This window comes from Pygocentrus nattereri, chromosome 28, assembly GCF_015220715.1.
Source record: "Pygocentrus nattereri isolate fPygNat1 chromosome 28, fPygNat1.pri, whole genome shotgun sequence".
NCBI classification, from domain to species: Eukaryota; Metazoa; Chordata; class Actinopteri; order Characiformes; family Serrasalmidae; genus Pygocentrus; species Pygocentrus nattereri.
The window spans coordinates 6,944,122-7,466,621 of NC_051238.1; the positions used below are offsets into that span (position 1 = coordinate 6,944,122).

Genomic DNA, 522,500 nt, shown 5'->3' on the forward strand with positions numbered 1-522,500 from the left:
ACACATGCAGCTGTCATGTTTTGGAAGTACTGATGATATCCATAATATACTCTGAAAATGATGTCTTGTCATATTGTAACATAATTTATCACAATAACAATAAATATTGTCATATTGCCCACACCTACGTCAAATACCATCTCATAGAAGTCAACTGGTATTTATTTTCTTATTTCTTATTATTAAATGTGCTCTCATCACAACCAACTGCTTGATATGAAGGGTTCTCAGATACTGACATCGGAACTAACAGTTGCATTACGTCTGATAGCTTTTGTTTTCTGTAGCTCAAATGTGACGGTACAGCCAATCAGGCTCTGTGGTCAGAACTAACTATTGTAAAGGGTCCTGAGTGTGGTGGCTGTTACATACTATAACAAATGGTGGCCGCAGTGCCCTTCTGCAAAGCTCCTCATCTGTGATTTGTTTTTTTATTTCACTGAAGCAAACAACTCTTTCATGTTGTTATTTTATTCAGTGAAGGACACTGTCTGTCTCAGTCTCACCGCGTTATAGTGACCACGCAGTCTTTTCTCTCTAAGCTGCCAAGATGCTATTTTGCGTTTGCCCTTTTCTATGGCTGGACTGTGGTCACTGAGACTGGCCTTGGTCAGTATGTTTCTCTACACTAGAAGAAAGAGCTGCCTTGAATTCACTTCTACGTGATCATTTCTACATGAGTGCAATATATTAGACCAGCACAACTGCTGTCTTTCATTCTACTGATCTTTGGCAATAACTGTGTTGATGGAATATATTATGTATACAATACTGCGCAGAACTCAGACACACCCCCCTCCACCCGCCCCATATATAACATCATTTTTACCATTCAGTGTTTAGTGTGTCCATTCTTTACCTCTATTACAGCTTCCATTCTTTTTGGGAGACTCACTTTCAGTTCTTCAGAGAATCTGCAGACACACCTCCAAAGTTCAGTCTTAGAAGTTGGTTGATTATTTCCTGAAGTAATTGAGCGCTGTTGAGGTCTGAGGCCGTATTACGGAAACTAAGTCTGAAATCTTATTTATTTAGTGACCATGACTACTTCAGTTAGGACAGAGGTTATTACAGAACAACCGTTCTTAAGTTCATAGTCTTATCCATTAATTCCAGATAGTGGGGGGTGCTGGAACACCCCAACAGTCATCAGATGGAAGGCGGGATACACCCTGGACAGGTCACCAGTCCATTGCAGACAGACAGACAGACACATTCACTCACACCTAGAGGTAATTTAGCATGTCCAGTTGTCCTGACTGCATGTCTTTGGACTGTGGGAGGAAACCGGAGAACCCGGAGGAAACCCGTGCAGACACGGGGAGAACATGCAATCTCCACACAGAGAGGACCCCGGTCTCCCGGCCGGGGAATCAAACCCAGGCGCTACTTGCTGTGAGACGACAGCGCCACCCGCCACGCCACTGTGCCAAGATAAGAAAACAGTATTACAGAAACATCCTAGCTGCACTAAATTTCCTTATCTTTAAGATAAACCTCAGAGCGTCTTGACTTCTGTTTCTGTTGTTTTGAGCAGTATCAAGCCGAATAGCTCAGCAGAACTGGTGTAATGACGTTGCATTTATCTTTACTGAAAACTCTGCTTTGACTTATGAGGTTTTCCTAACAGCGTTTAAAAAGCCCAGACGCTGCAGACACCACTCCTTTTTATTAGCGCCGAGTGTTAATGATTGATAAAACTCGTCAGATAACGTATTACAGGGATGGTGGTGCATAATGAGGAGACAGAGCTGAACGTGCGTCTGTTTATTAGGAGGGATCACGTTAGCGTGCTCAGCGTTTTGGAAATGAAACTGAAACTGAGGAGCTACGATGCTCTGATTAACAGCACAAAGCGCTGACACAACATTATTAACTTTCTGTTTATCGTGTTTTAGTTTTTGTACCTCAGTAACGGGAGCTAACATTAGCTGTCTGGCTAAATAGCTTGATTACGCGTTTATGTTTCAGCTGTTGCTAGGTAACTGGCAGGGCAGTTGATTGTCGACTTCGACCGAGTGGGTTAAGATTTGTTAATTTGAGATAAGAAAAGATGCTGTAAGGTAAGATTAAAATTCTAAATTAAGATAAGATTTTCTTCTGTAACACGAATTTGTGAAAAATCGAATCCTTACCTACCATGGAAGTTTCTATAATACAGCCTCTGGACGCTGTGGTGGTCAGTCCATTGTTCTGAGAACCCCAGCAGCTTTCTTGTGTGATTGACATGTTTTTCTTGACACGTCATTTCAGACCCGTAACGTTGAAGCTGTCAGAGATAAAAGCTTTAAGTGCTGTTAATCTGGAGGGGTCGGGTTTGTTGGTCTACCAGCTCTTGTAAGAGGTTGTTAGTGTTTTGAACTCTAGTTCTGGAAACTCCTGCTTTTTAACTTGTTTTCGTTTGACTTTCTCCTTCGTCTCCTTCATATCTGCTATCTAATCTCCTGACTTTTGTGCAGTGCTGTGTCTAATGTGCATTTGACCCCAGTGCACTTTATCAGTGAGCGTTGAGTCTCTGGCAGTGAACAGAGTCTGTCTCTTTATATTCTCTGTTTAGGGCCTCTATCTCTGGGCTCGGTTCAGATGTGAGTCTGTACTGTAAGTCAGCGGAGCAGGACGTTCCAGCACTCACTCACTCACAGTAAACACAGCGAGGCTGGAATGTGCTCCAGTGCTCCGGCAGCGGAAATTTGGGAGGGGTGGGAGGGACGAGGGTCAGCTCAGGTCAAGTTCAGCGGCTCAGCCGACCTCCAGCAGGGGGAGGTGTTCAGCCCGCTTTTCTCTTAAAGGCACAGCGGCCTTTTTTGGCTTCACCCAAAAAATGCAAATAAGTACATTTGCTTTTGTGTCCCGCTACTTTTAGCAGAGTTTCTCGATATGAACAAATACATTTGAGCAAGTAACGACTTTGATACCTTGAAATTGTAATTATTAGTGAAAACTATGTCAAGCCATTTTAACTATTAATCCTTTTTTTCTTCAAATCAGGAATTCAATTTACACACTAGTACAAGTTTTATTTTTACTAGTGGTAATTCATGATATTCCCCATTCATGTTATTGGGGGAGACATTTTTTATAAGAATTACATTTCCACTACTAAAAATGCAAACCACAAATTGTTACTTGTGAAAATGAGATTTTTACTAGTAATAACTTAAATTTTACATGTAAAATTGTATTTTTACTTGTAGAAAGTACAATTTTACTAGTCCTAATTGAATTATTACATGTAAAAATTTAATTTGATATCAAAAATTTAAATTTTACTAATGAAAAAATAAAACGTTGATATCAAGAATTTAATTCCTACTAATCAAAATTCAATTTTTGATAAGTGACAACTTAGATTTTATTTGCTGGGACATTTCTTACTGTCCCCTTAACTTACTTATAGGAAAATATGTTGGGTTAATTCCTACTATTTGATTTCACAACCTTTTCATATTTTTTTTTTCATTTCAATTTAGACATTAAGAGTGTTCATTATAAATGACAACTGGACTAGTGTTACTTCTGCAACCAAAAACATTTTATAGAAAAATATTAGTTAATAGTTCAATTCAAATTAAAATTGAATTCCAACTTTTATAAATTTCTAAATATGTAAATAGTAAAGGTGTAAACAAAGTCATTCAGAGTGGTTTAGTGTGAAATGCTCTGTTCTACAGAAACTTACTGAGCCAGTATTGGTCACAGTGGTGATGATAGGAACCAGATAACGACCTTCCTCGCAGAAACTTATTACATGAAACCATTATGAATACGCTGCATGAGGCCTGCAACATCGCTTTATGTCAGTTTTGATAAGGTTTTGATGACCCCTGGTTCCACCACTATAAAGAAATCTGAAGCTCTACAATGAACTATCTTCCTTTCAGTAATGCAGAAATGATGAAAAATTAGTGGAATTTCCCCTGAACATGCTCGTGGCTGTCACATGAAATAATGAGAACAGAGGTGGATTCGTGATCTCTGTGCTTCACATTGTGTGAGATGTATATAACCATGCAGTTGAGTTGCCTGTGTAAAGGCCAGCAAATGGTGAATTTTGACATTTGATTTTTTTTTAGTTTTTTCAGAAATTTCAGGGTTGTATTGTATTTATGTAACATATTTGGCAAGTTACACGCTCAGAACAGGGTTTGGATTAACTTTGTTTCAAGCACTTAAACCAGGGGTGTCAAACTCAACCAGCAAAGGTCCATATTAAAAAAACTCATTAAATCTGCGGGCCAGATCATTTTTTTTCCCCCATTTTTAATTAATGTTGTGCTGTGACCCAAACCGACCACTGTCAATTCAAAATATGCAAAAATACAGTAAAATACAGACACTTGTAGTAGACCTGGAAATATTACATTGGCACAAATATTGAAACTTTAACTGTTCCCAGGAGCTCAGTCTTTAAAACCTACCTATCTGCTTGAACTACACACCTGACATCTTTTCTCTAATGCATGTTCATTTAGACGTGGGCTCAGTTTCTGAGCTACTGAGCTGACGTTGAGTGTTTATACTGGCTGAACTGCAGCTGAAATGCAGCTGGTGTGTTTGTTGATATGACTGGTGTGGTATTGTGTAGAATTGAGGTGTAACCGCTGCCCCGTAGATTGTTGTTGGGGTAGCAGAGCTGGAGGCGTCGTTGTAGTGCATGCTGGGGACTGTAGTGCAGCACACCGTGAAACGGGCTAATATGAATTAAAAAAATTCAAATCCTTTTGCAGGCCGGATAGGATTGTGTGGTGGACCTGATCTGCCCTCAGGCCTTGCGTTTGACACATGGGGCTTAAACTGAGAACTCAGACTAACTGAGAAACTTCTGTGTGAAATCACCAGATTTGTCGAAACACATTCTGAAAGCAGGTCCTGGTGTTCAAAAGCCAAAAGAAGGTCGGCACACTTTTTAGCAAGCATGTAGAAGTTGACCATGATGGGCAATAAAGCAAATGATGAAAGAGATATCTGGAGTTTCCCTTTAAGCCCAGCCTTACGCAGTGATCTGGACGTGTGCAATCCCTTACTGCCATTCATTTAGAGTTACAACACCACCTCAGTTACGTTTCCTTTTTATAGTGTCAATTAACTGTAATGCTGCAGCAGCTATTACTGCCTTTTAGTCTACTTTCTCCTGTATCCCCTCTGTGGTGTTGGGGTCAGTGGGACCCATTTTTAGTGTTTACCAAAAGAAAAAACTACATGATTTATTCTTATTTCAGCCTCAGATTCCTTGGCCTTGGCTCATTTTCTGGGAAGAACATATAAAATAACACACAGGAGCTTCTTTTACACAGTGATAGGAAACAGTAGCTCACAGAATCTCCACTTCCACAGGCTGGCCCACTTTACTGAGTTCTGGGTGCCACTGGTGTAGAGATGTATTCACTCGTTCAGGGAGCAAAGAGAGCGAGATTCGGAGCGAGAGATCAAAGAGTTCTCCACTCTTTCACTTCACGGCGTGCATCACTGCGCTGCAGTCTGAGGCTTTAGACTCTCTTCCAGAGAAAGACTTTTTTTTCTCTCTCTCTCTCTCTCTCTCTCTCTCTCACTCACTCACTCACACACACACACACACACACAAACTCGCTCTTTCTCCTCCTCTCTCTCACACTCCCCCCCTCTTTGTCTCTCTCTCTCCCCTCTCTGTCTCTCTCTCTCCCCTCTCTATCCACGTCTCTCTCTCTCTCTCTCTCTCTCTCTCTCTCTCTCTCTCACACACTCTCTCCCCCTCTCTCTCTCTCACCCACCTCTCTTTGTCTCTCTCTCTCTCTCTCTCTCTCTCTCCCCCTCTCTCTCTCTCACCCACCTCTCTTTGTCTCTCTCTCTCTCTCTCTCTCTCTCTCTCTCTCTCTCTCACACTCTCTCTTCCCCTCTCTCTCACTCTCTCACACTCTCTCTCCCCCCCTCTCTCTCACCCCCCTCTTTGTCTCTCTCTCTCTCCCCTCTCGATCCACGTCTATCTCTCTCTCTTTCTGTCTCTCTCTCTCACACTCTCTCCCCCTCTCTCTCTCTCACCCACCTCTCTTTGTCTCTCTCTCTCTCTCTCTTACTCTCTCTCCCCCTCTCTCTCACTCTCTCTCTTGCTCTCTTTCTCTCAGCTTTTCTCTGCTTCTCTTTCTTTTTGTCTCTTTCAATTTCTCTCCTTTACTCTCTCTCTCTCTTCTTTTTTCATTCTCCTCTCTCTCTCATTTTCTCTCTCTTTTTTGTCTTTCTCTTCTCTCTCTCTTTCTATCTCTCTGTCCTTCCCTTTCTCTTTCCCTTCTTTTTGTCTTTATCCTCAATCTCTGACTCTCTCGCTCTCTTTCTCGGTTTTTGTCCGTCTCTCTTGTTCCTTCTACCTTTCTTCTTTTCCCTTCGTCATTTTATCACTCTCTGTCTCTTCTCTCTACATTTTATTTTTCTCTTTTCCCTCTATTTTTCCTGTCTTTTTTCTTTCTTTTCTCTCTCTCTCTCTCGCTCTATTTTCTCTTTTCCTCTTCCTATCTTTTTCGTGCTTTCTCTACCTCATTTTCTTCTGTTTTCTGTTTCTCTCTTGCTCTTCTTTTTTGCTTCATCTGTCATTCTCTCACAGTCACATTCTCTCTCTCTCTCTTTTACTCACTCTGTCCTCTATTCCTACCAATTGTGTCTCATTAGAGCAGTGCTGATACAGAGAGAGAGAGAGACAGTCTTGTAGTCTCTCTGTCTGAGGAAAAATCTATGAAGCTACCGTGTTCTCTCGGCCCTCACCGTGTCCGTCAATGTCCAATAAGTTAATGGGGCTTTGATTCCTGCGCCGGCTCCAGGATCTCCACAGACTCTCTCCTGTGGGCCGCTGCTGCACCGTCTGAACCATAAAAGAAAAAAGAAAACCAGGTCTACGAGAGCGATACAGAGAGTTTTATGCGTTTAACCCTTAGAAGTCTTGAGGTTTTACTTTCATTGTGCTGCTCGTTCTGTACTGACATCATGCACAGTGATGTCTTGAGTTACGCCTTAAATTACGTTTACGTTTGACTTTCATTCTGGTCAAACTGCAAATGTTTATTTCAGTGTCAAGAAATGACCAAGACATGCTAACAGTGTGAGGGATGGCTGCTCTTTCTCCAAAACAAGACTGCACACAGAAGAGTAACTTTCCACCATTTTTAAACCAGGCGTGATGCGGCCTGAATGTTCGGAATCTGCATTTCCACATAATTTCTCTGCTTGTTTTAAAGAATCGCGTTTACACGATTTTCCACTTACCTCAGATGTAGTCGATCAGCCAAGGCATGTTTGATGTGTAAATTGTGCTTCTTCAGTTTCACGCTGGAGCTAAGAAGCTCAAGTCAAGCTGAAGTCAGCTTCTCGCTCGCCTGTTCGAATTGTCCCGTCCCACCTTAAGTGCTGCTGCAGTTACATTCTAGCTGCATTCCAAAGCCTAGGCTGCAGTGAGGTAGGAGTAGCAGGCCGTTCCAAAGTGAAGGACCCTTTGTATACAGCCTAGAAATTAAGCCTACGTTCAGAGTGATTTCAAGGATGCATCAGATGTATCCCTCAGGCCTTCTGTTACCCACAGTTCTCTGCACATGAGCGTCGCTAAGGAAAAAATTGCGGTAAAATGCGATTCCAGCAGTCCTCCCGAGAACCTGCGCTACCTCGGCTGCAGCCTAGGCTTTGGAACACAGCTTCTGATTTGTCAGGTGCCATTTAAGGTGGAACGGGAAAATTCGAACAGGAAGCTGGCGAGTGAAAAGAGACTTCAGCCGCGTAAAAAGTCAAACACACATAGACATTTTACAAGAAATTATTCCACTTTTATGGAAAAGTTTCCTGACAGAGATGTGAGAAAAGCAGCTCTAGGTAAGCTAAAGCTTAAAGCAGAGCAAAGTAGGTCTTAGTTTTCATTGATATTATATTGTTTAGCCTGCATTTTTAGACATATTTACAGCCAAGATGGGAAAATGGACATAAAATATTGTGGCTCTCAAGGTGGTTTGATTTTTGTTGAAAGGCCAAAATGGCTCTTCCCAACATTTGGGCTGACGACTCGTGATTGAGGTGGTGCAGGCTTGACGGTGTGGTTTAGGAGACAGCACGGTTTACTGTAAGTTATAAAAATGAACAAAACTTAACTATGAAACTAAACGTAACTCTTCAGCTCCAAAATTCAACACTAACGGTGTAAACAAGAGAAATCTCGATTGTACTTACTGTTTAGGGTCTGTATGCCTGCATGGTGTCGTGCATGTGAAGGGGAGTTGGATTTCAGAACAAACACCTGTTAAACACCTTTTGGGGATCATGTTTATGGAAAAGGTTTGGGTGACTTTGACTTTTCATGTTTGCTAGCAGCGGCAGCCTCCAGGCTTCTGAACAAAATTTGGTCACCAAACATGCCTTGACTGATCGACTGCTTCTGGGATAGGTGGTGCTTTTTTCTGAACTGTTCCTGTAATGAGCTACGGGTGAGAAACTGTTGATATAGAATAACATCGTGACTTGTTATCGCTGAAGATATCTGTGACGTCTGTGCTATTGGCTGCTTACGTCTCAGATCTGAGAGATGAAGTGATTTTTTTTTTTCCAACTTCGTTTAAAGATTACTCCTCTGCGTTTTGGACAGATAGATCGATGCAGGAGTCAGAGTCAGATCCATACGTGTGTGTGGAGAAGATGTGTTTGAACAGAAGTGTTATCATGAAGGAGGTCACAGGTGAAAGTCAACAGCACTGCAGCTCAGTGCTAATCAATCGCTCTGTTCAGTGGTATGTGTGAGCAGGCAGGCAGGCAGAAAGCAGACTGAAGGTGATCATGTGTTAAATCAGAGTCAGCCTACAAGTCACTACTGCACTATTATGACTGTGTGGAGTTCACAGGAGTTCATCTTAGTATAGTGACTGAAATAGTGAATACAAACTATTGAGTATAGTGAGCATAAACAATTGAGTATAGTGACTGAAAATAGTGAGTACAAACTAGTTACTATAGTGGCTGCAAGTAGTGAGTACAGACTGTTTAGTAGAGTGACTGAAAATAGTGAGTACAAATGATTTAGTGTAGTGAACACAGATAGTGATTATAAACTAATATTGTATATTTAAAACCAAACATTTTAATATAAAAGTAACCAAAAATGTAAAATTACCAACAGCAGCTCTGTACAACATGAAAATGTTTTGTGTCACTTGAGTTAGTGATTCATTATGAACATGAAGATATTATAATGTGGGTTTGTATCTCTCGTTGTTGTACTGCACATTAAATTCTTTGAATCAAGGCAGTTTGTAGTGGCATCACTCAGAGTAGTCGTTGCTCATATGTCCTGAAAGCAGTGCTGCGTTGGTGTAGACTAACGTCATGCCGCAGTCTGGAGCTGATAAGAAAGCCTAAACTTCACTGATTACACTGTGGGCCAGGGTGATAAACAGTGCAGCGTTACTGTACATTACAGCCCTGACAGCAGACGCTGTGATATTAAACTATCAGTGTGACAGGAATTAAAACAAACTCAGTGTCTTTCTCTGATTCTAAACATCCCTGACTGAACTCAGATTCCAGGGTTTGGATTTTTCTGCTTGGCTGCAGTTTAGTAGCTTTGTTTCTACAGTAGAGAGAGAGATGGAAAGAATGAGAGGAAGACAGAGGAAGAAAGAAGAAGGGGGTTAGGAGAAAGTCAGATAGAGGAGGAGAGAGAGAGTGATGGAGAGAGCGAAAGAGGAACGAGGCGACAAAAGAAAGCGAGATGGGGAAAAAAGGAGAAAGAGAAGGGGAAAGGAGAGAGAGGCAGTAAAGGCCTCATGTTGGTAGTTGTGTTCTCTCTTTTCTCTGTTCTCGCTGTGCTCTCTCTGTATTCTCTGTGTTCCCTCTGTTCTCTGTATTTTATCTCCGTCCTTTCTGTGCTCTCTCTCTGTTTTCTCTGCTCTCACTGTGTTCTCTTTCTATTCTGTCTCTGTTCTCTCTGCGCTGTCTGTTCTGTCTTGGTTCCCTCTGTGCTGTCTGTTCTGTCTCGGTTCCCTCTGCGCTCTCTCTGCTCTGTGTATTTTCACTCTGTTCTCTCTGTGTTCTCTGTGCTCTGTGTTCTCTGTGTTCTCGGTGCTCTGTCTCTGTTCTCTCTGTGTTCTCTGTTCTCTGTGTTCTCGGTGCTCTGTCTCTGTTCTCTCTGTGTTCTCCCTCTGTTCTCTCTCTGTTCTCTGTTTTCTCTTTTCTCTCTGTGTTCTTTGTGCTCTCTCTTTTCTCTCTGTGTTCTTTCTGTGCTCTCTCCCTCTGTACTCTCTGTGCCCTCTGTTCTGTCTCTGTATTCTCTGTGTTATCTGTGTTCTCTCTGCTTCATCTCTGTTTTTCAGTTATGTCTGTTCTCTCTGCATGTTTTCTGTCTGTTCTCTCTGTGTTCTCTCTGCTCCCTGTGTTGTCTCTCTGTTCTCTCTGTGTTCTGTCTGTTCTCTCTCTCTGTTTTCTCTCTATTCTCTCTGTACGCTCTCTGCTCTATCTGTGTTGTGTTTGTTCTCTCCATTCTCTCTGAATTCTCACTGTAAATATAATGTAAAACACAGATTATCGTTCTGTTAATGTCCTATCAGTCAGTATAGTATGTTTAATTAACTCAAGGCATTGCGGGCAAGTCACTAACTTTTTTAAGTGAAAACATCAGGTTTGATTCCAGATTCCTGACATGGATTTGTAGCATCTGATGTAATTTAATGAAGCGCTGATTGGATAAATAAAGGCTTTAATACTGAGACATCTTGAGGAGAGCTGGTTAAACGCATAAAATTATTATAAAAAACGCATAAAACCATAACATTATTACGTATTGTTATAATATTATTCGACATTATTGTAATGTTTATTATATGTACTGTAATGTAATACATATGGGACATACGTTAACTGAAGTGATGAAAGTGGCTGAGTGCTGCAGGACTCGGTGGTGGGCGTCTCTGGGCTGAATAAAAGTATTTCTAGTGAAACGCTCCAACAGCTGTTGCGGCGCAGAAAGACATCTCCATCGACCCTGTCAGTCCCGTCTTCACTCGGCCACTGTGTCACTGCCTCCCCGCATTACTGCAACAGCTGCCCGCTCACTGTTACCACTGTGTCAGAGCAGAGCCTGTGAACAAGACCCTGCACAACAGGCTGATGTGGAGAGCTGCTCTCATACACAACTCCACACTGTCTGCGCTGACACTGCCTGAGTGTTTTGGCCTGCTGGGCTGGAGAGTAAAGCAGGTGTTGTGTTACACGACATGTACCCCCCATCACGGGCATCTGATTTAGGGCAGAAGTGGAGGAGCAGACTTTCATAGTGGTGGATATTATTCAGCAGTGAACCGTGACTGTTAGAGCCAGGCCTTCAGTTCAGGCCATGAATGTCAAAACTTAGAAAAGAAAGTAAAAAGAAAAGGAAAAAAAGGAAAAGTCACTTCCACGACATTGCTAATTCCTGCTAGCACCCCTATGGGATTCTAGTAGTATGTTAGCGCTAAGCTAATGACTAGTTCTCTCTGTGCTCTCTGTGCTCCTTGTTCTCTCTGTGTTCTCTGTTTGTTTTCTTTGTGTTCTCTCTGTGTTCTCTGTGTTCTCTCTCTGTTCTCTGTTCATTCTCTGCATTCTCTGTGTTCTCTCTCTGCTCTCTGTTCGTTTTCTCTGTGTTCTCTGTGTTCTCTCTCTGTTCTCTGTTCATTCTCTGCATTCTCTGTGTTCTCTCTCTGCTCTCTATTCGTTTTCTCTGTGTTCTCTTTGTGTTCTCTCTCTGTTCTCTGTTCATTCTCTGCGTTCTCTGTGTTCTCTCTCTGCTCTCTGTTCGTTTTCTCTGTTCTCTGTGTTCTCTCTCTGTTCTCTGTTCATTCTCTGCATTCTCTGTGTTCTCTCTCTGCTCTCTGTTCGTTTTCTCTGTGTTCTCTGTGTTCTCTCTCTGCTCTCTATTCATTCTCTGCATTCTCTGTGTTCTCTCTCTGCTCTCTATTCGTTTTCTCTGTGTTCTCTGTGTTCTCTCTCTGTTCTCTGTTCATTCTCTGCATTCTCTGTGTTCTCTCTCTGCTCTCTATTCGTTTTCTCTGTGTTCTCTTTGTGTTCTCTCTCTGTTCTCTGTTCATTCTCTGCGTTCTCTGTGTTCTCTCTCTGCTCTCTGTTCGTTTTCTCTGTTCTCTGTGTTCTCTCTCTGTTCTCTGTTCATTCTCTGCATTCTCTGTGTTCTCTCTCTGCTCTCTGTTCGTTTTCTCTGTGTTCTCTGTGTTCTCTCTCTGCTCTCTATTCGTTTTCTCTGTGTTCTCTTTGTGTTCTCTCTCTGCTCTCTATTCGTTTTTCTCTGTGTTCTCTTTGTGTTCTCTCTCTGCTCTCTGTTCATTCTCTGCATTCTCTGTGTTCTCTCTCTGCTCTCTATTCGTTTTCTCTGTGTTCTCTGTGTTCTCTCTCTGTTCTCTGTTCATTCTCTGCATTCTTTGTGTTCTCTCTCTGCTCTCTATTCGTTTTCTCTGTGTTCTCTTTGTGTTCTCTCTCTGTTCTCTGTTCATTCTCTGCATTCTCTGTGTTCTCTCTCTGCTCTCTATTCGTTTTCTCTGTGTTCTCTTTGTGTTCTCTGTTCATTCTCTGCGTTCTCTGTGTTCTCTCTCTGCTCTCTGTTCGTTTTCTCTGTGTTCTCTTAGTGTTCTCTCTTTGTTGTCTGTTCGTTCTCTCTGTGCTCTCTCTGTGTTCTCTTTGTTTTCTGTCTGTGCTCTCTCTCTTGTCTTAAGTATTTAAATAATAATTAGCTCCTCAGAAAAAATGAATGTCAGCAAGCTTTTTCATTACCTTGTTAAGGTTTTATTCTCTGGCAAGCGTATTACTTTTTTTTCTGATGTGAGACATCGGATTACAGAGGGAATTCCTTTAACTGGGAGTAACTGTGGGTACCGTGATGAAGCTTAAGCTTCTTTTCTCCAGCTACTTATTCAGGTGTTCAGCTTCACCTTAAAATGCCACAGCATACCCTTGTGTGGTCTTGATGTTTTTGTTACTCGGTGGTCTAGTGGACCCACCACATTATTGTTTTTTAAATCAATACAGCCGTAACAATTTATGTAAAAATACCAGATGTTTAAAATATCACAAGTGTCCAGCGTAGGTTTCTTCTTCAGCAGCTGTAGCCAGTCAGCAGCCTGTCCATGTTGTATATATATATATATATATATATATATATATATATATATATATATACAAACACATACACACATAGACACAGACACACTAACAGCAGGCCATGTAGGAGGAGAACAGAGTGAAGGACACAACACCTCCACACTTTTACTCCCCACAGGTTCACCCCAACAGCACATGTGTAATATAAATGTGTGGGCAGTGAACAGTGACGCTGAAGTGAAGACACTGAAATTTGGTTATTTTATATGTTCTTCACAGAAAATGAGCAAAGACCAAGGAACCTGAGGGTAAAATAATAACAAATCACATAATTTTTTCTTTTACTAAACATTGAAAATGGGCCCCACAGACCCCAACACTCACATAAGGGTTAAATTCTACCCTCTGTACAGGTGCACAAATGTAACTGCTGCACCATTTAATATGGAAATGGACATTTAAATAAGCTGGTGAGTCGCAAGCCAACTTCAGTGTGGCATACCTGCACTGCTTGTCAGTTTTGGGTAAAACTAGCCTCTGAAAGTGCATCGTCTTGATATTAGTGTCATACTACTTGCTTTCTCTAATATGGATGTTTGGTTATTAGTGCCACACTTCAATAAGAATGAAGCGCCTCACAACTTGTGTGGTGTGAAATTTAAGCTGACTTAACTGCGTGTTTCAAAGCTGTATGACGTAAACTGAAACAACAAAGTGGTTTAAATTTTTGTAAATGAGAACGAGAGTAAGAAGGGCCCATATCATGAAAACACTTTGATGTAGAATAAACAGTTTGACGTTGTTCACTCAGGCCCACATACGGACACCCAGCTGCAAAAACAGTCCGATCTAAATTCATTCATACTCAATCACACTGAAGTTATAAGGAGTGCTTCAGCCTGGACTAACATCAGCCAATCAGAACAGAGCTCATTTGCATATATATCAGTTATAGGCACTGCACCAAAAGTACCCTGTTTACTTCTAAGGGATAAAGAGTTTGGAAAGTGGCCATGTAAACATAATTTATGTCCGTTTTAGGTTCATTAAATTACACAAATGTTACGTATTTCAGTGAGAAAAATAAAATTCATGTAAAAAAAAAGAACTACATAGTGTAATGGATCTATCCTGGGTTTCCATCATGTGATTTTTCTGTTGTGGCTGCCATATTTGGGACCGAATTTCTGGCTTTGCTGCTCCGCACTAACATACCTAAAGGGTGAAAGACAGCTAAACTTACTCTCTTTACTCTGGAAGAGAAAAAAACGTGACAGAGTCGATAAAATAGGTTCTGATTCTTATACAGTTTCCCTTGAACTCCTGGTCCCACTTTAACTAGCACAAGGTTACCAGATCTGCGTTTTCCTGACATATTTATCTCATACACTGCCCGTCTCCCTAATCTGGAGAAGCATTTAACAGCACAGAAGCCCACCGGCTCTTTACGTCAGGGTGGGTAAAGGATCCTGTGTTGCATAAAGAGGAGAAAAAGCTCCCATCATAGGAGGAAAACGACATCAGCTAATTAACACAGGAGTGGACAATGCTAGTATTTAGATAACTTCAGCTAATGTCATCAGCCGAGAGGTGAACAGTCGTCCCCCTAACGGAGCTGCAGACAGCCGGTATAACTTTACTGTCTGTTTCTGGAGATGTCAGTGACGTTTGAATGGAGAAACATTAACGTTGAATGTCAGACGGAATGGCGTGGGTCGGAAAACTACGCCGTAGACGTGATTCTGTAAGTTTAGTGCAGTTAGTTCAGAGTTCAGCTCCAGTCCTGAAACCCCTGCACTGCATACCTGTGGCCTCCCTGTTTAAAGTACCTGATATTATCAGCTGAATAATCCCTTCTTGAGCTGAATGAGGTGTGAACAGCAGAGAAGCACTAAACTATGCAGTGCAGTGGCTCCAAACCTGGAGTGAAAGCACTGAATTAAAGGTCTGTGTGTCTCTCGTCTCTCGGCTTCTGTCGTGCAGGTGAATCACTCACAAAGCACAGCAAATCGAGGCCATCGTGGTACCGAAGTCACTCCCTGATTCAGTCCTCAAAATGTTGACCAGCACACAGTGTGATGTCATGTTAACGCAAGACTGCATGATGTTTCCCAGAATGTGGGAGATTCCAGACCAGATGAATACATCAAACACCTGTTTTTTCTGAACGTAAGCTATTGGTATGTGCTGGTCAGCATCTCACTTTTTAGCTGATGAAAATTGGGCAGGCGAAAAGAGCTGCTACATGTTGGTGCTGCAGGAGCTTGGTGTGTGTGTGTGCTCAAGTTTGCTGTGTTCACTTCGGTTCAGGAGCGAGGTTCAGGTCCTGCATGATCTGTAGTGCTTCAGTATGCGTTTAACCATTTTTCCATAAAGATCTTGCAAAACACATCTTTCGGAAAATGTGAGATGTCCAGGCTTTTTGTAGTCTGTTAGGATTTGAAGTTGTTTGCTGTTTCCAAGACAAACTAAAGGCCACAAAACAGCAGGGAAGTCCAGGTGTAATTTATTTATACAACTCCCATTTGTATAAAAAGCCTCTCACTGTCAAAGCAAATGTTATCTGGCGGTCCTTTCTTGCTGTGTTTATAAGGCAGATGTTGCCCACCACAAGCAGTGATGTGTTCCAGCCCTGCTCCATCCGACCCTCCTGCAGTAACGGCGCGCTGCACCCTGTCCAGAAATCACACTGGAAATCACACTGAGGAAAGTCGGGGAAACCATTTTCACATCTGACGTTAAATTGAATCATATTTGGCTGCGATCATGTTGAGCTGACAGTTATGCTAATTGTCCAAAATTTTGTAGACACCTTTCTTCTGAAGTGAAGGGTATTAATAGTGAGTTTCTGCCTCTTTGCTGCAGTAACAGCCTCTACTCTTCTGGGAAGGCTTTACACTAGATGTCAGAACATCGCTGTGAGGATTTGATTGCATTAGGTGAGGTCAGCTGCTTGTGTTGGATTAGTTCTGGATCACAGAGTTACTGTGTTACCAGAGTTACAGAGTTACCAAAGGTACTGGATGGAGGTCGATTGCTCTAGAGAACGCAGTTCCACTGCTCCACAGCCCAGTGCACAGATGGATAAAAGCTATATTATTTGTCCAAAAGTTTGTAGACACCTATTCATTCATTTCTTCTGAAATGAAGGGTGTTAATAGAGTTTGTTTTTCCTTTGCTGTAGTAACAGCCTCTACTTTACACTAGATGTTGGAACATCGCTGTGAGGATTTGATAGCATTCAACTACATGTTATGTCCCCAAAGGAAAGTTTTGTCAATCTTTGTTTAATCTGAACAGTTTTCAGTTTTTCTTTTCACTTTAGTCAGTTATGTTGCAGCAGAAAGGGATTGTCTGGAGCAGCCTGACGAAAACTGTCGGAAAAAATTAAGTTTAAATTTATGTAATAAAATGTCGATACTTGCCGTTTGTGTATATCACAATACTATATCAATGTCCCCACCTATACTAGGCCTTAAGAAGAATATTCAGTTTTAAATTTAAAATTACAGCTTTAAATTTGTCCTTTAAGCATTTAACTTGGTTTTTCGGTCATGAAGTCCAGCATGTCCACTTTTTGTGGCTTGAACGCTGAACATAGAGCCAGTTAATTGTGGCTTCTGATTTGTCTCACTCATCTACAGGCAGTTCAGTGTTATTAACTTAAATTCCCTCACTTAAAACCTAAGACGTGTTGTTGACAATGTAGGCTGTAATGAAAAATTGCAGCTTTTGCAGTTAGCAAATTAAAATTCGTCTTTCAAATTGTGATTTTGATGTAGTAATCTAGCCAATGCTTTGCTTTAGGGCAGAGCAATATGACAATGTTTATCATTATCGTGATAAATTCATCGATATTGTATTTTTGTCGTATCGCCCACCAAGACATTTACCATTTATTAATATACCGGGGAAAAAACAGCTCATAAAAGATGCTGTAGCTTTTGCACGTGGCTGTATATTGCGTTCATGTGGAAAATGATGTGCACGTTTGAGTCAAATAAGTTCAGGGCAGGAGGAAGAAAAGCTGAGTAGCAGCTCAGGCCTGATCTTGCTGACCTTTACCACAGTTTTTTTTATGAAGTGGACTGAAATCCCCTGTACGTCTTTGTTTACTCCTAGGCTGTGTCAAGTCATGGTTCATTCACCACAAATGGGAAATTAAATTGGTATCAGTTTCCCTCTTGACTAAGCTTGCCTCATAACGGTGCCCGAAATGACGACAACGGAAGGCTCTTCCCCAAACAGGAAGTGCCCCTTTTTCGCTTTCCTTTAAGCTTTGACCTTACAGTATGATTAAACCCGTACATGTGCGACAACCGAAACTCTTCCACACTGCACGAAACTTCACAAAGACGCTCCTTTTCGACGCTGTCTTGACGCAAACACCTGCAGCTGTGAAGGGGGGGGGGTTTCTGTCTGACTTGGCCAGCCTTTAATGTGGCACGCTGTGACAAAAAAACGACATTGTCTTGAAATTTCCCACTTCGACCCCTGTGTTGGTAATCAATCAGTGAGTCAGATGTTTTTCTTTTTTTTTTTTAACGTTGGATGCCTGACCTACATCTCTGATCTAAAAAAAAAAGCCTCCATATATCCACTTCTCTCTGAGAGGCTGGGTGGAAAACGCGCGACTCAGCGAATTGTATATGTTTTGCTTTAGTAAGCTGATTTGGCCGAGCTGCACTTCTTTATATGGAGAGAAAAATCTCCACTCCTCACTTTGATCACCTTTTTCTTCTCTCTGTCACCGTTCTGTTTGTAATGTACCTCTACCTGCGTGGAAGCGTTGGTAAATAACATTTATGCTATATATATATGTATACATATGCATTAAGTATACGGTATGGTACAGAAGATTAAAGAAGACAACAATTTAATATTATTTCTTCAGTATTTAGCGTGTCCTTTCCTTACCTCTATTACAGCTTTTATGCTTATCAGGAGGTTCACTGTCAGTTCCTCAAAGAATCTGCGAACACACCTCAGTCCAGTCTTATAAAATATATGCAAAGGTATTTTTTCTGGGCAGTAAGCATTTATTTGTATAACTAACATTAAAATAAGCACAAATAAGTAATGCGTTGTGACTGTGTGTTAGTTGAACTATTGGCAAAGCTCGTCTTGGGGAAGTTAGGATTTACAGTTACTATCTATTACCTAGTGTACTAACACCACATTTTTTACTGTCCACTACATTTATATTCATTTATATTTATTCTAATTTATGTAGTGTTTTTATTCACCAACGTCCCAAGACTGATATCTGCATGAGTCGACCTACAAACTACAGTCTACACGTTTTTCCTTCTCCTATGAGGTTTTATATATATAATTATATTATATATTATATATATATAATGTCGGAATTAAACCTCATATCTCCAAAATGGTAACTTTACAGGAGAAGGAAAAAACATACATTACTTTCAATGTAAGCCAATGAAAATCAACAAAAATGGAGATATGAGGTTTTGTTCCGACAAGTGATTTTTATATATATATATATATATATATATATATATATATATATATATATATATATATATATATATATATATGTGTGTGTGTGTGTGTGTGTGTGTGTTATATATATATATATATAAACAAAACCTTTTATCATTCACTTTTCAAGTTTTTACATAATGCCTGTTGGCCTTCACATTGAAATTTCGTGATGAATGGATCAAAAGAAACAGTCCAAAAAAAATTCTGGTTCCACTTACATTTTAAACAAAACAGGTTTTTTCCTTCTCCTGTAAAGTTACCATTTTGGAGATACGAGGTTTTATTCCAAGCATTTTAGCATATTACACCATTTTTATACACTTTGTAAAATGTGACGCTCAGTAAAACTGAACTAATGAAATAATGACGCTGTGTATTGTAAAACTGTCTTTGACATTATGAGGTTGTATTTTTGCCGGATCTCCTGCTCTTGTAGAGTTGAACCACATGCTCACTGAGAGGTGTGTCGGGGTAGTTTGTGGTTTCTCGTGGCATTTCGCGCTGAAGCGTTCGGTGACCTTCATGTACTGATCTTTCATTCTCATCCCTTGAAATGCGAAAAAAGCCACACTGAGAGAAGAAAGTGTGAGTTAAGAGCAGCACTAATAGTGATCTGATTTGGTGTGGTCGGTTTTAACGTAGGTTCGGTGGGGTTTCGCTCTCTGATCTCTGTGATCTGAGGCTCTGACTGTCACTTAGACTGCGTAAACAACTCGACCTTTCACCTCCTGCCCACACACATGCGGTCATCTTCACTCTACTTTCACATGTCACCGTCTTCATCGTCATAATCATCATCACTATCACCATCATCATCTCTTGTGGACACATTCGTACCGTTACTGAAATCTCGGGACTTTTTTTGTGGAATCTGTGGAATTTTTGCACAGATTTCTTAGTAATTTGTTTGTTTCTGCTTCCACAAACTGGCTAGTTCTCCCTCCATCAAACTCACTGTAGTAGTGTCAAAAAAGTGCAGATTTAACTGCAATTATTTAACGTCTGGTTTTAATGCACAGTTACAACCTATTTGGTGGAATTCAGTTGAATCTCGACGGCTTTAGACTGAAAGTAAGGATCATGATTCATATCATATTCGTGTCGGGTCGTTAAACACAAGTAAAATATATTACATGAGCACAATTACTTTCTTTAATTTACTTTCTTTGGAATAATTGTGTTAACACAGCTTACACTGTGTCAAAATTTCATGGCGACTAAAATGTCTTAAAATAAAATGTTACATTAAATTACATTAAAAGTAAAAAAACAACTTTTTGATGAAACAAGGTTGTATATAGGCATATGCAAAAGTTTGCACACCCCAGTTTATTAAACACTTCACTTGTATAGTTCAAACTGTGTGACAGTAATGCACACTTACTGTTTATTGGCTGTATTTAACAAAAGATGTAGGTTGTGCAAAAGTTACGGCATATTTAATATTTTCAGTTTTTTTTTATTTGTAGTACTATTTTGGCTATTTTGGCTGCCCAAGTGACATGCTGTGTTGATTGTACGTTAACTCTACAGGCACATTTTAATGCACTGTTGCTGTTTACATGCTGAATACAGAGAATTTAAAAAACATAAAATGAATGTGTTAAACTCAGCAAGTGAATGGAAATTGTGCAGTTAAATAGTTTTTAGTGTGTTCTCTGTAGATGATGTGCTCATGTGTCTTCATGTCTTTTCTCTTAGAAAATCAACAAAACACAATGTGCATGTTCAAACTTTTGCCTATGCCTGAATATGATCATAGCACCAAACCAGCCAACTTTGAATGTAATTCAATGTACCAAGGTCTTATTTTAAGTCAAGTTAGACCTTTTCTGTTGCTCCATTCAATTTTAACACGGTGTATAAAGGCTGCTCTAAAAAGTCCCTTCAATCAGTATTCAGTGTATTTTTACACATAATTCTGAATCATAGCAAGGTAATCAAGTCACATCCTGTGTTCACGTTTTACTCAGCAATGTTTTGAATGAACTGCAGCTCTACAATGACTCCAAAAGGTTGGAGATGATGCTCACTTGGCAGTGGCAGAACTTTGTGCCTAGCCGTCGTTTGTGGGCCGAGGCTGTCTGTGTTTGGGTGAGGGATTCCTGGGATAGCCGTGGGTGTTGGCCTACTTCTGGAGCCTTCTTCATCCTCATCGTCCTCCTGATCTAATCCCTTCTACCCTCAGAGGAAGCAATTAAGATGGCTCCTTTAAAGGCTGCAGTTAGAGAGAGATCTCCTGCTGATGTGACGGATAAATGAAGCATAAGTGCTTGTTGTGCAGTGGGAGCTCTGTTTAAAGGAGCACTTCAAACGCTCAGGCCAGTTGTGTGCTAGTGTGTATTTTAGACCCTGAAACCTCAGAGTTCAACTACAGAACCTTGTATCTCTGAAATGGTAACTTTGCAGGAGAAAAACTCTAATGTAGAAATATGTAATAGCTAGTAATTTTGGATCATTTTTTTCCACACCGCTCATCATGAAATGTTCTCACAATATAAAGGGCAACTGTAGTTTAAAAATGTTTAAATGTAATATGATTTTGATACAAGAGCAACAGTATTATATTACTATGGATTTATGTAGAATGTACGCAATACTTCATAGTAAATACTAAAAACTCAGAGCAGATACTTAATAATTTATATTAAATATTGAATTGTTTTTAGTAGATACTGAATCATTTTTAGTACATGCTGAATAAGTTATAAGGCTACTATGTACTTTATAGTAGATACTGAAAAATTGATATTAGACACTGAATAATTTATAGTACAAACTGAATCATTTATATTAGACATTAAATAAGTTATAATAGACACTGAATAATTTTATTAGACACTGAATAATGTATAGTAGATTCTGAGTAATATATAGTAGATGCTGAATAATTTATATTCAACACTGAATAATTTCTAGTAGATACTGAATAGTTTATATTAGAGACAAAATAATTTATAGTAGGTATGGTATAATTTGTATTGGACACTGAATACGTTTATTAGACATTGAATTATTTCTAGTAGATCCTGAGTAATTTCTAGTAGATCCTGAGTAATTTCTGGTAGATCCTGAGTAATTTATAGTAGATCCTGAGTAATTTATAGTAGATCCTGAGTAATTTGTATTGGACACTGAATAAGTTTATTAGACATTGAATTATTTCTAGTAGATCCTGAGTAATTTCTAGTAGATCCTGAGTAATTTATAGTAGATTCTGAGTAATTTCTAGTAGATCCTGAGTAATTTATAGTAGATCCTGAGTAATTTGCATTGGACACTGAATAGTTTGTATTAGACGCTGAATTATTTATTTTAAATACTGAATAATACTCCTGACTGTTTTCTGTGATAAATGCACGCCCAGATCGTTGTTCTGATCGTTAACAGTCGTTTCCAAAAAACGACAATAAGCTTTCACAGAAACTGTACAGCTGCTAACCATCATGCTAACCTCCTCCGCCAATCTGCCCTGCATTTCCATCCACCTTTTTATCTCCTCTCTTCCTTTCTTACTCATCAGCCTCTGCATTTTCCTAAACATTTTTACTCTTAGAAAAATAGTTGTTATAGCCATATTACTGTTTTGCCATATTGTTCAGATATAAGTATATAAATAAACCATTTATTACATAATGTGTTATGCAGTAAATTGCATTTACATTTGATTTATATTCTATATTTATATGTTCGAGTCTGCACATCTGACATTTTTGGTTTATTTTGACTTAAAAACGGTTAAAACCAGAACAAAATTGTAAAGGATGTTTTTTTCTCGGTGCAAAAGAAGCACAGAACAATAACTTTTCCTCACATTCAAATTATAATAAAAGGCCACTTCTTCTAATCAGAGACACAGGTGTGGTATAGATTGACCGTTTAGAATATGACCTTTCCACACAATGTCTACACAATGTTTTAATGATCAATGAGTCAAAAACAATTCATATAAAATTGCGTCATGTTTTCCTGAACACTGGCGATAACAGTGACTTCTAAGGAGTTGTGATTGTGTGTTCTGTAACACTATCTGTGTCTGTGATACGGGGTTATCAGCATTAATTCAGTTCAGGTCACCCTGTTGCGAAGGAACATCACACACACTGGAAATAGATATCTAGAACAGTCTTGCCCCCCCAGGTCGGTGTGTTTGTAGTTGCTGATTATAATCACATATTTAGCTTTGGTAAGCTTTACAAAGCCGAGCGTAGCCCGAAGAGTAATGAGATTAACTATATTTTAATGACTGTATGGGTCAAATTAGTGTTTTAACACACCTGGATACACACTTGTGCATACAGAATTGATAATCTCACTCCAGTCACCTCCAAAAGCTGGCAACACTGTTTACCCTTTACATTATGTGAAGGTTCCTTAACTTCATACTCACATGTCATTTCCCAGAATGGTTCTCTAGGGCACTAAAAGTGGTTCTTCAATGGCATCATTCAATTTTTTTTGTGTGTAACATTGAAAACAGGTTACCTTTTTTATTGTTTCTGGTTTTATTATTTCTGGGCAGTAATAGGCTGGAGGTTAGGGAACCGGCCCTGTAACCGGCAGGTCGCCGGTTTGATCCCCAGAGCCTACAGCACGTGACTGAGGTGTCCTTGAGCAAGACACCTAACCCCCAACTGCTCCTCGGGCACTGCAGATAGGGCTGCCCACCGCTCCGGGCAAGTGTGCTCACTAGCATGTATGTGGTGCTTCTTTTCACGGATGGCTTAAATGCGGAGGTGAAATTTCCCCATTGTGGGACTAATAAGGGTCAATTAATATTAATTAATAATAGTTAGCCCAGCTCTTATGCATCCTTGGCAACTTGGTCATGTTAAAGCACTTGTGTTTTGTAATAGGTAAAAATAAGTAGAATTTAAAATACATTTTGAGCCAACTGTAGAGACATTATGCTGGTTTGCTATAACAAATACCCAAATAGTGATTTAATTACCCAAATACTTACACTTTGAAGGGTTAATGAAGTCCTCGTGTAACCTATTAGGGTCACTACTTCTGACATCAAACATTTCGTGACTAAGCGACTAAATTTGGGGTAAAGTGGGGATTTTTTCTATTTTTGTTTTACCATTTTACTAACCCATCAGACTTGGATATATTTAACCATAGGTACACTATTTAATCTTTCTGGGCCAGTCCAAACCAAGATCATTTTTTTTTATTGTGCAAATAGAGACAAACCGTGTGTGAAAAAAGGGTTAATAGGTGTAATTATTGCTTGAAACCAGTCAGCAATTCATTCAGTTTTTGTCTGAAATTGATTTTTTTTATTTTTTGGACTGTTGTAACTGCTATCAGAGCTTAATGAGCATCTACGAATTATGTCGCAAGTGGTAATCATTGGGGTCCAAGCACTGTGTGCCTTATATAGCCAGTAGAAAACAAATGATGGGCAAAGTAGCCTCTATTTATAAAAGATGTGAGGCCTTAAAAGAAAATGTCTGCCAAATTTTGTACACATTCACCTTTTAACCTGCAACAGATTCCGAACTGAAGTCAATATACCAAGAAAACAGTTAGCTTTTGGACGTTATTTGTGGTTGCATAGCTGTTGCACTCAATGAACTAAATAATTCTACAGCAGTTACCCCTGTATGTTAGTCTAACAAGCAGACTTTCATTTAATACCTACAGTTTTTTCCCAGGAACATCACCGCCGGGCCTTTCCACAGGGGATTGGTTTCTGAACCGGTCACTTTTTTCACTGCTTATGAGTTTTCATGTCTGCATATAAGGAGAGAACAGCATGGCTAATACTTTAACTAAAGCACTATACCTCTCTGGACCTCCTGCCTGTCGTCTTGGTTTATTGTCAGAAAGTGTGTAGTAACATTGCGTGGCTGGACTCTTCCTGGCCGCAGGCGTGATAAGGCCAAGTTTGGCTAAACTCCGTCTGACAGACTGCTTTTAGCAACCGGCATTATGGAGCACGTCCACAGATAAGGGAATATATATTTCTTTTAATGAAAACTCAAGAAAATCTCGCTGTCGCTTTTAATTTAGTAAAAGTGACGTGTTTAGAGTAAGTAATGAGTTTAGTGTTTCAGTTTCATGACAAGCCAGGTATATAAAGCTTGGGATGGGACTTACTTAGGGTTTTTTTCTGGAAAGCCCTAAAGGCAAAGTCAGGAATCAGCCACATTTGCACTGTTGACCCTTTTTGTCATTTCTCATAGCTGATCAGATAAATAGGTAGCGAAAGCCTTTTGACTCGTTCATTCTGAACATTTCTCATTGCTTGTTGTTCATGTGCAGGCAGTTTCAGTCTACAAAGTCATCAATAAGTAGGCTTAAGTTTCCACTCCTTGCAGCTATAAGTCATTGCATTTGCACTTTGCTCATTGATTGAACTCGTTTCTGCAGTATTTCGGGAAGTATGCAATATTTAACATGTCTGAGGTCGCTGGTGGGGACTGAAGTGCGCTTCAGACTAGGTTTTTTTAGGAGTTCAGTATTCTGAATTGAATTTATAGAGCTCTAATTATATACAGCCACGTGCAAAGGTTTTAGCACCCCATTCACATTTCATGTCTTGTTGATTCAGGAAATAAGTGAACACATCCTCTAAAGAGAACACTCTACTGCACAGCTTAACACACAATTACTGTTTATTTTCTGAGTTATTTAGAGAAAAATAAAAAAAGATGGCATGTGCAAAAGTTGTGGCACATCGTTCCTGTATGTTTATCACAGCAGATCAAAAAAAGTTGTATTTTAATTTTGTCCCCTGTAGAGGATTTGTTTACTTATTTTTACTTAGAGAATCACCAGAAGTAAAACCTTTGCAAATGACTGTATTACACAGATTGGCCTGATTGATCTGACACTAATTCTAAAATAGAACTTTTTCATTGCCTGTCAAACTAAATAAATCCCAAAAATCACAACTTCAGAAGGAAAAAGACCATTTTTTTAACTTGAGCTTGGTCTTAAATTTGGTACAATAAAAGTTTGTTTATTTATTTATTTAAACTCAACTGGAGGAGTTCTGATCCTAAAAGGTCTCCAGTTTTTGGTCTGTTGATTGTTGCTAAATGCATTTAAGCCTAAAAACATCCTGGAGGCTGAGTACTGAATACTGCAGTGTGTAGATATTCTGCATGCTTTACCTAGTGGTTGACCGAAAGGCCTTTCAAGGCCTGATACTAATGCTGATACCAATACTAATATTTAGAGTATTGCTCCAAGTATTGCTGTAATGCAGATATTGGACTAAGAAATTCAGAGCAGTGATAAAGTAGCTGAGATGTATTACTCATGTGTTGCTATGAATTGTGCCAACGTGCTGCGAGCTGGAACATTTCTGTAGTTACCTTTTTTATTTTTTAACCAAGTATTGACAAAGCGAAAACCACAAAATGACAGAAGTGTTAGGTGTGAGCTTGATATGAGTGGACGGTGACTCCTGAACTTTAACGACCACAGAACGAGAGCCTTCTTTCTGCTCTGCTTTTCAGTTTCCGAGCACCATTAGCATGCTAGAGGATCTCAATTGCATCGTTTTGATACCCAGACCCCCCTTAAACTGTGGAACTCTCTGTACCCGTTTATCATGATTGCTGGCAATTTCTAACAATATTAACTTCTGTAATTACATTAAGAATTAACCAAAAATATTTCTCCACTCAAGTCAATAGTCACCCAAATCTTTTGTGTGAGTACATCCCCAACACATCTCGTAGCCCACTCAAACCACATCCAGGTCTTCAATAAAGTCACTCAGAATTGCTGATCAAGGTCAAGAGGCTTTTATTGTCATTCCATCTATGTACAAGTACACAGTGGAGTGAAATTACGTTCCTCCAGGAACATCACGGTGCAACAAGGAATAAAAGTACAAAGTGCGAACGTCCAGACATCAGACAGAAAAAATTAAGCTAGAAACAATAAGTACGATCAATTAAACAGACATTAGACACAGTAAACAGACAGGACAGTGCAGCACCGACACAGCACTCATATGATATGGTTTTTACTATGTATTATTCATTAATTACTATAAATGCAAATGATTTAATTCTTAGTATCTACTAAGAATTATTTTGTTTTGACTGTAAATTATTCCGAATCTATATTATTCAGAAACTGAGTCATTCTACAGAAACAGCCACCTTTTTATCTGTCCATAGGAGTCACTGGTGTTACTGATCATTTCTGTAGAATGACTCAGTTTCTGAATAAAATGGATTCAGAATAATTTATAGTCGAAACAAAATAATTCTTACACATAAGAAAGGTAACACCAGTGACATTTTTAATGAAAAATGCATTTCACAAAGTGGCTGCTGCAGAGCATCAAGCCACATGTGGTCAGTCATGGAATATCCACTAAAATATGTCATTTAATCTATTTGTATTCTGATGTTTCACATTTACCTCAGAATAAAGTTGGTCAGACCAGTGACTTCAACTAAAAGCTTCATATGAAATCATGAGCTAAATGAAAAAAATTCTAATAACTGAAAAGACAGAGTGGACTCACCGTGAGCTTTTCTTCGGAGATCTTCAGAAAATAGTTAAAAAGAAGTCAAGTGGTGTCATCAGTGTGACTTTTATTTCACAATAATTTTTGTATAATATTTTTGTTTTGCAGTAACACCAGTGACACGACCCCTGGGCACCACACCTTTCGTTATATATTTTATAATATTTGTTTGGCATTTGTTTTCTTTGTCATTTAATTCATATATTCCATAGTCGTGTATAGATTATTGCTGTAAAAGAGTAGAAAAACAACTTTTTACCTCAAAATATGGCCTCAACCTTTACACATGACTGTGGGGACAAGCTCTTCTGTGGTGCTTGGAATTCTGTATAACTGATTTAAAACTCCCATGGCTAAATTGAGGCTCAAGAAGGTGTGATTGTTAAAATAACCTAGCGTTTTATTTTAAAATATAAATAAATTGTAACCTTAACATGTTTAAGTGTAATATATCTGTAAACACTAGCGACACAAAAATGGACTTTTCTATAGAATGACTCAACTATTATGCATTATTATTCAGAAACTGCTATGAATTATTCATTAATTACAACTTATTCAGTAGCTACAATGAATAATTTAATATCCACTCTGATTTTCTCGGAATGTACTATGAAACGTACGCACACGTTCTGTAGTTATGAATGAGCACCCACATTCAGCCCCTTGGAGTTCATCAAAAGATTTGCATTAATTCTTATTTTGTTAATAATTAAGAGTCAAAATTTAACATTACTTGGAAAACTTTGAAAAGGCGAAGTGTCCCTGAATGTTTGATGGACAGTGTTTATCGGGCTGGAGGTTCAGTGGAGCTGCCTCAGACGTTCCTGATGAGTTTTTAATAGGAGATGATGCCGGGCTCCATTTGATTGACTGCTCTTCCCCTTAGTGACCCCGCGAGAGTGTTCTGCGTGCCGATTGGCCCGTGGGGTGGCCGTAACCTCTCACTGGTGAGCAGCTGCCACTCTGGGTTCAGGCTGCGGCCAGCACGCCTCACCAGAGGGGGAAAAAAAAGGAAAAGAAGAAGAAGAAGGGATGGTTGCTTGGAAGACTTTGATCATATTTTCTCTGCCCTCTTCTCTGTTTGTGATTCTTTCCCCTGTAAGCTTCCATTCTGGTGTGTTCTTTTCATCTGTGCCAAGCCACCCTTCTCTCGCATCCTGTCTTCTCCGCTCTCACTTTCTTTCTTTCGTTCTTTTTTCCACAGGTCCGTCTTCACTTCCCTTTCTTCTCTGCTGCTCCTCTTTTTCTTCTTCTCCGAGTCTTTGCGGGAGAGAGCTCGGTCTAACTGATGTCTCAGCCGTGTGTTGTTTTATTCTTCCTTTTTTTTCAGGGCTTATTTTTCATTGCTACCAGGCGATATATTGTCAATATTGATTTTAAAAGAGGCAGTAAAAACAGGGTGCCCTAGTCAAGCATAACAATGCCGGTAAAACGAAGCAAAATATTGTTGCACCGTCACCAAGGCCGCACCAAGGCCGCACCGAGGCCGCGCTGAGACCCGTTAAATCACACTGTTGCGTCGTATTTGCATTGAAAAGCCCCATTAACATCACATTCTCCGTTAAATCGCGGACCCTGCGTTGTGTGTGGCTACCAAAACACGCGCTACGCCATGGTATATCGTTTGGATGTGCTTTAAAAGAATGACATTCGCTGGAAAGCTTTTCCGCTGGCCTCAGCATTCAAGTTAAGCGCGATTCCAGAATGGGACGGCCACTAATAGTGCCTGCGGTTTCTTGAGGGTTCTAATAAGGGGAGCGGAATGGGGTGGCTGGCGCAAGACCAGTGGCCGTGAATTTATAAAAGCACGGGGGCTTTTATTTTAAGGGTCCGCCCCCTACCTGCTCGAGAGGGTGAAGGCCTGTTGTTAATTTCAGTACACTTAAAAAGTTAAACTTGGGTTAATAAACTGTGTTACATCAACATAATTGCTGTCACAGTTGGCACAGGCTATTTTTGGCTAGAACATGTTTTATTCATGTGCAACCATTTGACACATTTCAGTCACATAAAGTGAACTGTACTGAGCTGTTCCTTCTGCATTATCCCTAATCTGGAGAGACTCTCAAAGCATTTAACAGCACAGAAGCCCACCGGCTCTTCACGTCAGGGTGGGTAAAGGATCCTGTGTTGCATAAAGAGGAGAAAAAGCTCCCATCATAGGAGGAAAACGACATCAGCTAATTAACACAGGAGTGGACAATGCAAGTATTTAGATAACTTCAGCTAATGTCATCAGCCGAGAGGTGAACAGTCGTCCCCCTAACGGAGCTGCAGACAGCCGGTATAACTTTACTGTCTGTTTCTGGAGATGTCAGTGATGTTTGAATGGAGAAACATTAACGTTGAATGTCAGACGGAATGGCGTGGGTCGGAAAACTACGCCGTAGACGTGATTCTGTAAGTTTAGTGCAGTTAGTTCAGAGTTCAGCTCCAGTCCTGAAACCCCTGCACTGCATACCTGTGGCCTCCCTGGTTAAAGTACCTGATATTATTAGCTGATTAATCCCTTCTTGAGCTGAATGAGGTGTGAACAGCCGAGAAGCACTAAACTATGCAGTGCAGCGGCTCCAAACCTGGAGTGAAAGCACTGAATTAAAGGTCTGTGTGTCTCTCGTCTCTCGGCTTCTGTCGTGCAGGTGAATCACTCACAAAGCACAGCAAATCGAGGCCATCATGGTACCGAAGTCACTCCCTGATTCAGTCCTCAAAATCGTGGCTGTTGTGTAGTGTGACGTCACATAAAACGCGAATAAAAAGTTCCCTTTTGATTTTAAGTTGACTTTAAATCATAAAGATTACAACAACAGTTGCTAACAGTGCTTGAACAGTAGATCCAGCTAGCAGTATAACAGCCCCACCCACCACAGGATGCTCAGTTCTGGCTAAATGATGCTCCACTGACTCAAGTCTAACACGCAGAGACGTGTTAGGGGAATAAAGTCAAGCGACTGGTGCTGAAGATAGCCAGAGCTGTACCTGTCCTGTGGTGTGTAGAGCTGTTATCCTGCTAGCTAAGTTCTCACCACAACCAGTTCCACTCTGCTGCTAGCTCCACTCTTAGCTAGTAGGTTAACAGCGTCACAGTAGGTTAACAGTTCTGGATGAAAAGGGCTGCACTGACACGAAGACTCAAATCTGAGGGAGAAAAGTCCAGGGACTGCTGTTGAAGTTAGCTAGAACTCACAATCGGAACGTGGAGCTGTTAGTCTGCTGGCTAAGCTAGTGCAATCACCATTACCAGCTCCAGTCTACCATCCCAGTTAGCGCTCTGTGCTAGAACCAGCTTACTCTGTTCCTGGCTAACTGATGCTCCTGAAGAAGTTGAGAAAATAAAGCCTGGGATCTGAGGGGTGAAGCAGAGTGACAGTTAGCTTTAGCCAGAAGCCCAATGAATAATAAGCCTGCAAGTTGAGCTGTTCAGTAACTTGCCGTCTGCTGTTGATATGCTAAGTTTGTTAACTCTGTATAGCGTGTCAGATTAGCACACCCACTTTGCGCCTTTGTGTATCAGCCGCTGGCCTCGCTTCCCCCCTCTATCCTCCACTCCCACCACTTTTTCCACCCCACTCCCTTCTGCTCTCTTCCCTGCCCCATGCCAGCTGCTCATTGGTCACATGGATCCATGCCAGCACTGGCAGCTGGCACCACTAGTGGCATTGAGACAATGACGCTGCTGCTGCCTCTGATGGCATGCTTGGCGCTCCGCCAGCCTCCTCTACAGCTGGGGGAGGGTAAAACAAGGGAGATAAAGACAGAGAGAGAGAGAGAGAGAGAGAGAGAGAGAGAGAGAGAGAGAGAGCAAGAAAAGGAAAAAAGTGTGAGAGGGGAAGAGAGAAGAGGGAGTGACCAATAGAAAGAAAGAAAAACAGGAGAAAGAAATAGAGAGGGAGGAAGAAAAGAGGGGAGAAAGAGATAGAAAGAGAGAGAGAGAGAGAGAGATACATAGCAAGTGAAAGGGGGAGCGAGGTGGAGAGAGGGGGGGGAAAGTGATGAGAGAGAAAAACAGATAAAGGAGAGAGAGGAGAGACGGAGAGAGGGAGATGGGATAAAGAGAGAGACAGTAGAAGAGAGAGAGAGAGAGTAGAATAGAGAGAGAGAGAGAGAGAGAGAGACAGTAGGAGAGAGAGAGAGACAGTAGAATAGAGAGAGAGAGAGAGACAGTAGAAGAGGGAGAGAGAGAGAGAGAGTAGAATAGAGAGAGAGAGAGAGAGAGACAGTAGAAGAGAGAGAGAGAGACAGTAGAATAGAGAGAGAGAGGGAGAGAGAGAGAGAGAGAGAGAGAGAGACAGTAGAATAGAGAGAGAGAGAGAGACAGTAGAAGAGAGAGAGAGAGAGAGAGTAGAAGAGAGAGAGAGACAGTAGAATAGAGAGAGAGAGAGAGAGAGAGACAGTAGAAGAGAGAGAGAGAGACAGTAGAATAGAGAGAGAGAGAGACAGTAGAAGAGAGAGAGAGAGAGTAGAATAGAGAGAGAGAGAGACAGTAGAAGAGAGAGAGAGACAGTAGAATAGAGAGAGAGAGAGAGAGAGACAGTAGAAGAGAGAGAGAGAGAGACAGTAGAATAGAGAGAGAGAGAGAGAGACAGTAGAATAGAGAGAGAGAGACAGTAGAATAGAGAGAGAGAGAGAGAGACAGTAGAATAGAGAGAGAGAGACAGTAGAATAAAGAGAGAGAGAGAGAGACAGTAGAATAGAGAGACAGTAGAAGAGAGAGAGAGAGAGAGAGAGAGAGAGAGTAGAATAGAGAGAGAGAGAGAGACAGTAGAAGAGAGAGAGAGAGACAGTAGAATAGAGAGAGAGAGAGAGAGAGAGAGAGAGAGAGAGAGAGAGAGAGAGACAGTAGAATAGAGAGGGGGCGGAGTCCCAGCGGGAGCTGCTCTTTCCTTTCATTCCATTCAAAAGTGGGAGAAAAGAGGGAAAGAATGGGCAATTATATGGCTGTTTAGGTTTACTCATCTCTCTCTCTCTCTTTCCCTCTCTCTCTTGTCCTCTTGCTCTCTCGGCCCCTGCTCGTCACCCCGACCCTCAGCTAATTCATTAAGCCTTAGATCGAGTCTACAGCTGGCCGAGGCGTCCGCCTGATGTCAAAGAATAATTACAACTGTGCAGTCTGGTCCGTTTTCGCTCCGTATGCCCGGCCTTTCGGCCGCCTGTAGGAGCGGAGCGGTTCGCTCTGTGCCTTTGTCATCTTTAATCACGTCTATATTTACGGCCTGAGGGAGAGGCTCCGCGCGGAGGCCGTGAATAGAGCCTTTGTTTTTCACATGGATAATGTGGGTCCGTACAACTGCAAATTACACGAGCGAAGCTGAGACACATTGTGCTGAATGTTTGTGAACAGACCGCAGGTGTCCCATCTGAAATCTGCTGGCATGTGAGCTGCAGTAAAACGTAATACCCCCACCATAAATCGAAGACAGAGGTTGAACTCGAGACGCTGTGGCGGAAAAGCTTGCGTTTAGGAGGCGGTTTGATGACTGAGTGTTGAAACGAGGTATTTGGGCAAATCAGTCCATTTCAGTTGAATTAATGTCGCCTCAGTGAGATATTAGTCGCAGGAGCACTGCTAGAGAGCGGTAAAAGGTTCCCTACATAGGGATACTTCATAACACATGCATAAGCATTGAGTAGCATATTTATAACATATAATAACATATTTAATATATTTTCTTCATGTTTTATAAAGTGAATGACATTGTATTGACATAAAGGGCCTTAAACTAAAGTGACAGGCATTTATGAGTCATTTATAAGACTGTTATAAGGGATCATTCCCACAGTGCTTTTAAGGTTCAGTTACTTGGGAATTCTTGGGAATTATCTCTTATAACAGTCTTATAAATGGTAATTCCCAAGGCTTCTGCGCTTGAGGCTTAGTTGCATGGGAATTCTTTGGAATGATCTCATATAACAGTCTTATAAATGGTAATTCCCAAGGCTTCCGCTTTTGAGGCTTAGTTGCATGGGAATTCTTTTGGCATGATCTCTTATAACAGTTTTATAAATGGTAATTCCCAAGGATTCTGCTTTTGAGGCTTAGTTGCATGGGAATTCTTTGCAATGATCTCATATAACAGTCTTATAAATGATCGTTCCCAAGGCTTCTGCTTTTAAGATTCAGTTACCTTGGCATTCTTGAGAATGATACCTTATAACAGTCTTACAAATGATCAGTCCCAAGGCTTCTGTCTTTAAGGCTCAGAATTCTTGGGAATGATCTCTTATGAAAGTCTTATAAATGATCATTCCCGAGGCTTCTGCTTTTAAGGCTCAGTTACTTGGGTATTCTTGGGAATTATGCTTCATAACAGTGTCCATCTCTTTAGTTTTTGGCGCCTCAATGCAACACTGGAATATTTATAAACCGTCTTTTTTGGTAATGTTTTATGAACTGAATGGCATTAGATTGCTATAAGGGGTCCTAAACCAAAGTAAAGTTGTTATAACACTGTTATGAAGGTTTATGTCAATGAATGCTGTATACATCTTACAACATCTTTTAGCTTGTTGTCATTACCATTATAAGCTGGTTGGATGTATTTGCTATATAATGTAATAATTGCTTTATAAATATGTTATTCAATGCTTATGCTTGTGTTATAAAGATTTTATGTAAGTAGCTTTCAAATAAAGCATTATCAAGTTGTGTATGTGTATGGACAAGGTGAGACTGCACCAAAGAAAAGGAATTTGCCTGTTTCAAGTGTGTACATAATTTAAATGTGAATAAAATATGTGTATATGTCAAATGACATGGTTTGTTGATTGTAAGTTAACACAGGCACATTTTACTGCACAATTACTGTTTATTTACTGAATACAGAGAATTAAAAAAAGTTATGAGACACCTCCAAAGATCAGTCTTAGAAGTTGGTTCATCATCCGCTGTAGTAATTAAACCCATTCAGTGGTGTTGAGGACTCTGTCTGGACTCTGGGGTGGTCAGTCCATCGTTCAGCTTCTTTGATGTGTCCGTCTCCTTTTCTCAGTGAGGTTCTTCTTGATCAGCTACACATCCTTTCAGACCCACAGTGCTGAGTGGTCTTCTCACAGTGGAAGGATGGACAGAAACACCTGTGGATGTTTTCAGATCTGAAGCAGCTTGATTTTCTCCTCTCTCTCAGAGATGAAAGCTTTAAGCACTGTTTGTCCGATGGGGGGCAGTTTTAGTGTTCACCACATCTTCCAGGTGGTTGTTAGGAATCCCTTTTTGTAGCTCTGTAGCTTTTAATTATTATTTGAGTTCCAGTTTTGGAAACTCCTGTTTTCATCGCTTGTTTTCTTCTGAGCTCCTCCTTCCTTACACAAGTGGATTATCTTACATTTAATCATCTCAGAAACATCTGAAAAATGAAGAACCTGTGCTTAATGGCTGTTTTGTAGTTGAGTAAATGAAGGTTTCCTCACATGGCACGTATGGAGGAGAGGAGAGTGTGAGAGGGAGATGAATTAAAGTGGTGATGTGCTGCTCGACAGGCTGCGTTTTAGTGAAGTGAAAACAGATCAAAGTGCGCTTCACGTTGTGTGTTAAACAGCTTCTGGGTGGGATAGAAAAAACCTGCTCATGTGTGTTGATGTTGGAGAGCGCTGTGATATTTAAGAAGTCAGGAAATTTCAAAACATAAAATACAGTTTTTTTTTCCTGAGATTTTATGCAGGACTCGAAACTTTATTCCCTTAATTGCTGCGAGGCTCACATTAGCGCTGGAACAGTCTGTGCAGGCAGTAATTAGAGGGGAGGGCCTTCTCTTCCCATTTCTCTGGAGGTTCTATTGTATTGTCCAGATCCTGCTGTACAGACCAGTAGGAGAAACATACTGACCCTGAACTGACCACAGTTCACTCACATGCAAGGCCAACAGCTCTCTCACTCGCTCACCTCTCTCTTTTTCTGTCTCTCTCTCTCTCTCTTTGACTCCCACTCTCTCTCTCTCTCTCTCTCTCTCTCTCTCTGTCTCTTTCTTCGACTTCCCCCTCACTGTCTCTTTCTCTCCTCTCGCTCTCTCTTTCTCCGACTCCCCCCTCACTGTCTCTTTCTCTTTTTCTCCTCTCCCTCTCTCTTTCCCTGACTACCCCCTCACTTTGTCCCCCTCTCTTTCTTTGGCACCCCCCCGTCTCTATCTCACACACACATTCCCTCTCTCTCTGTCTCTTTCTCTCTTTCTTCTCTCTCTCTCTCTCTCTCTCTCTCTCTCTCTCTCTCTCTCTCTCTCTCTCTCTCTCTCTCTCTCTCTCTGTCTCTCTCTCTCTCTCTCTCTCTTTCTTTGACTCCCCATCCCTCTCTGTCTCTTTCTCTCTATCTCTCTCTCTCTGTTTCTCTGGCTCCTCCCTTATTCTCTCTCATTTCTGTTTCTCCTCTCTCTTTTTCTTTTATTCCTCTATTTCTTTCTGCTCTCTCTCTCTTTCTATGGTTTTCCTTAATTTCCTCTTAATTCTCTCAATATTTTCTTTCTATCTCTCTTGTTATCTCTCATTTCTCTTTCTTTTCTGTTTCTTTTTAATTTTTTCTTTCTTCTTTCTTTCCTATTTCTGTTTCCCCTTTCTCTCTCTCTCTGTGTCTTCTGTTTCTTTGTTTTCTGTCTTTCTTTATTCTTTCTCGCTCGCTCTTCTCTCTCCCCACTCATACATTATTAAAGTAATTGAGAACAGGAGAACGTAGACCCCTCAGTTTGAGACCACCCTCCCAAAAATACAGAATATTTTATAAGTGAGTTTATTTGGAATCAAAGGCATGTGGAGTTGGGGGGGGTTCGGGGGGGGCGGGGGGTCATGGGGGGTGAGTGAAAGTGCTGGCACCAGCTGTTTGACGAGTTTGAGTTACACAGCTGCGCTCACCCATGACCCCCCCCCCCCCCCCCCCCCCCCCCCCCCCCCTCGCACCTTCTCGGTACTTCTGCCCCATAAATTACCCCCAAACTGCAGAAAGCAGCGGCGGGAGATTTGGATGCGGCTTAATTTTTGGATTGCGTGTTCAGCTACGTTCACACAGCAGGCAAAAGCGGCCCAAATCTGATTTTCTCTCCAAATCTGATTTGTTTTGTTTGGCTGTTTACATTATCTTTTAAAAGTGACCTATAGTGACATCAGCTCCTAAACTGACCCGCATAGGCAAAAGAACAAAGCGTCATGTTGCTCCACGCAGCTCATCCAGAGGTAAACAATCATGACTGCCAGGAACGCCAGTCGCTGCCAGTGGGTTCAGTTTCCCTTTCGCCAGCATCGCAGGGAGCCATCATGAAGCTTCACTGACTGACAGCTGTGCTCATCACCCAGAATGTGTTCCAGCTCACCATAAAAAGGACACGGTCACTTCTTTGGTTCATGTCCTTGGATTCTTTAACCTTTGCTTTCAGCCTTTTAACTGTTGACGCTGCAGCCTCGTTCTCCTCCGGCCGCGGGTTTTGTACGAGTCTCTTAAATTTTTTTGTTCTGGAACATCAACCCAAATGTTTATGAGTCTCAGCAGCGCAAAATTATGGCAAATGTCGAGTTGGACTGACGTAAAAGTCGCATGAATTCCGATCTGGCTGTTCAGACTGAGTTGCATTGCCGCAGATCGGATACGTACCGGATCTCCTGTACCACATATGAAAGCGTCTCAAATCGGAATTGAAAATATCGGATTCAATGTGTTTTCTGCTGTTCACACTGACACACAGACGCACATCTGTGTCACATTTCAGCTGCCATCAACGGCCTTGAATGTTTTTGAGACTACCGAAATTTGGAATGTCCTGATTTGATATGTGAGTTTCTAAGCTGATCAAAGAGAAATTCCGTCTGTTTTTAAGATGTGATTCAGACTCTCGTTCATTGTGGTTTGGTGTGAAAAGCTGTTTTCTAGAGAAACTTACAAAGTCAGATTCTTCACGGTGATGGCGATAGGAACCAGACGTCCACCTCTGAAAGCTCCCTCACGGAAAGTTACTACATGAAATCATTATGAATTCACTGCCTGATGTCTGAGACATTACGTGCATTTACATAGACTTAATAATCTGATAACTGCAGAAAATCAGATTTTGTCAGTAATCCCATCAACGCATTTACATCCACTTGAGTAAACAGATAATGGGGAAACTCCAGGTCTGCATGAGTCAGGCAGTTATCAGATTTCTGCTTTGCAGCCAGCCAATAAACTCCCAGAAGAAGACATGATGTAAACATAACATATAACTCTAATTTCATGCTGCAGCTTTTTTTAAACATCAGCTCACTTTACCTGAAAATATGAACAAACGTCATCTAGAAGAACACTTCTTCAACCATGTAGTCGGTTTCAGCATTGCTCCAAAAGTGTTCTGCTGCATCTCTTGGCAACGCTGCTCACTTATATCCGGTGCTGCTGTCTGTTTTCACCCATACACAGATCGAGAAATCTGAAAGAAATCAGAGTAAGAGTTCACATGCACTGAGAAATCTGATTACTGAGCTAAAATGCACCCTCTTTATCTGATTTCTTAATCAGATTTCTAGACCTTACAGCACGGAGTGTGCTGTTTATATGAACATTTGACTAATCAGATAACTTCAGAAATCCGATTGTGATCAGATTATTGAGTGCACACTCACTGCTTTAAACACACTCACTGCTGTAAACACACTCACTGCTGTAAACACACTCACTGCTTTAAACACACTCACTGCTTTAAACACACTCACTGCTGTAAACACACTCACTGCTGTAAACACACTCACTGCTGTAAACACACTCACTGCTGTAAACACACTCACTGCTTTAAACACACTCACTGCTGTAAACACACTCACTGCTGTAAACACACTCACTGCTGTAAACACACTCACTGCTGTAAACACACTCACTGCTTTAAACACACTCACTGCTTTAAACACACTCACTGCTGTAAACACACTCACTGCTGTAAACACACTCACTGCTTTAAACACACTCACTGCTGTAAACACACTCACTGCTGTAAACACACTCACTGCTTTAAACACACTCACTGCTTTAAACACACTCACTGCTGTAAACACACTCACTGCTGTAAACACACTCACTGCTTTAAACACACTCACTGCTTTAAACACACTCACTGCTTTAAACACACTCACTGCTGTAAACACACTCACTGCTTTAAACACACTCATTGCTTTAAACACACTCACTGTTTTAAACACACTCACTGCTTTAAACACACTCACTGCTTTAAACACACTCACTGCTGTAAACACACTCACTGCTTTAAACACACTCTCTGCTGTAAACACACTCACTGCTGTAAACACACTCACTGCTGTAAACACACTCACTGCTTTAAACACACTCACTGCTGTAAACACACTCACTGCTGTAAACACACTCACTGCTTTACCGTAGTTTGGAAATGAAGTTTTGGCCTAAACATATTTTTTAAACCAGTTCATATCGGAGACTTACACGGAGAGTGTTGTGAGACAAATTAGTCTCCAAGAAAACGTTTTTCAGACTTTTCATTGATATTTCATATAAAAACTCATGTAGGTTCAATGGTGGTTTGGGATAGTAAATAAAATGGCTATATTTGTGTTGGAGACAGTGAGCAAGTTTCTCCATAATTTCTCATTAAACCACATTTTGTTTATATCTCCAGAAGATGGTGGAGTTCCCCTTTCAAGGTATGTTTTAAAAGATCATGGTCAGCTACTGTAAGCCAGATAAAATTAAGATCCTTTTTAAAAGCTGCTTTAAGCCCAGTACTCTGTATTTACATCACCACCCTTAGCTGTAAATGAATGTTATCCACAAGCTGCAACAGTGAGGCACATTTTCCAACGTTAACAGAGAGTTAAAATAGCTGCAGCTGTTTTAAAGTGAATGGCATGAAAAACAGTATATTTACATATATACACCTTTTCAGCCTGCAGCAGTTTAGCCCCGCCCACCCCACTCTGACTGCTTTTTAAATTGGGCACAATACAGGGTAGCCAATCAGTACTGAGTTCATCTACATGTCCAATCAAATATGCTCAATGTAGAAGTCAAGCTGAATAGGAAGTAATAATGCGTCTTCCTTCCATGGTGCGACATGTTTGTGAATGAAACACGGTAGCAGGGAGGGTCTCTGATCTAGCTCTCCAGTGATAGGTGGGGGGCTGTGGTTATTGGTTGACCTCGTAAATGACTTGTGGGCCCAAATATTTATTACACATTTCTATAGCCAGTTTGAACGGTGAGGTCATCAAAGAAATCAGAAAATGTTTTGAGGCGGCACAAAGTTGAGTACATTGCCATTTAAATGTTGTATTTACGTGGTAATAAATGATTAAGTGTGTGGAATATAACCATAGACGTTAACCAACAAGGCCTCAGACTGGGATCAGGGGCAATAAGCCTGTACTCGGACATCCCTAATAAAATCCCTTTTGAAAGGCGTGATTGTTTTTGACAGTGAGCGTTGAGATATCTGGAGGAAATCGTAGCGTGAGTGGACGGCAGGCCATAATGAGGGGGCTTGAGGGGCTGGTTGTGAGGGATTGGTGGTGCGTTCACTGACAGTATGCGCTCCACACTGATTAAAAGCAGCACCCATATGTGTAGCTCATTATCGTCCCACTGTTAAACTGTTGGCAAAACCATCAGCATTGTGTTTGCGTGAAAGAGGGAAGCATCTGATCTGTATCTGTCCGTAATGACCTGCAGGCCAAATATGAATCCTATCGTATGATTTTTTCCTAAACGTTTCAGCATGTCCCATAAAAGGCCTTCCTGTTTTGAATGTAGTGAAAATGTAACAGGAATAGCGTCAGATTCTGCCAGGTTGTGCTTTCTTTCTCTGCCTCTCACCTCTTCTACACGCACCAGGCTTTTGAAATAGCTGTGTTTAACCATGGCAGACAGTTTGCTTTTTTAGGTTTGCACTGAAGCGAGTAGCAAACGAGCAATGGAAGCCAATCAGCATGGTGCTAACTGCCTAAATGCCTAAATCAGCACACTTCCCTCCAACTGTATGGAGCTGTTAAGTAATCTTAGACTCGCCTATGTGGATTGTGGCACTATATAACACACTTATGTATAAACATGGGTAAACATATGTGGGAAGCTGAAAGCAGTGCTCACAGCCACCTTACAGCCTCAGATTTGTCCATTATTTTGGCACTTTAGCTGTTATTTTGTCTCCACTGATTTAATACATTTAGCGAAAGGGTAAACTTACAAGGGTTACAGAATATGTACGCAACGCTGGGACTCTAAAATATCTGCATTTTATCAATTTAACTGCATTTAAACCCTCCAGAAATAAATCAGATATTTTCCTGTAATGCTGATCCAGATATATTTAGTCCCAGTTTGTCTCAGTTAAGTGTTTATGTATGGGCACAGCATCAGCAGTGATCAAATGCATGGAAAACATCAGATATCTGCCCAGAGCACAGATATCATATATCCAATATCCCTGTAGGATTTTTTCCTAAAGAGCTAGCTCCTGTCGAGATGTTTTTCAGTTTTTGACATAATTTGTATTTAAATTTAATTTAAATTTACACCATGGAAGACTCTGACTTTTGAACTTTATGCTGGTAACAATATGGATGACCCTTTTCTTCTTTGAGCACGTCCTTTGTTTCCATAAACGATTTGACTGGTTGACTAATCAGACCACAGTACAAGTTTCCATTGTGTATCAGTCCATTTCAAATTAGCTTGAGCCCAGAGATGGCTGTTGTGTTTTTGGATGTTGTTGATATGGGACTTCTGCCGTGCAAAGGACAGTCTTAACATGCATTTGTGTATGCAGCAACAAAGCGTTCATGGACACCAGTTTGTCAAAGTGTTCCTGAGCCCATGCAGTGATATCCATCACAGGAGTATGCCGGTTTTTAATGCAGTGCTGTATGAGGGCTCAAAGGTTGTTGAGGATGTAATACATAAAATCCTTGCAATCCCTGGCTGAGCAATGTTGTTTTTAACCTGTCGGAGTATCAATTAATTTATTTCTTTAGTTTTTGCTGATGCATTTTTCAGCAAAGTGGCGAACTTTGAGCGTTGTTGCTCAAGGTACTACACCTTGATGCTCTAAGCAACTGCATCACCTGTTTAAAATGCTTTTTTAACATTTTACAATGTTCCTAGTCTTAAATTGCCCTGTCCCAGCTTTTGTGTCGCAGGCATCAATTTTAGATTGAGCACATATTTACAAAAAGTCATGAAGTTAATAAGATAAAACATTAAATATGTCTTTGTACTGTTCTCGTATAGTTACACATAAAAATCAAAGTAGATTTACACATCACTGCTTTCCGTTTTTGCCTTTAACCTACCATTCAAATGTTTTTGGAGTTTATTTCTTTATTTTTATTCTTAATTCTTTATTAATTTTTTAAAATAACCCCCCAAACCCTTTTAAACGTGTATGTGTGGTGCAGGTGAAGTGGTCCAGACGCTGCTGTGGAGGGATTTGGTTTCTTGGCTCTGTCTGTCTGTCTGCCTCTTTTATATTGATCAGGGTTTTCCAGACTATTAATAGCGCGCTGCCTGCTGCGCTGGCTCCCTGAAGCGGCCTGCAGGACCGCAAGCCATCCAGCTCCAACAGCACTCTGAGCTGCAGGAGACACGGAAAAAACAACCCAGATCTTCCGTAGAGCTGCTTTACTAAGTCAGTGCGACGCAGCGCCGTGATGCTTTACTTGTTTTGTAAAAAAAAGACATTTATAAAGTTTGCCTGTGTGGTTTATGACACTTTATGACACACTGTTATATATAATCATAGAAAAAAGTACAGACAGAGCAAAATGCAGGCTTCAGTGTGGATCCTGTGTATGATGAGCGTTAGCATAAGCTAAAAACTGTAGAATCTTGAAACTTGAAATTTAGTTTATACACTCAATCATATCTGTAGATAACGGTGTGTGATATAGTGTTACAAACCACATTAGCAAGTCTATTAGAGATACTGAACAACTCCACACAGTTTGAAGCAAAGATATGATGGTTTAGGATGCAGTTAGCACCATGCTAATTGGTCAGCTGTTAGCCTCATAGCTCCAGCGTAAAACTAAAGAATAAAACTTCAAACACCAAACATGCTTTTGCTTATTAACTACATTTAGGCTAAAAAGGACAGCTGTAAATTGAATTTATCACATTTTTAAAAAATATTTCTTGCACATTAATGCTAAAAACACAAAGCAGTAAGAAGCTAATACAACACAGTGTATGTTGGGAGCTGTGTCAGGTTTTTGATACTAATATTTGAGTTTTATACTGAAAAAAGTAACAAAGTGGAAATATATATTTGATTTGAATGTGAACATGAATAATATACAGTGCTGTGCAAAAGTCTTAAGCCCCTGAGAAAAACCCCTCATTTTAAAGGACTGAATCTGTGCCCTTCTAACCATTTTTAAAAACCAAGTCTTCTTAAGTTTTTCTGAGTGGGTCATTCTCCATTTGGAGGAAAAACCATGTTACAAAGGTTGCAGAGCTTCAAAAGATGCTTAAAATATTAGGCACAGTTCCAAAAGTCAGTATGTACATTTACACAGTTGATCTTAGATTAAATTTCTCTGATTTCTCTTTCATAGTCGCTCTGCATCTGTAAAACAGCTGGTCACCAAGCCAATTTTCAACATTTGAGAAGGAATTTTTAATATAAAGCAATATTTTTAAGAGGTTTAACTTATGAATTTGTATAAAACAGATGAATGTTTACTTATATCATTAACATATATTAATATATAGATGTCGTAATCATTTTTTTAATTCACTCAGAGATTTTGGTCACCGCTGTTATCAGGACTATTATTTTGCCTTTTAACCCAGCACCTTTAACTATTAAACTGCTTCTTTGGGTCGAGGCTCATCAGACAGGAAGCATCTCGAGGCATGAGAAGGCGAGTCACCCTCGCTCATTAATTTATTAATAATTTTGTTTATCAGGCAGCTCATAACTTCTATGTGCCATTGGTCTTATGTGCCTGTAACATATGTTTGGAATTCTTTTAGCATATATGATAATACTGTTACTGGACAGACTTCCCACTCCAAATGGAGAATGACGGATGTTTGTCTGTGTTTATTCTTTTTTTTACTGGCAGAAACACCCAAATGATTGATTAAAATCATTTTAAACATATGTAAGACTTCTGAAGAGCACTGTATATTATTACATCTACAGTATTATTGAGGAAAAGTCTGGAAAATCAGGATATGTTGTGCGTAGCTTATGCTAAAAAAGAATAGAAAAAAAGAACAGCAGTGGAATCCCAGCTCGGCTCACGCTTAATGTTGAATTTGTTTTCATCAGTTGTGGTGTTCCCTTGGAACAAAGTCAGGAACCTGCCATAGAAGGTTAATGTGACTGTGAGGAATAAAAAAAATAGACGACTGCGAGGGAAAGAGGGAGTGAGTGAAGGAGGGAGGGAGGGAGGCAGATATTGCTCTTTTATAATGAGCAGTCCAGATGGCTTGAGGTTAATGTTAATGTTTGCCACATTGCTGCATTGTAGCACAGAGTATATCATAAAAAGAGAGAGAGGGATTGAAGTGGAATCAATAAGAACGAGAGTGATTGAGAGAAAGAAAGGAGAGAGGAGAGGAGAGGAGAGAGAGAGGGAGAGAGAGAGAGAGAGAGAGAGAGAGAGAGAGAGTATCTGGGAAAGTGAGAGCAGATTTGGCAGTGGAGCATGGCTGAGGGGAGGGGTGGAGTGTTATTGGAGAAAGGGCGCTTAAGGACATGAGTGAACGTCACACTTTCCTCTCTCTATCCCTCTATCCTTTAACCCTGACTGCAGGAGTCATATTCACACTGCATTCTTCTCCTCACCTCCTCTCGCTCTCTTCTATCTCTCTTTAATGCTCTCGCTCCTTATTTTCTATTTCTTATTATCCTTTTCTCCTCTTCTGTCTCTCTCGCTTTCTCGCTTTCTATCACTCTTCTTGTTCACTCTTTCTCTTTTCCCTCTCTCTTGTACTCTTATTCGTATTCATTCCACTCTTCGTCCACGTTTTATGGTATACTGAGAATTGGAGTCATGTTATTTATATATATATATATATGTGTGTGTGTGTGTGTGTGTGTGTTAACATTTAACCATATATAATTTTGTAGACTTTTGTAGAGTCCTGTATACTATTACATCTACACTACTATTATATATGTGTATGTATGTAAACAAGATGCAGGAGATATAAAAAAGCATATATATACACACACACACACACACACTCACATTAACATTTAATAGAAGTTAATAGAACATGTGTGTATTTTTTCATTCTGTTGGGCCATTTTTATATATTTTAAGCGGCATAAATAATAATAAAAAAAAAATGGAGATTACAAAAGGATTTGTGTTACATTGTCACTGTCCAATGGAACACAAATTAATTTTTACTTTTATTGATTTATTTTTTATTGATTTTTATTTTTCTTTGTCATTTAAATGCAGCAGTTCTCATTTACATTGTATAACATTTCTTGATGATTGGACCAATAAAAATGCACCAAAATAAATTAGAATAAAATCTCTCTACATGAACTTACATTAAAAGTTAAGGGCGTTTTTGCCTTGTCCTGTAAAGTTAGCATTTTGGAGATATTTTTTTTTGGACAGCGACAAGATATTAAGTATGTTCTATGTAGTTCAATGTAATTTAAATGATATATACTACAACATAGTGTAATTACACATTATATATATTATTATATAATTCTACAACAGATAAACATCGTATAGAATTGTTATTGCTTTCTTTCTAGGACAAGCAGGTAAGCTGTTATCAGACTGGACGCTCTAAAAAGGTGGTGAAGATGGAGCAGTGCTGTTTATGTAGCCATATCTGCAGCTCTGTGTTTGCGCAGTGTTATTTTTGCGTTGGGTGCAGTTTTAGGATCCAGATGTGTCATTCCAGAATGTAGAACTGAGCTCTAGAATGCAGCACGGCCATTCTAGAGCGCAGGACTCGTAGAACGCAGAGTCGTGGAGCCGAGGAAAACGCTGCCACGTCGCGGCCTGTGCCGTCAGCGCCGACCGCAAGCGCTGGATTTCATAAAGGGCCTCACGACACTTTGCAAATGTAGAACAGACTTTTTTTTCCCTCATCGAGGCCGAGTTTTGATTCCTGTTACTGTTCTCAACGGCCCGGCAGCACTTTACTGCAGCCCGACTGGCACTGAGCGGCAGCAGGACTGTAGATGGCAGATAAGAAGCTGCCTAATTCTGCTAAATCAGATGAATTCCACTAAATCAGATAGGATGTGGGGCAGAAACACTGCTCCGGTGTAATCAGAGAGAGAGCAGAGTCCTGGAGCGCTCCTCTGTCTGGCCCGATAACCGCCCCGCCCTGCATCCTGCACAAACGTGAGGCACATGCAACGCGCAGCAGAGCGAGAGAGGGAAAGAGAGAGAGGAAGAGAGAGAGAGAGATAACTGTCATGTTTCGGCTACGTGACCCTCCCACCCCGTAGACAGATTCATCAAAAGTCTGTGGTTTTTTGGAGAAACCACTAAACAGCCTTGCAGTTGCGGTTGTGCTGTAGGCCTGAAGCTACATGTTGCACAAACTCCAAAACTACAGTTACCATTCTCTCCGTCATACGAGCCGATAAACACTCCAATGGAGACGTTTTTGGGCTTTTTTAAGCTTTAAAGTGAATAAACAGCCAAAGAGGCTCTTCTCTCCTGCTGCCTGGCCTCTTTCTGTTCACTGTAAATCCGAAAAAGCCTCAGTCTGAAAGTAACTGGACAGTATTTTGTGTTTTGGCTCTGAATATTAGCTCGATTTCAGTGCTTCTCACTTCCAGAGTCGTGCAACCAGTTTTGTCACCACTGGTTAAATTACATTTTTTATTGATTTTCCAAATAAAAGTCATCACGTCATCTACAGGCAGCATATTTCTACACATTTGAATGTACAGTTACTGTTTATTTGCTGAATTTGCTGAATGTGGCGAGTGCAAAAGTTATGGCACTCTTTATATTTAGTGTTTTCATTCTTTCCAATATGCTCATATTTAAGTTTGCTCCCTGTAAAGAGCAATAAAACATGTGTACTTGGTGAACCCTCTGGAGTAGTCTTTCCATTGTGGGGAACCATAAGTAATTGAACGAACGTCATTGTCATCTTAAGCACATCTGGAACCAACTCTAGATCTTTTGTTAGCACTCGTGCACAGAAACGAATGATGCAATCTTACAGCTGGCGAGTGTGTGTGTGTGTGTGTGTGGGGGGGGGGGGGGGGGGGGTGATGCAACTGTAAAAATAAAAAACAATTGGTTCCATTCTTCAAATAATAAGTCAGTGATGTAAAACATTATTGTTCTGTTAAAGGGGAACTCCACCGACTTTTCAGAATTTCCACACTGAGATATGAACAGTTACTGAGATGGAAGTGGTGTGGTTTGGTGTGAAATGGTTCATTGCAGAGACTCATTATGTTTACAGTGGTGAAGGTAACTAGTGGTTGCCATGACTACAACACAAATATAGCACAAAAATTTACCACTGAATTACCATCCAAAACCACCACTGAACCTACACATCTTCTGACTTTTTATGTGGAGAGTTGATGATGGTAAAATAGTGGAAAATCTGAAAAAGAAGGGCTATTTTGGCTTAGAATTGTCAGAAGAAAACCTCGTATCTCCGTTTTTGTCGTTTTTCTGTCTTTGACGTAGTTTGAAAATGCCAGCTGCTCTTTACATTGTGTGCAAATTTCATGAAGAATGGACCAAAAGAAAATGGCTCAAAATGGCTTGGAAAAATGTCTGATTCCATTGACTTATATTAAAAGTAAAGTGGGTTTTTTCCTTCGTTTTAGATAAGTTTTCTTCCAACAACAGCGACATTCCTAACCATTTCATGCAACAAAACATTTTGTGAGGGAGTTTTTAGAGGTGGACGCCTGGTTCCTGTCACCACCACTGTGGCGCTATGAATGACTTTGTTGTATTAACCATTTATTTATGCTGAAATTTCCATTTCGGAGGCAGCTGAATTACTTGAGCTACAATGTGGTAATAAATGTTTTATAAGCGCCGTGGCTGGTCGTGGTATCTCAGTTTAAAAGAGTTGCTCAGTTCAGCGGAGAAGCACTGTAGAGCCCTTCTGATGGCCTCTCCGTGCGTGTGGAGGCCAGTTTGCCTCGTTTGTATATTGAGTCAGCTTCAGTGTTTGTGCGATTAGTGCAGCGCTACTCCATATGTGTGGCACGTTGTTCTGCGTCAGTGGCTGCGGTCTTCCCTCGGCCATCCTGTTGATTAGTGTTCTGGCGGAGAGAGAGAGAGCGCCCGGGTGCAGGCGGTTAGCGGCCAGGACGTCCCAGCAGTGTATTTTACTGCTCTGCTCCTCCTCCTCGTCTTCACACATGTGTCTCCACACTGCATCAACACCACATGCTGGCGGGGCAGCCCGAGCTGACAGCACTGCGCTGTGTGTTTGTTTGTTGTGTGTACTCTGCCTGTCAAAAGCTGGGACACCTTTTCAAAATATTTAGGCACCATTTCTATGTTGGTTTGTGGTAAATTAACATGTTAAACATGAAGCTGGTCGGATTTTGAAATTTGCTATGCAAAAATCTGACTGATCTGAAGTTGGACATTGGGAATAAAGCCAAAGGCCGCTCATCTTATCTTCTTGTTGTGATGTCAGAACCCTTTCAGGTGTTTGATCCACCAAAAGAGTTTCAGTATGAGCTTCTAAGAACAGTTTGGACAATAAAACTGTCGAATCGATATTTAAAACCTGCTCTTTATAGCAAAAAAGATACGATTAACCTGGAGCTGAGAATTCAAGGTAAATGTTTGCAGTGCATTAGCACAGAGCTGCTGTATGATCACTGCAATGCATGTATTATTTGGAAATAATGCTAGAAGGCAAGGTGTCCCCAAACATTTGGTCTTTCTAAATGTACACTAGACACTTAAAAATAGTGGTTCTTCAAGGGTTTACATAAAAAAAATGATTCTATATGTAACCATGAATACTATATATTAATATATTATATTATATATTAATATTTAGTACATTAATATAATATATTAATTAGTATTATAATACTATATATTTAAGGGTTTTTTGCATTGTGAAAAAGCTTGATGGTCCTATATAGAATCTTTTTGAAAAGGGTTCTAGATAGCACCAAAAAGGGTTCTTCTGTTGTTACTATTGTTGTTCTATTGTTGATATCAAGCTTGTGACAATAGAAGATCTCTTTGTGATGCTATATAGAAGTCTTTATAAAAAGGGTTCTATATAGAACCATATACAGCATGTTTGCCACCCATCTGAAGAAACATTTCATGATGGTGAGGTGTCCCCAAACATTTGATCTTTCTAAATTATGTACACATAAAAGAACTCTTTTTGGTTCTGTCTAAAAAAGGTTTTATATAGAACCGCATGCAGCACATTTGCCATGCATCTGAAGAACCATTTCATTGATAGAAAGGACACTTTAATGCAAAGGGTTCTTTGAGTGTTCACAGTTTGATACAGAGCTGTCTTCTTTACTGAAGAACCCTTAAAGAACCATCATTTTTAAGTGTGTTCAGTTCAAAAGTGTGTGATCTTTTTTATATTAATAACCATATTAGTACATTTTTATTAGACAAGTCGTGGACACGGCGACCTCTGGTTCCAATCACCACCACTGTGATGAATGTGAGTCTCTACACTCGGAATGGCTGTGTTTATGACTGAATTATGCCGAAATGTTTTCCGAAAATTGCTGAAATTCCACTTTCAGAAGTCGTTGTGCTTTGCTGTGTGAATCCAAAATATTGAATCGCTTCATTTGAATCATTTGCTGCAGTTTGAACTGAAGGCCTCCAGCTCTGCATGAAGCTCCGGTGATATCAGTTGGGGCTTGTATCAGTCGTCTCCTGAGGCTTTGCTGATCATTCTGTCATCGTGATAAGTGCCACTGCAGCTGGAAATTTCCACATTGCTGAACTTTGTCTGGCAGAAGTGCATCACACCTCCAACAGCGCCCCCTAATGGCCTCAGAGTATCTCTCTGCACTACATGAACTCTGCCTCTACATCAGGGGTGTTCAACCAAAACCTGGGAAGGTCCAGTTACATCAGCTATCTTGTTTGCAGAGGTCCAGACAAACAAACTAGCATAAAGGGATGACGACAGTTGAGTAGCCCAGGCAACTAATAACATAATGCACATGAAAAATATGTTGATAAACTGCTTTATTTTGAATGGTCATAGGCCATTAATTAATTAATTAATTAATTAATTAATTAATAAGTGAAAAAAATGGACAAAAAAGTTTTAAAAATTTTAAATATCTTTAGAAATTTGTGTACAAAACAAAAAGTCTGTTTATTTCACAGACATTTTCTAATTATTGGAATAAAAGAAAAATGTTAAAATGTTAAATTTTAAAATGTTATTGTCACATCACATTTACACGGGTGTCAAGGTGAGTGAAAAGCCTTGTTGTACTTAAAAACCAAAATACAAAAAAAGTAAATGTATATATACACTTTAGATGAAATATACGCATTAATATACACCAGTATTGCACCATTTCCAATGTACAGCTTTTGTAACAGTAATAATATAGTACTAATATAGTAGTAATAAATTCCAGCAGTACTGCTGTGTCTGATCCACTCAGACCAGCACAACATACACTAACACACTACCACCACATCAGTGTTACTGCAGTGTAGCGAATGATCCACCATCCAAATTGTACCTGCTCTGTGAGATGGACAGATGGACAACAGTCTGTAGCTGTAGAACTACATAGTAAGTGGAGCTGATAAAATTGAGCGTAGAAACAAGGAGGTGGGCATAATTTTATGCGTATATATATATATATATATATATATATATATATATATATATATATACATTCTAGTTTATAGAAGATGTGGATAGAATATGTATAAGATGTCAGTCAGTATGTGCAGGTATAGATTTGCTAGATTGAAGTTACAGGTGTTTGTGTATTGGCATCTGCAGGTATGTACAAAAAATTAAATAAATGTGTATGTGATATAAATATAAAAGATCAAGACGTCAGTACTGGCCTGTAACTCCCAGATCAGTGCATGTCTAGTTGTATATGACAGCACTGGTGTACCGTGCAGTTGCTTTGCTGAAAATGCAGTAGAAGCTGTTTGGGAGTTCCTCAGAGCTCCAGCGCTGGGCCTTTATGTTTTGTTTATATCAGAGGGGAGTCTGTTTGTTATCCACAATTACAGCTGCGGTTTCAAAACCAGAGCCGCTGGCGGTGAAGAGCCTTTGAGTGGAGTCACACTGAATGAGGTCTTGGATGGAATGGAGGGGGTGGGGGTCAGATCTGAGGGGGACAATGCCTCTCGGACAGCAGAGCGACGAGACAGAGAGAGAGAGAGGGTTGGTGTTTGTTATGGATAAGTGGCAGTGTTTGGCAGAATATATGTGCAGTAGAGGCTGAGCTGAGGGAGGGAGGCGGTCCCGCAGGCTCCAGCTCAGACCCAGGAGTTCCACTCTCGGCCTTGGAGCCCCCTCCAAAGCAAACAGCCTCTGAGCGCCCACCCAGCTCGCCCTGCTCTCCTCCACACTGACACACACACGCTGCAGGCCTGACCCGCTCTCCCCACCCAACGCCAGAGTCTCTGCCCTGTGCACGATTGAAGACATTAGGGAATATTTCTGATGGTCATCCAAAAACTTTCTCAGTAACCTTGGCAACAGGCTGCAGAGACATGAAGCATCAGCACCACTCATTGACTTGGTGATAGATGGACAGATGGAGTGCTCTGAAAAAGTTGGAGGCCACTCTTTACTTCATTTCCAGTCAAAACAACCATTAAGTGCAAGATTTTAATTTTTCAGTGTCAAAAAAAAAGCAGAAATATTTCGTCAAGAGCAAAGTATAATTTTTTTTTATATATTTAGTGTGTCCTTTCTTGACCTCTATTCCAGCTTCCATTCTTTTCAGGAGATTAACTTTCAGTTTCTCTGCAGACACGCCTCCAAAATTCAGTCTTAGAAGCTGGTTAATAATTTTCTGAAGTAATTAAACCCATTCAGTGGTGTTAAGGTCTGGACTCTGGGGCTGTCAGTCCATCGTCCAGCTTCTTTGTTTGATGTGTCCATCTCCTTTTCTCAGTGAGGTTCTTCTTGATCAGCTACACATCCTTTCAGACCCACAGCGCTGCGTGGTCTTCTCACAGTGGAAGGATGGACAGAAACACCTGTGGATGTTTTCAGATCTGAAGCAGCTTGATTTTCTCCTCTCTTTCAGAGATCAAAGCTTTCAGTGCTGTTTATCTGATGGGGGCAGTTTTGGTGTCTACCAGGTCTTCCAGGTGGTTGTTAGTGGGCCCATTTTCTCTGTAGCTTTTAATACGTTTTTCAATTCCAGTTTCAGAAACTCGCTCATTTTCCTTTGACTGTGTCCTTCCTTATACGCGTGATTTAACTTATATCTACCCCCCTCAGAAACATCTGAAACATGAATAAGTTCCATTTATTGGCCACTTGACTGGAAATTAAATAAAAGGAGGGTCTCTAGATGCATGTATGCATGCGCATTTGTGCCTGTTCGTGCATGTGTGTTTATACTTTTTGCGTGTGTGTGTGTGTAGGTGTATGTGTGTGTGTGTGTGTGTGTGTGTGTGTGTGTGTGTGTGTAGGTGTATGTGTGTGTGTGTGTGTGTGTGTGTGTAGGTGTGTGTGTGTGTGTGTGTGTGTGTGTAGGTGTATGTATGTATAATCATTTAACATTATTATTCCTCATGCCAGCAGTGCTGCACTCTCCCCTGCATGGGTCCTTGCAAATGACATGTTGAGCTCAAATTGCAGGGGAGAGCTTCATAGCCCGTCCAAAGGCTATGGTGGGTGGCTCAACCCCTTTTTTATATATATAAATATATATTTTAATATGTCTATGAAATGCGGCCAAAAATAACTTGAAACGAACACGGCATTCGCATCTGGTTTTTATATTGCGGCTTGCGGAGAGGCAAGAAAAATAGAAGTTTTATAATTCTATGCACATAGTGCGAGCGAGGAATAAAGCTGGAGCCTGGGGCCCCTCTGTTGTGGTAAAAGCTGGAACCGGGGCCCCTCTGATGTTAATGATGAAAGCTGGGGCCCTTCTGTTGTTATAGCTGGAGCCAAGGGCCCCTGTGTAGTTACAGCTTGTTTCTGGGGCCCCTCTGCTGTCATAGCTGGTTTCTAGGGCCCTCCGGCAGTTAAAGATGGAGGTTGAGGCCCCGTGAGCTGTTAAAGATGGAACCTGGGACCCCTATCCTAATAAACTGGCACTCGGGAACCTTTCTATTAAAATTGGAGCTTGGGACACCTCTGCAGTTAAAACTGGTGCCCAGGGCCCCTCTGTACTTAAAGGTGGAAGCTGAGGCCCCTGATCTGTTAAAGATGGAGCCTGGGGCCCCATCCTAATAAACTGGCACTCGGGACCCCTCTGATGTTATAACTGGAGCCTGAGGCCCCTTTGCAGGTAAAACTGGATCCTAAAGCCCCTTTGCAGGTAAAGCTGGGGCCTGACGCCCCTCTACAGTTAAAGATGGTGTTGAGGCCCCCTGAACTGTTAAAAATGGAGCTCGGGAGCCTGAGGTCCCTCTGCAGTTAAAACTGGTGCCCTGGGCCCCTCTGTACTTAAAGGTGGAGGCTGAGGCCCCTGATCTGTTAAAGATGGAGCCTGGGGCCCCATGCCTATATAAACTGGCACTCGGGGCCCCTCTGATGTTATAACTGGAGCCTGAGGCCCCTCTACAGTTAAAGATGGGCCCTAGGGCCTCTCTACTGTTAAAAATCAAAAAGGGGGATTTCAGGGATTTCTTTAGATCATCTAAATCAACTAATATTCTCTTCTAGCAGACAATCTGCTGATTTTATTTCTATTTGAGCCAGGCTGTGTTAAAGCTAGTCTCATTTCTCTGTTTCAAAGTTTCTTTTGATCAATTTCTGAGCTTTTTTTTCTTGAAAACTATTGTTTCTTTACTTTTGTCCCTTCGGCTTTCTCTTTCCTTATACAAGTGGGTTTTATATCTAATCTCCTAAGAAATGAGTTATCTGTACTCTGTGTGTGTGTGTGTCTGTGTGTGTGTGTGTGTTTGTGTGTGTGTGTGTGTGTGTGTGTGTGTGTGTTTGTGTGTGTGTGTGTGTCTGCACCTGCAGTATGTCTCTGTGTTTCTCTCCCAGCTGGTAGTGATTAGCTCCGCCCCTCTGATTGAGTAAATGACTCTTCTGTGTTATTACTGTCAGACCAGCCGGCCCACAGTGCCCCTCTACCACAGGAAGCCGCAATCCAGCAGTAAAGGTCAGCTGGCCCACATCCCCGGTCCTGCCAGCCCTGCTATTTTCCCTCCAGAGGCCCCTCGCCCCCGCACAGGCAGCTCAGCTCAAACCAAACCCCATCACAGGGTTTTATTCCAAATCAAACTGGCCTTGAGTTTCATTCTAAACCAAAGCTCGGGCAGCACCGTCCCAAATCTAACCCCATCAGGTTTTGTCCCAATTCAAATCCCATCATCCAGTTTGTCCCAAAGTAACAGTTTCTCAAATCAAAGTCCATCACTGGGTTTAGTCCCAAATAAAAGCGCATCATCAAATGTCATCCCAATCAGCACCCTTTTATCAAGTGTCCTCTTAGGTCAAATCCCGTCATTGGGTCTATCCCAAATCAAAGCCCTTCATTGGGTTTGGTCACAAATCAAAGCTCCTTGTTAGTTTTGTGCGAAATCACAGCCCAACATTTTTGTCCCAAATCAAACCTCATTATTGGGTGTGTCCCAAGGAAACTTCATCATCTGGTTTTGTCCCAAACCAAACTTCAATCTCAACAGATTCCAAATCAGCACCCATTATTAACTGTCATCTCATTTTAAATCCCATCATTGGGTTTTGTCCCAAATCAAAACCCCGTATTAGATTGTTGCACTTGTTTGTTCATAATAATCTACATTTTTGGGAAACTGTAAAATGGGACAAAATAGACTTGTGTGGCTGTCGGTATAGCTGTCCAAGTATAAGCTATGGTGGAAAACACTGCATCATCCCAGTGTCATCCAAGTTCAGATCCCATCATCGGGTTTGTCCCAATTCAACATCTACCATTGGGTTTTGTTCCAAGCGAAACCTTAAAACTGAGTTTCTCCATCAACAGACCTCGTTCTAAATTAAATTCTCTCTGGTTTTGTCATCAGTTAAACTGCTTCATCAAGTTTTTTTGGGTTTTGTCCCAAATCAAACCTCATCCAAAGCCCAGTGTTGAGGTTTGATTTGTGACGGTGCTGATCCTGAGCCTGAAGTGTTTAAGCCTTCCTCGTTCTCCCAAGCACTATGTCTCTCTCTCATAAAATCATCATCATCGCCATCATCATCATCTGTCTCTCTTCCGCGCTGCTCCTTCCTTCTTAGGAGTGTTTATGCGCTTTTCTCTGCTCTCTTTTCTGGAGCACGGCGCTGCTTTTCTTCTCTCCACAGCAGGGCTCCTGCAGTGTGTCACAGCCAGCGCTCTGCTGAGTCTGACGTCTGTCAGACTGGACTTCACCTCTCTCTCTTTCTCTTTCACTTCCTCTCTTTCTCTGTATCTCTCCTTCTTTCTCACTGTCTCTCTGTCCATCTCTCCCTGCTTCTCCACACACTTTTGGAGTGTGCTTAGCCAATTTAATTCTTTTTGTCTTCCTGTCTTTCTTAATTTTTTTTCTTCGTCTTTTTCTTTTTTTATCTGTTTCTTTTACTCCTTCTCTCTATCTCTATATGACTCTGTCTCTAACCTTATTTTTTTCTCTGTTTCTTTTTTCTATTTTGCTCAGTTTCTCTCTCTTTCACTTCCTCTCACTCTCCTTCTATCTTTCTCTCCTCTCTCTCTCACTCTACCTCTTTCTCACCCCCACATCTTCTTCTTTGTCTGACTCAAAAAGCATTCTCCCCATCTCTCACTCATCCCACCTCTTTCCTTCTCTCTCTTTTATTCCTGGTTTTTCAACTTTCTTGTTTTCTTTATTGCATTATGTCTGAAACTGTTGCCTGGTTTCTCTCTTTCCATAGCCTTTTCTCTCTCTCTCTCTCTCTCTCTCTCTCTCTCTCTCTCTCTCTCTCTCTCTCTCTCTCTCTCTCTCTCACTCACTCACTCACTCACTCACTCACTCACTCACTCTCTCTCTCTGTCTCTCTCTCTCTCTCTCTCTCTCTCTCTCTCTCTCTCACTCACTCACTCACTCACTCACTGACTCACTCTCTCTCTCTCTCTCTCTCTCTCTCTCTCACTCACTCACTCACTCACTCACTCACTCTCTCTCTCTGTCTCACTCTCTCTCTCTCTCTCTCTCTCTCACTCACTCACTCACTCACTCACTGACTCACTCTCTCTCTCTCTCTGTCTCACTCTCTCTCTCTCTCTCACTCACTCACTCACTCTCTCTCTCTCTCTCTCTCACTCACTCACTCACTCACTCTCTCTCTGTCCCACTCTCTCTCTCTCTCACTCACTCACTCTCTCTCTCCCTCTCACTCACTCTCTCTCTCTCTCTCTCTCTCACTCACTCACTCACTCACTCACTCTCTCTCTCTCTCTGTCTCACTCTCTCTCTCTCTCTCTCTCTCTCTCTCTCACTCACTCACTCACTCTCTCTCTCTCTCTCTCTCTCACTCACTCACTCACTCACTCACTCTCTCTCTGTCCCACTCTCTCTCTCTCTCACTCACTCACTCTCTCTCTCCCTCTCACTCACTCTCTCTCTCTCTCTCACTCACTCACTCACTCACTCACTCACTCTCTCTCTCTCTCCCTCTCACTCACTCACTCACTCACTCTCTCCCTCTCACTCACTCTCTCTCTCTCTCTCACTCACTCACTCACTCACTCACTCTCTCTCTCTCTCTCTCACTCACTCACTCACTCACTCACTCTCTCTCTCCCTCTCACTCACTCACTCTCTCTCTCACTCACTCACTCACTCTCTCTCTCTCTCTCTCACTCACTCACTCACTCACTCTCTCTCTCCCTCTCACTCACTCTCTCCCTCACTCACTCACTCACTCACTCTCTCTCTGTCTCACTCTCTCTCTCACTCACTCCCTCTCTCCCTCTCACTCTCTCTCTCTCACTCACTCACTCTCTCTCTCTCACTCACTCACTCTCTCTCTCACTCTCTCTCTCACTCACTCACTCTCTCACTCACTCACTCTCTCTCTCTCTGTTGTTGTCATATTGGACTCTATCTTACTGATGTATAAAGTGATGGCTATATTCATTCAGCGTGGCTCTGCGGCATCTTCCTCATTTCTGCTGAGCTCAGCAATTTAGGTGAATGAATTAAGAGTAGGAGAGTAGGATGTTCTCTCTCTCTCTCTCTCTCTCTCTCTCTCTCTCTCTTTTTGCAAGCGCAGTGCTTCTTCAGGCCGTAGTGCTTCATTCCTTTGCCTTGGTTTGTGACCCCTTCATTCGTGCTTTAAGCCCCCGTTCACATCTGGTCATTTCTGCATCTGAAGTATCAGAATCTGGATAGAGATTATCCACAAATGCAGGTGTAAACACACTTAGATTTAATCTGATCACTCCACCCACCTCAGGAGGCATTCTAAGACACATTTATCCAGATATATTAGTGGAGCTGCATGCGGCTCTTTCACTGCCCTGTTGTGGCGCCACAGCAGAATTAGATCAGTAGGTAATAATAAAATAATCCTCCACTGCAGTAAAATAAAGCTCTGCTGATCCTTCAACACAGTTTAACAGTAAATGGTCTTAAACGCTGCAGTTAATAGAGAACTGCTGATTAACCCTTTAAGCCTGAAGATTGGAGCGCAGACTGCTGGTCACCATAGCAATGACAACAATCAGGCCTAGCTAGTAGCCGACGAAAAAAAGGCAAAGAGAAATATTTATGATGAACGTTGGTCATTTGGACTCATTAATATTTATAATCACTCCAGCTGGTTTCCTGATACGTTTAATCTGCAACGAGAAACTGTCAAACACTAAAAAGTCGAGAAACTGAAGTCAGTTTCTCACTCGCCAGCTTCTCGTTGGAATTCTATCGTTCCATCTTAAATGACACATCAGTTACATTCTAGCACCTCTTATTCCAGTTAAGGTGGAACGGGGAACTTCAAACAAAAAGCAGAGAATGACTTTTGTTGAATGGCTCTTCTTAACATTTGGGCTGCCGACCCCTGTATTAGTGTAACTGCATCCATCCCTCCAAGCTACAGTCGACAATGCAACCCCTCCCAATACTGAATATGGGGAAGACTCCACCCCCTGGACTCCCACCACTAAACAGTTCAGCCCCTGAAATGAATAGCCCCACGCAACACTGATTTTGGAGGTGACAACCATCTTTTTGACAGAACAGGAAACACAGAAGCATCACAGGTGATGGTTGTTGTATATTAGCTGATTTTGCATATCATGTGCCATACAGCGATCTGATGAACCAGAGACCAAGTGGGCTTAAATCTGATCAGGTTCCTGTCATGTGGAAGAACCAGGTGTAAGGAGGCTCTAAAACACCCAGAAGGCCTCCAGCCTGGAATCCAGCATGTTTCCATGTTAAACACGCTTTATAGGAAAAACGTGTGGTTGGTGGTCATGAGTGGGTGGGTCGCTGAGTTTAACAGCGCTGATGTTCATTAGACGTTACAATTGGTCATTAAAGGTTTCTCTGAGTGAAGACCTGCAGCTGAAGAACACTGATCCAGGCTAATGCACTAACACACTTCCTCTCTCTTTCTCTCTCTCTACTTTTCCTCTTATCCTCTCTCTTTACGTTTCCTTTTCTTCTCTGTTTAATTTTCTTTTTCTCCTCTCTTTCACTCTCTGCTTTTCCTTTTCTTCTCCTGGTCTCTTATTCTTCTCCTGTTCTTTGCTCTCTTTTCTTACTTTTCTTTTTCTCCTCCCCCTCTCTCTTGCTGTATTTATGTCTCTACTTTTCATTTTCTCCACTCACTTTCTCTCTCTTTTTTACTTTTTCTCGCTATACCTTTTCTTTCTTCTTGCTTGTATCTATCTATCTATCTATCTATCTATCTATCTATCTATCTATCTATCTATCTATCTATCTATCTATCTATCTATCTACCTATCTATCTATCTGTTTCTGTCTTACTGTTTTAGCCTCAGAGTGCTGCTGTATCTCTCATCTTTCTTTCTCTCACTCTGATCGATAACTCCAGCTCAGACTGCTCTCTCTCTCTCTCTCTCTCTCTCTCTCTCTCTCTCCAGGAGACAGACAGAAATTCAGAAGCAGCACAGAAGAGAGAGGGAGACAGAAAGAAAGAGAGAGAGAGAGCAAGAGAAAGAGAGTGAGAGAGAGAGATATAGAGAGAGGAAGAGAAAAATACAGAGAAAGACAGAGAGAGAGAGAGAGAGAGAGGGACAGAAAGAGACAGAGAGAGAGATAGAGAAAGTGAGAGAGCGAGAGAGAGCGAGAGAGAGAGCGAGAGAAAGAGATAGACTGTTTGTCTCTGAGTTCGCTTAGTTGGAGTTCCAGATAGAAAAATTGAATTGGAGATGTAAAATTCATTAGGGAGCTCTGAGAGTCCAGTGAAAGAGAGAGAGAGAGAGAGAGAGAAGAGAAGGAGATGAAGAGAGAGAAAGACAGTGAAGTAGAGTCTGATTGTGCTGAACCTACATACTGAATACATTCCATGACTGTCAGTCAGCAGAAATATAGATGTATATGAACTAACTGAAAAAGAGTGGATATAGCGTCCGACTCAGGCCTGCTTCTCTAAACACATTTCATACATCAGCTTGTAGAGCAGCAGATATTTGAATCTACCTGAAGTGAAGTAAGAGATTTGACCGCCTTATTGTCGTCCTGTAGGAGAAACAGCGGTTCAGGTGTGTTAAAGGAAAGATCTCATTTATACAAGTACTGCAGATTTTTTACAGGCTTGATTCTGTTTTCCCTCCGATAGTCAGTCCAGCTTTTTCTGCTGATATCAGCCCAGTAGCGATAGCTGGCATCCCATCGGTGACGCCTCTAATCAGAGGTCACTTTAAGATGATGTTTAAAGACCTGTGGTCACATCTTAAGTGAATTTCAGCCTTACGTCTTCCCTTTTACCGTAACTGAGCTGCATGAAACCTCTTCAGGGAACAGTTTAGGGTCTGAAGTGAGTTTTAAACAGTAAGTTTACATTTCAGCACTGAAATTGTAGAAATTGTAGTTTCCAAAAATCCAATGGGGCTTGGGCAGAGCTAAACTGCTGTAGGCCAAATGAGTGGATATGTATATGTGATGATTTGTGTGATGTCACAAAAAAGTCCATTCAAAACAGGCTGTTTTTGCAGCTCATATTCCAGTAAAACTAATTTTCCTGTGAAATGCTACCTTTAATATGAGGTGAAGTGAATAATAACTAAAAGCCTTACAGTCTTAACTCCACCCAGTTTAGGCCTGCAGTTTGCTCAGTGCTAATTGGTGTGTATAAACTTCTATTACTTGTTAGCTACATTAGCTTCACAGCTCCAGAGCTTAAACAAAGAAACAAACTTCAGACACCAAACATGTACAGAAGTCCAGAGAGGCCATAAGGTAGTTATAATTTTCTGGATTGTTATCTTGAGATAGCAAGTTAATTATCTTATTTCAAGATAACTAAAGTTCTTATTCTCAGATAAATGTCTTGTGATCTTGAGATAGCAAAGTTGTAGTCTTGAGATAACAAGTTAATGATCTTGTTATCTCAAAACATGAAAGTTTTTATTTTGAAATAGTAAGTTATCTTGTTAGCTTGAAATAACGAAAGTTGTTATTGTGAGGTAACACGTTAGTTATCTTCTTATCCTGAGACAACAAAGTTGTTATCTTGAAACAATGAATAAGATATCTTGTTATCTTGAGATAACAAAAGTTGTTCTCTTGAGGAAACAAGTTAATTATCTTGTGATCTCACAGTAACAAAATTGTTATCTTGAGATAACAAAGTAATTAACTTGTTGCTATCGTGAAGCAATAAGTTATCTTGTTATCTCAAGAAAACAAAAGTTGTTATCTTGAGAAAACAAAGGTGTTTCCTTGAAATACCAAGTTAGTTATTTTGTTGTCTTGAAATATCAAAATTGTTATCTTGAAATAACATGCAAGTTGTCTTGTTATCTTGAGATGACAAAGTTTTTATCTTGCGATCACAAGATAACTAAATCATTATCTCAAGATAACACTGGAGAAAATGATAGCAACAGCTCGTGGCCTCTCCAGACTTCTGTAAACATGTCCTGTTTAATCGGCTCCATTTGGGATAAGGAGGTAAAATTGAACATCTGATCTTTAGTTCAACTGTTCGTTTGAGCAGGCTGAGCACTAAGGCGCTGGAGTGGGTTCCCCGAGCTCTGCTGTAGAGCCAATCGGAGAACATACACACACTCCAACCCTCCACAGTCCACAGCACTCACAAGCCCATCGCTCAGAGTGCCTCTTACCACTGATACCATCTGAGCTAAATTACATTTGGATCGAACGCTCAGTTTCCAGTTTGGTTCTGGATTTGAGGAGACGGAGCGCTGATTGATTCTGCCAAGGCTGCAGAGAAACAGATCGAGCCCTGTACTAGCTTTACTGAGGAGCTTGAGGTTGTCAGGTATGCGTGTGCTCAAAATATCAATCCAGAATTGTGGTGCATTCCCACCTGCAGATAGCCACGTCTGTAGACACCTGCTTACCCGGCGGTTTTATTAATAGGGGATTTGTTCATCCTTCACTCCATTAACAGCTTCTACTCTTCTGTGAAGGCTTTACACTAGATTTTGGAACATTGCTGTGAGGATTTCATTGCGCATCAGTGAGGTCAGGTACTGATGCTGGATGATCAGTTCTGGATCACAAACTCATCCTAAAGTTTGGACGGAGCTCCATCACTCCAGAGAACACAGTCCCACTGCTCGACAGCCCAAAGCTGGGGGGGCTTTATACCCTCTAGGCCACACTATATTGAGTTCCACACAGTATAGCCACCTATCTCGACACCACTACACCTCCGTTTTGTATCTGCACCGTGTGCCGACAACAGATTTTCTGTAATGTATTCTCTTTTTAAGAAGATGCCAGTTAGGCTCGATTTACTTTGGCTGATATGATCCTGCTAATGACTTTTAGCTTCACGGTGTGCAACAAAATGCTCATGTTAATATCTGATTTCTATTTGCTGAACATTCATTTTCTCACTCATGCCCCATTGTGCTGTATCATATTGCGATTTCTGTACAGTGATGAGTATTATGTTATGAAGTGCCTGTCTATATCCAGCTCCAGTGGGGGATGCTATGCCATTTGATAGATGTGACAATAGCATTGAGTGCAAAAACTATTTATAGAATTGTTAGTAATTCAAAATTTTTAAAATCTATTTGTTAGTAATTCTAAAGAAGCTGATGTGGTGTTTTATGGTTTATGGGAATAAAAAACACCTTTTCTCTTTGTTTCCATAACTAAAATCTGTAGTAGCAACTACGGTTGAGTATTTTGTTCATAATTTTGTCTGGTTTTGTCTGTTGCTTCTAGGTAACAAACATATTTCTGCAAAGTCTCGTAAGAAAAAACAAATGATGCCGAATGTTTTAAAAGAGGTTTTAAAGTCTTCACTAAGAGATAGTTTGACCAGAGTAAGGAAAATGTTTGTTGCCCTGAGGCAACATCGTGCAATAGAGGGTTAATAATACTGTTTGGGGCACATTAGCCTGGTGAGCATACCTGTCAGTTGCATCAGCCTTGTCGCCGCAGCACACAGCATGTACGTTCATTTATTTTTTTTCGACAAACTGTTTCTTTAAAAATGGCCCATGATCTATATGGCATTCCACTTCTGTAGCATTAACCCCTGGTGTGAGTCTTTGGGGTAGGATTAGCTCATCAAACCGGAGCCCAGGCACGGGCCTGAAATTCTTACAGTACTGAAAACTCTAATATCCTGAAAATGAATTCTGGAATTCCCCAAAAATAGAATGGATTTCGAATTTTCATCATTGCACCCCTTATATGTTAGTTATTTAATCTTAGAAATATGAACAATATTGAGTTCAAATAATAGAGCAAGATATATACTTTATGAAAATGTTGTACAGCAAGAGTTTTTAGAAATGTGTATATTCTTATTAACACAAGTGGTGTATCAGGCCGCCATATATAGTTATATAACCAGGACTTTTTTTATCTTCAGGACGTTCTTTATCTTATTTTTGTCATATAATCGTTAACATGCACAAGCGACTCATTTCGCTGCAGTGTTTTATGAAGCAGTGTCGCTTTATTGGGATGTTTTTTTCACGGTTTTGGCCCTAGTCATGCCACTGATGTAAATTGTGCAACTGTTATTGATTAAAGTATTGCATTTCCGAGTACCCCCTAGTGGCTAGATCTGGAATTGGTCAGTTAGGTTGCTATGTCCTCTGTAAATACACCCTAATTTTCTACTCAGCCACTGCAGCGAATGGAGAATTTCAACCTGCTCCTGAAGTGGAGTTGGCGGGAAGCACAGTCGCATACACTAGGCTCGTCTCCATCTCCGTAAAGCGAAATCGTAGCGTTCACTCACCGCACGCAGTGGTGAATGTTTCATGTCATGGGACCGACTTAGATAAACAAATGATGTCTTGCAGCCTTTCCAGCTGTGTTCATGTTTCTTATTACTGTGTTTGTCAGGCGAGTTGTGCTGCTCTGTAGGAACCTCTGAGAGACACTGTGATGATTTGCTGCTTTATTTGTTCTGCAGGACAGCTTAGTTTTCCCTTAGGTGTGGGAGAAAGAGAAAGTTCATTCACTCTCTCGGTTTCCTTGCATCGCCTCCACGCAGTCACAATCACATGAAAGCCTCTCCATTTTTTTTTCTTTTTTTGGATCATTATATTTTAAAATCTTTAAAGTCTTTTATATTGTGTGAATGTATGATGATGAGTGGAGCGATGGAAGAGCAGTAAAACCATATTTATCTAGTAAATTACATTGTTTGTTAAGTAATGACATTGTATTGGGCTTTAAACCGAAGTCATAGACATTTACTCCAGTAATAATACTGTTATGAATGATTCCCAAGTTATTACTGTTAGTATGTTGTGATTTTGGTGAACAATTTCTGTTCGTTGAAATTGCATTTTTGTGCTCAAGCCCAAGTAGGAAGATGTATTTTTAATTAGTCCTCTGCCTTGAAAGGAGTGATGCTCTATGAATGTTTTAAGTGGTACAAACTTACATCACTTTAGTTTCACTTTTGTCCATATAACGTCTTGGCATAAGCTGCTCATGAATACTGATATATTGCCATATAAATACATTATGAACAACATATAAGATGCAGCTTAGCATAATTACAGATTCACCCGCCACAGCACAGGTTCATTCAGGCTCACTAAAGCTTCACTGCGGCAAGTTTAGAAGATCAAGACTCGAACGTGAGCTGGTAAACTTGTGGTTTAGTGTGTGGAGCTATTAGCTACTCACTGGACTCGAATAATGAGCTGGGTTGTTAACTTTAGCTTCTTTTTCTTCAATATCCTCTTTAGCACTACAGCCAACGTTTGGCGAGAGGCTAAATCACCAGCAATTCCAGCTCACTCCTGCTGCACTGAGGCAAGTTTAAAGAATAAACACTCAAATCTGAGCCAGAACTGAATGACTGATAGTGAAAGGGAGTCTTTGACTCCAGTCCGTTTGGGAGTCGAGGTTGAGTCTTGGCCAGTGGCTCTGAGATGTCTGAGAAGTCGACTCTTCTGACTGGCCCGAAGGACATTTTTATAGAGGCGTGTGTATTACAGGAAAGAGTTTGAGTAGCATGAGTGTGTTTAATTGCCAGGCTTGATGATGTTCCACTCCTACTCATCAGCCTCTGTAAGCACAAACTCTGCTGGTAGATGAACGTTTGTGATACGCCTGCCTCTACACCACACCACGCTGCACCCTAACACTGCTACAGAAAGCAGACTCATCATTTTCTTCATGATTAGGGTTGCAATAATTGATTCAAATCAAATTTAAAACTACAAGGATTGTCCTAGTTTCTTATTCAGATTTGATGTTCTACCTTACATGGTGCTGCAGTTGCAGTTGCACCCATACACGATTTAAAGCCAGTTTCACACCAGATGCGGTAACTGCGTCACATGATGCACTGCGCAGTGCTGTGCGCAATACACTCCTATGTTAATCAGTGTAGCCTTTCACACCGGCAATGCACTTCATGTGGCACCACAGCAGTAACGCACCCTTGAACTGCAAAAATATGCTCATGCAGCAGTTTTTACGCCGAAACCGTAAAGAAATGCAATATCTGTGCTATGGTATATGGTCTAGGCCAATAAACAAAGCAACAAATCTAGAACTCTTTTAACAGGTTGATTGAAATCGCTTAAGTAGGTTAATGTTGTGAACACACAGGCTCCTCCTCCTCCTCCTCCTCATCCTCCTCTTCATATATAGCTACATCATCTGCTGAGAAAGCCAGCAACAGTCACAGCAGCTAGGCAAGATTTTATCGTTGATCTCTTTGTCATCTACATGAAGTTTACATGAGTAATAAAGGGACAACACAGATGTTTATATTATGCATTGTGGAGTGGTTCTGGATTAACACGCGTGCCGCGTCGCACCTGGTGTGTAATGGCCGGGAGGTAATTGCTGTATCATTTACGGTGGAACAGAAAATTCGGATAAGAAAGAGGTGTATAAGTCAACTTTGGCCTCGTGAAAAGAGGAACAAAAAACATTCAGCTGGAATAAAACTTTAAACCTGGTTAATTTTTAAGTCAACTCCATCGATTCCAGTGGCAGGACTCGAGAGTCAGAGTCGTGATTGGTGCTGCAGCGACATGAAGGCAGTCTTTCTGAGTATTAAAGTTAGCGTGCAAGCTTATTTTTATTTCTGCTCTTCCTTGTCCCATAAAACATAGACAGCACGTGGGGTAGTGGGGAAGGGGCAGAGTTTAGACCACAGGTGGCAAGACGGTGTTTACATAATTTGCATAATTATGTTTATTCACAGATTTTTCAGCTTATTCACAGAACAGTCCCATTCTCAGCGAGTGTTTAGCTTTCCGGGCGCTCACTTGCCATTTTTAGTAGTTTTTTGGGTAAAACAATCTTAAATATAAAGATAAAACCTATATTAGATTGTTTTGTTCAACATAGATCCTTTTTTTGTGTGTGTGTGTGTGTTTTAAATTAAGACTTTATGAGCACTTCATCGTGAAACTCATCATTCATCATGAGCACAATATGGTGAAACCCTGGCAGTAGTTAACCGTGTGTGCATCGCTTCCTTAGGTTGTTGTTTAGCTGTTACTCATTTCTGAAGCTGACTTAAGCTGAAGGAATGTCTGTCTCATTAGGTCATTTCCACTGTGCAAAACTTTCTCTCTCTCTCTCTCTCTCTCTCTCTCTCTCTCTCTCTCTCTCTCTCTCTCTCCCTCTCTCTCTCTCTCTCCCTCTCTCTCTCTCTCCCTCTCTCTCTCTCTCCCTCTCTCCCCCTTTTCACACTCGCTCTCTGTTTATTGCCCCTCCGCACTCTTTCTGAATCCACATAGCCGTTGCCAGTTTTCTCTCTGTCTCTCTTTTACTCTCTCTCAGTCTTGGCAAAGGGGCATGTTGGCACTCCACAGCAGGGTTAGTTGTACTTTGTGTGTTCTTGCTTAGATGATGAGAGAGAGAGCGAGAGAGAGAGAGAGAGAGAGAGAGAGAGAGAGAGAAGGATGCCAGAAAGGGCGATCTAAAATGGCTGCCAACAGCAAACTCCTCTGCGCATGAAATGTCTGCCAAAAAAGAGCCCATGAACGATTTCTCACCAGAAGAAGAACTTGAAAAAGTAACAACATGAACGTTAACCTCATGGGACCTCCCTGTAGACACGCAGGACGTGCTTCAGAGCTTCAGTGTGGAAAGCCAGCACATTTTTGGATCGTTGGAAGTCGAGGGCGAAGAATTTTAATTGAGGGAAAACGGAAGGAGAGTGACGGGATGAGGGACGACCTGTGGATCTGTGGATCTCTAGATCTGTGGATCTGTGGGTCTGTAGATCAGTAGATCAGTAGATCTGTAGATCTGTAGATCTGTGGATCTGTAGATCTGTGGATCTGTGGATTTGTGGGTCTGTGGATCTATGGATCTGTAGATCTGTGGATCTGTAGATCTGTGGATTTGTGGATCTGTAGATCTGTGGGTCTGTGGATCTGTTGATCTGTGGATCTGTAGATCTGTGGATTTGTGGATCTGTAGATCTGTGGGTCTGTGGATCTGTTGATCTGTGGATCTGTAGATCTGTGGATTTGTGGATCTGTAGATCTGTGGATCTGTAGCTCTGTGGGTCTGTGGATCTGTTGATCTGTAGATCTGTTGATCTGTAGATCTGTGGATCTGTAGATCTGTGGATTTGTGGATCTGTGGATCTGTAGATCTGTGGATTTGTGGATCTGTAGATCTGTGGATCTGTAGCTCTGTGGGTCTGTGGATCTGTTGATCTGTAGATATGTGGATCTGTGGATCTGTTGATCTGTAGATCTGTTGATCTGTAGATCTGTTGATCTGTAGATCTGTAGATCTGTGGATCTGTGGGAGTGTTTGTGCACTCATTCATCACTCTGCCGCCGCATTTCTCAAGTTTGGTTATTTTTTCTCTTCTTGTTTTCTCTTTTCTTGAAAGATTGTTGCTGAGCGGTGAAGAAGCAGCAAGAACTGTTTTCTCTCTTTACACGAAACGGCAGTGATGTGGGAGCATTTTACAAAATGGCGGCCGCTTCGGTCTGCTCCGCTCCGCTCGCCGAGAGAAAATGGACGCCGCCGTGTTGCTCTAGCGTGTTTCATTACATCATACTTTCCTCTTCTGCGTCCTCTGTTTTTCTTTTCATGTGTCACGGCCTGAAAACTGAATATGAAGGAAAAAGGCTTTCTGATTTTCTGTTGGGTTCACAGGCGGCTCTTAGCGCATTTTATGTATCCTTTTTATTTTTTGGGTTTTATTTCCTTTTTTCTTTCTTTTTCAGCATCATTGGCCTTATTGAGTGTGAGCGGTTCGACTGTATGTGAGCCAGATCCCCAAATCTGCCTCCCGCCTCCCTCAACAAACTCCCTCATTTTATTATTTCTCCTTTTCAGTCAGCCGTGCCAGGGATTTAGTCTGAGGGCTGCTTGCCTAGAAACTGCTGCAACTCTTGGCAGAAGTGTTTCTAGATATTGAAGATAGCTGACAGAGAGAAACCGAGAGAGAGAGAGAGAGAGAGAGAGAGAGAGAGAGAGAGAGAGAGAGTTTGGAGTGTGTGCCTCTGTGTTTCTGGCAGAGCTGCTCTTTTTGGCCCATGGCGATGATGGACGTGTCTGTGGCGTGTGTACATTTTGTTGGTCAGAATAAGCAACAGAGTCCAGTGTCCAGTGACTACTACAGCTAGGCCGTCAATTTGGACTATAAATGTCAAAATTTGGTCAAAACGTCAGGAATTAACCCACCTCTACAATAATACTAAGAACTTTTTGCCATCTATGATAAATTTTGGACATACTGCAACAAAATATTTTACGTCGTAGTCGTTTCTCAGTGACTCCTTCACTAAAGAGGCCTTTTAGAGCAACTGCTGCTGTTTAGAATTTTTAACAGCCCATCATTTAGGCTGCTTGTATTCACAATCAGTGACGTATCCAGGGCTTCCAGATGGCTTTTTTCCTCACAAAATTGGTCCCACCCATTGAAAATCACGATGTAATTGATTGGTTCTTCTGTTAGTATGCTGATAGTAAATCTTACGCATTAGGCCTTTAGCTCCTGAAGTCCTAACCAATGGCATATCCCTATGTAGCTATATCTGCCTAAAGAAATACACATAGAAAAACAACTCCTGAATATTTTATTAATTCAAGGTTTTGTTTCCATCCAGAACATAACAATGAAACAAGCACAGCAATGTTTGCAGAGCTTAAATACATGCATGATTTTGTTTAATAAGAATAGTCATGAAATCTTTTGATTTTGTTGATAGAAAAGTGTATTTTCTTCATTACCTTGTCATTTTTGTGTTTACTACATCTATTCAAGTACATAAATATCACTATTTTAATAGTTTGAAAGCTATAATATAAAATTATTTTATGACAAATTAATCGTATTGCATAATTAAATGCACTGAATATTTAAAAACTGCTAGAAATGGGTTGAATAATCATAAAATTCAGTAATCTTGTAATGAGAAATAGATTTGTCGGCTACGTTTAAGATGCTTTTGCTTGCCAAGATACCAGTTTTCTGCAGGGTGGAGATTTGCAGTCAATGACTTCTCGAAGTGTGTAACCCGCAGACATCACCAGACGTGAGCTGTCTTCCCCGCTGACGCTCTGCCGAGCCTGTAGCGCAGAGATTTTCACTTCCTGCTTGTTTGAGGGGCTTTTTGAGACTTCAGTCTCATCTTCAGTAAGCCACTTGCAGGTTCAGTGTGGCCCAGGCTGGGTGATTGATTTGGGTAGTCAAGAACATTGCTGTTACCTTGTGACCCTGAAAAGCTTCTATATGGTGCCAGAAGCTGGAGCAGAAACACGCCTAATGTGGAAACTCAAAACTAAAAGCATTATGCTTTTAAAAAGTTCTTCAGTCGCACAAATCTCTCTTTCAAACATTGTTCTTTGGCATCACTCAAAGAGCCTTTTGTGGCAACTTTAAAAGCGTATAGAATCCTGTCTTCTGCTTTAACAGGATGTTTCGGGCAATGTTTCTTGCCCTCCACTGAGGTTTGAGGTGTTGGGGGGGGGGTTGGGCTTCTGTTCATTTCAGAACTCATCCTTCTGCAAACATCTGCCATTAAATCATCCATAAAAACATGTGCTCCAGTTCCTCTGCCTGTTGTACATGCCTCCATGTTTTTGCAAATGAGATGCATTAGATCATGAGCTGTTTCTATATGTCTCCTCTCTTTTGTACAGGTTCATCTTCATCTTTGTCCCAGGACTATAAAGGCTTTTTATACGTACTTTGGGTACGCTATAACCTTTCTGTTCTTGAGGCTTACCACTGGCTTGTATCTTGTGGTGAACCCTCTGAGGTCATGCTGGCAAAGTCAGCTCTTTATGCTAGTCTTTGCCAAAGTGTGCTTTTGATCTCCTCAAAGGTTGAAGGCAATCTTTAGTCATTCACTGCTGTGATCGTCCGTGGTCTTCCTGGTTGTTTGCTGTTGATAAGTTCACCAGTGCTGGACCAGCAGTTGGCAACCCAAATGTTAAGAGCCATTTTGTCCTTTCAACACAAATCAAAACACCTTGAGAGCCACAACATTTTATGCTCCTTTTTGCCATCTTGGCTGTGAATGTGTCTCAGTATGTGTTCATGTACTAGTATAGGCGAAAAAAACACAGACATGCTTTGCTCTGCTTTAAGCTTTAGCCCAGCTGTAGCTGCTTTTCTCGCATCTCCGGCAGGAAACGTCTCTTCAAATGTAGAGCAGTTTGTCTTCCAACATTCTACTTTTCATGAGGCTAAAGTCAGCTTCTCATTCTTGACTTCTCAGTTTTCCTCTTCCACCTTAAATGGTGCCTGAGGCGCCAGAATGTAACACCATTTAAGGTGGAATGGAAAAAGTCGAACAAACTGACTTCGGCATCGTGACATTTTAGTATTGAAGTTTCTTGTTGCAGATTAAACGTATCAGGAAACCAACTGAAGTGCTTCTAAATGCCAAAAATATGTTTGTCAATGTTCGTCTTAAATCATTCTCTGTGATTTTTTTGTTAGCTAATAGTTAGGCCAGATTTTAAGCACAATTCATCATAGTTTTTACAAAGCAAAATCCCTGCATAATTCAATCGTTGAGGTGTAAATAGACAATTCGAAATTATTTTGTTTACATGTTAACCATTTCGTTTTTGGGGAAGTTTTGGTGGAATTCTCCTTTTTAACCTCATATTTCTGCAATACAGGCTCAAAACCAGTTACTTATGGCCCTGTAGGGGGCCTGACAGCCAACATTTGGCTGAACTACGTTCTCAGCAGCAGCAAATTGACCTTACTGGACAAAACAAGCATTTCTGTGGGCTGCGATTTCATGTATACGTGTATTTAGAAACGAAACGTGCTTATTATATGAATAGCAGGCAACAATGGAAACCCAGGGACAATTAAAGCCATTATCCAGTCCAATACAATTAGGTGAGTAATTCTCTTTCCCACTATTACCAGTGAAGTCACAGATCGTATCTGTGGAGGTAGTGCACTGCTGAGGTCGCGGTCAGCCTCAAACCTTCAGGCCAGGGACAGCGTGTGAGTGGTAATGGTGCGTTGCGTTCTTTGGGCGCTAAACTCAAACATGTGCAGCAGGCCAGGCTCCCCTTGACTTTGATCTGGACGTGGAGTCCGGCCTATCAGATACACAGCCCTCCTATTTATTTATCTGACTTTGGCTTTTTTTCTTTTTTTCTTTTTTTTTAACTGCCTTCTCTCTGAACCTCTGCCAGAGTCCTCATGGTAAACCTTCCATCACATGATTCTGCATTGAGAAAAATCCCTGTGCCCCCTCCAACTCTTTAGCCATTCGGCTTGTTTATCTACAGAGTTTTATCTCCCTGTGCCACAAAAAAACGAGTTCATGCAAATAAAAAAGGTTTTATGGTTGGATTAGGCTGCTTTGTCCTTATCGCGCCGCTCCGATGTGTAGACACGCTGGCAGCGCAGTCCAATCGCTTTGCCAATAAAGAGATTTGAATTGGATTATGGTCAGGGCTTGCCAAACAAGTTGAAAAAGCAAGGTTTGAATGGGTTTGGTCTGCACTTTGATACCGCATGTTTCTCATTTCTGTGGTTTATGAAGCATTTGACTGAGCTGTGCTTTGCAGCTTCATCTCTGAATCTCACATTGATTTATAGAAAACATTCTGCATTCTCACCCATGACCGTCCTGGGCTGTTTTCAGAGGTCAGATTAGAAAGGCTATCTCTATATGTATCAACCACATCTATAAAGCATGTGATGTTTACTGGTATGTGAGGCCGATCAGAACATCCTGTTCTTCTTGTTTTCTAACCGTTTTGTGTTATTGTGATCATACAGCAGTCAGGATGAGACAGAGGATTCGATCTTTTTTTTATAATCATGCTATTCAAATGCAGCTGATCAGTCAAGTTTGATGTGTGAAGTCTTTAATTTTGCACTGCAGCTACAAGGCTAATGTAGCTAGAATTTCCTGTATGTCAGCATATGTTCCACATGTATTATAGATGTATAGAAGTCTGTATGTGTAGTAATGATAATGTGTACTAAGTATCAAGTATCATAATGTGTAATAATATATCAAAATGTAATATGTATAACATACAATGCAAATATATATATATACAGGAATATATATATATATATATACAGGAAGCTATGAAAACTAATATACCCCATATGTATTATATATCATCGCTGCTGTCGGAACAAAACCTCCATTTTTGTTTTTCAGTTTCTGACATAAATTGCAAATGCATGTCACCCTTTACATCATGTGTAAATTTCATGAAGAATGGACCAAAAGAAATGGGCCAAAATTACTTGGAAAGACGTCTGGTTCCATTGACTTACATTAAAAGTAAAGTAGCTTTTTTCCTTCTCCTCTAAAGTTATCATTTTGGAGAGGTTTTCTTCCAAAAACAGTGTTTATATATAAATATTATATATATTATATAATATATATAATATAATATATATATATATATATATATATATATATATATATATATATATATATATTACCTTGGTGCCTAGGCCTAAATCATTGTACTTGCCTCAAAGTCAAACCATGTACAGTTGATCAGTATCTCTAATAAGCTTAGATTATGTGGTTTCTGACACTGTATGATGCCGTCTATGAACATAGTCTTAAATACGTTACATAGCTACATACAGCAGTAGTCTTCAGGCTTGAATTTTGTCTGCACTTTTGTCCATTTTGTCTGTTTTCTTGGCTGATTTTTGTGGTAAGGCGAACATCTGTGTAAATTGGAGTTTTTTTGCCAGACTACTCCTTTAAGCTATGCATTTTTTTAACTGTCACAGTGCGCGGCCCTGCGTGCTTCTTGCAAAGTCCTTTTGTGCAGTGAATGCTGAATAGCTTTGTGGGTTTGACCTTTACCTGTCACCACCCCCCTCTATGTTTCAATTAAGAAAATCTGCTGAGTCGGAACTTATCCCCCTCTCTCTCTCTCTCTCTCTCTCTCTCTCAGAGGCAGCGGAGCAAAGCAGTAGTCCTCGTACAGGTATTGGTTCAGACCAGGAGGACAGTCGAGCTGCAACAATGGGTAAGACTCCATACGCATACACACAGGTCTGTTTTTATACATATGAGCCCCTTGTACAGTATCTGTGGAAAAGTATCCAGCCGGCCCTTCTAATGAGTGAATTCAGCTACTTTAAGGTCATCCAGTGCTGACACAGGCATTCAGCTGCACAGCTTGTAAAATCTCCATAGAAAAAGGTTTGACCAATAGAATTAGACGTTCTGGAGCAGCTGCTCATGATCCTACAGTCATAGCCAGTGCCAAGGTTGGGCTACATGGGTATAAACCCCCATGCAATGGGCTGTGGAGCAGTGGAGCAGTGGAACTGTGTTCTCTGGAGTGATGGAGCTCCTTCCAGTACGCTTGGGATGAGTTTGTGATCCGGAACTGATCATCTAACATCAGTACCTGACATCAATAATGCTCAATCAAATCCTCACAGCAATGTTCTGACATCTAATGTAAAGCCTTTCCAGAAAAGCAGAGGCTGTTAGTGCAGCAAAGAGGGACAAACTCCCTATTAATACCCTTCATTTCAGAGGAAATGCTAGATGAGCAGGCGTCTACAATCTTTTGGACATATAGTGTATGTTATACATATGTAAATACAATCGAAGCACATTGATGTCAGAATCATATTGTTATGGACAGATGATTGCTTGGAAACATTTATGTAATGGAATATATGTAAAGTAATATGTACATGAATAATAATATAACATAGTAATGTCATATAATGTCATACTGGTTAAGTATTTCTATGTAATAATTATATTATAATGTCTATATGGAACATTAATGTTTTGACCAAATGTGGAGCATTTAGTTGTTGCTGTTTCCATTTAGTGTTTACTTTGATGGCTGGTGTCCAGCTGAGTGTCTATTTGATTTTAAGCTAAAGGTCAAGTTCCAGGTTACTTTGGGCCTGTGTTATCATATAATGATAAGCCCAGACGTGAATTAACACTGCACATGTCGAAGGCTTTGCACACTGTCCAAGGGAAGGAGCTGCTGATCACGATTCTGCAGACTGTCTGAACATGTGTGTGGGTGTGCGTGTGTGTGGGTGTGCGTGTGTGTGTGTGAGCGTGCTGCAAATTCTGTGAAGTTTGCTGCATTTCATGCTTGTTCATGCCTGTCTTCTTGCATGTGTGTGTGATGCAACAGTAAGCGCTTTTCTGCACTGTACAAACATCCTGTTTACCCAGCACAACCTACACAGAGCTCAGCACAGCCACGCAAACCCTCACAAACTCTCACAGACCCACACCCTGATACACCTCACACACCTCACTGCTCATATGCACACTCCACTACCCACATCTACACACACCTCACTGCTTACACACACACTCCCCCACCCATATATATATATATGTGTGTGTGTGAGTGTGTGTGTGTGTGTGTGTGTGTGTGTGTATATGTATATATATATATATACACACACACACATATATATATATATATATCTTGTGCTTTGTGCCATATATATTATATGCATATGTCATTAAATATATGTAATATATATAATACTTTTATGTAGTACGCATCTTCATGCAGTAATAATCTCCCATTTACTTTATAAGTTTAAGTATCTCTTTGCAAATATATGTCCTGTATGTATTTTGCGTATATAATATCTATTTTAAAGTATATTATCATTGTTAATAACACTTCTAGTTTGCTATGAATCTTTCACTGAATGGTTCTTTAAAGAACCATTTTTCCTGAATGAGATAAACCTTATGTAAGGGTGGTTCTAAGAAGAACCCTTAAACTGGTATACAACCTTTACATCCTGTGAATGTTCTTTAATCTTTAAAGATCCTTTACACTCACAAATGTCTTTTTCAAACATGATTCCAGAAGTGGTTCTTTTTGTGGCATTACTCAAAGAACCCTTTGTGGTATGTTTCTTTTTGCGAGTGAACGTGACCTGCCAGTTACAGTGGTCGTGTTTATTCTATATTTTAGCCATGAGCAGTTCTGTGGCACTGAGATTTACGCCATGTGATTACTAGTGTGAGAAACAGTGCAGTTTCTAACAGACACTAGTGGTGATACAGTGAATGGACGTCCGTACACCTGACACTGCGCCCTCTGGGGGTCAGTACCCTGGCTTCAAACCCAACAAAGAACCCACTCAGAAATTTGTTTGTGTTACAATTTTGCTGTATGACTAGGGCTTGGGCAGGACTGATCAAAATCAAATTTAATATCACAATATCCAAATATATCACACTATCAGATGCTGGTTAAGTTTACATTAATAAAGTTGGTGAACCAGTGCTTTTAGGGCTGCTGCTCTGAGCTACAAGAATGTCTTTTTTAAACTTGTTTTGATTGGACTGGTTTATTGTTTTCTTCTCTCAGCCCCTTCGTGCTTAACCCCTTAATATCCAGGCCTATTACACACTTAGGCTTATTATTAAGTAACTACAGGGCCTTCGGTGCAAACTGGCTGAGCTATTCTTAGGTTATAGAAGAGTGTAATAAAACTTTGGGTCTGTCGGTGGGCCATTTTGAGGGATAAAATTATTTGTTTCAATTGCTTAGACAATAAGAAGTTCAACAGATATTTTTTCATGTCTTTATCAATTGCATAGTCAGAGTTAGTGATTTTTGTCCCAGGTTGTTTTGATTGGACTGTTTTGTTCTTTGTTTTTCTGTGTTTTCAGTCTGTTCTGCTTCTGTTAAAATCACACTAACAGACATTTTAAACAGAATCCTAAACATTAACCAGAAAGGAAAGGAAGGAAACTTACTGTTCATTCACTTTCTATGTATTTTGAAGTGTTATTTCTAAATGATCTGAAGCATCCAGTAAATGAAACTACAGTTTTGACTTCGATCAGTTCTATTAAATCTAAAAATGACTGTGTGAGTATGTGAAAGTTCTACAGTGCTAATATCCATGCGCTCCTTTTTTCTTTTTTTTTTTAAAGCTTGGCTTTTTTTAATATTCTAGAGCCAAGGTTCCCAACCACTACTTTACCACCAGTGTAGCAGTGAACGGGGGGATTAGTAGCCTCCTGAACTCCACTACTTTAATAACGACATTGTTATCATTGAGACTGTATTTTTAATTAAGACCCGATTAAAAATATGTAGTGCAAGTTGCTTTAAAGCTACAGGGAACCGAAATCAGTGTTGTCTTTCTAAGTAGGTTAAACCTGCTGTTGTGGACATTGAATATGGATGTACAAACTATGTCCAATGGCCAGTAGGTGGCAGAGTGTATCAGACTTCTCTACTTTCGGTGTAAACTGCGCGATGCTAATCTTGGACAGTATTTAAGCAATGTCCTCAACAATCACAAGGCTGATGTGTATCCTATTCACACAGCTTTAACAAGCCTGTTCCCCACTGGTCTCTGTGCTTCAGTCAAAAAAATGCCACCAAGCAAAGGCTAACCTAGCAAGCATAACTAAGCTAGCAAGCTGGCTCATCTGTTTGCATGATAAAAATTTGTTTGTTCACCCAACCAGCTACGCCTGCAGGAAAGCGACTAAAAACCTTATACTCTTTAGGACGTCACCCTTTAAAGCTGGATACTGTTTTTAGTGTGTGGACTTCAGAGAATATACATGTATTTGTAGCAGCAAGTACCAAAATTCTCCACTTTCAATGTAAACTGGGCGATGCTAATCTTGGCTAGAGCATATGTAAGCAATATCCCAACAATCACAAGGCTGATGTGGCTTCTCCCATTCACACAGCTTTAACAAACCACGAGTCTCAGTGCTTCAATCAAAAAAATGCACTGATAAAAGGCTAACCACCAAGTAAAGGCTAACCTAGCTATGCCAGCGGTAAAGTGACTAAGAACCCTACATTCTTTAGGATGTCACCTTGTAAAGCTGGACAGTGTTTTAGTGCATGGACTTCAGATGTTGTGTGAATAAATTTCCATTGACCAATAAGGTGGCCAAGTGTTCCAAAATTCTCTACCTTTGATATAAGCTGGGCGCTGCTAATCTGGAGTAGCATTATCCTCAACAGTCACATGGCTGATGTGGCTTTCTTCTATTGACACAGCTTTAATAAACCACTAGTCGCTGTGCGCCAGTCAGAAAATATTCAGAGAGAAATCTAAGCACCAAGTAAAGGCTTAGCAAGCATAACTAAGCTAGCAAGCTGGCTCATCTGTTTGCTTGACATCTGTTTGTTCATCCAACCAGCCATGCCTGCAGTAAAGTGACTAAGAACCTTACATTCTTGTGGACACCACTTTTTTTCAAGCTGGATATTGTTTTTAGTGTGTGGACGTTTTAGTGTGTGGACAGGGGATGCAGGCTGGGAGTGCCCTTACTGAGGGGTGTCATCGAAGTATTAGGCCTTGCACTTGTGGCTCCATGAGTTGCCAGCAGGCTAAATTGACTCCATAAGTTAATATCGTCCTGTTCAGCTAAATATAACATGTTTGGCTGCAACGCAAAAAATAGTCAAATGTATAACGCGTACATATGTGACTGAAATGTGCTTCTGTCCCGGATCATATACGATTAGAGGTTAGGGAACCAGCCTTGTGACCGGAATGTCACTGGTTCGATCCCCTGAGCCGACAGTACGTGACTGAGGTGTCCTTGAGCAAGACACCTAACCCCCAACTGCTCCCCAGGCACTGCGGATAGGGCTGCCCACCGCTCCGGGCAAGTGAGCTCACTGCCCCCTAGTGTTTATGTTCACTAGTGTGTATGTGGTGTTTCACTGCACAGATAGTTTTGATTGCAGAGGTGAAATTTCCCCATTATGGGACTAATAGGGGTCTCTTAAGAATAATAATACAGAGTCCAATGGGATCATGTAATTATAATCATGTAATGATACAGCTACCACATTGTTCTGATTCCCTTTTCCTCTTTCGCAGATGGGCCTGAGTTTCAGGAGAGCTTTGTCACATCGGGAGTGTTCAACGTGACAGAACTGGTGCAAGTGTCCAGAAGTAAGAGGCTCATGTTTTCTCCTCCAAAGCTCAGAGCAAATTGGCTCAGCAATCTCCAACATTCATCAGTAAACCTGAACGCTGGACTGATGTGCTCAACTGCTGGGAAGTGTTTAGAGCTCTCTTCCCTTCACACTTTGGCTTGTCTCTTCTTTTCTCTGGACATTGCAAAAAGCCAACACTGCCAGCGTTAGTAAGCTAGTGTTTGTTGGACAATGTTGGGTCCGTGTGCTCTGAACTTAACCTTTTAACATTCTATTCAAAGACGGTTTCTGCCTTTTAATCTTCTGTCCTCCTGTTAACCTTCTTAACTGGGGTCTGAGGTTGTTTTTTGCATGTTTTGTTAAATTTACCTTTAAAGGCACTTAAACATGAAACCCATATGGTTCATATCATAATGCTCTGTAATCTTTCCAACATCACTGCAGCAACTTCAGGGGCTGTAAACTTTACACGCCATTTCACTTGTGCACATGTTTGAACTGTATTTCTGCAGTGCAGTTATCACAAATGTAGAGAAACACCTTGATCAGAATAGACGAGTCCGATTAAGGCCATTTGGAATACAATTCCTAACCTATTTAACGAGGTGGGTAATCCTGTAAATTATCTGGTAAATAAAAGAATAATAACCTTGTAAACACATCTAACATTCAACAATCCGTTAATAATTAGACTAATAGCTCAATCGGAATAGAACATGTCCATTTATACAGCTCAGTCAGAATAGACTAGTCTGATTGAAGCCATTCAGAATGCAATTTCTATGTCTTTGAACGAGGTGGTAATCCTGTAAATAATCCATTAAATGGAAGAATAATAACAGCTGTAACCACCAACTGTATATATGTATATATATGCCTGTATCCAATTACATTCCCTATCGGAAAGTTTAAGGACATTCTACGCATCTTCATTCGTGTCATAATGGACGTTTATAACGTTCAACATGGCGGGAGCAGAAACTGGTCTGCAAAGGAGACGAAGTTTATGCTTTGAACTTTAAAAGACGGTGGTGGGACGGAGCGTCCAGCTTATGTGTCTCAGAACATGACGTGTTTATGTGGAGTGTAGGAATGGAGATGATTGTTGTGCAATTCATTAATATCTATAACTGGATTTAATTTATGGAACCTTTGCTTAATATACTGTCTAAATGCATTTGTCCATTCATTTATTAAACATAGCTTTGTTTATGATTAGAACTACATGCTTTTGCAGTCAGAAGTCAATATTTTTGCAAATTTGAAGTGGATATTCGCCCTGGAAGTATTCAGTGTCTGTCTCCTCACTGTATTTCTTGATTTTAGTTCATTTATTTAATGTTGAGTCACTGTCACTAAAGCTTTGTGGAACAAATGTGTTGTTTTTACTCAGAAAATTCATGTTCAGAATTCAAAATTTTACTCCCAACATTTCATGGACAGAGATGTTGCGGTATTCCCAATATCATCGAAATGCTCCATGGCTGATAGCATGTTCGGATTGGAGTGGACGTGTCTCCCAGCTGGGACGGCCGTGTTTATCCAGACAGCCTGAGCACAGCTGGGGCCTGCGTGCCCTGCCAGTGGACAGCCGTAACTCACATGATTACAGCTGACTCTGACGCAGCTCACATTACTGCAGCACTGTAAAGCTGGAACGACCTCAATCGCTTCAATATGAACCATCTCAGCCTCATTCCACAGAGAATGAAGCGGGCATCTGTATTCCCCATCCTCATCACTCCCCGCGGCCACACGCGCTCACACGTGTGCCTTCAGATTGGACTTAATTGTATGTATTTCCCAGCAGATTGTAATCAGATGTGACACTTCTTCTCCAGAAGAGACAGAACCCTGCCAGTCTGTCAAACGTAATTGATCATATTTAGGTGCAATTATGCTCGATCCCACCGGGCTCTCCACCATCTGACTGTCAGCTGAGATGGGAGCTGAATGAGGGAGTGAATGAGAGGGCAGTGGTCTGAGTCTGTCAGGGAGTGAGTGATGAGATTCGCTGCAAAAATGATGATCTTGGCAAGTCAAGCATCTTAAATTCGTGCAGTATATCTACTGTTTCTCATTAGAAGATTGTTGTAAGAATATTATAGGATTATTCAAACTGTTTCTGGACATTTTTACTGATATAAAGTGATCTTATCCAGTGAACTTGGTGCACTGACTATTGATTTTCCCTGTTTAAGAAATAATGACTGAAGGAAATTAGATTGCCAGTGCAGTGAGATCACCTCACTCGATAAGATCACTTTCTTAGTCTGAGTGAATGAGTGAGTGAATGAGTGAGAGGCAAGGTGAGAGAGAGTGAGTGAATGTGAGTCTGCATGTGAGTGAATGAGTGTGAGGCAAAGTGAGTGAGTGATCGAGTGCATGAGAGTGAGTATGTGACTGATTGTGTAGGTCAGTGAGTAAGTATGGGAGTGAGATGGTGAGTGTGGGAGCGAGTGAGTGTGCACGTGTTTGTGTAAGCGAGTGAGTGTGTGTTTGTTTAAGTAAGTGACTGAGTGAGCAAGTTTGTGAGTGAGTGAGTGAACTGATGAGTGAGCGTTGTTGTAAGTACATGAGTGACCTAGTGACTTAGTGATTTATTCGAGGATGGAAGGCTTCTTTGCTCACAGCACCTGGCGTGTAGTCTGATTGTTTTGCCTGTCAGATGCAGAGTGACGGATGGGGAGTGAAATTAGATAGTAAAGGCATTCATTAAGCAGCTGTCAGCTGGCTAAATAATGCAGCCTGTTCGGATAAAGTCACGCTATATCCTTCTTACCACAAGCACTGCTGCCGCACAGCCCGTCAGCTGATGCTATTGCCAGCCCACAAGTCCATTTCTGTTTTCACTTTTACCCCACCCCACCAGCCCTTCACGGGAACAACAGCACAATAGGGATAGTTTTTGCCTCCTGCCAACTTTCAAAGTTAGCTACAGGATGGCAGGAATGGTGGAAGACATTCCTCTGGAATTCTGGGAATGCCTTTCTTTTTGTTTTCTGGAATCAGAATACAGGACATGTCATTTCCTGGCAGTAGAGTCAGCCAGTCACTCTGGTTTAGCGAATTAGCATGGGCATCAATTAAAGTGGGTATGCCAGGCATTTTGAAATGCCTCATACTCTGTACATTTACATACACTTAGTAATCTGATAACTACAGAAAATCAGATTTTGTAATCTGATCAATGCGTTTACATGCACTTGAGTAATCAGATAATGTGAAACTCTGGGTCTACACAGTCAGACAGTAATCAGATTTCTGCTTTGCAACCAGCCTATCAACTCACAGAAGAAGACGTGGCTTAAATGTAATGTAAAACTCAAACTTCACGCCGTGGCTTTTTAAAAAGGACATCGCGCCACTTTACCTGAAAATATGAACATACATGATCTAGAAGATGAAGATTACGTAAATCTCTCATTTCGTCGAGAATGTATTTGGTTTCCTCATCGCTTTAGAAGTGCTTTGTCTCCCGGCAACACTGCTTATTCATTTCCAGTCTGTTTTTGCACGTGCACAGACTGAGAATTCCGAAAGAAATCAGAGTAAGAGTTTAGATGCGCTGAGAAATCCGATTATTGAGCTAAAATCCAGCTCTTTCTGTCAGATTTCTTAATCAGATTTCTGGATCGGAGTATGCAGTTTACATGACCATTTGAATAATCAGATAAATCCGTAATGATCAGATTACTGTAGTGATTGTAGTGGTTGTGGCTGTAATGTGGTTGGATAGTGTAGTGGGTAACACCTCTGCCTTCTACACTGTAGACTTGGGTTCAATCCCCACCTGGGCAAACACCCTACACTATACCAATAAGAGTCCTTGGGCAAGACTCCTAACACCACCTTGGCCTACCTGTGTAAAATGATCAAATTGTAAGTCACTCTGGATAAGAGCGTCAGCCAAATGCCAGAAATGTAAATGTAAATTACTGAGTGCATGTATATGCACTCAATGTATCTGTTTTGGAATCATTTAGGAACCAATTTAAGCACTCATCAAAATCAGTATCAGAATCAGAAAACTTCAATCCAAGTTTGGGACACAATCCAATTTTTTTGCGAGAGAATCACTTTAGGCTGTCACCCAACATAAAACCAGTGAAACTGTAACATCAAACTGAAGTGAATGGAAGCATTAATGGAGTTTATCACCTGCTGCTCATCTTCTCAAAATGTGTTTAGATTACATACTGAAAGTTGCATTTCATTTCAGTGTAAACATTCATCACTTCATCCATATCTAACAAGCCTCATCAGAAATGAAATAGGGGCTCAGCGTCTTCTTTAATCATAGAGCTGAAAGAGGAATATCATTTGTCAAAACGAAGTGGCGCCTATAGGAACCGTCAAATGAAACACCCCCTGAGTCAGGATTTAGTGCTGTGTGTCAATACCTCACAGTGGACGTAACAAATCAGATTCTGCAATTAAATTAGGCCGCATTTAGGAGTCCCTGCAGACCTCAAAATGACTGGAATGGACTCCGCAGTCTACCAAGATCTGCTAAACCAGCATATACTTTTTCTTTAGTACTTCATTGTTGTAGGAGTCAATGCAGTCTGAGAATTGTGTCGGCTCTCAGAACTGCCTGTAATTATATAGAGATTCTCATTATGTTAACCCAGAGGGATGGAATCTGCATAGAGTTTGTTTTTGCAATATGTGACTGTTAAAGCATCTCGCTGTGTTGATTTAGTCTCCAAATAAAATTTGCGTCCTGAGAGATGGCCGGGCGTGTTTTCACTAAATGCTCAAATCTTCTTTTGGCCTGCCTTTCCCAGATTAATTTAGTTGAGCCAGGGAAAAAACTGCATATTTACCTACTGCACATACACCAGAAGATATGCAGCATCACATTTAAGTGTATTTCTCTGCTTTAACCATAGTTGCATGAACCCTCTTTTCATATCCTAACAGTGGTTATTGACATTCATGGATGTAACTCTCATTTTCACTGTGATACGCTCCTATCAGCAGTCACTGGTTTTCATTAGTAACAGTGGCTGATTTTCATAGATCTGTGTCTCATTGTTACTCTGATAGGCCTCTAACACTGGTTATTATTGGTTAATCCAGGGATCGGCAACACGCAATCTGCATGTGGCTCTTTTACTGCTGCTTCACAGCTGAATTAGATTTGTAGGTAAAAATAAAATAATCCTCCTTTACAGTAAAATAAAGCTCTGCTGATCCTTCAACACCATAAATGGTAAACAATAAATGGTCTTAGACACTGGTGTTAGTGTAGAACTGATAATTCACCCTTTAACCCTGAAGATTGGCACACAGACTGTTGGTCACCATAGCAACTCAGACAACAGTCTCGCCTAACTAGTAGCTAACGGTAACATAAGACAAACATTGATCATTTTGAGACGAATGGACTTATTTGTGTTTATAATCACTCCAGCTGGTTTCCTGATATGTTTAATCTGCAAGGATAAATTGTCAAACACTAAAAAGTTGCAAGGCTGAAGTCAGATTCTTGTTGGCCAGCTTCTTGTTCAAAATTTCCCCTTCTACCTTAAATGGCGCATCAATTACATTCAGACACGTCAGGTCCCATTTAAGTTGGAACGGGAAAATTCGAACAAGAAGCTGGCAAGTGACAAGCTGACATCAGCCTCGTAAACAATCTAACATTAAGAGACATTTTTCAAAAAACTGTTGTACTTTTGTGGAAAAGTTTCCTGCTGGAGATGTGAGAAAAGTGGCTGTGACTGAACTAAAGCGTAAAGCCTAAGTCTGTGGTTTTGTTTATACTATATTTTTAGCCTATACTAGGACATCAGCACTTACTGAGACATATTTACAGCCAAGATGGTAAGATGGACATAAAATGTTGTGGCTCTCAAGGTGGTTTCATTTTTGTTGAAAGAACAAAATGGCTTTTCTCAACATTTGGGTTGCTGACCTCTGGGTTAATTTAAATACTTCTTTCCAAGAACAGGCTGGTTCTCTATATTTAATATTTTATATTAATATATTGCTCTTGTTGAGTTATTGTTTTGCTGTCCGGTGTTGACCTTTTGAGTCTTGGTTTCCCTCAAGGTTTCTTCATCTTGCAATTGAGGCCGTTTTTCTTTGCCATTGTCACCTTTTGCTTGTTCACTGGAGCTCGGACACAGATTTACTGTAAAGCTGCTTTGTAACAACACGTATTGTAAAAAGCGCTATATAAATAAACTTTGACTTGACCTAACTTGATTTAACTGCCTGCGTGTGTGAGCGTGTGGTAGAGCGAGACTCTGCGGTTAGATGGAGCTGGAGTGATTGGCTGCCTGGGGAACAGCTCTGGCAAAAGTGCTCTGTTAATAAGCATTACCTGCTGGAACAAACCGGCCATTGTTTTCATTGTCTATATGAGTTGAGCATAGAGCCCAGTCTTGTTCTATATGCCTCATACTACAAGACTGTCCTTTAGGGCTGTAACTCCTGACACAGCTTCATATAACAGCCAAGGGTTTTAGCATATATCCAGCGCTTCTTCATACTAACGTCCCTACCGTCTTTATTTTGTAGGACAGTCCTTCACTCTCCTCTTTAACCACGCACTTGGCCTTTAGGGCTGTTGGCTGTAATGTACTATAATGCTGTCCTTTAGGGCTGTAACCTGTAACACTGCCTCATGCTAAAATGCTGTCCTTTATGGCTGTAACCTGCCTAAAATGACCTCCTACTGCAATGCTATCCTGTGGGGCTGTAACTTGTCACACTGCCTCATGCTGCAATATTGTTCTTTGTAGCTCCAATCTATAGCACTGCCTAGTACTATAATGCTGTCCTTTAGGGCTGTAACCTGTAAAACTTGCCTCCATCTACAATGCTGTGCTTTATAGCTATAACATGTAAAACTGCCTCAATCTACACTACTGTCCTTTAGGGCTGTAATATGTAACTTTGCCTCATACCAAGATGCTCTCCTTTAGGGCTGTAACCAGTAAAACAGCCTCATACTGCATTGCTTTTCTGTAAATCTTTAATCTGTAACACAACCTCATACAGTTATTGGCCATCATTGTTGACTGTAACTCCACATCATATTGCAACATTTTCTTGATGTCTGTTACCTGTAGCAATACTTCATACTACAGTGCTGTCCTTTAGGGCTATAACATGTAACACTTTCTCTTACTACAATGCTGTCCTTAAAGGATATAACCTGCCTTATTTTACAGTGCACTTCTATAGAGCTTCAACCTATAACACTGATTCATATTACAGTGGAGTCCTTTATGTATGCAACTTTTAAACTGTCTTATACTACAGTGCTACCCTTTAGGGCTTAGACCTATAGCATTAGACTCCCACCCCTTTCTCTGGCCTCCTGAAGATGGTAAATGACAGATGCTCAGATTAGAGCAACCAACAAACCAATCACACAGCTTTATGATTCATTCTTGTGTTTTTCAATCATTTTGACACTTTCTTCATTTTTGGATTTTATAGACTTTATAATTTAGCTAAAAATATGTATTTTTGGTATAATACAGCTATTACACTGTTTAGACAATATCTTGCCCATCTCTAATCTCAGCTTCTGTGTTTTTATGTATAGCACCTGTGGTGACGGGAACAGGGCCAAACTTCTCTCTTGGGGAACTACAGGGGCACCTGGCCTACGATCTCAACCCCACAGGCGTGGCCATGAGGAGAACCCTACCCAGCACATCCTCCAGCGGGTCAGCACACACACACACACACACACACACACACACACACACACACACACACACACACACACACACACACACACACACAAACCTGCCTCAGTCACGCACAGCCTGCGTGAATGCTGAAGTGTGCATGTACAGCAGTATTCAGGCGTTTGGAATCACTTGCCGTATTGTGGACGTTCTACATATCTTAACTTAATTCTGGATAATACGTTTATTAAAAGTTAAATCTCCACGTTGTACAGTTTTCTTGGTCATCCATCCATCTATCCGTCCATCCATCCATCCATCCATCAATCCATCCATCCATCCATCCATCCATCCATCCATCCATCCATCTTATCATACTAATTGTTTTTATGTTATTGGAAACATCCATCTATCTATCTATCTATCCATCTATCTATCTATCTATCTATCTATCTATCTATCTATCTATCTATCTATCTATCTATCTATCTATCCATCCATCCATCCATCCATCCATCCATCCATCCATCCATCCATCCACCCATCCATCCATCCATCCATCCAGATTAACTTAACACTGCTGCATGAGTGTGTATGTAATGTGTGTGTATGTGTGTTGTTAAGGTGGCTGCAGGCTGTGTGATTTATCTGCTCTCTCTCTGTTCCAGACTTTCCAGCTCTGATTAATGCTCTTATTTTCCATTAAACGCACTGCAAAGCTAAAACAAAGTGAGCCTGTTGGCAGCCTGCTCCATCTGAGTGGCTGGGGAGCACAGAGCGGGAGATCCAGTAGCCAATATCCAGACAGAGTGTGTCTGTCTCATAGCATTTTTCCAAAGGACGGCACGTCTATAGTTACAACCTCTGATCACACATTTTGTCTGGGGAGGCACGCTGATATCAGCTTGTATAGAAAACTGCAGATAACTTTTAAATAAATATTATCAGTATCAGACAGATGTTGATGAAAGTTACATCATGTTATGCTAAGCTGATACAGTCATATCCAAAAGTTTGAACATCCCCAGGCCAAATTACATATTTGGTGACTTGTTGAAGTGAAAATGTTAACACCTCCTCTACAGAGATCAGAAAAGAAACAGTAAATGGAATTCGACTAGGGATGCCCAAACTTTTGCATTTGACTGTATTTGATTATGTATTATACCAAAGAAGAGCAGCATGCTTAGGAGACGAAACATCTGCATTGTATTCGTTGTACTGCATTTGGAAACCTCTACGAGTGAATGTTACATTCTTAATACTAATGTAGGTATATTGGTAGGTAGTCTCACAACACTGATTTCTAATAGTAAATGAATGCTAAGCTAACACTGGTGAATATGAGTTTATTTCTAGATTAAATATGATCATTCAAAGCTTGTAACCAACATCATAAAATTTTACCTTTGATGTTGCAGTTTTAGAATAAAAAACCATGACACAGATCTGCCGCCAGCTGAATGAAACCTGCTTAGACTCCGGCTCAAGTTCACAGTCATATCCGGAAGTCGGTTAATCTGACGTGAGGCCTTCAGTTCAGCTCCTGAAGTCATAACCAATGGGAGAGCTCGCATAGCTGTCTCTGTCTAGGTATCAGAGAGAAGACGATCCTGATTGGATAGTTTTCCTTTGAGCATTCCAAGAATTTGACCCTTTTGTTTTGAACAAAAAATGTATGAAATAAGAGTATTACTGCAATAATTTTATTGTTTATATACATTTTATATACAGCATTCTTGATGATTATTAAATGGAAATAAACAAAAAATTACAGATATACAGATGTAAGTCTTTTTTTTCCAAAATGTAACAATGAAAAAAACAGTATTAGATGGATAGTTAAACAGACGGACAGACAGATACGTAATAATTCACAAATAAAAGCACTAATGTCATTTTTTCATTTTTAAAAATGAAAGGAAAATAATATATACTGGCCAGATAAATAGCTCTTAAACTTTTGCACTGTACTGTATCAGAGCGCTAAATAGTGAAACAGAGTTATTAAATAACTTTGACTTTCCAGTTTAAAGTGCTGTGCTGCAGAGCTGTATTTATAAACAAGTTCAGTTTCATGGTAAGTTGTTTTTCTGTAAAATCTGGGAACAGTTGCTATGAAAGAGTGCATTTGCCTTGCTCCTTCTCTATTAATCTCTCTCTCTCTCTCTCTCTCTCTCTCTCTCTCGCAGAAGTAAGAGGCAAAAGTCCAGCTCTGTTGAGGGTGATATAGACACCAGCCCCGGAGGCGAGTACTACGCCTCTCCAAACTCTCCAGCTAGCAGCTCCCGAAACTGGCAGGATGAGATGGAAGGAGGTTAGCTGACTGCACTAATACTAATGAGGAACAGTGCAATGCCAAGAGTTGTACTGTGAAAAACACACATCTATATCATTACAACACTATCAGCCCCAGGACAGCTTTTTACAGCTTACTGTCAGTGTTTATACCAATTACCTTTTTAAATACCGTTATCTAAACAGAAACAGTCAAAAAGCTTGTCACTGCTGTCAGAACAAAACCTCTTATCTCCAAAATTGTAACTTTACAGGAAAAGGAAAAAATATACTTTATTTTTAATGTAAGTAAATGGAGCCAGACTTGTTAGCATGTCATCTTGGGCCGTTTTTTTTGGTCCATTCAGCATGAAATTTATACACAATGGAAAGAGCAACAGGCATCTTCAAATGATGTCAACAACTGAAAAATGGAGAATTTTTTGTTCCGACAGCGGCGATATATTTCCTCTTTTCCTTTTTTTGTTATAAGTCACTTCTGCGCTCTCATTGACACACTGAAAAAACACAAACACAAACCAAAGGTTTATTTTCTGTAATTCCATTTCATTTTAGTTAGTTTTGCAGTGGACATAATAGTTTTCATTTAGTTTTCTTTTTTTTATTACAGTTAACAGATTCTTTCACATTGTTTTGCTTTATTAATAGTCTGAGTCCTTGATTGGCTAGATCAGATGTCCTAGTGTTGGTAGATCGAAAATAATCTCTGCAGTAAAGTATCTCTCCAGGAGGAGGGTTAAAACCACTGCTGCTCACTGTATTACAGTTTGACGTGGTATGTAAAATTTTGTTTTGATCAAGTTTCACAATTTACATCCCAGTCCATGCAGTGCAACTATGGAGACTAAGCTGTTAACACAGCCCGTTTTGTATTCACAGTTTTTGTGACGTCACAAAAACCAACTTATTTACATATATTTGTAAAACCTTTGTAAAACCTATCTAGCCTCTAGTTTAGCCCCGCCCATTCAAAATAAAGGTAGCAGAGGTGTTTCAGCCAAGACTGCTTGTTTGAATGAGCCACAATACAGCACATTTGCATATATGGATCATTCTACCAAACTGATAAAATTAATAAATGATTGAACATTTAATTTTGCCAGTCAATATTGAAGTAGTGACTGTATTGGCGGTGTGAATTTGAGCTTATTTTAAGGTTAACTCAGCGCTTGACCAGCACACACAGCTTTGAACAGCTGTACACACATAAAATCATCATATTGTTCATTAAAACACAAAATAGTTTGCTTAATTTGTCTTTCAGTAGTGACATTTCTTAATGTTCCACACTGATTTCCAGCTTCTGGGATAGTTTGCCTTAAGTCTTAGTTTACACTAAGTATTTCAGCTTAACTTAAAATCAGAACGATCTTAAAAACATGGAAACAAAAAGCAAAAAACGTATGTGTCATTTTCACAAGTGTAAATTAAAGGGTTAGGGTTTGGGTCAGACACCTCTCAGTAGAAAGTACCATATAAATTGTGATTTTGTTTGTATATATATATCTTATTACTATCTCAATTAAATAGACCATAACAATATAAACAAATATTATAATCCTTGTAAATATTTAAGGTCTGAATACTATAGTTATAATAGTTGTAAGTAATAAAAACTGGTTGTTTAATAGGGAGAGGTTGGAAAACGGTCACGCTGACTCCGGTGGGTGTAGGAGGTAATATGCAGTGACCTAAATTGTCTCACGGCTAAATTTATTGAGCCTTAATCAACACTTTTGAAGTACTTTGGAAAGAGTGAATGACAAACATATCGTCTTTTTGGGGTCGGGGTGCAGAAAGCCTTTGCTCACAGGCTGCTGCTCGTACTTGGCTTTGAATTTCCTAAACAGAGCCGCAGGTCTTCATTAATTCATGAACTCCCGTTTTTGTGGGAGTCTGCAGAAAGCACAGCAGCCCGGCGCTCCTCTTTCATCGTCCCGCAGGCTGTCATCCCGCGCCGGAGCGCTCTGTGCTTTCAGCATCTACATGTACCAGCACAGACTGCCCATCAAAAGTTTGGGGACACCTTGACTTCTTTTCTGTTTTACTTACTCTAATTAGATAAGGGCATTCATAAAGGGAAAAAAACAATAACTGCAAAGCTTTTAGCATAAAAGAACAAACGTCGGGCATCCCTGCTCAAATTAAACTGCTCAGGTTTTACTGATTTTCTAAGTGCAAATGAGTTAACACACTTTTTAATAATAATTTTTAACCATTTAAATTGTTTGTTCTCTGTTGTATGACACTGTTACGTGCCCCTGTGATAGTATCTAGGGGTAACAGGGAAGCCACATGGAGTATGTGATGAGGGGTGGAAGGGAGGGACACAGATGACGGGAGTATCACGTTTACACAACGCTTTACTTTTCAAAAGTATGCTGGGAGTCTATGTATGTGAAGAATATTGTATACAAAGCCAGCATTAATGGTGGACTATGGACACTGCCAAAGCAATGAAACCTCAAACCTGCCTGACTGGACCTAACTTGCCCATAAATACAGCAGGTGGCATTCACCCTTTACCTAGTGTGTCTATACAAAGTGATACTACCTTGTTAGATGTAAAGGCATCCAAACTGCCTGTCCACTTATCGCACTAGAAGGAGAGAGAGAGACAGAGAGAGAGAGAGAGAGACAAACAGACAGACAGACAAAGTGAGGCCAAGGCAGAACTAAAACTAACGTGGCTGCAATTTTAACAACAGCAGAGTCACCAAGTCACCAAACTACCAGAAACCTAAAGGACTCACTGACACACACAAGGCTCTCCTCTCTTTACATGTTCCCAGGTCAGTCTAGTTTATCTTCAAACACCCACCCCTACTCATTCACCTGCAGTTCTGATTGGAGGATGAGGGTTTAAGGGTACAACAGTTGAATTCCCACTAACACAGCCATTGGTTGGGTTACACTTGTTATGAAATAAGGTACAAAGGCGCATAGAAAAAGAAAAAACCTGGCACCAACCTGTGTTAAATTCAGCAAAGAAGTAGATATTACACACTAAAATTTGTCATATTTTACTTTGTTCCAAAACTTTTTACTTATACAAGCAGCAAAAAATATCATGTGATTGGGGGAGTCCTAACTAGCAGGTGGAATTGGAGACGACTAAACTGGGAAAAACTGGGGAAAAATTAAAAATAAATAAATAAATAAGATAAGATAAGAGATAAGATAAGATGCGTTTATTGTCATTGCACAATGTACAACGAAATTGAGCAGCAATCCAACGGCACTTCCTATATACAAAACAATTTAAACGTAAGGCTAAAATATCTAAACATAAGGCTAAATAAAAAAAAAAACTATCAAAAATCTTACATATAAAGCAAAAAGGGTTACAAAACTATATATTCTAAAACAGTCAATAGACAGTAGACAGGTGAGGTAGCAGTTGTAGTTGCACATTCCTTGGACAGCTTATAGCGTTATACATAATATTGCACATCTAAGAATTATTGCACAGAAAGAATACAGATTATAGATCACACACTTTCGAGAACAAATCAATAATAAATAGAACAGAGGTGGAGTGGAACAGTGGAACAGTGTAAAGTGTCCTATGAATCACTGCCAGTAAAGAGCAGTAGTGGAGCACTGGAACAGTGTAAAGTGTCCTATGAATCAGTGCCAGTAAAGAGCAGTAGTGGAGCACTGGAACAGTGTAAAGTGTCCTATGAATCAGTGCCAGTAAAGAGCAGTAGTGGAGCACTGGAACAGTGTAAAGTGTCCTGTGAATCAGTGCCAGTAAAGAGCTGTAGTGGAGCACTGGAACAGTGTAAAGTGTCCTATGAATCAGGGCCAGTAAAGAACAGTAGTGGAGCGCTGGAACAGTGTAAAGTGTCCTATGAATCAGGGCCAGTAAAGAACAGTAGTGGAGCACTGGAACAGTGTAAAGTGTCCTGTGAATCAGGGCCAGTAAAGAGCAGTAGTGGAGCGCTGGAACAGTGTAAAGTGTCCTATGAATCAGGGCCAGTAAAGAGCAGTAGTGGAGCGCTGGAACAGTGTAAAGTGTCCTATGAATCAGTGCCAGTAAAGAGCAGTAGTGGAGCACTGGAACAGTGTAAAGTGTCCTGTGAATCAGTGCCAGTAAAGAGCAGTAGTGGAGCACTGGAACAGTGTAAAGTGTCCTATGAATCAGGGCCAGTAAAGAGCAGTAGTGGAGCACTGGAACAGTGTAAAGTGTCCTATGAAATCAGTGCCAGTAAAGAGCAGTAGTGGAGCACTGGAACAGTGTAAAGTGTCCTATGAAATCAGTGCCAGTAAAGAGCAGTAGTGGAGCACTGGAACAGTGTAAAGTGTCCTATGAATCAATGCCAGTAAAGAGCAGTAGTGGAGCACTGGAACAGTGTAAAGTGTCCTGTGAATCAGTGCCAGTAAAGAGCAGTAGTGGAGCGCTGGAACAGTGTAAAGTGTCCTGTGAATCAGTGCCAGTAAAGAGCAGTAGTGGAGCGCTGGAACAGTGTAAAGTGTCCTATGAAATCAGTGCCAGTAAAGAGCAGTAGTGGAGCGCTGGAACAGTGTAAAGTGTCCTATGAATCAGGGCCAGTAAAGAGCAGTAGTGGAGCACTGGAACAGTGTAAAGTGTCCTGTGAATCAGTGCCAGTAAAGAGCAGTAGTGGAGCACTGGAACAGTGTAAAGTGTCCTATGAATCAGTGCCAGTAAAGAGCAGTAGTGGAGCACTGGAACAGTGTAAAGTGTCCTATGAATCAGTGCCAATAAAGAGCAGTAGTGGAGCGCTGGAACAGTGTAAAGTGTCCTATGAATCAGTGCCAGTAAAGAGCAGTAGTGGAGCACTGGAACAGTGTAAAGTGTCCTATGAATCAGTGCCAGTAAAGAGCAGTAGTGGAGCACTGGAACAGTGTAAAGTGTCCTATGAATCAGTGCCAGTAAAGAGCAGTAGTGGAGCACTGGAACAGTGTAAAGTGTCCTATGAAATCAGTGCCAGTAAAGAGCAGTAGTGGAGCGCTGGAACAGTGTAAAGTGTCCTATGAAATCAGTGCCAGTAAAGAGCAGTAGTGGAGCACTGGAACAGTTGGTGTAGCTGGTATATTTGGATGCATCACAGCTTCATGCTGGACATCCACATCACCACTTCAGTGCTTTTCATGTGGCTGTTTAAGCTTAAAGAGCAAAAATAATAAAAGACAGTGAGAGCACTTGAAATTATTGGATGATAAAGCTCAGTGCAGAATAGAGTATTCCTTCGTATAAAGAGCAAGATTTAAATAATGATTTGACAGTTTTCTTGTCCAAACTTTTGTTTAAAGCACATATTGAAACTCTCTTGACCCAAAAATGATTTTACTTTTTAACCGACCTGGAGATTCCAAAGTGTCCAGGCTTTCGTCTTTTACTCCTGTAACTTAAAGGTGCCGTAGAATGGAAAACTGTATTTACACTGGCGTAGCTAATAAGGAGAATTTATTACGTGGAACTTCCAAAATCAGAAACTGTTACATGACATAGTTTTTATATTTACACCTCCAAAATGTACATACACCAGCCCACATCCCACAGAGAAACAATGACAACAGAGCAACAGGAATGGAAACGGCAGACTATTTGCAGAAATTGTATCGTTCCAAGCTGTAAATGGATGTTGGCATTTTTCATGCCCTTCCCAAGGACCTTACCTGACAGGCATTAATGATGTTCATCTTTAAACGAGGCTGAAGTTGGCTTCCTGTTCGCCAGCTTTTTAATTGAATGTTCAGTTCCACCTTAAATACTACAGCTTGTACAGTCTTCAGAATACACAGTGCCAGAATGTAACTGCGACACCTTTTAAGGTGGAAAGGAAAATATCCAAAAACTGGACAGGGTTGCGCCAAGTTTGTGTGAGTTTATAGTTAAGCTTGTGCGTAAAGTCTTTACTGAGTCCTTAGTTACACTAGTTAGTTTCAAACTATCCTTTAACTGAATTTGGCTGCACCACAAGTCCGTAAGTCGTGTCATAACTAGTAACAACGAACTAACGCATATGTCGCTTTAACATGACGATCAGTTTAGCTGTTTGGGCTGCTGAGTATCACAGAACTGAACCTGTGGGTGTTTAGCTTCAGTTTAAACCAGGGTGCGTATTAGAGCTCTAAGTAAAATTCCAGCATATAGTGTTTAGAATTTTTTGTTTAGTTGAGCAAAAAGTCATGTTTTTGGTCTTTTTTGTGTTTTCTACCTGGTTTCTGGTGGTTCCCCTAAAGCCTAAACCTGCTGAGGGGGGTGTAAATATTTAGTGAATGCTAAGCTCAACTTTAAACAACTCGTTCCAATTTAGTAATGCATAAACCTGAACTTACTAAACACTTAGGTTACAACTAGCCTACATTTGAATTTACGCGCAGCTGGTGCAACTGGACACTGACATATAGGAAACTTCTTCTCCCACATGTATAAAAAGATTCTGGATGACTTTAATTCAAAGTTGTTGGTTCGTTCTGCACATTTCACTCTGGATAGTTTCTTGAACCCTGGACAAAACTAAGTAGTTTTGCACAGCGATTGACACTGTGACATCTGAGAACTATTCATTCTATGGCACCTTTTGGAACTCTGTATGGTACAAAACAGGGTTACTAAGTCATACCAATGGTAGAACCCTTGAGGGTGCTAGATAGAATTTTTTTAACTGTACACAAGAGGTTCATCACACAGAGTAAGAGTTTTACCAGACATGGTTCTACATATATCTGTTGCTTTTATTAAAAAGTCCCTAAGAACCCCTTTTTAAGGTTGCAGTTTACATCTTTCTCCATGTAGCTATTGAAAGATAAGGATGAAATAAAACTGGGATATAAGCCGTTAAATAACTGAAGGGTTTGTTCGCTGATGAGTGCTGACATCACAGCAAGAGGATACAGTGGGTGACCAATGCTTTCGTTCTCTGAGTAGGACCGTTGCAAACACAGGCATGTGATCTTGTTTCCTCTAAATAAACCTGCACAGTCTCCCTTTCACCACACGTGAAATACAAGCTGTGGCTATGGGCCTAGACAGAAAATGTTGCATGTAGCATCTCAAGATAGAAACCACTAGCCTGCAGACTCCTGATGTAAAAATGCACTTTGTGTGCACCTTGTCCGCTTCTCTGTGCACAGCTGGTATAAAAGCTTCAGCTGATCAGCAGAAGAGCATAAACAGTGCAGCAGCAGCTTGGTTACCGCTTCAAGAGTAAAATACTCTTTAAATGAGTTTCAGGTTCATTCTGGCAGACAGTCATTGTCATGAATGCTGGTGTATGCATGCAGCATGAGCACAATGTTGTTCTTATGTTGTTCTTACAGTATATCTTACTGTTTGCTGGGGAAAAGGAATAACACTTAGAAGGGGGTAATCCAGCTTACTGACCCCACCCTTTTATTTCTATGGTAAGGGGAACACTGCAGTTGTGAGAATTTTCCTGTCACAATGTTAAAATATGTACCAGCAGCAGGAGCATACAGCATGCAGCAGGAATATATCTGATAGCCATAATGAGTCCATTAAATCAAAACCTTTGACATGGTGTGGTAATGGATCTGGTTCGCTATCTAAATCTCTTAAGTGTTCGTGTACAAGTATCTATCTGCAAAGTGCAGTGAAGTGCAGTATAAGCAGCTTCAGTTCTCTCCAGTAGAACTCAAACACCTGGTCAAACCTGGCTGGAGTCAAAGTAGGCCATGCAGTCGTTATATAAACCACGCTGTGATCTACTTATGATTTCGTGTGAGGGGGTTTGTGTAGGATAGGACACTCATTCACTCACCGCTGTGTAGGGGGAAGTTCACTTCAGGAGGAGTGTGGGAGAGGATTCTGTGGGTTTTTGTGCATGTGGTTGGAATGGAGTTGTGGTGGTTGTGGGCTGCAGAGTTGTTTGCGTTGCAATTACAATCACAAATAGGTTTGTGATTTTTTTTTTAGGGACAGCTAATTTACAAACATCGTTTTATTAAGGGTGAAAACAGTATTGACAAACAAGAAACTGACACAGTTTTAACTTTTGGGAAATATATATATTTTTTTATTATTATTTCTCCCCAATTTAGTCAAACTCAATTCCACCTAGTAGTTAGGACTCCCCCAGTCACTCACTACCACCAGCGCTAGGAGGGCGAAGGCTGGTGCAAGCTTCCTCCGAAACCTGTGAAGCGCTGCTGCATCTTTTGAAACTGCCACTCACGCAACATCATTGGAGAGCCAAAAGCGTTCAGCTACATCAACTAACAAAAGGGCGATGGGAGAGAGGCGGGGGTCATTCAACCCACCTAGAGAGTGAGGCCGATTGCGCTGTCTTGGACTCACTATCTCCTGATGACAGGGCCAACGCTTAGATGGTTCCGCCACCCAGGACGTCAGGCTCTGAACCCAAAAAAAGGGAAGGAACCTGCTCTTTTAAATCTGCTGTCATTATGTTACATCACGTTCATATCACTGTTGACAACAGCAAAATCATTTAATCAACACCAGCATGTACAACAGAACTTTCTCTGAGCTACCTCGTTTCCTATCACTGTGTAAAAGATGCAAGAGGTTTCCTTTATTGTTGGCTGCACCATTTGTTTCCAGAGCTCTTTAAAAGCACTTATCGATTAATCAAAGTAGCAGAAGTATACTATATGGTGAGGTAATGCATACATGGAAGGCTGAGACTTAACTGTAGATGTTAAATTAGATGAGAAAACCCCACAAGTTTGGGTAAAGAGGAAAAAAAATTCCTGCATGTTTAACTCTGGATCACAGGCCCATAGAACTAAACCGTGAGCCCCGCTTAGTACCGGAACCACGAGCGCCGTCATGCCAACTCATTTTCGCTATTTAGGATTTACGCAACCCAAAATCAATAGGACTTATGCAACCTACTTCTCTGCCTGTGACCCGTGTGACTATTGTCAAGGTCCAAGACACAAAACACAAGACAAAACACAAACGGTACGTCTTCTGTTTGGCAGTCGAGTTTTTTCTTAAAAGGTCTTACTCACAATTTTACTGCAGTCAATATAGAAAATGGACCTGATTCCATCCTCATGGCCATTGAAGTAAATATTTGATCTTTGACAGCCAGAGATTCTGGAGAACCAGAGTTTGCAGATATAAAAGTGGTTTATTTGAAGAAAGAGCGCTCAGTACACCTGCTTCCAGCCTCGTCTCACCACAGTCCAAAGACCATTTTTTGGACCAGAAGCTTTATACTGTAAATCTCCCCACCCCCAGGACCCTTGGTATTGTCAAAGACCCAAGTCAGTGTTCTCATACATTTGGATTCTGTCATAAAAAGTACAGAGTTGATGTCGTAACCCCAGTGTTGTGTTCCTGTCCTTTTGCTATAACTGTTCAAACCACGAGAACAGAACATAAGTGGCCTTCTCAAAATAACTTTTCAACAGGAACATGCTTACCAACGAATGACAACTACAACAAAGGATAAAGAGCAGAAAACTAGAAAATAAAACATTTCCCAAAAACAACGAATGAACAGTTGCTTCTCGTAGATGTGTTGGATGTGGAAGAAATGAGTAAGCATGAAGAATTTGACAAGAGCCAGATCTTTAAATGACTGACCAGACAGCTGGGTCGGAGCATAGCCGAACTGGGAAGGCTTGTGTGGTACTCCTGGGCAGCAATGGTGAGAACCTTCTGACAGTGCTCAAAGGAGGTACAAGCCAAATCCAAGGCTCCTTGAAGCTTGTGGCAGTGAATGTTATCCCCTCTGGTCCGAAGCGACAGGAGGACCACTGTGGCACAAATTACAGAAACATTTAGTGATGGTAATGAGAGGAATGTGTCTTGCCACAGTGCATCGCACCCTGCTGCACATGTGGTCGCATAGCCACTGACCAGTCAGAGTGCCCATGCCAATCCCTGTCCACTGTTACATACAAACTCACCTACAAAGGGCACACAAGTGTCATAACTGGCACTTGGTGTGATGGAAGAAGGTCGCTTGATTGTTTTCTTTTACATCATGTGGTACATGTGCAGTGTTTACCTGGGAAATGTCCTGCTGGGAAGATTCTGAGCATTCATGTGGACGTTAGTTTGACCCATGCCACCAACCTGAACATCATTGTGGACCAGGTGGAGAGTTAAATTTCCTGAAGGTAATAGCCACTTTCAGCAGGATAATGTTCCCTGCCACACTGCACAGATTGTTCAGGAACGTTTTTAAAGATATTTGTCTGAATGTTAGTTAAAGATAGACTGAGCATCTACAGTGGACCATCCAAAACAAGTGATACTGTAAATAAAGTGTTAATGTCTTGGTGCTAGATACCACAGAGCACTTTCAGAGGTCTTGTAGAGTCCAGGCCTCGGAGGCTTGTCTGGATGCATGTGGAGGAACAAACAGCGTATTAAGCAGGTGGTTTGCACTTTCTTGTGGTAGTTTGTGACAAACCAAATAAAAACCTCAGAATTATTAGTTCTTTCCTAAAAGATCACGTTCTGTATGTATATTAAATGCAACGACAGCATTGTGAAATTGAATTATAAACAGAAAACAGTAGTCAGAATTTGCCACATTTTTGATGCTCCTTGACATCGATACATAAAGCTATATAGTCTAAACAGCTGTTGTCTCATAAACATCGCTTGCAGTTGGAGAATGTCAACAAAACCATGTAAAATTCAGAGATAACATAAAAAAACAAGCAACAGCAGAAGCTGTTAGCAGTCACGTCATGAGCTGGCCTGCAAGTTGTGCACCATATTAGCAATCAGATTTCAAACGGATTAATCAGAGACATGTTTGGAGAGAATCTTATCAGGTTCCAATCCATAGTATTCATTTATGTTGGGTTTTTTTCCCCAGTATTCATTATTAACTCACATTAGAAGTTAAGACTGTTTTTCTTTCCTCTGTAAAGTAATCATTTTGGAGATACAAGGTCTAAATGGGGTCAGTAAGGGGTCTACTATGTGCCTCGGTGTCCATGTTTCTCATGTTCACTGCTGTTACCTCCTGCTGTGGTTCTGCCCCACAGGCTCCTCAGCATGGGCCAGGTGTGCCCTCCTGAGCTGCTGAATTCAGGTGGTGTCCAGCAGAGTTCTGTAAAGCTTAATTTGGGTGGGATTTTACATCAGGTGGTGCAGTAATGTGTAATTATTACCACATCTTTAAAATAACTGATAATATCAGCTGACATAATTAAATGTGGTCAAAAATGAGACAGATTCTAACGGTTATAGATAAACAAGGCTTTACTCCCATATGGAAAAATATATATAGACAAGTCCTTTTGTATATTTGAAATACATGGATAACACATTGCAGTCCGTGCCAAAGTAAATTCCAAACACTAAAATATATTTTGGAATATTGCCTTATTAACCAAATATATGTTTAAAATACATTTGCTTTAAAATATATGGGGAAATATCACACATACAAATTTACTAAACAAAAATAAATGTATGTAAATGTATTTATCAAATACATTCAAAAGTGTATGGAAACTACAGTACTGTCTAATGCACTTGTGTTATCAAATCGCTGTTGTCGGAGCAAAACCTCTCCAAATCTCCAAAATGCTAACTTCACAAGAGAAGGAAACACATCCTTTACTTTTTAATGCAAGTCAATGAAACCAGCATTTTTCCGAGTAATTTTGGGCCATTTCTTTTGGTCACAGTGTTAAACAGTGTTAAAGGGCTACAGGTACTTTCCAATTGTGTCAGAAACTGAGTAACAACAAAAAATGCAGGTACAGTATGAGGTTTTGTTTCGACAGCGGCAAAATGAACCTTTAATATGGCAAAAGTAAGCATTGTTAGGTATTGATCCTATGCAGTGATATCCTGTTTATTTGAAATACGCTTGGTGTGAGTGTCTTACTGCTACATACATTATTAATGCAAAGCACAATGTAAAACACAGTAATCAGTGTCATTTAGTTCCGTCTCTAACCTTATTGAAACTACTGACAACTGAAAAAAAAAAAGTATTTTACAAAAAATAAAATAACATACATTTTCAGCCGTTTTCATACATTGCACAGAAATATATTTGATAAATACATTTGGAGTATAGTTTTTGTCCATATGGGCTCACTGATGATTATTATATCTCACCTGTCATGTTTCTTAAGCTCAAAGAAGCAGCATCAGCAGAACTCATAAAAGAGAGGCAGGGCTTATTTTTATAATTTAGCAAATATTATTTTGCATTGTTTTCATCAGGCATGTTGTTCTGTTTATTTATGTTTGGTGCACACATAATTATATTTTATTTGTGAATAAGTTATTTGAATCAGGTAAATCCCATGCCTTATTTTTTCAGTTCCTAGAGCAGGGTAGTGCAGTTCTGGCCCTGGACGGCTGCAGTCTATCCAGTTTTGTTGATTTCTCTGCACTAACAAACCTCCTGAATCTGGTTATTAACTGCTGTGTTGGGTCAGGTGGGTTTTAGGAGGAAAATGGGCTGGAGTAAAACCTGTGAGCTTGTTGAATCAGGTGTGTTTTGAAGTTGTGGAAAACAAAACATTAAACGTTAGGCACAGTGTGGTCAATGTTGAGCAGTGTGACACTGGGGGTTTTCCAGACTGCTTTGAGATCCGTCTGCGAGGACCCCCCCCCAAACCTTTAGCCATGTAAAGCTGGAAATAAAGCTGGTCTGGGATCAGTTCTCAGCAGGACTCCCTGCAGGAGAGCAGCCCCGCCCACCTCACTTCCTGTCTAGACAGCTCTAATGAGGTCCTCTTTAACGAGCCTGTCTGACTGATTATTGCTAGGGGGGGGGGGGGGGTTGCTCACAGGTACTCACAGCCTGAGCAGCAGCTGCAGACTCCAGGTGGAATCTGTAAACCTGGACGTAAATAGGTAGAGTTCAGTAATTGTACTTTATTACTGTACTTAAGTAGTATTTTAGAAGATTTTTGTGATGCTTTTTCTCAATTACAGCACTGTGCGAAAGTTTTAGGCTTCTAAGCAAATTTTTAAACAATTTCCCTCAGCAGTGAGTTTATCACAATAAATATTAGAATAAAGTCATAGTCATAATTCAAATAAACATAAAAACAATAAAAGGTAACAAGAATTTCTTGGGTCCATATTTTTCCTTGACACCTTCACAGCCGCCACAGAGACTCGTTAATATCATCAATTACATCATGAGCTCAATTTACTGAGCACTGATTGGTCAAACCAGGAGCTGCTTTTATAACTACATATAATACTGTAATACTGGGCTTCCTCGAGGGTCATTAATTAATGTTCTATTATTTTATTCAAATATTAACACTTTTCTCAGCAAGTAAACACAGTCTACAAAAATAAATAGATTTTGAAAATGTGTCGGGTGCCTAAGACTTTTACACAGTACTGTACATTTCAGACAGAAAAATACTTTATTTTTATTCTTAACTTTTTTTCATTTGCACCATCAAAATACTCATTACAAAGTGAAATTCCAGCACATTTTCATTTAAACTAATCGAACCATTCAACCATTTTGACATTTTGGCTGACAGATGGAATCGCAAATCAAATTAGAATTTTCCACTTGTTTGTTTGTCAAATATTGGAATATATTCTAATTTTACGAAGAAGATACGTAATTATATGAAATATTAAAAAAGTAAACCTATCACCTTGTTCAGAGTCACTGAGCTACTAAAAACCTTTCAGATGTCTGCAAATATTCCGATAGTATGTAAAACCCATACAATTCTAATTAGTTAACAGGCAAAAGTCTGAGACAACATTTAAGTTTCAGTCAAAACAGCCAGTTATTGATTTTTAAAGAAATATTTATATGAAGATTAGATGCACGATAATCCACTTACATAAGGAAGGAGAAAGGCAAAGGAAATAAAGTGAAAAAACAGTGTTTTTCCAAAACTGGAGTTCAAAAAATTACTAAAGAGAAAATGAGCCTCCTAACAACCACCTGGAAGACCGGACACCAAAACTGCCCCCATCAGATAAACAGCACTTAAAGCTTTTGTCTCTGAGAGAGAGGAGAAGATCAAGCTGCTTCAGATCTGAAAACATCCACAGGTGTTTCTGTCCATCCTTCCACTGTGAGAAGACCACTCAGCGCTGTGGGTCTGAAAGGACGTGTAGCTGTTCAAGAAGAACCTCACTGAGAAAAGGAGACGGACACATCAAACAAAGAAGCTGAACGGTGGACTGACCACCCCCGAGTCCAGACCTCAACACCACTGAATGGGTTTGATTACTTCAGAAAATGATCAACCAGCTTCTAAGACTGAACTTTGGAGGTGTTTGTAGATTCTGTGAGGAACTGAAAGTGAGTCTCCTGAAAAGAATGGATGTTGTAATAGAGGTAAAGAGTGACACACTTAAGTACTGAAAAACTAATATTCAGTTGTTGCGTCATTTTCAGCTTTTTTCTTGTCCGTTTTGACTGGGACTTAAATAGACAAAGGTCTCTGGCTTTTGCACAGTACTGTTGCCTACAAGGTACATAAGATCAGCATATTTGGGATGATGTTCAAATATGGAAGCATCTTAAGTAGGTTACTGTACAGTGAAACTCTGTTTTCATATTTCATATCAGCTGCGTCCTATAAAAAAGTCTTAGGAAATAAATGTGTCTGCTGCTGGTGGATCATTGACACTGCTGCTGTAGCTCCACAGGGACATGAGAGTGGCCCATAAACACTGCAGTTCACTGCAGCACTGGAGGGTGGTGTGCTCTGAACACACCACGCCACTGTGTGGTCAGAAATGGCAGCTGCAGTCCGGCTTCACAGGGTATAAACTGAGGAGCTGGTCAGTTAGCTGAGAAAGCATTTTGTTTTGGCTTTACTGAAGTCTGTCCTTGTTTGGAATAGCAAGGCTGACCTCCTTCTCTCTCTCTCTCTCTGTCTCTCTCTCTCTGTCTCTCTCTCTGTCTCTCTCTCTCTCTCTCTCTCTCTCTCTCTCAGGGATCTCCCCAACAGTGAAGAAGACTGAGATGGATAGTCCGTCTCCTCAGGAGAGTTCTCCACGCCTCAGCAGCTTCACACAGCACCACAGACCCGTCATCGCAGTGCACAGCGGTGAGGAAACTCTCCTAAGATGCAAAAAACAAAAATTCATAATTCAGTAATTGAGATGTAAACAAACTCAGAGTGGTTTGATGTAGTATCATTTGTTGTAGAGAAACTTCTCGTCTCTGATTTCATTTGTAGTAGATAATTGACTCACATCCTCAGAAGACACGTTTTTCACCAGGTTTTGACAGAGTTCTCTTTTAATTCTCTTTCAAGGCATTCACAATCAGATTCATCCGCTCGGGGAAGGGGTCCGAAGCACAACCCACAGCTATGCCATTACACATTTCCACCAGAGAGGTCTCCAAATCCCCAAATTTTAAATAGTGTAGCTTTAAACTTGTGCTCTATCCCTCTGAGGTGTCGGACTCAAGTCCTGCAGGGCTCCAGCCCTGCACAGTTTACTGTAATTCAGTGGGTAATCTCATTACTAGGGGGTGTAAACCTCTGACTGCTCAAAGATTTGAATAAGGTTCTTTATTCAGCCCATCATAATCTTAAATGTCTCAGTTTTTTTGTTTTGCTATTGTTTGGGGGTTTTTTTGGAGTTGGAGTAGAGAAAACACTCCCATGTAGATTTTTATATATGTCCAATCCATCATCTGCCTTCATATTCTTTATGGTCAAATTCCACTGATTTTTCAAAATGTCTGCATAATTCAGGGCTTGGCTTGTAAACAGAGTAATTCAGAGTGGTTTGGTGTGGAATGATTGATTGCAGAGCCTCAGATTACAGTGGTGTTGAAAGGAACCAGAAGTCACGATGTCTACAACACAGATATAGCCATTTATTAACTATCTAAGAAAAAAAGTGTTTTCTTTGAGGTCTGTTTTGACCCACGACACCTCGCATGTTCCAATGTGCTGTAAATGGATTTTTGGCCAAAACCTTCTGAAAACTATTGTAAAACAATGTCTTTATAACCTTTTCTGTAGTTTTCTGTGAGTAAGCTTGTAGAGGCTTTTCAGGTATCTGGTCCTGATCCCCAACACTGTGAACAGTTCTGACTCAAGAACTGCACTTTTCACTTAAAACCACTTTGAATGACTTGCTTTACATCTTGATGATTTAATCTCAGTTCAGTCAGTTGAATTACCATTTAATATTTACATGTTAACATATTTACACTGTATGGCCAAAAGTGTGTGGACAATTCTCTTTTTTATTGAATTCAGATGTTTCAGCCACAACCATTGCAAACAAGTGTATAAAAACAGATTTATAGAAAAATGTGTATAAAAGCACATAGCCATGCAGTCTCCACTGACAAACACTGGCAGTAGAATGGGTCACTTTGAAGCGCTCCATGACTGTAAACGTGGCACCGTCATAGCACTTTTGTCAAAAGAAAACTTTGCATCTCTTAAATGACAACTATATGGATTAAGGGAAAAATCTGCTTTACTTTTAATGTAAGTCAAAGGAACCAAACCTTTTAAGTCATTTTTGGGCCATTTCCTTTGGTCGATTCATCATGAAATTTACAGACAATATAAAGGGTTAGGACAAAAATGAAGATACAAGTTTTTTTTTTTTCCAACAACAGTAATAGGATGCCACCTTTGCCACAAATAAGTTTGTGAAATTTCTAGCCTGCTAGATCTGCCCTGGTCAGCTGTAAGTGATATTATTGTGAAATGGAAACATCTAGGAACAACAACAGCTAAGCAACGAAGCAGTAAGTCATGCAAACTGACAGAGTAGGGCTCTTTTGACAAAGTGGGTACCACTTCTCACAGACACACTCCAAAATATTGTGCAAAGCTTCCCAGAAGAGTGACGGTTGCTATAACTACAAAAGAGGGCCAACTCTATATTAATGGCTATGTTTTTGTAATGCCCAAACCAGGTTTGACAGTTGGGTGTCCACATACTTTTGGCCATGCAGTGCATGAATTTATGCATGTGTGTGTGTGTGTGTGTGTGTGTGTGTGTGTGTGTGTGTGTGTGTGTGTGTGTGTGTGTGTGTGTGATCAGGCAGGCATAACATTATAACCTTGTTTCTACGCTCATTGTCCATTTTATCAGCTCCACTTACTGTATAGCTGCACTTTGTAGTTCTATAGTTACAGACTGTAGTCCATCTGTTTCTCTGATACTTTGTTAGCCCCCCTTTTATCCTGTTCTTCAGTGGTCAGGACCCCCATGGACCCTCACAGAGCAGGTACTATTTGGGTGGTGGATCATTCTCAGCACTGCAGTATCACTGATGTGGTGGTGGTGTGTTAGTGTGTTGACCTGGTGTGAGTAGATCAGCAGTGCTGTGTTGAGCTCCTATGGTGTTAGCAGCAGTTTGAAAAGATGTGGTGGAGCTTCATATGTTTCCAAGGAAGTACGTTCTAGGCTTCTCCCTCCCAGCTTGGTACCATAGCGTGTTAGAGGCAGGCCTGAGTGGAATTGACCAAATTACAAAGGAAAAATGGAGCAAAATTGGTCAGCACCAAAAAAGGAATTGCAAATATGTAAATAAATAATCAAATGAAGTAAAACCTCTTTTTCGTAGTTTTTTGGGTTATTTATTTAATTACATTTTAATATCAAAAAGTCATTTTGAGTGGGTCAGTGCTGAAAGTGGGTAGGTCTAGCCCTGCTGGACCCATTTATACCACTGCCACTGGCCACACGGCATAAAAACTGTGCGTACTGCAAATTGAAATGACTGATATTGTCATTAATCACTTTAATTGCAGTGCCATCGCAGGTAAAACGAATCCAGCTCCAATACGGCTATAATGTGGGAATTGACAACAGTTAATGGTGGTCTAATTGTAGTTCAGGTCTGTAGCCAGGCTCCATACCTCCATACTTGGAGTGCACTTGGTCTTTGTCAGTAGCATTAAAGTGAGAGTGCCTGCTCGGGGTGAGTATTGGACCTGACAGGCTGTCTTGGACGGGAAGAGCAGTTAGTACATGTGCGTGATGAGCTGCTTTATTGCAGGGCGTACAACACTCTGCAGACAGCAGTGCTCTCTATGACAGGTAATTGTCTCCGGGACAATGAGGAGTAATCTGTTGTCTGGCAACGCTCCACTGTCTGCACAACGATGCTACAACAATTAGCACCACCGTTCAAATGAACCGGTGGAGCATTGCCACCATATGTCACCAGGAGAGGAGCGTTAGCGCTGATATTACAGCTGTCGCAATGAATTATGGAAATCAGTGTCACTGAAAATTGCTAATTTCCAGCAGGATTAGGAGAATAGAGATCTAAGACACTTGACAGCCCAGCAAAAGACATTCATTATTATGTTGTACCTTAGGACTACAGAGAAAAGTTCAACTAACTCTTTAAACTTCACTCATAACTTCTTCCTAATAGTTACAGAATAATTCAAAGTAGTTTCTGAACAATTTAAAGTAGATACTGAATCATTCATAATGAGTCACTTGTTCAATAAGTTGTTATTCGTGCTGTTTTATGCTATTTTACACAGTGTAGATTTTGATCTCATTGCCTGATCACCAAAGGCATTTTAAATTGAATGTGGTCGATATATCATAGATTTTGGGTTATGTACTATAAATAGTGTACTGTAATTATCTTTTTTTTGCAGCTGTGTATTAATTAGTGGAAAACTATGACACTGACATCCTCAGAGCTAGTATATTCAATTAATTTAAGCATTTATCTAGAACAACAGTGGTTTTATATTATTGAAAACATTGTTTTGATCACTAATATACAAAATTCTTAACAAGTAAACTGAAAGCCAGCAGTTGATGTAGAACATTTTATTCATGTGTAGCTGGTTGACGCATTGAAAACATGACAATTTAGAGCACTAATATTTACAGTGTATCATAAAACATCATACTTAATAGTACATGGAGTACATAGACAAGCATATCATTGTTGTCAGAATAAAACCTTGTATCTCCATTTTCCTCCTGATTTCAATTTTTCATTTTTGGCCATTATTTAAAATCTGCCCTTTTTAATGTGTTAAAACGTCATGATGAGTGAACTTAATAGAAATGATATTTTTACATTAACTTACATCAAAAGTTCTGAATATTTTTACTTTTTGTTGTAAAGTTACCATTTTAAAGATGCAAGTTTTTGGTCCACCAGTGGTGACTGATGGAACAAAGAGGTTAGATAAAGCAGCTATACAGCTGTTACAGTCAAGATTAGAAGATAGATAGGTAGATACACTATATTTCCAAAAGTATTCACTCGCCCATCCAAATCATTGAATTCAGGTGTTCCAATCACTTCCATGGCCACAGGTGTATAAAGCCAAGCCCCTAGGCCTGCAGACTGCTTCTACAGACATTAGTGAAAGAATGGGTCGCTCTCAGGAGCTCAGTGAATTCCAGCGTGGTACCGTGATCGGACGCCACCTGTGGAACAAGGCCAGTCATGAAATTTCCTCACTACTAAATATTCCACAGTCAACTGTCAGTGGGATTATAACAAAGTGGAAGTGGTCGGCCATGTAAAATGACAGAGCGGGGTCAGCGGATGCTGAGGCGCATAGTGCGCAGAGGTCGCCAACTTTCTGCAGAGTCAATCACTACAGACCTCCAAACGAGTCTGGGTTTGGTGGTTGCCAGGAGAACAGTACTTGTCTGACTGCATTGTGCCAAGTGTAAAGTTTGGTGGAGGGGGGATCATGGTGTGGGGTTGTTTTTCAGGAGTTGGGCTCGGCCCCTTAGTTCCAGCGAAAGGAACTGTTAAAAACTCTTAAAGCTTCAGCACCAAGAGATTTTGGACAATTTCATGCTCCCAACTTTGTGGGAACAGTTTGGGGACGGCCCCTTCCTGTTCCAACATGACTGCGCACCAGTGCACAAAGCAGGTCCATAAAGACACGGATGAGCGAGTTTGGTGTGGAAGAACTTGACCGGCCTGCACGGAGTCCTGACCTCAACCCAACAGAACACCTTTGGGATGAATTAGAGCGGAGACTGTGAGCCAGGCCTTCTCGTCCAACATCAGTGTCTGACCTCACAAGTGCCCTTCTCGAAGAACGGTCAGAAATTCCCATAAACACACTCCTAACCCTTGTGGAAAGCCTTCCCAGAAGAGCTGAAGCTGTTTTAGCTGCAGAGGGTGGGCCAACATCATATTAAACCCTATGGATTAAGAATGGGATGTCACTCAAGTTCATATGTGTGTGAAGGCAGACGAGCAAATACTGTTGGAAATATAGTGTACATAGATAGATAGAGAGATAGATGGAGAGATAGATAACTTTATTCATCCCATACAGGAATGCCTCTGTTGCTGCAGTACAAAGTACAATAAACAGTACAACAGCAAAATACACAGGAGCAAAGCATTGCCTTACACTATTTACAGATACATGAATAGAAAGTAAAGCTAAATAATAAAATATACATATATATATACATATATATATATATATAAAATAACAGTACAAAAATAAGAAGGAAGTCATGTCCCCTCCAGTGAATGAACCGTTCCTCTGTTCACAGCTGATAACTGATAAGCCCAACTGATAACCTCTGTTCACAGTTGTGCAATATGACCTTTATGGATGCATGTATGTAGTTGGGTACACAAGTATAGCATTCAGTTCAAAATGTCAGTGTCCATTTAATAAAAGCTGAAATCTCGCTCTTTGGTTTTGACTCTCTTGCAGGTATCTCTCGGAGTCCGCACCCCTCGTCGTCGCTGCATTTTTCGACTACCCCCATCCTGCCCCAGTCCACCTCCACCTACTTCCCGCACACGGCCATCCGCTATCCCCCACACCTCAGCACGCAAGACCCGCTCAAGGACCTGGTCTCTCTGGCCTGTGACCCGTCAGATCCACAGGCCAGCCCGGTAAGCCTGCTCGTCCAATCAGGAGCGAACTCAAGTAAACATGCATCAGTGCTTTCTAAACCTGGTCCTGGTCTTGAGTTTTTCCTGCACTGACACACCTGATCCAGCTAATCAGCTAATAAAGTCTTTAATGCAGAGGCAGCATTAAATCTGCTCTTCTTCAATATTTATGTTGATATGTAAAGAACACAAACTAATAAAATCAAAAATTCATCAATTTTATACTGTCACAAACTACCACTTTGAACGCACAGTCTTATGCAAAAGTTTGTGCACCTCTGGTCAAATTGTATATTTTTATTCATTTCATAAGTGTAAATAAGTTCTACACACATCCACTACAGAGAACATACTTTTGCACAATTTGCACAAACAAAAACTATTTATTTGATGAATTTCACAAAAAAAGTGTGCAAAAGTCATGGCATATTTTTAATGTATGTTTTATTCTTTTATTCTGTGCATTAAAACGTGCAGAGGTGTGTTCTCTGTAGAGGACGTGTTCACTTGTTTTTACTTGTAAAATCAACAAAGCCTTAAAATTGACTGGGGTTACTGAGTCCGATAATAGTTAACAGGCCCTTTCTGAGTTGTAGGTGTGTTAGAGCAGGAAAAATGCTCAATTGTGCAGGGCAGGGGCTTCACATCATCATGCATGCTCACTTACAAATTTATGGTTAACCTCAAATTACTCCAGTCATCAGTCCTGTTTGGTAAGACGGGCTGTGTGATTAAACTGATTAGCAGGCCGCCTGTCGTGCACAGATCACAATTCTGAGCCAGTCATATTTACTCATGTTCATGCTGAAATGTTTCTGTGGTTCAATAGTAATAATAATAATAATAATAATAATAAAAACATCTTCATTTTAGAGCACTTTCCATACTAGTGGCAGCTCAAATTGTTTGATACACAGGAGATAAAGCTTGACAGTAGTAGAAGATATTCTGAGTATTAAATTAAAATTAAAAAGATAAATACTATAAGTAATAAATACTAAGATAAAAGGTGGAATTTAGTTCCACAGTTCAGAAGCAGAATAACAAACCTAGAATATCATCTCGATAAGAAAACTTCATACATCGTATCTCTGAAATCAAACGTTCTGAGCCTTAAAGTCAGTTTATTCAGTGAGATTTTATTTTACGTCATTTTTGACCATTCCTGTTCATAAGTTAGTCATGGAAGGTTCACAGGATGTAAAGAACAGCTGGTGTTTTCCAATGATGTAAAGCAAAGAATGACATTGCGTGCGGGGGGGAGGACGGGGGTCACACAGATTTGTGTTTCTGATGTAATGTTTTGTCTTGAAGTGATTTGATGGCTCCATAGCCACATTTTCTGGCACACCTTCCAGTAAACCCAGTAAATATGTGGCTGTATAATATTTCTGATTGAATTATATATTTTCTCTTCTGGTCTCCAATGAGATGTTTTGGATTTTCAGCCCCAGTAAAGAATTGGTCAGTTTTTACTTACTTAAAAATTAATTTGTTAAAAAAAAACATACTAGCCATCAGCTGAAAGCTGCCAGAAGCAACCTGCACACATGCAAATCCAAAATGGCAAGATTTAGGCCTTAAATAATTCCATTAATAATAATAATTTTAATAAAGTCACGGAGTTCAGCATGGAGTTACTCCCCAATGCTCACTGCCATGTTCTTTTGGCCCAGCACCAAACCACCCTCAGCACGGCCCCTCAGAACCCCTCAGACTCTGTACCAGATGCTCCGCCCACACATAGACAGAGAGTCTTTTGCATGTTAAGCTGCCCACAGCTATAAGGATTTTGGCATTTGCTTTCTGAGTGGTGTGGGGGGTTGTGTCTGTCTGAAGGGAAACAAGTCATTGCCCGCTCTGTGTAGCGTGACAGAGCCTTTTGGAGTGAGATAGTCGATGCGTTGGAAAAGAACGTCACAGCCTTAGATCTCTAACCGTTATTCAAGTTATTTCGTGGAAGCATTTAATAGCTTTTAAACAAGATGTCAAGCTTGTCTATGGCACTGATAGACACTCATTTTCTGCAGATGTTAAAATGAAGGTTCTGTGCAGGGACATTTTTTTGTTGATCAAGGTACAAACAATGTAAATGTTTCCTCAAAGGTACAGCAGTGGTTTTAAGGTCCAGTTTTTCCAGGTTTCCAAAATTTTTCCATTCCAACCACAATTGGCCTCGCTCTCTCTGGGTGGGTAGGGTGGCCCCTCCTTCTCCCCCACCACTCAACGCAATACTAGTCAGCGCAGGCGTCTGTTAGCTGACGTAACAGATCTGGCGGTTGGCACTTTCCTCCGAGCGCGATCGGCTGTCCAGGGATGTTGCGTGAGCGGCAGTTTGAAAAGAAGCGGTGACTGGTTTCACAGGTCTCGGAGGAAGCCTGTGCTAGCCTTCACCCTTCTAGCATTGGTAGTATCATGTGATTGAGTCCTAAGTAGCAGGTGGAATTGGTAACGACAAAATTGGAGAGAAAATTGGTTAAAAAAATTTTTTGGTTTTACTAGGAGGAGTTTTGGCTGTACTGGGAGGAGTTTTGGTGGCCGAATGTGCTGAAGTGATGGATTTGTTTACACATCTGGCTCAAATGCATCTCAGACCAACTCCTGAGACTATTTACACCTGCATTTTTATGTGTCTTGGCCTTATCCAGATATAATCCTGATACTCAAGATGCATGAAGTGACCAGGTGTAAACGGGGTCTTACTTATTTGCAAGTGCAGGCAAAGCTTTCACATTTTACAGTTCTGTTAAAACTTAATTAGTGATTCAGTGAAGCGTTGATCTGTATGGTGGGGAACAGGGAGATTAGAGGGGCGTTTGGCATTTGCTTTCTGAGTGGTGTAGGGGGTTGTGAGGGGCAACATTAGGAGGCTACAGCTAAAATACAGCAATTCAGACATAAAAATAGGTGCAGGAAATATTCAGACAATTGCACTTATTATATTGACATCTCATGCTTAATATGTCTGTAGTAAACTACAAAAACAAATAGTAGGACTATGGTACACATTCAGTACAGAGATTAATGTTTTTGTATCAGTCAGTGACAAAACTACAGTAGAGAAGTAAATGCTTCCAGGACTGTAACTAAATAAAACACCAGTCAAGTTTTGCTTTAATTAGAGTTAAAACTGTAATTGAAAGTTATAATAATCGATATCTGACAGCTCTTTTGCAACAACTTTTTTCGACAACCATCCAAAAACCTCCAAAACTGCCCCCTTGAATTTGCATTGATGGTTTTCAGTATTCAAATTCTGACACAATAACCTTCTGTGGTCCACAAACTGGCCCATGCATCAAATTCCATGTTTCTGTATCTGTTTCTATCTTTGTAATAATCCAGCTTAGAAATACGGTTCAAACAATTCCTGAATCTGTAGAGTCACACTTTCTTTTGCATCTTATCATGAGATAATACATTACCTACATATGAAATTATAAGCTTGTGAAGAGGGGCAGAGATACACATCATCTGCCTCTCACCATGTGAAACTGGTGGATTCATGTGTTTGTCTACATTTAGTGTGAAACTATCCGATGGACACTCAGGAAATCACTAAGGAATGATCATCACGCTGGAAACCCTTCATTCTTCATTCAGTCCACATCGGAGACACATGTGAAATGACGCAGAGAGCTGCTGAAGTTGCTGCAGTGGTTTTGGAAAGTAGTGATGAAGATATTGGAGCATTTTCATGTGAATCATATGAGTATTATGTTATATGAAGAAGCTTTAAAGGAAAATTAAGAAGATATGCACAAATAGAGAAAACACCCTCAGACCCCAGAAGGTTGACTGAGTCCCCCTAGAACACCAACTTTAAACTTTCTGATGACTTTATTGTGACTAAAAATGATGTGTTTGTATTGTGAAATAATAGAGAGCTGAGGACTGTAACTCATGCTTGTGTGTGCGTGAGATAAACACTGACGTGTCTTGTGCTGAGTATAGCTGCCGTAACCTGAGCATGAGCAGCTCAACCACAGACATGTAGGAGCATAAAGACCTGCCAGCTCTGATTTCCCTCCATCTTCACCTCTGCATAACCACACACACATACAGCTCCTGCTCTGAGACTCAAGCATTTAAATATCTGTTAGTCTCTAAATCAGTGTGGACCCACATACTGTGCTGTCCAAAGGTCCACCCTTTATTTATTGGTTAAAAAAGGCCTTTACGTTCAAGTTACTTGTTCCAAGAGAGATTACTGAGTGGAGTAAAGGTGTAGAACTACAGCTGATCACAAACTATAGAAATTGTAATGTCTTCATCAGATAAACATCATTTGAAGCTTTCATCTTTGAGAGAGAGGAAAAAATCAAGCTGCTTCAGATCTGAAAACATCCACATGTGTTTCTGTCCATCCTTCCACTGTGAGAAGACGACTCAGCGCTATGGGTCTGAAAGGATGTGTAGCTGATCAAGAAGAACCTCACTGAGAAAAGGAGATGAACACATCAAACAAAGGAGCTGGACAATAGACTGACCACCCCAGAGTCCAGACCTCAACACCACTGAATGGGTTTAATTACTTCTGAAAATGATCAACCAGCTTGAACTGAAAGACTGAACTTTGGAGGTGTGTCTGCAGATTCTTTCAGGAACAGAAAGTGAATCTCCTGAAAAGAACAGAAGCTGCAATAAAGGCAAAGAGTGGAAACACTAAACACTGAAAAAATAATATATTCACTTGTTGAGGATTTAGTGAAAAATACTTCTTTGCTGACTGAAAAATTAATAACTTGCACTTAATGGTCGTTTTGGCTGGAAAGTAAATAAATGAAGAGTGATCTCCGACTTACACACAACACTGTATGTCTTGGCTGATCATCTACGTTTCAAGTAAATGATAACTGACATCCACTATGGACTATTAAAAATAGAGATGGCACCAATCAGATGTGTTTTGGGCCGATATCAGTATAAAATATTTCCAGCGCTAGGTTAAGCACATGTATCCAATCAAAGATTAAATTTACATGATTCAAATGTATCATGTCAATAAAATGTGATATATCAACGTCATTTTTGCCAAAGTAAGTGAACTGAAAGTCTGTGGTTGTGTTGATATAACACATTTTATTCATGTGCATCTGATGTTTGAATCATGTAAATTCAAAGCACCATATTTTCTCATCTAGAAGCTTTTGTTTATGATTGCATGTATTTGAGGAGATGGTTGTAGCTCTGAGCCTGGGTTTATTTCTTTGTTTTCCAAGTCTCTTGTTCATCCAGACTTGCACTGCTGCTGAGTCTGGAATAACAAGGTGCGACCTGACAGCGAGAGACAGAGAGAGAGACAGACAGACAGAGAGAGAGAGAGAGAGAGATGTCACTGCATAGAGAGGGGAGAAACCCTGAATCAGAAAAAGGCCAATTCACTATCCACGGATGAAAGAGCGAGCGAGAGAGATTAGACAGAAAGGGAGGGTAAAAGAGAAATTTGAATTTGATGTAGGAAGTGCAACCAACTTCTAAGACTGAACTTGTCTGTGGAACTTGTCTTGAGGTGTGTCTGCAGATTTCTTTGAGAAACTGAAAATGAGAAAAATGTGTTATCAGGTTTAGTTCTACCCCTGTCTGGACCAAGCGGTTAACGACGATGATGATGATGTTTAGTTATTGAGGCTTTCCTGTAAAATTACCATTTCATGATTAAAAAATGAGTAACTTGTGTATAAAGGCCATTATGATTGGAAATTAAATAAAGATCTCTGACTTTGCTGATTGTCTACATTTGGAGTGGCCTCTAGTTCCTCCAGCCTCACGCCTACTTCTGTTGCTGAGTTTACAGTAGTTATGTGCAGGCTGAGAAAGAGAGGGAGAGAGAGATGTCACTGCAAAGAGAGGGGAGAAAACCCCCTGAGTCAGAAGAAAGCTCCTTTCAATAACCGTGAGGGAGAGAGAGCGAGAGATCAGACAGAAAACGAGAGAGATCAGAAAGAGAGAGAGCAGGAAATTTGAATTTGAAAAAGGAAGGAGATTCCCATGTGCCTGGCAGCGCTGCTGACACTGGCACAGAGAGAGAGAATGAAATAGAGAGAGAGAGAGAGAGAGAGAGAGATTTGTCAGGCTTGCCCCGTGGCAGGCAGGCTTGGCTCGTTGTGCAGACTCATTGAAATTCCCCCTACTGCAGTGCGACTGCAGCCAGCCAGTCACAAAGGACAGACGCAGCGACCCACAATGCCGCTGACTCACTCAGCAAGTATTGTTGTGCAGGACAGTGAGCGTGCAGTCCTGGGGATGGATGGATAAGCTTTGAGAGAGAGAGAGAGAGAGAGAGAGGGAGGATGGATGATGGCTATCTGCCAGAAAAGTGCCCAGAACATTACTCAGTCTGTCTCACATAACTGCTGACGAAGAGAGAAAGAGAGACCGAGGGAGAGAGGCTTGGCAACACTTAAGTTTCACCCAGACCTTTTGGACCGAATCTTCAATTACGAAACACACAGTAAAGCCATAATACCCTCCAGCCTCTCTCTGATTTAGCCGCACCGGCTAATCGGGGTGGACGATATGTAGTAATATCACTAATTATTATTATTTTCAGGTGTGATATTTCAATAACAGTAGTATAATTCAATAATTATTTCATCGTATTTGAATAAGTGACCTATTCAAGTATCCATGAGAGTTAATACACAGATCTGTGGTTAAACGTGGGGAGGAAGAAGAAAAGGCTTTGCTTGATATTAACGTTGTATAACTGTATGTAGTGATATAGTACACAAACAGAGCAACAAGCAAAATGTTTCAGATCATTCAAAATAAAAATAGCTAAGGGAAATCTTTTGCTAGCTGCGCTTGAGTAGCAGAGGCTGCTCCTTCGGATGAGCTAAGGCACTAGCACTAACTGGTGCAGTGGTAGATGCCAATAACACATCATTTTCTACTTTAAATATTCTCTCCTAATGATGTGGTAATGTGTTAGTTTGTCAAGATAACACTGACAAAAGAGAAATATCTTTTTATTGTTTTTAAATTGTTTTTTATAGTTCTAGCTAAACTAGCTGGAGTAGTTAGCCTAGCGCAGGGGTTGGCGACATGCGGCTCTGTTACTGTCCTGTTGCTGCTCCACAGCAGAATTAAATGTTTAGGTAAAACTGAAATAATCTTTCTTTTGCAGTGAAATAAAGCTTGGCTGATCATTCTAACACAGTCTTAACAAAAAATGGACTTAAACTATTTGGGTTGCTGACCCCCAGCCTAGAGTTGCGATGCTGCGTCATGGTCTAAGTTGGGCCGCAACAGAAAAAACAGGACTTCCATGCCCTCACGTTTACCTGTTCCCAAGCAGGATAAAGGGGGGATAAATGAAATAGCAGTGGAGGAAAGGAGAACATAACTGAAGTTAGATTTAGGGGAAGCCAACAAATTAAATGAAAGCAGATTTATTTACTAACCTAACTTCCTAGCTAAACCGAACCAGGAGTAAGCTAAGGCTAACAGAAATAGCCCTTTCTCCCTGATAGAGAGATTATGTATGAGTTACATCTCTGATCAGCCCATTAGCTCAGTGTTTACAGCGTACTTCAATGAAAATGCTTTATCAGCATCATAATCGACACACTGCAAAGCAACAGTAAGCCGTACACTCACATGAAACTCTTACACAGACATAGATCTCTAACCTAAGTTCTTTCCACAACTGGTCAGGAAACCTGGAACCACGTCAGAAGTAAGGCGCCACTGCCTCCTCTTGGTGGTGACCCAGTGCAGCTCACCTCACGGTTCTGCAAATCAATACGGAAGACAGACACTACACAGAATCCTTAGCAGTGCCCATTTGGCAGTGCACTCATGAATGCATTTGCATTTTGTTGTGACAAAGTATGATATACTTACTTAATCTTAATTAATCTTACTTACTTACTCACAGACATGCTGACACAGGACTTCCCTGTATCGTTAGCCTTGATGATTATATGTGCTTATGATGCCAACATGTGTGTAATGGGGGCTGCTTCAGATGAGCTAATGAGTTAATGCTAATGCTACTGGCGCAGATGGTGATGCCATCTACATGAGATTTTTCCCTCTCAGCAGATGATGTGCGAACATGGTAGTTTGACACCTAATACTGAGAGCAGAAAAATATATTTTCATTGTTTCTGGTTCTAACTAGCATTGTCTAGTTAGCACAGTTACAGCCGCACTGCCTCTGCCACCACATCCTTAACACGTCTTTGCCATACACTCATGTCAAGGCACTCATGCTTTGTAGGCAAGTATTGTATAATATGCTTTATTAATCACAGATTCAAGCAGGACTGTCACACTGTAACACCCTGTTAAACTGTAATGCCATTTCACTGAATTGTTGGCCTGTATTTTTTTCCCTGACTTTCTATGATGCAGAATAATAAACACCCAAATGGTGATTTCGGTATTCCAATACAGGCACGGATTAAGTTTAACTGAGTATCTGTGCACTTGCCTGTTTGACACCCCATTTTAGCCCTGTCCTAATGCTGAAGTGTGAAAATGTCAACAGAAGTTAGTTGATAGCAGAATTACCTTGATAGCAAGTGGATAGTGGACCACTGTTGGCCCGCTAATGGCAAAGCTGGCGGTCCACTGGCATTTTGCTCATTGTTTTCCAGGCAGCCCACGAGTGCTTAAGCAGAGTATTAGACAAAATTTCACTTATCATTGCTCATTTTCCACTCACAGCCTAATTTACTTCTTTCTCCTTCCTTCCTTTCTTTAGTTATTCTTTGTAAATTATTTCAGTAAATAATTTTAGCACAGTGTCAGTAACAGCATTTTCTATATAAATAATTTTATATTAGGCCTAGTCAATATTTTTGCTCTGAGTTGTAATATTGATTTATTATTTATTATTTTGTTTTTCAAAATAAAAGTGTGCATTTTAAATCTGTTTGCGGAGATTTAAAACTAGGCGGAGCTTGTATGCAGGACAATGATCTGAGTGGTCCGAGGGTGGACCAGCAGTGGCAAACAGTCAGTGGGGCGCCAGCCTTATCAAGCCAGTGGACCAATATATGCTCACTATCTGGGTACATTTTGGAAATAATGTTTAGAGGAGGTATAGCAATGAATGCGAAGACATTTAACCCCATTAATCTGGTTTTGGTCTTCGAAGAAAAGAGGCACACAGGGTTGCACAGTTTATTAGTTTTAAGTGCTGTTGTATTTTGGGTCCTTATTAATACTTTATTAGTCCACAATAGAAATTGGTTCTTTTGCTGTCTAACTATGCCCGGTCTGGGCGGAGCACCTGGGTCAGTTGGGGGGTTAAGTGCCTTGCCCAAGGGCACGACCAGAGGTACACAGCCATTCCTGGGATTTGAAGCCCTGACCTTCGTGTACCTTTCTTACCCCTAGGTCCTGACCATTCTCAGACCTGCTTGTGTGTGGATGAATCAGAACATCCAAAAATGTACCTAATATCAGTCAATATAATGCAGAATCTTTAGCCATGTTAGATGTGTTTGTAAAGTGTCAGCGTATATATCCTAGTCCTGTTGTGCAGCCCTAGTGGTCAGTGACAAATAAAGATAACAAAGAGAAGCAGGGCAAGAGAGAGCAGGATAGAGAGAGCAGGAGAGTGAGAGAGAGCAGTTGATTGTGTTTGTACATGCCGTAGAGCTCCTGGCTGACTGTTGCTCTCTCTTTCTCCTGCAGCTGAATGGCAGTGGTCAGGTGAAGGTCCCCCCTCACTACATCTCCTCTCAGATGCTGGCCCCTCCGCCTCCCCCGGCCCTGCCCCGCCTGACGTTGCCCCCTGACTCCAAATCCAGCACCACCTCTGCAGATGCAGCCTCCAGCTCGCCCACCTCCCCCAGTAAGTGGGTCCCTATGATGCCCGTTCATCCAGCCGTCTGTCAGCATGTCCATCTCCCTGCCCTGGCCAGCCTCATAGGGCTTTGGCTCAGAGATGTTTGTCAGGCTTTCCCCCTTTGGCAGTCAGTCTTGGACTGTTCTTTAGACTTACTGTAGTGCTTAACATGCTGGAATTCTCAAAATATTCTTGTACAACGAATGAAATTCCTTTCAATTCCATCCCAATTTTTGACCCCTTCAGCCACAATCATGAGCAGAGATTCCAGAGAACCTTAACAGAGTTACAGGAACAGGCCTAGCTAAGCAGCTAGCAAACTCTGACACAGTTGACATTCGGCTTTATAATGTTTTGAAAAAAAGCTGATAAACCAAATGAACCTGTGTGCGTTGGTGGAGAACATTCTAGAACAGTGCGAAGAACACCCAAGAACAGTGTGAATGAGGTGAGAAACGTCTAGAACAGTATGAGTGGGAGAGAACATTCTAGAAGAGTGTGAATAATGGGAGAACGTTCTAGAGCACTATGAATGAAGGAAGGCATTCTAGAGCAGTGAAGAATGAGAGAACATTCTAGAGGACTGTGAATGGGAAGAACAATCTAGAACTAAGTGTATGACGTGGGAACATTCTAGAGCAGTGCTGATGATTAGAGAACATTCTAGATCAGTGTGAATGATGGAATAATGTTGTAGATTAGTGTGAATGAGGGGAACATTCTAGAACAGCCTGAATGGTGTGAAGGTTCTAAACGAGCGTGAACAGATGGGAGCATTCTAGTGAAGAGAATGAAGAGAGCAAGCTTAAGCTGTGTTCCACAAAGCCTGTGTAAACACTGCTTATAGAAATATAGAACCATATTAATCAAATCAAATCAAATCAGATTTATTTGTAGCACTTTTTACAACTGATGTTGTCACAAAGCAGCTTCACAGAATTCCAGTAAAGACAAAGTTTTAACAAGAATATAAAAACCCCAGGTGATCAAGCCAGGGATGACGGTGGCAAGGAGAACCTCCCTCAGAGCTGAGAAGGAAACCTTGGGAGGATCCAAGGCTCACCAGGGGTGGCCCAACCTCCTCTGGTCAAGCTACCTACAAGTGATTATACTACTAATATTAATAGCAGTAGTGTTAGTAGTAGTAATAGCTAGGAGTCCATGAAAACATCAGTGTAGTTTTCCGGGCAGCTAGTCCAAGGTAGGTGGCAGTAGTTGGGGCGTGGGCAGCTGGTCTGAAGTGGGTAGCAGGAGAGCTCGACAGTCAGTCGTCCATCAGTGTCCGACCGGACATGTGGGGGGTCGTATACTCTGAAAAAAAGTAGGGAGAGGGAATTAGTTTTATTCTGTTTGTTTGTACGTAAAATAGGGAATGTGAACATTTCCAGAGTGTGGCTAACGACTGTGGCAGATCTGACTATGACAGCTTAACTAAAAGGAGAGAACCAGAAAGAAACACAGGCACGAGAGCACTCTGAAACAGTTTGGCATCCCTCCGCACCACCGTCCACAAACCTGAGTGACCGCGTGCGAGCAGCGGGACGACAGCACCAGCGTCTCAGTGTACTATAATTCCCTGTGTCCATGGACCCCTGGATCTGCTGCCTTTGTCTATGGGGGAACATTACCTACCAAAAGCTAAACTGAACAAGTGAGTTTTCATCCTAGATTTAAAGATTGAGACTGTGTCTGAGTCCCGAACATCTTCTGGAAGATCATTCCAGAGTTTGGGGGCTTTATAAGAAAAGGCTCTTCCCCCAGCTGCAGCCTTAGGAATTCTAGGAATTATTAAGAAGCCAGCACTCTGGGATCTGAGTAGTCGTGATGGCTCGTAATAGGAAATTAAACCATATTAATGTGTTTAGAACGTTGTAAATGTGTTCAGCAATTTGATCTAATCTGATTTATCACTGCTTATGGCTGGCTCAGAATTGGTGGTTTTCTTTGGTTATAATCCCTCAAGCCATTGGTACAATGTACAGTGGTACCAAAAGTTTTTGGACACCTTAATCTTTGGTAAACATTAATGAAGTTCTTTATATTACTTTATCAAAACATTATTAAAATGATGTTTTGTTTCATGGAGAAACAATTTTAGCACAACATCAAACTGATGTTGAACTACAAATGTGGATTATAGAGAAGAATTCCAGCTGGACTACACTAAGGATACTGTAAAGCAAAGGGGTGGAAACGTCAAAGTCTGGGCTTTTTTCTTACAGTGGTGTCGGTGAGCTTGTGTTCAGTGATGGGATCATGAACTCAGAAGTGTGAAAAAGACATTAAACCTGCAGAAATCTGCAAAGAAACTGCTCAAACAGTAATAATCTGAAATGTTTACATGCAAAGATTTTCACCAATCCAAATAAATTTCTCTCTAGATTAAGACTGAGGTGTTTGTATGCGCACTCTTCCATTTGAGCTGTTAGTCCGATTATTAACGGATTATCAGGTTGCATGTAAACATGGATAATGAATGAATATTTTGCTGAAAATAAAATGAGTCTTGAAATGGTCGGTTTGAAATAAATGGTTTGGCATTTTGTTTCCGAACTCAGTTAACTTCATACATTTTTAACCATGGCGCAAATGTCTAAATACTTTCTGGTGCCCCTGTACATCACTGTAAACAGAGACTCCACACTTTTGAATGTAGCTCACGTGGAACGGTTAACCGATCACTCAAGTACCTAAGCATGTGGAGAACAGTGAGGCGTTTCTACCATTACACAGATGCGCTGTTATCATTGCATCTCAGAGCAAGATCCACCATGAATTTCTGCCTTTCGTATTGGGTAGCAATGCATGGACAGTGTGTTCATACTTTGAGAAACTTGAGAAATTATGCTGCATTGTCTTTGGCTTCTGAGGCCCATAAACAGCCGTGCTCTTTAGATGACAAGGCAGTGGGGCATAGAGGCCCTTGTCCATTAATCATGCTAATTTCATTAAGAAATACTGAGGGGAGCTCGTCCCGTGCCGGGCCCAATGCTGCCGCTGCAGCAACCATGATCAGTCCTCTGGCGTGTGGTCTCCTCCTCTCACCCAAACACGATTAGACTATCTGCCTGCTCCTTCAGCTGAGACACTACTTAATAGTTGTTGATTCCCAGTCAGCGTAGTTTGATGTGAATGAATGGGAAGATTTTATCCTCTGGGAAAGTGAAGCTTTTTTGCAGGCCTAAAGAAGTGAATGAAACTGCTGCCTTGAATTTCAGATTTAATGATCAGTTGAACAGTGTCTACACAAAAAGCTTTATTTTTCAGTGTGGGATTCCCTGCGAGAGGCACGGATAAACACAGCTGCCTTTTTAATTACTCCGCTCAGTCAACTGACTCGGATTAGAAGACATTAAAGCATGTTTTCATTAACGAGGCGCTGGATTTGTATAACGAGATATTATTACATGTGGAAAAGCGTTCAGATTCCCTGCGCTAACTCTGTTTACTGTCAGAGGAGTCTCGCAAGCTGTCGTCAGGGCGTCTGGTGGGTTTCATCAGAGCCAGAGTTTAAGAAGAGCATCCAATTGTACCAAAAACACGACTGCAAAGTGTTAAGAGGGCATATGCAAGTATCACTGAGTCCTCAGCGAACAGGGTTTTTAAATGGCAGAATATGCTAATTAAGTATTTTTTTAGTCTTTTACACAGTCATTTCTTTAATTTTGGAAAACAGATGAATGTGTTACAATAAATAACATTTAATGGTGTTCAGCGCCACCTGGTGCTTTTCAGTCAGTCAGTGACTCAGTAAGAGACCTTGACTCTCAAAAGCTGGTCCTGTTTTAGCAAAAATATGAGACGATTTTTTGGCAAAATGCCTTGGTAGGAAAATGAGAAAACGATATGAAGTTCCTGTAACAGAATACACTTTGTGGACATAGAAAGCAGATGTACTTGACTGCAACTTCAGATGTTATTGCGTGTTGTTTACATTAACCCATACTGAAGAGCTAATAAATAAAATGTCAGTTTAATTATTTTTGATGTGTTGATCTAACATTTTATTCATGTCCGACTGACTCATACGGAGCACCATTTAGTTCAGTGTTTACAGTGTTTATACAGAGTAGGAGTGCTGGACACAGTGTACTTATTTCTGTACATTTAAAGGCTTGGTATGTCTTCAGAAGCTCAGTCAGCTGTGCATGTCAACTTAGATTAAGAAGATCCCATGCAGTGTTTACAATTTTCCACAGCTTACACAGTGTTGACCACTGTCCTGATAAACATTCTCTCTCTCTCTCTCTCTCTCTCTCTCTCTCTCTCTCTCTCTCTCTCTCTCTCTCTCTCTCGCTCCCGCTCTCTCTCTTTCGCTCTCGCTATCTCTCTCTCATTCTCTTGCTCTCACTCTCTCTCTCTCTCTCTCTCGCTCTCTCACTCTCTCTCTCTCTCTCTCTCAGCATACTCTGCTCCCGGGACACCACCTGCCAACCGCTCCTTCGTAGGAATTGGCTCTCGAGACCCTGCTAGTCTGTATCAGGCTCAGGTACTGAAACATCACACCTGCACCTGTCAGATACAACCACTGCTGCTTATCCAAACTCTTTCATTATACGGAATCATCCAGAGCATATATGCACTTTAAATGTACACACAATGCCTTTTGTCTTTATAAATATGAACCATCTTTATGTATTTATAAAAATAAGCAAAGCATTTCTAAGTAAAACATTAAGGTACTAGATTATAATATTCATTTATGTCAAGGTCAAAAATTCTAAGGTTCAAAGGTTCTACATATTAATCCTGCTAAAATAAAAGTGTTCTCGTGTAAAATGTACTTGGTGTCATTATAAAAGACCTTGCTGTTGCTTGGGGAAATTTTATGTAACAAGAAGAAATGATGTTGAAGGTGAAGGAGTTTCCTGGAAAGTCCACAGAACCACAGCTAATTGTCTCTGGACAGGTACAACATGAAAGATTTCCCAGCACACTTTCAGACTAATGATAAAGAGATGACTTAAAAGCGGTGGAGAACAATAAGCAGTCAACTGCAAGAAGCACAGAGATGCACAGCTGAAACTCATGCACAAACATTTAGAGAAATGAAAACTGTTTTAGAACAAAGTGTTGTGGTCAGACGAAACTAAAATAGAGCACCTTGGCAATAATTCAGGTCATCATGATTGGAGAAAGAAAGGCTTTACCCCAAGAACACCACACCCTCAGCGAAGCATGACGGTGGGAGCATCATGATGTGGGGCTGCTTCTCTGCAAACAGTACTGAGTCAATGCACATCCTCAAAAAATCTGAGTGGAGCAATATACTGGTAGATATTAGGGGAGAAGATAAATCTCATTTCAGCTAGATGGCAACTAAAAACATACAGCCAGAATAACTCAAGAGTGCGCTTCCATGGCCTGGTCAATCTCTCTTTCCTAAAGGAAATATTGTTCAGATATGTGCTTGGACATCATATGGACCAAATAAAGAATATTAATGTAAAAAATATAATTCTGTGTATTAAGACATACAGTGGTTCGTGAGTCAATCAGGTGCACATGAATTAAATATGTAACATAAGTACAATTAGTGTGTTATTCATGTGGAAATGATGCATTTGAATTGTGTAAAATCCTTTTCCTGCACAAAACCCAGGCAGTCAACAAAGGGTTTGAATAACCTGTATCATCCTTCCCTTAATGTCCCTGAACTAACTGGAAAATTTCATATATTATACATTAAAAGACACCAGAAATGTAAGACATTTTTCAGAATGTTAAATTTTAATCAAGTTTTTTTGAAGTTCGCAAAAATATGGCCAGTATTAAGCAATATTTGTGGAAGTTCACTCCCTCGCATTGAGTTCTCGAGCAGTCTGGCCTTGTGTTGGAGATAGTGAAGCTACACCTCTGTGTTCAATTATGGATCAGAGGAGTGGAGTCGCACTCTGCTGCGCACACCCTCCACCCTCGCATATCAAACAGCGCCGGAGTGGAGAGGAAGCCACACATAGTTTTCACCTCTCACATAAGACACATTCATAAAACTTTGCCTGGGGCAGTGGATGCAGTATAATTCAAGATCTATTCATTCTCTCCCATCTTTCTTTTTGCTTTAGCTGTAAGCATTGACTTGTTGAAGTTTCCATCTGCTTAGTCAGGTTCTGTATAATCTCAGAGCGTAAATCCCTACCAGGCTAGCCAGACAGTTAGCACACCTGCAACGGCACTTTCAAACAACACCTGCCCAAATATGCTCAGCATTTGCATTTACGGTTCTCTATGTTAGTGAAAAAGTAAGAGACTCTTTGTTTATTTAATTTCCTGTCAAAATAGCCATTAAGTACAAGTAGTACCCAAATAGCCATTAAGTACAAGTAGTACCCAAATGGCCATTAAGTACATTTTTGATGAGATGATTTTGAGGAGTTTAGATAAAAGATTGCATAAAGAAGGAGAAAAGGCAAGGAAAATAGGTAACAAACATCCATCCATCCATCCATTTTCTAAGCCACTTCTCCCTCAGGGTCGCGGGGGGGTGCTGGAGCCTATCCCAGCGGTCTGGTAACAAACAGGGGTTGCCAAAACAGGAGTTCAAAAAAATTCAAGTTACAGAGAAAATGGGGCTCCTAACAACCACCTGGAAGACCTGGTAGACACCAAAACTGCCCCCATCAGATAAACAGCACTGAAAGCTTTGATCTCTGAGAGAGGAGAAGATCAAGCTGCTTCAGATCTGAAAACATCCACAGGTGTTTCTGTCCATCCTTCCACTGTGAGAAGACCACCAGCACTGTGGGTCTGAAAGGACGTGTAGCTGTTCAAGAAGAACCTCACTGAGAAAAGGAACTAGATAAAAAAGGAAGTACATTTGCAGTACAACAATGAAACCGGGCATCTGATATGTGGGGTGAGGTTTTATGAGTTTGCAATTGGGATTATTTGGATTGTAAATGTCAGAAAATGCTCAACCAACTTCTAAGACTGAACTTCAGGATTGTGAAAAAATATCCTTGCAGATTTCTTTGGAAAACTGAAAGTGAATCTCGTGAAAAGGGTGGAAATGTTGTTAAGGTAGAGTGGACACATTGAAGAAAATTGTGTAGTTGAGGCTTCTTTTCCTGGTGCTGAATGGTAAAAATAAATAATGGATATCTTAATAATAGTACTTGTTGGCTGTTTTGACTAGGGATGAGTATTTCAATCAAATCTGATGTTTTCGAATATTTAAGGCGTTGCTTGAATACCCCCACAAACCCCACTGACGCAACTCCAGCTCAGTACCACTCAGTACCTCTCTGTACTAAATTAAACCCAGAACACAAATACATAGTAGAAGAAACATGGCTTGAAATTTATCCTGAGAATTGTAGAACTGTGTCAATCTTAAAATAGACAAATACAGATTTTTTTATTTTTTTATTTATTTTACCCCTCAGCTTACGTTACTGGCACAGTCACACTGTATTTCAGTTCATACCTTTTAGCTGGAAAACAGTGTGTTATTGAAGACTTAGTTAACTGATACTAAGCAATAAATCCACATAATAATGCTAAAAGTTTTATTCCATTAAAGCCATATGAAGAGGGTTTATCAGTGCTTTTCTGCAGTGCTTCCTATGTGCTATAACTGTGCTTTGTATCTGCTACCCAGTGCCAGAAAGGAACCCTTTGATCCTCTTACACTGCTTTTCATCCAGTGTACAGTAGCCTTCAGCCAACTGCTGTAGATTTTTTTTATGTTTGTTCTTTCTGTGCTTTGTTTTTCTGTGCTAACTTCTAAGGATTAAACCGTTATAAACCTCTGACCAGAAGATGCTGTATCTGCACTGCCCTCTGGTGGAGAATAGAGTTCAGACATCTCATAGTTCTAAGCTGAGAAGGTTTAACGTTTGATAAGCTATTTTGCATATAAAAAAATCCTGATTTACTATTTGGATTTTTGAACATTCTGACCTTGTGCGCTGTAAGATAAAACCTGGAAAAAACAGATCAGGTGATGCAGCAGGGGTGATGGACAAAACCCGTTAATTAACAGTAAAACTACGTTTTCTTAATAATGGTAAAATTACAGTCATTACATTTCTTGGAAACACAGACTTTTATCATAATTTAGCAAATGCACTAGTTCAGCTGTGAAATAAAAGTGATAATTTGTTTCAATCATTTGTTACATTCTATTTCTGTAAATTAACAATAGCAGTGGTAAAATACTTCTACTTATTTAACCTTTAAAAAACGGGCATTGACCGTTAAATTTAACAGCACCTGGACAGTTAAAATCCCTTTTGTCATTTTGACTACAAATTAAATAACTTCTGCACACATTTTTACATGCACTTTTTTCAGTGTAGCAGCAGTGCAGTGTATGGCTGGGCAGTAAATGTAGATCCTCAGCTTGTTCCAGGTGCAGGATCGGGGGTTTCTAGCCACAAGCTGCTGCTGCATTGCAGTGCTCCCTGCTGTATAAAAAGTGTGCCTCAGCGAGGCGTGGGATAGAGGCGAGTGGGTGGGTGTGTGCGCAGAGTACTTTACTACTTTACTCATATATTTCAGGTGGACATTGTCAAAGAGCTTTTCTGTCCAGGCATTTGTCCTGCTACACTGTAAAGCAGGTTTAGGCGCTCTGGCCAGCTGTAGTGGTCAGAAGAATGAGGGATGAGAAAAAGAGGGTAGAAAAAGAGAGGAGGAAAGGGGCGACCATGTGCCCCATCCGGGATGGTCACGTCCAGAGCAGTCTGGTTGTTAGGGGAAACCAGACATGACGTAATGAGAAGATGAACTTGAGAACAGGGAAGGGAAAGTCCACAGGAGGCAGAGCTAATTCATGTTACTCGTACCTGCCTGGTGGAGGCGCTGGGAGTGAGTGCAGAGTGCTGCTTGCATTGATTATTCAGGCCTGAGTCGGAAATAGGCGCCTATGTGGACAGCCCTCTTTCTTTCTGTACTCCTCAGTCACTCGCTGGCCTCTTACTTTCACTCGGCAAGTGCGTTTACATGCGCAGTAATACTACACTCACTGTCTGCCTTTAGATCATTCAAGTTGTGTAAACAGCACTCACGCTAGGATATCATGTATCACATTAAAACCATCAGAACGAAAGAAATCCTGGATTTCAGTGCAAGTTAACTGTTAATCTGTCCTTTGTTTTTCTGAAGTGTGAATTCAACACCTGCACCAACATAGCAAATACACTTTTAAAAATATTTAAAAATGATATGATTTCATTTAGAATTAGGTGTGAGACTTTATACCAACAGAGCAGGTTGACTAAATGACTGTATAGGTGCAGATGTCATATATTTCAAAATATGTCAAAAAAGTATTTCAAAGTATTTAAAAAATTATCAACTGACAGGTGTCAGCTTTTTCCATGTGAATTATATATATATATATATATATATATATATATATATATATATATATTGCCGCTGTTGGGGCAAAACCTCATATCTCCTCATATCTTACAGGAGAAGGAAAAAGCATACATTACTTTTAATGTAAGTCAGTTGAACCAAACTTCTGTCAAGAGTTTATTATCTACAAAGGACCAAAAATGAAGGTTTACCAAAACAAGGAATTGAAAAGAGTCAATATAAATATGTGATAGTAAAAGTATAGCAAAGAAAGCAGAATAAGACCACAAGTTATTATTAAAACAGTGCATAAAGACAAATAAGACAACAAATATAATAATAATGATCAAAGCATAAATAACAAAAAAACAAAAGATCGCATGGAACAGTTAAGCAGATTTGTAATGAAAGTAAAGAAATAAAACATCTGCATAGGGGAAATAAAAAAAAGAGAAAACGATGCTAAAGCAGTAATAATAATGATCACATTTAAAACTATACAAAATATATCAAATAAATGCCAACAATAAAAAGTAATCCATCAACCTGAAAAACAATTCAAATTAACTCAGAACACCTGAAACTAGATCAGATAAACCAGCTGCAGGCTGAGTGGAGTTGCTTAGCGATTATATAGTAGAAATGGTTGAGAGACACCAGTGAGTGGAGTTTCAGAGTTTCCTGTAATAAAGCCCAGTCAGCTGGTGCGCAGCAGCTAACAGCAGTTTCCCCAGTTCAGTGAAAGCTTTCAGCACCTGAAGGAGGATCCAGTCACTGAAACGAGTCTGATCGTTTCCTTTATTTACAGAGAGCGCTGATGTGATGTAAGGTGGCATGTGGCCGGTGAGCGCTCTGTAAACAGAGGCCAGTGTGTTTCCCGCCACACTGCCAGGAAAGATCTTGTTAATTTGAGTCCTGTTAACAACGTATAGCCTGTGAATAAGTTTTAAACGTGTGACATGAATGGAACTAACGTTTTCCCAGTCCAGCAGCTTTAGCCTTCTCTGGAAGGCTAACTGTTATGAAGGAAAGGCGACGGTGTGATGAACAGACAGATCAAGCCTGGTGTTTGGTGGAGCGAACAGCCAGTCAGAAATGCAGTCGTCAGAATCCCGATAGTTATCTCCATCAAGTATGATGGATATCAGACCATACATGTGCATGCAGGCGGACAGCCTGAGGCAGAGACTAAGGTGAATTGAATTTGCAGTGAATCTTCAAAGCATCTACAACGGACCACTGAAATACAGTGTTAGCAGTTCATGTAGTTCCTCCAGAATTTCTTTTATTTATCCTTCTCTCTTTTGAGGAGACTCATGTTTCAGCCTTCCCTGAAGCGTTCAATTAAAGGGAAAGATTGCAGTTTGTTATGCCCTCGTGGCCTAATAGCCTGCCCTCCCCTTCCTGGACGGTGAACACCCTCATGTCAGCTTGGTGTTTTCCTAACTTTAACCACCTGTCACCAAGACAAAGCCCTCAGCTTTTATAGCAAACTAAATATTTCGGTTGGAGTCTTGGCTTGACCACTGTTAATCTCTACTGGCCGCTGCCGCTCGCCTTTCCTGCTGGACAAAGAGCAGAGGCTGTTTTGGGGGGGAACAGTGCCTTTGATGCTAAATATTTTTAACAGCTGGCATGCGCTGAAGAGTTCCAGAATAAACGGTGGGCATGAGGCCATAAATAGAGATAGAGGGGGAGTCATTGGACTCCAGATTTTATCCATAGCACATCATTTTGCTTTAATGCATGGCAGTAAATTCACTTCCCGCTGTTTTCCAGAGAGCTTTGCAAAATAATGGAATGGGCAGTAAAAACAGCAGTTTGCAAGAGTAGAGAGTACATGAGAATGTTTTAATAGGACTTAAAATATGCAAAAGTATGCTCAATATTAAGGCTTCAGCAAGACTGCTACTACTGTTTTAGCTATGCCATGTACTTCAGTCCATGTCTGTGGGCAACAGTGTGTCATACAGTGTCAGAAACCACATAAGCAAGTCTATTAGATGTTACTGAACAACTCTACACGGTTTGAGGCGAGTGTATGATAGTTTACGCAGCAGTTAGCGCAGTGCAGATTGGTGGGGTTTAAGCTTCCACTGCTTGGTTGGAACATTTGCCTGGTACTTTGGCTCCATTGCTGAGTTAAAGAAGCACAGTTCAGACATCAAGTGTGTCTTGACTGAACGACTACATGCTCCTTTGTAGATAAACTCACCCAGTCAGAATTCTTCACAGTGGTGATGATAGGAACCAGACGTCTTAAGAGTTAGCCTTTTAAAGCTCCCTCCACTGCAAAAAAATAGTATCTTGTTAAGTGAAATGATCTTATTTCTAGTTATCTGTGCAATATTTCTTATTTTGAGATTATTGTGCACTTATTATAAGATTCTAGCTTATCTAGCTTATTTCTGTGTTCCACAGCATTATTTATATATAAAACTCAGAAGACTCGTGTAGGTTCACTGGTGGTTTTGGATGGTAAATAAATGGCTATATTTGTGTTGTAGTCATGGTTCCTATCACCACCACTGTAAAGAGATCAGAGTCGGTTAGTTTCTCTACAATGAACCGTTTCAGTCCAAACCACTCTGAATGAGTTTGTTTACATCTCAACCACTGAATTATGAAGACATTTTGAAAAATTGATAGAATTCTCCTTTAAGCTTCAGAGATTCAGAACTGCGATAGCTGGGGTCAAACTGCTTCCCTTGTGGTAGAGGGATGGGAAATCCTTGTGCTGATGATTTGGAAACATTCTACGATATCAAATTCAGTCAACTGAATGGAAATGGAAAATTGAATAGAATAGTATGAAAAAACAATTTAATTGGACTGTTTTTTTAACTTAGTCTTCATATATTATCAATAGTACTTTCTGAAAGTTTTAATATTGTTGCATATTATATCAAACTCAGTTATGTGATACAAGACATTACTGAAAAAAAAGAAAAACAGTGAAATAACTTTTCTGTGATACGCACCCTTTAATGCTAAAACATTTGTCTGTAGTTGAAGGTGCAACAAAATAAATAAAAAGATCTCATGCATGAAATTTGTACGTAAGACCCACCGGAAAAAAGGCCCAACAGAAGGCACCACTGTACATGGGCATAGCATCAAATTTAGGTCCCTGGGCACAGTAGTGTATTTATTGTGCTATATTCTTTTTAAGGTTGGTTGGTATGTGTGGCTTGCACCATCCCATAGGCCCAATGACGACCGCCAGAGCTGGCGGGAAGGCAGGGCCTGAACCCTGGTGGGACCAGAGGCGGTGCCCAGGAGGCAGGGCTCGGACATTGCACGTTGTCCCCAACTCCCTAGCAGATTCCATTGTCTCCCCACTGTCATTGCAGGGTTTCACTGGGGGCTTGGAGTTTGGCCCCACCTTGCTGCTGGCTCTTACGGCCGCCATCTGGCCTAAGGGGACGGGTGCATGCCACAATATGTATTTAAGGGTAAAAAAGTAAAAGTAAACAGTAAAAAAAATCAAAAAGGTAATTGTGCTTTGAATAATCAATCTTTGCTGTAGTTCAGTAAGAATTAGACTTAAATTTAGTCTCTGTTCAAAACAATTGCAGTAATTAAATGGAAATGTTAGATACCTGCTTTGAAGAGCTCACCTTGCTTCATGTCTTCAGCTGCATCAGAGCCCCCTCAGTGACTGTGGCTGCTTCTGGAACCAACAATGTGTGTTTTCCATGTTAGCTGCAGGGCTGAGGCTGAACTTCACAGGGTGGTGATTGCAGAAACTATTTTTAAAAAATGCTTGCTTGCTGCATTCAATCAAATCCTGTGTCAAGTCTCTCTTCACTCCTTTGTGAAATACTGCTTTTGGTGTCATTTTAACCAGTTCAGAACAGGTGAACAGCCACTAACTGCCGTCTATAGGCAACAAGGTAGAAGTAATGTGATGGATGTGCTTTTATTTTTGAGACGCAGTGATGACAGAAACACCAGGTAGATAAGCCCGAACTTGAAAGATGATCATGGAAAATGCAGTCTCGTATTATTTATTTTTATAAAAACATAGATCAGATGTGTCAGGCTCCAGTCCTCGCGGACCAAAACACTGCAGATTTCAGCACACTGAGTCATTAAACACACTTGATTCAGCTCATCAGCGAATTAGCAAGGCCTTCATGAACTGAATTCAGAGCGTCACGTGAGGGTGAATGATCTCGACAGCACTTTGGCCTGGAAGGTCCCCAGTTTGACATGCCTGACACAGACCATCAAAACTAGAAACCAAAATCAGTTGATTTTAAGGCTTTCAGAGGGCTCCCATTCCGGGACGGCCCTGGTTTGTCAGGTCCATCATTACTCACTGTCTAACGCCCCTGCTGCTGTTTATTCAGCAGCACCAAATACCCCTGTCTTGATTACAGCAAGGCCTTTATAGAAGGCTAGAGGCTAATTGGTGCAGATGCACCCTCTGCTGGACGCAGACGAAATCAGCAACCTCTAAAACTTTACAGTGGAGCTGTTTCACTCACAAAAATGACAATAATAGATTTATAGAGATTTCAGTTTCCAACAGGGGTGGAAAATGCTTAAGTGATTGTTCTTTGTCTTACTTAGCCTAAGTATTACTTTGGAATAGTTGTACTCTCTGTTTCTCTCTCGCCCAGCCCCCCCCCCATCTCTCACTCTCTCTCTCTCTCTCTCTCTCTCTCTCTCTCTCTGGAGTGATCAGCCAGATGCTTATATCCTCCGAGGCACCCCAGTGACTGCTTTTTTAGTTTTATTAAATCAGCGCAATTGGGTGTAGTTAAACGTCTGTTGAAGTGCTGTTAAGTTACTTAGTCCTCAGTGGAAAATGTTGAACTGGTTGGTTTAGGCTATGAACTGCTGCTGCTCTGCTGTTTTTTAAAGCTTGTCAAATTTAAAAAGTCTTCAGTGGTGTGCGAGCTAATGCCAAAATCCTATTATGCTTTTTTAAAAGCTCTGGTTTAGTGCCTGCTGGGCTCGCTCGTGCTGGCGCTCTCCACTCTTTAGCCCATATTATTTTTAATAGCCGTGTTCCTCTCCAAGGCCTGACTGGTATCTACAGAGCCCGGAGTCCACTGGGGCAGAAGACACTGATTGCTGCGTGTTTGGAAAGCGTTAGTCATTACGTTCAGTTCAGGCTGCAGGATCACTGCGGTTCTGCATTATTTAGAGCTATTACACCCATCATAGAGTGCGCGCCTTCCATCCTGCTCCTCCACACGTACTCTCCATCCTCCCTCTCCCCCCACATTACTCCATCCTCGTTCTCCTCCACATGCACCCTCCACATTCTTCATCCTCTTCCTCCACACATACACTTCATCCTCCTCCTCCACACAAAACCTCCATCCTCTTCCTCTTTACATACCCCCTATTCTACTGTTCCACATGTACCCTCCTTCCTCCTCCTCCACACATACCCTCTATTTTCCTCCTCCACATGTTCCCTCCTTTCTCCTCCTCCACACATACCCTTCACCTTCCTTCTCCACACATACCCTCCATCCTCCTCTTCCATACCTACCCTGCATCCTCCTCGTCCACATGTGCCCTCCATGCTCCTCCACACACACCCTTCATCTTCTTCCTCCACACACAACCTCCATCCTCTTCCTCCTCCACACATACCCTCCATCCTCTTCCTCCACACATAAATTTCCAACCTCTTCCTCCACACATACCCTCCACAATCTTCCTCCATATACACCCTCCTTCTCCCTCCTCCACACATTACTTCCATCCTTATCGTCCACACATACCCTTCATCTTCTTCCACTCCAAATAACCTCCATCCTCCTCTTCTACATGTGCCGATCATCTTCCTCTTCGTCTTCATGTCCATGTGTCCGAATTGAAAAATGATAATGTGTGATGTGATGACGTGGTACATTGGATGTTGCATGAAACAGCTGAGATGACTGCAACAGTTGTGTGAAAGTTTTAAAGCATAAAGTAGGTTAATCTATCCTGACTGTTAGAACAGTGTCATAACGTTTGTTAAGTAAAAATTAACTTGGTCTGTCTCTCTCTCTCTCTCTCTCTCTCTCTCTCTCTCTCTCTCTCTCTCTCTCTTTCTCTCTTTCTCTCTCCCTCTCTCTCTCTCTCTCTCTCTCTTCTCTCTCTCTCTTTCTCTCTCTCTCTCTCTCTCTCTCTCTCTCTCTCTCTCTCTCTCTCTCTCTCTCTCTCTCTCTCTCTCTCTCTCTCTCTCTCTCTCTCTCTCTCTCTCTTTCTCTCTTTCTCTCTCCCTCTCTCTCTCTCTCTCTCTCTCTTCTCTCTCTCTCTTTCTCTCTCTCTCTCTCTCTCTCTCTCTCTTCTCTCTCTCTCTCTCTCTCTCTCTCTATCTCTCTCTCTCTCTCTCTCTCTCTCTTTCTCTCTTCTCTTCTCTCTCTCTTCTCTCTCTCTCTTCTCTCTCTCTCTTCTCTCTCTCTCTCCCTGTCTCTCTCTCTCTCTCTCTCTCTCTCTCCCTGCAGTCCTGGTATCTGGGGAACTGATCTAGACGCAGCAGATTCACCCAAGGGGGCGCGGACACGGATCTGAGATTTTTCTTTTTTTTTTTTCCTTTTTTTTTTTGGTGGAATTACGAAAAACAACAAAAGATTGTGAACAAGATGCAAGAGGGAAAACAGATATATATGCAGTATTTGTATATATACATATACAGTATATGTGTGTACGTATGGACATATGTGCACACATATATTTCTATATGCATAAAGATATATAAAAACGCTTCAGTACACTTTTTGGAGAGAGACATCGGAGAAGGAATGTCCGGAGAGATTGAGAGCACGAGAGAGAGAGAGAAGGAGAAAGACTACAGATGCATAAGAAGAGGAGAGAGAAGAGGATTTTGTTTTGGGGGCAGCCACAACTGAACTACAGGGCAGAGAATGGAAAAACAAAAAACCTGCAGAAAAATTTTAAAAAGCCCGCCTTTGCTTTCCTCCTGGAACGGCCCTCCTCCCCCCGCCCTCCCACCAACCCCTCCCCTGCTACAGGTGCTGCTTCCTCATATATGCAAAATAAGTATCCTTTATTTTCTTGAGCAAACGGGACGAGAAATGCGCGAACTTTCCCGCCACGGTGATGATGTCCCTGTTTTCTTGTATTTCTTTTGGTTGTTTTGAATGTGGGCAGAGGTTTCGGGGCAATATGAAGGGTCAGTGACTTCCCTCAAGTTCCCTTCACCTACCGTTTCGACAAAAGTAGGTTCGATTTTATTGACAATCATATTTTATTTTTAAAATCACATCTGCCATTCTAATTCAGAGTCCACGTTTTGGTGGAAACCATCGTTTTTTTCCTTATTTTTTCTACCTTTAATTAAAATGCGTGGTACGTCTGTGGCATTATGGGTCGCAGTCAGCGTGCGTATGCACACCTTCACGCACACTCATTCACATTCATGTACAAGCCCACCCGAACAGGCTTCTTCAGCATTGGCATGTACTGTTAATGGATAAATGGATACACTAAGTGTTGGTCAGATGATTGAGAGCCTGTAGGAGCAGCAGGGGTCTTATAGCACCTTCTCCGTGACACTGAAAAGCCCCTTGGCTCCTGTAGTCTACTGTATGTGCGTGAGTGTGCATGTCACATGCATTTAAAGGTCTCTTATCCATCCCAGTGAACATACTTACACACAAGTATGTGTTGTTGTTTTTTTTTCTTTTTGATTCATGTAGATAAGAGTATCCTACATAGTGACAAAGGGAGTAGGACTGTAGTTCTGTCACTACTAAGACAGTATTGGGTGTAGAGAATAGACTCTTTTCTCCTTTTTTAGTGTCATTTGTTTAAACTGCATTGGAAATTACAGGCATTGCACTACTTAAAATTTTTTTATTTTTCCTCTTTTGCTTTTTTTTGGCCTAATCATGAATGAAATGCTGCAAGCCAGAGTTTATTTTAGGACTTTTCTTTCTCTCGTGTTCTGGTAGTAGGGTACATGAGTGTTGGCTTCGGAGAAGTTCACGACTGCTCGTGCTTGAGTTGTGTATCCCGTCATACAGAATGCTTCCGTTTTTGAAGGGGAACTCCACTGATTTTTAGATTTTTCCTTGAGATGGAAACAAAGTAATTCAGGTGGACTGATGTGAATGTCACTGTAGAGAAATGTACGCTACAATTTCTTTACAGTGGTGGTGATAAAAACCAGGGGTCACAATGTCTACAACACAAATATGGGCAAATTATTTGCTATACAAAATGACCATTGAACCTACATTGTGTCTTGTGAGTTTTTATATGCAACGTTGATGACAGTGTAATAGTGATAAACCTGAAACAAATATATTACACTACTTTGATTTTTTGCTTTTTTTTTCCTCTTTTTATTTTTTTGGCCTAATCATATGAAATGCTGCGAGCCAGAGTTTTTTGTGACTTTAATTTTGTAGCCTGTACCCCTCTGCCATGAATGGATAATAAAAAAGTAGATTTTAGACCCAAACTTCTCGAAACTATCAGGCAGCATAATCATTTAGTGTAATAACCTTTTGTGAGGGAGCTTTTAAGGTTGGACGTCTGGTTCCTATCACCACCACTGTGAACAGTTCTGACTCGGTAAGTTTCTCTAGAACAGAGCGTCTCACACCAAACCACCCTGAATGACTCTGTTTACATCAAAACTATTTACTTATGCAGAGATTTTGAAAAATCACTGACTTCCCCTTTATGGAATTTCTGGATTCCCACTTTGAGCGCGCTCTCTACAGACTGCATTACTTCAAAAGTAAACCAACAGTCTCTTAAGGAGAGGTTAAAGATCTCTGGGTGGAAGATCTGATTGTTTTTTTTTTTAAGCCGAATCATCGACTGAGGAGAATGTGAACGGTTTGAGTACCTTTCGAAAGTTCCCAGCTGTCTGTTTCACAGAATTCTTTGCTTGTGGGACGCCCATGACCAGCGACGTGTGTGTGTGTGGCTCCAGGTCCCTCTTTGCTGGTTAGTGTTTTTATTTTTGTGAAGAAATGGGCTCGTTCGCTGCACTCTGAGATGTGTTGACTGAAATTGTGTTAATAGAAACATCAGGGCTTAAGACTCTGCTACCAAACCCAAAATAATCACAAAAGCCATGAAAAGTGCCTAAGACATTGCAAGAGGTTCATTTGATTTTTTGGGTTGGGTTTTTTAAGCCTTTTTATTATTATTATTATTATTTGATCCTGTTTTGAACTGGACCCACTGTCACCCTCATCATAGCGGGTTATCGTGGAGTCGGACAAGTAGCACTGGTGTGAACAGAGTGGTATAGCAAAGCCCAAAGCAGCTACAGTACTGTGCAAAAGTCAAAAATCCCCCTTCATTCTAGTCAAACAGTCATTAAATACAAGCTGCTAATTTTTTCTGAAATATTTCTGAGGAGATTAAATTGAAGATAATCTGCTTGCAGGGAAGGAGAAAAACCAAGAGTTTCTAAAACTGGAGTTCAGAAATTTCTTAGAGTCAGAGAAAATGGGCCCCCTAACAACCACCTGGAAGGCTTGGTAGCCCATCAAATCTGCCCCATCAGATAAACAGCACTTAAAGCTTTCCTCTTCGTCATTTCCTGACACTGAAAATGAATAACTTGTATTTAAATGGCTTTTTGACTGGAAATGAAACAAATGACAGTCTTGATTCTGTACATAAACACCTAAGAGGGCACATGGAACACATTTGCCCCCCTCTGGCATCAGCTGCGAATAACTAAGCCAACACATATCAAAGCTGGATAAGGTCTACAGCAACAGGCCTACGACAGAAGGAAGGCTACGACAGTCCACCGTTTCCTCTTTTCTCCGCTAACCTTTAAAAGAGCTTTGCATACCAGTTCTGTTCAGTCTGTGACCCGGAATGCAGACATAACATGACTTGTGTTCAAGGTGCTGACATGAAAAACTATATTGAGATCTATATATACTGATTATATATATTACTGCATGGTGCTTTCTAAAGAAAAAAAAAGAAAACAAGAATTAAGCTCAAATGACCACCGTTTTGCTGACATGGGCGCATGGCAGATACTCTTAGTACAAGCTCTGAAGCTAAACTCTTCTCACCAAACTACTTCTCCCTTAAGAACGATCCTTACCAACCCCCTCCCCCACCCCCCAAAGCAGAACAGAGAGCGTAGGACACGGATGGGTTTTTACCTTTACCTTTGTACGACATAGGTTTTGAATTTGACTCCCTCCGACCGGCCCCCCCACCTCCCCCCTTTGACTTTGCACGATGTTTTATATAACACATTATGTGCCTTGCCTTTAGTTAAGAACAATAATACATGAAAAATTGTAAATTAATTTCTTTTTTATGTAACCAAGTGTCGCTGAAAACGAAACAAAAAGGTGTAAAAAATGAAAAAAAATGCTGCATGTTTGATTGCTTGTCATTATCCGATTAGGACTAATAGATAACAGTAGACTGAGACGGGTGAGACTGGCTTTTTTTCCCCCTTTGATAAGTATGATAGTCCTCTTTCCATTGCATGAAATCTTTCTTCTTCTTCTTCTTGTTTTTTTTTCTCATTTCACTCTTTTAAGTTGTTTCTCAGTGTCGGCCCTTTCGCTCCTGTAGATCAGCGCTACAGGTACCCGCTCTCTCTTTTCCCTTTAGACCTTCAGATATTCGCCCAAGTTGTTAATCTTTTTTTTTTTTTAATGATTTAGACGGAATGTAGCTTAGAGCAAAACGTTTCAAGGACTCATGACAGACGTGAGAAAGAATAGGCAGAAAAAAAGAAAGCGAAAATGTGAATGAATAGCACCCTTTCATAGTCGTGATGTTCAGCCTCGCCCTGGTGGTGGAGATCAAGGCTCGTAAGCAGGAGGAATTGGGAAGATTACTGTTGACGGTGTCAGGACCTGCTCTCGGAGCAGAAGGAAGTGCGTCTCGGGCCAGATGGAGAGGCTGAAATGGAAGAATGTGCTGGGTTTTAACTTCAGGACGTCCTGACCTTTCCACATGTACACCCCACACTGAAGAGAAAGTGCTTTGACTATGCATGATTCTAGTGTGTCAGACAGTTGAACATGAATAAAATGGAATACAATCCCTGTTTGGGGAATTCTTAGGTTAAAGTCAAGCTACATTTAACAAAACAGACCCTTTTTTTACCTTGTTAGTTCGTCTTACTGATCATACTAAGCATAATTCATCAAATATCCATTTTAAAGTTCTTATTTTTCATCAAAATATAATGACTTTAGCCACACCTCAGTAATGCCATGTTTAACCGCCCCCTCCCAACACACGGCTGGTCTTCCAGGGTCACATGTGATCTTAACGCAAGAATACGCATCTAAAGACAGCTTCAAAGTTCTGGTGCTGGATTGCAGTGAAATCTGCCGCTAACAAGTGTTCACCCCCTCCAAAACGGCCAGATTCCTCTAGTCAGTGCTCCTTTAACTCACAGAGTACAATCAATAACAAGGAGAAGAAGCTAGCTAGTGAAACGCTACTTAGCTAATAAAACTTTTCTCTTTGTTAGTTTTTACCACGTGTAATTTGTTCTCCATGCACACAGAACACACCTACAAGCTTAATTGGAGCCTTTGAGGAACTTCTCATTCATGCTAACTTTTATCATATCCACGGGCTAACGACAGGCTTGATGTATTCCTGACAGTGCTGACGAGCTCACCAGCGCCCTCTACTTTCAGAAATCTCACACTCAGTTTGTTCCCACCCAAAGTTTCTGATGGCTGTCTCTAGACACGTTTGTTACGAGATCACGTCAGACCCCACAAGGCTAACTCTCGGTTAGCTCACACTCGGCTAGCCCCCCTCCCCCGATACAGTTCAGAAGTACATCACTGTATGGAAGAAAAGACACTGATTCTGATTCGTGCTGACTTGAACATGCAGGTCTTTCTAAGACGTAATCATTGATATAAGCAACTTAGCCAGAGAGCATTTTCCCGTAGTATAATGTTAGATTTCAGTTTCAACGCCATTCTTACCAAAAGAAGAATCATGTGGACACAATCATGTAAATTTAAAGCACCGTTGTTTCAGTGTACATTTCAGTTCTGACCTTCCCAGCAAAAAGAATAAGAAAAAAGTAAGACAGCCTTTTGGGCAGTTGTCCCAATTAGTGCTCCATTGAAGTAGATCGGTATGATGCTTTGGGGACACAGCACTGTGAATCTGAAAATAAAGAGGATTTAGGAATAAAGGCCAGGTTTTTCATTCTCAGATTAAAGAGAAAATTAGCAAAAATGCTAACATAGGCCTCAGGAAATGAAAGTTAGCAGTGACAGAGTAGTTAGCATGTCCCGTTAGCATATCTGCCAGTGTTCCAAACATTTGGGCGGTTCGGTTTAACTCATGAGTAATTGTGCTTATGCAAGTGCTCCACCATCCACGCTCCTTTCAACATTACAGGCCCATTTTTCTTTCTTTGACTGTTGCGATGTCAGCGTTTGTGAGTGAACTGTTCCTGTAGGCATGGTACGTTTTGAAGGCTTGGGTTCTGGAGGAGTTGTGTGATTGAGCCCCAGTTATGAAAGAAGATAGAGAAGATGGTCAGTAATCACTTATGATTTTCATTTTAATCGTCTCGATACTGGATCTAGTTGTTAGGTGCTAGAAATTGGAGCCATGATGGCTACAATGGAATGTTTAGTGATGATTTAGGTCGTACATTTGATTAGTAATGGATAGTTTGGGCTTATAGTCTTCATTGACCCCTCAAACAGTCAGCTTTTCTGAGGGCTGTTCCCCAGAAACTGATCTGGGAGAAAAAATGTTCTGGAGCTGTCAAAACCAGCATATACACAAAACTCAGCCCCAAACCCCACCACCAGTTATCGCCCACTTGAGATTTTTAGAATATGTTTCATTTAGATACTTTGGTAGACTTCCCTTCTTTCTTTTCTCCTTTCTTTCTTTTCTTATTTTTTAAATTAGAGCGTAGGGTAGGTAATTTATCATTTCTTACTGCATAGTGTAAGATGAGTGTGTTGAAAAAAAGAAGAGATTGTAGTTTTGGTTTTTTTTCAGCAGGGTCATTAAAGGCCATGTTAGTTTGTGATGCAGTGTGTTGTACTGTTTCTGCAATGCATATTGCAACGCTGGTAGCTATTAAGATTTGCTGGTAGCTAGTTAAAAAAACAAATAAGTGGAATCGGCAGAACAAGAGGTTTTGTTTACATGATGCCGTGGTTAAGATCCTGGCGCTTGATGGTTTCTGAGCCCCTGGCAGGAGAGGAGTGCTGTAACTAAAGGCATTCCATCAAACCCATACGACTCACACCTCTAACAAAAGTGCTGTCATTCAGCAAGCAATTTTCTTTTTATTTAACAGAACAGGTGATGGGACAGGGGTCTGGTCATGAGGCAAGAGGGAGCGTTGTCCAGTGTGGTACAGTAAGTTATCCTTTAAACAGTGTTCTGAAACAGCTAAGGTTGTAGGATTGTTTAAACCCCTTAAATCTCCAGGCTTATCAAATTCTGTGGCTTATTGCTGAGTAACTACATAAAATCAATGCCAGCTGCTTCTGGCCATTTTAGGGGTTTATTCACTGTGATAAAGGACTGAATGGTAGTGTTGTTCAATGCTTTGATATTCTAACACAGACATTTATGCAGGTAATTCTCACTTTCGTGCAAAAAATTCTTTTTTTTTTTAAATTTAATTTCCTAAAACCTCAAACTTCAATCAGTCTTTGCAGCACTTAAAAAGACATCGAGAAATGTCCAAAATTATCTGGAAAAAGTAGTTTTTACATTTACTTTAATTACAAGTAATTGATATTTTTCCTTCTCCTGTGAGGTTACCACTTTAGATATAAAAGGTTTTGTTCGGACAGGAACTATATATATATTTTTGGAATTTTACCCAATTTTCTTCTAAATTTTTTTCATGGCTTGCTAGATCTCCCTCTACCACACAATGCTACCAAGCTGAAAGAGTAAAGGCTAACATATCCTTCCTTTAAGACATGTGAATCACAGCTGGTCCAGATATTAACGGCCTGCTGCTGAAGCCACACTTAGCCACACGATTGCTGAAACCACACAGTCCCTGAAAGTTGTCCCAGGCAGATGTCCATCCCACCACCTGTCCTGTGAAGATTTGCACTGCTCCACACTCACCTATCTGAAGCTGTCAGCCCTCCTGCCAGGGCGAGGCCAGCCATTGGTTGGGTTAGTAGCCCCGACGCCAGCAGAGAGATCCTGTAGAAAGGTCTGCAAGCACGCCGTCTGCTTCTTTTTCTTCTTCTTCTTTATCATTTGCTTTTCATGCCAGACAGGAACGCTTCGTAAGACCAGATTTGTCGTCACCCCAGTATGTCGTTTTTAAAGTGGCCACAGGTGATGGTTGAACTTACTATAACATTTTTGAAAATTTTGATTATGCATTTGAGCTGGTGCATGTTTAAAAAGAAAAATAAAAAAACAAAAAAAAAAACAAAAAAGAAAAAAAAAATTTATTTCCAAACCCTTGACTAATATTTTTATAGAACAGTAATTATGATTGTTATGCATATTGTTGAAATGTTACATTTTGAACACATTATCTTGTGTATAAATGCTTACCGTATATCTAGTAGAATGAGGAGAAAAAAAGGCAAAATGTACATAAAAATGTCTTTTTGTATAAGAAAATATGTTTATGTTTGTGTGTTTGGGTTTAGTTGTCATAAGCTTGTGGCAAAGCCACAAAAAATACTTGTGTTCCTTCTAAAGGATCTGCTGTTGTTGGTGCACGCTCAGCACCGCAAACATTAGCCTTTCCTGAGAGGGTACCTGGCTTCAGGTTCTTGGCCTGGAAATGTGGACTTCTGTAATTTCAGCCTCACTTGTTGTCATTTTAAAGCAAGCCTCAGTTAGCTTCGAGGGGGAAATGCAGATTCCATCGCCTTTTTCTTTGTACCTCCCCCATAGTTTTTTTTCTCTCCAAGATTCATTTAAAAATTTCTGCACTTCTTTTACGATTCACTATTGTCACACAAGCTTGGAGATCTTAAAACACTTTTTTCTGTTTTATTTCCTTCTGTTTCAAAAGATTGCACTAGATAACCTGGTATTGGTATTTTTTTTTGTCTAAGAATTCTTCTTCTTCTTTTTAAAAATGTATTTCTCTAGAAATATTTCTGTTGGTCAACCTTAATGATGTGTCGTGATAGAAAGTGTCTCAAAAGGCAGAGAAAGAGAGATTAAATAGCTGCTTTTTTATGCTGTCCATCAACAGTCAATTAATCGTAGCTTCCCTCCACCCCCCTCCAGAGGTCGTCCGTATTGGCTTGCAGAGTTTGGGACTCAATAAGTGATAAGGCAGACAATGTGAAGCCTCATTTTAGTCATGGAATGTTTTGCAGTTGGTGCGAGAGGACTAGATCCCGACCGATATATCAGTTGGCCGATATTTACAATGAGTGGGTTTATCAATATCTGTGAAAATACACCATTAATCATTGATTTGTTTGGGTGGGATCTCCGAACAAAGTTCGTCGCACTTGACACTCCAACATGGCTATATAACTGGATCTGAACTGTTATAGCGGAGTGAGCAATATGGCAAAAATGCAACATACAGTGCTTGAAGATATTTTCACGATATGCATCACAATATTTGTTTTTCTGTTGGAAGACAGAAAAGGCCCCAATGAAAAAGTGCCACATTACTGTTAATAGCTTCATTAATGTGAAGTAGTGCTCTTATGAGACTTTGAAAGCTAATTGCTAATTGGCACCCCCTTGTGGAGATGATTCAGTCTGCTAAATGTGAGTGAGTTGCATGCAAGTTCTATGAGGTGCTTCACATTGAAAAATTATGAATACAGTGATTTTTATTAAATGTTTCACATCCTGCACCAAATTTAATGAAACAGGATTAATGTTGCAATTAAATTTGCAGTTGTTTAGTGTGCTTTAGGTTTTTCAGAGGAACATGCTATGACCAGTGTTGGGGGAGTTACTCAGAAGAAGTAAACCGTTAAAAGTTACTAATTCGTTCTCTCTAAATTTAGTGGAATTTCACTATTCATTACTTCTGCATTACTCTGGAAAACAAGAGTACACAAGAAAACTTAGTAATCGTTTTTGTAGTTTATTCAAAAAGAAATAGCTGATCACAGTGAATTTCAAAGGAATGAGTATCCCCACCTTTTAAAAATGAAGAAATTTTATATTTTTCATCTACATCTGGATGATGTTAAAACAAGCCAGGGCTTGAATGTTGAGTTGTACTTTATGTTTATGTTGTGTCTTATTCTGTGAGTTTATTGGCAAGCTGAAAACCATACATCAGATTGTTGCCCAGCTCATGTAGACCAAGAGTTTTCCATTATCTGATTATTCAAGTGTATGTAAACGCAATGAAACAATTACCAACGAAATCAAATTTTCTTATCTTATCTTATTTTTCCATGCACTTAATAAAAAAGTGTATTAAGTGCATGGAAAAATGTCCAGAAACAATTTAAATGATCTAATCATTTTCCTTACAACAATCTCAGAAAGAGAAATATTGGCTACATTGACTAGCCATTATTTGTCATAGGAAATCAAAATACCATTTTTGTACAGATTGTTGACAGAGTTTATGGCACTGTCTGCGCTCATGTGGCACATCTCACAATCACAATACACACATTCTCTTTAATGTGGAAGTAACACAAGTTACCTTTGTGATGTAAATTTTAATGATAAATTATTGTCATATTTCCCACCTCAGCTGGCTAATATTATCAGCTATCAGAATTTTCAGCCCCTTAAAGTAGGTATTGGTATCGGTCACTCAACGATCCTATCGGTCAGGCCCTAATACGCACAGAAAACATTGTGATCAGCAGGAATTCAAGCCCCACTCTGGTCAGAGTGCCTTTTCCAGTCTCAGCCCAGTATTGAATGTCAGAGTTCAGCTCTAGGATGCACTGCTCTGGTAGTCTGGATGTGCAATGGCAGATCGTTTGACCCTGTGTGTGATTCGATATGCTGTGTTCCCTGATGGTTAACGTCTCAGTGTTTGAAGAAGAATATGGTTAGTACTGTATTATATTAATATAGTATGCATAATTATGCACTATAGCATCGCAGCGAGTAGGGGAAGAGGCATATGGCGAATATTGGCACTTTTAAAGTTAGTCGTGTGTAGCTAAATTGAGGGTAATAGGCATGAAATGTCGCTTGTATTCCACATTTTGTTTTACCCGTTACAGAAAAGTGTTTCCAGATTAGTTCTTGGCCTGCAGTTCAGCCACTGGTTGAAGATGAGTGTTGTAGTGAGGATATAAGACTCGAGTTAGCGAGTCTAGTTAGGCTTTAGTCTCGTATTTTATTCTTTTTTTATTCTACCCTTCCATGGTCTGGATATTAAACGTGATGGTACTATGATCTAAGTGAAACAGCAAACCTCTGCAAGTTCTTTGTACTATGTTTCCTTTCCTTGTATGTAAGGGCTGGACAATTTATTCAGGGCAGAGTCTCTGGAATTTGGTCTCTACTTTTTACCTTTTTACATTCTTTTATTCTTTTTTTTTATTAATACTTGTCCACGGTTCAAACAGCTCATATAAGACAGCACAGCTAATACTGGAATTATCCATTGGAAGCCTGGGACTCGGTGCATGGAAAAGTCAACGTGCATTGGCAAAACACCTGGGATAATCTCTGCTCAAGAAGACCTTTTAGAGGAAATCAGCTCAATCCTCGCTCGCTGAGATTAAAGTAAGGCAGCTTTGCTCTTTTTTTAACATTCAATTTGGATTTGACCACCAGCCTCCTGAGCGCACTTAACGGACCTAGAGACAAAGTGAAACTGTCTGCAGCTACAACAGTGAGCGTCATCTGCACTCAGACAGCTCAGAAAGCCCAAAGGGCTGATAGTATAGGCCTTAGAGTGTTTTGTCATTCCTTTAATCTAAATAAAATGAGAAGAACACAGGCTGCTTATAAAAAGGATTTATAGTCTCTTACTTTTATCAAGGTTTTCAATTTAACCCTCTATTGCACGATGTTGCCTCAAGGCAGCGAACTCGTTTTCCTCACTTTACTAATGTTATACATATTTAAAGATAACGATAGGGTTAGCAGTAAAGGGAGAAGCATGGACTTGATCATGGATTCATGGATAGATCGTGCATTTAGACCTCTTTTTAACATTCAGTATCAATTTTTTTGTTAGTAGAATTTGCAGGAATATGTTTGTTGCCTATGGATTTGGAATGGATTTAGCCAGTCACACGGCAGGTCTCCTGCGTACATTTTTTTATGTTTGTGAATTTTATAATCAGGTCCGAAAAAATAAATCAAGGACAGTTTTATGCAAGAAAAGTTGATTTGATAGATTTTTTTTAATTGCTCCCGTAGTGTGTGCAGTAGAGGGTTAAAACTGAGCTAGCATGTTCTTACAAATTGGTTTCTGGAGAAAAAGACAACTAGCATACGTCAGCAACCATGAACAGCACGACAAGAGAACATTTTTCCTTAGTAAAATTTTGTGCTAACTGTTGTAGCATTTATTTCTTAGCTAGTTAGCGAGCTGCATTAGCAGTGGTTCAGCTTGTGGATCATCTTTAGTGCATCCCACTAGACTTTTTTGGGGGCTTTAAGCTTAAGTTTTGACATTGTCTATCACTTCTTGCTAGGACCAGTCCTCTGTGAATTTTATATTTTAAACAGGCTATGTTGCTAGCCCCTTAGCTAGTCAATGCTGCTTTGCTAAGCGCATGTCTTTTAGAGCACCGATTGACGTTTTTCACAAAAAAATTACGCTATTGAATCCAATTTCTTACTGAGTTCGAAAAACTTGATAAAATGATGTGATGTCCTGCTAGCCGGGTCTGTAAACCAAACAGGATTTATCCCAGCTGTGTTTGAGCCAAAGCTGTGTTTGAGCTAAAGCTGTGTTTGAGCTAAAGCTGTGTTTGAGCTAAAGCTGTGTTTGAGCTAAAGCTGTGTTTGGTGTTAAAGGAGAGCAACAACTGAGTCTCACATGCTTTATTGCGTTTCGGTGAGGTCCTTTTGGCTTTACCTGCCTTCAGCTGTGGCTCCTTCTTTCAACCCGTTCATATTTCCATGCACCCGAGTCAGTGTTTTCTTATGCAGATCCTGGACCGATGATGGTAAAAGCTGGCTGCATGAAAGTGGTTCCATTGGTGATCATTTTTCATGACCAATCTGAGATTGTTTTCATTCTTCTATTCATTTTGCTCGCTTTTCTCAAGAAACCAGCAGGTGAAAGCAGAAGTATTTACTCGTGAACAGTAGTAGATACCAAAACAAAACTGAAAAAAAAAACAAACAAAAAAAACAGAAACATCGTCAACGAGCAGTGCCTGAACATTTTACCGCTTCGGTTTACTCTCTCCTTTTTCTCCTAGGTTCTCACCATGAGGTTCTTCTGTATCTGAATGCTTCTGTTCCACATGCTTTGGTTCATTACTCACCATTCAGAGAGCCAGATTTACTCAAGCCTCTAAATACCACAGCACGACTGGTGCAATACATTCACCTCGACCAGTCTTTAGGAATGTTTCTACTCTTCTTTTTGGGTTGTTTTTGCCTGAAGGGCTGGGGCTTTCGTAAGTCTGGCCTCAGGCGTGATAGCGAGGTTCCTCAGAGGGGATCTTGGGTGCCTGCTAGTCATGGTTTCTGTTGAAAGGGGTGAAAAGCCATGTAAATGCTTTGCAGTTATGCAATCTTTTTTGATAATACTATCAACTATGAAATGCCAAAACACTCTGAAGCACTGTCTGTTTTGCTGAATGGGGTGTATTCAGAGATAAAAACGCGCTCCAAACACATTAATGGGTGACATCTAAACTGGTTTATCGTGCCCGCTCCTGTTCAGAATAACTCATTTTGGTTCTTGGTCTTTTATTTGTAATTGTATTTCATTTCTCTGTGTAATTTTCTTGGGTTTTTTTTTTCAAAGCATGCTGTTTCCTCTCTGTTAGGAGGTTGACGCGATGGCGAAAGTAAGATGGTTGAAATGTTTCTCAGAGAACATTCTAATGCAGTGTTAAATTTCAAGGGTTTTTTTTGTTTTTGTTTTTTTTCTGTTTGTTTTTGTTGTTTTTTTTCCTCTCATTATTCTTTGCAATTATTACCATAGTAGTTACGCATTAACCGCTTGCTTGCTGCACAGACACAAACTTCACACCAGGGAAGAGCATGTGGATATTTAGTTCACATCATACAATAAACATAAAACCGGCACGTTGTCATAGTAACACACCCACATTTTTCTTTCTGACAGCTCAGAATTTCTTTTGTTCTTGTTTGTCCACCTTTCATTTTGAAACTTTACGGGGAAATTCTATCAGCAAAAGTCGGTAATCATGTTTCCAGCAAATTGTTTCCAAAACGGAAGTTTTTTTTAAGAAAATGCACAAAACCAAACTAAATTTGCCATATGTTTTTGAACTGGTGTGAGGAGAAAATTTACAGCTTTGACAATATTTCATTATAACATTGTATTCCGCCATCGCTGTTCGCAAAAATCGCTCATGAATACAGTACTGGAAGTGAGTATGTTTCTCTATGCAAAAAAAAGTATAAAAATTAATAAACAAAGCTATGCTACAACTCAGAACAACAGAGTCTTTATGCTTTCCTTCAGAATCTTACTAATGTTGTGTTTGTATGTTTGTTTGTGTATGGCTTTTAGAGCTTTGGGGTGACTGGACTTTCTACAGCAATAGCTAAAGCAAAAAAATTTAAATAAATATATATAAAATATAAAATAAATAAATAAAAACCGATCTGAACAAAAAAAATATTCACAGACTACAAACTAAAATTGAGTCTCCTACATACAAACGAATGGAAAGAAATTCTGATCTAAAAATTCTTAAAAATCTCAAAAATTAAATGTTTTTTATTGTCAGTCACACTTTTCACTTTATGTAATTAATTTAAAAACACAGATAAGGATAGTAATTGTGGCGTATGCATAAATTTGAATGCCCTTCCAAATGCAAACTCTCAGAACCCTTTTAACTTATTATGCCTTATTTGATGAGCTCCTCTTTGCTAACTGATGCCTACAAAGCAGGAGAAGGCTTGAAAAAGATATTAAAGCACAGCTGGAATTTCCACTGTCTGGAATGCCATTATGAAGTGGCAGTTAAGGGGAACTGTGGCAAGAAGACCAAGAAAACTCTCAGATTCCCCCGTGTGCTGGCCTGAAATGCAAAGCAAAACCTTGATCTGCAAGAAAGAGTCATCACAAGGAAACCTTCCCTGTGACCTCATCACAACAGTCAGCATCTGAAGTATGCAAAACAATCTCTAGATAAGCCAGATGCATTTTGGAAACGTGTGTTGTGGACTGATGAAGTAAAAATGGTTGTCTTTGGCCACAATCACTAACAGTATGAGAAAAAGGAGCAGCATTTGATGAGAGGAACACCTTGCCATCTACGTATCTCGCATGGGAGTGGATCTGTTATGCTTTAGAGATGTTTAGCAGGAAGAGGCAGAGAAGCCATTGCATTGAGTAGATGTAAGAATGGATTCCACAACATATCAGCAAACTCTGGAAGCAAATATGACACAATCAGTCAAGAAACCGAAGCTGAAAAGAGGCTGGCTACAACAACAGGACACTGATCCAAAACAGACCTCAAAATTAGCTACAAAGAAAACGCCGCACAGTAACCTGACGAACATCACTGAAAATCTGTGAGTAGATCTTAAACACACTGTGCATGCAAGGCAGCCCAGGAATATTTCAGAGCTAGGAGCACTCTGTAAAGAAGAGTGGGTGAAAATTCCCAATACAAGAACAGAAAGACTCTTGGCTGCCAGCAAAAAGCTTTTGCCAAAAGCTTTGGCTGATATCTGCCAAAGGGGATGTGACTAAGTACTGACTTTGCAGGCTGTCCAAACCTTTGCACATACTACATTTACCATTTTCTTTCTGTTTTTAAGTTAACTAGATATAAAGCAACTGTGCACTAACATTTGCAGAATTTGTTTACTTCTTTTCACTTCAAAAATCAACAACATATGTAATATATTGTGTATTATGTAACTCGTCCATGCATCTATATATTAGTATAGCTGTTGGACACCTAAAGTTTAATTTACTAATTTCACTGAGTGAATTTCAAATTTAATGCTATTAATTTATAGCTTAAAAATACAAATGGCATCAATAAACTGACAGCAGAGTAGCACCCCTAGTGGTCTGGTACCCCCAGGTAATTCCCCATTCGGCTTTTGAATATGTTTTTGAACATTGAATATGTTTTAACATGTTACATTTATGTATACAACGTAGTGAACAGGTCGATAAATACCAATTTGACCTGATTTGGTGGGTGCTGTGGGGGTCTGTGCATATTCCAGGGGTATAGTGCCCCCTTGATGTCGCCGGTGATGTCTGTGTGTGTGTGTGTGCACATTCATTGCAGTGGTGCATCCCTTATGGCAGTGAGAGCTGCATGTCTGTGTCCGTGCTAATTTTAGTCTCTCTGGAGCTCTCCTGACCTCTGGTTACCCGACACAGGTCCTGTGGGGCCGAAGCCATGTGGTTTCCTGGACGCTGTATGATGCCTTATTTACAGAGGTAATGGTGCATATAATGGCCAGTGCTTAAACGCACATAGGGCAGCAGCTTGATACATATGGAGCTGTTAGAGCAGCATTTCTGAAGCAGTTAGCACCATTGCTTAAAAGCACTATTCAGTAATTCTTAGCTGTCAAGCGAATAGCTTTAATCAGCTTTACACCACATTACCAGGTTGAAGTGGCACAAATCCACGTTTTTGCCCTAACGTGACTCAGATCTGATGTTTTTGGGGCTGTGTGGACACAAATCTTTTTTAATCCGATCTGCCACTTTCGTATGTGGTCCTAGATCGGATACGTATCCAATTTGTGGCCATGTGACCTTAATGTGACGTTCAGATCGGAATTCATGCACTTGCTTCACCCTGCGTGCGCCATCATTCAGCGTTACCATGGCAGCAGTGCCGAACGGAAGTTGCAGTCTGTAAACGGTGGAAAATCAGCTCATCTCACCTTTTTCTCCTTCATCTGGCTCTAATAATGAAGCTGAGAGCTGATCTTCTCAGCGAAGCTCGTTCTGCTCGTTAGTTTGTGCTGATGATGCAGTGATTCAGTCAGACGTTACTGAGTAGGACGTGCACATGAGGGTCATTTCAGGACGCTGGTTTGTTCACATTAATGACAGATTTGAGTCACTTACCTAAACACGGGTGAACCATCGTGTCAGAGAGATCAGATTTGAGGAAAAAAATTGGATTTAAGCAATGAGGCTTGTAATGTGAACGTAGCCTAAGATAACCATGCCCAAATGTAAACTAGAGGGCTAGAGGGGTGGAAGGTCCCCCAACATTGGGCTGTGGAGCAGTGGAAATGCGTTCCTTGGACTGATGGAGCTCCATCCAGTACCAGTTTGTGATCCAGAGCCGATCAGGCAACATCAGTACCTGACGTCACTAATGCTCTTATGTCTGAATGCAATCAAATCCTCACAGCAATGTTCCAACATGGAATATCTCCACCCTCTTTTTGCACAATCCTTGGCACCTCTCTAAAATGCAAACATGCAAGAGAGCCACATTTTGTGCTTTATCATGCACATGGTCCATAAACTGGTGCAAAGATCAGCCCGTCAGGTCCGTAGTGGTCGTTTTTCTCCCTGCATGCGACAGCCGAGAGTAGAAGTGCAGCATGTTTTTCATTCAGAATCGAACTCTGGATCATCAGACCTTTTAAATGACAGTTCTAATTCTGCAAGAATGAGCTGGATGGAGCGAGCAAAAAGAAAACTAGAGTGAAGCAGCAAACGAGGTGTATGTTTTCACTTAAACTTGGCTGCAGAATTGAGAGCACCTGACTCCAATCATTCCGCGATCCATTACCCCAGATAGCAGGCCGCTGGAGCCAGGTTTGGAAAAAATACAGCTTCAAACTTTGGAAAGGAAGTCGAGTTTTATTTCATTTTAATGGCTCAAAATAGCTTGGGCCAGCAGGACTTTTTTACATGTGAGGGTGAGTGGGTGCATTAGTACTTGTTGAAAGGGTCAACAAGAGACGCAGTGAGCTCACCCCTAAATGCATATGTGGACCCCATGGTTGAACATGAACCACACAGACCTGCTGAGCTGTTACTCCATCAAACGCTCTCAAGTTCCCTGATGTTTTCTTTATTTTTTACATCCAAACAAATGTAGGAAATTGTGCCTTTAGCTGTCAACTGTGGAGGTGTGTGCAATACACTGTTTCTTACCCAGGGGTAGTGAAAAACCCTCAGGGCCTTCTAGACCTTCAGAAAATGTGTCTTTAATTTTTTCAATGTGCTTGTTCCATTTAGACTCTGCAGGTATCTAGGCAGATATAGCCAAGCGAGCTCTCCCATTGGTTAAGACTTCAGGAGCTGGACTGATTAGAAACTGACAGTGGAATCAAAATATCTACAAAAAGTTTCTCATTTTGGACATACAAGGTTTTCTTCTGAGAACAGCGATATATATATATATATATACACTGATCAGGCATAACTTTATGACTGCCCACTGTCCACTCTATTAGACACTCCTACCTTGTCAGTCCACATTGCAGATGTAAAATCATATGTGTGCATATATAAAAACACAACAGTGCTATAATCAACAAAACATACAATTACTGTGTTGGTAATTTTGAAAACAAATGTATATACACACATACACACATATTTATATATTTATACAAACACACACTCATATTTATATATTTATACACACACTCATATTTATACATTTATACACACACAGACATATATACACACACTCATATATATTTACACACACACACCCACACTCATATTTATGTATTTATATACACACACACACTTATATTTATATATACACACACACACACTCATATTTATATATTTATATACACACACACACTTATATTTATATATACACACACACACACTCATATTTATATATATATACACACACGCTCATATTTATATATTGATACACACACATATATACACACACTCATATTTATATATTTATACACACACTCATATTTATATATACACACACACACTCATATTTATATATATACACACACGCTCATATTTATATATTGATACACACACACATATATACACACACTCATATTTATATATTTATATACACACACACATATACACACACTCATATTTATATATTTATATACACACACATATATATATACACACACTCATATTTATACATTTATACACACTCATATTTATATATTTATATACACACATATATATACACACAATCATTTTTATACATTTATACACACATAGACATATATACACACATATTTATATATATTTACACACACACACCCACACTCATATTTATGTATTTATATACACATACACTCATATTTATATATTTATACACACACACATATATACACACACTCATATTTATATATTTATACACACCCACACAGACACACATTCTTATTTATATATTTAGACACACAAATACACACATATTTATATATTTAGACACACACACACACTCATATTTATACACAAATACACACACTTATATTTATATATTTTACATACACACACACATACACACACTCATATTTATATATTTATACACACACACACACTCATATTTATATATTAATACACACACATATACACACAGTTATATGTATATATTTGTACACACACATACACACTCATATTTATATATTTATACACACACACACACACACTCATATTTATATATTTATACACACACACTCATATTTATATATTTGTACACACACATATACACACAGTTATATGTATATATTTATACATATACACACACACTCATATTTATATATTTGTACACACACATATACACACAGTTATATGTATATATTTATACACACACATACACACTCATATTTATATATTTATACACACACACATATACACACACACTCATATTTATACACACACACACACTCATATTTATACACACACATATACACACACATTCATATTTATATATTTATACAAACACACACACATATATACACACAGTCATATTTATATATTTATACACACACATACACACACACACTCAGTTATATATTTATACACACACACACACATTCATATTTATATATTTATACACACACATATGTACACAAACACTCATATTTATATATTTATACACACACACACTTATATTTATACACACACATATACACACTCATATTTATATATTTATACAGTAGACCTGCATATATACACACACACTCATATTTATATATTTATACACACACTCATATTTATATATTTATACACACACTCATATTTATATATTTATACAGTAGGCCTGCATATACACACACACACTCATATTTATATATTTATACACACACTCATATTTATATATTTATACAGTAGACCTGCATATACACACACACATATTTATATATTTATACACACACACACACACACACACTCATATCTATATGTTTATACACACACACACATATACACACACTCATATTTATATATTTATACACACACACACACACTTATATTTATATATTTATACACACACACACTCATATTTATATATTTATACATACACACACACACACACTCATATTTATATATTTATACACACACATACACACACTTATATTTATATATTTATACACACACACACACTTATATTTATATATTTATACACACACATACACACACTTATATTTATATATTTATACACACACACATATACACACACTCATATTTATATATTTATACACGCACACATATACACACACTTTTATTTATATATTTATACATACACACACACACACACACACTCATATTTATATATTTATACAGTAGACCTGCATATACACACACACACATATTTATATATTCATACACACACACATATACACACATATTTATATATTTATACACACATACATATATATATATATATATGTGTGTGTGTGTGTGTGTGTTGATGTGATATTATGTTGAGCTGTGGGGTTAATTCTGTGGATTACTGTGTCTACCATAAAGTGAAACCACATGGCTAGACGTGACCTCCCCGCTATCCCGGGCTCTTTTCCATGTGCCTTTTCTGCTGGTGTAAATAAAAGAGCACTTTTCAAGGCAGAAATAATGGCCTCTCCTGTGTCTCCTTCTGTGTCGACACCACTATATATACACATTTTGTGTCTGCTGGTGAGTTACAGGTGCATTGTGATATATGTTAGAGAGCGAAAGCTTCCACGTTGGGCAAGCCCAGTTAGTCTACTACTCCAGGAAAAGGGGGTCAATCTGAGACACTGCCAGAGTATTAACAAAATGGAGTGCTGAGGGAGCAGCTAATGGACGCAACACTCTTCACTCAGGCTAAAATTACTGCAGAGCGGCTCCAAAGAAAACAGCCGTTCCTGCGTGTGCTTGTTATTTGCAACAGGGACTGAAGCTCACAGACAAGGGCTTGAGGAGGGGGGTCTGGCGTGTCATATGTGAATTTCTCTGTAGGAACGTTTTAATTACAGCCGGAGCTGTGGAGGACGTTCTCACTTTCATGTGCCCCAGTTAGAGCCTCAGTAGACCTGCAGTGCAGTACCAGCTGGGTTTAGTCAACTTAGTGTTAAAATAAAAATCAGGAGATTTTGATGGATGATGTTCCTGAAATAGTTCCTTGAAACTTTTGCTAATCAGAGTAGGATAATTATCTGCTTAGTATTCATATTTCTTACAAACAACCTATAGATGACTTAATGGCAATATTTACTATAATCTATAGTGGAGAGAGATTTCTTTCCTTTTAAAAATCCATCAAGGCAGAGTTAGTTATGATAAGTATCCACTATGAAGAATATGAAGTGTCAGTGCGGCTGCAACTAAACCCAGTCTTGTGGTCTCATGGGGCCCCTGTCTGCAAGAATGAACAATGTTGATTTAACTTAATTCAGTTTGAACTGAAAAAAACAGGTAAAGACAATAAAATGAATATCTAAACAGGCATATGTGTGTGTGGTTGGATGTGTTAACTTTTCCATCAGTCATTTGCCCGAGGACACCCAAACTTTTGCATATGACGTTAACTAAATGGTGTTTTATGCAAACGATGTGCTACGAGAAACGGTGTGTTACTGTGATTCACGGGTAAGTGCGGTTCTTAGGCACACTACAAAACTACACCACTAACATCTATGCAGTTTCCTGTGTTGTGTTAGCATCTTATGGTGCTATACATTAGTTTTCCCGCACTGTATTTATTGCTACTTAAACCAGGTCTAACCAAAAAACAGACCATGAGTAAAACATTTTAGAAATGTGTTCTTTACTTTTTATTGTGCAGTTTTACAGTGAATAATTGAGTAAATACTTCAGTTACATTTATCAAGGTTTAGCATGTCAACTATGCTCTAGACTGTTAAGCCTGCAATTTTCTAGCCTATTTGTTAAGAAAATAAGTCATCTGCTCCTTTAAATGGACATTTCTAGCGTTCTTAGATTATCCCTGTTGTTAAGCTGAGGTCTGACACTGTCTTAGCAGCAAGTGAGCATTCAAATGCATTGGCAGGGCCTTCCGAATGCCTACACTACGCGGTGTTTCGTGTTTACTGGAGAGGTCGTAGAGAGCTCTCTTTTCTCCCATTCATGGAAGAGTTCCTCCTGATGCATTTGGCGAAGCAGTGTGTGGAAAACAAAAAGGAACATCTATGATAAACATTGTGTCTTCATTGTGTTTTGTTGTTGCTGCTTGCTCATACCATTTTGTTTGTAGGGTAAGGTGTGGATCCTCCTGAGGCCCCTGGCACTCAGAGGCCCCTGGGCACTGGCCTTTTGACCTGTTCAGTAATCCATCACTGGTCTTGCCTCAATTTCCTAAATCACAGCCTTACAGACTCCCTGTGTAACTCATGAATGGAGGAAGGTTTGTTGGATTTGACCACCTTGTGAAACTTTATCTCTCTCACAGCATTGCGTCTGATGGTGTCCTAATATTTAATCATAGAGCACAAACAAGGGCCTTTCTGCACATTACAGGCAGAATCATATGAACTGGAAGGGAGGAGTGAAAACAAGTGAAAACGACATCAACTCTAATGTAAAGGCATTTAGAGTCATTTATTTGCTAATGGCTTTGCTCAGTGGGAATAGTCCACGGTTGAATTGTGGCTGTTTTGATTACCTCTGTTTAGACTTTCAGACATTAGAAGTTTTAAAGCATTCTCTCTCTCTCTCTCTCTCTCTCTCTCTCTATCTATCTCTCTATCTCTCTCTCATGTGCTTGCTTGCTGCGTTTATGAATTTAATATCTCAATTTACAGAATGTGATGGGAAAGCCTCATAAAAACACACTGCAGTAATGAGCTCCAGATGTCTTTACACAGGACTGCAACTCCCCGAGGACTCTCTTCTCTCTCAGATACAGCCCTGATGAGGCCAGACAGCTACGCTGAGAACAACACAACACCGTGTGCATCACAGAGCTTGTTACCATCCCCCTGATCTGTTAAGTAGCTTTGGGACCTGTTCGATTATGGACAACAGCAAGGTCATTTCTGAACATGTAGCAGCCCAAAGCAAAAAGATAAATTAGATCAATTAGACAGATAGATCAGATACATAGATTAGATAGATTAGACAGATCAGATACATAGATTAGATAGATTAGACAGATAGATCAGATACATAGATTAGACAGATAGATCAGATACATAGATTAGATAGATTAGACAGATAGATCAGATACATAGATTAGATAGATTAGACAGATAGATCAGATACATAGATTAGACAGATAGATCAGATACATAGATTAGATAGATTAGACAGATAGATCAGATACATAGATTAGACAGATAGATCAGATACATAGATTAGATAGATTAAACAGATAGATCAAATACATAGATTAGATAGATTAGACAGATAGATCAGATACATAGATTAGACAGATAGATAGATAGATAGATAGATAGATAGATAGATAGATAGATAGATAGATAGATAGATAGATAGATAGATAGATAGATAGATAGATAGATAGATAGAACACTATCTAGGCCCAGGGAACGGCATATAATGACAATACTGAATAAACCAACACCCGCTTTGGGGGACCCCTCCACCTCGGGGGACCAATCCACCTCAGTCTTCGTATGTTGAGTTAAAAAAAAAGAATGCTTACTTCGTTTATTCAGATGAGGAAAACAAATAGGTAAAGGGCAAAGATTATAAAATAGTGAATATCTGTACACAGAAGAAATACGTGTAAATGTGCAATGTAACGCCGGAGAGCGAGGAGGCAGACACATACGCTGAGATAAGCGATTTTTATTATGGGCCAGGGTCGTGGTCGAGCCACTCCAGGTTCCAATAATCAAAACCGAGCTTAGGGTGGACAGACATAACTAAGAACACCAATATCCAAAATTGAACAGAACAAGCCAAGCAAACATAAACAACGAACACCAGCCAAACATCTAATGACAAAGACCTGCAAACACACAGGCCAAAACACAGGGCTGAAATACATGAGGGCTAACTAGGGACCACAAGACACAGGTGGAAACACAGGTGGGAACAATCAGGGGCGGAGTAACCAAACAAGGGGCTGGACTGGGATCAAAACAAAAAGCACATGGACTAGACCAAAACAAATGCACATGGAAGATCAAAAGGTAAACAAAAAGCACATGGACCAGACAGGAGGGGCTAATGGTCACATGCAAAAGCCAGAGACCACACTTTGTTTATTTTGTTTCGAGTCATAACAGTCATTATGTACAAATTACTCAATTTTCTGCATCGGTAAATAAAAGCAGAAAGCATTTACTTAACAATTACACCAAAGCTTTAACAACTTAATATAATATCACTGTTTTCAGTGTTCAGCAGAGGTGGGAACAAGTAACTATGGTGCAAGTAACAAGTAAGTCTCAAGTCTTCACACGCAAGTCCCGAGCCATGGCCCAAGCCAGAAATGGACCAGCCCCTCCCTACTTGATGGCAATGGTCCAAACTCGAACTGTACCTCGAGCCTTTCGAGCTTCGAGGACAGCTTGGCTTGACCCACCATCCTTCAAGACCCACAGAAGACAAGCATCAAGACTTTTCTCTGTACTGGCACCCAGGTGGTGGAACGAACTCCCACTGGCTGTCCATACAGCAGAGTCTCTCACTGTCTTCAAACGCAGACTGAAGACTGTCCCTTTATACAGCACTTAAATGAGCACTGAGTTAGGTATTCACTGTAATATTGTATTGTATTGTATTGCACTGCACTGCTCTGTGTTCAACTCTGTTCCTTTTTCTCTGGGTATCAACAGGGACCTTTTGTTTCTAGCAGTATCTGAGCTCAGGACTAGCTTTCTCTCTAACCTATTGGTAACTAACAAAGAAACTTTCTTTAGATAGACACAGCACTTCTTGCAAGTCACTTTTTGTGAAAACTCCAGACACTGTGGATCAGACACTAACACACTACCACCATGGCAGTGTTACTGCAGTGCTGAGAATGATCCTCCACCTAAATAGTACCTGCTCTGTGAGGGTCCATGGGGGTCCTGACCACTGAAGAACAGGGTAAAAGGGGTTAACAGAGTATCAGAGAAACAGATGGACTACAGTCTGTAACTGTAGAACTACAAAGTGCAGCTATACAGTAAGTGGAGCTGATAAAGTGGACAGTGTGTGTAGAAACAAGGAGGTGGTCAGAATGTTACGCCTGATCAGTGTGAAAAAAAAGATCAATCGATCAATCAGTGTTTTTCTGTTGCTCTTGTAGTTGTGAGTGAATGTCTGTGTCCCGCAGGCCTGCGTTACTCTCAGCCTCCACAGAGCAGCGCAGGCGGACTGAGCGATGAGTCTCAACAGAAGAGATGGAAAGAGTTCAAAAGCAGACGGGGGTGAGCGGGATACTGCAGAGGAAACTGAATCTTTCATCCCCTGACCTCACTCTTTCTCTCCGCTCCCTCTCTCTTTCTCTCTTTCTTTCTAATCTCTCTCAGGCTCTTTTCTTACTCCTTCTCGTCTGGTTTGCTGTCTTTCTTTCACCATCTCTCTCTCTTTCTCTAACACTTTCCCTTTCCCTTGTCTTTCTCACTTTTTCCTTTTATTTTCTCTTTTTTTCTCCCATCTCACTTTTTCCTTTCTTTCATTTCATCTCTCTTTTCTCTCACTCTCTCACTCTTTTCTCTCTCTATATCTCTTCTGCTCCTCTCTCTCTCTTTCCTTCTTCCATCTCACTCTTTCACTTCTCCCCCCCCCTCCTCTCTCTCTCTCTCGCTCTGGTTTTATGCTTCACCTACTGCTGCTAACATTGTGAAGCTCTTGTTATTGTCACTCAGTGAGCTCTTTCGAGTTGGCCTGCTCGTCTGCTGTGTGCTGATTTACTGTAAGCTGTGGTTAGACTAACGTTTGAAAGAATGTCTTAGACAATACTTTCAGATCTCTGCCATAAATTAAAGCTTGTTAAAGAGGCTGCCATTGCGAAAGAGCAGTGGGTCTAAATATTTTTCCTTTTCCCACTCTTTGTGTAGGAGTCTTTCTAAAGTTGATTTAAGGATAGACCGACAAAACAGGCCAACTATCCCTCACTCCGTTACCCCGTGACCCTCTCACCCTATACTTCTCAAGTTTCAGTCACCAGTGCAGTGAATTCATTGTCTTTACATACTTTATATTAGCTTTATATACACCGTCTGTCCAAAAGTATCCAGATGCCTCTTCTAATGAATGAATTCAGCTAAAGGCCCCTCATTGCTCTACAGCTTTGTTTTCATGCCTCTTCCTCCTTCATCCCGCCTGAGGAAAACATCGCATCTTGTAAACACTCATTGGCCACTTTATTAGAAACGCCTATTTTGTACGTCCACTCACTGGCCACTTCATTAGAAACACCTACTTTGTAGGTCCAATAACTGACCACTTTATTAAAAACAACCACTTTGTATGTCCATTCACTGGCCACTTTATTGGCAACACCTACTTTATATAACCAGTCACTGGCCACTTTATTAGAAACACCTGCTTTGTATGTCCGCTTACTGGCCACTTTATTAGAAACACCTACTTTGTACATCCACACACTGGCCACTTTATTAGAAACACCTACTTTGTATGTCCACTCACTGGTCACTTTATTAGAAACACCTACTTTGTATGTCCACTCACTGGCCACTTTATTAGAAACACCTACTTTGTATGTCCACTATTTGGCCACTTTATTAGAAACACCTACTATGCACTTGTTTATTCATACCAGTCTTCCCAGAAAAGTAGAGCCTCTTACTGCAGCAAAGGGGCTACAAACTTCCCACTGATAACCTTGACTTCGGATGAGCAGGTGGACATATGGTGTATTTGGATCAACACTGAGTCAGAAACGAATACTGGGAATGAAAGCTTTTATGCCCATATATATCTCACATTGTGCTGCTTTAGTGGAAGCAGTTAAGCCATTTAAACTGCCACTCAGCATGAGTAATGAGCCATACAGGCCGTGTCTGCTCCGCATGTGTCCGCAACGAATTCACATTCACATTCATATTACTGAGCAGAAGCCTCAGTAATGAGAGCATTATGGAAATGAGAGCAGATCAGTGGCTCACAGAGGCAGTTGCATACTTATGCTGGCTGTAAGCTTACAAGTGTATATTTTGATACGCTTAATTGTGTTGTTCACTGAAACGTGGCTTAGTGCAGAATGGGTTAGCTGGCGGTAGCACGACACACTTCTTCTAAAAACTCTGATCATAGAAAACCTGTTATAACAGTTCAGCCAGTACAGCTTCATTAGAAGTTCATTTCGCCGAGTAAAATAAGTCAATATATCTATTATTTCTTATTTTGAGATTGCTGTAAGTTATTCAAGTACACTATATTTCCAAAAGTATTCAGTAGAGTGACATCCAATTCTTAATCCATAGGGTTTAATCAGCTATAAAAGATCTTGGGTTGAGATCTGGACTCTGTACAGCCTAGTCAAGGTCTTCCACACCAAACTCACTCATCCATGTCTTTGTGGACCTGCTTTGTGCACTGGTGTACAATTATGTTGGAACAGGAAGGGGCCGTCCACAAACTGTTCCCACAAAGTTGGGAGCATGAAATTGTCCAAAATCTCTTGGTGCTGAAGCTTTAAGAGTTCCTTTCACTAGAACTAAGGGGTCGAGCCCAACTCCTGAAGAACACCATAATCCCCCCTCCACCAAACTTTACACTTGTCTCCTGACAACCGCCAAACCCAGACTCGTCGATCGGATTGGCAGACGGAGAAGCGTGATTGGTCACTCCAGAGAACATGTCTCCGCTGCTCTGAAGTCCAGTGGTGGCGCTTTACACCACTGCATTCCACGCTTTACATCGTGCTTGGTGATGTAAGGCTTGGATGCAGCTGCTCGGCCATGGAAACCCATTCCATGAAGCTCTCTACGCTGTTCTTGAGCCAATCTAAAGACCACATGAAGTTTGGAGGTCTGTAGCAATTTACTTTGCAGAAAGTTGGCAACCTCGGCACACTTTTACTCAAGTTTTACTACCTCAGTAACTGCTGTGTTTATGTATGTCATATGACTGCGTGAATTGTAGATCACAGCATGTTAAATATCTCTGCACCTTATTCCACTACCTCATGTCCAGAAAAGTGTGTTGCGTCGGTGCTGCACTGTCCTGTCTGTTTACTGTGTCTAATGTCTGTTTAATTTATCTTATTTATATATAATTATTTATTATTTTTTCATTGGCACACCATGTCTGCACATTCACACTTTGTACTTTGTGTTCCTTGTTGCACCGTGATGTTCCTGGAGGAACTTAATTTCTCTCCACTGTGTACTTGTACATAGATGGAATGACAATAAAAGCCTCCTGACTTGACTTGACTTGACTTGACTATGCACCTCAGCATCCGCTGACCGCTCTGTCATTTTACGTGGCCGACCACTTCGTGGCTGAGTTGCTGTCGTTCCCAATCACTTCCACTTTGTTATAATCCCACTGACAGTTGACTGTGGAATATTTAGTAGTGAGGAAATTTCACGACTGGACTTGTTGCACAGGTGGCGTCCGATCACGGTACCACGCTGGAATTCACTGAGCTCCTGAGAGCGACCCATTCTTTCACTAATGTCTGTAGAAGCAGTCTGCAGGCCTAGGGGCTCGGCTTTATATACCTGTGGCCATGGAAGTGACTGGAACACCTGAATTCAATTATTTGGATGGGTGAATGAACACTTTTGGCAAAACAGTGTATATGTATATCTACTTATATACATTCTTAATAACTTTAAGTCATTTGTGGTAGTAAAGTTCTAGCAAAAGTAGAAGATCTAGCAAAAGTCATATTTCAGTGCTTTGCTTGTTTCAAGAAAGAATGAGGTAAAGTGTTTAACTGTCAAGAAACATTGATTATTTTATAGACTTTAAAAATATGTCTTGGGCCAAGATGTTACATCACAACTCTTGCAGATCAATGTCACATGTATCATGCAGTGTATTCATAATCATCTCATGTGATAACATTTTATGAGGGAGCTTTTAGAGGCATTAAACTCATCAGATGCCTTATTCTTATGAAAACCACTGTCAACAATAGTGGCTCAGTAAGTTTCTCTAGAACAGAGCATTTCACTCCAAACCACTCTGAATGACTTTGTTTACATCTTAAGCAGTTACCTATGCAGAAATGTTAATAAATCAGTGGAATTCCTCTTAAATTAGTAAATATGCTGAGAAGAAAGGTAATCTTGTATAACATCTGTGTCCAAAGAAGACTGGTTTTTGTAGATTTTTTGTTTTCTGTTTCACTTTCAATTTTATTCCAGGATGAATGGATCAATAGAAATGCTCTAAAATTACTTGGAATAAAATATCTTCACATTGATTTACATTCAAACTAAAGAATGTTTTTGCCCTCTCCTGTTAGTTACAATGATCTCATAATGAGAAATATTAGGCATATTGACCACATTTAACATGATTTAACTTGCCAAGATATGATTGTTCACAGTGTTTGTGCCCCTGAAATACACAAAAAGCTTTTACATGCATTCTAATGATAGAATGAATTCAACTTGGTTTAGTGTTTAAATATTTTTGAATGTTTGGACTTGGTCTAACTTCAGTTATAATATTAAACAAAATGTATATATTCTATAACTTTTGAATGTGCATTTTACCACAGCAGCCAGGGGGATGATGTCTCTAACATTATCCCACACTGTTAGAAATGAAGGTGCTGTGCAGGAACATTTCTCATTCATCAAGGTACAAACAATGTATACGTTCCCTTAAAGGCACAAGAGTGGGTTTAAGGTCCAGTTGTGCACCTTAAATAAGTTTTTCCCAGTAAAAAGTACATCTATGTACCTAACCTAATGTTTAAAAACAGAACAGTAAAATAAGAAGCCTGGAGATGAGACTGGGTGTGTGGAGTCAGTATTATAACTTATAACATCATTTCAGAGGATTATGGTTCAGTTATGATCCCTGACTAAAGGTACTGAGATGAACCCTTGAGGGAACCACCCTAGTGACAAGAGGAGGACTGCCCCAGTGACAGTTTGGTACTTTTTTTCTGATAATATAAATCACAGAAAGTAAACCTGTCCTTATGAGATCGACTCAGATTCACAGTACCATGCAGACCTGATTTTTTCCAAAACCTTCACAAAGTGAGTTTGGTCCCACCTAGTGACTGAAACACCTAATGACAGAAGTTGTTGGATGTCAGATTTGTGACATATTTACTCCAAGTTTACTGGGAAACAGTGCAGCCTCACATTCAAATTAGACATTCAGATAAACTTACAATTTTTACAATATTTGGAAATTATTTTGTACGAAGTCCATACATCATTTGCCAATTTGTCACCAGCCAGATGGTGCAGAGCAGCAGGGTTGCAGTTTGAGGCCAGCCCATATCCATCTTCTTTCTTCATTAGAATTGGCTCGTTTTGGTCTCCTCAGCTATCTCCAGGTCTAGAGCCTTGTTTTCATACCCCTCAAAGTCTGTCTCCCTTTCATCCCTGCTGAGAAAAAAACATCACATCTTATATGCACTCCCTGGCCACTTTATTAGAAACACCTACCTTGTGTTTCCCTTCATTGGCCACTTTATTAGAAATACCTGCCTTGTGCTTCCACTCACTGGCCACTTTATTAGAAACACATATCTTGTACTTCCACACTTTCGCCAATTGATTAGAATTGCCTACCTTGTGCTTCCACTCACTGGCCATTTTATTAGAAATGCCTACCTGGTGTTTCCACTCACTGGCCATTTTATTAGAAACGCCTACCTTGTGCTTCCAATCACTGGCCATTTTATTAGAAACACCAACCTCATAGATCTACTATGTAGATTTACAATGACAGACTATAGTCTTTGTAGTGAGATGTTGGGCTGAGAGTGGTCCACCACCCAAAAATATCCAGCCAAGAGCGGCTTGATGAAAGGCTAGAGGATGGCTAACACAAACTGCGTCAACATAAAACAGGATCGGTAACTGTTTAAAGCAACACGTCTGGTTAGTTTCCGCCTCATATGTAAACTGTAACTTTCAGGGAGAAAGCTATTACACTTGACCTCTTGACCTCTTTGGAATGGTTAATCTTTGTGCTGGACGCAGTGCTTTGGCCAGAGGTGAAAGGAAAGTGACAGACACATGCATTATGGCTGTGATTTCTGTAATGATTTAATAACTGCTGCGTGACTGAGACCTTGAACTGTATCTGAACATGTGCAAAGATAAAACTATTCATCATAAAAGTCCATACAAGCCTTATAATATCATGGCCATTAGAGATTCAGCCAAAGTAGCTCATAAAAAGCAAAAAAAAATAAAAAATATTAGCATATCAAAATTAAAAAAAAAACACACGTGTGCCAAATGTGTAACGTCACAGTCTCACCAAGATCCAGATGACTTTTTTGTGATTGTTGCGGCTAAAATGTTGAATTTTGTAGCAGCTTTTGTCAATATGTATTATAGTATTTGCACTGTGTTGTTTGTTTGTTTGTTTGTTTGTTTTTGATTTTGAGGAGGGGTACAATCATTAGAAACTGGAAATTAAGTGTACCTCTGAGGAATGACAGCTTATTCCCACATAACAGACAGTTTTGGGCCAATTCTGGCTTTAGTATGTGAGCTCTGCTTGACTACCTGGTAGATGTTATGCATGAGGTCCACAACAGGGCCATATCCTGGACAGCTTTATTCTGAGACAATTCTGCCATGAATCTGGTGGACCAACAATGTAGTTGGGCCACATTGGGACCAGATTTGGGCCATATCCCTTATCCTTTCTACTCACTTTACAGTGCGTGGGCCAGATCTGGGCCAGGGACCCAGCCGTATACCGGGCCAGAAAAACAAAGGACATGGCCCACAAGTGAGCTAGGCAAATTTTGCTAACTGGGTTGCACCAAAAATGGTTCTGCAATTACTACGATGTCAAGCTTGTGTAACAACAGCAGAATCTTTTTGGATTGCTATATAGAACCATTTTCAAATCGGTTCTGTATAGAACCATACACAACACATTCTCCACCAATATGAAGAACCATTACACCATGAAAAGAACGATTTAAGCATGAAAATGGTTCTACCTAAACATCATGCTTTCCTAAAGAGCCACTGGGCCCAATCCCATCTAACCCCTCGCCCTGCCGCTTAGGTTTTATGTTATGAGGGAAAAAGACAAAACTGGCAAGCTGGCGGTGCAAGCGGCCACAGAATCCCACAAATGTACGTATTTTTTCCGTTACAGTAACCATTGTATTATCTTTATTTATTATGGTCCTTTTCTTCATAACAAGCGAAAAAAATCGCTAGTAGTATGCTAATGTATCAGTAGCTGGCTAGCTAAACTCCCCGTTCCACCTTAAATGGTGCAGCAGTTACATTCTGCCGCTTCAGGTATCAGAACTGCTGCACCATTTAAGGTGGAACGGGAAAATTCGAATGAGAAGCTGCTAAATCGCTGGTCTTAGCTCCATATCACTGAAGAATTAGGGGTGGACGAGAATAAATTGTCCCTATTTGAAAGCAGATGAGGCCCTAAATGCAACTAAAGCCCAGCAGTGAGGAGCTGAACTTTACCTTTATATATTCTTTTTTTTTCATATTTCTCTTCAATCAATGTCTTAACGTCTTAACATTAGTATGATAATATCAGTGAAAGGGGCATAGTGCTCGCCACTTCCTAAAGCAGTTAATGGACACAAGACATTTCTTAAAAAGAGGCGAGTCTGTATATTCCAATAACATGTTTAGACCCTGCAGCATATCTCACACAGAAAAGAGAGAAGTGCTTGGCTTCTGTACCTTTGCTTGATCTGGGTCTGTTGTAAGAGGATGGACAGCATTTAAGTAATTAGTACTGTGCCTAATACTAACTATGAACCAGGGATGTCAAACTCAGCCAGTAAAAAGTCCATATTACAAAAATCTCATCAAATCTGTGGGTCAGGGGAAAATAAATGTATTTTTTTAATGACTGTTGTGCTGTAATCTGAACTGGCCATTGTTTATTCAAAATATGCAAAAACCCCAGCAGTAAAATACAGGCACTTGTGGTAGACCTTAAAATATTACATAAATACTTGAAATACAAAAAAAGAAGAGAGCTAAAAGAGCTGACGTTAAGTGTTTATGTTGGTTGAACTGCAACTGAAATGCATTTTGGTGATATGACTGGTGTGGAATTGCACAGAATAGTGCAGAATTGAATTGAAACCACTGTCCCATTGGCTGTTGTCAGGGTAGGAGTGTCGGAACATATTATGTTGCAGTGCATGCTGGGGACTGTAGTACAGCGCATTGTGAAATGGGGTAATATTAATAAAAAATGAAAATAGGTTGCAGGCCAGATAGGATTGTGTGGTGGCGCTTATCTGAGCCAACTTCACCAAGTATCATATTTTTAAAATCAACTTTACTCCTCTTGCTTCTCTAAAAAAATAATTCCTTTGGGGGGCATGAAAATTCTCCCCCCCCCGGTAGAGGCTTAGCCTCCTCCTTCTTAAATCTAGCCGTGTTTTGGACATTGGAATAATGTGTTGTAACTTCATGTACATAAACTAAGCACTAGTAAAGTCTTCAGTAAAGACTGGGGCCCTCAAACTGTCGAACATTCAGTAGCATTCTCTGACTCTGCACTAGTGTAAAGTATTTTCTCATTATTAAAAGATCAGGATTATCAATTAGCTATTTCATCACACACAAGCCCAAATATGTATGCTCAGAGCATCTGTAAAAGCTTGTACAATTTACACTTTTGATGTAGAACTATTGTGGTGATGGGACGGTCGCAAGCTCTTTCAAACATTTTCAGAATGGTTGAATTTGGGTGAGCTTCTCCTTTTCCAGTTGTAATGCCATACTGGCCCTTTTACATTAACCTTTCATGCAAGTCACTCATACTCACTTGTCTTTCTTGAAAAAGATCCGTTTCAGAATGAGGATGAAGAAGACGATGAAGAGGAAGCCCACCACAGCGGACAGTCCCACCAGCCACGGCTGCAGGGTCACTTTCTCCTGAGTTGCAGTGCGCAGGCCGCCTGTGTGGTCAACATAAAGCCAGGTACTTTATCTAAATAACACTGTGGCTAGAAGGGATGTGACAACACAACATACCTTATTGTAGCATGTTGAGTTATATTCTATCAGTACCTTCAGCCAGGGAACGTACTTGTACCATAATCCATTAAAATGATAGTTTCTAAGCTGTACCAACTCCACACACCCCGTCTCGTCTCCAGGCTTTTATTTTATAGTTCTGTTTTAAAACCTTCGGTTATGAAAAGGTACAAATACATAGTTTTCACTGGGTAAAAAACTTATTTAGGAGACATAATCGGACCTTAAAACCACTGCTGTACCTTTGAGGGAACAATTACATTGTTTGTACCTTGATGAACAAAAAAATGTACCTGCACAGAACCTTCATTTCTGTTACAGGAAAAGTCATCAGGGGCTGAATATTAGTGAGTAATACATTCTCCACAGGAAAAAATCTAAATTTACTACCTGTTTGCCGGAATGATATATTGCTCTACTAATATATTATCTCAATTTTATCTTTTCTGGACATTTGCTGTGTTCTCATCAGCCATCAGCGTTTAGGGTAACGTAGTACACAGTTATAAAGCCTCTAATACAGTGCTTTTCTAATGCTGAATGCTCTAATAAACTGAAATGGAAATGAAAGCATTAACATAAGGCACATTTTCAGGCACTCTTGTATTTTCTGTATTGTAAAATGTATTCAGTTGAGACAGCAACAAAATCAAACCAAAACATTATGACATGTTTAAATGAATAAATCTAAAAGGAGGAGTAAGATTTAAAAGAAAAGGCCACCTATTTTACAAACTTTCTGCATGACACAGTGTTTGAGATGTAAACTGAGTCATTCAGAGTGGTTTGGTTTGAAATGGATGATTGTAGAGACTCAGATTTCTTTATAGTGGTGATGATGGGAACCAGGGGTTCCCAATATAGCCATTTTATTTACTATCCAAACCACCAGTTTTAGGCCAAAACCTTCTCAAAACTACTGTAAAATAATGAGTCAGACATCAGGCAGTGGTGTCTGACTCATAGCCATTTCATGTAGTAACTTTCTGTGAGGGAGCTTTTAGAGGTGGACACCTGGTTCCTATCACCACCACTGTGAACAGTTTTGACTCAGTAAGTTTTTCTAGAACGGAGAATTTCACACCAAACCACTCTGAATGACTCTGTTTACATCTTAACCATTAAATAATACAGATATTTTGACTTCCCCTTTTATGCCTTAAACTGCAGGCTTATTATTCAGTTGTTAATTACATTTTCTCTTTATGTGGTTCTGAGCAGAGGTCCATTACTCAAACACATGTAATGAAGTATATAGTCTGATGGATTTGTACTGTATAATGATAATACTTTTGATTATACTCCAGTATATCAATGAGCAAACTAAATGTATATTTTCTTTAGTTCTATTTTAGTCATTAATGTTTTGTTTGTGGATCTTTTTTTTAGGATTATTGCTTTCTGTTGTGTTGGTTCAGCTCCCTGCACTGCTTCACTGTCGCTCAGATCGCTCACTCTGGAGCTTTAGCATTTCAATTTAGACCAAAAGAATTCAAAAAGAGAAGAATGGAGCCAAACATACTCGTTCACAGTTCCTCTGGCTGTACTAAGAAGTTCCACTGCAGTTCTGCAGCTCAGTAAGAGTTGGTGAATAGGAATGGTGAATCACTCAGAACAGTTTTTGTGCAGCTGCTTTAACTTTTACCGGAGTCATTATATCATTACAGTAACAACACTTTTACTTGAGGCTGGGTTTAGGCTCATCTTCACACCCGTTGTTCTGAGAGTGAAGAACTGAAGTAAGGTTCCACATACAGGCCTTTGCTGTTCAGAGAAACAGCACAGTGATTTTTCAAATTGTCTGCAAATTTAATGGTTAAAATGTAAACAAAGCTATTCAGAGTGGTTTGGTGTGAAAAGCTCTGTTCTATAGAAACTTGCAGATTCTTTTTTCACAGTGGTGGTGATAGGAACCAGACGTCTGAAGAGATTAATGCCTCAAAGTCACTCAGAGAGTAAAATATATATATATATATCCACCACTGTTTCACCTCAACATTCCACATAAAAACGGCCACTTTTAAATAAAAAAGACTATATTTACATTAAGGAAATCTGGAGCCCCGGTTCCTATCAAGTCCAATTAAGTCGGTAAGTTTCTGTATGAACCATTTCATGTCAAACTACTCTGCAAAATGTTACATCTTAACCATTAAATTATGCGGAAGTTTTGAAAAATCATTGCAGTTCCCTTTGAAGGGGTTCAAATCTGATAAAAGAGATGATTTTACTCACCTGTTCTTGCCTGGCAAATGGAGACAGACAGCAGTAAGCAAGCAAGGAGGTTCCTGAGATGAAACATTTTGCAGATTTGTGCTCTTTAGTGTCTGCCTGTCTTCAGTAAACACTTTCAGAACATGTGAATCTGTTCGTACGAAGAGCAAAGTGCAGGTGGAATAAGAGAGGGAGCAGCTTAAGGCACGTCACCAGCACAGCCCTCAGATCACTGACTGCGCACGTGTGCTGTAAAGATAAACATTACTGCTTTTAAGTGTCATAGATCAGAGTTAAACATAAATACAGCCTCCCCCCTGCATGTTCAGTTTAGGTTTAGAACTGAGGTTAAGGATCGCGTTTTAATGAGTGTTAACTTTAGGTTTCAAGGTCAGGTTTAGGTTTAGTTTGTTGTTAGTGTTAGAGTAAGCATTGGGTGTAAGATTAGGTTTTAGACTGAGATTAAGATTAGGGTTTGAGTGTCAGGTTAGCTCTTCCTCCAGTCTGGTACAATCCATCCATCCATCCATCCATCCATTTTCTAAGCTGCTTCTCCCTCAGGGTCGCGGGGGGTGCTGGATCCTATCCCAGCGGTCATCAGGCGGAAGGCAGGATACATCCTGGACAGGTCGCCAGGCCATCGCAGGGCAGACAGACAGACACAGACAGTCACTCACACCCAGGGGCAATGTAGCATGTCCAATTGGCCTGACCGCATGTCTTTGGACTGCAGGAGGAAACCGGAGAACCCGGAGGAAACCCACACAGACACGGGGAGAACATGCAAACTCCACACAGAGAGGACCCCAGTCGCCCGGCCGGGGAATCGAACCCAGGCCCTCCTCGCTGTGAGGCGACACTGGTACAATCCAAATTATGTTATTATATTATTAAGTGTTTTAATAATCATTCAGTATCCTTATTGATAACATATCTGTTCCTGGTATGGATGTGAGGAAAATTGGATAACAGTCAAAATGTAAATTGGATAATGGTCAAAACAGTTTTACTGTTTTTATGGGGACGCTGTGTGTGTATTTGCATTGTTTTTGGGGGCATAAACTGCTGCCCAAATCATAGATTAGATATGTCTTGTGGGCTCCTGAACCACTCAAAAATCATGGATTAGAACATAAGTGGCGAATCCCAGTCCTGGAAGGCTGGAGTCCAGCACAGGTTGGTGATTTTCCTAATCCAACAGACCTGATTTAACTTGGCAGTTAGTCGCCAGATTTATTTGATGTATCAAATTGAAACTGTGCTGGACACCATCCCTAGGACACCACCCCTGGTTTACACGTTTCTTGTGGGCTCCTGAACTGCCCAAATCATAGTTTAGATTATATGCACGCTTTTAAGTGTTGACTAACACTTCATTATCATTAGTATATCTGCTCTTTTGACTTCTTTTGCCTTCTCTGTGTTTTTCTCTATTTATACAACGCTCCATCTCTTGTCTGTTGAACTATAATCTGCCTTTTAGTAATGAAGTGCTAAGATTTGCATTACTTACTGAAGCAAACAGTGCATTATTTTGAATGGTCTGAATCTGAAATTTGCTCAGCTTTTAATTCTGCTTTAAAGTTAATGACAGCAGTGAGTAATGCTCCAGCATAATCCTCTCTCTCCCAGCACAAACTCCACTCTGAGCCTGATTGTTTATCAGCTGTTCTCTATCACTCATTTGTGGCTTTACAGGCTCACAATAAAAGCAACTATTTAGCCCGAGAGTGTGTGTGTGTGTGTGTGCATGTGTGTGCGTGTGTGTGTGTGTGTGTGTGTGTGTGTGTGTGTGTGTGTGTATGTGTGTGTGTGTGTGTGTGTGTGTGTGTGTTTGTAAACCCCATCTGTTACATAATCTAATTAGGAAAGTATTTCATTTCCAGTCATAAACAGTATAACTTTTGTTTCAGTGTTTGAAAAGTTTTAACAGAAAAGCCTGAACAAATAAATATGATCTAAATTTTGCAAATGTTCTTTTTTAACCCATTTTTCTCCTAAGAAATACCTCCTGAAAAATAATTATAATTTGCACTTAATCTGTGTTTTGACTGCACTGTAAAATTAGCTCAAAGTTTAACCTTAAAAAACCACTTCAACTAAATGAACAAGTTTTATTCAACCTAAATAAATACTTTAATGAATGATTCTTTCCGTCAGTGTAGTTTTTTGAGTTTAATAAAACGGGTTCGATTGCTTGTTAATACATGAATTCATTTTTTTAGGTTGGTCTGATGAGCCATTTTTTTTACAGTGTGGACATCTGTGGAAATAACAACAAAAAAAGCATAGTTTCTGACTTTTGCACTGTACTGTACAAAATGAATATTGCATGTAAATTGTCTGCAATAGCTTAAAGAATCATGCATAAACAGTACGAGCCCTTTAGAAAAATAAAAACAACAGCTGTTTGCATGTTTCTATTAGTGGTCAGTCACTATAGTATCTGCTGTTATCCCCATGAATTACATGGGAACATGACTGTGTTCTCTGCAGTGATGGAGCTTCATCAAGTGCTCCGGAACTGATCATCCAACATCAGTACCTGACATCACTGATGCTCAAGCAAATCCTCACAGCAATGTTTCAACATTTAAAGCCTTCTCTGAAGAGCAGAGGCTATTATTGAAGCAAAAGGGGGACAAACTCCCTGTTAATGCCTTTCATTTCAGACGAAACGCTGTAGCAGCTGTCAATAGCAGGAGCGATTAATCAGACCACAGGATAAAGATAAGAAAACACAGAGCATCACATGCATGCTTTCCCCATTTATTACAGAGGGAATCACTTTAACACATGCAATACAATGAAAAGGACTAACACTTGTGCTGGAATCACATTTATACTGACCAACACAATAATATTTGTATATGATTTCACAAAGTACATTATTTCACTGCATACTAAGTTAGAAGGAAGTAAGATTAAGTCATAGGAAAACAAGAAAGTACAAAAATAATTCTGGGTAGACAATCTGACAGTAATCTAGGCTTCGTGCTGGTACTACTCAGAATACATGAGCTGGTGGGTTTAATTTGAAGGCTGACTAGTTTAAGTGTTCACAGTGAGGGGAATTAGAGCAGAGAGACTGAGAAACAAGGATCTGATCTGTAAACAGCTGATGGGTATTTGTGTTGTGCTCTAAGTGGAGTTTCTCTAGTGTACTGGAGAGAGAACCATTAGGGGTGCCATTAGGTCGTTAAAGAGAGTGGGAATCCAGGTAATATTGTTCTTTTCTCCTCTGCCATCTCTGTGCTCCTCCTTCCCCATCTGACTCTTCTCTCTCCCTGTCTGTCCTGCACTCCAGTTGACTCCTGCAGCTCCTCCTCCACAGCCTCCTCCTCTGGGTTGGCTCCAAGAAGCCAGTCTGTCAGGAAATAATGGAAATGTTCATTGTTAACCTTTTGCAAGGACGACACATGGATCTACACTGCAAAATGTAGCTTGGCATGAGACATTATATAATATGAACACACACACATTATCTAAGCTGCATATCCTATCCCAGCGATCATTAGTGGCGCAGATCATCATGGGCTGGAGGTTAGGGAACCAGCCCTGTGACCGGAAGGTCGCCAGTTTGATCCCTAGAGCCAACAGTACATGACTGAGGTGTCCTTGAGCAAGGCACTTAATCCCCAACTGCTCCCTGGACGCTGCGGATTGGGCTGCCCACCTCTCTGGGCAAGTGTGCTCGCTGCCCCCTAGTGTGTGTCAGCTCACTAGTGTGTATGTGGTGTTTCACTTCATGGATGGGTTAAATGCGGAGGTGAAATTTCCCCGTTGTGGGACTAATAAGGGTCTCTTAATCTTAATTGGGCAGAAGGAAGGAAACACCTTGGACAGGCAGCCAGTCCATCATAGAGCATGACACATTCAGATGGTGGGATTTTAGCATCTTCAGTTCGCTTGACTGCATGTCTTTGGACTGTGGGAGGAAACCCACGCAGACACAGGGAAAACATGCAAACTCAGAAAGGATCCTGGTTGCCCAGCCAGGGAAATCAAACCCAGGCCCTTCTTGCTGTGTGGCGACAGCACTACCTACTGCACACATACAATGTTACATTGATGGGCAAATGTGGCATTAAATCCTCTGCAAAAATGTACATAAATGTTTGTGGTTTAGCATAGGGACACATGGTACTGGTGTGCCTGTCCAGGCAGGAAATCAAACCCTAGACAACTGCCACATAGATACATAGATATTATAAGATTCAAGATTTCTAGTCATGTTATTTATGAATATAACCTATAAAGTGATTTTATTTAGTGAAATGATGTGACTGCACTGGCAGAGAATTCATCTGAAAGCACAGTAAGATAATTTTGCTTAACATAAGCTACAACATATTAGAAACAGGTAGAAAATAATCTGATAATAACCATTCATCATCTCAGAATGAGAAATATTAAATATATTATCTATCATTAGAAACATGATCCGATTTCATGACTGATTTCAAATTTAAGTTTGATAATAAGCATGTCCGAATGCTTATAATTATGACTCCAGTCAGTACAAGGAACTAAAGAAATCATTATGAAGTTTTTATTTTCGATTAACAGTTCAGTTCAGCCCCGCGACCCTGAGGGAGAAGCAGCTTAGAAAATGTGTGTGTGTGTGTGTGTGTGTGTGTGTGTGAGTTCAGTTCAGATAGAGAGAGATGTGTAAATGAGATGTGTGGGTGTAAGAAAACTTTTAAAGGATTAAAGGCCCTCCACATAGTGTAAAAGTTCTAGGAAGAACCCTAAAAATGGTACAGAGCCTTTACATTATATGAACCTTTAACATTCTCTTCGCACACACACATCTGTTTCTCGGTTTCAGACATGGTTTTTCAGGCAACTGAAACGGGGACTACTCAGACACCCCTCTGTGGTACCTTTTTAAAGAGAATACACTACTCAGATTTCCCAGAGTCATTGTACAAAATCAGAACCAACCCTCTGACTGAGTGCTGAGTTTGTCTCCTCTGCTGAGCAGATCAGAAGCAGTTTATAAGGCTGAGACTCAGCTCAGACTGATATGAGCATGCAGCGGGTTGGTATTTAGCCCCGGAGCACCCTGCAGTGACCCAGCTAATCCTAAATCCTTCAGACGCTGGACAAGTCGCTGACGCTGATGTTCCATGGTTACTTATTGCTGCGGCTGCCTTTCATGAAGGTGAAAGCTGTGTGTCAATGGTCAGCTGTCCAGTAATCCTACAGGAGTCATCACTGTGTGCTGTGTAATGAGACACTGACAGTGGGTTGAATTATTCTAATTATAACGGCCCTAATACACTTCAGACAGAAATAGAATCTCCCTACAGACAGTAAAAATGAACATGTTTTGCAATAACAACACTTATTAAAGCCTACTCAGGTCTATTTAGAGGAAAACAACACCATAAGAAATATGAGTTACTGTTGGGAAATAAAGCTCAGTCATTTTATCGCTTTGTTGTGATGTCAGAAACCTCTCCAACTTTTTACACACGCTTTCAATAATATTTTGGAAAAGAAAACTGCTTTTTACACCAAGGAAGAAACTCAGTCAAACCAATGGATTTTCACAGAGCTGCGTTGTGCTGGCTAAACTTTTGCAGATACTTGCAGCAAGAAAACAGACCTTCATCTTGCTGGAAAATTGCTAAGTAGCCAAATTTTTTGCAAAATGTTGCCAGTCATTCACAAACAAGCCATCTTTTTCAGTGGTGTCACAGCTCGTTACTCATTTAAGCAGGCACATGTACAGATAGACCCCAGAAGGTGTTTGAGCTTCCACCCTTTTACCCTCAGACAGCATAATTGCTGTCTTGATTAATATGTATATAATAGTCCAAAAGTCAGAAACCACCCTTCATGTATTTAATTTCCAGTCAAAATACCCACTACGTACAAGATATTCATTTTTAAGAGATATTTCTGAGACGATTAGACGTAAGATAATGTATTTGCACAAGGAATAAGAAAGTCAAAGGAAAACCGGTTTCCAAACACGAAGTTCAAAAAATGATTAAAGGCTACAGAGAAAATGAGGCACCTAACAACCACCTGGAAGACCTGGTAGACAACAAAACTGCCCCCATCAGATAAACAGTACTTAAAGCTTTCATCTCTGAGAGAGAGGAGAAGATCAAGCTGCTTCAGATCTGAAAACATCCACAGGTGTTTCTGTCCATCCTTCCACTGTGAGAAGACCACTCAGCGCTGTGGGTCTGAAAGGAGGTGTAGCTGATCAAGAAGAACCTCGCTGAGAAAAGGAGACGGACACATCAAACAAAGAAGCTGCTGGTGATCTCTGGCTGACCACCGCAGAGTCCAGACCTCAACATCTGTGTGTATCTGGATCACGAGAAGCAGAAAATGCAACCAACTTCTATGACTGAACTTGGAGGTGTGGAAAAATATCCCTGCAGATTTCTTAGTAAAACTGAAAGTGAGTCTCCTGAAAAGAATAGAAAGCTGTTATTCTTTTCATGACATAAAACTTGAACTTAATGTCTGTTTTGACTGGACATCAAAACGATAAATCAAGGGTGATTTCCGACTGTACTGTATATTTTTATAGTGTAATCAGAATCAGAATCCTTTATTCATCCCAGAGGGATATTTGCAGTTGTTACAGTTCCATTTCATAGAGGCTCAGCTCAGTTGCCCCAGAAATAAAGCTTGTGGATTAGCTTGGGCTCTACTTTATTGCTCTTGTGTGCCCCTCTGGTGTAGGATTGACTGCTTATGTCTATATCTGGGTCAACTCTCATCGGTCATGCACCATTAATTACCAATGAAGCACTTATAATGCCTCCTTAAGCAAATCATGTTCAGGAATGTGGTGCTGCCTTGAAAAATAGCCAATGTCAGTACTAAGGGGTGTGAAAAACATTCATTTTTTTTTGATACTGTAAACGGTAAAACAGTTTTACTTCATTTACTGAAAGTTGGATAGCCTAGTGGATAACTCTATTGCCCATCACACTGGAGAGTGACACTGGCTATTAGGCTGTTGCCAGATGAGCAGATTTACCTGCCAGATCATGGAACAGATCTTTAATGAGGTGGCCGGTGATGCCGTACATGCCCACAACCACCACCACCACCCCGAGGATGATGTAGATGATGTATTTGGGGACGGCTATGGCATCTCTGGCAGGTGGAACGTAGTCAGTAAAATAGAGCTCATCTCGCTCTGTGGCTTCCTGAAGCAGCCGCCTCGCTGCGGAGGCTGTCCGGGAGCCGTTCCACAACTCTTGCCACAGGACAGCATGTTGTGAGCTTGTGCTTGGAGCTTTCATCTCGTGCAAACATGGATCCTGAACTTCCCTGTATGCTCTCCTGAGGAGCATTTGGTCACAGTTTTAGCAGAAATATCAGGGAAAGTGTATTTGTTAAAAAAATGAAAGGGGCATATGTTAATCAAGACTTTTTTGATTACAATAATTAGGCTTAATTATCAAAATTAAAGCTATATTAATATCAATATAAATCAAAGATTTATTTTTAAAAGCTTGTTTTATTTATAGGACTGCTGGAACATCATTGACAAACATTTCTAATCACATGAATAGTTTTTCTTATTTTCATACTATGATAAATGGTATGAATAAACGCATTTATGTTCTAATATTTCAACAAAAAAATAGCATAAATAATCAAAAGTTATGATTATATAGTGTATTTATGTTCATTTTTGTTGTTATTTTGAGATTTGATCACTACTTTTGATATGCAAGGCATCCAGGTATTAATTCTATTAGAACTTCATTTTGGATGTTAATTTTTATAATACATTAATTCTGGATTTGAATTTATTAGATCTTCATTCTAGATATAAATTTCATTAGAACTCCATTCTGGATATTCATTTTATTAAAACCTTTCATTCTGAATAATTTTATTATACATCAACTAGAACTTTAATTCTAGATATTAATTTATTAACCAGTTTATTTGCTTCATTCTGGATATTAATTCTATTAGAAGTCCGTTACATTCATTATATTAGAATCTTCAATATCTTTTTATCATTCCTGACGTCTAATATTACTTCCTACTAAAGTGTTTGAAGCCTGTGAAGATATAATCATACTAATATCATTTATTTTACATCATTAACTACTGATTCCAAACAGAACGAGAGTATGTGCTGGTATGGGATGTAAAGGCATGCATGGTGAATGAAATGATGGTGCAAGTTGTTTAGGGGTCTTCATATGGGATGGTGCATCTGAATGAGTAGCTTAGTGAATCAGTGGAGGTTCATTCATCTGGACAGAGCACAGAGAGCTGAAGATATGCTGAAGATGATGAGCCTCACGTGAGAGCGCTCACTGATCCGACTCACTAAGAGGATCAGCTTTCCCTGACGCACTACCAGGCCTGCCAGGACAGGCCTTTCTCGTTCCCATGTGGCCGCGTTTGGAAACTGCATATTCTTCTTATTCAATCAAACAGAAGCCTTTCTCGGTGGTAGTCAAAGGCATAGAATACTGCCAGCACAGCCTTTTATACAAAAGCAAAAACATCTGCAGAAGTGGCCCCATTTGACCATTAACTACAACCTAATTACTGGCAGTAACTCCAGCACAGTTTTAAAGACATTGATTAAAACCTTCTTTGCTTTTCAATGGAAAATCCCCAGTGAAAATGCAGAGCAGTCGTGAAGACATCCCTTAATACTACAGCAGTCCCAAACCAATAGATATGGGGGTTATTTTACAAAAAAATTCTGAATTAGGCATATAACTTAAGCACCAATCAAGCTTGTCCAATCAAAAAAGAGCTAAGTAGCTGTCACTAAGTTGCCCTGGTAAGCTGAGGGATCCTGCTCTTGTATTTCATAGTAATTGCTCTTCTGTGGTCATATAGTCATATGGATAAAAAAATGTTGTAGATCTGCTCTCTTTCTCTGACATGCTTCATTCAATGTGCCTTTAAAGGGTATTTTGTGACTCATTAAAAAAATGTTGAACCTATATTACAGTGTATTGCCACTGTATCGTCAAACTTGTACCCCCATTATTCATTCATTTATTTATTTATTTACACTTTTTGCATTTGAAAACTCCAGTCATCGGTTGCATTGTGTTCAAAAGAAATGGTCTAAAATTGCCTGGTAAAAAATGTGGTTCCATTAACTTCCATTGTAAGTTATGAAAGATTTTTGCTTCTCCTGTAAAGTTGCCATTTTGGAGATACAAAGATTTGTTTCAACAGCAACAATATGGTATTTACATTTTGGAATATACTGGCAACAGACTGCAGTGTGTTCCAGTTTTCACCATAATAAAAAACTTGTGATGAAAACACCACAGCATTCACTATAATTTAATTCATTGCAATATGTTGTCTTTATATTATATATATATAATTTTTCAAAATGTAAATAGAAAATACAGAAATCTATTTTAAATGTCTGTTGCCATATGCCAAATGAAATATACTTCAATATGTTGTAAATATATTCCAAAAACATAAACAGAATATATTGGAATATTTAAAAAAAAATATATCCATATGGCTAAATTGAATATGTTGCAATATATTATCAATACACTCCAAAGTGTAAATGGAATATATTTTCAAAATGTATACCCACAGGAAAATATTATTACAGGAATGTTCAATATATCTGCCCATAGGAAAATGGGACATATTCCAAAATTAAACAGTATGTATTCTAATATATTTTAAACATATATTCCCACAGAAAAATGAAATATATTCCAAAAATGTAAACGGAATGTATTGCAATATATTTTCAACATATATATTCTCATCGGAAAATGTTGCAAAATGTCAGTATATTCCAAAATGTTAATAGACTATAATGTTATATATGCTATAAGGAGGTAAATGAAGTTGCTCACTCAGACTGGCACGTCCTGCTCAGATTCTGGTGGTTCCTTTATCTTCTTGCAGAATACCTGGGACAGGAGGAAGTTCCACAGGACGATCGTTAAGGACGTGTTGGCTGAAATGATGCTGACCATGAGAGGATGCATCTCTGAGTGTCCGCTGTGAGTGGATCTCTGCTCAGACAGAAGCTGATGTTACCTCTCAGTGTGCTACTGACCGACTGACCGGCTCGCTGGGTAGGGAGGTCTATTTATGAATGTGTGAAGCAGACAGGCGTTTCTTATCCTGACTCAGGTGACCTCAATCACTTCATCTCACTGACTCGTCCGTCCTTTCTGACCTTGCTCTGCCTGCATAGTTGTCTAGGCTAATCCGCTTGATCAGCGTCTCAGCCCTACCTGAGACCACGGCACAGTACAACACATTCTACACCTGCGGCCCACTGCAGATTAAATACATGACCTAAATAAACACCATACAGTTAAGCTCCATCGATCCAGCTAATCTAATTTACCTCAACCCATTATGCCAAAGTACCCATTAGCTCTGTGCTACAGCGATAGTTCGGCCAAAAAATCACATCACAATTTCCCCCTTTACCCCAAATGTCCATCAGTCAATTCATGTTTGGTGTCCGAAGGTTGTTTCTCATTTTGCACTGGAGCTACAAGACTAATATATATATATATATATATATATATATATACCAATTAGCATAGCGTAAACTACAGGCCTAATTTGCTCAACAAGTCAACAGATGTTGCTATTGTCTCTGGACATGGAATGTCATAATTCTGGCTAGTGCATGGATTATTACTTCAACATGATACAAATATTTTAAAGTGTGGTATTTGGTAAGTTGTTTCCATATGCCAGCAATGCACAATCATACCATAGCACCAAAAACTCTCAAAAAAAAAAAAAGCACCATCAAATCTCATTTTTCTCGAAAACATCCTTTTATTGAAAACAAGACTAAATAAATCCAAGTTAGGAAAACGTACAACCCAATATTTACAAATATTGGAATGTATGGTATCGCGACCCTGAGGGAGAAGCGGCTTAGAAAATGAGTGTGTGTGTGTGTGTGTGTGTGTGTGTGTGTGCGTGTGTGTGTGTGTGTGGAATGTATGGTAATAACAGCATCATCATAAAAATTCCTGGTCGTGTGATGTCATAAAGTATTTGTCCTTTCAAAGTAAAAGACCCTTTTTCCACAACTAGGAAAACAGATTTTATAATACGGCTTATTAGTAAAACTGAGAAAGTGATTGTTGCCATATGGCAACACCGTGTAATAGAGGATTAATGACTTCTCAAAATACTCACTTTGCATGCCAAAATAGTGACTTCCCATATGGACAAAATATATTCTAAATATGTTTATCAAATATATTTTCTGCAATGTATGAAAATGAAAAAGAAATGTTTTTAAATGCATTTATTTGTATTTGTTATATCTTTTCAATTGTGTGTAGTTTTCAGTCTAACACACTTTCAGTCAGTAAAGTGCACTAGACAGTTTTTGGCTGTTTTCTTACATTTTCACATGTATTTAATAAATACATTTACACATATTTATTTTTGTATTGTGCATTATGTGTAATATTTCCTTATACATAAAAAATGTATTTTAAAATATATTTGTGTAATATGGCAATATATTCTGAAATACCTTTTAGAGTTTGGAATGTATTTTGGATTGAATTGCAATGTATTTGACACGTATTTAAAATATACAAAAATATATTGGCATGGGTAAGGGACATTTTTTGTACACTGCAAAAAATGGTATCTTGTCAAGTAAAATGATCTACAATTTAAAATTATTTAAAATTTGTTCTTATTTCTATACATTTTTTTTACTTGTTTAAAGCAGTTTTATCAAGTAAAATTATCTTACTTTATAATTATCTCACTAATTGTGCTTCTTTTTTAAGAAATATGACTGAAACCAGTAAAATTATCTGTCAGTGTAGTGAGATAGTTTTACCAAATTAAACAAGTAAACATGTTCTGGAAATAATCCAGATAGTCTTACTTATTATAAGACTGGATTATTTGCAGAACATTTTTACTTGTTTAATTTAGTAAAACTATCTCACTACACTGACAGATAATTTTGTACTTTTGTAAATTATTTCCAGAAATGTTTTGTTTGATATATCGACTAGATTTAAGATTGTTTCACTCAACAAGATACCGTTTTTTTTGCAGTGTACAGAATTCCTTTAAGGTTGAGACATAACACAGCATATCTTCACAAGCGTAAGAGAAGAAACTGACTTTATTTATTAGCTTAGTTCACATAGAAAGGCAGGGCAGTGGGCCTCCAGGACCAGGACTGGAAACTAAGCCTTAATAGCACGATATTTTCTAGTGTTCTACTTAAAGGCCTGAGGAAAAGCTTTTTTGAGGACCTTCCGTTCTTTCATTCCACCCCCTGCTAGAAAAAGCAGCATAGACCTGCATGCGTTGTGTTTTGTATGCTGTTCAGCAGCAAAGGCAGCTGATAAGCTGATCACCACCAAAACCAGCATATGTTGTGTTTTGATGCTGGTCAACCAGCATAACCAAGCTGGGGTGACTAGCTAAACCAGCACCAGACCAGCATAATCCAGCATAAATGAAATGCATGCTGGTCTGTGCTGGTTTTCTCAGTAGGGAGTGAAACTAAATTCTCTACTCAGGTTGCTCTGTCCAGGTATTACACTGAGATAGTGTGGAGAACACTTCTCTGATCTTGTGTGGAAGAAGCTATGAGCTTGCTTTGGACCAGTTTATGTCACTTTTGGATTATGATGGCAAACATGGAAATATACAATGACAGATGATTTTAAATGAGTTAAAAATGAGAGTGATTACATGGTTAAGGTGTAAACAAAGTCATCCAGGACGGTTTGGTGTGAAACGCTCCGTTCTGGAGAGACTTACTGAGTCATGAGTGTTCACAGTGATGGTGATAGGATTTTTTTTTCACAAATCTTTTTGTGGTAAAGATGTCCATGCAGGATGTTGTGAGGCAAAATAGTTTACAAAGAAATTTTTTTTTCAGATTTATCACTATTTTACTGTCAACAATATATAACATACTTTACATATAAAACTCAGAAGAGTCATGTAGTTTTGGATAATAAATAAAATGGCTATATTTGTGTTGTAGTCATGGCGACCCCTGGTTCCCATCACTACCACTGTAAAGACATCTGAACCCACTCGGAATGATTCTGTTTACATTTCAACATCAGAATTATGCATAAATTTTGAAAATTTGGTGGAATCCTCCTTTCAATAGGCATCTAAACTCAGCATGATATGGTATCATCCCCCAGAACTTGCTCTGATTGGTGCAAAGGGTTAGGGTTAGGGTTAGGGTTATGACATTTTGTGTGGTTTTACCTTAAATGAACACCTAACAGTAAACTGTTTTTATATTTGATGTCATTTTTATACTTTTATTCACAATCAAATTTGGGTTTTGTTTGGCTAAAAATCAAAAATCAGCAGCCCCATATGAACAACACCATGATAAATGAAGTGACTCTAAAAATCTTCAAATCTAAAAATCTGCTCAGGCAAGCTAAAGCACACTACTGATATTACCAGGTTAATGAAACATTAACTGGAAACATAGTTCAACACTCACTATATACAGTCATATACAAACGTTTGTGCACCCTGGTCAAATTCCATGCCCTGTTGGTTTACTAAGTGATAATAAATTAACACGCCCTCTACGAACAAACCTCTTCTGCATATTTTAATGCACAATTACCATTTATTTGCTGAATTTGACATACTGGGAATGGAATAAAACAGAAAATGTGGCCCCTGCAAACATTATGGCACGTTTTATATTTTATTTCTTTCCAATATGTTAAACTCAGTAGATCAATAGAAACTGCGCATTAACATTTGCCGCAAAATTCATAGTTAAGCTTGTTCCCTGTAGATGAGGTGTTAACTTATTTTCACTTCTTATCAACAAAGATGTTTCAGAGGGGTGCTCAAACGTTTGCATATGACTTTACATCTATACAAAACAATTCATTTATTGAATAATTAAGAAAAATAATGGACATTACCTCTTGCGAAGTTGCTTTGGAGCGACTTCAGGGTTATTTTCAGTGATCTCCTCCACAGAATAAAGCCCTGATTGAATTTTCAGCTTGAAGCAGTCCTGCTGGCGTCTGATGGACAAAACTGAGAGGGTGGAGGGAATTTTCCACAATCTGGCAACACGTGCAATCTGAGAGAAACAGAGAGATCAGAACACCATCTGTAAGAGAAACTCACTCAATCTGTGCACGCTTTAATCTTTTCCTCTGCCAAAATAAGCTGTAATACCCTTGGAAAAGACTCCCTAAGCATTTTGTTGCAGATGTTTTCCTGGTATTCGACCGATGCTTGTCAGCTGAGCTGCTGACGGAGATGAAAGACGTACTTGTGGCACTCAAACTAAGATGAATACTCCATTAGAATAAACCCTACATACAAACACAAAAAACTAAGCTACTCTAAACTGTCAGTCACTACAGGTCAGAAGGTCATGGTTATGATGGGCTCTCCTTTGATTTGGACTCATCCTCAGTCCCCTTGTAAAAGGCTTGGGTCAGGATGTAGATCCAGTATATAATAGAAATACAGGTGTTGATGGTCAAGATAGCGATCATAAAGGGGTGCAGCATGATTAATTCGGTTTGAGTTCTGTCTATGGCTTTGGTTTCTGTGGTCCAGTATCTCTGGAGCTCCTTATACTAATTTGCTGACCCTCCCTCTGCAGTTCTAGCGCTTATGATTCTCCAAGCTTCAGCCCAGAACACGCTGAGCACAGAGTAAAGACCTTCAGCCAATCCTGACAGAGAAAACACAAGCAGCACCACGCAGTGCTTTAGCTATTAAACCTGGTAAAACTTTGTGTAGGCGTCTTAGATGTTGAAGGGGAACTCCACCAGATTTTCGAAATTTCAGCATAACCGAGCTGCTGAAATGTGTCAGAGTGGATTGATGTGAAATGCTCTATTCTAGAGACACTTACTAACTGATTTCTTTATAGTGGGGGTGATCAGAACATCAGTCTGCTCAGACGTCCATTTAATTTAGTATCAAAACCATCCGTTAACCTACATTTGAGTTGTGATGTTGATGATGGTAAAATAGTAGTAAAGTAGTTTACTTGCATTTTCAAATGTACAAATACATTTTCTTTGGGAATTATTGCCACCATTCTGCCTGATTTATGGTAAGCTTGGTAAAAGCTCACATTACACCTAAACTGTTGATATTGTACTGTGTGTTTTTTTGATGTATGAAAATGGCTAAAAAAATCTTAGTATATTTATTATGTATTTGGAATTTTTTAATGCATTTATTTGTATTTGTTGTTATATTTTTCAAAATGTATGCAGTTTTCATAATGGTAACTTTACAGGAGGAGGTAAAAACCTACTTTACTTTTAATGCAAGTCAATGGAACCAGACGTTTTAGAAGTAATTTTGGGCTGTTTCTTCTGGTCCATTCATCGTGAAACTGACACACAATGTAAAGGGAAACATGCGTTTTAAAATTATGTCCAAAACTGAAAAACAACAAAATTGGAGATACGAGGTTTTCGTCCCACAGCAGCGATTTGAATGAATGGTACTGAATTCTGTGTTTTGCTCTGTGCTTTGCATTAATCGTGTATGTACACAGTATAATGCAAATCATGAGCCAAACCATAACTGCATTTTCACAGAGTATCAATACCTACAACAGTTGCTTTCGCCACACTGAAGGATCATTTGCTAATATTTCAAATGAAGATACAGGAAGACATTCATTTCAGAATGTATCCAAACATTAAAGAGCATTAGACAGTATTTTGGCTTTTTTCAGTCAGAATTTGATAAATATATTTACAAACATTTCGTTTTCTATGTGAAATGTTTCCCCAAAACATTTGAGAATGAACATATTTTGAAATGTACTGGGTCAACATGGCAATATATTCTGAAATACAGTTTAGTGTTCAGACTGTATTGCAGCCAGGACTGCAATGTATTTGAAGGGGGGTAGACACCCAGGTTTAAAACTTTGTTTTCCATTAGACGTTCCTGCTTTCTTCTGATAAACAGGTGTGCTTTGAGGTGGGAAAGAAAGAGAACGCCTGGTCTAAATATTCATAACCATTTTATGAGGTAGATTTTGAGATGTCTGGTTCCTATCACCACCACTGTGAACGCTGGCTTGCGATGCAAAGATATATCAGCTTATTAACAAATGACTGTTCACACAAGTGTGTTGGTATAGGTGTCTTAGTTAGTCTTAGACTGAGTTTGGGTTCAGTCTTTGAAATTCTCAGGCTTATTAGATCCTATGGTTTACTATCCAGTAACTACATGAAAAACACTGCAAACTGACTGTCAGTCTATTATGTTATGGGACTTTTCTGTTGGCAGCTCCTGAGTTGTTAAAGGCTTTGCCAGTTACTCAGTGCTGAGGGGAGGCAATACTATTGTTCGGCCTATTTCTTTCTGTGCCAACAGACTAAGGGTTAAATTCAGAGTGGATTGCTTGGGTGTGGCACCATACTGTGGTTGAGGTAGGGGACACTCTTAATAGATGAGGCAGACTGCTGGGCAGGATTAGCTAGCGATATTATGAAGCATTATCCTCCAGCTCATGAAAAACCCTGATCGAGACCTTAAGCACCTTTGGGTCATGTGAGGCTAAGACTCCATCCCGTTTTAAATTTCAAAGAAGACAAAACGCCCACCTGCTTCAGTGAGTCAGCACAATATACAACACATAAAACCTTTACCACCCAGCAGCCAGCTCAATTTGGGGGGCTTAAAGAAAGAGCTGGGCACAGCAGAAATCTGTTTTCAGTTTATTGCGATTAGTGGTAATCACTGGGTTACGATAAAGATTAAAAAGATCCTCATGCCTCATAAATAAATAAATATCTCTGCAAGATTAAGGAAAATTACTGGAGACATTCAAGGGCCCATATCCCACGTTTTTCTTCCATTTTATTTTTTTCTCCACTTGTGCAGGTTTGTATACAGAAACAGTCCATTTGCATTTGCACATGACAATTTTCCAACCTCTCATTATTCCTTAAACAGGCTGTTTTCATATGGAAATTAAGCTTTCTTCTGATTGGCCGGTATTGTGCCTCATTTAAAAAGCAGCCCAAGCTAATCTGCTGTAGGCTGAATAGGAAGGTATGTACAAGTGATTTGGTTTTGGTGACATCATGAAAACATTGGGCCTCATTCACCAACGGCTCTTAAGATGAAATTTCTTCTTAAAACCCATTTATTGGTGAATTCTGACACCAATGTTTTATTTCGGATGTGTTCTTGGGTAAGAACAGAATCTACACACACTCAAGAGCATTAAGGTGCAAACAATGCTGCAGTTTAAGACCACGTCATGAACCTGACGTAGACTTTCTCGGGACCTTTCTCAAGAACAAATTTAAGAAAACACATATGATGATATTGGTGAATTAGGCCTAACGAGTTCAACCCCCCCATGATATGAGTCTTTTAAAGCCAGGTGTAAAACAGTAAATTCACCTGAAATAAGACAGGCTTAGGAGATGGATATAGGTTTAAAACATTTATTTAACGTGTATTTCATCTGAAGAAGCTGACTGATAGTGAGCAACAGTTTATACCAAACCATGTGTTGAGCCTAAGGCCAGAATGGTCCATGCTGGACCACTGAAAATCAACACTATGTTAATGTGCTGAAGTTTCCTGAGAAAGCAGAACCCGCTGTCACTGAGCAGCAGTGTGCACTCGGAGCAGTCCATCTGCGTACTGAAACTGCAAGCTGTTCTCGTACTCCAGCATATCCAGAGCCACTTCACAGCTTTCCTTCACCACCCTTTCTCTGTCCTGCCGGTACTGCTGCAGTATGGGCACACACGCATCTCTGCCAATGGAGCCCAGCGCCTCCGCGCACTCATGCCGCACCATAGCGCTCTCATCCTCCTTCTCTAGAGCGGCCCGCAGGTGAGGGATGCTGGCCTCGTGTTGCATCTGGCCCAGCACGTAGCCGATCTCATGCCGGAACAAGGCACTGCTGCACTGGAGGCCTGAGGAAGATGACAGGGTAAATATTGTCTGTTATACCACAAGTAGTTCCCACCTTGCAACGTGATTGGCTGAGAGGCATTCACTCCATCTTATTTGCCTGTAACTTAGCAAAAACAACCAGCCCTTAAAACAATTACAGCTACAACTTTATTACAAGTAACAAGTTTACCATAAAACAACAGCTTGTGACCAAGTGAGCAACACCACAACTCAAAAGCTCCTATTATATGAACAAAGCTGCTCACACCAGGCACAAGAGGCAGATTTTACAGATGCCCTGTTTCTACTTTTGTCACATCGTGATGCCCTGATGTCCCGCCTTAAATACTGCAGTCAAGCCCAAAAAACATTAAGTGTCCACAATGAAGAACTGTAGCCAAGTCTAAAATAACTGAGAAAGTTGTAGAACATTGACGAAGTTGAAAAGTAATCAAATCCTGAGGCAGATAACTTGATAAAACATTATGAAGAGAATAAAATGTTTACAGTAATCATTTTTAACTTCTTGCTGTCCTCAAAATATTTGAACTAATGAAAAATAAAATGATTGAATGATAAAATCATTTTAAGGCTCCAGACCAACACCGTAAGAAATAGCGAATTGTAGCTAAATAATCATATTAATATATAATAATTAATATTTTTTATTTATATAGCACTTTTCATGTCGGTGGCAGCTCAAAGAGCATTACAGACTGGTGATAAAGCAGTTATACAAGAAATCATTAGTGTTTATTTAGAATCAGACAAAAATGATAAATGAAAAGATAAACACCTCGAGATGTAGAGTTTTAATTAAATGCTAAATGCTTAGAAGCAGAATAACTGAAAGAGGCCTCTCCATGTTTTCTGTATTTTACAGAGGGTTTCTGTAGAAGGCCACTATCTGCAGATCTTAGATTACATGCTGGAACATAAACAGACAGACACTCTGTGGTGTAAGCAGGTGCTTTAAGGTCATTTTGAACTTTAAAAACTAGCAGCAGAACCTTAAAATCAGTCCTGAAAGACACAGGCAGCCAGTGAAGTTCTGATGTGATCTCTCCGTGTTGTTTTTGTTAGGATCTGTGCTGCTGCGTTTTTGTACCAGTTGTAAGGGATGTATTGTTTTCTCTGGAGGTCCAGTAAGAAGATCATTACAGTGATCAATTCTGCTTGCTACAAATTCATGAAACAAGCTTCTCTGCGTCACTCTGAGGTAGAAATGGCCAAACTTTAGCTATTTAACTATTTCTCAGATGATAAAAAGCTACTTTAGTGACTGTTTACATGCAGGATACAACAGAGCTCAGAGTCTAAGATCACACCCTAGTTTCATCCTTCAGACATGAAGCTAAAGAAGCAAGTTTTTCATAAATCATATTTCTCTGAGTTTCTGTACCAACGATCATTATTTCATTTCATGATTTAATTGAACAAAATTTTGTGACATCCACTGAGAAACATATCATGGAAGTTTACATCCAACCAATTAGCGTTTTGTAAAATGCATGCCTAAATCATCACAAATGTGCTTCAAAAACGTTCTCTCTGTAATCTCAGACAGACTTGCTTCTGAGATTCTTCAATATACTGGTCTAAAAATGGTAGCGCTAAAAACAGAAGCAGCAGTCTGATTTTTGTCTGTACTTTTGTCCATTTCAGTAGATTATCTGCTATCAGATTGTGTACATGTAATTTTTCAGCAAAAGGGGAATTCCACAGATTTTCTTGTATTTTATATTCAGCATAATTCAAGCTCTGAGATGTAAACGAAGTCATTCTGAGTTGTTTGATGTGAAATGTTTCACTGTAGAGAAACTTCAATTCAGATTTCTTTACAGGGGTGGTGACAGGAACCGGGGTCACAATGTCTACAAAACAAGCGTTTTATTTACAATCCAAAACCACCAGTGAACCTCCAAGCATTTCATGTCAAACCACACTGAATGACTCTGACTATACCTTAACAATTAGGTAGAAATTTAGAAAAACATACAGAATCCCCCTTAAAAACACGATTTTCAAACACAAAACCCTCTCACCATCTCCTAGAGCCAGCACAGCCTCCTCTGTGCCGAGGTTTCTAAGGGCAAACATGGCTCGGTAGCGTTCAAACAGTGGCAGCAGTTCATCCAGCAGCTCTTTCCTCAGCTCGGAAACACTCTTCCTCTGGGCTGGGGGTGCAGGGTCCACGGAGCTGTAGGGGTTACTGTCCAAGCCCTCCGCTGAGCTTTCATCTCCACCCTTCATCAACCACTCCAACCTCCTCACAGCCAGCTGACACGTCTCTGCCACCTGCGCATAAACACATACAGATATAAACATAAACATTTCTTTAACACAAAGAAAGTGTGGCTGACAGTGTTTTCCCCTCCACAGCTCTATTATGGGGCCAGACGTGATCTACCACAGCAGTTCTCCAGGAGTGGCCATCACCCGTGGGGGCCACAAAGACTAAAAAAAGCTTGAGAACTGCTGTCATAACACGAATACACGTCTGGAAAAACTGTGGGGAAAGTCAGCCTAAACATGGGTGGGAGTGGAGTATACAACTTGAGTAACTGTGACATGGAAAGAAATGGCTGCTGTGTTCACAGACACTTCGCCAGCCACTAGGATGTTAGAATTGCATGGACTGTTGGAATTTGGCTGCAGGTTTTAGAGGGAAAGTGGCAGCTCTCTCCACCTTCCACTATCAATTTTCAACCAGACTCTGCACCAAGGCTCTGTATGGCTACGTTCACATTACCAGGTTGAAGTGGCATAAACCTGATTTTTTGCCCTAATGTGACTCAGATCTGATGTTTTCGAGGCGGTGATGTTTTCAAATCCGACCTAAGCCACTTTCATATGTGGTCCTAGATTGGATACGTGTCCAATTTGTCCAGAATTCATGTGCTTTTTTTCCACTGCATGTGCACCATCATTAATCGTTACCATGGCAGCAGCGCCAAACAGACATTAAAGCCTGTTACCGGTGGAAACGCAACACCTCACCTTTTTCTCCTTCGTCTCACTCTAATAATGAATCGGAGAGCTGATTGGAGTTAATTATCTTCTCGCTCGTTAGTTTGTGCTGATGATGCTCGTGATTCATTCACGTTACATTACTGGGTAGGACGTGCACACGTGGGTCATTTCAAGTCGCCGGTTCGTTCACATTAATGATAGATTTGAGTCATTTACCTAAATGAGAGTGAACTGCCCTGTCAGATCGGTTTTGAGCAAAAAATTGGATTTGAGCAATGAGGCTTGTAATGTGAACGTAGCCCATGTTAAAACAGAGCCAGTGATTGAGTAAGAGTCTTATTATACCACGGTTGTCTCTCAACATGATTTCTTTAGTGAAGAAGCGGAACAACATCATACCTCAATGACTGGATCCTCTGAATACTGCTTCAGCAAATCTAAGACTTTCGGATTTCCGATGGCTCCCAAAGCTTCACCTATATGCATGGATAAAATCATTAATATTACACATAATCCCATTTTATATTATTATGCATTTTATATACTATAGTTATCCTTGACTGTGGTGAGGTTACAGTGTATGTTTTGCGACATACTTAGACCACAATGTCAGGTTTCAGACATCAGACAAACAGATGTGGAAAAACAACAAGTAGTCTCAATAAACAGCCACAGATAAAACAGCTTTGGACAGCAAAGTGATGACAGAATTGCAGGAAATCTGAAAAACTTTGTTTTCTTGGGATACTTTTATTTTGCTTGTCTGGACTGCATGTAAATCACTGAGATAAATGACTTCAAAAATGACATTTTAAGACAAACACTTCTCAAAACCATCATAAAACAAGGTCTTAGACATCAGGCAGCATATTCATAACCATTTTGTGTAATAACTTTCTGTGAGGGAGCTTTTAGAGGAGGACGTCTGGTTCCTTTCACCATCAGTGTCACCAATTCAGACTTGGTAAGTTTCTCTAGAAGAGAGTATTTCACCACTCTAGATGACTTTGTTGACTTAACTATTTAATTATGCAGAGATTTTGAAAAATCAATGACATTCTCTTTTAATTGGAACTAAGCGCTTCTTACATTGTTATTATTTGTATTTAAGAGTGGAATGACTACAGAATAATTTTAGATTTTTCCTGCAACCCAATTGGTTTTATATTGCTTAAAAAATAAAGAAACAAACTGATTTCAAAGCTTGGAATGACTGATAGTTGGAATGACAGTGAACGTCTCGGCTAGCATATGAGTAGTTCAGTAATTCACATTCACTAATTACAAAAATTCAGTGATAGCAATGCAAAAATGTCTGCACATAATATCTTTAATGGTCATAAACCAACATTATGTTTAAGATGGTGTCAAATCTGGCCAATATCTAATCCATTAAATCAAGTCAGAATTGCTGCCAATACTGATCGAAAATATCGGATTGGTTCATCAAGGCCAGTGAACTGGTGTAGACTTTTCAAAGTATAACAAAAAGAAGTGAGCATGCTGCATTTCACCTGCTTCATGCCTGACCATTGGCTCTTGCCTGGTATCTTTCAGCACCATCTCCAGAATGGGAATTGCTCGCTCGTCCTGCATCTGGCCAAGGCAGTAGGCCAGCTCATGCTTCAGAAGTGCAGAATCATCCACAAAGGCCTCGCTGATCCATTTAATAGCCTCTGGTCCTCCAAGATTACGTAACGTAAAAAGTGCTCTAAATCGCGTCGTCAAGTCCTGTTTGGGGTTAACAAGTATGGTCCCCACTGCCGCCACGTCCTGCTCACTCGCCATGAGTATCGTAAGACTAATGTAGGCTGATGAATATGCAGATGATCCGTTACAATAGAGGAACCAGTGCTGCAGATGATCTAAAAGGCATTACAAGTACAAAAGTAAGAATCAGATGAACAAAAAAGTGCTTAATGAAATAATATATGAGAAACAAACATGATTACATCAATGTGAGCCAGTTTACAAAGACTACACCTTATTTGACAATGTAAGCAGTCTATTAGTTGAATTAAGTGCATTAAAATGGCTTGTAGTACTAACACAATAATGTTAATACTGCCGATAATTTCAAATTTCCCCCTTTAACATGGTTGTTGTGTACATACAGCAACATTGAAAAACTTTATTTCATTGAATAGGCTTAATTAAACTATTATTTATTAGTTATTGCTATAAACCTCCCAGAAACCATGTTGGTTTAAGTATAAATATAATAAGGAATAAGGCAGAAATGTTGTTGCATTATTCAGGTTTGCTTACAGGCAAGATTTTACTTTTTTATTTTTGAAAATCAGATAAAAGCTGACACAACCCCTTTTTACACACTGAGGGGATCTTCAATTTAACTTGTGACATCCTGTATGTTATCATGCATGTAAACACAATCATTCACACCATTCCACACAATATCTACTATTGTGGCTTCACAGCGTGTCTGGGTTCTACTTAGTTCAAAAAGACAGTAGGTAGTGTGGTCAGGAAATGCTTTTAACATATTAGTTTTAGGTTGTGCTCCTCTGGATTTATTCACTTAGTCTATTCTACTGTGGACTTTTATTCTGAAGGGCGGGTTTAGAAACTGCAAGCGTTGTGTGTTGTTGTAGCAGAGCTAGGGAGAGAGAGGGAACCAACTAACGGTAGAGACCTGAGCTAGCCTGAGAACTGAACTGAGTTTTCCTCTTTCTTTACCCAGGTGGTCTCCAACCCTGATACTGGAGGTCTACCTTCCTGCAGTGTCCAGTTTCAACCACAATCTGCCACACCTGCTCCAGCTAACAAACAGGACCAGGGTTAGAAACCACTGCCGTACATCGTTTTCTTAGTCAAGCTGAGCAAATCCGGGTTACAGAGCAGAACTTTAAGTTGCCCAAGTTTCTTCTGGAAACCCCCCACGTTACAGTGGTGTCAGAAGTGGGATAACGCAGTTCTGAGGCCAGCTCACAGCCTCTCCTTTTAGCTGGCTCATTCTCTCTCTCTTTCTGTAGCTCTTCTACAACACAAAGCCCTCGCAGGTCCTAGACCCATCCTTCAGAATAAGAGCCTACAGCAGAATAAACCCAGTGAATAAAAGCAAAAGATCACATAACTTAAAATGAACATGTTGAACTAAACACACCCCAGCCACGCTTTGACTGCCGTGCCTTTCTGGAAATCTTGTTAGTGTCATGTTAACATTTAAAAAGAACTATAGTAACACTACAGGAGTTTCTACAGGCGGATCTTATAGTAAAGGTGTACACTTAGAAAAGTTTAATACAGCTACACAATACAACGCTACACCACTGTTACAGACTTCTACAGTACAGTACTACAGGACTATTACACAGAGTTGAAAGCATTACAGGTTATTATATACGTGTTTTAAACACTGCAGGAATGGTACAGTTTCTTACAGTATTACTACAGATGGCCTTGCAATCATCATCACTTAGTGGGCTGAGGAGCTGCCTCTACTCTAGTCCTGCCTTTAAAATCACCTTAAATGTTATTGTTTTAAAACTATGTGACACACGTAATGCTCCCCTTTTCACTAGATCTCCTAAAAACATCTACAGAGGGTTAATAAAACACTTACTGGCAGCTCCCGGGCGCTCACGGCTCAGCTCTCCATGCTGCCACTGCAGGAAGGAGTTTGAGTTCTCGAAGGTTTTTCGACGATGCGCCGAGGTTTAGCGCCTCTACAGGACTGGGGGAGTCAGAATCACTTCACCTCGCCGTGTCTTGGTGAGTCCCACTAACCAGACCAGACGAGCACAGGCGGTTCAGACGGATTTAAATAAGGCACAAATACAATAAAAGTACTGTAAATAGGATGAAGTGCAAAGAATAAAGAATAAAACAGAGCCAGTGTGGAAAAACTTCAGAGATGTGTGAACATCTGAACATCTGAACATCTGCAGGTATGAATCTCTGCTACATAGGAAGGTCTAAAAAGACTTTTACTACCAAGCAAGCAATTCAAGCTGGTCTACGCCGGTCTATGCTGGTTTATGCTGGTCTAGTGCTGGTCTGACTCAACCCATCATGGTCCTTCTAGCTGACCAGAACCCAAAACACAACACGTGCTGCTGTGCTGGCTTTGCTGGTGACCAGCCAAGCTGGTCTCTGCTGGCCTTTCTATCAATGAATGAATGAATGAATGAATAGAATACAGATTATACACAGTGTTTAACAAATTTAGTCTGTACAATTGTGCAATAAGCATTATGTTACATAGGTGCTATCATGTAATACAATAAGAGAGGTTTGTAAGGTTTAGATTAAGATGAAGTGACCCTTATTAGTCCCACAACGGGGAAATTCCACCTCCGCATTTAACCCATCCGTGAAGTGAAACACCACATACACACTAGTGAGGACACACACTAGGGGGCATTGAGCACACTTGCCCAGAACGGTGGGCAGCCCTATCTACAGTGCCCGGGGAGCAGTTGGGGGTCAGTCATGTGCTGTCAGCTCTGGGGATCAAACCAGCGACCTTCCAGTCACAGGGCCAGTTTCCTAACCTCCAGCCCACCGCTGCCAAATTTAAATGTAAATTGTAAATATATACAGCACCAAACAAATTAACAGTATGCTATTTTTATACTGTGCTTACACTGAAAATAGAGCCCTTTCAGTTTAAATGTGGGGGAAAAAGTTCTTAGCATGCCTGGATGTGTTGGTTTTGGTGGTCCTGAATCTTCAGTCGTGCAGTCGGGCAGTCGTGGGCTGGAGGTTAGGGAACCAGTTCGATCCCCTCGGCTGACAGCACATGACTGAGGTGTCCTTGAGCAAGACACCTAACCCCCAGTTGCTCCCCGGGCGCTGTGGATAGGGCTGCCCACCGCTCCAGGCAAGTGTGCTCACTGCCCCCTAGTGTGTGTGTTCACTACTGTGCATGTATGTGGTTGTTTCACTGCACGGATGGGTAAAATGCAGAGGTCCAGTTCCACAGTGACAAATGGTTCTGAACTCTACCGGACGAGCTGATGTCCATTCCGCTTGCCATATGAGATTTTTTTTCTGCCAGACCATGATCAAAGTTATTACAGTCTTCACAAGTCCTTATAAGACCTTTATAGCGACTGTGAATTTAGGCAGCAGTGAATCTTAATATAAGGCATGTTTGAATGTCACTCATCCACCAGGGGGCGCCAAAACGCCAAAAGATTTTCTTTTTTTTTTTCCCCTGATCAAAATTAATCAGTTAAATCTTTTTTCTGTTCTTGCACACAGACGAATGTGATCAGGGTGGTGGCTTCTTTTCCACGTACATACTAACAACGAGCTCTAGGTCCTTATTTTCAGTCTAAGCGCAGCGCAAAAATAGCATATTGCTAATTTGGTTGCGTGTGAGGCACAAACTGTGAGCTTTTAATAAAAAAACAGAACTTTTCGTGTAAAAACTGAACGGAAAACTGAAGCGTTACTAGCAGTTATTATGTACGATTACATATAGCACTGCTCTAATATATGGTGGTGTATGTAATATTACTATTCTGATTTCCCTGTGTATTTAATGGCACTTTGTCAGTGTTAAATGTGGCAAATTCAATTCGGAGAAGTTAAACTTCATTAGTACATGTTCGAATAGATTTCTGAGGTTTTATATGACAAGGCGTTTTAAGCTTTTATTCCTATTTGTCATGATATTAGGAATTATACTTAAAATTGTGCATTTTTCACTTATTTCCCCCAATTTCTTCTGGTAAAATTTTAATTATAACAATATTAAGACTATTTTTGTGTAAGAACCGTAGACGTGTGCTGTGCTAAGGTGGGTGGAGTGGCGGGAAAGCGGCGTTTTTAACGTCATTTCTGTTTATAATGGAGGTCCTACAGGCCCCGTGGAGAAGAGTGAGGCAGGGGAAGCTGACCGGTCTGTCGGAGCATCAGGCGGAGTTTGGCTGCAGTTCCACGGACGTACAGCAGGTGGCGGTAAAGCTCCTCGCTGCACTTAGCTGGAAGAGGCGCTCGAATGTGAGAGCAAAGCCGCTCGGGTTTCAGCTGAAAGGGGAAGCTGCAGGTTGAGAGTCAGTCGGTTATTTGTGCTCAGCGCTGGGCGATATACCGTCTGTATCAGCGCACCGTGATATCGAGTTTGCTTTTTCTTACTACATTTGGCGGTTTTATTTATTTATTTATTCGTTCATTCATTAATTCATTTATTTATTTATTTATTGTACTTATAACTGGTGCACTTCATGTATGATATCCTACGGACGTCCAGAGAGGCCATGAGATAGTTCTTACTTTCTGGACTGTTATCTTGAGCTCACAAGATAATTAAATCATGACATCAAGATAACGACAGTTGTTTTCTCATAAACCGCAATTTGTCCTGTGATTTCAAAATAAGATTAAGTTGTGATCCCGAGATAACTATAACCCGAGATATTTATAACTGCTAATGGCCTCTCTGGTCTTCTGCAAAATCCAGAACCCAACAGTTCGCTACAATGTGACAGAACAATTCAAAATTCAAAAGACACTTCATTATAACACCATTATTATTATTATTATTATTATTACTATTATTATTCGATACTTTAACACAGTGATATATTTGAAAAATATTTTGCTCAGTATAAGCCAGAACTACATTTATCTCTTAAAGGAGTAGTTCAGCAAAAAATCGAATTTACACTTACGCTGTTTTTTCACTTAAGCCAGACGTGTTCGACCAGCCGACACCTGTTCAGACCTGAAGTAGGAAGGCCAACGATGCTAACATACATTACAACTCAATTTTCAGCAAAAAGCCCAAATGTTTTTTTGTAATACATCACACTGTGTGGTTTAGGACACAGTATGACCTACAGTGAACTGTTAAGATAAATAAAACACTTAAGACACTTTAGACAACATGGTCTAAATTCACAAACCACCTCAGGACCAGGAATGCTGACCTCGAATCTGTGTTTCTGACAACAACCATCATATCATAAATACTCGGGAATCTCATCTGTCCCGCTTTGTGAATACCAGCACTGGCGTCGTCTGAAATAACAATGAAGTTTTGTTCATTCTTATAGTTCAACAGTACGCAGAACTTCCTGAGAGAAGTTTTGAGGGTGTATTACTACTAAACTGAGTTGGGCTATTTGGGTGACTATGTGAGTTCTAGTGTTTGTTAGCAATGTTAGCCTGTCTCCTCCAGTTCTCTTTGGTCTCCAGACATGTCTTGGGTGATTAACTACATCTGGGCAACTGGGTAAATTATTTTTTTTACCAACCTATTCTTTTACATAGATGTGAAATCTGTAAGATAATAGATTTTTTCCACCCCCTGCAGGAGCAATGGAATACATGTATTTCTTACAAAGGCGGCAATACAAGGAGCGGGCATATCGCAGCTGGAGCTCCTTCCTGGGCCTCACAGAGAAAGACTGGTATGCCGGCTAGTCGCAAGCGTCGAGGCCGATCCTAGAGGCCCCTGTGCTCTATTTGTAGACATGAAAGTCACAGTGGCCCTCGTCTTCTTTGCAGCAGGCACCTTCCAGAACATTTTAGGCCTGGTGACTGGTTTAAACCAATCAGCAGTCAGTTCTGCTATACATGTAATTGCTTCCAGTCTTGTCTGGCAAGCCAGTAGCTATATAGCCTTTCTTAGTTCACATGAGCGCCAGCTCAGAACTAAGAACAACTTCAGCAGAGAGCAACTTGTCTAAATATGCACTGCCTGGGATTTTGGGGGCAATAGACACATATGCACTTGCCTTCTCCCTTAACTGAACTGCTTATTTATGTGAACAGAAAGGGAGTCCACTCCATTAAAATCCAGCTGATATGTGATGCTTAGTGACACATATTTATGCTAATTATCCAGGGTCTTCACAGGATGCCTTTGTCCTGGACTATTCTGCCATTCCCGTAGTCTTCCAAAAGGATGACCTGGAGGGGAGGCTGATAGGTGACAATGGTTATCCACTAAAGCTATGGCTACTTACATTGTACGGCAGGCCAGTGTTCTTTGTGTAGAAATTGTAAATTGTGTTGCTGCAATATATATAAATTGTGTTTTATTAGCCTTTTTTATATGTACATACAAACATACATACATACATACATACATACATACATGTACATACACACACATATAATTCTGGAGTTGACTGTATTTATCTCACTCTCTTGTATGTGAACTGTGTGCTTTTTGATACAGCAAAGAAAAAGCAGCATATGTATTCTCCGGACCTCCATGCTGCTGTGCACTAAAATGAGTAGAAATTTGTATTTGACAAACGGTGGTCAGTGCATAGTAAGAAGCTGATCGTGTGCAGCACTATTGATCTGCATAGGCACAGCGGGCCAGGCTTGCACTGGCTTTGTAGGTGCTGTGATCCTTTGCTGCAGGTGGAATCACACAATGAAGAGCATACAGCCTCTGCCTTCGGGTCGTCCATGTACACATGCTGCAGGTCTAAAGGCATTTGTCCCGCCTCAGCACCTGCAGGGAATGGAGCAGCATTTGAGCAGCCAGTTTTGTTCCGTGTCACCCAACAGGAGGATTCCCAGCGGCTGGCCTTATTGTAGCTTTGGTGTTTGAGGGCGCAAGCCACCCTGCCGTGCCAATGTCCCAGAAGGTGCCTTGGGCATTCACCATGGCTTGCAGGACCACTGAATGCCAGCTCTGTTCCTGCAGTCCTGTGGTGCCTACACAGGGACATGGAGAAAGTCAATGATGGGGATGCAGTGAGGAAAACCCAACTGAGAATGAAATCTTTCCTCCAGCTAGCAAGGCTTGAGGAGTCTTAGTAGCTTTGCACAACTCCTGACCACAATCATCCCCATTACCATCATAGATCAGAATGTTGAGCTCTTGCACACCTACAAATACCTGGGTTTCTTGCTTGACAACAAACTGGACTGGAGGGCCAACACAGAGGCTGTTTACAGGACGGGGATGAACGGACTTTACTTTCTCAGAAGGCTCAGGTATTTTAATGTGTGAAGCAAGATGTTGGTGATCTTCTACCAGTCTGTTGTTGAGGGTGCTGTCTTCCTCGCAGCAGTCTGTTCTGGACAGTACATCACACTTCCTCCGTGATCTACCGGTCAGACAGTGGAGCACCTTCAGCAAAAGCGATTGCACTGTACACCTCGTCACTGTGCTGGGACATTATTGTATACTGAGTCCCTGACAGGACAGGCTCACTGAGCACCAGCTGGCCATTATAGCTCTACTCATATTGCTATGCACTGCCACTTTGTTTACACATCTATATATGCTTGTGTCTTCTAACTGAGATTTGTCTTTCTGCTGGTAAAGCTAGAGACTTTCTTCAGCTTAATAGCAATTACTAGTTTCAGGTGTGGTTTCAGGTTAATCAAAGGTGTGAAATGTAGGGGCCGGGCTAAGGCTGATAAATTGAGGAGGTATTCCCTTGAAGAGTCACTGTCCTTATGTCTTCTAACTGATTTTTATTTCTTTAAAAATCTACTCATCTGATTTTTATTTGTTTTAGTTCACATATTTCATCCTATCTTTTTTTAAAACCACTGTTCTGAGTTGAAATAAAGGTTGATTGATTGATTGAAGGAGGCCAGATAGTAACCCGTACTACTCAGAAGCATCCGTAATTATTAGCCTCTACATTACTGCATTGCTTTATCTCTGTATGTTTGACACATTGCGAGTACATGCCTGGTAGTGAAATGAGAGAATATGGAAGGAACGAAACACAAAAAGGATGCAAACTTGTGAAGTCCATCAAACTGATAAGACATAGAGATGCAATGCTGCACTTCAGAACAGTGCATAACTCAACAGATAGTCTTAATGCTAGTCTTAGGCTGGAAGGCTCCTATAACTGAGAGGCTCTGGACACTATAAGTGTAAAAGTGAAAGATGACAAATGTCATTCAAAGTTGTTTGGTGTGAAATGCTCTGTTCTAGAAAAACTTGCAGAGTCTGAGTTGTTCACAGTGGTGGTGAACAATTCAGGAACCATATATATATATTGCTGTTGTCAGAACAAAACCTTGTATCTCCAAAATGGTAACTTTTCAGGAGAAGGGAAAAACCTACTTTACTTTTGATATAAGTCAATAGAACCAAACATCTTTCCAAATCATTTTAGGTCATTTCTTTTAGTCCATTCATCATGAAATTTGCATGCAATATAAGGGCCAACAGACATTTTCAAAATATGTAAAAAACTGAAAAACAACAAAAATGGAGATTTTGTTCTGAAAGCAGCAATATACACACACACACACACACACACACACACACACACATATATATATATATATATATATATGTGTGTGTGTGTGTGTGTGTGTGTGTGTTTGTGTATGCAATGAATTATACTAAGAAATAATAATTGTTGTGATTTAAGCTCATGTCTAATTGTCCGTGTGCTGTCACCCCCACTCTCCCTCTCCCCCTCCCGACTTTTAAAGTTTTGTCTGTTGATTTTCTTTAAGCTTTTGTCTTAGTTAAGCCTTTATAAATAATAACAGCGAATTTAATTCCAAATCCACAGCATCATAACTCAAACTGAAATGTATTTATAGTCTCTATCTATCTATCTATCTATCTATCTATCTATCTATCTATCTATCTATCTATCTATCTATCTATCTATCTATCTATCTATCTATCTGTCTGTCTATCTATCTGTCTGTCTATCTGTCTGTCTATCTGTCTGTCTGTCTGTCTGTCTATATAGTTCACGGTTCGTTTTACCAGCAGCAGAAGGTGCGCCGCTTTAACGGTCGTGCCTCCGTTGCTATGCCAACGCGACTTCTTTTGTTTGGATTCAAATGTCGTGACGTCGGCACGTTCGAGTTCTCACCCACAGTCCTTTGCGACAATTGAAAACACAGCTATCTTCGGCGAAGCTAGGTTAACAGCTACAGAAACAGCGGCCGCGCACAAGAGTACAGGAGTTTAAAGTGACCCGACGCCGTCGAGCGGCTCTTCTCTCTAGATTTAAGTTCATTATCAGCGAACTCAGCGGAGTGTGGTGAGCGGTGAGGTAAGTCCGGCGAGCTGAATGAAACAAGCAGCTAACGTTAGTCAGCCGGAGCGTTAGCTACAGCAGGCTAACTAGCCGATGATAAATAAGAGTCTGAGGACAGTGTTTTCGGTCTTTACAGCGCGTTAATAGCCGGTGATAAATAAGAGTCTGAGGACAGTGTTTTCGGTCTTTACAGCGCGTTAATAGCCGGTGATAAATAAGAGTCTGAGGACAGTGTTTTCGGTCTTTACAGCGCGTTAATAGCCGGTGATAAATAAGAGTCTGAGGACAGTGTTTTCGGTCTTTACAGCGCGTTAATAGCCGGTGATAAATAAGAGTCTGAGGACAGTGTTTTCGGTCTTTACAGCGCGTTAATAGCCGGTGATAAATAAGAGTCTGAGGACAGTGTTTTCGGTCTTTACAGCGCGTTAATAGCCGATGATAAATAAGAGTCTGAGGACAGTGTTTTCGGTCTTTACAGCGCGTTAATAGCCGGTGATAAATAAGAGTCTGAGGACAGTGTTTTCGGTCTTTACAGCGCGTTAATAGCCGGTGATAAATAAGAGTCTGAGGACAGTGTTTTCGGTCTTTACAGCGCGTTAATAGCCGGTGATAAATAAGAGTCTGAGGACAGTGTTTTCGGTCTTTACAGCGCGTTAATAGCCGGTGATAAATAAGAGTCTGAGGACAGTGTTTTCGGTCTTTACCGCGCGTTAATAGCCGGTGATAAATAAGAGTCTGAGGACAGTGTTTTCGGTCTTTACAGCGCGTTAATAGCCGGTGATAAATAAGAGTCTGAGGACAGTGTTTTCGGTCTTTACGGCGCGTTAATAGCCGGTGATAAATAAGAGTCTGAGGACAGTGTTTTCGGTCTTTACGGCGCGTTAATAGCCGGTGAAAAATAAGAGTCTGAGGACGGTGTTTTCGGTCTTTACGGCGCGTTAATAGCCGGTTATAAATAAGAGTCCGAGGATGGTGTTCGGTCTTTACGGCGCGTTAATAGCCAATGATTAATAAGAGTCCGAGGACGGTGTTCGGTCTTTTCGGCGCGTTAATAGCCAATGATTAATAAGAGTCCGAGGATGGTGTTCTGTCTTTTCGGCATATTAATAGCTGATGATAAATAAGAGTCTGAGGAGAGCGTTCAGTCTTTTCAGCTCGTTATTCTGAGGTGCTGAATCACTATCATTAATATTTAGTGTTATCAATACTGTTTAGCACTAGAAGTGCACCTGTTCAGTCACACACAATTGCTGTCAGCTGGACATGTCCTCAGCAGCTCATGTAAAAGCCTGTCAAATTCACACTTTTGTTAACTAATTACGCTGGAAGACTTTCAACGTAGTGACAGACATTCTGCATCTTAGTCGGTCATTTTAAACAGGCTGTTTGAGCGTTTGCTCAACCACCTGTCCTTGGGGTGTTTGGACAGGTGGTATATGTGAATAGCTCTTTGTCCAGGAGGTTATGGCCTTTTGCTTGGGTTTTCCTTTAACTGCAGCACATAAACGTGGAGTAATCTAGTAGAAACCACTTAAGCTAGTTCTGTTAAATGCATTTGGTCTGAGAGATACTATTCCTCCTGTGAAGTTAGGCTGCGTTCACAAACCAGGAAAAAATGGCCCAAATCTAATTTATTCTTTTTGCTTTTTATATGACGGTGCGAACCAATGAGCCAATATGTGGCAGTGCAACCTAGAAATAAACAGTCCAATTGAAATTCCTGTGACTTTTACATCAGTCCAGCATATCATTCTGCACATGGTGACTCACATCACTAGTTTGGTGTAGAGTTTGTTTCTCTTCGGTAGCATTGTCATTTATGTCAGGTAAACAAAAGAACCCGAGTTTCCTTTCTTAATTCAGTCAGCTTCTATGTTTACGAACATAGAAATGCACCTTATTTGGCTCTTGTTTGTAAACTTTGTTCAACGCAGTAGTTTTAGTGTTTTACTATTTGTCTTCCAAATTATTCTAGCGGTTCATTTAGCTAATTTTGAAGCCACATCAGCAGGTTCTGTTAAGGACATATGGACATATGAAGGCCAGTTGAGAGGTTGGAAAATTGGTGGAAAAAATGAATTCTGACTGTTTTGGTTCATAAACTCACAGAAATGTTAAAGGTGGGGGAAAATAGTCTCTTTAATGGCCTTTTTCTGTTATTCTACATCTAAACTGTAACTCATTCCAGCCATTTATAAGGGAGTCATGCCTGGTACGCATCTGTTTTAATAAGCCTTTAACTAGAATTTTACCTCTTTTTGCATTTATCTTTTTATAATGTGATCTGTCAATGGGTCATATGATTTCAATCAAAATAAGATAAAAGAGTAATCACTGAATTGTTTTTTCTTATATTGCTGTTATTGAACAGTAACTACAGCAAATAATAGTGAGTCAATTTTAATTTCTTCTGTTACTGTTAAACTTTATCAGCTATGTCTAAAGCACATTTAGCTGACACTGGTAGGAAAAGTGCTCTATAAAATAAGCAAGCAAGCAAAGTTTATTTATACAGCGCTTTTTACAACAGGTGTTGTCACAAAGCAGCTTTACAGAACAGTCAGCATTACAGAAAGAAAATCTGGGTCCAAGCCCCCATGAGCAAGCTAGTGGTGACAGTGGCAAGGGAAAACTCCCTACAGTGAAGAGGAAGAAACCTTGAGAGGAACCAAGACTCAGAAGGGGAACCCATCCTCCTCTGGTCCACACTGGATAGCAAACATTGCTAGCATAAGTATTGTAGTACAAAGTGGGAAAAACAGGTTGGGCAGTGATTAATTTGATTAGTTTATTAGTTTAGGAGGCAACAGCATCAGGCGCACAGGATGGGCAGCTGTTCAGCTCTGCAAAGAGAGGAAAAAACACACAGAGTCAGTTCTGTCAAGAGTGACTGATCACAGATTACAGTATAACAGAGCAGCAGAGACTCCGGCAGGTCTAGATCTGACAGGGAAAACTAATTAGGCTTGACTTAAAAACTGAGGCTGTGTCTGATTCCCGAACATTAACAGGAAGATTATTCCAGAGCTGGGGGGCTTTGTATGAGAAAGCCCTCTCCCCTGATGTAGCTTTATTAATTCTAGGCACTAGTAGTAAGCCAGCACCTTGTGACCTAAAAAGGCATGATGGTTCATAGTGGGAGAGAAGTTCACTCAGGTACTGATGGGCGAGCCCGTTTAGATCTTTAGAAGTCAATAGTAGAATTTTATAATCAATGCGAAATTTAACTGGTAACCAGTGCAGGGATGATAAAACTGGGCTAATATGGTTAAACATTCTGGTTCTTGTGAGAACTCTGGCTACAGTGTTCTGGACTAACTGAAGCTTGTTGACGCTTTTGCTTTAACATCCAGACAGCAGGGCATTACAGGAGTCCAGAGGTAATAAATGCATGAACTAGCTTTTCTGCGTCCTGTAGAGATAATGCATTTCTTAATTTAGAAATATTGCGGAGATGCAGGAAGGCTGTTCTAGTAATAATAGCTATATGTACGTCGAAGGACAGATCAGGCTCTGTCACAACACCAAGATTTTTTACAGATGAGCTTGATTCAGCTTTTTAAGTGTCAGGTTAGTTTGTTTCTGCCTGTTTTTGGACCAAGAAGCAGAACCACTGTTTTATCCGAGTTAAGAAGAAGAGCTTTACTCGACATCCAGTCTTTTATGTCTTTTATACAGTCCTCAGTCTTGATAAGTTTAATTTTATCATCCGGTTCACTTAATATATATAACAGTGTCATTGGTTAGCAGTGGAAATTTATGCTGTGTTTACTGATAATGGTGCCCAATGGTAGCCTATATATTGTGAATAATATAGGCCCTGAAACAAAAAAAAAGTTATCATTATTACCAGTCCAGGCTTTTGGAAATTGGATTTGTTGTTTTATTCATTACTTTAGTGTACCCTCCACTGATTTGATGTTTTGTGTGACTGCAGCCATATCCTTGCAGACATCCTCTTCTCTGACCAAACACATCCATGGATCAGGACTATGAGCGCCGACTACTGCGGCAAATCAACGTCCAGAATGACAATGCCAGCCCTGTCGTGAGTGCCTCCACACCCTCAAATATATTTCGGCATAGAAGTCATGAGTATCACTTTTCTAAAAGTATATCCTGTTAGAAAGGATATTTAAACGATAGCTCTGTTACCATTAAGGTGGACTTTTCTTTTGGAAACATGCACATCAGTAGCTTTTGTGTAATGGCTGTTTCTTTCTTTATGTTTCAAAACATCTCATTTACAGAAAGTCACAGATGTGATACGTCATCTGACTCCCACCAAATCCCCAATGTCTTCACCCAGCAAGCATGGGGACCGCTTCATACCATCACGTGCAGGAGCCAACTGGAGTATTAACTTCCACAGAATTAATGTGAGTGTTCATTAAGTCATACTGACTGAGTGGAATTGCTATTCGTCTTTTTCATGGGACCAGACAGTCAAGGACTTTAATCTCTCCCTGGAGCATGTGATTAAATCTGTGGCCTGGACGCTTTGTGTATAACCCTAATCTTCAAGATTTTTTTCTGTGCTTTGCTCAGGAAAACGAGAAGTCACCCAGCCAGAATAAGAAAACCAAGGATGCAACATCAGACACTGGCAAAGGTGAGTTTAAGAGCTTGCCTCTTGATGATATTTGCTGAAGTCTGCTAGAGTTTCTTACTTAAGGCATTACTTAAATTGGAATCAGTGAGTCTGGTCTTTTCTTTCTAGTGGATGGTTTGGCATACTCTGCACTGTTGAAGAATGAGCTACTCGGAGCTGGCATTGAGAAAGTTCAGGACCCTCAGACAGAAGACCGGAGGCTCCAGCCCTCAACGCCAGAGAAGAGAAGTCTCTTTAGTGTAAGCCTCATTAAGGCTCTAGTGCAGTTATTCTGAAACTTTTAGAGCAGAGCTTGAACAGTTATGTAGAAAATAAATTGGGAGTTTTTGCTTCATAAACTCACAAAAAATGCTAAGTTGATGATGGTGGATGAGGGCAAAGACAATTATGAAAAAATCTAAACTGTTTTGAATGTCTCCTGTTTTATTATGATGTTACTAATTGTGTAATAACTGGAAAAACCACACAACGTGCTAATTTAAAACTCCTGTCTCTTTTGTAGTATTCTCTCAGTACCAAAAGATCCATGCCTGATGATGGCAACAATGTTTCTCCCTACTCATTATCCCCTGTAAGCAGCAAAAGGTAAACAGCAAACGTATTTCCTTATAATAGCTCTGGTAAAAACACAGAAAGGCGTAAATGAGTAAAAGTCCTTTTTGTTCAAATGTCTTTGCCTTTTATTTGACCTTCTAGTCAGAAGTTGCTCCGCTCACCAAGGAAACCCACTCGCAAAATCTCCAAGATACCTTTTAAGGTACTTGACGCACCTGAACTACAAGATGATTTCTACCTCAACCTGGTGGACTGGTCGTCTTTAAACGTGCTCAGTGTTGGACTTGGCACCTGTGTCTACCTGTGGAGCGCCTGCACGAGCCAAGTACGTATTGCTTGCATATCATGTGTGCCACGTTAGAGGGGAGTTCTATCCAAAACCAAAAAAAACGGAAGTCTTTTTGAATTGTTGCATGCGTTTTATTGTAGAAGGCTTGTTTTTTGGTGTTGCCTTAAATGTAGTATAGGTATAAAAAAACATAGTTTAAAACTAGAATTAAAGTCCTTTTAATTCGTTTTCTCACTGTACCATTGACAGACAACCAAAAGAAAAAACTAGCATACATGTGTTGGTTCTAGCAACCATGTGTTTTGCTCTGTGTGCAGGTAACGCGTCTCTGTGACCTGTCGGTAGAGGGAGACTCTGTGACGTCAGTTGGCTGGTCAGAAAGGGTAAGCGATGACATCATAGTACAAAATGCAACTGTTTCGATTTTTTTAATTTTATTTATTAAAACTTCACTATGACCGAGGATGTCTAACAGCGAATATGACTTGAATTTGTTTATCTGCTCTAGGGGAATCTCGTGGCAGTGGGCACACACAAAGGATTTGTACAGATTTGGGATGCAGCAGCTGGCAAGAAGCTCTTTGCATTAGAAGGACATACAGCCAGAGTTGGTAAGATAGTTTGGAAGTAGCAAAGCTCCGCTGAGTCTAACATACTCATTTGGTTGCTGAAGAAGGACGGATCCTGAATGCTTATCCTTTACCACTTGGTTTTTTCTCCCACCCCCAGGTGCGTTAGCATGGAATGCAGACCAGTTGTCCTCAGGAAGCCGGGATCGTATGATCCTGCAGAGGGACATTCGGACGCCACCGCTGCAGTCAGAGCGCAGACTGCAGGGCCACAGGCAGGAGGTATGTGGCCTCAAATGGAGCACAGACCATCAGCTGCTCGCTTCCGGAGGAAACGACAACAAGGTAACAAATCAAACGGGCTAGAGTTTTGGTTGGGTTGGTCATTTCATTCTTATCAACAGCACCTGTACTGCTTTGTGACTGGACGCACTTCTGAATTTTATTTTGGACTAATATAAACTTCAGTTGCTGTGTTAATGGATGGATGTAGTAAGAGGTTAGACTGAAGCTCTATAAGATACTTCATACTGAAGTAGTTTTTTGAGCTACCATTTTTGTACTTCTCAAGTACTCGTCATTTCACAGACGTACCAAAACTTTTTCTCAAGAATGGGTTCGGGCTACTCCACCCACCTTTGGTCGTGTCATAAATAATGATCTGTGAGATACCTATGTTTTTAAAGTAGATGAAGTTGCTAAACAGATTATGTAATACAGTGGTTATTATTGAGCACCGTGAAAAAGCCGTCTCTGAATGTCTTCTCTTTATGTTCCATGTCAGCTGTTGGTGTGGAATCACTCCAGTGTCCAGCCTGTTCAGCAGTACACGGAGCACCTGGCTGCAGTGAAGGCCATCGCTTGGTCCCCCCACCAGCATGGCCTGCTGGCATCCGGAGGAGGTACAGCTGACCGCTGTATACGCTTCTGGAACACGCTCACAGCCCAGCCTCTGCAGTGTATTGACACCGGCTCACAGGTGTGCAACCTGGCCTGGTCTAAACACACGAACGAGCTGGTAAGTGTGCATGAATACACAAGCATCCTCCAACCAAATGAACTTATTCATTTTCTTTAGAGGTGTGTATCAATATGATTTTTGATTCTGAGGTAAAAATGAATGAATTTCCAATATTTAAAAACTCTATTCTACAGCCCTCTAAATACATACCACGTAAATTGTTCTGGCTCAGATTGGGCTGACTGTGCCAGGCCTCTAGATTAGAGAATTCAGAATAAGCCCAGATATTACCATATCAGCGGTAGTTTTCAAGTTCAGTAGACTATTTGAAGTGCTCAATTGTATTAATGCTCTCTATGTGGGAGACTGGGATTAGATTCGCTATCCAGGCAGCTGAGCACACCAATCTGTAAATACCCTTGGGCAAAACACCTAATGCTACATTTGCCTCTGTAATAGCATTAAATCATTACTTGCTCTGCCAAATGCCATAGAATGTGAATGTAAACGTGTGTGAGAGGGTAACCTTTCTTGACCAAGTCAAATCTGTGTTTCATCTCCAGGTTAGCACACATGGTTACTCTCAGAACCAGATCCTAGTGTGGAAGTACCCATCCCTGACTCAGATAGCCAAACTGACTGGCCACTCATACAGAGTGTTGTATCTGGTGAGTATCACTTAATTTTTCCACTTCAGCCAGTCTCAATTTTCACTTTATTTTTGAAATGTTTATTGGTTGATCAAAGCCTGGTTCTATATCTAATCTGCAGATTAAGTTCCTGAAGAGGAGGATGACTTTTTTCACATGTTCTTTTATACAGAAATGTAATGGTAATTTAACCGGAAGGGAATAAGCACCGATTTTAGTTGGGGTTTTTTTTTTTGGCGAGTGAAAATGTCAGGGGAGTGTATGTGAAAAAGTTATACTTTTATAATACTGTTAAAGGGTTGGGAACTGGGGCATTAGTGCACAAAGCTGAGCTTGACACCCTGCAGTCAAGTGATTATGCAAATTGCATTGACATTAAATGGGAGCTTTTATCTGTAGTGAGAGTTGAGCCACCCTATTAGAATTTGCTGCAAATGTACATTTCCTGCCATTTCAGGCGATGTCGCCAGACGGCGAGGCCATTGTGACGGGAGCGGGTGATGAAACGCTGCGTTTCTGGAATGTATTTAGTAAAACACGATCCACAAAGGTAAGACCCTCATGATTCACATAGAAATGAAGTCAGCAGGTGTTTAAAGAGTTTGATAATTAACCTTCTCCCTGTTTTTCTGTTTCAGGAATCTGTGTCTGTTTTAAATCTGTTCACTAGAATACGGTAGAAGGTGCTGCTGCTCAAAAGTTCATTATTACATCCTCGTGTCTGCTTCTTACGGACTGTTCATGGACAAAGCTTTGTTTTGTTTTTTCCTATGGTGGACAATGCAATCTGAGAAGACACCTTAAACTTTTCTTTGTAAAACTTGGACTGCTGCGCTGCCATTGCCAACTGCATTTGTGTTGTCATCACTGTGTTTAGTTTTATTTTTATGTACAGTTTAGTTCTTTTTTTTGTTACCACAAAGTGTCTCTAATGATCCAAGTAATTATAATGTAAGCCTTAAGTCAGAAGATACTGTAACCATGTGATCTAAGCAGGATGTAAAGAAATTATTCTGAACATTACTCAAAGCATCTTCAGAGTTTGCTAATTTGTTAGTACAAAAACAGGACCATTTATTGGGATTGAGTGAGACCATCTTTAAAAAAAGTGTATATATATATATAAAAAAAATCATGTCTGGCAGAAAATGTCAGTGAAAGGATGCCATTTTTACAGAGTTACTGAAAACTGTTGTATCAAGAAATACAAACCGCCCTGAAGAACAAACACGGGTTGTTAATTTTGTTGGCTGAGTGCTCAGTTACTGCTAATCATGTTTTACAGACTGTTATATAACATACTTGATGTAATATAAAAGCAAATGTTTCCTAATCAGCGAGACAGCATAATTACATATGAGGAAATGAATAACTCTAGTAGTGTACATTCTGAAAAGCATGTTTAAAGTCTTTTTGTAGCCAGTTTCCATCTCTGCAGCCACTGTTGGAAGGTCAGTCCTTCCCACTTCTTCTCCGGCAGAGCAAACTGGCCAGGCTGCTCCCACCTGTACAGAAGCATGTAAATATATTAAAGTGATAAAACAGACAGAAATGCAGCTTATAATGGATGTAAGCTGGCAGTCCTGTCTTGACAGCACCACTCCACCTTCACTGCAAGTGACAGGTTCAATTTCACCGCTGAGAACCTCTTCCGAGAAAGCTTATCGCGCTGCCCATCTGTCCGTCATTACAGATACTTTGCAGTACGCCTTCCAACCTCCCAAGGAACTGAGATAAAACTAGTAGTTGAGTTTGATGAGCCATCTGAAGCACTCCTTTAAGGGCCTGGAGCACTGAAAAGCAATTTCTCCCTTTTTCAAAACATGTTTTATGTAGTATAAAAGCACAAAGTTACAATAGCTCTTATTCACTCCCCTATGAGTCTGGCTATGCATGATGAAGGTAGGAGGAGTGGTCCCACACAGGCTTCTTTCTAAAAGAGGCACAATACAGGCCAGCCCACTAGGAGAGGTCATTTATATACTTATCAATCTTAAAGGCATACTAACAAATCTAAATGATAGGATTCAACAAATTATTCTGATCAATTGTACTGTTGAGCACAGTAGAGTACTGTCAAAACTGATTAGGTGTGGCTGATATGTTGAAAATATCCTAATACTTTAAGACATTTTTCATAGTGTATAATATTTAGTACAATATTTAATTCTGAGTATTAACAAGTTGGAACAGACAAAACAGAACCTGTAGTGCCACATAAAAAAAAAACCCACTATAATAATAAATCTGCAGCTGCAATGATTTTTCTTCAATATTTTACAAACTGCACTAAATCTGTATTAACAGACTCAGTACAGTAACAGTAGATTAATTAGGCTCACTTTGTAATGAGACGTGGTTCATTTCTATACATAACACTGTACATATTACTACAAACGTAAGTGAATCACAGGAAAAATAAAATGCAAGAAAAATGTAGCCTAGTAGCCTTTAGCTACTAGAAAGACTATTTCGCATGGTGAAAGTTTGCAAGAACAAAATGTGTAGAGAAAACTTAGTATCTACACTTCTAAAAATAGAACTTCAGTCAGTCAATTTAATCAGTTAATCAATGGGCCAATGTCCTGCAACATGTATTGAAACTACAACTCCATTCCAAACATTCAATGAAAGGAATTGTTTAATTTGTTTCTTAAGTAAGGCAAATCGGCAAGCCTCTTCTAATCATAGTTATCACTTTAACCATGTCTCTAGCACCAGTAAAAATATTTATAAAGATGAAGAAGAAAAACCTTCTCACCAGTGTGCAATGGCAGTACTGACTTGGTTCCCGTAGGTGAGACCTTTAGAGCACCGCTGCGTGAGCTCCTGCACACGAGGCAGTAGAGCCTGCAGCACCTCCGCATCCTCTGCTTTCACACGCTGCAGTAGGGCTGTCACATGTAGAAACACACAGACGAGATGGAGGGGAAAAGCATGCTGATGTTAGACTTGCCTGCACAGGAGGAGGCTTTTGGCTTTGATTCAGCGTGATTTAAAGACTGAGAATTTAGATACGCAGCAGAGGCTTCTGGCTGCCAGTCAGAATGTGTTCAAACAGGTGCAATCAATTCATAACAACTCAAAACCATACAGTCTCTTAAAAGGAATACACCAGGCTTTTTCCACTGTAAAATGGTTAAAACTTCCACAAAGTCACTGTGCAAAGACAAACATGCATCTCCATTTTTGCCCATTTTTATTTTTCTACATCATTTCAACATACCAGTTTTTTGATAAATGGACCAACAGAAATGCTCTAAAATAGCTTGGATTAAAATCTAAGTATCTACTTGAGATACTTGTTTTTCTTTGGACAGTGACAAATTTTATATATATATATAAATTTATATATAATATATTATACACACACACACACACACACACACACACACACACACACACACACACACACACACATCATTGAATTCAGGTGTTCCAATCACTTCCATGGCCACAGGTGTATAAAACCAAGCCCCTAGGCCTGCAGACTGCTTCTACAGACATTAGTGAAAGAAGAGGCTTCATTCTGGGACGACGGCCACGCAGACCGAGTTGATGTATTGTGCAGCGTATGGTCTGAGCTCTGACAGGCTGACCTCCCACTTCTTCAACCTCTGCAGCAATTCTGGCAGCACTATTTTTTGACGCCAACCTCTGCATATGATGCTGAACACGTGGACTTGACTTCTTTGGTCGACTCTGGTGAGGCCCATTCCAAATGGAACCTATCCTGGAAAACCTGTCCTGCATGACCTTGTTCACCGTGCTGTAGCTCAGTGTCAGGGTGTTAGCAATCTTCTCATAGCCTAGGCCGTCTTTGTGGAGAGCAGCAATTCTATTTCTCACATCCTCAGAGAGTTCTTTGCCATGAGGTGCAATGTTGAATATCCAGTGGCCAGTATGAGTGAATTGTACCAAAACATCAAATTTAACAGCCCTGTTCCCCATTCACACCTGGAGCCTTGTAACTCTAATGAGTCACATGACACCAGGAAGGGACAACACCACAACTAGGCCCAATTTGGACATGTTCACTGTGAGGTGGACAGCTATTTAGACATTAATGGCTGCATGTTGAGTTATTTTCTATACAAGCTGCACACGGACTACTTTAAGTTATACCCGTTTCATTTCTATAGTGTTTTCCCATGAAAAGATATAATAAAATGTTTGCAGAAATGTGAAGGGTGTACTCACTTTGGTGAGATACTGTATGTTATTCGTCAGTCAGCAAATAAATATAACTTGTGCACTAAAATATGCAGAAAAACATCTACAAATGTGTTCTCTGTAGAGGATGTGTTCATTTTCACTTCGAAAATCATCCAAATGTAATTTGACTAGGGGTGCTCAAAATTTTGCACATAGCTGTATTTGAGTGGAAGGAATTGAAAGTATTGAAAGTATTTTTTAAATGTTTTTTCTAATTTCCCTTGACGTTGTCTCATGAAAGTGCATCCAGCAATCATGTAGTCTAAATTCAAAGCGTGTACATTACCCTGCTGGCTGGGGGCGGGAAGCTGCGCTGTCTGTCTCTGCATGTCTGCTAGAGAGTCTGAGTGCAGCTGCAGAAGTCGACGAAGGAATCGCAGCTCCAGCCTCTGAGACACTGTCCGAGAACACAGCTCCTCAGCAGCCTAGAGCACAGAGAAAGGGAAGTCATTTCAGTTTACATGTAGAGTTACCTTTACTGTTGCCTCCAGGTGGTTTGATCAACGCTTTAATTTGAACTGACCCACCGAGGAGTCCAGACTTCCACTCTTTACTCCTAGAATGTGGAAATAACTTTTCATTTTGCACTGTCGTTGAAAAGCATCACATACCTTCAATTTTCATTTTTTCATCATGCAACACAGCTCGTAAGACAACACTTGAGCCTTGTGCTGTGAGGAAAGTGGTGAATGCACATGTACGACTGTGATTGCTGTATTTGCACAGGATTCATTTCTCCCAGTACATGTGACAATACCGTAACATTGTACAGCCCTGGCACTGTAATGATGGGTTAAAGACAATTACAGTTATACAGTTTCAATTGGATATTTAGCTTCCTAGTAATAACACTAGCGATCTGATTTCCTTCTGCATTTATCAGACAATGTTCACTACAGATGCAGCAGTAGTTTTCATTCTATGTCCCTTTAATGTGCATGAATTAAAGGAGATAACATGGGTAGGACTGAAAAATCATTCAAGATTGTGAAGGATCTTCTATGAGCAAATTATCACAACTTCACAGTTTCAATGCTGAAATACAGACGACGTGTGAATGTGAGGCTCACCATGCACATCGGTGTGGAAAGGCTGCAACGGATTGTATGGAGGGCTGGTGAGTTCACACGATACAGAGAGAGATGGTCCACTGGTATTCTCTCACTACAACATACATAAGAATGTAAATCTGTAACAAAGTTTGTATTTTGATGCAGACACAATGCCCCAGTAGTACCACATTTAAAAACTGCCAACAAAAAAATACAATTTCCAAATGCACTAAATCTTACTAAATAAGATAAGCTGAGAAAAGGATACTGTTTGTCACGATAACAAAGAGCATCACAGTAATGATGAAATACATTCATATTGCCCACCTCTAATTCCAATAGTTCATTGAGTTGTCAGGATTTTATATATAAATCATTGCATTTACAAAAGCAGACTTCAAGAAATGTTTTGCTTTTAAGGGAAAAGTGTAGGCGGACAATATAATTACTACGATGCATCAGTACTGGCTGTCTGGTATTCACCCATCTACAACTCTGCGATCCAGAGCAGCGAGGGACACCAAATTGAACTGCTTGGCCTCCTGGGAAACGGAATTACGAAGTCCAACAGCAGCGCGAACCACATCCCCAAACTGTGGGCTGAGCTTCTCCTGCACAAACTGCCTTAACTGGACAAACAAAAAAAGGGGACAACATAGCAGGTATTAAACTAAAGTGCATCTCATAAACACTGAAAAATCCACATTATACTGATGAAGATATGATGACAACAGTACATTATTTAACTACACATTTAAACCAGAGAGAGCTCCAAACCACAAATACTTACATTATAGTAAAAAAAAAAATCCCCCATAGGGATTTTGGATAATCTCTATTGTTCCATTTTATTTCAAATGTAAAGAGCAGCTAGTGTTTTTAAATGGTGTAGAGAACAACTAGAGTAACAAAATTTTGATGTGACTGCGAGAATAAGCTAATCCTAGTACAACAGTACAATATTTCTTCATCATCATTAATCCATTTCATCACCAATCTTTTACTCAGGAGAAGCTGAATTTAACAACAAAACAGATGTAATTAAAACTTCCTCTAAGAGTTCATATGAAAAGGAAGCACTGCTGTCAACTTGGCGCAAATTAAGTCTTAGAACAGTGAATACAGCCTATTATACTGCAAATACAGACAGAAAACGAAAAAGGCCTTTCATACCTCAGAATGGACATGGGTGAGTTCAGTCTTTATAGTGGAGTTCCCTTTGATCAGACTCCTTATCTGCTCTTGTCTAATATCCTGCACAGCACAACAGAAGAAACAGACCCTTTTTAGACAGACTTGCACAGTAACACAGTAACACTTGCTATGCGGACACAGAGGGGATTTCAGCGTGAGGACACTGTCATTGTTATAAACTACACCACAGTACGCTTGAGTGTATCATGGATATTGTCTATGCTTAAAAAACATTGACCAACTGCATATTTCATTATATATACACATATATCAGGAAACTAAATTTGCAGAATGCTAAAATAATTTTTAAAAATTATATATTTATACAAACTATTAAATATAAGTTACATGTACATGCACACACCCCATATACACACAGACACACACACTCATTTATATATATAATTACTAATTCTAAATAAAGGAAAATAAAACAAACTATAAATAGAAAATTGCATTATTTATACATTTATACACCCCTTTATGATCAATGCTCCAAAAAAGCACAGACATGCAACATCACATCAAATCACCAACACAGTTAACTGCTGTAGTCATTTTATTTCAAATCATTGTTTCAATTCGTATTTTTAAATCACATTCTGTGGTCAACGGCATTATTTTGGTCTAATAATTAGAATTTAAAGTCAGAACTTTCAAATACTGAACAAATCATCAAAGTTTGGAAAAACAAGTTTTCGCATAAGCAAATTTTCGATACACAAATGAGCCAGTCTCTAACATTATACATTCTCATAAAAACCATGTCTGAACTCTATACTCCACTAGAAAGCAGTAAAGAACCTACTCTCACCTCGTTCTACAATGTGTGCTACGGCACATCTGATAGCATTTATCTGTTAACTGACAGGTTTAGTGGGCATGTTAAGCAAATTGTGCTGGACACTGGCCCTCCAGAACTGGAATTGTGCACCCCTGATGCAGACTGTCACTGCAACATACCACAAGCTGTCTGAAGTCCATGATGCTTTGCCACTGTGCTTGAAGGCTCCGCAGGGCCTCATGTCTCTCTTGGTTTTGCAGCTGCAGTTGAGCACACTGCTCCCTCACACTGTCTCTCACTGCAGCCTGCCTCACCGTCTGCACCTCCAGCTCAAACGCGTTCCTGAGACAGACAGCAGAACAAAGCAAGGACAACTGTCACAAATAGAAATCCATGTTTCTACAGATGAGCCAGAAGCCATGAATTATTGTAGTGTATTCAATTGAATATAGTTTGAAAAGGATTAGCAAATCATCGTATTCTGTTTTTATTTATATGATCTACACAACGTCCCAACTTCATTGGAATTGGGGTTGTATTTGGCTTTGCTCTTGATAAGGGTATATATACACACACAAAATTATACACACATATATTAAGTATAAGTGACCCTTATTAGTCAAACAGTGGGGAAATTTCACCTCGCATTTGACCCATCCATGCAGTGAAACACAACATACATGCTAGTGAACACACACAGTAGGGGGCAGTGACTGCCTGGAGTGGCAGGCAGCCCTATCTGCTAGGTATGTGTGGTACAATGTTCATCAAATCACATACAAATTCATTTGGCTGAGCATTTTTTCTAAGTGTCCTCATGCAAAACAGTAATTATATAAAACAGTCCAACTACACTATAAACAAAACAAAAACGTACAGGAGGCAGCCTGCTGCCTAGTTTTGATAGTTGACAGTGGTTTTCCCAAAAGATTATAAATGAGAGATGCTCAGAAAAGAGTGCAGGAAGCATACTGCATGCCCTTTTTTGGCACTTTCTATACTGTTTTGAAATGGATACACTTCCATGTCTTGGGTGGGGAGAGTGAACTGACCTAGCAATGGGTTCAGCGTCATCGTCCTGTCCAAGAATTCTTAGCTTTGCCTGCTTCGTGAGATCACCGAGTTCAACATGCAGCTGCCGAGCTCTGCTCCGTACCTCTGCCAGCTGCATATAACACTGCTCCACGTCCTCCCACGCAGACTACACACACACACACACACACACACACACACAGAAAAAAAAAAAAAAAAAAACTACATGAGTCAGTGCTAATAACACCCCCTTGGCAAATCTTAGACCCGCTAAATCTGAGAGAACTAGTGACTTGAACTACAAGACAGATTCATGTGGTATTTTGTATGGGGTCACTGCAATGATCCATGGGCCTCTTTCCACAATATCCTCTTAAGTGTTTTCTTAAATGTGATCTTGAGAAAGGTGCTAAGAAAAACCTTATGTCAGATTCATGACGTGCTCTTGAACCACAGAACTGTTCGCACCTTTGTGCTCGAGTGTGTGTAGATTCTGTTCTTACCTAAGAACAAACCCAAAATAAGAAAACATTGTGAACAGATTTTGTTTTATAATGTTAATGTTTTATAAAAGATAATGTTTTATACCACATATCTTCTCTGCTATTATTTAATATTTTTGTTTGTTTGTTTTATTTTTATGACTGTGGTTCTGTTTTATGTTAATTTTATTTACCTAATCTACATGTAAAGCATCTTGAAATTTTGGACTCAAAGTGAAAGGTGCCAATGAAAAAAAAGAACTTACTATTATGCTTACCATTTCTATTATTTCTATATAGTTATACTTTTATAATAACTGTTTGTATTTGATATCTAAATTGTTAGTATGCACCTGTAAGAGACAGCTGACCGGTGGCAAATCTTCCTCCTCTTCCATCGTAACATCAAGCAGGTGATTACTCTCATATCGAAACCTAGAGGAGGTGGACATTTCGGAAGATTTCATGGAAGACAGTGATTCTCAGGGTGTTAAACATTAAGTTAAACGTAATGAATTTTAGGATGTCTTTGATGACACTTCTAAGACTACATTTGCAGTGATGACAAATTAACAAAGTATTAAAAAATAATAAATTTTTTTATCCTTAAATCTAAGACCACATACATTTCAGACAATTTAACAATTGTCTGAATCCAATCCAATCCAATCTGTACGATTTTCAACAAGCCGAGACTGAAGATCCTACAAACTTGTTTACCCAAGAGCTGACACATCACGTTCCACATCCAAAGTAGCAGTCTTCTCCTCCAGGGCCGTCTGCTGTTTGGAGGCCAGAGTCTGCAGGGCTAACAGCACTTGATTTGGAGGGTGAAAACGCAGCAAACCCTGAAGGGGGAAAAAAAAAACAAAAAAAAAAAACCACAAGTAGAGCTGAGTATTGTTACAGTTGTGTCCAAAATTTGTAAGTAAACATATTTTAAAATGCTGAATTAAAAGAATTTAACTTAATTGTGGCCTGTGCAAAACACATGGTACATTTTATATTTAATCTTTCCACATAAATAGAAATGTTGCATTAAAATTTGCAGAAAAAACATTAAGTGTGTTCTCTGTAGAGAATGTTAACCTATTTACACTTAACCTGGGGTGTTCAAACTTTCGCATATGTCTGTATACATTTTTTGATATGAATGCTAACAAATATCTAGACCGTGATTTTTTTCCTAAGCTTTATTTCACATTGTAAACTAAAAAGGGGGCATGGCTTAAAGCAGAAATGAGTGTGACTTGCTGACAGTAATGTGCAAACAGACAGTAATTCAGCAAGTCAATCAGCAGCCTAGATTTTGGACCAAGCACTCTTATTGGCTCATAAATGCTGATAAGAAAATTTGGTTCTAAACGAAATTGAATGTTTTTGGATTTAGTAGTGGTGTGGTACTTCAATGTAGTGAGTATTTATTTATTAAGGTCAACCGTTTCAAACTCTAATCACCTGGGGACCACTGGTCAGCCAGTATTTTCCAAGGGTTCAGACGATATGCAGTCCCACAACATATACACTCATTTAAACACATTTTAATCTATGTTTATTAGCAGTTCTTCTGTCACCACAACACACAATTACTACTACTGTTACCATCATTAGTAGCAGTACAGGAAAGTATAAGTAGTGCATTCCTGCTTAACGTGAGTGAAGTTAACATGAGTGAAATGTTGGCAAAGCTGTTTATTCTGCCTTATCTACTGCTGTGTCATGAATGAATCCAGAAATGCAGATTTAACCATCAGTCCACATTAGATTAATAGTTCATTAAATTTAAATATTAACAATTAAAAGTTATTGTTAGATGGGTCAGCCTCACTTAGTGCGCAGCGTTAGAGGAAGCGTTCGTGCTGTATCAGTTTTCTGTTTGAATGCTTCCTTGGTTTGCAGTGCTCTATTTTTGGTTTTAACATTGTAAGCAGTAATCAGTCTAATCTGATTTTATAGACGCAATTTTTTTTTATATAACCCTACATTTTGTACAGTGTCCTTGAGTGTCGAGAAAGGCGCTTTTAAATTAGATTTATTATTATTATTATTGTAATAAAGCACATCTACCTGCCACACGTAAATATTTAGCCACATACAAAAAATTTTTTACAGCTGGATTCAATGATAAAATGTAAATGTGAAATATAAAATTACCACGTGAAGCTGTGCAGTACTTTGAGATCTAATTTAGCTCCATGACTAATAAAAATTGTCAAATGCATTGGTCATCCAGTCATGCACCTGGACAGGCAACAGGCTGAAGTTTTAACATTGTCCAGCAATAAACACCCCATCATATCTCACCTCAACTGCACTGAGCCAGTGCTGATATGCTGCATTCCTCTGATCAGGAGTAAATCTGCATAGAATAAAATTGTAGGATAAACAAATATATAGGTACTGAATAAGAGAGAGAAGAAAAAAATTGCCTGTCTGAACCGAGCTCTTCTTACTCTGAAGAGGCAGCCTTCAGCGCACTCTCCTGCAGAGTCTGGAAGAAGAGCACTCTCTCGCTGCACAGCTCGCGAACATCCCGCTGAAGGATGAAAGTCAAAGGAGCTCATTTCAGGACCTCATTTCAAAGCGTAGCTTATAGTCTTAAAACATTTACAGTTTTACCAGATAATGTTTGAATTGAAATGCTTTTGTGATGAAAATGATGGATTATACAAATGAAAAAACTAGTTGGTATCTGGTGGCTTCCATTCACAGTCACATGCTTCTTTAAGAAACAGCAGAAATAAAAGTAACAGTTCAGATGTCATAGCGGTCATGAAAGAGCAGAGCAGCGCTTACTAAAACCAGGGGCTCTGCAGCTGCGCCAGTGTTTCCGCTGTCAGACGATCCAAACACCAGCTTCACCTCCGCTTTCCTGCATAGATGAAAATTTCGCTCTGGTCTAGATCTTTTAAATTTACATTTATTTCATTTTAACAGAACAAGCAGATTCCTCCTCAGAGCTTTGGAGAAAATGTGAACATTTTATACAAAGGAACTAAAAAGTTATTTTAAAGCTGATTTGGCACTCTTGATACTCTTGATCAAAGTGAAGACAAATTTAGAAAACATTTCCTTCCAAATTTTGTACAAATACTATTTATTTGCAATATTTAATATATACAATACACAATGGGGCAAAAAAAACCTTTAAAGTAGGCCATATCTTTTGCAAATCAGCAGAAGTAAATTAGTAAATGATCGGTTTTTATTTCATTCCTGATGCTTTTCAACTTTTTTTTAATGCATGGAAGACCAAACAGGACTGTACAGCGCTCAAATTAGTTATTGAAACACTATATGTAAAGATAAATGTTGCTGCACTCTTACATGACATTCTTCATACCGTTTCTTTAAAGTTTACTGAAAGACTTCATGTATGAGGCAACAAGTCATCCTCAGCATCTAACATTCCTCTTACTAGCTACACTGTTAGCTTAAGCATTAGCCTTAGCTCATCTGAAGGGGCAGCTTCAGTCTCTTAAACCTCTTTATTGTACAGGGATATTGCTTTACATGCATTCGATTACACATACGTAAGGGTATTCATTTTTATTTTTTGGTTCAGATTGCTTCATCATATACTCCTTGCTGACGTGTGACACAATGGTCCATCTTGCTGGAAGTCACCTTCTGTTAACTCACCATCATCCAGCAGATTCACAAACTGTTAAGAAACAGCCAGGTACACGTTGGTGTTCACAGTGGCGTCAAAGAAAATGGGGCTTAAGATGCGCAACCAAGACACTGCAGACCACACACCGACTTTTTGAGCATGGAGCATTTTTGCTCCATACACTGACGAGCACATTGCATGTTGCTTGGTTCAGATTGCTCGTCCTGGAGAGTTATCACAGGATATTCGGGGCCTCTTTCTTTTTATGAAAATCTGCTACTTTAATGACGAATGGCTAAATGATTTCTATAACTAATCGCTACATGGTCATGTCTTTTAGGAGGTTTTTCACAGACTCAAAATGCTGATATAAAAAAGAGTACTTTGAGAGATGCTCCAAAGCCTGTCGTTGGCTGCTGATCTTGTGTGTCTCCTCTGTGAGAGAGTTTCGCTCGTCTGCACAACGCTGCCTGAAGGAGTCCAGCATCAGCTCCCTCAGCCTGTTCTCCTCATACATCTCCCAGTGCCTGCCCACGTTCTGCTCTACTCAGACACAGACACACAGAGAGAGAGAGAGACAGAGACAGAGAGAGACACAGACACACAGAGAGAGAGACAGAGAGAGACAGAGAGAGAGACAGAGAGAGAGACAGAGAGAGAGAGACAGAGACAGAGACAGAGAGAGAGACAGAGACAGAGACAGAGAGACAGAGAGAGAGACAGAGACAGAGAGACAGAGACAGAGACAGAGACAGAGACAGAGAGAGAGACAGAGAGAGAGAGAGAGAGAGAGAGAGAGAGAGAGAGAGAGAGAGAGAGAGAGAGAGAGAGAGAGAGAGATACATTTTAATCAATGGTTGATAAATATTATTGGAAACTAGCAATGCATACCAACCAACATTTATTTCATCTCAGAGAACATTGAGGGTGACCCTCATTTACAATGCTGCTGATTTACACATCAGAAAGTATCTATTGACTCATTTTTTCCTGCAAAACAAAACTTTGTTTATCTCTCTTTAACCTTTTTACTGAAGCATAACAAAACTGTTCTGGAAGGAAGCCAATCTACATAAAAAAATGTTTTGGTCTTATATTTACAGGTTTAACTGATGCTTATGAGTGCATTCCAGCGTTCCAAGCAACATTCAAATAAAGACTTCATTCTTACATATGCAAAAATTTGAAAACCCCTTGTCTAATGACATACTGTGTTGATTTTCTAAGTGAAAGTCAATTAACACCTCTTCTACAGAGAACATGCTTAAATGTGGCATTTTTATGCAATTTTCAGTGCACAATTTGTATTTATTTGCTGATTTAAAACACTAACTGTCCATTAAAGTGTGCTCTCTGGTGAGAATGTCAACTTATTTTTACTTAGAAAAATCAAACATAATTGACCAGGGTTACCTAAACCATTGCATATGACTATACATACTAAACATGCTTTTAACCCAGAGAGATTTACAATGATATGTTAATCTAATGCACTATCCAACCATTCCTAAGAATGAAACCACTGACAAAATCATTAAATAAATAAAGACACTTCTCTTGTGGAATGAGAAATCAATGCCTTTTGGTATCTTATCAGTCTAAAGTGGGTTTAACACATTAAAGAACACCAATACTGATATAAAACATATCAATACTTAGTCCTCAATACTATATCAATACTTAGGCCTGTGTATCAACATTTTTAAACTCCCAACACTGTGACACTATGTTATATCGATTTTTGTTCCCCATCCCTACTATTTTTAAACCTGAAATAACGTGACGGCTCCAGCGAGAGAGGAGAAGTGAGACAGAGAGCAATTAAAATCAATTCCTCACCTTCATTAGCAAGCTGCTCCTCTGCCGTGCTAATCTTCTGGTCTAACTGAGTGAGCTCAGCCTGCAGTTCCTCTATCTCCCTCTGCAAGTCCACACGCTGAGCATCTTTATTCTGGCCCTCCACCTGCTTCAGCTGCACAAACACAACACTTTAATCCTTTAAAGCAACCAAAGAACTGATCTAAGATTCATGTAGCAGCAGACAGGCATTGTGGCCGTGTGAGAATCTGTGACAAAGAGGCCAGGGCCCACACTCATACTTTTCAGAGTAAGAGCGCTCACCTAGAATGTATGCAAGAGGTGGAGCAATGCATACGTTTTGAGGGTTAATAGGGTAGGACTGCTCGATTTGTGCATAGCTAGGCACATTTATGTAAAGAAACACCCCCAAATCTATGGATGCTTTCAAGTCTAGATTAAAAACCTGTTTTTATCCATTAAATTTTGGTCTTGCAAACTGATTGTTGCTGTATCTTTGTTTTGTTATACATCAGATGTTGTCCTATACTGTCCTTTTAAACGTGTTCTCCTTGTACAGCTTTATAAATAAATACTTACTTACAAAGGGCTATATATGGTAAACAGCATCTCTTTAGAAGGGCCCAGCATCCTCCAGTTATTACTTGAATTGAATTGAGAACCATTTGTCTCTGTGTTTGCACATTGTGAAGTTAGACCTCTGCATTTAACCCATCCATGCAGTGAAACATCCACACACATGCACACTAGTGAACACACACACTAGGGGGCAGCGAGCACACTTGCCCAGAGCAGTGGGAAGCCCTATCCACGGCACCCACAGAGCAATTGGGGGTTAGGTGCCTTGCTCAAGGGCACTTCAGTCATGGACTGTCAGCCAAGGGGATCGAAACGGCAACCTTCCGGTCACAGGGCTGGTTCACTAACCTCCAGCCCACGACTGCCCTGTCAGGGTCGGCGTTACCGCTACTGACCCCTGATGGGTCGGCGTTACCGCTACTGACCCCTGATGGGTCGGCGTTACCGCTACTGACCCCTGATGGGTCGGCGTTACCGCTACAGAGCACTGATGGGTCGGCGTTACCGCTACAGAGCACTGATGGGTCGGCGTTACCGCTACAGAGCACTGATGGGTCGGCGTTACCGCTACAGAGCACTGATGGGTCGGCGTTACCGCTACAGAGCACTGATGGGTCGGCGTTACCGCTACAGAGCACTGATGGGTCGGCGTTACCGCTACAGAGCACTGATGGGTCGGCGTTACCGCTACAGGGCACTGATGGGTCGGCGTTACCGCTACAGAGCACTGATGGGTCGGCGTTACCGCTACAGAGCACTGATGGGTCGGCGTTACCGCTACAGAGCACTGATGGGTCGGCGTTACTGCTATTGAGCGCTGACTGCTTGTCATTACTACTCCTGATTGTTGAATGGTCAGTAAGCGGATAAGCTCAGTGGCTCAGTGAAGCGGTTCACACCAACTGATGTCATGAACATGAACAGATTTAACTAAGCCTGTAGAAACAGATTAGCAATAGAGAAGGTGCTTCACACACACTTTGAATACACCTCAGACATCTTATTTTACATATTTAAATGTGATCTATGACTATAATAGTGTGTAACTATTTCAAATTTCAGTCACACACACTTTCTAAGCCGCTTCTCCCTCAGGGTCGCGGGGGGTGCTGGAACCTATCCCAGCGGTCATTGGGTGGAAGGCAGGATACAACCTGGACAGGTCGCCAATCCATCACAGGGCAGACAGACAATCACTCACACACTCACACCTAGGGGCATTGCAGCACATCCAATTGGCCTCACTGCATGTCTTCGGACAGCGGGAGGAAACCCGAGAACCCGGAGGAACCCCACGCAGACACAGGGAGAACATGCAAACTCCACACAGAAAGGACCGTGGTCGCCCGGCCAGGGAATCAAACCCAGGTCCTCCTTACTGTTAGGCGATAGCGCTACCCACTGCGCCAATGTGCCGCCCCAAATAGTTATAGTTACACATAATTAATAAAAATGAGACTCAAAATCTTGGATCCTTTTTCTACTCTTTCTCTGAGACACAGTAAATACAGGGCCAGATATTTCCATTCAAAATGAGCAAAGCTTCCCCCACTTACCTCTTTGTCCTGCAAAATTTTGTACCTTTGAAATGAAAACATTAAGGGAAAAAACACTGTGATTGGGTGCCATTATAATAAACATCTCAGTACCAAAGAGAAAAATCAGAATATTTCCAGTTCCATGTAACTGTGCACAACACAAACAGATGTTCGCCAGTGAGGATAACAAAGACCATCACTGTCATCAATATATACTTGTTACACAGCATGACGCTGAGAAAAAGGATACCATTGGAGATTTCCTCGCATAACTCTCACATTCCTGCAGGAAAAATAAAGACAAGACTGAAACTGATAAGGCCTTTGTGAGTTTGAGGGACCACGTGCTTTATTTTTCTAGTGATATATTTGGTTTTCTACTTTATTCACAATGCAATCAGGGCTGACAGTTCAAATCATAAAGCATCTGCAATCAATTAAAGGTTTTGACTACTTAACTCACCTCTCATGGTAAACATGCTGTATGACATACTTCCAAATTGAAGCTCCGGAACCAACACACAGCCTAATAAACAATCAAAGGAATGAAAATATTCATGGAAATGCCTCATGAGGTTTTACAGCACAACAGCAACCTAATGTCGTGAGCAACGATGATTGATCTTCTCCAGAAAATCATCTACACACTTAAAAAGATGTCAAGGGTGCTTTGTAAATGGAAGGGCTCTATTTAGAGTCATGAGTTCTTTAGAGAACGATCTGCATGCTTAACTTGTTCTTTGTGTGATGAAATGGTTCTTAGTTTGATAGAGAACGTGTTGTGTATGGTTCTATACAAAAACCTTTTGAAAATGGTTCTAGATACCACCAAAAAGGTTTTGTCTATTGTTACTAGCATGACAATAGATACTAAATAACAGATTTACATTTTCGGCACGTGGCAGACGCTCTTATCCAGAGCAACTTACAATTTGAGTACTTTTATACAGGTAGGTGAAGGTGGTGTTAGGAGTCTTGCCCAGGGACTCTTATTGGTATAGTGTAGGGTGCTTACCCAGGCAGGGGATTGAACCCCAGTCTACAGTGTAGAAGGCAAAGGTGTTAACCACTACACTAACCAACAGAGATCAGCAGAACCCTTTTTGGTGCTGCACAGAACCGTTTTCGAAATGGTTCTACACGGAACCATACACACACAAAACAATAGCTCTCCAAAGGTTGGTTAGTAAAGTCCAGCTCTATCATACAGCACCAAAAATGGTTCTTTTATTGTTAAAAGCCTGACATCATACAAAGCCATTTCCAAAAAAGTTGAGACGTTGTGAAAAACTTTAATAAAAACAAAATGCAGTGACGCGCAAATCGTTTAAACCCTGTACTATTGTCAGCGAAATATAAAGACAAGAAACCAAATGTCGAAGCGGTGAAATACAGGGGTTAAGTGATTTGCCCATCATTGGACTTTGTTTATATTTACATTTTGCACAGCAACTCAACTTTTATGGAAATGGGGTTGTAAAATCAGCAGAAATCTTTCTGTTTTCACACACAACTTTCTGCATCAATCTGAAAAACCACATCACCTCGAAAAGAACCATTTAATCACGAGACGGTTCTTTCCAGAACTCTATAGAGAACCACCACCTTTATTAAAGAACACTGAAGAACCATCTATTTTAAGAGCAGAGAACTCAGAAAAGCGAAGATCAGTGTTCCTTCAGCCGAGGTACTCACGTTTTGATGTAGCTGTCGTGCGGGAGTTTGTGAAGGGGGAAGTCCAGCTCCTCGGTCGCCCAGCGCTTCACCTCCTGAAGCAGACTCGCCATTTCACCCCCAGCTGGAGTCAGGAGGGCAGGTTACCGATAACAAAGCCGAGTCTCTGCCCTCAGAAACACCACCGGGGTCAGACTTCAGTCGCTGTCTGCCCGACTCTCACGAGGCTGAAGCGGGTTTCTTAGTGGAATTGTCCGTTACACCTTAAATGGTGCGGCAGCTGCAGTATTTAAGGCGGAACGGACAATTCTAGCGAATGTTATTAGCAATCTGGCTAACGGAGCTAAATGCCTGTTACTTGTTGATTCCAACGCACCAAAATACGCTAATGAACCGTGTGCGGCCTGCCGTGTGAAACAGTGTCACAGTTATATCGAGTCAGCTGTATGAAGTTTTTAAAAGAGCTGAATGTTTTTCTTCAGCGAAGTTTAAAGATTTTCCTACTTCATCCGCTTCAAATCTCACCCACTTCCCGCCGCAGCCGCACTTCCGCTGACGTAGAAACGTTTGAGTTCTGCGTGATGACGTACACAAACAATTATTAAAATACACACAATAGATTATTTTTACAATATGATATATATATATCATATTGTAAAAATAATCTATTGTGTGTATTTTAACCACCTCCTTGTTAGTGTTAGAGTGTGTTGCGCTGGTCTGAGTGGATCAGACGCAGCAGTGCTGCTGGAGTTTTTACACCTCAGTGTCGCTGCTGGACTGAGAATCGTCCACCAACCCAGAACATCCAGCCAGCAGCGTCCTGTGACCGCTGATGAAGGACTAGAGGATGACCAGGCTGTGCAGCAGCCGGTGAGCCGTCGACAGTTCATGCAGGAGGTCACAGAAGAACCCAGATGAAAATATGAAGACCTGCAGGCCTCGCTTGCCTCAGTTGAGGTCACTGTACTCGATTCCACGATAAGAAATACACTGGGCAGAAATGGCGCTCAGAGGAGAGCTGCAAGGCGCAAACCACTGCTGAGCAAACAGAACGAGAAGGATCGTCTTGCATTTGCCAAAAACAAAAAAACATCTGGATGACCCTCCACACTTTTGGGACAATATTCTGTGGACTAATTCTTCATACATCACAATATGCAAAAGTTTGAATACCCCTGAACAATTTCGCGCTTTCTTGATTAAATATGCTGTTGTATCCTAGGTGATGCTAGACTATTGCAGTGGTATCCCAGGGAGTGGTTAATGTGTTGCTAGGATGTTGCAACGTTATCCCAGGCCGGTACTAAGGTGTTGCTTGGCCATTGCTATGGTACCCCATGTAGTTGCTACGGTGTTGCTAAGCAGTTTCTATTACATCTAAAGAGGTTGCTAAGATGTTGCAATGCTTGTCCTGTGGTTGCTTCGGTGTTGCTGTGGTATCCCAGCTGTAAGGGGTTGCTAAGCATTGCAGTCTCCCCCGTAGTTGCTATGGTATTGTTATGCAGTTTCAATGATGTCCAAAGTGGTTGCTATGGGCTGTTAGGCTGTTGCAAAGGTTTTCTTGTGGTTACTAAGGTGTTGCTGTGGTATTCCAGATAGTTGCTAAGGTGTTGCTTGGCCATAGCTATGGTATCCAACATGTTTGCTGCAGTGCACTTTCTATGATATCCAAATTGGTTACTAAGGTGTTGCTATGGTTTTTCTATTATGGCTAAGGTGTCGCTAGGCTGTTCCAGTAGTATCCCAGGCGGTTGCTATTGTGTAGCAATGATATCCCAGGGGGTTGCTAAGGTGCTGCTAGGCTGTTCCTGTTTTCCTTTGGAATGTAAGTATATATAATACCCCCCCCATCCCACCCTTACCCACACTCGTAGATATAATAGAGAACAAACTCAGTGAATGTGATGTAATTTATTACTTTTTAACAAGGCATAAATACAGTAGTGTTGTCATGTAAGCCAGTTGACCTCATCCATATTAAAACATTCAATGACACTAACTCACTCCAGCAATGACTTCCTAGCAAATACATACACACACATACACATCACATTATCCATAGCATACCATTATTAAATAACCCTCTCCTTTGTTAGGCCATTAACTTAATGTATACATTTTGACTGTAAAGCACTGATGTATTTTCTCACATAGTCTCAAGCAAGCGCAACACTCTAACTAACAACGTCGCACAAGGGTGACAGGATATGTGAAACTTTCTGGCATCAGACAAACAAATAGCTCCACCTCATTTTGAACAGCGTCACAAGACCAGACACAGTGAATCTGCCTGGACCCTCTGTCAGCGTTCTTTACAGCAGGGTTATAAATTGTCAATTGCACACGACTGGAAGTGACAAGCACTGAAGCTGCTGTTGCTGGGGCCGTGGAAGTGTGGTGTCGCTGTGGTTACTTCTGCTCACGTCTCCAGATGATGACCATGCCCGTTGCATCAGATGAGGCCAGCAGGCTCTCGTCACAGTTGAAGCTGACATCCAGCACAGGGCCGCTGTGACCCTGCAGCTTGTTTACGATGGCCTTAGTGTTGCGCTCCACGTCGAAGAAATAGACACAAGCATCTTCACTGCCGGTCACTGAAACAGGGCAGAGTATTAAACACATTAACTGACCGAGCACAGGTGACGCAAACACATGGTATAGATCATGAAACAAGCTTAATTAACCAGAAGACATTTGTCAAAAGTCAAAATACGAGATGATTTCAGTCTTACTTTTTTTATTTGGAGTAGCCAGGTAAGTTACTCAAACCTCATGGATGCTCAGTAGATTTTAATTTTGTGCAGTTTATATTGAATTTAAACTGCATATCTCACTTTTCCCCCCCAAACAGAAAAGATTGATGTAATATCCAAACACTGTAAAAGGGCACATGCCCTACATTTATCTTGCATTTTGTGTGCATTGATGTGTGCATGGTTTTATACACTAAATTAATTTTCAATCTTTATATCCCTTAGAATCAAACAGGTTGTTTAATTATAATTATTTTGGGCTAAAATGCAGAATATGTACATATATGTAAACGTTTCTTTATGACATCTCAAAAACAAATTCAATATATGGAAAGTAAGCTGCAAAAATAAAAATAAAAATTCTCCAAATATGGATTTTTGAAACTTCAGCAATTTTTTATAATAAAACACTACATCAAAGCTTTTCTGTGCCCTTTAAATTTTCAAAATGTAACATTTACTCCCCACTTCACAGTCCACTGTTTTAAAGTCATTGCTGCTGTGATATCACAAAAAACAAATGCGTTTACACACAGTATATCTGCGTATTTAACATACAACAGTCTGGATTCATCAATCCATGCTGAAGTTATAAGGACTGCTACTTGAACGAGGCACAACAAAGGGCAGCCTATCAGCGCTGAGCTCATTTACATCAGTCTTAAAAGATATAATAACAAGCAAGTGATACAGTTGAAAGAGCTTTCCTGGTTCATATGCAACTTCAGGTCTTAGCAGCAGCGAGATCAAATGTGTGATAGCACCAAGAGACAAGATATGGAAGAGCAAGACTGTAGAGCAAAAATCACCATCACCTTTTGTATTAAAAGAAAAAGCTGACTTTAACACAATAATGAAACAAAGCTCTTGATGAAATTAGTATTTTCATGCAAAGCTTTGATCAGCTGGTCTTACCAACACAGGCTCCCTGCCTGAAGGACATGAGTGGACAGAAGATGCTATGGAGAGGCTGGGAGCTATGCTGGATGGGGAAGCTCCTCTTCAGCTGCAGGGTGCCTTCATTATCCACAACCCTGCAGAGGTGCAACAACATTCATCAACAATTGCCACACCACAATTTCTCATTTTGCTTTAAAAGACACTAAAACTTTGGCATCATGTAGACTAAGATGGCCACGCTCATTTAACCACTGAATAGATGCAGATTTATATGCATTTTCATACATTTAAACATATTTACAGCAGTGGGTCTCAAACCAGTCCTGAGAAACTCCAGCCGGTCCACATTTTTGCTCCAATCTAATTCCAAAACAGAGGGATAAAAGAAAAATGTGGACCGTCTGGGGGATCCTGAGGACCGGCCTGTGAACCACTGATTTAAAGTGCTCATATCCTACATTTTTCTTGAATTTGATTTTTTTTCCCCTTGAAGTCCACTTTTGCATGGGTTTATTTTGCTAACCTCTTATTTATCCCTTAGAATTAAACACAGTGTTTTTGTTACTGTGTCTTTTAGACTAATATATGTAAATAAGTTACGTTCTGATTTGCAGCTTTGTTTCCATTCATGGCTTGCATGGACAGGAGAGTGAACGGTACATATTAAACCATAACAATATTTACACTGCATCTAACTCTTATTAACTAACTTTTATTCCAAAAAAATATGTTTTTTTCATGATATGGGCCCTTTAAAACCTATTTTAGTGTGTACTGGCAACAGTATCATTTCTGTTTCAAGTTTCAAAATCTAAAGAGCTTTAAAACAATAATATACGTAAAACACCAGAAACAAGGTGCTCCAAGTTCTCCCAGCCTTCTGTGGTTTTATCGGTGTATGACAAGCAAGCTGTCTCTATCCATAATGCAAGAGAACACTCTGATATTTGTAAGGTTAAATTGTTTTGTGCAATACCTTTGATAAAACTGCACTTTTGTGTAGTTCAGCTCTATTAATGGAGAATTGTCAGTCTACATCCACTCTTAAAATAAACGAAGCACTAACGAACTCCTCAATTCTAGCGTAAAAGCTTTTTAAGGGCCTTTTATATGCCTACAGCAGCCAAACACGTGCTAGCTAATTATAGGCATTTATTTTTTGCCTCAAGCAGTTGCATGAACACTTCAAAGTAGGAAGTAGGATGTTTTGGGTTGTCATGAACGCAGTAAATGTATGCGAGTTCACACCTGTAGAGCAGCAGTTTGTTGATGCAGGCATTGATAAGCAAAGAAGGGTCCCGAGCCTCTCGGCTGATCCAGGAACGGGCAGAGATGCTGGAGATGGAGCTTCCCTCACTCACCACCAGCCTCTTGGCTTTGGTCAGCTTCCCTGAGCAATGAACTCAATCTCAGGACAGGCACAACTCTTTCCTTCATACTGCTGAAGTACTGGACAGTACGAATACAATCCAATACCACATGCTGTCGTATGCAAACGTTTAGACATCAAGCGAAAAGAAGAAGACACAACCACTGCAGCCACCTATTTATAACAATGAAATACCTGCAAAGGTAAATCCATAGTTTTTTCTATTTGCTTAACTTAAAAAAAAGGATTTGCGGCATGTATAGAAGTTTGGACGTTGTACAATGCCTATACTTGGTATATCTCAGCTTGCAGCTTTTTGTAGCCAGCTAGGAGTCTTTCTGTTCTTGTTTTTTCTTTGCAGAACACTCTGAGCTCTGCAGTATTCTTGGAGTGTCTTGCAGGCACAGCATGTTTGAGATTTATCTACAGATTCTCAATGTTCAACGTTCAAATCAGTGGATTTTGAGGGACGTTCAAAAAGTTTCAGCTTACATTTGCCGGAGGAGTTCATGGTGGATTTTAAGGTTTGTTTTAGTTCACTGCCGTTTTGTACACACCAGCATCTTTTCAGCTTCAGTTTATTTATGTACTGTGTCACATTTGCTTCCAGAATCGTTGATGTTTTTGTGGAATCCTTACTTCCAACTACCCATGCAGTTTTTTTTGTGATATTGGCTTCCATGCAACCGCAAAGCATAACAGATTCACTCCTATGGTTTTATCAAATGCTGCTACTTGCTGCTTCTACTTCATCCATCCACCACACTTGTATCCAAAATGCCCATCTAGAAGCCGTTTTGCATTCTTTTGTGATGAGGTCACAGGTAAGGCTTCCTTCTGGTGCCTCTTCCTTCCAGTCAATGTTTGTGCAAGCAAAGTGGCACAGTAGAATGGAGCACCACCACTTCTGCATCAGCTAAATGCACTACTCCTTTGCTGTCATGAGGGGGTTTTGCTTTGCTATTCTGGCCAACAGACGAGCAGTTCTATCTAAGAGTTTTCTTGGTCTTCCAATATCTTGCCGTGACTTCTTCAAGTCCTCTTAACCACTGAAACGGAAACCACTGTCTGAAGTGTCTTTTTATAGCCTCTAACATTGTCAATTCTTGACCTGCCTAACCAGTTCTAATGAATTAATTAAGGCCTAATATGTTGTTAATGTTCTGAAACTTTATAACAGGAAGGGTGCCCAAACTTTTGCATGTACTATTTTTTTTCGTATTTTTAAGGAAATCAAATATAAAGTAACTGTACCAACATTTGCAGAAAAAAGATTGCTGCAGAGATTATTTTTAACTCTTTTCAATTAAAAAAATGTAAAAATATAGATAATTTGGCTAGGTGTGCCCAAACTTTTGCATACAACTTCACATACAGCACTACTGTACATGCTATTTGAGAACTACTCAGTCTTTCCAGCACTAATTCTTTTTCTAGAAGATCTGCATCTCACTACCTGTAGCCATGTCAAAGAGGAAGGAGAAGATGCTCCCTCTATCATCCCCTGCCCACAGGATTCTTCCTGGAGCATCAAACGAGAGAGACAGCACCCGACCAGTCAGTTTACTGGAGCCTCCCTTTACTTTCTTCCCTGTAGAGATGTTCACCACCTGCAGCAGGTGTTTACTGTTGCCAACCTTTAAATAAGAAGGAAGAGATGTATATATTCTGCAGCAAAACCTTATTCAACTTAAACCAAATACCACAGGTTCGATGTTTTGAACTGCAGTGTGAAACGGCTGCTTAACAAACAGAAAACAGTAACTCGTACAAAGCCTTTGGCGGCATGACTTGGATTTCTCTATGGGAATAATCAATCCGCTTAGACCCTTGGCTCCAAAAATGGGCACGATGAATTCACAACCTTTTGTTTTGGTTACGATTCTTTAGCAAAGAAAGGCACCGTGTACCATAAACCCTTAAAACAAATTGTGGAGGACCATAGACAATAAAAACACTACACCATGCATCTTTCATCTTTGTATTGCAAAGTAATCCTACACATTTTTTAGTCTGGCCATAATATTAGCACATATTTGAATGAATAATATTATAACTACCCCTATTCACTAGCAGCACTCACCACAGTGAGGTTGTTGTTCATGGGCTGGAATGTGCAGCAGAGCAGCTCGCTGGCCTCTGGATCGACCACTTCACGGATGCAGCGTCCATCCTCTGTGTTCCAGATGCGTAATGTGCCGTCCTGTGATGTGGACACAATGATGTCGTTGCTAAGCGACCAGGCGAAGTCAGTCACAGGCCCTGCATGTCCTTTCAGCGTCACCTTTACAGTCGGCGGGGATGGGGACAGAGTCATGATTGATAAGGTGCCGTCCAACGAGCAGCAAGCAAGGAGATGCTTGTCGTCATTGGCAAACTGTAGCCGAGGAACTGAGGACACAAAACAGTCACAGAGGATAAGAGTGAGTGGACAAAAATATCGACCTTTGATGTAAAGCTTAGCACACATAACTTAAAAGAGTCTGGAAACACCAACCAAAGGAAGGGGATTCCTTCTTTTCTATTTTCCATAGAGTAGCAGTGAATCTATTACAATTGTGGAATACTGCACATGAGTTTATCTTTCTTTTCTTTTCTTCAGGTATCCCCCTGTTGGCTTGACGCAGCTTTGCACACTCCTGCCATCCTTTCAAGCAGCTTTATGAAGAGGCACCTGGGATGCTGTTCCAGGAGGCTTGAAGAAGCTCCACATATAATGGAGACTTTGTTGGTCCCAGAAAACTACTTCTTGAAGCGCATTTAAAAAATAAGTTTTACATTTGAAATGTTTGTTTTGGAAATAAATTTATACACAGATACCAACGTTATGTTTTAATTTGTCTTTAAAAAAATATTGCATGTAAAGTTTTGGGGATGTATTTCCAGTAAAGATTTGTGAAAACTGACTTCTAGTCTTTGTTAACAATTTTAGCCTCATAAATGCAGCACTAAACTATAGAATCAAATTCATATTCTGAAGAATTGATTGTGGGGGGGATGAATTTACACAATTTTCAACACATTTCCACGTGTAGTCAATCGGCCTGTACCTGTCTGGTGCCTGAACTTTGGTTCTTTAACTTAGCACAGGATAAGGCTATAAAGCCACACACTTAAACAAGACAGTTCTTCAAGAGTTCTTTAGTAAAGAAAATGATTCTATATAGAACCATTAACAATCAATAAACCCTTTACATGATTAAGGGGTCCTTTGCAAAACGGTTCTTTAGACTAATGGATAAGCCTTCTGTATAGTTCTACATAATACTTTATGAAAAAGGGTTCTATATAGCACCATTTTCAAAAAGATTCTATACAAAACCATCTATTGCACATTTTCCATTGATCTGAAGAACCATTTCACTGTGTAAAGAACCTGTCAATCATGCAAAGGGCTTTTTGATTCTTCATGGTTCTATATAGAGCCGTTTTCTTTACTAAAAAGATCTTCAGGGGTTCTTAAGTGTGTAGCACTGCTTACTAACAATAGCCATCCAAATCTTTTCTGTTAACGCATGCCCAAAACGTCTCTCAACTCATCCAAACCGCATCTAGCTCTTCATTAAAGTTTAGGACACAGTATGACTTACTATAAACTAAAAAATGAACAAAACTTCACCATGTAGCTGATTGTTGAACTATTTTAGATGACAGATGCTGAATTCTGACTCATCTTCGCAAGCATGCATGCCACACAGTCATACAGTTACAGACAGCACAGATTACAGAACTTCTGTGGTTTCTATTTAAAAACAACTTAATCTTTAACTTTCTTTAGATATATGAATATACAAAGAAATAAAAACAGAACTCATAAATGTAACCTAGCATCTGTATGATGCGCATGAATGTAAAAGGGAGTCTAATTCTCCCAATCAAATTTGACACAAAATACCTGTTGTCTAAAGCAACTGCCTGCTGCATTTAGCTATGCTGTAATGTTTTGTTCATTTTTATAGCTCACAGTAAGTCATGCAGTGTCCTAATCCTGACAAATCTGTGCAACATTAATAAAGACTTGGATACAGTGGAGCGAGCCGAGAGGTTTCTGGAGATGTACTTACAGCAGATTTGGGTGACTATTGATTTCTAGTGTTTCTTAACAATATCAACCTTGTAGCTCTAGTGCTAAACTAAAGAGGCAAGAGTTGGACACCAACCATGTTTTGGCCGATCGAATGCATCTCAGGTAAGAGGAAAATTGTGTACATTTGATTTTCTGTCAAACTCTTCCTTTGAACATTAGGCTTTAGATCAAAGTGTCTATAAGATCATGAAACACGCATTCAATCAATTGGGTTCAACGTACTTATTACAAACTAATGGAGCTGAAAAAAAAAAAATAAAAGCATGCAGCACTTCGCAGAAAAGGCCCTGAGAAAGATTTACACCTCTGATTTAGTGCTCTCACCAGCTGAGTCGACATGTTGGTCGAAGATGTGGTGCATGCCAGCGAAGGCATAATTCTCACTGAGAGTGGTGTCACCTGCCATAGCACGACTCGCCTCTGCCACAGAAGTGGGCACCAGGCTGCCCGGAGGCCTGAAAAATAAAAAATAAAAAAATCACAGTAGCAGCTGCACAGAGAGTTAAAGAAGGTTTGTATAAGGCATTTCTTTAATGAAACCGGCCCCTTAGACAACCACTGGTATGTCCCAGGAGCAAGCAAACACAGTAAGGTCTGCAGGTTTTAAAGACACTGAAACAGAGGGCAATAGTAGATAATTACAGCATATTTAATATCACTTAATAACTTCTTCTTGTTCTAAATATACTACCATTTAGTGTCTATTGATGCTTCAATTCACAAGTACTTCTTAGTATTACTACAACCCCATTTCCAAAAAAGTTGGGATGGGGGCAAACAAGTTTCTCCAAAATGGTACGTTTTCTCAACTTTCAATGTAAGTTAACATAAAGAGGTTCTATTTCAAGTGATTGTGGAGCATTTCTATTGGTCCAGTCATCATTAAACCTTCACACAATGCCAAGGAGAACCACTGTTTTTAAATTATTTTCAAGATTAAAAATTCAAGAGTTTTACTGTCATATGCACAGCAAAACAGGCAGTTACACTGTACAATGAAATATTCTTACTTTGCTGTTCCTCCATTCACCAAATATAATCTTAATATAATATTAGAAAAAAAAAAAAATATATATATATATATAAGAACACTAAAAACAATAGTAAAATAATTTATTTTGTTATTAATTATTTTAAATGACTTATTTTGAAAAATAAAATGGAACAACAAAAGTGGAAATACATTTTTTTTTAAAAACTGTGGTGATACGAAACGTGTATATGTCTCATTCAGAAGCTGGTGATCAGCTATGTACCTCTCCTCGTACACCGCTCTGTTCATTTGGGCCTGCAGCTGGTAAGAACCACGACTCACTGACCGCCGATGACCTCGAGCACCCTGAGCACGGGGGTCCTCCTCAAAGTCCTGGTACAGAGAGAGAGGGGAAGGAAGGAGTGGAAGATGGAAGGAAAAGAAAGAAGATAAAAGGAGATGGGGGGGGGGTGAGAAAGGAAACAAGGGAAGAAAAGTATTGGGACAGAAAAAGAGACAGAAAAAAGGTGGGAGAAAATAAAAATAAAGAGAAAAAGAGAGGTGATGGAAGAGGTGGAAGGAGAGAAGAAAGATGGAGAGAGGAACTCGGAGAGTTGATCTGGTGGGCAAGTCTACGTTAACAAGTACAAGCCATGCACACTGATCACACCAGTTTCAGAGACCACCAAACTGCGAAACACACACAACACAGTTCACATGCAATTCATCAAAGCGCAGAATAATAACTGCACAATCACAGATGAGATAAGCACAGTCTTTAGTGCAGAACAAAAGCCTCCATATCAAATCAGTGCGCATGCACAGGGGGTTTGTGAGGGGGCTGACCAAACATCTAAGCTTCAAATTCACTGCCTCAACACCAAGCTCCTGATTCGCTGGCAGTTCTCCTGGATAGAGTGCAAGTTAATTGGAAGCAATGATGTTAATACAGTATCAAAAAAATTAATAATAAAATACTGTTTGAAATATAACTTCCCTACCGAGGAACTTTCATCTGGCATTTTTATGATATGTTTAGTGTCAGTAGATTTAGCATATTTTAATTGTGCCTTTGTGAGATTTCAATCTCATCAATTCTGTGATATTTCAGTTCGAAAGTGATGATATAAACTAATGTTAACAAGTCTAAAATCATAATTCAAATATCTGAGATCACTGATTTTTAATAAAAATGTTTAAAATGATAACAATTATACTATCAGGATGCTGTTACTGCTATTCTATTACTAAAAAACAGAAACGTTTAATGGGTCAAGACTGACGAACAGAGCTGTGAGGGCCACCAAACTGTCTGAGAGCCCTGCAGAACATTGAGAATGAAACTAAATAAATAAAAAATTAAATAAATTTAGATAAATCCAGAATACCTTATATCAAGAAGTAATTGAAATAAATATTTACAAAATATTATTTCTCATAACTCTATGGTGTCCCCAAAATGTCAAAATATGAAATAAAAAAACATCTTAAAATACATTCTGGTGTCTAGATTGTAGTATTTTAATCTACATTGTAGTTAAATTTGAATAAAATAACAATTATTAATTTGTCAAGTGATGCAAAATGTTTGAACAGTAGTGTTTACCAACATTCATTACTATTAATGTTGAATGTCAGGCTCAAAAGTAGATTTTGAGCATTTGTACTTGCTGAATGTAAACGTTGATGTTTACAATATTCCTATATCAGGTGGTTATTATTATTATAAGAGGCGGTTTAAGTTTTTGTATTTTGTGTGAGGTTTTATACGAGGCGAATCATGCTACAATGTGTTGTAAGACTTTATATGAGATGGTTCTGTTTTTCTATTGTTTACAGCTTTCATCTTTTAACGTAAACATTTCATATTCCATATCAAAAACCGAATCTAATCTTGAGCTCATAATCAAGGCTGTATTAATCTTCAACATTTGTATCATCACACCCCTAGTCAATTGTATTTCTTCTGATAAGCGCAATATCAATGCTCTCATAAGGGAATGCTTTCTGTTTTCCATCTGTCTATTCCTCCATCTGTCTCTCTGCAGCCTGGCGCTAACCTCCATGCGGTCCAGTGTGGTGCGGGAGCTGCGCACACTGCTGGCTCTGAAGCTGCTCTGCTCTGACAGCGGCCCGTATCGCAGGGCGAGCAGCTGGCTGCGCAGACGCAGGTACTGCCTGCGCAGCCCCGGCTCAAAGCCACACTTGGCGTTCTCGCGGAGCAGCTGGCTGCGCCGGCGGATGTACTGCGTGCGGAACTGGGGGAACGTAGGCGTGCGGTAAGCATTGTACCTGAGGCGAGGGAGCACGAGACAGAGACAAAGAACACACGGAGACAGAGAACACACAGAGAGAAAGAGAGAGAGAATGGAGAGATGAAAACTAACAACTTAAACAGAACTCAAATTTAACCAGCGCACAATAGGGCTGTCACTACAGACTATATGAGTACTCTGTCGGTTCTTTTGATAGTTATCGGAAAAGATAACAGTGTGAAAAGGGCCAAACGATAAAGAAATCAATAACAAAATTAATTTAAGTATTAATATATATGCATAGTCTTTCAAATATTCAAAACTTTCAGGACTTTAAAGCACCCATATCCTACACTGATTTCTACGTGACCGTTCTCCAGGCTCTCTTCATCCCTTAGAATTAAACAGGCTTTTTTTGTTACTGTGCCTTTAAGACTGAACTCTGTTCATTGGCTGCCTTGTTTTGTGCCTCATGCATTCTAAAACAGCAGTCTAATACATTCGTTATGGCTACGTTCACATTAGCATGTTGAAATGGCATAAATCTGATTTTTGCCCTAACATGACTCAGATCTGATGTTTTCAGGGCTGTGTGGACACAAATCTGATCTTTTCAAATCTGATCTGAGCCACTTTCATGTGTGGTCCTATATCAGATACATATCCGATTTGTGGCTCTGTGACCTAAACGTGACGCTCAGATCGGAATTCATGTGCTTTTTTTACTGCACGTGCGGCAGTTTAGAATTACCAGGGAGCAGCACCGAACAGAAGTTAAAGCCTGTAAACGGTGGAAAAGCAGCTCATCTCACCTTTTTCTCCTTCGTCTCACTCTAATAATGAAGCTGAGAGCTGATCAGAGTTAATGATCTTCTCAATGAAGCTTGTTCTGCTCATCAGTTTGTGCTGATGATGCATGGGATTCATTCACGTGACTTTACTGACTAGGACGTGCACATGAGGGTCATTTCAGGACACCAGTTCACTCACATCAATGAATATTTGAATCATTTACCTAAACAAGTGTGAACCATCCTGCCAGAGAGATCGAATTTGAGCAAAAAATCATATTTACGCAATGAGGCTTGTAATGTGAATGTTGCCTATAACTTCAGGATGGATAGGTGGGCCTAAACTGCCCAACAACAGGCATCTGACAAGAGCACTAGCTGGTTTTTGTGACATCACAAAAACAATTAATTCAAAACTTTTTTTTTGCAGCTTACTTTCTATATATGGACTGTATGAGCATCTCATTTTAAAAGAAATGTTTCATGATACAGGCCATTTAAATAGGCTTCGTTAATTGTATATAAATATTTATCAGGCTCGGCTTCTGTAGGAGAATTTAAAATATGTATTACAGTCATATCCGTCAAAACACCACTGCAGATTTATCGAGAAGGTAGCTTTTATTCAACGATCAATCTTAATTTGATATAATTTCATGAGTAATTGTGACAGCCCTATTATGCACACCAGTTTGCAAAGGAATCAAACATAACATAAACTAGGGATATAAAACATAACATAAGGTAATTATGTTACTCATAAACTGCAATTGGAATATGTAGTAATAACATTGCAAAACTGTCCATACTGGGCAGCCGTACTGATTACTGGACTGCAGCCTTCTTAAGGCAATAGGTGATTTCATTAAATAGTGCCCTGTTGCACTGCATCCCTCGTCACATCAATCTCAAAGCTTGTAACATTGCCTATCAATGAGCAAGTCCTGACATTCAGTAATGAATGATAAAGTAATTACACTAAACATAACAAATTAGACACACTTTAACACTATATGTCCAAAAGTTTGTAGACATCTGCTCTCTTCTTCAGAAATGAAGGGGATTAATAATTAGTTTGTCCTTCTTTCCTGTAAGGATATAGTACAGAAATTTGCAGCCTCTACTCTTCAGTGAAGGCTTTATTCTAGATATTGGAACACTGCTGTAAGGATGTGATTGCATTCAGCCACAAGAGCATCAGTGAGGTCAGGTACTGATGTTAGATGATCAGTTCTGGATCACAAACTCATGTCAAAGTTACTGGATGGAACTCCATCACTCCAGAGAATGCAGTTCCACTGCTCCACAGCCCAATGCTGGGGGGCTTTATAACCCTCTAGCTAGGGTTGGGCTTTTGTGATATAACATTTATAAGAAAGGTTCGATAAATTTTCAATGTAATACACCATTTTCACTCTTCCACGTTCTAGCGACAGCCCTGGTGGTGTTTTCTACCGCAAGGAAAGCGGCACTTCTCTGCTGTCGCCAGGAGAGGGGGGGGGGGGTAACTGAGTCTTCAGTTACATCTCAAACGTGGAGTTGCCTGTTTGAGTGGAGCAACGGGCAATCAGTTCTCTTGTGATCAAGTGTGAGTGACAATTTAAGTGGCGTGGCTGAGCTGACCTACATTGAACTCACCTCTTTGTGTACATCCTAACCAGCTTTCATCTGGAGCTGGTGTTTGAATACTGTGATATGCTCTCACATGGATGTGGTTGGAGTGATAGTAGTAAGGCAGCGTGATCCATCACTTGAGTTGACATTGTTGAGAAATTAAACAGTTTAGCTCTGTTATTGGCCACTTGTTTAGCCTTTGTAGCCAAGCTCTCGTCACCTGACAGCTAAAAATGATATTTTCTTTCTTAAATTATGACTATTACATAAACTGCGGCTGTGTTTTTCCCCATCTGGTAAAAACGATTAATCAGAAACTTTCTCCCACTCTCCCATGACAGATCTGTGAAATGTTCCACTGTTTGACGAGTGCTTGTCATGCTCTGACCATAAAGGGTAGTTTAAAACCACAAGTAACCACCCAAGAGCAAACATCAGCCTTCAAACCTGAAAGAAATAATGATTTGAAATTTATCGCGATGTGTATCGGTATCGAACAATATGAATTTGGTTTATCGTGATCGCCATATCGCCCAGCTCTTCCCCTAGCCCACGCTTGGCACTGGGCATGGTGACCTTAGGTTTAAGTGTGGCTTCTCCAGAGCATCCCATTCTACTCTACTGGTAAATGCTTTTCTACTGAGATTATGCAATACGTTATTCTGAAACTAACAGCCTGTCCACCTTATACTAACTGAAGTGACGAATTAAAACAGGTGTCTAAATACTTCTGGACATGTAGTGTGTCTGTCAATCGCATCAGTCATTCTGATAAGCACTCATCAGCTCTCACCTTGCGTCCACTGCCAGCACTTGTTGCCAAACTGCAGCCATTCCACACAAGCTGAGGGCAGCAGGGTTCACGCCAGGTCCCTTCAGAAAAGAGAAAAACAGAACCATATCACACTCACATAAACGAGAATATCTAGAATATTTACACACAAAGATGCTTCTTCAAGCGTTCCTTAGTAAATGGTTCTGTTTAGAAGGGTTCCTTAGTAAATGGTTCTGCTCAGAACCATGTCATGCTTCAATTGCTCTTTGCATGGTGAAATGGATGAAGAAGGTATGTGGTTCTACATAGAAAAGGTTTTACGCAGCACCAACACTGTTCTTCTATTGTTACAAGCTTGATATGATAACAATGACAGAACACATTCTGGCGCTATGTAGAACTACTTCTATGTAGAACCATGTACGATTTCACCATGCAAAGAGCAATTTAAGCGTGAAATGGTTCTACATACACCGATGGTTCTTCAAGGATTCTCTAGTAAAGTAGTATAGTGCCACAAACTCAAGGAACCCTATGCAGGTAAAACAGTTCTTCAGACTGATGGAGAATGTGCTGTCAATGGTTCTGTATTTAACCTTTCTGAAAAGGGTTTTTCAGTTGTTCCAAGCTTGCCATCATAACAATCGCAGAACCCCTTTTGGTGCTAAATCGAACCGTTTATACACAGAACCATATACTGCACACTCTCAATCAATCTGAAGAACCACATCACCGTGCAAATAACCTTTTAATCATGCAAAGGGTTCTTTGAGTGTTACGGTTCTACTTGCAGCATTTGCTTTACTCAAGAACCCATAAAAACATCTTTTTAAGCAGTTCAGAACAGTGGCCCACCGCCCTGCACATGTCAGTGCTTTTTCCTGCCACTTCAACTCAGTAACAGGCTGGTAATGAGCGGGTTAGTTCTGAAAGCACTGATGGGTGCAGGGCAGTGGTTCTCCAGGACCGGAGCCGAGGAACACCGCTCTAGAACATCTATCTAGTGCAGCTCTTGCTAATGTTATGGCTCCAAAGCTGGATATTCCCTACACTCGACAAGACCGGAGAGAGACTCATGTCAACGCAGCGCTGTCTGCACAAAGTAAGGCAAAAATGTGTTCATCTAATCGCCGAAACCCAAACCGCCCGGTCAAAAACACAAGCCGTCCTGCGAGGCGGCAGTTAGCTGCTCGGCTACGGAAACCACCCAGCTAGCAGTTAGCGCAGGAGCTAATGGGCAACACCCAGCGTGACGGAGCGGAGCGCCGGCCAAACAAACCGTGTCAGCTACTTCAACTGACGCCATTAGGCGATGCCGAGCCCGTGTCTCCTGCTGAACCGCGTGGCTTCTACTGTAATGTGTATTTTGTTGTACAGCGCTCCTACCTCCAAATCCTCACCGGCTCATTTTGCCTGGACGGACGGATACAGTCACGTGACCGCCGTTTTCCCGTCGCCTGGAATCGCGCTGATCCCTATACCATCCGCACAGATCCGGTCAAGCGTCATTGTTCTCGGATCAGCAGTTCTGACCAGTCGTGCGTTATTATTAACCTCTTAATTATCCTTACACAAACAGCGGATTTCAGCTTCTGCAGGAATATGTGAAGTGTAATATCTTCTAATAACTACTTACTATTTTCCCTTCATTAAGAGAAAGTAAGGCACACTTATTTGATACTAAGTCATAATTACTAGACAGTGAGCTCATACAGTAAGTATGAACTGCTAAGTCACAATTAAGTCAAAGGCATTATTATGAGATGCTAATAAATATTTATTCATTTTATATTAAATTCTATTAATATTCTATTAATAGTCTGTGAGCTTGTCTCGTCTGTTTAGTCTGTTACATGCCATACATGTGTGACTCACCAAGACAGATTATATGTGTAATATTCTAGGCAAAATAAAGCGAGTCATAAATATGACACAGTAAGTCATTATTGTGAGATTATTATGAGATAATCTGAATCTCATTATAATAAGATGCTAAGTCATAATTATGAGAAAGTAAGTGAGAAAGTGACATAATTGTGATATAGGATGACTTACTTAATGGCTACATATTTTCCCAGTGGTAGAAATGGCCTTCCCTATGTAACGGAGTCAGTTCTCTGATGAAGATTACAGCTATTACAAAGAAACCTCAAGAAACTCACAAGGTAGAACTAGGTAGAACTTACATGATTTCCTAATATGATATGTTATAATGTTAATATTTGTTCTATATGTTAAAATATTGCACAGTGTGTGTGTATATATATATATATATATATATATATATATATACACACACACACACACACACACACACACACACAAACTGTAGGAATGTGCAATATCTTATAATAATTACTTACTATTTTCTCATCATTAAGAGAAAGTAGGGTATAATCATTTATTATGACATGCTAATTAATATTTATTCATTTTATATTAAATGATGTTAGTATTCTATTAATAGTCTGTGTGCTTGTCTTGTCTGTTTAGTCTGTTACATGCCATATATATATATATATATATATATATATATATATATATATATATATACACACACACACATACACACACTTTGGCCTTTTCTGGTCAAATTAAACACATTTCTGCACAATTTAATACATAGTTACTGTTCATTTGCCAAATTTAACATGTTAGAAAAAATATAGCATAAAATGTGGCCTGTTTTTTTATTTTCTGCACACGATGTCTGCACGTTCACACTTTGTACTTTTGTTCCTTGTTCCACCGTGATGTTCCTGGAGGAATGTAATTTCACTCCACTGTGTACTTGTACATAGATGGAATGACAATAAAAGCCTCTTGACTTGACTTTAATATGCCACAATTTTACGTTTTATTTTTTATCCAATATGGTACACATAGCAAATAAACAGAGATTGGACTCTATCTAACCTAATTTAAGTGTGTTGTTAATTTATTTTTGCTATTTTTTTGTTTTTATCAAAATGTATGTATGCAATTCGATAAATGTAGTTTGATTGGGGTGATCAAACTTTCAGACTGTCACTACTTATAGCTATGTATGGTTTAATCTACAGACTCCAAAAAGATGGTTCTTCAAGGGATCTTTAGTAAAGAAACCGGTTCTATATACACCCATGAACACTCAAAGAACGCTTTGCATGATTGAAGAGTTCTTTAAATCATGAAAGAGTTCTTCACGTAGATGAAGAATGTGCTGTAGATGGTTCTATATAGAAGCTTTTTGAAAAGGGTTCTATATGGTACCAAAAGGGTTCTTCCACAAGCTTGACATCGTAACAATAGAAGAAGTCTTTTTGGTGCTATATAGAGCCCTTTTGAAAAATGTTCTATTTATAACCATTTTCTTTACTTAAGAACCCTTGAAGAACCAGCATCAGTCTTAAAGACTGAGTACATAGATATGGTATATAATTAACAAGTGCATATAATTTTTTTATACTTATGTATAAAAAAGAAAAAAGCATTTTAAAGGTTTTCATATATTTACAAGACGCCCTGTGATGGACTGGCGACCTGTCCAGGGTGTTTCCTGCCTTCCGCCTAATGACAGCTGGGATAGGCTCCAGGACCCCCCCCGTGACCCTGAGGGAGAAGCAGCTTAGGAAATGTGTGTGTGTGTGTCTGTGTGTGTGTGTGTGTCTGTGTGTGTGTGTGTATTTCCAAGACAAATCAATGGCTGAATCTATTCATATTGCATGTTTAAAAATCATATGGTACACATAAGCACATGAATAGCTTATTTAATAGTATGAACTGAAATGAAAGACAAAAAGATTCCAAGTGACAAAATGTGGTCACAGCCTCTCATTGTATGACATGCCTACTACACTGGAGATTTGAAATGGTTTTGAGGACCTTCACTTTATCACCATAATTGAACATTTATAACGAGTAAAATGCACCATATTACTTTAGCTTTATTCGTGATATAATGTTACCAAACAGACACCCTTGATTCTTAAGTGAAGCCTCAACATTTTGAAACTTTTCAAAAGTTTTAGGGTGAATTTAGGCCATTGTTTTTAGTTGTTTACTTTAATTTGAATCTGAAGGACATGACACGCTACTCCCTCTGTTTTATTCTACTGTATTCTATTCTGCTCTGCATTCATTCTGAAAAATTGGTAAACCTTCTATATTATAAGCCAGTCAGGTTTATTTTGTAAAAGTGGATACTGTCTCTCTCTCTCTCTCTCTCTCTCTCTCTCTCTCTCTCCCTCCCTCTCCTCTAGATATCAGCCCATGCTTTGTTTCAGCAAATTTAGCAGATAAAAAAAAAAAAGCTGCTCACTCGTTCTATGGCTTTGCTGTGCTTCCTCCAGCTAGTACACAATGCATTTTCTCCTCTACATAGTGGATAATGAATGTTGTTCTAATGGAATCTTGAAGAAATCATGATGTTTCCCTGAGAATGTAGCTATAGTCTGAACAGTATAGACGACCGAAGGCCTCCGGCCAAGCCGACCTGGTGGTGTGATATGACATTCATATTAAAATGTAATTTATTTTTTCAGAAAATTGATCCTTTGTTCAGTGTTATACGGTTCTGGACAATGTAAGCAATAAGAGCGAAACGTCCATCATTTTCATAACAATAAAAGGATTAACTGTACAAAAGGAACTCGGGCGCCTGCAGTTTCGCCTGACCTCAGCAGAGACGCGCTCGAGGGCCGCGGAGCGCCACAGCTGACGGGGCTCTTTGCTTTTTCCCAGCGCTCTTTCCCGAAGGGGCCCTGGTGACGGAGCCATTCACCGTCCACAGCAATAAATGAGCGAAGCAGCTTGGGCCGGGCACCTCATTTTCAAAAAGCAAGCAAGGACTTTGGAGCACAGCCAACATGCCTGGAACAAAAGGTACACTTGGAGAGTCGGGGGGGAGTCAAACTTTAGAATATGAGAAAAGTAACTGTACATTTTTTGCATTTTGAATCAAGGACTGTTGGTGTCTACTGAATACAAGCATTATGAAACCCTGCTGGGTTTGAGATTATTCTAATGTTTTCCTTTCTTTGCAGGTAACAAGTCGGACAAGAAATCCGCCACCAAGGTAAATATAGGCCCCTGTGAAGCTTCCCTCCCAGCCCACGCACTATATTCGCAGTAAAATTGTATGAGATGAGCTTCAACAGTGTTAAATTTACACCACGGCACTCAGGAACCCGCTGTTATCTAAAGTACATTTCTGTAGGTGGTCATTCAACGCTCTTTGATTTACTACAAGGTCAACAGGACAGCCAATGTAATACACACATCCCCTACGCAGAGCAATATATAGCGAGGGAAACCTCAGTGTGCTTTCTCATCAACATGATTTCACGGCTCTGAGAAAGATGACACTTGAATATGTTGAAGCTTTTATTATTTGAGTACTTTGAGCCCTCTGGTCCTGCTGAATACCCACTTGTTTCCTTTCCCTCACACAGCAACCTCAGAGTCCTAAGGAGCAGCCGAAGAAAGGTGATCAGAAAGGAGATGACAATAAGAAGCAAGGAGGTAAGCATTGACAGCACTGCAGTACACCTGCTGAGGAGGGTCTTAAGTAGGCCTCACTTTTTAATTAGTAGCGTTCTGTTGGTCTTACATACACAGGGTTGGGCAAAAAAAGTAGTGATTGTATTTGAAAGATGTCTTGGTAAAGTGCAGGGGAAAATATTTTTTTACTTAATTCACTTAGTTCCTCACTGCTACTGGAAGTTTTCTTCCTGTACTTATTCTGGTTTCATTACACGTATTATCATTTAATTGAAGTATCAAAAATTCAGTTTCAAAAATTCTAACTTTTTTTTTCCACCACCAGCTTCAGTCCATTACTGCTCCCACAATCCCTCAAGCAGTACAGTACAACACCAATGCTAAATTGATCAATTACACACATGTCCACTACTAAGGAGGTTATTAGTTTATTATCCCACAAATGAGATAATAACTGGCTCATCACATTGATTTATCAGTCTACTCAGGCTTTAGCAGAGCTCAGTAAAACTGAGATTAATAACTGATCATCACATTGATTCATCAGTCTACTCAGGCTTTAGCAGAGCTCAGTAACGCTGAGATTAATAACTGATCACATTGATTTATCAGTCTACTCAGGCTTTAGCAGAGCTCAGTAAAACTGAGATTAATAACTGATCATCACACTGATTTATCAGTCTACTCAAGCTTAAGCAGAGCTCAGTAAAACTGAGATTAATAACTGATCATCACATTGATTTATCAGTCTACTCAGACTTTAGCAGAGCTCAGTAACACTGAGATTAATAACTGATCACATTGATTTATCAGTCTACTCAGGCTTTAGCAGAGCTCAGTAACACTGAGATTAATAACTGATCACATTGATTTATCAGTCTACTCAGGCTTTAGCAGAGCTCAGTAACACTGAGATTAATAACTGATCACATTGATTTATCAGTCTACTCAGGCTTTAGCAGAGCTCAGTAACACTGAGATTAATAACTGATCACATTGATTTATCAGTCTACTCAGGCTTTAGCAGAGCTCAGTAACACTGAGATTAATAACTGATCACATTGATTCATCAGTCTACTCAGGCTTTAGCAGAGCTCAGTAACACTGAGATTAATAACTGATCACATTGATTTATCAGTCTACTCAGGCTTTAGCAGAGCTCAGTAACACTGAGATTAATAACTGATCACATTGATTTATCAGTCTACTCAGGCTTTAGCAGAGCTCAGTAACACTGAGATTAATAACTGATCATCACACTGATTTATCAGTCTACTCAGGCTTTAGCAGAGCTCAGTAACACTGAGATTAATAACTGATCACATTGATTTATCAGTCTACTCAGGCTTTAGCAGAGCTCAGTAACACTGAGATTAATAACTGATCACATTGATTCATCAGTCTACTCAGGCTTTAGCAGAGCTCAGTAACACTGAGATTAATAACTGATCACATTGATTTATCAGTCTACTCAGGCTTTAGCAGAGCTCAGTAACACTGAGATTAATAACTGATCACATTGATTTATCAGTCTACTCAGGCTTTAGCAGAACTCAGTAACACTGAGAATAATAACTGATCATCACATTGATTTATCAGTCTACTCAGGCTTTAGCAGAGCTCAGTAACACTGAGATTAATAACTGATCACATTGATTTATCAGTCTACTCAGGCTTTAGCAGAGCTCAGTAACACTGAGATTAATAACTGATCACATTGATTTATCAGTCTACTCAGGCTTTAGCAGAGCTCAGTAACACTGAGATTAATAACTGATCACATTGATTTATCAGTCTACTCAGGCTTTAGCAGAGCTCAGTAACTCTGAGATTAATAACCGATCACATTGATTTATCAGTCTACTCAGGCTTTAGCAGAGCTCAGTAACACTGAGATTAATAACTGATCACATTGATTTATCAGTCTACTCAGGCTTTAGCAGAGCTCAGTAACACTGAGATTAATAACTGATCACATTGATTTATCAGTCTACTCAGGCTTTAGCAGAGCTCAGTAACACTGAGATTAATAACTGATCACATTGATTTATCAGTCTACTCAGGCTTTAGCAGAGCTCAGTAACACTGAGATTAATAACTGATCACATTGATTTATCAGTCTACTCAGGCTTTAGCAGAGCTCAGTAACACTGAGATTAATAACTGATCACATTGATTTATCAGTCTACTCAGGCTTTAGTAGGAACTAAAATACATGCAGTTTAAATATGTTTTGAATAGCTTACTAAATAATATAGTATACATTATTTTAGTTTTAAAAATCCAGTACATGCAGGTAATTCTATAATTTATAATCTAAGGCTAACCTAACCTATAGAATTGTTAGTTCACAGAAATGTCAGTAAAATGTGTAGTATTGTTTAAATAAGGAAGTTTTAGTTAAAAAACAGATATGTGTAAAGTAACCTCTACATACTCAAACAAAAGTATTGTTACTTAAGTAAAATAATGACTGCAGTAAAAGTAAAAGTCCTGATTAACTCAAAGAACTGCAGTGGTACATCCAACATCTGTCAGCACAGGAAGTGAAATTTGCCAGACTCTATTTTTCTCTTTTTGATGAAATCTTGGTTTGAAATTAAATAAAATCCTCCAGAGTCAATGGTGTGATCACAAAGCAGTGTGGATGCTGACAGCAACACTTTTGTTTTCTTTTGACAGTGTTAATTCTACAATTTATAAAATGTAATATTTAAATTATTTACTTGTAATACAATTCCACCAAGCGAATTTTTAAGTGAAGCCTCACCAGTTGTTCAAAATGTTAAGACAAAAGATAAAAGAAAGTGAGCTTAGGCAGTGGTTTAAATCTGTAGGTGTTTTCTTTAACATTCAGGTCAGGGTACACCACTCCCTGTATTTTAGTGTTATGAAATGAAAATGCTCTGAAAAGTACTAAACCCTTCAAAATTGCTATGGGATGGGTAGGCCCATTTGTCATGCTGTGGAAGATTAGCGGAAGTTGAAAATGTCTTGGATGCATAAATGAGAGTTAGAATGACTAAGGAAGTGCTGTGCTGGGGGTGTGTGTTATGCGGGGGTGTAGAAATATGGCTGCACACGCCGTGTGTTTCCAATGAAGGTATCTGTCTGTGTGTCTTCCCCTCGCAGGACAGCCGAAGGGAGAGAAGCAGTAACTTCCAGGCCTTCGTGAAGATGGCTCTGGAGACACTCCTGGGCTCATGCAGACGCAAATATGGAGGTCCTCGGGGTAGGCAGGGCTGAGGAACACCCACTCCCCCCCCCAATTGCAAACCCTCCAGATTGCCTTAACAGAGGCAGATCTGCCCGGGCCTCCAATCGTCAGAGACCACAAACCCAATCATAAACCCTCTGTCCCACAATACCTGATCTCTTGGTTCACCATGCTGATGGGAGAATGAACTAATGACCTGAGATTCCATACACTCACCAACCCCCACCCCTCATCCCTTCTTTTTCAACTCCGCCCACGTGATGTTACCTCACTGTGTTGTATATAAACAAACTTATGATCTAATAAACATTATTTCATACAGTTATCACACAACACGTATCCCCTTAATCGATATTCTGTAATCACTTACTCTTGATTTCTGCTCAGTCCAGCATTAGACATTATACTAAATGTCAGTTAAAGGAGAATTCCAACAATTTTTTCAATATTTCTGCACAATTTACTGGTTGAGATGTAAACAAAGTAATTCAGAGTGGTTTGGTAAAAATGGTCCATTCAAGAGAAACAGAATTGTTCAGTGTTGGTGATAGGAACCGGACATCAGAGAAGTTTAATGTCTCTAAAAGCCACATCACTGAAAGTTATTATATGAAATGTTATGGATATGTTGCCTGATCTCTGAGACATTGTTTTACAATAGTACAGGATAAGTACATGCAGGGGGTTGTGAGGTAAAATAGTTGCCAAAAAACATGTTTTATGCGGATTTACCACTATTTTACCATCATAAATATTCCATACAAAACTCAGAAAACACGTGTAGGTTCACTGGTGGTTTTGGACAGTAAATAAAGTGGCTATATTTGTGTTAAAGACTTACTGACCTCTGGTTCTTCTCACCACCACTGTAAAGAAAACTTAGTCAGTAAGTTTCTTTACAATGAATAATTTCACATCAAAGACCTAAAAATAACTAAGTACATGTCAGTAACTGAATTATGCTGAATTTGTGAAAAAATCAGTGGTGGTTCCCTTTAACCCCAAATCCCAGAATTATTACATACTAGAGCTTATTATTCAGCAACTACAGAGACTTCATTGTAAACTAGCTGAGCTATTCTGAGATTATAGAAGTGTACAATAAAACTTTGGGTGCATTGGTGGGCTCTGGTCATTTCAAAGGGTTAAAACAAGAATCGAGAATGACGCTATGAAATACACTGTTGGGTAATTTACCCACTCATCTAAAAAGAATTAAAATGGATGGAAAGGAGAACAAAAGGAGAAGATCACAAATTTAAAATCTGACAGAAATAAATGCTTTCCAGGTTAAAGAAACACATAAAGGAAACATATTAATGAGAAAGCATCAGAATTGAGAGAAAACACCTCAACAGGTCAATGTGTTGGCATAAACACACACACAAAGACTCAAAAGCAGACAGAGAGGCGAGATGAGCGAGGTGATGGGGTAGAGTGCGCCGTTAGGTATAACCTCCCTCTAACACAGACACATGGGTTATCTGTTTATGCAAATGTAATTTAAATTAAATTAGACAAACTATGCATAAAATTGCTCATTCATCATTGTAACGCAGGCTTGGATTAGTTCAGACACGTAACTGAACACATCATTGGTTAAGCTTAGTCGTCCTAATGATGGCTAGAACAGGGTACAGACCGTGTCTGGTAGGATAGTTCGGAAATGGCCATAAACAATTTCTTATCTCATACAACTTTCTCAAGGAACAAACACTCTCCTAGCACAATGATGCCCATGAAGTGAATAAACACGTACCAGACATCAAAAAGACTCAAAAAGCCAAACAAATATATTCCTAGCTGTATTATTAAGAAATTAAGATAAATACTCAATAATAAACACTCACACTCTGCTGTGTTAGGTCTGCCTTGTACCTACACTCACTGTCCATTTTATCAGCTCCACCTCCTGAACAATTGTTCAGTTACAGATAATCCATCTTTTTTTCTGCATTATTTGATTGGTCAGGACCCCCACAGGACCACCACTGTGGAGGTACTGCCTGGATGGCGGGCCATTCTCAGCTGTGCAGTGACACAGTAGTGTGAGTAAAATACAGAGGTGCTGCTGGACTGAGAATAGTCCACCAACCAAAAATATCCAGCCAACAGCGTCCTGTGACCACTGATGAAGGACTAGAGGATGACCAACACAAACTGTGCAGCAGCAGATGAGCTGTCGTCTCTGACTTTACATCTACAAGGTGGACTGACAGGGTAGGAGTGTCTAGTAGAGTGGACAGTGAGTGGACAAAGTGATAAAAAACTCCAGAACTTTTGTGTCTGATCCACTTGTACTAGCACAACACACACTAACACAACACCATGTCATTGTCACTATAATGCAGAGAATGATCCACCACCCAAATAATAACTGCTCTGTGGTGGTCCTTTCTGCGCACGTGTGTGTGTGTATTTGTATATTTGCAGTGGGCAATTTGTGTGACTCAATGCAGCCTAATATTATTTTCAAAACTACAAATTTTTAGTCAGCATAATCTCTCATTCATTTTTTCAACCACTATAATCATCTACAGATGTGTGAAGAAAGCAGTATCAGCAATCTGACTGGGCAATGCTCAGGGCATTTGCATAAATTGCAGTAAGAGAGAGCAGAGAAAACAGGATGTGCATGAGCGGTTGCTGTGTCAGCCACATGCATACCTGTATTATACTCTCTCACCACAATGTACCATGTTATGATGCGCTCTGTTTAATGTAATTTGTCCAAACCATTCAAAAACACATACATTATGACATCACAGTGTACATCAGTGGTCACCAACCCTGCTCCTGGGGATCTACCTTCTTGCAGCCTTCAGCTCCAACCCTAACAGACCCCACCTGATCAATCTAATTACTGCCTTCAGATGCTTCCTCGGTCAATTAAAAGAGGAGTGTTAGATGTGGGTTGGAGGTGAAACCTCCCGAAAGGTAGATCTCCAGGACAAGGGTGGGCGATCACTGACCTCACAGGACCTTCAGTATAAAATGCCTTACCACATCCCTTGTGAGAAAACAACTCAGCGCTATGGGTCTGAAAGGACGTGTAGCTGCCATGAAGCCCTCCTTGAGAAAAGGAGACGGACACATCAAACAGAGAAGCAATGGACTGACTACCCCAGAGACCAGACCTCAACATCACTCCATGTGGTTGATTACTTCAGAAAATGATCGACCAACTTCTAAGACTGAACATTGGAGGTGGGTCTGCGAGAAGCTGAAAGCGAGTCTCCTGAAAGCGATGAAAGCTGTAATAAAGGTGAAGAGTGACACACTGAACACTGAAAATGATATTCTATTTAGTTGTTAAGGCTTCTGAGTTATTTTCTGTTAAATATATTGTCTGTTTTTTTCCTGAGGCTGAAAAATGAATAATGTTTGCACAGTATTGTATTGCCTGCTGTTCTTTTTTATGACAGTCAAGATTACGTGAAGGCAGTCATTTTCCACGATCTATTGAAGAACATGGTGAGGTTGAAGCTAATGTTTCCACGAAGGATGGTGTTGAGACAGTCTCTGATCTCTTTGTGCTGTACATATTTCTATTACTGGCTCTTACAGTTTCAAGGTGCATAAATCATTTAGATAAACACAACATCAGGGCAATGGCGTTTCCAGTGTTGTCATGTGCTAAGATTCCTGAAAAGAAGCAGGCCATCCCCGCTGAGACCTACATACGTGCACACAACACACACACATACATGCACATATTCCCTCTGCTGCTTTTCTTTCAGTGCTGCACTCTCATGTCAGATGACCTCTGTGTTTGTGTGTGTGTTTGTGTAGGCGTGTGTCTGTCTGCATATGTCAAATGGCACCATTTTGTCCTGCTACAGTGATGTAGGTACTGTTCACCTCCTGTTGCCGTTAATATTTAACAAGGCATTATAAATATTTCCTTACATTAGTAAAAGCTGAACTGGTTTATCCTGCTTATAAGCCTGGCCATGTATGCCACAGTGTTATATGAGGTTGATGAGGTTTTTTTTTAATGATTTATATGGGTTGAGGGCTGTACGCTGAGGTTTTGAATCGTTCCCCTTGGCCTTGCGTGCAAGCAGTGTACAAATTAGTCACACTGGTCACTTAGACAGATAGACACTTTAGTGATCCCGAAGGAAATTGGCTGCTAAAAAAGCGTGTGGTGACATCATTTATCATGATAACGATACAATTTCGTCATATCGCCCAACCTACTTGCATGGATATTTAAAGGGAAGAAAGACTAACTCTGAGAAGACCATGGTTAGTGAAATCTCTCTATATATTTTTGAACAACATAACTGTCCACCCATCCATCCATTTTCTAAGCCGCTTCTCCGTTAGGATGGCGGGGGGGGGGGGGGGGGTTGGTGCTGGAGCCTATCCCAGCGGTCATCGGACGGAAGGCAGGATACACCCTGGACAGGCCACCAGTCCATACACCCACATAACTAAAATAGCTAAAATATTGACTTCACATGCTGCAGAAAGGTTGTGTCACCGGTGTTGCTCATAAAACGATTTTCTTTTTAAAACTGAAATGAAATAGCATGAATGCAATATTTTGAATGCAATGCAAATGAATGCAAAATCATTTTTTACATGCAATAACTTTGAACCTAAAGCGTCAGTGGACTATTTTAGAAAAGCTCAGCTTTCAGTAATGTCAGCGGTGTTACCATCAGTAGTGTCACAGCTTTACTCACGTTGTTCCATATAACTAGACCAAAATTGCACATTTGATTTACATTTCAACATTAATCCCCCCTTTGCCTCCAGAGTAGAATGACCCACATGATAAAAACGTACATATTTAAAGGTGCCTAAATATTGATTATGCCTGGTAACCCGAAGGTTGCAGGTGCAGAAAAAGCTTCAAGGTACGGCAATAATTAAAAGTCAGCTAAAAGAGGAAAGGCGAGCATAAATTTTGCACGATGGTTCTTTTTTTATATCCTCTTATTGTAGAGGCTCAGAAAGAGACCCGTTTGGGCTCGCTGCTTTGATCTTCACCGCTTCAGTATGCGTGGTAATAATGTATTCCAATTTTAGCTCACATTATTTTGGTTTGTAGACACCCACTCATCCAAAATCAGGGGTAGAAGTAGTGAGTTTCCTCCTTAGCTGCAGTGACAGCTTCTATTCTTCTGGGAAGGCTTATACTAGATGTTGGAACATTGCTGTGAGGATCTGATTGTCGCCACAAGAGCATTAGTGAGGTCAGCTACTGATGTTGGATGATCCAACTCATCGCAGGTATTGGATGGAGCTCCATCACTCCAGAGATCACACGTCCACTGCTCCACAGCGCAGTGCTGTGGGGGCTTTAAACCCACTCTTAACATCGGGCATGGTGGCTTTAGCATCCCATTTTCTTGGTCGGTGCTTTTCTGAGGGGATTATACTATTTGTGTGCACAAGTGAACGCCTGTGTCAGCAATGTGTGCACCTGAACCTGAAAATAGCTCAGATAGCTCAAAATTGAGTTCATTCAAAGAAGCAAGGCATGAATACTTTTGGACAGATATTTTTGGTGCGCTGTACAAGGAATAACAAGCCTAAAGCGAAGGAGAAAATGAAAAGGGTGCGATTCAAGGTCCCTTGGTGTGTCCGCCTGAATGATGCCTGGGAACGGTGCCTGTGGAAGAGCTACAGCTGATGCACCTGCGCCTGCCATATGCCCTTCTCTCCTTCAGCAGTGCAATCCTGGGCTGTGTGTGTGTGTGTGTGTGTGTGCATGTATTTAACTCTTTGTGACTTTTGGAACATCTCCAGTATGATGAAAAACACGAAAGTATTGGCATTATGGGGACATTAATCTGCTCTGCATAAGAAAATGCCTTTTCCCCTGCGGCATTTATTAGAAAAAGCTAAGTAGGCCAAAACTGATCTTTGGGTTGCTGAGGTTAAGACTGAGCAATATGATGGAAAACTTTCTCACACTTTTTGACAGGAAAAGAGTTTAATATAATATCTAAACTGTTAAAGTTCCGAAACATTCCGTATATGGAACTTTTGCTGCAAAACCAGCCCATTTTGAATTCAGTGTTTTTGTGATTTCATGAAAATCAACTCATTTACATGTACTCACATATTCAGCCTATCGCAGTTTAAATATAAACTGTAGCTATGAGCAGTGTTTTAGACCCCAGGCTGCTTTTCGAATGAGGCCCAATGCAGGAAAGCCATTCAGAACGAAGCTCATTTACATACATAAGTCGCAGTAAGGCACAGTAACAAAACCCATTTAATTCTAAGGGATAAATAGAGGTTGGAAAATGGTCAAGTTAAAATGAATTATGACTGTTTTTGGTACATAAACACACAAATGTCAAAGAAAGGTAGGCTGTGGGACCGTTAATGATAAATGTTCCTAAATGGTTCCTTGACACCTTTGACTCATATAGAACCTTTACCTAATGTGGAGGTTCTTCAAACTTTTAACAGGTTTGATACACTTACATACATAAATGACCAATTTTTCACTGTTAGGTTGGGTTAGGTGTACCTGATGGTTCTTCGAGGGTTCTAAATTAAAACTAGAGGTTGTAAGGAGAACAGTGACGACTCAAAGAACCATTTGAATTAATGGTATTACTGGTTCATTTTATGCTTAAATGGTTCTTTCTCGTTATATAAATGCTTCTTCGTTAGAAGTTAGAAGTCATAGAACCTTTTTGGTATAGAACCCTTTTTGCTAAGAGTTTGGAGTCACACAGCCTCTTTATACTCATAGAGTAGTACAGGGTAACACCCCACAATGACACCAAAACACGTTTAAGGGTTCTATAGCCATATAGAACGATTTTTAAAGGCTCTTTAAAGTAATACACAAAAAGAATGGTATGCTAAAAATAGTTTTACACTTACCTCACATGTAGTTGATCATCCAAGACGTGTTTAGTGTCCAAATGTTGCTTCTTTGATTTGGGGGACTGTTTACGTGTTTGTTAGCAATGTCAGCCTCATAGCTCCAGAGCTAAACTTGGACACCGAACATGTCTTGGCTGACTGACTTCAACTGATGTGAGTGGAAAATTATAGTGCTGCAGACTCCAGGTTTTCTTTTAAACCATCATAAACATACACTATATAGACCAGGGGTGTCCAAAGCCCGGTCCCAGGGCCATTTCTGGACCACAGGCAAATTTTACCCAATTTTGACCAAAAGACTGTGATTATTTTCATATCTGTAGACGTGAAACAAAGCATGGACATTACAAGAAATATTGGGGAGAGAGGAGAACTACAGCTACGGCTCACAGCACCAGCTTCTTATCAGAGCAGAGTCTGTTGTTAGGCGAATATTAACCCTTTAATGCTGAACAATAACGTAATAATACTGTTTAATCTGCTTTATCTTAAGTGATTTCTGAATGCTGTCGTTACATTTATGATATGTAAAGAAAGCGAGCTCACAAAACTGAAAAGGTATAGATTTCAACTTAGTTTGTCTCACAAACGAGATTTCTGGACAAGTCAACTTTAGTACATTAGTCATGTTTCGTTGTTACTGTAAGTAAACAGAATTTGTTATAAGTGCTTACCGAGTGGCTGTTACAGTGTCAGGCTTGTGTACAACAGCAGAACCCCTTTGGTGCTATACAGAACCTTTTTCAAAAATACATATATAACACATTCTCCATCAGTCTGAAGAACAATTTCACCTTGCAAAGAACCATTTAAGCATGCAAGTGGTTCTCAGAGCGTTCATGGGTTCATATATAGCGTTCATGTATAGATAGAACCGCTGTCTTAGCTCTATCCACAGCGCCCAGGGAGCAGTTGGGGGTTAGGTGTCTTGCTCGAAGCACTTCAGTCACGTACTGTTGGCTCAGGGGATCAAACTAAAGGTTCCCTAACCTCCAGCCCATGACCCCCCCCCAAATTGCTTGCTCACCCAAACAGGGAAAAGGTTCTGCTGTTGTTACAATGTCAAGCTTGTATACAAGAACCCTTTCTGGTGCTATACATCCATCCATCCGTCCATTTTCTAAGCCGCTTCTCCGTCAGGGTCGCGGTGGTGCTATACAGAAGAACCATTTTCAAAAATATAGAACCAGACAGAACATGTTCCTCATCAGTCTGAAGAACCACTTCGCCATGCAAAGAACCACTTAGGCATGCAAATGGTTCTCAGAGTATTCATGGGTCTATATAGAACCACTGTCTTTGCTGAAGAACCTTTGGTTAAGGGTGTACAAAGAACCAATTCACATTCCAAAGCGAGACCATCAGGTTTCAGTCCTATCGGTTCTAGTGATCAGCAGGGAATACACACTTGTGTGGGGGGGTGGGAGGGGGGTGTAGGAGGTGGGAGGGGAGGGGAGGGGATAGGGTAGCTCCATCCTCCCAGAGCCTCGGACTCCATCAAAGCTCAGAGGAGAACATCAGGGATGGACAGAGAAGAAGAGGGCGCCTCGCCCCTCACGCACTCCTCCTTTTCACCATCTTACCGTGAATGGACGAGCCGGGCCAGCTGGATCAGACCATCAGTCCTGAGGGAGACGTGACTGGACGGCTGGTGTGGGTTCTGTCATCGCCTGGGAGAAGCCCCTTTGTCCCCGTGAAGTGAAATCTGAAGTAGACAGTCGTGCTGGGGGGGCTAGCAGGCTTGTGGAAAACAGCGTGCTCGGTTCTCGGCTGCCTTTAGTCGGCCATGTGAATCGGCGCGTGAGTAGCAGATGTAAAAATAACGGACTGGTTTTCCAGCTCGAGCTCCTGTCACGCCTGTGAGGAGGACGGTGAAGAACCTGCTCTCCCGGTCTTCCTCTGACACACTAACAAGTGTCGACGAGCTCCGGCTTTTCGCTTTTGAGGGGAAAACAGACCAGAACACGCGGCTTCCGCGCTGCTCGGCGGACCCGAAGCCGCAGTGACCGTTTAACGGTCGCTCCTTCCACGGCGCGTGAGCTGGAACTCTGCGAGTCTAAAATCGCCCGGGAGGCTCCGGAGGCGCGCGCGGGCAGGGGGCTGGCGCCGCGGTGCGGACTCGAGCGTCGTGAACCGAGCGGGTTTCTCTGAATCTGCGCGGAGTTTACACACTCATGACCGCACGCGCGCCTGCACACCTGAGCGAGGGACGAACAGCCGTCTCCACTCGCCAGCTCGCACAACCCCGCGCGGAACCACGTCACACCGAACGTAAGAATAATGTTAGAACGCTTTTCAAACTGATAAATGACGTCATGGGTTACTTTTAATTCACTCATATTCACTGAATAACAACTCGACTTGAGGACTTTCCTTATAGTGCGAGTTCTGCTCTGCTCTGCTCTGTTCTGTTCTGTTCTGTTCGGTTCTCTTCTGTTCTATTCTGTTCTATTCTATTCTGTTCTCTTCTGTTCTGTTCTATTCTGTTCTGTTCTGTTCTCTTCTGTTCTATTCTGTTTTATTCTATTCTGTTCTCTTCTGTTCTGTTCTATTCTGTTCTATTCTGTTCTGTTCCATTCTATTCTGCTCTGTTCTATTATGTTCTGTTCTATTCTGTTCTATTATGTTCTATTCTGTTCTATTCTATTCTGTTCTGTTCTATTCTGTTCTGTTCTATTCTGGTCTGTTCCATTCTATTCTGCTCTGTTCTATTATGTTCTGTTCTATTCTGTTCTATTATGTTCTATTCTGTTCTATTCTATTCTGTTCTGTTCTATTGTGTTCTGTTCTATTCTGGTCTGTTCTATTGTGTTCTGTTCTATTCTGTTCTATTCCATTCTATTCTGCTCTGTTCTATTATGTTCTGTTCTATTCTGTTCTATTATGTTCTATTCTGTTCTATTCTGTTCTGTTCTATTCTGTTCTGTTCCATTCTATTCTGCTCTGTTCTATTATGTTCTGTTCTATTCTGTTCTATTATGTTCTATTCTGTTCTATTCTATTCTGTTCTATTCTGTTCTGTTCTGTTCTATTCTATTCTGGTCTGTTCTATTCTGTTCTGTTCTATTCTGTTCTATTCTGTTCTGTTCTATTCTGTTCTATTCTCTTCTGTTCTATTCTGTTCTATTCTGTTCTGTTCTATTCTGTTCTGTTCTATTATGTTCTATTCTGTTCTGTTCTATTCTGTTCTATTCTATTCTGTTCTGTTCTATTCTGTTCTGTTCTATTCTGTTCTATTCTGGTCTGTTCTATTCTGTTCTGTTCTATTCTGTTCTATTCTGTTCTGTTCTATTCTGTTCTATTCTCTTCTGTTCTATTATGTTCTATTCTGTTCTGTTCTATTCTGTTCTATTCTATTCTGTTCTGTTCTATTCTGTTCTATTCTATTCTATTCTGTTCTGTTCTGTTCTATTCTGTTATATTCTATTCTAATCTGTTATGTTCTGTTCTATTATATTCTGTTCTGTTCTATTCTATTCTATTCCATTATATTCTATTCTATTTTGTTCTATTGTATTTTGTTCTGTTCTGTTTTATTCTATTCTGTTCTATTCTGGTCTGTTCTATTCTATTCTGTTCTGTTCTCATCTGTTCTGTTCTGTTCTGTTCTCTTCTGTTCTCTTCTGTTCTATTCTATTCTGGTCTGTTCTATTCTGTTCTGTTCTATTCTGTTCTATTCTCTTCTGTTCTGTTCTGTTCTATTCTGGTCTGTTCTATTCTGTTCTGTTCTATTCTGTTCTATTCTGTTATATTCTATTCTAATCTGTTATGTTCTGTTCTATTATATTCTGTTCTGTTCTGTTCTATTCTATTCCATTATATTCTATTCTAATCTGTTCTATTCTATTATGTTATATTCTGTTCTGTTCTATTCTATTTTGTTCTGTTCTGTTTTATTCTGTTCTGTTCTATTCTATTCTCCTCTGCTCTATTATGTTCTATTATGTTCTATTCTATTCTGTTCTGTTCTTTTCTGTTCTATTCTATTCTATTCTGTTCTGTTCTATTCTATTCTATTCCATTATGTTCTATTCTAATATGTTCTATTCTATTATGTTATATTCGGTTCTATTCTATTTTGTTCTGTTCTGTTTTATTCTATTCTGTTCTATTCTGTTCTGTTCTATTCTATTCTGTTCTTTTCTGTTCTATTCTGTTCTGTTCTATTGTGTTCTGTTCTGTTCTATTCTGTTCTACTTAATTTTTTTTCTCTTTGGTTCTGTTGCTCTGTTGTATTGCACGCCAATCAGTTTTTTCTATTCTATTCTCTGTTATGTTCCATTGCATTCAGTTTCTTTTATTCTATAGAATTGTTTTGTTATATTCAATCTCATTCAGTATTATTGTATTTTATTCTATTAATGTCTTCTGTTATGCTCCATCTCATTCAGTTTTTCTATTCCATTCTATTCTGTTTTAGTCTATACTATTTACCTACTTTATTTATCTATGTTTCCTTTTATTCGGGTTTTCTATTCTATTCTGTTCTGTTCATCTGTAAACTTTTGAAAAATTGGTTAACTTTTCCTTTACAAGCCACACGTTGATGATAAGTTTCATCTAAGCTTGTCTCTAAAAATTAGCTAATGCTTTCTTTTTTTTTCCAAAGGTATCTGAACCAAACTTGGAGGATTAAAGGGAGAGGTTGATCATTGGTCGTCTGCCATTGCTGTGAGGGAGGGGCAGTTCTCGAATGAAGCCCGCTACTGTGATGGATCTCAAGGTGGAACCGGTGCCTGTGGACGAACCCCCTCCGCTCCAGGTGTTCGCACACATGTCAACGCTGCACGGCATCGCACACATCTTCTCCTACGACAGGATCACAGCGAGGTGCTGCCTGTGGCTGCTCTTCTTCCTCAGCTCCGTGGCGTTCCTGCTGTGTGTGTGTGTTGACCGTGTGCTCTTCTACCTGGAGTATCCACACGTGACCAAACTGGATGAGGTCGTTGCGCCTGCCATGGTCTTTCCCGCCGTGACAATCTGCAACCTGAATGCCTTCCGCTTTGGCAGGGTCACTCGCAATGACCTGTACCACGCCGGGGAGCTGCTGGCACTGCTCAACTCAAGGTGTGTGTGTGTGTGTGTGGAGTTGAGTGTTGTGGTGAGCAGCAGTAGGTGTGTGACTCACTGCAAAGAAGGTGTGATTCACCGGCTGCATGCAGTCATATTCAAAATTGACTGCGTGAAATCAGGCACGCGGCTCTTATCCGCACATTAATTAGAGCCCTGTGGTGGTCATTTGTTCCAACCAATACACAACAACATCCCCTGTGCAACCACATCCCCACCCTACTGTGTAGAATTAACTGTCAAAATGTAGAATGAACTGTGTTAAGTATTGAATCAGCTCTCACAGTGTTGCATAGTCCCCATGTTAACTCTTACAGTGTTGAATTAATGCTTAGGCCCTGTTCACACGTGGTATTAACATCCATCTCGAGTGATCTGACCGTAAGTGGACAGAGACGTGTAGTCGTTTACACCATTTCCATGAGTCTCAAATGTGCCTCTGGTGACTGAATGTCATGACCACCCACATTTACTGTTCCACATTTACATCTCTTGCTGCCTTACATTGTTGACAGACAATAACGTAGCATGAGTCCATGTTCATGTCAATGAAAGAGCTGGTACAAATATTGAGACTACATGAAACACTAACACAGCTCACTAACTATCTCTATTGTAATGAAGCAACTGATTAAGGTGGTCCTTTCTGCACTGTCGAGGACACATCAAGGAGCTTTAGCGTTCGCACTACGACTTTTATGTAATCAAAAGTGTGCCTGACTGCTTCCGAAGATGGTGTCCAAGGCATGTTGTACCCCATTCACACCTGAACTTAGTGCTGTCCACTCATCATCTGATCACCCAGGATGCATGTTAATGTGAATGGGTGTGAGTGTTGAATTACATTGCAGTGCTGAGTTACTGTGTAGAAATACTTTAAAGTGTTGAATGAGTTCTCACAATGCATTCATATATTAACTGTCATTGTGTTAACTCTTAAGGGTAGAATTAACTCTTGCAGTGTTGAATTTGCAATTTGCTCTTACACTGTAGAATTATTTACACAGTGTTGAATTTCTCTTACAGTGTTGGATTAACTCTTGCAGTGTTAGATTACATTGACTGTGTTGAATTAACTCTTACAGTGTTGGATGACTTATTATTAATCTTCCATTTTTAGATTGCTCTTACAACAATGAAAGGCTCTCACAGTGTTGGATTATGTTTACATTGTTGGATTACTCTTACAGTGTTGAATTACTCTAATAGTGCTGGATTAACTCATTCAGTATTGAAGGACTGTTACAGTGTTAGATTAACTCTTACAGAGTTGAATTACAGTTTTAAAATCACTCTCGCAGTGTTAAATCAACCCTCACAATGAGGAATTAACTCTTAAAGTGTTGAAGTAACTCTCACACTGTTTCGTTGTGTCTATCTAGACTTATATAAAAACTGGGGATTCTGTGGACTGAGTAAACAGCTGGGAGGCGGTAGCTGTAAGAGCTTTAGTGAGGTCAGGTACTGATGTTGGATGATTAGTTCTGGATCACAAAACTGTGCAGTGTTGTATAGGCCTCCAGACTGTTGTTACCCCAACACAGCCGGGTGCATGTTTACATGCTCGGCTGCAGCAGAGAGAAAGATTCATTTCCATTCTAGTCTACAGCATTCTAGTCGTTCTTTCTCCATCTTTTTTTCTGGATAGGATTGAAACCTAATAGAGTTCAGTGTTCTTTTTAATCAGGGAGAGAATGGTCATCAGAAATAGAGTTTACTGGCAACAGGTAATTAATCTCCCACAGGCATCAGAGTGGGTGTTGAAGGTCTGCGGACTGCTGAGGTGCAACACTCACAGAACCTCGAAATTAAATGCTATTTTTGGCTCTGCTATCGATGGCAGCTGCCATTTGGCAGTAAAATATAGTGCAAAATCTTGTTGCTGCAGTGTTGCAGTGGCACATGGCAGCATAGTGACCAGTGTGACGGCGTGAATTTGACTTCAGTCATGCCTGTCGCTCCATTCTTGTACTCAGTCACACATACACCGACACATACACTCACTCTTATATTCTCTTTCTTCTGTCTAATGCTGGGCTCTCCAGGGCCTGACTAGGGAACTGAACGTGACAGCCAAACGTTTTGAAAAAGCTTTCTGTGGTCATTTATGAAATTAATGAACTGAATCCCATTTGCTGTTTCACAGTTTTCGTATCAGCTCATCTTTGATCTTTTGCATGACTGCTCTCGCTAGCATTCAGACAAATAGAGTGTAACTTAGTCATAATTTAGTGAAAATCTGCTTAAAAAACTTTTTATCTAACTCATGGAACAATTGCATTAAGTTTTTGCTCATTTGAAGTAAGTATATTATACTTTTCTACTATGCAATACAAATGCATTAAGAGGAATTCCACTATTTTTTGCATAATTAAATGGTTAAGATGTAAACAAAGTCATTTGCAATGTTTTGGTGTGAAATGCTACATCTCAATAGCTAAATTGTGCAGAATGTTTTTGAAAAATGGTTGGAATTTCTTTTTTTTAACGTTAGTTGTTAAGGGATTGATGTTGAAGGCCAGGGTAGTGTGTACTGTAGCTGGGGTTTGCTGACCCCATTTCTCTGTTCTCAGTGTTACCTCAACACACTAGCTTGGGCCCTTGATCCACTGAGGAGAAAAAAACTTTGGGTGGAAGACAAAAGTCGCCATCTACCTCTGCACCAGTTAAATCTAGTGTTAGTGTTAGCTCATTGGCTCATTTGTCAGATAGTAATTCAAATGCAGTGGCCAAAAGATTTGCTACAAATTATTTACCCTGCAAGAACTAGTTTACTAGTTTAGTTTGTTTGTATTTTATGATGTGTTAATATGAGGTCCCCATTTTTTTATCCATTTGTGAAGTCTTACAGATATTCAGATATCCAAATGATACAAATAGTTAGAATGTTCATTGCTAATGGATGTGTTTTTCACTACATTGTGAAAAATGAAAGTCTTAAATGTTTATCAACCTACTGCATAGCTTTTATTAAATTTTCTCAACTTAATTTAGCCATAAATCAAGTCTGTATCTTTAGAGTAGGTGAACACATTTTTAAATTGAACTTACTCAAAAAAAAAAACAAACCAAATGTGAACTTGTTGCCTCCTTATATGCTAAAATTGTTTTTCCTCCCCCAAATTAGTCGTTACCTGTTCCCCCTATGACAACAAGGGGGTGAGGCCTTCCTCCTCTCAGACTTTTACATTGAAGGCTGAGGCGTCGCCAGGCTTCACACTTATGATCTCTTGTTAATTAGACAGACAGTCATGCTACTCAGGAGCCACACAGCTTAGTGTGATTTGCGCTTAATTAGTTCCTCATGCTCATCCAGAGAGCTCTGTCTAAATCGAGGACAGTCACCTGTGGCACAGCCGTCGGACTGCGTGATCACCAGGAGATGGGCAGGGTTGCTGTAAATGTAAGCTAGAACCTCTGACTGAACTAAAAAAAAAAAAGTTATGCAACAATTGACCTGAGTTGACCTGACTTCATTTTTTACAATGAAGATTATAACAAACATTCAGGTTTCTTATATCATTTCTGCAGCCTTAGTTTAATTTTTTTATCTAAGGTACCACAGTGGAAATACAGTCATATGCAAGTTTGGGTACCTCTGGTCAAATGACATTTTATTTTCTGAGTAAACAAATAAACCTCTACAGAGAAAACAGCTCTGCACTCTATAATGCACAATAACGGTTTATCAGCACAATTTAACAGATTGGGAAAAATAATATACAGTATAGAATGAGGCCCTTGCTAAAGTAATTGCACCTTTTATATTTTATGTTTTATTTTGATCTATTACCTGCAAACAAAAAGAACTTGAGCATGTGTACATTGCAGGAAGGCCATATTTGTGCATGCTCTCTGTAGAGAATGCTTTAACTTATAATGACTTGGAAAATCAACAAAACCTTTTTATTTGAGTAAAAGTAGAAGGTCCCTGTCTGTAGTTCCAACTGAGCACAGAATGATTTGCTTTTAAATGTTATTAAATGTACTGTGTTTTAAAAATATGAAATGGCGTAATAAAATCAATCGGTCATTCAATAAATCAATCACCCTTTTCATAACATCCTCTTTTCTCTCCCTCCCTATCTTTAGGTATGAGATTCGCGATGTTCACCTGATCGAGGAGAGTGTTCTGGAGGCTCTGAAGACCAAAGCTGACTTCCAGAACTTCAAGCCCCGGCCCTTTAACATGCTCGAGTTCTATAACCGAACGGGTCATGACATCAAAGACATGCTCCTCGCCTGTCAGTTCAGGGGGTCACCGTGCCAGCCCGAAGACTTCAAAGTGGTGAGTCTATCTCGTTCCATTGTGGCCCTGAGGAGCCGTTTTCAATTACAGCTCAGGATCTGTTCACCACAGATGATTAAATTCCACCAAGGTTTTCAGCCTTGAGCTGTTTAATGGGTTTGTCACCGTCCGCAGCGCTGGAGCGGCCCTGAACAGGTGCTGAATAACAGCATAACTGGATGTGACAGCGCATCATTTAAACGATGCCACGCAGCGAGGCTGGAGCGCGGATTCCCTTCAGCAGTCTCCAGGCTTATCGACTGACTGCTTGATTGAGGTTTATGAGAACATACAAATAGTTTACACTAGAACAGCTGTTGACTGGGACAGAAGCTGTGGACCGAAGAACTGTAGCACGGTGGAGTCTGATGTTCAGCATTCAGTGCTGTTTACTGCTCAGTTGGAGGTGACAGCATACCCATACACCTCTTTGACGTTGCTATGGTGATGCGTTATTCCTTTGGGCTACAAGGGAACGAGTGAACACAGACATTTACAGGGACAGTCACTCAGAGCAGTCTCGAGGGGAGACGGTCTCAAACAGCCCCTCCCCCAGCCGAGTACATGTGCCCTACTTATCTAAGATTTACACCAATATGCTAGTATTATTAGCATGTTCAAAATACAACCACAAACCATCTCATATGTGGAGCAAAATGCCTTTTCTCCTTCAGAAAAAGCTTAGTACGAGGTTGGAAGCGCTGAGAGAATGACACTGGCTCAACGTCCACTTTGCCTGCTTTAAGCACACTGAGCAGGTCCAAAATACCGTACCCCGCAGCCTTTAAAATAGGTCAGCGTTAAATATTAGATTTGGTGTGAGGTATGGTGGGGGTGCTGGCAGATTCCAAGCTTTCTCGCTGTCTTACTCTTTTCCCTGTTCTGACTCATCGCAGTGGAAGAAAAATAGCACTGAAAAACATACTGGACCCCATATCGCTTTTAGAAGAATTCACACAGTGCTCGATTTCCCCTCCTCTCCCTCTTCCTCAAGCCCCTTAAATGAAAGGCCAAGCTTTCATTCCTCACTTAAATATAGCTCAGCTTATTTGCATTGCTTTCCACGTCGTGGCCTAAAAAGTAACAAACCTGGGTACTTCAGGGGTGCAAACCATAGCTGACACTTGATTCAAAGGCTGACCAGATGGGGACATGCATAAGTATTGAAGAGCTTGTTTATAAAGGCAATAGAAAGCAATTCTTGAATAATATTGAACAGCATATATCAGTAATTTCCACACGATCCAAGATGAATTATGAACTAAATGACATTGTACAGACATAAGGGGCCATAACCTAATGTGATGGACGTTTGTTCCATGTAAAAACTGTTATGAAGCAGCTGAATGTCCAAGCCAAAGGCCTTGTTAACCCCTTAAAATCATAGGCTAATTACACACCAAGGATTATTATTCAGTAACTACAGGCACTTAAATGCAAACTGGTTGAGCTATTCTTAGATAAAACAGGGGTCGCAGCCCAAATGTTAAGAAGAGCCATTTTGTCCTTTCAAAAAAAATCGAATCAACTTGGGAGCCACAACATTTTAGTAATTTTTTCCCTCTTAGCTGTAAACATGTCTCAATTTGTGGTAATGTACTAGTAGAGGCTAAGAATATAATGAAAACACAGACTTACTTGGCTGTGCTTTAAGCTTTAGCTCAGCTGTAGTTGCTTTTCTCACATCTCTGGCAGGAAACATTTCTACAAAAGTAGAGCAGTTTCTTGTAAAATGTCTCTTAATGTTAACTTTTTACAAAAGTCAGCTTCTCATTTGCTTCTTGTTCAAATTTTCCCATTCCACCTTAAACGCTGCATTAGGTGCCAGAATGTAACCCCTGCACCATTTAAGGTGGAGCGGGACAATTTGAACAAGAAGCTGACTTCAGCTTTGTGACTTTTTAGTGTTTGATAGTTTCTCATTGTGGATTAAATATATCACAAAACCAGCTGGAGTGATTATAATAAGTCTGTGCCAATCTTCAGAGTTAAAGTTAAAGTTAAAACTGAATTAGCAGTTGTAGGCTACATTAACTGCAGTGTTTAAGACCATGTATTATTAAACTGTGTTGAAGGATCAGCAGAACTTTATTTTACTGCAAAGGAGGATTATTTAATTTTTTTCTACAAATCTAATTCTGCTGTGGAGTCGCAACAGGGCAATAAAAGAGCCACGTGTTGCTGACCCCTGTTACAGAAGTGTGTAATAAAGCTTTGGGCCTGCCAATGGGGCCTGACTGTTTAAGGGGTTAACAGCCCCATATATCAGCTCTGGTAATACAATTTTTATACATTTTCACATATGTGTAAATGTACATATACTGTATATTACATAATGTATGGGCACCCTTGGACAAATAAAAAACAGTATTTTTCTGCAAAAGGTAATGCACAGTTGTTTTCAAAGTTCACAGTGGACTTTGGACATCCTCAAAGTTGTAAAGTCTCAGGACTTAATTAATTCATTAGGCCTTAATTAACTCATTAGGACTGGTAAGGCAGATCCAAATTTGTCATTATGGATTGTCAGCTGATTGCAATTCCAGAATGTAATAAATTCCTTCAATTTTGCTAACACTTAACAACCATGTGCACCTTAAGGGAAGGCTATTAAAAGATTTCCTCTGTCCAAGATGTCATTAAGAAAGGGTAGCTAAGGGAAATTGTGGAAATCACAACAAAATGCAGAAGAATAAGAAAACTCTCACATAGAACTTTTCGTATGTTGGTCAGACCTGCAGGAGTGTTTACCTGCCACAGGTGTGGTGGTGGTGGTGCACTGTATACACTGTTGCTTGCACAAATATGATCTGCATGGACAGAAGGACCTGCAATGTCATCACAAAGGTCAACATCTGAAGTGTGCAGAACAACATCTAAATTAGCCAGAGACATTTTAGAAGCAAGTGTTATGGGCTGATAAAGTAAAAAAAACTCTTTGGCTACAATCACAAAAAGTACCTTTGGAAAAAAAGATCAGCATTTGATGAAAGGAACACCTTGCCCCAATTTTAGTCGCTTCCAATTCCACCCACTACTTCGGACTCCCCCAATCACACGATGTCACCAATGCTAGGAGGGTGGGACTAGCACAGGCTTCCTCGGAGTCCTGTGAAACCAGCCACCGCTTTTTTTGAACTGCCACTCACGCAACGTCACGGGACAGCCGAACGCGCTCAGAGGAAAGTGCCAACCACCAGATCTGTTACGTCAGCGCTGACTAGTATCACGCTGAGTGATGGGAGGAGAAGGGCGGCCATCCTACCCACCCAGAGAGAGCGAGGCCAATTGTGCTCTCTTGGACTCCCAGCTACGGACGGCTGTAGCATCACCCAGGATCAAACTCGTGATCTCCTGATGACACGGCCAACGCTTAGACCGTTGTGCCACCTTGCCAACCGTTAAGCACGGGAGTGGATCTATTATGTTTTGGGGTTGTGGGGTAGCCTGTGACACAGGAAACACTTCACGGGCAGATGGAAGAATGGACTTCACACAAAATGTCAGCAAATTCTGGAAGCAAATGTGACACAGTCCATCAAGAATCTGAAGGTGCAAAGAGGCTGGTTTCTACAACAGAAACATTCCCGAAACAAAAGTCCACCATTAACTACTTTAAAGGAAGCAAGCTGAAGTTTTTAGTATGACCATCACAGTCCTCTGATTTGAACATCATTAAAAGTCTGTGCTGTGCATGCAAGACATCCTAAGAATACCACAGAATCTGAAGTGAGCAGCGATTTGCAGAAAATGTTACTTTTCAAAATAGATTCTTTTTCACTTCAGAAATCACAAAAGAATAGCGGCTTTGCAAAAGCAGCAAATGGGGATCCTAAAGATAAACAAATAAACATATTTGGCCATGGGTGCCCAAACGTCCTCATTCCTCACATACATACAAAAATCCTGTGCTTGTGTAAATGCATGTAAATACATTTATTTGTGTAAAAATATATTCATATACAATGAGATCAGTAACCTTTTATTGTGTAATGGGTGCTAAAGGGCCATTTTTTAAAGCTAAAACAGAAATTACAGTGGTGAAAACAACTAAATCTCCCCAATAGCGTAAATTTCTGGTGCAAGGTAATAACAGATTTGAGATTCTCTTCAATGCCGTTATATTCTCATTGCACCTTTGAATTAATTGATTCAGTTATATCAGAGTTATACCTGACACATATTTCTAATGAGGCTGAAGTTCTGATGTTCGGTGTGACTGCAAGTCTTTATGGCAGAAAGCTTTTTCCATTACTAGGTTTTCCTGGTGAGTGTTTTGAGTTAGGTGCTCTGTCTTTAATGTCTGCCAACCCACAATCTGTCGCCAGATCCGCAGCCCAGCATTGCGAGAGATGCCATTTGACTCACGATGCTTTTCACACTCAAGCATCCAGGACAAAAATTCTCTGACATGTCAGAAAATAATCTGAATCTCTCGATGCGTGGCAGGAGGCCAGAAATGGCGTAACTAGAGCTGTCATTATATCACCCACACAGTCTGTGCTGGCACTTCAGACGTGACAAAGATCACAACATTTCAGCACGGTTGTGCAATGTGCCTGCCATTAGTTACTGTGGAGGGGGTAATTTGATGTAAGATGTTGGATCTTACATCAAATTATAATTTGACTCTGGGTTTAGAGAGAGTCATTTACTGCTGTTCCTTCATGGTTCCTTACATAAGTCAGATAAAAATCTGCCTTCAGAATTGATGGTGAGCTGCATATACACAGTGATCAGTACACTGGATCAACATGTGAAATTGGGGCTTTTTGCAAGCTACTGTTTACTATGACTGTATAATAGAAGCTCCACGCTGCCTTTATTGTTGGCTGCACTGCAATAGCTATCAGAATGCAATTCATGTCACTATACAAATATCTATTATTGATTTGTTTAGAATCTGATTAACAGTAAAAGTCAATTGAAGTGTGAAACATAATCTTCTTCATGCATGTTCCCTCAAAATAGTAGCTTCTGAAACAAAATAAAATCTCTTTTTTATTCTTTGTTAAGTCACTTTTCTTTCTCTATCAGAATGAATGCAGACACAGCACTGAGAAGTCACGTTACTAAAGGAATAGTTCAGTGCGAAGTCAAATGTACACAACGTTCTGTGTAGACCAGACATAGTAGATCATGACATGTTGGGGTTTCTTTCTTTATTTACTTTAACAAAACGTTATGACCACTTACAAATGTAGCAAGTCATTTTCTCATAATAATGGTGAATATCAAAGTCTGGGACATGTTAGATATTAGGCAAATAGTTCTCATAGTTGATATGTTGGTCGAGAAATAGGCAGGTGTGAAGACCTGATAAGAGGCAAATCGATATGGCCTCTTCGAAAGCAGCAAGGTCACGACACTGTGCATTGCATCTTGTTGTGTATGGTTCTGCATAGCCACAGACTGGTGCCCATGCTAACAAAAGTCCACTGCCAAAAGCACCTACAAGGAGCACATACGTGCCGTAACTGGACCTTAGAGTGAAGGAAGAAGGCGTGGTCCAATGAGTCCCATTTTCTCTTTTGTCAGATGGACGGTCGGGTACGTGTTCAGCATTTATTTAGGGAAGTGATGGTACCAGGATTCACTGGGGTAAGAAGACAAGCTGGTGCAGGGTGTGTGATGCTCTGTGTAATGTCCTGCTGGGTCTCTCTGGGTCCAGGTGTTCATGTGGAAGTCAATGTGACACATGCCACGTACCTAAAATTATTGTGGAGCAGGTGCACACCTTAATGGCCGTGGCCACTTTCAGCAGGATAATCTGCCCTGCCACACTGCACACACATGGAATCAGACATTTTTCCAAGTCATTTTTGGTCCTTTCTTTTAGTCCATTCATCATGAAATTTGCATACAAAAACTGTCAAAAACTGAAAAATGTCAAAAATGGAGATTTCTGACAACAGCGATGTATTGGTCTTGAATGCACAGGAAACTCCAAGTCCAAGGAGAGATTTTGAATGATGATCGTGTAAAAACATAAATCTCCCAGCAGTGGAGCAGTGGAACTGCGTTCTCTGGACTGATGGAGCTCCATCCAATACCCTTGGGATGAGTTTGTGATCCAGAACTGATCATCCATCATCAGTACCCAACCACACTAATGCTTTCATGACTGCAATCAAATCCTCTCAGCTATGTTCCAACATCTAGAGTAAAGCCTTCCCAGAAGAGCAGAGCTGTTACAGCAGCAAAGGTGGACAAAATCCCTTTTAATACCCCTTTAAATTGCTGGTGTCTGTTCTAGCCTCAACACAACCAAAAGTACATGCTTGAATGTGTCTGCTGTTTACAGGCTATGCGTTTGGTACTGCTGAGCTAAATGTATTCTCTCTGCATGAGCCACAGATAATATTTTAGATGTGATCTTGATTACTGTGCTTTGTAATGAACTGCGTATAATAATGAGGCAGTAATGAAAGCCAAGGCAGCCGGTGGCCCTGCCCTGCTAAACCCAGTTTACAGCTAATTATTTCAGCTTACACAGCGCCGGAGGGTAAAAACAAACCCCACTCCCAGTGCAACAGCTGGGTTTTAAAGTAGGATATGTCCAAATATCAATTTCATTCATTTTTTTAAAAAAGAAGAATATCTTTTCATGTTTTACCGGCTCTCCTATAGAGCAGATGTGATGTTTCTGGGCAGCTTTAGTGGTTTAGCTGTTGATTGTTGTGGCATTGCAGGCAACCCCATATTTATCACACTGTTCAACCAGCCTTTTGTTCTCTCCCCTGCTGGAGTGCGCTCTCTCCCTCTGTCTCTGTTTCTGTATTTCTGTCTGAATGCAAGTCAGGGTCGACATGTGCATGGGTGCTTCAGTACTTGGTTAGCCATTCAACGTGCCAGTGTTTGAATACTGAAATCATAGTCATGCTGTTTGTTACACTTCATCATAGGAAGACAGACTAATGGTTCAGTGAAACAGCAAACATCATAGCACTGTGGCGGTTCTGCTCATATTTGTGAGTAAATAAATATATTTTATTACACTTTGCTACTCCAAAACACAAATGAGCATGGACTGAGAAGGCAGAGAGTTTGTAGCCAGTACAACAAAGGTATAAGAACGATGGTTGACGCTGCTTCTAAGTGGCGCAGCTCTCTAAGGGTTGGCCTTGTCATCAGAAGACCACAAATTCAATCCCACTGGTGATGCTACCATGGCCAAAGTTCAAGAGATCACAACTGGCCTTGCTCACCCCTCACTCAGCGCAGTGCCAGCTACGCAGACGTCTGTTAGCTGATGTAAGAGAACTGACAGTTAGTGAGTCCTCCAGGCGTGTTCAGCTGTCCAGTGACGTTGCGGTGGCACTTCACATGACTCGAAGGAAGCCTGAGCTGGTCTACGTCCTCCTGGTGCTGGTGGTATCGTGTGATCGGTAGAGTCCAGACTGGAATTGGAAAGGTTGACATGTTTATTCCACTGTACTGTAGTTATGTCTCTGCGTTTGGCAAACAGTCTATGTTTACCTAATAAACTGGCAGCTCAGTACCTTTCTTCTGTATGTCTTTTACTTTACTAACGTTAATACAAAACGCCTTAACGTTCGACAGACGTGACTGAGAAATCTGGATGACTCACTGCAGCTAGGCTAACCGTGATAGCTGAAGTTTTTCTCAATGTTACCTCGACGAACAAATTTCCACATAATCCACTGAGCAGAAAATAACTGGCTGTGTGGAGAAGATGGAGAAGTAAATCTGTTAGGCCAAGCATTAGCTCATGTACCCATTGTGGCTAAAACTACACTATTGAATGACTGAGACAGTTTGCTTATTAAAACCAATCATGCTTCCTTTGTGCTATTTAGTTTATTGTATAGCCCTGTTGGGTGGATGACTTGCAAAGTAATGTTATAGACGATTCTTGATGGTCACCATTCAGAATGTAAACAGTACCCAAAGAAGTTAATTTTTGGTTCCATGTCAGCTAGTTAGATTATTTCCGCATTTCCTCTTCCATCTAAACGGAGCCTAAAGTCAACCTTTTATGCAAGTTTAGTCATATATACACTGCACATGCCAGTTTAAGCTTAATGCGTCAACTTGTGACAGTGTCAAATATTTTGCTGTGCTGGTTTGGGCTTGGCTTTTTCTTTTCTATCTAGGCTAAATACTCTAGCTGATGTTAACTAGGTGCAGAAATGGTAAAAATGTCTTTCTTTGTCTAACTTGCCATATTGTCCAAATATGAAAGAAGACGATGAGCGTCCAGCAGGATCTGCAGTTAGAATCTATTAGAATCTGCAAATACGCCTCCAAAGTTCAGTCTTAGAAGCTGGTTGATGATTTTCTGCAGTAATCAAACCCATTCAGTGGTGCTGAGGTCTGGATTCTGGGGTGGTCAGTCCATCGTCCCGCTTCTTTGTTTGATGTGTCCGTCTCCTTTTCTCAGTGAGGTTCTTCTTGATCAGCTACACCTCCTTTCAGACCCACAGCGCTGAGTGGTCTTCTCACAGTGGAAGGATGGACAGAAACACCTGTGGATGTTTTCAGATCTGAAGCAGCTTGATTTTCTCCTCTCTCTCAGAGATGAAAGCTTTAAGTGCTGTTTATCTGATGGGGGCAGCTTTGGTGTCTACCAGGTCTTCCAGGTGGTTGTTAGGAGCCACATTTTCTCTGTAGCTTTTTATCGGTCTTTGAACCCCAGTTTTGGAAAAACTTTTATTTTATTCAATTTTATTTTTCACAATTTTTTTCCTGTGCACTTCTGTTCAAAGGTTTATTTTGTGTTGTTTTCAGTTTAAGATTTGCTGCTCCTTTACAAATTTGCATGTTTCAAATCATTTGCGTGAAGCTATAAAAAAATGAAGAAATGTTAGATGTGTCCAGAATGAAGAGTAGATGATTCTAAATGGCTGAGAAAGCTGTAAAACATTGAGAATTAAGTTGTAATAAAATATGCTGATGCTCAGATCTCACTCACATAACTGATCAAGAGGTCTCTATAAATGAATAATCACAATATATCCTTTAGCATTTAATAACTTCTTGATGTTCCCGGCCAAAAATGCTTGAATTAGTAAATAACAATAATACTATAGGATTTCAACCTACATCAAATAATTTATTGAATAAAATAACAGCAATTATTAGCATGACAAGTGATTCCAGACTTTTGAGCTGTAGTGTAGAATGAGGAGTTAAGGGCTCACTCTTTCATTCCTGTGTAATGTGGTCACTCGCTGTCATTTACATTTCATTTACACAGAGACTTTTAACATGTACTCAAATCTGACGCTCTGTGTTTGAAGCTGAGAGGGTCTTTAGAATAGACTAAATTCTACATAACAAGCCCCCTCCGAGACAAAACTCTGTCTGAAACATGATTTGATGTCGGTTATTATTCATGCACATCTGACTGATGCCTTTAAGTCATCAACCATGTTTTAATTCAGTGTGTTTGTTGTATTTGTCGTTTGTAAATAATTCAGAGAGCTCCGTCTGGAAGAGCGGCTCTGTTTCTGCTATATTTTGTCTGCACTGCTGGCACTTCTGTTGGCATTATTTCTGCTGATTTATTTCTCTCTCTCTCTCTCTCTCACTCCCTCACTCCTTCTCTCTCTCCCCCCTCTTTCTCTCTGTCTATTGCTCACTCTCTCTCTCAAGCTTTCTTTCTTTCATTCTCTTTCACTTTCTTACTCTCTCTCTCTCTCACTCTCTCTCCTCTTTACCCCTCTCTCTTTATTTTTCATCTTTCATTCTGTCCCTCATTCATTCATTCCTTTCTCTTTCTCTCTCTCCTTCTTCTTTTCTGTCTCTCATCCTTTCTTTCATTCAATGTCTTTTCTCTCACTCTCCCATACTTTCTTCACTCTCTTTCTGCCACTCTTTCTCCCATCCCCCTCTCTTATTCTCTTTGTCTTCATTTCTATCTCATTCTGTCCCTTGTTTATTCGTTCCCTTTCTCTTTCTGTCCCTTGTTCATTCTATCCCCTCTCTCTCTCACTAACTCTGGTTCTCCCACTTTCTTTCTTCTTTTCCCCTCTTTTGTTCTCTGGCTTTATTTGTATCTCTGTTTCTTTCCTTCCCTCTTTCTTTCCCTTTCTCTCTCTCTCTTATTCTCTCTCACTGTGTCTTTGAGTACCTCTTTTTGTCTGTCCATCTCTGTCTTTTCCTCTCTCTTTTGATTTGATCCTTCTCTTTTACTCTTTCTGTCTTTCACTGCCTCTCTCTTTCTCTTTGTGTTGTTTTCTTTCTCTCCTTTCTCTCTGTACATATATGTCTCTCTCCTACTCTCTCATTCTCTTTTTCTCTCTGTCTTTTTCATTCCTTCTTTATTTCTCTCTCTCACACTGTGCTGCCTCTGCCTCAACCCTTACTGAAATCCTTGTCAGTCATTTACAGCATTTGGCTGACGCTCTTGGCCAGAGCGACTTACAATTTGATAATTTTACATAGTTAGGCGGGAGGCCAAGGCGGTGTTAGGAGTCTTGCCCAAGGACTCTTATTGGTATAGTGTAGGGTGTTTGCCCAGGTGGGGATTGAACACCAGTCTACAGTGTAGAAGGCAGAGGTGTTAACCACTACACTATACCAACCCTCTCTCTCCAACTCTCTCTTTCTCTTCTCTCTGTCTTTCTCTCTTGCTCTCTCATTCTCTTTTTCTCTGTCTCTCTCATTCTTTCTCTATTTTTCTCTCTCACTCTCTTTGTCTTAATCTCTTTTTCTCTTCTCTGTCTCTCTGTCTCTCTCTCTCCTACTTTTTCATTCTCTTTTTCTCTGTCTCTCATTCTTGCTCTATTTCTCTCTCTCACTCTCTGTCTAATATTCTCTCTCACACACTCTCTCTGTCTAATACTCTCTCTCTCCTACTCTCTCAATCCTTTTTTCTGTCTCTCATTCTCTCTCTCTCTCTCTCTCTCTCTCTCTCTCTCTCTCTTTGTCTCCTACTCTCTCATTGTCTTTTTCTCTGTCTCTCTGTCTCTCTCTCTATCTCTCTCTCTCTCGCTCTCTCTCTCTCTCTCTCTCTCTCTCTCTCTCTCTCTCATCCACTCAGAATTTTCAGTGAGGAGGTCCAGTCAGGATGAGGACCCTACTTTCTGGGTGGGAGTGACTCAGGCAGGCTGATCAGATGCTCTGATGTTTTGTTTTGTCAGTATTTTGGTGCAGAATAATTTGTTGAGCCTGTTTGTTCCTCCAGAGGAACACTGGGCCATATGGCATTAGTCAGAACAGATTGCTAAAGACCACTGGGCCAACAAAACGGCCTTATTGTTGATTTATCACCACTAGACCTGGATTAGTATTCCCTGTGGAGGCTGTGTAATGTAATTTGTTGGGATTTGATTGGGTGATTTGTCTGGAGTAAACTATCCATATACTTTCCCTGAATTTCCACAAACAGCCCCTGAATTTCCACAAACACAACCATATCCAGGGTGTTCAGGTCAGTGTTATGCCATAATGTACTCAATAACAATAACAACACAGCACATGAAGATTTATGTATACAAATTTACATTATCAATTATCAATATCAATTAATTTTTTTCATCAAGGTACAAACACTCTTAACGTCCAACTGGGTACCTTAAATAAGTTCATATTGTACCTTTCCATTACCTAATGCTTTAAAACAGGAAACCCAAAATTAAGGATGGGTCACAATATTTGAATAAAAAACAAAAAGTCAGTATTTTATTGCCGTTTTCTTTGCCATCCAAGCATGACTTAAGTGGCCGCTTCAGGCTGCATCTCAGCTGTGATGTAGCAACACCCCAAAAACCAGCCTAAGAGGCCTCTGAGCCACAGTTGGAAAATCACTCTCAGTTGCTTGTCACGATTGGCCCCTCCAAGTCCTGTCCATGTGTTTGTGTTGTGTTTTGGTCTAGTCCACGTGCTTTTTGTTTTTCCGTCTAGTCCGACTCCTTGTTTCGTGACTCTGGTCTGATTATTTCCACCTGTCCCTCATTATCCCTGTTGTATATAAGCCCTGTGTTTGCCCTTGTCTTTGCTGGTCTTTGTTGTTTGTTGTTTGGGATGTTGTTTATTGTTTGATGTTTGAGGTTTGATGTATGTTGTTTTTCTTCCAGCCCTGTTGTTTGTGTACCTGTTTATTTTTGTCATGTCTGTCCCTGCTGCTTTGCGTATTTCCATTTGAACCTGGACTGTATCGACCACGACCCTGAATTTGCCCTTAATAAAAGTCGCTTATCTCCGCATATACGTCCGCCTCCTTGCTCCCTGTTACACTGCTATCTCAGTGGATATGATGGCAAGCTCCTTAGCCAGCAGGGAAACATCAAAACATACACACAAAAAATACAAAAGAAAAAGAAAAAAAAAATGCAAAGTGGCAGCCGTATTGCACCAGTGTCCTTACAGCAGAGCACACAATGCCCACTATTTACTGTAATTGTTATGGTTTGTATTATTATACTGGCCAGATTTAAAATATTGTAAAAAAATATTGTAAAAATTGTAAAAAAAAGAAAAAAAAAAACACATTCGTGACTGCTGTGTTTTTGATAAGGGCAAAAAAGTAGCAAAAAATAAATAAAAACAGTGAATAATAATTCTTTTCAGTATTCCTCTAATATTATTTGAGTACTGCAGCGAAAAAAAACAAATATCAAATTTGACTGAAATGCCCATTTCTAGCCAAAATCAAAAATGTTCTGTGGTGTTTGGGTCTGTAGTGTTTTGGCTAAGCTTATAAGAGCTTAGTTATAGCTGGCCTGCTGCTAGCTAGTGCTTAAATGACACCTGTTTGAGAGTGGAATGGAGTGACTGGTGTTAGACAGAAAAGCTGAAACTGAGCATGTTCTGTGATCAGTGGAGCTCTTAGCCACCACAGGTTTTTGCTGGATCTGATTTTCCCCCTCTTTTCGTCAGTGTCACCTATCAGGGAGCTCCCACACCACCAATCAGTGACCCCTCTAAAATACAAATGAGTGGAATGTGTTTATTTAGTTGTCATAAGTTGTGAGCTGGAGGTTAGGGAACCGACCCTGTGACCAAAAGGTCGCCAGTTTGATCCCCAGAGCTTACAGCACATGACTGAGGTATCCTTGAGCAAGACACCTAACCCCCAACTGCTCCCCGGGTGCTGTGGATAGGGCTGCCCACCGCTCTGGGCAAATGTGCTCCCTGCCTCCTAGTGTGTGTGGGCTCACTAGTGTGTATGTGGTGTTTCACTTCACGGTTGGGTTAAATGCGGAGGTGAAATTTCCCCGTTGTGGGACCAATAAGGGTCACTTAATCTTTTAATCCTGCAGTATACCTTATTACCATTAATGCCATTATACCACCCAACCGTTAATGTATAAAAATACAATTGCCATTCAATGTTTGAGGAACATCTTCTTGTATCTACATATATTGTCCATTTTATCAGCTCCACTTACTCTATAGCTGCACTTTCTAGTTCTACAGTTACAGACTGTGGTCCATCTGTTTCTCTGATATTTTGTTAGCCCCCTTTTACCTTGTTCTTCAGTGGTCAGGACCCCATGGACCCTCACAGAGCAGCAATTATTTGGGTGGGGGATCATTCTCGGCACTGCAGTAACACTGATGTGGTGGTGGTGTTTTAGTGTGTGTTGTGCTGGTGCAAGTGGATCAGACACAGCAATCCTGCTAAACTGAGAACAGTCCAGGCAACAGCATCTTGTGGCCACTGATGAAGGCCTAGAGGATGGCCGACATAAACTGTGCAGCAACAGATGTCATCTCTGACTTTACATCTACAAGGTGGACTGACAGGGTAGGAGTGTCTAATAGAGTGGACAGTGAGTGGATACAGTGTTTCGAAACTCCAGCAGCACTGCTGTGCCTGATCCACTCAGACCAGCACAACACACACTAACACACTACGACCACATGAGTGTTACTGCAGTGCTGAGAATGATCCACCACCCAAATAGTACCTGCTCTGTGGTGGTCCTGTGGAGGTCCTGACCATTAACGAACACACACACACACACACACACACACACACACACACACACACACACACACACACACACACACACACACACACATATATATATATACAAACAAAACCTCATATATCCATTTTTGTCTTTGCTCAGTTTTTGACATAATTGGATAATGTCTGTGGTTCTTCACATTGTGTGTCAATTTCATGAATAACAGACCAATAGAAATGTCCCAAAGTGACTTGGTAAAATTCTGGTTCCATTGACTTACATTAAAAGTACCGTGGGTTTTTTCCTTCTACTGTAAAGTTACCGTTTTGGAGATACAAGATTTTGTTCAGACAGCAGCGATATATACATATAGGGAGAAAGAGGGAGAGAGAGAATAAAGAAAGGAATGAAGAGCTTCAATTAGGACCTGCTGAGGGTTATTAGATAGCTTTGGTTGCCGTGGAAACAGAGCATCCACTAAAAGAAACAAAGAAAAGTGTGCACACCTACACACACACACACACACACACACACACACACACACACACACACACACACACACACACACACACACACACGCACATCCTTTTATCCTTCTGATGTGCTGATAAAATATTAAAATTCTTCTAAGAGAGACCTGTGAGCACCGCTTCTTGTTTGCAGTGTGCTTGTGTTTCTCACCAACACAATCTATTATCATCTCTCACCACCGGTATGTGACATGCGGCTCATCACTCACAACAATGTACTCACACACCGATACCAAGTCTGTCTAACCTAACTACTCAACCGGTGTCGATAAATCTTGATATTTATAGAATTAAACAGTCCACCTTATTATTCATGTGAGCGCTGTGTTTAGAGATTATGGTTGTGGTTAGGATTCTGCTGTTTGATGTCCTGCTGCTCTCAATGGAACCAGACTTTTTTTGGAGTAATTTTGGGCCGTTTCTTTTGGTCCAACTCTCATGGTTTTGGTGGGAGACTCACAATTTTGTGTCCTGTCCTAAGTTCTGACGTGCAAAGAAGTCTCACACCCACCAACATGTTCAGAAAAAACGTGCATCCCAATTATTTTATGTTCTTTCTTCATGATGACATTGGCTGCATCTCCTATAACTCCACCTTTTCATGCAGCTGGTGCAGCCAGAGAGAACGCAGTGCAGTAAAGCAGCTATTAATTGTTTTCAAGTTTAACTCCGTTTTGAATGAATTTCATATACTCAATGCTGTCAGGGTAGTTAATCAATTACACATTATTAATTACTTCCCCTCAAACTGTACTTAATCCATCCTGGAGAAAGTAATCTCACTACTCATTACATTACTTTTAAATAATGTTACTTTAAAACCCACATAAATCTGTACCTACAGTGCGAGGAGAAATTCAGTGTAACAGTGGATACATGCTTACGCTCACTACAGCCACCTTACTAGGGCTGGCAACTGTGCACAAGCAATGTTCTGTGACTCAAAATAAATGCATACTGAGTCAGTCAGTCAAATTTATTTGTAGCGCTTTTTACAACTGATGTTGTCACAAAGCAGCTTCACAGAATTCCAGTAAAGACAGAGTTTTAACATGAACGTAAAAAAACCCAGGAGAACAAGCCAGGAGCAACAGTGGCAAGGAGAACCTCCCTCAGAGCTGAGCTGGAAACCTTGGGAGGATCCAAGGCTCACAAGGGGGGACCCATCCTCCTCTGGTCAAGCTACCTACAAAGTGATTATACTACTAATATTAATAGCAGTAGTGTTAGTAGTAGTAATAGCTAGGAGTCCATGAAAACATCAATGTAGTTTTCCGGGCAGCTAATCTAAGGTAGGTGGCGGTAGTTGGGGCGTGGGCAGCTGGTCTGAAGTGAGTAGCAGGAGGGCTCGACAGTCAGTCGTCCATCAGTGTCCGACCGGACATGTGGGCAGTCGTTTACTTGGAAAAAGGCAGGGAGATGGAATTACTTTTATTCTGTTTGTTTGTACGTAAGACAGGGAATGTGAACATTTCCAGAGTGTGGCTAACGACTCTGGCAGATCTAACTATGACAGCTTAACTAAAAGGAGAGAACCAGAAAGAAACACAGGCACGAGAGCACTCTGAAACAGTTTGGCATCCCTCCGCACCACCATCCACAAACCTGAGTGACCGCGTGTGAGCAGCGGGACGACAGCACCAGCATCTCAGTTTACTATAATTCTCTGGGTCCATGGACCCCTGGATCTGCTGCCTTTGTCTATGGGGGAACATTACCTACCAAAAGCTAAACTGAACAAGTGAGTTTTCATCCTAGATTTAAAGATTGAGACTGAGTCTGAGTCCCGAACATCTTCTGGAAGATCATTCCAGAGTTTGGGGGCTTTATAAGAAAAAGCTCTTCCCCCAGCTGCAGCCTTAGGAATTTTAGGAACTATTAATAAGCCAGCACTCTGGGATCTGAGTAGTTGTGATGGCTCATAATAGGAAATAAGGTCTTGCAGGTACTCAGGAGCGAGCCCATGTAGGGCTTTATACGTCAGTAAAAGAATTTTATAATCAATTTTATTATTTAACACTCAGCCAGTGAAGTGATGATAGCACTGGACTGATATGATCAGATTTTCTAGTTTTAGTGAGGACCCTGGTTGCAGCGTTTTGGACTACTTGAAGTTTACTTAGATTCCTGCTCGTACATCCTGACAGTAGTGCATTACAATAGTCTAGCCTAGAAGTAATAAAGGCATGTACTAGTGTTTCTGCATCACGCAGAGACAGGGCATTTCTTATCTTGGCAATGTTGTGAAGATGTACAAAAGCTGTCCTAGTGATGCTGCCTATGTGTTGATCGAATGATAAATCTGAATCAATTATGACGCCAAGAGTTTTTGCTGCTGAGCCAGGTGTAACTGGAAAGTCAGCGAGATTTTTTTAAAATCTGATGATTTATTTCTTGCCAATTTTGGACCCAGAAGGAGAACCTCTGTTTTGTTACTGAGATGAACTGAGTGGCATTTACTGGTTGGATAACTATGAAAAGTTGCTGAGGTCTTTGGTTTATTATAACATGCATAATTAAGTTTGATTAATGGTATTACTTTAGATGTACTGCACTCTCTAGAAATACTGACATTATTGATTTCACAATGAGTGATTGTACTACTACTTGTCCCAAGTGTGGGGAAATTTATATATATATATATATATATATATATATATATATATATATATATATATATATAGAGAGAGAGAGAGAGAGAGAGAGAGAGAGAGAGAGAGTATCTCACAAAAGTGAGTACACTCCTCACATTTCTGCTAATATTTTATAACTTTTCATGGGACAACACTATAGAAATAAAACTTGGCTATAACTTAAAGTAGTCAGTGACATCGCGGAGCTCGTGGATGTTAGACACCTTGTGCTCCTCCTCCTTCCGCTTGAAGATGCCCCACAGGTGCTCAATTGGGTTTAGGTCTGGAGACCTACTTGGCCAGTCCATCATCTTTACCTTCAGCAAGGCAGTGGTCATCTTGGAGGTGGGTTTGGGGTCGTTATCAAGTTGGAAAACTGCCGTGCGGCTCAGTTTCCGAAGGGAGGGGATCATGCTCTGCTTCAGAACATCACAGTACAAGGTGGAATTCACGTTTCCCTCAATGTACTGCAGCTCCCCAGTGCCGGCAGCTCTCATGCAGCTCCAGACCATGATGTTACCACCACCATGCTTGACTGTAGGCAGGAGACAGTTGGTACTCCTCCCCAGTGCGCCACCACACATGCTGGACACCATCTGAGCCAAACACGTTTATCTTGGTCTCGTCAGACCACAGAACATGGTTCCAGTAATCCATGTTCTTGGACTGCTTGTCTGCAGCAAACTATGTTTGCATATGGTCTGAGCACTGACAGGCTGACCTCCCACTTCTTCAACCTCTGCAGCAATGCTGGCAGCACTCATACGTCTATTTTTTGAAGCCAACCTCTGGATATGATGCTGAACATGTGGACTTGACTTCTTTGGTCGACCCTGGTGAGGCCTATTCCAAGTGGAACCTGTCCTGGAAAACCACTGTATGACCTTGTTCACCGTGCTGTAGCTCAGTTTCAGGGTGTTAGCAAGCCATCTTTGTGGAGAGCAACAATTCTATTTCTCACATTTACATTTACATTCACAGCATTTAGCAGACGCTCTTATCCAGAGCGACTTACAAGAAGTGCTTTGTCACATCCTCAGAGAGTTCTTTGCCATGAGATGCCATGTTGAATATCCAGTGGCCAGTATGAGTGAATTGTACCAAAACACCAAATTTAACAGCCCTGCTCCCCATTCACACCTGGAGCCTTGTACCTCTAACGAGGCACATGACACCAGGGAGGGACAACAACACAATTGGGCAAAATTTGGACATGTTCACTGTGAGGTGGACTCACTTGTGTTGCCAGCTATTTAGGCATTAATGGCTGTGTTGAGTTTTGTCAGAGGACAGTAAATCTGCACTGCTATACAAGCTGAACACTGACTACTTTAAGTTATACCCGTTTCATTTCTATAGTGTCGTCCCATGAACAGAGGGGTGTACTCACTTTTTTGAGATACTGTATATAGTTACCTCTCTTTCTCCTTGTCTCTGTCTCTCTCTTCTTCTTCCTTTCTCTTTCTCACTTTATTATTCTGCTGTTCTCTGTCCTTCTCATTTTCCTTTACTCTACACTCTCTCACATGTCTGCCTTTCTCTCTCTATCTCTCTATCCATCTTTCTCCTTCCTTCCTCTTTCTCTTTCCTTTTCTCCTGTTTTTCTCTCTTTGCCTGTCTTTCTCTCTCTTTCTCTCTCTCTCTCTCTCTCTCTCTCTCTTTGTATCTCTCTCTGTTTCTCTCTCCATCTTTGTCTTCCCTTCCTCTTTCTCCTTTCCTCTCTTCCCCGTCTCTCTCTCTCTCTTTGCCTCTTCCCTCATCTTTCCTCCCATTTTTCTCTTTTTTACTTTTATTCCCCTCTCCTTCTCTTTCTCCCTCTTGTATCCCTTCGTCTCTCTTTCTCTCATTTCTTTCCTTTACCCTCCCCTTCTATCTCTCTCCCTCTCTCTCTCTCTCTCTCTCTCTCTCTCTCCCCTTTCATCTTTCTGCAATATCAATTTTCACATATTCTGTAATTATGTTTTACTGGCAGTGATTTATAAGTGTGAGAGCTGAATTACTGAGCTTGCAAATCTTCTGTCTGATATTTCTGCTGTGCTACACTATAAAATAATCCCTCACCATCTGCGCACACGTCCAGAGTGTATTGTGTTTTTGGACATAAATTGAAGCCGAAGAAGCTGACGATAAATAAAAACAGTCAACATAAAATGAACGTATTAGGATTATTACAGTGTTTAGCTTGCAGTGTGTATCAAGAAGTCCAGCGTCCTCAGCAGCACCGACTGATCATCCAAAGCAATGAGTATTATTTTAGTTATATATGATATGAAGCCTTTATTGTCACATAGTCACCAGAGTGACCATTATAATTTGCTGTTTGTTGTTTGGATGTACAGATGTTGTCGGTGTGTTCGCAGGCACTTCGCCTTCTGCTTCCATTCTTCTGCTGCATATCGAGTCAGGTTTTCAGGTGGAATCAAACCTGTAGTGGAGAAGTTCCTGTTCTTGTATGTGTCGATACTAAAACAGCACAAACAGCCTGATATTTTCACTGTTTATCTGCTTCCGCTCAAACTGTTTAAACACGTCTGCACTAAGCAATAACAACCTCTCTTTTTCCAAAAATCGAAAGTCTTAGATTCTGACCCTTCACTGTGGACCTATTAAATGTAGTTTTTTTTGTTTTGATTACATTTTTTTTTGCTCAGCTATCACTTTTGACAGATAATCCATAATGAAGACACATCGTCAAGGAGGAGAATGGCCACTGGTTGGGAAAATGAATGGGAAAGCCTGAAATGCTCATCATGGCGTCTGTTCATGGAGAAAGTCCCACCCTTCAATGAAGAGAGCCAATCGGATTACTTGTAAAGCCGTGAGCGGGAAAAGCCCCCCTCAGCTATAGTGATCAGCACAAGCACAGTAGCCAGAACCGCCACTGTTCACCTGCTGCCCTTACTGTGTATTTAGCCCTCCTGATGACGGGATGACATTTATGATGACATTTGTCTGGTTCTCACAAGAACAAAGCTCTTTTAATCAGAAGCGCGGCTGTTTTCTGGAGAAACAGAGAGATTGCTCCATTATATCTGTGTGTGTTCTCAGGTGTTCACGCGCTACGGGAAGTGCTACACGTTTAACTCTGGTGAGACTGGACCGCTGCTGGTCAGCATGAAGGGAGGGATGGGGAGCGGACTGGAGATCATGCTGGATATCCAGCAGGACGAGTACTTACCTGTGTGGGGAGAGACAGGTGAGAGAAAACACCTGGACACATCTGTCATACAAATAACACTGCAGCCCTGAACATGGAGTGCATTAGTCAACAGAGGAATGAAAAATAAAATATCTAACAAGGAAGGAAGGAATGAATGAATGAATGAATGAATGAATGAATGAATGAATGAACGAATGAACGAATGAATGAATGAATGAATGAATGAATGAATGAATGAATGAACGAGACCATTTTATTGTTATTGTTTGACTATGGAGCATAATTAAATAAAAGGTTAATACTCTCTCTCTTTCTCTTTCTCTCTGTCACGTGCTTTCTCTCTCACTTTTACTCTCTCTCTCCCTCTCTGTCTCTTGCACACCCTCTCTCTGTCTCCCTCCCTCACCCTCTCTCTCTCTCTCTCTCTCTCTCTGTCAGATGAGACATCTTTTGAAGCGGGGATTAAAGTTCAGGTACACACTCAGGACGAGCCGCCGTTCATCGATCAGTTGGGTTTCGGAGTTGCTCCAGGGTTCCAGACCTTCGTGTCCTGCCAAGAGCAGCGGGTACACTGTGTGTGTGTGTGTGTGTGTGTGTCCACATGAATTTATGAATTTTCATTCTTTATGTGCAAAGAAACGGTACTGAGCAAAATTCAGAGAAGTTCATTTTGTAAACAGCCAAGTACAATTATTCAATTTTCAGTGTCAGGAAAAGAGCAGACTTTCTTTCCAGGAGACTAGCTTTCACTTTTTCTAAGAAATCTGCTGTCTGCTGGGATATTTTTCCACATTTCCAAAATTCAGATTTATACTCCTGGGCAAAAAAATGGCCAAACACAAAATTGCAAAATATGAAGCTTTTATTTTTATCAACGGCAAATAAATGTTAATTAGTTAATTAGTTAGGTCAGTTAATTAACAAAAATGAAACAATAAACAATTAAGCAATAGCATACTATGTTAAAGTAACATATAGGCTTTCCTTTCCTTAAGATTCCCTTAAATGTTGTAGTCTTGAGCATAAAATTTCAGGCAGCTTTTTTACAGAAACAAGTCTGTTCCACTCAGTCTTAATGGATTTGAGCAGCTGATGAGTTCAAAAATGTTTCCTTGTTAGTGGCTATGCACAGTTCTTGCAAATCATAGCGTTTGTCTATTTCACTTGTCCCTTCAATGAAAGGTGAAGTGGCTCAGACCTTCAACTTGAAAGAGGACAGTGCCAGTCTGGTTTGTTTCTAACCCCGTTGTCCACCGTTTCCACCTGTGAGTTTCTTTTTCTTCACCGCAGGTTTACCCTTTTCATCTGATTGGCACCCTAGTGCTGCCATGTGGAGTCAGGAAATGCTTCATGCTTCAATAAATGAATCGATGTTTTGTGTGTATCAATAACACATCGCAAAAGAAATACAATGTATTGCTGTATCAATACTTTATCCCACCCTTACTGCCCACACAATGATACCTCCATCTCCATGCTTAAAGGTAGGACAGATACATTCAGAGTTGCATTTCCTACCCGATCTTTGAAGACACCTCTCTGGACCCTCACCATGCAGCTCAAATCATGATTCATCAGTCCACACGACTCTGCTGAACCACTCTGAATCAAACTTTCCATTTCCTGCCAACAATTTCATTCTGTCCCTGATGTGTTTCTTAGATAACAAGGGCTTTTTTAAAACACCATCTAGACACAAAACCTGCCTTAGACAACCTTCTGGTTGTTGTTCTTCTCGAGAGAGTCTCCTTCTCTGAGGTCTTGAATTCTGCTGACGGTGTCATCTCTGTTTGAAGAGGCTTTGGGCCTTCCAAATCCTTTCTTTCTGGCAACATCACCAGTTGTTTCAAAGCGCTGTCCTGTTCTCTTAACAGCTGGTAGTGAAATAAGGATTTGCTGTGCCTTTAGGGCCTGGTAAATGTCAGAGTAGCTGCAACTGACCTGATGAAGACCAGCTATGATATTTTGCATGACATTTAGCTTTTTGTGGAGGAGATTTTCTCACTCGTTTACCTCGGGACTCACAGGACTGCATATTGTAGATTTTGTGATGGGCTGCATCAGGTGTGGCCGATCACCATAAAAAAATAATCATTTCATTGTTAAAAGAAGCCAAAAGATGTTTTGGAACATTTTGAGCACCCACAAGTGTCAGTTTGAGTTTTGTATAAAACATTTGAATCTTTCCATGATTTTGTCTTTGTGTACAAGAAGCCTGTATAAGTGAATTTCTACCAGCAGTTCACTGCAGCAACAAGCAAGTAGTGGCGCAGACCTCAGCAGTACATTCTTAGTTCTTGCCAATTTCCTGACCAATGATTTGTTGTTAGGACCATTAAGAGCTTAATATTTAGCAATTTTGGTTTTGGCCCATTTTTTGCCCAGTAGTGTAGAAGGTTAGTTGATTTTTTTCTGAAGTGATCCCAAACACATTCAGTGATGTTGAGGTCTGGTCTCTGGAGTTTTTCGCTTAAATTCCTCTTTTTTGTACTTGTGGATTATCTCATGTGTAATCTCCTTAGGAATGCTCACACACACACACACACACACACACACACACACATATATTCTAAGCCGCTTATCCTCCTGGTTTGTGATGGCAGGGCGTGGCTGGAGCCCATCCCAGCAGTGGGTGGAAGGAATATCTCCTGAAAATGAATAACTTTGTTATAAATACGTTTGAACTGGAAACTGTGGTCTCTGTCTTTTGCACATAGATTTGTTTGTTTGTGTATAGGAATTAGGACCCAAGCAACATGAACATTTAGTGATCAACACTAAGGAGCAAAAAAAAATTCTAGAATATTGGCTGGTGTGATTCCATATGGCCAAAAACGAACCAGCTTCAGCTCTTTGTCAAATTTATTTACCTCAAATAAACAACAGATACAAATATTCATTTAAAAAAGTTTCTGTTAATTAATTACATTTTTCACTTCACTGAAAGTTTTTTGTGTTATAATGTTATTCTTAACAGTTAGGTTTGGATACATTTTACATGTTTTTGTTTGTGTTTACATGTTTTTGTGTAAATTTTCTATGTTTATGTGTCGTTGGTGTTGTATGTTAAATAGTATCCGTCTGTATTTCTGTAATAGAAGTGAGCAGGTGGTGACTGTGAGTTTAGTAGTGTTTACAAAGACTATTATATAGATCTGAAACAACTGAATCCTTAGAAGTGAGCGGCTTTCCTCTCTATTGCAGTAGAAAACAAGCCACTCTTTGCTTTATGGCCAGGATTTTCATGGATAAATTTTATATGGATAAATCCGCAGGACATCGATATCTGACGTGGCTTGTTGTGCTGTAATAAGAGTCTGTTCAGTCTGTGAGTTTGATTCATGTCTGTTTTCCAGCTGATGTATCTGCCCCCTCCGTGGGGGAACTGCAAGGCGAGCCCGCTGGACTCTGACTTCTTCACCTCCTACAGCATCAGCGCCTGCCGCATCGACTGCGAGACTCGATACCTCGTGGAGAACTGCAATTGCCGCATGGTGCACATGCCCGGTACGACGGCCATGCAACACTGAAATGAATCACACGCAGCATTCCTCATCCAGTTTGGAATCAGTGTTTTCATATTGTAAAATTAATTACTGCTGCAAATGCATGTTTAAAATCATCCCAATATGGTGCTGATCCTAAGCAGCTTCTCAGGTTACAAATAATTCGCAGAGACCTGTAAAATAACAGTAAGGCATGTTAAATGTGTCCAGAATGATAGACGGAGATGGGGATTATTATTAACTGAAAAAAATTGAGCATTGAAAAATAATAAAATTATACTAAAATATTGTGTAGTAAAATCATAATAGCATTAATACCAAAATTAAGTGATAATAAAGTAAATAATCTTATTTAATATCTTATATTAGAATTTACATATTATGTTTGAGATTATTGATCTTATTTGTACTATTATTTTTAGATTAATTATCTAATATCCTAAACTGAATAGTAATAAAACTAATATCCAGAATGAAGTTGCAATGAAATTCTTGAACAGAATGAAGTTTAATAAAAATAAATACCCAAATTTCATACCTAATATCAGATATTGCATATTAGGTATTAGATATTCAATATCTCATGTCTAATGTCCAGAATTAAGTAGTAGCAGAAAAAAGTAATATTCAGAATTATGTCATAATTACATTCTTATCCAGAATGAAGATATAATAAAACTAATATCTAAAATTCAGTAAAAATAAAACTGATATCTCTCATATTAAATATTAAATATAAACTGAAGTATTTAACGTCATATCAAGAATTAAATACTAATAATACTAATATCCAGACTAAAGTTTTAATAAAACTCAGATTCACAATGAATTTATACTACAATTCATTTCCAGAATTCAGTTGTAATAAAGTCATTAGCATCCAGAATTGTGCCGCAGATATCTTCAAAAATAGATTATTACAGTATATTACTTGTTATATAAGGCCTTTTCGTTGTTCTTAAAATCATTTGAAATATTAAATAAAGCATCTAAAAGCACCTTGTAGTGTCTAGCTTTATTAAATTGTTTAAGTTGTATAAGGTAAATGTATTAAAGAAGTTTATTAAAGTATTAATAAGTTAAGTGATACTTTTTTGATCCCACAAATGGGGAAATTCCACCTCCGCATTTAACCCATCCGTGAAGTGAAACACCACATACACACTAGTGAACACACACTAGGGGGCAGTGAGTACACTTGCCCGGAGCGGTGGGCAGCCCTATACACGGCGCCCGGGGAGCAGTTGGGGGTTAGGTGTCTTGCTCAAGGACACCTCAGTCGTGGACTGTCATTCTTGGGGATCGAACCGGCAACCTTCCGGTCACAGGGCCAGATCCCAAACTTCTGCTTTGTTCTGCTTCTGCAACACAGAAATCACAGACATTTCTTTTGGTAAGTTTTTTCCTTCATGTGATCCATAAAAAAACACCCTGTACAGTGTGATGAAATGACTGGCATCTCTTTACTGCCCCTTCAGGTGATGCGCCGTACTGCACCCCTGAGCTGTATAAGGAATGTGCAGATCCGGCTCTCGGTAAGCAGCAGTAGTGCATCAGGCCTCTACATGGCTCTGTAGCCACTAAGAAGACTGACACGAATGCTTCAGTGAGGTTTAAGTGGTTATGTGTTTGCCTGGGTGAGTGGGTGAGCGCAAACTGGTATTGAATTCTGTTAATGTCGTTTTAGTTGCATAGAGCTTTTTAGAACTGGCACTGTCACAAAGCAGCTTTACAGAGATCCGAGAACAGACCCCTAGTGTGCAAGCCAAACATGACAAGTGGCAAGGAAAAACACTTTAAGCTGTGAGAGGAACCACGACACAAAATGGAGGAAACCAGACCTCTTCTAGGCGAACCGGACAGCAAAAACAATAACACGGCATTGCAGTTTACAGTAGCCATGAAATACAGTCTCCAGATATCAATGGAACATATGTAAATGATCTTGTGTGTGATTTAGAAAACAAACTGGGTTTTTGTCTTTGGCAATGAGCCACCAAGACAACATTTATAACATTTATGAAAGTGTTTATTTTGTGTTCAAGCTCTACTTTTTATTGCAGTAGTTGTAGATCATACTTTTATTTTAAGAAAAGTGCAGTTTTCCATTTTACTTCAGCATGCTTGTCTTTGTGGAGAGATGGTTTTTACAGCAGGGGGTTCTTACCCTTCGCTTTCACTCCTCGTTGCTTGCTAGCAGCTCAACACAGAGTCACAACAATTCACACAGAGAGACAACAGTGTCATAGTTCGTCTGATAACAGGGAAGAACATGCCTGTCGCCATGGAAATGCTAGTCCATCATTTCTCATTTTATATGGACTGCTTCCGCTCCACCGGCAGAAGGGAAACTGAATTTAGATTTTTAGTTAATGGACGAGGTGAGAGTGTCTAATAGGGTGGACACAGTGTTTCAAAACTCCAGCAGCACTGCTGTGTCTGATCTACTCGTACCAGCACAACACACACTAACTGCAGTGCTGAGAATGATCCACCACCCAAATAATACCTGTGAGGGTCCAGGGGGGTCCTGACCACTAAAGAACGAGGTAAAAGGGGTAACAAAGTATCAGAGAAACAGATGGACTACAGTCTGTAACTGTAGAACTACAAAAAGCACCTATAGAGTAAGAGGAGCTGATAAAATGGACAATGAGCGTAGAAACGAGGAGGTGGTCATAATGTTGTGCCTGATCAGTGTATATGCCCGATACCTAGGACTCAGTAAGGTCAGTAAGGTACTGCAGGGCTAACCCATTCAGAGCTTGATATTTCAAGAGAAGTATTTTATAATCAGAGGAAAATTTATCTAGCGTCCGTTGCAGGGATCAAAGAGCCAGAGTTACATGGCCGAATGTTCTTGTTCTAATAAGCACTCTAGCTGCAGCACGTTGGAGCTTGTTTAGAGTTTTAGAAGAGCTTTCAGCTGTAAGGGTCTTACAATATATTAAATATATGGACTACAGTACAGCCTCAAAGTTATAAAACATGGATGAGGTTATAATGTCTTTTAAGAACTATTTCATAGCTTGGCAATATTATGTAAATAGAAGAAAGTGATTCACACATCATTTATGCATGCTTCAAATAAGAGGTCTGAGTCAAAGATTATACCTATGTAGATTTATCACTATTCTGCCAGGCACAACTGAGAAACCATCTAGATTCAGAGCAAATTTAGAAAGTTCATTTCTCACTGCCTGAAGTCTAAATAGGAGCTTAGTTTTGTTTGAGTTAAGCTAAAGAAAGTTTTTCATAATCCAGATTAATTCCCTGTTCTTTTTCATTTAGTCTGCATGGGCAACTTTTGGTTTAACTGGTTTATACAGCTGAGTATCATCCGCATAGAAGGGGAAGCTAATATTATACTTGTGAAGAAAAGAATTGTGGTACATAGAGAGGAAATAATAATGGGCCTATCACTTACCCTTGAGGGACCCCATATTTGACTGTAGTAATATTAGAAAATGAATTATTTGCATTAATAGGGCTTTATAAATAGAGCTGATTGGTGTTGATAAAGTTCAACATAACATTATATATCAAAGATATCAGATGATATTTAAAGCTAAAAAGACTAGAGCGCTAGAGTTACAGAGTGCTCCTTCACCAAAAATGGTGCCTTGAATTTACAGTAATCAGATCGGCTGTAGATGAATAAAATGTGCTTCATTAACATAGTTACTGTCTTTTACTGCATTTGACAAGAATTGTGTTAACACACTTTATTTGTGTTTAACTGACTGACACATTTCAACTGTGTTAATTCAAAAATGAAAAAAAAAACCCACAAAGTTTTTCCGTGTATACTAAAAGAACTTGTGAAATTGACTTGTGAAGTCATTGTAGAGGTTACTAAGAATAAACAAGACAGAGTCATGCAACTGTAAATGTTAACATGTGATGGTCTGGCGACCGGTCCAGGGTGTATCCTGCCTTCTGCCCGATGATGACTGGGATATGCTGCAGTACCCTTCATGACCCAGAAGGAAAAGCGGCTTAGAAGATGTTTGTGTGTGTATGTAAATGTTAAACAGAAAGCCAACTATAAGGGAAATGAAGAGGTAGGATGCCCATGATTTTAACATAACAAGGAAAAAAACAAGGAAAGAACGCTAAAAATCAACACACTTAAACTGAAAGAAAACAAAAGATTAAAGGATCATGAAGAACACTAATATACAGCAGTGACAAAACACAAAACAGGGCCTGTGAAACACAAATGGCAAGTACAATTCAAAAGCACCTAAAACTAATGAGAGGGCGGAGCTACAGACAAGAGACAGGTGAGGCAGGTAACCAGGAGGCAGGACAGGGGAGGAGACAGGAACAAAAACAACAAAAGCACATGTCTAGCTCCACAAGAGAAGGTAAACAAAGGCAGACACAGACAGAAACAGAGCAAGGACGTTACAGCAACTTACTATATCGATTTTAATGTCTGTCATTTTTATCTATGCAAATTAACTGCAGTTAACTATCTGTAGTTAAGTATCTGTTATGTGTTAATACCAGTGGTGGATAGTAATGAACTAAATGTAATTGATTACTGTAAGTACTTTTTTCATGTATCTGTAGTTTACTGAAGTTTTTCCATTTTGGGCGACTTTTTACTTTCACTCCATTACAGTTCAGAGTCTATTATCTGACTTTTTCCTCCACTACATTCTGAGAAATCTGTCGTTCCTTTTGGTTTCTGTGTGCATAAAAACGTAACACGTCAAAACGAAAGAAGTGTCAAGGAAACACATCAATCAGGGCCCAGCGGTCACTTTTTGAGCTACTTAAACTTGGAACTAAGTTGTAAATAAATCTGAAACTGAAACTTTGCTTGTGTGTAAAAAGTGATTTCAGAGCCACTCGGTTCTCCCTGATGGAAACTGTTTACCTTCAGTGTTTTGTGCTTCTGATCATTTTAATAGACGTCAGCGTCACTAATTAATGACGTTCTATTAAAAGACTGGTTTACCAAGAGAGACGCTGGAGGATTTTCACCTGAAGTGAGTTCATGAAGCCAGTCTGGTTATAAAAATGATAACAGGACCAGATCAGAGCCAGAATTACTCTTTTAGTACTTTTGCTTTTGATGCTTAAGTACATTTGAAGGCAAATATTTTTGTGCTTTTGGAGGTCTAAAGGGAGGAACGTAATGTTTTACTTTGGTTATCTCTACTTTAACTCAAATACATGATTTGTGTGCTTCGTCCACCACTGATCAATACTGCTAAAACTAAAAACCAATGTTGTCTTGTGACACTAATTTTAGGAAACCACTATAGACAATACAGTCATCTGCAAAGTTCGAACAAAATTGTATGTCAAATTGCATGCATTTGTTTCTTTTCCAAGTGAAAGTTAACCCATCCTCCACAGATGTTTCTGCACATTTTAATGTGCACTTTCTATTTCTTTGCTAATTTCAACATATTGTAAAAGCAGAATATAAAATATAAAACATTTGCAGAGTAATTGTGCATTAAAATGTGTAGAAGTGTGTTCTCTTAAGAGGATGTGTTCACTTATTTTCACTTGGAAAATCAATAAAACATGGCATCTGAGCAGGACACCCAAACCTTTGGATACAGTTGATTGCATTTGTAAATAAATCAATTATGTCTCCAGAGCAGCTGGAAGACTGATTGAGCGCATCACCTTACTGTTCCCTAGTCAGTTCCAATGTTCGAATGAGAGAACCTCCTCTTTCTGCTGTGTTTCTCAGATTTCCTGGTGGAGAGGGATAACGACTACTGCATGTGTGAAACTCCATGTAACACCACTCGCTACAGCAAAGAGCTCTCCTTCGTCAAGATCCCCAGCAAAGCCTCCGCCAAATACCTCGCCAAGAAATTCAGCAAATCCGAGAAGTACATCGCGTGAGTGACTTTGGCTGCTTTAGTTGCTAAGCTGATTCTTGCTGTGGAGTCAACAGTACAGTTTAACACTGAATGTGTTTAATGGGTGTTACACTGTGGGGGGTTACGCTGTGTGCTCTGCAGTGTGAAGAAACAAACGGACACACTGTAAACATTGCCAGATTGAAACATGTCCTCAGTCTATCCCGTCTAAAATCCTTTTGATGAGCAAGTGTATGTTTAAGAGCTTAGAGTAGCAGCAACATTATCTTCACTGCAGTGAAGTTTTCGTCACATATTACTACTGCCGAACCTAAAAATCAGTACTGTTGTGCCACACAAAAACCTTTATACTACTATAGGCAATACAGCAGTACGCAAAGGTTTAAACACCCCGTAATGGAAGCATGTTTTGCTGATCTTTAAGTTAAAATAAGTTAACACATCCTCTAAATGAAACTGAGTTGAAGTTTTTATTTTTTAAAGTGACACCTATTAGTCCCACAATGGGGAAATTTCAGCTCCGCAGTCTAACCCATCTGTGCAGTGAAACACCACATACGCACTAGTGAAGACACTAGAGGGCAGTGAGCACAGTTGCCTGGAGCGCTTGGCAGCACTATCCACAGTGCCCGGGGAGCAGTTGGGGGTTAGGTGCCTTACTCAAGGGCACCTCAATCACATACTGTTGTCACAGGGGGTTGAACCGGCAACCTTCCACTGGCAAGGCTGGTACATACCATTAGGTGCACAGGCCATTGTATGTTATTTTTTTTACAATTTGTTAAATTCAGCAAACTTGCTACTGCATTAGGGTTAAAGGGCCCATATCACAGAAATTTTCCTCACTTTCTTTTAAATAAGTGTTTGATGTGGTATGTAAACAAGTTTCAAAACATACCATTCACTACCCAGTCTATACATTCCATAAATGGATTCTAAGCTCCAAAAAAGTCCATTGATCTTGTGATGTCGCAAAAACCAAAACATTTACATATATCCACCTATTCAGCCTGGAGCAGATTGGCCCTGCCTACTCACACTGAAGTTATAAGGAGTGTTTCAGATTGTACTGCTTATTGAATTATGCACAATACAGGGCAGCCAATCAGAACAGAGCTCATTTACATATATCAGTCTTAAAAGCACGGTCATAGAAGCAGCCTATTCAGTATTAAAGGAAAGTAGAGAGTTGGAAAATGAATTATGACTATTCTGGTACATAAAACCACATAAACATCATAAGTAGAAAATGAAATGCAAGGAAAATGTAGGATATGGGCCTTTTCAGATCAGATTTAGGCAGTGCTGAACCCTCAGGACCCTCTAGTACCTTAAGAGAAAGCCTAATGATTTCTGTAAACTAAAAAATACATCTGTACTTCTTAGTTCATTATAATATATTATATATAATCAGACATTACTGTAAACAGTAATTGTGCATTAAAATGTGCAGACGTCTGTTCTCTGTAGAGGATGTGTTCATTTATTTACACTTACATGTAATTGGACCAGAGGTGTTCAAACTTCACTACTGGCCAGCGTTCATAAGGCAACAAGACACCGATGAGAACTAATTGACATTTATAAAGGCATATTTCAGCAAGTGTCAGCTGGCTTATTTATGTATGTAGGTGTCATGTAGTCTTATGAATGCTGCCCTTCATAAACATGTTACTGCCAGTTTAGTGGTATTTATTTTGTGCATGCTGCATACATATACTAATAACAACATACATACAGCATTCAGAGTGCTGTGCCTTTTACAGAGACAACATCCTGGTGCTGGACGTCTTCTTCGAAGCTCTGAACTACGAGACCATTGAGCAGAGGAAAGCTTATGAAGTGGCAGGTCTGCTGGGTAAGTCCTCCAGTCACTGGCCTGGTAAAGGTTATACTTGCATCTTATTTATGATATGGATATGTATAGTTTGAAATTAATAACAGTCTAGTGAAACTCGTGATTTGCTACAACACTAGGGTTAAAGGACTGAGTGAGTTTGACATGGTATGTCAGCATTGTTAAGGTCTCAAAACCTACCGTTCATTCTCCAGTCCATTCAGTCTGCGCATAGAAACAGCCTGTTAGAGTCATTGCTTGAAAGTGATGTCATGAAAAGTCTATTGCATTTATCCAACCAATGAGCCTGCAGCAGTTTAGCTTCGCCCATTAGTGCTGAAGATACAAGGAGTGTTTTAATGTGAACTGCTTTTGAACGAGACACAATCCAGAGCAGCCAATCAGAACTGAGGTAATTGACATATATATCAGTCTTAAAGAAACAGCTACAAAAGTACGCCCACATCATATGTCATTCAGTTTTAATGTCACACATACAGGCTCAAAAAGATGGTCTGGTTCAATGTTTAGGTCTCAAATGCAAAAATCAACATATACTAATGAGGATATGATGACAGTAGTAGATCATTCGCTCACGTTCTTGGAAGACCTGACCTTCACCAGGTTTTGACTGAGTTCTCTGAATTCTCTTTGAACGCACTCACAATCATCAGATTCACCTGCTCGAGGAGGGCTCTAAAGAACAACCTGTGTTAAAAAATATTCTTCTGCACATTGCGTACAATTACAAACCTCCAGCAGAGAGGTCTCCAAATCTCCAAAACTTACATAGTGCAGCTCTAGAGACAAGCCTGTTGGTTCGTTTGCTTAAATGCAATTTATTTTATGAGTCAGGCATCAAGCACTTCTTTAGGCCCTTTATTTGAAGTGGAAAGACATGACTCTACATCAGTACTTACCCTTTATGCATCACTCAAGCGTTGTCTTAACACTGTGATCTCTTGGTGTCTGTGTTTAGGTGACATCGGAGGACAGATGGGACTTTTCATTGGAGCGAGCATCCTCACCATTCTGGAGCTTTTTGACTATCTGTATGAGGTACATTAATAAGACCTGAAAGCACCTGTTTTTCTGCAGTCTGCCTTGTAATTGAAGTCTATTTAGACTACTTTTACAGGCTCTCTCGTTTTAAACCTCTCAGGGACAGCCGTATTGCCAGAGATGGGGCAGGACATAACAAAAATAGAGCATGTTTTTTGCTTATTGCATGAATTTGAACACAGCTCTCCAAACCGAGCTGTAACATTAATTTGTATATGGACTCTTTATACCAGCAGTTAGTTTGTGGGTTGCAGTGGTAGGAGATTTGCTGGTAAAATGCCTTCAAAACAGACTAGAGCTATTTAATAAGTACTCAAGGGAAAAACCTGCAATTACTGCTATAGAAGTATTGCAGCCAATCTGACTCATTAGCAAAAATTTCCCCTTAGACATCCAGTTAAAATGTCAAACTCATTTCATACCAAAAAAAAACTGTTTAGGTAGCAAAGTAAGCACTAATGATACAGTTTGTCACCCCAGGGTTTTATCCAGAGACCATTTCCTTTAAACTGGCCAGACTGCACATGTTTTATATTTTGTCTTCGTGATAATGAGACTGACATAAAGGCCGAGAACAGCAAAGAGCACTGGCAGATTCCACTGGCTCTTAGTTGTAAGTTAAAATGTTTAGGGAAAAGGATGAGCCAGAAGTACTGGTAACACCGTATGAGGCTCGCAAAACGTGGTGCTGCCCATTCTTAGGTCCCGAGGTGCTTCATAGCACAACTGACAGACCACATTGGAAGGATGTGGTTGGAATTTTGAATGCTGAAAAAGGGCCGTCCCATAGAAACTCCAGATTAGTTGTTCTTAACTGGCCTATCCATGTTGAGGAATTTTAGCATAAAAAAACTTTTAAGGTGGGAACAAAGCGAGTGGGAATTTTTTTCATTAATCCAATACATCGGGAAGACAAAGCTCAAAGTAGGGGCAGAGGATTCCTCTGCTAAAAAAAACAGCATAGACCAGCACAGCTGGTCACCAGCAAGACCAGTCCAGCATATCATTGGAAGAAAACCTTGTGTCTCTATTTTTGTATGTTGTGTTTTGGATGCTGAGGAGCATAAACCTGCTATGGATTGCCAGCATGCAGCGATGGACAACAAACCTGCTATTAACACTCTGATGTAATGCAGGTGTGCAAAATTCTGGTCCTGGACGACCAGTGACCAGCACAGTTTGGAAATCTCACTACTCAAAAGCACCAACCAAACCTTGCAAATACCAAGTAAGCATAAGCAGATGTGTTTGAGTAGGTAAATCGCCAGATTGTGTTGCACAGCAGCCATCCAGACCGGAGTTGTGCACCCCTGATTTAATGTAAGTTAGCATCCCCAGTAACTTTCAATAGAGCATGTAGATGTGTCGCGTGTGCGGAGAACACTTTAGATGTGGTGGAAATGAAGAGAAAACAGTTCTGCTTATCCTGCTGTTAGCCAGCTTGTTTGGCTTATATTACTGTTGGTACTCAGGATGTGAAAAGAGCACAGACTAGAGGAATTTGGGGGCAAGTAACTTTGATCCCATTTACACCTGGTAAATTCATGTGACTAGTATCTGGATTGTATCCTGATAAGATTTTAGCCACGTGCATTTACACTTGGTAGTCAAATGCGTCTCTGGTTAGTCAAACTGAAATCGCGTTGCTGGGTGGGAGGGAATATGCAAATCCACTCATTATGCAGTTTGTTTGGTTGATTATATTAAGAAGTATTTCAGTTGTACTGGGAGGGATTTTGGTTGTACTGATAGGGATTTTGGTTGTACTGATAGGGATTTTGGTTGTACTGGGAGGGGTTTTGGTTGCATTGGGAGGGGTTTTGGTTGTACTGGGAGGGGTTTTGGTTGTACTGGGAGGGGTATCAGCTGTGCAAGGGAGGGGTTTCAATTTTTTTTTGGAGGGACTTTAGTTGCTCTGGGAGGAGTTTCGGTTGTACTCATAATGGTTTTAGTTGTACTGAGAGGGGTTTAAGTTGTACTGGGAAGGATTTTAGTGGTATTGGGAGGGGTTTCAGTTTTACTGGGATGGGTTTGGTTGTACTGGGAAGGTTTTTAGTTGTACTGAAAGGAGTTTCTTTTGTACTGTGAGGGGTTTGGGTTGTACTAGGAGGAGTTTTGGTTGTACTGGGAGGAGGTTTTGTTATACTGGAAGGGGTTTTGGTTGCCTAATGTGTCTTGAGGAGATGCATGTGTTTATGGTGCTATAACAGCATAGTCAGTTTGGATCTGTTTTAAATCGTCTTGAATGCATTTACACTTGCATTTTTACGTGTTTTGGCCTATGTGTTTTGGTTATATCCAGATATAATTCAAGACACATGAAGTGATCAGATGCAAACTCAATAGGTGTTTTTAAATCTAGATTAAAACATGTTTGTGTAGACTAGCATAAGTCTAGATTAATGTGTCTTATTTTTGTAATTGGGCTGTTAATTCAGTCAGACTTACCTACTTTTCAATTATCTTTCCAATGTTTTACTTTCATTCATGTGTAGAGCACTTTGAGATGTTGTTTTTATGTTGTTTTATGATTTATTATTATCATTATTATACTCTTATTCTTCTATTCTCTCTCTCTCTCTCTCTCTCTCTCTCCTTCTGCTTTAAGGTGGCAAAATACAAGCTCTGTCGCTGTTCAGACAAGAAGAATCAGAGCAGCAGCGCTGATCACAGCACCGTACTGGGGCTCGATGATGTCAAATGTCACGTCAGCAACTTTCACTAAAGACATCAAGCCTGCATCCTGGAAGGTTCACTGAGTTGCTGTTGTCAATAGACTGAGCTGTCCGTTTACATTGTCACCGTGGCTACGCATTGTAGAGTTCTATAGATTGTCCTAGAATCCTTTCAACCCTCTTTTCTATACACAAAGATGTGAACATGTTCATTTTTACACGTGCTAAAAACTTTGACATGCAGCTTTCCAGTAAGCGTTTTAGATTTCACTTTGAAAAAGTTTTAGTGGGCATCCGAGAAACAGACACACAGTGAAATGACAGTGAATTGGCTATGCAATGGAAAAGCAAGAGGACAGCTTGAGAGGTGTGTTTGTTTTTTTGTGTTTTCTGGTGGTGTCTTGTCTTGAGATGGATGTGCAGTGGATGAGAATTGCAAAAACGTGCACGTAACATGGCCAAGCCAGCGTAAGATCTGCAGTCAGTTGGGTCTGAGGAGGCTCTCTCAACAAACCTCTAGAGCTCAGCAGTGAAGTGTTTATGTGATTTATTGTGCCAAAACTAGCCACACAAAGAACAACTCAGCATTTATAATGCGTCCAATCTGGACTATGTTTCAGTTTTAAGCACATGTTGTGGTTCATTAAAGGAATCCGCCAGCTTTGTTCATCCTAAATCAGCTTAACTGCTGAACTCTGCTATCCCATTAATGATATTGTTATCATTTATACTACATTTTATATAAGACTTGATTCACATTGATTCATGCCATTAAAAGTGAAATGTTTATGTTATTATAAATGTATTGTGAGTTAATAGATAACTAGTCGAAAGTGACGCTGTTGTTGCCTTTTCCATTCACAAGGTTTCAGCTTTGATGGTCACCAAGAAGGCTTTGTAACAGACTGGACAGCAATAGCATACTTGGCACTAACAGACAAAACATCGCTCTAGAACCAATTTGTGTCTGGAAAACAGACTGAGGACCAGCAGTAATTGTGTATTAACATTTCGAATTTCCATACATTTTTGTTTTACATGGTCAGGTTGAAATTTAAACATACAGATTCAGTCTGCTTTGCTAAGTGATTGGAAACCCCTGGCCTAACTGCATTTTTTACACTGTAAATTTGCATGACTGGTTCTTTCAGAGATGGGACTAGTTTTTGTTGATTTACCAACAAAGTCATGTGATAGGTGATTTCGCAGGCTCAACCTACTTGCCTTTTGTAGCAGCTTTGGGGCTCCAGAACTATCACAGATTTAGCATTTAGTTCAGCCATACAAACTCTGATAATGCTCATTTCTGCTAGCACCACTATGGGAGTCTAGTAGTATGTTACACTAAGATGACATTTTCTGGCTTTTCTAGATTAAACACAGATATTTGAACCTTGAAGCAGAAGACATTCCATGTTTTATTTGAAGCTTTAATATATATTTGAACTCATATGTAGCCTTTTTACAGTGACTCTTTTGGTGAAGAGCCCTGCTGCCGACGCTGTTTTCCATTTCTATACAGCTGATAGAAACACATCAGTCAGGCTACTTCTTTAAGAAGATCTTCCAGAAGGTCTAGAGTAACATATCTTTTAGAAAATTGGCTCCAGCGATCAGATTTGATGATCAAAATGTGATTGGTTACCTTTCCTGTTAATTCATAAATATGTTGGTGGTTAATAATCTAATATAAAACACCTTCAGTTCAGCGCCTGAAGTCCTAGCCAGTGGGAGAGATTGGTTAGGACCTCAGATACCAGAGAAAAAAGGGTTCATGGAATTCAGTAACTGCCCATATTATAAATTCATTTTGAGTCACGATGTTTTCAGGGCAATGTGTAAAAATTACTGTCTATGATGATAATCTACATAATGTAGATGCAGCAAAAAGAGATGAGGTTGAAAAAACGCTGGTGTGTTCCTTCAATGAACGCTGAAATAAATCTGGCTTTATAAAGTTCCGACCTGACTGCACAGGTGGGACTGTGAGGCTGCTTGCCTAGTCGAGCTGCCTGCAGAAGTGTTGTGAGAAGAACTACAGCTCACACATACACACTGAATGCTCTGCCGTGGGCTGCTGTATGATGCCATTGGTCCACACCTGCTCCAAGAGTGAGAGTGAACTGGACATTTGCCCAGTAGCTTTGCATGAGAGCGCTCGCCTTATGTATGTAACAATGTATTTGTCTGTTGGCATGTTTGTTGTAAGAACGGTAATGTGTATATCTGTGTGCGTGCATGAGTGTGTGTGTGTGTATGTGTGTATGCATGGCTGTATGCGTCTCAGTGTGTGTGTGCACTGTAAAAAATGAAAGTTGGCTTTCCTTTGAGTCTACTTGACACTGACGTTCACCCAATTCAACCAACTTAGGTAAAGTACTGTATATATATATATATATATATATATATATATAATTGTTGTTGTTGGAATGATATGTAAATAAATATGTATGTTTGCAGGAGAAAAAGTTCTTAACTTTCAATTTATGTTAATGTATCAAGATTTTATTCAAAGTCATTTGGACCATTTCTAATACTCAGTTAGTAGATTTAACACAAATTTAATGACGAATGGTTTTGTTCCAGCAGCAACAGTACACATATAAAGCTTTTACTCAGCTTCCTCACTAACCATGACTCGTTATTGCGCAATCAGCCATTTCCTCTTCTTGGGTCTCCCACTTATGGATGGCTGTGGCATCGCTGGGGCTCAAAAACATTTTTCTTGTGACTTTTCTATGGAGTACCAAACCAGTCATAATTCATGTTTCCTGAGCATTTTCAGACCTCTTTTTAGCTCTAATAATTCAACAGACTGCTTCTAGAACTGTCCCTTTAAGGCAGATACATTTAAATGCCTTTCCTGTATTTCAGAACGTGAAAAAAGTTAAATGGGCCCTTTAACTAAGCAAAGAATTTGGAAATGTTCATTTTAGTTGGTTCAACACAATCTACTGGTGCTACAAACTCAAAAAACATAAATATCCAATTTTTGTAATTCAGTTTTAAATCATTTTCACTTGCCTAAAACTTTGAGTTAACCAAACATCAAATAGTAGATTAACAAAACAACTGTGTCTTAGTCAGCTACTCAGTCAGTTAACTTGTTGAAGTAAGTTACCTATCGAAACACCTCTAGTGGTGCACCTCTAGTGGTGGCCTCAATCATCCATAACTGGTAGCCCAAGAAAGGATAATGTCTAGTGACCTTATTTAATAGACAAGTGTCTGGATGTAGGCGACATCAATGTTAAGCCACTCTTGCATCAAAGAATTATATAGTGTGGCCAGATTTCGTGGATGCCTTCCCTGGAGTCTTGCTTGCTTTTCCAGGTAGTTCGGGCCAGTCCAGATGTGTGAAGCTCATCAGTCACATTTGCAGCCCTGGGATTGTAAGAATCATTAAATAAAGGGATAGGAATGTTATGTTTCTCAGTAAATTGATGAGCAAAAAGCAAAACCTGGTTGTCCAGCAGCTCAATGTAGGCACTGTAGTTCAAATCTGTGACCTCAACCAAACCATGAACAGTCCAGTGTTTCTGTCTCTTCGTCCACTGTAACCAGGCAACTTTGAGAGCAGAAGTGAGCGAAGGCATTGCATGCAGCTTTGCTCCATTGAGTTTCAGAAATTGGTTGTGAAAGACCTGCGTTGACTTCTGGAAGCAATTCTTGCCTGGAAGCAAAGCGAATGAAACATGCCAGCGGTCCCTGTCCGTTAGTTTTGTCTTTTGTCTTTTGGATTTTTGAAACTGCAGGTTGACCCATATGGCCGTACGCTTCGATACACCTCCAATTACAGCTACTTCCTTCACACTGTGGCCTTTGGCACGCCCAAATACAATCACACCTTTTTGCCAATCATTGTCATCTGCTTTGCCACCCATTTTCCACACATCATGCAAGACATTCACTGCACTTTACCACTCGTCTCAATCTGTGAATCCTGCCATATGCAGGAGCCTAAAGTTACTATCCCCTTAAGCACGCAAGGTGACACATTTTTTGTCTGGGGAGCTTATTTTGCATCGTTTTGGGCAAACTGGAAACTCAAGTTGAGTTATTTAAAGAAAAGCTGTACAACAATCGGACCTTCCATTTTTTGCAGTGTGCAGGGGTGCCAGCATTTGTGTGCGTTTCTGTGCATGGCTGTATGCGTGCAAGTACGTCCATGCATGTGTGTATATCCGTGGTTTGTGTGTCATGTCCTGCAGGGCAGATGAGTATTTTTAAATGACAAAGAGAGATTAGATTATTTTCATAGTTTAACGCCGAGCCACACCAAGAGAAAGATTTACAGAATGTGTCAAATGCCTGCATATAGGCCGATCTCCATGTTCAGTCGTATTAATAGTTCGGTATGATTTATGGTGTATTTGCATTCTTCTACCTCCTAGTTGTTTGTGATGATGAATTTAGGTGCAGTGTTTGCGGACTCTTCTTTCTCAGCCGGACAGTGGAGTGTTGATATGCTCGTGTTATATTTGTTTTAAAATCTGAATGGTCAAATCACAAGAGATCTAGTAAAATGTACAGCGGCTTCAGTAACCAGGATTTCCTGTTAATATTATTATTATTATTATTATTATTATTATTATTATTACTACTACTATTATTACTACTATTATTATTATTATTATTATTATTATTATCAGTATCTGTATTGATTTGATGCTTATCATGTGGCTGTATTGTGTGATTTTTTAATGAATAAATGTATTGAGTTATGCAATTTTGCACATTTTATTATGTGAAAAAAGAAAAGTGAAGTGATTTTAATCCAGTGTGAATCTGCAGCGTGTGTAGTTTTACAGTCTGACAGTAATAACTGTGGAGTGATTTTAATCCAGTATGAATCTGCAGTGTGTGTAGTTTTTACAGTCTGACTGTAATAATTGTGGAGTGATTTTAATCCAGTATGAATCTGCAGCGTGTGTAGTTTTACAGTCTGACGGTAATAATTGTGGAGTGATTTTAATCCAGTATGAATCTGCAGTGTGTGTAGTTTTACAGTCTGACTGTAATAATTGTGGAGTGATTTTAATCCAGTATGAATCTGCAGCGTGTGTAGTTTTACAGTCTGACGGTAATAATTGTGGAGTGATTTTAATCCAGTATGAATCTGCAGCGTGTGTAGTTTTACAGTCTGACGGTAATAATTGTGGAGTGATTTTAATCCAGTATGAATCTGCAGTGTGTGTAGTTTTACAGTCTGACAGTAATAACTGTGGAGTGATTTTAATCTAGTATGAATCTGCAGTGTGTGTAGTTTTACAGTCTGACAGTAATAATTGTGGAGTGATTTTAATCCAGTATGAATCTGCAGTGTGTGTAGTTTTACAGTCTGATAGTAATAATTGTGGAGTGATTTTAATCCAGTATGAATCTGCAGCGTGTGTAGTTTTACAGTCTGACAGTAATAATTGTGGAGTGATTTTAATCCAGTATGAATCTGCAGTGTGTGTAGTTTTACAGTCTGACTGTAATAATTGTGGAGTGATTTTAATCCAGTATGAATCTGCAGCGTGTGTAGTTTTACAGTCTGACGGTAATAATTGTGGAGTGATTTTAATCCAGTATGAATCTGCAGTGTGTGTAGTTTTACAGTCTGACTGTAATAATTGTGGAGTGATTTTAATCCAGTATGAATCTGTAGCGTGTGTAGTTTTACAGTCTGACGGTAATAATTGTGGAGTGATTTTAATCCAGTATGAATCTGCAGCGTGTGTAGTTTTACAGTCTGACGGTAATAATTGTGGAGTGATGTTAATCTAGTATGAATCTGTAGTGTGTGTAGTTTTACAGTCTGACAGTAATAATTGTGGAGTGATTTTAATCCAGTATGAATCTGTAGTGTGTGTAGTTTTACAGTCTGACAGTAATAATTGTGGAGTGATTTTAATCCAGTATGAATCTGCAGCGTGTGTAGTTTTACAGTCTGACGGTAATAATTGTGGAGTGATGTTAATCTAGTATGAATCTGCAGTGTGTAGTTTTTACAGTCTGACAGTAATAATTGTGGAGTGATTTTAATCCAGTATGAATCTGCAGTGTGTGTAGTTTTACAGTCTGACAGTAATAATTGTGGAGTGATTTTAATCCAGTATGAATCTGCAGCGTGTGTAGTTTTACAGTCTGACGGTAATAATTGTGGAGTGATTTTAATCCAGTATGAATCTGCAGCGTGTGTAGTTTTACAGTCTGACAGTAATAATTGTGGAGTGATTTTAATCCAGTATGAATCTGCAGCGTGTGTAGTTTTACAGTCTGACAGTAATCATTGTGGAGTGATTTTAATCCAGTATGAATCTGCAGTGTGTGTAGTTTTACAGTCCGACGGTAATAATTGTGGAGTGATTTTAATCCAGTATGAATCTGCAGCGTGTAGTTTTACAGTCTGACGGTAATAATTGTGGAGTGATTTTAATCCAGTATGAATCTGCAGCGTGTAGTTTTACAGTCTGACGGTAATAATTGTGGAGTGATTTTAATCCAGTATGAATCTGCAGCGTGTGTAGTTTTACAGTCTGACTGTAATAATTGTGGAGTGATTTTAATCCAGTATGAATCTGCAGTGTGTGTAGTTTTACAGTCTGACAGTAATAATTGTGGAGTGATTTTAATCCAGTATGAATCTGCAGCGTGTGTAGTTTTACAGTCTGACGGTAATAATTGTGGAGTGATTTTAATCCAGTATGAATCTGCAGCGTGTGTAGTTTTACAGTCTGACAGTAATAATTGTGAAGTGATTTTAATCCAGTATGAATCTGCAGCGTGTGTAGTTTTACAGTCTGACAGTAATCATTGTGGAGTGATTTTAATCCAGTATGAATCTGCAGTGTGTGTAGTTTTACAGTCTGACGGTAATAATTGTGAAGTAATTTTAATCCAGTATGAATCTGCACTGTGTAGTTTTACAGTCTTACAGTAATAATTGTGGAGTGATTTTGGTCCAGTGTGAATCTGCAGTGTGTAGTTTTACAGTCTGACTGTAATAATTGTGGAGGGATTTTAATCCAGTATGAATCTGCAGTGTGTGTAGTTTTTACAGTCTGACAGTAATAATTGTGGAGTGATTTTAATCCAGTATGAATCTGCAGTGTGTGTAGTTTTACAGTCTGACAGTAATAATTGTCGAGTGATTTTAATCCAGTATGAATCTGCAGTGTGTGTAGTTTTACAGTCTGACAGTAATAATTGTGGAGTGATTTTAATCCAGTATGAATCTGCAGTGTGTGTAGTTTTACAGTCTGACAGTAATAATTGTGGAGTGATTTTAATCCAGTATGAATCTGCAGTGTGTGTAGTTTTACAGTCTGACAGTAATAGTTAGGGAGTAATTTTAAGGCATTATGCATCTGAAATGAACATAACCTATGTGAACGAGTTCAGTATAAGTTTAAGGCTTTGAGTTTTTGTAGGTTTCAGTCATGAAGCCCATTAGTAATCGTGACAGATGTTGGAGAGGGACACGATGGTTGACTATTCATTAAAATCTCTGCAGTGTCCAGCTGAGGCTTTGCATCAAAGTTGAGTAGCGCATGCAAATGCAACACAGGTGGCCAAGCTTGTCCAGACAGCAGGAGAGACTTCTGTGGGGGGAGGTATAGTTTCTAATGAGGGAGACATGCCTCGAACCCCCACCCACTTTCAGTGGTTCAGTTTACTCAAACTTTTAGAGGTAAGTAGTTGTTTTAAGTTCAATTTAGTGTTGAAAGTGAGATTTTCAAGTTGTTTCATATTATACATGGAGTTGAAAACACTCAAACATTTAAGACTATGTGATAAAGTCTCAAAACATGGAAATTTCACCTCTCTATTTAACCCATCCATGCAATGAAACACTGCATACAGACTAGTGAAGACACACACTAGGGGGCAGTGAGCACACTTGCCCAGAGTGGTGGGCAGCCTTATCCGCAGCGCCCAGGGAGCAGTTGGGAGTTAGAGGCCTTGCTCAGGGGTACCTCACTCATGTACTGTCAGCTCAGGGGATCAAACCGGCCACAAGACTGCCCCCGTGTACTGTCCCACTTCTGACACCAGCATTGGCAATAGCATATAATAAGACATGGGAAATATATTATGCTTCAAAGTTGAATGTTCTTTTATTGAGCAGGCAACGAAGGAGTCTAACAAATAATATATATGTCTACATGACAACAAACTATATTGTTACAGAAACTTGAGCTTTAAATTTTTTAATTTACTGATCTTCACATTATTGTTATATAGTATGATCACAAGCTGATATGTACAAAAAACTTTCAAAAAGGGTTTTTAAAGCTACAGTTTTTAAAGCTACACCAACTTTGGTGGCACACTCACGGTTAGGACATTACAACATGAAAAGTGCATCCAAACCTGTATATAATGTGAATGTGTTGTTTGTTTGAAAACAACAATTGAAGGAAAAATAAAAAGCTAATACACGGAAACTAACTCGCTTGGAATTCTGGGTGGCTCCACCTTCGTGCTGTTTCATCGGTTGTCGTTTTGAGTTTGTTCTTCTCATCTGAGTTTTCAATCAGACTACATCAATCAACTCACCTGAATTGAGTGAGAACAACTAAGTGCAAGTGATTATAATGTGATTATTTGAGTACAAATAACATGAGGGCTTTCATTGTACAAAGTCACTGTCATAATAACAAGAAAGTGTTTGTAATAGTGATTTAATGTCTCATAATTAGGACTTTATATCTCATCAGTTTTGCACTTTAACTTGATGACTGTTCAGTCTCTGGGTGTATCAAACCAAAAGAAAGTAGCAGCAGAGAGACAGACTGTCAGAACCCCCCACATTAACCCACCCCATTCACATATCTCTGTTTCTCTGACGAGCCTTGCCTCTGAGTTTATCTAGTCTAGCCATTTGTTTGTGGTTAAAACAAAGAAGATTCCACAGGAGATCCTCCCCACCCAGCTTACACCCCCTTCCATATGTTTTCAGAGCTGAAGCTACTGAATAATATACTGAATGTACTGGATAATATACCAAATATAGTGAATGTACTGAGTAATATACTGAATGTACAGAAAATATGTAATGAATTACTGAATATACTAAGTAATATAGTGATTATATAGTCAAATTCAAAGGTTTTGGCAGAAGTTTGACTGCGCTGCTGCACATTTTAATCCATAATTACTGTTTATTTGCTGAATTTGACAAAATATGTTTGCTTTTTTCTTTCCTTCTTTTTAGCATCCTTCTCTTGTCTTTTCTTTTCTTCTCTTCTCTCATTTGCTCCTTTCTTTTCATTTGTCTTTGTTTCTTCTCCCATTCTCTTCTTGTCTCTTCTCTTATTTCTTATTTTTTCTTCTCTACTCTTGTCATTTGTTCTCTCCTTTTCCTTCTGTTTTATTCTCTTGTAGTTTTGCTCATTTTCTCTTTATCTCAGTTTTCTCCTTTTTTCTCTCCTGTTCTCTTCTTTTCTCTTCTCTCATGTGTTCTTTTCTTCAGGGCTCCTCTTCTCTTCTGGTGTTTTCTTCTCTTCTGGTCTTTTCTTCTCTTCTGGTCTTCTCTTCTCTAAACTTCACTTCTCTTCTGGTCTTCTATTCTGGTCTTCACTTCACTTCTCTTCTGGACTTCACTTCTCTTTTGGTCTTCTCTTCTCTTCTGGTCTTCTATTCTGGTCTTCACTTCACTTCTCTTCTGGTCTTCTCTTCTCTTCTCTTTTGGCTTTCTCTGCTCTTCTCTTCTGGTCTTCTCTTCTGGTCTTCACTTGACTTCACTTCTCTTCTGGTCTTCTCTTCTCTTTTGGTCTTCTCTTTACTTTTCTTCTGGTCTTCACTTCTCTCCTCTTCTCTTCTCTTCTGGTCTGCTCTTCTCTTCACTTTTCTTCTGGTCTCTCTCCTCTTCTCTTCTCTTCACTTCTATTCTGGTCCTCTCTTCTCTTCTAGTCTGCTCTTCTCTTCTAGTCTGCTCTTCTCTTCTCTTCTAGTCTGCTCTTCTCTTCTCTTCTGGTCTGCTCTTCTCTTGACTTCTCTTCTGAACTTCTCTTCTTGTCTTCTCTTCTCTTCTGGTCTCTGGTCTGCTCTTCTCTTCACTTTTCTTCTGGTCTTCTCTTCTCTTCTCTTCTCTTCTCTTCTCTTCTCTTCTCTTCTCTTCTCTTCTCAGTCTGTCAGCTGAGAAGTGATTAATAGACCAATGCTGCTGTGATCTGAGTTATAAGGTTCTCTTTGTGCTGGTGTTATTATTTGTCCTCTCAGCACAGCTGAATATAACTGACCGCCTTTGAATGGGACGCATTCCGCGCTTCAGCCAAGTGAGTGTAGAGTTCACAGCGCTTTATTATATTTTACATCGTATCATCAGAAAACAGAACCTTTAAACTGAGCTTCATGACCAAAGACGCTTATTTATGCCTTTCACCTTAAACATGCGTTCATTTAAAAAATGGGCGGGGTTGCTCGCTCCCCCTGATTGGCCAGTGTACGCGGGGGCGTGGCCTCAAGCCCAAAGTGGCAAAAGTTTGCCAACAGCTGAGCAGCTGCACGCGCTTCGTCATGACAACGCCGAAGAAAGTCTGCATCGTCGGCTCCGGAAACTGGTAAAAAACTCCGAAACGCTCTTCTGAAGTAGTTCAGCGTGTATGTCCTTCTTCTCCAGCCCCCCGCTTCTCTCTCTTTCCTGTCCTTGTTTTGGAAGCGACTTGCTGGATTCCACAGGTTGCTGTAAGGTCGACAGTGGTCAGAATCGCCTTGGCTGAACCCCAGGCGCGCGGACTTAAAGCAAACTATTTATATGTTGACGCTCAGGTTCAAAGCCAAGTGGCGTTTCATTGGACCTTTTGTGAGCTTATAGGGTTTAAGAGAACAGAAGGAACCACAAATAGGTCCTTAGTGGACATGTAGTGCATTATCTGGGTGTGTAAGTGGCTATTTAATGGACATATAATGCAGGTCTTGGGTGTGGAAGCCTAAACTGAACCTAAAAATGGCTCTTGACTTCACATATAGTGAATTATATTGGGTGTTTGGGTGTATGGCTCTTTTTGGGACTATAGTAAACGATTTGGGGGTAAAGGCTCAGGCTGAACACCAAGGAAGTCCTTATTGTACATATACTGCACTATTTAGATGCTGAAGTCCACACTGTGTCCCAAATGGCTATTTACTACACATATATTGTCCTATTTGAGTGTAGAATCCTGAACTGAACCCCAAAATGCCTCTTTACTTGCCCTATATTGCACTATTTGTTGCAGAATCCCAGGTTCAATCTGGACATATGGTGCACTTTAGGTGTAGAAGCCTAGACTGAACCCTAAATGGCTGTTAATTAGAAATATAGTGGCTTATTATGGGTGTAAAAGCTCAGGCTGAACACAGTGCATTATTAAGGTCTAAAAGCTCAGGCTCAATCCTAACTGGCTGTTTCCTTGGGAATATATTGCTCTATTTGTGTGTAGAAGCCCAGGCTGAACCTCAAATATGTCTTTATTGGACATATTGTAGACAAATTGGGTATATATATGCCTATACTGAACCCCAAATTGCTCTTTATTTTACATATTGTGTACTATTTGTGTGTAGAAGCCAACACTGAATCATAAAAAAGCCCTTTATTGGACATATGGTGGGCCATTTGAGTAGAGAAGCTATAATTTCATGACATACTGTATGTAGTACACTATTTGGATTTAGAAAACCCCAAATGTCTGGTTACTGGGCATATATTGTACTATTTGTGTGTAGAAGTCTAAACGAAACCCCAAATGGCTCTTTACCAGACATGTAGTAGCTTATAATGAGTGTAAAGCTCATGCTGAACCCCAAATGGATAGTTACTGGAGATATAGTGCATTATTTGGGTGTAAAAGCTCAGGCTCAGTGCTAACTGGCTATTTCTTTGGGAATATATTGTATTATTTTGTGTAGAATACCAGGCGGAACCCCATTTCTCTCTTTATTGGACATACTGTGAATTGTTTGGGTGTAGAAGCCCATGCTGTCTCCTAAATGCCTTCTTACTGCACATATGACGGATTGTTTGAGTGGCCTATTCTCTTGTTTGCTGAACACCAAGCAAAGCTTCATGGCAGGCTACGATGCAGAAACAGGTCAGTGTGTCTAGCCTGGCTTACGAAAAACAGAGGCTCTGCTGGTTCAGTGCTCGGACATTATGTAATTGCGTGTCCCAGTGTGCCCAGTGTGCCCAGCAGGTGAGTTTGTGTACCGTTTGCTCTAACTGCATCCCAGCAATGTGCACAGATGTGCAAAACAGGTGAAGCGTATGGCCAAGTCGGTCAACATGGAACATGGGCAGCCAACCCAGTTTCTACAGTGCACTCCCACAGTTAGGGTTCAGGAATGTGTGCCAAAGTCTTATGTCATATGATACAGACTACATAGCACACATGACTGTGTTGCTGGTTATAGTGTTGCATGTTACTGCACTGAAAAAATGATTCATGACTCAAATGTGTCGGTCGTCCAGGAATAACATGACATATTCTCAACACACTCGCTGTGTCCTAGGTTAGTTACTTTTGGAAGGAATTGTGTGGAGGTTGCACATTTTCTGCATGTGCAACTGTTTGGCAACTTTGTGAACTTCTTAGAAAGTCAGTCAGATAAATAAAGACCCAAACCCAAACAATCAGCTGTTTGTTAATGAATAGTGTAAGAACTGGTTCTTCCACATCCAGCTGTGAAGGACATGTTTTAATCACTAACAGGGGAACTACAGTAGAATATAATCAGTGTCAGAAATAGCCAGGGGCAAAAATGCATATACATTTATGCAATTGTGGGAGAAAATTTTTTAACATTCATTCTTCTTATGTTATGATATTATTGTGTGTATTTTGCAATGTGCCTCCATTTCTATACACTCTCAGAAATTAAGAAATGTTAGTCATTGTGGCAGTGCCCCTCTTGTTGCCAGGGTGGTACCGTCAAGGGTGCATCTCAGTAACTTTAGTCAGGGAACATAACTGAACCATAATCCACTGAAATTATATTTTCTAAGCTGTATTGACTCAGCACACCTCGTCTCGTCTCCAGGCTTTTTATTTCAGTGATCTGTTTTAAAACATTCAGTTAGGAAAAGGTACAAATATGAACTTTTCGTCTGGAAAAACTTACTTACGGTTCACAGTTGGATTATATCCACTGTTGTACCTTTGAGGAAACATTTACATTGTTTGTACCATGATGAATGAAAAATGTACCTGCACAGAACCTTCATTTCTAATAGTGTATAAAATGCTCCGCATGTCAGTCCTAAAAATATCATTGCCTGCCTTGAAATATAATGTCCTCTCCTCTGTCTCGCTCTCTCTATCAGGGGATCTGCCATTGCTAAGATAGTCGGGCTGAATGCGGGACGAAACCCAAAGTTTGACTCCACAGTGAACATGTGGGTCTTTGAGGAGGTGGTTAACGGACGTAAACTCACCGAAATCATTAACACGGAGCATGAAAACGTCAAATACCTGCCTGGACACAAACTACCCGAGAATGTGGTGAGAGACTGATCCCAATAACACAACATCTGCTGCTGTGTTGTTTCATCTCTTTTGTTTAATTGACTCTTGCGGTGTCGACCTGACTCGAGCTGTTGAATTGGCTCTTATAGTGCTAATTTAAGTCTTACTCTGTTAAACTCCTTAAAACCCCAGGCTTATTACATACTAAGGCTTAGGATTCAGTAACTGCAGGGACTTCAGTGCAAACAAGCTTATAGTTATACGTAGAATCATATAATAATACTTTGGGCCCACTTGCAGGCCCTGGCTATTTGAGGGATTAACTGACCTTCCTGTTATGTTGCATGTCGGTTTGACTCATTTCAAAGTTTAAAAATACAGGAATGCAGTTTTTAGAGCATGAAACCTTTTCTGCTGAATTGGTTTTGCCTGGCTGGCCCACATAGTGTGATTTGATTTGAATGGGTCAATTAGACCTGGAACAGGAGAGATGTTGTTATGGATCAATATGCCCTCACGTTAATATGTCAAAAATGTTGAAAAAGTCTAAGAACAAATAAAACAAATGCGCTGAATGTCTGGTTTTTGGCCATGTGCAGAAAAACAAAACAGTTTGAAAACAATTAATAATAAAAAACAACAGAATTATTGTAAGTTAACCATGTTCTGTAAATGGTGAAAAACCTGATTAGACTAAATATTGATTAAATTGCTATTTGTTGAGCTGAAGATCATGTTTATGCAGAAAAGTCGATTTTTAAACCACTATCAGAGGGTTTAACACGCCAGTTTGACCTGGGAACATTATTGATGCTCTCTACAGTTGAACATAACAGGAGGGTTAACTCCTAGTGCTGCATTAACTCCTTCATTGTTGCATCAACTCTTACAGTCTTGGATTCACTCTTAGACTCTGACTCATGTCTGTCTAGCTGGACTCATGTAGGTGTTAATGAATCCATTGCTGGGTTTGGCTGTGATCTGATCACACTGATTACATCCAGCGTAGAATTGTAGGGAGTATCTGTAAAGCTCCAAGTATGTCTTTCTATTTCATCTCTCTGTCTCTTTTACTGCCCAAGCAATTGCCTTTTTCAGAGGTCTACAATCCAGTTATAGAGACAATAAAAATGATATTACGCATTTAAGATGATTATAGCTGGGTGTCGATTACTGAGGGGGGTGGAGGACTTTAACACTCACACAGCTCACATAATGAAAGTACAGACAAATGGTTGGAGAGGGAGTCTTAAAAATGACACATGCACATAGTAGCTAAGAGAAATAGTGATCACTAAATTCTCTCTCTCTCTCTCTCTCTCTCTCTCTCTCTCTCTCTCTCTCTCTCTCTCTCTCTCTCTCTCTCTCTCTCTCTCTCTCTCTCTCTCAGGTAGCGGTGGCGGACCTTGTTGAGGCTGTAGGCGGTGCTGATGTTCTGCTCTTTGTGATCCCCCATCAATTTATCAGCAGAGTGTGTGGCACCATGCAGGGAAAGATCAAAGGAAATGCTCTGGGAATGTCACTAATCAAGGTCATGCAATGCACAGACACACACACTCACACACATATGCAGTTCTTTATAATACATTATTACAAACACACTCTAAAAGAAGATGGTTCTTCAAGGGTTCTTTACTAAGGAAAATGTTGCTTTGTAGAACCATGAACACTGAGTGAATTAAAGGGTTTTAAATTTTTTGAAAACAGTTCTTCTGTTGTTACAATGTCAAGCTTAAAATAATAGAAGAACCCTTTTGGGTGCTATATAGAACCATTTTCAAAAAGGTTCTATAAAGAGCTATCTATAGCACATTCTCTGTCAATCTCTAGAACCCTTTCCTGATGCACAGAACCCTTTAATCATGCAAACCCTTTTATCAGGTTCTTTAGTAAAAGGGATGCTTTAGTGGAATTTCATGCAGTAGTGGTTCATTAGGTGGTGAAATGGTTGTGCATATTGAAGTAGAACGTGTTGTTGGGGCCTGTGTAGCACCAACATGTGTTCTGCTATTATTGCAAGCTTGGCATTGTAACAATTATATATATATATATATAATATTATAATGTTTGTTGTTGAAAATGTTCATACAGTTACATTGAATGAAATGATGCATAGCGACTGATTTACATTGTTTGATTTGTAAGCCCTCAAACAAAAATACAGCATTTAAGTGCCTATAGAGGGCATCCTTATGATCTTTGTGGGTAAATTTATGGTACAAAAACTGATTTGGAAAAGTTATAAGACTTCAGGAAATCCAGGAAAGGACTTTTTACTGTCAAACAGTAACTTTAACACCCACACAGTTACACTAGTGACAGTGTTACACTGCTGACAATGTGAGACACAGTAATGTTTGGGAAAAAAAAGCAATTATCATAATCAAAATATTATTAAATAATTTAATACCCATCAGAGACATGTCCACTGAACTGTACATGAACTGTCAGCCTTTAATGAGCATGCTTGTTAATGAAGTTAACCCAGTACGAACGTCGGTCCCTGTTTAACACCATCTCAGTAGTGAATGTGACACCACTGACCTTTTAATCAAAACGGAGGATTATCCTAAAGTGACCTTTATTTTTATGTTGAATTAATGTCACATGGTGGGGTTTTAGAAAGTGTAACACCAAAGACAGGCAGAGGGTATTGCAGTCTGAATGGCAAAATAACAGATAGGTTTGTGAAAAATGGAGTGAATGTGTAAACTTCCTGTTCAAAGCTTTGACATGGCACTTCCTGAACTATAAATTGGTTACACTGAAAATGAGAAAATGCATCAAAGCATATTAAAGTGTTCTGATAACGCTGGTGACAAAGTGCTTTAATGCAAATGTAATTTTGTACAGTTATGAAAGTCGGCTTATTTATTGTGAAGGAAAGTTACTATTCCTTAGAATTATTGAGGTTTTGGCCCTAAAAACACAAAAAGCACTGGGCCTCATTCACCAACATCTTTGTACGTTTATTCTTAAACCATTCTTGAGAAAGTTCCTAGGAAAAAGTCTGTCAGTTTAAGAAATTTCTTCTTAAGAGCGGTTGGTGAATGAGGCCCAGTGTTTTATACATGGATTACTAAAAGCTCAAGTTTGTTTTTTTGCATGCTGATACTAGATATAAAGTGGTAGCTATTTGAAGTGGTCCTTGAAGTGGTCCTACTTCCATTACACAAAACCTAACCCTCAACCTGGGCCTAATCCTAACCTTAACCTCAACCTAAAACCTAATCCTAATCCTCACCCTGGCCTTAATCCTAACCTTAATCTCAATCCAAAACCTAATCCTAACCCTCACCCTGGCCCTAATCCTAACCTTAACCTCAACCCAAAGCCTAATCCTAACCCTCAATTCAAATCCTAACCCTCACCCTGGCCCTAATCCTAATCCTCACCCTGGCCCTAAACCTAACCCTAACCTTAACTTCAACCCAAAACCTAATCCCAGCCCTCACTCTGGCCCTAATCCTAACCCTAACCTTAACCTCAACCCAAAACCTAATCCCAGCCCTCACCCTGGCCCTAATCCTAACCTTAACTTCAACCCAAAACCTAATCCTAATCCTCACCCTGGCCCTAATCCTAACCTTAACTTCAACCCAAAACCTAATCCTAATCCTCACCCTGGCCCTAATCCTAACCTTAACTTCAACCCAAAACCTAATCCCAGCCCTCACTCTGGCCCTAATCCTAACCCTAACCTTAACTTCAACCCAAAACCTAACCCTTACCCTCAGTATGTGTTTGACATGGTACTGAGACTCTCTTGTGTGTTTGTTTCATCTAAAAAGGCCACTCAAAGTAAAGTGTCACCCATAAAACGACAAATATTTTTAAATTCGTTCATATGAGTAATGCGTTCATGCACTACTAAACATAATAAAAATGAAAGGCTGTTTGTGTTAAAAGACGAAAGACTCAGCAAAATCTGAGACCCCCTACGCCCCTACCCAGAGAATGACCGCGTTTCTGAAGCCTGTGCTTTGGTCACTGACTCTTCATGTCTGAGGACTGTTGTCACGTGTGTGTGTGTGTGTGTGTGTGTGTGTGTGTGTGTGTGTGTGTGGACGTGTTTGATTGTGATTGTTTCAGCAGGTTTACTTTCACACTCTCAGCAGTCTGAGTGTAGAAAAGAGAAATAAGATCACACGACCGAGGATTCTGTGCTTCCACTCATGACCTGCAGCGCTGCAGAAAGATGACTTTGCTTTCTCTCTGCCTGTGTGTGTGTAGGGGGTGGACGAGGGTCCTGATGGTCTGAAGCTGATATCAGAGGTGATTCGGGAGAAATTGGGCATTAGCATGAGTGTGCTAATGGGCGCTAACATTGCAAATGAGGTGGCAGCTGAAAAATTCTGCGAGACCACCATCGGTAAGATCAATAGCAGCATTCATTAGGGCACTGCGCAAAGGTCAGAGACCACCCAACATTTATTTAGTTTCCAGCCATTAGTACAAGTTATTGATTTCACTCCAGCAGGTATTTCTCAGCAGATTAGATAGAAGATAATCCACTTGTGTGAGGAAGGAGTTCAAAAACTCCTGGAGTTCAAAAACTGATTAAATGCTACAGAGAAAAGAAGACCTGGTAGACACCAAAAATGACCCCATCAGATAAACAGCACTTAAAGCTTTCATCTCTGAGAGAGAGGAGAAGATCAAGCTGCTTCAGATCTGAAAACATCCACATTCTGTCCATCCTTCCACTGTGAGAAGACCACTCAGCGCTGTGGGTCTGAAAGGATGTGTAGCTGATCAAGAAGAACCTCACTGAGAAAAGGAGACGGACACATCAAACAAAGAAGCTGGACGATGGACTGACCACCCCAGAGTCCAGACCTCAACACCACTGAATGGGTTTGATTACTGCAGAAAATCATCAACCAGCTTCCAAGACTGAACTTTGGAGGCATGTCTGCAGATTCTTTGAGGAACTGAAAGTGAGTCTCCTGAAAAGAGTGGAGGCTGTAAAATTGGATAAATTATTTAGAGCAATTTTCAGTCTCACTTTATTTGGATAGGCCACTGTAGTCCCCTATAGATCATCTTCAGATGTTCAAATCGTTAACAAACTATCTGTTGAAACACAGTTGATTCTAAACTGTGGTGGGGTTTAGGGTTGGGATTTGGACCAGGGTGAGGGTTGAGTCTAGGTTTTGGGTTGAGGTGAAGGTTAGGTTTGGGTTTAAAGCACGTTTAGAGTAAAAGAAAATTATGGTCAGTTTGGTAGATATTTAGTTGAATGTAACTTCAAATAAATCAAGTATCTACAAAGCATCTAAAGCGGCCTATCCAAATAAAGTGTTACCCGATTTTCGGTTGAACATGTTTTCTGTCTTTTTTCTGGTGCTGAAAGATGAACAGTGGCTGTTTTGGCTGGGAATGAACAAATGAAGGGTGGTCTCTGACTTTTGCACTGTGCTATAAGGCTGTTACAGTTGACTGAATTTCACATTCTTGATTTGGTAATGATTAGTTGGTGTAAAGCATGTTTTACTTTGTTACAGTTAGCAACGGAGCTTAAGGGATCCACCCATTTATATATATTTTTGCTGTATAATATTTACACTCACCGGCCACTTTATTAGATACACTGTTCAGTTGCTTGTTAACACAAATAGCTCATCAGCCAATCACACAGCCAATCATCAGCTCACTGCATTCAGGCGTGTAGAGGTGGTCAAGACACCTTGCTGAAGTGCAGACCGAGCATCAGAACGGGGAAGAAAGGGGATTTAAGGGACTTTGAACGTGGCGTGGTTGTTGGTGCCAGACGGGCTGGTCTGAGTATTTCAGAAACTGCTGATCTACTGAGATTTTCACACACAACCATCTCTAGGGTTCACAGAGAACGGTCCGAAAAAGAGGAAATATCCAGTGAGCGGTCAGTTGTGTGGACGAAAATGTCTTGTTGATGTGAGAGGTCAGAGGAGAACGGGCAGACTGGTTCCAGATGATAGAAGCAACAGGAACTCAAATCACCAACCAAAATCTATGAGGAACGTTTCCAAGACCTGCCATGAGAATTAAGGCAGTTCTGAAGGCAAAAGAGGGTCCAACCTTTTACTAGCAAGGTGTACCTAATAAAGTGGTGTGTGTGTATATATAAGTCTATTCTAGCTTTCTTGTTTATCTTTTTCAGATCTGGTTTTTCAGAATCTTTGAAAGCCTCTGCGTGGTTTGTTTTTGTTCAGTTAAGTTTGTTTTATAGTTTGCCATTATCTTTTTAAATGCTCTGGTTACTCAGCTAATTGTCCAGATAATCAGTGGATTAATCAGTCACCAATATAATCAATGGCTGCCCTTATTATCATCTCTTTTCTAAGGTCTGCAAAAGTCATACTTTCTGTGCTGTGTATTATTGTCAGGCTGTAAAGAAAAGGCCCACGGAGCGCTGCTTAAAGAGCTCATGCAGACGGATCACTTTCGGGTCACTGTGGTTGAGGAAGCAGATGTGGTGGAGATTTGTGGGGCCCTGAAGGTTAGTTGACCTTTCACCTTATTTGTGTCTCTTTCTGTCCTTTTGGCTTTGCTTTCTCTGTACAGTTACAGCAGTAGTCAAAAATATCTAGACAGCTTGCATAATCTCTATAGAAAAGCACTGACCAGTGAGTCTGGAGGTAGAGGATTATATATACCTGTGGCTGTGGAGCAGTGGAACTGTTTTTTCTGGAGTGATGGAGCTCCATTCAGTACCTTTTGAGATGAGTTGGTGATCCAGAACCGATCATCCAACAGCAGTGCCTGACCTCACAAATGTTCAATCAAATCCGCACAGCAATGTTCCAATATCTAGTGTGAAGTCTTCCCAGAAGGGTAGAGGTTGTTACTGCATCAAAATAAGACAAACTCACTATTAATACCCTTAATTTCAGAAAGAAAGGAGTGTGTCTACAAACTTTGACACGTAGGGAACCTGAATTGGAATATGAAGTGCTGTTGCTGTTGCACAGTGATATCTGCACTGTTGCAAGCTGTCCAGTAGAGGGCACTGAATCTCTGTGTCAAGCCTCCTGCTGTTTTTGCAATGTTAATAAATTATGATAGGATGGAAATAAAGTTTAATAAAGTATGCAGTATTTTTCTGGCCAAAATAAAATTCTTGGTCTTTTCCAACCATAAAGAATCATAAAATAAACAAAATAATAATTATTATTATTAGAAAAAAATAGATATCCTGATGCATTGAATCATTTACTGGTTATTACTGATCTGTCTCCATACTCAGGGATTAAGGTTGGGCCAATAGACAATACCATCCACTGATGACAGACAGTGTGGTAAATAAACATTATAATAATAATAAAACAGTTATAATGTTTTTTGGTGTCTGTCTTCGTAAATAACCAGCATAAAAAGTGACTCAAAAATGATTAATAATTGTGAAAGGCTACTGATATTGGCACTGCACCCTGAAAGTCATGTAGGGCCTTTCTTTAAGGTACAATACTATGCCCACTCTTTCTTAAATGCATGTCAGAATAAGTCCTTTGTCATTAGTTGTGCCGCATGACATTTGAATGCCCAATTTTGCCATGTTGTCATTGTAAAAGTTTCAAACATAAAATCATGTCCAACCATTTTAAAATTTTAAATTTTATATTACTGAATTACCATTTTTAATAGGTAATCTGCATATATGATTGCACAGTCGTACCACTTGACATTTTAGACGGCATAAATGGCATAAATTCATTTTCTTTTGATGCACATGAAGGCGATATTGTAGAGTATGTGGTGTGTCTTGTTTTTTTGCTTTTTTATATGAAATAATGTACAATGCCTGTCATTTTAATTTAACCTTAGACAGGTGCATCATTATTAAAAGAGCTTGTATCTCATTTGAATATTTTGTTCTAGCGGAGTCTGAACACTGCAGGGTATAAAAGTCCAGGCTTTCACAGTGTGAGAGGTGAGCTATATTAATCTATATTATGTCTGTATGTGTCCCTGTAGAACATCGTGGCGGTGGGCGCAGGGTTCTGTGATGGCCTGGGTTTTGGTGACAACACAAAAGCGGCAGTGATCAGACTGGGCCTGATGGAGATGATCGCCTTCGCGCGCTTATTCTGTTCTGCTGGCCCCGTCTCCGCGGCAACCTTCCTGGAGAGCTGCGGCGTTGCAGACCTCATCACCACCTGCTATGGAGGACGCAACCGCCGCGTAGCCGAGGCATTTGCCAAAACGGGAAGGGTGAGCAAAAGCAGTTTGAGGGCATTCACAAACAACTGACCCAGCCAAGCTCCGCCCACACATGCATGCTTTTTCTTAGTTACTGTTGCTAGGTTGGACAAACTTTACAGAAAATCCCATTCAACCTAATGAAACACCGTAGCACACAATTCACCTCAAATAGGGTTATGTTATTAGAGAGCATTATTAATTTCAAATGATGTGTGTTTGCGGCAGGTCGTTATGTTATGGTGGAATCAGGAGTGGATGCTGATTTGAAGGATTTTAGAAGTTTTAATTGATATAAATTATTTTTATGATGTAAACTAAAGTGTTGCTTTGCATTGTTTCATTCAAACTATTAATGTTAGTATATTAAAACCATTTAAACCTTCCTTGTTACCTCAGGAAATAAATGTTTTAGGTTAAACTGAAAAAACTTTTTTTTTTTTTTTTACTGAGTATTATGACCACATATTTGTTGTTTTGGTAACACTTTACTGTAGGGTGCTGTTCATTAGGCTACATGACGCTTGCATAAGGCTGTCATGACAACTGACATATCCCTACATAACTGTTCGTAAATGCTTATTACAACAGGCATCATCTGTCATAAAGGTTCCTTTAGCTGACTTTGATCAAAATTGGCCAATTTAACCTTAAGAGCAAATGGTGCATTTTGGAATACACGTTTATGAAAACATATGTAGGGCTATAGTGATATATAAGTGATCATGACAAGCTTATGTAGGTGTCATGTAGCCTTATGAACAGCACCCTACAGTAAAGTCTTCCAGTTGTTTGTAACTTGTCTAGTTTTGATTAGCTATGCCAATGGATTAGTGCAGTAGTGTTGCCTTTTGTGTACTGACACTCAACAAACACTGTTGTGGCCCAATTAGATTTTTTTACGTGTTTTTGAACTAAGTTCAAAGGGATTTTTTACCAGTGGTATCAAAAATTTGTCCAAACTAGCAATGTTTGCTACAAAAGAACTAATGTGTGCATGGATAGGCCCAACTGGCTTTAAAAAGAATTCATCAGGTCAACACACTGGTCACTTACGGCATCACCTCCCTTGCCAGAGTTATAGGGCAGTATGGCTCATGTCATTGGAAAGAATCTGCAAGGAAAGCATCCAAATGAAATCACTGCATTTGGATGCAGTGATTTCAGTCAAAGAGGTCATCACGAAGTACTGACTGAAAGGGTCCGGTCTTTATGTTCCCGAACTCAATTTTGTTTTATTTTTTCCAGTATGTTTAGTTCAGCAACTCCGTAATAACTGTGCATGAAATTTTGCATAATTGTCACATTTTGTCATAGTTCGTTCCATGCAGAAGCAGTTCCATGCAGAAGCAGTTCCATGCAGAAGTAGTTCCATGCAGAAGTAGTTCCATGCAGAAGCAGTTCCATGCATTAATCTCATTCATTTTGAAAAGCCACGAAATGTGTAACCAAACTTTTGCACACAACTGTATTTCTCAGTGTGTGGAGAGTTTTTCTCTGTTGCACAGAGCTCATGGAAACGTGTTCACATCATTTCCCTCACTGAGAGTCTCTATGTTTGTGTGTTAGTCATTGGAGGAGCTGGAGACAGAGATGCTGTGCGGTCAGAAGCTGCAGGGTCCAGCCACGGCCGCCGAGGTCCATGTTATCCTCAAAAACAAAAACCTGCAGGACAAGTAAGACCTCGCCACACGCTCAGTTTTACGCCATTTGGCAGACACTCTTTTTCAGAGCGACTTACAATTGGATCATTTTACACAGGAAGGCGAAGGCGGCGTTAGGAGTCTTGCCCAAGGTCTCTTATTGGTATAGTGTAGGGTGCTTGCCCAGGTGAGGGATTGAACCCCAGTGTATGGCGTAGAAGGCAGAGGTGTTACCAACTACACTATACCAACCACTATACCAGCTCACGTGTCATTTTTCATCACTGACATATCAAAACATACTTTTTTCAGTTTCTGTATTTATTTTCTTACACCATTTAAAGACACCAACTGCTATTGGCATTGAGTGATCATTTCACCCTCTCCATGGATCACCACCTTATCGTGGTGGAGGGGTTTGCGTGCTTGAATGATCCTAGGAGCTATATTGTCTGGAGCAAAAGCTCCTGGTAGGGTCTCCCATGGCAAACTGGTCCTAGGTGACATGTCAGACAAAGTGTGATCCATAATAACCCCTATGAGAAGACAAGAACAGGATTTGTGTACCCTGCCCGGATCAGGGTTACCGGGGCCCCACCCTGGAGCCAGGCCTGGGGGAGGGGCTCGCCAGCGAGCGTCTGGTGGCCGGGCATTTATTCATGGTGCCCGGCCGGGCCCAGCCCGAAGGAGTTACATGAGTCCCCCCTCCCATCGACCCACCACCAATGGGAGGGGCAGTAGTAGGGGTTCGGTGCTTTGTGGATCGGGCAGTGTCCGAAGGCGTGGGCCTTGGCGTTCTGATCCTCGGTTGCTGAAACTGGCTTTTGGAACTTGGAACGTTACCTCACTGGCGGGGAAGGAGCCTGAGTTGGTGCGTGAGGTTGAGAGATACCGGCTAGATATAGTCGGGCTCACCTCAACACACAGCTTGGGCTCTGGGTCCAATCTCCTTGAGAGGGGCTGGACTTTATTCTTTTCTGGAGTTGCCCATGGTGAGAGGCGACGGGCAGGTGTGGGCTTTCTAATAGCCCCTCGACTCGGTGCCTGTATGTTGGGGTTTTCTCCGGTGGACGAGAGGGTAGCTTCCCTACGCCTTCGGGTTGGGGAACGGGTCCTGACTGCTGTCTGTGCTTATGCACCGAACAGCAGTTCAGAGTACCCAGCCTTCTTAGAGTCCTTGGAAAGGGTGCTTGAAAGTGCTCCTCCTGGAGACTCTATTGTCCTACTGGGGGACTTTAACGCTCACGTGGGCAATGACAGTGAGACCTGGAGGGGTGTGATTGGGAGGAATGGCCTCTCTGATCTGAACCCGAGTGGTGTTCAGTTTTTGGACTTCTGTGCAAACCACAGTTTGTCCATCACGAACACCATGTTTGAACACAAGGATGTCCATAAGTGCACATGGCACCAGGACACCCTAGGCCGCAGTTCATTGATTGACTTTGTAGTCGTGTCATCGGACTTGCGGTCATGTGTTTTGGACACTCGGGTAAAGAGAGGAGCTGAGCTGTCAACTGATCACCACCTGGTGGTGAGTTGGTTCAGGTGGTGGGGGAAGATGCCGGTCAGACCAGGCAAGCCCAAACGTATAGTGAGGGTTTGCTGGGAACGTCTGGCAGAAGAACCTGTCAGATTGATCTTCAACTCACACCTCCGTCAGAACTTTGACCAGATATCGGGGGAGGTGGGGGACATAGACTCAGAATGGGCCATGTTCCGTTCCTCCATTGTTGAAGCGGCTGACTGTAGCTGTGGCCGTAAGGTAGTTGGTGCCTGTCGGGGCGGTAATCCTCGAACCCGGTGGTGGACACCCCAGGTGAGAGATGCCGTCAAGCTGAAGAAGGAGTCCTACCGGGTATGGTTGGCCTGTGGGACACCAGAGGCAGCTGGCAGGTATCGACAGGCAAAGCGATCTGCGGCTTCAGTCGTCGCCAAGGCAAAAACCCGTGTATGGGAGGAGTTTGGTGAGGCCTTGGAAAGTGACTTTAAGTCGGCTCCGAAAAGATTCTGGCAAACCGTCAGGCGACTCAGAAGGGGAAAGCAGTGTGCCACTAGCACCGTATATAGTGGAGATGGTGTGCTGCTGACTTCGACTGAAGACGTCATTGGGCGGTGGAAGGAATACTTTGAGGACCTTCTCAATCCCACCGACACGTTCTCCAGTGAGGAGGCAGAGTCTGGGGACATGGGAATAGGCTTGTCCATTACTGAGGCCGAAGTCGCTAAGGTGGTTAAGAAGCTCCTTTGTGGCAAGGCTCCAGGGGTGGATGAGATCCGCCCTGAGTTCCTCAAGGCTCTGGATGTTGTGGGGCTGTCTTGGCTGACATGCCTTTTCAACATTGCGTGGACATCGGGGGCGGTGCCACTGGATTGGCAGACTGGGGTGGTGGTGCCTCTTTTTAAAAAAGGGGACCGGAGGGTGTGTTCCAACTACAGGGGAATCACACTCCTCAGCCTCCCTGGCAAGGTCTATGCAGGGGTACTGGAGAAGAGAGTCCGGCTTATAGTTGAACTTCGGATCCAGGAGGAGCAGTGCGGGTTCCGTCCTGGTCGTGGAACACTGGACCAACTTTTCACCCTCTCCAGGATTCTGGAGGGTTCATGGGAGTTTGCCCAACCAGTCCACATGTGCTTTGTGGATCTGGAGAAGGCATTCGACTGTGTTCCCCGGAGTATTCTGTGGGAGGTGCTTCGGGAGTACGGGGTACATGGCTCTTTGCTACGAGCCATTCAGGCCCTGTACAAACAGAGCAGGAGTTTGGTTCGCATGGCCGGCAGTAAGTCAGACTTGTTCCCAGTGAGAGTTGGACTCCGTCAGGGCTGCCCTTTGTCACCGATTCTATTCATAATTTTTATGGATAGAATTTCTAGGCGCAGTCAGGGGATGGAGGGTGTCCGGTTTGGTGACCTCAGGGTCACATCGCTGCTGTTTGCAGATGATGTGGTCCTATTGGGGACATCAGGCCGCGAACTTCAGCTTTCGCTGGATCGGTTTGCAGCCGAGTGTGAAGCGGCTGGGATGAGAATCAGTACCTCCAAATCCGAGACCATGGTTCTCAGGCGGAAAAGGGTGGAGAGCCCTCTCTGGGTCGGGGATAGGCTCTTGCCTCAAGTGGAGGAGTTCAAGTATCTCGGGGTCTTGTTCACGAGTGATGGTACAAGGGAGCGGGAGATTGACAGGCGGATTGGTGCTGGGTCAGCAGTGATGCGGGCTCTTTACCGGTCTGTTGTGGTAAAGAAAGAGCTGAGCCATAAGGCAAGGCTCTCGATTTACCGGTCAATCTACGTTCCCACCCTCACCTATGGTCATGAGCTTTGGGTAATGACCGAAAGAATAAGATCGCGAATACAAGCGGCCGAAATGAGTTTCCTCCGCAGGGTGTCTGGGCTCTCCCTTAGAGATAGGGTGAGAAGTTCGGTCATCCGGGAGGGACTCGGAGTAGAGCCGCTGCTTCTTCACATCGAGAGGAGTCAGCTGAGGTGGTTCGGGCATCTGATTAGGATGCCTCCTGGACGCCTCCCTCGGGAGGTGTCACAGGCAAGTCCACCTGGGAGGAGACCCCGGGGAAGACCCAGGACACGCTGGCGTGACTATATCGCCCAGCTGGCCTGGGAGCGCCTCGGAATCCCCCTTGGAGAGCTAGTGGAAGTGGCTGGGGAAAGGGAGGTCTGGGCCTCACTGCTTAGGATGCTGCCCCCGCGACCCGAACCCCGGAGAAGCGGAAGCTAATGGATGGATGGATGGATGGATGATGATTTCACGATGAACGGATCAACAGAAATGGTTGAAAATGACTTGAAACAAAAACCTTGTTACGTTAATTTACATTAAAAGTTGCGAACGTTTCTTTTGTGACCATTTCAAGGATTCAAGGTTTTCTCTCTGCAGCGAGATGTTATGTTCCACAGTGGTGCAAAACACTTCAGTAAGTAAGTAATCCTTAAGTAAAGTAACACTTTACTTAAGGATTACTGAAAATTATCATGCTTTAATGTACTTTACACTGGGTTACTAATCCCAAATGCCAGGAGACTTTCTTTCCTTTTTCCTCCTGCCAGTCAATTCCCGTATTTCTGAACTTATTGTTTTTATTAAAACATCCAACTAAATTTATGTTGGTGTAAAACTGTAGTGTAAAACTGCTCACAGCTGAGATAATTTGTCTTTATTTTAGGACTCTTCACACCACCAGAGAAACTTTACTCTTATATTCTTGAACATTTTTAAATGTAGAGTACTGTGCAGAAGTTTTAGGCACCTGGAAAAAATATTTGTCTGGGAAGAACAACAATCTTATAATAAATACATATAATATAAATACAGTAAGTAGTGATTTTAGGTATGTCGATGTTCGTGTCTCCATTGCAGCCCAGTATTAATTGTGGTTATTTTCCAACACTTGATTTGGCCAACCAGTATTTCATTGTTATATCAGGTGTGCTGAAGGTATGTGAAGGCTTTGGGCCCCATTCACCAACTTTTCTTAAGAAAATATTTTTCCTTAAAGCCCACGTATGCAGTTTTATGAAGATTCTGATGTTAACCAGTGTTTTCTTATTTGGGGTTTGTTCTTAGGTAAGAACAGAATCTAAACACACTCAAGAGCACAGAGGCGTAAACAGTTCTGTGGTTTATGAAAACGTCAGGAATCTGATTGTAGGCTTTTGCTTAAAACCTTTCTCAAGGACAAATTTAAGAAAAAACCTAGGAAGATATTAGTGAATGAGGCCCTTTGTTCTTTAAACTAGCTCATATGATATCAGCTATTTTATTGTATTAGTTTATTTACATCCTTTTTAATGGTATGTATTGTTTTTACATATCCAAATTTCAATTGAGTTTGAGATAAATGGTTTTAAACAATGTGCTACATCATGAAATTATATTTTTATCTCCACTTTTAATTAAGATTTTGACAAAGTACATCCACCTCTGATTTTCCATATGACGTGGACGCCACACTGAGCTGCAACAAGTTGTGCAAGTCTTGTTTTGTGACTCTCTCTGTCCAGATTTCCTCTGTTTACCGCCGTGTATGAGATCTGCTTCGAGGGTCGCCCTGTCACAGACTTCATCAGCTTCTTACAGAATCATCCAGCACATCTGTGAGAGTGAAGAAGTGTGTATGTCTAGCTGCCGTGCTGTGCCTTCTGCAGTGGGAGTATCTCTATTTCATGAGTGTATATCATGAGGGTGTGTATCAGATGCCCTGCGTCTGCTGTAGCAGGAATCAGTCTTCTTTACAACTTACTGCAAGTGTGTGTGTGTCTTAAAACCGAGCCTTAAAATAACATGTCAGTGGCCTTGTTCATACAGATGTTGATTGTGTAGTATCATATATGGACATTCTATTAGTTAAAACTGCGGTCCCACAGTACAAAAGAAGTCAAAGTTTATTTATATAGCACTCTTTACATTACCCCCTGATCAGGCTAATGGCAAAAGAGCAAGAGGAAGAAACCTTTAGACTCAAAAGGGAACCCACCCCAAACCCAACAGGGAAACTGAGAGAATTAGATTTATCATGAGTTACATTTTTAAATAAAAAAACTTTATTGAAGATGTTGTCCTGTTTTCATGTCACTACTGAAACGCATCAGTGAGGCCGTATCCCTGTCTAGAAAGCCAATTAAGAAATCTGATAAAGCGGCTGGATTTTATCTCGGTAATCAGATTTCTCAGTGCATGTGAACTCTTACTCTGATGTCTTTCAGATTTCTCGGTCTGCACATGTGTAAAAACAGACAGCGGTACCGGAAATAAGTGAGACGTGTTGTCGCGTGACACAGCAAAACACTTTTGTGGCAGCGCCGAAACCAAACGCATGCGTGACAAAATGAAGGATTTAAATCTTCTTCATCTTCTAGAAGATGTATGTTCATATTTTCAGGTAATATTGCACAATGCTTTTTAAAAAAAGTCTGCGGCATGAAGTTTGAGTTTTACATTCCGTTTACGTTGCATCTTCTTCTGTGAGTTTATTGGCTGGTTGCAAAGCAGAAATCTGACTACTGCCTGACTCATGTGGACCCAGAGTTTCCCCATTATCTCAGCATTTTTAGAATTACTGACAAAATCGGATTAAGTGCGTGTAAACTCGCTCACAGGAAAAAAAATAAAGTAGATGAAAAATGTAGGATATGGGCCCTTTAAACCTTCTACTGGAGTAAGTCTGTAATTGTCTTACATACCTTTAATAATATATACCTTTATATTTCTAACAGTTCTCATTGGAATCCAAATAAATGCTTTTGACTAAGCCAAGAACATTCACTTTCTTTTTGAAGCCACTCCACAGCAGCCTGTGCTTTCTGTCCTGCTGAAAATTCATTTTCCCCTCTTTTATAGTTTGGCAATATTCAGATCAGCTCAAGAACAGCGTAGTGAGCTTCATGGAATGGGTTTCCATGGCCGAACAGCTGCATCCAAGCCTTACATCACCAAGCACAATGCAAAGCGCCGTCACTGGACTCTAGAGCAGTGGAGACGTGTTCTCTGGAGAGGCGAATCACGCTTCTCCGTCTGACAATCCGATGGACGAGTCTGGGTTTGGCGGTTGCCAGGAGAACGGTACTTGTCTGACTGCATTGTGCCACATGTAAAGTTCGGTGAAGGGGGGATTATGGTGTGGGGTTGTTTTTCAGGAGTTGGGCTCGGCCCCTTAGTTCCAGTGAAAGGAACTCTTAATGCTTCAGAAGACCAAGAGAATTTGGACAATTTCATGCTCCCAACGTTGTGGGAACAGTTTGGGGACGGCCCCTTCCTGTTCCAACATGACTGCGCACCAGTGCACAGAGCAGGTCCATAAAGACACGGATGAGCGAGTTTGGTGTGGAAGAACTTGACTGGCCTGCACAGAGTCCTGACCTCAAGAACACATTTGGGATGAATCAGCCAGGCTGCAAGACTGCAAGCCAGGCCTTCTCATCCATCATCAGTGTCTGACCTCACAAATGCGCTTCTGCAAGAATGGTCAAAAATTCCCATAAACACACTCCTAACCCATGTGGAAAGCCTTCCCAGAAGACTTGAAGCTGTTATAGCTGCAAAGGGTGGACCGACATCATATTAAACTCTGGCATCCCATTCTTAATCTATAATCAAGTGGCAAGTGACCTGTAGACCATGATCAGAGTGTGGTTGCTGGTGTTAAAACTCCTCAGCTTCCTGAGAAGAGACCTCTGCCTCACCTTTTCGCAGAAACAGTCAACTTTTGTTGACATCCTCCACAGAGAACAAACTTCTGCACATTTTAATGCACAATTACTGTGAATTTGTCGAATTTAACATACTGGGGAAAAACAATCTTAAAATGTGGCCTGTGTAAAAGTTACAGCACATTGTTTAATTTTTCTATTTTTGCAATATGTTAAACTCAAATTTTGCATTAAAATTTGCAGAAACATGGCACATTTAATTTTATTCCCTGCAGAGGACGTGCACTCATTTTCAGTTAGACGTGTTTGAGCAGGGGATGTTAAAACTTCTGCATACGGCTGTTTTTATTATTTGAATCATTTCACGTCTATTTCCAGTGTTTAAGAATAAAGGTTGCCGTCACTCTAAATTCCTGTGCTGTAGCACTAAACCAAGCCTGTAAGTGTGACTGTGTTCAGCCCAGGGATGCAGCCACTGGTAGGCCAGTCAAATGGGGGGAATGTTTATGATGAAGAATTTTTCAAGATAATGAAATTTGACTTGTTTTCTGCGAATTCTGTCACTGTATTACAGTCAATCAAATTATTATGCACTCCACCTTCCAATCACTGCACAGCAACCCTCACTATCCACCTAATGTTCAAAGCTGTCCACTTGAGGCACCAGTGTCTGAATTTGCAGCTCCAGCTGCAGTAAAAAGATGAAACTAGGGTTGTTTAAAAGTGAGATTCCGTTCTGTAGAGTAGCTCATTTTCTATCCATAAAAAGCAAAAACATTTTTTTTTTTCAATTTTACTACAAAGTCTGAAATCGAGCATTAAAATGACTCAAAGGTACGACACGCATGGGTCATAAATATGTTGCATGACCACCGTGGCAATGCTTTTGGCTTTGTAGGTTTAAGCTTTAAGTCTGCTGTTTTCTCCTTTGCAGGTGTCAGCTTTCTGATTTTCTCTCATTTTTTTTTTCAGTCTGCCCGCTGTGGCAGTTCAGTCTAGGTTTTTAGAGTTTGCAGTGTTGTTTATCCCCACCTTTGTGCACCTCAGCTGTCTGATTTTAATGCAATGTGTTAGTTACCTTGAGTTCACTGGGCAAACGTGTCTGTGATGAGCGCATGCATGCCTTATCGTCTTGTGAATCCAGTTGACTGCCAGAACGTGGTGATATCACCACAGGGAGTGGAAGTGTTGGAATTGGTAGGGTGTTGACTGTGGGGCTCTCAGAACAGGCTACAGCCTGATATCATGACGCAGCTTTAGGAAGTTGTATCTATCAAACTGCCTTATTTATTTACAGACCTACCCAATAATGTATTCTGAGTACAGCACTAGTTCAGCCTGAGAATGAGCCACTCCAGCCTCTGTTTTTCATCACCTCATTTATTGCAGGAATACAAGATCATTGTGAGGGAGCACGCCTGACCTCTGAAGCACTGCACCTCTATGTCAAAGCAAGACAGGCATTTAAATGAATTGTATAAGCAGATATAAGTACATAAGAACAATGTGTCGCAAGTACAAAACTGCAATTTATTGAAATTAAGATTACAGCTGTGAAATTGACAAACCATGTTATTTTCCTTGTATCTTATTTTAATGTGTGTGAAGTTTTATGTACCTTTTTTTTAACCATTTCCCAACCTCTGATTATAGCACCCACACTTGTAAATAATACTAAAAAAGTAATAGATAGTGTGAAAGCTGAATTTTCTGTAAGAATGAACATACTGTACTGTTCAAAAGTTTGGTATCATTTAACATATTCCTAATTAGTGACACTAGAAGCTATCATGTTATTCTTTATATCAAATATTAATATTAAATAGTGAATTGTAATTATCTCTTTATAGTAATTTCTTCATACACTACAACCGAGTGCTGAGGCGCATAGTGCATAAAAATCACCAAAGCTCTGCTGACTTAATTACTGCAGAGTTCCACCTCCTCTGGCATCAACATCAGCACAAAACTGTGCGCTGGGAACTTCATGGCATGAGTTTCCATGGCCGAGAAGCTGCATGCAAGCCTTACATCACCAATGCTCACAATTAGCAATGCTAAGCGTCAGATGGAGTGGTGTAAAGCACCGCCACTGGACTCCGGAGCAGTAGAAATGCTTTCTGTGGAACGATGCATCACACTTCACTACCCGTCTGATGGACAAGTCTGGGTTTGGCGAATGCCAGGAGAACATTACCTGCCTGACTGCAGTGTGGCAGCTGCCAACTTTTGGTGTGGAAGCAGTTGACTGGCTCTCACAGAGTCCTGACCTCAACCCCATCGAACACCCTTGGGATGAACCAGAACGGAGATTGTGAGCCAGGCCCTCTCGTCCAGCATCAGTGTCTGACCTCACAAATGCTCTTCTGGATGAATGGGCAAAAATTCCCAGACACTCTCCAAAAGCTTCCCAGAAGAGTGGAAGCTGTTAGAGCTGCAGAAGGGGACCAACTCCATATTAATGCATGTGGATTTAGAGTGGGATGTTATAAAAGCTCCTGTAGGTGTAATATGTAGGTGTCCCAATACTTTTGTCCATACAGTGCAAGTTATCGGCTTCGGATTTCATCACCATTTTTCAGTTTCAAGGCATCTAGATGGTAATTTGAGATGAGATGGTTTTATCGGATGTTAATTCTGATGTTTTACGGCTCTTTATAGCTCACCAATCTGGACGCATTTCATTTTTTTTACGCTTCTTACTACAGAATCCTATTAGAATCATATTCTATTAATCTTCAGCAGAAAATAATTTTATACTATTGTAAACAGTAATTCCAAACTTGTGAACAGTGAAGTACGTGGAGCATACAGTCAGTATAAAAAGGCTTTAAAATTTAAGCAATGTTGTAGTAGATATTAAAATGCACACGCTGCATTATTCATAAACGCCTCACAGCTAATAAGGCAGTAATAACAGATCCTCTGCAGTGAGTGAGCCCTTTGCACAGTCTTCGATTGACTCAATTACAGGGACTCATCGTGTGGACCTGGCAGGCCTGGTGTGTCCACTCACAATGAGCTGTGCTAGTATTGTATATTCGGGCAGGTGTCCATCAGCTCGAACACGTCCTCGCTGAAGTCATTATACTGCAGACTGGAAAAAAGAAAGTCACAGAGAAATGAACTGCAACTTCGAATATTCAGACATGACTGCAGGGTGTTCTGTAGTGCAGGAGTGCATCTGAACTTGGCGATTCAACTGCATGGAATCTGCAATTCTACAATCGACTGTCATCAGTTTTTATAATTTACTCAAACATGCACTCATTTTTTGGTCAAAATAAAACATTAGGGCTACTTTCAAATGTAAAATCCCCCCAGAAAAGCTAGTTGATGGATTTTTGATCTACTGTGTAAACAGTTCCTCCAATCACATTTGTGTTTTCACTGTATTGTTAAAAGTAATTCTGAATGTCATGATTTCATGAGTTCATGACTCATTGTGATGTCAGTAGGGGTGTCAGGATATGTGTGTTAATATGAATTTTTCTTCCATTGTCAGACATGCAGTGAATCAAATTCAGTTCGATTTTATGATATAAAATGTGAGGTACCAGAATAGCTTCTAACGTTATATTCAAATCAACCCATGATATTTCTAAAAGTGATTATCATGAATGTAAAAAAGCTCCGCTGAGCATCTTTTAGAACGGGAAAAAACTGGTTTGGTTAGCCTACCTTGGATGAAGCTCAAGTTAGCTTCTTATTTGCCAGCTTCTATATACATCCTGTATATTTTCCATTCCACCTCTGATGGCGCAGCAGTTACACACTGGCCTCTGACAAAAATTCAACTAAGAAGCCGGCGAATAAAAAGCTAACTTCAGCTTCATCTATATTGGATGGTTGATTACTCAAGCTGTTTGAAAGGGTGGAACAAGCCAAGTAAACTCGCATTTATCAAGAAAACCTCTGCTAGTTATCCATTCAACAAGCATTGTTGTCTCTTTGGGGGGAAAAAATACCAGTAAATATGTGAAAGTTACATTAGCATTTCTAATTCTGTCCAGCCAATCAGAATGGAGCCCACAAAATGCTGATAGTTGTGGCTAACATGGTGGTATACCTAGGTGTTATCCCAAGAAACAGACAAAAATTAACCAATCAAAATTGTTTATTCATCATCGAACTGACCAATCACATAGTGCTCTGCTTTGTGACGCTTCTTGAAATAAATCATTTAAGTGGGGATATCCAGAAAAACATCTTTAGATGTCATTATATGGAAAAGAAAGCCCAGTAAAAAGTCAGAATATAGTGCAAACGTGTAAATGCTCGACTGCACCACTGAAGCTAACACTCCTGCACACTGATAAGACATCACAAGGCAGGCAACCCCACCAAAATAGCCCACACAAACCAGAAAGTGGGAGTTAAGCTGCTTTGACTACAGTAGCCAACAGTTTGAGTTGCTGGTGATTTTATATAATAGAGCTAAAGTAGCCTTACTTTCATGCAACATCAATAGGATGTCACTTCAACGTGAGCTTCCTTGCAGCATGTATGCACATTATATGTATTTCAGGATCCATCACATGAGGAAAAACGTACTCAAGACAAGATGTTTACCATAAGCCGTAGGGAAAATTGCTATGATGCAGAGTTCATTATATGAGCGTAATGCCAAGTACATACTTACTTGAGCCCTTTTATGATTGGATGGTCTTGAACAAGTTTGACCAGCCGGGGCACAGAAATGTCGGTCAGCCTGTTGTTCTTCAGAATAAGGGTTGTTAAGGAGTTGCTGGCGGCGACTGCTTCACACAGCTCGTCCACACAGGCGTCGGTCAGTGAAATCATTTCAAGACTGCAAAAATGTGACAGAATCAAAACAACAACACAAAGTTTTTTCTTGTGTAAGGATGTGGCTTCTGTACGAGTCTAGATCAGGGGTATTTAATTAAAAATTTCCTCAAGCAAAGGTCCAGAACACCATAACGTCTAACTTGCATCATGACTCAGTGCCATATACTGTTTACTGAAGTAGCCCAGTAGTTATATCAACATCTTATACAGTCAACAACAATGTCAAATCAAATAAAGTCCAGTTCAGTCATATTTCAATAACATTTATTGTCAGTTTTCTCTTTTTAGAGCACGTCATGTGAAATAACCTCCTCCTGAATCACTTTCTTCCCTGACTGCTGTTTCTCGCCTCGTCCCTCCCCTGTGTGCGCGCATCACTCACTCAAGTCTCGGTGCTCACCATAATGCACAGATCTGACTGGCTGAGTAGTGTCATGTGTGATATGTACAATGCATGCGATTGGTCTGTGAGTCTCCTGGGCCATAAAGTCTAGAAAAGTTATGCCGATTAAAATAATACCACCCTGTCGAAATTAAATAATTCTCCATAGTTTATCGTTTATAGGTTTAGGACCGCATAGGACAGCGTCTGGGTCTGGACTCGGACTGCGGTCTGCCTAGTAGTGACCTCTGCTCTAGGCGCTGCAGCTCATAGGAAAGAAAAGTAAAAAAATCTATTTGACCTCTTAAACTGCTTGAGACCACCAGTGGTTCCAAAACATGTTCTTCATAACTTTCATTTTTTCATCATAAGCTCCATTCAGAAGCTGGGCGTTGTATGAGGCTGTAGCTCTTCTCTTCAGTCTAATAAACGGTGATGTCATTTTAAACCCTTATAATAAAAGAAGCTGAACTTCTGTGTTTTTCTACTGAAAGTCGATCCACTTTTCAAATGACTTTTTACAGAGCATCTATGATTTTTCGCCTTCTGAAGTAAAATGTAAACATATAGTAATATGTGTGATCATAAAACAAATGTTCTGTTAATTTGAGAGGAAGTTTTACAAAAAATTTAAATAAAACTTTACATTTATTTCATGCAGTTACTGAATAATTTGCCTCACGATTTGCTCATGTACATTCAGATGGATGAACCAAAATATACCAACAAGCATTAATACCTCTGTAGTTTCCGCTAGACAACAGTGAGGTCAGATGAAAAGGAGACATTAGCTTCTCAGATATTTCTCCTGAAAAAAGACCCGGTAATCTCACACTTGTCTCCTCTTGAGTTTCAGCAGTGATCTCACACACTGGGCTCAAATTTGTTTAACTGCAACTGAACTCTCATCTCTTCTTTATCTCTCCTATATCTCAAGTCTCCTTTCTGTCGAACACTATTTCTCCTAAGGAATTTTAAGGGAATCACCATTAAATCTCCCGAGCCATCAGAGAGCAACATTTTTCCTGATGGGGCTGCGTGCGTCTGTGCAGATTCACTGCTGAGAGTATGCATGTGTATTTAGGACTTACTCCAGGTGCTGGAGCCTGCAATGAGTGTGTTTCAGGGCCTTCCAGATGTGTTTGGCTCCAGCATCTCTTACTGGGTGTATTCCAATGGCCAGCTCCTTCAGCCTAGACGTCCCAGACTCTAATACGCTGCCCAGTGCACTGAAAACCTGCTCCGTCAGCCCACAACTGTTCATACTGATACAAAAACAACAGCACTGACACAAAGAGTTAGTACAGGGAAGGAAAGTTTAAAGTCTAAACATTTTGAACCACCATAAATATGTAGGTAAACGCACCACCAACGTTTTATTTTAAATAACCACATTATAGAATGGGGCGCTTTTGGCTCTTGAGAGGACCCCCAGCTGTAGAACCAAATCCTACCCACTACCTATTTCCAGGGCGAAGCTGAGCTGGGCCAGAGACATTATAAAGAAGGGGACGGTTCACCGGTTGAATGAATAAGAAAACACAACGCTCAACATGATGTTTTTACAGAGAAAAGTCCTGCCATTTAGTGAAAAGAGACAATTGCAAACAGCTGCATGCAAGAAAAGCCCTCTTGTGTTGCGGAGTTATGGATAGTAGCCAGGATGAACTTTATAAAATTAAAAAAAAAAAAAAGTACTGTGTGCATTCTTTGAGCCACATTGAGACCGAGAATGTATGCAGTGTTTATCAGATTTCACCAGTATTTACCAAATGTTTTTGAAAACATTATCATGTTTCTAAACATTAATGTAGCTTGTAGTTTCAGGCTTATAGGTCTCTCCCTATTCAAATAGATAGGTGTCTGATCTTCTTTGAGTGGAAATAACTGCCGACGGGGTTGCAATGAGGCAGGTTTTCTCTAATAATGGTGAAGGGCATATAAAACATAATTATTCTGCACACCAACCAAGAGAACACCTGTAAAGTCAGAGGCTGCAGTCTATCTGTGCATATGCTTGTTGCTTTGACTGGACTGTTTGGTGCAGTTTTCTCCTAAAATCATGCCAAAGGGAACCTTCCAGAGTTCTCATGTACATAATGCTAATTACTTATCAATATCACTGAAACTGAAAATCTATATTGCCATGTTGCACCAATGCTATAACATTAGAGTGTATATGTTACCCAGCCTGTATATGTTACTGAGCCTGGCAATGTAATAAACAACAAATACAAAGTAGAGCACAATGACACTCCAGAAGCACCAAAAACATATTTTAGGATTTTAAGGATTTTCATTCACCACAGAGGGTCCTCTAGAGTCAAAATTTTTGTACCATCTATGTGACAACTTTAATACACACCACAGCTTCTCTAGTGGACATCTGGGTGATTTGAGGGCATCGCAGATGAGGAGAGCTCCTGCTTGGTCAAGTTCATTGACAGACAGATCCAGCTCGGTCAGACAGCAGTTATGTGATTGGAGGATTGCGGCTATGGAAGGGCAGCATGAATCAGTCAGCTCACAGTCAAATAACCTGCAGAAGAAGATAAACACACACACACACCTCCTGCTTGATCATTTCCACAGTCAGAAAGATGTGTTAGTCAGTGTTAAGCAGGTCTGTATAAAGTTACTGTGAGAATAAAGCTGCTGTGATGCTGTACTGTGTATATATATATATATATATTCATGTGTTTGTATGCCTTTTCATTGTAAATGCTCATGTGTATAGATAGTACTGTGCAAAATTCCAGAGACCACCCATCATCTTCTTAACCCTCAGTGAAAACAACCATTTGTGTTATTCATTTTCAGCTTCAGCCCTAAATATAATATCAGATTTTAAGCGTATCCGCCCAGCTTCATACTTCTGCTGTAAAAGGTAGGAATCTGTTTAACTGACCTTCATTAACTGAATAGGAGGATATATTTAAATGCATTGGTTTTGTGACATCGCTTAGTTTCAATATATGGACTGTATGGACTGTCAAGTAAAGGGTAAGTTTTGAAACTTTAACAGTGTTTACATTCTACATTTTAAATAAGCCAAGAAAATGTTGTCTTGCCATAGTATGGATCCTGTAATATTCCAAAGTTTTCCCTCTGATTATGGTAATGGGTGGGTAATTTTCTAGTAATTTAGCTGTAATGAAGCTACACTCTTAAAAATGACATTTTAAAGGGTTCTTTAGTAAAGAAAATGGTTCTATATAAAATCATGAACACTTCATTATGCATCATTAGGGGTTTTTCAGATGGATGGAGGATGCTCTGTAGATGGTTCTATATACAACCTTTTGGAAAAAGGTTCTATACAGCACTAAAAAGCCTCCCTCTATTTTTATGATGTCAAGACTGTGACAATAGAAGAACCCTTTTTGGTGCTATATATAACCTTTTTCAAAAAGGAACCATATAAACCACACTTGTTATCAACCTGAAGAACCTTTTAATGATGCAAAGAACCCTGTAATTATCCAAAGTGTTCAAAGTGTTTGAATGTGTACCATCTACAAGGTTCTATATAAAAGGTTCTACATAAAACCATTTTCTTTACCTAAAAAACATTGAACAACCATTTTTTTTAAATGTGTACTTGGTGGTCATCGTCCTCATTATAGTGATGTCTCTGGGACATAATGTTTAACATCTGGCCTCGCTGACCGGTAACCAGGCCCCCCTCTAAAATGAAATTCTGGTTACATCACAGGTATATTCCACAGTATATGAACGTGTATATGTTATGTGTGCATTACTGCAGTACGCTGAGGCTGCAGCGTCCGGTCTGCAAGGCCTGTGAGAGAAGCTCCAGAGTGTCTTCAGCCAGCTGGTTCCAGTTCAGGTTCAGCTTCTTCAGTTCAGAGAGAGAAGAGCTTAGAGCCGACGACAACAAAGCAATACATTCCCCGCTCAGAGAACAATGATCTAGACTGTGGAGGATAAACACACACAATGTGCACATTAGAGCCGTTTAACTCCATGATGTTTGTAGTTGACTCTGATTTCCCACCATCTCTTAGTCCAATAGTGTTACGACTAATTTACTGCCACTGACGTTCTCACTGCAGGTTTGCTATGAGGAGCTTTTCCTTCGGTTGACGGAGGAAGGAGCATTAAGGAACTATTGTAATTGGCTCAAAGGTGTGTCAGTCATAATTTTATAAACAGTCATTTAGAGCCAGTTCAAAGGGAAACAGTCATAGCTGGCTATTTTTAATGCTTTAATTTTGTAATGTTGTCAAGTGAGCACTCTCTATATTGGCTAAGTATAGTAGTGTTAACTCTGTTACACACAGCCTAGCGTTTTCGGTTTAGTCTGAATTTAATGCTGTTTTGTTTAGCTTATTTACAGCACCACTGACTTTTTAACTGTTCCCTCTTTCACAGTCTTTCAGTGCTGTTTGATAAACACTGACTTTTCTCATACACACCATTCAACAGCAAGTCTGTATATGGATTGACTCAGAATTATAAATTAAATAATAAAATTATTTTGATAATTTGAATGACCTGCAGTACATGAGGGGACTATAGCGATTCCCCCTCCAGCTGTGAAATCTGGGAGACGTAGGAATCAGGCTTTATAAGTTTTAAAATAATAATCTCAATATCTTTAGAAATGAAAAGAAAATCACAATTTGTGCTCTGAATGCAATTTTCAAGGGCTGGAAAATTGATCAAGCCTATTTGACAGTGTGGCTGCTTCCCTTTAAGTGTATTTGTCCTAATGAGAAACCAGAAACTTCCCAATCATAAATGTAAGTGCGCGTGTGAGAAAGAGAGTAAACCTGAGGTCCTGCAGTCTGCAGCTGGACATCCCCAGAGCGCCGATAAGCTGAGCAAGACCCTGGCTTTGTAGGTCATTTCCTCCCAGGTCCAAAGCACATAGCTTAGAATCAGACAGCATCTTACCGAGCACCTCACCGCATGCAGGGGTCAGACTACACGTCCTCAAACTACATACACAAACATAATGGGAATCAGACCAGCTGTGCAAAGTTTCCTGTTTCGTTGTGTTTTTTTTGGATAACAGAACAAGAAATATGCACTACTGTGCATAAGTCAGATATAATTCCAGTTAAAAACCATTATGAAGAAGCTATTAATTTCTCAGGAGATTTTTCTGAGGAGATAAAAGATAATGAAGAGGAAAGTCAGCAGAAAAAAAATAAGCTCCCAAAACTGGAAGAAAAAAAATCTTAAAAGGTACAGAGAGCATTATCCTAACAACCACCTGGAACACCTGATAGACACCAAAACTGCCCCCATCAGATAAACAGCAATTAAAGCGTTCATTTGTGAGAGAGAGGAGAAGATCAAGCTGCTTCAGATCTGAAAACATCCACAGGTGTTTCTGTCCATCCTTCCACTGTGAGAAGACCACTCAGCGCTGTGGGTCTGAAAGGACGCGTAGCTGATCAAGAAGAACCTCACTGAGAAAAGGAGACGGACACATCAAACAAAGAAGCTGAACAATGGACTCACAATGGACAATGGCCTTGTCCTCTGGTGCTAAGGTTCCTGATATGACTGATTTTGCTACATGGGTGTGATGTTTTATTTACTTAAGACTTGACCTCCTTTAGTGATTCCTTAAGCAGAAGTTGGAAAAAGTCTGGTTTTGTTAGGAGAGCCATCAGTGGTACTTAAGCCTTTTAAAAGCTGGGTGGCAAACAAACATACTGGTGACCAAATCAAGCCTCGCTGAAAGATTTGTGGAAAATACCTAACTGCCATTTTTCTTAATAATAAATAAATTAATTAATTAAATAAATAAATTAATTAATTAAAATATAATTATTATAATAATTTATTATATAATAAGTTCCAGGTCTTTTTTCAGGCTTGAGCTAAATGTGAATTCAGTTTGCCAGACTGTTCACAAGCTCTGTGTTATTAGGTTATATTTCCCCACTTAAAACTTGTTAACGATGTCGAATAATGTATAAAATATAATTCTAATAATTGCAACACTTGCAATTTGAAAACTGCCCTCTTTTAAACAGTGATTTTAATATTAAAAACAATTCATTGTTCCACACTGCTTACAACAGTTGAAGGTGAAAGAGGAACAGCACAGCCAGCGATGAGATGGATGGAGACTATTAGAGGAAAAAATGAAACAGCCATTCAGAGGCCTGAAGACCCAAATAGAAGACAGGATATTCTGGAAAGGTTCTTTAGTAAAAAAAAAAAAAAAAGGTTCTGTAAAGAACCATTAACACTCAAAGAGCCCTTTGCATGATTAAGGGGTTCTTTGCATAATGAAAAGGCTCTTCAGACCGATGGAGAAAGCGCTGTAAATGTTTCTATACAAAGCCTTTTTGGTTCTATATAGCACCCAAAATGGTTCTTCTCTTGTTACAAGCTTGACGTCACAAAAAATAGAACCCTTTTGAGTGCTATTTAGAACCCTTATCAAAAAGGTTTTATACAGAACCGTCTACAGCACATTCTGAAGAACCCCTTAATCATGCAAAGGGTTATTGAGTGTCCATGGTTCTTTATACAACAATTTTCTTTACTAAAGAACCCTTAAAGAACCATCTTTTCTAAGAAACGACTTCACAGCACTTAATAACAAAGTGCAGCTTGTGTTTTTAAATGGTGTATAAATACATAAATAAATAACATGAGTTCTTGTGACAGTGATGGGTTGTTTTCTGCTTGTGTCTTTGTGATGAACATACCAGAGCGTGTGCAGGTTGGAGTGGGTGAGGGATAGACACAGGATCTTCAGTGCTTCAACACTCAGTACAGACCTGGACAGGTCCAGCCAGGTGGTTCGCCCATCCATCATCGCCCGGGCGAGGTGCGTGATCACCCCGGGGCTGAGATGACTCTGACACAAACTGAGAGGCCAAGGTTCTCACATGAGTAATGAAACAATATGGGTGAGGCACGAGTGCTGTAGAATTATTTTCTTCATTGAATTCTATGCAAATTCAAGTCATATCCAAGAATTGTACTGTTTTCTATTGTATTCTTATTTATTTGTTAAAAATCGGTAGCATACCATGCCAAAGTCAAAATATAAATGTGTACAAAATGTGTCAGACATATGTTTTTTTAAGACCCCAAATCTATTAGAAATTGAGGCCATTCTAAAAGCTTTACCAATTGTGGTTGTGTCCTTTTGCAAAGTGCTTGGACCCCGATGATCACCATATGTGATTTCATTTGTAGACAGTCGCTTAGCTCTCAGTCCTAAACTCAAAAGAAGCTGCTAACAACAATTACGTGTTCATTTTTTTTTCCGCCCAACGTTCAAAAGCTACTAATGAAAGAAATCCACCTCTGCCGTAAGAAATCACTGCTGCCGTCTGGTGGAAGATACCAGAGCATCCGTGCCATCACAGCCAGTCTCTGCAACAGCTTTGTTCCTCAAGGAATCGGGTTTTTAACCCCCCCCCTTCACACACATACTTACACACCTCTTTTGATGCTCTACTTGCACTATCTGGAACATTGCTGCTACACTGTGTTCACTCAAGAACTGTGTATATCCTACCTCAGTAACTGCTGTGCTCACCTATGTTATCTGACTGCGTAAACTCACAGATCACAGCATGTTAAATAATCTTTGCACCTTATTCTCACTACCTCATCCTCAGAAATGAGGGCTGTGTCAGCACTGCACTGTCCTGTCTGTTTACTGTATCTAAGGTCTGTTTTAATTATCATATTTATTGTATTGTTCCTAGTTTCATTTTCTTGCTCACTTGCGTCTGCATGTTCGCACTTTATACTGTCTATTTTTTTCCATGTTGTAATTTCGCTCCACTATGTAATTGTACATAGACGGAATGACAATAAAAGTCTCTCGACTTGACTTGAAAAATGACACCAACTTCAACGCTAATGAAGTCCTAAAATTAAAAACTGATTCATGCCTGGACTGAGTCAAATCTCCCTCATGTTTAGCACAATGGCATTATCCACTACACTATCCAACCCCTCCTGCAAAGGCCAGCACCGACAGAAGGAAAAAAGTCTATATTGCATCAACCAATTTTTTCTCTCACCCTAATAAAATGCTGTCTCATATTCACCCCCTTCTCCCATCTCCTGTACCACACCTTTACCCAAAATCCCCCCAACTGTGACTTACTTGATGGATTTGGCCAGGTGGAGGGCAGGTATGAGCTTCTGTGCCTGCGTGTCCATCAGCTCACTCCTGTACAAGTTCAGGTGCTCCATCTCTCCCAGACAGCGCGCTACAAATACCAGGCCTGCGCAGTCTGACACCTGCAGGCCAGCGTAGCTGACCGCCCTCCACTTGCACGCCCCTACAGTCTCTCTGACCAGCGTGGGGCTGCGTGCGTGATGAAGGAGACGGAAAACACAACAGTGCTTTTCTTTCTCCAAGCCTGGCAGCACCTCCACAACTAAGCTCATCAGCCACTGGTGGAACTCTGAGAGACGGCCGCTGCTGAGCTGCCCGATGGAGGCCTCCAGAAGCTTCCGCTGCGCTGGGTCTGAAAGCCCAGCCAGAAACATCTGATACATGTCTGGTCCTCCTTCCAGAATTCTGGCTTCATTCTGTCCAGACTGTAGAGCTGGGGGACAAAATTCAAGATCATGATTTCTAAATATATTTTACATGTCAATATTTATATTCACATGAATATAATGAGATGACTGGACTGGAGTGTTTTTTTTGTTTTAAAATGATACCAGATTTTACCCAAAGTCTGTACAATAAAAACATAAATAATAAAATGTTTTATTATTGCTCTGTGACGGACAGGTGACCTGTCCAGAGCGTTTCCTGCCTTTCGCCCACTGATCGCTGGTATTGGCTCCAACACCCCATGCAACCCAGAACTTTTATGCAACACTTTTGTATCTCCATTTTTTTCTTTTTTGCATAGTTTGAAAACTCCAGTTATTTCATAAAATAAAAGTGATGATAAGCTATTAATAAGTTCATGTGGACCATTCATATTGGTCTGTTCATTATGAAATTGTGACAGTGTAAACAGCAGTCTGGATTTTCAAATGATGTAAAAAATTACCGTAGGCCGGGTCGTAACAAAATTTAAGGGTTAGTCCTTTCCTTCTTTTCTGTTTGCCTGCCGTTTTATAATATTTATTTGTTTACTGGGTGCGGTGGGGACATTGTGTGTTTCGTGTTGTAGATACAACCAAATCTGACTTTCCTAATTCTCACATTTCTATTCTATACATTCATGGAAAAGTTAACATCTTAAATGTGAGCAAGCATATTATAATGTTAACTGTCAAATGTCTCACAGAAATAAAAACAAAGAAACAAAAAAAAAATCACTTCACTTTCTTCTTTTGATGAGTGACTGGTGGACAGTGCTGTCCCTCATTTGGCAGCTAAGACAACTATTAAGTCTGTGCTCTACAGCCCCCTCACTGACACCCTAGGCCAGGTCAATATATAGCCATCAGACTAATCAAGTATCCTATACAAAAATCATTAGTTGAGCCCTAACCTGGTTGGCTTGTATGACTGTATGCAATACATTATCACCCCATCGATGCCCTTAGACATCACCATTTGACGATAACGTTGTGTGGGGAGGTGTGGGAGTGGCCCTGCTTTTTGCTTTTAATGGCTTTGATGTAGCTGCACTGTCAAAATGATTTAAGCCCTCGTTCATGTTTCACGAGAAGTATTGCACATGAGAAGCTGCAGAACAGGTTTATCTTTCTAATAATCACAGCTGCGGTTGATAAGATAAAAGTTCTGCCTTGCATGGCTGCAGAACGTTCTGAAGCTGGACAACATGTTCAGAGTAATATGAACGCTACTCATGAAAGGGCTCATATCATAGAAAATCAAACTTGACATAGTACATGAACACTGCTACACTTTCTAGTTCTACAGTTACAGACTGCAGTCCATCTGTTTCTCTGATACTTTGCTAGCCCCCTTTTACCCTGTTCTTCAGTGGTCAGGACCTGCTCCCTGTTCTTGAGTGGTGGATCATTCTCAGCACTGCAGTAACACTGGTGGTGGTTGTGTTAGTGTGTGTCGCAAAAATAAAAATGAAATACAGGAAAAAGAAGAATATGGGCTCTTTACATGTAAACAAAGTCCATGAGAAAAACATGATCACTTTTGTTCATTTCAAGCCTACTAACCAGTACACCAGCATACCTGACTGGTCAATGTAGAAGAAGACTGCCAATACAAATTCTTGGAAGACTGGCGATAAGAAGGAGAATATGGCATTAGGAGAAGAGACGTCATCTCTGCTGATACGCAGGAAAGCTGAAAGGACTGAAGAGCCCAGAAAGGGCTGCAGGCCGCAGGTGATGACCTCAGTGGTAGAGCAGTGTGCGTGCGCCTGGGAGTAGCAGTGGTCTGCGAGTTTGCCCAGACCACAGAGAAGCTGCTTGCTTGTCTCCACATTCACCCCATTCTCCTGCAGCAGTGTGTGTGTGACCGCGCAGCACAGCTCAGTCAGCGTCTCTGGCACATGCTCCTTACACACGCAGCACAGCGTCCAGCAGAAGGCAGGACACCTGAACAACTCGGCCACGCCCACCACTTGTTCGCAGTGACGGAGAACCTGCTCTGCTTCAGCCTCATTGTTGAAAAACTGCTGGAAGTAGCTTCTCCTCTGAGCCTTGGAGAAGCCTAGCAGGTAAACACACTGCAAAGACTCCAGAAGGACAGCTTCTTTACAGGTGAGGAGGACTGAGGCTCCAGGCAGCAGAGAACCCTCCAGCAGACTGTGCAGCAGCACAGCGCCCCCTGCTGGTTGCTGCGGGTCACTCACAAGTGTGTCAGATGGTGGAGATTCAGAGAGAAGGTCCTGAAAGTGGTCCAGCCCGTCGACCACCAGGAGCAGCGACTGAGGCCTCTGCAGGGCAGACGCGAGAGCCTCGGCCGAGAGGTGTGCATGTGTGCTCAGCAGCAAACTCTCCAGACTCTGTTCACTTGTACAGAGTGTTCTCTCGCACACCGGCAGCAGAAGTGTGTAATGCTGCAGAAGGGAGCCCGTGGCCCACTCCCAAATGAGCTGCTGGACCGCTGTGGTCTTCCCCGCCCCAACACCTCCACATAGCTGGACCTTACAACCCTCACAGCCTGCCGCAAACTCTCGGGAGATCACGGCCTCCAACGTCTCCCACGCTTCATTCTCCTCCAGGCCGGCCTCCTCGCTCACCCTGGCGGACAGAGGGGTGTAGCACTTGTTCACAATGACCTCTTTGACAGACTGACCACCTAAAAGTGAGCTGGCCTGAGTCGAGTTTAGCACACCGTTTCTCAAGGCCTCCTTATGCAACTTCTGCACATCTGCCAAAAAAGAAAGAAGAAAAACAAGAGAGAACCCGTCTTGAGAAACTATTTTCAACAGGCAGTTGGTTTGACAGGGATTTTAACGCACATGGTGTAACTACAATCTTGTGAGACCAGTGCACTAATAATATTCTACAAACAGTAAAAAAATATTTGGGATTAGTTTCCCAATCAGGGATTAAACCTAGTCCTGGACTACATTTTCCTTTTTCAGTGCTGTGTAGTCCAGGTCTAGACTGACCCTGTTCAGGAGACCAACCCTATATGTCAAAACGTTTGCAGATTCCTGTATCTTATGAAATCAAAGGTATTTGGGGGGAAAGATTTTTCAAAAAACTGCATATTTCAGTGGTTAAGATGTAAACAAAATGAATAGAAAAGGGTCATTTGTTTTGGTAGAATGTGACAGAATAAGCTATTTTGCACACACTCACACACAGAAAAGGAATCAGAGACAGAGAGAGAGAGAGAGAGAGAGAGAGAGAGAGAGAGAGAGAGAGAAAGAGAAAGAGAAAGAGAGAGAGAGAGAGAGAGAGAGAGAGAGAGAGAAAGAGAGAAAGGGGGGGGGTCAGAGAGGGGGGGGTGATGGTCCTACCATAGGGAATGTCAGGAATGTCTGTGGTGCTGTCCATATCGGTCTGCGTGGTCAGATCTCTCTCTCTCTGTGTAAAATGAGCAGATCAGACTCCTCCAGCGGTCTGTGAGGAGCAGGAAGCTCCGCTTCCTAATATAGTTCTCTACCTGGCCACAGTCCAAATCCCTCCTAACGTCGGAGAACCTGCTCGGTTCTAGACCAGAACACACGCCCTTCATTACATTTACACTCTGATACTGAGTTTATGAGTTTACGAGCCTCCGCAGCTTCATAACTGCTGCAAGAGCTCGAACTACCTCCTACACTTCCAGCTGTTACTCTTCACTCGTGTCGCGTTTCAGTAAGGAGCCGTTTGCTGCCCTCTGCTGGTGGTTTGGTTCCATTAAAGGCCCCATAACCTACAGTTTTTTTGCATGCTATTTTTTCTTCTCCTGAGGTCAACGTGTGTGTGTGTGTGTGTGTGTTTTTGGTCTTAATTCATTTTTACATGAGTGGGCGGGGCTAAACTACTGTTGGCTAAATAGGCTGGTGGATGTGAATTATTTGTCTTTTTCATAGCCTCAATTCATAATGAGCTGTGTTTGCAGCCCAGTTTCCACACATAGTCTGTACGGGGTAAATACTATGATTTACCTGTTGAGCAGTAATTCCTCAAATGTAATGACTCTAGATGTCCGTTAGGGGGAGGCAGAAACCCGCACACGTGGTGAGCATTTTTTTTTCTTTTTTTTTTTTTACGCTGTAAAAATGATTAATACTTAATATAACCTTCAATTATGGCTCATTTGAATGCCCTGTGACTTTGATACCCTATTGGTGGAGCGCTTATTAATTCTCTAATATTGAGAAAATTACAACAGGCACATATTAATTTACCCACATTCATTACTTTTCCAGGCCAATAATCACTTTTGTAAAATAAATCCTGGAATCAGACTTACAGTCCCCTAAATTTAGATGTGTTTCTGCCATGTAGAGTTTTTTTTTTTTGTTTTTTTAAACATTAAAGTGTTGAGTGTCTGAATGTAGCACAATACAAACAAGTGCATACCTTCCTGATATGTTGGCTGGTCTTGAAGGTAGACAGTAGTATCTTACTACACTGACTCATATTGGCTGTGTTTCCCTCAAGGGTTATTTTTGAAGGAAGCAAAATGACCTTCTACTGCGATCAGATCATTGCACCTGATATTATAAGTTAGTGCCCTGTGATGGACTGGCGGCCTGTCCAGGGTGTATCCTGCCTTCCGCCCGATGACCGCTGGGATAGGCTCCAGCACCCCCTGCGACCCTGAGGGAGAAGCGGCTTAGAAAATGGATGGATTATAAGTTAGTATGAGTAGAAATAGGTTGAATAATCTTATGAAACAATCTCATAATGACAAATGTTGCATATTTTGTCTACATTCAAGACGGTTTCACTTCATTTGTGCAGTGTAATCGGCAGCGCTGCTTCTTGCTCGAAGCAGTAAGGTGTGGCTCTAATATTGTTTGGTGAAAATGTGCAGTGAGTCAGAGTTCAGGCCTTAGTTGGTTATTAAATTGAGAACCATTTGTCTCTGTGTTTGCACACTGTGGAATTAGACCTCCGCTTTTAACCCATCCGTGCAGTGAAACACCCACATGCACACTAGTGAACACACACACTAGGGGGCAGTGAGCACACTTGCCCGGAGCGGTGGGCAGCCCTATCCACGGCGCCCGGAGAGCAGATGGGGGTTAGGTGCCTTGCTCAAGGGCGCTTCAGTCATGGACTGTCAGCCGAGGGGATCGGACCGGCGGCCTTCCGGGCACAGGGCTGGCTCCCTGACCTCCAGCCCACGACTGGTTATAGTTCAAATGTAAATGTCAGTGACTAACTAGCCAGGGAGTGGCAAGAAGTGTTAGGCTAACTCACTAAGTAGCTACAGATGAGCTGATTGGTTTTGGCCGTCTCACCGTATTGCTCTGATTGGTTAATCTGACAGTCAATCAGGAAACTGGCCAATGACAGCTGAGCGCGCCTTTCCCGCTCAAATTTGAAAATACGTCCGTTAGAATGGAGGCTGCTGCTAAATCGGTCCACTAGCAATGGCTGTTACCTGGATTATCTCACATCTGCCTGTCAGACTCTTACACTGAGCGACTTTGAGTTGTGGGATGTCAACAGAGAACACATGGACATGTGAAGGAAGGGTCAGACGGGATCGGTTTGGCCATATCAGGTAAGAAACATTTTGCCCTGTGAATTTCTCTAGTTAGCTAACAGGCTAATGTAACGTTAGCTATGGTTTGTGTTTATTTCCCACTTTAAAAGTGGTCGCTTTCACAGCAAGGGCTCAATAATTAGCCTAACACTCAAGCAGACACCATGTTTCACATGTGTGGCACGAGCAATACAGCTGCTGGCCTCTATCAAATTAAACATTAAAATTAGCCTAATTTCGACACCAACGGTTGACGCTCACAACAGCTCATCTCTCCGCCGGACTGCTACATGAAGCACGAACGAATATGGTTTTCGTTGCCCTCAGTAAGCTTAACTGTGGTCTGTCCGCCTTTTCTGCAGTAATCAAGGTTTTATTTATGGTGTCTGTTTAATGTTAGTTCTCCTCTGTTCGGTCTATTGATGAGCGCAGTGTGAGGTGTTCCAGCTCAGGTTAAACCTTTACCATAAAACTGCACTGAAGCTTCGCTCACATCTCAAGCCTCATCGCTCAGATCCGATCTGACAGGGCGGTTCACACTCGTTTAGTTAACCTAAGTGACTCAACCGGCGTCCTGGAATGAGCCGCATGAACACATCCTACTCAGTAACGGCGCGTGCACCATCAGCAAACAGACTTACTGTCCTAACGAGCTTCGCCGAGAACACCATTAACTCTGATCAGCTCTCAGCTTCATTATTAGATTGATTTTCCACCGTTTACAGGCTTTAGCTTCCGTTCGGCGCTGCTGCCATGGTAACGCTGAATGATGGCGCACGCGCAGTGGGGGGAAAAAGCGCATGAATTCCGATCTGAGCGTCACATTAAGGTCACAGGGCCACGTGACACGTCTCCGATCTAGGACCACATGCGAAAGTGGCTTGGATCAGATTTGAAAAGATCATATTTGTGTGTCCTCATTGCGCTGACGTGGCTCATCAGATCTGAGTCGCATTAGCGCAAAGAATCGGATTTGTACGGAGCCCCGCTGGTGACATCCTGTATAAATAAACATATCGCGTGGCCACGCCTTATTAACGCGTGGGAAGGACACCCTAATGCGTGGCCATGACTTAGTAAGGTGTGGGAACGAGATCACGGCTTACTTAGTCGTGGCCACGCATTAGGATCTCATTCCCACGCCTTGCTAAGTCGTGGCCACGCATTATTTTTATTTATTCAGGGTGTCACCAGCGGGGCTCCGTAGTATTTGCGCCACTTCAACCTGGTAATATGAATGTAGCAATATTCTGTGTTTACACAGCAGGTAAAACTGAGGCAAAAAACTAAGGCATGCCTTACTAAGTCAAGGCCACTCATTAGGATCTCGTTCCCACATGTTAATAATGTGTGGGCGCACATTATTTTTATTTATACAGGATGTCACCAGCGGGGCGGCGTTCCGACTCTGGTTTCCTCACCAAATCCGGTTTCTGTGTTTGGCTGTTCTCGTTATCTTTTTAATGTGACCTGCATGCGACATCAGTCTGAACAGATCAGCTCCCAAACCGACCCGCACGCGCAAAAGAACAGAGCTTCACGTGTCGTGCTCATCCAGAGGTAAACAATCATGACAGCCAGAGAACGCCTGTCGCTTTGCCAGCATCACAGGAGCGATTATGAAGATCCAGTGGTTGACAGCTGGGCTCATCACCCAGAATGTGTTCGCCGTAAAAGGACACGTTATTCAGCCAAGGCCACTTCTTTGGTTCGTGTCCTCGGACTCTTTAAACGCTGCAGCCTCGGTCTCCTCCATTTGTTTGAGTGGATAAACTAGATGGGAAACTCTTTCTCTGCTTGAATGTTATTGTTGATGTCTTTAAATGTTCCTGAAGCAGATTTTCTCACTTGCGTCTTTAAATAAGTAGAAAAAAAAGGAATTTGATGGAGGTGATATATTCTGCCCCAAACACAGCCGAAAAGCTGCAAAACAACAGGAGGACCTTTTAGTGCTGTTATGTATTGAAGGTACTTGTAATAATTCATGAAAAATCTGTAAAATTATGTTTCTCTGTAGACCTTTTAGTGCCATTATTCTACTGAAGGTGTTTGATGGCAAAAATGTATTAAAGATATGTAAAATAAGTTTTCATCAGTACAGGCTGTTAGAGTAACTGATGCTCTCTTTTTTTAGAGGATAAAGAGTCTGAGAGCATGGCGAGAGACTGCTGTTGGAGTGACACATGGAAAACAGGTGTCCATATGTGTGGGTGATGCGTTAGTAGCTATTAGCCTTTTAGCAGTCAGCCACTCATTTATATAGTTCAGTATTTCCTGGCTCTGATTTAGCGGCTCAGCAGATACAGAAAAAAAACATGACTGGCCTCACGAGTCCAGCCCAGTATGGCTCTGAGAACCATTTGACTTGACAGTGGAAAAGAGGCCAAAGAAAAAATAAGAAATGGTACAACAACAAGTTTTGCAAAACAAACTATGTGGTAAATAGAACTACATATGTATATATGTCTTATATAACTATAAGAACTACAATTTCAGAACTTACATAGCTCAATATTTAGGGAGTACAGAGATTTGAGATTCAGCCTGGGTTTGATGCTACTTCTGACTGAAACACAGACATTTGAAGCGTGTAAGACATTTAAGTGGCATCATTTAGACTTCTGTATTGCTGTTTACAGTGAATCATATGTATTTTAATTCAACCATTTAAATTCCTTCAGACCACCGGTGGTTCCAAAACGCACTTCATCGTGTTCTTCATAACTTTCATGTTTCATAAGCTCCATTCAGAAGCTGGGCGTCGTGTGAGGCTGTAGCTCTTCTCCAGTCTCATAGATGGTGATGTCATTTTAAACCCTTATAATAAAAGAAGCTGAACTTTGTTTTTCTACTGAAATTCCACCCATTTTTTCCGCAAATCTGGGCTATAAACTATAAACAGACGGCGCCTCTTCAGTGATCTGCTCTGGAAACATTACTTTTATAAAATAACACAAAGAGCGTCAGAGATTTTTGGCTTTCAGCAGTAAATTGTAAGCATATAGTAATCGATGTGATCATAAAACACAAGTTCTGTTCATTTGAGGGGAGATTTTACAAAAAATATTAATAAAATAAAAATGTACATTTATTTCATGCATTTACTGAATAATGTGCCTTCCGATTTGGTCACGTAAACTCAGATGGGAAAACTAAAATATACCCTGGAGGATAAGAGGACAGCATTTGCCTTTGGGAAAGCTTGGACAAGCTGCTGAAGCTTTTTATGGCTCGATTTTCTTTTAAGTAAACTCCCTGTCTAAAATGTTTGAATAGGGAGGCTCATCACCAGCCACACGTTACAAGTAACTCAGTAAAGCTTAATGTGTGACATGTGTACAGTAAAATAGCCAGGGCTGATTGAGAGAGCCCCACGACCCAGAAGGAGAAGCAGCTTAGATGATACCATGGTGGAATTCCTGAGAGCGACCCATTCTTTCACTAATGTCTGTAGAAGCAGTCTGCAGGCCTAGGGGCTCGGCTTTATACACCTGTGGCCATGGAAGTGATTGGAACACCTGAATTCAATGATTTGGATGCGTGAGTGAACACTTTTGGGAATATACACACACACACACACACACACACACACATTTATTTATATATATATATATATATATATATATATATATATATATATATATATATATATATATATATATATGAATTTATAAGCAGTAATTGTACATTAAATCGTGCAAACATGTCCTCTGTTTTCACTTACAAAAAATCTGCTTAACATTTCATGTGACCCGGATGTCTAAACATTTGCCTGTGTATCTCTGTGATGTGCAGTGTGAACAGCCTCTCCCAGCATTAAAGTTTCTATAATGTGAAAAAAAAAAGCCACGGCTCAATTTTGTTAAACATTTCACTTTTGACCTTTATATTCCTGAGTATGTTTATTATTTACTTGTACTTTTACATTTCTGTCTCTATAGTTCCGCTGTCAGTTAAGATTCGGACGCAGAACAGAGCCCCAGTGTTCACTTAACTACAGCTCTGCTGAACTTTCTCCATCTCTGCTGATGAATTTAGAGATTCCGAATTAACCAGTTATGTTTTACTTCCATCCACCACAAGAGGGCAGTGTTTAACAAGCTCACTCAACCAGCCCTGGCTGATTCACTGGGCACACATTAAGCTTTACTTACTTTATTTTTAATGTGCGGCTGGTGATCAGCCTCCCTGTTCAGACATTTCAGATACAGAGTTTGCTTTAAAGTAAATCCACCCATAAAAAAGATTCAGTAGCTTGTAAAAGCTTTCCCAAAGAGAACCCACTGTCCCTGTTTAAACCTGAAATATAGAAAAGGTGTGTGGTTATCACTTTCCACCTGTGTTATATATCATATATATGTTATATATAAGTGCTGAACTGCAAGACTACTAATGAAATTCGTAAAGCAATACTTCACCCAGAAACACTTTCATGACAACTGAATGACAACTAGTGGAAATCATTGGCACTGCATGATTTAATATGGGACACAGAAACACAAATCAGCATCACACATGAATGCACACTTGTCAGACTACATACGCAGTTAGGTGGTTGAGAGAGAAAACAGGCAAATTAACCAGCCCAAAACAAGAAAATTCTTCAAATTACTGTTTTATCTCTGCAGCAAATGGATGCATTTGTCCACTGAAAGTGACTGAATCTTTCTAAATCTTCATTATGGTCCATGATTCATCAGTACTGATGTAAAGATAAAGATATTAAAGATTCTCAGAAAACAGACAGCTTTAAGAATTTATGAGCCAGAAGAAAAATGACAGAAATGAAATGCTGCACTGAAGAAGCAGAAAAGGCCTAACATTACGAAGTTACCAAGCCAATGTTCTCCTATAGAAAACTTTACATTTAAATCTCACTGCTCTGGATACCACATGGAAATCAAACTCAAGAAACAGCTGCAAGTGTAGCCCTGTTTTGGGTCAGACAGATCCTCCAATAATGCTTTTCTTCAGCTGCAAGTGCAAGAAAGTAGGTGTTTAAAGGCCACAGGTAGCCAGTCAGAAACGGCAAAGCCTGCTTCACATGCTTTTAAACTCCCTTTCAGAGACTTCAAAATGCTGCCAAACAAACATGTACCACTCTTTTATAATAACCACTGAACATGCTGTCTTTGATATCAACAACAGATAACATTGCATCTTGTTTCCTCCAAACACACTTAACATCATAAGCCAAAAGGCACATCTCCTTTAACAGCTGCTGCTCTTAAACATATCTTCAGAAACGGAGAAAAATAGAACAGATTTCAGAGGCATGTGGTTAAGAAAGCTCCTGAGTAAAGAGCCTCAGTTTGTGCTCCACCAAACATCTAACAGTTAAGGATGCTCGGGTTTGCGTGTGCAATGAAATCCCACCCTGTTTGTTTTGATACAGATGAAGCAGACTACTAAATACACATACTATACACATAAACATGCACACAGACAAATATAAGACTTAGAGCGACAAAAGAGAGCAAATATTAGTATCTTCAGCTAATTTTGGAGCTCCTACACTAAGATGACTAACAGATTTGGGAGCTAAGATGCCGTCGGACTCAGGATTCCAAGTGAAATAGTGAAATAATATCATCTGTTTAGCTTGAATGCAGATATGTTCTTCTGACTTCAAATTCCACAGACTGGGAAAAAATCTGGCGTGATATTTAGTTGTGCTATTACTTTCTGCTGAGGGGAAAAAAAGTACACGCTTATCATTTTTATTTTATACCATATCAAGTCTGTCTGTTTGTCTATAAAAGTATTGCAGTAATATTTTTCCTTTTTTTTCTTAAGTGTTGGTTGGAGACAAAAGGGTTAAAATCAACAAGCAGAAATGAACCACTCCATATTTTTATTCTATGGTATCCAGGTAGGTACAGCCAAACTGGGATTCAAGCTCACAATCTCCCAACATCGGGATAAATGATTAGATATTTACATTTCATGAGATGATACCACTTCTCAATGCTAAAACAACTTTTTTTTTTTTTACAGTGAATTAAACATTTTGGACATAAAATCTTAGTTGTGTTATGTGTTACTGAGTGGTGCAACAAACTAAGCCATCAGTTCAACAGGAGGCTGAGAGTTTGAACCCCAGCAATGCCATAGCCACCCATAAGTGTACCCAAGAAGAAAAGCTGTTTAGTAGGATTGTGTGATAGAAAGAGTCCTGGCTAGTCGGGAAACTGAGTATAGGAAACAAACTTACTTTATTTACCTAGTGATCCTAAGTTTGTTTGTTGGTTCTGAGACGCAAACCTAAAAATTAAGAGAACTTTTGACTCAACTAAAAAGTTAATAATCCTAAATCATTAAGATGTAAAAAGTCAGTGGTTTGGAGTGAAACACTGTTCTACAGAAACTTACTGAGTCAGAATTGTTCACAGTGGTGGTGATAGGAACCAGACATCTAAAGCGTTCAGTGCCTCTAAAAACAACTTTATAGAAAGTTTCTCATCTATATGGTAATGAATACAGTGCTTGATGTCTGAGACATTGTATCATTATATTTTTTAATTAAGATTTTGGATTTTTTTTAACCATAATTTTTAAAATGCACAATTCACAGTGGCAGAGAGGTACATGCAGAGCTTTGTAAGGCAAAATGGTTTTTTTCCAGATTTTCCCCATATCAAGATAATTCCGAAGACATGTGTAGGTTCCCTGAGCCATCTGTCAATAAAATGCGTGTATCTGTGACCCCACGATGACCAGCATCGTGATCGTGAAAGTCGAGTGTAAATCGAAAAAAAAAAGTTTTGCTACAGTGGCCACGACTTAGTAAGGTGTAGGAACAAGATAATTAAGTCATGGCCACAACTTAATGAGGCATCTCATTCCTACACCTTACTTAGTCACGGTGACAACTTAATTATTTCATTCCCACGCCTTTCCAAGTCATGGCCATGCATTAGGATCTCATTCCCACGCGTTATAAGATATGGCCACACATAAATTATTTTTATTTATATGGGATGTCACCAGCACGGCTCCATAAATTTCACATCAAACCACTCTTAACTTTTACATCTCAATGACTTACTTATGCAGAAATTTAGAAAAATCTGTGAACTTTTTTGTAGTAGCAGCAGAGTTTGAATAGAAAGTTTTTCAGTGTAAACAGGGTTTTTTTTTTTCCAGGGCTGCTGGCTGTAAACCACATTCATATTTATGCAGGTCAGTGCCAAACAGCCCCTATTCTCTCGCATTCATTATTAACAGCATTAGCATTTTGGGGTGAAATATCCCTTTAAGCAGTAGGCTGTTGAAATGAGGGATGGAAATGGTCTACCTCTTTCAGCTTTCTCTCATTATTTGCTGCTGCAGTCATCCATCTGATAGCAAACTTCTCTTCACCTAGAGCTCTGTGTCTATCATCTATGTTTAATGGGCTGTGTATGCGGAGCTGCTTTGATTTGGGCACAGTCCGAGGATGAGGCGTGTTGACAGCAGGCCGCTCTTTCTCTGTAGTGTCAACAAAGAGAAAGAGAGAGAGAACATAGAGTCTTTTTGACGGCTCCACCATGCATTTCTGTCCACAAACAGTGCAGTGGGATACAGTGAGTTATGTAAAACATACAGAATAATTCCCTTTAATTTCCATTAATATTTACGCTCAAGCAATAAGAGCGATACACCTTATGCTTTTCATGCAACAATGCCATATAGTGCAGCATCCAAAATTCATGAGAGAAATGACGAGTTTCCAGCCCTTCTGTGCTGGCCTGAGTCAGCCGTGATATGTGAGTGGTTTTCAGGTCCATCAGTAGTCAGGCTGACTGTGTAGAGGTCAGAATGAAGGCTTTGTGTAGCACTAAATTGACTATTAGTTTGTATTGCATTGAGATGAGAAAAGCCAAGTGTTTACATTATTAAAACACTTCATTTTGTTCAGTTGTCGTCTGGCAGCACTGGCAATACACAGGCCATTCTATTCCACCCATCAACATCTGCTACTTCGCTTTCGGGGACTTAAACTTTTGATTAAAATATGAGGCAAATTCAAACCTCTCATTCTTGATACCACAATATCGTCCCAGAAACAAAATTGCAGCAGAAGTCCTCATAGCAAAACCTCCATTGAATTAAGATCTTAAAAGGACATTCTGGTCAAAGTGAAAAATGTAGGAATTGCTACATCTATTGTGACCAAGCTTAGTCACATCTTACAGCGCTGCTATAGTAGTCTCCAGAGTAAGATATTCAGCTTGAAAGTATGTGTAAATTCAGAGAATTGTTTCTAAACACGTTATACATGTTAGAACTGGTTGAAAACATGTAAAGAAAGATTGTGAACTGTGTAGTACTGAATTGTTTGAATCATTTGTGTGTTTAGGAATTTTTAGGTGGGCCTAAATAATGTCTGTATAATGTACTGGAGCCATACTTGGCATGACTCCTCCCTCAACACCATAATGATATTAAAACTCAAACTGTACTTGGACCCCTCCCCCGACACTATAACGCTATAAAAACTCAAGCCACGCTTAGACCCCTCCCCCGACACTATAACGCTATAAAAACTCAAGCCACGCTTAGACCCCTCCCCCGACACTATAACGCTATAAAAACTCAAGCCACGCTTAGACCCCTCCCCCGACACTATAATGCTTTAAAAACTCAAGCCACGCTTAGACCCCTCCCCCGACACTATAACGCTATAAAAACTCATGCCACGCTTAGACCCCTCCCCCGACACTATAACTATAAAAACTCAAGCCACGCTTAGACCCCTCCCCCGACACTATAACGCTATAAAAACTCAAGCCACGCTTAGACCCCTCCCCCGACACTATAACGCTATAAAAACTCAAGCCACGCTTAGACCCCTCCCCCGACACTATAACGCTATAAAAACTCAAGCCACGCTTAGACCCCTCCCCCGACACTATAACGCTATAAAAACTCAAGCCACGCTTAGACCCCTCCCCCGACACTATAACGCTATAAAAACTCAAGCCACGCTTAGACCCCTCCCCCGACACTATAACGCTATAAAAACTCAAGCCACGCTTAGACCCCTCCCCCGACACTATAACGCTATAAAAACTCAAGCCACGCTTAGACCCCTCCCCCGACACTATAACGCTATAAAAACTCAAGCCGCGCTTAGACCCCTCCCCCGACACTATAACGCTATAAAAACTCAAGCTGCGCTTAGACCCCTCCCCCGACACTATAACGCTATTAAAACTCAAGCTGCGCTTAGACCCCTCCCCCGACACTATAACGCTATAAAAACTCAAGCCGCGCTTAGACCCCTCCCCCGACACTATAACGCTATAAAAACTCAAGCCGCGCTTAGACCCCTCCCCCGACACTATAACGCTATAAAAACTCAAGCCGCGCTTAGACCCCTCCCCCGACACTATAACGCTATAAAAACTCAAGCCGCGCTTAGACCCCTCCCCCGACACTATAACGCTATAAAAACTCAAGCCGCGCTTAGACCCCTCCCCCGACACTATAACTATAAAAACTCAAGCCACGCTTAGACCCCTCCCCCGACACTATAGCGCTATTAAAAACTCAAGCCACGCTTAGACCCCTCCCCCGACACTATAAAAACTCAAGCCTTAGCATAACCCCTTCCCTGACATTAACACGCTGCAAAAACTAGAGCTCTGTTTAGGATGATCCCTCTTCTAACACCATAAACTGAAAACTAGAGGCATGCTTAGCATGACTTCTTCCCTAACACTGCAGCTGTATAAAAACTAGAGCCACATAAAACCTTTTTTATTCCAACTTAAACAGTGCAGTTACGTTCTGATGAATATGAAGATGAAGTCAGCTTCCTATGCGAATATTTCCGTTCTACCTTAAATGTTGCTGCAGCTATGTTTTGACAAGTGTGAGGTAGAAATCTTGAGAGAGGCTGAACTTTCCCAGTATTGGACAAGGTTTCAGTGCATTCAGCGGACACACCCCAGCGTTTCAGAGCAGTAAATTCTGCTTATTTATTCCCAATTTTACAACTTAAAAATTTGGTGATTTTTTTTTTTTTTTTTTTTTTTTTTTTTTTGTTAATTAAAATTTGGCTGCGTGGTTAAAGACACATTTTTCTGTGGTGTGACAAACTCAGATCACATATTTATTGCTGCTCTACAGGATTTTAATGATCATTTAAACCCCTTGCTAATGACACATCTTAAAGTTGGAACTTTTGAGAAACTTCGTGCTGTCGGACTTAAATAAGTTAAACCAACATTGTAGGTCTGTTAAAGAAGTGTAATTTAAAAATGACAGAATGAATGAGTTCCAAGTTGAATTGTGTTGTATGGCATTTATTTCATGATTCTTCAGTATTCATCTAACAAAGTACAAATGTATTCCATGATTATTCAGTACTCAGCTAACAAAATACAAATGTTTTCATCGTAGGTTGGATTAAAACCACCAACTTGAATGTTTGTTTCTTTTAGAACAAAGTACCCCAGTGAAGACCAGAACAAGAGGTTGCGACTCTGTGATTTCAGTTGTGATGGACTGCGGCTGTGATATCACTGCTGCTTTGCACGCTGACAAGCAGAACTGTCAGATTATTTGAGAAATACTCGAAGTGGCAAAGTTTGCAGTGCTGTAATTATTATTTTTTAGATTCATAGATGTTTCCTGGAGCTTTCACTGTATACAAAGGCGGCCTAGAAAATGATTTTTTTTTACCTTGTATCAGAACATGGAAAACATAAATGCCAGAATTAAGACCCCATGCAAGCACTTTTCTGTAACATACACAAATGAAAGACTCGTTTCATAACACAGAATAAGTACATAGTACCATAATGACCCAGTTCATTAGCTCCACTTGTCCTGTATTTACAGAGAATAACTATTGAACAGTAGTCTTTTACTTTACATACCAGCTTTTAGACCAGTTTGATAAAACTGCACTATAAATAGTACATTCATATACCTAAAAAAGACATTAATAATAATAATAATGCATTTTGTGTACAGTGTTGTGCAAAAGACCACCCTTCATTTATTTAGCTCAAAGCAGCCATTATGTATGTATGTGTAAGCTATTTATCACTGAGAAAAGGGAATAAAAAAAATAACATGCAAATCAAAGAAAGATGATGCTGATGTTCTCAGAACAATGGACTGACCAGCTCAGCTGTCAGCATCACTGAATGCGTTTAGGATTATTGGGTCATGAGAAGCGGAAAATGCAACCAACTTCTAAGACTGAACTTCATGAATATGCAAAAATATTTTTGGAGATTTCTTTGAAAAACTGAAAGCGTGTGTCTATGATAAGGATGGAAGATGTAATAAAGGCAAAGAATGAACACAGAAAATATTGATATTATATTTAGCTGCTGAGGCTTCTGTGTGATTTTCTGATTTGTTTTCTGCTTTTTCAAATGACGATAAATTAATTTCTAAGACATAATGGCTGTTTTGACTGGACAAATAAATCAAGGGCTGCTCTTTGACTTTTGGACAGTGCTGTGCATCTTTAGTGCCTAAAGATCTTAAAAATAACTATAAATTAGAATGTGATGGGTGGAGTGAATCTGAATGTGCTGCAGTGGCTCTCGTTTAATACCACAAGTGTTCTTCAAAGAGCACCAACACTTATCTTTGGCCAAAAAGGTCTAAGAATAAATAGGTAGGTACATACAAATTATTATTAAGCAAGGATGAAAAAATAGAGGACTGAACTTAAAATGAATTTGATACGTATACATACTCAATTTAAACAAATAGGTCTACTTTATAAATATTATGTTTATATATAGATATGCCCTAAATGAAGATAGTAAAGAACTTACAATGCACTGGCTGGTGTTAAGAACCAGTCAGTATAAATGTAGCAGAGGTCTTCTCTGAAATAAACATACAGACTGAAATAATGCCTACATTCTGAGACGGAATCTTGGAAAAGCTAACACGGTGTTAGATTTGTATCCGTATATAAGCGATGATTTTACTTCACTGCTGGTTGACACCTGTAATCTGTAGATCGGGAGAGTTTACACATTGTGGTATGGATTCTAGAGGAGTCCTGTCGGCCACGGCCGCATGAAAACACCAACGCACAAACACGCCAATGAACATCCCATGCTGCACTGCTAGATCAGGCGTACTACTGACTTACAAACGTTTTCCTCATTCCTTTTTTGGCAGTAACAAAAGTAAGCAAGAAGCGTCTAAAATGTGATCCAAGCGCTCCTCCACTACCAAAAACAGTTCATCCAGACAAAAAATGTCTCATCAAGACTTTTCAAGTTTAAATAAAGCGGCTCAGAAACGGCTTTTTTCAGAAAGGTTCATATTTCTTCTGTGCTTTGATGCCTCTGCAGCGTGTGCCACATCCTTAAAGTCAGCCTCATATGAAAGTCAAGTTTCTGCAGTTCTGCTGAAGTTTCCCTTTAATGCAGTCTTTCAGGCCACCGTAGCCGAGGGTGTCACTCCGGGCCACCTGTCGTCATACACAAAAACAACAACAAATAATGCAAAGTTAAAGTCAACCTGAACTCGAAACTGACCTTTATAACCTAGTTAGTTCACGTTTCTGGGCATGTTAACCCCTTAAATGGCCAGGACCCAAATATTTATTACACACTTCTATAACCTAAGAATAGCTCATCTAGTTTGCATTGAAGTCCTTGTAGCTACTGAATAACAAGTCCTAGTATGTAATAAGACAGATTTTAAGATGTTAAGCATGAATCATGATACTAACCCTTTTAAGTCAAAATTCTTGTTTGACTTTTTCAAACCTCTAAAATGTCTTCTGAGATTTGATAACGTCACAATGAACATATCACTGCAAAACCTCGTATCTCAAACGATAACTTTGAAGGAAAAAGCCTACTTTACTTTTAATGTAAGTCAGTGGAACCAGACGTTTCATTTCATTTCAAGTCGTTTTGTGCCGTTTCGTATTTTTTCCAATGATCACAAAATGTACCCACAGTGTAAAGAGCAAAGGGCGTTTTTACCAAAACTGTCAAAAACTGAAAAACAACAAAAATAGAGATACAAGATTTAGCTTCAAGAGCAGCAACATACTGTGTATTTATAAAGAAATCATTCTTGGTGCTTTGCTTATGCCCCGTTATTACTCGTCTTATGATGACAGATTACTCATGGCACGCTTGCTTCTTTTCAATATCCTGTTTGAAAATGAAAACGATAACATCCATGATATCAAACTAACGTGGTTAATATGATATAATAAAAAGAACAGAAGAAATTCACCTATTCAGTGACAGAAGTTTATTAATCTCTCTCAATAAGGCTGTTTTGGGCAGGAAGATGAACTATGAGATATTTATCTGTTGCCTTATGCAATGACATTTGCAAAGAGTAAGCAGTTCAGAGCCCTTTCCTCATTCAGACTAATCTGATCCTGCATTGTAGGCCCAAATCAGGAAAACAGTTCTCAGTTTCTTGAAATAAAAGAGCTTATGATGTAGTAACATTGCGGACATTTCGAAACGTTCCCTCAAAACAATTACCTTTGTGGTTCATACAGTCTGTATATGGAACCAAAGCTGCAAAATCAGCCTGTTGTGAATTCACTGTTTCTGTGAAGTCATAAAAACCAACACATTTACATACATCCACCAGTTTTAACCTGCAGCAGTTTAGCCCTGCCCACCCATATTGAATTTCTAAGGGGAGTTTTGTTTGGACAGCGTTTTGAATGAAGCACAACACAAGGCAGTGTAACAAACAGTTGAATTCTGCACTATTGAAAAAGATGATTCTTCAAGATTTCTTTAGTGAAGACGTCTGTTCTGTATAAAACCATGAACACTCACAGAACCGTTTGCATGGTGACTTGGTTCTTTAGACTGATGGAAAATGAAAAGGGTTCTATATCAGCACCATTGTTGACATCTTGACGTTGTTATAATAGAAGAACCCTTTTTGGTGCTAAATATAACCATATACAACACATTGTCCATCAGTCTGAAGAATCATTTCAATATGCAACAGCTCTTTAGGCAGGCACACAGTTCTTTGAGTGTTCATGGTTAAATTTAGAACCACTGTCTTTCCTAAAGAAACACGCTTTTTAAAGAGTGTAAAGGATAAAGAGAGGATGAAAAATGGTCATATAAAAATTAATTGGCCGTTTTAACCCACACAAATGTTATAAGTGGAGGTCAGGGGAAAAAGTAAATATAAAACAAATGTGGGATACAGATTCTTTAAAGGTACACTCTGGTTAAAATGACCAACTTATGCATTAATGTTTATGTTGTAACCATGTCCACTGGCCTCTTATAGCAGCAGCTTCTAAACCCAGATTTTCTGAAGAACAGGAAAATTCCCTTCAGATGATGTATCCCAAATGTAGAAGTAAATTTTGAAAGCCTACAAGTGCTTCAGGGTGAATACTTTGGGGTGGGCTGTTTGATGGCCAGTTGAGGTTAATGCTTAATAATAATACATTCATATCAACTTATATAGTGATCTAAAGTAACCCAAGGGCACTTACAATTGTAATAAAATGGACAGCTATTAGTAATGATCACTGGCACCACAGATGTACAATACTGTGGAAAGGTCATAGGCATGTTAACGTAATGAAATATTGATTAGCTACACAAGGTACGGGATAGGTACAATTAATCCTGGGATGCCATGAGGAGAGGTTTATTAATGGTTAAATAAAACCTTTGACTAGTTCAGCAGGGTTTTCCAATGGTTGTGCAATTCATGCTGGGTAGTATTGTGAACACTGATGGACAAAAGCATAACAACAATACATTAATGTATTCTGTCAAACTGATGAGGTTGCGGGATGCCATACCGTGCTATGGAATACTATGTAACGCAACAATTAACATATTAATGTAACGGTGGGGAGCGAGGACTTTCAATGAGGGCAAATTCAGGGTCGTGGACATGACAGTCCAGGTTCATATAACCAACACGGAGAGATGGCGGGACAGACATGACAAAATAAACACAGACTGGAGTACAAGACAGAGGCCGGAATAACAAAACATCCAACAAACATACATCAAACAAAGACCAGCGAAAACAAAGGGCAAACACAGGGCTTAAATACGACAGACGAGGGACAGATGAAAACAATCAGGGGTGGTAGACAAAAAGCACATGGGCGAGTGGGAGGAGCCAAGCGTGACAATTAAATGCTAGTTTTCGGGCTGAATGCCCCTTTTAATGTGAGATAATTCAGAAACACAGCTGCAGTTTTCCTGTTGTTCTCCGGGTGTTAAAATTCACTCTACAGAAAATAGTTGAGTTGTTTATTTTATATTTCCTAAACTCTCCCTCCAGCTTTATTTCTTTGTCTTTTATTATTCAAGTTTTAATTAAGTTACTTACACGCCCTAATGTCTTCATGCAGTGTGGGAATATCCATATCAACTATCACTATTTCTGGGAATTTTTATGCAAGCTTAGTGGTATTTTTTTTCAAAGGCTCAAGTAATAGTGAAGTAATGAGATGTGCTGCAGCTGGAAGAGAGAGCAAGTGTGTTCTGCAGAGATAGAGGGCAAGTGGAAAATCAACGTAAAAGAGCTTAGCAGAGATTTAGAAGGACAGGAGAGAGAGAAAGCGAGGGAGAGAGAGAGAGAGAGAGAGAGAGCATGAGAGAGAGTGATATGCAAGTCTTGCATATATTGACCAGGGTTCACTTGCCTAAAGATTCACAACACCTTAAATACGGGATTAACAGCATTACATTTTCTAGCAATCCCATTTCAGTCCTAAGAGTAAAACTCCAAGAGCAGTGAACTTTCGTTGTGTGCCCTCTCAAATGATTCAAGTGCAAATCAATGTACAGTACAGTGCAATGGTCATTTATTTCATTTCCAATCAAAACAGCAGGAAGAAAGCAGAAAAAAATCTATGTTTAACAGAAAATTACAACAGCTTAATGTAATATCACATTTTTCTGTATGTAGTGTGATCACCCATTACCTTTACGGCCTCCATTCTTTTCAGAAGACTTCCAAAGTTCAGTTGTAGAAGTTGGTTGGCAATGAAAGTAATCCTTAGTACAAGTTTAGACTCATTAGACCAGGGGCTGGCAACACGCAGCTCTTTTACTGTCCTGTTGTGTTTCCACAGCAGAATCAGATTTGTAGGTAAAAATAAAATAATCCTCCTTTACAGTAAAATAAAGCTCTGCTGATCCTTCAACACAGTTTAATAGTAAATAGTCTTACGCTGCAGTTAATGTAGAACAGCTGATTCACACTTTAACCCTGACGATTGGTGCAAAGACTGCTGGTCACACAGCAACGCACAACAGGCTTGCCTAGCTAGCAGCTAACAAAATGGCAAAGAGAAGGATTTAAGAAGAACATCGATAATTTGGAGACGAATGGTCTTGTGTTTATAATCACACCAGCCGGTTTCCTGATATGTTTAATCTGCAATGAGAAAGTGTTGAACACTAAAAAGTTGCAAAGCTGAAGTCAGTTTCTCATTTACCTGCTTCTTGTTCAAATTTTCCCGTTCCACCTTAAATGGCGTAGCAGTTACATTCTGGCGCCTCAGGCACCATTGAAGGTGGAATGGGAAAATTCAAACAAAAAACTGGCGAGTGAGAAGTGACTTCAGCCTTGTAAAAATCAAACATTAAGAGATGTTTTACAAGAAATTTCTACTTTTGGGGAAACGTTTCCTGCTGGAGATGCGAGAAAAGTGGCTATAGCTGAGCTAAAGCTTAAAGCAGAGCAAAGTGAGTCTGTGTTTTCGTTTACGTTTTTTTTAGCCTATACTGGTACATTAACACATACTGAGACATATTTACAGCCAAGATGGTGAACCTTTACTTAATAAAACGGGCCTGAAATGTGACTCCCAAAGTCAGATTTTTGTTGAAACTTGACAAAATAGCTCCTTTTATATGGGTTGCTGACCTCTGCATTAGACCAGAAAACCTGCACATCTCAGATGTCCGGTTTCAGTGTTCTAGTGCAAATGTTCTTTCTTTTCTCTGCCTTTTCCTCAGTAACAGTTTCTTGAAACCTGAACATACTTTTAAACCCATAGTGTTGTAGCATTCTCACAGTGGGAGGATGGACAGAAACAGTTAAAGTGGCAGGATTATGCACAAAAGTAAAAAATCCAAGTAAATTACTGGTAGATTTGATTTTATAGTTAGTGTTTTTGGAGGTTTTGTGTCATTTCTGTTAAATGTTATGTTTTTTTTTTAAATAACTTGATGGCCATTTTAGCATGAACTTGATTAACTTTTACACAGTAATATAATTACTTTGTAACCTGCATCAATTGATTTTCTGAAGTTTAATGACTAAGATCTGCATACTTTCATTTCAAACATCACTTCAGTGTATTTTTATGTGCAAACAGTGAATGTAGATCAGAATACAAAGTGAACAGTTTGAATATGAGTACAGTAATGTCCGGCTACTATAATAACTGAACCTCTGTTTGACATCGTCTTCAGAGAGGTGCCACAGCGCCTCAACCTTTAATTGCCACTAATTAGCCCTAAAGATAGATCTAAACTAAATCTGCATAGAATCCACAGAGCCTAGCCCTCTGCAGTGCCTCAGGAGACCAGCACTCTCCATTTTAAGAAACCCCAAGCTGGGGCTGGTGTTGCGGTTACCTGCTACTGCATCCGGTCCGGCTCCAGCTTGGTCTCGCCGTTTTGCTTGTCACTGTTGGACTTCTGCGAGAGGCGTGTGGACATGGTAGCGGCCTGCACCACGGCCTTGAAGCTGCGCTTCCGCTTCTGCACGTTCTGCTCAGGGTGGAAGATGATGACGTACACTTTGGGCATGTAGAGCATGCCCAGAGACACAGAGGCGCTCAGGCTCATCGATACGGTCAGCGTGGTCGTTTGGATGAACATCTGAAAGCCACACACACAATACAAGCTTCACGAAATGCTTATGAAGTTGTCTGCTCAGGTTTAGGCTTAAAGGCTTAAACTTCAGGGTTTACCATTTGGTTATTAATCTTATAGCTTGTTATTGAAAGCTAATATGTAGGTTATGTAGTTATGAGTGTGGACCTGTTCCAGAGTTTAAAAGACTGTTTCAGAAAAAGTCAAATTTGCATGGATTTCTGTTTAGCCCAGAAGTAGCTAATCAGCCAAGATGTTTAGTGTCCAAATTTAGCTTCTTTTGGTTTGGCACTTGAGCTACAAGGCTAATGTAGATGAACACAAGAAGTCAATAGTCACCCAATTACATTGGTCATACTATGGTCATACATAGGTCATGCTGTGTCCTAGACCACGTTGACAAGTCTGTGCAACTTAAAAGGGACCATATTGTGGAAACCCAAACCAGCAATTTTTAATAAGAGTTTAATATAGTATGTAAACATTGTTAAAACTTTAAAGTCTGTCATTCACTCCCAAGTCTGTATATGGAAAATAACGTGCAGTAACAGTCTGTTTGGAATTCCACCACCAGCCTGTGAGAGTCTAGCTTCACTCATGCTGAATGTATAAGGAGTGTTTCAGCCAAAACTGCTTTTTTTAGATTAAGTGACGCTTTTTAATCCCACAAACGGGGAAATTTCATCTCCGCATTTAACCCATCCATGACGTGAAACACCACATACACACACCAGTGAGCACACAAACTAGGGGGCAGTGAGCACGCTTGCCCAGAGCAGCCCTATCCACGGTGCCCGGGGAGCAGTTGGGGGTTAGGTGTCTTGCTCAAGGACACCTCAGTCATGGACCGTTGGCGCTGGGGATTGAACCGGCAACCTTCCAGTCACAGGGCCAGTTCACTAACCCCCAACCCACGACCGTGAATGAGGCACATCACAAGACAGCCAATCAGAACAGAACATCATTTGCATATACCAGTCTTAAAGGCACAGTAACAAAAACAGCCTGTGTAATTCTAAAGAATTATTTTTGGTACATATTGGGGATGTATTCTCAGAAAAGATTTGGGTTGTTAGCAACATTTCGGTCTAAGCTCCAGTGCTAAAGAAAATAATCAAAATTTGGACACCAGATATGTCTTGGCTGATTAACCACATGTGGAGTAAGTGGAAAATTGTGTAAATTGGATCTTCTATTTTCATCAGCTCATCAGATTTTTATCAGGGCCTTCATGACTTGATTATATGGAGCAATGCATGTGATTATGACTTAGAGATATTTACTGAGATCCTGGATCAGTTTTGTGCTTACTTTCCAGCCCTTAATCCTTGTGTGGTCTGATTCAGAGCCAGTGCTACCATACTGAACATGAGTCCTAGAAACTGACCTATTTTAAAACAGTGTTCAATTATTTAAATCTACTGTTAAAACCCTGCTATTACATGAAAGACCAGAATTGACATTGAAATAGCATGTGTATATACAGACGCCAGGGTGGCTAATGAATAAATAAAACCCCAAAGACAATTCCCAGCCGGGAATATTGTGCACAGTGTCACTGCAAAAGCGAAAAAAATACTGCAGGCCTTGGTGGGGGTCCACCTGGCGGAGGGTGCACACAGCCGACTAACGCTGCCGTTCTTAATTCCTGCTGCGGCTCCTCTTAGCTTTATTAAGACGGGTAAAGACATTGTTTCTCCTGCTCCCCCACGCTCCTCTTTATCAGCCTCCCACCACAATTAAACCCTCGCTGCTATGAAGCAGGGCCTTTGTCTCCGTGTCATGGTGTGTCTTCAGGAGATAAAGAGGGGGGGAGGAAACATTTTTCTTTTCTGCACGTCTCATCCCTTCCTGTGTTTGCTCATTGCCATATGAAAGGTCTCTTCAAAAGAGAAATTGCGTGAGACACAACTTTGGCTTGTTATCATGGGTCTGGCAGGTTGCTCCTCACTTTGGCGCATTCATATTGAAATTACTTAGTTTTGCATAATTTCTCTACTTAGGGGCTTAAGTAGTCGCTAAACTGTCGGCCCTTTGTTGACGAGTTTGAGCTGAGCTGGTGAAAGATACTAGGAGGGGGTAAATGAAAACTGCAGTGATTTTCCTCTGTGCAGGTACATCCTCTGCATGGTTCCTTGCATTTTGAAGGTACTGAGGGTGACATAAAAAATGAATGATGAAACAGAAGGTTTTATACTGAGCATTGAAAGTTAACCCCTTAAATGTTTAGAGTTTTTTTTAATTACACACTTCTATGACCTAAAATTAGTTTTTAAATGCTTCTTAAAAGGGAGCACTGAGCTTGACTGTCTAATAAAAGGTTGGATTTAGTTCCACAGTTCAGAAGGATAACAATGGGACGAGGCCTCTCCATGTTTTCTGTGTTTTAAAGAAAGTGTTTGCAGAAAGTCAGCATCTGCAGATCTAAGATCTCGCTGGAACATAAACAGACAGACACTCTGTGATGTAAGTGGTGCTTTTAGGTCATTTAGAGCCTTAAAAACTAGTAGCAGAAAATCTGTCCTGAACGATACAGACAGTCAGGGCAGTTCTTTTAAAACAGGAATGATGTGATCTCCCCGTGTTGTTTTTGTTAGGATCTGTGCTGATGCACTTTGTACAAGTTGTAAGGGATGTATTGTTTTCTTAGGAAGTCCAGTAAGAAGATCATTAGAGTGATCAGCTCTGCTTTTTACAATGCATGAACAAGTTTCTCTGAGTCACTCTGAGATAGAAAAGGCACAGCTTTAGTGATGTTTTTCAGATGATAGAAAGCTACTTTAGCGACTGAGTTTACATGCAGGAAAAAACAGAGCTCAGAGTCTAAGATCACACCCAGGTTTCGTACTTCAGGTTTCATATATGAAGCTAAAGAACCAAGTTTTTCATGAAGCAGCTTTCTCTGAGTTTCTGTACCAACAATTAGTATTTCCGTTTTTGTGATTTAATTGTAGAAACTTTTGCGACATCCACTCAGAAATATCACAAACAGCTGGATAGTCTGTCTACACAGACCTGATCATTAGAAGGAATGGAAATGTGTAACTGGCTGTCATCATCACCTAGAGGTAGCATGTACAAAGAGAAAAGCAAAGGCCCTAAAGCAATTTCTCATGGAAACCATGAACTGCCTATTACTTAAAGATGATTTAAACCATTTTAAATATGTGCCTGAGAGGCCAACCCAGCATTCAGGATGCTGGATTAAATCTTGGATAAAAATTAAGTGCAGTAGTTCTGATCTTAGTCTGCAGGAATGAATCTTGCACACAAGCTTTGGCAATTTATCAAAATGTCTGCGAGATTAAATGAAACTTAGTCAGAATTGTTAGAATTGTTCACTGTGGTGGTGAGAGAAATCAGAAGCTGAAAAGTTTAATGCCTTTGAAAGCTCCCTCACAGAAAGTTATTACATTAAATGGTTATGAATATGCCCCCTGATGTCAGAGACATTGTTTTATGACCACGCTGAAATAAGGTTTTGCTGTGAAACATATTTTAAAAAATTGAGGGGTACTTGCATGTCATTGTAAGATGAACTATACCCAAAGAAAATACTTTTTTGACATTCACAACTATGTCACCATTATTAACATTGCACATAACAGACATGTGCAGGTTCACTAGTTGTTTTGGATAGTAAATAAAATGGCTATATTTGTCTCGTAGATGTCATGACCCCTGGTTTCTATCACCACCACTGTAAAGAAAGAGTCAGCAAGTTTGTCTACAGCTGACTATTTCACATCAGACCACTCTGAATGACCTCACCAATCAAATTAAGGAGAAGTGTTTTTTGTCTTTAAAGTTTCAGTAGGCAAAATTGCAGGTGTAGCAGTTACAAGTTGAAGTACAATTTAGCTTTCTAGCAGTGATGTTAACTGTCTGTCAATCACTTGCACTTTTCCAAAAGATCCTTCCACTTTTAAGATGCATTATCTGAAGCATATTCTGAAGCAATGTTATTTTAAGCAGCACATAACAGTAGCCAAGTTCTACACCATTATAGACCCTACAAGGGGGCCCTCTCACCTTCTCTGTGGACTGTGCCGTGCCAAAAAAGATGGGCACGAAGGCCAGCCAGATGATGCAGGTAGTGTACATGGTGAAGCCGATGGGCTTGGCCTCATTAAAGGTCTCGGGAACACCTCTGCTCTTGACAGCATAGACGGTGCAGGTGACCATCAGGACAATGCTGTAGCTGAGGCAGCAGATAAGTGACAGGTCAGACATGTCGCACTTCAGGACGCCTCGGGCCAGCTCTGGATTTGGCGGCCGCTGCTCCTCGTAGTCCACAATGGTGTGGGGCGGCACCACGCCGAACCAGATGAACACTCCTAGCACCTGTGGGAGGAAGAGGATGGAAAACTGGAGTGAGTCTTCCCAGCAGTGCACTGGAAGATGTTAGAGTGAGTATAACTTTGAACACTCTCTCTAATAGAGAGGTCATTAAATAGAATTGATCTGGGGAACAAATACTCCTAGAGCAAATGCACTTTTGGCCAGACTCCTGGATATATTACCAAACTGTCCACTCAACTGTCTGCTCTTGATAAAGTAGCTATGGAGGATGGCTCATGTAACACACCCTGCATCACCGTGTCCTGAAAAAATGGTCTTTTTCTATTAAACTATATTAATACTAGAATATTTGCATTATACAGTGTGTGTACACATTGATGTTGGGGTGTGCAGGTTTTTTTTTTGTTTGTTTGTTTGTTTGTTTGTTTTTTGCACCATCATCCGGAACGCTTTATTTTTCTGACTACAATATTTCAGGATTGGGCCGAAAGTGTTCTTCACTGCTGCTTTTACCGAAGTAAATGTGTTTTACTATTCATAGACGTTAAGTGTCTCTAAATTTCAAATGGTTTCCTCCTTCTTATGTAGTATACACAAACTCTAAAATTCGTTCTGGCTTCTACATCCATTCTGTTATGTACTGTTTGGGTGCAGGATCTAGTATTTCAGTTCTTAATTATTTATGTTGATTAATATTTATTAATAACACTTGAATTCATAAAGTATTTATTGAACACTTGTGAATTATATCATATTTTATCATAGCAATATGTATTGTAGTTTACTGTGTTGTATCTGGGTATCTACAGTGAATTTTGTTTCTGGCAGTACCTGAGCTCAGGACTGTCTTTCTCTCTAACCTATTGGAAACTAGAAAAGATACTTTCTCTAGAAAGACACAGCACTTCTTGTAAGTCGCTCTGGATAACAGCGTCTGCTAAATGCTGTAAATGTATGGCTTTATTGATGATAATTAGGCTAACTATAAGTCCAGAAACAGTGAAAATATATTTCTGGGACAAACTAAAATGTTACAACATTGTCTACAGACGAAAAATGACCTTGGGTAGAAGATAAAAAGTTATCATCATCCTGGTATTGCCTGCAGTGTTAGCTCATTAGCTCATCTGAAGATGCAGCCTCTGGTACTCATCTAACACCAGTGTTATCATCTAAAAAAATAATTCATTAGCTCTTATGGATCCTTGAATATTATAATGAGTGAAAATGCACTTCCCCAGTTGATGCTAGAACAGTGTTCGATGCTTTGCCCTATCTCGTAAGTGAGAAAAAACTTGCTTGGCTCAAGTGATGCTAAGATACAATCAGCCATACATTATCACACAAAGTTTGCAGTCTGGTTAAACTGCATTAAATGTACACACCAGGGCCATCAGTGCTAAAATAGTCTAAAAGAGTCTACGACCGAACTGACTGAATCATTGCTTACAGTCTCATTCAGTCAAATACAGCAATATTCAGCTTTATTTGAGTGGGTTGGTGTTTGTTCAGTGGAACAGAAACAACCATCTTCAAATTATGAAAAATTATTTTAATAATGTGAACATGCTCTTATTATAATGAGGGAATTCAAGCTGCCACTAATATATGTTATTTGTGCTGTGGGAAAGATTTGTGCAGTTCTTTGCTTGCAGTGGAAAACTTGGTGGAAAGAATCTTGTTTTAGACCTGCACAAGATAATTGTTTTAATTGGCCTTACTAAACTTCAACTTAATGAGGTTTAATTTAGGGGTTTTGGCCCTCCTGACACCACAGGGAAAGAAAGAGACAGAGTAAACTGCAGCATTCATTGCTCTCCCGCAGTCATTCCACAGCATTAGTCTTTCCTTCGCCTGTACAGGCAGCAGGCCGCCTCAGACTGCAGCAGCTGGATGTCGGAAGCGCATGAATACAACACCGCCTGCTCCAAGCAGGAAATCGCCCACCCTAGCATCTCTCCACCTGTTTGCAGGGGCACGTCATTTAACTCCAGAAACGTCCGGAAGAGAAAGTTCCAGGGCCAGGAGGGGAAGCAGAACAGCCGCATGTTGCCGTGGAGACAGATGTTGCTGTCAGGAGAAACCGTTGGGGCTCGCTGATACCTCAGCCGTCATGCTCGGGAGGGCGGGGCAGGAACGCATCCTGCTGTCAATCAATCCACCGCCTGTGGGCCGCTAATCTCCTCTCCCCCGCGCCCCACTTCCACTGACTCATGCACATCACGCTCACGCTAAGCTGCAACCACAATGCCTTTAATAATATTTCCCCTGCAAAAGTGTACATCAGCAATAACAAGGAGCTACTTAGCACCTGGAACTTTTCAGGATGGTGGAAAGGAGCGGGGGGCTTTTTTCTCCCCTCCCTGTCTACAGCACATTAGTCATACATCTGTGAATGACACTGACACAGAATTTGCTGCTGCTGCATATCAGTGAGCTCGCCCCGTTCTCTGTACAAGCCGAGTGAGGCTGAGCACTCAAGTTGATGAGATGTGCAGGCAGCTTAGCAGCATCAACAGTGTGCTGAACCCCACTGAGTCAAGCAGTGTGCCTTTCTATTAGACTTTGTATTCGGAAATAATTCGGAACACTTCCCTAGGGATAGAAAAAGATAAGGCTGGCGAGACCTTTGTCAATGTTTTTTTTAATCTACAGAACCACAACTCAGTATTTTGCACTTGTTTAAACCTTGAAACATCGCTGAGAGCAGTTACTTCTGGAACACTTCAGAAGCAGAACGGGTTGACAGCTGTTCTGGTGTCAAACCAGGCAATGTATCAGAACCAGGAGCATGCAGAGGGCAGGTGCTTAAATGAAAAATAGAGTACGCACAGTGTCGAAAGCCTGCGGAGTAATGTCTGTGTCTTGGTAGGCCAACAATATGGTGTTGATTTCAGTCGAGTCTAGTGAGTTCTTTTTCTGTGCGGGACTATGTCTTCATTTAGACCACTTGTCCACATTTTTACGTTTTCTCTGCTTTCAACATCCCTTATCCAAATAATTAGCTCATTAGCAAGTATGTTAGAGCTGGGAAACACAAAGATATGCAGGACAGGGGGTACTTCTTTCTTATTGTTGAAAAAGTAATAAACATTAGCCAATAAACAGCTCAATGGCTCAACTAAACATGGATTAAATACAGCAAGAGATCCTCAAAATGCTGTTTCCAACCAGCTGTCATTAAACTAGAGAAATATTAGCTCTGATGTTAAAATCCAATTAGCGTTTATTTACTTGTGGGCAGGTTAGGAAATGGCCATGTTTTACTGGGAAAATTCATGGTTGCTAGTTGGATTTCCAGCGCAAGACAGGCTTGTTAATGAGGTTAATAGTTGGGAGTAGAATAAATAGTAAAATGTGCAGGACAAATTGTTTACCTTTCACTGTATGCACCCTTCCACCATGCTTTGATTTAAAAAAATGTTGTAGTCCAAAACCTATCCCAAAATTAACATAAACAATTTCTGGATATCTGAGCTTTTAGAAGCATTTTCTTGGTCAGATGTTTGGTCATGTCACCACCACTGTGAGCAATACTGACTTTGTAACTTTTCACATCAAACCACTCTGACTGACTTCGCTTACATTTCAACCATTTAATTATACTGAAATAAAAACATTTTAAAAATCAGAGAGGTTCACATTGAAGTAGGATTGAATTTTTGGGTTCCTAGCAAAATACTCTTCATTTCTGGTTCCTCAAACTTCTTTGGAGCTCTGGTATTAACACACTTGTCCTCTACTAAGCATTCTGTGACCATGAGAGAGATGAGCAGGATGAAACAGACTACATAGCTGAAGACAGAAAAAATGGGGAGTGTGCAGACACACCCCACTAGTGTTTTGCAGTTTTCATTTGCTCATTGTTTCAATTTATAACTGCCTAAAATAAAAGAATTGATGTATAGTGAAGGGGCACTTTTGCCTACCTAGGGGAAAAGGGCTGGTGTTTAAGCAAACAGAGCCTGCTACATTCTGGGATTTGCTATGCTTGGTAGTACCACCAAAACACATCCTTTGCAGACATACTGACCATAACATTTCAATTCTAACACATCTCGCTTTAATATTCAGATTTTCCTGAAGGCTGACTGGACCAGAAGCTGGCTTTCCAGTCAGAGATCAAATGAAATTCTCACCTGAAAAGAGATGAGGATGAAGGTGATGGCGAGCTGAGATGTGGGGCTGATGAACTTGGGTGGTGTCACCGACTTCTTGCCCTGCTCGAAGATACGGTAGATGCGGTTGGTCTTGGTGAGCATGGCTGAATAGGTGATACACATTCCCAGCCCCAGCAGCAGCCTGCGGAAAGCGCACACCACAGGACCTGGCTCAGCGATCATCAGGAAGGTGATGAGGTAAATGAGGAAGATGCCAGTCAGCAGCACGTAGCTGAGCTCTCGGCCGGCCGCCCTCACAATTGGTGTGTCGTTGAAGCGGATGAAAGTGATGACCACAGAGAGAGTTGCCACGATGCCCAGGATGGCCAGGAAGACAGGAATGATGGCCCAGGGCGAGTGCCATTCCAGTTTGATGATGGGTGTGGGCCTGCAGGCCGTGCGGTTAGGTGTGGGCCTCATGTCAAAGGGGCACATCTCACAGGCGAACTCGTCTGCTTGGTACTGATAGCCATCGCACAGCTCGCAGTGCCAGCAGCATGGGACACCCTTCACCATCTTCTTCCTCTCGCCCGGCCGGCATGGGAAACTGCACACGGAGTCAGGGATCTGGCGGTCACCTCCAGACCACTGCATCTCCTCTACCTGACACATACAGAGCAAGGTGGGTTCAAATTGTGCATGGTACAATACTGCAGCCATTCTTGAATCCAGTCCTCGGGATCTGCTGTGCTGTATAGATTCGAGTATTCCCAGCCCCAGCCTCAACAGGGAGTCCAGAGTCTCCTGAAGACTTGCTGGCTTATCTGATGAGCTGAATAAGGTGTAAAATACTCGAAACTGTGCAGAGCAGAAGATCCCCAGGACTAAAAGACCATCACTGATGCTGTTGTCAGAAAACATACACTGACAAGATATTTGCATTTACAAGCATTCCCTGTGAGGAGGGGAATGAGCTGACCAAGTTTGCACATCTAGAGCATTGCCTATTGATAGAGTTGCATAAGAAAGAGATCTTGTAACCTGCTGCACTGCAGCGCAAAGCTCATTTTTCTGGGTGCCTATTTGAGACTGAACCTACAGCCCTTCAGCTGAGGGTAAACACTGTCCAAGGGTGATAAGAAATAAAACTTGACTACCAATTTACTTTTGATAAACTAACACCATGTCCTACCAGCAAGAGATGTGAGCGAGCACAATGAACGATGATGCTGCCATAATAATTAATGAGGCTGTCTACATCACATGCAAATGGCAAAGCACAGTGTAGTGCAATGCAGTGTGCTGTTTTTGATGGAGGCCCACTTTCTATCCCTGTTTCTAACACCTCAAAATGGAAGAGGAGAAACTCATCTACTAAGCGCACAAAAATAAAAGATCTCTACAACCCTTCCAGTAAATATAAGGATTTTGTCAGAAAGGGAACTATTTAGAGGAAAAGAGTGCTGGAAGAATGGTGAAAGTTGGAGGTGAACAGATACCGTTTTTTTTTGTCATTGAGTTTTCTCTATTTAAAAATAAAACTCTCCAAACCGACAGTGTTTTCAAAAATCTCTGCATCAACAAGAATACAAAACAAATTGAAAATACTCGCATGTCAGCACAGCAGGGACAGTAATAGAAGAACATAACAAGCATGTTGCCAGAATGTTGTAAACATGGTATATTTCAATGTTTTGCACAGAAATGAGATCATTAGTTCTGAATTGCCCTTCCAAACTTAGTTTGAGTCATAAAATAGGAGTAAACCCACATTGAGTCTGAGGTTATTGGTCCACTGGCCGATGACTTTGTATCCGGGGTTACTTGTGTTGGTCATTTGATACTGAAAAATGTCGTAGCGGCCTGGAGCATCTCCATTCTCATTGAAAAGAACGCCAGTGCCAGCGCTGCCTGCAATGAGCACAAAGAAAACACAGGATTCAGATTTAATAAACATTGTCCAGAAAAAGACAAACCCCAATACCAGAGGCAAAAGCTATTTGCAGGCCCTACGATCAAGGCCCACCATTTGCACAGTCTTCAGCCTCACCTTATCCGAGGGGCTGCTTGAGTAAACGATAGTAGATATTAGCAGCTTCAGACATATTACTGACATAATTAGTACAGCAAGCATTTTTTTACCAAAGCATGAATGTATGTCAGATTTATTCAGTCGACTTGATCAAAGGGCTTCAAGGTTTCTGACTTTCAAATGAGGCCTATCTGCGGGTTTATGAACGGGTTATGGTAAAACGATTATGGGAATAATGATGCATCAGGCGCTGCTCACGTTGTGGTTGTGATGAATTGTTTGTGCACTACATAAAGGTTTAGGGGCATTTAAAAAATAACTATATGAACACAAGACGTGCCACATGGTTAAGAAGAAGCAGAGACTGCAAGTTCAATCCCTGCAATGACAATACAAGTGGCCCCTCTGTCTCTCTCTCTATGAGTGGGAAACTCGGTCCTCCTTCTCCCTTGCCACTCAGTAGAAGGCTAGCCAAGGCTGGTATCTGTTAGCCGATGTAACAGAATTGACAGTTAGTGTGTTGCACTGTAGATTGGCAAGCAGGTAAACATGAAACAGTGCTCTGAGAGAACATGAAAAATGATACAAACATTTTAAAACTGACATAAAAATAAGCAGAAAATAAGTAATGGTAATCTTTGTGTTGTGTTGCACAGCTTGAAAATGGCCAAAACTAGCTTTTCGTCCGTGTCAGATGAGTGAGTACTTTTAACTGGGAGTGTAGTACCAAAAGGCAAACCAAGGTATTGCTGTAAACTCAAATCCCCCCTTCCACCACCACACGCCCTCCGAGTGCAGCAGTATTAAGAGGCAGTATGCGTGAGGAAAGTCCCTAGTCCCCTCTGTTTCCTGCCTCTCCAATCCCGCTGAGCTTTCCACGTTCTCTTACTTCTAACCCGCCACCAGCTGCTGCGTATGGATGATCCATTCATGCATGCTTTGACCTGATGAATATTACATATAGAGAGCTCTATTTTTGGCCCTGATCAGATTTTCAAAGCAAACAGAGAATAAACAAGAGCGGAAGACAGCTGTAATGGCATGGGCCGCCCTGAGAGGGGCAGCATGCCTGCGAGAGCTGCTTTTCCATTTCCCATCTGTCAATCCCAAGCGGCTGATCTACTGCATTACATCAATTACTCTGCATAATTCGACAAGACTCGCTGTTCCTAATCGTTTTGATAAGCAGCTTGAGTCATTGCGGATGCACCAAAGGAATCGAGGCCTTCCTCTTGTCTTTTTGTAGAGCTTCATTTGAAACGCAGGGAAGAATGTTTCTTGTTTAGATGCTTTTCTCCAGGCATTTCTTGCGCAACAGAGTGTCCTTTTTGTGATGGCAGTCTGGCAGAACTACAGTAAAAAAGTAAAAAATGTAATGGACACCTCTAGAAGCTTCTTACGTGGGACAAGTGGGGCTACAGAAATTTTTGGAAAGCCTGGACGGGGCGAGGGGTTGCTTGGCCTGTGAGTAGGAGCAGAGTAAGAGAGACAGAAAGAGAGATATGCTTTGGTTGGTGGAGTGTATGCTTGCCCTCTATTTGCCAGAGTTATGCACACAAATGAAGTGTCCCCGTGGGGCATGAGAGCAGAATTGATACACAGTACACTTCACAAACTAGCTAACCTACAGCTGCCCCTGTGCAACTGAAAGCAAATGCTTCAATGCCACAAAACTGCATAGTGTCTGGAAGCTCACACGGTAATGAATCACCATCTGTAAGTCCTCTCATCTCAGGAAAACTGTGCTACACCAAGACATTTAGGATAGAAAAACACCTGCTACACGGTGATAACAGCAGAGCTTACAGGAATAGTCCAGGGAGAATCTTATTTACACATTTTCCCCCTCACCCCAAATGTTCTTGTTCAGCCAACACATGTTTGTTGTCCAGACTTTGCTTCTTTAGTTCTGCACTGGAGCTACATGGCTACTGTAGCTACCAAGTAATGTAAATACCACACCAGTTAGCATCGTGCAAAATGTTTCAGTGCATTTTTCCCTCAAACTGTAGACTTGCTTATGTGCTTTCTGACAGTGTATGAAGCTGTTGTCTATAAATAGTAAAAGTACCAAAGAGACAGGCTGTTTTGGCAGTCAATGCACGCACAAAGTGGTTATTGAGCGTCAAATGTATGACATCAAAAAAGACATTCAGCAGCCACACTCAAAACTTTGAGTCTGTTTTTGCTGCTTGCCATAGCTACATGCACCACGCTTGCCTAAGAAAAAGGAAACTCAAATGAAAAACTGTCCCAATCCCCATACATGTCACTACCTGGTTATAATGTCAACGTGGACTCACCGTTGAAGTTGACAGAGCGGATGTAGCTGAGCACTAAGCGTCCCTCCACAGGGTCCATTTTGTCGCAGACACCGATGGCCCCCGGACACAGGTCCTGGTGCATATTGTGTAAGGCGTGAGCCATGGCATACACAGCGTCGATTACGAACTGCACCTTCCCTTCCTGCTCATATGGAGAATCTCTACCAATCCGCTCATTTCCTGAGATAAAGAGAAAGAAAAAGAGAAGGGTGGAGTGAGAGGTAGGGAAAAAGATGTAAATTCAGAGAAACAGCAGAAAAGGTACGACACGAAGGAAAGAGAAGGTGAAGCGGGATCAGAAAAGCAAGACAAAGAGAGAATTAAAGGCCTTTGAAGTCCCCTGTCCCTGTCACAAACATCAAATGGTGCTCTTTAAGAGACTACTCTCAATAATCTCTCTCTCTCCCTCTCTTCTTCTCTCTCTGACTTATCAGGTAACCTCACCTGTGCATTTCTTCTTCTCAGGGTCGAGCTTGATGCCCGGACGTGTCAATTTGCACCTGAAGTCGTCTTCCCAGAACTCAGCAAACCAGATATTTCTGCGGTTGTTCTCGAGAGAGCGGGACGTGAAGTACTGATCAAAACCTGGACGAGCAAAAAGGATTCTGGGTTAGAAGCTGAGAGTCTATGAAGTCTCTTTTAAGGCTTGAACAGAGCCTTTTCAGTGCTAAAATATTAGCATGCTGAGTTAGACTAAATATCAATAGAAAAATCCAAAAAGCAAAAATAGGTCAAAAACTAAATACATAATGGATGAATAATAAAGTCTGGCCTAAAACAATATTTGAATATGAATTCAAAAGAATTATATCCCTCAGCCTCATTGGTTTGCCAGAATTTACAATTTTTTGTAAAGAGTGTCTAAGATTTTTGCCTTTCAGCAGTAAATTGTAAGCATATTGCAATATGTGTATGATCATAAAACACAAGTTCTGTTCATTTTAGGGGAGCTTATAAATAAATAAATAAACCAAAAATGTACATTTATTTTATGCTGAATAATTTGCCGTATGTTTTTGTCATGTAAATTCGGATGGAAAAACCAAAACATACCCTGGAGATTTTCACCTTTTTTAGTAAAACCAACAGTGAATAGAAAACACACTCTACAGAACAAAATCTCACTTTTCACAACCCCAGTACCTCAGTCGCTCTTTTACCCACAGCTGATGCTACAAATTCAACTCTGGCACGCTGACAACGGCCCGAAGGCTTGAGACAATGGCAGAAAGCAACAGTTGCTTGGCATTGATTGGAGATTTGAGAAAAGAAGGCACTGCTTGGCAGAGAGCACAATAATTTGATTCACTGTAATACAGTGACAGCACTCATAGCAAACAAATCAAAGTACATTGTTTTAAAACTCAGCTTGATAAATGTTCTTTCCTCAAACAATGTCTTAGACCGGTGATCAATCTAGGTAGGCCCAAGCCCACCCAGGCCTACCCGCAGCTACGCCCCCCGGACACGAGAAAGTGTATTAGATTGTGGTGCTGAGGTGTTTGCAGCGTGCACATCATGCTGAAAACAATACAAATACTGTTGGGTTTTTTTGGTCTATTTGAATTGTTTATATAACATGAAACAGAATGAATCACAAGACAGATGTGCACAGCTGACCTACACAGCATCCCCTGATACACATCCTGCTATGTCTCTTCTCTCTTGCTGGACGAATTTTATGCAAATGATCTGAGCTGAGTAAATGTGCTGGCTATTCAAGCAGCCATTACCTTCAATAGATGCTCTTTTAGGCAGAATAGTCACCGCTCCCTCTGCCACATCTTCATGGTCCAGGATTGGAGAGCTCTTGGCTCCCCAGCTGTCTGACCCAACAAACTTGAAGTGGCCTGTTAGATTAGCTCTTCTAGCCGCCTCCAGCACCTGCCTGCACCAAGCACACAGAGCAATAAAGCTGAGCTCCAAGAATAGTGGAGTAACATGAGGTTAAAATAACAATCCAAAAAGCATGTAAAATTCATATACACAGTAAATTCTTATATATCTTTCATAAGGACAGAAAAACAAATTTCAGAACATCTTTGAAAAGAGTCATGTTTTTTGTCCACTTTTCTAATGTGGTCAGTCTTGTAAGATTAATGAGTTACAGTACAGTGTAAAAGTCAGAGACCACCTGTCTCTTATTTAACTTACAGTCTAAGTGGCCATTAAGTTATTAATTTATTCACATATTTCAGTCTCACATTATTTGGATAGTCCACTATAGTCCCCTATAGATTAGCTACAGATGTAGAAATGGTTAACAAACTGTCTGTTGAAACTCAGTTGATTCTAAACAGTGGTGGGGTTTAGGGTTAGGATTTGGACCAAGGTTAAGGCCAGGACCAGGGTGACAGTTGGGTTTAGGTTTTGGGTTGAGGTTAAGATTAGGATTCGAGCCAGATTTAAAGAAAATTTTGGTCAATTTAGTAGATATTTAGTTGAATGTAACTTGAGCATATAAAGTGTTATTGGATATAAAATGATCTACTTGCATAAGGAGGGGAAGAGTCAAATAAAAAAAGTGAAGAAACAAGAGTTTCCAAAGCTGGAGTTGAAAAACTGATTAAAACCTACAGAGAAAAATGCAGCTCCTAACAACCACCTGGAAGACACCAAAACTGTCCCATCAGATGAACAGCACTTAAAGCTTTCATCTCTGACAGACAGGATAAAATCAAGCTGCTTCAGATCTAAAAACATCCACAGGTGTTTCTGTCCATCCTTCCGCTGTGAGAAGACCACTCAGCGCTGTGGGTCTGAAAAGAAGAACCTCAATGAGAAAAGGAGACCGACACGTCAAACAAAGACGCTGAGTCCAGACATCAACATCACTGAATTGACTTCAGAAAATGATCAACCAACTTCTAAGACTATAAGTGGGAAAATATTCCAGATATTGATTTGAAAAGAATCTGAGAGTGAGTCTTCTGAAAGGAATGGAAGCTGTAATGTAATGTGATGCAATTTTCAAAAACTCGTACTTAATAGCCATTTTGACTGGAAATGAAATCAATACAAGGGTGGTCTCTGAATTTTGCACAGTACTGTATGCCACTGGCTCAGGAGAACTTCTAATGAAGAAAACACAGCAGTGTCCAGGACATGTACTTCAGAGAGAACTGAGCAAAACCCACTGAAATACAAACACACACACATCTTCTAAGCCGCTTCTCCCTCAGGGTTGCGGGGGGGGTGCTGAAGCCTATCACAGCTGTCATTGGGCGGAAGGCAGGATACACCCTGGACAGGAAATAAATAAGAGCTAATCCTAATGATTCTCTCCTGGTCTTAAACTACTTCTGTGGTTGGAACGCTGTGTAATGGACCATTGGAATCACACACATCAACAAGGATGGTCACTTTATAAAATCCTCAGAAGGCCACCATGTCCTGTCTCACAAATAAGTGTCATATTGACTCGACTGAACCACCAGAGATAATCCAACCGAACAGGCACAAGAGCTGACTAAAGCGGACAAATCTGAGGACAGTCCGTTCTGATTTGACTTCTTAAAACTCACTCGAGCGAGTGAGTTACTTACAGTGGTACATCATTACATTGTATCGAATTCCCATATCAGCGTAAGGTGTGCCTGTTCACACCGTGTCAGTATGCAGTGTCTGTTCACAGTCCTACAAGCTTTAATAAGAGTGAAACTGCAGAGCCCACACTTTGTCCATGGCAGCCTGGTGGACAACCTGTCAGCAACATGCCACGCAGATTAAAGACTCAATCATGAATCCCTGCAAGGTGCAGGTGAGCTTTTGATGCTGCAAAACCAGGGGCTTTCCAACAATAGCAACATATCACCTCTGAAAACCTTGTCCTTTTTTATTTATTTATTTGTTTATACCGTTTGGAAAGCTGCCCATTGTGTGAATATTTCATGATGAATGGACCAACAGAAATGGTTTAGAATAAGTTGGAACCAAATCTTCCACTGAATTCCACAGATTTTTCAAAATTACTGTATAATTCAATAATGAAAATGTAAGTCATGTAAATCAGAGTGGTTTGGGGTGAAATGCTCTGTTTTAGAGAAACTTACAGAATTGTTTACAGTGGTGATGACAGAAACCTACAGAGCCCTGCTGGTGACATCCCATGTAAATAAAAATAGTGCATGGCCACATAATGTGTGATCTGGTTCCCATGCCTTACTAAGCCGTGGCCACGACTTAATTATCTTATTCTAATGGCTTGCTAAGTTGTAGCCATACATTATACGGGATGGTACCATCAGGGCTTTGTGGGAACCAGAGTTTAACACTTTTCAAGCTCCCTCATCAGTGCAGGTTCTTCCTATGGGGGCCCCCCACCTGCCGAGGAGGCCCCCATGGCAAGAATGTTGCAATATATTTTAATGTTATGTATTAAATAAGCCTTTATACATTTCTAAAGAGGCACTGAAGTTATTACACAAAATAACTATAAATACACTGCCTGATGTCTGAGATATTGTTTTACTACAGTTTTTGTGAAGCTTTTGGCCTAAGATCATTTTTTAAACCCACTCTTGTTGGAGATACGGTACATACAGAGTGTTGTGAGGCAACACTCACATACTACGATGTGCTCGACAAGAGGTGCACCTCTCCCTGCACAACAAAATAGTTCCCAAAAGAAAACCATTGCACTATTTTCAACATTACATATAAAAAAACATATACATATCAAATCTCAGAAGAATGTGTAGGTTCACTGGTCATTTTGGATAGTAAATAAAATGGCTATATTTGTGTTGTAGATATTGCGACCCCTGGTTCCGATCACCACCTCTGTAAGGTAAATCGAATCAATATCTTCTCTACAGTAAAGCATTACACATCAAACCACTCTGAATGACTTCGTTTACATCTCAGTCGTTAAATTATGTGGAACCTCTCATAAAAAATACTTGAAATTCCATGTTAAGAATATTTTTTCTTTACCTACAATGTTACCATTTCAGAGATGAGAGGTTTTGTCAGGACAGCATTGATACGAAGCAAATAAACTGTCTCTATATGGGGACTTAAGTGGACGTTTAATGGAGTTCTCAATTTTACATTTGATTCATTGAACTTAATGTCAGGGTTTTTGGGGCGATGTCCTGTTTCAGCAGTTCCTGATTGAGGCTTTGAAGTCTTTGACCCTGAACCTCAGACTGACAGTCTGTCACTCCAGAGCGCCCGCCGCTGAAGGCAAATGTTTTACATCTCTCCATCTCCACTTGGGGCTTTTCTTCCTTCCTTCAGCCATTGAGGCTGTCAAGTCTACGAACAAGGTGCTGTCAAGATGAGAGAGCCACAGTACCTGTCTTAAATATCAGAGCTGAACAGCGGAATAGCAAAAGGTCAGCGAAAGCCAGAGATAAAATCAGGAAGGCCGAACACGCAGACAGCCTTCACACCTCTGCCCTTCCCGGCTGACATTTTACAGGCAGATACAACACGCACAGCGGGTCGGGTCAAAGCCCTCTGCAAACACGTTGCGCAAATCATGTTCGGTTCACATTCAAGAAATGTCAGAATTTTAGGTGGACTGTTTTCTGGAGGTTTAACTAGAGTAACTGGAATCAAAGATCAGACAAATAATCAAGTCATAAGTCAGCTGGAAGCAAAACAGGCCAATATTTACACAGTGTGATACATATTGAATCTTATCTTGAACTAACATATTGTCACTCAAGATTCTTTACTAAAATTTTAAAGTGATCAAGTTTATGTGCATACACTAGATTTCCAAAAGCATTTGCTCATCTACCTTCACACATATATGAAGTTGAGTGACATCCCATTCTTAGTCCATAGGGTTTAATATGATGTCAGCCCACCCTTTGCAGCTATAACAGTTTCAGCTCTTCTGGGAAGGCTTTCCACAAGGTTTAGGAGTGTGTTTATGGGAATTTTTGACCGTTCTTCCAGAAGTGCATTTGTGAGGTCAGACACTGATGGTGGACGAGAAGGTCTGGCTCACAGTCTCCACTCTAATTCATCACAAAGGTGTTCTGTTGGGTTGAGGTCAGGACTCTATGCAGGCCAGTCAAGTTCTTCCACACCAAACTGGCTCATCCATGTCTTTATGGACCTGCTTTGTGTACTGGTGCGCAGTCATGTTGGAACAGGAAATTTTGACCCACTTTCTCATTCAATGGTTTTTCTTCATTTTTATTATTTTCCAAATTCTATATTAATACTGAAGACATCAAATATGGAATTCTGCATTAAGAAAAAAATGTTAAACAAACCAGAACATATTTTATGATTCAGATTCTTCAAAGTAGACACCTTTTGTTTGAGAATTTTTGCACACTCTTGGCATTCTCTCAATCAGCTTCATGGGGAAATCACCTGGAATGATTTTTGACAGGTGTGCCTTGTCATCAGTTAATTGTGTGGAATTGCTTGCCTTCTTAATGTGTTGTGCAGAGGTAGGGGTGGTATACAATTCTATACCACAAATAGCCCTGTTCGACTACCTTTCTAATCCATATTGTCGCAAGAATCGCTCAACTAAGTAAAGAGAACTGACCGTCCATCCTTTGAGACATGAAGGTCAGTCAATCTGGAAAATTGCAAGAACTTTGAATGTAACCTCAAGTGCAGTCAAGAAAACCATCAAACGCTATGATGAAACTGGCTTTCATGAGGACCGCCCCAGGAAAGGAAGACCAAGAGTTATCTCTGCTGCAGAGGATTACTGACTTACCAGCCTCAGAAACCACAAATTAACAACACCTCAGATTAGAGCGCACAAAAATGCTTCACAGAGTTCAAGTAGCAGACACATCTCAGCATCAACTGTTCAGAGGACCCTGCATGAATCAGGCCTTCATGGCCAAATTGCTGCAAACCACTACTGAGGAAGGACAACAACAACAAGAGACTTGCTTGGGCCAAGAAACACAAGGAATGGACATTAGATCAGTGGAAATCTGTATTTTGGTCTGATGAGTCAAAATTTAAGATTTTTGGTTCTACCCGCCATGTCTTTGTGAGACACAGGGAAGATGAGTGGATGGTTTCTACATATGTGGTTCCCACTGTAAATTAGAGGAGGAAGTATGATGGTGTGGGTTGCTTTTTTTTTTTTTTTCTTCAAAGTGTTTTTATTGAACATCTTAAGCATTAATACACTATATAATACACGTTTTATTTTTTGTCATTATTTCAACCCCCCCCACCCAAAACAACCCCCAACTGTTGCACAAATGCAAATATAGATTTGAAAAGCTTCATAAAGTATTAGTATTTAAAAAGGAGAGAAGAAAAAAAAATGATAAATTACAAAATATGTACATTACTCCTGTGAGAATGAGATTAGCGAGGGATCCATCTCCCTAATTTGATCCAAAACCGGTTGCCAGATATAAAAAAATTTGTAGGCACAACCTCTTATAGAATACTTGGTGTGGGTTGCTTTGATGGTCACACTGTTGGTGATTTATTCAAAACTAAAGGCACACTAAACCAACATGGCTACCAAAGTGTTCTGCAGGGACATGCCATCCCATCTGATTTCAGCTTATTGGGAGCATCATTTAGTTTTCTACAGGACAATAACCCCAAACACACCTCCAGACTATGTAAAGCCTTTTTGACTAAGAAGAAGAGTGATGAAGTGCTGTGTCAGGTGACCTGGACTCAACTGAGATGGTTTAGGATGCATTGGACTGCAGAGTGAAGGACAAGCAGCCAAGTCCAAGCCAAGACAGCACTGCTATGTCTGATCCACTTGTACCAGTGCAACACACACAAACACAGCACCACCACATCAGTGTTACTGCAGTGCTGAGAATGATCCACCACCCAAACAGCACCTGCTCTGTGAGGTTCCATGGAATAACAGGGTAAAAGGGGGCTAACAAAGTATCAGAGAAACAGATGGACTACAGTCTGTAACTGTAGAACTACAAAGTGCTCCTATAGAGTAAGTGGAGCTGATCAAATGGACAATGAGTGTAGAAACAAGGAGGTGGTCATGATGTTACGCCTGATCAGTGTATAACCTTTTGTTTGTTTCACTGATTGTGACGTCTCTGTGTTTCCGACCTGAGTACACCAATGTGTTGGTTCTAATAAAGCTACTTTGCATTTGCAACCTGCCTCTGCCTGTAAATTACATGTGTTAACTTTTAATCAACATGTAATTTGACGAGGTGTTCAAACTTTTGCATAGGACAGTATATGGGAGGCGTTTCTACTAAAATGGCAAACTATTTCATGTGGTGTTTACACTATTTTGTACACCATGTATATCACATAGCTAAAAACTGTAGTAACATCTCAAAGATGTTCCATTTCATTGTCCGCTGCCTTCCGTCAAACTGTCGCTTTAAAGCAGGGTCATGTTCATTTAATCTGAGGACACACATCAAGCTCTTACTTGTCACGCTCTTCTCTCTGCTTCACTACTTAATGCCTAATTGAATTTTCATGCAGACATGACTGCGTGCTTGTCAAAGATGACATGCCCCATATTAGCTTATCAAAACATCAAAGGGACTCCTTCTTAATTATGTTTCTTATGATATGAAACCAAATATGCAGGGTCTTGTTTTCCGCCCCATACGTTTGCTTTGCATACTTTTTTTCTCCTGATGCCCAGCTCTCACAGATCAGAATACAGGTCACCCAGGACAAATAATAATCCACTTGTGTCCTTGTTACCACAGCAACATCATCACATTTATGACAATATTAGTGCATTTACAGCATCACTGCAACACGACCTGTTCCAGACAATAGGGTTATCTAGAACGAAAGAGACTGAATTTGCAGAGCATTACAGACAGCATGTGGCTGACTACAATAGAACACAGCAGACAGCTTTAAAGTACCCCCAGGGTCATATTTTTAACTATTATTTAAAAGAAATGTTGACTGAGTTGTTAAGCATGTTCATATATTATTGTTTTGCCCAGAACACTATTTAAATGGCACAGGATCATCCCTAAATCTTAACCCTTACCAAGAACGCAAAGATTTATGAATATGCATAACTATGCAAATTGTAAACACCCCTTGTCTCCCTGCCCATTCCATTCATCAACAGGGATGCTGTGCCTTTTACTTTGGTAAGGGGACTACTGCGCTCCATTTAACTCCCTCTGTAACTTTGTTAATCAGAAAATAAACTGTTTAAACTATTACTAAATGTTGACGAGTGCTGAGGAAGGCAAAGTAGAGTTGGTTATGTTAACAAGTCAAACCACCTTGGGAGCAACATTTTATTTTCACTTTATTGAAGTAACGTTTCACCATCTTGGCTGCAAATATGTCTCAGTATGTGCTAATGTACTAGTATAAGCTAAAAAATATAAAGGAAAATGTAGACTAGACAGCTGTAGCCACTTTTCTTGGTGTGTAATGCACTGGAACGTAACTGCTGCACCATTTAAGGTGGAATGGGAACATCTGAACGAAAAGCTGACTTCAGCTTTGTGACTTTTTGCTGCAAAGGAGGATTATTTTATTTTACCTACAGATCTAATTCTGCTGTGGACCCACAACAGGACAGTAAAAGAGCCGCATGCAGCTCTGAAGCCATGTGTTGCTGACCCCTGTGTTAGCGCTAACTTCGCAGGCTGCAAACTTGGCCCAACTCCCCACAGAACAGGTTACATTCCGTCTTTTTCTCACTCCAGCAGTAGTCACTCGACTGCACTCACTCAGATTTGAGTCTTTATCTTCTAAACTTGTGGATATCCAACCTGTGTTGTGGTACATGAACACACAGCTAAGCTAACCCTCACGCTACCAAGGACAGTATAATGGAACAAGATTAGCGTAGCTAATGGTCCAACACATAACAGATTCACTGCTTAGTGTATCAGACACAGATGTGTTGCTGGAGTTTTTACACACATCAGTGCCACTGCTAGTTTGAGAGCGGACTACCACCCAAAAATATCCAGACAAAAGCTACTGGACTACTGATGAAGGACTGGAGGATGACTGACACCAAATGTACATAAACAGTTGAGCTACAGTTACATGTTGTACAGGTGATTCAAAAAGATTCATCCGATTTCACCATAAAACCTTGAGGTGCCTAGGAACCAATCACATACCAATTGTAAGAAGGGGTCATAGAGTTTCTGACTGTTTCTGACTGGCACCATATAGTGTATGGTTCCCTTCAGTCTGTGAGGAGATGAGACCCCTGAGCAGAAAGCGTTCTGCGTTCTCCACTTCAATAAGAGGGAATCCTTCATAACTGTGCAACGTGATTTTCGTCCGCAGTGAACCTCCAACAGCTCAGAGCGTTCGTCGTTTGTTCCACAATACTGGATGATCTCCGAAATCGCACTGAAAGAGTCGTGACTGCAGCGACACCCGACATGCTCAATCGAGTATGGGATGAAATTGACGATGGTCATTGATGTTGTCTGTACAGCTGGAGGAGGTTCATATTGAGCACTTGTATAATTACATAATAAACTTTATGCTCATTTAAACCATTTTCAATTTAGTGCATTGTTCTGTAATGATTTTCGTCGAGCGTAATAAATCATGTTGAAATCGGATGAATCTTTTTCAATCCCCCTGTACATCAGTTGTAAATCAGTTTAGTAAATACGTTTTATCTAGCACAATGTCAGCAAAAACATTTTCTCTAAAATCAATTTATATTAGGCCTAATCATTGTTTTTTTTGTCTCTCAGTTGCTTTTAATATTTGTCTAAGTTTATTTTCTAGAATAAAAATTTGTGTGCATTTAAAATCTGGGGAGATTAAAAAGAAGGTGGAGCTTGCAGGCAGAACAATAATCTGGGTCCAAGGGTAGACCAGAAGTGGCAAACAGTCAGTGGGGCGCTGACATTATTAAGCCAGTGGGCCAATATGCTGGCTGGCTGCGTAACAAGGACAGCTGTATAAAGCAGTAGCATGCTGCTACTAGGATAGTTATACTCCATGTTTGAAAGTTTACTACATAGGTGTAAAATACAAATTTGACATATTCATCTCAAACACTCAGTTAGCTGCGTTAGTGCTGGCACTCTGTAACTAAATTTCTGGTCGCCACGTTGTTATCAGTCCATGGGGTATATTTTAGTATACTGGACAGTGATAGATTCAAGCTCATTAGTGACATACAAAACTTAGCTATGTAGCTCCCTCTAATCTTTTTTTTTATCTACTGAGAAAGTATTTCAATGGAAAAATGTGAACTCTGTGCTACAGTAACACATTTGACTCAAAAATCAATCTATTAAATCATAATAATTAATATAGCATAATAATGTAATAAAGAGGGGTTGACTATTATCAAAAAATCTCAGTGGGGGGGGGGGGGGGGGGTCTTTAAATATTGTGGCTACGGTGGCTATGTGTACCCCTATTACTGCTTTTATTGGTTTTAAAAAATGAGCAGACTAAAATGCTATCTTTGAATTTTTGCTTTGTTTTTGCTCTCCATAAATGCAGCGGCCTGTCAGTGTACGAAGCAGACACTCAAATATTTCACAGATCATTATGTAGGAAGGCAATTCCGTTCGCTGACATTGAACACGTATCAGTTCACTTACTGTCACTTTCAACCCCCATTTTCCGTATGAGGAGCAATCAAACCCCAGGTGTGAGCCATTTTTGCATCTGCATCATTTCAGTAATGAGTCAATCTCATAAAACTAATTGCTCAAATTTTTACAGCTTCGGTGCCACCACTATCCAGATTTACAGCGCTACTGAATTGTTGACTATAAAATCCTTCAGTATTCACAGAGCCTCACTTACTTGATGTCGTCCTCGTTGGCGAAGATGATGACCCCTCGAGCGTTTGGAGTTTCCATTAATCTCTTAATGATCTTGTCAAACTCTCCAGGTTTGGGGTCTCGGGGGATCTTCATGGACTGGGCGATGCACAGGCCTCCTGTGACAGGAGGAGATGGACACTGATGCTGAAATTTGTCTTCCTGAAGGTGACCCACTCCAATCTATATTAATGACCCCTGAGAACTTAGAGACAGTAGATGGGTATAAATGCATACAGCTGTCCTGGACATGCTCTTCTTGACAACCTTTTAGGGCACTTTGGGACGTACGGTGCTGTGCGGGATATTAATAGGACAACTAATTTGGTTCAGTTGAGATACAAAAAGCCTCGGTCTCAGGAGGGTCAAGGCTTGATCCAAGGCTGGACAACCATATCACTGCAAAATTACACCTCATTCAGTTCACTTCAAGGCCTTGTAATTAGCATATGAGTCATATCTAAAGTGTCAAAGGTAAAGTTAAGGTAAAACCGTTACAGGAAACACACAAAACTGTAATACAGAGGCTCAGCAGGCCTACAGTGAGTTTGACGATCTTGCTCTGTATCAGATGCGTAAATGTTTTAGAATATACATTATATGGACAAAAGTATTGTGACACCTTGTAATCATTCGATTCCAGTCTTTCATTCAGTCTCATTGCCACAGGTGTATAAAATCAAGTCCCTAGCCATGCAGTCTGCCTTTACAAACGTCTGTAAATGGATCGTTCTAAACAGCTCACTGAATTTGAGCGTGGTACAAAGGCAACTCAGCCATGTTGTGACAGGCCATGTAAACTTACAGAGCAGGTCGCTGAGTTCCAAGGAGCATAGTGCATAAAAGTTGCTCTGCTGACTCAATTACTACAGTTCCAAACCTCCTCTGGCATAACCATCAGCACAAAAACTGTGCGTCAGGAGCTTCATGGCATGTGTTTTCATGGCTGAGCAGCTGCATGGAAGCTTTAGATCACCAAGCACAATGCCAAGCATCAGATGGAATGGTCTAGCCACCACTGGACTGTGGAGCAGTGGAAACGTATTCTGTAGAGTGACGAATCACACTTCTCCATTTGGCAGCCTGATGGATGAGTCTGGGTTTGGTGAATGCCAGGAGAACATCACCTGCCTGACTGCACTGTGCCAAGAGTAAAGTTTGGTGGAGGAGGGATAATGCTATGGGGTTGTTTTTCAGGGATTTGGCCTAGAACCCTTAGTTCGAGTGAAGGGAAATATTAATGCCTGTCATAAAAAAAAGCTCCTGTAGGTGTAATGTGAAGTTGTCCCAATACTTTTGTCCATATAGTGTATGACATCTAACTTTAAATTTGAAATAATTATTTAGTTACAACCCCAATTCCAATGAAGTTGGGACATTGACGTTCACTCCCCAGTTCATATATGGAAACTAAGCTGCAACGACAGCCTGTTTTTCATTCATTGTGTATGTGATGTCACAAAACCCCACATATTTACATATAATCCACCTATTCATCCTATAGCAGTTTAGCTCTGTCCATTTATATTAAAGGTGGAATGTTTCAGCTCAGACTGCTTTATGAATGAGACATATTAAAGGGCAGCCAATTGAAGAGGAGTTAATTTACATATATTAGTCTTAATGCCACAGTAAAAAAATAGGTGATTAATGTTTCATTCCAAGGGATAAAAATGGTCATGGAAAAATGATGACACTTTTTGGTACATAAATCCATACAGATGTCATAAGTGAGCATCTGTATGGATGCATAAGGAAGGAAGGATATGGGCCTTTTAAAACTCACTGCTTCATAAATCCTGACTGAGGCTTTGGTTGACAGTCTGTTAAACACACCAGCTATATGACCTTTGCCATACATTCTAATCATTTATTCGTATCTAGTCGTTTAATTGTACATATCACACAGTGACATCAGTCCAGACATCTGTTCGATTCTGAGCCGTGTTTGTTCACAAACACAGTAATGTGATGCCATCGATCTTTCAGAAGCTGTTGTGTGGCTATGGGCTACATGCTGTCTCTGGGCCAGAGGGTTCTTGTGTCCTCAGGACTTCAGGGACCAGTTAAAGACGCACTGCTCTAGGCCATGCTACCAGCCATGTGACTAGTGAGCCAGCAATATGTATGAAAGGCCTTAATATCACTTACTGTAGCATTATGGCATTGTACAGTGTATAGTACAGTCTCTTGTATGGACTGGAATGGACTCAACACTGTAACACTGAACAATCAACAGGATTTTAAATGTTTTTTGGACAGATCCAACCCTACCCCACCTTTAACTATTTAATTTAGCTCCCATGCTAATCTAGCACACCATTAGTGACTTCACATCAGACTGAGAATAAGATAATGTTAGAACAGTGGATTTCGTAGTTATTCTGAGGCCATGCAGTACGTTCTACCGAATCAGTTTAAACGGCAGTCTTATAGTAAAAAACTCTTTAAAAAAGTTAAGTATTCAGACCTCAGATATTCATAAGGATTATATTATGATATATTTAAAACCAAGGCATGAATAGAGATAGTAATAAGTTAAATGTATGCAAAATCATTATTTATAGGGTACTTTCTATTGGGAGATGGCTGTCCCAAACCCTAACCTCTAAATTTCAATTTGTTAAAATAATAATTACATTTAACTTTTTTTTGTCTTTATCTTGTTGATTCCCTTTTAAGTTCAAAGATTTAGTTTGTTTAGTTTAAAATTTGTAAGTAACAATGTTTTATTCAAGAAATGCTGTCCCTTGTTTTCACGTCACTACTGAAACAGAGTTCTAGTCCGTAGGTGGAGTGTATATTAGCCATGCCCCTGCATTTTAGAGCAGGAAGTGAGACTGCACCCTTGTCCCTCATGGCCTCATGGAGAGCCATTAGATCCCATTGTTTTGAAATAAATGTGTCTCAGAGTCTGAAAATCAATGTGGGACATTAGGAATTGTCACTAGCAAAACATATTTCTTCTGCAATAAAGTACATTTTTTTGTGTTTTAATAAAAAAAAAATTATGATGTTGGTACAACTGTTTAAAGCTGTGTTGGCTAGTCATGTAATGGCTAGTGTTTTTAAGTTCTACTCAAAATGAGCTAAAATGGTAATTACCGAAACAGCCACTACCAAAACCTTACCAAACGTTATGACTGTTTTAGTAGTTTTAATAGGCAAAATGGAATGTTCAATAAAAGTTAAAGGGTCATTCAAAACAAATGAAGTTTAGTCTAAAATCCAAGTCAGTTAAAAGTCTGAAAATGTGCTTTGAACTCTGAACCAATTTGGTAGAATCACACATGTATTTGTTTGTTCTTGCCTCAACATCTGAATGACCTCATGAAAAGAGGAGAAAGTGCAGCAAATCTGCAGGCTTTAGATTAAGAAACATGGTATATGTTCACTGAAATGACAGGTTTGGCGTTAAACCTTAGGGTATTTTTATAGGAGCATAGTTAGTCATCTATGAATTGATCAGTCATAGATGACTGGAACATTCTCATTGATGCAGTCCCCATGCTGCTGCTGACAGTACTGTACCTGCCTCTCGGGAGATCTGAACAAAGGCATCCACTCCGCTCTCTCCATAGTTGCCCTCTGAGGCCAGCGTAGAGACGTAGTTCCAGCCCAGCGCCTTTACAATGTCCACCATGGCCTGCGCCTGGTATGAGTCTGGTGGAACCACCCGTGAGAAGAAGTCATAGCGGTTGTTGTCGCTGAGCTCCGGGGCTGTCGATGCATAGCTGATCTGAGGAATCTAGCACAGGAGATGTTGATGGGTTTAACACTTTGCACGAGATTTGTTTTTCTTGACAACAGACTTTTTTAACTCAAACTCAAACTAAACACATTTACATCAAGCTAGTTTAACTCTAAGCAATCATGTTGTGAACCCTGTTCTCTTGGTGAACATCTTCAAATATATTACAATCGTCAAATTTTGATTTAGATTTTTTTTACAGTTGTGGTCAACCTTAGACTCACCTGTCCACACCTTGTTTGGTCTTACATGACTATAATTAGCCTACAAATGGTGGCTTAAAAGGGCCAGCTGTGTTCCCTGCTCCTTGTTCACAATGGCAAAGAGAGGAGAGCTTTCTCCACCAAACACAAGTAGTCTAATGGGGTACAAGACTATCTCCAAAGACCTTGGCATCCCAACTTCAACGGATCAAAATGTTACCAAGAATTTTGGAACAGTCAAGAACCCTCCCGAACGTGGTGGAAAGAGGAAAATTGATGAGATAACCCTTCGAAAGTTGGTTCCAAATGTGACAAAGATACTACATACAACATCCAAAGAACTTCGGGCTCAGCTGGAGCAATTTGGATTAAAGGCCAAGGAGGACCCCATTGCTCAAAGAAAGACATAAAAAAGACTGAACTTTGCCAAAGGTTACAAACCACAGTCCTGAGAAAATGTTTTATGGCCAGATGCAACCAAACTAGAGCATCTATGGCAATGCATACCAGCGTTGTGTTTATAGATGATGAAATGAAGCCTATAAAGAAAAGTGGAACCTACCTACAGTGAAACATTGTGTACGATCCATAATGGGTCTGGTTTGCTGCCTTTGGGACTGGAGGCTTTGAATGTGTTACAGGAACAACAAAAATCAGAGGATTATCAGAGCATTTTAGAGCAAAATGTGCTCCCAAGTGTAAAAAAACTAGGTATGAGTGGAACAAAATGGGTCCTACTGCAGGACAATGACCCAAAACACGCATCCAAAGTACACAAGAAAAGTTCAGAAGGAAGAGATGGGCTGTTTTAAACTGCCCTAGTCCTAATCTCAATCCAACTGAAAATCTTTGGGAAGTACTGAAATCTGGCATTGAGAAAAGGAACCATGCAAACATTCAAGAGCTTGAGAGAAGTGCAGTGGAAGAGTGGAAGAAACAGCCAGCAGACAGGTGCAAGAAGCTCACACATGGCTACAAAAACCATTTGGAGCTCGTCATTGTTGTCAATGGTTGTGCAGCCAAGCATTAGTGAAGGGTGCCTTTATTCCCATCCGGGTCATATATTATGTTTATTCTTTATTTCTATTTAGAAATGACTGCATGTGTTTTGAGAGGACAGGCTAAAGTTTTTGTTGAATGTATTCGGACGTGCTATATTTCTGACGATATTGGCTTTTTTGTACTCAACAATCGATGGTGCTAATAATGTTGACCACAACACTATGTCGATGTATTAGCAGTTCTCCCTTTGGGCTTGATCTTCAGCAATGGTGCAAACAGGGGGTATTAAAAATGAAATATAGGGGGACTTCAAAGCAACAGCTTCAAAGAAAAACTAAAATTAATGAACTGAAAATAAAGCCCACAAATAACCCTAATCACAGTTTCAAACATCGCTAAAAGAAGTGAAAGGATTAAGAAAACAAACAGTACACCATTGTTTTTATTGTAGTTTTTACTTCTGTAATCAGTTGCCTGGCAACATCTTCAAATTACCCATAGAATTTTGTCTGTGTGAGTGAAAGTGAGGCGCAAGAACAGATATAAAGGAAATTCTGCTGAGAACAGAACAAGGGAAAGGCAGCCGGAGACGGAACAAATCAAACTGGCGAAAATGTTTCTACTTATCACACACAAAAACTCTGATTCTGAAAATAGGCAAGGCTACCTGCAACAAGGATACCCTGGAGGACAGGGAGTGGATTTTACATAAGGATTTGTTGAGGTACTAGCTAACTAGCTAGCTAGAGTGGTTGTTCAGCTAGCTACTTGGCCATGTGTCTAGCTGGCTAGCTATTTGGACTCGTTCTAAAGCTAATCCTAGCGAGCTTTGACCATTTCTGTATAGAAGCAGTAATGACATGGATATCATTGTGGAACCAAATAACAAACAGAAACAAACTGTGCAACTAAAGCTAATTACTGTTTTAAAGCTAACTACTGTTGACTATTTTCATCATGTTGTAGCTGGCTAATGTGGCTAATAAGTGATTTCCACTCACCACCAGGGCTAGCGGTCCCTCTTAAAAGGCTTAAATATTAATTATGCTTTCCTGATTTAATTTACCTCCTGAAAAAAATACAAAAACAAAACAAAACGGCCCAGACCAGCAAGCATTTCATGGTTTTAGTTTAGCTGGTTACCCCAGCATGGTCATACTGGTTGACCAGCATACCAGTATCAAAACACAACATATGCTGATTTCTCTTGGGCTCAGCATATCAACTTTCATTGCTGCTGACCAGCACACCAGCATCCAAAATACCACATGACTTGTGGTAACCTCATATCTCCAAAATGGTAACTTTACAGGAGAAGGAACAAACTACTCTACTTTTAATGTAAGTCAATGGAACCAGAAGTCATTTTGGGCCTTTTATTTTGTTTTATTCTTCATGAAATTTACGTACAATGTAAAGAGAAACAGGAATTTTCAAACTGTGTCAAAAACTGAAAAACAACAAAAATGGATATATGAGGTTCTCTATCGACAGCAGCGCTTGCTGGCCTAGTTGTCACCAATACAGAGATCATGCAATACAAATTGTAAATCCTGAATACAACCGTGTGGGCCAAGCCTACTGCATAAACTGACAAAAGCGGAAATATCATAAGCAGTGATGTCAGATCTAATTTCACTGAATCGCTGTGAAATTGAAAAGACAGTGGGCGAATTTGAGTCTTGCATAACGTTACACCTAAAGAAAGTTGTGTGCAGGTTCAGCCTGGTCATGGACTTAATTATACGCAGAAAAAAATGATTTGTGATTCAAATGTGTCAAATGGTTTCACATGAATAAAATATGTTACATAAGCAAAATTGCTGTCTTCTTTATCAACAAGTGTGTGGATGTAACATATTTTATTCATGTGCAACAATTTTCCACATTTGAATCGTGTAAATACAAAGCACCATTTTTTTTCCCAGTTTACTGCTGAGTGGTTGTCCACATTTTCCTTCAAATAAATTACACTACACAATAACTGGTACAAACATCATAATTGATTTAACCCCTTACTTACTGGTAGCCTGCAGTTTTCTTTCCCAGGCTAGATGTAATCTGTCCAGGAGCCCTGACCTATTATTACCTTCACAGTGCATTTGGACGGACAGATTTGTGTTAATCACATTGACCACAACCTATTTACTATGTTAATTGTTCTTTGACGTACCTTAATCCAACCCTGTTAGGCTCCAGTGTACTAATGTGTCTGGTTGCAGGGCATGCACTTCATGAATGAGTCGGATAAGCACACCAGCACAGATAAGACTCCACAATGAGGTTTCAGACACAGCTGTTTCTTAGGAAGAGAAGAATGGAGTTGCTTTAGGTTCTGCTGACGTGTCAGCAAACGTACATAATTCTCAGGTAAGATTCCAAGAAGCATATTTACCACAGTTCTTAATGTAACCGCACTGATGTAGGATCAGGGAGTTGCAGACTATGTAACATGACAGTGATTCCCTTTTTTGGATTATGTGTGTAAACGGCCCCTAATCCGTATCTGACCAGTATGATTCTAAATTTGTTCATTTCATTGATATTAACCACTTAAGCAGCTGGGTCAGTCAGAGTGAAGGCAAGGAAACAGACTTGGCTTTTCGATTCCGTTTACTGTGACTGGCTGTTTCTAAATAAGATACTGAATAGACTATCGGGTTCTCCTATGTACTTTCCAGTTGGGTTGCAAAGAGCAGTAGAAATAATGACTACTGACAGTCATTTTCCAGAAGGTAATAAGAAAAGTAATCCTACTGCAGCTCGAGATAAATAATTAATCATTTTTAAAGGACTACTTTTTGAGTAACTATCTTGATAATGTATATAGATAATGTATATTGTATATGCATTGAAAAGCAGGCTGACCAATCTCAGCTCCGGTTGTCATGGTTGCAGTCCAAACAAATGTGCAAGGTGGTGGCAAAATGGCTTATACTAGAAGGAACACATAAAAATTGACTATAAAAATGCAGAAATTAAAGAAAATGTATGCTGGACCATAGGTGACAGCCTGGGCAATGACAGTTAGTGCAAAAAGTATGTTTATAGTGTTTTTTAGTTTTTAGGTTTACAAGACAGTAGTGCCTCCTGCTATGATGTTTGGTTTGGAGACTGTGGCTCAGTCTAAAAGACAGGAGGCTGAGCTGGAAGTGGCAGAGATGAAGATGCTGAGATTTTCGTTGGGAGTGACAAGGATGTACAAGATTAGAAATGAGCAGATCAGAGGGACAGTTGGAGATAGGAGGGAAGGTGGAGCAGTTTGGAGATAAAGCCAGAGAGGCCAGGTTGAGATGGTTTGGACATGTGTTGAGGAGGAATAGTGGATATATTGGGCAAAGAATGTTGGAGATGGAGCTGCCGGGTAGAAGGAGAAGAGGTAGACCTCAGAGAAGGTTTATGGATGTAGTGAAGGTGGACATGGAGATGGTTGGTGTGAAAGTAGAGGAGGCAGTGGATAGGGCAAGATGGAGGCACATGATCCACTGTGGTGACCCCTAAAGGGAGCAGGCGAAAGAAGAAGAAGAAGAAGATAGTGTTTTTTAGTTTTTCTAGGTATAACCTAGTATGTTCACGCTTGGGGAGAACCACAAGCTATTAGTGTCCTTACTTAATAAAACAGTTCCTTTATGTTGTTCAAAGACAAGATAAAAGCCTATATTAACAAAAAAACCACATCAGACTTGATACTTGGTATTCGTACTTGTTGTGAATAGGCCTTTATACAGTATGTCAGGGAATTCAATGAGAAATTATAAAACATTTAATAATACTTTGAACTGCAAAACATCTGTAAATTAGATCCAGCTTTTTTGGCTAGCTAGTTTTCACACCTGTCTCGATCACAAGATGTTACGACTGACACTGGCTGGTGGAAAGCTAGTTGGGGTTCCTGTGCTGCGATGACCCATCATTACTGTGTTGTGCTACACTTTTTAAAGAAGGATTCTACATAGAATTGGTGTAAAGAAATAAATGGTTGGGCTCACTTATGAATAAGTGAGTAAGCCAACTTAGCAGATTCCCAAATGTGCTCTGTCCTGGAATGTCATAACAGGCTATAGCCTATAGCTGACAACAGTACAGTTGTCACCTTACCTACTTCAGTGCTTCTGCCCTATGGTGATACAAAACAATAAGAAGACCGTATACACATAACCCAGAAGGCCGGGGTGGGGGTTCACAAAGCAGGATCTCTCACATATAGCTTAAGCCCAAAAAGGGGCATTGTCCAATAGGAATGTTTCTCAGCTGTTTTCTTTTTGGAGCACCTTGACTTTGGGTCAGGTTATCTGGCTAAACTGAGAAATCCTGGTTAGTGAAATACCCCCCTGGTTTCAAATAACTGCAACCAGTACTGCAACACCACTCATTATGAAGCTTGCGAACGCTCGACTGCACAACTTCTGCTCGATGAAGACAGCATTGCCAAGTTAAAGTCAGAAAGTAAAGATGTTAAAGAAAAACAACACAAGATTCAAAAACCTAAACCTACTCATCGTAGGCTAAAGCACACATATTTATGGACCATTTATGTCTTACCTTTGATAGCATTTGATCAACATACTGTATCTACTCCAAATCCAAACACTTGCATGCTCATAAAGAACTTAAGGCTTGAGGGTCTGGTGAATAGCAATGGGAATAGCAAACAGCCAGGAGAGTAAGGCAGATCTTGGAATTGGTTGACAGGACTGGGCTTATTTGTAACAATTTTGATTGACCATAATACAGTACCAGACAACATAACCAAAGTCACAGAACTCATAGAAAATGAATCAAATTTTATATCTTCAAAATACAGCTTATTAAATTGTTCTTTTCCCATTGGATTGGGTAGACTTGAACAGTCTGGCCTACTCAGGTCTACTCATGACCACACTCCTGCTATGTAGTACTAACAAAGGGTTCTATGACTCTTGAAGAACCACTTTTAAAGGGTGTAGAAATTTATATCATACATCCACATAACATTTTTTTGTTGTTATTTTGTTCCTAAGCAGAATTAAGCTCTTGAGCTTTTTTTTTTTTTATAAATACCACACAATAATTTACTTTATTCCAATATTTTTTCTCATACATCCAGTAAATAGTCATGTAGCACCTGGGCTATGAGTACCTTTAGCTAGATATTACTGCATGAGGATGTGAAGGCCTAAACTGATCCTGCATCACTACCGTGAAAGGTTTCACAAATGTGGGTCAGTGAGAGGGGGATACAGGTGAATGTGTGGAGACGAGAGGAAGCCATTTGACAGATTATTTATCGGGGATTAGAGGGGTTTTAGTCAATTGAAGTGGAGGAGAGTGGGGGAATCCGCCATGCAAACCCCCAAAACACCACAACCCCCCAAAATATGTGACCAACAGTATTTGCACATGTGTCTACCCACTATGCTGCCCCCCATGACCCATCCACCCCAGGTAGGTCTTTTAAAACTAACAGGATGCATCCCTGAAGCATCAAAAGATATTAGCAGAGATTAGATCAGTCAGAACAGTCAGATTCCCATTACAAACTCAGTGTTCCAAAGCAGCTGAGCAAAACCGTGGGTGGCTTTACGGAGCATCGATTAAAATTTGCACAATGTATCTAGGCTGTGTTTTGGGATCAGACAGTGGAATTGCTCTAAATACAAGCGCACACAGTTCTAAATGAGATTCCGTGTCAGAGGAAATCGCTCTCTCTCTTTCAGCTGAGAAATCCAATCTTTTAATCACAGTAATGGCTTCTGTTTGCTCTAACTCCACAGCTTTGTTTGCTTAGTTTGCTTCAGTTTATTTGACAATTAAAGCAAAAGTCGCTGATTTGTTTCCACTTTTTCTTGATATATAACAGCAAAGATGGTCTATTTTATATTTAACCCTTTTTCACAATAACCATAAAATGCAATGTGGAGGTTCCTCGGTTGATCTATGCACATCATTTTTCTTCTTCAGTAACTGTTTGATGGAAATTTACTTGATTTACAAAAGAAGCAAGCCAGATTTTACACAATTTTTGGATGTCAAAAAAACTTTCTGAACCCCCCTCCATTCACCCCTCATTGCTCGACATTTCACACAGAGAGAGACAAAAGCATCCCAGGTAATGTGATAAAGTTACATGGAAAAATATTTTTTGATTATAATACTTATACATTCCAATATTCACTACACTGTTCGAACAGCCACTTGGGGGCCTGAGTAAAGAGAATATGCTAGGCATCATCTAAGATACCATTACACAACATGCAAGCATTAATTCAGTGATGTAACCAAAGTAGGGGAGCATGGAGCATACCCAAATTTGGGGTAAAATGTTTTAAATAATTAAACAGGTTAAAGTCGAATGTGGTTTTAGTCATCTTCCCATATTCCCACAGCAACATCTGGGAATTTTCGTAGTAATTGCAGATGTTTGTTGAGATTTATCCAAAAATTTGTTTTTGTGCTATGAAAGTGGCTGTTTTTTAGACATTAGACATAAATACATACATCTTCTAACCCGCTTATCCTTCTGGTTTGCAGGGGGAGCTGGAGCCTATCCCAGCATTCATGGGGCAGAAGGCAGGATACACCCTGGACAGGTCACCAGTCCATTACAAGGCTTAAAATATGAGTACTGCAGTCTAAAATGTTTTTGGTGATGGGCTAATTAGAAGCAGAATGAAAAAGAAATATCTGAAGGTAGGTAAGAGCAGTGGCAGAACCTAATACATTTTGGTTTTTCATTGAATAACTGAAAATGTTTAAGCTGGAATCATTTTAATACAAGTAACATATAAATCTCTGCTATAGGTGAACAGTTGAACTGTTTCTAGCTCCTACAGTTTACGTACAATTCCACCCGAAATGACAGGAAGCGCAGTGTTACAGTTTACCTCATGGGTGGGTTCACTTCAATGGACAGTTTAACACTTGCTAGAAAAGTCTGATGAATTAGCGCAAAAAACTTAATTCAATATTAGTTTACAACCCCAATTCCAATGAAGTTGGCACATTGTGTAAAACATAAATAAAAACAGAATACGATGATTTGCAAATCCTTTTCAACCTGTATTCAGTTGAATACACTACAAAGACAAGATATTTAATGTTCAAATGGATAAACTTTGTTTTTTGCAAATATTCACTCATTTTGAATTTGATGCCTGCAACACGTTCCAAACAAGCTGGGCCAGGGGCAACAAAAGACTGGGAAAGTTGAGGAATGCTCAAAAAACACCTGTTTGGAACATTCCACAGGTGAAAAGGTTAATTGGAAACAGGTGAGTGTCATGATTGGGTATAAGGGGAGCATCCCTGAAAGGCTCAGTCATTCACAAGCAAGGACGGGGCGAGGTTCACCCCTTTGTGAACAACTGCGTGAGCAAATAGTCCAACAGTTTAAGAACAACGTTTCTCAACGTGCAACTGCAAGGAATTTAGGGATTTCATCATCTACAGTCCAAAATATCATCAAAAGATTCAGAGAATCTGGAGAAATCTCTGCAAGTAAGCGGCAAGGCAGAAAACCAACATTGAATGCCCGTGACCTTCAATCCCTCAGGTGGCACTGCATTAAAAACCGACATCATTCTGTAACGGATATTCCCACATGGGCTCAGGACACTTCAGAAAACCACTGTCAGTGAACACAGTTTGTCGCTCCATCTACAAGTGCAAGTTAAAACTCTGCCATGCAAAGCGAAAGCCAGAAATCAACAACACCCAGAAACGCCGCCGGCTTCTCTGGGCCCGAGCTCATCTGAGATGGACTGACGCAAAGTGGAAAAGTGTCCTGTGGTCTGACGAGTCCACATTTCAAATTGTTTTTGGAAATCATGGATGTCGTGTCCTCTGGGCCAAAGAGGAAAAGGACTGTCCGGACTGTTATCAGCGCAAAGTTCAAAAGCCAGTATCTCTGATGGTGTGGGGGGGTGTTAGTGCCCATGGCATGGGTAACTTGCACATCTGTGAAGGCACCATTAATGCTGAAAGGTACATACAGGTTTTGGAGCAACATCTGCTGCCATCCAAGCAACGACTTTTTCAGGGACGTCCTGCTTATTTCACCAAGACAATGCCAAGCCACATTCTGCACGTGTTACAACAGTGTGGCTTCATAGTAAAAGAGTGAGGGTACTAGACTGGCCTGCCTGCAGTCCAGACCTGTCTCCCATTGAAAATGTGTGGCGCATTATGAAGCTCAAAATACGACAGCGGAGACCCCGGACTGTTGAACAACTGAAGTTGTACCTCAAGCAAGAATGGGAAAGAATTCCACCTACAAAGCTTCAACAATTAGTGTCCTCAGTTCCCAAACGCTTATTGAGTGTTGTTAAAAGGAAAGGTGATGTAACACAGTGGTAAACACACCCCTGTCCCAACTTCTTTGGAATGTGTTGCAGGCATCAAATTCAAAATGAGTGAATATTTGCAAAAAAACAATAAAGCTTATCCATTTGAACATTAAATATCTTGTCTTTGTAGTGTATTCAATTGAATATAGGTTGAAAAGGATCTGCAAATCATCGTATTCTGTTTTTATTTATGTTTTACACAACATCCCAACTTCATAGGAATTGGGGTTGTATGTTAAGGAACACATATATTTTCCAACCATACTGCACGATATCTGTCAATAGGACAGACAGGCAGCTTAATCATCATAAAGTTCAGCCTGCACATGATGGGATTATAACTAAGCCTTCCAAAGTAAACAATAACAGAACTTAATATCAGCCCCACCTACTTATCCATATAAATCTATGGAACAGTTGATATCTCTTTTAATGCTAGTATTTTAGAAAACCTCAGATCTCCATTTTTGAAGTTTTTCAGTTTTGAACATAATTTGAAAGTACCTGTAACACTTTACGTTGTATGTAAATTTCATGAAGAATGGACCAAAAGAAAAGGCCCAAAATTACTCTGAAAAAAAGTCTAGTTCCATTGACTAACATTAAAAGTAAAGTATTTTCCTTCTTCTGTAAAATTATTATTTTGGAGATATAAGGTTTTCTTCCGACAACAGAGATTTGTTGTTCCACTTTGTGGTCAAATCAATTTTCCTAATCACATTTGTTGTGATATGTTGTTGTTGCTGCATTGAATTCATTGTGCTTGCTTGAGTTTATCAAGCCTACAGTTGTCACGTTTGCACTTATATCACTTTTTAAATTATCCACAAACTCAAGGTGCTGGAAATAAAGTTTACACTTTCATTTGTACTAGAGATGTGTTGGTTTTTTGTATAAAAATATTGTTAAACTTGCTCAAATATTTTTAAAATGATTTATCACAAAGATAATTGTGTTGTGCTCCACTTTACCCAACAAACAAACAGTCTGGTCTTTATTTTCTTACTAAAGCTCAGGGGCTTATTAGGGTGTGCTCTGCTAACAAATAGCCTCACTTTCTTATGCAGAGTATGCAGTATTAACATGCAGATATTCATGCATTCAGCTGCTCCAGCGTATGCACTGCATTTGCTGCACGTGCTTGTTTGTGTGCACATGCATGTATGCATGAGGCGCTTGCTCTTTCTTTTATAGCAGTTTATATAATCCTATGCATACAGAACATATTTGTCAGCTAAAGTAATCTTGCTGGAGTGCATGACCGCATATCCGTCCGTCCATCGGTTCACCTCCATCTAACTAACCCTTCCTCTGTCTAACCGATCCATCTGCCCAAAGCTCTCTTGAGTATTCATCAACAGACTGCGGCAGACTGAAGTTCAAATGAAGTTCCAACATGCTCAAACTTCGTTTGGGCGTATTGGCTCTCACCCCAGATTCAAAGCAGACTCCCAAACTACTAGTTGCACCCTGGAGCAGTAGTTATAATAATTAATTAGACTGATCTGCTAATTAGAGGCTTTAAACGCAGCTACAAATACCCAGAAGATGAAAACTGGATCGAGAAAATTCCTCGACAGACTCATCAAAGCAGACAAAACAGGCTTTGAATATTCTGCTTGTACTTGATGTTACTCAAAGTGGTGACACGCAGCACTGCACGTTTAAGGCCTCTGATGGTGTCCACAGTGAAAAGTTCTGTGGGGACTCAGGTTTGAGTCTCAGTTGAGCCATGTGCAGCCTGTGGCTGAAGCACATTCTCAGTGGGTAGGAAGCAAGGTGGAGTGTCGAAGTTGCTCTCTCTCTCTCTCTCATAGATATGATATCACTCTTTTATATCACTCATTCTCTCTGTGTGTCTCTATCTTTCTATATCACTCTATATGTATATATATATATATATATATATATAAGAGGGATATAGATATACATACACTGCTCAAAAAAATAAAAAAAGGGAAGAATCAAATAACACATCCTAGATCTGAATGAATGAAATATTCTCATTGAATACTTTGTACAAAGTTGAATGTGCTGACAACAAAATCTCACAAAAATCATCAATGGAAATCAAATTTATTAACCAATGGAGGCCTGGATTTGGAGTCACACACAAAATTAAAGTGGAAAAACACACGACAGGCTGATCCAACTTTGATGTAATGTCCTTAAAACAAGTCAAAATGAGGCTCAGTAGTGTGTGTGGCCTCCACGTGCCTGTATGACCTCCCTACAACACCTGGGCATGCTCCTGATGAGGTGGCAGATGGTCTCCTGAGGGATCTCCTCCCAGACCTGGACTAAAGCATCCGCCAACTCCTGGACAGTCTGTGGTGCAATGTGGCATTGGTGGATGGAGTGAGACATGATGTCCCAGATGTGCTCAATCGGATTCAGGTCTGGAGAACGGGCGGGCCGGTCCATAGCTTCAATGCCTTCATCTCGCAGGAACTGCTGACACACTCCAGCCACATGAGGTCTAGCATTAGGAGTTCTGCATTAGGAGGAACCCAGGGCCAACCGCACCAGCATATGGTCTCACAAGGGGTCTGAGGATCTCATCTCGGTACCTAATGGCAGTCAGGCTACCTCTGGCGAGCACATGGAGGGCTGTGTGGCCCTCCAAAGAAATGCCACCTCACACCATTACTGACCCACTGCCAAACCGGTCATGCTGAAGGATGTTGCAGGCAGCAGATCGCTCTCCATGGCATCTCCAGACTCTGTCACGTCTGTCACATGTGCTCAGTGTGAACCTGCTTTCATCTGTGAAGATCACAGGGCGCCAGTGGCGAATTTTGCTGGGTTGTTGCCCTCCTACGGCCTCCTCCACGTCTCCTGGTGTACTGGCCTGTCTCCTGGTAGCGCCTCCAGCCTCTGGACGCTACGCTGACAGACACAGCAAACCTTCTTGCCACAGCTCGCATTGATGTGCCATCCTGGATGAGCTGCACTACCTGAGCCACTTGTGTGGGTTGTAGAGTCCGTCTCATGCTACCACGAGTGTGAAAGCACCACCAACATTCAAAAGTGACCAAAACATCAGCCAGAAAGCAGAAAGGTACTGAGAAGTGGTCTGTGGTCCCCACCTGCAGAACCACTCCTTTATTGAGTGTGTCTTGCTAATTGCCAATAATTTCCACCTGTTGTCTGTTCCATTTGCACAACAGCTGTGAAATTGATTGTTAGTGTTGTTTCCTAAGTGGACAGTTTGATTTCACAGAAGTTTGATTTACTTGGAGTTATACTGTGTTGTTTAAGTGTTCCCTTTATTTTTTTGAGCAGTGTATTTGTCTATTTCTCTCCGCCTCTCTCCGTCTGTATCTCTCTCTTCCTGTCTCACCCTCTTTCCCTCATCATGCAGTACTGGGTGGTTTGGAAAAATGCCAAGTCTAAAGTCCTAAGTCCATATTATTATTATTATTATTATTATTATTATTATTATTATACATCTTTCCATTTTGCATATTTCATTGATTTAAAAATGCAGCTCAGTCTCCTTTACATAATTATTTGCAACTAAAAATGGACAAGTCCACAGCAAAAGACAATATTTTTAAAAGAAATGTTAATATTAATGGGGCAGATATTTCATTATTCATTATATTCATATTATCAACAGTAATAGATATTTCTGCATGCAGCCCTTGTCCTTCGAGCTGGAGTTTGTATTCCAGATCAGAGAGAGAGAGAGAGAGAGAGACCTACTTAACAGGCAACTGTCCCCCACTTAATTGGAAGAAAACAGAAATGAATTAAAAACCGCATTAAAAATGTTGCATAAACGGTGTGGCCCAGTAAACTGCTTGCAGTAAATGAGGTCTAGAAGATTACACAGATAGGGAGGGAGCTGATGGTAGGTTTTATAATGGGCCTACTCTTTGGGCCTTGGGTATGAGGCTGCGGCTGCTGTCTCCTGGACAGAGCGTGTTTTGACAGTCAGCAGCCACGGATGAAGAGTAGAGTTTCTCTCTGGGGGAAAGTGTCCCTGTGTGGGGATGACTAACTCTGCTGAAAATAAGAAAGAAGAGAGGAGGAGAGCAAGAGAAATAGTGAGGGGAGCCAGGGTGAAGGACAAATCAGCCCTGTTGGCCATGGCTCATATTTACAAAAAAACTTTGTCCTAAAATATTTCAGGACCAGCTGCCTGTGACTGTCCATCACCTTATCTGTGGTCATCAGTGTAAAGTCTATACACTTTACATGCAGATACACTGTATATTTCTCAAAGTATGATTTTTAATGATTGGATTCAGCTACTGTGTTATGTTATGCTGACACAGGTGTTCTCACCGAAAAGCACTGACCAATAGATTGGGATGCCAAAGTGTCAGCGAGAGGGGTGTAAAGCCCCCCCAGCACTGGGCTGTGGAATCTTTGGTAAATCTGTGTTTTAGTGGGTGGAGCTGTTTACTTAAGCTATTTTAGTTCATATCTTTATTACTAAACCACCAGCAGTTCACTGGCACTACACTGAGGCATGTTTAGAAGATAAAGATTCAAATCTGAGTGAGTGAGACTGAGTGACTGATGCCAGAGTGACAGAAAGAGACACTTTCTGATTAATAAAGTAACAGTGGGAGGACAGTGTGCAGCATGGTGGGGCTGAGGTGTGGCGTTAGAAAGAGGGCGGCAAAGGGGCACTTACAGGTAGCGTAGAAGTGCACACTCAGATCTCCACATTCTTAATGAGTGTTGAGGTTTGTTCCTATGCCATTTTTCGTATTTTATTATATTTATGAATGTTATTCCCCATAGATTTTTAGTTCTTATTTATAACTTTACGGCTACTTTTAAAACGTGGGACTTGAGCCAGTACATTCACTCAGCTTCCAAGAGCTTCGTTGTCCCTGTTAAAAGGGTGAATCTGCAGTTATAAAAATCTAATTCTGCTGTGAAGCCACATGTTGCTGACCCCTGGTATAATGCAACACAGCAAACGCTAAAAAAATAAACAAACATTTACTAACTCACCGAATGACTTAGCTGATGCTGTTTGGCAGCTACCAAGGTTTGGAAGACATGCTGAAGAAATGAAAGTTATGAGAGGAGTTCAAGTGTAGATGCATATTTGTTTTGCCTCCAGGTGACATCATAGGCATGACGTTCTCAGGCGTGTTTTCACTGCTGTGCTTTTCTTTGTTTCGATTTATTCTTGGTTGGGGAGACTGGGGTTCAAACCCTTGCTTTGGCAGTTGGGTGTTATTTTATGCTGCCTTGTGAAGAACTCTTAACACTAGCTTTGGTGTCCTTCTATGGTTGACTGTGTTTGCTGCAAATTAAATTAAATCATTTTTACATTCATGCTGCCTTTTTTGCCTTGAGCCCCTGCCCCCCAAAACATCTGTGCATGGGCCTGGTCCTCAGTGAAATACAGCAAGTATACAGCAGGTATTATTATACTGCAGGTGATTTTACAGTGCACAGTCATACTTGGCTAAATTATAAATCCATCACGCTTGTAGGGCTGTTAAAATTGCCTCTGGGTCACGGAGGTCTTGGTTTTCCCAGGTGTTGGAGCATAAAGATAGAAAGAGAGCTGAGTCAGCATAATACATTATCATCACATCGCTCTCCAACTTCTGTCATGGCTTGTAATGAGCTTCATGACTGCAACCCCTGCATGAGCTCTGAACCTGTCTCTGTCTCCTGTCTCTTACTCATCCACGCCTTACTCATCGTCTTCTCTTATCTAGCATAGTGTATATGTCATACCCAATTAGACACCCAGAAGATCCTTCTTCCAAAAGACGTTGTGATTACTGAGCAATATGCCTTAAGACGGATAATGACCCTGAAGGCCAAGAAGGTGAAATTGTGTTAACTGGATTGTTAACTTATACTTGTGTCCTAACTTCACACTTAAATGCAGCCCTGAGTAAGAGGAGAGGGAGTCTTGGTTCCCTCTGTGTCTCTTCTTAATGCACATACATATGTACAAGGAAGTTTTTCCTTTTGAGTCTCGGTTCCTCTCGGTTGTTTTTCCTCATGAGTTTTGGTGGGTCTTGATGTTTCTTCCTCCTGCTCTCAAGGAGTTTTTCATTTTGAGTCTTAGTTCCTCTGAGTGTTCCTCCTGCTTTTATGGAGTTGTTATTTTGAATCTTGGTTCTTCAAAGTGTTCCTCGTGCTTTTAAAGAGTTATTCCTTTAGAGTCTTTGTTCCTCTGAGTGGTTCTTCCTCATGTTCTTAAGGGGTTTTTCCATTTGAATCTTGGTTCCTCCCTGTGATCTTTCTCATACTCTTATGGAGTTTTTCCTTTTGAGTCTTGGTTCCTTTCAGTGTTCTTCATGCTCTTAAGGAGTCTTAGCTTTTCAGTCTTGGTTTCTCTCTGGGAGCTTCCTCATGTTCTTAGAAAGTGTTACTTTTTGAGTTTTAGTTTCCATCCTCATGCTTTTAGGGAGTTTGTCCTTTTGAGTCTTGGTTTCTTTCAGTGATTATCCTCATGATCTTAGGATGATACTGCATTTGAGTCTAAGCTCCTCCCAGTGTTCCTCCTGCTTGTAGTATGTTATTCTATGTTATAGTATATTATTAGTATGTTTGAGTCTCTCAGCATTTCTTTCTCATGCTTTTAAGGAGTTTTTTATTTTCAGTCTTGGGTCCTCTTGGTGTTCCTCATGTTCTCAGGAAGTGTTTTCTTTTGAGTCTTAGATCCTCTCAGTGATTATTCCTCATGCTTTTGAGAAACGTTGCATTTTTAGTCTTCGTTACTCATAGTGTCCCTCATGCTCTTAGGAAGTTTTTCCTGTTGAGTCTTTATCTCAATCGGTGGTTCTTCCTTATGTTCTTAGGGAGTTTTTCCATCAACTATCAAACAGAATTTTTCCAGTCTCCCTCAAGAACACTCAATAAGGGTCTGGGCCTGCACTTCTGGAAAACTGCTTTAGCACAGTGTCTATTGTAAAAAGAGCTACACAAATAAAACTGAACTCAATTGCATTAAACTTTGTTTCTAACAGTGAAAGTAAACTAAACGCTGCTGGGCTTTTATAAAACTGAGCTCAGAAGGTTAAAAGGTATGCTTTGAGACCATCTAATAAAAGAGTAAAAATGTCCTTCAAACAGGAACCAGTGCATTTAGGAGTTGTCCTAACAGCACTGAACAGACAGTTTATCTCTCAAAGGAAGCCGTCAAAAGACTTTAATTCACTTACAAAACACTAAACGCACAATTAGTGCAATTAGAGAAAGCCGCTTGAGCCGAAGTTTCCATGGAGACAGAATTATTTTTGAAGGGCTGTTGTGATGTGCCGTGAATTTACTGGGCGAAAAAGAAGGAAGAGAAGAGCGGAACACATTAATCAGATGCCGTCCTTCCTCTGAGCCGTAGTTGCGCTCTCTGTAAATGATTAAGTCCTCCATATGCTCCTTACAATCGGGATTTTTGAATGAAGCCCTCTAGAAGCTTCCATTATCAAACATTTGTTATGGGTGGCTCAAAAAATAATGCGCTCCGGAGCATCCTTGTCCTTGTCTCTCACTCTCTCACACAATCTTGCCAACACTTTCTGTCTCTCTCTCATTCTCTTCCTCTCTCTGTATAGCACTAAATTTAGCCTACGGGTCTGAGCGGCTGCCAGAGGCTTATTGTCCCTAAAGGCTTCTCTAATTCTACAGCTAACAGCTGCCTGATGGGTTATCTGGCTCTTCAGCCACTGTTCAACGGCTCCTGGCGAAGACAATGTCATTAAGCCGCATGCCGTGTGACAGCCAGTCAGCGGGTTTGTGTGACAGGAGTCTCTGTTTCTGATCTACACCAAAAGCTGATTTGCAGGCCTCGTAATGTGGCCTGCAGCCGATTCCCAATCCCAATCCCAATCCAGAAACACCCATAACTGCAGAACTTAAATAAAATCAAATATACAGTTTCTACCTTACGCCAAATGTAATAAGCAAAGATGCGATTGGTGTCTGGCGTTTGCCTCTATAGTTTGGTGCTGGAGCTACTATGGCTAACAAGTAATGGCCAAAATCTTTCAAAGACTGGACAAAAGCATAAATGGCACATGAAGGAGTCAACCTGTTTATTCTAGGTAACCATCAAACGTCCAAAGGGATGAGGGCCGGTCTCCAGCACAGTTTGTTGATTTACCTGCTCAAACATACCTGATCACACTCTGTTCATTGCCAGGTTAAGTAGGTGTGTTTGAGCCGGGAAACCTGACGGCCCTCCAGGACCGGAGTTGTGCACCCCTGATCTCCATTTAACAGAACCAAATCTGCATCTACTGTATGAGTGAAGTTGACTTTAGAGTGTTTTAGAGAGTTTCATTACATCCCTTGTTCAAGTGGCACATACTCAAATAGGTCAGCAGAGTCATCTGTCTGAGCCCTTAACGCTGAACGATGGAGATGGATAGTGACCAGGCATTGCCCCACATGACAAATCGTTAAAAATTGAGGACCTACAGCTGTTCCTTGAACCAAAGTGTAATCTCCTCATTCAAAAAACATGGGGTGTGTCCCAAAGCTACCTACAGTAGGAGAGTCCTCTCTGTCTCTCTGTCTCTCTTTCTCTCTCTCTCTCTCTCACTCTCTCTCTCACATACACACACACACTCACACTGAGCACTACATACTGGCCTCCTTGAAGTCCCAGACAGTGAGTTTAAGTCCTAGACTGAGTGCATTGCTCATCACGTTGTCATGTCGGTGTGTACTGGGGGGAGGACACTCTGACTTTAGCCCAACACTGTCCCTATTCCACTGAGACAACAGGAAGTGACCTCAGACGACCCTTGCCACAAATGCTCCCTGACCATCTCAGTTCATCACCATCTCAATGTACCTTTTATAGCTTTGCAAAAAAGAAGCATACTTAGATTCATCAGTAGTGCACGGCACTAAAAGTACTATGGTGGAGAAGTACATCCACGGTGTTCTAGCACAAAATAGAATTTTACCATTTTACCATCATCAGTGTTACATATGAAAACAGGCTCAGGTGACTGCTTGTCTGGATGGACTATAAAATGTCTGTATCTGTGTTATAGACATTGTGACCCCTGGTTCCTATCACCACCACTGTAAAGAAACATTCTCATGTACATCAGGTAAATATCTCTGCAGTAAATTCGCCATTTCCATTAAACTACGCTGTATGATTTATTTACATCTGATCCTATGAATTATGCAGAAATGTAAAGTTGGAAGTCCTATTTAAATGTAGGAGTGCCGGTGCTGCAGTTGAAGAAATCTGACAAGTAACTTCTTTGAAAACATGATATTCTTGTTACTTTTAGTTGTAGTTTTACTTTACAAGCTTGCAGGCTTTGTGCCAAGATAAATACACTGTACAGTAAAATACTCTGTTCTTCATTTTATTGTAAAATCAACTCAGCTTAAGGTATTTCCTGTAACTGGCAGTTAAAAAGATGTAAATATTCTAATAAAACATTTTTAAATGATTCACATTTTAAACTTTTTTGCACTAGATTTTTTCAGGTGTATAAATAGTTTGCCAGATGTGCATTTTAGATCACGCTTATGCAGATTATAAGCCGTCTGTAAATATTTATTATACTTGTTAAATGTTATATTTTTTATATAATATTTGCGTAATTTTTTTTTAAATATTTTGTGCACACACAATGCAAAATATACACCAACCGGCCCCTTCATTAAGTGCACCACCTTGTTTCTACACTCTGAGTCATTTTATCAGCTCCACTTACTGTATAGGTGCACTTTGTAGCTCTACAGCTACAGACTGTAGTCCATCTGTTTCTCTGATACTCTGTTACCCCTTTAACCCTGTTCTTTAATGGTCAGGAAACCCACAGGACCACGACAGAGCAGGTATTATTCGGGTGATGAGTCATTCTCAGCACCGCAGTGACACTGACATGATGGTGGTGTGTTAATGTGTGTTGCACTGGTCTGAGTGGATCAGACACAGCAGTGCTGCTGGAGTTTTTAAACACTGTGTCCACTCACTGTCCGCTCTTTTAGACTCTCCTACCTTTTTGGACCATCTTGTAGATGTAAAGTCTGCCCAGTTTGTGTTGGTCATCCTCTAGTCCTTCATCAGCGTCACAGGACGCTGCCCACAGGACGCTGTTGGCTGGATATTGTGGTTGGTGGACTATTCTCAGTCCAGCAGCAACACTGAGGTGTTTAAAAACTCCAGCAGCACTGCTGTGTCTGATCCACTCAGACCAGCACGGCACACACTAACACACCACCACCACCACATCAGTGTTACTGCAGTGCTGAGAATGATCCACTACCTTAATCATACCTGCTCTGGAGTGGTCCGGTGGCGGTCATGACCATTGAAGAACTACAAAGTGCACCTATATGTTCAGTGGAGCTTATAAAATGGATAAAGAGTGTAGATACAAGGAGGTGTACTTAATGAAGTGCTTATTATAACAATATATATTTAAGTATTTATAGGTTGGTTAAATTAAAAGTCACTTTTTCATATGTACAATTTACATAATTTACAGTCAATTACTGGCTACTGAGTTGCATTACTTTTACAGTTAAAATGTAAATATACTTATATAATTACTGTATTTTAATTAAAGCTTATTACTGTAAGTGAACTGTAAGCCAAATACACCTACATTACAGTAATATTGGATGCAGGTGACTATAGAGTCACAGTATAAAGCTGTTATTTTAGTAGTATGGTACAGTATATTACTGTAAAAGTGATCCAACTATTATCCAGTAAGTTACTGTTATTTCATAGGGAATTTATCACAGTAGCTTTAAACAATTTTTCACTCAAAACTTTTGCACAAAATTATACATCCTGTGTAAATTGCGTGTTGAGGCTCATACGCCAGAACATCAGGTTAGTACACTGGCCCCTGATTAATTTAACCTTTGTAAACAAGCCTTTGTTGAATAAACATTAAGGTCAACCAATGGCCGTGTCACACAAGAGCCCCAATTGGCTGCAGGTGTTCATTGTCAGAAACATCAAAGGCTGCCAAATTCACTGATATTCTCACTTCATCCGTGTCTGTTTGTACACACAATGTGTTTCATGATATTGTCATACTATTCCAGCTCACACCTGAACAGTCCTCCACTCGTAAGTGTCTTCGCTGTGGACTGAGCCGAGGCTTTTCTGATGCTAAACGTTCACGTAGAAAACTGGACCGAGCGCATTAAAGGAGCAATCACAAAAACCACACACACACACACACACACACACACGTGGTGAACTGAAAGAGTTGATTGTGCAGGCTTTGTGAGCGCTTGGACGAGCAGGCCCCGGACTGGAATAATCGCACACAGCGGTCCGCCGCTTCCCTTTACTCGGATGCAAAAAAGGTCTGTTTTAATGAAACTGCTCGGCCGAACCCCTCCTTTTGTCTGCTGTCTGGTTCGGCCTGTATATTCACAGCAGTTAATTAGAGGCTTCACTGCAGACAGCTGTCCTCGTTCGGACAACCATTATTGTTTCAGCCGTACGCATTCACTTCTGCTGAAACAATGCGCATTTGAGTGAAACACGTGGTCTTCTCTAGATTTACCGAGCAGGTCAGGCTATGAGAAACAACCCAATCAATGGGTACCAGGTTTACGGTTTTGTACTGGACCCCTCGTTAAGGTTGTAAATCTGTACTTTAAAGTTACACTAAATTAACTGCTTACAGTAGCAGTTGCTTTCACACCACTCATGTAAGTCAGGCGTCGCAACACAATGTTAAGAAAAGCCATTTTGTCCTTTCAACAAAAATCAAACCACCTTGGGAGCCACAACATTTTATGTGAATGTTACCATCTTGGCTGTAAACATGTCTCAGTACGTGCTGATGTACTAGGGTAGGCTGAAAAACGAAAACACCGACTCACTTTACTGATTGTTGTAAATTGTTGTAGATTGTTGTCTGCAATGCTATGGTGACCAGCAGTCTGCGCACCAACCTTCAGGGTTAAAGGTTGGGGAATTAGCAGCTATACATTAACTCCAGTGTTTAAGATTCTTTATTCTTCATATTAACACTTGGTAAAACTGTGTTGAAGGATCAGCAGAGCTTTATTTTACTGTAAATGAGGATTATTTTATTTTTAACTACAAATCTGATTCTGCTGTGGAGCCACAACAGGGCAGTAACAGAGCCATATGTTGACGATCCCTGATGTGAGGAAACTTTAACCCTGCAAATTTGTGAACCTCAGAAGCATCAGCTAATAGAAAACGAGGGTGACCTGTGATGTGTTTTTATTGAAATAAACCAAATAGAGAAATGCTCCTCAGTCAGCATAATGTAAAGAATGGAAAAAAAAATTAACCAGCTAGCCTCAGCTGTTTGATGAACTATATCTTCTTTCTGAACCATGTCACATCAGGACTGCCTTTACTCGTGGATTTCTGCCTCACCCCTACAAGGGAAAAAGGTGAGGCGACAGTCCGGGGTGACCATGACTTAATGCTGATTGTGCATTTGAGACCTAAACATCGAGACCTTCGTTTTGAGCTTGTGCATGTGATGTTAATACACATAGATGTATGACATTGTCAGAAAATCTCTGACTTTAAAATGATTACTTCAGACTTTAGAGGGTGATTTGCAGCAGTGCACAAAAAAAAAGCTTACAAATGGGACTCCAATCAACTGTCAACTGTGCAAGACCTAGCAGGCCACCCATCTGGTAGGCCACCATCAGATGAACAGCACTTAAAGCATTTCCTCTTTGAGAGAGAGGAGAAAATCAAGCTGCTTCAGATCTGAAAAAATCCACAGGTGTTTCTGTCCATCCTTCCACTGTGAGAAGACCACTCAGCGCTGTGGGTCTGAAAGGATGTGTAGCTGATCAAGAAGAACCTCACTGAAAAAGGGGATGGGTAAAGAAGAAGTACATTTGCACTAGAACACAAAAAACGCAATTAAAGACTCTTCCAACCAAGTCAAGTCAAGCATGTTCTAGGATCACTGCAAGTTTTGGGGTGTATACCAATACCTAGACTTAGTGATCTATTTCTGAATAGGCATGACTGCTGAAGAATACAGAATTTTAAAAATCACACAAAACCCTCTGAAGACATCTGACTGTGAAGAATTTCATTCTACAGTAAGACATGTACTTGAGAAGATCAAGACACTAATCACTGGACTGAGCTCAACATCTTTGGATGTGTTTCAGATCACTTGGAATGTGAGAAGGAGAAAATGCAACCAATTTCTAAGACTGAACTTTGGAGGTGTGTAAAAATATCCCTGCAGATTTCTTTAAAAAGTGGACACACTGGATATTTAGAAAATGAAATTGTATTTGGTTGTTGTGCAATTTTCTGTTAAATATATGTTGCTTTTATCCTGACAAATGAATTACTTGTGCTTGATGGGCGTTTTGACTGGAAATTGATTAAAGGAAAGGGTGGTCTCTGACTTTTGCATCATACTTTACTTGATTGAATATTGATATAATCAGTAATCAGTTCTAATGTTCCAAAATCTATACAGTTGAGCCGCCACCTTGCACTGTAACACACCCCACCCCGCTGCAACTGCTACAGATTAGGGTGTAACAGAGCATTTATGAAGACGGCTGCATATTCTCTCCGTAAAGAGCTTATCCTCGGCCTGTTGTCTTGCGAATGCAGCAGAATTGCTGATACGGGCACAGATCTGGGCTCGGTTCCCAAACAGGTCGCACAACCGCAGACAGCGCTGTACAGTCTCTGAAAGCTCTCTATTTAGCATATAACAGTGATCAGTGTGCTATGAAGCATTTTGGGAAACCACAGTATCGAGCCTCTGTCAGAGATTACAACACTTCCATGACAACTGAAAACGGCACAGGCAGAGTTTGAGAACAATGGAGTTGTGTTCTTGACATCATTTGGAGCTGGCAGCTGAGAACTTCTGACATCACTGGTGGCATAATCCTTGCACAAAGTTTCAAGAAGTAGCTTGCAGGGTGCTACTTATGGTGCTTCAGTAAGTGCATTTTCCACCATTAGGCCTCTGAAGTGCAACATTATTAATTACATAGTTATGTAATTAATTACATGCATATTCAATTTGCAATCTGTTTTACCTGTTTTATCCAGAGTCTGTACTTGATGAAAAATTGTAAAAAACATGACAAAAACGGACACAATATGAAGGACGTTTGCTCTTTCTATGAGCTTTTGTGGTCCACTGCTTTGTGGTTGAATTTATAGATGTTTCCACTTCCACTTAATATTGACTAGGGTAGCTCTAGCAAGGTCAAAATTGACCTGACTTGTATTTAAAGGCTCAATCATAATAAAAATATATAAAGCATTTATTTAAGTAAAGTTTTACCACCTTGGCTGTAAATATGTCTCAGTATGTGCTAATGTCCTAGTTTAGGCTAAAAAATGTATAATAGGAACAAAAACGCAGACTTAGATAGCTCATGTATATCTGCTTTTCTCACATCTCCAGCAGGAAACTTTTCCTCAAAAGAACAGTTTCTTGTAAAATGCCTCTCAACGTTCAGCTTTTTACGAGACTGAATTCAGCTTCTCATTCATCAACTTCTTGTTCAAATTTTACCATTTTTTTGCCAATTTTACTGCCAAGTAGCAGTTCTACATTAACTGCAGTGTTTATGACCATTTATTGTTAAACTGCGTTGAAGGATCAGCAGAGCTTTATTTTACTGTAAGGGAGGATTAATTTATTTTCACCTAAAGTCTAATTCAGCTGAGGAGCCACAACAGGACAGTAAAAGAGCCGCATGTTGCCGACCCCTGCCATAGACCTACCAACCAAATCTTTTTCATTTCCGGGCCTGATTAAGATTTTTTGGGTCTGGAATAAAGTCACACCGTGTAATGAAACAGTGGAGGGAGCGCTGGTGTGAAGCTTAAGCAGAGGTGCCTGTGAAAGAGCAGCTCCAGCCTGAGAACAGCATACACAGCCAGTCTGATGCTGGCGTCGTCTTCCATTACAGCAGCGGGGGAAAAAAGCTCTATTAGTCTGTCAGTCAGTCGCCTCTCATAAAATCAATTTCTCCCTTTTCTCCTAACGACGAGCAGAGGTGGGGTGGGGGGGGGGAGAACTGAGAGCTGTACATGTGCTCTTTCTTCTTCTCCTGAAACTGCTCCTTCTTCCGAACTCCAGCTCTTACATAAGAGCCATGTAGGATGGGATTTTGACTGCGGTGGAAGCCCGGGCAGAAGCGGCAGAGATAGCCTCCTCAATGAGCTTACAGTAGGGTGCAAATGGACGAATTCGTCACAGAGATTCTGCGCCTCCTCTGCTCTCTGGCAGCTAACCATGGGCCTCAAAACGCTGCACAGCATGAAGGCCAAACATGGCCGCCAGGAAGGGTTTCTTTTAAGCCTGTCATTGAGCTAGGCTAAATGACTAACACTTGTTTACCTCGAGGATTCTTTTGTTTTCCAAGAAATAATGTGTACTTGTGGGTTTTTACTGGTTCTGTTCATACATGAGATCACAGTTCTTTCACTGGCTAACAATTGCCAATGGAGAAGGCTAGCCTGGGCAAGCTTCCCAGTTCACTGCAAGCTTGTAGCTTAATGCTAAACAAATTCACCTTCAAATACATCACTGCACTCTCTATTCTGTGTCCAAATTTAGCTCGGCTCAACAAATAACGGTACAATTGGTGCCGTTAAAAAAGCAGCACATTGAATGGTCTGACTCAGATGGACTAATTCCGTTTGCTCATACATATGTAACACTTACCATTTGAAATGTTAAATCATTGTTCGACAAGTGCGTGTATTTGGAATGGGAGTCGAAGGAGGGTTTCATGCTACTGTTATCATCTCTGTGTAGCAGACAATGTGTGTCAGGCTGACTAAAGCTCCGCTAAAGTACAGAAGATGAAGCTAAAGACGTCTGTTTTAAGCTGCGTGATGAAATAGTGGTGAAAAGCACGGGCCTTTTAAATGAAACATGCAATAGTTTGACAGAACTTTGAGGTCGGCTATCAACATACTTCATCAGACTGGAACTGTGCAGAGCGTGCTGGGTATTTTTGATAAGTAGATCAGATGTTGGTCAGTATGTTCTGGGGTGCTTTGTAATGCCTGCCAGTGTTTCTACAGTTTGGGTTGCCAGTTTGACCATTTCAACAACTTTCTTGTTTTATACTCAACACTAGTTATCAGCAGAGTTCAGGTTAAAGAGTCAAAAAAGACAAAAACTATCATCCTTCCTGAGGGCTGCAACCCTCTCGGCATTGGCCCTCTAATCAGGAGACTGCGAGTTAAGTTCCTGGTGATGCCACAGCCATCCTTGCCCAGGTCTCCAAAAGAGCACAATTGGCCTCACTCTGACTGGGTGGGTAGATGGCCCTCCCTCTCCCCCATCACTCAGGGTGATGTTAGCCAATGTGGGTGTCTTTTAGCTGATGTAAAAACTGGTATTTTTTTAAAAAGCATGGACAGCTGTCTGATGATGGAATGAAATGACTTGAAGACAGCACGTGTTAGCCAGTTACCCAGAGCTGGTAGAGTAACATGATTCAGGGAAGAATGAGCGGGAGGAATCTGACATGACTAAACTGGGGAGAAATTGGGTTTAAATGACAAAAAATATCACCATGTAAAGGAAATATATTTACATTCAAAATATGTGTCATGTTTTGTCATATATACACTCACTGCTAGTAAAAGGTTGGACCCCCTTTTGCCTTCAGAACTGCCTTAATTCTTCATGGCACACTTTCAACAAGGTGTTGGAAACGTTCCTCAGAGATTTTGGTTGGTTACTGTTGCCTTTCTATCATCTCAAACCAGTCTACCCATTCTCCTGTGACCTCTCACATCAACAAGGCATTTTCGTCCACACAACTGACCGCTCACTGGATATTTCCTCTTTTTCTGACCATTCTCTGTAAACCCTAGAGATGGTTGTGAGTGAAAATCCCAGCAGATCAGCAGTTTCTGAAATACTCAGACCAGCCCGTCTGGCACCAACAACCACGCCACGTTCAAAGTCCCTTAAATCCCCTTTCTTCCCCGTTCTGATGCTCGGTCTGCACTTCAGCAGGTTGTCTTGACCACCTCTACATGCCTAAATGCATTGAGTTGCAGCCATGTGATTGACTGATTAGCTATTTGTGTTTACAAGCAATTGAAATGTGCCTAATAAAGTGGCCGCTGAGTGTATATTCACATATGTCTGAGCGAGTTTGGTGTGGAAGAACTGGACTGGCCTGCACAGAGTCCTGACCTCAACCCGACAGAACACCTTTGGGAGGAATTAGAGTGGAGACTGTGAGCCAGGCCCTCTCGTCCAACACCAGTGTCTGACCTCACAAATGTGCTTCTGGAAGAACGGTCAAAAATTCCCATAAACACACTCCTTGTGTGTATCTCCATGTAGAAAGCCTTCCCAGAAGAATGGAAGCTGTTATAGCTGCAAAGGGTGAACCGACATCATATTAAAGACTATGGATTAAGAATGGGATGTCACTCAAGTTCATATGCGTGTGAAGGCAGACGACCGAATACTTTTGCCAATATAGTGTAACTAACAGGTCGAGAGGCACTGACAAATGATCTAGCAAAGCATACAGTAAGCAGCACTGTGTAACTAATTTCTTGCAGTTACACAGACGATGGAAGATTTCTACATTAGACAGTCAAAAACCGCAAAATAAGAGTGTGAAAGGGGACGTGACTGACCCTGATGCTAAATGACCACAGCAGAGTGAACGAAAGTGGCTTGATTCAGAATCAAGTGTTTTGCATGTATCTTTAAATACACACAAGGCAATTGTTATAAAATAGATGAGCTGAATAAATGATTACCATTAAAGTAAAAGAGGTTATAGTTATATTGTTATATAATTATACAGAGCATATTAAATGGCAGACTAATCATAATATAAGACACCCCCCCCCCCACCGCCCCCCTGAACCCACCGGTTGTTGGTTGACATTTAAAGTTTTAGCCTTGATCAGAAAGGAAGCATTGAATTGCTAGCCCATTACAGACCCAAAACAACAAAAAAGTGCCACTGCAGTAGTGTTTCAGAGGAGTTCAGGGAAAATGCATGTCATTAATAAAGTTTCAGCTAGATTTTCGCCCCTTATTGCCTTCTACTCTATCTTAAAACATCGAATGATGGCTGAAGCTGCAGGGAGTCGAGAAAGGCAGGAGGCTTGAACATGATTAGTTACCCTGACTAATTCCACATTGTCAATTAACTGCGGCCTTGGGCCACTGGAACCCAGCCACGCACCCACGGCGGATGGCAGGCCAGTGGGCCGAGCATCCGCTTCAAAGCTGATTTGCAGGACTGTGTGGGTACACTTGGCTGAGGACGGCTGCCAAGAGCTGAGATTATAGGGTCACCACGACCCAATGTAGAACGACCACAAAACACAGTTTTTCCTTAAACTTGTGTACTTCGACACCCACAGTATACAGTGGACTCAAACCGGTTAACGCTCTATTTTGATAATCCACTGTGGATGCTTGAATTCCACTGTGGAACTTGGAGGCTGAGGAGCGGAGGGCACAGTATGACTTACTGTGAGGTATAAAAATAAAAAAAACTACACCGTATGGCTGAATGCAGTGGTCAGCCACTTTTAACAACAGGTATTGGGCCGAATTCTGCCTCCACTATGCACAATCCAATCAAGTTATGTTCATTTTTATAGCTCACACTGAGTCATCCTGTAACCTAAACCACATCAACAAGTCCATGCAAGCTCAATAAAGGCCTGGAGGCGGTTTGAATGCAAAACTTAATAAAGCTAATATTCATTCCAACCCTACCTCTAACCCCTTAGACCTGTATTCATTTCTCATCTCGTTTACTACATCATTAGTAGTTTAATAGAAGTTACTGAATAATATGTCTTATGAGTGAAGGGATTAACCTCAAACTAAAATGTAAATTCAACCCTCATCATCCTAAGTTTCAACTCGTTTTGTTCATCTGTTTATTCTTTTAGCTATAGGCTCCTGTATGAGTGCACTGGTGTCATCTCACATCAGAGATTTTTCCCCTTTTGTGATGTCATGTGGACAGATGTGATCCCTCGAATCAATCAGAATTAGGACAGATGTTTCTGTCAGTGGCTTTTTTCCTCAACACAGTCCCCAAACAAACTAAAGTCTTTTGGATACTCTAACTTTGTTCACAATGCTTGCCACTTAGCCACAGTGCTACACTTTATTGCCAATGGTGTTTGGGTGATTGGATGAATTCTGATTTGTGTTGGTCGTTAACATACCATCGTGGTTACAATTCCTAGTTTGCATTTGTGATCTGATATCTCACATCGATTTAAAAAAGTCTCACTCCTGCCCGAAAATAAAAGTTTAAAAACGCTGCTGCCATGGAGTTGCATACATTGCCATGCCTGTGCTGTCATCAGGTTTCTGGAATGCCCACATTATCCTGATCAGGCTGATGAGATGAGTTTTCCTGACTTTTCACTCCATTTCAAATATTGCTTACGTTTTTTTTCTTTTTCTTTTTCCAAATCGGACGCCAAATGATCACCAAGTCACAAATCTTAAGGACCACTGAGATCGAGCTGCCATTCTCTTTTTGTATATTTGTTGATAAGCAAGTTAATACTGACCATCAAATTAAAGCCTGACCATACATGCTGGAAAAGTCTGTTGGTTTAAAATGTGTCGTCAGTTTAACAAATATTAAATGTTTCACTGATAAAAGAAAACGAGCTTTAAAAAAGAATGGCAATACTGATTATCTTCACTGAGCCAGTACAGACTTTATATAGATGTCATAGCAGTCTCTGTGTCCTTTGTCCAAGATACTTAAACATTCACACACACCCATCCTCACCTCGAACAGCCGCAGCACGTTGGCCACCATGATGGACACCGAGCTGGCTGAGGCCCCAATGACACCCACCACACGCTCGGGCTTGCGTATGATTGGCTGCTCGCCGTTTGAGCAGCGGATGTCTGATGTGTCCTTCTGGATGAGGGCTTGGACAAAAGTGAGCGACTGCTCCAGGGCGTATGTGTCCCGCGAGCACGTGTCCAGGATGCGGGCACCCAGAGTGATGTTGGGCAGCAGGTCCGGGTCGCTGTTGATCTGGTCTAGAGCGTACAGCATGGCCTCCATGCGATGGATGCCCTTCTCCTTCTTAATCTCTCCGCAAGGCAGGCCCGAGGGGCCCTTGGCATGGACGGGAAACAGGCCGCCCAGCGTGATATCCCCAGGGATTTTGATAGAATGTGGATGCGAGTGCTGGTGAGCCCAGGCCGGACTCAGCCACGCCCACAACATCCACAGGAGCCATGTGGGACAGTTCCAGTTGCTCCAGCTCAGCAGGCAGGCAGCAGTGCGCTGGTGTTGATGTGTTAACAGCGGTAGGGAGGGGGGTGTCATGGTTTTCTTGGTTTTTACAGCAAGAGTTCATCCACTACCTGAGGAACCTGTAAACGAGAAAAAGAATTTAATAACAAATATGTACTAAAGAATAATCTGGAGTTCAACCACTTAAACTGCATGCTTTTATTCGGTTGTAAGTCGTAGTACTTATTATTTAGTATCTACACTTCTGAAAATAGTGTAGTTATATCTTGGTGTCTTTATTTTTAACCCTTGTGATGTTGATGTATTTGTTACTCAGTGGTCTGGTGGATCCACCACATTATTGTTTTTTTTAATCAATACAGCAAAAACAATTTATGTATAAATATAATTAGAATTATTGAAATATCACAAGTGGCCAGTGTAGGGTTCCACTTTGGCAGCTGTAGCCAGTCAGCAGCCTGTCCATGTTGTCCACCCTCACACACACACACACACACACACACACACACATACAAACACATACACTAACAGCTGGCCATGTAGGAGGAGTACAGAGTGAAGGACACATCACCTCCACACATTTATTACCCAACACCGCATGTGTAATAAAAACGTGTGGGGTGAACAGTGAGAAGTATTTGATTGTTCTTCACAGAAAATGAGCAAAGGCCAAGAAATCTGAGGTTGAAATTATAATAAATCATATCATTTTTTTCTTTTGGTAAACATTGAAAATACTACACAAGGACTACACTACACAAGGGTTACGAGTGTATGGTGGTGGCAGTAAATTAGTCAGAATTAGACTAAGAGCTCTTTAGATTTCATTTCTGAAGCTGAAAGCATTATGGATTAAATTCTGTAGAAGACTAAAGTCACAGCCCAGTGTGTTGATGTTGACAGCCTAATAAATCAGTCAGATAAAACAGGACTGTACGTCTGCGATTAAAATGTTCTGTTTGAAGATAAGTGGATGGCATGGTGGTGTAGTGGGTGGTTCTATTTCCTCACAGCAAGAAGGGCTTGGGTTTGATTGCCTGGCTGGGCAACCAGGGCCATTCTTTTGTTGAGTTTCATTGCTGTCCAAAGAAAACCACCTACGCATCTCCTTTTTTTTATTTTATCATTTCAACACACCAGCTGTCCTTTATGTTGTGTGACAATTTCATGATGAATGGGCCAATAGAAATGCTCTAAAATCACTTGGAATAAATTCTCTTTACATTGACTTGCATTGAAAGATAAGAGTGTTTTTGCCCTCTCCTGTAAAGTTAACAATTTGGAGATACTTGTTTTTCTTTTGGCAGTGACGGTTTGCATGTTCTCCTCATGTCTGTGTTGATTTCATCTAACAGTCCAAAAACATGCAGTCAGGCTAATTTGACATGCTAAATTGCCCTCGTGTGTGAATGTGTATGTCTATGTGTCCTGTGATGGACTGGTGACCTGCCCAGGTGACCTGTTGAACTGCCCAATGACTGTGGGGATAGGCTCCAGCACCCCCTGTGACCCAGAAGTATAGGTGGCTTAGATTGTTTGAAGTGCAATCCTTTGCATTCTTTAAGGTTTTGCTGAAAGACCTTGTGTAAAAGATAGCATATCCTCATCACCTAATGTTGTACTGATTAAGTTTTGTCTGATTGTCTAAGCTGTTTTCATGTGTGCACTTGGCCATTTGACTGCCTTGCTTGACACCCCTGGTGTAAGTGCTCACCCCAACATCACGAGATGATGAGTTTGAAGCCCAGCCACTCATAACTGGGGACCAAAGAGGAGAAACAGCCTGGTGGGATTGTATGATGGAAAGAGTCCCATCTAGTGGGGAAATTCAGCTTTGGGAAGTTGAGGGAAGACTGATAGAGGGAGGGGAAGAACTCTGAAAGGGGTTGGAGTTCTGGGCAGCTTTTGCCTGTAGCTAGAAGGCCAGACCCCCCCCCCCCCCCCCCCCCATAGCTGTAGTAGGACTGATGTAGAAGTGAGGAACAGTCTTTGTCATAAGCACAGAAGGTGAAGAAGATTCATTTATGGGGTGTTGAAAAATTGTATTGTATTGAAAAATGTGAGTTAGGAGAACCTGACAAAGCAAAGTTGTTTGAATTGTGTGAAAAGTGTCTTCAAATTTCACCCAAAATTCACCCAAAATGTCTTTGTGATACATAATTTGAGCTGACATTTCATTTTTTACAGTGAGCTACAGAATACCAGTACTTTCTTCTATAGTCTGCTGCTATACCAATCTCCCTGAGGACTCAGATGAGGGAATCCATATCATGTGCATAACAAGAAACCGCTAAACGTACTGATTTGATCTGAATGCTCTCAGACACATTAACAGCACACAAGTACAGTCAGAGCACACAAGGCCTGAAAATGGACGGATATTGAGGTGACCCCTGAAATCAGATAATCCAATCTGCTCTACAGGCTGCAGATTGCTGAGACACGTCCGCTAGCAAGCCAGCCGCTATCAGCAGGTCAGTGTGAGTGAATGGAGAGTATTATGGGATGGCAGATGGCAGATCCTCAGGGAGCAAAGCCATACACACTGGTGAAGGGAACCGGACTGATTTATAGTGATGGCATGGCTACCTGCAGAACGACTTCTTTCACTGAGGTCTAGAGGTCAGAAAAGAGACAGGTTGTCTGCAAGGAATGGGTGAAACCAGGAGTGAGATAGAGAGAGAGAGAGAGGGAGATGGGGTGATACATAAGAAGAAGAAAGAGTGGGGGACAGAAACAGAGAGAGGGATGGTAAAGATGCTTTTAATGTTTCAAGGAACTGACTTGTTAAACACCAGGAGCAACATAATGGGACACTGTGAATGGAGGAGGACACTGGAGAACAATGTGCATAGAGGAGAACATTGGAGAACATAGTGAATGGAGGAGCACATTGTGGAACAGTGTGAATAGAGGAGAACATTGTGGAACAGTGTGAATAGAGGAGAACATTGTGGAACAGTGTGAATAGAGGAGAACATTGTAAAACAGCATGAATAGAGGAGGACATTGCAGAACAGTATGAATGGAAGAGAACACTATAGAACAGCAAGGATGGAGGAGAACAATGGAGAACAGCATGAATAGAGAAAATAGAGATGTTGCAGAACCGTGTGAATGGAGGAGAACATTGGGGAACAAAGTGAATAGGGGAGAACATTGGAATGAAAGTGGACATTGCAGAACAGTATGAATGGAGGAGAACACTGTAGAAAAAAAAGAATGGAGGAGAACAACGGAGAACAGCACAAATTAGATTCAGGCTCAGGGGATTAAAACCTCAACCTTCTGGTCACAGGGGTAGTTCCCTAACTTCCAGCCCATGACGGCCTACCGAATAGAGGAGGACTTTGCAGAGCAGTGTGAATGGAGGAGAACACTGAAGGACAGCAAGAATGGAGGAGAACAACGGAGAACAGCATGAATAGAGGACGACATTGCAGAGCAGTGTGAATGGAGGAGAACACTGAAGGACAGCAAGAATGGAGGAGAACAACGGAGAACAGCATGAATAGAGGACGACATTGCAGAGCAGTGTGAATGGAGGAGAACACTGAAGGACAGCAAGAATGGAGGAGAACAACGGAGAACAGCATGAATAGACGACATTGCAGAGCAGTGTGAAAGGAGGAGAACACTGAAGGACAGCAAGAATGGAGGAGAACAACGGAGAACAGCATGAATAGAGGACGACATTGCAGAACCATGTGAAAGGAAGAGAACATTGGAAAACAGTAGGATTGAAGGAGAACTTTGGAGAACAGCATGAATGGAGGAGGACAGTGTAGAACAGGGTGAATGGTGATGAACATTGTAGAAAAACATCAAAGGTTGTACATGCATAAAGTACTGTGTTATAATAACAATAAATAATGTGGAGACATGGTGTATATATATATATATATATATATATATATATATATATGTGTGTGTGTGTGTGTGTGTGTGTGTGTGTGTGTGTGTGTGTGTGTGTGTGTTTGTAAAGACAACCTCATATCTCTAAAATGTCAACTTCACAGGAGAGGGAAAAACATACTTAACTTTTTTATGTACGTTAAATGGAACCAGACATTTTTCCAAGCATATCTGACAGCTATGTATCTAGACAGCATGTTCCTATTACCACAGAACAACCTCTAACAGCTTTTTTGCTGCATTCACGTTCACGACTGTAAGGTCACTTTTTTACCGCACGTGTGCTGACGTCCTCTCAAATAGCTCCAGCAGGGCCTCAGAGCCGCTGCTCTTTTGCACACGTTGCCTTTTGATAGCTTTTACAGTAGGCAGTGGATATTGAATTTGTCAGCAAAACCAAATCTTGCCAGTTTTATCACATTTTCCCCTTCCTCGGGGTTCGTGGCTGTGCCAGCCAGTTGGGCCTTCGCTCTCACATCCCTTAAAATCACCACTCGGCTGATAGCAATCAAATTGAAAAGCTGAATATGAAATTTGTCAAGTAATATGTCTCCCTTACTCTCATCTGCAATAAGAGAGCCCCAGTGCGATCGGGGACCTGGAGGATGTGTGCATGTAGTGCTCCTATGTGCGTGCCGATGTTTGTGTGTGCTGCAACAAGCTGTCATCCTCCTCCAGGAATGAAAAGTCATATTTAATATTGCAAACTAATTGTTTTGAAAGAGGTTTCATCACTTGCCGAGGCCTAATTGAATTCTCTCTCTGTAAACTGGAATAGGCTCCGAATCAGATGGTAATGTGAGGAGACATGAGGCTCTGGCACAACCTCGTAAATAGGATTTTCGTGCTGATGGAACATCACTTGGAGCCGCTAAACATAATGGAAGGTTTCAATAATGCACAGAGGCACTTTTCTTGTTGTCGTGGTGGTGGCTTATAATAGGCTGCATATTGACTATGTTACAATGCGTCTATTGTAAAGAAGCAGTAAATACTGCAGCAAAAGCTGGAGGTTTTTCTCCACCAGCACAGAATTCTTATCACATTCATTCACTCACAATGGGGATGAATGTAGAAATATGGGTCACACTTTATGGTGAAAGTGCCTTATAGCTAATCTGCAAATGCTCAAATTGTTAACAAAGTAGCTGCTGCAGTTCAGTCTTTATCAACAGTGTTTGGATTATGATTAGGATAAAAATCAGGATTAGGGTTTGGTTTTGGCCTGAGGTTAAAGGAGAGCTCTTCCTTAATCCTCAACCCAAAGGTTGACCAGGCCTCATTTATTTTGAAGTCCAGCACTGGGAAAAAGGCAGAAAAAGTAAGTAAAGATTTTAATAAATAAATTTCCTTTTTTTTAGTGTAAATTCCAAAAGAATTACAACTTTTGTTCTTTCCAGGAGGCCTTCTTTCTGTTTTCCAAAAAAACCGGCAGGATTTTTTTCCCCCACACATCCAAAGTCTGTTTTCTGCTTCTGACAATCTGTTATCCCAAACACATTCAGGGATGTTGAGGTCTGGACTGCTTCTTGACAGCTACACATCCTTTCAGACCCACAGCGCTGAGTCATCTTCTCTCAGTAGAAGGAGGGACAGAAACACCTGTGGATGTTTTCAGATCAGAAACAGCTTGATTTTCTCCTCTCTCTCAAAGAGGAAATGCTTTAAGCGCTGTTTATCTGATGGCGGCCTACCAGATTTGGTGTGTGCCAGGTCTTCCAGGTGATTCTTAGGATCCACATTTTCTCCGTAGCTTTTATTCATTTTTTAAATTCCTGCTTTGAACGCCCTTACTTTCACATGGATTATCTCCTAGTGGTGATAATATCTCCTGAAAAATTAATCATTTGTATTTAACGACCATTTTGGCTTGGATTAGGAGACTCTGATCATCTTAACTTGAAGCCATTAACAAACTAGTTGGTAACACTTCATTTGGATTATCAGTAACACATCAACAACATCACAGTGAAGCTTCTGAATATTGTGAAGTACATATCTTGTAGATCTCCTAAACCGCTTCTCCTTCTGGGTCGCGGGAGGTGCTGGAGCCTACCACAGCGGTCATATCTCGCAGATGTTCTGTTGATACATTACTCACATTAAGTAGATGTTTTGTTAATATGTTACTTTCTAATACTAACCCTAACATTAACCTCAACCCAAAACCTAATCCTAACCTTCAGCCTGGCCCTAATCCTAACCCAAACCTTAACCTCAACCCAAAATGTAAACCTAACCCCTAATATGTTTTTGACATGGTACTGAGAGTCTGTTGAGTGTTTGTTTCGTCTGAACAGGACCCCTCAAAATAGAGTGTCACCAACTAATTCTAAAATCACTGTGGTTGACAGGCCCTTCTCCACATGATGAAACCAGTGTTTACGTTCCTGACACCCAGACGTGGTTTTCAAAGGCAGAAAAACACCAATTAAAAAAGCATTTGCACAACAGGCCGCTAATATAACTCACAGTAGTCATCAATAACATGGCCACGGGCAAACACAGCAGACTTTTTGAGCGTATTTATGATGCATCTTTCACAATTTTTCTTCCAAGGCACTATTAAACACTGTTACCTAAAGCCTGATCAATGCAGAAACCTAGTTCTCAAGACAAGCTTCTCTAAAGACGTTCAAATCTGCCTCATATTTTTCATTTGTTTATTGTTTTCTTCGTGCAAATACAGTTAATCTCATTTCTAAAATGACTTATTAAATGTCAGCTCTCTCATCAGCATTTCAACATTTCTTCCCTTACAGGCTCTTCTTTCACATCCATTTTTGCATCTGGTAGACATAAACCATCCTGCTTTTGCTTTGGGCCTTGCTGGTTAGTGCTGAGGTCTTGGGCTCAGTTCTCTCTGGACCTCCAGGCGGTCAATGATTTTGATCTACTGCAGTTCACAACACACCTGAAGTAATTATGGGCTGCAGAAACAAAAGTGGTGGTAAAGATATGGACTGGAGTGAGGCCTCTGAGGCCTGGGTGGAAGACCTCACAGCTAATGGACTGAGAAATGAATAGAACTGACCTGCAAATGGTTCCTACACTTCTGACCATCAGCGTCTTTTCCCACGTGAAACATTAATTCATGATTGCGTGATTATTTTTCAGAGTTAAACTTCAGCACTGTGGGCAACGCAATGCAGCATGGTGGGATGGGCTCTTAGTAGAATGACCTCACAGCAATTGTACAGTCCATGAAGGACTCCATCTGAAAAGCAATGGCGTGATCAGAATCACGCTACCCTATAAAAGCATGTCAAATGCTGGTTTCTTCTGAACTAGGATGGAATGTTCTTCAATACCAGGGTCAGCAGTTCAGGCAGGAGTGCTACATCTTCCCAATAGATGGTTTAGAAATGGTGCTAAAGGGCACCTGCTTCTAAAGCCTCATCCATCCTCCTACCGCTCCAAAATGAAGGGCTCATCTAGTGTCAGATGCAGCGTGCAGCTTTTAAAATGGGTTCACATCTCCCAATCTCCAGCAAATCAAGTCACGTAAAATACTAGACATACATGCACTGGCCTGTTTTACCTTCACTCGTGGTCCAACCCTGCTTAAAAATAGCGAAATAAGCATATGCTGCATTTTAAATACTGGTCAACCACACTGGGTGACCAGCTAAACCAGCTCCAGACCAGAATTAGACCAACATAAACCATCTTAAAATAGCATGTAATTTATGTGGGACCTTCAGCCTCATAGAACAAGTGAAATACAACAGTAAATGTGCTCATAAGCAAGTGTGGTATATGGCAGCATATGGATTTCAAATATATGACATTTTTTAGCATCAATGGAAGTTTATGTGAAATATATGCCAAAGTATTTGCCATTTTCAAATATGGGACATATATTTCAGTCACGTATCAACATATATGAACATTATCTCAAAAAAGTGAGTACACCCCTCACATTTCTGCAAATATTTTATTATATCTTTTTATTGGACAACACTATAGAAATGAAACTTGGCTATAACTTAAAGTAGTCAGTGTTCAGCTTGTATAGCAGTACAGATTTACTCTCCTCTGACAAAACTCAACACACAGCCATTAATGTCTAAATGGCTGGCAACACAAAAGAGTACACCTCACAGTGAACGGTCATTTTAGAGGTGGGTTCGGGGTTGTTATCGTGTTGGAAAACTGCCATGCGGCGCAGTTTCTGAAGGAAGAGGATCATGCTCTGCTTCAGAACATCACAGCACATGGTGGAATTCATGTTTCCTTCAATAAGTCACAGCTCCTCAGTGCCAGACCATGATGCTACCACCACCATGCTTGACTGTAGGCAAGAGACAGTTGTCTTGGTACTCCTCACCAGGGCACCACCACACATGCTGGACACCATCTGAGCCAAACAAGTTTATCTTGGTCTCGTAAGACCACAGGACATGGTTCCTCTAATCCATGTTCTTGAACTGCTTGTCTGCAGCTAACTGTTTCCAGGCTTTCTTGTGTGTCAGCTTCAGAAGAGGCTTCCTTCTGGGACGACGGACACCCAGACCGAGTTGATGTATTGTGCGGCGTATGGTCTGAGCACTGACAGGCTGACCTCCCACTTCTTCAACCTCTGCCACAGTGCTGGCAGCACTCATACGTCTATTTTTTGAAGCCAACCTCTGGATATGACGCTGAACACGTGAACTCGACTTCTTTCGTTGACCCTCGCGCAGCCTGTTCCAAGTGAAACCTGTTCTGGAAAACAGCTGTATGACCTTGGCCACCGCGCTTTAGCTCAGTTTCAGAGTGTTAGCACCCTGATGTTTAACTCTGAAAAATGAATGGCTGTATGTTGAATTTTTTTCAGAGGACAGTAAATCTACACTGCTATACATGCTGTACACTGACTACTTTAAGTTATATCCAAGTTTCATTTCTACAGTGTTGTCCCACTATAGAACAGTACACATATACAGCATCTTACAAAAGTGTGTACACCCCTCACATTCCTGCAATAATAAAATATTTGCAAGAATGTGAGGGGTGTACTCACTTTTGTGGATGAGTCAGGGTTTGGTGGCTGCCAGGAGAACGGTACTCGTCTTACTGCATTGTGCCAAGTGTAAAGCTTGGTGGAGGGGGTATTATAGTGCGGGGTTGTTTTTCAGGAGTTGGGCTCGGCCCCTTAGTTCCAGTGAAAGAAACTCTTAAAAACTCTTAAAACACCAAGAGATATTGGACAATTTCATGCTCCCAACTTTGTGGGAACAGGTTGGGGACCGCCCCTTCCTATTCCAACATGACCACACCAGTGCACAAAGCAGGTCCATAAAGACGTGGATGAGCGAGTTTGGTGTGGAAGAACTTGACTGGCCTGCAACCCAATAGAACACCCTTGGGATGCATTACAGCAGAGACTGTGAGCCAGGCCTTCTCGTCCAACATCAGTGTCTGACCTCACAAATGCACTTCTGGAAAAATGGTCAAAAATTCCCATAAACACACTCCTAAACCTTGTGGAAAGCCTTCCCAGAAGAGTTGAAGCTGTTATAGCTGCAGAGGGTGGGCCGACATCATATTAAACCATATGGATTAAGAATGGGATGTCACTCAATTTCATATGTGTGTGAAGGTAGATGAGCGAATACTTTTGGTTTTGGATATATAGATATATAAAAAGCAACAGACTATTCCGTAGTTTAAACACCACATTTGCTGTGTGTAGGGCTTTAGTTCCGTCTTTGAGACAGAAAGTTTTTCTATAATGATTGACTCATTTTTTTAAAGCCGTGTTGAACCTGACAGGTTTTTAGTACTGAGTTACTTTTGCCCAATGCAGTGCCTGCAGCTAATGATGAGAAAGTTTTCTACTAAAGGCTCGAGGCGTGACTCAGACTCACACCCCAGAGATTCGAGACTTGACTTCGACTCTCATCAAATGACTTGTGAACATGTCTGCAAATTATACAGAGAAACAGATGGACTACAGTCTGCACTTGTAGAACTACAGAGTGCACTTTCTATATGGTGTGTGGAGCTGATAACGTGGATAATGAGTGAAAAAACTTTTGAAGTAATCTGCTTGCCTGGCCTTATCAGAACAGTTTCAGTACTTTCTGAAAGCAGCATTCTGAATAGTTTCTTGTGGGCGGTTATACAAAATCTTCAAAAAATCTGCACATCCATCTTATTTAACAGGTGAAACCAGGCCATGTGCTGAAGGCTGCCTTTGGCTTTTTCCCACACGCAAGCCATCCAGACATAAAAAGCACGTAAAAGGTGAATCAGCAGACGGCATTATTCTTTTTTTCATAGCTCTGAGGTCCAGGTTTTGTGTTCATTACAGCAGCTTTATGCAGCAACTCCGGCTGTAAGCAGCTTCCAGCTGGCAGAGCTGTGATAAAGATCTGTGAAGCTAATGATGCTCCGCTATGGTGCAGACTGGGTGAAGGAGGAGCAAATTGGGTTCCTGCGGTCATTTTTCCCACTGCTGTTCACTGACTGTTCTTTAATGCAACTATTTTTTTGATTTCTCTTTAATGAACTGACTCAATTTCAGACTTAGCATTAAAGGGGGATTCCACCAATTTTTTAAAATTTCTGCATAACTCAATCATTAAGATGTAAGCAAAGTCATTCAGAGTGGTTTGGTGTGAAATGAGCTGTTCTTAGATTTGTTCACACTGGTGGTGGATGGAACCAGATGTCTTAAGCGCTTAATAAAAAGTTATTACATGAAATTGTTGTGTTGTCTGATGCCTTATTTTATGATGTGATTTTCAGAAGACTTCGGTCTAAAATTACATAAAACAACTGTATTTTTCAGAGCGATGAAAAACAAACTAGTCCCTAAAAAAAACTCATCTGTGCAGGTTTACCACTGTTTTACCATCATCGACACTACATGTAAAAATTGCTATGTTTGCATTGTAGACATTGACTGTGTTTACATGGACTTGAGTAAGAAGACAATGGGAAAGCTTTTGGTCTATATGAATCAGACGTGATGTAAACAATGTAAAACTCAAACTTCATGCTGCAGCTTTTTTTTTAAAACATTGCACCTATTTAACTGAAACTATGAACATACATCATCTAGAAGATGAAGAATATTTAAATCCTCATTTTGTCAAGCAAGCAAGCATCCAACAGTGTTTTCCAGCCACCTCGCGGCAACACTGCTTACTTATTTCCAGTACAGCGGTCTGTTTTTGCACTTGCTCAGACTGAGAAATAAGAAAGAAACCAGAGTAAGAGCTCATATGGACTGAGAAACCTGATTACAGAGCTAAAATCCAGTTTTATTATATTTCTGAATCAGATTGAGTGCATGTAAACGCTCTCACTGTGACTCTTAGTCCCGAATGCAACCACTGTAAACAAATAGGAGCTTCTTCACAATGAACCATTTCACATCTAACTACTCTGAATGACTTTGTTTACCATTTTATTATTTCAGCACTTAAACGATGCTGAATATTTGACCATGTAAAATTCCCCTTTAAAATAACCAAAAGCCACATTCATGCTGCTCTTACTGGGATTAAACTACAGGGATTAAACTACTGGGAAGGCTGATTTAATCATCACTGGTGTCTGCTGTAATTCTTCTGACATCTATATGTAGTTTTATTAGTATAAAATTAAGCTGAAGGCTTATCCTGAATTCCGGACTTAAACAGGATCTAAATGTCTTAGACAAACATGGTTAAATATGTTAAAACAGCATCTTCCCCTTTATGGACATTATAGAAAACCCAAACGCAGAATGTCCAACGCATGGACGGCAGTGTGGACTGGCATGAATGGTGGCAATTCTCAATGTTTGTGTGTCCGGACAGAAATTTCAATGAGTTAATCTTGAATAATTTAGCACCTCGGATGTTTATGGAACACAAGACACCATTTAGCATCCCAACGTGAAGCCCTGAGCAACAAGGCGCATGTATGTGGAAACAGACTTGAGCTGTTCTACAAGAGAAGCTATACTATTGTCTGTTTTGCTGCTCAGAACTCATCCATCTCAGCGGTGTAACAACACTAATGCGATCTAAATCTTCCGTTACCTCCCACTGAGATCTCAGGGCTGCTGTCTGTGGTCCTGGAGCTCACAGGGAGGCGGTCGAAAGGGTCAAAACACCTTCACCCGCTGCTCGGGTTTCCTGCACTCCTGTAGTGGACACTCATTAAGCACTGGCCGCTGTGCTACTGGAGCTGCCCAGGGGAGTGGCGCTGATAGACTGACTCTGGAAACCTCTCACACTGCACTGAGCTGCTGACCATCAGCCGTACATGAGCAGCGTGAGATGAAACAGCCGAGCTCTGGGCGGTCTGTGGACCTTTATACTGCAGAGTGTGGAGCAGCGGGAGGACCAGTAGGAGTAAATGCTGTAAAGCGACTGATACAGAAATTTAGTGCTGACAGGATTTAGCGCCGAGGGGTTAACTGAGCCGCTGCAACGGAAAACAGTATACGTGTATTTATTAGTAAAAATCGTATACGCATCGTTATGGCATTGCGTGAAGCCCTGTGCTTAAAATGAAGGGGTTATGAAGAAGTGAATAAAGCATAGCTTATCAAAATAACTGATCATTGGAAAAAGGGCGGAATGGTTAACATGGGCTTTTTTTTTAATGCTGTTGAAGGGGCTCTAATTATTCCAATGATTATTTATTTATTTATTTATTTATTTATAAAGGAAGGAATGGGCAAACAAATACATACATGACTTACTAGCTAAATAAGTATATACTTTAAATAGGCAAATACTTTCCATAAATAAATAAATAAACACCTGTACTAGATTGTGGACTTTCTACTGATAGTATGAAGGGTTAATTAATCCATTTTAAACACATATATATTTGTGTGTGTGTGTGTGTGTGTGTGTGTGTGTGTGTGTGTGTGTGTGTGTGTGTGTGTGTGTGTGTGTGTGTGTGTGAAAGGAGATGAATGAATGGATACATTGATAGATCAACAGGCAGCAGACAGACAAACTGATACCATGTGGTGTTAATTGTTCAATGCAAAGTCTTTCTTTCTCAATTTTAATTAATATCAATAAATAAATGTAAAAAAATAATAAAAAATAGATAGATAATTCAATGAAAAAATAAGCATAGACATGAATGAACTGTCAAATAAATCAATAAATAAAGGAACTAATGAAGATAGATAGATAGATAGATAGATAGATAGATAGATAGATAGATAGATAGATAGATAGATAGATAGATAGATAGATAGATAGATAGATAGATGAAAGAATAAATAAACACCTATGTAAATAAATAAAATAAGCTAAGTTACACTTTGATCTGATCGCCTCTGGTTCGTTCTCACTCCTGCAGGTCAGGGCACTGAAAAGACCATCAGCATCTACAGACCCCGAACCCTGATCTCAGCCCCCCATCAGCCTCTCCCTAAAGGTGACACCGCTGGCCTGAAGTAAACTCTCCCATTGTCTGCTGTTTACTCTCGAGCTGCTCTTGTTCTCCCTTTGATGTGAATGACACACGGCGCTCGTGATAAACGCTCCGCGCAGACCTGTGACTGTGAGGACGCTGTGAGGGCTGCGCTGCGCTCTTTGGGCAGAGGCAGCGAGTTTCCTCTCCTGCTGAGCCTCAAACCCTCAGCCTGCTTTATCTGGCAGCGGCGCAGCGGCGCTCGCTGCCCTGAATGGAGGAAATTCATGCAAAGCTTCAGGGCTGCAGCCTCGCATCATCCGCGGGCTTATGCGGATTAGAGACAGCCGCTCATCGCCGAGCGCTCCTCCTCGCGCTCCAGGGAGCGAGGCTGCAGGCGGACTGCTCGTGCACGGCGCAGGCACGGCTCGCGCTGTGGCTGATCCTGCGCCGCGCGGTGACTCATACAGGTCTGAAGCTCAGCCGGTCGCTCGAGCGCGCCGCCAGCTGCGCACGGGCACTTTTAAAGTGTCGCGCGGGAGAAGCAGCTTCCTGACAGTCTCTCCTGTCGAGCGTCTCGGCTGCGCGCTTCGGTTCCGCGAGACTGAGCCGCGGAATACGGGAGAGAGGGGCTCTGACGCCGCAGGACTGACGCGGTCACTGCACGACTTTTTCCCGCGGGCGCGAGCATGCGTTTTTACGCGCGCGAGGCGCGCTCATTCTGCGCGTGCTAAAGTTACCAGGCGGTGATGAAATCCGCGCTCTCACCTCTGTTTCTCATTCTGACGAGCTCGCACGGCGTCCGGTCGCTCCGATCCGCTGCTGGAGCGCCTCAGCGCCCTGTTAAGTCCTCAGATGTGTCCAGCGCGTCCGGCTCTACAGGCTGCTGAGTGAGAGGCGCTTCATGTCCGGCTGTGCGCGCGCCGCTGGAGGTGAACCGGGGCGCTGCTGGAGAGACTGAACTGGGACGGAGCTCTCAGGTGGAAGTGTGATGCTCTCGCGCGCGCTCCTCTGCCCTCCTTGCCGCGCGCACAGCTCTCCTGCGTGGGGGTGGGTGAGCGGGGGGTGTCGGGGGTGGAGGTGCAATGAATGTATGTACACAGGAGAGAGACAGAGAGAGAGAGAGAGAGAGAGACAGAGGGGTGGGGGCAGAGGGACATAGAAAGAAAGGGAAAAAAGAAAAAGAGAAAGAATGAGAAAGCTACAGAGAGGAGGGGAGAGAAATAAGGGGAAAAAGAAGAAGATGGAAGGAATTAGATGAGAGAGCTAGAGAGATAGAGAAGGAAAAGTAGATAAAGAGAGTTAGGGAAAGAAAGAGAAAGAAGGAGATACTTATGGAAGAAAGAAAGAAAGAAAGAAAGAAAGAAAGAAAGAAAGAAAGAAAGAAAGAAAGAAAGAAAGAATGAAAGAAAAGAAAAAGATGTGAGGGAAGAGAGATGTGCGGAAGATGAGGACAAGACAGCGGGCATTAAATAAAGAGAGGGATGAAGGGAGACAAAAAGAAATAGAGAGAGAGAGAGGGATGGAGAAAAAGAAGGATGATGGGAAAGAAACGCGAGGGAAGAGAGATGTGTGGAAGGACAGGATGAGAGAAAGGGGATTAAATAAAGAGAGGGATGGTGGAAGAGAATAAAGAAATGGAGAGAGAAAGAATGAGAGAGTAAGAAAAAAGAAAAATGGATGAAGGTACCGAAAAATGAAATAAAAATAAAGAGAGGAATAAGAAAAGAAAGAGAGAGACAGAGGAAGAGAGAGAAGGGAAGAATAAACTAAAGAGAGAGAAGGATAGAGAAAAGGAGAGAGAGAGAGGGACGGAGAGAGGGAGAGAGGGAGAGAGGGAGCTGTTGTAGAAGCTAAAGCAGTGCGTCACTTTTATAGGTCAGATCTAACTGACCTGTCTCTTAAACTTCATGGCCGTTTAAAGAGCCTCTCTGTAGGCCGACCTTTACACATCTCATAAACCAAACAGAATTAAATTTCAGCATTTTTTCCTGAACCGTGGAGAGTTGGAGACTAATGTTCTATGCATAAACAGACCTTTAGCTGGACACATTTGTGCTGTGTGATCAATGCCGAGCCCGGCCCCTCCATTAAAGAAAGGCCAGTGTTATTGCACACTGCAGCAGAGTGGGGTTAAGCACTTGCCTCGAGGGCACAAAGGCAGCAGATGAGAGGGGATGACCGAGGCCAGTTCCTACTCAGATTGAACCAGAAACCCTGTGGAGAATCCCAGCTCGCAGTCAAACGTGCAATACTCTGTAGCAGCCTGATTAAAGGTCCCAAGTCTTAGAGACAAATAAAATGGTTTGACATGCTTTGTGAATGTTTTTACACATTTCATAATGTGCCATTCACTCTCCAGAACATACAGTCCATACAAGAACATACACCAATCACGCATAACATCATGACCACCTCCTTGTTTCTACGCTCATTGTCCATTTTATCAGCTCCACTTACTGTATAGGAGCTCTTTGTAGTTCTACAGTTACAGACTGTAGTCCATCTGTATCTCTGATACTTTGTTACCCCCCCCTTTTACCCTGTTCTTCAGTGGTCAGGACCCCCATGGACCCTCATAGCAGGTGGTGGTTCATTCTCAGCACTGCAGTAGCACTGATGTGGTGGTGGTGTGTTAATGTGTGTTGCACTGGAACGAGTGGATTGGAAACAGGTAAGAATAGTCCACCAACTAAAAATATCCAGCCAACAGTGGCCTGTGGGCAGCATCCTGAGACCACTGATGAAGGACTAGAGGATGACCAACACAAACTGTGCAGCAGCAGATGAGCTACTGTCTGACTTTACATCTACAAGATGGACCAACAAGGTAGGAGTGTCTAATAGAGTGGACGGTGAGTGGACACAGTCTACTCAGATCTACTCAGATCACACATTAACACACTGCCACCACATCAGTGTTACTGCAGTGATCCACCACCCAAATAGTACCTGCTCTGTGAGGGTCCATTGGGGGTCTGACCACTGGACAACAATATATATATATAAAGGTGTAGTTCTCAAGAAGCCGTCACTGAGCTCAAGCAAAGGAGCTCAAAAAAGAACTCCAGAGACCTCAACATCACTGAATGTGTTCGGGATTATTTGCATTGTCTGTAGCAGAAAATGCAAAACCAACTTCTACGACTGAACTTTGGAGATTTTTATATTATACAAAATTATATTTTTATATATTTTATATTATATAAAATTACACCTGCAGATTTCTTTGTAAAAGTGAAAGCCAGTCTCCTGAAAAGAATGGCCCCTGTGATAAAGGCAAATAGTGGCCACTCAAAATACTGAAACATTTCGTATGCATTGAGGCTTCTGCGTAGTGCTCCGTTACATGAGTACTGCACATGGCATTATCCATGTGACCTGGTTTGTGTGGTAGCTCGCATTAAATGGTAAAAGAAGAATGAGCAGAAACTAAAACACCTTTTCCAAGTGAGAACCCAACAACTGTGACGCTGGTTCGAGCTGTGATGTGGACCTGGAACCCTTTCCCCAGGCACATGCAGTTTTAATGGCCTCAGACCCTGCCAGCTTTCTGCTTTTTGTTTAAAAAATGAGGTTGGAATTATTTGTGCATGATGTGGCTTTTCTTCTTTAGCACTGCTGAAGCTGTAAAAACGCCTCATATCCACATAAAGTCCCTTACACAGAGCTGCTTTAACACATTGCAATGTTCTAATACAGAAAGAAGACTTGCATTCAGATTCGCTTTGGCTGAACACATAACTCTGACTAAATCACTTTATTGGAGTTGAGATAGAGAGAGAGAGAGAGAGAGAGAGAGAGAGAGAGAGAGAGAGAGAGAGAAATCACGGTGGCCAGATTTTACACTCCAGAGGCACGTCACTTCCCAGACAGGCAGTGAATTTTATTTTATTTATACGCGACTTTCATATGAAAGCAGAAACCTTTCATATTTCACATCATATAACTATCATATATAATTCTCACTTCCATTTATGGTGACGTGGACACCCTGAAATGTGGAAATCCTCCCCATGAGTGACCTCAAAGTGGATATTGCTGCTCTAATCCTGATAAGCTTTATATTTTTAAAGCAACGGAGAAACTTTACAGGGTCTGAAAACATTAAAGTTGCATGCGCTCAGGGAGAACGTTCCAGAAGCACATCAGAGCCGAACCCGCCTGCTTAGAAAGAGCAGCTCATGTTTGACTGTGAGACGGATGCTGCTGTTTTTTTCAGCCAGCCTCTTGCAGAGCTGCTATGATTTAGCGTTCGTCTTCACTGTTTCCACCCCAAAAACAATGTGTCGATAGTTAGATGATTCATTCTCTGCATAACTTTAAACAAACCCGTAACCCGAATGCGTATCTAGGACAAACACCGATCTGAGGAGGTTTTTATGTGCGTTGTGGAGCCATACAGTTTTGCAATGTAATTACTGGGGGATCTAAATACTACATACTAAAAGCTGCGAACATTAAATACAAGCCAGAATCCACAGTGTTTAAATATCACCTTCACTGAAAGGATGGTCAGTTTAACCGTCTGAACGGTTGAACAGTTTAAGAACAATAGGCCTTATTCACTAACTGTTCTTAACCCTGTGGTGTTCAGGTCTGTGGGACCCATTTCCAGTGTTGACCAAAAGAAAAAATGGTTGTGATTTATTATTATTTCAACCTCAGATTCCTTGGCCTTTGCTCATTTTCTGTGAAGAACATATAAAATAACACATTTTCAATGACTACACATTTATATCACACATGTGGTGCTCAGCACCCCTAAAGCTCTGATTCTAGAATTGTCCCTGTCCTTGTCAATAAAAAATAAATAAATAAATTGCCCTTGTCAATTAATAAATAATCCGTCAGATGCTGCATCTGCAAGTTAAAACTCTACCATGCACAGTGGAGGCCATACATTACCATGAAAGGAATTTCTGGATTGTCCTTGAATGGAGATTTCTTTTCTATATATTGAACTGTCCTGCCGGCACACCAACTTCACAAAATAATCATCTTATGTCTGTCTGTTTGAACCAAATGTTCTCAGTAAGTCTTAAAATACATCTGTGCATTTCCTAATAGCTGTGATTTACTTAGCTGTAGTTTCCTGTCTTCTTTAACCATCCAGTTTAATTGTGTTCTGTTCTCTGAAACTTTACATAGATATCTTTCACAAAGGGCTAATCATGTATGCTTCTAAATGTCATGCATAAATGACCATTCTGACTAAAAATGAATAAAGCATGTCCCTGAACATTGATGCATCTGTGTCTTTTGTTTTAACACGCTCCCAGAGCTCAAAGGAGAACATCTAGACAGAGCGAGGTGTTGGTGGGATCAAAGAACAGGTTCCTTACACAACAACATCCAGAAACACAGCCAACTTCTCTGGGCTAAAGCTTATCTGAGATAGACTGAAGCAAAGTGGAAATGTGTGCTGTGGCCTGACGAGTCCACCTTTCAAATTGGTTTTGGAAATGATGAATGTTTAGTTCTTCAGGACAAAGCAGAAAAGGCCCACCTTGATTGTTACCAGCATAAAGTTCAAAAGTCAGCATCTGTAATGGTATGGGGTTGTGTTAGTGGGTAGCTTGCACATCTAATGCTGTGGGGTATGCACACATTTTGGAGCAGCATATGCTACCATCTAGATGATGTATTTTTCAGAGATATCCCTGCTTGTTTCAGCAAGACAATGCCAAGCCACATTCTGTACATGTTACAACAGTGAAGCTTTGTAAAAGAGACCAGGTGCTAAATGGCCTGTCTACAGTCCTGACTTGTCAAAATGTGTGGCATTATGAAGCACAATATACGTTAAAAAAAACAAAAAATATCCACTTTCACGACTACAATTGCTGTCCTCAGTTTCCAAAAGATTTCTGAACATTGTTCATAGGAAAAGCTATTACATAATGGTAAACATGCCTCTGTCCCAACTTTTTGTTTCCTGGTACTTCCTATTTTCTATATCTGAGACTACGCTCTGCACTACGTGCATACAGGGTTCCATGGAATACTCAGTTGAAGAACCATTCCTTACTGGATTATTTGTGTAATCGTGAATCTTCCTGAGACTTAGATCTCACATTTGTATGCGCATGATTGGCCCCTCCCAGTCCTGTCCATGTATTCGTGTTGTGTTTTGAACTTCCATGTGCATTTGTTTTGGTTTCCTAGTCCTGCCCCTTGTTTTGGTGACTCCTCCCCTGATTATTCTCACCTGTGTTTCCACCTGTGTCTTGTGAACCCTCGTTAGCCCTCATGTATAAAAGCCCTGTGTTTTCATTAGTCTAGTGCTGGTCTTTGTGTTGATCTTTGTAGTGGTTTTTGATGGTTGTTGGTCTGTGTTGGTTGGTTGTTTTCTGCTGTGGTGTTTGTATTAGTCTTTGTATTGTTGTTTGTTCCGTTGGATTCTGGCGACTGTCATGTCTGCCCCCCAATCTCTCCGTATTGGCTACTTGAACCTCGACCGTTATGACTATGACCCTGGATTTGCCCTTAATAAATCTTGCTTATCTCAGCACGTGTGTCTGCCTCCTCGCTCCCCGTTACAGTATGATTTGTTTATTTGATTTAAGAATTCTTCTTTAGGTGCAGCAGAGCTCTGGAATAGAGACCTATGTACATCAAAATTTCTGCAAACTGTGACGTGGTGTGGCCTTCACTTTAAACTAGCTCATCAGATTTACATCACTCCCTGCCATGCATTGTAGATAAAGCTTTCGAATGACAAAAATTGTAATAGATGTCAATCTATCGGATGTTGGATATTTTCTGCATATTCTTATTCTAGATCAGGCAACAGCCAGATTCCACAATGCTAAGACAGCAATGGTTCGCTTTTGGACTCTGTAATCATAGACATCTGTGTATAAATGTGTATAAATGCATGATGTGTGTGTATGTATGTATGTGCATGTACTTAGGCATGTAAGACCCCCCCCCCAATCCTTCTGTGATACTGATATGCAGTGAATGTTGTTTTTGTGTATACTATCAATTTTAAAAACAAGTTATTGACAAAAAAAACATCAAATGTCTTGTCTTTGCACTGTTTTCAATAAAATATAGGTCAGAAAGGATTTGCAAATCATTGCTTTGTGACAGTGAACCTCCCAGGGAGTGGTTGGAATCAGGTGCAGGTTTATTGAGGCGTTCAAAACACAAACGGCCTGGGTCACATCCTTCAAGATGACATCAACAATCAGAAAAACATTCCAAAAACACAATCCAAGTCTCAAAACCAAAACGCCAAAGCTCCAAGTCATAACCAGAAGGGAAACACAAAATACAACACACAGAATTGTTAGGAGAACCAAATCAAGGCCTCACACTAAACCTTTTTCTGGAGAGATCTTAATTACTTTACTAAATGGCCACTGATTAGGAACAGGTGTGGCACGAAGGTCAATATTCAGGAGAGCGAGACCTCCCACTATTCCTTTTAGATTAGGTTTTATATGAAAAGTGCAAGGAACGTCACTATCATTGTTATTATTATTAACTTTCCTGGTCACTTTGTTAGAATTGATCTCTCTCATGATACCATTAAGATTATCAGCAGCGCCCAACTCTAGATTGTCTTGAAACTGTTGACCATAGATGGCCATAGGCAAGACTTTAATTTGGGGACACACTCACCAAATAAACCCAATTCATTTATTGTAGCATTTTTTCAGTCCAAGAAACCCACAGATCTATTTTTATTTTTTATTGTTCTGCCTGATTCCAGAAGAGTTGGTGCTCTTTATATCATATCAAAATTTTATGATGAATGGACCAATAAAACTGGTCCGAAACAACTTGACTACTTGTCCGAAAGTACTGATCTACATAATGCATGAATCAAAGCTAAATAACTAATTCAAACAAACTATGAGCTACAAATCATCTCCTGATAAAGGCGCCCGTTCTGTAGGCACCATGATAACATAAATGTTAGTAATCTTTGCACTCTGGCAGGGGGGCTGCGTTGCAGCTTTGCTCCACATAGCAAGTCCTACCAAATCTTTTGATTCATCAAGAGGCCCACCCTTCCGAACGCAAAGGAAATATATGTACATGTATCTGTATTTTTCAAAATACAGTATCTGTGCATTGAAATTTTCATATATATTTACATATATTTCTGACATATATGTACATTTAATCTAGATATATTGTATGTTTTGTCATATATGAATATGTTGACATAATTAAACATTAAAGAACATTTACAAACAACAACCCATTTTGACGTATATGGACGAAGAAAATACGTGTTGATTGGTTTTATGACCATCTGCAACCAAAAGATCCATAACACAATTCATACTCATAACTCTTTCTGTTGATGCAGAGCACTGATGTGGAAGCCCCCCAGCATTGTGGAGATCCTAGCTGCCTATAGCTGGCGCAGACCCTGATTATCAGAAGAACACATATTCCCTTTGAGATATCTAAAAGTGGAGAATAATGCTGATCCTCAAATAACACAGACAGACAGAGAGGTGGGGGGAGGCGAATCAGCTCTCCAGTGACACAGATAAATGGAAACTGGGTCATTTTGGGTCTCATTTGTCTTATCAGAATTATGAACTGTCAATGAACCGTCAGGCTGCTCGTTCATTACTGTCGAGCTCCCCGTGTCCATTTGCAAATGATGTCTGGCCAAATCTAAACCTAAAGTGATCAAGACTCCTGAGGAAATTAATATTACCTAAAACATCATCTATTAGTCATTCATCAGGTCAGAGTCATGTGGCCAAAGCCATCGGGATCAAGGACAGAAGAAGAGCGGCCCTCAGAGCTCTGCTCAACCCTCTGGCACTGCAAACTAGAGCAGAGTAACATTAAACCATGTGTTTGCACAAATTACAGTCTCTCAGGCTCATGCACATAAAGGGGAGTTCCACTGAATTTTCAAAATTTCTGAATAATTGAAACGTTACCATGTAAAGTCATTCTGAGGGGTCTGGTGGAGATTTAGTGGTAGTAACTAGATGTCTGAAGAGCTTAATGGCTACTACGTTACATGGGTATGAATATACTGCCTGATGTCGGAGACACTGATGAAAGTAATCTGCCTTTTCCTCAATTCCGTCCTTCACGTTTAGTTCCTAATTCTCGTCTTTGGGTTTAATGTGTGTGGGTTCAGCTGATCTGCTTTACTGCTGCTCACACCTCTCACTTCGGAGCTTTAGCATTTTATTTTCAACCAAGCACGCAAAAAGAGAAGAATAGAGACTAAAAACCTTCCAGTCCTATGCTGACAGATGATGAATGTATGAAGAAGTTCCACAGCAGTTCTACAGGGAACCCAGTGCTGGATGGGTTCTTTTATCTTATACTCTTTTCAAGAATTTTGTGGGATTTTGCATGCGACTTTATTGCTACTCCTACCAGCCAGAGGGGGGCCATCAGGGCCCTCTCGGCCCAGTTACTTCTGTGAAATAATTTTTAGTTCATTTTTATTTAATAAAATCATCATGCTTTCTGATATGTACGCAAAACATGGTGGATATGAACTTGAGGTTTTTTATTAGCTGGCTGGCATCTATTGTTTGGGTTGGATACATGGATAATGGATATTTATTTATGGATATAAACAAAGTGTGGGTTAACTGTATATGCTTGAAATTATAATTGTTGTATTTCTACAGTGATATGTAACTACTTTACATTGGCTGTGTTTACATGCAAAGATTTTTTGCCAATCCATTTCCATGCCAATTACAGGTGAGAACCGAACAGAATATAGGGAACAGATATGGTCCCCTAATCACTGTTCCATACACTGGAGCACTATGTAGAACACTATTATAGGGAACAGAAACGGTCTCTAATCACTGTTCTCTACACTGGAGCACTATATAGAACACTATTATAGGGAAGAGAAACGGTCTCTAATCACTGTTCTCTACACTGGAGCACTATATAGAACACTATTATAGGAAACAGAAACGGTCTCTAATCACTGTTCCATACATTGGAGCACTATATAGAACACTATTATAGGGAACAGAAACGGTCTCTAATCACTGTTCTCTACACTGGAGCACTATATAGAACACTATTATAGGGAACAGAAACAGTCTCTAATCACTGTTCCATACATTGGAGCACTATATAGAACACTATTATAGGGAACAGAAACGGTCTCTAATCACTGTTCCATACATTGGAGCACTATATAGAACACTATTATAGGGAACAGAAACGGTCTCTAATCACTGTTCCATACATTGGAGCACTATATAGAACACTATTATAGGGAACAGAAACGGTCTCTAATCACTGTTCCATACACTGGAGCACTATATAGAACACTATTATAGGGAACAGAAACGGTCTCTAATCACTGTTCCATACACTGGAGCACTATATAGAACACTATTATAGGGAACAGAAACAGTCTCTAATCACTGTTCCATACACTGGAGCACTATATAGAACACTATTATAGGGAACAGAAACGGTCTCTAATCACTGTTCTCTACACTGGAGCACTATATAGAACACTATTATAGGGAACAGAAACGGTCTCTAATCACTGTTCTCTACATTGGAGCACTATATAGAACACTATTATAGGGAACAGAAACGGTCTCTAATCACTGTTCTCTACACTGGAGCACTATATAGAACACTATTATAGGGAACAGAAACAGTCTCTAATCACTGTTCCATACACTGGAGCACTATATAGAACACTATTATAGGGAACAGAAACGGTCTCTAATCACTGTTCCATTCATTGGAGCACTATATAGAACACTATTATAGGGAACAGAAACGGTCTCTAATCACTGTTCCATACACTGGAGCACTATATAGAACACTATTATAGGGAACAGAAACGGTCTCTAATCACTGTTCCATACACTGGAGCACTATATAGAACACTATTATAGGGAACAGAAACAGTCTCTAATCACTGTTCCATACACTGGAGCACTATATAGAACACTATTATAGGGAACAGAAACAGTCTCTAATCACTTTTCCATACACTGGAGCACTATATAGAACACTATTATAGGGAACAGAAACAGTCTCTAATCACTGTTCCATACACTGGAGCACTATATAGAACACTATTATAGGGAACAGAAACAGTCTCTAATCACTGTTCCATACACTGGAGCACTATATAGAACACTATTATAGGGAACAGAAACAGTCTCTAATCACTGTTCCATACACTGGAGCACTATATAGAACACTACTATAGGGAACAGAAACGGTCTCTAATCACTGTTCCATACACTGGAGCACTATATAGAACACTATTATAGGGAACAGAAACGGTCTCTAATCACTGTTCCATACACTGGAGCACTATATAGAACAATATTATAGGTAACAGAAACGGTCTCTAATCACTGTTCCATACACTGGAGCACTATATAGAACACTATTATAGGGAACAGAAACGGTCTCTAATCACTGTTCCATACACTGGAGCACTATATAGAACACTATTATAGGGAACAGAAACGGTCTCTAATCACTGTTCCATACATTGGAGCACTATATAGAACACTATTATAGGGAACAGAAACGGTCTCTAATCACTGTTCTCTACACTGGAGCACTATATAGAACACTATTATAGGGAACAGAAACAGTCTCTAATCACTGTTCCATACACTGGAGCACTATATAGAACACTATTATAGGGAACAGAAACAGTCTCTAATCACTGTTCCATACACTGGAGCACTATATAGAACACTATTATAGGGAACAGAAACGGTCTCTAATCACTGTTCTCTACATTGGAGCACTATATAGAACACTATTATAGGGAACAGAAACAGTCTCTAATCACTGTTCCATACATTGGAGCACTATATAGAACACTATTATAGGGAACAGAAACGGTCTCTAATCACTGTTCCATACACTGGAGCACTATATAGAACACTATTATAGGGAACAGAAACGGTCTCTAATCACTGTTCCATACACTGGAGCACTATATAGAACACTATTATAGGGAACAGAAACAGTCTCTAATCACTGTTCCATACACTGGAGCACTATATAGAACACTACTATAGGGAACAGAAACAGTCTCTAATCACTGTTCTCTACACTGGAGCACTATATAGAACACTATTATAGGGAACAGAAACGGTCTCTAATCACTGTTCTCTACACTGGAGCACTATATAGAACACTATTATAGGGAACAGAAACGGTCTCTAATCACTGTTCTCTACACTGGAGCACTATATAGAACACTATTATAGGGAACAGAAACGGTCTCTAATCACTGTTCTCTACACTGGAGCACTATATAGAACACTATTATAGGGAACAGAAACAGTCTCTAATCACTGTTCCATACACTGGAGCACTATATAGAACACTATTATAGGGAACAGAAACAGTCTCTAATCACTGTTCCATACACTGGAGCACTATATAGAACACTATTATAGGGAACAGAAACAGTCTCTAATCACTGTTCCATACACTGGAGCGCTATATAGAACACTATTATAGGGAACAGAAACGGTCTCTAATCACTGTTCCATACACTGGAGCGCTATATAGAACACTATTATAGGGAACAGAAACGGTCTCTAATCACTGTTCCATACACTGGAGCACTATATAGAACACTATTATAGGGAACAGAAACAGTCTCTAATCACTGTTCCCTACACTGGAGCACTATATAGAACACTATTATAGGGAACAGAAACAGTCTCTAATCACTGTTCCATACACTGGAGCACTATATAGAACACTATTATAGGGAACAGAAACGGTCTCTAATCACTGTTCTCTACACTGGAGCACTATATAGAACACTATTATAGGGAACAGAAACGGTCTCTAATCACTGTTCTCTACACTGGAGCACTATATAGAACACTGTTACAGGGAACAGAACCGGTCTCTAATCACTGTTCTCTACACTGGAGCACTATATAGAACACTATTATAGGGAACAGAAACGGTCTCTAATCACTGTTCTCTACACTGGAGCACTATATAGAACACTATTATAGGGAACAGAAACGGTCTCTAATCACTGTTCCATACATTGGAGCACTATATAGAACACTATTATAGGGAACAGAAACGGTCTCTAATCACTGTTCCATACACTGGAGCGCTATATAGAACACTATTATAGGGAACAGAAACGGTCTCTAATCACTGTTCCATACACTGGAGCACTATATAGAACACTATTATAGGGAACAGAAACAGTCTCTAATCACTATTCCCTACACTGGAGCACTATATAGAACACTATTATAGGGAACAGAAACAGTCTCTAATCACTGTTCCATACACTGGAGCACTATATAGAACACTATTATAGGGAACAGAAACGGTCTCTAATCACTGTTCTCTACACTGGAGCACTATATAGAACACTATTATAGGGAACAGAAACGGTCTCTAATCACTGTTCTCTACACTGGAGCACTATATAGAACACTATTATAGGGAACAGAAACGGTCTCTAATCACTGTTCTCTACACTGGAGCACTATATAGAACACTATTATAGGGAACAGAAACGGTCTCTAATCACTGTTCTCTACATTGGAGCACTATATAGAACACTATTATAGGGAACAGAAACGGTCTCTAATCACTGTTCTCTACACTGGAGCACTATATAGAACACTATTATAGGGAACAGAAACGGTCTCTAATCACTGTTCTCTACATTGGAGCACTATATAGAACACTATTATAGGGAACAGAAACGGTCTCTAATCACTGTTCTCTACACTGGAGCACTATATAGAACACTATTATAGGGAACAGAAACGGTTTCTAATCACTGTTCTCTACATTGGAGCACTATATAGAACACTATTATAGGGAACAGAAACGGTCTCTAATCACTGTTCCCTACACTAGAGCACTATATAGAACACTATTATAGGGAACAGAAACGGTCTCTAATCACTGTTCCATACACTGGAGCACTATATAGAACACTATTATAGGGAACAGAAACGGTCTCTACTCACTGTTCTCTACACTGGAGCACTATATAGAACACTATTATAGGGAACAGAAACAGTCTCTAATCACTGTTCTCTACACTGGAGCACTAAATAGAACACTATTATAGGGAACAGAAACGGTCTCTAATCACTGTTCTCTACACTGGAGCACTATATAGAACAATATTATAGGGAACAGAAACAGTCTCTAATCACTGTTCCATACATTGGAGCACTATATAGAACACTATTATAGGGAAAAGAAACAGTCTCTAATCACTGTTCCATACACTGGAGCACTATATAGAACACTATTATAGGGAACAGAAACGGTCTCTAATCACTGTTCCATACACTGGAGCACTATATAGAACACTATTATAGGGAACAGAAACAGTCTCTAATCACTGTTCCATACACTGGAGCACTATATAGAACACTATTATAGGGAACAGAAACAGTCTCTATTCACTGTTCCCTACACTGGAGCACTATATAGAACACTATTATAGGGAACAGAAACAGTCTCTAATCACTGTTCCATACACTGGAGCACTATATAGAACACTATTATAGGGAACAGAAACGGTCTCTAATCACTGTTCTCTACAGTGGAGCACTATATAGAACACTATTATAGGGAACAGAAACGGTCTCTAATCACTGTTCTCTACACTGGAGCACTATATAGAACACTATTATAGGGAACAGAAACGGTCTCTAATCACTGTTCTCTACACTGGAGCACTATATAGAACACTATTATAGGGAACAGAAACGGTCTCTAATCACTGTTCTCTACATTGGAGCACTATATAGAACACTATTATAGGGAACAGAAACGGTCTCTAATCACTGTTCTCTACACTGGAGCACTATATAGAACACTATTATAGGGAACAGAAACGGTCTCTAATCACTGTTCTCTACATTGGAGCACTATATAGAACACTATTATAGGGAACAGAAACGGTCTCTAATCACTGTTCTCTACACTGGAGCACTATATAGAACACTATTATAGGGAACAGAAACGGTTTCTAATCACTGTTCTCTACATTGGAGCACTATATAGAACACTATTATAGGGAACAGAAACGGTCTCTAATCACTGTTCCCTACACTAGAGCACTATATAGAACACTATTATAGGGAACAGAAACGGTCTCTAATCACTGTTCCATACACTGGAGCACTATATAGAACACTATTATAGGGAACAGAAACAGTCTCTAATCACTGTTCTCTACACTGGAGCACTAAATAGAACACTATTATAGGGAACAGAAACGGTCTCTAATCACTGTTCTCTACACTGGAGCACTATATAGAACAATATTATAGGGAACAGAAACAGTCTCTAATCACTGTTCCATACATTGGAGAGCTATATAGAACACTATTATAGGGAAAAGAAACAGTCTCTAATCACTGTTCCATACACTGGAGCACTATATAGAACACTATTATAGGGAACAGAAACGGTCTCTAATCACTGTTCCATACACTGGAGCACTATATAGAACACTATTATAGGGAACAGAAACAGTCTCTAATCACTGTTCCATACACTGGAGCACTATATAGAACACTATTATAGGGAACAGAAACAGTCTCTAATCACTGTTCCATACACTGGAGCACTATATAGAACACTATTATAGGGAACAGAAACAGTCTCTAATCACTGTTCTCTACACTGGAGCACTATATAGAACACTATTATAGGGAACAGAAACAGTCTCTAATCACTGTTCCATACACTGGAGCACTATATAGAACACTATTATAGGGAACAGAAACGGTCTCTAATCACTGTTCTCTACACTGGAGCACTATATAGAACACTATTATAGGGAACAGAAACGGTCTCTAATCACTGTTCCATACACTGGAGCGCTATATAGAACACTATTATAGGGAACAGAAACGGTCTCTAATCACTGTTCCATACACTGGAGCACTATATAGAACACTATTATAGGGAACAGAAACAGTCTCTAATCACTGTTCCCTACACTGGAGCACTATATAGAACACTATTATAGGGAACAGAAACAGTCTCTAATCACTGTTCCATACACTGGAGCACTATATAGAACACTATTATAGGGAACAGAAACGGTCTCTAATCACTGTTCCATACACTGGAGCACTATATAGAACACTATTATAGGGAACAGAAACAGTCTCTAATCACTGTTCTCTACACTGGAGCACTATATAGAACACTATTATAGGGAACAGAAACAGTCTCTAATCACTGTTCCATACACTGGAGCACTATATAGAACACTATTATAGGGAACAGAAACAGTCTCTAATCACTGTTCTCTACACTGGAGCACTATATAGAACACTATTATAGGGAACAGAAACGGTCTCTAATCACTGTTCCCTACACTGGAGCACTTTATAGAACACTATTATAGGGAACAGAAACGGTCTCTAATCACTGTTCTCTACACTGGAGCACTATATAGAACACTATTATAGGGAACAGAAACAGTCTCTAATCACTGTTCCATACACTGGAGCACTATATAGAACACTATTATAGGGAACAGAAACAGTCTCTAATCACTGTTCCATACACTGGAGCACTATATAGAACACTATTATAGGGAACAGAAACAGTCTCTAATCACTGTTCCATACACTGGAGCACTATATAGAACACTATTATAGGGAACAGAAACAGTCTCTAATCACTGTTCTCTACACTGGAGCACTATATAGAACACTATTATAGGGAACAGAAACGGTCTCTAATCACTGTTCTCTACACTGGAGCACTTTATAGAACACTATTATAGGGAACAGAAACGGTCTCTGATCACTGTTCTCTACACTGGAGCACTATATAGAACACTATTATAGGGAACAGAAACAGTCTCTAATCACTGTTCCATACACTGGAGCACTATATAGAACACTATTATAGGGAACAGAAACAGTCTCTAATCACTGTTCCATACACTGGAGCACTATATAGAACACTATTATAGGGAACAGAAACGGTCTCTAATCACTGTTCTCTACACTGGAGCACTATATAGAACACTATTATAGGGAACAGAAACAGTCTCTAATCACTGTTCCATACATTGGAGCACTATATAGAACACTATTATAGGGAACAGAAACGGTCTCTAATCACTGTTCCATACACTGGAGCGCTATATAGAACACTATTATAGGGAACAGAAACGGTCTCTAATCACTGTTCCATACACTGGAGCACTATATAGAACACTATTATAGGGAACAGAAACAGTCTCTAATCACTGTTCCCTACACTGGAGCACTATATAGAACACTATTATAGGGAACAGAAACAGTCTCTAATCACTGTTCCATACACTGGAGCACTATATAGAACACTATTATAGGGAACAGAAACGGTCTCTAATCACTGTTCCCTACACTGGAGCACTATATAGAACACTATTATAGGGAACAGAAACGGTCTCTAATCACTGTTCTCTACACTGGAGCACTATATAGAACACTATTATAGGGAACAGAAACGGTCTCTAATCACTGTTCTCTACACTGGAGCACTATATAGAACACTGTTATAGGGAACAGAAACGGTCTCTAATCACTGTTCTCTACACTGGAGCACTATATAGAACACTATTATAGGGAACAGAAACGGTCTCTAATCACTGTTCTCTACACTGGAGCACTATATAGAACACTATTATAGGGAACAGAAACGGTCTCTAATCACTGTTCCATACATTGGAGCACTATATAGAACACTATTATAGGGAACAGAAACGGTCTCTAATCACTGTTCCATACACTGGAGCGCTATATAGAACACTATTATAGGGAACAGAAACGGTCTCTAATCACTGTTCCATACACTGGAGCACTATATAGAACACTATTATAGGGAACAGAAACAGTCTCTAATCACTGTTCCCTACACTGGAGCACTATATAGAACACTATTATAGGGAACAGAAACAGTCTCTAATCACTGTTCCATACACTGGAGCACTATATAGAACACTATTATAGGGAACAGAAACGGTCTCTAATCACTGTTCTCTACACTGGAGCACTATATAGAACACTATTATAGGGAACAGAAACAGTCTCTAATCACTGTTCCATACACTGGAGCACTATATAGAACACTATTATAGGGAACAGAAACGGTCTCTAATCACTGTTCTCTACATTGGAGCACTATATAGAACACTATTATAGGGAACAGAAACGGTCTCTAATCACTGTTCTCTACACTGGATCACTATATAGAACACTATTATAGGGAACAGAAACGGTTTCTAATCACTGTTCTCTACATTGGAGCACTATATAGAACACTATTATAGGGAACAGAAACGGTCTCTAATCACTGTTCCCTACACTGGAGCACTTTATAGAACACTATTATAGGGAACAGAAACGGTCTCTAATCACTGTTCTCTACACTGGAGCACTATATAGAACACTATTATAGGGAACAGAAACAGTCTCTAATCACTGTTCCATACACTGGAGCACTATATAGAACACTATTATAGGGAACAGAAACAGTCTCTAATCACTGTTCCATACACTGGAGCACTTTATAGAACACTATTATAGGGAACAGAAACAGTCTCTAATCACTGTTCCATACACTGGAGCACTATATAGAACACTATTATAGGGAACAGAAACAGTCTCTAATCACTGTTCCATACACTGGAGCACTATATAGAACACTATTATAGGGAACAGAAACGGTCTCTAATCACTGTTCTCTACACTGGAGCACTTTATAGAACACTATTATAGGGAACAGAAACGGTCTCTAATCACTGTTCTCTACACTGGAGCACTATATAGAACACTAATATAGGGAACAGAAACAGTCTCTAATCACTGTTCCATACACTGGAGCACTATATAGAACACTATTATAGGGAACAGAAACGGTCTCTAATCACAGTTCCATACACTGGAGCACTGTATAGAACACTATTATAGGGAACAGAAACGGTCTCTAATCACTGTTCTCTACACTGGAGCACTATATAGAACACTATTATAGGGAACAGAAACGGTCTCTAATAACTGTTCCATACATTGGAGCACTATATAGAACACTATTATAGGGAACAGAAACGGTCTCTAATCACTGTTCCATACACTGGAGCGCTATATAGAACACTATTATAGGGAACAGAAACGGTCTCTAATCACTGTTCCATACACTGGAGCACTATATAGAACACTATTATAGGGAACAGAAACGGTCTCTAATCACTGTTCTCTACACTGGAGCACTATATAGAACACTGTTATAGGGAACAGAAACGGTCTCTAATCACTGTTCTCTACACTGGAGCACTATATAGAACACTATTATAGGGAACAGAAACGGTCTCTAATCACTGTTCTCTACACTGGAGCACTATATAGAACACTATTATAGGGAACAGAAACGGTCTCTAATCACTGTTCCATACATTGGAGCACTATATAGAACACTATTATAGGGAACAGAAACGGTCTCTAATCACTGTTCCATACACTGGAGCACTATATAGAACACTATTATAGGGAACAGAAACGGTCTCTAATCACTGTTCCATACACTGGAGCACTATATAGAACACTATTATAGGGAACAGAAACAGTCTCTAATCACTGTTCCCTACACTGGAGCACTATATAGAACACTATTATAGGGAACAGAAACAGTCTCTAATCACTGTTCCATACACTGGAGCACTATATAGAACACTATTATAGGGAACAGAAACGGTCTCTAATCACTGTTCTCTACACTGGAGCACTATATAGAACACTATTATAGGGAACAGAAACGGTCTCTAATCACTGTTCTCTACACTGGAGCACTATATAGAACACTATTATAGGGAACAGAAACGGTCTCTAATCACTGTTCTCTACACTGGAGCACTATATAGAACACTATTATAGGGAACAGAAACGGTCTCTAATCACTGTTCTCTACATTGGAGCACTATATAGAACACTATTATAGGGAACAGAAACGGTCTCTAATCACTGTTCTCTACACTGGAGCACTATATAGAACACTATTATAGGGAACAGAAACGGTTTCTAATCACTGTTCTCTACATTGGAGCACTATATAGAACACTATTATAGGGAACAGAAACGGTCTCTAATCACTGTTCCCTACACTAGAGCACTATATAGAACACTATTATAGGGAACAGAAACGGTCTCTAATCACTGTTCCATACACTGGAGCACTATATAGAACACTATTATAGGGAACAGAAACGGTCTCTAATCACTGTTCTCTACACTGGAGCACTATATAGAACACTATTATAGGGAACAGAAACAGTCTCTAATCACTGTTCTCTACACTGGAGCACTAAATAGAACACTATTATAGGGAACAGAAACGGTCTCTAATCACTGTTCTCTACACTGGAGCACTATATAGAACACTATTATAGGGAACAGAAACGGTTTCTAATCACTGTTCCATACACTGGAGCACTATATAGAACACTATTATAGGGAACAGAAACAGTCTCTAATCACTGTTCCATACACTGGAGCACTATATAGAACACTATTATAGGGAACAGAAACAGTCTCTAATCACTGTTCCATACACTGGAGCACTATATAGAACACTATTATAGGGAACAGAAACAGTCTCTAATCACTGTTCCATACACTGGAGCGCTATATAGAACACTATTATAGGGAACAGAAACGGTCTCTAATCACTGTTCCATACACTGGAGCGCTATATAGAACACTATTATAGGGAACAGAAACGGTCTCTAATCACTGTTCCATACACTGGAGCACTATATAGAACACTATTATAGGGAACAGAAACAGTCTCTAATCACTGTTCCCTACACTGGAGCACTATATAGAACACTATTATAGGGAACAGAAACAGTCTCTAATCACTGTTCCATACACTGGAGCACTATATAGAACACTATTATAGGGAACAGAAACGGTCTCTAATCACTGTTCTCTACACTGGAGCACTATATAGAACACTATTATAGGGAACAGAAACGGTCTCTAATCACTGTTCTCTACACTGGAGCACTATATAGAACACTGTTACAGGGAACAGAACCGGTCTCTAATCACTGTTCTCTACACTGGAGCACTATATAGAACACTATTATAGGGAACAGAAACGGTCTCTAATCACTGTTCTCTACACTGGAGCACTATATAGAACACTATTATAGGGAACAGAAACGGTCTCTAATCACTGTTCCATACATTGGAGCACTATATAGAACACTATTATAGGGAACAGAAACGGTCTCTAATCACTGTTCCATACACTGGAGCACTATATAGAACACTATTATAGGGAACAGAAACGGTCTCTAATCACTGTTCCATACACTGGAGCACTATATAGAACACTATTATAGGGAACAGAAACAGTCTCTAATCACTGTTCTCTACACTGGAGCACTATATAGAACACTATTATAGGGAACAGAAACAGTCTCTAATCACTGTTCCATACACTGGAGCACTATATAGAACACTATTATAGGGAACAGAAACAGTCTCTAATCACTGTTCTCTACACTGGAGCACTATATAGAACACTATTATAGGGAACAGAAACGGTCTCTAATCACTGTTCCCTACACTGGAGCACTTTATAGAACACTATTATAGGGAACAGAAACGGTCTCTAATCACTGTTCTCTACACTGGAGCACTATATAGAACACTATTATAGGGAACAGAAACAGTCTCTAATCACTGTTCCATACACTGGAGCACTATATAGAACACTATTATAGGGAACAGAAACAGTCTCTAATCACTGTTCCATACACTGGAGCACTATATAGAACACTATTATAGGGAACAGAAACAGTCTCTAATCACTGTTCCATACACTGGAGCACTATATAGAACACTATTATAGGGAACAGAAACAGTCTCTAATCACTGTTCTCTACACTGGAGCACTATATAGAACACTATTATAGGGAACAGAAACGGTCTCTAATCACTGTTCTCTACACTGGAGCACTTTATAGAACACTATTATAGGGAACAGAAACGGTCTCTGATCACTGTTCTCTACACTGGAGCACTATATAGAACACTATTATAGGGAACAGAAACAGTCTCTAATCACTGTTCCATACACTGGAGCACTATATAGAACACTATTATAGGGAACAGAAACAGTCTCTAATCACTGTTCCATACACTGGAGCACTATATAGAACACTATTATAGGGAACAGAAACGGTCTCTAATCACTGTTCTCTACACTGGAGCACTATATAGAACACTATTATAGGGAACAGAAACGGTCTCTAATCACTGTTCCATACACTGGAGCACTATATAGAACACTATTATAGGGAACAGAAACGGTCTCTAATCACTGTTCCATACACTGGAGCGCTATATAGAACACTATTATAGGGAACAGAAACGGTCTCTAATCACTGTTCCATACACTGGAGCACTATATAGAACACTATTATAGGGAACAGAAACAGTCTCTAATCACTGTTCCCTACACTGGAGCACTATATAGAACACTATTATAGGGAACAGAAACAGTCTCTAATCACTGTTCCATACACTGGAGCACTATATAGAACACTATTATAGGGAACAGAAACGGTCTCTAATCACTGTTCTCTACATTGGAGCACTATATAGAACACTATTATAGGGAACAGAAACGGTCTCTAATCACTGTTCTCTACACTGGAGCACTATATAGAACACTATTATAGGGAACAGAAACGGTCTCTAATCACTGTTCTCTACACTGGAGCACTATATAGAACACTGTTATAGGGAACAGAAACGGTCTCTAATCACTGTTCTCTACACTGGAGCACTATATAGAACACTATTATAGGGAACAGAAACGGTCTCTAATCACTGTTCTCTACACTGGAGCACTATATAGAACACTATTATAGGGAACAGAAACGGTCTCTAATCACTGTTCCATACATTGGAGCACTATATAGAACACTATTATAGGGAACAGAAACGGTCTCTAATCACTGTTCCATACACTGGAGCGCTATATAGAACACTATTATAGGGAACAGAAACGGTCTCTAATCACTGTTCCATACACTGGAGCACTATATAGAACACTATTATAGGGAACAGAAACAGTCTCTAATCACTGTTCCCTACACTGGAGCACTATATAGAACACTATTATAGGGAACAGAAACAGTCTCTAATCACTGTTCCATACACTGGAGCACTATATAGAACACTATTATAGGGAACAGAAACGGTCTCTAATCACTGTTCTCTACACTGGAGCACTATATAGAACACTATTATAGGGAACAGAAACAGTCTCTAATCACTGTTCCATACACTGGAGCACTATATAGAACACTATTATAGGGAACAGAAACGGTCTCTAATCACTGTTCTCTACATTGGAGCACTATATAGAACACTATTATAGGGAACAGAAACGGTCTCTAATCACTGTTCTCTACACTGGATCACTATATAGAACACTATTATAGGGAACAGAAACGGTTTCTAATCACTGTTCTCTACATTGGAGCACTATATAGAACACTATTATAGGGAACAGAAACGGTCTCTAATCACTGTTCCCTACACTGGAGCACTTTATAGAACACTATTATAGGGAACAGAAACGGTCTCTAATCACTGTTCTCTACACTGGAGCACTATATAGAACACTATTATAGGGAACAGAAACGGTCTCTAATCACTGTTCCATACACTGGAGCACTATATAGAACACTATTATAGGGAACAGAAACAGTCTCTAATCACTGTTCCATACACTGGAGCACTATATAGAACACTATTATAGGGAACAGAAACAGTCTCTAATCACTGTTCCATACACTGGAGCACTATATAGAACACTATTATAGGGAACAGAAACAGTCTCTAATCACTGTTCCATACACTGGAGCACTATATAGAACACTATTATAGGGAACAGAAACGGTCTCTAATCACTGTTCTCTACATTGGAGCACTATATAGAACACTATTATAGGGAACAGAAACGGTCTCTAATCACTGTTCTCTACACTGGATCACTATATAGAACACTATTATAGGGAACAGAAACGGTTTCTAATCACTGTTCTCTACATTGGAGCACTATATAGAACACTATTATAGGGAACAGAAACGGTCTCTAATCACTGTTCCCTACACTGGAGCACTTTATAGAACACTATTATAGGGAACAGAAACGGTCTCTAATCACTGTTCTCTACACTGGAGCACTATATAGAACACTATTATAGGGAACAGAAACAGTCTCTAATCACTGTTCCATACACTGGAGCACTATATAGAACACTATTATAGGGAACAGAAACAGTCTCTAATCACTGTTCCATACACTGGAGCACTATATAGAACACTATTATAGGGAACAGAAACAGTCTCTAATCACTGTTCCATACACTGGAGCACTATATAGAACACTATTATAGGGAACAGAAACAGTCTCTAATCACTGTTCCATACACTGGAGCACTATATAGAACACTATTATAGGGAACAGAAACGGTCTCTAATCACTGTTCTCTACACTGGAGCACTTTATAGAACACTATTATAGGGAACAGAAACGGTCTCTAATCACTGTTCTCTACACTGGAGCACTATATAGAACACTAATATAGGGAACAGAAACAGTCTCTAATCACTGTTCCATACACTGGAGCACTATATAGAACACTATTATAGGGAACAGAAACGGTCTCTAATCACTGTTCCATACACTGGAGCACTATATAGAACACTATTATAGGGAACAGAAACGGTCTCTAATCACTGTTCTCTACACTGGAGCACTATATAGAACACTATTATAGGGAACAGAAACGGTCTCTAATAACTGTTCCATACATTGGAGCACTATATAGAACACTATTATAGGGAACAGAAACGGTCTCTAATCACTGTTCCATACACTGGAGCGCTATATAGAACACTATTATAGGGAACAGAAACGGTCTCTAATCACTGTTCCATACACTGGAGCACTATATAGAACACTATTATAGGGAACAGAAACGGTCTCTAATCACTGTTCTCTACACTGGAGCACTATATAGAACACTGTTATAGGGAACAGAAACGGTCTCTAATCACTGTTCTCTACACTGGAGCACTATATAGAACACTATTATAGGGAACAGAAACGGTCTCTAATCACTGTTCTCTACACTGGAGCACTATATAGAACACTATTATAGGGAACAGAAACGGTCTCTAATCACTGTTCCATACATTGGAGCACTATATAGAACACTATTATAGGGAACAGAAACGGTCTCTAATCACTGTTCCATACACTGGAGCACTATATAGAACACTATTATAGGGAACAGAAACGGTCTCTAATCACTGTTCCATACACTGGAGCACTATATAGAACACTATTATAGGGAACAGAAACAGTCTTTAATCACTGTTCCCTACACTGGAGCACTATATAGAACACTATTATAGGGAACAGAAACAGTCTCTAATCACTGTTCCATACACTGGAGCACTATATAGAACACTATTATAGGGAACAGAAACGGTCTCTAATCACTGTTCTCTACACTGGAGCACTATATAGAACACTATTATAGGGAACAGAAACGGTCTCTAATCACTGTTCTCTACACTGGAGCACTATATAGAACACTATTATAGGGAACAGAAACGGTCTCTAATCACTGTTCAATACACTGGAGCACTATATAGAACACTATTATAGGGAACAGAAACGGTCTCTAATCACTGTTCTCTACATTGGAGCACTATATAGAACACTATTATAGGGAACAGAAACGGTCTCTAATCACTGTTCTCTACACTGGAGCACTATATAGAACACTATTATAGGGAACAGAAACGGTTTCTAATCACTGTTCTCTACATTGGAGCACTATATAGAACACTATTATAGGGAACAGAAACGGTCTCTAATCACTGTTCCCTACACTAGAGCACTATATAGAACACTATTATAGGGAACAGAAACGGTCTCTAATCACTGTTCCATACACTGGAGCACTATATAGAACACTATTATAGGGAACAGAAACGGTCTCTAATCACTGTTCTCTACACTGGAGCACTATATAGAACACTATTATAGGGAACAGAAACAGTCTCTAATCACTGTTCTCTACACTGGAGCACTAAATAGAACACTATTATAGGGAACAGAAACGGTCTCTAATCACTGTTCTCTACACTGGAGCACTATATAGAACAATATTATAGGGAACAGAAACAGTCTCTAATCACTGTTCCATACATTGGAGCACTATATAGAACACTATTATAGGGAACAGAAACAGTCTCTAATCACTGTTCCATACACTGGAGCACTATATAGAACACTATTATAGGGAACAGAAACGGTCTCTAATCACTGTTCCATACACTGGAGCACTATATAGAACACTATTATAGGGAACAGAAACAGTCTCTAATCACTGTTCCATACACTGGAGCACTATATAGAACACTATTATAGGGAACAGAAACAGTCTCTAATCACTGTTCCATACACTGGAGCACTATATAGAACACTATTATAGGGAACAGAAACAGTCTCTAATCACTGTTCTCTACACTGGAGCACTATATAGAACACTATTATAGGGAACAGAAACAGTCTCTAATCACTGTTCCATACACTGGAGCACTATATAGAACACTATTATAGGGAACAGAAACAGTCTCTAATCACTGTTCTCTACACTGGAGCACTATATAGAACACTATTATAGGGAACAGAAACGGTCTCTAATCACTGTTCTCTACACTGGAGCACTTTATAGAACACTATTATAGGGAACAGAAACGGTCTCTAATCACTGTTCTCTACACTGGAGCACTATATAGAACACTATTATAGGGAACAGAAACAGTCTCTAATCACTGTTCCATACACTGGAGCACTATATAGAACACTATTATAGGGAACAGAAACGGTCTCTAATCACTGTTCCATACACTGGAGCACTATATAGAACACTATTATAGGGAACAGAAACAGTCTCTAATCACTGTTCCATACACTGGAGCACTATATAGAACACTATTATAGGGAACAGAAACAGTCTCTAATCACTGTTCCATACACTGGAGCACTATATAGAACACTATTATAGGGAACAGAAACAGTCTCTAATCACTGTTCCATACATTGGAGCACTATATAGAACACTATTATAGGGAACAGAAACGGTCTCTAATCACTGTTCCCTACACTGGAGCACTATATAGAACACTGTTATAGGGAACAGAAACGGTCTCTAATCACTGTTCTCTACACTGGAGCACTATATAGAACACTGTTATAGGGAACAGAAACGGTCTCTAATCACTGTTCTCTACACTGGAGCACTATATAGAACACTATTATAGGGAACAGAAACGGTCTCTAATCACTGTTCTCTACACTGGAGCACTATATAGAACACTATTATAGGGAACAGAAACGGTCTCTAATCACTGTTCCATACATTGGAGCACTATATAGAACACTATTATAGGGAACAGAAACGGTCTCTAATCACTGTTCCATACACTGGAGCGCTATCTAGACCACTATTATAGGGAACAGAAACGGTCTCTAATCACTGTTCCATACACTGGAGCACTATATAGAACACTATTATAGGGAACAGAAACAGTCTCTAATCACTGTTCCCTACACTGGAGCACTATATAGAACACTATTATAGGGAACAGAAACAGTCTCTAATCACTGTTCCATACACTGGAGCACTATATAGAACACTATTATAGGGAACAGAAACGGTCTCTAATCACTGTTCTCTACACTGGAGCACTATATAGAACACTATTATAGGGAACAGAAACGGTCTCTAATCACTGTTCTCTACACTGGAGCACTATATAGAACACTATTATAGGGAACAGAAACGGTCTCTAATCACTGTTCTCTACACTGGAGCACTATATAGAACACTGTTATAGGGAACAGAAACGGTCTCTAATCACTGTTCTCTACACTGGAGCACTATATAGAACACTATTATAGGGAACAGAAACGGTCTCTAATCACTGTTCCATACACTGGAGCGCTATATGGAACACTATTATAGGGAACAGAAACGGTCTCTAATCACTGTTCCATACACTGGAGCACTATATAGAACACTATTATAGGGAACAGAAACAGTCTCTAATCACTGTTCCATACACTGGAGCACTATATAGAACACTATTATAGGGAACAGAAACAGTCTCTAATCACTGTTCCATACACTGGAGCACTATATAGAACACTATTATAGGGAACAGAAACGGTCTCTAATCACTGTTCTCTACACTGGAGCACTATATAGAACACTATTATAGGGAACAGAAACGGTCTCTAATCACTGTTCTCTACACTGGAGCACTATATAGAACACTATTATAGGGAACAGAAACGGTCTCTAATCACTGTTCTCTACACTGGAGCACTATATAGAACACTATTATAGGGAACAGAAACGGTCTCTAATCACTGTTCTCTACACTGGAGCACTATATAGAACACTATTATAGGGAACAGAAACGGTTTCTAATCACTGTTCTCTACATTGGAGCACTATATAGAACACTATTATAGGGAACAGAAACGGTCTCTAATCACTGTTCTCTACACTGGAGCACTATATAGAACACTGTTATAGGGAACAGAAACAGTCTCTAATCACTGTTCTCTACACTGGAGCACTAAATAGAACACTATTATAGGGAACAGAAACGGTCTCTAATCACTGTTCTCTACACTGGAGCACTATATAGAACAATATTATAGGGAACAGAAACAGTCTCTAATCACTGTTCCATACATTGGAGCACTATATAGAACACTATTATAGGGAACAGAAACAGTCTCTAATCACTGTTCCATACACTGGAGCACTATATAGAACACTATTATAGGGAACAGAAACGGTCTCTAATCACTGTTCCATACACTGGAGCACTATATAGAACACTATTATAGGGAACAGAAACAGTCTCTAATCACTGTTCCATACACTGGAGCACTATATAGAACACTATTATAGGGAACAGAAACGGTCTCTAATCACTGTTCTCTACACTGGAGCACTTTATAGAACACTATTATAGGGAACAGAAACGGTCTCTAATCACTGTTCTCTACACTGGAGCACTATATAGAACACTATTATAGGGAACAGAAACAGTCTATAATCACTGTTCCATACACTGGAGCACTATATAGAACACTATTATAGGGAACAGAAACGGTCTCTAATCACTGTTCCATACACTGGAGCACTATATAGAACACTATTATAGGGAACAGAAACAGTCTCTAATCACTGTTCCATACACTGGAGCACTATATAGAACACTATTATAGGGAACAGAAACGGTCTCTAATCACTGTTCCATACACTGGAGCACTATATAGAACACTATTATAGGGAACAGAAACAGTCTCTAATCACTGTTCCATACATTGGAGCACTATATAGAACACTATTATAGGGAACAGAAACGGTCTCTAATCACTGTTCCCTACACTGGAGCACTATATAGAACACTGTTATAGGGAACAGAAACGGTCTCTAATCACTGTTCTCTACACTGGAGCACTATATAGAACACTGTTATAGGGAACAGAAACGGTCTCTAATCACTGTTCTCTACACTGGAGCACTATATAGAACACTATTATAGGGAACAGAAACGGTCTCTAATCACTGTTCTCTACACTGGAGCACTATATAGAACACTATTATAGGGAACAGAAACGGTCTCTAATCACTGTTCCATACATTGGAGCACTATATAGAACACTATTATAGGGAACAGAAACGGTCTCTAATCACTGTTCCATACACTGGAGCGCTATCTAGAACACTATTATAGGGAACAGAAACGGTCTCTAATCACTGTTCCATACACTGGAGCACTATATAGAACACTATTATAGGGAACAGAAACAGTCTCTAATCACTGTTCCCTACACTGGAGCACTATATAGAACACTATTATAGGGAACAGAAACGGTCTCTAATCACTGTTCCATACACTGGAGCACTATATAGAACACTATTATAGGGAACAGAAACGGTCTCTAATCACTGTTCTCTACACTGGAGCACTATATAGAACACTATTATAGGGAACAGAAACGGTCTCTAATCACTGTTCTCTACACTGGAGCACTATATAGAACACTATTATAGGGAACAGAAACGGTCTCTAATCACTGTTCTCTACACTGGAGCACTATATAGAACACTGTTATAGGGAACAGAAACGGTCTCTAATCACTGTTCTCTACACTGGAGCACTATATAGAACACTATTATAGGGAACAGAAACGGTCTCTAATCACTGTTCCATACACTGGAGCGCTATATAGAACACTATTATAGGGAACAGAAACGGTCTCTAATCACTGTTCCATACACTGGAGCACTATATAGAACACTATTATAGGGAACAGAAACAGTCTCTAATCACTGTTCCATACACTGGAGCACTATATAGAACACTATTATAGGGAACAGAAACAGTCTCTAATCACTGTTCCATACACTGGAGCACCATATAGAACACTATTATAGGGAACAGAAACGGTCTCTAATCACTGTTCTCTACACTGGAGCACTATATAGAACACTATTATAGGGAACAGAAACGGTCTCTAATCACTGTTCTCTACACTGGAGCACTATATAGAACACTATTATAGGGAACAGAAACGGTCTCTAATCACTGTTCTCTACACTGGAGCACTATATAGAACACTATTATAGGGAACAGAAACAGTCTCTAATCACTGTTCCATACACTGGAGCACTATATAGAACACTATTATAGGGAACAGAAACGGTCTCTAATCACTGTTCTCTACACTGGAGCACTATATAGAACACTATTATAGGGAACAGAAACGGTCTCTAATCACTGTTCTCTACACTGGAGCACTATATAGAACACTATTATAGGGAACAGAAACGGTCTCTAATCACTGTTCTCTACACTGGAGCACTATATAGAACACTGTTATAGGGAACAGAAACGGTCTCTAATCACTGTTCTCTACACTGGAGCACTATATAGAACACTATTATAGGGAACAGAAACGGTCTCTAATCACTGTTCTCTACACTGGAGCACTATATAGAACACTATTATAGGGAACAGAAACGGTCTCTAATCACTGTTCCATACATTGGAGCACTATATAGAACACTATTATAGGGAACAGAAACAGTCTCTAATCACTGTTCCATACACTGGAGCGCTATATAGAACACTATTATAGGGAACAGAAACGGTCTCTAATCACTGTTCCATACACTGGAGCACTATATAGAACACTATTATAGGGAACAGAAACGGTCTCTAATCACTGTTCCCTACACTGGAGCACTATATAGAACACTATTATAGGGAACAGAAACGGTCTCTAATCACTGTTCTCTACACTGGAGCACTATATAGAACACTATTATAGGGAACAGAAACGGTCTCTAATCACTGTTCCATACACTGGAGCACTATATAGAACACTATTATAGGGAACAGAAACGGTCTCTAATCACTGTTCCATACACTGGAGCACTATATAGAACACTATTATAGGGAACAGAAACGGTCTCTAATCACTGTTCTCTACACTGGAGCACTATATAGAACACTATTATAGGGAACAGAAACGGTCTCTAATCACTGTTCTCTACACTGGAGCACTATATAGAACACTATTATAGGGAACAGAAACGGTCTCTAATCACTGTTCTCTACACTGGAGCACTATATAGAACACTATTATAGGGAACAGAAACGGTCTCTAATCACTGTTCTCTACACTGGAGCACTATATAGAACACTATTATAGGGAACAGAAACGGTTTCTAATCACTGTTCTCTACATTGGAGCACTATATAGAACACTATTATAGGGAACAGAAACGGTCTCTAATCACTGTTCCCTACACTAGAGCACTATATAAAACACTATTATAGGGAACAGAAACAGTCTCTAATCACTGTTCCATACACTGGAGCACTATATAGAACACTATTATAGGGAACAGAAACGGTCTCTAATCACTGTTCTCTACACTGGAGCACTATATAGAACACTATTATAGGGAACAGAAACAGTCTCTAATCACTGTTCTCTACACTGGAGCACTAAATAGAACACTATTATAGGGAACAGAAACGGTCTCTAATCACTGTTCTCTACACTGGAGCACTATATAGAACAATATTATAGGGAACAGAAACAGTCTCTAATCACTGTTCCATACATTGGAGCACTATATAGAACACTATTATAGGGAACAGAAACGGTCTCTAATCACTGTTCTCTACACTGGAGCACTTTATAGAACACTATTATAGGGAACAGAAACGGTCTCTAATCACTGTTCTCTACACTGGAGCACTATACAGAACACTATTATAGGGAACAGAAACGGTCTCTAATCACTGTTCCATACACTGGAGCACTATATAGAACACTATTATAGGGAACAGAAACGGTCTCTAATCACTGTTCTCTACACTGGAGCACTATATAGAACACTATTATAGGGAACAGAAACGGTCTCTAATCACTGTTCTCTACATTGGAGCACTATATAGAACACTATTATAGGGAACAGAAACGGTCTCTAATCACTGTTCTCTACACTGGAGCACTATATAGAACACTATTATAGGGAACAGAAACGGTTTCTAATCACTGTTCTCTACATTGGAGCACTATATAGAACACTATTATAGGGAACAGAAACGGTCTCTAATCACTGTTCCATACACTGGAGCACTATATAGAACACTATTATAGGGAACAGAAACGGTCTCTAATCACTGTTCTCTACACTGGAGCACTATATAGAACACTATTATAGGGAACAGAAACAGTCTCTAATCACTGTTCTCTACACTGGAGCACTAAATAGAACACTATTATAGGGAACAGAAACGGTCTCTAATCACTGTTCTCTACACTGGAGCACTATATAGAACACTATTATAGGGAACAGAAACAGTCTCTAATCACTGTTCCATACATTGGAGCACTATATAGAACACTATTATAGGGAACAGAAACAGTCTCTAATCACTGTTCCATACACTGGAGCACTATATAGAACACTATTATAGGGAACAGAAACGGTCTCTAATCACTGTTCCATACACTGGAGCACTATATAGAACACTATTATAGGGAACAGAAACAGTCTCTAATCACTGTTCCATACACTGGAGCACTATATAGAACACTATTATAGGGAACAGAAACAGTCTCTAATCACTGTTCCATACACTGGAGCACTATATAGAACACTATTATAGGGAACAGAAACAGTCTCTAATCACTGTTCTCTACACTGGAGCACTATATAGAACACTATTATAGGGAACAGAAACAGTCTCTAATCACTGTTCCATACACTGGAGCACTATATAGAACACTATTATAGGGAACAGAAACGGTCTCTAATCACTGTTCTCTACACTGGAGCACTATATAGAACACTATTATAGGGAACAGAAACGGTCTCTAATCACTGTTCTCTACACTGGAGCACTTTATAGAACACTATTATAGGGAACAGAAACGTTCTCTAATCACTGTTCTCTACACTGGAGCACTATATAGAACACTATTATAGGGAACAGAAACAGTCTCTAATCACTGTTCCATACACTGGAGCACTATATAGAACACTATTATAGGGAACAGAAACAGTCTCTAATCACTGTTCCATACACTGGAGCACTATATAGAACACTATTATAGGGAACAGAAACAGTCTCTAATCACTGTTCCATACACTGGAGCACTTTATAGAACACTATTATAGGGAACAGAAACAGTCTCTAATCACTGTTCCATACATTGGAGCACTATATAGAACACTATTATAGGGAACAGAAACGGTCTCTAATCACTGTTCCCTACACTGGAGCACTATATAGAACACTTTTATAGGGAACAGAAACGGTCTCTAATCACTGTTCTCTACACTGGAGCACTATATAGAACACTGTTATAGGGAACAGAAACGGTCTCTAATCACTGTTCTCTACACTGGAGCACTATATAGAACACTATTATAGGGAACAGAAACGGTCTCTAATCACTGTTCTCTACACTGGAGCACTATATAGAACACTATTATAGGGAACAGAAACGGTCTCTAATCACTGTTCCATACATTGGAGCACTATATAGAACACTATTATAGGGAACATAAACGGTCTCTAATCACTGTTCCATACACTGGAGCGCTATATAGAACACTATTATAGGGAACAGAAACGGTCTCTAATCACTGTTCCATACACTGGAGCACTATATAGAACACTATTATAGGGAACAGAAACAGTCTCTAATCACTGTTCCCTACACTGGAGCACTATATAGAACACTATTATAGGGAACAGAAACAGTCTCTAATCACTGTTCCATACACTGGAGCACTATATAGAACACTATTATAGGGAACAGAAACGGTCTCTAATCACTGTTCTCTACACTGGAGCACTATATAGAACACTATTATAGGGAACAGAAACGGTCTCTAATCACTGTTCTCTACACTGGAGCACTATATAGAACACTATTATAGGGAACAGAAACGGTCTCTAATCACTGTTCTCTACACTGGAGCACTATATAGAACACTGTTATAGGGAACAGAAACGGTCTCTAATCACTGTTCTCTACATTGGAGCACTATATAGAACACTATTATAGGGAACAGAAACGGTTTCTAATCACTGTTCCATACACTGGAGCACTATATAGAACACTATTATAGGGAACAGAAACGGTCTCTAATCACTGTTCCATACACTGGAGCACTATATAGAACACTATTATAGGGAACAGAAACGGTCTCTAATCACTGTTCTCTACACTGGAGCACTATATAGAACACTATTATAGGGAACAGAAACAGTCTCTAATCACTGTTCTCTACACTGGAGCACTAAATAGAACACTATTATAGGGAACAGAAACGGTCTCTAATCACTGTTCTCTACACTGGAGCACTATATAGAACAATATTATAGGGAACAGAAACAGTCTCTAATCACTGTTCCATACATTGGAGCACTATATAGAACACTATTATAGGGAACAGAAACGGTCTCTAATCACTGTTCTCTACACTGGAGCACTTTATAGAACACTATTATAGGGAACAGAAACGGTCTCTAATCACTGTTCTCTACACTGGAGCACTATATAGAACACTATTATAGGGAACAGAAACAGTCTCTAATCACTGTTCCATACACTGGAGCACTATATAGAACACTATTATAGGGAACAGAAACGGTCTCTAATCACTGTTCCATACACTGGAGCACTATATAGAACACTATTATAGGGAACAGAAACAGTCTCTAATCACTGTTCCATACACTGGAGCACTATATAGAACACTATTATAGGGAACAGAAACGGTCTCTAATCACTGTTCCATACACTGGAGCACTATATAGAACACTATTATAGGGAACAGAAACAGTCTCTAATCACTGTTCCATACATTGGAGCACTATATAGAACACTATTATAGGGAACAGAAACGGTCTCTAATCACTGTTCCCTACACTGGAGCACTATATAGAACACTGTTATAGGGAACAGAAACGGTCTCTAATCACTGTTCTCTACACTGGAGCACTATATAGAACACTGTTATAGGGAACAGAAACGGTCTCTAATCACTGTTCTCTACACTGGAGCACTATATAGAACACTATTATAGGGAACAGAAACGGTCTCTAATCACTGTTCTCTACACTGGAGCACTATATAGAACACTATTATAGGGAACAGAAACGGTCTCTAATCACTGTTCCATACATTGGAGCACTATATAGAACACTATTATAGGGAACAGAAACGGTCTCTAATCACTGTTCCATACACTGGAGCGCTATCTAGAACACTATTATAGGGAACAGAAACGGTCTCTAATCACTGTTCCATACACTGGAGCACTATATAGAACACTATTATAGGGAACAGAAACAGTCTCTAATCACTGTTCCCTACACTGGAGCACTATATAGAACACTATTATAGGGAACAGAAACAGTCTCTAATCACTGTTCCATACACTGGAGCACTATATAGAACACTATTATAGGGAACAGAAACGGTCTCTAATCACTGTTCTCTACACTGGAGCACTATATAGAACACTATTATAGGGAACAGAAACGGTCTCTAATCACTGTTCACTACACTGGAGCACTATATAGAACACTATTATAGGGAACAGAAACGGTCTCTAATCACTGTTCTCTACACTGGAGCACTATATAGAACACTGTTATAGGGAACAGAAACGGTCTCTAATCACTGTTCTCTACACTGGAGCACTATATAGAACACTATTATAGGGAACAGAAACGGTCTCTAATCACTGTTCCATACACTGGAGCGCTATATAGAACACTATTATAGGGAACAGAAACGGTCTCTAATCACTGTTCCATACACTGGAGCACTATATAGAACACTATTATAGGGAACAGAAACGGTCTCTAATCACTGTTCCATACACTGGAGCACTATATAGAACACTATTATAGGGAACAGAAACGGTCTCTAATCACTGTTCCATACACTGGAGCACTATATAGAACACTATTATAGGGAACAGAAACGGTCTCTAATCACTGTTCCATACACTGGAGCACTATATAGAACACTATTATAGGGAACAGAAACGGTCTCTAATCACTGTTCTCTACACTGGAGCACTATATAGAACACTATTATAGGGAACAGAAACGGTCTCTAATCACTGTTCTCTACACTGGAGCACTATATAGAACACTATTATAGGGAACAGAAACAGTCTCTAATCACTGTTCTCTACACTGGAGCACTAAATAGAACACTATTATAGGGAACAGAAACGGTCTCTAATCACTGTTCTCTACACTGGAGCACTATATAGAACACTATTATAGGGAACAGAAACAGTCTCTAATCACTGTTCCATACATTGGAGCACTATATAGAACACTATTATAGGGAACAGAAACAGTCTCTAATCACTGTTCCATACACTGGAGCACTATATAGAACACTATTATAGGGAACAGAAACGGTCTCTAATCACTGTTCCATACACTGGAGCACTATATAGAACACTATTATAGGGAACAGAAACAGTCTCTAATCACTGTTCCATACACTGGAGCACTATATAGAACACTATTATAGGGAACAGAAACAGTCTCTAATCACTGTTCCATACACTGGAGCACTATATAGAACACTATTATAGGGAACAGAAACAGTCTCTAATCACTGTTCTCTACACTGGAGCACTATATAGAACACTATTATAGGGAACAGAAACAGTCTCTAATCACTGTTCCATACACTGGAGCACTATATAGAACACTATTATAGGGAACAGAAACGGTCTCTAATCACTGTTCTCTACACTGGAGCACTATATAGAACACTATTATAGGGAACAGAAACGGTCTCTAATCACTGTTCTCTACACTGGAGCACTTTATAGAACACTATTATAGGGAACAGAAACGTTCTCTAATCACTGTTCTCTACACTGGAGCACTATATAGAACACTATTATAGGGAACAGAAACAGTCTCTAATCACTGTTCCATACACTGGAGCACTATATAGAACACTATTATAGGGAACAGAAACAGTCTCTAATCACTGTTCCATACACTGGAGCACTTTATAGAACACTATTATAGGGAACAGAAACAGTCTCTAATCACTGTTCCATACATTGGAGCACTATATAGAACACTATTATAGGGAACAGAAACGGTCTCTAATCACTGTTCCCTACACTGGAGCACTATATAGAACACTGTTATAGGGAACAGAAACGGTCTCTAATCACTGTTCTCTACACTGGAGCACTATATAGAACACTGTTATAGGGAACAGAAACGGTCTCTAATCACTGTTCTCTACACTGGAGCACTATATAGAACACTATTATAGGGAACAGAAACGGTCTCTAATCACTGTTCTCTACACTGGAGCACTATATAGAACACTATTATAGGGAACAGAAACGGTCTCTAATCACTGTTCCATACATTGGAGCACTATATAGAACACTATTATAGGGAACAGAAACGGTCTCTAATCACTGTTCCATACACTGGAGCGCTATATAGAACACTATTATAGGGAACAGAAACGGTCTCTAATCACTGTTCCATACACTGGAGCACTATATAGAACACTATTATAGGGAACAGAAACAGTCTCTAATCACTGTTCCCTACACTGGAGCACTATATAGAACACTATTATAGGGAACAGAAACGGTCTCTAATCACTGTTCCATACACTGGAGCACTATATAGAACACTATTATAGGGAACAGAAACAGTCTCTAATCACTGTTCCATACACTGGAGCACTATATAGAACACTATTATAGGGAACAGAAACGGTCTCTAATCACTGTTCTCTACACTGGAGCACTATATAGAACACTATTATAGGGAACAGAAACGGTCTCTAATCACTGTTCTCTACACTGGAGCACTATATAGAACACTATTATAGGGAACAGAAACGGTCTCTAATCACTGTTCTCTACACTGGAGCACTATATAGAACACTGTTATAGGGAACAGAAACGGTCTCTAATCACTGTTCTCTACACTGGAGCACTATATAGAACACTATTATAGGGAACAGAAACGGTCTCTAATCACTGTTCTCTACACTGGAGCACTATATAGAACACTATTATAGGGAACAGAAACGGTCTCTAATCACTGTTCTCTACACTGGAGCACTATATAGAACACTATTATAGGGAACAGAAACGGTCTCTAATCACTGTTCTCTACATTGGAGCACTATATAGAACACTATTATAGGGAAAATGGTTCCCTACTCACTGTTCTCTACATTGGAGCACTATATAGAACACTATTATAGGGAAAATGGTTTCCTAATCACTGTTCCCTACACTGAAGCTAGTAGTAGCATTAGCAAACCATGATCATTAGAGTCCGGCCTTCATGTCAGAACCTTTCCAAAATTAGCACAAAATCCCCTCTGAGACGATGTTCATTTCTCTTAATCCTCTATGGGATTCAGGTGGTATGTTAGCGCTGAGCTAACGGCAATTCCCAGTAACATTTCTTGGCCGTTAGATAGAGCTGACTCGTTTGTGTAGTGATGTAGTTAGAACTTCCAGAAAGCCTGGAGTGATATTCATCCCAATACATTGGTCTCACATATTGAAAACGTGCTTGATTCCACTGTCACTTACTAATACTTTAGTCGTTAATGTGACACTATGCCGATTTCAAGTGGTCTCGGAGCATCACATAAACACCCTTAAAAGTTAGACGATAAAGAGGCATTAAAATTTTTGACGCAGCATAAATTGAGTTGTGACCTCAATGCTAATTCCTCCATGGTAGCAGAAAGAAGTGAACTGCCCATCAATCAGCCTGATAATCCATTAATAATATAACTAATAGCTGAATCGGAATAGAATACGTCCATGTACCAGTTTGCGTACAGTCTGTGCATGCACGTTCACGTCATATTGACACATTATAGAGTTTATATATTGAGTTTGTAAGTATGTAACAGTGATTAGGGGACCATTTCAGTTGCCAAAGTAATGTGCGATATAGTGTTGTTTTCCAATGCTTTGTGATTAGGGGAGCATTCCTGTTCACTCTAATAGTGTTCTATATAGTCCTCCAATACAGGGTATAGTGATTAGTTACCGTTTCTTTTTCTTATAATAGTGTGTATATAGTGATTAATCAAGGGAATAATGACTAGTCGGCAAAACCTGTTCCCTATAATAGCGTTCTATATAGAGCTCCAGGGTAGGACGTAATGATTAAGGAAGCATTTTGAACACAGCTTATTAGAAATGGGCTTTTTCCCAGAGCAGGATTGTGCAGGCAGCTCCTCCCTGCCATGCTCTGCAGTCTCATAGCCTGACCACAGGGTCTGAGCCCTCACCCCTGTTCTCTCTTCAGGTCCACACACACAAACACACACTGAAGGCCATGGGAGAGCCCAAGACTCAGATCACCCTCCTCTTACATCCCTTTCACGGTCGAACCACACGGCCTGGCGGCGATTAGAGATCCAAAAGCCTCGCCTAACAAGATTCAAAGCGATAATTTCACACTACCCTTGCTTTCATTTGATGTCTGAACATTTGTCTCTTCTACAGAAATTGTTCTGACTTGTAGCCAAGTGACTGACAGCATCTATTTGGTCCAAGTCCTGCTGAGCATTGAGTAAATATAAGCAGAGATGATGCATGCATGGCTGGCTGTGGAAAGCTGTCTTCATCACTTGTGGTCGGCATGGGCCTTAAAAACGATAACAATACTTGTCAAGAACAAGTATTTCAATAGGAATAGAGGGTTTATTATAAGGATTATTATGTCATCCTCTTGCTCAATCCAGTTTAGTACTAGTCGCTACTTCAGTGCTGCATGTGGCGATTTGCACTCGCTAGAAGAAGTAGAAGACAGCTTGCCCTAGACCTACTATTTTCACACACCAAGTCAGGAAGAGCTTGTAAAATCTCCAAAATTTGCTTCTGTAGTTTAGTGATAGAGCTATGAGGCTAAGGTTGCTAACAAACACTAGAAATCAATAGTCACCCAAATCTGTAAAATGCAACCCCAAAACTTAACCCACTAGAACTACATCCAAGTCTTCATTAAGATCACACAGGGGTCGCCCATTTTTGTGTCACTACAGATATTTTTACAGATATATTAAACTTGAAAAATGTGTTAGAGTTACAATTTATTTATATTTTAAAATAAAGCAATGTTATTTTACCTTCTTGAACCATCAGTTTAGCAATATTGCTTTTTAAGTGAATTATATAGACAATTATATAGACAATAACTGTAATGGCACTTCATGTCCACTTATTTATTTCTGCTGCTGTACTGAATCAGTGCCTCTACTATATCACCCCTATACACATCACTTTGTACAAATCACTTTATATACATCACTTTATACAAATCACTTTATACACATCACTTTATACACATCACTTTATATACATCACTTTATACAAATCACTTCATACACATCACTTTATACAAATCACTTTATACACATCACTTTATACAAATCACTTCATACAAATCACTTTATATACATCACTTTATACAAATCACTTTATATAAATCACTTTATATAATCACATTATATAAATCACTTTATACAAAATCACTTTATACAAATCACTTTATATACATCACGTTATACACATCACTTTATACACATCACTTTATATAAATCACTTTATACAAATCACTTTATACAATTCACTTTATATACATCACTATGTACATCACTTTATACAAATCACTTTATATAAATCACTTTATACAAAATCACTTTATACAAATCACTTTATATACATCACTTTATACACATCACTTTATATACATCATTTTATACACATCACTTTATACAAATCACTTTATACAAATCACATTGTATATATCACTTTATACAAACCACTTTATATGAATCACTTTATACAAATCACTTTATATACATCACTTAATACACATCACTTTATATACATCACTTTATGCAAATCACTTTATACACATCACTTTATACACATCACTTCATACACATCACTTTATACAAATCACTTTATACAAATCACTTTATACAAATCACTTTATATACATCACTTTATACAAATCACTTTATATAAATCACTTTATACAAAATCACTTTATACAAATCACTTTATACACATCACTTCATACACATCACTTTATACAAATCACTTTATACAAATCACTTTATACAAAATCACTTTATACAAATCACTTTATATACATCACTTTATACAAATCACTTTATACACATCAGTTTATATACATCACTTTATACAAATCACTTTATACACATCGCTTTATATACATCAGTTTATATACATCACTTTATACACATCACTTTATACAAATCACTTTATACAAATCACTTTATACACTATCAGTATTAAGATGTACTCTTTCTACCTCGTACTCATGCTGTTGTGTTTTACTTTTTTCTTGAGTACACTATTTCGTTCCACCTCATGTGCCACATGTGATGTGATCTCATCTCATCTCATCTCATCTCATCTCATCTCATCTCATCTCATCTCATCTCATCTCATCTCATCTCATATAGAATTCTCATTCCTCATAGTCATGTGTAAAGCCTGAACAATGCAAAAAAACTACAATTTTACCTGCAATAATCTATACATGACTATAAAATATATCAATTAAATGACATAAAAAAATACAAATCAATTTTATAATATATGTAATGAAAGTTGTGGTCGTGTCCCAGGCGTCGTGTCCCTGGTGTTACTGCATAGCAAAAACCATTTTATTTTGAGATATAAATCACACTGTTGACATCACTCGACTTCCTTTTACTTGTTTTCTGAAGATCATGGTGAGTCCACTGTGTCTTTTCGGTTATCAGAAATTTTCTCATTTAGCTCATGATTTCATATGAAGCTTTTAGCTGAAGTCACTGGTGACAGAAGACATGGAAGAAATGGATTCCTTGAGTAGCAGTGATGATTAATTCATCAGTTTTCTTTTGAGCACTGCAACTAAATGATGCACACAGACCAGGTTCACCCTATTCTACAGAGAAGACACCAACATAAGGAGTTTCACTGCCTCATACAAGAGCTGGAGCTGAATACCGAGCGACTCTGAAGGTATTTCCATGCGCCAGTGGGGGAATTCAAGGTTCTGCTTCTGCTTATTGCTCCTCTCATTAAAGAAGTGGAATGATTAGCGAGGAAAGCTGGCAGTTTGCAGTTATTCATAGACATGAACACACTAGGATGTACTTAGATGAGCTAAAAATGGCCGTATGCAGTCGCTGTAACGTTTTCACCACCTTTCCCAGCCTTTCAGCTCCGCTCTGCCGTGTACTTCCTTTGAGAGAGGGAGAGGGAGGCCATTAGGTAACAAAAGAATCAGTGACCAAGCACCCCCGCTTGGTCATTTACTGTAAAGGCACAGTAACAACAACAGCCTGTTTAATACTAGAGAATAAAGAGAGGTTGGACAATGAAATTGAGTTTTAGTGCATAAACCTATACAGAAAATGAACCACGGTGAAAAAATAAAACACTTAAAAATAAGAATATGAAGCCTATAAATCATATGTAATGCAAAGCAACCAAAATACGAATGATGTTTACTTCACGTTATAAATTGATTAACTATCAATATTCAATAGCATTTTTGATCGTACTGCCCAACCCTAACTCATCATGTTGCTTACAGTAACCTCCAGGGGGCTTCCTATCAGAAAATAACGACTAACGACACATAAGTATCACTTCTTTGGGCTTCTTGACTAGGCCTTTGGATTTTGGGTCTGTACTCTTCATTTTGCTTTCTGTTCTAATCAGTGCTCAGAGATGCGCTGGGCGGGATAGAGGGCTTGTTCCGCGGCACATTATGCGTTTATCGGAGGGAGAACAGTACTTCCTGCTGCTCATTTCCACTTCTGCTTCTCTCCCTCAATCAATATTTCAAATCACTAAATGAATCTTTAATGGCCGGAGCCCCGCGGGTGCCACCGTGTTCACTCAGAGAGTGCAGCGTGCCTGTTTGCTTGTATTCATGAGCGTGTGCTCACCTGTTTGCGCATGTGTGTATGTGTGTGTTTGAGAGCTGCAAGGTACACTCGTTCATCACTGACGTGGATGCATTTTTAAAGGAATGAAAAAAGTTCTGCAGATACACTCATAGCTGCAGGCTTCTTCAGTTAGAACCTGTGTGTGTGTGTGTGTGTGTGTGTGTGTGTGTGTGTGTGTGTACGTAGCTACATATGTGCACATGTCAGTGAAAAAGCATGACTATTACAGCTAGGCCTTCCATTTGGGATTTGGGCCTGGAATGTTGAAAACTGGCAAAACGACATGTTAGAAACACCTCGACACTTGGGCTAATTACTGCTAGCGCCCTTATGGAATTCTTGTAGTGTGTTAGCGCTAAGCTAACTGCAATTCACATGAACACTTTTTTCTCTGTTCTAGATTAAACACAGATATTTGAAGCTTGGGAAAGACAGACAGGTCCAGATTCATAAAAGCGCTGCAGGGCTGGGCAATGAGACGATGTTTTATTATCATCGTGATAAATGACGTTTTTTGTGATACACAATATACTTTTCTGAGAGCACTGTGGACACTGCCACTACTTAAAAAACTATTGACCAGCTGCATTTTTTATTAAAGGTGATGTAGATTCAGCATTTTAAACATTAATATAGCAGCAAACAATTATTTTCTGTGTACAGACATAGTGGTGTAATGGCATCCTGAGCCAGCCACGCCCCTTCTGTGTGTGCTGTAATCCAAGCTTTGCCGTTTTTGTTTTCATAGCCATGCTTGCTTTGGCCCTCCCCACATTTTGTGTTGCCCTCCTCAGACATTAACCACCCACAAATCATGTGCGCACAGTTTAAGGTGGGACGGGAAAATTTCCTGTTCCTCTTTAAATGGTGCAGCAGTTCATTCTGGTGCATCAATCAGCAGAACTGCTGGAAAAGGACATGTGTTGCTTTAATACATTAAAACAACATTAATAATATAATGTACTAATATAATACAACGCAGGGCGGCACGGTGGCGTGGTGGGTAGCGCTGTCGCCTCACAGCGAGGAGGGCCTGGGTTCGATTCCCCGGCCGGGTGACTGGGGTCCTCTCTGTGTGGAGTTTGCATGTTCTCCCCGTGTCTGCGTGGGTTTCCTCCGGGTTCTCCGGTTTCCTCCCACAGTCCAAAGACATGCAGTCAGGCCAATTGGATGTGCTAAAATTGCCCCTAGGTGTGAATGTGTGAGTGACTGTCTGTCTGCCCTGCGATGGACTGGCGACCTGTCCAGGGTGTATCCTGCCTTTCGCCCGAAGACTGCTGGGATAGGCTCCAGCACCCCCCCGCGACCCTGACGGAGAAGCGGCTTGGAAAATTGATGGATGGATGGATGGATGGATGGATGGATGGATGGATGGATAATGCAACGCTTTTTGGACTTTGAAACAGAGAAAATACTCACATTTGTGGGTTTCTTTGGTCACTCGCTCAGCCATCCTACATCTTGTTTTTCTCTTTTTCTCACCCTGTTTGGAGTGTATCTCTGAAAAACCTCCATTTGGAGGACCATGTAGCCCTAACACTTCATCCCTGCCCCTCTATCTCAACAAAAATCAAGACACCTTACCCCTAGATGCGAGTCCGCTAAGCAGAGGGGTTAGGGCCTAGTGGTAGGGCCGAGGGGTGAAATGAGACAGGGTCTTAGTCTGTTTATTTTTATTCATTCTGAATATGTTAATGGTTAATCACTTTGGGTTATGACCCTTTCAGTAATGATTTAAACTCAGATAAAACAATATATAAATATCTTATTAACACCGTATTCACATGTATATTAGAAAGCTGATTAGATTTATCACGCTCTTAAAGTATTTCAGAAAAAAATGAAAGATATTACACCAAATATTACACACAGCCTGTGCTCTCAGGAGCCCATTGTGTGAACGAGCTTACGGAATGTGTGTATGTGCAGGAGCACGCACCCAAGTGTGTGCATATCCGGTGTTGTCACGGGGTCCGAACAGATGGCTGCGTGTTTTTGGCTCAGGCTGGCGTTAGCGATGCTGTTTGATGTTTACCCCATCGTGGTCAGAGCTCCTGAGTCGCAGGAGGCTGCAAACAGCTCTTAACTATTCCAATGAATTATAAGGTTTGCTTTGCTTTAGAGTTTCGACACATTAACTGAGACCACCGTGGCCAACGTTCATATCAAACAGTGGCAGCAACTCCACACATCTCTGAGTTTATTTTTCAGGACTGTCATTCATTTCTCATAATGGCACATGCGTCACTCTGGACTGGTTGTTGTATCCTGGTTATCCTTGTATCCATCTCACCATTTGCTGCTTATACGTCCTTAAAGCTACAATCGTTAGTATATTTTAAAGCTAAAACTGATCAATGCTAGAATGGATTTTTAGAAAAAGCCCAATGCTGGATGGAGTTTTTGGTGCAGGTGCATTTTTTCCCCCATCCAGAGTTCTGAAAGTTTCTCAGCTAAGCAACAGAAATGCCTTCTAGTCATGTTTGGTATTTATGGCTAGTTGCCAGGCTCTGATAAACAAAAACACCTTAACAGTCAATCAACAATAACAGTCATATAAAACGAGTCCCAGAGAACAGATGTAAAGCAGTAGACAGGCCAAGCAACCTACACTAAAAAGTGATTCTTCAAGTGTTCTTTAGTAAAGAAAATGTTTCTATATGGAGCCAGGAACACTCAAAGAACCTTCGCAAGATTAAAGTGTTCTTTGCGTCATGAAAGGGTTCATGTGCACATTCATGTGGATGACATTTGGATATCATTTGCCTGTTAATGAAGAAAAATAACAACAATTTGCAAAAGTGGCAGAGTTCCCCTTTAATTCATTTATTAGTTACCATGTTTAGTAAGAGCAGACACAAATCATGTACTTGAGTTAAAGTAGAGACCCCCAAGTTAAAATATTCCTCCAGTAAAAGTAGAAGTTCCTCCCTTTAGACCTCCACTTGAGTAAAAGTACTAAAGTATTCACCTTCAAATGTACTTAAGTATCAAAAGCAAAAGTACTAAAAGAGTAATTCTGGCTCTGATCTGGTCCTGTTATCATTTTTATAACCAGACTGGCTTCATGAACTCATTTCAGGTGAAAGTCCTCCAGCGTCTCTCTTGGTAAACCAGTCTTTTAATAGAACGTCATTAATTAGTGGCGCTGACGTCTATTAAAATGATCAGAAGCACAAAACACTGAAGGTAAACAGTTTCCATCAGGGAGAACCGAGTGGCTCTGAAATCACTTTTTACACACAAGCAAAGTTTCAGTTTCAGATTTATTTACAACTTAGTTCCAAGTTTAAGTTTAATAAAAACTGGCTTTAAACTCAGGATCACAGATGAGCTCCTTTACTATGTTGATCTGTAGGCGTCTGTTCATAAACATAAACCAGCCCAAACTCATTTACTATAAAATGAAATGGTGTTTGTAGAAATTCAGAAAAAAGCCGCGTCAGTCTCGACTGCATATGTGGACATGTTTCTATATTGAGCTCTATTTACACAAAGTTAGGTTAGTTCATCATTTATGTTGAACAGACTCTCCCAAAGTTTTACGCTGCTGCGCTGACGTTGAACCGCGTGCTGCACTGGGTCGGTATGACCAACAGGTCAAAACCAGCTTACAAAGTTTGGAGCTTACAAAGTGACCGCTGGGCCCTGATTGGTGCTCTGGCTTTGCGCTTCTTTCGTTTTGACATATTCCGTTTTTATACACACAGAAACCAAAAGGAACGACAGATTTCTCAGAATGTTGGAGGAAAAAGTCGGATATTAGACTCTGAAATGTAGTGGAGTGAAAGGAAAAAGTCGCCCAGAATGGAAAAAGTTCAGTAAAGTACAGATACACGAAAAAAGTACTTAAGTACAGTAACTAATTACATTTACTTAGTTACTGTCCACCACTGAGTAAGAGTGTAAGAGCAGGCTGTGCAGGACAGCGACCCTCCAGACCGTCAGTCCTCTGTCCTCTCACAGCGAGAGCGCTAAAGGGGATAAAGTTTTGTGGCTGTTGGACTAGAAAGCAGTAATATGAATAGAGCAGAGCTGATTCCACACCAGTGCTCTCAATCTGGATGTCTTCAGTCAAGTTACTGTGCTCTCTGTCTGCAATCAACCTCACACACCCAGAAGATGATGATCATAACAAACAGTAAAGATGTCTCTCTCTTTCTGTCTTTCTTGGTGGCCTCTGGTGACCCTCTTCTTCTTTATTACTCTCTCTCTCTTCCTCTCCTCTCTCGTTGTCTCTGTCCCTCTCTCTCTCCCTCTCTCCTTATCTGTCCCTTGCTCTCTCTTAGATTGCTTCTACCTCTCTTTCTCTCTTTTTCTCCCTCTGTGGTTATCTCTCCCTCTCTTTTTCCCTTTTTCTCTCCATTTTTCTCTACCTCTGCCTCACTCCTTCCCTCCGTTTCTGTCATTTTCCCCCTCATTCTTCTACTTTTCCCTCTCTCTCCCTTTCTCACTCTTTCCCTTTTTCTCTCTTTCCCTCTTCTCACTCTTTCACTCTACCTCCCTCTTACTCTCTCTCTTTCTCCTCTCTCCATCTCATTCTCCTTTTCTCTCTCCTGTCTTTCTCTTTCTCTCTTCTCCTTCTCCCACCTCTGTCTCTCTCTCCCTCCCTCCCTCCCTCCCTCTTTCTCTCTCCCTCCATCTTAATGTCTCTCTATCTCTCTTTCCATCTCTTTCTCTCCCTCTTTCCCTTTGTGTATCTATGCATCTTTCTTTCCTTCTTTTCGCTCTCTTCATCTTTCTCTCCATTTTTCCTCTTTTCTCTCCCTATGTCCTCGATTTCCCTCTCTTCATCTCTTTCTCTCCCTCTTTTTTCTATCTCTACCTCCCTCTCCCTCGTACTCTCTCCCTTCTCTCTCTCCATCTCTCTCCCTCTTTTCTCTCTCACCTTCTCTTTTCCTCTTTCTCTCCTACCCTGTTCTCTCTCTCCACCTCTTTCTGTCACCCTTTTTATCTCTCTTCTCTCTCTCTCTATCTCTCTCTCCATCTCTTTCTCTCCCTCTTTCCTCTTTCCCTTTGTGTATCTATGCATGTTTCTTTCCTTCTTTTCTCTCTTTCCATCTTTCTCTCTCCCTCCATCTTAATGTCTCTCTATCTCTCTTTCCATCTCTTTCTCTCCCTCTTTCCCTTTGTGTATCTATGCATGTTTCTTTCCTTCTTTTCTCTCTTTCCATCTTTCTCTCCATTTTTCCTCTTTTCTCTCCCTATGTCCTCGATTTCCCTCTCTTCATCTCTTTATCTCCCTCTTTTTTCTATCTCTACCTCCCTCTCCTTCGTACTCTCCATCTCTCTGTCTCACCTTCTCTTTTCCTTTCTCTCCTACCCTGTTCTCTCTCTCCACCTCTTTCTTTCACCCTTTTTATCTCTCTTCTTCTCTCTCTCTTCTTCTCTCTCTCTCTCTCTCCCCATCCCTGCTTCTTTCACTGCTTGTCTTAACAGATTCATATCAGCTGAAATCTGAGGTTGTTTGTTGAGCTCAGATTGGTGGACAGTGCGCTGTCACATGGATGTCTTTCGTTGTCACTCACTCTGGGAATCAAGCAGGCGCACAAACTCTCTCTGTGAGGCGTTTAACGTCCGTCACAGTTTTCCTCCATCTGCATCTCAGCTGCCCAGACCGACCTCATCCGTGAAAAGCCTCTGATGACATTGGCTACAGTCTACAGAACAGATTAAACATGTTCTGTTGTCAATTTATCTGATTTGACTTGTCTTAACTTCAGCTTTGTATTTGCTCTGTTACAGTTTCTTATTCTTAGTCATTTGTGTTAACATTTGTGTTGCAGGCTAAACAGTTGAGACCGGATTTCTCATGAAGTAAAGTTCAAATCATTTGGCCTGTCAGCCAAGACATGTGTGGTGCCTGACGTTCTTCTTTAGGTTGTGCTCTGAAGCTACAAGACTGACATAGCTAACATGTAATGGTAGCGCATACCGACCAATTACCACGATGCTAACTGCATGAACAATTCATCACACACTTGCCTCAGACCATGTCGATTTGTGAAGTAACCTTAAATAGACCCAAACGTTTGTGGACACCCCCTTGATTATTGAGTTCAGCCACACCCGTTTCTAACAGCTGTGTATAGATCTGCCCCTTTCAGCTGTATTTTAATGAAATGTGTCTACGGCAGGTCAATCATGAAGCGGTAGACCACACAAAAACTCACAGAGAGGGGCCACCTAGCTTTGCTGAAGTGTGTATGGTATAAAAATCACCTACTTTCTGCTGCATCACTCACTACAGCGTTCCAAACTGCCTCTAGGTGCAACATTAGCTCAACTGTGTGTCAAGAGCTTCATAAAGTAAGTTTTCATGGCCGAGCAGAGGCATGCAAGCTTGGTATCACTATGCGCAATGCCAAGTGTCGGCTGGAGTGGTGTAAAGCACACTCTGAAATTCTAGACTAATGAATCACTCTCCACTACAAATGTTTACATGCAGCCTAATAATCCATTAATAATGGGACTAATAGCTCAATCATAATAGAATATATCCATGTAAACACCTCAATTGGAATAAACTAGTCTGAAGCCATTTGAAATACAATTTCTATACAATTGAATGAGGTGGGTAATCCTGTAAATAACCTATTAAAAATAGAAGAATAATAACTATGTAAATGCCTGCATCTGAAAAAGTTAAATTGGGTCAGAGAGGCACCACTGAATCATCTGAACACCCACTAGTAGCATAATATTAGTTTTAATCACATAAAATAAAACAATAAAATCTAAATCAAACAATAATGTTCCTACAGTGTTGACACTCATTGAAAAAATAGGCCTCCCCACCTCTGAAATCTCACTTTAACCCCTGTGTGTAACCCTATGCACATACTGTATTAAATATTATCCATTCAGCATTTCACATCTTAAAAATAGTAATTTTACTGTTGCATTTTAAAGTAAATCACATTATAAAATGTCTTTAAAAAGTGAAGTGTACAAAATAACAAATATAGAGCTGGATTCAGTATCAAACGATACTCAACAATAAAGAATTCTGGAAGGGTGCCTGGTTCTCCGCCTTGCGTCTTTGGGGTGAGGGTGGAGTGGTGGCAGTCTACAATTTTTTTAGGACCCAAGCCAAGTCTTGGTTTAAGTGACTCTTATTAGTCTCACAATGGGGAAATATCACATTTAAAACGTTGAAACACCACATACAAACACACACTAGGGGGCAGTGAGCACACTTGCCCGGAGCGGTGAGCAGCCCTATCCGTAGCACCCAGGGAGCAGTTGGGGGTTAGGTGTCTTGCTCAAGGGCACCTCAGTCATGTACTGTCGGCTCTGGGGATCAAATCGGCGACCTTACAGTTATAGGGCTGGTTGCCTAACCTCCAGCCCATAACTGCCCCAGGCAGGCCCGAACCATGACTGGTTTGGGTCTGCTTGTAAAATTTAGGACACCAAAAAAAATTCTATATTTTAGAAAAATTGTGAAAATTTGTGCAAAGATAAATTAAATATACACACTTCAAAGGAGGTTGTGCTGTGGAAGAGCAATATATTCGTGTATTTCCAAACAGATTGGATGTAGTGTGCTTCCAGGTAACTGAGCATTAGGATGGCATTAGGACAGAAGAGTATTGCTAAAGGATTTCATCATAGCTGTGTATGTGTTCGGATCAAACAGGCGCCAAACCCAAAGCTTTATCAAAACAGTCTGCAGTTTTCACACGATACACAAAAACACTCCGAAAAGTGAGCAGCAGATGTGGGGGGAACTTGTCTTGACTAAACTCAATGGGCTCGCCATCAGCGGATGGGCCCTGCTACAGGAGTCTAAGGCATGCATCACTAAACACCTACACTGCTCATCAAATATTTGAGAACGCCTAGATTTGTTTTTACTATAGAAGCGCATGCTTTCTTTGTCCATTGATAACAACAGAGGAAAACTCTCATATGTGTAAACGTTTGTGTTGATATTAATGATAGTACTAGATTAAGAATAAAGCCAAACCACCTCTGGACCAAAACAGTTCCACTATGAGCTTTTAACAGTGGAGAACTGTCACTATTAGTGCAAGGCCTTCAGTTTGGGCTATATATATGAAGAAATGGTCAAAATGAGGAAAAAACACCTCTACAATTATGTTAAGTTCTGCTAGCTCTCCTATGAGATTCTAACGGCAATTCACACAAACATGTTTTGGTCATTTTAGATTAAATAGAAATGTTGGAAGCTTATAAAAGACATTCTATGTTCTATTTTGAAGTTTGTAAAGTACATTAGCATATCTTACCTTGTAGCAGTTTTACAGTGAAGCTTTTCAGTCGGAGGGAAATCTTCAGGGCTTTCTAAGCCTTCAGAGAAGGCCTAATGGTTTCTGGGAACTAAAAACTGTATCTGTAATTCTGTAAAAGTTATGCAATAGAATCACGTTTGTATTTAAACAGGATTCTATTACATTTAAGCAAATTATTACAGTAGATCTGTTGTTAAGATTAAGATTTAGAAACAAAAGGGTTAAATTCTTGAAACACCCAGTGGAAAATTGACAAATCAGAAATTATTATTGGACTTAGTAGATATAGCTAAGCATGTTCTCCTTTTGGTTAGGACTTCAAGAGCTGAAGAGAAGTCCTAAAATGTGACAGAGGAATCAACCCAACACCTTTTGATTTACAATAGATGGGACCAATTTTGCAAAAAAAAATCTAGGTGTTCTGAAAGTTCTAGATAATTCACTGACTGTGAACAGGCAGGGAAACCTAATCAAAGGGTCAGAAATGGAAAACAGTGGTGGCTGCTCTGTACCAGAGCTCTATACCATCTATAGAATCTCTATACCAGATATGGTAACCTGTCTGTCACAATCTTAAAGTAAGACATGGGATGTCTTTAACAAGCTTCAAATGTCCATGTTTAATCTAGAAGGACCAACAATTGTTCATGTGAATTGCTGTTCGCTTAGTGCAAACTACTAGAATCTCATAGGGATGCTAGCAGAGGTTTGCATTGCAGTAGAAGTGGGTTTCTATCCTCATGTTTTGAAATTTATGGCTTGAATTGAAGGTGTAGCTCAGGGGTCAGCAACCCAAATGTTCAGAAGAGCCATTTTGTCCTTTCAACAAAAATCCACCGTGGGAGCCACGACGTATATTCATTTCATCATCCATCCATTTTCTAAGCCGCTTCTCCGTCAGGGTTGCGGGGGGATGCTGGATGCTATCCCAGCAGTCTTCGGGCGGAAGGCAGGATACACCCTGGACAGGTTGCCAGTCCATCGCAGGGCAGACAGACACAGACAGTCACTCACACACTTGGGTAATTTAGCATGTCCAATTGGCCTGACTGCATGTCTTTGGACTGTGGGAGGAAACCGGAGAACCCACACAGACACGGGGAGAACATGCAAACTCCACACAGAGAGGACCCTGGTCACCCGTCCGGGGAATCGAACCCAGGCCCTCCTCGCTGTGAGACGACAGCGCTACCCACCTCACCACCATGCCGCCCTCATTTCATCATCTTGTCTAAAAATATAATATAAACAAAAAGACTTACTTTGCTCTGCTTTAAGCTTTAAGCTCAGCTATAACCATGTTTCTCGCATCTCCAGCAGGAAACTTTTTCTCAAAACTAGAACAGTTTCTTGTAAATCATCTCTCAATGTTAGATTTTTTACGAGGCTGAAGTCGCTTCTCATTCGCCCATTCCACTTCAAATGGTGCCTGATGTGGTGCCTGATGTAACTGCTGCCCCATTTAAAGTGGAACAGGAAAATTCGATCGAGAATCTGACTTCAGCTTCGTAGCTTTTCAGTATTTGACACCTTCTCGTTGCAGATTAAACATCAGGAAACCAGATGAAGTGATTATAAACACAAATAAGTCAGTTTGTCTCCAAATTATTGACATTGTCTTAAATCTTTCTCCTTGCCTTTTTGTTAGCTACTAGTGAGGTGACATTGTTGTCTGCGCTGCTGCACTGCTATCTGACCAGCCTGCGTACCTTTCAGGGTCAAAAGTTGATGAATTAGCAATTACAGGCTACATTAACTCCAGCGCTTAAGACCATTTATCCCTAAAACTGTGGTGAACGATCAGCAGAGCTTTATTTCACTGCAAAGGAGGATTATTTTATTTTCACCTAATAGTCTAAGTCTGCTGTGGGGCTGCAAAAGGGCAGCAGAAGAGCCACATGCGGCTTGGGAGCCACATGATGCCGACCCCAGGCTTAGCTTTAATAGTCATGGTTTGCCACTGCTTATAGTGAAAAGCCCCAGCATAGAGTTACTTTGCCAAGCACGGCTGCACACTGTACACTTGTTTTGCCAAAAAGTGTTATTAATAATACAAGCTATGTACTTTTTGACCATCCAAAGACCTCCCTGAAATCATCCTGCAGTGGTTGAGATAAATTCAGTACAGTTTTTTTGTAGACCCCGAGGCAGGAGCTACTTAGGGCAATGTTACAAAGAGGAGATTCTCTTATCCACCTTTTCTGCTTTACATAACAACGCTATCTAATATAAAACATGCCATCTCTCTGCTGGGTCCCTGGAGAGCGTGGCCCTGGTGCTTAGGGGTTATATTTAAACTGATAGAAGGACCGCTGGCAGGGATGCAGCAGAACACACAGCAAAAATCCCAGTCATCCTCCTCAATAATGCAGGAACACACATGTGACTGGCACATGGCCATGCATATTAAAGCAGAGCAGCTCACCAGGCAGCAACACGCACACCATCTCTCCCTCAGACACTCCTGAGGATCAGAGAGTCCAGGGTGGTCGGTGGGTGGGTTTGAGTGCTCCATGCTCGGCGTGTCTCCATTCCCAGCTAAAAACATCTACACTGGGTATAGGACACTTCCAGTAGCTCTAATTGACTTACAGAAGAGTTACTAAAGGGTGTCAAAGGGTTAGTTCTTAATGCCTAACTGACAAACAGCAGTGAGTTCCTTCGTATTATGATGAACTCCTAATGAAATCCAACGTCCCTGCTGAGACAAAGGGTAACTACACATTACATAACCCAAAAATAAGACATTTATAAGGAGAGGCTTTTATTATTCACGTCCCAGCAGGGTGCTATTCTTGAACTTGGGCTATTCGTGGTACAGTCTTGAATTCTTTATCTGCAGATAAAATGTGATGAACGTCTTTCAATAACTCGTGGTGGACAATCACATTTTCTGGCGCTTTGTCGCCCCCTAGCGTCCAACAGTGTAACAGGCGGACAGAGATCAGGTAGTGTGAAGAGAGCTATGCCATAGCTTGATTTAAATATTGGAGTATTATATCATAATTGATATAATGAAGGATTTCTGATAGATTTAGTGCATATAAATCTTCACTGGCTCTAAATGTTATCTTTTAGTGTCAAACAAGGGCTACCGTGTTTACTATGACCTGCAGACTCTTCCTTTAATTAAAAGTGAAGTGTTGCTGCGGAGGAGGCCATTAAATTCCCTTGACAAGACAGCCTTTCACGCATTGATTTCATTCTCCAGAGTACTGCACAGTTTATATGTATTGAAGCCCATTCCCACTGGGCAGAGGAGAAAGAACGACCTTCCATTTCGGGCCAGCAGTATGTCCAAATATTGACTTTGGGAATAATTAATTACTTTCTTACAATATTGACTAACTAGGTCGAAATGATGACTTACTATAGCAGAACTTTGACTTAGTATCTCATAATAATTACTTTCTCAAAATATGTACTTACTATGTCGAAACAGACGTATTTTCTCAAAATACTTACTGTGTTGAAATGATGACTTGATACGTCACATATGAGATGCTGAGTATTTTGATATAGTAAGTCATTGTATTGACACAGTAAATCAATACTGAGACAATAAGTCATTGTTTTAACTACATAAGCCATCGTTTCATTTTGCTCTTGTTAAGCTGTTGGTCTGCTGTCCAGTGTCGACCAGAGGAATGATGGGCTGCCCTTTTGAGTCTGGGATTCTCTCACAGTGTCTTCCTCTTGCTCTTAGGGAGTTTTCCCTGGCCACTGCTGCCTGTTGCTTGCTTAGGGACTTGGATTTACTGTAAAGCTGCTTTGTGACAATGCCTGTTGTAAAAAGTACTAAACTTTGACTTGCCATGGGTCAAAACCTCCTGCCTGCAAAATGACCTAGAATTTTTGTATACAAATTCATTTTCTCAGGATAATTATCGCAAGAAAAAAAGGAAAATGATAATGAAGATAATTTTTCAGAGAACTATCCTGATACACGGAGCCCTGCTGGTGACCTCCCATATTAATAACAGTAATGATGCGTGGCTACGCGTTAAGAATTAGTGAGGCATGGGAACAAGATGATTAAGTCAGTGTCACGACTTAGTAAGGAACAAGATCATGCCTTATTAAGCTCTGGTCAAGGAATAATTATCTCATTCCCATGCCTTACCAAGCCGTGGCCACGCGTTAAGATCTCGTTCCCTCTCCTTACTACTTCATGGCCACACCTTGGCATGGCTGCCATTTGCGAGCTCCCCTAACTTCTGTTCACTTTTTGTTCATTTTTTTTATTTGTAACTACTTGTGCACTAAATGTTGCCGGTACATTCGTTTACGACAGAGAAACACTTCTGGAAATCAAATCGCCTTGAATCAAGTAGATACTAGAATATAGAGTAGAGTCAATACTGTAGATTGACATCTTGTAGATCTTCTATCCACGTCCTGTACAGTCTGGAAGCTTCTGTATCAGTGTTCCCTCCCTGAGAACCTGCATCTCACTTATTGTCTCCCTCAGACTAACTGCACATACAGAACGTGAACAACGGCGCGTTTCATAGTTTTATTTCAGAACTTATTACTGTACAGCTGCACACCTGAATAGTGCAATACTAGTGTAATAGTGTATATTCAGAGTCAGTGTGTATATATATATTTATATATAGACCTGTCCAGGGTGTATCCTGCCTTCCACCTGATGACAGCTGGGATAGGCTCCAGCACCCCCCCACGACCCTGAGGGAGAAGTGGCTTAGAAAATGTGTGTGTGTGTGTGTGTGTGTGTGTATTATTTATATATATATTTTCTGGATGTGAGCGTGTTTGTTTACCCATTTCCAAGCCTCTCCTCGAGGAAGCCCAGTATTACAGTATTATATGTAGTTATAAAGCAGCTCCTGGTTTGACCAATCAGTGCTCAGTAAATTGAGCTCATGATGTTATTGATGATATTAATGAGTCTCTCTGGCGGCTGTGAAGGTGAAAAATATGGACCCAAGAAATTCTTGTTCCTTTTTTTATTGTTGTGTTGATCTGAATTATGAATTATGACTTTATCCTAATGTTTACTGAACTCATGACCAGATCTATGCGGAATAGACATGGGCCGTATTTAAACAGTGAACAGCAGGCCGTGTTTCTGTGCTTTACAGTCCGTCGTTCGGGTCAGTATTAAAATAAACATTATTTGTTTTATAAAATTGCTTTTGTCCCTTTAAACAGCCGTTTCCGCTCTCTGCGCCTGAATATGACGTCACGTGTAGCTGCCTGAGCCGCACGTGTAGCTTCAGCGGCTAAAACAGGAGGCGGTTTAGACGGACTCCGCCGAGGGAGAGCAGAGGAGAGGAGAGGAGAGGAGAGAAGAGAGGAGAGGAGAGGTAAAGTAAAACCCTCGCGTTTCTAAGAGGACTCCTGGACGTCTTCAGGGCAGTTCAGAGTCTCGAGCCTGCCGCTGACGGCTTCTGGTTCGACTTTCCCGCTCCACCTTAAATGGTACCGCAGTTGTGTTCTGGTGTCTGGGTTACCAAAACGGAACTGTTGCACTGCTTAAGGTGGAGCGGGCGAATTGGCCCACGACGCTGCCGCGCACGCCTCGAGTTCAGAGGCTCTGAGTCCTGTAACTGCGTCTGTTGTGCGTCTCTTGGGGGCGGTGGTGGGCTGGAGGATAGGGATCTGGCCCTGTGACCGGAGGGTCGCCGGTTCAATCCCCAGTGCCGACAGCACATGACTGAGGTGTCCCTGATCAAGACACCTAACCCCCAACTGCTCCCCGGGCGCTGTGGATTGGGCTGCCCACCGCTCCGGGCAAGTGTGCTCACTGCCCCCTAGTGTGTATGTGGTTCACTTCACAGATGGGTTAAATGTGGAGGTGATAAAACATGTCAAAGTGGGAACACTTGGAAAAAAATATTCCAAATGTGTTCAGCAAATGCATTTTTGCAACTTATGAAAGTGGCCAGAATAAAGTGTTTGTTAAATATAGTGTTAAAATTAATTTATTTGTATTTGTTATTTGTCTTTCAGTTGTATGTTAGAAAGGTTAGTGATGTGACTAATTGGTTCTGACTTTGGCTTTTTGCTTTGTGTTTTGTGTTAACTTTATACATCTGCAGTAAGAAGCTCACACAAAATGTATTTCAGATAAACAAGAAGTCAAAGTGTTTTCACAGTGTATCAGTGCCTACAACACTGGCTTTTGCCAGAGGTCCATTGGCTGATATTTAAAATAACAGTGGCGTACAAATTTATTCAGGGATTGCACAAAGTAAAGTGCATTAGATGAGTACTGTAGGTATTTTCATATATCTTCTAATGTGTTTGATAAATGCATTTACGTTGTTTTTTATATGGCACATTTCTATGTGTAATATTTCCCCATACACTTTAAAACGAATGTGTTTTAAAGGACAAGTGGATAGTGTGGCAGTATATTCTGAAATATATTTTAATGATGGGAATGCATTGCAGCATGGATTGCAGTGTATTTGACATGTATTTCAAATATACAAAAATATGTCCGTATTTTTTCCCATATGGGGAAATTTGTCCTAAGTGAGAAATGTGGAAAAAATCAATAGGCGTGTCCTGTACTTTGAGAAATACGCTGGGAGCTGAAGAAATTCAGGATTGTTAATCAAATATAGCTTTTTGGCAGCAACATTATATAATTATAATAATAATAATAGATAGGAAGATTCCAGAGTTTGATGCAATGACTGTAAACAAGTGAAACTTTAAAAAAAAGAGTGAGACTTTTAATCCAAGGAACTCCGTTTGGGGGTTGAAGTGTCATCTTGTGTTGCTGGAAAAGAGGCTGGTGATAAAACTTGGGATGAGCCAAAGCATTCCTCCAAAGATGTTGGCACAATGGCTTTGACTTGCCCCTTTTCTTTTAGCTTGGAGGTTTAGTCAGCCTTGTCCTAAAGGTCCCAGCAGGGTATATACAGAGTGATGCCCTAGGAAATCTCTATTTACTGCAGGGCTACAAGTGACCTTAAAGTGGTTGTGTGAACGTTTTTATGTGCTTTTAAAACAGATTGTGGTGTTCCTTCTTCCCCAGCTGTCTAAAGTCATGGCGGATAAAGAAATAAACCTTGCTGAAATGGATGAAGGCACAAATGATACGGATGAAGACGTGGAATTGAAAGAACAGGCGGATGGACTTAAACAAGACAAAGTTGAAGGCAGTGACCTGGAGGAGGACGATGATGGTGATGATGATGATGAGGACGGAGAACTGTTAGATAATGACGAGGCGAAAAAGACCAAGGCTAAGAAATGCGTCCCAGGCATTGTGTACTTGGGCCACATTCCTCCGAGGCTGCGGCCAAAACATGTGCGGAACATGCTGGGTGTGTATGGAGAGATTGGAAGGGTCTTCCTCCAGTCTGAAGGTGAGATTGCGGAGGAATAGCAGAATAGAGTGATGTTTAAAGGCATAGTGAAAGTTTTGTTTGTGTGGTCCTTGAAGACTTTTTCACACTAAGGGATGCACTGATTATAAGTTTATATGGATTCTTTACAGCCAGTTTGGTCTGTTTGGTCTACTTTTTAATCTGAAGTGTGTGGTCTAAATTACCACACAGTAGCACATTCTAAGCACTTTTTATTAGCCTTTCAATTTCGCTATCAATTTATGTCTAAATGTTTATCTGTTCATGTAACATAAATCAAATAAAGTACATCAGAAATTAGAGGGAACTGGCTATTTGGCACAATGAGTCATGTATAATTATGCTACAATATTTTGGTACGGGTGTAGCTTTAACATTCAAATACAGTGTAAATACAGTGCCTTCATATGCCTCACATTATTTACATCATAAAATTGCAACACGGTTCTGTCAAAGTGAAAATGGCCTACTGATGGTTTGTGATTTTGGCCAACCAAATTTTTACAATGCATGATATGGTATAGGATGTATCGTGGTATTTTAGTTTTTCTGAGGTTTTAAAAATTGGAACCAATAATGAAATAAAAATGCTTTTGATTTGGCCAAAACCCGAAATTCAGGACACACTCAACCGCAAAACCAATAGTAGGGTCTTTACATTTTTTACATTCTTGTTAAAACTTTGTCTTTTCTGGAATTCTGTGAAGCTGCTTTATGACAACATCCGTTGTAAAAAGCACTACAAATAAATTTGATTTGATTTGATGATGATAGTAGATAATCCACATCCTCGGAAGCCGCGTCCTTCACCACGTTTTGGCTGAGTTCTCTTTGACTTCTGTGCACCCGCATTCATCAGATTCATCCTCTGTGAGAAGGGGTCTGAAGCACAACCCATGTTACAAAATGTTCTTTTGCATGTTGTGTGCAATTTCACATTTCCACCAGAGAGGTCTCCAAAGTCCCCAAAACGTGTATTTAAGGCTCACAATTTTGCCTGTTTTTAGCCACAATTTTTTGGTTGTTAATTTCAGTGCATCCCTAGTTGGAATAGATGAAAAGTGGCAAATATTAGAAGTACAATGATTTGTGTTCAGCTTTTTACTGCCCTAAATCCAATTAGATGGTACTAATTATGTGGTCTTTGTAGTGAAACCTGCAGTTGTTCAGTGTTCTTAAAATACCAATGATATGCCAAGAAAAGCATGTGCCGATATAATTTATTACTATAATGATTATATATCATATTGTCCACTCCTAATTTGACTATTAGTGTTTCAGGGAAGAAGAATATTGATGTATAATTATAACAGTGCCTATGGTGCAAAGTGCCTGAATGAGACTGATTTGAGTTTGAGGCATTTTGGGCAGAGTGATAATTTGGCCTGTTATGCATGTTTCAAATCATTAATGACTGTGTGTTGTTTTAGATCATTCTATCAAAAAGAAGAAGAGGAAAGCAGGTGTCAATGGATCGAGGTTCGTGGAGGGCTGGGTGGAGTTCAGGGACAAACGCATCGCTAAGAAAGTAGCAGCCAGTCTGCACAACACACCCATAGGCACCCGCAAGAGGAGCCCCTTCAGCAGTGACCTGTGGTCCATAAAAGTATGTAACATCAGAAATGATGTTTACTGTGTTTTTACCTTTGTGTCCTTGTATCCATTTTGACAGTTGACCACACAGAAGCTTCTAAAAGTGACATCAGTTTCTGGAATCATCTTTTTGTATGCAGACATTTGTCCCACTAGTAACTGGATGTAGTGAATTAAACAAAGTAGATACCTTAAATGACCAGTGTAGCGACATAAAATGCCTGGAGTTTTGGCCCAACTGTAGAAACAGTACAGTGCTCAGAATTCTTCTTATATGGTATAATAAGTCTGCACTAAAAACAGCAAGTACTGCAGCAGCACTGCCGTAGTACAAAGTTTAAGAAGGTTCTAGAGTCTGTTAGACTGATTAGGGAAATAACTGAAGAGTCAGCGCATTCAAAACACCTTTTATACAGTCAATAGCTGATAGATATGCTCACATGTCCTGCATACTGAGTTTATTTAATTTGTAAACAGAATAAAAACATCTGTGGGTTATATTAACATACCCACTACTGGAAAAACAAATGTGGACAAAAAGAAGCTCTTTGCTTTGTCAACAAAGCTTGCATAAGCTGTGTCTGCACCCATTGCTGATTCAGGCGTTTAACTGTATATACAACTTATGTAATCTCCTTACAAAAGCATTGATCAATAGAATGGGACGATCAAAGCATCCACTTATGTATCACCCAGTACCAAATGTTATCTAGAGGAGTTTAAAACCACCAAAGCACTGGGCTGTGGGGCAGTTGAGCTATGTTATCTGAATAGATGGCGCTCTATCCAGTACCTGGGATGAGTTGAAGTGATCCAGAACTGGTCATCCAACATCAGTACCTGATCTCATTAATGCTCTTGTGGCTGAATGCGTTCAGATTCTCACAGCACTGTTCTAATATCTAGTGTAAAGCCTTCCCAGAGCAGTAGAGGCTGTTACTGCAGCAAAGGAGGACAGACTCCATATCAATACCCTTGATTTTAGAAGAAATGTTGGATAAGTAGACACATAGGCCAGTTTCCCAGATAGAGATTAAACCTAGATTTGGACTGTATTTTCCTTTCAAAGGAAAATATCCATTTAAAATGTAGTTTAGTCCAGGATTAGCCACAGGCTGACCGGGAAGACGGCCCATAATGTACCTTTGCTTTTTACTTCAGAAGTGACCGCTATGGTATATTTTTTTTCTTTTTTTTCTTGCTGCAGTACCTGCACAGGTTCCAGTGGTGCCACCTGAGTGAGAGACTCGCGTATGAGCAGATGGTCTATCACCAGCGCATGAGGACGGAAATCTCACAGGCCAAGCGCGAGACCAACTTCTACCTGGCCAGCGTGGAGAAGAGCCAGACTCTGGACAGGCTGAGGGAGAAGAAGAAGATGAAGGGCGAGGCTTTTGACGAGAAGAGCTGGAACTTCACACAGCGACGCACAGAAGAGGAAATGAGGCTGGACCGAATTAAGAGGAAAGGTCTGTCCAAGAAGACCCTCCAGAAAGCTCAGGAGAAGAGCAAGGCCATTCAGGAGAAAGCGCAGTCCAATGTGTGCCTGCTGGCAAAAATCTTCAGCAGTGGAAAATCTCAGGACTGAACAAAGTTCTGGATGGTGTTTTTGCCTTTTTAAAGTTATAACTGCGCAGATTTAGACTGATGGCTGACTGAGCGTGAGTGTACATGTGCAGGTAACTTGAAAACTTCAAGACTTTCAGCAAAACATGGAATAATCCAGGTCACTGGGAATGAAAACATTGACGTTTCATTGACTGCTGAAAACTTCAGATCTTTTGTAATGAGATCAGTTATGTTTCTACTTAGAATGTAATACTTAATTAACAATGTAAATGAACACGGTACCCCTTATTCAAGGGAACGCCGACTCTTCTCTAAAGACTGCCTTAAAATAGCATATGTGCCCAGTGTTATTAAAATATGATGCATAAATTAAATAGAAATGTTTTGTTTATTATAAAAATATGACATGGTGCTACTGGCAGTGGGATTCGCCCATCACTTAAGTGACCACTGTCACACTATGGTGTCATATGGTTGCACTGGTCTTCTACTGTAAATAAGACTTTTTTTTTCTTTCTTGTGTAATGCCCACAGTGCATCTAAAGCTGGATAGGCTAATTGATTGAGTTAATTTAGGTATTTTTTTTCTCTATTCATCGCTCAGTAGATGAGAGCAAGCAATTGTTTCTTCCTGCGACAAAATTGGCACCCAATTACTATAGGAATGTAGTCTGTTAATAATAAATGAAGTATTTTACTTGGTTTATACAGCATCTTTAGTACTATTGGGTGTGGATGCCGTACTGAGACCCGCATATAGTATATCTTGATGGTCCAAGCTCCCTTAAAGAACTCATATCATGGGAAAACCAGAGTTTTCTTATATTTGGACATAAGAGTTTGATATAGTAAGTAAACCGTAGTGTATCAAGTCCCTGGTCCATACAAGGAATCTAAGCTGCAAAACAGCCTGTTTTTAATTCGTTGTTTTTGTGATGTCATGAACACCCAATCTTTTTACATTTACCTGCCTAGATCATTGTAACCCTGACCATTTACAGTTCTGGCAAGGCCAATCAAATCTAGAAAAACAGCGAGTTTAACATGTAAGCTTAATTCTAAGGGGAAAAGAGGTTGGAAAGTGTTTTATACCGACGTGTTTGATATGTAAAACCACACAAACCTTAAAGTTGGGTGGGGTGGGGGGTGTAAGACAAGAAAAATGTAGGACATGGGCCCTCTAAGCTTTCCTTCCCACAAAACAGCATCTCCTCTTAAGAGCTATAATACATAATCCCTTTACTGTTCAAAGAAAATAATCTGCTTCCCTTTTCCTCCTCTAGCCATTCTGTAGTGAAATTGTTGACTCTGGCGCCATCAGCTAAACAAGCTTTCTGTGAGATTTGCTCATGGTCATACTTAAATTTTCATAAGATGTATTTCTTTTAGACATGTTACACATAGAGATGGCATCAAATATTTCCAGCCCAGTTCATAAAATATATTGGGCATATTTATTTGATTGGAGTAACAACTTGCAGAACTTTTCACTTAAAAAATAATTCTTTAAATGTGACGTATATAAAGGTTGTAAAACATTTTTTTCAAAAGTACTCTACTGTAATGACGAGGCAATCAAATTTCTATTCTAAGTTTCTGCGATTTTGGAAAGTAAACGACGAAACATGAAGATAATGCACCGGTGGACAAAACACAGAAGCAAACCATGGTTGAAACTCTCTGCGCCCACTTTACATTGCTTTGGAAAGTTAATTTGTACACACATGTAAAAACACTGATAAATCTAACATTATGTTCCTGATGTCTCATCAAACAGTTCTGACACTGTTTCTCAAAGCTTACTGAACGTAACCATCTCAGTAGCCTTTCTCTGACTCTAGATTAGATTGGTGTCTATGTAGAGCTACTGTAGGTTGTTAGAAACTCATTTTCTCTTTAACCCAAGAAGATAGATTTTTCCAAGCCGTCCTCCACCTTGGTGTACTCCAGGTGGGCTGGGTAGTATCGACTCTCGTAGCGACGGTTGTTCCTGATGTACTTCAGGTATTCTGGTGCTCCTGGACAGATGACGTTATCAGCCAACAGGACTGTGCCTTTCCTGAGCAGGCCACACTCCTGAGGAGAGGCAGAGGAGAGATGAATTCCATTACAGAGCTGCATTTACCAGATCCAGTCCTGGACGTCTACAGCAGTGCACAGCTTTGCTCACTAACTGAATTATTTAATCGAGGAATTGGCATGTCCATTGGTGTTTCCAAGCAGATTAAGTGGTTAAATCATAATACTGTTCAGAAAATAATAATTTAAAAAAAGGTTCAGCCCTGCGCTCTTAAAAAGGATGGTTCTTCAGGAGTTCTATTGAAAAGGGTTCTATATATAGCACAGGTTATGATGTCAAGAAGCTTGACATCATAACCTCTTCAAAAAGGTTCTATATACATACTTAAAATGCTTGTTTTTGAAGGGTTCTTTAGTAAAGAAAATGGTTCTATGTAGAAGCATTACCACTCAAAGTACCCTTTGACATGATTAAATAGTTCTTCAGATTGATGGAGATTGTGCTGTGGATGGTTCTATATTGAACTTTTTTGAAAAGGGTTCTATAGAGCACCCAAAAGGGTTCTTCTATTGTTACAAGCTTGACATCATAACAATAGAAGCCTTTTCAAAAAGGTTCTTTATACATACTTAAAACTGATTCTTGAACATCACTGAACATCACTGGTTCTTTGGTAAAGCTTTTCATGATCAAGAGGTTCTTCAGATTGATGGAGAATGTGCTGTAGATGGTTTTATATAGAATGTTTTTGAAAAGGGGTTTATGTAGCACCCAAAAGGGTTCTTCTATTGTTAAGATGTCACGCTTGTTACAATAGAAGAACCCTTTTTGGTGCTTTTTTAAAAAAGGCTCTGTATAGAACCATCTACAGCAGATTCTCCATCTACCTGAAGAACCCTTTCATAATGCAGTTAACCTTTTAATCAGGCAAATGGTTCTTTGAGTGTTCATGGCTCTTCATAACACTGTTTTCATTACAGAGCGTAGAAGGTAAGTGTTTCTAGTACAGTGGCCACTGCTATCAGTGGAGTCTCCAACCTGAAACTAGTGGTAGTTCTGGATCAAGCCCACTTTTTCTTGTTTTCCAGATTCTAATGTACTTGGGCTACTAACGTCATTCTCAAAGTCTCACCTCGAGCAGCTTGGTGTCAGGAACGTAACGGTCCTTCCAGTGGTCCAAAAAGATGAAATCAAATGATGTGATGCCAAAGCACTCCTTCATTTTGGGGATCAAGTCACCAGAGGAGCCCTCCACTAGGGTGACCTGGAAAACATAACCATAAATAAAACCCTGCTGCTTTTTAGATCCTTCACTCTGCTTTAAACCGTTTGCACCGTTTAGCCTGAAGATTCATGCTGTCAATCCATGAGAATCCAGGTTTTAATCCCACATGCTGTTTCATGATTCTTATTCAGATGCTAATTTCACATTTACTCCGCAGAGCTTTACTGCTAACAGCGGAACACACCAGATTAGAGCAGCTTTCTACCCAGCCATGCAGCCCGTCTCAGAACAAACAACTGTATTTCAAATAAATGGGTGCTGTTTCTCATGAAAGCAGGACTAAACAGTGCATCTGTTAAATTATTGTTTTTAAAGAGAAGGAAAAACATCAACAAAAATGGATCAAATTCAGGTTCATGAATGGATGTTGCTATTTTTAAACTAGTTTATATACATATAACACCTACACAGTCAGGACCATTTGAGATCACTTGGCCTAAAACTAGCATTTAATGTCATTTTTAATCATATGTTATATTCTGTATTGCAGTACTGCATCTGTCAGGTTCATCAACTGAACAGAACTGACATTGCTGTGTCCTTTTTTTAGTTTTCATTCTTTAACTACAGTATCCAGCATGCATTGCACAATTACTTCCTACATTTGGGATTCACTACTGAGCTTAAGAATTCCTGACTGTTAGCTAACCGCTAATGTAGGGGCTAGTAAACACAGTCGTGGTATTCGGCTTCCTCGCATTACTGTTAGCTACCTGATTTCTTTTGCGGCAAAAAAGTAAACATGTCAAACAGCCGCCGTCATGAAACGCTTGTACTTTTTCAGTAGTTCATCTAACCTTCAAGATTATATCAGAAGAGGGTTTTGGTATCTTTAAACTGCAAAATCTCCCTCTATAGAGTACCAAGGTACGGAGCCCTGCTGGCCACATCCCATATAAATAAAAATAATGAGTGGCCTGGGAATTAAATAATTAAGTTGTGGCCACCACTTAGTAAGGTGTGGCTATGCTTTAGGATCTCGTTCCCACGCCATACTAAGTCGTTGGATTTTTCTATGTGTAACCCTTTTGAAATGGGCTCTGTACAGCACCAAAAACAGGTTTTTCTACTGTAGTGAAATCAAGCTTGTAACAACAGAAGAACTCCTGTTAAACCCTTTTCAAAAAGGTTCTATATAAAACCATGTTTAGCACATTCACCATCAATCCAAGTTACTAGTTCTTGATGCAAAGAACCCTTTAATTATGTAAAGTGTTCATGGTTCTATACTGAACCATTTTCTGTACTAAGAACCCTCGAAGAAACATCTTTTTAAGAGTGTAGGAAACAAGCAGGCGTGTTTACAACAGATGCAGCAATCGTTCCATTTTTCGTTTTGGCAGAAGAGTCTATTAAACAGCTTGAGGCAGTTGGAGGCAAGTGTGTGGTGTACTGAAGAGCTTATTGGTCCTAAGCTATAGAACAAATTCCCTGTCTCAACCATGTTGGGGCTTTAATGTGGGCTAATGTTTGAAGTTATAAACACCCTTTATTGCTAACATTATGTTTGGTTGTTGTTGAAAATAACCACATTATCATTATTATTATTATTATTATTATATTTCTTTTAAAATCATCAGCATTAGGTAGGATTTTTAGTGCTGAGGTGATGCATGACAGGTCTGTGCTTCTGAGGAGAACCACAGGCAGTTGATACTGCACCAGGGAGGGCACCAAATATTAAATGATTAATATTAATTGAATAATCTCAATAATAGAGATTATAATCTAGAACCCAAGCCGACCCACAAGCTCTATTCCCAGGCGAGTCTGGGAGACAATGCGGCAGCACGACTCGTCTTCAATCTGCCCAAGTTCAGCCACGTCACCCCACTGCTGCTCTCTTCACTGGCTTCCTGTAGCTGCACGCATCAGATTTAAAACCCTAACGCTGGCCTACAAAGCCAAAAATGGACCAGCCCCTACCACCTTGATGGCAATGGTGAAATCTCGAACTGTACCATGAGCCCTTCGAGCTTCGAGTACAGCTCGGCTTGACCCGCCATCCTTCAAGGTGCACGGAAGACGAGCGTCGAGAATGTTCTCTGTACTGGCGCCCAGGTGGTGGAATGAACTCCCACTGGCTGTCCGAACAGCAGAGTCTCTTGCGGTCTTTCAAACGCAGACTGAAGACTCATCTCTTTACACAGCACTTAAATGAGCTCTGAATTATAAGCTGCACTTATTTTATTGTACTGCACTGTGTATTGTAGTTTATTGTATTGTATCTTATTGTTACTGTATTGCATTGAATGGCACAGAGTTCTGCGTTCAACTCGGTTTCTTTTTCTCTTGGTGTCCGCAGTGACGTTTGTTTCTAGCAGTATCTGAGCTCAGGACTGTCTTTTTCTCTAAGCTATTGGTAACTAGCAAAGATACTTTCTCTAGATTGACAAAGCACTTCTTGTAAGTTGCTCTGGATAAGAGCATCTGCTAAATGCTGTAAATGTAAATGAGTCTTGCTGAAATGGATTGGTAAGAATGGCAGAAGCTGTTAAAAATACTCTTCTTAGACATATCAACAAAGAAGGTTCTTGTACAGTCTGAGGGCAAAGGCGTACGGACTGGGTTCTATCTGCTGGTTACCAGCTCCCCATGCAAGGAGGACCACCTGCACTGCCAGTAGTAACACCACTGGAAAAGTGTCTGATGATTTAGGTATGAACACTACCACTTTTTGCATGTTTACATCAATTAATACGACTTTTTATAGTCATTTGGTCTATTTCTCTTGGTCCAATTGTCTCAAAACATTCATATACTGTATAAGGTTGCTTGTGTTTTTATATGGTTTAGCTTCTGTCTGCAGACCCTCCTAATGGCCATTCCACCAGCAGAAATTGACTCAGATATTTTAAGTATTATAATCAAATTTTTAACTAGGACACTGTGGTCCCTTTGTGTTGAGCTGCTAGCGAGCAATGGGGGCTGACCGAGGAGGGGTGAGAACCCTCTGCTGTGAAAACAGTTCACACCTCTCCACAAAGATAAGTATACCGAGATAAAAAAAGACCAGTGAATAATAATAATAATAATAATAATAATCAAATTACAAGATTTTCTTCTGACAGCATTGAGTGCGTTGACAGGCACTTAATAATCTGATAACCAGATTTAGTCAGCAATCCGATCAATGTGTTTACATGCACTTGGGTATTCAGAAAATGGGGAAACTCCAGGTCTACCTGAATCAGACAGCAATCAGATTTCTGCTTTGCAACCAGACAATAAACTCACAGAAGATGTGACTTAAACATAATATAAAAATCAAACTTCATGTCGCACCTTATTTTAAACATCGACCCACTATACTTGAAAATATAAAGCACAAGTAAATAAATCCTTAATTTTGTCAAGCATGTAGTTTGGTTTCAGCATCACTCCAAAAGTGTTTTGCTGTGTTTCGTGGTAACGCTGCCATCTGTTTTCGCACATGCTCAGACTGAGAAATACGAAAGAAATCAGAGTAAGAGTTTACATGCACTGACAGATCTGATTACTGAGCTAAAATCCTTTCTAGACCTTACTCTGATCTAAGAAACCAGAGTGTGCTGTTTGAATAGACCGTTTGAATAGTCAGATAACTGCAGATATCTGATTATGATCGGATTACTGAGTGCATGTAAACACACTCTCATGAATTTCTCATTCTGTCTCTCGCACACACACACACACCTTGTCTTGGATTCCAGCGTAGGCTATGATCTGCTTGGCGATGGCAGCGATGGCAGGGTTGAACTCTACAGTGATGAGTTTGGAGCCAGGGGACAGCAGACGGGCGATTCTGACCGCTGAATATCCGCAGTATGTGCCCAGCTCCAGCACCGTGCTGGGGTTGACCTCACTGACCACTGAATCCAAAATGGAGCCTGGGTACAGTCACACACAAAGACATAGGCAGCTAAGCTGAAGGGTCATGAAGGGAGGCAATCAATGATGGGCCTAATGACCGACCCGCAACATCATTAAAGGCCTTTCTTCACCATTAACAGCCTGTCAGTTCTGAGGCCATTGACGACTAATCAGTTCAATACAAACAGATCTTTTTTTGAAGGATCTCTATTTGTAGTGCACTAGGTAGGGAGTGAAAACCCTTAGCTCGTGCCCTATGTAGTGCACTATGTTTAGGGACCATTTTGGATACACCACTTAATTTCACCACATAAAACTGAAGTAGAAAAAACAGATGAGTAATATAGGAGCACTTTGTAGTTCTACACTTACAGACTGCAGTCCTTCTGTTTTTCTGACACTTTGTTAGCCCCTTTTTACCCATTTCTTTAATGGTCCCCCACAGGACCACCACAGAGTATTATGTGGGTTGTGGATCACTCTCAGCACTGCAGTAACCCTGTCATGGTGGTAGTGTGTTAATATGTGTTATGCTGGTACAAGTGGATCAGACACAGCAGTGCTGCTGGAGTTTTTCAACACTGTGTCCACTCACTGTCCACTCTATTAGACACTCCTGCCTTGTCAGTCAACCTTGTAGATGTAAAGTCAGAGACGACAGCTCATCTGCTGCTGCACAGTTTGTGTTGGTCATCCTCTAGACCTTCATTAGTGGTCACAGGACGCTGTTGGCTGGATATTGTGGTTGGTGGACTATTCTCAGTCCAGCAGTTACACTGAGGTGTTTAAAAACTCCAGCAGCACTGCTGTGTCTGATCCACTCATACCAGCACAACACACACTAACACACCACCACCACATCAGTGTTACTGCAGTGCTGAGAATGATCCACCACCCAAACAGTGCCTGCTCTGTGAGGTTCCATGGGGGTCTGGACCACTGAAGAACAGGGTAAAAGGGGGCTACAATCCGTAACTGTAGACCTACAAAGTGCACCTATATAGTAAGTGGGGCCGATAAAATGGACAATGAGTGTAGATACAAGCGGAAGTACTTAATGATCAGTCTGTGTACATTATAGTACAATATACATCTATCACTGACTTTACTCAAAACCTCTACCTTTCAATTCCATTCACTAGCAACTTTAATCGAAACTCCCGTCTTGCACGTCTACTTACTTGCCGCTTTATTAGAAACTCCTATCTTTTGCATCCATAGAGTGACAGAGGGATCAACCAATCATGTTTGGGTGGAACCAATTTAATGAGAAAAGAACATCACTCTAGACCTCCTGGAAGTTCTAGATACATCATTGACTGTGAATACAAGCCGTAGTTTCACCAGGTTTCAGTCAATTGAGCAGTAGCAGCTCAAAGAGCTCTTTACTGAATGAGTCCCTGTAAAACTGCTGAAATATGTGTTGGTGTCTTTCACAAGCCTCAAATGTCTGCATTTAATCTAAGAAGTTGTTCAAGTGAATCTGCTGGCTTAGCGCTAACATAGTATTAGATATCCCACAGGGGCACCAACAGAAATAGGGGAGGGGTTTTTGGCTTCGTTTTAACCAAGTGTTAATATGTATTGTCCAAACTGAAGGCCTAGATCTAATACTGCATTTGCATGTTGGCCGTAGATGGATGACGGTAAACTGGATATTCCATATTTCCGCCAGCCCCAGTCGGTGTGCTGACTCCAGGGGTAAGTGGAACGTTCCGTCAAGATTTTCCCAACTTTGACATCGACTGCAGAGGTGGAATGAACCACATCTGGGAGCCATGAATGCCAAACGTCAGGTGAACTTAGTATTACAACAAAGATAAGAGTACAATGTCCGCTTGACTTTTTCAACATGAATAGAACAATTTTTTAAATAAAAAAATGCTAAAGCTCTCCACTGAGGAGTGTTTCACTGATAATGCTGTTTGCACGGCTTCGCTGGCATAGATCACATACCGCTATTATGTACAAGGCAATGGTTTTCAAATGCAGAGTTCGCCATTGGTTCACAGTGGTTCCACCACCCAAAAATATCCAGCCAAGAGCAGCTCTGTGGTCAGAAACTGACCATTGATGATGGGTTAGATGATGGTTTAACTCAAACTGTTCATCAACAGATGGGCTACAGTGTCTGAGCTACAAGGTAGGGCGTTTCTAATAAAGTGGCCAGTGAGTGAGAAAGCCAAAGCAAGTCAAGGAATGTTGCTCATCCGTGTGTTAGGAAACGTTTGCCTTGCGGCTGGTATCTCTGCTGTGTCTCACCACTGAATTCCACGCTACACTGCTTCAGAGAGCAAATAATAAAGGTGCATTTTTGTGTGGCCAGCATGTGCAGCCATGCGGAGAGGTCTTTGACCCAGCAGCCGGGCGAATGCCAGCACGTCACATTCATAAAGCAGACACCGTGAGCAGCCTGCAGGACTTTCACTCAACAGACAGGGAGAGAGTGACGGGCAGGCGGAGGGGGAGAGGCGTAAAACAAATGAAATAAGAGGAAACGTCATAGGTGTGTGAGGGAGGAGAGCAGAAGGAGGAAAGAAGGGCTAGAGGAGTACACCTTTCTCGTCTCCCACGTTCATGGCCCATTCAGAGTGCTTGCAGTAATGGTCGATGGCAGAGATGACGCTGTCAGGATCTCCTTTAGTGGCATTCTTCTGGACCGCTTTCAGAATCCGCTGCATGGAGCAAACAGCATTTTAATGAGGTTAGAAGGGGACCTGCGGATCAGTCTGTGTTCACAGGTGGGCAGAGAGGCCTAAACCCAGCCTCAAGTAAATGAACAGGGGCCGTATTACAGGAACCTCCTATCTTTGTGTCTTAAGATCTGAAAAGATTTTAAGTTAAGGTCACTATAAGATTTTTAATATAAAAGAATACAATAATTTCCTGAACACAGAAGAGCATAAAACATTTTAACACCGCTCTTATATTTTTAAGAGCTTTTAATCTCGAGTGATAGGAGTTGAAAACGGCGCCTCATGCGTGTCCATGACATCTGTGAGCGCGAACAGCCAATGAGCTGCTCCGCTCGCCCATCAATCATCACGATCTAGCAGTAAAGCCCGCCTCCTGCTGCCCAAAACACATTTGCTGTAGAAAAAAAGACACATATAGGTAAGACTTGTTTTTTTTGTTTGTTTTTTTATAAAGTGAAATACATCCTTCTACTTTCTAAAATGAAAGAAAAATTCTGGCAAACTGATTAGAAATTATTTTAACTTGGCCATTGAGCTCCATTCACTCGCGAACACCCTCTGCTGTTTAGTTGTCCTGTTTTTGATATAACAGTGGGAATAAGAAGGGGCCAGGCTCCTCATAAACAAACTTACTTGATCGAAGTCGACAGTCAGCTGTCATGTCTGTTACCTAGCAACCGACCATACGCGCACAGACGAAATGTAAACATGTAATCAAAGTAATCACGCTAGCGGTAGTTAGCTAGCCAGGCAGCTAACTACCATTACTGATCTACAAATAAGGCCAAATAAGACTAAAGCTCGATAAACTGAAAGTTAAGAATATCGTGTGAGCGCCTTGTGCTGTTTATCAGAGCGTCTCCGCTCCACAGTTTGTTTCATTTCCCAAACGCTTTAGCCGACCGAGCTAACAAACTACCCCTAATAAACAGACACACGTTCAGCTCCGTCTCCTCATCATATGCACCAGCATCACTGTAAAATCTGACCTGTATGATGAGGTCTCATCAACATTAACACACAAGGTAGTAAAAAGGAGTGGTGGAGATCGTGTCTGCAGTGTCTGGGTTTTTTAAAAACGCTGTTAGAAAAAAAAACCCTCACAAGTCAAAGCACAGTTTTCAGTTAGACACATCCGACGCCATCATGCCTGTTACAGGGAACTTTGCTGCCTGCCACTGCACAAAATAGAAACAGACGGTTAAACAGAAGTTAAGACAGCTCTGGGATTTCTCTTAAAGTTAGGACTAGACATTTTGTCTAGTTAGGATGTTTCTCTAATACTGTTGTCTTATTCTGGAGTTAGGGATGAGATTATGAACTTAAGAACTGTTGTTCAATACTAACCTCTGTCCTAAATTCAATACTAACCTCTGTCCTAAATTCAGTCCTAATTGAAGTTGTCATGGTGACTAAGCAAATTAGTTCAGATTTCAGACTTAAGAAGTGTCTGTAATGTGGCCCCTGTGACTTAATCGAAATGATGACTGGAGTGAAAACAAGAGTGAAGACCAGCATCAGGAGCCTATGGTTTACAGTGATTCAAACTTTAGGGGCAGTCGTGGGCTGGAGGTTAGGGAACTGGCCCTGTGACCAGAAGGTTGCCGGTTCAATCCCCAGAGCTGGCAGCACATGACTGAGGTGTCCTTGAGCAAGACACCTAACCCCCAATTGCTCCCCGGGTGCTGTGGATAGGGCTGCCCACCGCTCCGGGCAAGTGTGCTCACTGCCCCCTAGTGTGTGTGTATCCACTAGTGTGTATGTGGTGTTTCACTTCACAGATGGGTTAAATGCAGAGGTAGGATTAAAAAAGTATCACTTAATTTAAACATATCTCGCCTTAACATTTAATGCTTTTCATGTCAATATTAGCACGAAAAAGCAAATAGAATAATTATATCCTACATAATTAGAGAAGAGATTCATTTTTTTGGCCATTTGTTATTATTATTGCAGTATCTGGTTGAAGAAGGAAACACAGGAGAGGCCGTGATTTCTGCTAAGAGAAGTGCTCTTTATTTCCACCAGCATAAAAGGCCCTTAAAGTCATGCGTTTTATTTTAAAAATATATTACAGACACAGTGCTGCTCTTAGACTGAGTAACTCAAATGTGTGAGCAGTTCTTGCACAGATATCAGTAAAACAAAAATCGTTGGAGGTCACCTGAGGTCGTGTGGTCTGAGTGAACTTATTGCGGAGTTGCTCGATGATGAAGACATTCCACATCAGCACCCAAAAAGAACTCCTGTTCAAAGCCCGGACGAACCACCACAGGAGAGCAAACAGAAGAGCGACTGTACCAACACATACCGTCAGACAACAGCACTCCATTCTGAAACAGAGAGAGAGAGAGAGAGAGAGAGAGAGGAAGAAGAAGAAAGGAAGGCGGGGAGGGAGGGAGGGAGGGAGGGACAGAAAAGAGTGGGAGAGTTAAAACAAGAGAGGGAGAAAGAGACAAAAAGAACAAGAGAGGAAAAAAGAGATGAGAGACCAACAAAGACGGAAGTGGGGAAAAGAGAGAGAGATAGGAAAAAGAGAAGGAGAGAGAGAGAGAAGTAAGGAAGGCAGGGAGAGAAAGTGAGTGAGGGAGGGAAAGAAAGAGAGAAAGGCAAATGTGAGTGGGAGGGAGAGATGAGAGAGGGAGAGAAAACAAAAGAGGGAGAAAGCCAGGGACAAAAAGAATGAGAGAAAATAAAGAGATGAGAAACCAACAAAGAGACAAGTGGACAGAGAGAGAGACAGACAGAGAAGTGGGGACACAGAGAGGAAAAACAGAGACGGGGGGGGGGAGAAAGTGATTGAGGAAGGGAGGGAAAGAAAGAAAGGGAGAACAAAGGTGAGTGGGAGGGAGAGAGGGAGAGAAAAGAGAGGAAGAGTGAAAACAAGAGAGGGAGAAAGAGAGACAAAAAGAGTGAGAGAGATGAGAGACCAACAAAGAGAGACAAATGGACAGACAGAGAGAGGGAAAGAAAGAGAAGTAGGGACACAGGAAGAGAGAAAAAACAAAGAGAGAGTGAGAGAGACGTGGGGGGGGGGGGGGGGGGGGGGCATGGTAGAGTAAGAGAGATCAACAAAGAGAAAGAAGACAGGTGGAGAGAAAGGGAGACCCAGAGAGAGACAGATGGAGAGAAAGCAGAGGGAACAAAGAGAGGTCAGTAATTGAAGTTCAGGGCACTCGGCTCCCCTCGGCCTGCTCCACAGCGCTGATCCAGAACCTCCTCTCACCTCCTCACAGTGTCACACACAGAACGCTGTACAGTAGGATGATTATCTGAGAGCTGGATGAGACTCTGGCTCACCGTCTCCGTTCGGCAGGGACAGTGAACACAGCTCAGCCGCCCGGAGCCGATATTGGTTTTTCCTTTCGGCTAAAAGAGGCCCCTGGTGTGATGACCTCTGCACCCGAGGAGGCGTCGACCTTCAGACCTAGCTATTAATCACCCTGACCAGTTCACTCGTGTAAATGCTGGTAACGAAGTTTGGACATCAGGCTTTACGACCACATCAACTGACCACGCATGAGCACTACAGCACAGTTTAACCCCACATTGAATAAGCGAGCCTGAGTAAACATGAGGCAGAGAGAGAGAGAGAGAGAGAGAGAGAGAGAGAGAGAGAGAGAGAGAGAGAGAGAGAGAGAGAGAGAGAGAGAGAGAGAGAGAGAGAGAGAGAGAGAGGGAGGGGGTTAATAGAACCTGACTCCTGATCTCTCAGTGGGTAGAAATGCCAAACTGCACCCTCCTCCCTCCCTCCTCCCTCCCTCATTCTCTCTCTCCCCATTTCCATTTCTCTCTTTACCCTTCGCCCTCTCCCCTTCTTTATTTTGTCTCTTTACCCTTTTCTTTTCTCTCCCCTTCTTTCTTTCTCCCTTTCTCCTTCCATCCACCTTCTCTCTTTGCCCAATCCACTTCTTTCTTTCTCATTTCTACCCTTTCTCCTTCCCCCTATATCTCTCCTTTTCTTCCTTCTCTTTCTTTCTATCCTTGCCCCCCCCTTCATTCTCTTTTCCTCTTTACCCTTCCTTTTTCTCTCTCCTTTCCCTTTTCTCTTTCTCCCTTTACCCTCATTTCTCTTCCTTTCCTTCCCCTTCTCCATCCTTTCCCCTTTCTTTCTCATTCCCATTCTAACTCTCCTTTTCTTCCTTCACTCTTTTTACTCAAGCATCTCTCTCCCCTTGCTTCCCTTTTTCATTCTCTCTTTCTCTTTACCCTTCCTCTTTCTTTCTCTCTCTTCTTCTCCTTCCCCTTCGTCTCTCTCCCCTTCTCATTCTTTTTCTCCTTTTCTATATGCCTTGCACCTTTTTCTCTTTTTTACCCATCACCTCACTCTCTCCCTTTCTCTCCCCTCCTTCTTTCCCTCCACCTTTCCGTCCTCTTCTCTGTCTCCTTCCCCTCTCTCTTTAACCAACCCATCTTTCTTTCTTTCTCCCTTTAACCTCCTTTCTCTCTCTCTTTACCTCTCCTTCCCTTTCTCCCTCTCACTCCCTTTTCTCTCCCTTTTTACACATCATCCTTTTCTTTTTTTCCTTTTAACCATCCCCACTCTTTCTCCCCTTCCTTCTTTCTTACCCTTCCAATCTCTTTCCCCCGTACTCCTATTTCTTTCTCCTTCCCCTCTTTCTCTCTTCATATCTGTCTTTCTCAACTATTTCCCTTTCTCCTCCCTGTCTTTTTTTGCTGTCTCTCTAAACTGCCCTCCTGCTCTCTAAGGAAATGTTAAGAGTTCTTCAGCGAGTTGTGAGTGTTGCTTCCTCAAAAGTGGTGCCAAAGACTTTAAAACTCAGAGCTGCGCTGGTAAAATCTGTCAGCACGACTCTGTTCTTACTCGCTAATCACAGACACAACCGTCCACTTCCCCTCTGATGAATCAGCTATTTCAGAAAAACGGCCCAAAAACATGGAAAAAAGAGCTTATTTGCCTCTTAAGAACTGTTCTGGCACTCTGCCAGTCTGGAGAGTCCAGTCTGGAGAGTCCAGTCTGGAGCAGCACAGCAACAAAGAAACACTTCAGTGGCAAGATTAGTGAATTGCTGTACAGCTACGTGACTTGCAGTTCACCGTCTGCTTGGGTTCCCTTTTGACTCCCGTTAGAAAAGCACCTTGTACCTGGAACCGTGTGTTCCAGCTCACATGACACAGAGCTTTTTTCCCAGTCCAGTCTTTCACCAGAAAGGATTTACTGTGGAGAACTGGCACTGAGTTCAACACTGGGCACCATCCGTGTCCAGAAGAGCAGGTCCTGAAAAATAGCTCCCTCACAATCACCTTATGTGTGTGTAATGTTCGGAACGGGATCTGCAGAACACGCTGGGTAAAACCAGCTGTTCAGAAGCAGAGCGTGTGCCACACAGCGGCACAGAGCCGCTCCAGCTTTAATGAAAGATCCTATCAGGCCCGCGCTGCTGACGCCTACTGAGGGTCTAAAATCAGCTTTTATTGCTCTTTACTGCCTCCGTTCACTGATATAAAGAGCTAAAACCCATCAGCTGGATCTGGAGCAGCTTCAGAGTTAATCATTTCATACACATTAGTGCTGCATTCTGTCGCTGTCAGAGCACAACCTCAACTTTGTAGGAGGAGAAAAAAAAATTTATTCTAGAAATATTCTTTTTAATGCAAATTAATATAACGCTTTTATTTCAAGCAAATTTAGAATATTTCTATTGGTACATTCAGCATAACATGTTCACACTGTGTGAAGGGCAGCAGTTGTTTTCAAATTATTACTAAAAAATAGTTTGTTTTTCATCAGCAACAGTATGCTTCTGCTGAATTAGATAGATAGATAGATAGATAGATAGATAGATAGATAGATAGATAGATAGATAGATAGATAGATAGATAGATTGAAATACTTTTACACTTTTAAAAATAAATATTTAAACATAAATCAATAAATATTATAGTTGTGTGTGTAGCTGCACTATATATATAGTCTGTTTAAAATGTATGTATGTTAAAATAAATAAATAATATGAATAAAAATCTGACTAAAAGCTCTCCTCAAAAAATAGTAAGCCAATTAAACCAGATTAATTAAATATGTAAGTGAATATTCTGAATATTAAATGAATAAATACATATTAGTGTACTTAAAATATAAATATGTTAAAATAAATATATACAGTGAATAAAAATTTGACTAAATTAAACCAGGCCAATTAAATATATGTAAGTGAATACTATGAATATTAAATAAATAAATAATAGTATATTTAAAAATTAAATATGTTTAAATGAATAAACATAAAATTAATAAAAAGCTCTTCTAAAAAAAAAAAAGCCAATTAAACCGGGGTAATATGGTGAATAAATAAATATTTTACTGCTTATTTTCTATTTTGTTGATAAGTTCTGAAAAAAATATATAAAACAACTTTAGCACAGGCCACATTTTCTGATCCCATCGGCAGAAGGCTACAGAAACACAGGCTGACAGGCTGACAGAAGTGGGGGGACTCCCTTAAGTAGCCTCTTTACACACACACACAAATGAAGCAGGCACCATGCCCCCCCAAAACCGACAATCTGGGGGATTATAAGGGGCTGCTGATGTGCTGAAGAGGCTCCACAGGGTTAAAGTAATGAGCTCTCCACACTTAAGCCTGCAAGTTCACACTCTGAGCTTAAAGGTTGAACGATTTGTGGAGAACATTTAATTGTGACTGTTTTACGAGCAAATTTGTGGCTTCAGCTTTCTACAAATTATGGCCCAGGCCTGTCTGTTTGGTCAAGAATGACAGCATATCAACCTTTTCTGGCTTAAAAGAGAATTTCTTCAAAATATTCGGCATAATTCAGTCACTGTGATGTAAACAAAGACATTCAAAGTGGTTCATTGTAGAGTCAGATGTCACTGGTGGTGATAGGATCCAGGGGTCACAGTGTTTAGAAGGCAATTACAGCCATTTTATTTGTTATCCAAAACCACCAGTGAACCTCCATGTGTCTCCTGTGTTTTTATATGTAGTGTTGGTGATGATGATGAAATCTGGAAAAATCTGGAAACATTTGTTTGTGGAGTGGGGGAAGGGGGCTATTTTGCCTTATGCTGGCTGTGGTTGGATTTTATAAAATACTTTATAGGTCAAAACCTTTCACTAGAACTCTTGTTCATCGGTGTCTCAGACATCGAGCTGTGCATTCTTAACTATTTCAACTAATAACTTCTTGTGACGGAGCTTTCAGAGTCATTACACTCTTTAGATGTCTGGTTCCTATCACTCCTACTGTGAGCAATTCTGAATCGGACTCTCTAGACTGGAGCATTTCACACCAAACCACTGAAGGACTTTGCCTCCGTCTTGCTCATTTGATTATACAGAACATTTTGAAAAATGTGTGGAATTCCCTTCTAAAGGTTTGAATGCCAGTGAGTTGTGGCTGCATTGTGTGACTGTGTGGTTTATTCTGATTGGTCTGACTCATCTACAGGCAGCTCACAAGCTCAGTGTTACTAGATTAAATTGCCCTAGTTAAAGCTTAGTTGACCAGTCTTATCTGCGAAAGGGTGTGGCTGCAGGTTTTTCAGTTCAAACAGGCAGGACTGGGCCTGATTACACTTAATTAATCGCCAACAGATCATGTGTGCTCCTGTTTGGTTGGACTTGAGACCTGCAGACACACCTGCAGATCAGACTGGACACCATTGTTGTGGTCAATGTTTAAAACTGCAGCTCTTGCTGTGCTTTTTTTAAACTGCGATTTTAACATAAAAATGACTAATTTTTCAGTCCTAACAGCTTTGACTGAAGTGCTAATGTGGAAAGAGATGTTAAGGAATGTGAGGTGGGATAATATGGAGATATTTTTTCGTTATTGTGATCAACTTTTCCACAAAATGCTCTCAGCATATCAAGGACATCATCGCAACTAAAGAGCACTAAACAGCTGCATCATTAGACCTGAATTTAGTGCAGAGCAGTTTGAATAAAATATTGTGGATAGTATTTTTTAATGTAACACTAGTGGAGCTTCCGTCTTATGGATGCCTCAAAACTAAACATAGTGATCCGTATTACTAACACATCCACAGAAAAGCACACAGACAAATGCAGACCACCCAAGACCCACACATCTGCAGCGCACACATGAGAATACAAGCTCCCTCTGCATTTCCTAGAAAGTCGTAGGGCAAACAAAAAGTGTGTCAGACCAGAATGGACAAGCTTACTTTCCAGCTGCAGCAGTGTGCACTCCACGCACCGGTCAGTTCCTCTTTCCCCTTCGACGCCTCAACGCCTTCTCTCAAAGTACTTCTTTTAACAAGAGCACTCACTCCTCGTTCTCCTCTCCCTCGCTTATTCTCTCCCTTGCTCACACTCCTTTCCTTCCTCCCTCCCTCTCCCTCTCCCTCTCCCTCTCTCTCTCTCTCTCTCTCTCTCTCTCTCTCTCTCTCTCTCTCTCTCTCTCTCTCTCTCTCTCTCTCTCTCTCTCCCTCTCTCTCTCTCTCTCACTCTCACTCTCTCTCTCTCTCTCTCTCTCTCTCTCTCCCCCTCTCTCTCTCTCTATTTGCTCCTGTGTTGGTTCTCGTTGCCAGTTTGCCTTGATGTG

The 522,500-nt window shown here is 40.4% G+C and overlaps 13 protein-coding genes and 1 long non-coding RNA gene across 25 annotated transcripts in view; 6 read left to right on the plus strand and 8 right to left on the minus strand.

Moving 5' to 3' along the window:
* Window positions 1-147,508, plus strand: part of nfic (nuclear factor I/C) — a 230,892-nt gene extending 83,384 nt beyond the window's left edge. The window contains exons 3-11 of one of the 2 annotated variants that reach the window (XM_037535935.1): window positions 72,173-72,247; window positions 77,097-77,171; window positions 84,723-84,846; window positions 87,003-87,127; window positions 101,980-102,093; window positions 107,701-107,885; window positions 117,537-117,696; window positions 122,094-122,179; window positions 133,452-147,508. In XM_037535935.1, the coding sequence (XP_037391832.1) occupies window positions 72,173-72,247; window positions 77,097-77,171; window positions 84,723-84,846; window positions 87,003-87,127; window positions 101,980-102,093; window positions 107,701-107,885; window positions 117,537-117,696; window positions 122,094-122,179; window positions 133,452-133,472 (965 nt within the window). In that variant the 3' untranslated portion in view covers window positions 133,473-147,508. The remainder of the gene's footprint in view (window positions 1-72,172; window positions 72,248-77,096; window positions 77,172-84,722; window positions 84,847-87,002; window positions 87,128-101,979; window positions 102,094-107,700; window positions 107,886-117,536; window positions 117,697-122,093; window positions 122,180-133,451) is intronic. The other variant, XM_037535936.1, reaches the window with a different exon arrangement.
* A 16,151-nt stretch (window positions 147,509-163,659) lies between these two features.
* smim24 (small integral membrane protein 24) lies at window positions 163,660-169,987 on the minus strand. Of its 2 annotated transcripts, none has more exons than XM_017718198.2 (3): window positions 169,819-169,987; window positions 167,372-167,504; window positions 163,660-163,971 (listed from the first exon to the last, which is right to left on the minus strand). In XM_017718198.2, the coding sequence occupies exons 1-3, from the start codon at window positions 169,883-169,885 to the stop codon at window positions 163,881-163,883; spliced, it is 291 nt and encodes a 96-aa protein (XP_017573687.1). In that variant the 5' UTR covers window positions 169,886-169,987; the 3' UTR covers window positions 163,660-163,880. The 2 variants fall into 2 exon arrangements, with proteins under 2 accessions (XP_017573687.1, XP_017573688.1); XM_017718199.2 differs by having other exon boundaries at window positions 163,660-163,968; window positions 169,819-169,985.
* Window positions 169,988-172,545: 2,558 nt separating this feature from the next.
* LOC108439666 lies at window positions 172,546-184,448 on the minus strand. Of its 4 annotated transcripts, none has more exons than XR_005129801.1 (4): window positions 183,988-184,448; window positions 183,726-183,889; window positions 179,652-179,708; window positions 172,546-173,164 (listed from the first exon to the last, which is right to left on the minus strand). XR_005129801.1 is itself a non-coding variant. In XM_017718195.2 (4 exons), exons 1-4 carry the CDS (start codon window positions 184,009-184,011, stop codon window positions 172,989-172,991), a joined length of 672 nt encoding a protein of 223 aa, XP_017573684.1. In that variant the 5' UTR covers window positions 184,012-184,443; the 3' UTR covers window positions 172,546-172,988. The 4 variants fall into 4 exon arrangements, 1 of the variants encoding a protein (XP_017573684.1); XR_005129800.1 differs by having other exon boundaries at window positions 179,652-179,813; window positions 183,988-184,437; XM_017718195.2 differs by lacking the exon at window positions 179,652-179,708 and adding an exon at window positions 176,810-177,117 and having other exon boundaries at window positions 183,988-184,443.
* Window positions 184,449-186,638: 2,190 nt separating this feature from the next.
* Window positions 186,639-194,370, minus strand: dohh (deoxyhypusine hydroxylase/monooxygenase). The gene is made up of 5 exons (XM_017718181.1): window positions 194,267-194,370; window positions 192,198-192,548; window positions 191,083-191,159; window positions 189,756-190,008; window positions 186,639-187,730 (listed from the first exon to the last, which is right to left on the minus strand). The coding sequence occupies exons 2-5, from the start codon at window positions 192,469-192,471 to the stop codon at window positions 187,411-187,413; spliced, it is 924 nt and encodes a 307-aa protein (XP_017573670.1). The 5' UTR covers window positions 192,472-192,548; window positions 194,267-194,370; the 3' UTR covers window positions 186,639-187,410.
* A 7,102-nt stretch (window positions 194,371-201,472) lies between these two features.
* Window positions 201,473-210,508, plus strand: fzr1a (fizzy/cell division cycle 20 related 1a). Of its 2 annotated transcripts, none has more exons than XM_017718183.2 (14): window positions 201,473-201,659; window positions 205,582-205,692; window positions 205,895-206,023; window positions 206,193-206,256; window positions 206,365-206,495; window positions 206,759-206,841; window positions 206,953-207,136; window positions 207,418-207,483; window positions 207,609-207,711; window positions 207,830-208,014; window positions 208,454-208,687; window positions 209,194-209,298; window positions 209,738-209,830; window positions 209,919-210,508. In XM_017718183.2, exons 2-14 carry the CDS (start codon window positions 205,624-205,626, stop codon window positions 209,958-209,960), a joined length of 1,488 nt encoding a protein of 495 aa, XP_017573672.1. In that variant the 5' UTR covers window positions 201,473-201,659; window positions 205,582-205,623; the 3' UTR covers window positions 209,961-210,508. The 2 variants fall into 2 exon arrangements, with proteins under 2 accessions (XP_017573672.1, XP_017573673.1); XM_017718184.2 differs by having other exon boundaries at window positions 205,596-205,692.
* haus5 (HAUS augmin-like complex, subunit 5) lies at window positions 210,330-227,811 on the minus strand. The gene is made up of 19 exons (XM_017718182.2): window positions 227,283-227,811; window positions 226,051-226,113; window positions 225,838-225,870; window positions 225,606-225,630; window positions 223,492-223,624; window positions 222,036-222,195; window positions 220,836-220,911; window positions 220,493-220,575; window positions 220,344-220,398; window positions 218,760-218,887; window positions 218,393-218,474; window positions 217,578-217,726; window positions 216,705-216,867; window positions 215,721-215,801; window positions 215,031-215,176; window positions 214,566-214,659; window positions 213,782-213,920; window positions 212,042-212,174; window positions 210,330-210,785 (listed from the first exon to the last, which is right to left on the minus strand). The coding sequence occupies exons 1-19, from the start codon at window positions 227,372-227,374 to the stop codon at window positions 210,683-210,685; spliced, it is 1,938 nt and encodes a 645-aa protein (XP_017573671.2). The 5' UTR covers window positions 227,375-227,811; the 3' UTR covers window positions 210,330-210,682.
* A 1,345-nt stretch (window positions 227,812-229,156) lies between these two features.
* On the minus strand, window positions 229,157-260,061 carry wdr13 (WD repeat domain 13). 4 transcript variants are annotated; one of them, XM_037535641.1, is made up of 10 exons: window positions 259,924-260,061; window positions 242,800-242,879; window positions 239,407-239,638; window positions 237,630-237,739; window positions 236,698-236,828; window positions 234,370-234,677; window positions 233,743-233,923; window positions 232,166-232,307; window positions 230,933-231,051; window positions 229,157-229,858 (listed from the first exon to the last, which is right to left on the minus strand). In XM_037535641.1, the coding sequence occupies exons 2-10, from the start codon at window positions 242,838-242,840 to the stop codon at window positions 229,674-229,676; spliced, it is 1,449 nt and encodes a 482-aa protein (XP_037391538.1). In that variant the 5' UTR covers window positions 242,841-242,879; window positions 259,924-260,061; the 3' UTR covers window positions 229,157-229,673. The 4 variants fall into 4 exon arrangements, with proteins under 4 accessions (XP_037391538.1, XP_017573676.1, XP_017573675.1 ...); XM_017718187.2 differs by lacking the exon at window positions 259,924-260,061 and adding an exon at window positions 244,168-244,276; XM_017718186.2 differs by lacking the exon at window positions 259,924-260,061 and adding an exon at window positions 244,061-244,096.
* On the plus strand, window positions 247,406-252,064 carry LOC119262656. The gene is made up of 4 exons (XR_005129795.1): window positions 247,406-247,644; window positions 247,806-247,837; window positions 248,214-248,283; window positions 251,395-252,064. It is a non-coding gene; the product is annotated as an uncharacterized LOC119262656 (long non-coding RNA).
* A 413-nt stretch (window positions 260,062-260,474) lies between the features above and the next one.
* On the plus strand, window positions 260,475-307,530 carry asic1a (acid-sensing (proton-gated) ion channel 1a). Its single transcript, XM_037535642.1, has 11 exons — window positions 260,475-260,611; window positions 262,950-263,407; window positions 267,503-267,698; window positions 287,793-287,940; window positions 288,343-288,470; window positions 291,261-291,411; window positions 292,889-292,945; window positions 297,130-297,283; window positions 299,032-299,123; window positions 300,082-300,161; window positions 302,773-307,530. Exons 2-11 carry the CDS (start codon window positions 263,034-263,036, stop codon window positions 302,887-302,889), a joined length of 1,497 nt encoding a protein of 498 aa, XP_037391539.1. The 5' UTR covers window positions 260,475-260,611; window positions 262,950-263,033; the 3' UTR covers window positions 302,890-307,530.
* Window positions 307,531-313,270: 5,740 nt separating this feature from the next.
* Window positions 313,271-331,660, plus strand: gpd1a (glycerol-3-phosphate dehydrogenase 1a). The gene is made up of 8 exons (XM_037535708.1): window positions 313,271-313,392; window positions 316,134-316,311; window positions 317,666-317,806; window positions 320,509-320,647; window positions 322,644-322,756; window positions 324,232-324,468; window positions 326,026-326,132; window positions 331,113-331,660. Exons 1-8 carry the CDS (start codon window positions 313,349-313,351, stop codon window positions 331,207-331,209), a joined length of 1,056 nt encoding a protein of 351 aa, XP_037391605.1. The 5' UTR covers window positions 313,271-313,348; the 3' UTR covers window positions 331,210-331,660.
* Window positions 331,661-335,650: 3,990 nt separating this feature from the next.
* si:ch73-233m11.2 (NACHT, LRR and PYD domains-containing protein 3) lies at window positions 335,651-350,649 on the minus strand. Of its 2 annotated transcripts, XM_017718190.2 has the most exons (10): window positions 350,331-350,649; window positions 348,587-349,732; window positions 346,565-347,012; window positions 345,144-345,305; window positions 343,242-343,409; window positions 342,210-342,383; window positions 340,814-340,987; window positions 339,540-339,713; window positions 337,900-338,067; window positions 335,651-336,354 (listed from the first exon to the last, which is right to left on the minus strand). In XM_017718190.2, exons 1-10 carry the CDS (start codon window positions 350,365-350,367, stop codon window positions 336,285-336,287), a joined length of 2,721 nt encoding a protein of 906 aa, XP_017573679.1. In that variant the 5' UTR covers window positions 350,368-350,649; the 3' UTR covers window positions 335,651-336,284. The 2 variants fall into 2 exon arrangements, with proteins under 2 accessions (XP_017573679.1, XP_017573680.1); XM_017718191.2 differs by lacking the exons at window positions 335,651-336,354; window positions 337,900-338,067 and having other exon boundaries at window positions 339,580-339,733.
* Window positions 350,650-362,801: 12,152 nt separating this feature from the next.
* grm6a (glutamate receptor, metabotropic 6a) lies at window positions 362,802-442,710 on the minus strand. The gene is made up of 12 exons (XM_017718200.2): window positions 442,381-442,710; window positions 427,861-428,459; window positions 398,372-398,588; window positions 394,824-394,959; window positions 384,833-384,987; window positions 383,544-383,684; window positions 383,079-383,279; window positions 380,515-380,654; window positions 378,783-379,406; window positions 374,374-374,685; window positions 370,102-370,347; window positions 362,802-364,952 (listed from the first exon to the last, which is right to left on the minus strand). The coding sequence occupies exons 2-11, from the start codon at window positions 428,410-428,412 to the stop codon at window positions 370,105-370,107; spliced, it is 2,721 nt and encodes a 906-aa protein (XP_017573689.2). The 5' UTR covers window positions 428,413-428,459; window positions 442,381-442,710; the 3' UTR covers window positions 362,802-364,952; window positions 370,102-370,104.
* A 56,075-nt stretch (window positions 442,711-498,785) lies between these two features.
* abt1 (activator of basal transcription 1) lies at window positions 498,786-504,468 on the plus strand. Its single transcript, XM_017719459.2, has 4 exons — window positions 498,786-498,916; window positions 500,599-500,932; window positions 502,363-502,538; window positions 503,733-504,468. Exons 2-4 carry the CDS (start codon window positions 500,611-500,613, stop codon window positions 504,111-504,113), a joined length of 879 nt encoding a protein of 292 aa, XP_017574948.2. The 5' UTR covers window positions 498,786-498,916; window positions 500,599-500,610; the 3' UTR covers window positions 504,114-504,468.
* A 985-nt stretch (window positions 504,469-505,453) lies between these two features.
* The window catches only part of comta (catechol-O-methyltransferase a), a 21,556-nt gene continuing 4,509 nt past the window's right edge, over window positions 505,454-522,500 (minus strand). Inside the window, exons 1-6 of one of the 2 annotated variants that reach the window (XM_017719460.2) lie at window positions 522,121-522,289; window positions 516,112-516,280; window positions 513,809-513,926; window positions 511,075-511,268; window positions 507,247-507,378; window positions 505,454-506,170 (exon numbers count right to left, since the gene is read on the minus strand). In XM_017719460.2, the coding sequence (XP_017574949.1) occupies window positions 505,991-506,170; window positions 507,247-507,378; window positions 511,075-511,268; window positions 513,809-513,926; window positions 516,112-516,279 (792 nt within the window). In that variant the 5' untranslated portion in view covers window position 516,280; window positions 522,121-522,289 and the 3' untranslated portion in view covers window positions 505,454-505,990. Of the gene's footprint in view, window positions 506,171-507,246; window positions 507,379-511,074; window positions 511,269-513,808; window positions 513,927-516,111; window positions 516,281-522,120; window positions 522,290-522,500 lie in introns of those variants that run through there. The other variant, XM_017719461.2, reaches the window with a different exon arrangement.

Bases quoted from the DNA above. Each gene is read 5' to 3' on its own strand.
- smim24 (XM_017718198.2), bottom strand. From the start codon at position 169,885: ATGTTTCATCTCAGGAACCTCCTTGCTTGCTTACTGCTGTCTGTCTCC. The intron at 167,505-169,818 runs GTGAGTAAAATC...TTGACCACACAG, and splicing joins CATTTGCCAGGCAAGAACAG to GCGGCCTGCGCACTGCAACT. The intron at 163,972-167,371 runs GTGAGTATGAGT...TTTTTTTCTCAG, and splicing joins ATCTTTTTCAAGAAAGACAA to CAGGGATGAAAGGGAGACAG.
- LOC108439666 (XM_017718195.2), bottom strand. From the start codon at position 184,011: ATGCTTAGGGAGTCTTTTCCAAGG. The intron at 183,890-183,987 runs GTATTACAGCTT...TGTTTCTCTCAG, and splicing joins TTAGGGAGTCTTTTCCAAGG to ATTGCACGTGTTGCCAGATT. The intron at 177,118-183,725 runs GTAATGTCCATT...AATGCTCCTCAG, and splicing joins CCAAAGCAACTTCGCAAGAG to GAGAGCATACAGGGAAGTTC.
- dohh (XM_017718181.1), bottom strand. From the start codon at position 192,471: ATGGCGAGTGAGCAGGACGTGGCGGCAGTGGGGACCATACTTGTTAAC. The intron at 191,160-192,197 runs GTGAAATGCAGC...CCATGCATATAG, and splicing joins AATGGTCAGGCATGAAGCAG to GTGAAGCTTTGGGAGCCATC. The intron at 190,009-191,082 runs GTATGATGTTGT...GTTTATGCGCAG, and splicing joins CAGAGGATCCAGTCATTGAG to GTGGCAGAGACGTGTCAGCT.
- fzr1a (XM_017718183.2), top strand. From the start codon at position 205,624: ATGGATCAGGACTATGAGCGCCGACTACTGCGGCAAATCAACGTCCAG. The intron at 208,688-209,193 runs GTAAGTGTGCAT...TTTCATCTCCAG, and splicing joins CTAAACACACGAACGAGCTG to GTTAGCACACATGGTTACTC. The intron at 209,299-209,737 runs GTGAGTATCACT...CTGCCATTTCAG, and splicing joins CATACAGAGTGTTGTATCTG to GCGATGTCGCCAGACGGCGA.
- haus5 (XM_017718182.2), bottom strand. From the start codon at position 227,374: ATGGCGAGTCTGCTTCAGGAGGTGAAGCGCTGGGCGACCGAGGAGCTG. The intron at 220,912-222,035 runs GTACTCTTTTTT...TCATCTATGCAG, and splicing joins GCTTTGGAGCATCTCTCAAA to GAAAGCGGAGGTGAAGCTGG. The intron at 212,175-213,781 runs GTAATGTACACG...TACATGTGACAG, and splicing joins TCCCGCCCCCAGCCAGCAGG to CCCTACTGCAGCGTGTGAAA.
- wdr13 (XM_017718186.2), bottom strand. From the start codon at position 244,087: ATGGCGTCAGTTGAAGTAGCTGACACG. The intron at 242,880-244,060 runs GTTTGTTTGGCC...TCTTTTCTGAAG, and splicing joins CAGTTGAAGTAGCTGACACG to GGACCTGGCGTGAACCCTGC. The intron at 232,308-233,742 runs GTAGTGAGATGC...TTCATTGCTCAG, and splicing joins CCTCTTTGACATGGCTACAG to GGAAGCTGACCAAAGCCAAG.
- asic1a (XM_037535642.1), top strand. From the start codon at position 263,034: ATGAAGCCCGCTACTGTGATGGATCTCAAGGTGGAACCGGTGCCTGTG. The intron at 292,946-297,129 runs GTAAGCAGCAGT...TGTGTTTCTCAG, and splicing joins ATGTGCAGATCCGGCTCTCG to ATTTCCTGGTGGAGAGGGAT. The intron at 299,124-300,081 runs GTAAGTCCTCCA...GTCTGTGTTTAG, and splicing joins TGAAGTGGCAGGTCTGCTGG to GTGACATCGGAGGACAGATG.
- gpd1a (XM_037535708.1), top strand. From the start codon at position 313,349: ATGACAACGCCGAAGAAAGTCTGCATCGTCGGCTCCGGAAACTG. The intron at 316,312-317,665 runs GTGAGAGACTGA...TCTCTCTCTCAG, and splicing joins ACAAACTACCCGAGAATGTG to GTAGCGGTGGCGGACCTTGT. The intron at 322,757-324,231 runs GTTAGTTGACCT...GTGTCCCTGTAG, and splicing joins AGATTTGTGGGGCCCTGAAG to AACATCGTGGCGGTGGGCGC.
- si:ch73-233m11.2 (XM_017718190.2), bottom strand. From the start codon at position 350,367: ATGGACAGCACCACAGACATTCCTGACATTCCCTATG. The intron at 349,733-350,330 runs GTAGGACCATCA...CTTTTTTGGCAG, and splicing joins CATTCCTGACATTCCCTATG to ATGTGCAGAAGTTGCATAAG. The intron at 336,355-337,899 runs GTAAGTATGTAC...TCTTTTTTCCAG, and splicing joins CCAATCATAAAAGGGCTCAA to TCTGCAGTATAATGACTTCA.
- grm6a (XM_017718200.2), bottom strand. From the start codon at position 428,412: ATGACACCCCCCTCCCTACCGCTGTTAACACATCAACACCAGCGCACT. The intron at 384,988-394,823 runs GTAAGTGAGGCT...TGCTTGGTGCAG, and splicing joins GCCAACGAGGACGACATCAA to GCAGGTGCTGGAGGCGGCTA. The intron at 379,407-380,514 runs GTGGGTTTACTC...TGTATGTGTCAG, and splicing joins CCAATAACCTCAGACTCAAT to GTAGAGGAGATGCAGTGGTC.
- abt1 (XM_017719459.2), top strand. From the start codon at position 500,611: ATGGCGGATAAAGAAATAAACCTTGCTGAAATGGATGAAGGCACAAAT. The intron at 500,933-502,362 runs GTGAGATTGCGG...GTGTTGTTTTAG, and splicing joins GGTCTTCCTCCAGTCTGAAG to ATCATTCTATCAAAAAGAAG. The intron at 502,539-503,732 runs GTATGTAACATC...TTCTTGCTGCAG, and splicing joins GTGACCTGTGGTCCATAAAA to TACCTGCACAGGTTCCAGTG.